We start from the raw sequence: 487,587 nt of genomic DNA on the forward strand, positions 1-487,587 counted from the left end.
CTTGTGCAAAAGGCCGATTTCAAAAATAAACATCTTCTAGACATAACAGCAGTGTTTACATAATGGTATTGTGCAGCTCCCTACAAGAAAAATACAGGACACCACTCTACACGTTGTGCATATTGCTAACTTTTAAATCAGTAGCACCGATCTAAAAAAGCTTCAAAGAAGACAAGAACACTTATTGTACTTCCACTGACAGGAAACTCATAGCTGCATCTGAAAGTTTGGAGAATTCATTCATTCCTCATAATGAAATATCACCTACATTTCTCCTGATAGAAAAAGCCCTGTAAGCAACTCGCTAAAATGCAGATGGTTACTTGTATTCCTGTTGCTGGACTCCAGAGACTGCAGACAAGCACACGCTCAGGCTGCAGCAGGACACATCTGACATTCCAGGGAGCCTGCGGGCATAGGTAAGCATGGAGAGCATGCTTAAACAGGGTGCAAATGAAAGAGTAATTTGTGACATAGATTATTTCTTTTTTACAATATTGTTTGATTATGACATTAAGTATTGCAGATCCCCAGGTCTGAAGATGTTGCACATCTGTATGTAATAAAGTATGTTTCAAAGCTGTTTAGGTGTGAGAAGCTCTTGGAAATTGTAAACGGTCTTACACAAAGGGTATTCACAGACACCATGGGTCTAATCCAGTACTCGCTTGAGTCAAGTAGCTCTAATGGATTTTGGATTAGACTCTCTGGTGTTTGACCTCTGTTGCACGTAGGATTATCCATGTTATGACTCTGGGTTTTTCATCATCATATTTCCCATAAAATCCTTCCATCCTGTCCTCTCCCACTTTTCCCAACAAAACCTGCAGATTACACCCAAACCCTGCCCCCTTTAGAGCTCATTCCACTGTCATGAACTCTCCATAATCTAGTGTCAGAAAGTCAAATTTTATAATCCTATGAGACTGACTAAAAACAGAGGGACCTATCACTTCCTACAGTGTCAGATTTGTTCCCCTCCCTTTAAACAGGCAGCATAATCACCATGACTGAAAAACGGAAGTGGCAGAATAATGTTACCTAACCCATCGCTCAGAGACAACATCTGAACTGTAAAACAGCCTTGAGGAATGGTCAGTGAAAACGAGGTCTGAAGAGAGGACAACATACAAGACTTACAAGGCTGCCCACAGCACATGCAGATTTGGGCAGCGTTCCACTTGAATAGAACAAGCTAATAATCCTATAAGAGAGTGACCAGATGAAGTACTGATCTTGTCCGCCATAAAATAAGGGACCTGTTGAAGTTAATCAGGGCAGAATGATTGGATGAAGCTGCACATCATCTGTTCGAGAGACAACTACACAGCCAGCCAGGTCCTTCTGTGTGCGTGTAACTCTCTGCATAGGCACTACATAAGACAGTGCTACTGCTGGGAGGAGAGAGAGGAGGAGGACAGAATAAAACCCCATAGTCCTCTCCCTGTAAATCCACACCGGAGAATGCTTACAAAACACAACAGTGGTTCTCTGAAATGATGAGGTGATGCACTCACACCATCTCCTATTCACACTCAAATGGCAGAGCCTCAGTAGTGCCCCTGCTTCTTTCTGCACAGGGGTTAAAACTAGGTCGATCTGGTGGTAAGTATAGCTTAAAACAGATTTACAGTAACAATGTTCGCCTGGCTAGCACACAAGAGACACTTAATGAATTAAGTGCATTATAACCTGGTCCAAAGAGAATCTTTGGGCTCCTTTACGTTGGTCTAAGAACTAAGTCAGGTCATTTAAACACAGTTCCGGTTAAGCCAGTTTCGTAGATGGGCCAATCCGTATTTTGACACTGCTGGAAACAAAGTTGGCCTAGCCTATCCCAGGACATAGTTTAACATGCCCACTGAACTAGTTTAAACATGTTTCTCCTGCCATTTGTATACCAGGACAGATGGGATCTTTGAAGTGTTGCTAAATATCATGATTTTATCACAAATCACAAGATAATTGGCACTATTCTCAAAGCCCCAGCTTCTAGAGTCATGTGAAGTTGATAATCTCTTAGGGTTTTTTTTTTCTTTTAATAAAGAAATGACTTGCAGAATGACTATATGGAATGGAAGTGTGGCCTTAAAAAAAAAAGGCATATAAAACCCCAAATATTTTTTGTTTTAATCTCAGGAATTTTTAAGTGACGCATTTGACTCTGAAACAATTGGGGTGCCAATAACTTCTTTGTTCAACTCAAATCCAGCTTGCTATGCACAGAAGCACTGCTGTTTTAACCAAATTAGTTTCACCTCACAGTTTATTTAAATTGGTTTGGCTTCTGTGTTGAGACAAGTTCTTGGACCTTGGAGTGCACAGCAAACTATAATATAGCTTTATTGACACTTAAAAGTTGTGCAGACATACCTATGTAGCTAAAACATCTTCCAAAGTACCCTAGCCACACCGGCAAGAGTTCTAATGCAGACAGAACTGTACCAGCAGAACAATCCATTTACCAGTGTAGGCTATTTCACTCAGGAGACTGAAATACATTTTTTGTTTTGCTTTGCCAGTATCAGCGGCATCTACACTAGCAGGGTTTGCCAGTACAGCTATCTTGGCAACCCTTTTAAATGCAAACAAGCTGTATGTGCCCGCAGCACAGGCTGAGATCTCATTTTTAATGCTATTAAACAGCTGTGTCTTGGGCTTTTGCCTTGTTAGACTCTTTTAACCACATTATTTTGTTCAACTGCTAAATAAACAGCGTGGGGTTAAATGTATTAGTGTAATTTATCTTCATTCCTTCCTAATTTACACTTCGAATGAATTAATTAGAATGATCTAATTAACACTGTACAATAGCAGTACCAGCGCCAGAGATCTCTCAGGGGATGAGGCCAGGAACACCCCTCAGTGACCCACACCTGCTTTTCTTATCATTTGCCTTTGATGGGCTTCTCCAGCCTGCCCTGAAAATAGAGGTTTGGGTGGATACAGCACAATGTGACACAATGCCTGTTCAGTGCCAGAGAGGTATCTAAGCGTTTGACGGGAGGTCAACATAGAATTCTTAGCAACAGTGGTACCACTTTGCCCATGGGGCGGGGGGAGAAAAATCCCTCTTTGCCCTGTTCTCCTTTTCTATATATGTTTATTTTTCTAAAGGATTACATTCAGTCAGATTGGCCCTTAGATGTCATTCCTGCATGGTTTTGCCACTCAGATCAAAATCAGAAAATCTGCTGCTGTCTAAAAACTGGCACTAAGCACTAAGGGGCAAATTTTGCTGTCTATGACATGCAAATACTCCTCCCTGGAACACTTATATTGCATCAGCGTGACAAATGGTTGTGACATACGATTTCCTTGTCACTTGTAAAGTGTATCAGCATTAGCCCATTTGAAGTCAGTGAGTTATGCCATGTAACATATAAGACAGAGGAAAAACAGGCCTTGGTTTCTATATAAGGCTGAATACGGTTTGTACAAAAGATTTTAAAATGGGTCAATTTGTCTTTAAAATAATGTTATGAATGTGAATAATGTTCAGAGTGAGAAAGATTTTCACCTAAAATTTCTTAATCCTTAGGGGAAACCCTTGGGAAAACCTTACTATTGCATCTAGTCCAGAATTCAGTTTTGCACTACTCCAGTAGTATCTGCTTATACAAAAGAGCCGCACTAAGAGAAAGCCTATCTGCCTCAGACTATGAAGAAAAGCCCTCCACTTTGCTTTGTGTATAATTTTCCCGATCAGCCTTAACATTTTCCAGCTCCTCTTGCTCTCTAGTTACCCTCCAAAAGTCTCTGCTACCTGGCCTTTTCTTTACTTTTTGCCTATTCCATATTGTCTGGACCCTTTTCTAGCAAGAAATGTCACTCCTGAGCAACCGAGACAACAGTGACAATGAACCATTTTTGATGGAGTGTGATTAACAAGGGGTCCCAGTCATTACTGGTATGCAAGCTACTTCCCAGAGAGAGGTGGTCCAGCACAGGACTGAGAGCTACCACTGTAAAGAGTGGTTGATGCTGCTTCTGCCATCACGTACAGGGACACTCAGCAAAAGAGTCTCAGCATCTCTTTCTCGTGTTAGTTCTCAAGAGACTTCAATTCCCTGGGCCTGTCTTTGCTGGCTACTCCCTTCTCTGAACAGTGACCCACACAACGGCAGCTACTTGCTTCTGTCTGGGTGGAGATTCCAGTCTTTGCAGCGGCTTCCCTTTTCCTTCTCTCTTCCTAAGTAGCAGTGGCCCCCAGTGGTGACAGCTGAGCTGGCTTCTCATTTCATGTTTTTCCACTCTGCACTGAAAAGCCTCCATGCTGTAGCAGAAACTTGACCTAGCGACTTGCGAGCTCCTCACATCTTCCAGTTCTGCAGGGACCATGGGCCAGTTCTCTTTGACCTCTTCCAGCCCCTACAGACCTAAGTTTGGAACCCACCAACATTGTTTAGCCTCCAAGAATGGGGCTGTACCTTATAATATTCATTAACATGCATCATCTTAAAGAAGGAGCCAGATAATTCAAATAGAGGACAGTGTGTCAGTCAGGGAGAACCTTAAATGATGGAGATTTTTTGCTCTCCACATTTTATGATGCTAGTACTGAAAGAAGAAAGACAAAAAATACTCATGCAAACAAATAGTTTTGGCTTTGTAAAGACAGGAGTACATGCACAAGTGTACTGCTACTTACGAATGCAGGAATAGCTGCTTAGATACGTACTCCTCTCTTATGTTGCACCACCAAAAAAGTAATGTATGAACCTCTTTAGACATGGTGAAGAGTCAAGCCTTACATGGACAGGTACCACAAAAAAGGCAATGCACAGGAGCTGAAATGCCCTGACCATGTCACCTGCTTAGGAGAAAGCTTCAGATTTGCTCAGGTGCAAAAGAGCAAGCTTAGGAGAGAGAAAAAAACTTTTGCTCTTTCTATTTCTCAGTATCTGGAGGACATTCAGCTAATCTTTCCCTACGGATATTCAGGTACAGGTCTGTCAGGACCCTGGGTATAAGTCCAGGTTGCTCACCCGCACAAAAATCTATCAAAAATCACTGCTACAATCATCCACTGTAGCCAAATTAAAGCAAGGAACAACACATTTCTTGCAGTCACCATTTCCGTTATCATACACACACATCTTAGAGATTCACTGCCTGTGAGGTCATGGGAAGTGGTCCACAGAACCTAAGTAAATTGTAAATTTTATATTGGTTCCAATGTTAAAAGTTTGATGAAGAGAGCAAGAGGAAGGCTAGCATGTTTTGTTGCGGACCACTGCTTAAGGGCGGCAGATTTTTATGGGTTTAAGACAGATCCAGACAAGTATTTTAAAGCAAGCTTGTTTGTGTAAGTACAGCTTTATTAATTTTCCTGCTGAACAATTCACCACAAACATCTGGAACACCATTATTAGTAGTTTTGAAGCCACATTAATTCTGGATGTTCTTAAATAGCATTTTTACAGACACTTAAGAACACTTAAGAAAAGAACGTTTTTGAAGGCTCTTGGCAGAACATGAGAAAGTTAAAATAGAGTCTCAGTTACCTACTCTTATTCTCTGAAGCTTGATGATTGCAAGGCCTAAGTAATCCGATTCCATACATTTTAACAGAATGAAATGTGTCCTGTGGAGTTGGTATTTCTGTGGTTTAGATCTAACTTTTGAACACGTTGCCTACAGCAGAGGTTGTTTCCCAGGCATTCTTATGCGCACAAGTAGCCTCAGTATCCTCATCAGCCCACGTCTGTTTAATGAGAAGGACTTAAAAGGACACATTTGCTTGTTTTAAAAGACTTGTTTATGTACTCTCTCAAAGCATTTATTTGAGACTTTATTGTTCTTGTGCACAAAGGAAACCAGTGAATTGGATCCTGCCACAGAGCCTGTGTATTATACAAACATTTATAGGTTCTTTGTGAGGTTTAATCCTTCACAGTACCAGTTGGATTTTTTTTTTCTTTTTTGAGCAAGCCTTTGTAGAAGATGAATTCACTCTTGATGCATGCTGGTGCACTTAGACTTGCAGAATTTTTTTTTTAAAAGAAAACCAGTTTATGAATGAAGAAATTTCACATTATAATAGTCAAACTTTACAAGTTTCATGTTCAACAGTAAGGGGAAAACAGATTGCTTAGATTAATTTTATTTCAAAAAAGCATGTCACCTCTCTGCTCCACAGATTAATTTGAATGATTTAGTTAAGCCCAAGTTAAATCCAAGGACTTAAACTTGGAAGAATGTGTAGGGAGGGCAAGGCTTCAAAACCTTAATATAGTCATTGTGGCATTTAGTCTGGTTATTGATTTGCATCTTCAAAGCTCTACTTTATTTTAGGCTAATGGAGTTTAATTAGAGATCTGATTGCTGTTGAAAGTAGCAAAAATGAAACTGTTGATGCTTTATTTTAGCTAAACATTTTCTGGCACTTTTCCCAACCTCCAGGACATGTCTCAACATGTTTCCACTCTCCTACCTGAAGAAAGAGCCACTCAGCATGTAGTATGTATATGTATATTTTGGCTTAAAGAAAAGACAGTAGTTTGGAAATAAAGAAGACAGCTTCTGTCTTTTGTAATAGGCCATATGTTAAGATGTAAAAGAGGTAATACAATAAATGAGGAAGAATTTGAAGTGCATAGCTGGAAGATAGCTACCTGATCACTTGGGCTTTCTCAAAGAAATGTATGTACTGTTTTTCTTAACAGGCAATTTCCTTTTCAGACTCTGCTTTCATCTGTATGTAAACTTCAAATTTTGCTCAAATAGAATGACAAAGCTTGGTGACTAACCATATCCAAATAACTGATTGGAAAAAACACTGGATTTTCCTTAAAGGAATAATGCCAACTCAGTTGTGGAAGCAACCTTATCTTACGATGGCTAAATGATTAGAAGATGTTCACTGGTACGTTCTCCAGACATCTTTGAAATTCATTGCTAATAGCAATAAACTGTGCAAATCTCAAGTATTCTGGACAGAAAAAGCATACTGGAGAGTTTTTTCATATCACAATAAACAGATGGGGGCAGAGGAAAGCAGCTTTAAGATAGCACTCCTCACATAGCAGTTGTCAGGCACACATAAATGGAGTTTGTAGTTCCAAAATATCAGTTCACCAAGATACTCAGTTCACTAGCTTGCTGAAATACCAACACACCTACAACGGTACACACAGGTCCAGCCAGAACTTCTGTTTGTGCATGTGCGGTGTTTACTCTCATTTTCTCAGACAGAAACATAAAAATGAAATTTATGGAAATATCTTAGATTATCAGTTATATAAAAACTTGTCAGATCTGGACATCTGGCTTCAAAAATTTCTCAACAAAATGTTAAATATTCATTGTACATATGAAGGTTGTATATATGTGAAAGCCTCAATAACTGTTAATACAACCGTCAGATTTTCATGCAGATGAAAGCTGCATGCACATACACACAGAATTCTCTGATTTGCCTACAGGATTACTTGAGCACCTGTGACTAAGATACTTTGGATTGACCTTCTGTTTCTCTTCTGCTTAAATACATTTCAAAAAGTTTCCCTTCTGCTAGGGATCATTGAGATTCCAGTACGGTAAATGGAGAAACGTCTTTGAGGTATGAAATATCTGACAAAAATCATAAGTGGTTTCACCAGACACCACTGCTTTGCCCAGAGCATGGTCAGATCAAAAGAAAAAAAAATCTAAAAAACTATGTAGAATTCAAATTCTCCTTTGCTATTGATGCATCAGTTTCCATACTATTTTTATAAAATCAATAAAGAGAACGTGAAAAGTAAGATTTTATATTGCTTTTCTGAGCAGGTTTAATGAAGATGTGTTTCTGCAAGAGAGCTGGGTTGTCTGAGACTGAAACAGTTTTAAATTTTGCTAGAGTTTCTACTTCATATTTCCTACCACAGGACATCAACGTGTGAAGTTCTAAAATATGCATGAAGTAGTAAGATGTGGTTTAGCTTTTTCATGCTAATACATCTCACCACAGAAGTGAAAATACATTTAAAACATAGTCCTTAAGTCTGGGCTGAGTTTTGCAGCTATCTTTCCCTGCTCTTTTCCCTGTCCTTGCAGTAAGGTGACAGATGCCTGCCTCGAGTTAGTGCTTCTGCACGCTGGGTGGGACGTGAACACCCTCTCATGGCTCTAGCTGGGAGACAAACACATGGCACTAGGGAAGGGAAAGCGCGGCCCCAAGCTCGTGAGACATGATCATAAACCTCACCGTTTAGGCAATCACTCGCCATGAACAAACATCAGACATCTCAAAAGGTATTGGGTGAATCCTGGCTCTGTTGAAGACAGTAAGCAGAAGACTGGAGACATAGTTTTGCCTCACAATATTTACTATGGAACTATGCAATCAAGCATGTTTAGCATGCTTTTATATTACCAAGGTTCACAGATATAAAACTAACTCTACCCCTTCCCTCTTTAGATGCATCCTTCTTCATTCTTTTATAATTACTTACGACACAATTATTGATTCTTTATAAATAACCCCGTTTCAGTTGTTTCAGTCTTCACTGCTAAGGCCAGTCCTCAGGAATTCCAGACCCTGGGGACAAGAGAGGAAGGCTGGAGAAAGGAAGACTCTCCCTTGGTTGAGGAGGATCAGGTTAGAGATCTTTTGTCCAAACTGGACATCCATAAATCCATGGGCCCCGATGGGATGCACCCACGAGTGCTGAGGGAGCTGGCGGATGTTATCGCTAGGCCACTCTCCATCATCTTGGAAAGGTCCTGGAGATCAGGAGAGGTGCCTGAGGACTGGAAGAAAGCCAATGTCACGCCAGTCTTCAAAAAGGGTAAGAAGGAGGAGCCAGGAAACTACAGGCCTGTCCGCCTCACCTCCATCCCGGGAAAGGTGATGGAACAGCTCCTCCTGAAGGTCCTCACTAAGCATGTGGAGGACAAGAAGGTGATCCGGAGTAGTCAGCATGGATTCACCAAAGGGAAATCATGCTTGACCAATCTGATAGCCTTCTATGACGGAATGACTGGCTGGGTAGATGAGGGCAGAGCAGTGGATGTTGTCTTTCTGGACTTCTGCAAGGCTTTTGACCCTGTCTCCCATCACATCCTCCTAGGTAAGCTCAGGAAGTGTGGGCTAGATGAGTGGACGGTGAGGTGGATTGAGAACTGGCTGGATGGCCGAGCTCAGAGGGTTGTGGTGAACGGCGCAGAGTCAAGTTGGAGGCCTGTGGCTAGTGGTGTCCCCCAGGGGTCAGTCCTGGGTCCAGTCTTGTTCAATATATTCATCAATGACCTGGTGGAAGGGACAGAGTGCACCCTCAGCAAGTTTGCTGATGATACTAAACTGGGGGGAGAGGCTGACACACCAGAAGGCTGTGCTGCCATTCAGAGGGACCTGGGCAGGCTGGAGAGCTGGGTGGAGAGGAACCTCCTGAAGTTCAACAAAGGCAAGTGCAAGGTCCTGCACCTAGGCAGGAATAATCCCATGCACAGTACAGGCTGGGGGTTGACCTGCTGGAAGTAGCTCTGCAGAGAAGGACCTGGGAGTGCTGGTGGACAACAAGTTGACCATGAGCCAGCCATGTGCCCTTGTGGCCAAGAAGGCCAATGGTCTCCTGGGGTGCATTAGGCAGAGTGATGCCAGCAGGTCGAGGGAGGTGATCCTGCCCCTCTCCTCAGCCCTGGGGAGGCCTCACCTGGAGTGCTGTGTCCAGTTCTGGGCTCCCCAGTACAAGAGAGACATGGCACTCCTGGAGAGAGTCCAGCGGAGGGCTACCAAGATGATTAGAGGGCTGGAGCACCTCTCCTATGAAGAAAGACTGCAAGAGCTGGGCCTGTTCAGCCTGGAGAAGAGAAGATTGAGAGGGGATCTCATCAACGTGTACAAGTATCTGAAGGGGGAGTGTCAAGAGGATGAGGCCAGCCTCTTCTCCGTGGTGCCCAGCAACAGGACAAGAGGCAATGGGCAGAAACTGAACCACAGGAAGTTCCATCTGAACCTGAGGAAAAACTTCTTTCCTGGGAGGGTGACAGAGCATTGGAACAGGTTGCCCAGAGAGGTAGTGGAGTCTCCTTCCCTGGAGATATTCAAAACCTGTCTGGATGTGATCCTGGGCAATATGCTCTAGGTGGCCCTGCTCGAACAGGGAGGTTGGACTAGATGATCTCCAGAGGTCCTTTCCAACCTAAACGATTCTGTGGTTCTGTTTTAAAGAGACTCATGACAGTGGTACTCTTTCCCTTCTCATTTCTTATTCTCTGCATATAGTTATCTGTCTTTACACATTCTTGTCTGATTCCATCTTGGAATGGTGCATTCAGACCATGTCCGAACTATTAATAACATGTATGTCTCTCAGCTGCCCTCCTAGCTTAGCAGTATTTGTCCATAAAGGTAAAAGGAGCTGCAGAGAGGGGAGCCTGCCAATTGCATAGCCAAAATACACTCAGCCACACCCTGGTAATGAACTGACTTTTGGAAGGATTGCACAGATTCCACCCCGATAGGTTTTGGTACCACACCCCCTATCTGATCCACTCTCTGCAGCTCTGCTTACTCCACTAGAACCCACAACCAGGGAAGGATAGCTCTGGCCTGTTAATGCCTGCAGGCATAGTTGTTCGCTCTACCCTAATCTGAATGAACAGATGAACTCAAAGTTTTGGAAGTGCATTTTCTAGACATTATTCATTTAAAACTGAATCCCAGTTCCTGTGAAGTCAACAGGAGTTTTGCCAATGAACGTTGACGCCCCTGCTATTTTATTCCTTGGCCTCCTAAGCAGGAACTGCCAATCATGCTGTATTACACAGTAATTTTATTAGGCATCCAATCGTGCTTTCAGCAAAGTAGAGACAAGTCATCCATTGCCTTTGCCGGCAACAGAATCAGGCGCCTTCAGCAAACCACCAAATTCTTTACATGTTTCTTTTGTTGGAGACAATTCAAAGCAACCTGACTTCCAACCATGACTTCTAAACTGATACACTAAAACATTATGCCATCAAATATGTGTAGCATCAAGCTCCTGTCTGTAAGCCTATTTTCAGACATTTTCTCCCTGTTTCAGGAGCTAAGTCCTCTCCCATTTCCTTCTGAATAGCAAAGCTTGTAAACTAGACTTCTGTAGACTTCATGTTATATTATTCTGTACAACTAACATGAAGTGTCAAAAAAATAAGATAATAAAAAATCCAGATCTTATTTTTCATAGGAAAATCAATTTTGGCTTTATAAAAATGTGTAATTACCACTTCAGACTCATTGCCTGGAGGTATGTATTTTTGACTGTGTCTTTCTGTCTGATTATTAAAAAAATTAATACAGCTGCAGATGGCAAAATATATGCCTAATCATATTAGGCAATCTCTTGAAAATACCGGCACCTTGGAAAAACAGCTCTTGGCAGAGCTGAAAGCAATGGATGGTACGGCTTGAAACTAACTTTCTTCATCCTTTTATATCCCTTTCTCCAGTTTCAGCTACAGTCAAGGCAAAAAGCCATCATGGAGCTTCTTTCCACAGTGTTTACATTCAAAAACCTTTAAGAAGGGAAAGCAGAAAAATGGCAGTATGGGCATGCTCCTTCAGGGACATGAAAGGTGGCCAGCACAGGTCTCCTCCATTCAGGGTGTTGCTTTAAAGCTATTTTGTACAATCAGAACAGATAGAGATACAGCAGTTCTAAGCATTAGGTCCAATTTGTCTGCATATTCCCCCTGTTTACACAATTGTGAACTGACATAAACAAAGCTGGTTTTGTAAGCACTCTTCAGCAGACCAAGCATAGCGTTGAAAATTAATAACAGGCATTATAGATGTATAGAGTCTATCTCTGACACTCTTTATTCATAGCAGTAATATGAAGTACATTTACACAAAGCATTACAGGTAATATGAGTAACTAATGACCAGAAGAAGCAGGAGTTATTAAATAACATGACCTGACCACTTCTGCTGACAAATTAAACAGCAAATACAGTACACAAGCTTTAGAGGTCACTAAACAAAAGCGATTACCAACTGCCAAAACAGAAAGCAACATCTGTTGCTGAGGTCTATACAAAGAAAATATTACTGCTCAACTGCAATCAAAACCATTCCACAGCTCTTAAAATCCACAGTTCACTTTAAATGTATTGTATTTTATTTGAAACCTGATATTTTGTAAGGTTTTCTTTATCACTTAAAAAAAGCTTTTCTCCAAAATATTTCACAATAAATCTCAAAAAATTCTTTTCAACAGGTCTTACTCTGTATACTGAGCAATACTGTTTAGTTATACTGTCGTAGCTCTCAATCATGATTCAGTGTTTACTCAAATCTATTTCTGAGCTTCTCCAAAGTCATAACTTTCAGATCATAACTCTCAGATTCTACATTATACTTGTAAATAAAACTAACATAATAAATGAAACACTGACAAAAAATATTGGGGGGAGGGGTTGGAGGGAGGTGGAGTATTAAGAGCCATATTGATTAAGCATTAAAGGATCATTTTTTCATGTTATGAATATACAGAAAATTCAAATTTTTGGAAGTTAAAGTCCTATAGAGTATACTCTGCACTTTACCATCAACTGATAAAGCTCACTTTGAGGGCTGAGATTCCTCATCTGAACAAAGCTTCTCTGATTTCTTCTTTGTTGTGTCAAAATCATAGGATATAGGCAAAAAGGGATCTCTGGAGGTCTCTAGTCCAACCTCTTGCTCCAAGTAGGGCTAGCTCTGAAGTTAAATCAGGTTGCTCAGGGCCTTTTCCAGGCAAATTTTGAAAATTTGCAAGAACGGAGAATAATCTCTTCGCGCAATCCTCTGATAACGCTCTTGCTAATACAGCCCTGAATGCAGTTGGCCCCCATCACTGCAAGGGCACACTGCTGACTCAGGTTCAATCTTCTGTCTCCCGGCAACTCCAGCACCAGCCCAATTCAGTAGACGGTCCACACTTTTCCTGGTCTTGCTGCCAGCGTACCTGTGGAAGCTCTTCTCATTTCCCTTCACATGCCACACCTGCTTCAACACCAGCCAACCTTTGATCTTGCTTATTCCATCCCTGCATGCCCAGGTGATGCTTCTATAACATTCCTCCTTGGTAGTGAGCCACTACCCATCTGCTTCCTTTTTGTATTTGAGCTCAGCCAGATGGTCCTTGTTCAGCCACACTGGTTTCCTGCTATGCCTGCTCTATATCTCGCACAGTGGGATGGCCTGACCGGCCAGTAAAGATGCCAGGCACATGTAGGTTGAGTCCACTTGAAAACAGGGGGCCAACATGGTCCAGGTTTGAGCTTTTAGAGCACTCCAGTATTTTGGCTTAGAATGAATTTTATTTTTCTCAGGGACTGCTGGACCACTTTATGTTGTCCCACATATCTAGACTACGCAGTAGGACTGAGACTTACTAGTGCCTTACTCCACCTCTGTCAGGGCTATGGATTATAAGTAAGTCCATATGTGACTGTTTGCTTATTACTACAGTCAAGGGGTTAACAGAGGTGCTGCTTGAATCTCAGACTTGAACATCAGGCCTTTTTCTGTAAGCCATGGTTTCCTTTCGCCTTACTCAGTGTTGTTACAGAAGGAACCACGTATACCCACTCTGCTCATTACAGCCTCAAAATCAGAAGGATGAACATAGATGACTATTCAGGGAGACACAAATCCAAAGAGAGTTCTGAAAAGCAGAAGCCTGACATTGAACCTGAATTCAGAGATGCCTGGTTAGAGGGATGGATGGAGACTATAGATGAAAAAGTAATCTAAACACAGTATTCTGGGTCTCCTGAAGTTTAAGACTATAGGGATTTAGAAGAACTATAAAAGAAGGAGCTGAAATAGTCGAGACAGGAAATGATTCAAGTATGAATAAAAACTTCAGCAGAGCCAGAGCTGAAGCAAGGAAGAAGGCTGGCAATGCTGTAGAGATTGTGAGAGACCAGTTGACACACCAGGAAACTGTAGGGGAGGCAGGGGGATGAGGAAATCAATTCAGTCACAAGAATGACTTCAAGATTTCTGGCCTCCACTACTGCAGAAGTTAATTAGGCAAATTATTGCATTAATAGTGACCTTCTGGCAAAGTTTAAAAAAGACTTCATAGCTGTCAAGACAGCATCCCTGCAGGTTTTTTCTCCTCGTCAATAAAAATTATTAAGAGAAAGGGGGATGCACGGGAAAAACTGCACTGGTATTCTGGTACTGACATCTGTAAAGCCTACCCTCAGTGCGCTTGCTTTGAAATAGCCTATAACACATATTTGGAAATACACAGGCAGAAGATGTTATTTGTTTGTGGGGACATTGCAGAGTCAAAAACAACAACTAAAGAAGCTGCAAGAAAGACTTGGCATTGAGAACTCTCTTACAGCTAATGATCATGGAAGAGGACATGAAACAGAAGGATCACAGCAAATGCAGAAGATGGTTGGAACATACCATGTAGCCAGAGCTTAGTGGGCTCAACAGAAATGGGAATGCTAAATGGAAGACAAAGTCACGGTGCCTTTCCTACAAAAGCAAGGACGATTCAGGCCGAAAATAGTAAAAAGCTTAAATGAAGAAAAGGTGCAAAGAGGCTTAACATGAAAATAGCTCAGTTACATATTTTTCCAGTCTGCTTGGGAAACAACAATGACAACAGCAAGGTGGACAGAATTCAGTGGAATCCCTTCTCCACCCAGTACATGTTAAATTCACCTTACTTGAAAATGCCAGGCAAGACTAAAAACAGAGACTGTGCAGGTGGCTTCTATGCCAAAGCTGTTATCTTGATGAAAAAATGTGAAAGGCTGAAGAATAAACATAAAAGAATAATTATTTCATAGACCTGTAAATGTAACAGAACATAGTCCTAGAGAAGAAATAAACAACTCTTAGATCAAAGGATTCATAGATCACCTTCACCGGAGGAATAAGCAGAAATTTATTAGTCCGCTTTTTCCTCTTTTTTTTTTTGAAGCCAGCACACAATAAGTATACAGCTTAATGTCAACTTAAATTATACCTACAGTTTTCTGACAGATTCATTTGCTTTTTCAGGTTTATGTCTTACACACTGACAGTTTCTAATCAATAGGACACAATTCCCTTTGAGAGTTATTAAAATATACCTTGCATTTAAATGCAATAAAAAGCATGACTGAACATGCCTCTGTTCCTCATAACACATAAATACCACATCTGGTCCATAAAAAACATGCATTATACAGAGGTTGTATGAATGCCAGATACATATTATTACATGGAACTGTTTTATCCATCTAGTCTAATTTCCAGATGTTTTATTACTTGTAGACAAGAGTATTGTCAAAACTGTTGCTAGAAGTCCATTTATTTCAAGAGGGCAAGGGATAGGGATAGCAAGTTAAGCTACAGGAAATGTCTGCCACACAGTTAATAGTAAGTCATGTGACTGAATCATCAATGCTATCATGTTGAAAGAGACGCACTTAAAAATTCAATATCAGACTAAAATTTCAGGAGACCGCATTTTAAATATACGCTTATTCTTCCAGCAGTAAATGACTCACAATTGCAGGTAATATTTACAAAAAACAGATCAAGCAACTAATGGAAATGAAATGGAAACCATTAGTACAAAAGGTACTGGTAACTATAATCAGTTCCAAAAACTTACTGAGCAGCTGGCTAAAGATTCAGATATTGAAAACTAATCCCCTTTAATTCCCCCAATTTTGAATTGGGTTGTGCTCTTCCCCCCCCCCCCCCACCAAGTCTTTTCTCAATCTTTTCTCTGCAAGGAACAGAAATGTGTTTTCAAACATTATTTGAAATGAAATTGACAGTTCTGAAGGAACCACATGCCATATGAAGAGCTTGTTTGGATCAGCGACAGGAGGTTTCTAATGAATGCAATAGCAAGATCTAGGAGTGCTGTGTGAAAAAAGGCACAGTATTAAGTAGAGGAGGGGATGAAAAGGCACATGGTAGGTGAGTGCACAAAGGAATGGAAAAGCTGCAGGCATGATGCCATAAAAATGGTGCTTCGCCAAAACGTCAACAGACAGGGCTAAGATTTAGGTTGGGCACAGCAATGTAGAAATGATGAAGCAATTTTAAGAATGGCATTAGAAAGCAGACACTAATATAAGTGTCAGACAATAACCACTAGTTTTCCTAGTGATTTAAGTACGTTTGATTAAACAAAGGATTTGGTTAAGTGAAGCACATGCTATACAGAGATCTGAAAACTATCAAACGAATATACACAGATATTTAGAGTATCAGTGTGACATTTCTGATTTTGCTACAAAAAAAACTTAAGACAACTATACTAAATTTACTTCGTGATCCTATTCAAAATGGCACCACTAGTTAATCTTGTAACTTCAGTTTCTAAGAAGTAACAGTAACCTCTGGCTCTTTTCTGCCATGCAGCATTTCCTATATAGTCACTGGAAATCAGAAGCTCCTCTCCTCAATTCATTGTGGGTCCTGATTCAAATTACATACTACCCCTCACACGATAGCTTCCTTTTTCACAAAACTCTGAGCAGGAGCACAGCCATTAAAAAAAAAAAAAAAAAACTCGATGCTAACATAGAAGGAGATATTCCTAACCGTGACCCAGAGAAACCTGGAGGCTACAGTCGGGAATTCTAAGGTACTCCTCTCAGTTGTATGATTCCTTTCACTACCTCTCTTCAGATTTACTGAACGTCAATGTTAAAAACAGGTTTACACTATGCCTCCTAAAAACTTAGAAAACATTTCCAAATTGTTTATCGAAATAGATTATAGCTGGGATCTTAACATTAATTTCAGACCTATGAATACCATGACCTCATTGCTTGTATTTGTCTAAAACCCAACACTGACTCTGAACATGCGCTGGACTCATGATTTCACGACTGGACTCAAAAATGGGAAAACATTTAACATCCTGTCCATGAGAAATATGACAGTTAGTCCACGTAGATCTCCAGAGATCAGTTCAGGATGATCAGCAATAACATACGCTACTCCTCAGGTTAAAGCTCATCCTACCGCAGGCGCTAGCCCTCTTTTCTAAGGGAAGCCCCAGAGAATGCATTATTTGACCAGCATTTTAGCAGGCCTCAGGTTTAGTGTACAGTCAACACAAGACCATGACATCTAGAATTACAGAATGCAAGTCACTTAGCACAGGCCTGATCACTCTTGCATGATTTTTCTCTATCTCTTTCCAACTCTTTGTTCTTTAATAGTAAATGGAAAGCAATCTGGGCAGAGAGCATGTCTGATTCTGCTTATACGACGGATTGCTCAGTGGGGACAGGGCAGGTAGGAATATCTCGTGTACAAACACCAAGAAGAGACACTGCACTGTTTCTGTGCTGTAAACTTAAGTGAATTGTTCCTTTTTTGGATCCTACAAAAAAGAACTGGTTAAATTCATCTGGAGACTCTTGTGGCTCCTGCTCAGAGCAAAAGCAACAATTCAGCCTATGCTGCTGAATATTCTGTCACCTCTAGGGATCAAATCTGTCACTTAGAATATGTCTGTACAGTATCTAATAGAGAGGAATTAAACTTGACTGTGACTACAGCAATATTGGCATGTAATGTAAGAATTCAAAACAAGCATCTTGTTACAAACATTACAGACTTACACCTTTATGCTCAAAATGGATTTTTCTTCCCAAAGTAAAAAAACATAAGGACTATAGATACTAACAGTAGTGTTTATGTTAGGAGGTCTCCAAATACTTTGCAAAAGAGACACAGCTTTTCAGTTATGATGTGCTAGCCAAAGACATACTAACCAAGTCACAGAGACGGAACAACCCCAAGCTAAAGCAGAACAGCTGCAAATGACATAGCAGGTAAAACTGGCCTCATCCTCACAGTCTTTACATTAATGCATTCACCTGTGTCCCACTATCAATTTTTATTGAAAACATCTGCAAGCTCTCACTGCAAAACTCTATTGTTTTTAATAACACTTTTCATTCTCTTGGACAAAATAGTATCCTCAAAGTTTGCCCCTCCGGGGATTTTTCAACATATTGTTACCCATATTACTGTCTAAAACACAGGGTTATTCCTTTTGCAGTTCTCATGAAAACCCAGGAAAAAAGGATACAAATTGATTTTTCTGGACTAGAAGATGTGTCTGCTTTGAATATACTCTGGGTCCTGTTTGCATATATGCTGTAATCCTAACACATGTTCTTATTTCATTTTATAAGGACCAGTGGAAGAGTTTGTATCCACTGGTTTCTTTACTGCTCCATAAAGCATGCCTCTTCTGTAATCAAAGTTTCTGATAAAAATGAAATGAGCCTAAGGAGCCTAATTCCTACCTCCTTCCTCCATATCCCCCCCATTCACTCCATTCTGCATTAAGGAGTCTGTATTTGACATTGCTGAACAAGGGTTTTGATTATTTTCTTCGTAACAGACTATGCTGCATGCAGTCATTTCTGCTTTTTCGGATCACAGTCCTGTTTTAAAGTAACAGAGAATCAATAACAATTTGCCAGCACTAAACAAGATCTAGTTCAGCAAAGCACTAGAACGCATTAGTTGTGGGCAACGCTTTCTGAGACTTTGGACATACAAATACCAAATAGGTATCACAACACAAGCAAGTGTCACAAATAACATGTTTTGAGAGCATCTCTGCCTTTTACCTTTTGCTAACCCCTTTCTTGTTAGGTGATCTGACTGCTCGGGAGCCAGGACTTGACTCATGGGACTTTACCTCATTGAAAAGCCTGGAGCATAGAGTGACACAAGACACTGTCTTTTGATCTCCCCTCCCCCTACAATATCTACTTCCCTTCCAGGACCACATGAACATAGCCATAGCTCTGTGCTGTTGCCATGTCAGCCCTTTTCACACCCTACCTGCCCCGGCGCACTGAGACACAGTCAAAATAGAGCTGCAGGATCTCTCTGTCCAGCTGTGGGAGCAGGCTTGGGTGCAGGGCAGAAGGAAGAGACAAAGCATGGCAAGGTAGCATAGAGCAGCTGGACCTAGTGAAGGGTATCAGAGCAGGACAGAAGACAGTATCATTACAGTACTGTGCCTAACAACTTTGATATCACATACATTTGCCTCTTTCATCAGTATATATATTTAATTTAACTACAGTGTATTACATAGATCTACTCTAGCTGGTGCTCAGTAACAGCAGCATTTGTTATAGAGCATTGGCAGGAAGGCACTTCTGGAGGTCTCTAGTCCTCTCCTCTGCTCAGAGTATACTCAGATCAACACCAAATCAGGGGTCAGCCATGGTTTTGTCTAGCCAAGCCTTGAAACCTCCGTCAATGGAGATACTATGGCCTCTCTAGATAACTTGTTCCAGGGCTGTGCAAAAGAAGTTATCAGCCTGTACTGATGCACAGGGTTATTCCACTCCAGGCACACTTCTCATTGCAGATTTGTTAGTTCAGTCCTTAAGTTTCTCAAAGTCCCTCTGACCTGAAGCTCTACCTTTATGCTTGTCAGCCACTCCCCTAATTTAGTATTGTCCACAAACTGGACAATACTCACAAGAGACCGTATCTGCTGCACATGCCTGCATAACCCTCCCTAGAGAACTGGGACTCCACTTGAAACCTGTGGGGGAGGGGGGTGGTGTGTGTGGTGTGTGTTCACTGGGGACATAAAATACAGTAATTTAGGAGAAAGATCAAAACTTTTCTAAGGCCTTGGCAATTGAATTCAAGCTTTACATTTACAAGCTTAACATTTTCAGTAATACAGAAGAGGGAGACCGAAACAAAGCAAGGCCCAGCCAAAGCCTGAGAAAAAGTTTTGTTTCTTTCCTCTGTAAATGTAGCTGTTTTATCCTTTTTGCTATGGGAAAATTCTTTTAATGTCCTTACACTTACAGAGTATGGGCTTACTCCAACATGTTGAATTTCGCTCCATCTCAGAAGCTGCAACAATTACACAATTAACTAGTATCCAGCCATCTGTAATTAGTAAGTCTGAGTGTTGCTTCTCATAATACAAGTAATCATGAACTAGGCATCTGATCTGAATGGATATCTGCACACTGAAAAATGCAGTAATATTTGTTTATTTTGCCATATACATGTGTTTATTTTGCCATATACACACACAGCAAAGAGGAACTCCACAACGAAACCATGCACACAGAACCCAGGAGCAGTTCCTAGTCAGCTAGCAAAAGATGCAAACAAGACTAATTGCTATTTTCATCACACTGTAGACCCACTTTCAGGCTATGGTTCTCAGGAATGAGTGCCCAGCACTGATTTAGTGAGAGCACAGCGCCACCTGCTGCTGAAGACAAGGCTTCAGTAGGGAAGAAAAGTTTTTGCCATCTTTCCCAGTAACAGTGTTACTTCTAATTAAAGCAAACAAACAAATAAACAAACAAACGAAGCAAAAAACCCTCTCTGTACAGACCTCATCCTCTTTAATTATTAAAGCATTCTTCCAACATATATAACTTGCAAGTGCTCTATGCTTCGGATGCCATGTGGAAACTGCTAAGCAAATTTCTGGGCCATTTCAGCTATTCTATCACGTTCATATTCAATGCTGACAAGGCACTTCCCTAGAAAACATCTTAGAGCTTGCATGCACAGACGTTTTAGTGTAGCACATATCAAGTGATTTAGAAGGATCTGTGTCCACAATACATAATTTCTTACAATGATGTAACACATAAGTGAATGACACACTCTAACCAGGATAAATTTATCTTCAAAGCAATAAATAGCGGTTACGTTTGTGTGGTTGTGCCTTTGCTTTGTAATACATTAGCAGTTGACCAGGTGCTTTCCTGTGGTGCATCTCTGCCTGATTCGTCACTCTGCTTAGGTGGATGTGCTCTACTATCTTGAGCTCTTGGAAGCCAGGTGTCACCTTTTTGGCTAACTGCTGCTGTCACCCAGGTTTTGTCCATTTCCATGCTCACAGCCCAGGAGAGAGTACATCTAAGCAGCAAACTCAGCACCTGACCTATGCGCTGTGCTGCTTGTCATGTTGTCAGCCAGAGCTGTGCTGGGACTCTGGAGTCCATCTCCCCCAGGAAACAGCAAAGAGGCAGGATGCCCTGAATGCAAAACATCAGACCACTTTTGAGGAAATTACTGTCTTGCGCTGCTATCAAAGCTATCTTGCATGGACTAGTGGTCTTCTCTGAGTCTCCTCTCCTCATCTGAGTTGCACTCTCTCTCTACCTATACAAATAGGCTCTTACATGATTAGAAGTCTTGCACTAGAAGACCTTTTAATACCTCAGAGCTCCATGATTGAGGGAACGTATATGGAGGAAGTCAGGAGCTAGTTACAGAAAGAGGTATGAGGCTGGAGGCTGTAGTACAGAATTGTGAAGGAGCTTGCCCAGAAGACAGTTATGGAGAACAACTGAAGCTATTTTTAAGAAGAACTTTGTTTAGTAGGCGGCCAGAATTGCTTGAATGTTTGGGCTGGAGTAGTAAAAGACCTGGGCATCTCTAGAGACAGGGTCCTAGAGAGGTAAGAAATTCTCCTTCTGCTTGAATAGTCCTTATTCCTCTGTGTTCAAAATGGCAACCTGTTTGCTGATTGCCCTTTACAATCCAGCACAGCCCTACCCTATCCTGACCTGCCAAACTGTGTGAGTGGTGATGGACTGTCATCTGAGAGAGCAGCAGGAAACGATCAGGCATACATCACTGCTGAGTAACAGTCTACACAAGATCTCTGACTTGGTTCTGCCTTCTTTACCCTCTAATATCGCACTATGAATGATCACTGGAAACCAAAGGACCAGGGCTAATGAAACTACACACATTGGAGCAATCTATCTGGGAGCAGCAATTCTCCACCAGAACAGTAGAACAGCAGACTCCATCAGTCTGGAGTTCCCAAACCTGGAATTAGTGCCATTCCAAACCTCAGGATTCCCAGACAGTTGTGAAGCAAAAAGGGAAGGTCAAGAAAAGACCATGAGGTGTTTTATAGTCAGCCAAAAGCCCAGCAAACTAAAATGTTCCTGCATCTGGTAATGCTCTTTTTCCCAACATCTGTCTTTCACACCTTCTAGGGACTTAAATACTCCAGCCACAGACTTGACTCAGTACCAGAACTCTCTTCAGATTTTCTTGTATTCAAACACAGCAAACACTGAAACACTAATCTGTCTGTAAAACATAGCAAGGCCAGCTGCCTAAACCACAATTCCCTTTATAAAACAACATACATATATTACATATGCTGTGTCAACAATTTGCTTTATAGCTGGTTCACATACTTACATACACTAATCATGCTTCTGGCATATGCATCCATTCACAAACTGTCCTCGCTATTGTTGAAGCTGTTTTGGCCTGTGAGTTTTCTTCAAGTTACATCGGTTAAGCATCCTGTTTTGGTTAGTTCTCACTCCTAATCACTCCGTCAACATCAGTACTAGTGTTCTCAGTGTGTAGCTTACACACAGCTCCTATATAATCTTCCATTTTGAGATTGTTCCCAGCCAATAAACATACTTGAAGTCAGCCAGGCCTAAGCCCCATAGCTCATGCACTCTGATCGCACAGGATTTCCAGGCTTTTGGAGGTTTCCAGCCTTTTAGATCTAACAGATGCTTGGACACCCCCGATCTTAAAATGTCCTTAAAATCAATCTATACAAAGCTTCCAGGAGAAAACAGAAGATAAGTCCAGTGAAACCTGGACATATGATTGCCATGCAGAAGATTGTCTGAAAGCTAGGTGAGGAATTTACAGTGCAGCAAGTGACTCCATGCTAAAAGTTTATTCCATTTTCAAATTGCAGAAACTTTACAGCGTACTCCAAGTACTCCCTGCAGGGAGTTAATGCAAGCAGCTCCTTGTACTATGAAATTATGATCCTACCTTACTCCGCCACAACATTTCATCACAGGCAAGCCCTTCAGCTGACGTTTCAAGACAGGGTAGCTATTAGACATAAAGGTGCTATCCTTTGCAGACAAGCCCTAATAACTAACTCATGTAGCGGAACAGTTGAATGGCTTACAACCACTGAAAATATTTACTCAGAATTCAGGTCAACTCAGCGTTAGTTTAGAAATTTAGCTTAGCTTGGAAATACGACAAATTAAATATCCCCTGATTTCCAAATAATGGAAAAGTCACACTTCCTGCTAATTTTAATAATTTCTTTCAAAAATCAATGGACAGGCCTTTAACATACCCTAAAAATGTCTTCAAGAGACACCAATGTGCAATTGCCAATATGTAGTCAATTCACACCCTAGTTTATCAGGCCGTAAATTCCTCCTATGTTGACCAGACCACAGTGGCCACAAAACATTACTCAGTGATAATAATAAGGAGGCAGATAAGAAATAGTGACTTACTTCTCAAGTAAGAAGGGGATTGAACTGCAGACACCATAAGGTAAATCCCTTTACACACTTGGAAATACCAGTGAGAGGAGACTAGGCACTTTGGAGTGACTGCTACAGCCACAGAAGAACTGGAAGCACTGAGAGCCAGATTCAGGTGTTGCAAACACCTTTACCACTTTCTCCCATAAAAGATATTTCTGTCTAGCATTATCCTGCCATTATGGTTAGCAAGATGAACCTTTAATATTCCTTAAAGTTTGAATCTCTTTTTCTTTTTTAACATAGAGTGTGTGTGGAGGCGGGGGGGGGGGGGAATGGTGATGATCTGTACAGTTCTGCTGCAGAAGTCAAGCCTAGCTACCTTCATGCCATTTATGTCATATTTTATTTTTTATTTCATCAATCTTTTCCTTTTTTTGGACTTCCCAGAAGAAGGAGTTATATTCTAACTCTAACACTTAATTTTTACCTTAGATAATTCAAAAGTCGTCTCTGATGGAAAAGGGGATGCAAGTTCCTTAAACCAATAGTGATTTTTCTTTGCAGTTTTTTAAATTTCCGCAGAAACAAAGTAGTACTTCTAGCACTCTTTTAGTAGACACGTATAAACTGTAATATTATCTAAGACTTTACAGGCATAGATTACAGGCACACTACCTGTTCTAAACAGGTTACAATCCAAACAAAAATCAATAAAGAGAAGCCTTTGAACAATAATCAAAATGCGCACCTCTCAGAAGCACAACATGAAACAGGTTAAGAATAAAGAGGTCTTATGATAGCTTTCCACATCCTGGACTTTGAGCTGATATTGGAGCTAAGCAATTTTTGAGGAACATCCTCACTGCTTCCCCAGACTGCCCTATGAATTAGAGACAAAGTCAGGAATTCTTCACAGATACTTCAACAACAGCATTTGCTAATAGTAGTACTCTCTGGAAGCATACCATCTCTATTATCATTAAAGATGGTCTTGACTATCACTTGAACAGCTCCAATATATCTGTCTACCTACCTATTTTAAAAAGAAAACAAACAAAAGAGAATAATTCTCTCCCCAATTAATTGTGCTATTTCTTCAGTCAACTATAACGAGTACCTAAAATAAGATGCATCTCTTACCTGAAATTTACTCCCATTGTCAAAGTCCCCCTGCACGAATGATGTTGAAATGTCTCAGATGAGGTGTTCTCTCCATCACTATTCCCAATTGTTATGGCCCGATTATTTCCACAGATAGCAGCAAAAGACTCCTTCCTTCCCAGACTCCTGTTTTATCCGTATTTATTCGCTTTACTGCATCTCATCTTGCCTCTCCTCCACTGCCAGCATCCACACACAGCTCTCTTAAAAAAAAAGCAAGTTAGAAACAACTATTGATTCCACAGAAGACAGAAAATTATTCAAGAACTAAATCTAACTATGCGTATTCTTCAGACTAAGGAAATGACTGCAACACAACTTGCCATTTACATTTTCTATTAGTAACTTCCACTAAGGAAGCCCTTATCCCAGATCCCTGCCATAGACTAAGAGGAAATAATAATACACCACATCAAATACCTTCCACTGATGTCCTTCACTAAGAACATAAGAAAGCACTTGTTCTGCCAGTGTATGCAGATATGTTACCATCACTGATAGCAGGGTTTGTGATTGTGCTGCCGAGGAAGCACATAGGGCATACTGCGCGTGTTACAAGTTTGTTTGGGCAGAGGGAAATGGAAGCTCCTTGGGTAGGCATGAGGTTCCTAAGAGACAAGGTAACAAAAACATGCTGTCCAGCCAGGGAGTCTTCCATTTCCTCACCTTAAATAATGCGTGTGGCTGTTCTCCCTGTACTCTTTTGAATAAAGGCTTTGTTTGGGGGACTAATTGATCTAAAGGAAACTGATTCACATTGACAACTGATTTATGTCATGCACATCATACTTTCTGACTGCTGTGTTACCTTTCTTTAAGGAACCGAAAGCTTCAACTGTTTGTATTTGGGATCCATTTAATCTTCCAGCTCTTTCCCTACCACTGAAGTACAGAGGAAAAGCACAGGCACTCATCAACTTGTGGCTGTCTAACCTCACACTCCATTTCATCTCTCTGCAGTTTCTTTACTGATGTTAAGTTTCCCCTTAATATATCTCCTGAATCCTCTAAACTTATTTTAAGAGCTTGTTATCTTGAATTGCACTACTGTCTTTTCATTTGATTCCTTGTGCACATGCTGAAAACAACTATAGCCCCAGCTCTGCAGTTTCTTCATAGCCACAGTTTGCTATGCTCAGTGGAAACCCCACTGAACTCAGCAGGCCTCTGAAGAGGCAGTCAGCTGCCATACAACGTACTGGAGGACTGCAGCCTGCAGTCAAATACTCTTCAGTTCTACACCTCCCTGCTAAACGTCTCTATTTCTTCTCTGTAAGCCTAAAACCAGTCACTAGATGTAGTATAAAACTGGGTTACATTACAGCACTTCAAACAAAATAGCATCTAATAATGCATATGCAAGACCAGATTGCTTATTGTTATTAAAGACACTGCAGGACTTTTTAGCCAGGTTTCCTCAGGAAATGAGGGTAACGCATTCATGTTTGTCTGCTCCACCTTTCATGCAATAACTTTTACATCCCAGTGGCCAATTTCAAGCAAAATTGGCATAGAGGTAGCTGCCTCAGAGATATTAAGTTCCTACAAGTTTCATCAGAATAGACAACTGAGTAAAACAAAGGCATATTCATGGCCTGTTCATGGCCTGTAAACTTACACAAAGAAAGACCGCTCGCTGTCTTTCTTAAATATCAGAAAATCCACCCAGAGAAGAAAACATGCAAAAATTGGCTACATTAGTTTTCTGTGCACAGAATAGCTTGTTCTAAGAGTGCCATTAATAAAGACATCTACTTAGCTGGTATAAAACATCCTTGCTCTCCTGAAGCTACAACCACAGGAAGTAAAACTAAAAGCAAAACTACAGGCAAAAAAAGCTCAGCACATCTAGAGCAACCAAGCCTTTGGGATGCTCAGGCTGCTTTAACACTTATCTGTAACCAGTAGGTCTTGTTTAGGAGATTACTGCCCCCACCAACTTCCAGAGAAGTCATCCTTGCCCTCTATTTCCCAAGCAGAGTTTACTTATCTCTCCAAAGTAAACATGTGCCAAGAAACACATGCAATAATCCAGATTTTCTAAATATACCTAAGAACACGAACAGAGGCAGGTGACCCAAACAGCTGAGTCAGCACAACTGAGGAGACAGTCGCATGAGACAAAGAGAAGGTATAACAAGCAACTCAAAACCTCTGCCACAACTTGAATAGAAATGTATAGCAATGGCCTTGGAGACTACCAGAAAAGACCACACTGTCATTTCCATCCACACTCATCTCACTGCATGTTGAGAGAGGACTTACACGCGTTACTACGTGTTGTGTGCGTGCTCAGTACCGTACAATAAGTAACTGCTTTTTACTTATAATATTGGGAGAGTAAATAACATTCTGCCAAGGATGAACCTCCATCAAACAGCTTAAGAATTCACTCCAGTTGCACAAATAGGCACAGCAAACCACAAATACAGGATGTTATGTGATTCATTTCCTTACACTGCAGTTTCAGTCTGAAAAGGCCTGGCATAGCCTCAGCCTTCCCCAATCCTTCTGTTTCTTCGCACTCCGTCGTGCCGTGTGTGCATGTGTGGGTGGGTGTGTGCGTCAGCAGGGAGATAGGTTCCCTGTGTGATCACACAAGTTTTATCAAAAGGGAGTGGGAGTGCATGTTTGGGACCGGCGTTGAGGTCACAGCTGTAGCAGTTTGGACCTACCTCCTCTTAAATTCCTATGGACCCCACTCTACCATTTTTCACTAAATGGCTTCAACAGTTTCCAAAGGGGGAGTTCTTGACAAATAGTAAGTAGCAGGTTCTTCTCGAAACTTGCAGAGTGACATAGCCCAAAAGAGGATGACGTCAGAATGAAGTCAGAATTTCCTTTCCACTGGAATTTCCAGCTTTCAAACATTTGATTTTCCATCTGAATACTTCATAACAATTTTCAAAAATTTACTCTGGGACCTGTCAAAACACCTAGTTTGCATAGAACTTGTAACACTTCATAGCAAGTCAGACTTTTTGCTTATTCACATTAGCAAATAACACAATTTGCAGAGACAGTCTTTTCAAGAGATAAGAAATTCTGTTAAGACTGGAACTATTTTGTTCAAACAAGCGATTGTTTAGATTTTCCTTGAAAAAGCTGTAATCCAAATCAAGACTTTTCTACACAAAAATTGATCAGAACGATTTCTGACACAGCAATGCTCCGTCAATACTCTTTTGATCAGTTTTACAAACAGGAGTCAGTGGTACGAGCCGTGACACGAGACGCAGCAAGCTCTTACAGGGCAGCACGCAGCGCAGTAAGGAGCCCAGCTGCCCCCTCGCAGCACGCCTGACCTTCCCCGCCGCCCTGGGTCCCCGCCAGAGGACGGCCACCGCCACAGCAGCCGTCCTGAGGGACGGCCGCTGCCTCTCTAGAGCGGGGCTCTCGAGCGGCGGGCGCGCGGCCGTTGGGAGGGCGGGCGCTCCTCAGGCGCGGCCGTCGAGCGGCGGGCGCGCGGCCGTTGGGGAGGCGGGCGCTCCTCAGGCGCGGCCGTCGAGCGGCGGGCGCGCGGCCGTTGGGGAGGCGGGCGCTCCTCAGGCGCGGCCGTCGAGCGGCGGGCGCGCGGCCGTTGGGGAGGCGGGCGCTCCTCAGGCGCGGCCGTCGAGCGGCGGGCGCGCGGCCGTTGGGGAGGCGGGCGCTCCTCAGGCGCGGCCGTCGAGCGGCGGGCGCGCGGCCGTTGGGGAGGCGGGCGCTCCTCAGGCGCGGCCGTCGAGCGGCGGGCGCGCGGCCGTTGGGAGGGGCTCTCCTCAGGCGCGGCCGTTGAGCGGCGGGCGCGCGGCCGTTGGGGGGCGGGCGCTCCTCAGGCGCGCTGAGAGGATCGAGGCGTGGCCCGCCCTTGCCGGTCCCGTGATGGCGGAGGCGGGGCTGGGCGGTGGGTTGGCCGGCCGCCCGCTGGCTGCCGCCGCCGTAGTACTATGGGCAGAGCCATGGGGCTAGCTGGGCTCCTCGTGGGGCTGTTCCTCGTCTCCGCCGTGCTCGTGGGCACTAGCCTTCGCCATGGCGCCCCGCGGGCCGAGGCTGAGCCCGAGCTCGAGCCCGAGCTGGAGGTGGCCGAATGGGACCCGGCCTCGGGCGCCTTCCCCGAGGACTCGCTGTGGCCGCTGCCGCAGTCGCTCCGCACGTCCTCCCGCCAGCTCCAGCTGGCCCCGGACCGCTTCCAGATGGTGCACGGGGCCGGCTCCTCGGCAGGGCCGGCCTGCGCCCTCCTGCAGGACGCCTTCCGCAGGTGAGGCCCGGCAGTCGCCCGGGCTGCCGCCCAGGCGCCGGGGTGAGGCTGCCAGCGGCGGCGGCCCGCGGGTGGGGGCAGCCGGGGAGGGGGCGGCGGAGCGGGAGCGCTGTGCGGGGTTTCCACGGCGTGGCCCGGTGAGGGCATCAGGTTGGCACTGGGGCAGGGAGAGGTCGGCCCCTATCTCCGGAGTGCCCCGTGCGGCCGGGGCGGCGGGAGCAGTTAGCTGAGAGCCTCGCGGTGCCTGTGCTTCCCTGGCAGGTATTACGAGTACATGTTCGGGTACTCCCGGTGGCGACATCGGGGTCGAAAAGGGCTCGCCGAGCCGGAGTTAGCGCAGCTGCAGGTGGTGATCGCCTCTTCGGAGCCCGGCTGCAACGGCTACCCGCAGGTGGCGTCCAGCGAGGCCTGTGAGTATCGCGCCGGCGGGGGGCTCGCAGTACAAAACGCGGCGGTTTATATTAGGTCTGTTGCTGGCGGGTGTTTTTCCCTTTTCCTCCAGTCCACGGCTTATATAACGTATAGGCCTCTCATCGTTAGTGCTTGTTCTCCCGATCACATTTGCAATATAAAAGTCATCAACTTTTTAAAGGATTGGGAAATAACTGGCTCACTGAAGCTCTTTAAAACACTTCACAACAGTGACAACCAGAAGCAAATTCTTGCTTTTACATTTGTGGTGAAACTTTACCCATAGCGAATGATGAAGTCGTTTAGAAACGCAATCTATGACTTCCTCAGTTTAAATAGCATATGCCTGCTGCTATCCTTTCTAATAACTATCATTAAGAATCACAGGTATAGTGCTGTACTGTATCTAACTATGGGTGATTGGATCTGTAAGTAGTCAGATCATCCTTTCTTTTAGTAATTGAAGGGTGTTGAATGAAGGCTGGCTTTGCTTATTCATCCACTCTCCCTTGAAATAACTACATTTGAAATAAAGCAGTCTACACTGACTTATGTACTTGGCTTCTGTTTTCCAAGAAAAACAGGATGTGTTCGTTGAAGTTCTTGTCATTCCTCTTGCAGTATTTATAAATCCTTGTTCATTCTGTCAATAGGTATGAGGAAAAAAGGTTTAAAAACATGATGGTTATATCAGAGTTGTTCTGTTAGGCTTCTTTAGTTCCATGACTAAAGCCGAGACTGGAGAAATACTCTAAAATCGAATCCTAATTACCAGAGAAGTCTCATAACTCAAATAAAGATGAGTTGAGATAATAGTGCTTATTATCTGGGGAAGTTAACACAGAATGAGAAGTCAATTCATTTAATTCTGTCTTGAGACAATCTTATAGGTCTGTACTAGTTGAGGCAGTTGTATCAAGGATATGCATCCTTAGAAAAAGATCCCTTAAATCTGAAGTCATGCTTCTGCAGCAGAAGTCAAATAACTTCTTGATTTTTCAAATTTTCTCAGTCCTTTTGGTACATGTAGCCAAGTAGTGCAATATTGTATGCAAGCTTATCATACATTAAAATACAAAAAGAGATATAGCAGTAAATTGATGATTTAGAATTTCTTTACCATGATAGCTTTTATATTGTTTCACTACTAGTGAACTTTGAACTGGTTTGTGAACTTCAGATTTTAACCAAAGCTAATTCTTTTCTGACGGGGAATCTGTCAGATCATGTGATTTTTTTTTTAAGTTGCATTCTTTGTAACAGTCAGAGTTTCTTCCTCTGCTATAGGAAAGCTATTTCCTATTACACAACACAGAGGGTTGTTGTTTTTGTTTTTGTTTTAGTGTAGTAAGATGAGTTCTCCAAATTTCAGCAAGGATTTAACTCTCTAGTTTTCATGGGATGGCTTGTTCAGGGAACAATGTTGAACTATGTGGTTGTTATTCACCTGCTGGATAGCAAGTTTGGCTCCATATCTTAACAGAGACAACATGGGTCAGTCACTGGAGTGATTCTATAGCAAGAATATTGGATACCTATGAAAAGTACAAGTTATCTGCCCTTCTACCTACTGGCTTCTTTGCCCCTTTGTGTAAAAGGTTCCATACAGCTATACAAAACTTGTTATGCTGCATTCATTTAAGGTATGATACGTGCTCAGGAAAAAACTGCTGGCTTAGAAGCAAATTCCTGACCAGAACTACAATTTATGACTAAAGGATCCATGGAGATTGTGATCCTGTTCCAGGGTCTCTGTTTCTTAGCCAGAACTTCCAGTGTACACAGAAAAGTCTGCTTAGGTTAAAATGGCAGCTTGAGAGCCTGAATGGCTTTCTCCAGTAGTTTAGTCAAATGTTTGTACTGTATAATTTATAACTAACTTATTTCTTACTGAGGTATATTCAACAAATTATCATGCAGTAATTTACCCCTCTCTAATGTTTCCCTCTCTCTGTTTTAAACGCACGACTCTGGTCAATTTATTATTGCTGTGATGTTTAAATATACTATATCTCTCTGGGGATTTTTTTTAAACCAACATTTAAAAGATAACCTGTTTCTTTACTAAAACTTACTGAACCATTTAAAAAAGAAAAACAGAGTGACTTGAGCTTTGTTTTTTTTCTAGCACTTTGTGGTCAATGAAACTTCTTCAAATTTAAGGAGGATTATTACAGATCCCTTCAGATATCATTTACTTTTATTCCTCCGTCAACGTATTCTCTACCTACACATCCTCACCAGATGGTGGTTTGATTTTTTTTTTTTGCCCCCTCCCCCCACCCCCCAATAATTGGACCTTTATAATAAGCACCAAATAATATTACTTGACAAACTACATGTCTAAAAAATATGTAAACACAAAGTATATAAAAGGAAGGTAAAAGGGGAAATAAACTTTTGTGGTTAGGTCTGGCTTAGTTACGCAGCCCTCATCGCCTATATATGAAATACAAAAATGACATTTGATATGCTTTAAATCACTTGGGCTAAACTAGGCTGGAATTCTGGCCTTGTGTGTGATATTCACCACTCACATTATTAAGCGCCATATTTGCTTTATCGTCTTACTGATTAACTGTTGACTCTCGGACAATAGCTTGCAGTATTTCAGGAACACAAAAACAAATGCTAGATAGCTGCACAGCATTACCGTTAAAAACAGTGTTGGTTAGAATTGAAAAATACTACAAGAAGAGGGAGAAACTGAACTTGAGGAGTCTTTTAATGCCTTTTAGCAGTCGTCTTGTCATTCCATGCTTTCTTGAGGAATAGCTGCTGCTTCTTTTCTTTAGATCATTTAACCATAACTGAGCCTGTGGCTGTACTGAAAGCAGACGAGGTATGGGGTGCTTTAAGAGGTAAGCTAATACTTTTCATATGGAGCTGTTTGTTCTGACCTTATGTGACAGGCTAAGAAGCAGCTGATCCCTGAGCCTTGCTCTCATTCCGTCCTTCATGAGAAGAAAATTTGGGCAGATGGGCCAAAGGGTTTCAAGACGTGTGCTGGCCAGACCTTCAGTCCAGATGCTCAGCAGCCCAGCTCCAGTGGCACACCATAAGTGCACTCTTGCTGTGCTTGAAATATCCAGCTTCTATCTGGATAGGCAACCAAATTTTTGGTGCTAAAAAACCCTCTGATCTGCACTGTAGACAAATTATTCTCTAACTGCACCTAAGAGCTGAATGTACTGAACATGTCACCAACAAGATTATAATGAAGTTTGTCTGCTGTTCTTTTTGGAAGACGAATGTTATCTAAACTAGTAAATTTTTCATGCTGAATTAGAAACTTCACCAGTTCCAGAAATGGCAGGAATACACGCATGACAACACTAGGCATGCATGCGTTCCTCTCTGTTCTATTTAAGGGTTAATTTGGTACAGCTGAGCAGTAGTGATACAATTTAGTACTCTTTCTATAACAGAGTTCTCTCTCACAGTACATCATTAAATGTGATCTTTGAGCAACTAAGGAGACTGTGGTGAAGAGAAAGAAACTAAGCTACAAAGCATTCTTTCTAGCTGTGCAAATGCCCATAAATAGTTATGGTCCTGTTTTTAACTGAAGTTTTAAGGACAAGTACTGGATTGTGCTCCAAATCCATTTCTTGGATGTTTTCAGGTTTGGAAACCTTCAGCCAGTTGGTTCATGAAGATGATTACGGAAGTGTGAGTATAGCTATTAACTGAAAACACAGACCTGATAGCCCTCAGCCGCATTCTCTATTAGGTGCTCTTCTAGAAACAGTAGATCTTCTGCTAGTCTCCTTGGCTGTTTTTCCAGAATACTGTCTTTGGAATGCTGCTAACACACTGAAAAGTCAATGTATTTCCTGTTTGTAATGATGAACGTACAATGGGAATTCTAATTTTTAAATCTCATTCTCGTAGTTTCTTGTCAATGCATCTGAGATCTACGACTTCCCAAGATTTGCACACAGAGGAATTTTGCTTGATACTTCAAGGCATTATTTACCGTTGAAATCTATTCTTACAAACCTGGTAGGTGGACAATTTTGTATCATTAATAATAAAGGCTTTTTGGTTTTGTATTTTCCACCCTGAAATATTAGCAATAGATGTTGATTTCAAAGGAAAACCTGTTTCCTCTGACTGACCTCTAAAAGGACAGAGTGAATTATGCTAAGAGGACGTCAGAGCCTATGCTGGAGAGGAATCGAGATCCTGAGTGGGCAGAGGCAGTGGTTAGTGAATCTGTGAAGGAGAGTGGGATTTATGGCACCTTGAATTTTCAGCATTTTCTGTTGGCTAGACCAGCTCCATGCATTTCTCAGAAGCACATTCTGAGACATCTGACTGTCGATGTGCAATACTGGGAAGGCCCTACAAGTCCTGGACTAAGCTCCTACGATCACAGGAAAACTCCAGTCACTTCTATAACTAGGCTTTGGTGTTCCTTTCTTATGTAGATTAGGTTGCTCAGATCAATTCAGTAACAAAGTAGAGAGGGGAGATTCCAAGGTGTTCATGATTTTCATGTTCACGAATTTCTTTCACTTCCTGCGCCGTGCCCCTGGAAAGAAAGAACTGGGGGGGATAAGCTCTCTTTTAAGAGCTTACTAAGGACTAAGCTTACTTAGAGCACCCTAAGAATTGTATGCTCCCACCTTGAACAGACTGCAAGATGAGGAATTTGATCATAGCACCTGGAGCTGTGGGGTTTGGGTGTTTTTTTTTTTTTTTTCCTGCCCTTTTCGCCTGTTAAAACCCTGGTAGCAGGGCTTATTTGGTGGGATGAAATTAGAGGAGCCTTTGAACAGGAGGGAACATGCAGTTTCCTGTCGTGTCTCTGTGCTGCTTTTTCCAAGAGAAACCATGTTTTTAGATGCTTCCCTTTCATGTTTCAGGACTTAGCAGAGCAGACTTGAGATGGGCATGGAGGGAGCATAGGTAAAACTAGCCTTTATTTTTGAGGTCATCCTTGAACTACGTGCTTAGAGCTATACTGGGACTTTCACCTCTGTGGGTATTTGACTGCTTGTATTTACCTTTAGGATCAGTCTCTGCTTAGCAAGTAGTGTTTGTGCAAGCAGTCATTTACAACTGAGAATGCTCCAACAGCTCAAGTAGTTCCTGTGTCAATATTTGTTGTCGTCTTTAAAAGAGCAGAAATCTGTCCAAGGCTAACTTTTGAGACTTGTGTTCCTAACCTTTTTTGTATATCTGTAACTGTTGCTTGTCTAGGGTTTTTTCCTTAAATTATTTCTGTGGCTCTAATGCTTCCCCAGAGCTGTTTTATGCCCTTTTGCTGGTCTAAAAACAAGTGCACCTTTCCTCCCACCTTTGTGCCTGCTTGAATCCAGCCTAACCTAATAAAAAGCAGCAGTAATCCCTTCACTGACATGTGGTAATTAGATGCTTAAGGCAGCAGTTTAAGTACATTTCCTGTTCGTATCTAACTGCTGTACTGTAAAAGGGCAGGCACTGTCTCGGGTAAGGGCACAGAAAAGAAGGTCAGGAGGTATAATTTTCCATGTGGAAAGATAGTATTTGCTGAAGCGCATGTAGATAATTGGTAATTAATACTTCTGCTTGTCTAGCAAAGCAGATGAGAGAATTTTGGAGAACAGACAAAGTATAAAGCTTCCTTTGGATTAGGGAAGAGTTCCCTAAAAAGATTTTGTTACTTCTTTAAATACAGTTCAATGAAAAGAGGAGAAGAAGAAAAAAAAAAAAAGAATGATGGCAAGCAACTGGCAACTGTCTTGCTGTTACTTAGTCCAGAATTACGTAGAGAACACTCACTCCCTCCATTCCCACTGCAGAACACTCCTACAGACTCTAAAAGAAACTTGTATAACTTAGGATACATGTTTAACCGTCCCGTTTGAGTCATGATTTTGTAATAAACGTGTTAACATTTATCTTGATTATGTATAGTGGACAGAGGGGAAGTATTGACACTATTAAAAGAAAAGAACACCACTGTCTTCTGAGGGGGGAAGTGCATAGTTTATTTTATATGCATTGAAATGGATTCTGGAGAAGTCACTAACTGATAAGGATGTCCTGGGGGGAATCTCTCGTGCTGTTTAGTTTTCAAGTCTGAAGTCTTTAGATAGAAAAGCATAAACAGTGAAACAGTTGGTGGCACACAGAGAATTACTCAGACGTGTTGTGAAGTGGAAGAAGAACTTAAAGCAGTTTGTTATCTACCACCAGTTTAGCATGATCAGATCAACTGCTTGTTGACAGGAGCGGAGCAAATAGACAACCGAGAAAAGGAACAGTAATATGAACAGGTTGGTGCGTTTTGGTGTATGCTTCTAGGATTCAGTGAGAAGCCTGGTACACTTGGGTTGGTTGGTTTGTTTTTTTTAATTGTTTGTTGCTTTAGGCCTGCAGGATGCTATCGTGAAATAGTGGAAATTTCCAACTAGTACTGGGACAAGAGCACCTTTTTTGCATGGGTTTTCTGTGGGAGTGAAGTGCTTAACTAGACTGTATTGCATCGTGTTTTACAGGATGCCATGGCTTTTAATAAATTCAATGTTCTCCACTGGCACATAGTAGATGATCAGTCATTCCCTTACCAGAGCGTCTATTTCCCTGAGTTGAGTAACAAGGTGAGTAAATATCATTGCAACAGGGTGGGCAGAACTCTGGCACATATTTTCTGAAAATAAAATACAGACATGAGAGCACTACAAATGGAATAAACCTGTCTTGGCTGATTGTGAAACAGTACCAAAGGACCACTAAGCACCAGCAGATCCACACTTAAGATCCTGCCTGAGGGTCTGCTTGGACCATGTTTAGGTATTTCTTGGTGGATGCATGGTCATTACCTTACTAACTCTACAACTCGGATGTGATAGTGATTCCCAGTGTTTGCAGACCTTCAAGCAATAATGCTGTGCAAATAGCTTCTTGTGGTAAATACTAGTTCGATCTCTGTGTTTTTGTTTTGTTTTTTTTAACTCTTACACTTATTGCAGTGGCAGGAAACCTAACAAAATTTCTCATCAGCCATAGGTTTAGAACCACTGCAATAATATTTTTGCTCTTTCTGAGATCTAGTTAACTTACACAACACTTACGTAAGAAGTCCAAACATGAGATGATGTTTCCTAAAACAAGTGCAGTGTAACGTACCTCTTTACTGCTTGATTCACAATAGATCTTCCTAATTAATGAAAACTATCAGGAGGTTCTTGTTCAATCACGTAGTAGCCAAATCAAAGCACTAATAATTAAGCAGACAGCCTACGCACAAGATTGATGATTTTGTTTTAAAGTGCTTGTTAGAATTTGACCTTCATATAAAAGCTATATAGGCAGTGCTTAAAGCAGATGCCATGAAGAATTTAAAAATCAAAGTCTGTGAATGCCAGATGATGCAGTCAGATTAGCTGTCCTAGTAATGGCTTAAGTAGGCTTCTGTTCTATTGCACACTGACAGCTGGGGAGAGAGAGATGTCCTTTGGCTGAGTAACCTTCTTTTAAAAGGCTGCTGCTTTGCACTTTTTTTCCTTTCTTTTTTAAGTAATTCAACTGTGGAAGCAGTTTCCAGACAAATGCTATTTATCGCGAGGAGTCATGATACTTTTCTTTTGCAGTTTTGCTCTTTGGTGAGCATCTGTTCCACCAAACTGTAGAAATGTGGGTCATTTGTCATGTTTCTGTTGGCTGTGTGGAAGTGCAATAATGCTCAAATTCAGCCTCACAAGGCAAACGTGTCCTGATGCCAAATTAGGTGTTATATCAAAACTGACACGCAGAGGTGTCATGTGAAGAAGCCATTTTTTCCTGACTTGACTTTTTCCACTAGTCTTGTATGTCACGTAGCAACAAGGGTCCTCTATTTCAGAACTAGCGGTGCAAAGGTGGAGTGGAAAACTAACTTGCCTCTGTGCCGAATATTTGAAAAACATATCTGTAAATAATCTGATGGAATAGAAACTAGCCTTTCTATTTTCTTCTGTAAATGACTGTGAGCCAGGGAAGGAAGAAAGACCGCCTCAGATTTACTTTAGTGTGAAAAGCTGGTTCTTTTTTCACTAGTCATCCAAAAAGTTTTGTCCGTGTAGTTGCACATGTGATAAGCTAGAAAAGGTCAATTTGTAAAATTGCTCTCTGATCTAAAGTATAACACTTTAATCCCAATTTTGTGAGGTGCTGGTATAACATCTTGTAAACTGTCTCTAAATGTGAACACTTCACAGGGAGCTTACTCCTATAACCACATCTATACTCCTACTGACGTCCATCTGGTGATTGAGTATGCCCGGTTAAGAGGCATTAGAGTTATCCCAGAGTTTGATACCCCAGGACACACGCAGTCTTGGGGAAAAGGTATGTCCAAGAAAGTATTAATGGTTAAAAGATTGCAGCATAATATTGCTATATAAAAGCAACCGCTTTTGCTAAGAGCGCTCCTTGAAAGGGCTTTGAAAGGCTCTTGCTAAGTGGTAAGCAAGGGAAAGAATCAGTGATGGTGATGACCGTCACATGTTGGAAGAACTAAAGTGAATGGAGGAAACTGAGACTGAGCAGTTATTTCCTGTGATGGATGTGTGTGCAAAGGCAGATATGTATTCCTCTGTCTGCCTTAGACTTCATATATCATTATCACACCATCCAGTCGTCTTGAATTTAGAGTAATAAGGCAATGGCTGGACGTAGTGAGCTATTCTCTTCAGAGCAGAGATTTCTCCTTTAGGAAGGTTCTTATAAAGTGCTTGGTGTTTCTTTCTATTAGTACAGTGATATTCTGCCAATGTACAGAACACAGCAAAACTGGACACTTCCTTTGCTCTCGATCTTCTGGATTTGAGAGAAAAATATATGTAATTTTTTTTATAGACACGACTTTCATAATTCAATTGCTGGGTTTTTTACATAAAGTCAAGGACCAGGGATCCTTGTGCCTTAATTCAGAAGGGGAATAGATGCATGGACTGTTATTCCACTGAAGTTAACCTAAGACATTGTTAGCTAAACTGGAAATAGCAAAAATTTTCTGGTCCCGGGTAGCGTTAGCTTTAGCCACAGGATGAGTCTTGTACTCTGCTGGTGGGGATGTAGCTGTAGAATGTTAGATGTTCAGGCTCTTTCTCACTAATTTTAGATGAGGAGGAAAGGAACAATACAAAAGCTAAGTTTGCTAAGCACTCCTTCTAAATCCTTTGTCTCATCTAGTCTCTGCTCTTATGAGGCATTAACAAAATCCAGTGCCTTGCCCAGTGACATGTGGATGACTGACTGACCTACAATCAGATAAGAGCAAGATTTAGCTCTCTAGCCTAGAATCAGCTGTTCCCGATTGCTTCTTGTATTACAGCTTTTTGTACGTAAAGGACTGCAGCCAATCCTGGGTTTGGCTATGGACCTGGGAGCTGTAGCTACGCTTTGCCTGCATTCAAATTCAAGATGTGGGGGAGAGGCCTGAAAACAAGCATGGAGGGTGGGCGAGGCAACAGATGTACCACTAGGGCCCTGTTCTGGGGAATGTGCTTGGAGCAGGGACCACAAAGAGTTGGCGTCTGGCTATGGGAAGCTGCTGCTGCAATCATATTTTACCAAGTAAATAGACCTTGGGAATCTCCAGCCTACACTTAAACTTTTTCCTATTTTGTTATCCTGTCTCAAGTTGCTTCAGATAGCCTGACTCCAGAACTAATGGTTGGTTTTGATTTTTTTGTCTAGCCTTCCTTTCTTGTGTAGAGGTAATTTCCTAGCAGACTGGGGTGAGACATCTGCCTTGAGCCAAATACCTCCTGCCTACTTATGTGCTAGAAAAGCAGGGTAATAAAAAGAGAAAAGATAATGAGCATGTGCTCAGGAGGCCTGTTTGGCTTCCTTCCTACATCCATTAAAGCCTTCCCATTCAAGTAGTCATCCAGAAGTTGTTTTCCAGGTAGTGACATGTTCCATAAATTAGTGTTTTAAAATCACAAATCTAAAAGCTAGAGTCCTAATTTCTGGTTAGAAGGGTGTGTTCTCCGGCCTTGGGCAAGTTGTTGTTTTCACCTTTCCTCTATTTCATTGTACCTAGAATAGACCAGCACTTAAGTGATGAATATCAACCGCTGTAATATGAGTAACTATGTCTTCCTGATAGCAAAGTTAGCACAACAACACAGAACTGAATATCCTATATTAATTGTTTCCATTAGGTCAAAAAGATCTTCTCACCCCTTGTTACAGTGGAAAGCAGCCAAGTGGGTCCTTTGGACCTGTAAATCCCATTTTGAATACAACTTATGACTTCATGACTAAATTCTTCAAAGAAATCAGCAGTGTATTTCCTGATGACTACATTCACCTGGGAGGAGATGAAGTGAGCTTCGCTTGTTGGTATGGTGACAGTTCAAAGAATAAATGTCTAGTGTCTCTTAAACTTGCCTAACTCCAGCAATTATGGTGCTCAGTTGGGTAAGACGGTTTTCTCTGCTTAACCCAAAGATCTCTTCCACTCCTTCTATAACAATTTATTGGCAGAGCGTTTGTGACCTTAAACAAGCAAGTATTGTGGGAGTTAAACTGTTGTGCAGAATTTTGTTTTGACCAAGTTTCACAAATATTTAGGGAGAGGGTTTCTGTATGAAAACTAACCTGGCAGGAAAAAGAACCAGTATGGAAGAAAAGTACTATATAAGATAATTAATATTTAAATGCTGTAGGATAAATGAAAAGCAGTCCTTTTCCTTAGAGTTCTGACTTCCAGAAAATCTGTTAACCTTAAGAATTACAGTAGACTCTTGTGTGCTTGTATTAAAAGCAATGGCACGTATTAATACAGTTCTTCAAGTGGTTGTGGATGTTGCATAGTTTGGAGTCTCTCTGCTAGAGCAACTAATGATACAGAATTTGGATCTGATCTAATAAGATTAATATTCAATTTGGTCTAGTTAATATTTATGCATTCTTTTGAAATATCAGATCTGAACACTCAGAATTTACTTTAACTTTTAAAAGCAACGATAAGTCCTGACAAATGCGTTATCACAAAGTGTTGGTTTGGTTTTGGGGCGTTTTCCCAAGCTCGCTCCTTGATGTCACCCCAGCAGATCCCCTGGCTATGGCTGCTCAGTTTCCAGGCCTGCTGGCAATCTTCCCGCTAAATTGCAGAAGAGCCAGGAACCCCTCAGCTTTTAGGAGCCTGAGACAGCCTGCCAGAGACTGCTTCAGAACAGGGTCTCCCAATAGCTTTCCCAGGAAACTAGGACTCCTGGCTTTGTTTCAAATCAAGATGAAACACAGTTTTAGAGTAAGCAAACCATGTATCCTGCTGTCTTTGCTCTGTTGTGCATTCCAGGTGGGAGCAAGCCTAAGGCATCAGCTAGTGTTCTGCAGTCAGCAGCCTCTTGCTGCATAGGTGAAACTAGCTGGAAAATCTACTTTAAAACAAAAGTGATGTTCTTTTTTGACTTAGTTTATTATTATTCTTAAGGAAATCTAACCCTGAAGTGAAAGAGTTCATGAAGAAGCAAGGATTTGGCACTGACTATGCTAAACTGGAATCTTACTATATACAGAAGTAAGTCGTGGGTTTTTTCTTTCTTTCTGCCCAGCTTTCCGCGCCATTTGGGAGGCTTGCTGGAGTTCAGATACTGAAACTCTTTTAAGTTAGACTGATCTGGTTTCACAAAGTCCCATGTATTGGGGACTACCCACTTTTTCCTTTTAATACACTGAATGTGAAGTTCTTTAAAATGTGGGATGGAAGCAAATGTTGGCCAGTTCTAAGCACGCTCTGAATGTATGGCATTTCTTAAACCAAGTACCTGCTATCATGTCAATACAAGGGAAAGGCCCAAGGTTTTAATAGCCGTGTGTTTCTCTCGTTGTTCTTAAACAAAACAGATTTTGCTGCCTCTAGAAGCTCCTAGCTGAAGTTCTGAATCTCAGTTTTTGTTACTGCAGCTGCATGGGAGAAGACCTCTTCCAGACAGTGCTCTGAGGAACAAAAAACATAAAACCTTGGTTTCTTTTGGTCCCTTCTGCAGCACTGGGGAGGGCCTGGTGTGTGTTAGTGTAGAAATAAGCCCTTTCATGTGTCTGTACTGAACTCACGAACAATCACAAACCATGATATCATTTCTAAATTCTAGGATTTTGGACGTTGTTTCCTCCTATAACAAGGGATACATGGTCTGGCAAGAAGTGTTTGATAATAAAGCACAGGTAAGATAGGGAAAGAAACAAGATACTCTTCCTTAACAGCACAGTATTGTGGGAGGCTTTCAAAATGCACTGTTAAGCAGTATATTATGTGTCTTAAGAGTTAAAGCAAGTCTGCTGGCTTTAGCAGGACAACACAAGTAAGCCTTCCCAGGTGTGGGGCCTAACTTGAAACTACCATCTTATCGAACAGGTAAAATAGGTGGAACAAGAATGTCAGGGTTTAAGATTTTTGTAAAGGTGAAAGCAGATACTATAACACACTTCAGGACACCAAAGTAGAGGAGGGAAGCTTCTGTGTATTTCTGTATTTTAAAATTTCTCATATAACTCTGCATCTGGATCAGTAATACCAGGTGCTTGAAGTCTGAGCTGTTCACAGATCACTGATGCATATGAGACTCTAGGCATTAACTGTCTGTAATATAATCTAGGCTTCACTGTAGGATGAACTCTGTTTAAAACCAACAAAGTGATGATCAGCTTGAGATTTGGAAGAAAGCAATTGCCAAAAGGTAGCTGCTGAAGTGCTCCTCTTTGAGAATAAAATACACTCCTCAGTTTTAAAAATCCATCATTCTTTTTCCCAGTAATAGCAAATAGGATTCTTTCAAGTTAATTTTTCTCCTCCTCTTTCTAGCTAAAACCAGACACTGTAATTGAAGTGTGGATGGGAAACAACTACGTTCAAGAACTGAGCAATGTCACAGAAGCAGGGTTCACTGCTATCCTTGCAGCTCCCTGGTACTTAGACTACATTAGTTATGGGCAGGACTGGAAGAAATACTACAGTGTTGAACCACTTAACTTCCTGGGTTTGTTTATTATCCTTTTTATATGTCTGTTGTGTGCATTAAAGTCTTTGGTTCATAATAAGGTGTAAATGGAAAGAATAAGGTTATTTAGAGATGACATGCTGTAACTATGAACAGAGAGACTGTAATCAAAGGACTAATGTCCAATAGAACTGTGAAAATGTGCAACTTTCCAGCTGTCACAAGAAAGTGTTACATACCTTCCTTGAGCATCAGCACGAGTGCTTGTGTGTGAGACAGGATGCTGGACTGGCTGGACAGATACCTTATGCATTAGGGTTACAGATGTCCAAAGTGGCTGTTGGTAGACAGTACACCAAAACTTTAAAATGATTTTGAGTAAGTTTAGGTCATATTAGAAAATAGCTGTGGGAGTGGAGAGGGGAGTTTGGTCCCATCCATTCCCAGCAGGAGGAGATGCAAGTGTGCTTTTGTTTTGTTTGACCGAGTAATTCAAGGAATAAATTCCTACCTACAGGAAATCCAGGTTTGCTTCCCTTTTCCCTGGCAAGCCTCAAACTCTACAACTCAAAGCTTCTACGGTATTAGGCTGTTCAAGAAAGACGTGTTCTCTTCCTCTGGCTACAACTGCTACAAACATATCTTATGCTCTTCTTGGCTTTCATTTTTATGTAAAGTATCTCCCTGAGTTGGTTAGGTAGACCAGCTGACTTCAGTAGCTTTTTCAAGGAATGCTGAGTGTGTAATAAAATGACCGGTTACAACCAGGGTTGAAATCTCCAATCAAAAATGTTTAAAGGCAGGGGCATGTCTTCAGAGGATGAAGATTAAAAATTATTTCTACCAAAGAAAGGAACATTTTGCAGAAAGCTTGGGTTCTCTGGGCAAATGGTATGATAATTCAGTAACAAGACTAACAAAACATTAATTGAGTGCTCAGGATAGGTTGTTTTTTTTTTTTAGATATGATAAAGTAAACATCAACTAAACAGCAATACTTTAAAAGTGTTCAAGAATGAAATTTATAATATGCTCATTTTCTGGGCAAATAGCAATTCTAATTTTCTGTCCTTGAATACAGGATCTGAAAAGCAGAAACAACTTGTAATAGGTGGAGAAGCCTGCCTGTGGGGGGAATTTGTGGATGCAACCAACCTCACACCAAGACTATGGTATGAACTTCTCCGTCTTTAGATTTTTAGAAAGCTAGCTACAATGAGTAAGAATTAATCCAACAGTACTTTGTTAGCAGTGGTATTGTTCTGATACTGATAATAAACCACTATACAAATTGTTGCTTCTGGACATGAGAGTGGGTATTAAAAACTTTAATCCATTTTTGGTAACAGCATATGCCTGCTTTAAAACTCAGTATGCTTTTACAGGCCTCGTGCAAGTGCTGTAGGGGAAAGACTCTGGAGCAGCAGGAACGTGACTGACTTAAAGGATGCTTATAAAAGGCTATCTAATCATCGATGCCGCATGCTCAGGTAAGATTAATAGTGCTAGTAAAGCTTGGTGCTCATGCCTTAGAACCACTGGAGTTCAAGTACAGGCCTAAATTGCTGGCCCAGAATTGAACTAACAACCTAATCTGACAACGTAAATATCGTCCCATGTGGTCCTCATATCTTCAAAAGAGGAAAAAAGAGATGCATTAAGACAGGACTTCCAAACTTTGCAACTAACACCCTCAGAACCTGTTAATCTTCTTCAGTGAAATACTACAGCTTATCTCTGTCCCTCTTTCCTCTCAAGGAAAAAACGAACATCTTGATTGACTTATTTCATACAATAAAGGGTGTGTGGGAGGAGTGCAGACGGAAAAAGCAGACTGCATTTTTTAAATATTATGAAAATTAAAGAGCTGCAGCAGGCAATCAAATGCAGCTTCTTGCATGGCAGGTGAACTTGAGGAAGCTATTCTTTCAGGTTTTGCCTTAGTGTGGAGTCTGAGGGGTGAATGAGGAACCCTGGTGAATTAAGTTTTATTTACAGCTACTATAAACTCAGTTCATGACTGATTCTACTGATTCTTGTCTGCATGTTTTTCCCCAAAAGCTGCCTAAAGAGTTACTGCTTACTGCTAGTGCATCTTCTACAACTATGCATAGACAAAGATAGCAGAGTTTGCAAGACTCTGACAAGAGAATGTTAAGTGTAGATTAACAAGAGAATGTTAATTGTAGATTCTGGTTAGTAACTCATGCCGTTAGTCCTCGAGGTAGCATTGTAAAATGAGTTATTTCGAGGCCTTAAGTCCAAGTCTGACTCTTTTAAAAAAGTATACAGCCACAGAGATGTTCAGGTTTTCCCTAACGCTGTCAAAGCTGCACTACAGCAAGAATGGAACATGCCAATTTAACTTCTTTATGGAAGTTTATGACAAATCACAGAAAAATACCAACTAACTGCGGGAAGAAGGATTTCAAGGTACAAAACTCGAGCAGTCTGCTCAAGCTCCTGTAGGTGGCTAAGGTCATCTCTCTCTCAGCGTGACTACATGTCTGAATTACCAACTTCTAGCCTAGAGTATAAAAGCTAGCTTTTAAATAAAATAATCAAGCTAAAAAGGAGCTGAGACACTAAACATACATATGTTTTAATTGACTTTTTTGGTTAATTTCAAGCTGGCTTTAAAGAGTACTATAGGAAACTACTGTTATACCTGAACTGGGTTAGCTCCTTCATTTATGAGAATAGATGCATTAAAGGCGAATTAGCAAATACAGGTTAAAAACAAGATTAAGAAGTGATGTCCTATCACTTAACAAGATAATGCTTTTCTTGATGAGGCTTAAAAGAAGAATGCTTACAAAACTGAACAATCAAGTGTTCGCTGGCAGTGCCCTCTGAGATTAAGGTTTAACTAAGCCATGAAGGAGGGGGTAGCTGCTATTCCTGGACCTGGTTAGCCACTGTTGCATTTCCATCTTCTCTACCTTAATGCTGGCACTTGTGCTTCTACTGATGTACAGGGAGCTGATCCAGATGACTGTAGCTGCTTGCTCAGGTAGTGCTAGCAAAAGAGCTAAGGAAAGCAGGGACAGAATAAAGACTACTCCCCTGCACTCCCCCCCCCCTTTTTTTTTTTTTAAATGAAGTACTTCAGGTGCTCAGACCATGCCTTAGAACAGCTTTGCTGGCATAGAAACTCATGTGGAACAAGTCCTGTTATGACACATTCTAGGTCAATAAAAGGACATGTACACCTCAAAAGCATTCCCTTGATGTGGGCTTTAAACCAGAAAAAAATACTAGAGAAACCATTCCATTTCAATAGATGAACTAAGCATTCTTTGGAGCTGCAGTTGTATTGCCTTTTATATTTGCAGCCTCCCATCAGACTGACAGACTTCACTTTGCATGAATAGCACAGAGCTGATTTAAGAAACAGTCTATTGGTAAGGTCGTAGTCAGGCCAACGCTCTGTTCTTACCAAAGTTATTACACATAATATATGTATTGACATTTAATATACATGCTAAACCTGTGGCAGTCCTTGCAGGCTGAGGAGCCTTTCCAAGTCCACTCTCTCTTCTTGCCTATACAGCTAGCTAGTTGTGTGATTATACCATATGCCTTAAACTTAATATTTTAACAGCCGTGGGATAGCAGCTGAACCTGTGTTTGTTGGATACTGCACTCATGAAGCAAGAGGGAGGTAACTGCTACAAGGACTTCTACTAAAACAACCTGAAGTGCCTCTGAGGTGGGGCTATGGGTACATGTGGTTTGATATTTAAACTGAGATCTAAAATTTTCAAATTTAAAATAAAAAGTTTATTAATTTGACAAATTCCTGTTGGATAAAAATTGTTTTTTTAAAAAACCTTAAATGATGAGGTTAATTGCATGTCAAGTTTTCATTAGAAACAGGGATTCTTCACTGTGAAATCCTGAAACTCAATACCATTACAGTCAATTACCTAGTCTACTTTCTTCACCCATTAGATAAATTTGAGGGAAAATAAAGACAGTTTGTTCTTTATATTCGAACTACCTTTTTATTTTCAATTGTTTTATCATTCACTGCTTTTCTAAATAAGCATACAACTACAAATCGCAAATGAATTACAAGCTGCAAAACACAGCAAATCAGAACTGTATCATTACACCTTAAATCAAGCACTGCTAAAGGTCAAAAAAAAAAAAGTTTCCCTCCTCCAATGCACTGAGTTGGGAGGCAGGAATTTCTGTTGGGGGAGAACTCTGCATTTCTTCCATTTCTTGAACAGCTCTTACTCAATTTGCAGACGCATCCATTCCACTTATTTGCTAAAGCAAACCCAGGTGAAGGTTACATGCGTTGTCCTAAACTCCCTTTCAAGCTGTCTTCTAACATGTGAGAATACTTACAGTTTAAGATGCTTAATCATATTCTTATATTCTGCTGAAAACAAATCCAGATAGAGACTGGCAAAACTGTTTATTTAGACATAAACTTCACAAACTTTACTCAGTAACTTACTTAAGAAATAGTCTTAATGACACATTAGTATGCACTTATAGAAATGAGCACTAAAAAGGATATGCATCACTCTTCACCGTAGATATCTGTAAGATAATGAACTGTCATAGCAGCAAACGGTGGTTGCATCTCTAGTTCAACTGCTTTGCCTTAGACAGCTGTGCCTGAGTTCACTCAGGCTTCCCTTTCTCTTGGGAACGTTCCCATGGAAGTCAAAAGCACAGTCTGCTCCTGCAGTTGTTAATCTCTCATTTACCATAACCATGTGGTCACAGAAGAACACACTTGGTGCATCGAAACAGTCTTCTGAAAATATTTAATAGGGAGGACAGAACATAACTTTTTTCTTGTACAGAGTAAAGTGATCATACCAACCCCCTCCTTCTCTGAAGGAGCGTGCTTTGCTCGTGACTGTTCAGGGCTTGATAACTGGCTAGCTCCAAAGTGAAGCTTGCTGAGCCAGATGTTAGAGAACGCAGAACTGTTGAGTAGCCCTGGACAAAATGCAGAACACATACAAAGATACTTACTAACGTCAGTCAATTTAGGATATAGGAAAGATTAATTAGCACAGAAAGCTGTTTAGGTCTGAGAGAGTAAGTATATTGCAACATTTCAGCAAGTTAATTTGTTAATATTATTGTATTAAAAGTACAGTAACACCCCCCCCAGCAAACTAATTAATTAATAAATGATCTTTTTAACTAGTTCTCTGTAAAACTAGTTCTACTAGTTTTTACTACTTCTCTGACTTACTATACAATTGAAAACATGCTAGTTTAGCAACCTGAATTAGGCATAAAATACTATTACAATTCATAAGTGTAGTAACCAAGTAACTCTTAACTCCCTGCACCCTCTGGATAGCTTGCTTCAGACCTTCAGTGCAATTAAAACACACTTTAAAATATCTGTTCTAAACTTACTCATACATAACAATGGAAAAGGCTAATGGAAGCCTAATTATTTTTAAGCATAAAGGCAGATTTACCTTTTTATTTTTTTATTAAAAAAAAAAAAACCCTTTTGTTGTCATTTACCATTAACAAGATAACCACATACCATTGTTTCTGCTAGAGGAACAGCAGCAACTACAACTCTGTTATCTTGACGACTCTGGATTTCCTGAATACTGCCTCTCCGCTGCGCAAGGTCAGCAAGTGCCGCGCTGAGATGATCTTCACTCACTGTGATTTCTAGGTTCATAAGGGGCTCCAGTATTTGTATGCTGGCTTTTTTCAAAGCCTATATGAAAGGGAAGGAAAGAGTTATGCTAATTCCTTTTCAGTAACAAATTCACATAGAAAACGCTTACATACTTCAGGTAACACTCCTCTCAAATTCTCTGCTTCCAGGTAACACTCCTCTCAAATGCTCTCCTTCCAAAAACTATGAAGTCCCCAGAGAGAGCGTTACGCTTTCCAAGAAGAACAATTACCAGACACTGATATACACATATTTTTCTAACAGTACATCATGCTCCTGTGTTGTACAAGAGTCTATAGTTTTGTTGTACCTTTTGCATGCAACGGGAGACACAGGCTGATATCATCGTATGGGAGGTGTCAGGATGCACCATCAGTGATTTCACTGTCACTTCTATATCCTGAACTGGGGATCCTAGCAAAGGTCCTAGGAAAGAAAAGAAAAAAAAAGTACTTGTTTTTCATAATATGAAGACAAAAAAAATAGTTTCAGGATTAATTTGTAGCTTCTGACTTTGTTCTTTCCCTTCTCCTTCGCCCTCCCTCTCCACAAGGGCATGACCACTTGTCTCATTCCTTACTTTCATGATTTTAGCATTATCCAGCTTTGCCACAAAGCTAGATGTGGCAAAGGAATGCAGTCATACTTTCTTATTCTGTTTACCAAAAACACAGCTAACAATTTTCAGAACCAAAAGTTCCTGAGTGCGTTCATCCTTACCCCGTTCCTAAAAATTAATCTTACAAAGAAAAAAATTTGACACTGTAATATCTAAAACACGCCTACTGAAACAAGAACATTTACTTTGAAGAAGTCATGAAAACTTTTGTTTAACCTGTAGCCAGAACGTCTTCTGCGTTTTCCTTGTCAACAGAATATGATCTCAGCAAAGGTCAGATAATAACCCACTGCCCAAAGTTCAGGGTTGACGCACTCTAGGAGGGAGGAACTGCCTCTCTGGTGACCTGCTAGGTTACCTCCCCTCTCCAGGATTCTCAGCCAGACCACGAACTCTGAGACTAGATGGGAGGCTGGAACAAGATCTCGGAAAGTTGAAACACACAGCTTTCTTCACACAGACAGCGTGGCCAGATGACCTCTTTTTAAACACCCTTAGAGGGTTGGATTTTAGGCCACAGACAGCACAGTTCTGAATGGTCTTCAGGGACTGCAAAGAAAGCACGCAGGCAAGCTTTGAGGGCCAGAATCAAGACTCATTCCACAGCAAGAGAGGAGAGATGCTTTGCAACTGAACAAAGCAACACAGAAGACATAGGACATGCTGCTGCTTCTGGAACAATTCTCATTTATCAATCCACTGCCTGTTAGTTTTACTGTAAGTTATTTGGCCACAAATTAATACATACATCCTCTTTTGAACCAAAAGTAAAGGACAGTTTAGTCCTTTAGAGAGCCTATACTGTGCAACTAGGCTAAGCTTTTTATTACATACATACTTCCGCTGATTTAACAGATTTGAAAATGAGAAAAACCATCAGTAACTAATAGAAGTGTGGTATTTACAAGTTGACCTCGTAAGCCAGTTCCATCAGATCGCTGTGGTTTACATGATGTCATCAAGTAAAGGCTTCATCTGTTATACCAGATTAAAAAACAACCACCACCACCACCACCACCAGCAAAACCAAGCTTGTTGTTGAGTTACTTGGAAGAAAACAAGCTTAAAACTGAAAGCATGCTGACTTCCGTTCCTAGCACGGGAAAAGGGGTGTTCAGCAATTTTTGTAGTAAAGGAAATGCTGTATTTTTTTCTTTGCATTTGTATTGTTAATAGGTAATGCCTTAATTTTCAAGCTACCAAGGCGTCTTTCCTCCTAGAAAGCTATCAAATTACTTCTTATATAAAAGTTAGAAAAACGTAGCTGTCACAGCACTTCCTTTACCTTGAATGCATGAATTGGCAATTCCATTTTCTATTGCTCCTTGAAGTTCTTTGGGAAGCAGCTCAAGGACATTTTCAGCATACTCTATGACTGGTGGTGTTGCTCTCTCCCCCGACCTCGGCCTCACCTCTAGCTCTGCAGTTACAAAGTGCCTTCTGTCTCCTACTGTTTTGTCCAGTGTATCTACAGGAAAAAAAATGAAGGAAGGATATGGAAAAAAGCTCATACACCAAACAATTAATTTGAAACTTACTCAAAATGATTAAACGTAAGTAAAGATCATTTCAAATAAAGCAAGCTACAAAACCAGAAACAAAATATTCCTTGTAGTCACTCATTCTACCTGTAGCTTGGGCAGCATTTAGGATGGTTTCTCTGTATGCTATTTGAAGAGGTCCCAAGTAAGTCTCAATTCCATATTCACGTTTGATTCGGTCATGAATAATCTCTATGTGTAGTTCTCCCATGCCACACAGAATAGTCTAGTTAGAAAAGAGTTAAGGTGGGGGGGGGGGGGGACATAACAAACTCAGGTTGTAATATAGACTATTTAAGCAAGGACTCTCCTTATATGCTTTTTGTAGCCTCTAAAAAATATTTCAAAATTCTGCAGAGCCCAGAGGTAAGAAAATAGGTCTGCTTTATATCTCCTACCTTAAACGCCATGTAGGGGAGATGGTAATTACTACTACTATGCCCACTATAAAAAAAGGACATATTGTAATATCTTCGATATTACATATTTCAAACTTTTCTAACTGTAAAAAGGACCGTCAAAAACATACTCTGCAGAATACAGGAGATTATCTTATGTTCTGCATAAGTGTTCAAGGTGTCATGCTAGTTTGCCTTGATGTACAGAACTTTGTACATTTTTTAGACCCCTCTTAATTTAAAGAAATCTCAACATGTAAATGAACCAATTGAAGGCTGATCTTAACAGTCCTAAATTAAAGTTTGCTTATAAGGTCAGTAATGGAAGACTTATCTTACCTGCCCTGTGTCAGGATCTAGCTTCACTTTTAAACTAGGATCTTCTCGTTGAAGGCAGTTCAGTGCATTATCCAAGTCTATACATATATGTCAAACACCGTAATGAGACTTCAGTAATGTGAGAATCACAATGCCTAAACATCGTGTTCCTCACACAGTCAAATCTTTTTCTCAAAAGGAATCAGGAGGACCCCAGTGAAACACAGATTGTGGCAGACAAAAATCAACTTTAATACAAGCAACTTTCAACTTCTGATTCTCTCCAATAAATCAACTGTAGGCTACAGAACATTTCTATGACTGAGCTGATGTCTTCAACAGTAAAACTTAATGACATCAAGCAAAAGCTTAAAATCTTCTGTGCAACTTTTAGAGAAAAAGAGCTTTTTAACTAAAATAACAACTGTCCCAACTTAAAAATAATGACTTACTGAAAAAAAAAATAATAATAATTTTCACTGTTAACAATAGCATTTTCTGAGTGATATTTTGCACTTTAAAGAGGTAACAGAACCTGTAAGTCCTTTATCAAATGAGTGAAAAATAGTGCTCTCCTTTTACAGGTAATACAAATTTTAAACTAGCTCTTAACTGATTTGCATGAAGATTTCAAGATGAATTCAGCAAGAACAAAAAAAGGGCTCAAATGCAAGTCAATTCTTCCGATTCCCACCATCTTACTTAACTACTGAGGGAATCTTACTTAACTACTGAGGGAAACAGCTCTAGGAAAGCAGCTGCAGCACAGCGAACTTGCAACTGAAACTGCATTTATCCACCTTGCAGCCTTTGAAAAAAAATACCCACAATCCAATGGTTCAGGCTGCAGACACATAGCTCCAAAACCACATTCTGCCTTGCTCCAAAACCACATTCTGCCTTGCTCCATTCCATCATCCCATGCTGGTATTTGTCCTTCCTCTCTTTACCCAGTGAAGTCCCAGCATTCAACCAAGCTCAGCTTTGTTGCAATGAAGATACAGAGTGCAAAGTGTGTATTTCCAGAGAGTCAAACTATCAGGTCCTCTGATAAAAAGTTTTTTGAGAAAGGCAGCAAGATCAGAGGCCACACTGCATGGGTAAACACTGACTAAACACAGATCTACGGGAAACGTTCAGAAATGCCACAGAGGAAAACCGCAAGTGCCGACTGAAGAAAGCACTCACGTTTTAAGGCTAGCTGTACTCAGAGGCAGAATGCACAGCACACTAGCTTGAGTGGGGCAAAGCTAAGCATGACAGCAAGAATGAAGGAGAGGAAAAGAGTGAACTGCCTCCATCTCTTCTTCCCAAGTGAAGAACTAGTACTCTTCCACACAGAAAAACTGTTCAAGAAATAACAGCAAAAGATACTAACAATCACAATCTGAAATACATCACATCTGTGCGATATAAAAGGCGATAAGGGCCGCCTTAAATCACTGACAGATAAATGTGTACAACTCTCAGATGTCAACCAGCTGTGCATGGATCAGGGTACAGCACAACTCCAAATCTATAAGCAGGTCATACCTGGTTGTTTGGCCACTGAAGGTGGCTCAATTGTACAAAAGAAGACTGGCTCGGGGACTTCAACACCCGCCAGCAGAAGGCTCTCTACTTCACCGGTACGTGTCTGCTTTCCACCAGCGTCCCTTCCAGCTCGGCGCGCTGCTGCTACAGCTGAGGCCTTTGATGACACTATGGTATCTCCAGTGGCACTCTATACATCAACCCCCAGTGACCCACAAGAGAGAGGAAGGGGGGAGGGAAAAAAAAAAAGCAACTGATTTTTTTTCTTCCTCAATACCAGTTGTGCTAAACTCCACTTACTTAAAAATAAGTACTTTAACTTTAATAAGTGCTCTTTGAGTAATTAAAATGATTTGGAAGAGGAGGAAAAATTTTGCTCAACTTTAGACTACCTTTTCTTCATCAAGCTCACCACATTTTAAATCTATATTATCACTCAAGATATAAGGCCACAAAAGGCCAGTACTGGCAAAGGAAAATTTGATTATGCATGCTAAAATTGCTTACATTTAAGAAAGAACCATGCAAATGAGATCTATTCTGCTCACACACTAAAACACAGGATTAGTAAACTATCCAATGGAACCATGAAAATGGAACATATTTACTTTTGATTTTAGGCAACTCAGTTGCAACATCACTCTCCTTCCCATTTGAGGTCTCTTCATGGCGTTACATTGCACTGCTATTTTAAGAGTTAGAAGATCAGAATCCTTCTAAAATTGTTTCAATTTTCAGCCCTTCCCACCTAAACAGCACTGCATCTCCTCAGGTAAATTACTGACACTTGCGCATTATAATTTTTCATTTCAGGAGGAGGTATAAAGTTTACATATGTGGCAAAAAAAATCAACACACACAAAAAAAAATGTTTGAGACACAATATCACAGAAGTGGAAAGTACAGAACTAAGCAAGTATCATGGTCCTGGACAACCTGCTCTAACTGACCCTGCTTGAGCAGGGGGACTGGACCAGAGGATCTCCAGAGGTCCCTTTCCAACCCCAACAATAATCTGCGATTCCTTTAGGATCAATTTTTTCCTTTACCTGTTTTAACCCAACAGTAAGGGCAATGTTGCCAGCCATTAGTGATGGTATTTCAATTTGCTGATCAGCAAAAGGCAGGAGCAGTCGGCTCATTCTCTCTCTGCAAATGAAATTCCTGAATTACTCATTACTTTAATAGACACTCCAATACTACAACAAACCGTACCTCACTCCTACTCACGTGCAATTTCTGTTAATATTATATATAGCTGATTGAGGTTTCACTGAACCTGAATAAATGCGAATGAAAACTAGTGGCCCACGACATTTATCATGGAGAACTTTAAATGCTAGGGCACACAGGTCATCATTGTACCACTTTCTGCAAGAGAAAAACACAACAAAAAGTAAACTTGTACGATTAACCCACTTCAAATCTAGATTTACCTAAATTTGCACTTATTTAAGATGCTATGGGTTTCTTAGTTGTACCATTTATAAAAGGAGATTTTTTTAAAAACCAATTTTATACAAATATATTAATCTAAGCAGTTCCAGCTGCAGAAGAGATACGTAACACGATGTCATGCGACTCAGTCAATACTAGAAATCATCCCTCGAACCCCGCTTTGTGTCCTCACGTTAAAAATTGAAAATATTTTAAAACTCTAAGCTGCAAGTTTGGCAGCTGGAGACAAATGCAGGCAGTTTCAGTAGCACTGGCCAAAATTGGCTCAGGACTCAAATAGTGTTTTATTCTACATATCTTAACTGCCACTTAATACCAAAAATTAGCAAATTTTGTTGAAGGTACTAATTTTTTTGTTAAAAAATATTTTTAACTTTCTCCTTTTACCCTTTCCTACTTGTTTTTCCTTTTTCCTGACACTCCCGTTCCCCCCACCTTTTCTCCTTATACTTACAGAAACTCATATGAACGCTCATTAGGTGCAGGCAAGTACGCAGTAATAGCATCCAGTAACGGCTGCACTCCTTTATTCTTCAATGCGCTGCCACAGAGAACAGGCACTGCTTTCTGGGCTAGCGTGACCCGACGTATAGCAGACTGTAACTGCAGAAAATAATTATTTGCAGTTTACACTTGCTGTATAGTCCCATATTTATTTAGCAATACAGATCCCAAGAAAGTTAAGAACTCTGATTCAAATACAGCAATCACTCTTCCAAACCCCTTTCATTGCCTTTAAAGGGCTCTGGATGAACCATAAACCCCGATGTTTAGATGCCAGAACATAAGAAACCACTTTTAAGATTTCTACACAATTCATGCAGATTTATAACTGTTCTTATTCTTTCTCTAACATTCTTTTTTATTCAGAAATGTTTTACCTCACCATTTTCAATTGCAATGTCTGAAGGTCGAACCAATTCAGAAGGAGACATGTTATTTTGTTAGTGAGAATCAATAGTTTAGACACAAATTGGCCTGACACCACCTGAAAACTCCATTCACTCTTCCCAAAACTCTTGCAGCAGCTTAACTGTCAATAAAAATATCCATAACAAATGTACCATACTTTTAGAGCTGTGCCCAGCATATTTAAGAATCAGTCACTATATTATCCGATAAAGTTCACATTAAGCTTGAATACACTTTCTCCTAAGTTCACATTGCTTTAAAATCACCCAAAAAAGCTGCTGCAGCACTTTTCATTGATTGAAAAAACACATATTTGCAAAATCAAAATCAGTATGTGCCAAAGGAAGACACAACCCTGCTCCTCAGAATGACAGCTATAAAAATATTTCTAATTAAAGGTAAAATTTACCTTGTCAGCTGGTAGTAGGTCAAAATTTTCACTATATTCTCCTAGAACCAGTTCAGCAAATTCATCATCCAGATCTGCAACCTTCAAGAGAATATTTCTGCTTTATTATTTAGCATATAGCAGTTTCACATATAAGTCACCAATCTTAGTCATTTAGGAATTAACTAACTGGAGGGAGAATGAAGCCTTTACAGAATCACAGAATGGCTGAGGTTGGAAGGGACCTCTGGAGATCATCTAGTCCAACCCCCCTGCTCAAGCAGGGTCCTCTGGAGCATATTTCCCAGAATCACATCCAGACGGGTTTTGAATGTCTCCAGCGAAGGAGACTCCACTACCTCTCCGGGCAACCTGGTCCAGTGCTCTGTCACCCTCCCAGGAAAGAAGTTTTTTCTCAGGTTTAGATGGAACTTCCTGTGGTTCAGTTTCTGCCCGTTGCCTCTTGTCCTGTCGCTCTGAGCACCACAGAGAAGAGACTGGCCTCATCCTCTCGACACCCCCCCTTCGGATACTTGTACACATTGATGAGATCGCCTCTCAGTCTCCTCTTCTCCAGACTGAACAGGCCCAGCTCCCTCAGGCCTTCCTCATAGGAGAGATGCTCCAGTCCCCGCATCATCTTTGTAGCTCTCTGCTGGACCCTCTCCAGGAGTGCCATGTCTCTCTTGTACTGGGGAGCCCAGAATTGGACACAGCACTCCAGGTGAGGCCTCCCCAGGGCTGAGGAGAGGGGCAGGATCAATCACCTCCCTCGACCTGCTGGCAACACTCTGCCTCATGCACCCCAGGATACCCTTGGCCTTCTTGGCCACAAGGGCACACGGCTGGCTCATGGTTAACTCGTTGTCCACCAGGACTCCCACCCAGGTCCTTCTCGGCAGAGCTGCCTTCCAGCAGGTCAACCCCCAGCCTGTACTGTGCATGGGGTTATCCTTCCCCAGGTGCAGGACCCTGCAACTTGCCTATGTTGAACTTCAGGAGGTTCCTCTCTGACCATCTCTCCAGCCTGCCCAGGTCCCTCTGAATGGCAGCACAGCCTTCTGGTGTGTCAGCCACTCCCCCCAGTTTTGTATCATCAGCAAACTTGCTGAGGGTGCACTCCGTCCCTTCATCTAGGTTATCGATGAATACATTGAACAAGACTGGACCCAGGACTGACCCCTGGGGGACACCGCTAGGCTCCAGGCCTCCAACTAGGCTCTGTGCCACTGACCACAACCCTCTGAGCTCTGCCATCCAGCCAGTTCTCAATCCACCTCGCTGTCCACTCATCCAGCCCGCACTTCCTGAGCTTGCCTATGAGGATGTGATGGGAGACAGGGTCAAAAGCTTTACTAAAGTCCTGGTAGATGACATCCACTGCTCTCCCTGAATCTATCCAGCCAGCTGTCCCATCACAGAAGGCTATGAGGTTGGTTAAGCATGATTTTTCTTCGGTGAATCCATGCTGACTACTCCGGATCACCTTCTTGTCCTCCACATGCTTACACTCTTACAAGTAACATGAAAGCAAAGAACGCAAAAAAAAAAAAAAATTTTACTTGGAGAGGAGACTTGCTTAAAACCACTCAAGTAAAACCAACTTTTGCAATATCGTTATCTAAATTAGTCAAAGTAGTGCAAGATGTTAAAAAGCAAGCTGAGGAGAGAAGAAAAAACAATCTGGACAGACTACTTCAAACGTTCTGCCCTGCTCAACAGGCAACTTATTCTATTGTTCTTTCACTCTTCACTCCTTCTAAACTTAACTCTGCAAATTTCATTAAGGCTCTAGACCTAGATTAGGCTTCCATTACGCTTTCTGAGCTCCACAGTATGTCAATCTATGTGAAAGAAATATTTACGTTGTTCTAGTCTCATCTCTCCCACAGATTTTTTGGATGAAGCTGGAACAAGGTTTTTGGTGGCATTCAGCTGCCTGTAACACAACATTTAATGCCATTTTCAACAGCTGGGGCCCTCCATTCGGCTCCTAGCTGCCACTTCGGAAAGGCAAGCACATCCTGTAGTTCCTGGGTCAGATCTGCCAGGTCTCACGTGAATGTCTCAAGTGTATTCTGGCCTCTAACACTGTGTAAGATGCCACGTTAACCAAATGAATGATAAATTTAGTGCCTGTCTGTATTCTTCCGGTTCACTATTTATAACATGGGGAACACTTCCTATTTTACACACTTATTGTGCAGCCAGGCAGTCCAACACTGCACAAAATAGCAAATTTTGCCACTATGCATTAAGGTTTATAATGTGCATTAAGTGTCCTTGACAGATGGAAAGTAAGTGAAGGAAATCTGAAATTAGTTCTACAAGGACATACACAGAATGTTGTACCTGGGACAAAACAAATCTGCAGATCGGTACAGATTGGGGATCAGCTGGCTAGGAAACAACTCTGCAGAAGACGACCAAAGGTCTGGTGGACAAGTGGACATGAGTCAGCAGCGTCTCCTTGCAGTGATGAAAGTTAACTGCATGCTGGGCTGTATTAGCAAGAACATAGCCCACAGATGAGGGAAACGATTAGTGCCCTGTACTCAGCACATGTGAGTAGAGCAGAATACTGAGTTTGGTTTTAGATTCCCCAGCACAAAAGAGACTGACAAACTGTGGAAAGAGAAATAAAAGAGACTGGACAGTGGAAAGCCGCTAAAATGGTGAGTATGCGGGAGCTCAGCTGGAGGCCAAGAGGGATGCATTTGTCCAGCCTGGAGAAGAGAAGGCTAAGGGAGGATGTAAGTGCTGTCTTCTAATATCTGAAGAAGTGGTAGTGAACCTGTTTCAGAGAAAACGGAGCCAGATTCTTTTCAGAGTAGCACAAGAGAAGGATAAGAGGAACTATCACAGATTGCAACGTGGGAAATTCCTGTTGGAAAAAACGGTTCACCATGATGGTAGTCAAACACTTGGACTCGCTGCCCAGAGAGGCTGTAGAATCTCCATCCTTGGAGACTTTGAAAACTTGACCGGACAAGGAACTGAGCAACCTAGTCTACTTTTGAAATTAGACCCACTTTGAGCAGGACATTGGACTAGACACCTCCAGAGGTCCCTTCCAGCCTATTTTTCCTACAATTCTAAATAATAACTTTAAATACATAATATATTTACTTTAGAACTTTACTTGTTCTATTAAGGTATTTCTGGCATCCTGGACATCTTGGAACAAGTTGGGATCATCAGCCTCCAGCAGTGGCTTTTGCTCAAAATTTTTTCCATCATCCAAACCAGAAGGAGATTTCCAAATAATTCGTTCTTTAGTCACAACATCAACCAGTCCTCTGAAGGTCTTGGCTTCCCCAATGGGCCACTGCAAAGAGAACAGAAATTTTAGACAATTACTGTATATTAAGAAAGGAGTTCCATTCAAAAGAAAAGCAGATAAGCATAATTTCAAAGTTTACCTGTAAAAGCAAAGGTTTTGTCTTCAACTTTTGTCTGATGCTCTCAACAGCATATGTAAAACTGTATTAAAACAATAGATATGGAAAGTTACCCAAAATGTAATGATACAGTCAACTAGGTTTACCGTTTGTATTCACAGCAAAAATTACTCCCCTAGCTACACAAAAATATGCATCTGTATTATCACCATATACTAAGCATTAACGTAATTTGCTCACTCTCTGCTTAAGAGAATATACCTTAATTTGATTAGACACATTATCTTACAAGGTCTTCAACAACGATTAAAGCAATACCTTGCTCCATTTTTGTCCATCTTGTTTAAAAAGCAAATTCGTGGTATCTGATGCTTGTCTGCTTGTCTCCACACTGTCAGAGTTTGGGCCTAAAGCAAAAGAAAAACATTAGTGCTGGCAGTTGAACCATAGACTCCATAATGTGAGATATCATGTTGCTCGTTAAACAACGCAAGTAACACCGATCAACAGTTCTCTCACCCTTTCTACACAGCAAAGGACATGCTGTGGAACACTGTGCTTTCGAAACATGTAACTTTTCTCCAGAACTACTTGAGCGTCTCATGCTACAAACTAAAATTTCAGCCTGCCTCCACCTTTTCTACAAGATGCCCAAAAGAATGTACTAAACATACATCAGTGGGAAGGGAGAAACTCTGGCTGAAAATGATTCATTTTCTGCATGAAATCTGATAGTAAGAAGTGAACAGATTTAATTTCTTTCCACTAGTGGAGCTAATCAGAAGTATTCACCTCACTCTAAATCTGTAACGAAAAAAAAAAAAAAAAAAACCAGAACACACACAACCCTCCCACACACATTAGGCTCCCGTACTTAACAGGAACACCACTTATTTGCCCCTTATTCTGTGGAAATTTCTGTACCTCACAGGACTTAAAATCAAATGCTCAGCTTCTGACCTCAGGCAAATTTTGATCAAAGCATGAACAGAGATAATGCAGAGCAACCCCTCCATATCATTGTTATTTCAGTGTTTTTTAAGTCATTAGACGCAAGAAATTCTACCAGTCGTTTTTACCTCAACACCAGCTGAAGCATCAAACACAGCTACTGCTCCATCCAGGACTCTCAAGCAACGCTCAACTTCCACTGTAAAGTCCACATGACCTGAAAAACAATTTTCATTTTGCACTGTCATAAATCAAACAGGCAACATCAATAGATCGTTGTATTCTTTTTTTTTTTTTTTTTTTTTTTACCATGCCAAAAACAACTCTGTCTTTACTGTCAGAGAAACACGCTCAGCAATCTTTGAAACACAAAGCATAGTTACATTGCAGTCCCAGAACTGAAAGCAATGTAGTGTGGAAATATTTGAGAAATAAGCTTGCTTTAGGCACCAGGAAACAATTAGTCAAAAGTGAACAAAGCTCAGTAGGCTTATTTATTGCAGCAATTCAACCAATTAAATATCACACCATATTTTAAAACCAAACCTTACGTTCTACATCACCTCACCTCCTCTCCTCTCTCCTAATAACAAGAGTACTCCTAAAATGCAGTACCTGGGGTGTCAATCAGATTGATTCTATAGTCTTTCCAGTCAAAAGTAACAGCAGCAGACTGAATAGTAATACCACGTTCTCGCTCTTGTACCATGAAATCTGTCACTGTGTCCCCATCATCAACATCTGTGAACAGAAATTAGGATAACAGTTGAGTAAATAAATAATTCAAAAGATGAACTTGTCTTGGAACAAAGATGATGGGGGAGATTTGAAAATACTGTCCCTTTTGTATATGTATAAGCTATGAAAACTATCACTTACTCAGAGAAAGACAGCATCAGGTAATTTATCTAGATTCCATTTCTTGACAAGAAATGCTCCGTAAAGACAAGCACTTCAAACAACCTTTTTTGTTCTTTTTAATTGAAGTAACACTGTGAGAAACTTAAAAATTAAAACAAAACCCCAAATTCTGAACAACCTACACTGTTAAAAAAAAAAACCTAGCTGCATTTACTGTATGGAATCTGATGTGTTAAAAGTTAATTAAGTTAAATTAACGCTACAGTTAGTTAAAGTTAAGTGAGAGTCTTTTTTTTTCCCCCTTAATAAGAAGGGAAGCAGTCCCACATTTCCAAACGACTAAGCCACCAAGTTCAACCACTCCACAGGCCCAATGTCTTCTAACATTCCCATACGCAGTAGAGAACACGGAGCTCAACTTAAAAGGTCGAAAGGTAGCACAAATGGAGCGACCCTTTCAAATCTTGAGTCTATCCTGATACTGAACTCTTTCAAGGGCTGGAGAGACTGCAGAGGAACTAAATTCTATCATTTTCTCCATGCCAATCATTAATGGAGTCCACCTCAGTCTCACTCCTTCTGATGGCATTTACAAAGATCTGCGAGAGTTGTTTTAGCAAGGAATTCTTCTCTGGGTTGCAGCTTTCAAAATAAATGGCCACTTTCTGTTAATCTGGTTTCTTTACATTTCAAAAGGGAACAGGAGAAACAGTTCTGCCAGAATAGCCAATGAACAATACATAAAAGCAGGAGAACCTCTAATTAAGAGTTAAACGAATCATAATGCGTTAAAATTAAAAAAAAAAAAAGTCTGTTGTCTCTAGAGGTGCAACCGCCTTAGACTACAATGGAAAGTGCATTACACTTTCAATATCTTGCAGCACAACTTTGAAACAATTGGCTTCTACGCAAAATATTCTAAGAGCTGCCTCTAACTACATTGTGTATTATTGCATATTACTGTTAAATCTCTCAAAGCTAGTGGAATACAAAAAGTAGTTCTAACCTCCAAGTGTTCTTATGTATCCAGAATAATACAGCATTCTCTCCGTCGTTGTAGTTTTCCCTGCATCAATGTGGGCCATGATGCCAATGTTACGGATTCTGCACAACGCAAACGCATTTCCTTTACTGTCGTTAACTTTTTATTCTGTGATTTTGTTATCTGAATAAATCATTCATATTCACTGAGAACAGCACATCAGATGAGTAAGATTTCTCCTCTGCTGCATAACTGATACAGTTAATGTTCTGATACTGAGGTACAACAGTATTGAAATGGTGGATTCTCTCTAAATTGGTAATGTTCAGACTTTTGGAACAGGCTTCCATACTTCACTTCTGTAATAGTTTGGCCTCACTCTGCACCCATCTGCCCCACACAGAAACAGCCCCTCCACCCTCTGGTCTGCCTCAACGATGACTGAAACAATCAGTTTCGCACACCTCCTTTTGCACCCCAGACCTAGCACCCAAGCCCCCACAGAGCTGCCCTTGATTCTGTTCAGCCCAGTCTCTTTTTCCCAAGCGCCTTGCCGAGAGGCTCCCAACGTTGCTTTACCGCCTCTGCACATCATAGGCAAAGGCCTCGTGACCAGCCCCCGCACTCACCATTATTCCTAGCCTAATTAGCTTATCGGACAGAGGCGGTCTTCCAAGGGAATTTCATCCCCACACCCTTCCTCTGACAGCTCAGTCCCTAACCACCTCCTCCTCAATGTTCAGGCCCTCGTCTAACAAGGCTCTCCCAGGAACATGAAGTACAGCTTTGCCCATCGTGATGCTCTGGTTGCCAAGACATTTCCTCCCCCGACACTCAGCTCTCAATGACTGTCATGGATTTCAATCTTCTCTCTAAGAGGGCAATTCTGGTTCTGATGATGTAAACAGAAGACTCCCATTTTACAAGCCTGAGACTAACTCCAACGTTAACAACTGTTCTGTATTGAAGTGTCAGAAAGGTAGAAGAAAGGAAACGCTAACTGTAATTTAGAACAGAAGATGCGCACTGCAATACCCTTGACATTTTGCCAGATCAATTACCTGGAGCGTCTGTTACATAGGAAAAATAAGTTAGCATTACTTACCTGGATATGTGAGGGTTGATGACAGAACGTAGAGATTTAACATCTCCTGGAAAAAAAAAGAACAAAACAAAGATAAAAATAAAGATTTGCCGTACTGACCTCAATGTAGAAATGACAGACTTTAACAAAATTAAATATATTTAACAACACTAAAAAGCCTGTCTGAAGAAAGATTCAGATGGAGCCACAATTCATGGCAATCCCTAAACCCTATAACCTCAAACTTCTCAGGTGTGTGCTGGATTTTTGACAAGTCTTATGGGAAAAAAAAAGAGAGAGAGAGAGAGAGAGAGAGAGAAGCTCTTCAAAGAGATGTAATTTAGAAACAGTAGGACAAAGCCAACAAAGAAAAGTATCATCAGCACAGCCATATCTTATTCTGCAGAAGTGATACCAAGTACATGCCATAGTTCAAGATAATTGTGATGCTGCAATTCAGCTGAACTAGGCATTAGATAACAAATTTCAAAACTTATTTTTCCTTTAAACGCTAGGGATAGGCAGCATGTTTCTTGGGAAGAAGATGCAAACTGAGCTAAGAAAATATGGGGCATAAGAGTTTTAAATTCATATTTTATTGAAAGACATTTCCTCTCTCTCACACTATTTAACTGGAAAATAAGTTGTCAAGCTAAATGTTTATGAAACTAATCTATAATTCAGTTACTTAAATAAGCCATTTAAATGCTGTTTAAGTTACTCACTTTCCTAATACTTTCTTCCGTTTTAATTTATCTTTGATATGCCAGACAAAATTCAACAATATTTAAACTAACATTCCTTCACCATCTACAAATCATTCCTTTTTATCACAGAAAACATTAAGGAGGTATCTTACAGGTTAACACCGCAATGGTGAGAAACAACGATCTTACAAGAAACAAGGCAGCAGGCTGGAAACTCACCAAAAAAAGCTATAAAAACTCCAACTAACACTCCTTTTTTTCTCCAATCTCTAAAATAAATCAACTGTCACGAGTATTTTTTGAGACTTCCTGATTAAGTCATGACATCTTCTTACGTATGGACTGAACCTTCACGTGACGTGCTGAGGTATTCAGCGCAGCGAAACTAGGCATCAATATAGCATGCAGGGACATTGCATAGACAGCTCCATAAAAACAGTAACACGCAGCAACATAGACTAGAATGCCAGCAGGAATGCAGAAGAGGAAATCTTCTTCTCAGATACATGATTGCAGATTAAGACTTTTGCTAACATACACAGCACTGAATCCATAAACATGAAGTTTGTTACCCACCTATGATCAGTATCTTCTTCCTGCCTCCCTCTTCATCAAAATCGTTGTGAAAAAAATGGTCCTGACTTCCCACACTACTTTATTAATTGATTTCCACTGAACAGCAATGCAGCTGTTCAGAAAACAATAAAAATCCCTTTTAACTGAAATTTTGTTTTCAAGGCATCTTTTTTCTCTATCTCTCTTTAATCCTAATGTGCAAAGAAGATACAGTAATGATAACTTAAAGCTTCATTCTCTTTAATCAGAAATTCCTGTCCTTCCCCCATGTCCAATGGGCTGCCTATCATCAGTTACCTGATTGCAAATTAATGCTCAGGCAATGAGGCAGAGGTTCCTGCACACTTGACAGCTGAGTAGATTTCTCATCCGTGTGTGTGTGCGTGTGAGTGAGTGTGCGTGTGAGTGAGTGTGTACACATACATATATATAATTTTTTTCCTAAAGGCCTCATACCATATGCCTACTGAGAGAAAGGCAGCTATAGAGAACACATCTTTTCAGTCCTTGAATGAAAAAAAAAAAAAACCAAAAATCCAAAACTATGTAATAAAATACAGTATAGGAAGTATTCTTTCCTATTTTTAGAGTGATTGCTACTACTACTAGGCTATAAATTAAATTCAGCAAAATAAGAAAATAACTTAAACTCGTACCTGGTGGGGAACTGTAGTTTCTCTGACTACAGCTCTGTTGTGTCAGACTTATGACTCTCATCCTTGTCTTCCAGAAACACATACGCTTAATAAGAAAAAATCATAGAGAAATTTTATTACTATAAAGGACTATTTTGTAGATATATTTTTGGCAGTTGTAGAAAAATACATACAAATAAAATCCGCAGGAACAGATACTGTTGTTTGGTATTTACATAAACTCAAACCACCACCTATTTGGAAACAGGAGCATGAAGACAGTAGCACCAAGATTCAAACCAAGTCCACCCCCAATAATACTCGTAAAGTCTAGTAGAAATCTATGACGACATCAATAAAATTTGTCAGTAGCTACATTTTTTAACGTTCCTAAGTATTTAAATTACATAAATTTAAATGAAAAATGCTAAACAATCAACATCACAGGTAACCAAAAAAGTTTACAGAAATATTACAAGTACAGTTTGCAGATTCTGACTTATGCAAAGCCTGAGTATAACAAGAAATAAGTTATATATTTAGTTCAGATATCCTACTGAATTTGAAGTCAAGACTAAAAAAGAAGTATGTTTATTCGGAGTAAACGAAGTACAGCTTTTGTTCACAGAGAGAGCATCGAGACTTGGGACAAAGTTTACCTTACTGCACAAACTTGACGGCCTCAACACATTCACTGAAAAATTCCTTGTAACAGTCAGCATCGTGGCTCCCATGTCTAAAGATGTTCCCTGCCAAAATAAGTAAACATTGTGCAAAGTGCTTATGCACTTTGTAGCAGGTAACTGTAGCAGGTAGCAGTAGCAGGTAACTATGCTACTTCCACATAAAACAATCAAGAAACTTATTGTTTTTCAGGTTAGCCAGATTGCACTTTTCAGGTTATTGTTCTGTGAGTTAAATCAGTGCCAGACCCATACAAGTAATGGTATTAGGCCTTAAAAATGCAGCATAACTCTACACCCACGACCGCTAAACCGTACACCCACAAACCCTAACGTATTTCTCAAAGACGTTTAAAACTAGAAAAAGTAAAAAAACCCACAGCGTAGTCCCTACTCACGCTCAAACAGGCTCCAAAGTCCTGGCTGCAGATCCCTGAACTGTAAGCGGCTGTAACCTCAGAGGTGGGGTGCGGTGTCGGGGAGCTGTTGCAGGTACGGAGAGCAAACGCTACAACTTGTTAAACATCACCCCAGCCGCTGCGACGCAACACCGCGGAGCGTGAGTTTTAAAAATAATCCTGGCCGGCGACCACCTACTTGAGGGCCCCGCTGGCCGAGGGAAGCGCAGCCCTCCTCCCCGCTGCGACTTGCGAGTTCCGCTCCTGCGCGGCTCCCCGAGACCCACGAGCCGCCCCTCGGCCCCCGGCGGCTCCTCGCACAGGCCGGCGCCGCCCCGGTACTCCCGGCCTCGCCCAGCCTCTCCCCGCCGCTGCCGGACGCGCACCGGCGGCGCGACGGGCCGGCGCGGAGGAGCCGCGCGCTCCCGCCAGGGCCGGCGCGGAGGAGCCGCGGCCGCAGGGACGAGGCGGCCCGACGCGAGGGCGGCCGCCCGCACTCCCAGAGTGCTCTGCGCCGACGGAACGGGACACGCTTCTTCTCTCTTCCGGCCGGCCGCCACTTGCTCATCGCCCCGAGCTCCGGCCTCTCGCCGCGGCCGAACGAGAACGGGGCTGCCGAAAACGCCGCCCTGGCCCTTCGGGCCGCTCCTTTTCCCGCTTCCCGGCGGCGCGGGGCCCTCGGCGGGTGCAGGCAGCCGCTTCTCCTGCAGGCGGAACCAAGGCGTCCCGAGGCAGCGTTTCCAGCCGGGGCCGCTTCGCAGCGGGTCCGCCCTTTTCGCTGCGCGTGAGCGAGCGAGGCGGCTGCTGGAGGCGGCCGCGGAGGGCGAGGGGCCGCCGCCATGGTGAGGGGCGCGGGGCGCAGGGGAGAATCGGGGCCCCGAGGGAGCCGGCGGGCGGGCGGGAGCGGAGCGGGCCGCAGGAGCGCCGAGGGGGAGGGCGCGGGCCGGGGCCGGGGGGCGGCGGGCGCCGTTACCTGCTGACGGCGCCTCCTGCTCGCCCCCAGCCGCAGAACGAGCACATCGAGCTGCACCGCAAGCGGCACGGCCGCCGCCTGGACTACCATGAGCGGAGGAGGAAGAAGGAGGGCCGCGAGGCTCACGAGCGGTCGAGGAAGGCCAAGAAGATGATAGGGCTGAAGGCCAAGCTCTACCACAAGCAGCGCCACGCTGAGAAGATACAAATGAAAAAGACGTGAGTATGCACCCGCTCTTCGGTAGCGTTCAGGTCTGGTACGTGAAGGATGCGATTAGGTACGAATACGGTTTCAACCGGCTCTTACTTCGGTTATGCGTTATACTTTGAATTACTGTTTCGTTTGTAGGAGAAAGAGGTTTTTTGCCGCAATTAAGATAAGGTTATCTTCCTCTTTTCTCTCTGGGTGTTTCTGCCATTAGCAGTTTAACAATAATTCTGTTATTAAAAGCAATCTGGAAGATACACGTTAACCAGCAGTAATGATTACTGGAACGTGCTTGTGACAAAAATGCAGAAATATTAATGCATTTGTTTAGGGTTTTTATCTTGACTCCTGTATTACTGTTAAAAGGGAAGAAAAAAAAAAAGCCTGGTGCCTTTCATCAACTGTGTTAATAGGAACAAGTACAATAACATACACTCTATGTAACATACACTGTATGTTCAAGCAGAATGCCAGGCTCATCATCCAGGATAAATTACAATTTCAAGCTTAGATTAAAAAAAAAACATTTTTCTCAGAACTTTCTTTGTTGTTCAGGCCTTGAAATCAAAAATAATTATAGCATTTGTTTATTGCTAATGAATTTAGTATCCATCACCACGTGTCGTTTGTGTTGTTTTCCAAGCGTAGTCAGTTATTTTCTTCAGCTACTTGCAAGGTGCTGAGTTTGATTATAGGTTTGGGGGGGGTGGTTTTGTTTCGTTTGAAAACGGCCTCACAGGTAACAGAACATGATTACTTCAGTGCCTTTACAGACACACACCACACTCAAACTTAAGTGCTGCCTTCAAGTCTCAGAAGAGTAGCAGCATTTTTTTTTTTTTTTTCAGAGAGGAAGGCTATTACCTCTTAAAGTGCTTGGCTTTGAGAGTTACAGTGTTTAAGCCATTCAGAAATTTCTTAGCAAGTATCATATGTTTCTGTTTTGACAGAAATTGGAAGGCTTTCCTGCACTCTGATATCAAAATTGTTATTTTAAATGAAATCACCAGTGTTCCGTGAAAAATATTTAGGATTAATCCTTCAATATCAACGTGTACTGCTTTGATTACAAATGCATCTCTCTAAAGTAAGCTCTGAGTAGGCACAAGTTCAAGGTGGAAGGACAGTTTTTCATCTCTCATCTACAAAAGTACTTTTTCTGCTCTCAATACTGAATGGGTTTTAAAAAATAGTCTTTCTTTTCTTGCAGCATTAAAATGCATGAAAAGAGAAATACAAAGGAAAAGAACGATGAAAAGACACCTAAAGGAGCTGTACCAGCATACCTGTTGGACAGGGAGGGCCAGTCCCGAGCTAAAGTTCTCTCTAACATGATCAAACAGAAGAGAAAAGAAAAAGCTGTAAGTAAATGTGTTAATAAATTCAGATACTTACTGTTGCTCGTGACGATGACCACTTTATATCATCGATGCTCAGATGGCTCTCAGCCTGTAAGCAAAGTCTAAATATTGATACTGTGCAAAACCTATAACTATGACTCACTTAGCCATCTAGGACAAAATAAGCATATGCAATATCTTGCCTATCATAAATTTAATCGTTATGTAAACTGAGAAGCTATAAGTTGTATGAGAGGTCTAGTTTACAACTTCTCTTATTTTATTCTTTGTCCTCTTTCATTTACCAATGCTGCATGCATATAAGACTACTAGCAATTTTTTTTTTTTTTTCCCTCTAGGGGAAATGGGAGGTTCCTGTGCCAAAAGTCCGTGCACAAGGAGAAACAGAAGTTTTAAAAGTGATCCGTACAGGAAAGAGAAAGAAGAAGGCCTGGAAGAGAATGGTTACAAAAGTTTGTTTTGTCGGAGATGGCTTTACGAGGAAACCTCCTAAATATGAACGATTCATTCGACCGATGGTAATGTTCTTGAGACTTAAAGACTATTTAAGTAATTCTGTTTACTTGCTGCTCTGACCTCCAGTGGGGAGGAAGCTTTCTTTTATGACAACACACTTGGTTAAACTACCGATTTAGAATATTCTTATTAGTATGTTTGAAGAAATCTAAACTTAGAATAGCTTGGGGGCAGGGGTGGACCCCTGCAGTCACATCCCTCTGTCTGCATTGAAATAGTTCTACTCTTACTGGCATCCTCTGAATTACAAGAGGACGTTAAAGCTAGCAGCTCCCAAATTAGCATGGGACAGTCTGTAAGGCAAACGCTTTGACATAGCATATAAAGTTGATGGCATCTTTCTTTTTCAAGCTGCTGTGATTCTGTACATTGCAGAAGCCAGATCCCTGTTTTAGGGCTCTCTAACACACTCTCTTTCTGGCTTGTTAATGAGCCCAGCTTGGAGCACAGCAGTGCCAGTAGGTAGGGAAGTGCTGCGTCTTCTGTTCCTCCATCCTGTGTGGACTCTAGCTGCCTGGCAGCGCACAGGAGGAGGAGTTCGATTGTCCAGGCCAGTGTAATTTTGTTATAAACACCTGCTCCTGTTTCCCCACAGGAAAAGACAAAGGCATTAGGCAGGCTGCCTGTTGGATTATACTCCATTACTAGTTTGATAGTTATCTTACACAGAGGCCTTTGATAGATTTTACTGACCCAGAAGTACTAAGTAGTAAAGTCTCCTTTGCAGAGCGCTTCCAGGTCACTAGATAGAAAGTCCTATAAGAGATGGGCCTTTAATATTGTAATTCATGAAGGATATTTTTCAGGTTTACATGAAGTAAAACAAAATCTCAAATCTGAAAACCAGTAAGACTGTAAAATGCTTTACCATTAGGTCCTGATTTCTTCATGGGACAGAAGCCATCTGTGGTAGCAAGCGTTCTTCTTGCACTACTATTAAAAATTGGCACCCTGAAAATACACATAAAGAATTTCATCTCACCTTGTCATTAATCAGGTTTTAACAAATCTGGCAGTCTATAATAGATTACACTTTATATGCTAAGTTGTTTCATTATTTCTAGTCTCTTAAAATGCATGAAACTGAGGATGTAATGCTAAAAATGTTAAATTAATCGCAAGAACTTAAAGTAAATATTAACTTGTTCCAACGCTCCTTATGCAATAGGGCTTACGTTTCAAGAAGGCACATGTGACACATCCTGAACTTAAAGCTACTTTTTGCCTACCTATCCTTGGTGTAAAGAAGAATCCTTCTTCTCCTTTGTATACAACACTGGGTGTAATTACCAAAGGTACCGTCATTGAGGTGAATGTGAGTGAGCTTGGCCTCGTGACCCAAGGAGGCAAAGTAATCTGGGGTAAGTAGCCAAGCTAGCTGTACTGCAGAACTAGTCTTAAAATTTTAAGAGTACACGAGGCAATAGAGATTTAAGTCTGCATCCTATAAATTGTCAGCATTAATCCATTCTTAAATGTTAGTTTGGGGCTGTAGCAGAAGCAACTGCTAGACAGCTATAAAAACGCAAGCTGCAAGTTCTAATCTTAGGCTTCTGATTCACATTTTCAACATCAAATTAGGTAAAGTTCAGAAAAATGGCTTCACTTATTAGGCTATGTCTTGTATTAACCAGTGCTACAAGTCTATAATGACCTAACCACACAAACTGTAAATAGTCACGTTGCGTTTTTGGTGGAACTTCTGACTAGGAGTGTCTTCACAGGATCAGGCTGACTTGGGCTATAGTCCAAGCCAGCCTCCCCATTAAAAGAACTTGTGGGAGTATCGGGTTTTGTTTGTTTGTTTGTTTTTAAATGTACTCAGAACTTGAAGTGATACATTTACAGAACAGCCTGAAGGAAAAATATTTTGAAAATCTTGTTTCCAGCTCAGCAGAAACTGAATTTAGATTTCAAAATGTATTTCCTCTTGGAACAGGAGTTTCCTAGACTTCAAAACAGACTTGTGGATTAAACATGCAAACATGGAAAATTCTGATTTAGATTATGTGCAAAGTACTTCAAGCTTTTGTAGACATTTAACTCCCTTTTGTCTTCAGGGAAATATGCACAAGTAACAAACAATCCAGAAAACGATGGCTGTATTAATGCAGTTCTACTTGTCTAAGTGGCGTCTGAGACAAAGCGATGGACACAGGCTCCCACAAAATCAGTGCAGTTTCAACAAGGTCGCAAGATCTCTGGCATGTTCAACCACTGAACAACTGACCCCCGCAAGCTGGTGAGGAACTTAAAACTTGCCAGACAGACCGCTCAGATTTTTGTATTTATTATCTCTTTGTTCAGCTGAACGTTGTTCAAATAAAGTGAATCAATTTTCACATTTTGCTAACATGGTATGGATTTAACCTAAATCTTCTTGGTGTTTTTACAGTAGCAGGTTCCTGGCTTAAATTCACAGCATAAATATTCAGCTCACTATTCTTACTGGTGGGAAATACAGCTGTTATCGCCCGTGAGAGCAAGATGGGGACCTCTACTGTAACAGCTGCAGGTATAGAACAGTATGTGAACTTGCATTCTGCTTCTGGAGAATCAATACATCTGGATGAATGCAACCATAATCTTACTGCAGACTGACACTAGTAATTAAACATTCCTAGTTTGGTACTTGCCCATATAGAAGCATGTGCTTGAGACAACATGAGCAGCACAATGGAAAGAAGAGGAGAGGGAAGGGGGGAAAAAAAACACACCTAGAAGGGTGGTTTTTTTCTTTTTCATGTTACTTCCCTTCTTTCTCCCCTCTGTATCCATGACTGCCTTAAGGGAAAGCCGAGTGCTTCCATGCAGAAGAACTGCTTTATGATTTCAAATTGAAAAGTTGTGGTTTTAGGATAATGTGAGATTAGAGAATGACATGACAATACTGATGGCTACAAGTAGCTGTAGTTTTGTGGTGGTTTGGTTGTTTTAAAAACATTCAAATAAAACTGAAGTCACAAGCATTAGCTGGTATAGTTAGCTTGCATCCTCAGAAAATACAAGAAACAAAAGCTGCTTCTAAACAGGAAGTTATCAGTGATGCTGTACTGTATTGGTAATCTTCCAGAGATACAAATATTAACTTTAAAGTCAAGAATTTGGTGGTAAACAAACTTAGCACCATCTACTGCTGCAATACACACACACACACACACACTCATTTTGTGTTCCTACTCTTAAATAATATGTAAAGCCAAAGAGCTTTAACCATGACTTCTGAGTCGAATCAATTATGAAGAGTGTCTGCAGTTTTATGAAAGCATTCTTACCCCCCCCCGTCTGTGTTTTAAAAGAAGAGTGTTCAGAGCTGTTAAGATATTTCAGAAGCCAGCGTGTGAACAGTTTTTCAGCTCTTTTTTCTGGCCTTTACAATAATGGAAGCTTAAGACTGGAGTTTACTATGTGCATGTGACACTCAGTAAGCCACAGAAGCAGGTAGTCTGGCAGATATAAACATAGAATCACAGAATGGTTGCTGTTGGAAAGGACCTGTGGAGACTGTTAGGCAGGGGGTCGGACTAGACAGAGTTTAGAACAGGCAGCTCAGGACATTGTTCAGTCAGGTTTTGAAAATCTCCAAAGACGGAGACCCCCACAACCTCTCTGGGCACCCAGTTCCAGTGTTTCTCACCATAGAACTTTTTCCTCAAGTCTCTTGTATTTCAATATATGCCACTGCCTCTTGGCCTGTCATCTTTACACCTTCCCATTAGGTATTTATACACATTGGTAAGATCCTCACTTCTCCCAGCCTCCTCACATGAGAAGGACAATTAATGGACTGGAGGATTTGTGACCTTAATAGTATTTCCAGGCTTAACTCTAGCCAGGAAGTCAAACCAGCTGCTTTTTGTACCAGCTTTGTAATTTCTCTTGCGCTACCTGACACAGGCAATACTTTAAAAAAGAAAAAAAAGTATAACTTTTAAGTTTTCTCCTCTTTCTGAGTCTAGTCTAGGGCAATGTGCTAAACTAACAAAATAGCCTGTAATTTACCATGATTTTTAGTTATTTGTGCAGTAAAAGGAATGATTTGAAGCTGAGAGGGTCACAAACATGTAAGTCACTTGCTTGGAGAGAAGGCATTTTGTCAAGACAGATAAGCCTGCATTTAAGGACTTTCTGTTTCACCTTTTACTGTATATTAACAAGTAACATGAACAGAGTGTTTTAATTTTCTATTGCACAGTTGGGTTTTCCCTCGTAAAATACAGCTACCTCAAGAGCACTACTACATTTTTTGTGTTGTAAATACATGATTTCTTGTTAGCTGAATAATAATAAGTTTTGCAATTAAAAAGACATTCTTGCGATGTTTTGATGGAGCTACACAAAGCAAGACTTTGATCTTTGATCTGTGTTTTGCCTTTAAAGAAAGTTAGGAATTCTGTAATACATTCTCTGTAGAACTTAATTGCTTTGTCTAAAATGAACAAGATTAAACTGCTGAGTTTATGCTAACTATGCAGGATGGTGTAAACTGCAGATCACGTAACTGTAACGTTCAGAACAGCCTGTTCTACAGCCTTCTTAAAGATCTGACGTATAAGCCAATTAAGTACAGCAACTTGTTTTAATAGGTAAAAGATTTTCATTTAACAGTTTTTGAGCTAGCTTTTAAAAGCTCCTCGGTAGCAGATGAATTGTAAAATAACGCAAAATATGATGACAGCTATACATTTTGCTCTAGTGAACTGATGCGATTAGGAAGATGCCTCCTGTATAACAGAGAGGACTCAAATACTAAAAACCAGGAAAAAAAAAAATCACAAAATATAAGTTTAATTACTACTTCAAAACATTTCAAAACCAGTCAAGACAATACTAAAAAAAGGAAAAACTGAAACACACTATAACAAGACTTAATACAGTACTGTAGAATAGCAACATATCTTTCATAAGATTTATAAACAGCAGATTTATAACAGGGTATCACTAGTGTAGAAAACATCTAACATCACATTTATGAAAATAAATTTAGAAGTGTATCCTCTTGGAAATAAAGTTTTATAATGGTCACTCAGAGCAGAGAAGCTGAAACTTAGGCCTATTTATTGCTATGTTTAACTTAGTAATGTTGATGTCATTGAAAATGACCAATTTGATTACTGACATCTACAGAATGGTATAAAAAGCAACAACCTAAGGTCAGACATCATTTAAAATAAGTTAAAAGCACTTTTGAAGTAAGACATGTATACATTTTCATGTAAAGGGCTATGAAACATGAGAACAACAAACAAGAATTCTGCATGAAATGAGAAAAAGACCAAAAACAAAAAAAGTGGGAAAAGCAAAGCAACTCCTGTTGAAACTTAACAAGCAGTACAAGAAAGACATTTGAACAAATGCTGAATTCAAATACAAAACCATTTACTATTGAAAAGCAAGGCTGAAGTCACAAAATGATGTTCTTTAAGCTCTATTCCTAGACTAAATAAAGCTTAAAAATAATACTGCTTGCTTTCATTGTACACATGTAGTTCCAAAGCATGTTGTAATAAGATTTGGTACAAACTTGTAGAAAGTCGATGTTTTAATTGTTGATTGCTGGTGTGGCAAGATCTTAAAAATTCTTTAACAATTCAACTGTAATAAGCCAGACAGTTAACCGAGGAAAAAATTTGTCCAGGCCTAAAAAACGCTGGTTTTCCCAAGGTAAAACACTTGAGTCAACACAGTTGTCAGACACGTCCTCTTATATTAATATAACAGAAGGTATAGACTATTAAACTATGGTTCCAATGGGACAATCAGTACTGCAATAAAACTATTATTTAATGACAGTGCTTTGATTTTGTCATTTAGTTTTTACTGCAAGATGACTGATGCCAAAGAAATTACTACAGGAAATAAACTGTGCCCTTTAGTTCCAAGTACTGCTGCACTCACAGCTAGAACTCTAGTTTTCAAGACCATATTGGGTGTCACAATTCCTAATCACACCTCCACTACCCCCATTCTGTTCTTAACAATCAGGCCATCAGCTACTATCTCAGGTACCCTCGACTTACAGAAATAGTTCCTCAAGAGTACACTTAAATACTGAACTTGAATTCACGTGTTTAAACCAACCTCTAGCTCACTGAAATTCGGTTAGATTTCTGACCTATCTCAGTAGAATCCAAGACTGACCTAATCTAATAGAACTGTTGCAATATTTAGGCGTTCAATATGCACGTCTTAAAAATAAGATATTAACTGAAAGCAATTCTGACTTAGCTGTGAAAAGGAGCCAAATAAGTGAACTGACTTTTCCCCCATTAACACTGTTTTCCAACCTTATAGGGAATACAAGCGATGTAAACATATGCATCAAAAATCCAGTTAGAAGTAATTGAAATAATTGGGACTCACTTTTCATAAACAAAATAATCCTTGAATTATTAAAAGTAGATACATTTGTATCAACTCAAGTATTCAACAGATTAATGTTTAGGAAAGCCTACTCTAACAAATGAAAGATGGTTGGCTACAATATAGTTTATACAACACCCCATTTTAACTACCATCAATCCTCAAAGAGCCCAATTCCTAGCAACACAATATGTTTTCTAGCCATCATGTTCTTATCTTTTTACAATAAATCTTAGAACTAAAAGAGAAGCCATATTACAGATGACAAATTGTCTCAGGTGCTTCATAGAAAATGTTTAATTAGTTTTAGAAATGCTTAAGGTTCACTTGAATAGGTTTATAAACAATCATGAAAGATCTTGAACATTTATCAGCCATCAAGGGTTCATAAGCAGTACCTGTATGTTGATAGGAAGTTACAGCTAAGTGCAACACCTCAAGAAACCTAGATTTAACTCAATGATCCCCGTGTCCCCTAAATCCAAAACTTAGGCAATACATATTTCTAAAAACCAACTTTTTTTTTTTTAACGTGTCTCTGAACAAATTAAAAAGGAACATGGTTCTGTTCGTTTCAGCTGATTAAGAATATATCTTATACAGTTAAAATATCTTATAAATACAGTTAAACTGTATAAGCATAAAAATCAAAAAACAGATTCTTACATTTGCTCCATAGGGAGATAAAAATTAAGACAGCATTGCAATTATTCAAGTGAACCTTGTACTTAGAAATCCAAAAGAGCAATTTCCAGATACCTCTGGTTTTGAGCCACTGTAAGAGACTACTTTACTAATCTTAGAAAAGATATAGCAGGACAAATAGTTGTGTTCTCTCTTATTCCTGAGTTTTTAACCCATTATGAGGGGAGCTTCATTTATTGAAACATAGAGCAAATTAGGAAATAGCTTACAGTGTATATGGCAATTCAAGTTAAATACACGGTTTGCCAAGAGTACCTCTGAAGGGAAACATGCATGAATAGCCCATTTTTACCTGTTTGCATATTGCAAAGTTTGGTTGCTGCTTTTAAGAAAGCTATAAACTGGGAAGCTATTAGCCCAGGAATTACATCCAAGTTAGAAAAAGAAAGCAGGAATCAGAAGTATTTGCAGCAATCTCCTGCTAACTCCTAAAGGGATAGGAGTTTGGCAAACAAGCATTTGCTGAAACCCCCACTAATATTCACACTAATGAACGTCACATCCAGCTGGAATGCCAGAGCTCACAGGAGTCACACGCCTGGCAAATTCAACGTTTTAATAATTACCCCAAAGCACCAGCTGAGTATTTGGAAAACACAAAGCACCACTTCCACTCAGACCAACGCTAGATCAAAAGCTGCGATATCCTTTTCCTGTAACATAACCAGTCAGTCATCAAGTATCCACTCAACACATGCAAACAGTTAGGAAGGCAGCTCAAACAACTCGTAAGTGTACTGGAATCTGCACTCCATACATTCTGGAAAACTTAGGCTTAGCAAGACACTCACTTTGGAAGTTACAAGTACAGTTTACTGGGTAGGCATCTCTAAATCTTCACTTAAAGAACGTGATTATCAGAGTGTGCTATGGTAGATACTGCACTGACAGTGTCTTTGCTGACTCAGCTGTTTCAAGTGATTAGCAAATAGTTGGGAATCAGAAGTGGAAAGTCTCCAGTCTGATTTTAGCGAAAGACAGATGTTGCTTATGTTGCTTTGATCTACTGAGTTATACCCCTCCTTGTACATGTTGAGACCTAGAATTACTTAATCTTACATTCTTTTAATCTCATCTGAGAAAGTCTATGGAAAGGAAACAAGAAGAGAGGAAGGCTGTTCCTTGTTCTGCTTCTCTCCACAGTACAGAACACAAGATTACCAAAATTCTAGAGTGGTGTCTATGGGAATTTAAGTGACCTTAACAGAGCCAGGATTTCTCACTTCACCGTTTTTCTTCCAAGACTGCCACCTTAAATATGCAAACTGTTCCTTTGCTAGCTCAACTTCTGCATTTATTCAGCATGTATCCTTTATAAAAGGAGGAGACTGGCCATTTACTTTCATACTCTGATGAAGCTCAATGTATAGTGGTTAAAAATTCAAGAAAACTTGAGGAAAGGTGATGAATCCCAAACAGAAGTCCAACCTAATATTTTAAACGTGTGTCCTGTGTCCCATATGATTTAGTTATACCCTAGTGTTTTAAACAAAATAATAACTTTCTTACAAATAGATGAATTAATATTTCATTTTTAAGCTGGCTTTCCTTTTTTCTTGGGTGGACCTTTGTAACCTTTGGCCTTTCGTCGCAAGTTTCTCCGATCTACAATGGGTACCTCAATTTCTGCTTCCTCAGAGCTGCTGTCAGCAGCCCGCTCTGCTGCTGTCTGTGTGTACTGATCCATCTGCTCAGCAGACTCTTCTGACTGCTCTTCTGACTGGTTCTTCTGGCCTTCCTGTCCAGAAGGCTGCTGAAAAGAAACACCCTCAACTTCAACCACTATCAAAGAACTCTGACCCACGGCAACAGAGGCCTCCTGTGAGTTGTGCCCTGCTTCCTCATTTTGTTCTTCCACTGAGGAAGTTGTTTTCGGCGACACGTTTTCCAAAACAGATTCTTCTGCTGCTTCAGTCACCACAGAGTTTGGCAGGCCATTGTCTGAGGGCTCATCCTTTGGAGCCAAAGGATCCAAAGCAGCTGCGCTTTCTTCCTTGGACAATTTCTTCCTTTCAGCTTCTTGCTGCTCTTCTGCAGTGCCCTCTTTCTCTACAGATGGGCTTTCTTCAGTCAGCACCTCTGAATCATTTGCATTTAAAACCTGGTGGGGGAAGAACGGGACATCAGAGGGACAATTCAATTTAAGATACTGAACACTCAAAACCCCTGCCTAGCAACCTAGGTTCTGAAATTAATCCCCAGGGAAAAAATAAAGTTTTGCATTTTGGACAGATACAATTATCATCACTTTGCTAGCATAAAGTCACATAACAATCTGCTTTTACACCATAAACAGACTGATAAAAATCTGTGTTCTTGAGGAGTATTCTACCCATAATTAATTGCTTCTACGCTTCATCACAGAAAACTATCACACAAACCAAGGTTGTGGCTTTTCACACATATCCGACTAATGTAGGGAGAAATAATTTGTTTCATTACTGCCAACTGGAGCAAAGCATCTTTCTCTTAGGCACCTGTGCATGCCCTCCCTGCTTCTGCACGTTAAAATAAACTTTAATATAGTCTGTTTATGAATTGATTTCCTCTGTCCTGATAAATTTTTCTTCCAGGAAATTCATATAGTGATGATGGGGAAAGGTGTTTTCTATCCGTTACTTAGAGGAAAAAAAAAAAAAAACCACACACACACACACAATTAAGTGTGTATACACTGAAGAGAAGGACAAAAGTTTTGCTGAACTTCTCTCACCTTATCTGATACAGTGTCTTCTGAAGGTCTTGCTGGAGGTTCAAGGATTAATGGAACAAACAGTGTTAAGGGTTCTTCTCCTCGACTCTCAGACTGCAATTTTGATTCGCCACCTAAAACTTCATTTGCTGTTTCCTCTTCAGCCACAAGTGAGGTTTTACCAGTTTCTTCTGTTACCTCACCGTTAAGAGGTTCAGGTGGAGTTTCCTAGAAATCACATTTTTAAGTCAAGGTTGTGCCCAGCCATCACTCCCAGATATCAGTGGGCACATTTGTGGTCTAAATTTGTAGTTTCACGTGAGAAAACAGCTAGCTCTGGTACCTAGAGAAGCATACTAAGAAGGCAGAGCTCAACGTAGAAGCTATCCAACTACTTAAACTGCATAATAGCTTCATGTTGTCAGCTGCACTGTATTTCTGACCATGGCTTACACTGTTGTTAACAGCAGAGTTAAGTACTTTTCATATACCTCACAACTATGCAAGCTGCAGCCATTCCTTCAAACTGTAGGTTAATGAACGAAAAACAGTGTAAGGTCTACTTTCTCACAGAGGAGTAGGAACATAATACTCTGGAGATATTGCTGGACACAGTGGGTACTCTCAGATTTGAATTCAGCTAGTAACAAGTCTTTGTGAAAAAAATTTGGATTTAAATATAAGTGTGTAAGTTTGGGGGAGGGAGGGTCAACAGCAGTCACTGAAGTATACCAGGTATTAGCTCCTTCAATTAAGCCATTTTCTTCTTAGACATACTGGATCAGTTCTTGACCCTATTCCAGTTCTCCACATCATCTGAATAGGAGAAATCAACTGCAAAAGCTAGCTCAACAGACAAGCCAGAAATTTACTTTACTGAAGATCCTATGAACTCTAATAATTACATCAAAATAAGTACAAAGGCAGTTTCCCCTGACACTAATTCTGTACTACCTTTAGCTTTTAAGATGGAGTTGTTAACGAAGCACTGGTATGACAATCTAAGAGTCAATAAACACATGGATCAAGGCAGCTAATGACCACATTTAAAAGAAATTGTAGCTTCATACTGACAACTTGCCATCTACCATCACTTGCATCACTTGCATCTCTTCTGGATTGAGTCTTGCCAATCAACACTGAACTCACCTCCTTTTCACTCCTTTTCTCAGGTGGTGATGTATGCAACTCTGTTTCCGATACAGACTGGTCCTCATTTTCAACAATCATTTCCTCATCGTTCTCGACAGCGTTCTCCTCAGGTTCTTCTACCGAGTCTTCTGAGCTTTCAGACACATGGGCAAGTGGTTCCAGCCTGCGGCAGGCATTAAGATATTCCCTTTAAATTGTTTAAATAAATACATAATTTGGGTGATCCCATCAGCAGGGAAATCATTCTCTCACGACCAGTTTTAAACTGCCACATCACACGCTTGCCATGGGAAATATGAATCCAGAAACATGAACGCATCTAAGAATGGCTAACTCCTAGTGAGGAGAAAGATATTAACTAGACAAAATTGCTACGGCAGTTATAAAGTGGAGACATCTATCTCACCTCCATTGTGTGTAAACATGTCTAAGTAAATTTGTTATCTGAAAATTAAAAAGCAGTAATCCATTACCCATTTAAAAGCTACAAGGGAGAAGAGAAGAAGCAATTTTGCCCTGCCCCATTGTGGGAACAGTTAAATTATGCAGCTTCATAAGCAATTATGTTTATATAACCATTGAACATGCATGACTTAAGACGACCATGACTGAATAACAACTCAAGCTGATAAACACAGCCTGGCTGAAGATACAACCAGCTAGAGATTAAGCTAACAAGCAGCTGAAGATGAAGCTTTGATAAACCTCATATGTAATGACACCATCTCAAACTAAGCTTTCTCATTTCAGAAATGAGAAAACTTAGGCGCACTGATGTAGCATACACAATCAAAACAAGCACATGGTTTTGCAAGAGGCTGCTTCAATTTCATAATAAATGCAGTATTAGAGGGTTTCATCCAGACGGCAGGTTGAGATTGGAGGCCCTGCACAGTAGAACAGCTCTAGGCAGGGGTCAAGTCCTAGAGAGAAGACCCTGCTCTGTTTGCTTTAGCGTGTGGAAGGGGCAAGCAAACTGCCCTCAGGATTCGCTGCAGCCTTGCTCACAAACACCACATCACACACCTCGTTCAGAGGAGCAGTGGCCTCTTGTTGACTCCACCTTGCAAGGCCCAAAATACTGACTTTCAATGACAGAGGCTGGTCTTCCCACATACCCAACTAGCCAATTAGTAGTAGTCACAAGTCAAAAACTTCTCAACCTGTGGCAAAGGCAAGCCCTGCCACGTGGCCTGTTCCAAGGCAGCGGGGGGCAGCGCCCCGTTTCCACAGGGCGCAGCTGCACCACGGCACCTAGGTAGTTTCACAGAGCAATTAGCATGCAAAAATTAGGCTGCGGCTAGCTGAAGAAACATGGGAAGCCACTTGGCTTGTCAGCCAGCTGAAACTGAAACGGAATCAGTTTCTGGAAAGTGGGTCAAATTTCTCTATGGAGAACAAATCATAAAAACAAATGTCTGATGGCTGAGCTACAGGAGGGCTGAGATTTTGCACAAACTGCAATCCAGGTACTACAAGCAGAGGAGCAGTGTCCAATACAACTATATTGCAACAGAATAGCCTACCTCACTTGAAAAACTGTTTTGGGGGCTTTTTTTGTTTTGTTTTGTTTTTTTAAAGAGAAATTTAATGGAAAAAAAGTTTGAGGGATTTCCCAGAAAACAATCAGATTCCCCTCAGTTCTCAAAAAGGCAGATTTTCAGGGACAGGGCGGGGAAGCGAAGAGAGAGAGAGAAACAAAGAATATCTGAATGTACGTATGTTCACATACGCAGGAAGGGGGAGGAAGGAACGTTTTTTAAAATAATCATAGTTTTGCTTTCTGGATGGGACTTCTTGTCTTGTAGGAACTGTTACAACACACAAGCAGTACAACTCTTCACACTCCCATTTAAAAATGATTACACAGGATTACAGTCTTTAAATCGGGAACTCTTTTTTTTTTTTTTTTTTTTTAAACTAACAGTATAAATATAAGCCTATGTTGTCTAGGATATAAGTCTGGGTATGACTGTTCTAAAACAGGATTTGTCCAAACAAAGGGCTTTACTTTGAGGAGGGATGGCTCCCTGTAACTATTTTGTTATTAAGTGACAAGCAGTAACTAGCTCCCAAACTAGAGAGTCATGTTTTAGTTAACTGTAAAATGCTACCGTAAGAGGAGGTCAGGGCGGGACTTCTCTCCAAAGACTGCACAAAGCATTGCGGATAGATGTCCAGCTACATTACTGTAAGGAAGCATGCTGTGTGAATACAGATTTTTTTACCTTAATGCAGACTGAGTTATAACAGAACACGCTCCTCTTGTAAATATACCCTCAGTCCTCACCGTTTTCTTACTGTTCTTCCCAACATCTGCTGAGCTTTCAGAAACATCAGACATTTTGGCACAATCACTCTTCATGTGATATCTCAACTTCCCTTCTCACACCAGGCTTTACTTTCAAGCAAGCAAAGTAGGAAAAAGGGAGAGGAAATGCCAAGAATCACACTGGTGGAGACCCCTGTAGTTTGAGACTGCCTAAACAACAAGATAAAAACATCAATAAAATACGGGCTCCTTTACCTGCTTTCTGACACATGAAGAGCATTTTCCTCCTCTCCTTTGGAAATTTCAGGTTCAGATTCCTGGCTATTTTTTCCTATCCTGGGACGTTTTAAATGACTGCTTCGTGTCCGAATGGAAACGGGTGTTACAGTAGGCTCTTAGAGGGGAAAAAATGTATACATAAATACAAGTGAACAAAAGCAGTCTAGGGAAGATTGCACATACAAAATTTTTCCCCTAATCGTTTCATTAAAGCAAATGCATAAGGAAAACACAAGTGAAACAGCATTTTACTGTGGTACTTATTTTCTGAATACACAAACACAGTCTTGTTACCAAGACTTGTAACAATTGTTATGAGTTGGACCCCAGCACCTCAGAACAAGGCGTGTTTTTACCCGCTTTGCAGATGAATAAGCGGGGCTACAAAGAGCCTGCTAACCTAGTAATCCATAACTATCACAATACCAATAGTCACTGTTATTTTTACCTTCAGATGTGCTTGCACGGACATCTAATGATTCTTTGCCTTTTTGAGATTCAGCCTAAAGTAAAAGCAAGACCAATGTTATTTTAAATACCTTCATATCTCCATCTCTAGCTGCACCTTTCTGAAGCATTATTTCATACCAATGGTACTATGGAAGAGTGGTTACAGCCACTCTTAATTTTACATACATATATATTCCATACGTCTTATAAAATATATAAACGCATTATAAAGTTATTTTATATCTCTCTCATGTCTCAACAGACCAGAATAAGTTTGTGATCATCTGGTCTTCAGTAGAAGCATGAATTTTTTTCCTGCATTTTACTTCTGATTCCAACACACAAGACAAGACTTCAGCGTAACCTGCCATTACAAATAACACTAGCAAGTTTTTTGTAACCCATCTATAGCAAGTGTCCGTAAAATTAACTGCTATGTCTTCTCCCCCCCCCCCCTTCTTTTTGTAGAAATCCAAGGGTCTAGACTAGAGCAGCTGAAAAAATTTAGCAGGAAATTTATTTTTACACTTGCATTGTATTTTGTAGTCTTATTATATTATGACAAAAAAAAAAAACCCAGAACTTAGTTATTCAGCAATAATGCAGGTTACATGAACAGTCAGCACAAGTGGCTGCTAATGTCAAACCTCCCTCTCCCCAGAAATGTCTTGCCTCCTGTTCCTCCCAACCTCTCAATTTTTGCGCAAGCTAGCTGAGGACTCAGTGGTCAAGCACTTGATATTATGAAGTGGGTGCAAGCTATATACATTAAAATGTAGTATACGCATTGCTCTCTTTTATAGAGTCTAAGCGATCTAGAATTGGCAACAACCTGCCTCCAGAGGTTCTGCTGCCTTCCCAGCCTCACCTCAAGTACTGCCCAAGACGACCAGCAACAAGCGGCCGTATCTAGATTCTGCTGCTCAAAATAGTTTCAAGTAAGTGTTAAGACACACAAAACAGGACCACTAAAATATGAAATGCATTCTGGGAATTTTTTTTTCCAGGTTGGGAGAACGGTAGGGTGTTTTGTTTTGTTTTGCAGGTCACCAACTTTCAAATCGTTGCAGAACTCTGTACAGACAGTGCAGGTGCCAGCCGAGCTGCCAGTGATTCTAGCAGGCTAGGAGGAGCTGAAGCACTTCAGGAACCAAGAATCTATCATCTTCCTCTTCTTGGTCAGGGCAAAAGACAGGGCTAGAATTCTTAATTCACAACCACAGAAAACCCGAAAAGCTACTAATGTCCCTCTGCTATTTTCTCTAAGTACATCCTTATAACTCTGCATCCAAAATATGCATTTTTATGAAAATGCTTCTGCTGAAATGATCATTAGAGGAATCCATCTGAATCTAAAATTCAGTGAGGATGCTCAGTGCACTCTTCCAAACTAAAGACTACCGTACAAGTTAAAGACAACTCAGTTAGCTGTTGCTTCTCATCATTTACAGACTGAAAATGTCACTACTTTGCCATCAGTTTTGTTTGGGAGATGCTAACTTTCCTCAATCATGAGAGCAAACATTTGATTTACATTTCAAATTTAAAGTTCAGCTATAAAGGGGTGAAAGCACCGATTCATATACTTCCCATTTTTCATGATTCAATGGGAAGAGCCACTGACTTCTACGAGAACATGGTCGCATCTTAACACCACAGACAGTCTGAAACACACAAATTCATCCTCCCTGGATGTGGAGCTGTCCAAGGACATTCTGTCTGGTCTCAGAACACAAGCGAGATGGAGGCACAGCTGCCTAATATTCAAACACACAACAACATTCCCAACTACATACCCATACATAGCTGAAATCTGGCCTCAAATACATACAAAGAAAGTTGCAGTCCTCCTATATGGGTGATGCATAACCCTGAATGCAAACTAAACACTTTCCACCATATTCAGCTGTGATGCAAGTGTGCAGTTCTATAAACACTTGTCTTCATTCTCTCCACTTCTGCGATGACTCTACTGTTCAAACAGCCTTTCTGGAGAGTTTAGTCTCTGAGCAGTTAAATATTCTCCTCCTCCAAGCTGCTAGCAAGCAGCTCAAGTTACTAGATACTGACAGTTGTGACACAGACCCCTTTCATTCAGGAACCAAAAAGATGGGGAAAAACCCCCACAAAAGTATATTTTTAACCCCAGGTTAGTCATCAGTGTTAAGTCAATGGGAAACATTAACATTCACCCAAAGATAACACAAGTATTTGTCCTTTATAATAGAGACTCAAGCCAACTCAATTATCATAAGACGCACAATGAGCACGTCTTATACTTTGATTCTATGGGTGTTTCAGTGACAACAGCGAAAACAATCCAAAAAAATCACTTTCTGGTGAAAGTCATGGGTTTTATCAGACAGCTGCCCCTCAGACAAAGTGAAAAGGTACGGAAAGTATGAGCTCTCTACATAACCCAAGACGGTTTCTTAAGAACGTATATGGAAACAAATCTCAAACAAGCATAACATACTGTTTATCAAACATATCAATCCGCTAAAATCCTTAATTTCTGAAGTTCAGAAATGTATTCTTTTGTAAAAGTTAAAAATATTTACTGAACATAAAATAAAGAACAGGTAACTGAAAATGAAAGAAAAGGGCAAAATACATTATACGATTACAGAAAAATATAAAAACTTTGAGAGCTTTTAAGAGATGGAAAGCATTCTGTGTACCTACACTTAGCTGTGTTTCTGGCTCTGTGTTCTGCTCATTTGCTTCAGATTCTGCTGCAGACTGCAGAAAATACTCCTCTGTCTGGAAACTCTTATTTTCTTTCTGAGAGGCCTCTGCTGTTAAGAGCATTTACAAGGGGCAGCAGGAAAAAGAAAGATTATAGCATCTTTATTTAACAATTAGCCATTCTGAACATGATCTCACAAGATCTCAGGACAAATAAAGTTTCTCTATTAGTTTCCATGGGCAATGTTCAAGGGAGTCACTGCAGAACAAACACCCTACAGTATAACTTTTACAAAAAGTCATAAAATAATAAAACAAAGCATCCATACCTGTAATTTTGAGCTTTTCCCTTTGCAATACAGTGGTAATAGGTGTCCTCTGGAACCAGTGTCCTGCTCCCTCCACTTCCCACAAAAGGTCATGATCCCCAGGGTATTTCTCAAAATAGCGCTTACAAACTGAACAAAAACAAGGTAAGAAAAAGAAAACTATGTACACTATACACTCAGCTGTACTTCAGTTTTAAAAGTTTATCTGAAATAAATTAAATTCATTTGTAATCTTCCATCATACACATATACCACCAAAAAAGAATTGTTCAACAAGTAGTCCAGCATAACCATATATATATATATAAATATATATAAAACCATAACATTGCTTTACTCTAGTCGTCTTTCTCAGTAAATCTCTCCTTCAGATTAAAGCACTTTCCACTATTATATTAAACTGCAAACAAAAATGGATGTGACTTTTTTTCTTCTTCTCTGAGCATCCCTTTTGGCGTTTTACAGCTTCACTAGTCCTTGTCCCTGCCAATCACAAGACCAAACTGGGATGGAAGAGTTCTTAGGCAGAGCATGTAGCGAAGTGATTTCGACAACTAGCGTTTTTACAGGCCCTTCTTGAAAGCACTTTTTGGGAAGGCGAACACATTGTTATTGCATGGTTTATCATCATCCATTCACCACTCACTTTTGGAATATTTTCTTCTCCATTCCTTCACCTTTTTGCTCCCGGTGCACATAACAAACATGCACGCGAAGAAGCGTGTTACGACGTTGTTCGGTAGTGGCTCCTAGGAAAACTGCCATTTTTTCAACTGGTTCTCTACCAGCGCATAACCTCTGTGGACAAGATCCTGACATATCACTCCTTGGCCAGCGAAGTGAATTAGTCATTAAATTGTGCTTGAGATGGTTGGCCAGTTTAAGCTTAAACGAACAAGGTCTACTCGGATCCAACAGCAGAGTGGGGTATTTATAACAGCAGAAAATTTCCAGTGGCTTAGCAAAGAGGCCGAATGAAAACATGAACGTGCCAGGGAAGCCTGGCAGATGCACTGGGAGCAGGACAAGACAAAGCAAGCCTTGAGAAACTAGGCAAACAAAGTCCTGCTTGCCTGAACACAGACAATCCCAAGCAACATCATTTCCAGAATGTTTGTTATTTCCTAGATGACCTATCCCTCTTGGGCTGTTAATGATAGAGCAACAAGTGTTTTCCTTGAACGTTAAAATTTTGCCTCCTTATACTTAAGTTAAAACAGCCAAAAACGTTCACTTGACCAGACTTCCTGGGAAAGCCAAGGAGGAGCCAATAATCTAATCTCACACACAGAAGATTTGAATTTTATCAGGAAATATTTCACCATCTTACTCAAATGAGGGCTTTTAATCTTCACTGAAGAGCAGAATGTTTAAAAGACGCTCACTGTGAGGGTGGTTGAATGTTGAAACAGGTTGCCCAGAGAGGCTGTCGAGCCTCCGTCCCTGGAGGCATTCAAAACCCGACTGGACATGGTCCTGTGCAACCTGCTCCAGCTGATCCTGCTTGAACACGGCGGTTAACCAGATTATCTGCAGAGGTCCCTTCCAACCTCAACTATTCTATGATTCTACGACGCAGCCACAAACAGAGAGTGCTACCATGGAGCTTGAACAATGCTGCCCATTTGGACACAAAGAAAACACAAAGACTACCAGAAGAATAAATCAAAGAGCTTGCCTGTGTACATGAAAGACGACAGTGGGTATCGTAAGCCAAGCGTGTCTTCAGTAAAGGAATCCACAAAGTCTTCCAACATCATCAGCCCAAAGTCTTTCCCACGATGTTGCCTTCTTACAAACATCGTGTCTAGCACTGGAAGCTGGTAACTCTGAGTAAGGTAAGAGCTACAAATGCTTCCTAAAATAACGGGAAGGGGAAAATATCCATCAGTATTTCAGCAATGACATGCTGCAGCATGGATTTTAGCATATTCAGTTAAAGACAGGCTGTAATTGCTATAAGCCATTTATTGTCTCTTTGGAAAAGCTTTATAAAGCTGCCAAGACAGTTTATAGATTACAATATCGGAAAAGTTGCCTGCTGAATTAGTCTGGTACTACCAAAAAAAAAAAAAAAAAAAAAAGAAGAGCAGTAGAGAGAAAAAGGAAAAAGGCTCACTTTAAAAACCTCACTGCACAATTCCTTAGGAAATTGGACTAAAAATGAAGCTGAAAAAGGGAGGAAGGAAAAGGAGCCAAAAAGTTCATGAATTACATTTCTCTATTGGCTACATAACTCCTCAGGACAAATACAAAGACTGTAATTCAAATACAAAGGACTGAAACAGTAATTCCAGTTTTTGAAATGAAAAAAAGCTTTTCACTGAAATTTTTGCATAAATAGCACATCTTATCCATAGTTAAAATGAAAATGAAACAGACTGTGATAACACATATGTACTGCAGGATCAGAGGGTCGCTATGGACTCAGGAATGCCAATGTGATGTCACTTAACAGCATTAGAACAACACTTCAACTCTCCACTCCATTTTCAGGATTTCAGTCATTTCCACGTTTCAATCCATTTTGCCAGTCAGTGTGAATCATACCAATGAACAGTTCTTTCCTCTAACGGGGCTAAAGAGAAACATGTAGTCTTCTATAGAATTTATTTTGTCCTTGCAATAAATACCTTTAAAGACCAATGAACACACTTATCTTCACTTTTTAAGCAAGGGAAACATAAGCAGAAAGATTACATTACTCGGACGCCCTCTGCGATACTAGTCAAGCTCCAACACTTTCCTAACCATCCGTATCCAGAGCTTGCTCTCTCCACACGAGGTACTCATTGGGAGAATACAATACACAATCAAACGTGAGTGAAATACCGGTAATACCGAGAACGACTAACCTTGAGTGTTTGTTAACTCAGGACAAAATTGGCAGAGTAGCATGAAAAATGTAACAAACGAGCATCTTCATACAACGCATGGTAAAACTTCACTGATCCATAAGCAACTGTCCCCATTCCGGACTAAAAATAAAACCACTATTCTAATTTGTAATTCTAAGTCCCAAAACCTAAAACACTCCAGTGCAAGTACTACTTCACGACCATCACACTAAAGCAATGTTGACATTAGAAAAATATTGGGACATGTACAGATAAATAAAATATTTCATTTCTAATAAATGTAGTATTGATAAGCAGAACAAAAATACATCATTAGCTGACTGCTTTCCTATATTGTTTACCAGACCAGAATACGTCAATGACCCAGTCAGTTTTTCTATTGCATTTTAACAGTTTGCAAAGGCATATGTTAAGAGATGGGAGATGTCTCCAGTGAGTCTCCAGCACCGTAAGTAACCCAGAATTCATTAGCCCCTTCTAGAGGTAAAATAAAAATGCCAGCATGTTGCTCCTTGATCCGAAAATTGATATTCTAACTATGAACTGCCAAAGTAATAAACAGCCAATTCATAAATACCAAATTTTATTCGGCCAAAAAACTTAAACACCACAATAAAATCTTAATTATTTAAAAGGGAATTATAATGTTTTAGAAAAACAGGAAAAACAGAAAATCCGTAAGATTAATGGCACAAACGTTTAGCTAAACTGTAAACTCTGAGGGAGTGCACATGCATGGAAGGAAAGGGAATCACTTTTTGTCACCAGCAGGTGTAGCTGAGTCTTGTGCCCATGAGCGAAGCTTTTCTGCTGTAATGCTGTAAGACGTTTAAGAGACAATGATATTCAATTCTACAAACATTTCAGATAAACAGGAGCTCTACATTCTGGAGCTAGTCAGACCTTAAGCAGGCAAAACACAGGATTACTGTGCATAACTTCCGCAATCTTTTTACTCCCCAGTGAATTTCAGACTCATCAAACATGATATGACCTTGTCCAATACATGTGAAAAAACAAACTAAGAATACCCTTGTGCTTTCACATTACCAGTATGTCATCACAGAGCACAAGTGCACAGATTCGAAATTAAAAAGGGAAGAACACAAGAGACATTTTCTAACCTTCAATTAATGTAAACACATAGAGGAAGCCAGAGAAGCAGCAAAAGCACTTGATATGGATACCAGAACTCAGAACAAAGTACAGAGCACAGCTCTGTTCTCATACTAGCATATTTCATTAGCTTCAAAGGAAGCTAAGACTTCTTGTAAACTAATTTTAAATTACGCTACTACCCCTTAAAAGCAAACACACACACATCAATCCAGCAGTAAACAACTGCCCTATGGAAAAAAGGTTTCAGGTACATCTCACTTTTACGGTTTTAAATCGATTCTGTAGAACACTAAGATATCCAAGAAGGACCTTCTTAGATCCCTAAATCACGCAAGCATTTAAGCTACTTCTAGAAATTTTAACTGCAGTCTGACCTTTTATGAATTCAAGAAAATACTAATTCACTAGGCCTGCACAGCTTCTAAGGTCTAACTAAATAGTTAGACAGCATTTTTCAAATACACTCCCCCATCTCCCCTCTTCCCCCACCCTCAGCAAAAAAATGTTTTTAATTGGAAAAAAAAAAAAAAAACAGAAAACCCACAACACACAAGTGTTTTACCTGTAGGTTTAACAGAATAGAACCCAATAGCCTCTCCTTTCCTCCATAAGATCTTAGCATAGTCATTGCTACCGTGACAGAGAAATGGGATCTCATTTCTTTCTATTTCTTGTTTCCGATAGATAATTCGATTCAGAACATAGAGAACCACCCTCTCTCCAACAGACTTCACCTAAGGAAACACAGAAGAATATTTTAGAAGAGTGGTTAGTTTAATTGATACTCACACATCAGGGACCTTATTTTTCAAAAGTGCCAGCTAACACAGTTGCAACTGCAAAAGAAGCAGCTAGTGCCCAAAGCTCTGGGTTTGTCCATGGGACAGAGATGCTCTGAAACCACAGCAATAGGTTAGGTGTAAAGCACTACCATACCCAGAGGATATTTCACAACTTCAGTGTCAGTCCCAGCCCAATAGATAAAAGCTCGGGGTTGGAGGGAGAACATTTTGATTTAACTCAGAACTATTCTGGGATTTTAGAAACATTCACCACATGGAATAGCAGTATGCCAGCATCAGACTTCCCAGGCCAGCAGGTAACTGGAGTTCTGCAAAGAAGTCAGGACTCGGCATACTCGAATCAACTGCTGATAGAGCAGCAGACAACAGGACATGATGCAGTGGAAGAAATACTTGCAACACTTCCTGTGGCATTAAACAGGGAATTCAATATTCTTTTCTCCTTCCCGCAGGGTTTCTTTTACACATGAAATTGAAGGTCACCACTACTATCCTACCACAATGAAGGAAAAATGGAGAAGCTATGCTCCTTTCCCAATGCCAGAAGTTTCAGCTCATCTGCCTATAAAAGATTTAGCTTTCCCGATTCACTCACCATCCTACCATTACAAAGCACACAAAAAAAACACAAGGCTGCATGCTGTATTTTCTAGGGTAAATTTTTGGTAAAAAAAAAAAAGAAAATAAAAACCACCCCACCACCCATACCAAAAAGAATACCCAAATTCCATGAGCAGATATAGGTGACAGTGCTGGGGGGGGCGGGGGGGAGGTTACAGTTTTGGGGGGTGAAAAAAAAAATCTGAACTACTTAGGCATCAGTAAGGGTAACAAAGCCCAAAGAAACAAAATAAAACAAAAAAGCAGATACCAGGCAGCTTATATGTTCCCAAATCCCATATATTACCACCACAGGCCAACAACTCCAACTCTCTTCTATCAGAAGAATTTCCTTTCAGTATTTCTAGCTTACTAATCATCTGATAAAACCGACAGGTATTCCTACGATATAACACACCATTCTCCCGAGACATTTCAACACAAATAGATATACTATATCCAAAGGAGTAAGGAAAAAACATCATTAACAGCAAAATAGCTTGCTTACAAAGTGACTGTACAAGGATCACTCTTTCTCTAGATGGTATTTTCGCAACAAAATTCCCTTCCCCTTAGTACCGATTCCGCTATTGCCCTTGATCTTGCTTTTACATGAGATGGCTTACTCACTTCTAAATCAAAACATGTTACATCTCAGACACCAGCTATTTGCCATTATCTTGAAGGATACGAACAACTCCAAGGTAAACATTGGAGCGCCTTACCTGCTGAAGCCCCTCTCTCGAAGGTACAGATGTTCTCACAATGTCATCAATTGACCACCACTGGTCAGCAAGATACAGGGCTACAGCTTGAAAGAAACAAGTGGAAATAAAAAGTTAGCGATCATCACCATTCCAAAAGAAACATATTCATTAAAGTCACTAAACAATTAGGAATACCACTGTAGCAATCAAGTCAAGCATCTAATCAGCACCGTATTAATGCAGTTCTTACTACCTCAGCACAACATATGTAGTGCTATAGACACCCCCCCCCCAAATACGTAACACTCCCTAGTCCAAGACTTGTTTGAAAGCTGAGAACAATAAGAGAAACTAAATGCAGATTTTGTGCACTGCGACATAGGGAAAGTGTTTTTCAGACGTGAGCACTATCCTTTATTGCTGTGCTCTAGCACCTCTTTCCAATAAGAACTGCCCCTGCCAAGAGGAGTCACATATGTACACACACACACAGGTGAATTTTAGTTTTGGACTGACAGTGGATATTGACATTGGAACTGTGCAAGTCTGAGTCAGATGGATGTAAAACAGCTGATGGCCATGTGATTAGCTATCGGGAAAAACCTGGATTTGCTGGTGTTTATGGCAAACTCAGAACTCATAGGTTTGAGGTTGTATGGAAAGAGAAGGAAACAAGGCATAGCACTGAGCTTATTATGGAGGACTGGAAGGGAAAACAAATAAAAAACAAAAATAATCCCAACAGTAAGATGGTACCTTGGCCAGAGAGATGTAAGGACTTGCAGGCAAAGACAAATTTAAACTTGATGCTGATCGATTGCTGCTAATAAAGAGCATCTAAATTAATGGCCAAACGTGTAGATTCTATGAAAGCTCAGTAAACTCATTTTGGAGAGGTGAGGTATACATCAAGCAACCAAGAGACACATGTTGTACTTGGTTATTAAGTGCATTGAATCAGACAAGCACTGTTCTGTTGCTAGATATCTTCTGAATTTACCACGTCCCGTTCTACTTTGATTAGTGTGCAAAGTCCTATTATTTGTGCATATGAATCCACAACAAAAAGAGCAGTAAGGGAACATGACTGCAGTGAACAACAAATGGAAAAGTGGCAAAGCTATGAGCTACACTAGTATGGAATGAGCAAGGGCCTGGTTACACGTATTTGTCACAGAAAAAGAAATAGTAACACAGAGATTAGAATCTTAAAATGAAACCTGTGAGCGAGTCCTCTGGTGCAAACAAAGCAAGAACTTTGTGTGTCTGCTCTCCACCATAAAGAGGAACGAAGCCCACAGAAGACAAGCTAATAGGAATCTGAAACAAGAGCGTACAATACTTCAATAGACTCTGGCTAATGCAACATTAGTAAAATATACAGAAAACATTTAGCAGGGTAAGCAAGATGAGTTTTGAAAATTGAATGCTTAACAGTTAGTTGTAAAAGACAAGTATCGGACCCTGGCCCTGACTGACTTCTTTATAACACAATCTGTCTTCACGAAGCAAAAAAATAAAAAAAAAATAAAAAAAATAAAGAGCTCCAACTCTCAAGCTCCAGCAGATTTAGCTGCAGCAATTTACGCTGTTACAGCTCTGCTGTCAGCAGCTTGTGCTAATATGCACAACTGAAGTGAGGTGCGCAACGAGCCAGCATATGTTCACTTCAACAGCCACAGCTACACAAGCTGAGGCAGGCAGGCAAGTACAAGAATATCAAACTGGCACAGCTAACTTGCCGAAGTTTGTTAACAATGGCCAAACAATGTTAAACATGCCAAAGTGGGAAGTTTGGATTCAAAAGCATTTTCTTCCCTAAAACTGCACACATTTTAGAAATTTCAAATTTGTCTGCTTGATTCTCCCTCTGTATCAATGTAAGAAAGGTCAAAGCAATTCACCGCTCAGGAGTTAGGGACCTTTGTGGAAATTCCTTTTGATATTTAAACTTGCATGTTTTCAATATTTAATTAGTGCATCAAAAAAAAAAAAAAAACCCAAAACTAGACAAGTGTTAATGGTGTGGTAAATAGACTTGCTTACCCACAAAACAATCTATAAGATTATGATATGCTATGCCACAAATGATGATGTTAATACAGATAAATATTTAGGCATACGGCACCTGCACTTACCACAAACGCTGGGAAGTACTCAAGATTCTGCTTCTGCAAAGGAATCTGCAGCACTCACCTTTTATGCCCATAGAGAATCCTCTCACCTCACTTATTTTTCATTAAAGATACACATCATTACTTTTGTTGGTATTAGTTATAGCAGAAGTGTTCATCTGGATGGAGCCAACATTGGACAGCTTATCACTCAAGTGTTTGAAACACACAATGCCATAGCCAGTCTCCATTAGAGCTCTCAGCAACAGCAGGGAATATTTCAGACAAAACAAAAAGGATCACTTACTAAATCAGTGAAACTTGCATATAAAGAGTTCAACTCAACCACGAGGATCACTGAAGAACCGAGATACAAAAGGCCAGTCAGCTTCAGTAAAGCGTGAGTTCCAAGTTATGAAAATAAATTTTTAATGACTACGTGAGTTGGCATCTCTAGGGAAGAGCTTAAGCAATTGGTTGAGATTAATGTGGTTTTTTTTTTTTAAATAAAGTTATTTAGTACCTACGGATCCATTGCCCAGAGGCAGCAGATGAAGTGACTGATATCCAAATCTAAACCCACCTCACAAAACAACTAAACAGAGCTTAAAACATAATAGGGAAATTTTAAAATATAAAAGCCATGGTAAAATATTGTTAAAATAACGATATCATTCCATAGTTTTGGACTGTTTTTTTTCCCTACATACTTTAAATCTACAAGCCTATCAAAAAAAATATGGCCAAGGTATTTGCTGGTTCTTACTTTGTTATGGTCTGGCAAGGACAAGAACTCAGGACGATTTGGATCCCCACACCGAAGGTCAGACATGTAGTCCTCTGCAGAGCTCTCCAAGTCCTCATGACTGTAGCCATTCAACATATCCACTGGGAACGCCATCATCTTGAGAGAAAAGTAACACTATTACTACTGCAGGTAACCAGAAGGATGCAACGCACAGTCTATCATATATTCCTACTAAAAATCTAACTAGGAAAACTTAAATACCTCCCTCTGCTCCTCTCCTGAGGAACTATCCAAGCGAAGCACTAACACTGAGCACGACTCTCAGCCCCATCTACACAACTTGGTTTTCCAATTACATACAGACTAGGGCAAGGTGGGCACTGCTGCGTTTAAAACAAACCCATTTTTGTCTCTTCTTCCTTTGCCTTCTGTGTCTCTTCACATTATTTTGTGGCAATTACAGAGGACATGCATATAACCGTATCTTCCACCTCTGAGCCAGAAAGAGAGAGATGCTTCAGGCATTGAATTAGGGTGGTGCCTATTAACACCTAGCCTGTTAAACGATACGTGAACCCCCTCTGTGTTCAGAAGCAGAAAGGGAAGGTTTTAGCCCGCAGACCCCTCTAGACCCAAACATGGCAGATTTCGACACACAAAACCCCTCTTTGCAGCACAGGTACAATAGGCCACACACTGCCTGTGTCAGGCTCACAGGACGCACACACATGTGTTTCTGTATGCAATCACCAGGCAGAAATATTGAAAGGCCCACTTTCAATCAGCTAAGTGTCACCACAAAACTTAACCTTTTTCAATAGGTCTCCTTTACGCTCATCCCTTCGGAGTGGAAGTAAAAAAGCAACAAAATCTAAATACCACAGAAACTTAACAGTGTTTTACAAGTTACTAGCACAGACAGACAGATCATTAATCTCCTTTCACCACTCTGCTGTTTGTGCCAGCCAGCAACTCTCTGCGATACTTCTGTTGGCACCTCCTCCCACATCAGTGCTCACAAAAATCCTTTGTACACCTTGCTACATCCCTCAATACAAACAACTCCAGCAGCAAGCTATATACCAGTCTGCATCTCTTACAGGAGCAGTCCATGGATGGCTGTGCCTGCTGCTTTCATGAAACAGGCCAAAATCACAGGCTGAGCTGCACAATTAAATCCCTCACAGCTGATTTTTGAGGCCACCAGGTTAGCAACAGGTGACCAGTCAGACAAGAGGCAAACAGTTCAAAAACGAGTAACAGGAAGGACTTCATTTATTTTGGAGAGTTTGCATTTAAACCCCTGCGAAGAAACTGCTGAGTCGGTCAGAACTTGTCTCTCCAACCAGCTGACCGCTTTCAAAAACGTTTCAACTGTGAATAGGACAAGGCTCGAGCTAGTGAAAAACAACAACCCAATCTCAGATTTAAGAGGTACTTTATTAAGGAGGAGAGAAAACCAAAGGGAAAGCATGGAAAACTATGGTGGCAATAGCTCCTTGGACCTTTTCTTGGATTCAAGTTCTCCTTGTCAAAGCAGCGTCAAATTAAGATGAACAAGAGCTCCTGGAACCCACTCAATGTTCTTTAGCTAAAGCTACTGAAGGTCTATAGAGCTAAACTCAAAAGCAGACACACCGGCTTCTTTTGGGCTAGGGCCCAGACTCTTACAAGCATGGGCTAGTTCATGAGTTTCTGTCCTGGAAGAACACTGGATCTCTTGATCTCTCCCACCATTGCTCCCAGCAACGCATCACCTAACTCTCAGGCGAGCACAAAGTTTTTCCCAAGGGATTTCAGATTCCTAGTCTCAATTTATTCTCGCTTTTTTCCAGTCCTCTCCCTTTCATCTGCCATTCGGTGCTCTACCAGCACAGGTAAATTATATGCAAAAGACCCTTTGATTTCAACTCACCCAGTGGCAACTAGAAAGTGCATTTTAAAAGCTTTTTAGCAGCAATAATGTACTACTAAAAAGTTGCTTGAATAGGCTGTTCCTTCCACACAAAAGGCAGATTTTTTTTTTATGTTAAACTAAAAAACAAACTCAGACATGATTTCATCGGCATTTGCAGCTGTTAAAAGCGTTCCATTAATGCCGTTTTTTAAGATATATATATATATATATATATGCACACACACACACACACACACACATTCCCCACAGCAATTTCCTTTCAGATCCAGCTCATTCCTTTCCCTTATCTGTTATTCGGGTATTCTCTTGCTTTCTCTTCTAGTCTCTCACATTCCTCCTACTAATTGCTCCCTACCCCCTTCTGGATGCTTAGCTGCATCCCTCAATTCTCCTTCCCCCTCCAGAGGCTGCCATGGCTAAAGGGACGGGGCAGGCAAGACAGATCCGACACCAACTCATTTCCTCCCCCGTTGGAAAGGGAAGGCAGTTCCACAGCTGAAGACCAGGCGTAGCTGCCTTTGCTGCAGCAATAATCCACAGCAGCCAGAGGGGCTGCTACAAGGGAAAGTTCAGCCACCCATGGTCTCCTCACCTCCAGCGGAAAACAACACAGTTTTACCTATCCATATGACAGCTCTGAAACACACTAGCAATATGTGCGCGTTTTAAATGCACTATTTATTCTAGCAGGGTCAAGCCCCTGAGGCAGATAGGGCTGTTAAATATCTCACCTTCCTGTCTCTTCCTGACTTCTCAGCTCCTTCCACTTTAAGGTCTGGATCCAGCCTACTAAATCCAAGCACTTAACTGAGGCTGCCACATCAGGAGCGTAATTCTCCTTAGCTCCTCTGCTAATCAACGGTAACAGAGAAACTCCTGTGCTTGGTAACTTAATCTCCCAATTGATCAGTGAGGGCTGGCTGTTCCAGCTCTGAATTTAGACATTGCAGCTAAACGCCTGAAGTTAGCCAGGAAGAATCCAAGCCCAAATTCATATCTTTGTGCAGGACAAGACAACACAGAGTGCTGCTTTGTAACTAACACCAAGAAACCAGGTCAAAAACATTCAGCCTTCACAAAATATCTGAAGAAATCTGGAACTGCTGATAAATGTACTAGCACACTGCAAGAGCTCCAGTACGAACAGGAACAAAGGTGAAATGTGAGTTGCATGTCACTGCTTCTGTAACAGCATGAGGTTTAAAGACTGGCTAGCTGCAACAGACCAGGTAAATTCTGCTTTAAGGGGGATACACAAACAACTTCAAATTTAGTTTTCTCTATCCTCGCAAGGGAAATTTTATATGTATGTATGTGTGTGTATATATATATTATATATATATATATTTTTTTTTTTAAAAAAGAAATACCAAAATGCCTGGACAACTTTGAAAATAACAAATGACTTCAGATGAGCTTTCATTATTACATGACAAAGAGGCACGCAAACTACAAGCTATAACTAAAAGCCTCTAGGTTATAATTCCTGACATTTTTAGAATAAAATAATGCAAGACTAAAGCAGAACACAGGCAGTAAGAAATGCAGTAGACTATCTGAATTCTGACCACTATGAAAACAAAAACAATCATACCTTTGCTTACAGGTAAACAAGGACAAAAACTATTTTCTGCTAATTAATAAACGCATAGAAATACCCCCAACATCAAGCAAAGACCTTCTTTCTATTGAGTTGGTATCAATAATGCACAAATTCCAAGGCCTGCTATCAAAGCAGTCAGAGATTCTCGGAGTCTGTCCCTATGTTCCACCTTGATAAAAATAATTTACCAAAAAAGTGAAAAATCCACTTCTTAGGAGGGTTGTTTAGCCATGTGTTTGGCTTATTTCATATTTTAATATAGCGTACTTTACTTCTATCCACTCCCCCATCTCAACTCAATTATATTCACTATGTTTGAATTTTTACCTTCTGGCATTTAGAGAATGTGGAAAGCAGTTATGTGGGAAAAAAATATATATATAGATCAATCTTCAAGAGTGACCATCCAAGAAAATCTGCTTGGCATCCCTGTTTAAAAAACATCCATCTTTTGTCGTGTGCAGCAGGTTTAACATTTAAAGTTAAGACCTCTCAAATATTTTTGTGATGTAATTTGTATCTTAGTGTTGATGAGCTCAGGTATTTCAGAAGACCACATCCCTGGAGAAATCACTGATTATACACAAAAAGCAATCAAATTGCACTAAAAGCACTGAGCAGCTGAAAACAAGAGAATGCCCCTGCTTTACCAGTCTTCACAGACCACCAGAAAGTAGTCTGCCTAAAACGTAAGAATCTTTGTTTTAAACACAAATTAACCTACCATAGACAAATCAAGCAACTGCCAATTGTGGTAAGTTAATAAATTTCCTCACACACAAAAATGTGATTCGTTTGTCTTACAAAGTAAACAGAGAGAGGGCTTTCACCTCCGAAAAGCTTCAAGTAACATGAGAGAGAAAGAGGGAGAGAGAAAATAGCTTTGCAGTTTTTCTTGCTGAGAGCACTACAGGTTTGTACAGCGCGGCAGCAGGAACAGCACAGGTCCCCCCCCCCCCGCCAGGCAGTCCACCACACCCCTTGCTGTTGCTCTAAGCCTGTGTGTTGGACGACTGTAAACCTGTCAGGTCGAATCCTTGTCACACGCTGTGGGTCCGCGCTCTGCTCAAGGGGTACCACTCCAATTGGCTAGCCAGCAGTCAGGCTGACCGAGCACACCCCACGTAGCCTTAAGCAACCAAACTCATCACGACCATTTGTACAAAATGGATATTAGAAGTGGGGGGGAGGGGTAATTTTATTTTTTAAAGTGCAAATCTTACACTCTTCATAAACATATCATTTCCCATAACAGTTTTAAAGACTGTACAGAATAACCTCACATGAACAACATTTGCTTTAATGTGGAACTACATCACTTTTCTCCTCCCCAGCACTGTACAACTTACTAAGTGAGAAGTAGCACGTCCTTTTTCGAAACAGCTGCAGTGACAGAGGGTAGAGATCAATTCAGGAAACAAGGAACACATTTAACAAGAAAAGTAAACAAATTTCTCTGCAACCAAGATAGCTCCGAATTCACGAAATCTTCATTAGTATAAGCATTAAGATGGAAAAATTATTCTTGATTTTTTTTCTTGCAGTGGAGAATAAGCGGGCAATCTTGGCAATCGAGTCAGATGTTAATTTTCTGAGTGCTAGGTGCAACCGCTATTTAATCTTAGAGGCTTATGAGGGAGAGACGCGCTCCTGGAAGCGGGAGCAGGACACCACCTGCACGGGCCCTCGCTACACGCTGCCAGCAAACAACAGCAAGTTTAAGGAAGCCAAAAGCTTCTTGGTTTCTTATAGCATGTCACAGGGGTTAAAAGCAGCTTAAAACTGTTTGGGGGTGCCTTTATCTGAAAGGAACTGTAGTGTAAGTGGCGAGGCTGCTAGCTGAGGATTTAAAAGAATCAGGATAAATTTCCAGCTCCGCCAGACTTTTCCACGGGAGCACAGACATGTTACTTAACCTCTATCCGCTTCAAGCACCAAGAATCTTCCAACTTAAAATAACTGACACAAACACACATGATATAATAAATATATGCAAAACTAAATCAACAGCTAGACAGCAGGGTGATCAATTTTAAGATATAAATTAGGGTTTAAAATAAACTTAAATAGTTTCTCTTTAATTACAATTTGAAGTTATGAGAACATACACTAGGGTGCCCAAATTATGACCTGCAGACCTTTGCTGATAAACTAGCATATTTAATCCAGCCTCAGCCCACACGTGCGCAGCCGGTCTAGTCCTAGGATAAGTACTGGCCACTCGGACAAAAAGTATACTGCAGTAGTGCCCAGCCTGAAGTCTGATAAGTCTGATCTATTTAAACAGCTCCTGAAGAACGGAAGCACAGGACTCCTCGCAGACTGCCATGCCCTTCTCAGGGACCAGCAGGTTCCTTGAACAAGGATCTGCTAAAACACCACACGCAAAACACAACGCTATAAGTGAGACCGTGCCACAGACACCTTGCCACGACCTCCTAGGTTACATACAAGCTAGAGTTGGGCAGCATTGTGAGAAGAGTCTTTGAAATGACAAACTGAACCTCCCCATACAGGCTGGCTGCTGAGGGGGCCGGGGAGGCCCTCAGCCGCGCTCCAGAACCACACCTGACGACCCGCTCAACCAGCCATCCTCTTCTCTAGCAGAGCAGGGGGAACATCAGCTTTGCTTTGCTAGGCAAGTTTCCCAACTCGCTAAGTCCAATCACTAGAGTTCAGGGAAAGCTGAGAAATGACATAAAAGTTGGGGGGGGGGGGGAAGTAGTATATTTTCTCTTCTAGTTTTGACTTAAAAATGAGTTGCAACGATGACATCTGCTACTTCTAAAATTGTGAAATTCTATTGACTAGAAGCACAAGCTCAGCTAACTTATTTACATAAATGTTTCTTTGTTTAGACTAACCAGCTGTCATATACACAAAACATGTTTTCATCACTTTTGTTGCTTCCTTATTCAACATCAAGGACTTTAAATGAGGGGGATTGTTTTGTTTGTTTTTTAACATACGGTGTATTTGAACTTCTTTATGATTTCTATTCAAACACAGTCTAAAACAAACTTTACGTATGTAAAAGTTGTTCATCCTTTTCTAATATAAAAATAAGTAAATATTAATTTAAGATAATTAATAATTTAAATATGTATAGTGAGTACCTACCTGAGCTATTATGAGTTTTGTGGTTTGAAATACATAGGGAAAACCTGTTCCCTAACTACCAGTTTAGACCACAATTGTAACAAAGCTTTTCCATTTCGCAAGTATCCCTGTCTCTAAGCTCTATTCAATTTAATTTGTAATGCAGACTGATGGAAAATAAAGACATTTTAGGAAAGGGAAGGGGTTTTCTTTTTAATAGTATATAATATAGTATAAATTAGGTATTACGTATCAGGTATAATATAGTATATATTAACTGCACAGGCTTGGAAAAAAAAAAAAAAAAAACTATCAGCAGTACACTACTTGCCACCTGAACAGACCACTCAAACCCTCTCTGCTCAAATGTTTGTTTTAATGGAAAAGAAGCCATTTTCATCCCTTTTTTATCTTTAGGGTTCCCCCAGCCTGAAATCTGTGCAAATTAAAACAGGAGCATAAAACACCAAACAACATCTACACACACAGTATAAAATCCCAAACAGAAAATTCCAAAGAGAATCCAGCACAGTGGTCTAGAAATCATTGTCAACATCTTCCAAGAGCTCTGCATTAATACGACAGCCACATTGTTTGTAATCTGCTTGAAGCAGCTTACACAGCTTTGGCTTTCTATCAGAGATACTACTCAAAGCTGTTGATTTGAATGCAAATAAACAAACAAAAATAATCAATCCTTTCTGTTCACTCAACTAATTAACCACCATAATTTATGTTAATTCACTTGTAAAACACAGAATTATGAAATCTTTTGCTAAATAAAGGATCTGACTCTCCAATCCTGGCATAAAATGCCATTTCAGTGGAAATCAGCAACAATTATTTTTGAAAGGTATATATGATTGGGTTCAGACAGTCTCCTGTGGAACTAAACACTGAACAGTGTGTGGTTGGGGGGGGGGGAGTCTTCCACATTAAAAAAAATATATACACATATACACACACATTTTATTTTTAAAAAATCTTGTACAATTTAAATAAATTTTTTTGAAATAAAAATACAATCTAAGCAATAAAAGTTCATTTCTAGGTTTAAATATATTCATTTCTAGGTTTAAATATATTCAATACATATATAAACATACACACACAGAATGACACAGAATGGCCAAGGCTGGAAGTGACCTCTGTAGATCATCTAGTCCAACCCCCCTGCTCAAACATGTAATGAAAAAAAAGTTGACACGTGAGTAGTTCTGAAAGACTGAACTGCCACCAAAATGCATTAATACAAAACTAGATACTCTTAACACAGTATATAAATAACAACCCTAAGGAGTGCTTTTAATTAAACAGTGGCTAGACTTCCAGAAGAGGAAATACACGATCTCCATTAACAACTACAAAAGTTTATGGCTTTAATGAAAACAGGACTGAAATCTTACCAGTGATCAAAACTGATGTGGCAGAGGAGTATTAGAACATTCACGCAACTTCACTCTAAAACCCACCTCAGGTAGGTAAGATTCTTAAACAGATGCCTAATTAAGCACCTATGTAACACCACTGATGTTTTGCTTAAGTGATTAAAATCAGGCATTTGACTACGTAGCCTATTTGATCAAAGACTTCGTTCTTAGGCAGACAACACACTAACCGGCTATTTACATTTTCCTACATACTCTCACATCTTAATGAGATTATCAATTGGTTTCTTAAGCAGTTTCTTCTGCATAGAACTTGGGGAAATCAATACACACAACTGCTTCCTATGCGGAAAGTGTGCCAGATTAAACCTATTAAAGCCAAATGAAAACTCTGTGCTTTAGACCACTCAAAATAGTCTCACTTAACGCGGATTTTTGAAAAATGAGTTGTTCTTGGAGAAGTCTTTCACTTCTTTCCTTTCAGTTTCTCAAATTCGAATATACCCATGCACACAAGGAAATTCATTCCAGTTGTGCTTGAAAACAATTAACACCTAGAAGACAGAAACATAGGATAAGTGGGATTTTACTTGCTAGATCCTCATCTCCTTGACATTTCAGCTCTCTCTCATGCTCAGCTCTCATTCTTCTTAATCTCCCACTTTCTCTATCTCCCCTTCCCTCCGCAAGGCAAGCATGCTTAGTGTCTTAGAAAAAACAACAAAGCAAAAGAACCATCAAAAATACCCCCCTCCCTATGAGCCACCTCCCCTCTCTAGTTACTGCTCTTCTTCCCCGCCATGCCCCAGCAGTTTTGGGGTTCTCCAGCTCCATCCTCAGCCCTCTCCAAGTTTACTCCTGCACTTTATACTCCACAGAATTGGATCTTAAAGATGATCAGATTAAAGATCCCACAGCTCAGCACTTGTAGCACTCGCCCAGCTTCACTCCCCAGGCAGCAACTGGCCACACAGGACACAGCCAGCCACGCTGCGTTGCCCTCCCGCCTTCCATGACTCCGCATCCCCACGTTCTCCTCCTGCTTCTCCAGATGCCTCTTTAACAAATCCGTGAGAGAAGCCTCCTCTTGCCTCCTCTTTGATTTTCTGCAGTTTTACTTGTCAGTCTCTACCAGAAGACTATCTCCCACTCCTACTTGGTGCCCACACTCCTTGTCAGCTTGTTCAGTTTTCATGCTTCCTGTCACATTACCCCTCCATTTTGGGAGCAGCACCTCATAAATAGATCCATAAATAGATTTTAGAGGGATAAGAACAACAAACTCTTCTCTTGACCATACTTACAAAAAACCCACCACCTAATATTGTTAGATAGCTGGTGGTCTGTCAAACTATACCATACCATACCAACCAGACACACTAGTGAGACTGCTACTGCAGTAACCCTATGTATGCATTTCCCTTTGTTTTTAAGCTCCTGATTGTGCTGTCTTCTCCCCTATCCCCACAACCTGGGCGGACTTCAAGGCTATGCAGATTACGTTAGCCATTGCACATGCCTGTTATCACAGTTTAATGAGTTACTGCTCATCAGCTAAACAACAGCAACTCTGTGGGTGCTTCAAGAATATTCCAAATGCAAATTCAAATATGATGGTGACCATGGTTACTAATGGTGAGCAGCAGTGCATTAAGCTTTGCAGTCATGCCCTCCATACTTCAGGAATTACTAAAATAGTTGACCAAGCTACAACTATGCCTGTGGATATTCCAGAACTGCAGGAAATTCAAGTGCTGCATAGTACTCCAAACCTTGTTACTCTTAAAAAAACCCAAAACAAACAAACAAACTCTCTCTCCCTCCAGGTTATTAAGTCATTGAAAGTAGGAGACCTATAACTGAGAAAGAAGCAAATGCCTAATTTTCATCTGTGATTTAGATGAAAATGCAGAAACTGGGTAGAAATTAACATTGGATCTTCCCAGTGCTAAGAATACGTCACAGGAAGCAAAGCACGGAATGCAGTTAAACAAGACAGCAGCAACATCAGATCTCTTACCAATCCCAAAACTTTCTCGCAGACCACAAGCACACAGAATTGAAAAGCTCTGGCGTCTGACTAGATGACCCTATGGCCACTTACCATAGCTTGGGAACAGAAACTGGAAGGCAGCACTGCAGTAAGCATAACACATTTGGAACAGTAAGAACTTATACCTTACTTTACATTATGATTAGCAATTTTTCCAGAAAGGGCCTAGGCAGAAATCTCTAACCATTATCACCGTTACCTTCAGAAGATGGCAGATGGTTAGAAATACAGTGCTGAGAAAGAGAGAATTTTGAGTTGTAGCTCACTGTTACCTCGCTCAATGTTCTACAGTACTGCTGCGCACACCTGAGAGCTTGACAACATAAAACAGAACGATGAACTTCACTGGCAACAGTTAGCAGACTTATCAAAACGCGTAAGATCAAAGAATACCAGAAGAGCTAGCGATACAGAAAACTAGAAAGACAAGGGAAAGAACACAATTTTCCAAGATAAGAAAAAGACAGGATGAAAGTCAGATGAGAAGAATACCACAAACATTAAGAATAATGTTCAAAAAGGTAATTAGGGCTTGCAGACACCATACTTGGACCAAGGACATGATGAGGAAATCATTACTGAGTGGCAACATGAGCCCAGCCACTTTGTGAAGAGCTATTTCAAGTTACCATCCCAGCTGGTACCATTATAGCAAATACAATGGTGGGTGTAAGCCCGTGCAAAACAGCACTAAGGCCTTTACAAAAGGCTACACAGACAGACTGTCCCAACCCTCCAGTTGTATGTTTCTGCTTTCTACATCCCATCTCCGGAAGGATGGAAAAAGCAGCAAGCATGACCTAAAACTAGAAATAAACTCCATCATTTGAAAAAAAATGAGCATTCTAGAAACACAGATTCAAACCTAACATCAATATGACTCAGAAGCTAGCAAAGAGTCACGCATCTTGCGGGCTATTCCAACTAGAAGAAAAAATAAGTATCAAGGTCTGGTATTTCTTGTTTATATAAAAGTCCTGTTCCCAGAACAAAGGAAGAATCAAACATCAAAAGAGTATTTCATTGCTCAAAGCCCTCAGGAATCTGTTCAGACATCAACTGACTTGTATCCCTGTTCTCTAAGCTTTCCAAGGGGGCCACACAAACAAGCATCAGCTCAGGCCACGCTGACTTACCCAAACTGAATCATTCCTCCTCACCATCCATACCTACTGCTATCAGAGCCAGTATTTAGCAAACTCCTCACTAGACAGTTCCCGCTCCTGAGCGGCTCTGTCTTTGCCTTCGCTTTCAGCAGTCTCAAAGCAGCAGCTGGAAGATCACTAGTACTCTCTTCACCTACCTCCAAAGTAGTTTCCCTCCTGCTCCACAACTGTCTGAACTGAAACAGCAATGATTACACCCAATCTATCACAGTGTTAACATGCGCTCGCTAGCTGTCAGTGAACGTGTTAGCACAGGACAGAAGTTCGGCATCAAGAATGTCACTAATAGCAGAAAGGAATTCACACACTGCCTCCTCCCTGCTATCATCCTGTCCTGTCTGCACCACCTACCATCTTGACACCCTTCCAGGAATTTACATGCTTCTGTGAATATACTGCATTTCCCTTGCCTCTCTCTATAACACGTGCTTGTATGATTCAGGCTTCCAAGCTATACCTCTTAGTACCCATGCTATCCTGTTCTGGATGGACTTGAATTTTAGAAGAACAGCTTAAGAGCTCAGATCAAGCAGAAGGAAGAACTGATTTTCTCTAGAAATACAGATGTTCCTTGCATGGTAGAGACATGTTTAGAACAAGGATAAGCAAGGTACTCATACCTGTGAACATCACAGAGACAACTGCTCAAACCATACTGCACTGTATAACCTACTGGAACAGTATCAGCACCGCCAACTTATGATATCAAGCCCAAATCAGCGTTCTCCTGCAACTGAGGCTTAAAGGTATCAGGTTGTCACCTCCTACTTCTTCAGTGAACTTCTCATTTCAGCAGCTTCAGAGTAAAGGTAGACAGCACAAACTTTCAATGTTCCAGTATCAAAAGAAGTAGAGTACCTTACCATTTTAAAATCCTTTAGGCTGTCAATGCTGCACAGTAACATTTATGTTACTGTTAACATCTCCAACTATTATGACCAATTCATAAATCACTAATTCCCCAAAACGATGAATTTTGCTGTTTAATTCCTACAAAAGCTTTGGGAAATGCTATTCAAGCTAGAAAGCCTTTATCCTCTAATCTGCTTTGCTACCTTCAAAGATTTACAAAGAGCTAGAAAAAAGACTGATCTTCTAACAACACATTTACTAATCTAAACACATTTTACATTTGACAACTGATGTATAAAAATTACAAAATTAATTATGGTTAGCACAGCATTCCTCGCCATTTGAACTTCATGGAGAGACACAGTCACGCTTGGGAAAGGCTCCTGCGGTAGTAGGCTCATAATCACTGCTATGTTAAAGCTTCTGAATAAGGTATATTCTAGTACTGCCTCAGGGGCTACTGATCTGATGGAGGCTACACCTTTAGTGGTTATTCTTTCCCTTCAGTGGTTCCACAGAATCAAGAAAACTTATTCAGCCATGCATACTTTACATGTTTTAATGAAACCTTGAAGAGGATAACACTGAATTCTGCTCATCCTGCCCCATAAACTACCCGTAACCAAAAAAAGAGAGGAAAGACTGCCACCATGAATTTGCAGGTCCCCCGTTCTACAGTAGTAATAACAATAATAAAAAAAATTTAAGTGTTATTGTACTACAAAAATAAAGTAGAGGGCCAAGAGCGGAACAGACCAAGGTATTACAAATCAGAAATCTACAATACTAATTTAAATAGCTGTACAACGTTCAGTTCAGTATGTGATTAGATAAATTCATCCTGCTAGATTTGCAACGCAAGGGATCATTTAAACCACAGACAGCTAGACAGATAATATCCTTTAGAACACTAGTAGATTTCTCCAGTTAACTTCGAAAACACAAAGAACAGACGTGTTAGAATTTAGTGAGAATTGTCAGGACTAACAAAGATTTTAGGGCAGATTTGAAAGCCTGTCACATTTTTTAGGAACGATTCTTTTACATATTTGGGGGAGATATTTCAAATCTTTGAAATCTCAGACTCATTGCAGAACACCAACTAAAATAAATTTAAATTTATAACGACTAAATAAATACAGTCACCGTCCATTGTTTAAACAAAAAAAAAAAAGGCAGTAGCAAACAAAACTGCAAGAATGCCAGATAACAGCTATCAAGACACACTGCATATGCCATTTCAGTCATGTTCAAAACAACACAGTAGTTGTTAACAAACATTAAGGCAGGCCTTTGTACTCAGCATAATTTAGTTCATATTAAAATTGCTAGAGGCAGAAGTTTGGGAGGAGGGTTGGATTTCATTTGACTTTTTCCCTATTCCTATTGTATGAAAAAAGTGTTATCAGTTTACAGAGTACAACAGGAGTCACTCATTGATGAGAATAGCTCCAAAGCAGGAGGCACCTCTACCATAGCTGCCCCAAACTTTTTGCATTTCACAGATCAAAGGATGACTCATGCTTTCTGGAATGTATAACTGATATGATTTGATGACTAGGTTACAACCTTGTGAGGCTGGAGGAAAGCATTTTTCTTGGAGGAATTGAGAAGCTAGTTAACTTGAATACAAAAATATGTAACGAACATTTAAGGACTAGAAATGTGAAAATAAGCATAAGTACACTTCACTTCAGCTCTAATAACACTATTCATATTTTGAAGTTTATAAACATAACTGGTAATGCCTTTAAATGATTACTACTACTTGGTATTCACAGACAAGTTGGAAATATCAGTAAACCAAACCTTATCATACTAAAGAAATTGAGCAAGGAGAGGGCTGTTCTACTCTGATGAGTTCCTCCCTAATACCATGGAATGCCATCTTCTCCTCTCAGTGATTTCTTATCAAAGATGTCCATGTTTCACATTTAAAAATAAAAGCAAAAGCACTGTTAAATGTCAGCCTTGATACTCAAGTATTAAGTGCTCCCTCCATCTTGCACTGATTTAAAAAAAAAAAAAAAAAAAGATTCTGCACTTTTAACACTCGTGCAATTACAACTATTTAAACAGACCTGCATAGCTAGGATGTTTGGATAAGTAAGGAGAGATTTAAGTTCACTCTGAGTTGTGTTATCTTTGCAGTACTAATAGATGTTTTTTAAAAAATTCACTTTACTTATTAAAGCGAAGAGCCGTTATCTGTATTAATATGCATACGAGCGAAATTAAGAGCATTTTACAAGTCATTTGTCAAAGCAGTGCCTCTTTGTAAAGGAGCTAGGTTATGAAACACTCCAAAAAGACTTGGTAAAGGCACTGTGTCCTGATCATGCGTTGTTGGATAGAGTTCATGGGCGATGTACAGTAGAATCCCATTTAATTAGTCATATGCCAGAACAGTAAGGAAAAGTACTTTAGAACGTTTGCCTCCACGCAAAGCAGATGCCAAGTAAGAACAGATTGGGAAGGGGGAAATGGAGAAGAAACTGAAACACAAGTCTGCTATATAAGAGTCCCAAGAGGCTTTTCATTCATAAAATAGTTGATGTTGAAATTGAGAGGATCATTGAACTTAAGAACACCTGAACTTAAACATCTATATTGTCAACCTCTTTCTGCCGTGATGTTTTCCTCTATGAAAGAGGTGCTAGAACATTTTCTTAGTAACCGCCAGTAAGGTAAGAAATTGTTAAGCATTTAAATTAGAGTTCATTAGAGTTCAATTAAAGAAGGAGAAAAGTGCTAGCACAGGTAAGGGAACAACAAAGAGGCAACGTGTTCAGTGCCTGTAGGAAGTCTGAAGGAGAAGAAAGATCATGATCACTCTGATTTTTAGCAACCTTTACAGGTCCTTCAGTGAAGCAGCACTGATTTTATTATGCCGATCACCCCGCCACAACACATACACCGCTTGAGAACTAGCGGGTTGTACACGGGACTGTGACCAACAGCACTGCCCAACATACTGAACGAATACCTGCGCTTACTGAGCGGAAAGGAGAGAAAGTTTCCCCCTCTCCCTGTCTCACACACAAACCAAGCATCAGCTGGGCAGTATCTCCATGCCACAGGCTAGTTCTCCCCCAAATTCTCACCATTAATAATGAAAACAACCTATTTTTAAAGCTCGCTCTTAAACCATTTCCTCCAAATAGGACATTCACCAGTATTTAAAACCAGCAGGTTTCTATTATATTTTGTTTTCTGCTAATGCTAGTAAAACGTTTGCTCTAACCCAAGCTCCCAGAGTAACCCGCTTTCTCAGGCTAGATTTAGCACGCCATAAGCAGGATAGCAATACTACGTCAACAAGATATCTTAGGCAAGATGCCTCTCCTTCATTTTAAGAGGGAAGGATCAACCCTACATCAAAATAAAATTAAAAAAACACACACACACACACACTACCCGTTGGAAAACAGATTTTGTGTGTGTGTACACATATAGGTGTGCATATATACGCGCGTGCATATATATATACGCACACATACATACGTAAATTGCAACGCTACAATAGGCGCCTTCCACAAAAGATGGCTGGCTCTACCAAACGCAGAGTGGTCTGGCCCAAGACGTGGCCGTCTCCCCGAAAACTCGCACAGAACTTCGCACCGCGGCCCCCGGCCCGGCCGAGGCCAGGCCAGGACGGACCGGGCCGCCCCCGCCCTGCCGGAGCCACCCCCACCTCGGCCCGGGCCGCGGCAGCGGCGGGCCCGGCGCGGCCCCTCGGCCTCCCCGGCGCGGCGATGGCGGCGGTGCCGGCGGGCACCTGGCGCGAGGGCCGGGCCGGGCCGGCGCGGCGGGCGGGGCCGGGGGCCGCGGCCAGGGCCGGGCCGCCCTGCTGCCCGGGGGCGCCGCGGCGGCGGCCGAGCCGAGCCCGGCGGCGGCAGGTCTCCCCCCGGATCCGCCTGGCCGCGCCGCGCCGCACCTCACCTCAGCCGGGTGGCGTCCCGCGGAGGCGGCAGGAGGATGCGGCGGCGCGGGGACGGATGGATGGATGGATGGATGAATGAAGGGGGCGGCGGCGGGCGGGCTGGCGGTGGGCGTTCACGGCAGCGCCGGCCGGCCGGCGCCCCGCCCGCCCCTCGCCGCTGACGCACTCCCGCTGCTGCGCCGCCAGCCCCGCGCCCGCCATGGCGGCGGCGGCGGCGGCGGGGGCGGGGGGGAGGCTGGCCCGGGCGCGGGCACAAGGGGGCTCGGGGCGGCGGCGCGGGGCGGCCCCAGCGGGAAGGGCCGCGGCCGCCCCGCCCGGCCCCGCCTCGCCCCGCCCGGCCCCGCCGCTGCCAGCGGGGCCCGGGGCCGCGTTTGGCACCAAGGTTGGGCAGGGGTCGGCCGGAAACACGCTCCACGATCCACCCAGGCAGCTCTGCTCGACAGTCCCCAGGCTTACCTCCCCCCTCCCGCCTCCCCTTTTTTTCCTAGTAATTAGGATTTCCTAGTAATACAGATTTTTTTTTCCTGCAGTTCCCTTTACAAAAACAGAAAATGTTACTTTCGCAGTGTTATGCAGTGAAAATTATTCTGCAGTGCGTATGAACAGCAAACAAGATAGGCTAATGGTATAAGATTAGATTGTAAACCTGTCAGGAAATTCTTCAGTACCGTATTCCCGTTCCCCCTCCCTGTTTCCCTCTTTACTGACAAATGAAAAAAACAACCCAGAAATTGGTTGCAAGTTCCTTTCTTCGTTTTTGCTAATGCTTTTATGGAAGGACCAAGGAGGTTGGGTCCTTTTTTTGGAGAAAAATTTTTCATCCATCTTTTATCACAGTAATGTACTACATAGTGCAAAAGTGATAAGGAGACCGTAACAATACATATTCTAATTTAATAAAAATAATGTGCTTGTTAATTGCTTAGGATATGAATGTGCTATTAAAGTCCCGGTCATAAAGTCTTTCAGATAAAAAAGGCAAAGATATGATCTTCAGGCAGAAAAATTAGACAAAAATCCTCCAATAAATTACTGCCTTCACAGTTCACCTCCGATATTGCTTTGAAGTAGATCTGCATTTTGTTTTGTTTTTTATTATTTCTCTTATGTTCTCTCTTATGCATGAAGGAACCTCCATGCAAAATCCACAAAGAAATACCCAGTTTCTCCTTTCTCTTTAAACTAATTTGTGTTGTGAGGCTTACAGAAGTCTTGACAAAAGATCAGTAGTAATAGCTAGTACTTTTTCAGGTAATCATATTAATCTCCCTGTGATTTTCCTGTCCGTTTGTTCTCTCCTGTATCTTGCTTACCTTGCAAATATTTTAAAGCATTTTCAACCTTGCTAATATGACTATTCACGCTAATGAAGTTCAATATATGCAGTGGGGGATCTTAAAAATTATATTCTGTGAGGTTGGGATGAAATTTTGCATATATATGCAACAGATTATAAATACATTTATACATACACACACATACCTATATTCCCTCCTCCCCCAGCAGAATGGGCCTTTATCTCTCCCTCAGGGCTTTTAGTTGCTATTATGATTTTTACAGTAAAGATCATACTCTATCACAGCTTTAAGCATGTATATGAAAAGCAGATACTCCCAGAACTAAATATTTTTATAAAACCTTTGAATCAAAGAGGTGAGGTAGAAGTGGAAGGTCCAGCATCTTACCAGGTGTTTTCATATCTTCTCTCTCCAGTCTGTTAGAGCAACTGATACTTTCCAAGAAATGTCAGATGGTAAAGAACCTCAACAGATTATCTAGCCCATCCTTCACTGAGACAAGACCAAGCCTGGGAGATGTTTGTCCTAAAATGATTTTTTATATCTGCAGTGAAGGAGATTCCCACAAGCTGCCTAAAGTAGCCTTCTAGATTAAGGTTTTTCCAGTAAAGAATGAGGCAAAAGAAAGGCAGCAAGTTCCCATCTTACCATATTTCTGAATATTATATGCTAAATGCCCTAATTAATGTTAAAGCATGATCTATAGGTACAAAATATGCATCTGACCATGCATTCAGTACAGCTTTTGTGAATTCTGCTCCAAAACATATGTTCCAGTGACATCTGATGTGCTTGCAATACCCGTATTAGCAGATGTTACAGCTTGGACTTATCACTGTAGAAAATCAAGAACTTTATAGCCGAAATACGGGGATTTACCTGTGAGAGACGTGGGTTTGACAGGTCAAGAACTGGTGGCAGACTTATCTCTGGGAAGCTCCGGTTCCTGCATGGCTGTTGAAGTGCACAGGTAGGCCAGTGAGATTTGGCAGCTGAGATGGAATTGGTAGTTTATCACTAGCGACTCAGGAGAGCTTAATCCATCCGGAAAAAGGGACAAGGCTGTTAACAAGAACAAGGCATCCTGGCATCCTAAGATACAAATAACCAAACATATGTAAGATGCAAAATCACGTACAATCATACCTAAGATGAACTTCTCCTTGTATTTCTTTCCTTTCACTCCTAGACACAGCAATCTTAAAAGTGGAAAACTAGGCATCCGAGAAAGACACATGCATCTTGCAATTCCTTTCACTGACAACTCCTTTTAGAGCACACCAGAGAGCTGTCAGGTACATCCACCCTCCAGATTCATCCTTTTTAACCTCTTCTGCTGACCTCCAGAGCAGAGGCAAATGCCACCCTGGCATTCTGCGCAGAGGCAGAAATGTAGAGCCACTCCAGTAAATGTAATGTCACCCCATCATCTCTGTTTATGGGACTTTCGGTCCACCTATGTGACTAACTAGCAAAAGTCCGTGAGTTCCACAATGTCATAACAAAGTTTTTCTCTACTAAACCCATGTTTCTATCTTCTTCCTTACAGTGCTTTACTAAAGCTAGAAACATCTCCCCTTCTGGTCAGGTTATTCCACATGTAGAAGGAATTTTCTGTATCAGCAAATTTCATTATCCAACAGTATATAAGAGAAATAACAGATCCTAAATTAACACCTCCTTTTTGATTTTCAGTTTCACCTCACAGTCTGAAATCTCCTTTTTTTCTTCAAGGACTGTAAGAGTTTTGTTTTCCCTGTCAGATCTTAAATTACCTAGTCCCCACTCTCTTAAAAGACTCCAGAAAAATATTCTGTCATCTGGTCTATGTGGTTCTAGAAAATTTTACCAGGAGTTGCGGACTTTTAGAGTATTTTAAGAATATTTCATAAGCTTTCATCTTTCTTGACAAAATCTTCATAGCCCCAAATACAGAATGGGCATTTATAGATAAACCAAAGGTGCTATAAGTGAACCAAATAGGAAGGTTTCTCCGGAAAAAATGGAAAGGTAAGATTAAATGTAGATGATTCCTCAATTACATTGTTTTGAGGAGTCATACGCCTATATGGAGATCCTTTTACCTCATGCAAGCAGAACTCCAGCGTGAACTGCCATCGTAGGCATCCTGTTGTGCTGTGTTGATATTGCCGTCAGCTGTATGACTTCCACATACACAGACATAACAATGTGCATACAATGTGTAGGCCTTTAACCACATCAGATGTGGTGTTCATAGCAAAATGGCATTAGTAGCACTGAGAACTGTGTATGTGAAGACGATGCCAAGTGGGATTTTAGATATAAAGAGCTCCGTTAGGGCTTTACCATCACAGAGCAAGCCGCCAGGGAACACTTCACATCGGCTGAAAAACAGCTCTAACAATTCTAAGGCTGCGCCTGCAGCTTGCTGGAACGTGTAGAGTCTTTATTGTTTCACCCGCCACACGTTCCAGTGTTGGGACTGCCCGCAATCAGTAGTCTGGCCTCCACAGGATGTATATCCCTTACCCCTCATGTCCCGGTACAATGCTCGTATTATGCAGTTAATTTGAAACCTGGCCCCGTGGCCTCTGTCCTCTTGCTGGCCCCATGACTTATTGCTCCTGCCGGCCCCAAGGCCTATGGCCCCTCACAGCCTCCCTAGTGTGAAATGAAATACCACAGCAATCCCATCTGCTCCGTGCAGCAAAAAGTCAACCAGGCGTTCACTCGTTGCAGTCTTTGGGAGTCAGAGAGGCTCTGTGCAGTGCACACAAGGGAAGAAAGAAGGAAAAGAGACAGCTGGAACAATTTGCAGTTAAATTGCACTGGAAAGCTTATATCGCCTTTACAAGACATTACTTAGCGAAGAGCAGAAAGAGCTACTGTGAGCAAGCTCAGTTTATCTTATCCTAGCGCACAGTGACAAGAACAAGTTAGTGTGAAGCAATTCATGGTGTGGATTTATAGTGTGTTAACCAATGTATAGTAGCTACCCCATGAGTATAAGGTAATTCCAAAGGGGTGACCCCTTTCATTTGTTTAAAAGAAAGTAAAGTTTTTCTGCACTTTTCCTCTAACCTTTGCCAGAAATACACAAAGTTCCCTTGTGCTTAAGAGAATTTCTCAATAAATACCAAAGCAGCTCTCTCCCGCTGGCTTTTCGTCAAATCCTTCCATCAAACTTTTCTTTGCTGTGATATCTACAAAAACTTGACAGCAGATACAGACCACTGATGGGCTTGACCCACTCCTTATCGGGCTGGTTGGTATTGTGTCACTGTTACCTCGTGCTTCTGTCAGCCCATGAACCCTCGTGTTTCCTTTTTTATAATGAGATTGCTGGTTCTCTGGAACCAGCCACAGGTAAGATTCCCCATGTCACCAGCCATCCTCCAGCCACAGGTAAGATTCCCCATGTCAACATGGCAGAGGAGAAAATGGTGGGACAGTCTTTGTCCTAAAATAAAGGCACACACAAGCGTTAATCCTGAGGCCAGGATTTCATCCTGTAGCTTCAAAACATACAAAAGAAGTATAGGTTGTTTTGCCTGTGACAGGAATTTTGCCCATCCTAGGTTTCTGCAGGTAAAAAGGTCCAACAACCTTATTTATTCTCTTGTTTAAAACAGTGATTTTTAACATGTGGACATGTATCCCTGTAGGCTTGAGAGAACTTCTAAAAGATTCCTGAAATATAATTAAGAAAAGCAAGTTGTTAGTTTAATTTTACTATATAGGAGTCAACAAAGCAGAGATCTGCAACCTGAAGAGAATGAAAACAATCACTCTAACAGAATATATATATAATGCCAAAAACTTAAGCAGAAAATAGCTGACGCTGTGTTTTATCAACAGATAAAACCTGTATATGTTTATTACTACAAAACAGAGATTCAGTAACACTTGTGAATAAGTCTTTGCATTTTATTTTTTAACTTTTTTTTCGCTTAAAGACCAGTCACCTATTGGACAGTCATATATTTAGAAGTAAATTCTTCTTTTCTGCTTTTTTACTCCAAAATTGAGAGTAAACATTGCTTTTAAAATTCATCTGCAGTTCTCTCTGTGTACCGTTTGTTTTTATAGGCTAATCCCGATGTAGATGGAGAGGACGTGTCTGTACATCCTGGGACTGACTGCGGACGTACACCACAGGGGTGGCATCAGCCCTCACTGCTGTGTGAGCGTGCCTACGCGTTTCTGCTCACTCTGCAGGAAGCGCCTGCGTGAGGAGAGCCGCTGCTGCGGCAGTGTGTTCCTGAAGCGAAGGAATACAAATGTCACATCTTCATTTCCTTCAGTCACTCTCGAATTGTATTCTGTCTGAGGAAGAAGAGAGAGCGTTTGTTGGGGAGACGGTAGGATGAACTTCTAAAGTTACATCCGGAAACCAGGGGAATCTCTGAAGATGGAGTACTTTGATCACAACAGGTAGGGGTGTAAGAGGGACAGAGAGGCTATCTGACAATCTAGTAAGAATTTTTACATCTTTTTTTCTCTCCACGTAATAGCAGGAGGCCCTCTCTGAGAAATGTAGGACTGGGAGGACCCCCAATCCTTCCCTTTGTAGTGAAGGAGAACTGAGCGCAGGCACAGCTCTAGCAGATGCTTATGTAATTTGCTCTTTTAAACCTCCCAGTGAAGAAGAATCCACTAGCTTTGTATTAAAAAAAAAACAAAAAACTTTCTTTGATATCTAACCAGACTTCACATCAATGCAAGTCAGTTACTTTCACTGTCCCTTGTCACTATGTCAGTGAGTGTGGTTGATCACAGTCCCCTTATGTCTTAGAACGTTCCCACATGCAGTTTCTCTTGTCCACACCAACCACCCCATTCTTTCATGCCTGCCTCAAAGACCATGTTTCCAGTCCTGACCTTTTATTGTTCTTCTCTAGACATTGCAACTTGTCAATATACTTCTTTAACTGCAGTACACCAAACTGGGCAAAATATACCACTGAGACCTCGCCAGTCCAAGTTGTCATTACTTCTGTTAACACATCCTGGAAAGCTGAAGCAAGAGAGATGCTGACTGGATATAAGGCAAAACATTTTCAGCTGAAGACAGTCAAGCGTTGGGACAGGTTGCCCAGATGCAGTGCAGTCTCCATTCTTGGAGATCTTAAAGACCAGGCTGGATAAAGCCCTGAGGAACCTGGGTCTGACCTCACAGGTGACCTTGCTTTGAGCAGGAAGCTGGACTAGAGAGGTCCTGCTGAGGTCCAACCTGAATTATCCTATAATCCTCTGAAAGAACTGCTTCCCTGCCACTAATACATCATTGCTGACCCATATTCAGTTTATGATGTACTATAATACCTAGATCATTTTCTAAGGACTGCTACCCACCCTATTAGTCCCTATGTAAAGGGTACGAATTTGATTTCTCCTTTCCAAATGCAGTCCTTGTATTGTTTGTTTTTTCTAAAATCAGTACAGTGAAATTTAGTGCAGCTCCTTCAATTTGCGGACATCTCTTTGTATTCCCATCTTTATATTCCACACCTGTATTTCCTCCCAGCTGGATGTCAACCACAGATGAAATAAGCACACTCTCTACTGCATCATCTGAGTTAGCAATGAAAATATCAAAGAGAACAGGAGGTAAGGCAGCTCTCTCGGGAACACTATTTGGAGTTCCTTTCGAGCTACATAGCAGACTGTGGATAACCACTCTCTAAGTGGAGTTTTTCTACCAGTTACGCACACACTACGTTCAGATTTCATCCAGAACATGTTTACACTCTTGTTTATATAGTTATCAGATGAGACCAGTTTTGTGAGTCTTGCCAAAGTGAAAAAACATCACTTTGGATGTTTCCTCTCTTTGTGCTAGACAGCTATCCTGTCAAAGAAGCATTGGCTTGTCTAGTACTTGAAAAATCCCCACTGGGCTATTCCTGATCACTTGCTCTCTAGTAACCGATTGTACAAGAATTTATCCCTGTAACTGCCTGGGTAACAAAGCTATGCTGATAGGTCTATAGCTTTCCACCTCTTTATTTTTCTTCCTGTTAAAAACTGGTGCTCTATTGAGAACTTAACACATTCTCCATCCTTGAAGATTCTCCATCCATTGACAGGTCAGAGGCTGCTTCAACCATTTTTTAAAGTAGACTGGAATGATTTTCAGCAGTCTAACTAACTTGAACACAGTCAATTTCCTTAAATATTATTCAGTTCATCCTTTAATTATTCTGTTCTGATTCCTCATGTTAAAATTAACCATGATCATTTATCACAATTATCTGATTCATGAAAACTGAAGAAAGTAGGCACTGAATACTTTGGTCTCTTCTGCATCTTTTGCTATAATTAGTCCCATAGCCTAACACTACCCTTTAGACTAGACCATCCAGAAGGTAGTTCTTGCCTGCCATCCTGATAGTAACCTAAAAGGTGAAGGTCAGCGGGAAGGATCACTCTCAGGTGTCCCACAGTCATGTGCAGCTGTGTCTGCAATACTGTTTCTTGTAACAAATGCTACTACTTCTCCTCACCTGTTTTTACCACTTACCATTGCTCTCAAAGACATCCTCTCTGCCATTTCCTAAGTTTGCTTTTTCTCAGGTCCACTGACCACTCTATTGCTGCTATATCTTCCCCTTCTAAGGACCACTCACCAGTTTGTAAGAGCTTTCTCCCAAATTGCAGAGCAAATGCTTTCCGCACCATGTTACTTGTGACACCTTTACAAGCCATTTGCTCAGTCAGCTGAGCAGGTGTAGCACAGCAACAGAGGAATACTGCAGCCTGAGATCCTCTACAGACTTTCCCAAGAAGCAGGAATACCTTCACAGAAAAGGTCTGTGGGGTCAGTGACCCAGTCCCAAGGACTATAACCTGAATTTCAATCTCAAGTTGATCTTCCTGTGCTATTCTCTTCAAATTACACACATTCTTTGACATTTCCAAATATCAGTCTGAGATTTTTACCTGCCAAAATCAATCATTCAAGAGGATGAGCCAATGTAAATATAAAATAAAATGAAATTGCTGGGTAAGTGACTCTGAACATGCCTTATTTAAATGCTATAACACGCATAACTTTAATTCAGGACTTTGTTTTTTAAGTACAAGCTCTTAATGAGGCTTTGAACAGAACCTTCTCACCTGAGAAAAGACTGATTTCATCACCTGCCAAGGAGGATTTTTCAGCTTTCTAAGAGCAGTGACCTGCAAGAAGCTGCTCTACTTTGGAGCATTTGTGATGAGGAACCCTAAATCTCAATTGTTCTGTAACCAATATTCATAGCAAGCCAAATAGAATTAACTTCTTTCTTGATTCCTAGGAGCAGGTAGAGATTTATTATCTGTGTTTAACATACAACTTGTTGAGAGAGAATAATATTATGTACTCGTGTATATTCTTGCAGGCCTAGGAGCTATATTTGGTTTCATTCTTTAAGTTATAGTCATTGTACAAATAACAATTACATTATCCAGATATAAAAGTAATGATTCTGCAGCAAGATGTTATGTTAGCTGAGAAACGTTATTTTCTGCATATTTACCAATCTGACTTTAATTTGTACTAGCTGTTACAAAACAGGCAAATTACTTCAGTGAAGGATATTCCTTTGATAAATTCCAGATAGGATCCAAAGCAAAAAACAGATGCTCCTGTGTAGAGTTGGCTGCCAAAAATCTGTGCAGAACTTTTTATAACTAATAAATGCATTTTTGTTGAAATTGAAGTATTTAATGGTAAAAATTTGATGTCCTTGACAATTTTTGGACAGAAACTATACATTTTTTCCCCCATTAGTGCTAAAATATCTTTGTAAGATAAAAATAGTGGGTTTTTTCCTAAGGTTGATTAATTTGTTTTTAATCAGTTGATATTTACTGTATATTACTGTTAGGTTATGGGATCAAAGGCTCATTTCCATTCACACAAAGGAGCCCAGAGCAGTAACGCAAGGCAGAGGAACCGCAATAACTCAGCCAGGAAAAAGGAGCCCCTGCCCTGGCTTTTCCCAGGGCTGTCCCAGGAGAGCCACGAGCCTCATGGGCCAGGGGTGACCCCCATCACAGCAAGTCAGTGGGAAAGGCTCCAGAGAGCACCTTTCAGACTGAGCTGCCCTACTGTCTGCATGGCCATGAGACTTATTATGGGATGCAGGGAAGAGCATTTGGAGATTGTACGTGACTTATTATGGGATGTTTAGGGGAGGAACCAAAGGCAGGGAAAGGGAAGGATCAAGGTGATTTGGGGAGGAACAAGTGTGGGAAAACAGGGGGATCGGGGACAACAGTGGCCATTCGGGGGTAAACACGTTGCTGGTGAGTACACTTCTCTGGCCATGTGCTGTACCTGATTTGCACAGTCTGTCCTGACTTCATTCTAAACTCTGCTTTTTAACTCTTTTCCTGGGTGAGGGCATCTCTAGTCTGGGTGCACCTGTGCATGGAGGTCTAAGTACCCGCAACTGGAGCAGGGACCGCGGGTCACAGGGGCCCATGTGCCTGTGGTGCCAGCAACCGGAGCGAGGGAGGGGGCCCACGTCAGCATGTGGTCACAAATGAACGTCGAGCTGGACTAACTAGCGAGTAGGGTGAGTGGCCTAGGAGCCAGCAGGGGGGTGCGTTTTGGAGCAAGGCAGCTGGAGGAGCTGGCTGCCAGAGGGACCGGGGGGTCCAGGCCAACTACTGGAGAGACTGTAAGATCTAGGGGTTGACTGAGAGACTCGTGTGTGTGTGTGTGTGTGTGTGTGTGTGTGTGTATGCGCGCGCCTGTCTATCTGTCTGTCTCTGTGCGGTAGGCAACTGGAGACCAGAGGATCCAAGGACCAGTTACTCAGGGATCAGTTGCCTTTTGGGAGTTATTGGGAATTGGGAATAAATTCTCAGCCTCACTACTGGTTGGACCTGGGCCATGGAGCTATGGCAGCTTTGCCTCTGTTGGGCTACCAGATTCATCCTCTATTATATTGTTTTGACATTGTATCAATAGTGTTTTCATCTCATTGCAACTAAACAATTTGTAATTTGTTTATAATAATAAAATCTTATATCAGTTTCAAAATAACTTTTAACTGAGAGAGAATTTGTCTTCTCATTCCAGTTCAGAAAAAAAGAATCCAAAGTATGGAATTTTTAATGGAGAAAATAATTCCTAATCACTTACACTTCTCAAAGGCTCTAGCAATTCCAGAAAATGTGAACAAATCACTAGAAAGGTTGTATTTGTATATGCTTACTAGGAAATCAAAAATAACTGCCATACAGTGAACTGCGCAAAGAAGGCCATAGTACATTTATGAAGTATTCACATCCTGGTATCTGATCATTTCAAAAGTCCCAGGACGATCTGAGGAGAATGTCCTTATTTCACCTCAAACAGTTATGCCGCAACTGAAATGCTGTTGTCCTAGTTTCGCTACAATTAAGACTACTCATTAGTCACAACTGCAATTTCCCTTCTTACAACACCCTTTGTGTACTCTAATAAATGAGGAGCAGACTGTTCTGATATTGCATTTCTATTGAATGTAGACAGCCAAACAGTGGAATTTAGAACATCCTACTGCTACTGCAGGCCATCGCAAACACAAACAGCGGTTTAGGACAAAAAGTGTCTAACAACACATCCAGCTGGAGTTGTGGGGCAAAATTCAAATCGGCAGAATTCAGCCACCCAAACTGAAAGAAGACTGGACCAGCAAGAAAAAACAGCTTTATTTTTCAGGGAAGATCTGCAGACTTCTAAAAAAACCTTTGGAAAGATTGCCAAAAAAAAGTCCACCTTTTTTCTGCTTTTAGATCTAGATATTTTTTCTAAGGATATTTTCGGTTTCTGAGATACCACCCAAATAGATTCTAAAATAAATGCAGGGGTAAAAAACTAGCTAAAAATTTTAATTTACCATCCAGTACTTTCTATCCAGAGCTTATTTGAAAGTCACAGTGGCCAGTCTAAAGAAACAGATTCCAGAAGATAGCCATCAGTTTCCTACCAAAAATAAAATATGTTACAAAACAGCCACCTTTTAAGTGACATACGCATACTCCATCATACGCTTAAATTGGAAAGATCACTGCTGACCAAAGTTACTCCTCAAATTTAAAAAATGAAATGTAAATATTAATACAAAATATTACTCTTGCTTAACTCTGTGTCCAAACATAATAAGGTCAATATTATGTTAATTAATATTTATGTCTAGAACATAATAGTAAAATTATATTTAATAGTAGAAACTGAGATCTAAACTGAGGCGTTCAAATTCTTACTTATGATTAAATCTGACATAAAGCCTGTACATAGTTTTTGTTGATTTCAGTACTTTCTTGACCATTCCTGACCTTTGTTGGGCTTCCAAGAAATAGTCGGAAGTTTTAGGATACAGCAATGCCTGCAGTATGATAATCCTACCTGAAAGGAAGACACATTATGTCCCTCCTTTCCTCTCCTTAGGGCTACTAGTATTTCAGGTTGCTGAAGCTTATACTTGTGAAGTAATACTTCTGACACTGAAGGAAAGAATGTTACAGGGTGGTGTACATAAATAGAGGGTTTGGAAAAGAGAGATTTGGGTTCCCGTTCCAATATACACTTTTTGTGTGATGTGAAGTTAGACATATAGGTGGATATTCAAACCACCTCACTTTACACATCTAACCTAAGCACGTGAAAAGAAGCTCAAACATCCCATTGTCAATGGACCTTCCAGAAAATAGTCCCTTAAATTGTGTAGACACAGCCCAGTGCTGTTTTTGGGAGGAAACATCTCACCTAACCCTAGGTGTTTACTGTGTAGAGGTCTATACCCACATGAGTTTCCCTATGCTCCTCTTATAGTCAGTGGAGAACAGCTATTTGTGCTTTAAGATGAAATGCCCAGAAGTGATTAGCATAGAAGTGAATGCCTATAGACTTCCCCAAGATATTTAAAATAATTGCAATTCACTTGCTGATGCATGATTTTCAGGAAACAATTGGTCTAAACTGTATAAAGCAAGAAGAAGTAATGAAAATCCTTCAGGAGTATTCCTTTCCTTGTTAAAAAACGGTAATAATCACAACAGTATGTTCCCATATGACTGTCACTGTTCTTTAATTGTATGTTTCTTTCAGGAAAGGATCTTTCACACCACATCTTTTTTGGCAGACTCTTAGGGCAGAAACAGTGGAGAAGGATGTACGTGAGCAGAACAACATGGGGGTAAGACAGACAAGCAGAAAGTCCTAGTCAGGGCAGGAGAATTTTGCCCTTGCAAGTAGCCTCATCTGTAAGAAGGAACTGCACACGGATTTTTTTTATGCCTGGTATCCAGAAGCTACAGAAAATAAACTGGAGAACAACATTTTTCATATTACTGTAAAATATTCTAAAGAAAGGTTAATAAAAATATTTTCTTCACTAACATCATTAAAGTCAGCCTGGTACCACCTTGATTATGAAGGTGCAGGAGGCAGGTCACCATCTGCAAACAAACAGCTGTTCATAGAAACAGATATCTCAGTGCCTTTTAGAGTACCTTGTACCTCTCAAAATGCCTGAACACAAGGCTTAGCAAATAGTATTAAATTATCTAAAACAAACAGTTTTCCTATGCTGGAGTTTTTTGTTGATTCCTATGTTTTTAATTTAAGGAAACATTTGATCAAAGGTGGTTGAGGCAAACTGAGAGGTTAGTAAATCCTGGTATACATAAGACCCTACTTTGGAAGGACTCACTGTACGGGGGTTCGTGGGATATATATCTGTTTTAAGGTGGGCTCTTTTTTGGCTCTTATCTGGCCTTTTAAATCTGAGCCTGAACCGGTGCTACAATCTATATTCCCAGGTGCTTCCTCTTCTCTTGTCAGGTGAATTTCCCCAGATACATTTTACTAGTCCCTCCCTCTTCTAAGTCAGAAGCATCAAATCTACCCACGTTTCTTCATCGTTACGCTGGTACTTAATTTCCACTCTCAAGCCAGAACTCTCTCTCCTGCTTGCTTCTGCTCAGACCGTTGCTTTCCTTCTACTTCTACCTCTAAAGCACTCTAGCTGGCAGAGAAGGAAGGATCCTGCTGTCTATGCAATGTAAATCTGACCAGTTTCAATACTGTAACTGCTAATCAACATTTTGGAAAGACAACAATGGCCCATTAAGGCCCTCTACACCAAAACCAAAATAAATACATAGTGAATTGTGAACATCCTCCAGAATTATATAGGTGACTTTACACTATACATAAATAATAATGTAGGGAGGGAGAGAGAAATTAAAAACACCACAGAAAGAAAGACTTTTTTTTCTATCTTCATGGTGAAATATTTTTTCACCTTCACTTTCACATTTCAATTTCCTGCTGATTGTTTCTTTCCAGTCCCCAGTTGTGCTGTGGCACTGACCTGTTCAGGAAACATTTCATATTTCTCATTTGGCAGCCTTGCAGCTTCAGATTCTGTGGGGTATTCATCAGGCAGAAAGTGCTGTTCTCTGTAAATGTTTATACCACCAGCATTACCTGTGTGCTTGGGCATGTGTTACACAGCACCTTACTCTGGGACTGCCTTTCACTCCTCAAGAGATAACAGCCAGCTTGTTTGCCCTTTGTCACTGAGACAATCTTTTTTTGCACTAGTCTAAAAAGCAGTCACCCTCCACCCCAGTCCATTGACTGGGGACAGGACCATCCTCTAGGAAGATGTCCTGTCTGGGTAAATGCCCACTTCCCTTAGATGAACTACCTTTGCTTATTACCTACCAAAATAAGTGGTCTTTCAGAATGAGGTAGCTTCAGCTCATTCTCCTTTTCCTCCTCCATCCCCCAGCTCAAAGCAAGCACATCATACCCTGCAAGAGAATTCATAAAGCTGAGAGCATTCAGATCCCTTAATGGCCAGTGTCACTCATCACATCTCTCTGCTTGCTCATCATCTAGGAATCGTCAATGTACTTTTTTCCATGCACTGTCACTCTCACTGAAAGGTCCTTAATTGAGAAGAGACCATCTCAGTGGCTGCTAATGCAAAATGATGGGAGAGGCTACCAAACACAGGCAACACACTGCAGCGCTCTTTAGCTCCCTGAATATCTTAATGTACGTTGATGTGACTAGTGTCCCATTTCAGGCTTCTCTAAGCCCAACCTGGATGCACTGCCATCAAGATGCCCAGGCAGCAGAATGACAAATGCCACACGGGAAGACCTGCAGAGCAGACGCACTCGAAGGGCCTGTTCTAGCATCTGGGTACCAGGGGCACAGAGGCTGCACAGGTCAGTGTCTGCTACTTGACTGCTCTGCAGCCAGGCACCTGCTGGAATTTCTCCCTTGCTTTTAATAAATACACTTATTTACTTACTAACTATACATTTGGATTCCTCAGTAAAGACCAATCATTTTTAGAAAGATTTTTGGCATAGCAACATAATATTTTCCTTTAAAAGTTTTCCTTTAGCTTAACCTAAAATGAAAAGGAGTTCTTATCCTGTAACGACAGCTGTCTGAACTCTGTGTTCATCGCACTATGCATCTGTATACTGTAGAGCGTGACAAATTATTTTCCATCACCGCTGGAATGTGAAGGGTATTGTTTTAAGCACCCTATTCTTCATTCCACAAGCTATGGCTTATTAGCAGAAGCAAGGGTAGCATATATGACTGTCAGTGCTGAAAGCATTAGTTGAAATTGGATTGACCCTGGGTTTAGTTTTAACCAATTTAAACAAAGATAAATAGTTTGAGCTTGCCTTGGGCGGGGGGAATAGAAGAACCACACTGACAGGAATGTTGTTCTATTAAAGCTGTTTCCCCCTTTCCTGAAAGAAAATAAAAGAAGGTTTTGTTAAAAGCCCCTTATCTGTTCCCAATAATGTAATGTTTGGTGGGAGAGATGTGAGAGAAGAGAATGGAGGCAAAATGTCCTGGGACAGGTCAGACTGAGATTCCTAGAATAAGAAGAATGAGAAACAGAAAGAAAACACAGTGTGAGAGTATGGCGTTCAAAGTTACAGTTGAGATCCCAAATGAGCTAGTACCCATCTACCACTAATGATTCATGGTAAAAGGTTAGGCTGGGAATTACATACTCTTCTCTTACCTATTTTAGAAGAAGCAAAAAGCTGACAGTGTTTTAATGATAGACCCTTAAGGTACAGAAGGACTTTCTTTTTTTTAAAAGAGTTGAAGAAAAAAGTTTAGGGCACACATAAATACCTATCAGACCCCTGCAAAGCCCACATCCAGATCTGTGACTTAATATCTGAAACATAGCCCACTTGAAGAGGAAAGCTAATGAAGCAGAACATCTTTTCCTACCTTTGCAATCAGCTCCTTCATCTTGAGTCTGGGTTTCATCAGGAAAGAAAAAGATTCAGTCATGTCACAGCATTAAAAAGTGTAGTGGATAATGTAAGGAACGGTCTTCGACTCAGAGGTAAGGTGAAGAAGCTAATTTGAAAGAATAAGATAACTGCAAAAGAAAAGACTATTGCACATGAGATTACTTGATTACTTAACAGAAAGCAAAGTGTGCATATAGATGCTGCTCAGTTAAGGCAGTATAAATAAAAAAGGCGTAATGCAACACGTGACAGGAAGAATATAGGCAACTCTAAATTTCAATAGCAAAATCCTCCAATTTGCCAACTGTAACACTTCCAATTGCATTATGCAAATTATCCCCACACATTTAATAATTAACTGTCTTTTTTTGCCAATTTTCAGAAGGTTTGCCTATATTGTAATTTATCTGTGACAAGATAGTGTAGTGACTCTAAAGCTTGCCAGACTTCACCTAAAAAAACGAGGCTACCTAGATCATGTTATGTACTTTTGTGTCTGTTCAAATGAGATAACACTGATGTTCCTTAAGAAAAACTCTTATTGAGATACAAGACAGGTTTCTGTTTTTCATCGACACGTTCAGGCAGCTGCTTGAAAATATAGAGAAAACACACATTATGCCTATATATATGGCAATAAATAAGAAGTATTTCCTTTGTTAACACCCTAAATCAGGTAACATTGTTACCCTAACAGGTAAAACTGCATACTTTCCAATTTACCTTCAGCCAAGACTCCTTCGAAGTGCGTAAAGTTGTAATCTTGCCTCCTCTGCAATTTGCAAGTGGCAAACATACCTGTAAGGTAATTTTGCCCTTTGACTTTATTATTACACTGAAGTTTTAGCTTACAATGAACCTGTTGTTGCTGTAATGGAAAGCTACTAACAGAAGAAACGTGCCCTATTATCTGGATGTTAGGTAGTCCGGCGGTGCAACGTATTGACTACAGAACCGTGTTAGACTGTGAGATGACCAGCACATAACTGGAAGCAATGCAAGAATAAGTAGCATGGGAAAGTATACTTTCCCAGTATATTGGGAAAATGCTGAGAGCTGTGTGAGGTTACATCAACTGTTTGTTTGTACGTTCGTTCGTTCGTTCTTTCTTTCAGAAAAATCAGCTTTCTGATCAAGGCTTTAAAGAAAGTGTAAAAGCTAGTTTAGCTTGCATTCCAGGCTACCAGCCCAAAGGGTTTCAGTCAACCATCTGAGGCACCTCGCTGTGTCTCTGTATGTCCTCAACTTTCATGCTGTTACAGCTGCCCTATGGATGCACTACATCTGGTTTAAAGTTACTTAGGGAACATAGGAAAAAAACACGCAAAGGTGGTGTGCAAATATTGCTGATGCAAGGAAATACATTAGCCAAAGCACAAGAAGTTTGTCTACCATCGACTTGAATGACAACAAACTTTAAAAAGAAAAATAACAGCAACCCTCTCCTGTGTCTGATTACGAGGCATTTCCAGGAGATGGTGCTGTTTTCAAACCTTTTGCAGCTTCTCAAGAAAAAGGCTCAGAGGACTGCCTGCCTTTCCCGGGTAACTTCCAGGTTTTAATCATTTATAATTAAAATAATCACCAATTCTGATCGGTTTTCTGAGTGGCAAGGCTGAAAATTGAAGTGCCTGATCTCCTCTGAAGAGATGCTGAGAGGAGCCTGAAGATGCCCTGTGCCATCAGCCTGTACAAGTGCCTGCTTGGGGGAAAGAAACTTAACCCACTCAGATGAATTAAATCACTTCTGAGTCTTCACCAGAAAAGGGAGAGTTAGGAGGATAAGCCTCAGTTTTTTTGTTCTTTGTTTTTCTTCCCCAGAATCAAACTCCTGTACTTTACCCTTAAACAAGAACTTTAAGCCTGGATCCACCATGGCACTTGGACACTCAGTGTCACAGCACCCAACCTGTAAACCCTCAGCTCTATAGTGAAATCCTCAGTTCCCGGTTCAGCTCTCAATTAAATGCCTGTGGGAAATAAAGTCTTCTGAATGGAAAGCACAACAGGCAGCCTGCTGTGCAGGAAGCCACAAAAAAATAACCTGAAAGGTGATGCTATGTGAAAGAGTTTGTCTCAAAACCTTGTCCATACTGAGCCTTCAGCGCCTTACGCTGTGCTACTGATCACTCCCGTGCCTCAAACATAGCTCCTGGAGAATGTGATGCACTTCCTTTCGATACCATAGAGTTACAGCTCAGACTCGGGCTAAAGAAGACTTGAATCCTGTTCTCACTTTTGCTGAGAATACTAAAATATAGCTCTCTAAAAAGCACTCTAGACACCCAGCTATAGGCTGTTTTTCAGGAGAGAGGTTGATTTTCTATTCCATTTTAACTCAAGCAACAATTGTGACACAGACTACCTCTAAAACTAATGGTAGGGAAGTCATCTGGAAAGGGGATACTCAGTTATTTAAAATGCTTTGGAGCATGGATGTCCGTTCCCAGGTAAGAACCAAGCCACTTGGCTATAGTCATGCTTCTGCTCTCAGCCTATATCGGTGCCCATTATATTTATTTTTTGGCAATGGATGGCTTCATGTGGAGAGCTAGGGCATTTTCCCCAACTTGTACTTCAAGGCAAAGAGCCTGTAGCTTGGTGATTAGAGCAAAGCTGCCCGTTAAACATGGAAACTGAGACCAAATTTCCCATATCAAGCCATGAAGAAGATGAAGGTGTCGCTTCACCCCTTGCTCTAGCAGGAAAAATCTGCATTTTTATGTTGAAGCCAAAGCAGCAGGTGTCTCTGGGCATGCATGAGAAATGCTCCTTGAAAAAGCTGGGCGAGGAAACAGCAGATTTGTGAATCCTGACAGGCTTAGGCTTGAGGTACATGCTGATCTGTGCAGTATCAAGAACTAAGAACTAAGTGCTTCTGGATATGCCTGGAAGAAGACCTTCAGGCATCGGAGGAAATTTAACATCAGAATCTCCAGTGCTGACAGGCTCAGACAGCAAAGTGGGCAGCTAGATTTTGGATGTCCCTGCCTAAATCTTTTGATCTCTCTGAGACTTGTTTCTTCTAGATGTTTTTAACAGAGGAAAGTACTGTTTATCTTAGGGGTGTTGCAAGACATGTTTGATTAACATATCAATCCCACCAAAGTCATTGGACTTCTTAGCTAAGTGTGGTGGCAGGATTTGATTCAACTTCTGGGTCTGGTGGCGAACAGAGCACCAAAGCTTTCCTCTGCCAGCAGTTCTCTGGCTCTGATGGAGGGACTGTATATAGCTTCACGCAAAGATGAATAGCGACAAGCATTATTTTTGTTTAAAGAAAACTGTAATTTTAACTCCACAAATACTGAACACTAATAATTTTTTTACAAAAAGTCTGAGAAGTTTTATTTGCAATTACCCTTAAAACAAGTAAAAACCTCATTTTTGGCCAAGGAGATTGACCAGGCCGGCATGTTAGAACAAGCTCTTGCAATAGGCACATGTAGCTTATGGGCATTTAGTGCTGCATGACTGAGCATTTTTGCAGCAGATCAAACAAACAGATGGTCTGTTGTTCACATGGTGACTCGTTTGCTATATTCATCATATTCTTGCTGCTTTGTTTTGCATATGTAATGGAGATTCTCGACTTCTGTTCTCATAAATAAAAAATGCAGATCAAGTTAAATACTTTATTCCCCCTTTAATAACAGCACTTGTTAGAAAGAATATTACCAAGAACTTAGTCCATGTTTACCTGGGGAAACTCAGGAAAACTTACTTAAACTACAAAGAACTATGGCCATTCTATTCCTGAATGAAAACTCTTTCACTGAAGAGTTAAATGGGCTTTCGTTTATGTGCGTTGTAGTTTGTCTCCCTCAGTTTCTTCATAGACAAACCCTTCTCTGCTCTCTTTGGCACTAGTTTAGAAAGGCCTCTGTACTCTGGAGGAATGTTTAAGCATATGCTTATGTTTTAGAACGTACTTGAGACCTGTTGCTGTTGTGGTTAAACACTTCTCTGGAGGATTTCTACTAAGGAAACAGGGTCTTTAGTTAGTTTACACATTTTACATACCAAGAAAGGTCATGCCTGAAAGAAGCTCTCTTGCCTGCAACAAGAAGCTGTAAGCAGTGAATTAGTGAATCAATGTGATTTTAGACCAGGAAGCTGCTCTGAATTACATTTTTCAGCTTTTGGAAAATTGCATTAAGCTCTATGAATGAGACATTGGGCATACAAGGGTAGATCATAAAAAATCACAGAATCACAGAATCGTTTAGGTTGGAAGGGACCTCTGGAGATCATCTAGTCCAACCTCCCTGCTCCAGCAGGGTCACCTAGAGCAGATCGCCCAGGATCACATCCAGACAGGTTTTGAATATCTCCAGCGAAGGAGACTCCACTACCTCTCTGGGCAACCTGTTCCAATGCTCTGTCACCCTCCCAGGAAAGAAGTTTTTTCTCAGGTTCAGATGGAACTTCCTGTGGTTCAGTTTCTGCCCATTGCCTCTTGTCCTGTGGCTGGGCACCACAGAGAAGAGGCTGGCCTCATCCTCTCGACACTCCCCCTTCAGATACTTGTACAAATTGATGAGATCGCCTCTCAGTCTTCTCTTCTCCAGGCTGAACAGGCCCAGCTCTTGCAGTCTTTCTTCTTAGGAGAGGTGCTCCAGCCCTCTAATCATCTTGGTAGCCCTCCGCTGGACTCTCTCCAGGAGTGCCATGTCTCTCTTGTACTGGGGAGCCCAGAACTGGACACAGTACTCCAGGTGAGGCCTCCCCAGGGCTGAGGAGAGGGGCAGGATCACCTCCCTTGACCTGCTGGCAACACTCTGCCTAATGCACCCCAGGATCCCATTGGCCTTCTTGGCCACAAGGGCACATGGCTGGCTCATGGTCAACTTGTTGTCCACCAGCACACCCAGGTCCTTCTCTGCAGAGCTACTTCCCAGCAGGTCAACCCCCAGCCTGTACTGGTGCATGGGATTATTCCTGCCTAGGTGCAGGACCTTGCACTTGCCTTTGTTGAACTTCAGGAGGTTCCTCTCCGCCCACCTCTCCAGCCTGCCCAGGTCCCTCTGAATGGCAGCACAGTCTTCTGGTGTGTCAGCCACTCCTCCCAGTTTAGTATCATCAGCAAACTTGCTGAGGGTGCACTCTGTCCCTTCCTCCAGGTCATTGATGAATATATTGAACAAGACTGGACCCAGGACTGACCCCTGGGGGACACCACTAGCCACAGGCCTCCAACTAGACTGTGCGCCATTCACCACAACCCTCTGAGCTCGGCCATCCAGCCAGTTCTCAAGCCACCTCGCTGTCCACTCATCCAGCCCGCACTTCCTGAGCTTGCCTATGAGGATGTGATGGGAGACAGGGTCAAAAGCCTTGCTGAAGTCCAGGTAGACAACATCCACTGCTCTGCCCTCATCTACCCAGCCAGTCATTCCGTCATAGAAGGCTATCAGATTGGTCAAGCATGATTTCCCTTGGGTGAATCCATGCTGACTACTCCGGATCACCTTCTTGTCCTCCACATGCTTAGCGATGACCTTCAGGAGGAGCTGTTCCATCACCTTTCCCGGGATGGAGGTGAGGCGGACAGGCCTGTAGTTTCCTGGCTCCTCCTTCTTACCCTTTTTGAAGACTGGCGTGACATTGGCTTTCTTCCAGTCCTCAGGCACCTCTCCTGATCTCCAGGACCTTTCCAAGATGATGGAGAGTGGCCTAGCGATAACATCCGCCAGCTCCCTCAGCACTCGTGGGTGCATCCCATCGGGGCCCATGGATTTATGGATGTCCAGTTTGGACAAAAGATCTCTAACCTGATCCTCCTCAACCAAGGGAGAGTCTTCCTTTCTCCAGCCTTCCTCTCTTGTCTCCAAGGTCTGGAATTCCTCAGGACTGGCCTTAGCAGTGAAGACTGAAGCAAAGGCAGCATTCAATAACTCTGCCTTCTCTGTATCCTTTATGATTCATAAAATCCATTATGACTATGTTAGCTGCATCAGGTTTTAGTATCGCAAAAAAAAAATAGTTTCACTGCTTGACTGAAGACTTACTGAAAACAAAAGAACATACAAGCACCTGTTATTCTGTTCTATTGCTCTTTAAAGCATGCGTGAATATGCAAACAAAATAAGAGATTGTTTTGAGTGATTTGTTCAATATGCTCAAATTCATCTACGTAGTTGCTCCATTTACTTAAAAATAAAGACTGTATTTGGGTTTGTATCAACAACAGAGCAGTGGATAAACAAGCAAAGCTTTCATTTTTTCTCTGTGCTGTTATGGGAAAACTAAAGAACAAATGAGTTTTTTGTTTATTATTGATGTGGCTAAGAGATAGAAAACATTATAGGCATCTTGAATAAAGTTCATTGTTGGTACTACGGAATAATAAAAAAACAAATAACTAGTATCTATATCAAAGAACCAACTGCAAAAAGGAGAACAGTAGGAAAAAAGCATTCACAGCAGATATCGGTTAAATATTACAGGTAACACACTCATGTGCAAGCACTGCAGCTCCAGTATTGCAATGCAAAACAGTAATGGGAACAACTGCACCTGCACAAACCTGTGAGGACTCTCCACACCTAACCAGTGCCAAGATGTGGTGCCTGCCCAAATTACGACCCCCTCCTCTCCCCTCCTGACTGGTCATTTTATAGCTATTGGTGTAATAAGTAGAGTAGTAATAAACTGGATTTCCACTGATGTAGGAGGTCTAGAAACACCTCCCCTTTCATGCACTTTACTTCAGCCTAGAATCTCTTCGCAAAAATGGCCCCGTTTTCAAAGAAGCTTCATGGAGTTTCAGGTGCAACTTCCATTGAACCTGAATGTAATTTAAGTCCCTTTGAAAATTCCAGCTAAGACTGCCAGTACTAAGGCTCTGAGGAGCTGCAGATTTACATTAAAAAAATATTGCATGTGTATAAGACATACCTATTTGTAAGCTATACAAAAAAACTCTTTTCAAGAAATCCAGTCATACAGCTATCACCACTACTTCCCTGCAACACTACTGCAATCTGAATATTTGTGCATCTGAATGAATCTAGGGCAAGCCCAGCCCTCTTGAAAAGATTCATTATTTTTAGAGATTAATCATTATGATGTCCTGACAGCATCCTGCTTATTAGCTCTTTATGGCAAGGTTTGCACATAAAGACTCAAAGATGGGTGCTAAAATACTGATTAGCTAAATGACAGCAAAATGTCTTAGAAACATAGGCAAATTTGGGTTGAAAGGGATTTCTAAAGGTCATGTAGTCCAGCCTCTGCTCAAAGCATGTCCAGCTGAATCATAGTGCACAATGCCTTGTTAAATTTTGATTATCTCCAAGGATGGAGACTCCACAGCCTCTTTGGGCATCCAGTATTTGACCACTTTCATGGTAAAATTGTTTTCATTATACCTAACCAGAATTTCCCATGTCTAACTTGTGTCAGTTGCCTCTTGTGCTGTCACTGTACACTTCCAAGAAAAGTCTGACTCCATCTTCTCCATCGTGTCCCATTAGGTAGCTGAAGACAGTATAAAGATGTCCTCTTAGCCTTCTCTTCTTAAGGCTGAACAAATCTAGATCTCTCAGCCCCTTCTCATATTTCATGTGTTCCAGCCCCAAGCAAATATGTGAAAACTGCCAATTTTTCTCCATTTTCCACCTGTACTCTGTTTATCCCCTCTGAGCTGCCAGGCAGATTCTTCACAAGCCTTCACATACCCAAACACTTTCTTTCCACCCACCCACTTTCATTCCCCAAAGCACTTCAGCTAATCAAGGCACGTAAAGAGAAAACCAGTCATACCATCTTCCTTCCTCACGCTCCAAATTTTGGACACCGGCTAACTCACCTCACACACAGCCGCCATGCCAATGTGTGGAATCAGTATGAGCCTAGTGCTGAGTCTGAGCTAACAAGTCCTTTCACGGCCTGGAAGGATGTGCACTCCCAAGGGATTCAAAGTCTGGTCAGTCTTACTAGGCCCAGTGCAGTCCTCACCAGGGCAGAGCCATCCACTGCCTCTGAATCACCCTAGCCTATAGTGCGTACGACAGCACACTACTGTGTGCTGCCTAACAGTGGATTGCAAGATGATTTCAGAAGCTAAGACTTCATAAAAAACATCAAATATTGTCAGACTTGCATTGAAATGCTGAGTGCTGCCAATACTGACTGTACTTCCAGCTTCTCAGAGCAGAGCTTCTGAGAAACCCTGACTGCTGGTTCCTGAGCTCTACTCCATCAGCTTAGTAGGAAAAGCTTTTCTTCCTGTTCAACTGAAGCCCCAACACAGCACATTTTAAGTCATGCAAACAGCTCCCCTGACTGGAGAAAGCACAGCAGAACATAATGGAAGCTCTCTGGAGGCCGGAACTCCTACTACACATTAGAGGACCCTTACAGCATGCTCACAAAGGGTAGAAATAAAGAAAATCTTTCAACAGTGGAGTATTCTTTACCTTTGTTATTAGCTGAGGGAGATAAAATTTGCTGAGACAGGAGAACTACCCCATACACCTCTCAGATTCACTCTATGGTGTCTTACAAAAAGACTTTGCCATTCTACACAAGAGCTTTGAAATTAGCTGTAATGTATGAACTACACTTTAACAGCCACTCCTGTTCTGCAGTGACTCCATAATCTGCCGGCTTCACAAGTTATCCTCATCTTTGGCTTCTGCTGGAGCCAGCCAGACTTTTACTCCCTCTACGGTGGAAGGAGGACCACTCCTATGGTTTGGGACCAGTAATGTGACATGCAGTTCACTCGTAAAGCTCCTTTTAATCTCTTCTCATGAAAGGATTGCAGTCTCCATGCCACATGTCAGGCAATATGGCCATCTGTTCAGCAATGTTTTGTGCAAATGTTTTTAAACCAGCAGGTAATAGGATCTGGGTGTACAAGCGATGTTTGACATCAGGATGCAGAGGAGCGAGAATTGCTCTGTGCCATTCTTGCCCTCTCAGACGTTGTCTAGAGAATCTCACTGTATCAACATATTAAGCAGATTCAGCACAGCGTCAAAACATCAGTACTTATTTCAATAAAAAATAAATTTGTTTTCTCTAGCTGTTTCCAGGTTTCACTGCTTTTCTCTTTCACCATGAGTTTCTGCTAAAAGGCACCACATAGATACAATTGCTGATTATTTCATAAGGCTTTTATCATGTACTCAGTTTGAATGCTGGAAAATATTTTTATCTGAGATTTTTAAGTCTGTGTGTTTGGCATAAATCAAACTGCAAGCCAGCTTATAATTTCTGATAGGATGACAGAAATTGTAATGGGCATACTGAATGCTGAAAATGAACTAGCCACTAGGGGACAGCAAGTATCCTACTATCATGATGCATAATAAATAATATTCAGTATAATGCAGCTACTGAACGTCAAAAACAAAAATATTGTGATATCTGCCTAGACTAGGATGTCTTCCTGTTTTCACTGGGGAGCAGCCCATCAAATTTAGTTAATCAGATGGTATAACTAAGAATTGTTTAAGATATTGCAACAAAAATGCAATATCTTAATGCAAATGCAAAAGATCTTTAAAAAAGTAACTTGCAATCCCGTGCTTAATTTTATTAGAGGCAAAATCCTTCCTTCCATGCCACATCAACAGATACAGACAAATTAGTCTGCTGTGTAAGTTCCCGGACTTGGGAGCCAGGTTTGGATTTGCTGAAAATAAATTAAAAATATCCAGTGAGACTGAAAATTTTGAATAGTTTTAAATGCAATAGCCTGAAGCATGTCTGTGGACCGAAAGGGCTTTTTGAAGAATGATTTCCACAGAAATGATTCAATTAACTCTCCAGCTGCTGTTAGTGGAATACACAAGAAGTAATAATTTCTTGAAAAAATTTCTGACAAGTTCAGCTGCTTCTTTGCTTAGAATTGGGACATATTTTTCCCCATCTGAGCAGAAAACCTAGAAAGATCACACATGTTGACAAACGCAGCTCAAAGCGACGTGCCACTAGTGTTATCTGAGGGTGGTGTTACGTTCCAAGCTTTCCTTCTCCAGCTAATGAGAACCTAGCAACTCTGGCTGCACCCACCTCTTCCTCTGGGAGGGAATTGGGCCAGGTCAAGACTCTTTCCAAAGAATTAGTTTGACCGAGGTTTGCATTAATTGATGCAATGTCTCATTGCCCTTTAATGGATGTTTAAACGATGGGGCCTTTGCTAATGTGTTCTGCAACTGCATACTAAGATCAATGCAAGACACTACCACAAACATAGTCTGAAACCATCACACAATAAATAATCTATTGCTGCTCCCTTTATCAGATGTTGGCTTGAAACCTAATAGCTTTTACGGTTTCCCATTAGACTTGCTAGCTATTTATCTAGTCCCCAGGAAAGAGGTACTGTGCAAAACAAAAGAACCAGACTGGTCTGATCTCAACAGTTTCTCTTTTATCAAGGAAACTTAACTAATTGCTCTGTCTAGGGGTTCTTTATGAATGGCCCTGTCATGGAAATCCACAGAGGAGCACTGAAATATGTCAATGAGATACAGGGAATAAACACAGAGTACTATTGCCCACCAATGGATTCCAGAGTAAAATCCTATCAGGGCCCTCCTAGTCACAGGAAGAATTTTTAAAAAATTCATGACATAAAACAACAGCAAAAAGGAATATTTATGCTTGCTGTTCTGGTCTGTGGGTCTTCAGTCTTTGGGTTTTCAAGTCCTCCACCACAAGCAATAAGGTTAGGAACTCACTTTAAAAATTTTCACTTTTCACATAGTTGCCACATCTGAGGCACTGGAGGTGAGAAGGTCTTGGAGCATGAGAAGGACCTGACAGTTCAGTGGGAGTGGGATCCCCAGGGCACATGCAGACAGCTGGAGAAGGAAAGGGACAGAAATCTGTATGAAACCACTCCTCACTAATTCGACTGTCCGTGGAAGGACTTTCTATAAATACGCTATGTCAAAAGTTGTTAGGCAATCTTTCAAATAGACTAATTAACTTTCCATGGTTCCCAGAGAGATTTGGATACCTGCAGATACAAATGCATTAAATTCCGCTGTACAAAAATAACATCTGGGTCATTTTTAAGTTATATTACTTCATCCCTACAAAGGCCACAGAATTTATCATTGTTTCTTTTACATAGATACAGCCTGATGGAAATGAATATTATTTCACATTTTCATACTTCCAGTATTTTTCCCAGTATTTCTATAAAACTGCTACTATGTGCAGGAATATTAGATGCTGTGAGAAGAGACTTGAAATGAGCTTTCTGAGACTGCAGGAAAGAAGCACAGGAAGCCAATTCCCTGATTTTGGGATTATTTGGTAGCTCTCTTTCAACGCCTTTGGAAGAGCCTGTGGGAATTCAGAAGAGGAGGCCTACAGCAAAGCACCACAGCAACAAGTTTTTCTCTTTTTGTTCTCCACTGTCTAAACCTGGAAACATGGGCAGAAACTAGATATCCTATAACATGTGGGGGTGACACAAGGGAGATAGCAGAGACATCTGAAGGAAGTGAGGAGACTATATATGCACAGAGGTATTTAAGGAGGAGAAGGATGTATATGGTAGGGGAGGAATGGAGGCAATGGGATCCAAAGGGGACTGGAGGCTTGAGGAGGTCCTGGGTGTGTTCCTCTGTCAGAACACAAGACCTGAGGCTACCCTGCAAAATTAAGACAAAGATGACCATTTGGGGATCACGCCAACGTTCTTCAGGTTTGTTCAGATATTTATAGGGAGAACTTTTCCTCTAAGACAGGAAGAAAATCCCTAAAAGAGCCCAGAGGAGTCTCTACTGGTTGACCATTCTGTGGCATCTGAACGCTACTGAATTTTGAACTGTTCAGAATTAATTTACCTTCAGCTTTGAACATCACAATCTATATTTAAGATGCTCTAAAACCAGATTCATTTGACTAATGAAGCATCATTCTTTTGTTATAGTACTTAAGGCTTTACTATATATTCTGTGAGTCAATCATTAAGCAAAATATACTAAATATAATGATTGTATAAACAAAGTCTAGCCTATTTGAGTAAAAGGGAAATCTGAATTTTCTTTCAAGTTAACACTGTAGGTGCCTATTTCCCTTATCATCTATTTCTTTATCTGAAATACAGTATGAGTGGTACTAGAAAAATACTTTATATTTTATATTAGAAGAATACTTAATATATTACGTAGAATATCTCAAGAGATATTTTAACATTTAAGAAAGTGTAAACCCCAGATATGCTTTCCCTTAAGTTTTGATCTGACTCACATAAAAAGAAATAAGCAGACAGTTATTCTCTCCCATACGCTACAGAACAACCTATGAATTATAGTTAGTCGTCAGATCACTGTGGTTCATTCATTCGTAACTCTTTCTATACTTCCATCTGCATCTGCCTCCAAAATAGGATTCCAAACTTCCTTTCTTGTCATTTATATGGGTGCAAGCCACGCAAACTCCCAACAGACCAATGCTTTAAGCAAATTTGTCTTTATCTTCTACCTTTATAGCAGAACTTTGGTCAGAAGCCCATACCAGAGGAAATTTTATGCAAGACCCAAGATAAAAGAGATTGATTTTGGTCTCCCATTTTATAAACTCTCGGCAAAAACCTTGAGCCTATTCACAGATTCAAAAATTACTATGGTATGATCTCTTGTACAGGACAAGATATAGGATTTCATAAGTAGTTAGCAAAGGAATAATTTCTCATTCAGTTATAGTGTATTTTTTCAAAACATCTCCCATTTCAGTGTGAAGTCCACAAATGGGGAGAAAAAAATTCTTAAGGAGAGAAAAAGATTACAGTAAGTAGTCAATTGTTCTCACTGGTAAGAATGAGCAGGCAACCCTCTTTTCTCCCCACACACTTCACAGTTAGAATTTGTTTGACCTCCACTTTCAGCCTTTGTTATGTGTTACCTGTTAAAACCCCACCCTGACCTAATTATTAATCAAATTCGGTTATGCTTATGTATTTTCTACCACATTACTTGTATTACAGGGTTTTACTGCAGCTTTTTTACCTAACAGATAGAATCCTCCTAATGAAGAGAGAATTCATTTACCTAGACACTCCTGGCTCGGGATCTTTAAACACTTGTAAATAATAATTCTTGTGAAATAGTGAAAATTGTTAATTTCTATGCATGAAAAAAGAAAGGACTCTGTTAAATAGTTTGAAATAATTGAGCATTATCTCTATTTCAAATGGACCTAAATTCTTACTATTACTTACCTCATTACGAAGCTTATTCTTATTCAGTTGAACTACACAGATCATTGTGATCACAATGGCTTTGTCCAGGTTCAGGAGGCACAGTTAGTTACTGCTTGTGTTCAAGAACCACTTCTGGACATACTTTTGATGAAGAGAAATTGAATGAACAAAAATAATTTAGAAAACAAACAGAGAGGAAAATGTAGCTCCAAATTAAATATAAAGTATCTATATCTTTAAACTGACAGCAGATGGTTTGGGTCAGGCAACTTTTGTCTTTACTACGTCAGGCACAATAATTGTGTTGGCTATTCTGGCACAAGCTTCTCACCACTCTCAGCAGTTTGTATGGTTATCTCACCTACAATCCAGCAGTCATCCGATATCACCAGGAAGTAGTGCTTACCGATATGTTCCAAGCCCAGAGCTTTTTTTTCTTTAGAATGCTATGTCTATAATGGCATTCTGGGCCTTACTTACAATGTGCTTTGATAGTCCATAGCACAGGTACACAAAAAGAAGAGACAGGTAACTTTTTCCTTTCTGGCTCAGGAGGGACTGACTTTGGGGAATTCACACGTAGCAGCAATCAGATAAATTTGCTCCTTGTCAGTCATACAGCTTCTTGAATAATTAACAAGGTGGGTCATCACTGAGAGAATTCCTGAGATGCAATCTGCAATAATACTGCTGCAAAGGCCTCAAAATATTCAGAAATTTCTGCTTGCAAAAGATCTATGCCACTTCTCCCTCTCAGTGGCACAGTTGCTGATTTTCTAACATAACTGTTAGGATGCTCCTTCCTTTTTTCCTGGCCATTTACAGTTTTCAGGAGTGTGTTTAAAAGTTAGCTAAAAGATTTAGGGACAGAAGCCCTACTGACTTTCAGAAGACCTTATGGTCTGATCATAAATCCTGTAGATGCTTCTGAAAGTCTCCCAGTATGTAATATCTCTGTGTCTTGTATTGAACAAGTGCACTTAGTCCAGAATAGTGTTGACATCAGAAAAAATCAGCACTGAGGCCTCAAACATATAGGATGTAGCTCCCATTGATACCCAGCTCCTTGTTTCTGACTTGTCTTTGAATACTGTCTGTCCACCTTTTCCTGGCATTACAAAAAAGACCACTGAAATACTGGTTTCTGAAAATATCTGCCCTTATTTTATTCTAATATGGCATCACATCCATGGATGTCCCTCTCAAAAGGGGCACATCACCTCTGGTCATACAGGACATCAACCTGCGATACTAATATATTAGGAGGGAGAGATGCAGAGGCCTTCCTCTCTCTTCAGGGAGACCACAGAAGAACATAAAACTGGAGGAAACAGTCAGGGTCATCAAGTCAGTCCCCTACAAGCTCAGGCAAATTTATGACACCTCATTCATAAGGACTAATCCCACCAGACATCTACTATACCCAGTCCCAAAAAGTCTCTAACACTTCATAACGCTCTTCAAAGGTCATCCATGAGGAACTGAAGCACAGGAGTGTCCAAGTCAGCAGAGTTTAATCTCACACTGAGACCTAGATTTAATTCTAACAAAGCTGCACAGAAATGATTAATAGCAGCTTTGCACTTCTGGTCTCATAGCACTTCACCAGTGCACACAAAGCCAGTATAGTACTTCAGCAAAGCAGGTAATGTGAGCAAGCGTGTAAGCAAGTGTGTTCAGAGACACTGAGAGGTTAAGCCATTTACCTGTGAGGTATCACACTAATTCATTGAGACTCTTACTCCTAGTGAAGTCAGAGGCTCTCGGTGACTTCAACAGGCTTTAGTTCAAGTTGCAAAGAAGTTGGGAATAAATCCAGGAACACTGCCTTTTAGAGTGAACCACCAGATAACACTTCTTAATGTTACTGTGATAATCCACATTAAGCCAGTAGTTGTCATCTTTACTCAATACAAGCAGAGCTCATTGTTTGAATAGCCAGAGTAGCAAAGTGCCTTCCAGTATCACTTTTGAGGAAATCAGCAGTAAAAAGGATGTACCAAAATAGACTATGAAAAGGAATATGACTGCAGGCATACTACAGTAAGTAGTTCTAAGGGATTTCCATAACTGTCTGGCTAATACTTAAACTGAGATGTTTCTCTCCAAGGCACAAAAACATCCTCTCTGCAGTCAACTGGCTTTCTATTTTTTTCTGATTGTACAATATCTCTCACTTGCATTCTCCCTTCCTTTTCCATAACCCTGCAGTGAACAGGCACATTCTCCCCTTAATATCCCTTTTCCAGGCCTCTTGGTATTCAGTCTCTTCTATTAAAATCTCATCTAACTTCATTATTTTTTAAATATAAAGGGGAAAATCTATTCCCTCTCCATTGCACTAATTATTTCTTGACTGCATGCATCATTCAGTAATGTAGTGCGATTGTACGAGAGCAAGATGGAAATTCAACACACCACATCTACAACCCCTTTTGGGTTATGTGGCAGGCAAGAGGTACTAAATATAGAAATGAAATAGCTTCCATACTTACTCTAGATTAAGTTAAAATTTTAATATTGAAATTAAATATCTAATGTGGCATTTAATCAATAAACTAGTGGGATCAATTTTTAAAATATAAAACAGAAAATAGGATGTTCAGTATTTTCCACTCCAGACTTTTAGGATCTGTATCAATTTTTATTTAGGTGCCTATAATTCCCTTCACAAACCTGATCAGACAAAACAGTTTTAAATCACAGGAAGGCCTGGCCACAGCCCAACTGAAGATCTACTGCTTGGTGTCTTTTGGCATTTACAGCAGCTGGCACAGGATCCTACTGGCTGAAAATCAGCTAGGGAGACACTGCAAAAGCAAAAAGGCTACCAGGGCAGCAGCAGGTTGCCACCTGGCCAGAGCTACTCCATGCCAATTTAAATCCAAATCTGCACCAGAATAGCTGTGTTCCACTGATGTGACTTACTCTTTGCTTGGATGCTGGAGATGACTTGCTCTTCCACAGATGTTTGCTGCAAACAGTGAACTAAAAAATAGAAGACCTGTACCACCTCCTGAAGTGGTAGAAGCAGAGCATATCTCAGCTAGGGAGCTGCCCCTTGCTTCACCTTCCCTGGGTGCTACTGTGTTTCCTCCCTCACGCTGGACATTTCAGTCCAGTGCTTTGGGTGCACTTGCTCATCTCAACTGGATCCTGAAGCTCTCAGCTCCCTTTAGCCCTCACTGCTGTACAGATGGCAATTGGCACACATTGCACGGAGCACCAAGGGTGGGTGGACGTGGCAGCAGGCTTTGATGAACCCACCGCTAGCAGGATCCGAGGGGCTAGAAGTAATCATGGACACAGCAGCACAGTAATACAAAGATTTGATGGTGCAAGAATCCAGCAACTTCACATTGTTTCCACGAACCATTTTTGTATGTCTTTCTTGACTTTTGCTCACTGCAGCGGAGACAACGGACAAGTTTCTTCTGACTTGACTGCCAGCAAGTTGTGCTCCTCAAGGTACCTAAAAGCTCCCAGATTATCTTGTCATAGTAGTGCTAATGCCAAAGGCCTGCAAAGCTTTCTCTGAAATATATTCCTGCGCCAAGATGCTTTAATAATTTATATAGTCAGCAAATCATAGCGTTGACATAGAAATGCTTTAATATTAACTGCTGTAAATCTGGACTGGATACTTTCTACTGAGCTCAGGCTCAGTAGAGACAGGCAAACAGCAATAACATGACAGGAGAGCTGAAATAGTCAGTATATTTGGAAAGATGTTGGAAAACCAAATATTTCACAACTTAGGCATCTCTTTTGCAGATGCTTAAGGACACTTTGATCTGGCTGAACACAAAGGCAAGCTACTAAGAAGGCCAAAAGCATCTATGCATTTACAATACATACTACAGTGCTATATAAGATAGTAAACCCCTCAGGATGACCATATGCCTGTCTTTCACACCTGCTATAGAACTACAAGATAATTCCTCTCATCTTGTTCCAGTCACATCAAGTACATGACACAGGAGATAAAAAGTGAGAGAAAGAATCCAGGTGAATAACTTCACATAATCTTCCCTGTGGGGTGAAAATGGGGGAATCTCATATGATTAAAACTAATTATATTGTACAACATAATATTGTATAACAAAACTCATGAAAAGTGCCAAAACACTACAGAAAGGAAGGAAAGGCAAAATCTTGAACAGATTATGTGAGAGCTCCCCAGATACTTAGAGAACACAGCACAGAACCTGTTCATACAGAGTTTTCACATGCAGTTATCTCTGGGGTAGAATATAGCAGGTTTTAATAGTGTAGAGAAATACTGCATGCTTGTTTTGGGATAGAAAGGGAAGAATACCCCCAACACTGTATAGTGTAGGATGCAAAAAGCAGAAAACAGTGCCACGACTGTATGTTCACTACCGTATGAACATGCTTGCTTACTACTGGCAGTAGTAGTTTTTGAGCTATTAAGTTTTTCTTGCTTTCAGTGGGGAATCTCCTAAAGAAACAGAATTTGTGAGTATACAAAAACAGCATTCCAACAAATGGAAAAATGATGGGTCCCAGACCAAAAAGATATAGCTAAAGTAGTAAATAATATCCAGTAAATTTAAGTACATGACATTAAGTTAGAGTTACTTAAAAAGCCCAAAGATTAGAAAGTGATGCAATTCATAATTCAAGAATCATAACCAATGTCTTTGCCTACTTTAATTCACACTGAAAGCAGGCATGCTGACATCTCCCATCCACACTCCAAAGATAAGAGCAAAAAGCATTATCACAAAGCTTTATCTGCCCTAGCCATATCGCTCATTATGATTTTGTACCAACCTTTCTCTAGTTTCCTTCACTAGCCCCCTCCTAAAAGTGATACTGTCTTCCAGACACTCACTTCATCTTTCCCTTTCTCGAATCTTTCTCAAAGGGTTATCCAGTCACTAGTGTTCCACTAATGAAACTAAACAGAAACTTACCCTGTCTCTTTTCTGATGGCTTGACTTACCAAAAAAAAAATAGTTGACTTTGACCTCCTAAAACGTAAATGTAAGGTCTCATATTCAGAGTGTGAAATTAAAAATTCCCAGCCTGGAGCGCTGAAAAATGCCAGGTGAATATCAGATGAATTGAAAAAGTAGAAAGTTATTTCTTCTAGACTAGAGGGAATATTCCAACCAATTACGATAAGCTGCAGAATCTCAATAGAAATATGCCTTTAAGAGAGAAGCACATTTAAGCTCTAATACTGAAATAACCTGTGCATACTGATGCCAGTTTAGCAAGGCAGAAGTTTCCAGTGGAGCTTAAAGCGTGCTTTGACAAAGTCCCAGTCCAACATAAATGTTGCTTCTGAAGGCAACATAGACAATACTCTATTGAAATCAAAGGATCGTTTCTTCACTGGACTCAGAGGTGACTCCTTAGTTCCACAGTACACAACTGGAGTAAACAAGGAACAGGTCAAGCCTGGAGAAAGATGCTGAGACTCCAGACAATCTAGTGCTTTGTGTGGTCTGTTCCCAAATATGCCACTCCCAGACATGAAACTGAAAACACTCTGAAAACGAAAATAACCACCAAAAAAGACACAAGGCAAATGAAATATTCATATTTACGAACAACGCAAAACCCCTTCACTCTGAAGCACGTGCTTATGACCAGAGTAAGCAATACTGGGATCAGGACAGAAAAGAAATGAAAGGTTCTTACTCTGTTATTAAATTCAATTTTAAAGATGTGCATCTCTTGCCATTGTCAAACTGCACCAAACTCTAGCACTACACAAATAATAAATGTCTATGGCTTTGTCCAGCCATATTCTGTGCTGCACCCTACAAGAGATACAGCCTTAGTCTATCTTTCTGCCTTGAGCTCTGGCATCAGCAGCATAAATAAGAACAACTCAAGGGCTGCACTATATTAAGCCCTGTATTAGAAACAGTACCCCTCCACGTACAGAGGCTAATGAAGTGGCCCAGGACACTTGAAGCTGTAATTAGGTATGTATTATCATAGAATTGATAATAGCCCCTGGGCTCCTCCACAGAACAGCACAGAACAACTCAGATGAACAGGGCTGCAGTGGCTGCTCCCTGCTCTGGCTCCCATGTGCTCTCCCCTTCCCAAACTCATCCTACGGGGAATTGAGGGAAGAGTCCTTAAATGTCCCCTGCACACAGGGGACTACACTGGGGATGCCATTCTGTTCCTATTTCTTCTTTGTAAACGCTGATCTCTGAAACGAGCTAGAGGAGGGAGGAACTTGGCATCCAGGCACCTAACGCACCCTGTGGTGCCAGTCCTCTGGCTGCACACCAGGACAAGGCATCCATGTGCGCTACCTGTGCAGCCTGGCCCCTTTGGCAGGGAAGGCACAACAGGGGTCCAACGGGGGCTGCAGAGCTCCTTGGCAGGCTCCAGCTCCAACTGACCACCAGAGTGGGACTGCAAGGGTGCTAGGGAGCACACAGACCTGCCACACACATTGCTGCTAAAGTCTGCCAGGCCACACGAGGTGGGGCCCAAGCAACTCGCAGCCCTGCCAGGCAGTATCATAGAGCAGATATTTCAGAGGAAGGTGAACAAGGAGCTTTTGGCTCACAACACTTCGGATTTAATCCGTTTTCATTCGTGTATAGTTTAAAACTGATTTTTACTACTCTTGTACTCTTGCTTACTTCCCACCCTTGTTATCTAGATCCTATTTCCATCAAGTTCAGTGAAACCTTCACCACTAAACTCAACAGCTCCACCTTCACAACCACAACCACGTTTCCTGTTGCAAAGTAGTGTATACTGGCTTTGTATTCGAGCTTGGCCCCTGTCATGCCCAATCTTAACAGCTGTAATACCTTGTAACACCTGACACTCAGAACTAATGACTTGCTTTTTTAGTTCAAGTTATAGATGTCTGCTTTTTTCAAGCTGATCTCCTCCCACAACTGCCCTGCCTTTCCAGAGGCAGCCTAAGTTACTTAGAAAAGCAGTAGGGGAGCTGTACTTTATGAGAACTGCATTGCTTTCATTTAGCCATAGAGATAGCTAGACTAGAGGCACATATAGATCAAGCAACATGCATAAGGTAATAATAATCAAAGTTCAGGCTCTGGTTCCCAGATCTGTACCCCAAGATAAGGTAGAACAGAGAAATGAAAAGCAGGATTTGCAAAAATACTCAGCATGGAGAAAATTCTGCTCCGTCTCCTGGTGATGAGTCACATAGATACTGGGGAGAAAAAGGAGAGAGCTGATAAAATAGAAGTAAAACTCCTGCTGTCTTTTTAGCAGAAGAGAAGATAAATTGAGCATGAACATCTCTGAGTATCTCCCCCTTCCCATTGGAAAAAAAGTACTACTGGAAAGGCTTTTACGTGCTAAACGAGCTCCTTCCTAACAAACAGCTATGGTGGTTGCTCACCATATTAGGCTTGGCTCCTGTTTATTCTTTTAGCGCTAGAAAATGAAAATGACTGTCTGATCACATTGTCGGACCCAGTGGACCAAGGCGATAAGAGACAAAAACCCCAAACAGACTTGATTTTGGCTGCCTTACTTGTCTGCTGTCATGCTGAGTAACCTCAAGAGCTGTGTGCGTGATGCATGTTGTAAGCCGATCACCCCCACGGGGATGCATTTGGGCTGCCAGCCACAGAAGCCGCACACCTGCCCTTCCAGTGCGGCACCGGCCTCGGGGAGCCCTCCCAGCATGGTTCCTGGGCCAGAGGGGAGCGTCAGCATGTAAAGGGGTCACTGAAGAGACACCAGAGCAGCTTTTCCCTTCCAGCCAAACCTCCTGTCACATCTCAGTCAGTGAAAACTGTGTCATGCTTCCAAGTGCCGCTGAGGAAAGCAGGACTGATCAAACAAAGGAATAAACCAACTGAGACATGGTGGGCTTAATTCTGACTTTGCCCGCATGCAGCAGCGACTCCAACATCACACCACCGTCAGGTTTGTTCAAGCAGCGTTGCCAGATCTTGCCAAAGAAAGTAACACAGGAAAACAGTATTGATGTGCTCTGCGTCCACACGGCAGCCCTGCTGCACCAAAAACGTCCATCCAAGGCACTCTCAAGCTTTGGGACCTTTGTTCTCTTCTGCTGAGCTGGCTAGATTTTATAGATCACAGTGGGGTTAATGAGCTCTGTTAGGCAACTTCAAAACACACAGAATAAAGCCGTAAGCCTACAGGGTAACCTCTCCTCCAGGGCCGAGAAAGACCTGGGGGAAGCAAAGACCTCAGCAACCAACTTCTGAGAAGAGGAAATCTGATTTGGGCACAGTGATGAATACAGAAAATTCCTTCCTTTCTACATTGCTACCCTCAGGGAGACATACACACCTGGCTTTCTTCAGAAGGGATAAACTGAGGGTGGATGTGGGGGATGGTTTGCGTTGGTTTAGTCTGCATTGCTGCAGAAACTTGAAACTTGCTTGGTGAATTGTATTCCCTAATCAAGTTATGATGTGTTGCCTAATGCTCGCATTTACCTACAGCCGTAGCAGTGATGCAGGAAAGCTGTGGGGCATTTTTGCACTTTCCCTTGCATATGGCCATATGGTTGATCTGGCACCTAGAAAAACTCTGATAAGCCTCCAAGAGATTGAGCTGGGAGGTGGAGTGGAAGAGCCGTCCTGTAACTCCTCACTTTCTGCTCCTCACCCTCCTTGTGTGAAGGGTACACAAGGAATTAGGTAGCATGTGCAAGCACAGCTGCTACACTACTTCTCAGGGTCCTTCCATGAAAGTGGGTCTAGCAACTGTCTTAAGACCAGTTTGACTCAGTGCTGTATCCACGAGGTGGCACAAAACAGGCTTTGATTTCTTTTGCTTGCAGGGTCTATCACCATGTACTTCATGAGTTCTTCTTTTCTTGTTAGGCTCTGTAGGGCTTTACACTGGGGTCTTGAGGGCTCAAATTTACAAACACTCAACCATTTTCAAGGGCACTCATGCACACCCAGGGGAACTGTACCCTGCATGTAGGCTCATTACATCACTGCTCTTTGTTACTGTTAACCAAGGTCCACCAGAGACAAGTTTTGTCAGATACAGATATTAATATTCCTGCACTAGGGGGCCTGAACTCTGCACCATGCCAGAATGTCGTGGTATCCGCTGACCTTGTCAATGCCTCTATGAAGAAATCATAATCTTCCTTTGCAGCAAGTCCATAAAAAGGATGACAAGAAGCAGTGGAGGCAACAGCAGAATTACATGGCTTGAGAGGAACTGGGCACAGCTACACTAGCTTGTCTGCTCCATGACACCACGCCTCATAAAGCACCTACGACTGGTTCCCAGCCAGGCTGAGGTAGAAGCCGGTAGAACAGCCACACCATTTAATTTGTGGCAACAAACAAGTTAGAAGCATTAGGCTCCCCAGCTAGTCGGAGGACATGCGACGCGCCACTAGACGGGCGTCCGGGATTCTTTCGGATTCCGGGGTTAGTTGCACTGAACTCGAGAGATCATCTTTTGTCAGATGTAAGAATTTATTAGATCTAAGCGGTTCTACACATATGACGGACACTGGACAACACTAAACCATCAACAGCAGACAATCTACAAGCATAACAAAGCTAAGAAGTATAGTAAAGAATTAAAAACAGAACAGACTACACATATCAGAGCTCTATGGTTAAACCACGGAAGCACAGTACAATGACTGCTCTCGGATGCACGGTATAATGACCGCTCTCGCCCTTTCCTTGTCCTTATGGGCCACCCCTCCGGTATAGTTTTCCCCGGATTGTTCTCACCACGCTCGAGCTGCGCCAAGAGGATTCAGGTTCTCTCTGGCAGTTGGCATCAGGGGCGTCCCCGCTGCCGGGTGGGTTGTCGGGTCCGCAGGCCAGCTGACGGTGAGTCCGAGTCCACACAGAGGCATGTGGCTTACTTCCTTTTATCCTTCCCCGGCTTAGTTCATTAATCAGCGCCAGACCCCAGACCGTAGCTGGACAACGGAACAGATGGTCTCAGGTGATAACAGTATGGATGCCAACAGGATGGTCAACAGGATGCTTAGCAGTGCATTCAGCAGTTATCAATCAGTGCGCATGTTTAACAGTTGCACGTTTAACAGCTGTCAGTGCGCACAGTCAGCAGCTGTCAGTGCGCACATTCAGCAGCTGTCAGTACGAAATTCCAAGGTACCTAGATGCTTACAGTGTGAGTCTGCGGTGTCACTTCTCCTTTGCTGACTCGGTTTGCTCTGCACTCATGAGGCTCTGCCCTCATGCAGCTACGGCAACCCCGCAGTGCGGTGGCTCTGGCCGTGGTGCACCCGGGGTTCCTAAACTCTTGGGGAGCACCCCAGAGCAAACCCCACTTCTACGGGCCGTACCATCCTGAGTCCCACGCTTGCCTGTGTGGCGCCTATCAGGACATCCCTCCAGAAGCGATTCTGAGAGTTTTATATCATGTGAAGCCTTTTCGTGTAACCTAACATTGTGGGTTTTGTAGCTAGAGTCACAGAAACTGGCTTTGCTAATTACTAGAAAAAACACCTGCAATTTCTGATCTTCACATATTCTAACTGCGTTCTGTTCCCATCTCTTCTCAACCCATTTGCCTGCACATGAGTTACAAGACATGCTACCACTTCACTCAACAGTGAACAGAAAATTTAAAAACCAAACAGCAATGAAATATCACCCTAACGTAATTCTTATTACCAAAATTTATGGATAACACACATAACAGGAGATATTGCCTTGCTCACTGGAAAAACAGGCCACACATCAGACCACAATACAATGGTATCACTGAAGAGCTCAGGGTACAGTGCAGAAAATACTGAGAATCAGGCCAAGCCCAATGTTTTCCTGTCTTGCATTACTATAAGAAAAGCCACAATGAAAGAGAAGCACAGATTTAGAAAAGGGGAAACCCTCTTGAGATCTACTGAGTATTAGGATTTGACATAACAAAACTGGTGTGTGACCTGATGAGAAGGCATACACATATTTGTAATGATTTGAGTGGGAATCTAATGTGCATCTGGAGCATTTCTGTCAATAGAAATGAACTATTCCAGACTACTGTCTCTCATCAGTTCCTTTTGCTCCTGGTTGCTAGCAAGTACCATGTTTCCTGCAATGAGTTAGTGCAGAAGCTCCACCAAACGTGTTTTGGTTTAACCTGGCCACTGCCCAGAAAAGACCAACTTTCTGTTGGATCCCAGGGTAGGATTTAGTCTGCTTGACCTAGCAAAGCTGTCTTCCTAAAGTGAACACCTATCTTCCCTGCATAGAGAGTGACAACACACAGGTATTTTTAAGGCTTTGAAAGGGAAACTATGCCTGTCTAAGATTAGCCATCTAAATAGAATCCAGTAATCCTAAATGTTTTGATTTGGCTAATTTGGTTGTTAAGCCAAATGGGTCCAGATTTGGAGGATGGCTTTTATTTCTGGATAGCGGTACAGCAAAACAATACAGAACTGTCCCAGAACTGATTGCCCTGTTTTGCACTACAATGCAACACTGGATATTTCTAAAAGAATTCAAAAGCAGATGGAGCCCCACCTTCTTGGATGCAGAGAACCCTCTGGCTACAGAATTGTTCTGTGTCTGCGGTGTCAGTGCACTTGGGAATGGATTGCAGAAGGCATTGTCAAGTACTCCGAACACTTCAGCAATACAAACTATTCATAATAATGGCTGATTTACCTTTCTAACTAACGTAACAGCCTAGGAACCATGAAGATTTCTCTGTGTACCTCTCTGACCAACACAGATACTTGAATAGTCTTACTGAGGGGAAAAGCCTCAGCAATTACACCATTTACTGTCCAAGCATAATAGAGCTATAATATTTCATTTTCTTTTATTTTCAAAGAACACAAATTTACCTCCCTCCATCCTCAGAAGAACCGGCATGGCAGGTTTAGGTTAGCTCTCTTCCCCCAAATCTACTTGAAGGCTTGTGTAGCTGCTTCAGGAAAAAGGTACTAGGACTAGACCAAGGTCACACTGCTTCTCACCCAAGAAGGGAAAAAGCAGTGGAAAGGGGATTGTGGAGAGTTAATCTTGCTGTTGCTTTGCCATTAGCTGTGAGAGAGATTGGAAAAATGAGTGCTGCCACGGGGAGGAGGAAGCTCTGTACACCCCAACCCTTCTCTAGGCAAAAGCAACACCACTAGCCCAGTTTCCCAATGATCTGGGATAGACAAAAATGAGGCCATGCCAATTTGCTACCCAGAGCCATTGCTTTCTTTTCCTTTTGCTACAGCTAGCTCTGTTTTCTCACACACTCTGGTCACTGATGCAGATAGTGCTATAAAGTACAAGGTTCCAGTGCTGTAGTACTTCTTCATCTGATTTAATTCCATCAGTGTGTATGCACCTAGCCACAGGCTAAACGTCAAAAATCCTCACTCTCCACTCTGGCTGATTTCCACCTGCCTTGTGCCTTCCACCTGCCTATATGAAACCAGTGTAAATGCAAATCAGCATGCTGCTAAACAAAGAGGCCTGTCAACAAAGGGTCAAATTCAGCAGACGCTTTCTGCTCACTTTAACGGCATCCCACTGACTAAAGCCATTGAGCGAGAAGGATTTTGTTGTACTTGTTCCTTTGACCAATTAATGTTAATATGATGGCTTTCAGCAGAAGTCAGACAGGACCTCAGGGAGGCAGCTAAATGCAGAACTCCTTTGAGCATGGAGACCACTGCAATTGCAGCCCTTAACAAAATGCTTAGTATATTCAAAGTGTTTTAAGTAATTAGTATTTTCCCCATTGACAATTGCCTGTGAATGAGTATAATAATGAACTTTGTTCCTGGTAAAGAGTTGAAAAGCATTTCAGAAGTTTATGACTGTGTAATCAGGCAGACAGAAATGCAAGTTCTTGAGGCTGAAAATTTATATGCCCTAATATTCTATGTCCCTGCCTGGATCCAGTACCCTCTTGGGTAATGCAAGCAGCCAGCATAAACTCTAACCTCAGTGACGCACCAAGACAGGGGTTCCAAATTCTTGATATTACTCGTGATCCTTTTTTTCTAGATGTCCAAAAGGACTTCAGAGGAAGGTTATTTCCTATGCAGCAGTTGCAGACAAGTCCATGAAACATCTGACTGGAAAACAATTTGTCTACCCTACTCACAGCTGATCAATTGCAACCTGTAGCTACATCTCCACAGACAGAACTACTCACATTCACACAAAAGGCTTAAATTTCATGTTCTGTCAAATGGACAGCCTGAGCTTTTAATAGGAAATAAGCTACAAATGTCCTCAGTGATAATCTAATCTATTGATTTTTTCCTTCTGCATTTTCTCATATAATATGTTATAACACTCTACTTGATTCTCATTAGTTCTCAGTATTCCTACTACCTATACATACATCCCCCCACACACTCTGAACAATAAATTCCTTGAAAGCACTGAAAAGAATGTTTTGTGATTTTCACACTCTTGTACACATCAGGAGATGACGAATTTTCCAAGGAATTTAGTATGTACTTCATGTCCTTGGAAATGAATGAGCTTACAATCCAACAGCTGCATTTTGTGCTCCTTATTCTTTTAAGCAGTTCTTCTCCATAAAATTAACTTCTCTAGGCCAAGTTCTTATCTACAGCAGTGTGAAAACAGAGCAGATGCACTAAAGCGAAAAGAGCTATTGCAGATTTACTTTGATGTAAAATACACCCTGAATCACCAGTTTCTCTTGAGCTAATTCACAAGTAAAGCCTACTCATGTCCACAAGACCCACAAGACCATGCATTAAACTATTATTGGACAAGCAGCAACAACACTCTAGCAGGAAAGCATTTGCTAGGAAGAGAGGACACAGTCACAGCAACAGGAGTTTATAGACGTTTTGCCAGGTAATGACAATCTTTTGCAGGTTCTGGCAGATTTACTTTTATCATCTGAGGAGATGATCGGGGCTTCACGGAAGAAATGTTTTATGGGATTTAACGACATGAGGAAGGGGGTTTCTGGGAACTGGGACACAGTGAAAGCAGATGTGAAGAAAGAAGGAAAAGGAATAGTTGAGTGTTTTTGACACACTGGAGAAGAGAAAAGCAAAAAGGAACAAGGGCACAGGGCTTTGTGGATATGGGTTGTGCAGGACCAGCAAAAGGAGGGCAAAGAAGCAGATTCTGAACGCTGGTCTCCCAGCTGTCAGAAAGCCTCCCAGCATTTCATATGGGCTATGGTATTTCCTTTAATAGCCCCAGCACAGGGACATTTTGGAATCCTGAAGGGGGGGACGTAGGAGTGGCAAAAGTACTGAGCTCTCCCTTTTGTCTGGGCTGTCTGTAAGCAGCTGGGCCAGGTTGTTGTGACCTGGAACAACCCAGAAGGGCATGAAGTGACATGCCCTGCCTAGTTACTGAGTCAAATTCTGCTATTACAGTCAGGGTAATTTGACTAAATTCATTTCAAGCGTTCTTAAATTTATACGTCTTGTTCTTATTTTTTAAAAACAAGTTTTCAAAATTCCCAGTGAAAACTCTGGAAGTATCAAAGGGACATCCCAAAGATCAAATCTAGGCCATGTCCTAAGGCAAGACTGGAAAGGATGAGTTCATTCATTTCTGAGCAACCTACCACAAAATGCTCTGCCTCATGACCACTCCAATAAAATGGAAAAAAGTTGGCCAGATGCTGTCATTAATATGCATTTTGTACTCATGAAAGGGTGTACGTAAGGACAGGCAGAAATAAGACATGCCTTGAGCAGAGCCCAAAGAGAAGGGCACAAATTGTATGTGCTGTTTGTAATTTTTTTTTTGAAAGGTAAAATCAGCGTAATTACCTGTAAATCAGCAGAGCAAACACAAACCCTTTCATTAGAATATATATTGTATGTGTCTGTGTATGCATACAAATGTGCATTTATACATGTAAATATATAAATATACCTATATACACACACACACACATATATATATGTACACACACTTATACAGAGATATTGTGTTTGTTCTCTCTAGCACAGTGAACTACTAGAGGCAGCAAGACTAAATTCCATCTCCAGTGAGGTGACTGGACGCAAAGTCCTGCAGCATAAACGTAACATACTTTGAACCCAATGTTGGCTGGAACAGAAACCCGAAGATCTCCTTGTAGTAGTCAATATAGAACAGTCTCTCATACACTGCTCACCACGCACCAGTGACAACTTGCCAAGTACTGGAGTCCAGCAAGCAGCGAGGAATGGCAGAACTTCCTGCCACACAAACAACCATTTACCGGACTATTCTCAGAAACAAAGAATTTTCTGTTTTCCCTAAAACTGTTAGAGCTCCCTTCCTAGTAAGATTTCTCAGAGAGTAGTCTCATTAACATAGAAGCAATACTGGCAACAATTACTATAGAAAAAAGGAGAGGCCTGTGGTTACACAAGACAGTCCTCGTGGCCTCAGTCATATTTCCTCCATCCAGAACATATCAGGCTGTTTCACTGTTTGAGAGTACCCTTGCAAGAAAACATAAACCTATGCAAACTTTCTTGTTTACCAGGAGGTTGCTAATCTTCAAAGAGCACGAGGGTTTTCTGTTATGGCATTTCTTTGTAAAGGTATCTATCTGATATTTATATTCATTCTTCCTCCTCAGACCGCAATGCAAACTCCCACTCTTATCTCTTTCCGTGGGTTTTAGCCTTGGAGCTTACCCAGCCTTGCACAACACAGAGCTGGTGCAAAGTGAAAGGAAGTTCTGCAAAGCAACCAGAAAGCAATCACATCTTTGTGGAGTCAGCTTCCTGCTCATCTGCACTCCAGCTCCCAAGAGGACAAGGTAACCAAGAGTCAGTAGTCATCTGGGGTGAGGAAGAAGACGCACTGCCAGAGTGGCCAGGGCTTTGCCTTGGGGAAGTCCTCTAGGAGGTTCATCCAAGGGCTTCAGTAGCCTTTCACTTAGCATGCAGTCTGTGACCCTGTCACGCACAACTCAGGAGCAGCACCACTGCCTTCACAGGCCAAAGGATACAGTTTTCAATCACATGCATCAGCCTGACTGTGATTTCAAAACAAACTACTTCCACCCATCTAGTTAGGGTTTCTCCATTGCCCTTGAGACTCTTTGGTAATATCCACACAACTGAAAAGGAGAGACTACTCATAGCAACACAGGCTTAGGATTTTCTGTGATTTTCTTCTCCAGCGTATAAGTTTTTTAACATGTTCTCAGGTGTATAACACATCCCTGCAATGAGATTAACTCCCAAAGTTCAAACCAAAGCCTCTTTGCCTCCTCTTTTCTACTTTATTGCCTGTGCTACTTTCTTCAGAAAACACTCTTCACCTTACAATATGCACACAGTCTAGCCTCCCAGTTCCTGCAGCCAGCTCCAAGGTAAAACCAAACTCCTCTGAAAAAACGAACACTACTTTACCAAAAACACACAACGAGAACAGGAGGCTAAATCCTGCAATACTACAACTCTTGCTAAGGTACTTCTGAGCACCTTCATCTATTCAGATAATTAAAAGGCCAGTATTTGAAGCTGTGAGAAATAAGCAGCCTATTAAAGGAGCTGAGCTACCTGAAGTCAGTCTCATGGGGTATATGCAGAAGCATCCCCTTTACTCTGCAGGTTTGCAGTGTCCAACCCATTCGACTCCCCCCTCGCCTGCCTCTAGGCCTCTGCCAGAGGAACTGCACCACCCTGGCACTTGCTTGAAGATCCAGAGACAGAACCACTTGCATCCCTCCAGAAGACAGCATCCTTAACATTAACATCGATCTCCTTTCCTGTCTTCCCTCTTATCGTTCTTCTGCTGTGGCTCCTACAAAACATTATCTTTATTTAGAGCCAAATTTGACAGGTAAAGGAGGTATAAAACACAGACAAGAAAAGCAGCATTGTTTTGCTCATGGGAAAACAAACATGGAGAACTTTTTTTCCTAAAGCCAACATTCTGTCCCAATAAATGGTAACATTTCTATGGATGTTAGGAAAAAAAAAACCCACTGTCTTTAAATTCTACAGCAGGATATTCTGCTACTTATTCTACAGGATTCTTTCACCTACCATTCAGAAAAACCATTTCATGGCAAATCCTAAAGGATTTTTCTGTATGAAGTTACATGCACAAGTTCTGGTCTCTTGATATTCTCAAGCACCCTACACAGTCTGAGCCACTTTCTCTGGGGAGCAACAAATCAGTGCCCATTAAAACGTGACCTTTTGGTTCCATTGTCAACAAGCAAAGGCAACTGTCTGCAATACGACAAGGGGAACCCTTGCCAACAAACTGGATTTCTGGATAGCAACAAACATCACTCACTGCTAAAGGTTATAAGAAACAAAGCCACAGGCTGCTGGACACCAATTTATGAAAATCCAGTACAACTCCAACTGCACAGTGCAAAATTGGACTTCCTCAATTTCTACAGAGGCACCAATCATTCTCTGACATGTTGCTTATGTGCATGCAACTCAAATAACTTTACCCTTTTCTTTAGTTTTATCCTATCCCTATCCCTTTTCTGTTACCAGTTTTGCTATTACTTTCCTACCTTTGACCTGCCTGTTCTCGCCCAAAATGACCTAGTTCTGAGCTTTGAATCATTTTCTTGCAGATATTAGCTTGCTTGAATCTCGTTCATCTCCTAAACATGCTCTATCCCCTTCCTCCCCCTGGTTATTCAGTTAAGCACAGCCTTAACTTACATCATTTGAGTAGCTTTTTAGCTGAACTGAGCAACACCTTCCATGGTGTTTTTACTCTCACCACTGATCACGCCTTTTCTATTCGATGCATCATACAACATGTCACTTACTGTTACTACTACTGGTAACAGGACACCAGATTGCTTTTAACAGCTATCTCTGTGAAAAATGTGAAATATCATTCATGCTCAAGTGGTGAACGGGTTTCTGGATTGGGAAAGATGAGGGGAGTTGTTACAAATTTCTGGAATTAAATCCTCATGTCATTTGACAGAAATCTTAGTGATTATAAATGTGTGTGACTGGCTGGCCCATATTACAGCACCCTGTTCTAATTTTAATGTATTTTTTCATTAAATTAATCATATCTTTGATACCTCTGTCCTGGTAGGATGATGAACTGTTTCATTTGTTAGAAGTCCGAATTACTATGGGTTGGATTACACAGAATTGGAAGATTTTCCTAGGCCAGTAGCTTTCTCTGCAAACAAAAGTGTCCTGAAAATGCTCTAATCAATATTTTAATAGCTTTTGTATGAAACAAATGGATGTTAAAAGCAGGATCTTAATATCTGTTTATACAATGGCTAATGCAATTCAGCAGCAGGGGTCACATATTGCTCCCAGCTTCCAGGGCTGCAGTCACTCCACCTTGCCTACACAAAAAGCCCAATGCACCTCTGATTTTCCCACTGACAGAGGCAGACCACACAGGTTTCTCTCCCCTGTGCACCCTGGACTGTGAGTCGTGTATTGTATTGTATCAGTATTTGAACAAAAAATGTCCCAGAAATAACCAAGTATTACAAGGATACTGGTTGGGAATTCATCAGGTTGTACCTCTTTCCCGCAAGCCAATACTACGCTAAAGAAGATGCAGCAGAGCTCCAGTTGCTCAGCTGAGAAAATCAAAGATGTCAGCACCTGCGCTCATTACAGATCCCACACTTTTCTCTCGCAGGAGTATGAGGAAAGCCTTAATGTAGTTCCCGGAGACTACAGAGTTAAGAAAGGTTGAGATCAATACTCCAACTGTGGAGGAAAATGAGAAAATAAACTTTATACGAATTGTAGTTTTGTCCCTATGGTTACAATTTTTATGCTTTGCTTAAGGGATAGCATATTACTGTACAGAAATCTGCAGGAGGCGCTGTGAGTGCGTTACTCTGAACTTGGAGACAGCAAGCTTTGGCGAAGTGTAAAAGCTCAAGTCCATGGTGCAAAACCCTACAAAACATCAACCCTGTATTAATCACTAAGGTGACTGACACGCAAATGGACAACTTGACATCTCTGACTCCTTTTGCGGGGAAGCTGCTATGACAAGAACTGCTACCACCTTTAACACAAACCATCATCTGCGTATCACCGTGCAAACAGTGCAGATGCTTCGTGCAAGTCGCTTACATTCACCATTCAGAAACACTGCCTTGCGTGCCCAACACCACTTGTTTGCCCTTGCACTGTCACTCACAAAAACAAAGGCAGTGATTTTGTTAAAAGGAAGACCATATTTCTGAATGGCTTCTATCACCGACTGACTCACTGTTTTGAAGGTCACTATTTGAAGAGACTACTAAATGAGATTTAGGTACCAAATCTCCTCCTGGAGTCCTCACGAACCATCAGCAAAAGAATAAAAGTCATTACTCCAACACTGAGAAAACAGTGACCTTCATTTGTCTTCTGTGATAAGGCCGAGCTACTATAAGTCAGTAAACTTCTGCCCTATGACGCACTTGTTCTATTGCTGCTCTAGAAGTCAACCAACTCACTGTATTTTAGTTTTCTTTCTTACCACAAATTCGACTGCTTGCAGCTTCTGATCACACAAAGTCCCCTGAAGACTGTGTGTCACAGCTTCCTCCTTGTGCGAAAATCACAGCAACATTACACACAGAACACAGGTCAGCAATTTTCAGGAATTGGATCTTTCTGGTATTTTTCACTTCTCCTTACTGTTCTACATAAGTGATACGTATCACTTTGCCTGCACTTGAAGCAGCAAGTTCTTCAAAAATCATTTTCGCCTCCGTTGCATCACTCCCTGGCACTGTGACAAATGTTGCTGCCTGAACGACAGGGCTGCACCCTATGCGCTCACAGCAGCTAACCGGTAACTTTGCTGCGTGAGGAGCCACTTGATATCCACACCCACAAAGCATACATTATTAAGCAATTAAAGATCCATTCAATATGATGAATACTACATTAATTGGAAAGAGATCACTGTATCGCAGTTCAAGATTTCTAGGCATACTGTTTCTTACATGAGAAAAAGGAGTGCTGACCACAGACATTACCTGAGGAATGCCAAGAGCTCAAGGAATCTACCCCAATATGGATGTTACATGACAAACTGATTTTTACAGTGGGATGAAACGTATGCAAGTGATAGCTATGTGAACACAGAATGAAAATAACTGCAAATGTAAAAGGAAGGAATACAGATCTTTCAAATCAAGAGCAAAGGTGATCTTAAAGAAGCACTAATAGGGAAATTCCCTATTGGGCAGAAATCTTACTAAATTTACCCAAGCTTTACCAAGGGTTTGCATATTTGCAAACATGAACCACTACATTCAGAGGAGCGCAATCATGGGGCCAGATGAGTCATTTATTATCTTAATTAATAATATATTTAACTGCATATGACCACATCATCTTAGTAAGATAAAAATTATGGTAGCCCTTTGTTTGTGGAAAGCCCCAGCTCAGGTCTTTCTTTCACCTCTGACATTTTCTGATCATCTGGTATTTGTTAGCCTAACATTACATTGACCTAGGCTCCCTGTAATATTTACTTACATATGCTAAACTACTTTTTATACTTTTAAACTATTCTCCCTTTAATGGTTATCATATACTAATCCCTGTATTATCTTATGTTAACTACAACACTTAGGCCTAATAAAACTGTTAGGATTAAATGATAGCTCTTACCCGCAAGTATTCCCAAATGTGGATCTGTGACTCTAAGAACAAATAAGGCCCATTTTAGTATCAATTTATACTGGAAAGAAATGGTAAGTTTTGGTCCAAATGAAGTGTTTCGGCATTCCAAATCAGGGTGACTCAGAATCCCTTGCTCTGCAAAAAGCTCACTACTTTTTCTGTACTGCGATAATAGCATTGACTTCGTTTATGTTGAGACACTCCTATTCAGAAATGGTCTAAACCACAGCATTGTTATTTTTCTAAATTATTCTCTATCCTAAACTGCTCCTCATTGTTCCAATGCACTGCTAAATATTCTTCCTCTTCCACTGCGACGCGCCACTAGAGGGGCGTCCGGGATTCTTTCGGATTCCGGGCTTAGTTGCACTGAACTCGAGAGATCATCTTTTGTCAGATGTAAGAATTTATTAGATCTAAGCGGTTCTACACATATGACGGACACTGGACAACACTAAACCATCAACAGCAGACAATCTACAAGCATAACAAAGCTAAGAAGTATAGTAAAGAATTAAAAACAGAACAGACTACACATATCAGAGCTCTATGGTTAAACCACGGAAGCACAGTACAATGACTGCTCTCGGATGCACGGTATAATGACCGCTCTCGCCCTTTCCTTGTCCTTATGGGCCACCCCTCCGGTATAGTTTTCCCCGGATTGTTCTCACCACGCTCGAGCTGCGCCAAGAGGATTCAGGTTCTCTCTGGCAGTTGGCATCAGGGGCGTCCCCGCTGCCGGGTGGGTTGTCGGGTCCGCAGGCCAGCTGACGGTGAGTCCGAGTCCACACAGAGGCATGTGGCTTACTTCCTTTTATCCTTCCCCGGCTTAGTTCATTAATCAGCGCCAGACCCCAGACCGTAGCTGGACAACGGAACAGATGGTCTCAGGTGATAACAGTATGGATGCCAACAGGATGGTCAACAGGATGCTTAGCAGTGCATTCAGCAGTTATCAATCAGTGCGCATGTTTAACAGTTGCACGTTTAACAGCTGTCAGTGCGCACAGTCAGCAGCTGTCAGTGCGCACATTCAGCAGCTGTCAGTACGAAATTCCAAGGTACCTAGATGCTTACAGTGTGAGTCTGCGGTGTCACTTCTCCTTTGCTGACTCGGTTTGCTCTGCACTCATGAGGCTCTGCCCTCATGCAGCTACGGCAACCCCGCAGTGCGGTGGCTCTGGCCGTGGTGCACCCGGGGTTCCTAAACTCTTGGGGAGCACCCCAGAGCAAACCCCACTTCTACGGGCCGTACCATCCTGAGTCCCACGCTTGCCTGTGTGGCGCCTATCATCCACTCTGGAAAAAAGCGTATTTCAATGATGTAGTCCATTACAACCATTTGAAGCAGTACAGAATGATGTTTCAGATTCTCCAGTGTTTTGGGCAAATTCAGGAATTTCGTACTTCTCTCCCCATTTCCTTTTTGTAATCTGTAAGTTTTGTTCTTACTATTGGTCCCAGAGAGAAGGAAGGTCTTCTAGAGAAATATAAGGCGTGCTTGCCCTGTAGCCAGAGGGGTAACAAATCCCTTGTCATTACAATGCACATCTGCAGAGGAACAGACAGGCTTGCTCAGTTACATGAGCAAGTCCTTGGGGAAAGGAGAGGGAACTGTACCTTTTAGCATACAAAAATACAGATAACTTTTATAAGCGTGTGTACATGAGTAAGCTGAAAGTAAGCTAATACATAAAGAGAATAAACAAATAGTCATTAGGAATTATTTTGGCCATAACTTTGTTAATTCTCTAGAGGTAGTCTCTAGAATCTGCCTGTGCCGTATCAACAGTTGTAGCCAGATTTAATGCATTTGCTTTCTTACTTGCCTTCCACGACAGATCTCGTGTTCTTGACTTCTGGTTGCCACAGATTCTAAAGCATAAAATAATGATTATTCCAGCCAAGTTCAGTCTTATTAAAGTTTGCTGCTCAGCTGCTCTGTCCTCACAAGCAGCACAAGAACAGCTCTGTGGGCTTCTTGGTCTTTGCAAGACAATTATGTAGGCTAGAAAGGAAAGAAGCACAAAGTAAACAACAGACTGGTCAAATAAGGATAGAAAGCCCCTAAGCAGGACCTATGAGATCACAGTGAAAAGAAACGTACGCATACTCACACACACATACACAAGGCATTCTTATATCCCTCTACTTATATTCATCTATATAATTGGGCAGAATACACTGAGCAGAGGTTTTTTCTTTTAATATTGTGGGAGGAAGTTGGTATAAAGCAATCAGAGAAAGATCCTCAGTGTGACCTTTCTGGGCTGATGTATGCTGCAGATATCCCCAAAGCTGATGGAGAAAGCATGATTCATTTTCATAAATTATTGAAGCAAAACAAACTTTCAGCATCCAGAAATAAATATCACATTGGTAATTGTTGTATTATTCACCATATATGTGCTGACTGAAAACCTATGTGCCAAGCAGAATTAAAATCAATGAGTCAAATGTCAGACTCATGCCAGAGAGGCAATAAGGACATACGTACACATACACAGATATACGAAATGTTTGCAGGCAGCTTACTTCCTATTAGAGCTACCATGCTTGCTTAGCATTTAATATTAGTTTGCTTTTTAAGAATTATTTATACTTTTTGTTTTAAAGGGGGCATCAAGTCTCAGAATTCAGCGTGTATTCTGAATATTCCAGTTATGTGTATGCTGGATGGGTGGAGAAGTCCAGAGTTTTAGCTTCTGTTCATATTACTTTCTTACTTGTTTTAGACCACAGGTTTGAAGAATACGACAAGGAGGTTTTCCTTCCCCACTGTCAGAAGTGGTATACATCTCAATAATACATCTTCATTTTATCACAGGGACGCAGTATCACAAAGAGGCTGCAGAGTAGAAGTTACCTAGCCACAGGTGCAGAAAAGAATACCATATATGATCAGCCAGAAAGGAATGATGGGGAAAGGAGCCAGCAGAAAATGGAATATATCTGGGGGGGGATTTGAAGAGATTATGTATGATATCAAGTTATGAATATCAAACACTATCTTGAGATTAGTTTGCATAACTCTTATTAGCACTTCTGCTCTTCAAAACATTTTGCAAACATTACCTAATCGCTGCCAATGGCATGCTACACGATATTACAACCTTATCGTGACTAGACGCCTTTTCACTGAAAAAATGTTTCACCAGAACACCTAAGTTTTTCATATTCATGCAACAACAAAATAAAAAACACCCTTTTAAAACTTTTTTTTCCTTCAAAGGAAAGTCAACATGGTTGGAGAAAAAAAAATCAAAAGTCGAGTATTCTGTAGAGGAACAGTTTTGGCAGACTTTTCTTGACAAGCGTACTGGTAACTTATGCAAAGCCATATAGCAATTCAAAATCAAGCTCAGAGCTTTGCTTCCAAATCAGAGTATAATTAACATCCAACTGACAATATTTAAATAGCTTTGTCATCCAAGTAAAACTAGTTTATTTGTACTTTTAAACTTTTTTCCTTCTGCATTCTGCATCTGTGATGCCTTGTCCCTTCTTTGTCACAGTTCCACTCATGCCTTGGTTTGCTCCCGCACCTTACAGTATCCAAAAAGTAGAATTCAAGAGCTGCCTGCAATTACACCTTTATACTGATACGGGAGGGGAAAGAGAGAAAGTAATGCTGCTTAAATGATGGCTCATTTAAGCACCGTGAGGTCAACATACACAAAATGGCACTGTTTCAGCTATATTCAGGCCCTGAGATCTTGCTATTTCTTTACACACTTACCTAATAAGAAGATAAGGCCTCAGGCATGTAATTATTGCATTGGCCCAAATCTAAGATGACCTCCAATCTAAGACAAGCTGCATTTTTCAAAGTAATAAGAGTAATAATGGAAAAATAGTGACAGAAATGAAAACAACAAAATGCATATTAAAAAAATGAAAGCTTTCAGGCCCTCCTGGTCTTATATGTAATCCACAAGCAGCTCCCCACCACCTTCATGCAGAAACTCGCTTCCCTGCCTCTCCCTAGGCCTGGCTTTTCACCAGTCCCTACAACATAAGCAATCCCTCTTCATCCCTCACAACCCTCCCAGCTGGCCTCACAGAGCCCCCTCCGCTCCCACTTTAGGCAGCGCTAACACGGGGGTACAGACCTCCCGGCTCCTCTGCCCAGGGCAAGCATCCCTCCCTCCCACAAACACCCAGCAGCAGGGCCCCCAGCTCTGCCCCCAGCCCCAGAAGACACTGCTGTCTTCATAAAGTAACCCTGCTCCCAAAGCAGTACCTGCAAACAGGATTTTCTACCAATTTAATTACAAAACAAACCCTTTCATAAACGTAGGGTAATACACTTGTCAAGTCCAATGCTGCAAAACCAGGGTCTGCTTATTACTCCTGTTGCCAACATACAACAAAATCTGTTTCTGATCCATTAAATATTTCAGATATTTGCAAGCACAGAAGCGCAACACTGATTTGCTCTAGAGGCCATTCTTGACACTGGAAAACAAGGAATCAACAGCGTGACGACAGAGAATACGGCAAGAGGCCAGAGCGCACCTCTCCCGTGGTGGGGTCCCTGCAGCTGCCCCAGGAAGGAGGCTGGCCCTCGGCTCCCAGAGCGCGGGCGCGTGCTTATAAGACGACAGCCACGATTACTAGCAGAAATTACATTTTGCTTCCACGGCTTGCAGTTCACACTTCAACTGTTTCTCTTTCCTTCTGATATTTAATTACAATTTACTCTTCCTCCGAGGGGGGCTCCATGGAGCCTTGCAAAGTGGAGTTTAAAACTCTTTTTCAGGAAATAGAAAGAAATTTCTGGAACAGGAACAGCTGCTTTGCAACTGTCAAGAATTAGGCTTCTCAGAAATCCTTTCAGTATATGCCTTCTACAATTTTTAAAGTAACCTGGTGGCAGGAACGGGATTCCTGTAGAGGCAACAAACAGAAAGGAGAACCAGCTTGGAGCCTGAAGCAGGATCCCGCTGGGGAAAAAGCAGATGCTTTACACAAAGATGTATTCAGGGTGCGAGTGTGCAGCAGTGGCACCTCTTCATTAATTTCCAGTTGCAGATGTTTATTTTCTGTAATTCATGTCCTATTAAAAACCTCAGCTTGACTTTTACATTGAGCTGGCATCACTGACTGTTAAATTTCTTTCTAACTTGTAAACTGTATCTCTGAGTAGGGGTGTTGTTCCAGGAGGCTGTGACATGCAGGCTCGCATAAGCCATGCTATTGCTCCACGACCAGCAATCGTAGGTGAGAGCTGCAGGCTTCTCCACCGTACCCACGCCAGGAGCACCGTGGGCTGGGGCTGACAGCCCAGCCCTGATGGTACTCCAGGTGCCAAGCAGCACAGCTACTGCAGACTGCTCAAATCGCTGGGTCTGCCCCAGCTTCCCTAATCTCAGGCCTTTGGACCTTTATGTTGAAACACCTCTACCAGTCCAAGTTCTTTGATTAGGCTTATGCCTTGTTACGGATGCAGCTGCTGGTAGATGTGCTATAAGGACAACCTTCCCCCTGACTGCCTAGTCTCCTTCCTGATAGGATTAAACTATCTGAGGATGAGTATTGTCCAAGAGGTGTAACTGCTCCCAGCAGTAGGGCTTCAGCTGCTTTAACAAGAGCAGAATCATGAAAGCAAGTCATTTTTACATGTAGACAAACCATCGCTGGTGGTCATTAATGCAAGGGCCCTTTATGTTTGTAACGGTCAATATGAGCAACTCCCATTCCTCCTTGAATTAGCCATATTTTTGTTGAGTCTGTAGCCTTGATCAAATGAAGCCCAAGTTCTGCATAGTACAGACCATTAAATGTCAGAGTAATTCCTACATGACGCCTCCAAACTACAGCTAAACTAGCAATATCTTCAAATGACATAGGATCAAACATACTCCTTGGTAATTTGTTCCAATGGTAAATTCCCTTGCTGAAAAAAGGAATAATTTGAAATTTCCGGTTTCATGTTCCAGCCACTGGACCTTCATTATATTTCTGTCTGCTAGATTATGCAATACTGTAGTAGCTGATTTGTTCACTTTCTGCATGAATTTACGGACCGAGATCAAGTTGCCTTTTTGCCCGGCAGTAAAAAAAAAGACAGGTATCTCCACCCATCAGAAGCACTGACATAACTTCTTTTTGGCTGCTTTCCCTTCCCTGCGGGTATTATTTTACTTTTATCTGGTCAAGTTACTCATCCATAACTCAATTTCTATTAAACATTCAGCACATGGTTCATTTGCATCAGCTAGATCAACTGCAGTGATGAACAATTGCCCAACTGCGCCTTCCAGGACTCCTCAGCATGGGGAAGGTGCATGTTGCACGGACTTGTTTTTCTGTTCAAATCACAAAAATAAAGAGCGTGATCAAGTAGCTGATCACAACAGTTGATTCAATAGAAAATATGTCCCAAAGATTTTTCAGGAGCTTTTACCCATCAGCCAGAGCGAAATGAGAATTAATCTACTCTTAGTGAGACTTTAGGAACTGGTTTGTTGTCAAACAATGTAATCACACAGGGCTGGATTCAGGGGCTATACAACCCCCCAGGAGTCAACCTTCCAGTCTTCAAAAGTCCCACACGACCTTGGAGAAGCTGCTAGGTACCCTATCTTTCCACTAATAACATGCCAGGACCAAATCACCTTCTGATACTATATAAAACCAGACAAACCTTAACTGATGAGCAGGCATTTGCCTCATCCCTAAGTCTTGACCAGATGGACAAAAGCGGTGTTTGCCAGTGAAACCCAACTTGAACAGTGAGCTCAATTAACAGCAGTCAAGTGCACCCAAAAGAAGATGTGGTACCTCTCCCTCATCTTTTTAGCCTAGCAGTCACTGTACTTCCTGGAGCACAGAAGTTCAGATCACATCCCTGCCTCATCAAGGCCTGCAGTAGAGAAGGCACTGACCAGCAGCACACCTGATAGTCTGAGCCACTTCTCTCAGACACTGTGTCACATGGAACTTGTTTAACGGAAACATCTGACTTTAATTTTAAACTGCCTGTTAGAAATACCCAAACTCCACACTACCATCAGCTAACCTGGCAATTGTGGAAAGCCTCTAGGGTGGCTGAAGCCCTTGTCAAACTAAGTTCTTGTCATTCTTCCCCCTCAGCTGGACTTGAACCACCACACAGAACTCAGTAGTTCAGTTGTCAAGAAATCCAAAGTAGAAGATTATTTTAATTCTCTCATAAAGACAATAAACAATAACAGAATTATGACGGCAGAGGAAATTGTTTTTTTCCACACAGACTGAAAGAAAAACTTCCAGGTAAGTGCTCCAGGTAAGTTTTTCTTTAACATCTTGACTCCTTGCTATTTAGATTTATGAAGTGCTTCAGATGAAATTCAATATAGAACTATTCACTTAATGACAATAGAGAAGCAAAATGCTAAGGCTGCTTAATTTCAGGATGACTCAGCTCTCTATGCCTTTGGCTCTTTATGGATGTATGACTTCAGGACACAGATTTGGTTGCCTTGGTTTCAAATGAGGACAACATATGCAGTACAAGAAGACATATTAGGTCTATTCACAAAATACACGTAAAGAGATTTTAAATACATCTTCATTTAAAAAAGTCATAAGAGAGAATTTCAAGATCACAAACTTCAGCCAATGAAAACAACAACAATAATAGAGTTAGCTGACTGTTTTTGAAAATTGTAATGCTGATATGCTCTAATGAAATGCAACAGAGCCAGTGTTTGTTCTGTTGGCTGAGCGGGCTGACTCCTGCTCCAGCTCCATTTGCTGAGGCAGCCCCATCCAAGGGAGGGTGTCCTGTATGATCGCTTGTGCGCCAACTGCCAGATGCTTTTCTAGTTCTGCTCTACCTTAGAGCAAGGCTGGATCTGAGGTCTGGCAAAGAAATAAACAATCTAAACATGCTTATGCTTTCAGAGGGTACAACTCTCCATTCTGCAAAGAAGTGGGGTGAAACTTTACCAAGTCCTGGCACTCACAGCCCAGCTGAGCAAAAGCTTGGACAAAAGAATGCTTTTTTTAAACAGTATGAGCAATACAGCAGTCAGAGAAGTGACTCCTCAACTAGCTAACAGCTGCATGCATTTTATCCCTGTTCAGTCCCAACATCATCCAGTTTTCAATTAATTGAAATGATTTTTAATCTAAAAGATGTTTTTCCCCTTTTTGGGTGACGTACATAATATTACTCTTTTGGACAAATCTTATTGACTGAGCTTACTGATATATAGCTCTGCCTGTAGCAAGCAGAATCTGGGACAAAAGAGGGGAGGTAAGTTTGGCACAGGAACAAAGGATAGGTGTTAACTTTTCCTTGAAATACCACAGGAACAAAATATGGACAATCTCCTAGCTATGGAAGCTGATACTGTTGTACCAATTTAGGTCCAGAGTAGCTAGGTACATGCACATGTTCCAGTACAGCTAATTAGATGGAAATTCAGCCATGCTTATACATGTGACTGTGATTATCTTAAGAGGTGTTGGAGCTGTTATAGGATTCTGGACTCCATCATAGCTTAGAATAAATGACAGATAAATGATAAAATTTAGTTGATATATGTATCTTAAGGCAATTAATGAGCTGGAACTGCTGTAGTAGAAAGGTAAGAAACAACATTAAGGAAAAAAAAGCAAGCATAATATCCCTTGGAGAAAAGAAATACCTGATACCTTCAACTCTGCCATTTTGCAAAGTTTTAGGAGGAGAACTTTAACTTTTCTGCTAAGTGAAAGCTCATGTAATTCTTCATCTACAGCTAATTTTTGCATGTGTTAGAGAATAATGCAGATCCCACCAATATTCTTCATCTTACTTCCTACGCAACTAGCAATTTAGTGCTTAAATGTTTGGATGTCATCATTTCCAACTGTATGATTTCCAGTTCCTATTCAATCTGTGGATAAATAGTGGCTTGAAACTCTACAGTATAAGATGTAGCTGCCTTTATTTCCCAACCTGTTCTGCTACAGTGAGAAAAATGCCTCCTGCAACATCTCTGTGCACTCTCTAACCTCCTTCTCATCACCCCAGGCAAAACTTAGACTTACCATCCTTTCTGTCTCAGAGAACAAACTCAGGCAGAGGAAAAAAGGCCCAGCGATAGAAATGCTGCTGCCTTTAATTAAATCACAATGAAGTTTCTAATTGTAGCCCAGGGAAGAGTCTTTTAAGTTAACTCAAATGTGTTATAGCAAACACTTGAGATGCAAGGTAGAAGTCATTCACCACTTTTTCACATTAGCACATATTTAAATTGGTTTCTACAAATAACTCAGAAAGCATCATTAAAAAACATTGACCTGCCTTAAGCAAAAACAAATTCGGAGGCTCCTTTTTCTGCCTTCTCCAGTGCAAATAGCAGTCTTCTTCTCAGTCCTTGTTACCCCCTAGTCAAGTAGAAGTAAATCTTCGAGATTTTTCAGAGAACCTATTTCCTACAAGAAGAGAAACTGATAAAGGCTCAGAGTATTTTCTCCTAAATGTTCTTTGTTTTCAGAACGTACTAACTCAGGTCTTGCTTACCTTAATCACAGAAAGCAACAGTGACCATGCTATTTTCAAGCATTTTTCACTTAAACAAATTTATGCTAAGACACATCTATGGCAGCTCTGTAATAAGAAAACACACTGTCCCTCTCTCTCCTCAATATCCCTTCTTGCTCCTTTCTGTTTCACTTGAGATAATTTCTAGTCCAAAGTGTCATGGCCATTGCTGTTCTCCTCTTTCTAAGAAGAGGTACCACTACAAGGATTAGTATACTTTAGCCACAGAAATTTCAAAAAGTTGGGTAGTTTTGAAAAAGCAGGACAAGGAAAGTGTGTTCAACCCTTGGCCTGAAATGCTATTTTTAGTATAGATTTACCAGATATTACTAACAGATCACATTGTTCTGAAGAAAAAAAGAAAACACCGTTTCTATGTAAATGGAAATTATCACTAGCAAGAACTATTCAAGTTCTATAAAAACATCAAATACAAACAGATATTATACCTGAACTAAAAATCTAGGTCACACTATAAACACCTAGTATCACACCGCATACGCTCCATATTTCCTGTCCAAATACTGCTTTCTCATATTTACACATTCTGATTCAAATGCCCCGGTAATGACATAGCAGCCATGGAAAGGCTCAACAAACTAAGTCTTTTTTTTAATTACAGTTATAGATTAGATGTCTGATTTGTAGCCTTTCCTTTCGAATCTTTTTATTTCAACACCAAAGAAAATATGTAGTGAGGCATTTATGTTTGTCCTGGCTCCACGTCCACCCTAATAAATTCATTAGCGAGACAAGTTGTACAAATGTTGTCTCCATGTCTCTCTTCTTCAAAGCTCATTATTTCTTTTTCACTTAACATTTTCACGTTAGAACACATTTGGCATTTTTGTTTATTTTTAGCCACTAACAAAATTGTTGGGCTGGACCTGACAGCCAGAAACAGCACTAGTGTCCTCCCCGCACATCCTTCCTGCACAAGAAAATCGCCCCTTATCCAGGTTAAGTGACAGTCCAGCTGCTCCATGCTGCCAACACTGGGCAGAGTGGATGGAAGAAAGCCAAGGTGTGGCTCCTTTCATGGAACAAAAACAGAAGGGACCATCTAATGGTGCAAACATACATGCATTTCAAATTGAATTAAATAACTTACAAAAATAATCTTTTAGGGGAGCAGGGAGAAAGGGGAGGAGGAGAGGAGAGGGAAGTTTGACCTTCACAAAGGCCAAAAAAACCCAGAATGCCAGATAATTGCCTATAATCTAAGTTCCAGCCCAAATAAAACTTCTTATTTATTGTGGCATGAGGTTCAGCCACTTTTCTCACAGAGAGAAAGGGGCTTGTGGATCGTGCCTCAGGTCCACTAAGTTTCAGCAAAGACCTATCTATACAGAGAACAAAGACAAGGAAGACAGAGGTAAATAATAAAGTTGTTCCTCGACCTCATAGCCTAATCACTTAAGTATGATATGGGCCTCAGACGGCATCTATGTTGCTAATGGCAAAGTTAAAAAACAGACAATGATCCAAAAGATAAGGAATTTATATTTTGGCTGTTCTTTTACATCAAGAACATATCTTTGTCCTCAGAGATTTGCATGACTCTTGGACAAGGCTGAAGCAACCCAGTCTGAATTCAGCGTTGACCCTACCTTGAGTGGGAGGTTGGACTAGATGATCTGTTGACATCCCTCCCAAACTGGATGACTCTATGATTTTGAGAACTGCCTTTCTACAAGCTTGGATACCTTCAATGTCGCCTTAAAAAAAAAAAAAAAGAATTACTAGAATTCATTAGGATACTTGCATTTCATAAAGCTGCAACTGTGCACAACTTATACTCCCCCAGCTAGCAAAAATATCACTGTAATGTGTGATGCTACCTCATATTGTTCCACCTCTGCATCTGCTTCTTTTTGGAAGTATGAACTGCCTTATTTCAGAGTCGTTTAAAAAAAGTTTCAATTCAGTTAAAACAGTGCAAAGTTGCATGTTGATTAAAATTGTTTATTTAAGTTTAATATGCTGCGGGATTTTGATTTTTGTTTATAGACTTATGTTAGAGCAAACCACTCAGGTTAAACAGTAATGGGGATGTGTATATGTGTATGCATATATGCACATATAGAAATAAAAGTATATAGAACATACGATGTATAATATATGTTATATATTAAGTATTATGTACTTTGTGTATTATATATAAAAATACAAAGCTAGTTTAACAAAATCCAAATTTTAAAATCTATCATTAAACATCTATTTTTGTGTACAGAAGGCCTAGGCTTGGCTCTCTGGCATCCTAACATCTTCTTTAAATAACCTCTTTCCATGGGGGAACCTCCTACATTATTTATAGGTATTAATGTATGAATCTGTAAATATGGTCAATAGTTCATAATCTACAAAGCTTCTATGAATCACATTAAGTCAGAATAGCCTTGAGGAGACATGGCAAGCCACCAAAGTAAGCAATTCACACTTTAAAAATAATCCCCATTTATCTGAGAAACAGTACATCAAACAAATACTTGACCTGTGCATTCACAGACTTCATAAATAGTTTTGATAAGCAATTAATAGTGTACAGTTAACCCACAACACACATCATCCATAGGTTTCTAAGTGCTTAACAAGATGCTAGGTCATTGTTGCTCCCATTTTACTGCTGGAACAGCTGAAACAGTAAAGTTAAATGACTTGTCTGAGGTCTCGTAGGAAATCAGTGTCGGGAATGGGGGAAACGGCCCATGACTCTGACTCTCAAAGCTATTCTCAAGCCACAGAAGACTAAACCATGATTAAACGTATAAATAAAAGTTGAGACCAAAAAACTTACTTGCATTGTCTTTGGTTCTCCTGATTCAAATTAAAAAAAAAAAAGATTTATCATAGGTACAGGTGATCATTATTGCAGCAGTTTGCGAATTAATAAAATCAGATATTTCAAAGACATTTGTGGGAGGAGGCTCTCTAATAAAAGCCAGATGCTTAGAAATGGGACAGAGGCATTGAGTAAGCTAGATCCCAGGGTCCCCTGGAACCATCAAAACTGAACTTATTGTAGAACAAGGTTCCAGAGAACTCCCCAAAATGGAAAGGGGCATTTCTGAGTTGCAAGTGTTTCTGCAGAAATCCCTGCACTAACACTTTCCTTAAGCTGTAGCATGGAGAGCATAGCAGAGAGAAGGCTGCAGGACTGCTTAGCTCCCAGGAGGGCTGGCAGGGCCCCCTGGAAGCACAGGCTGCTTGGAATACAATTGCTCTAAAGCTGAACCAGGGCTTGGTCAGACACACAGAGCAGACTGCGATCGTGGCAGCATAAGGCCATAAGGCTTGTAGAGAATGCCACTGCTGCACAGGGTCTTCATTTCTGCAATACAGCTATTTTTGTGATTACTTCTGGATTTAGCATGTCTTATATTTCAACATAGCACCACATTGCTAAATGCTAATTAGAAATAGCACTTGTTACACACTGTGTAAATATACTGTCTTGAAAAGGACTGGGATTTAACAGGAGGATATTTCTACTGGAAGAGACAGACATCCCGTGTGGACTTCTACTTTAAGTGGCTCTAGAAACTGCACTTAGATGGCACACATACTGCTTGCAAAGGATTTCAGTATGTAATAACTCTTTCAAGCAACCACCATCAATTTCATAGGTATAGCACAACATTAAACACAAACTTCACAGAGGGAAAAACTACATGCAGAGATGGGCTGGGAAGAGAGAACAATGCCACTTGCAGTGTGGTACCTAAGGATCTTTCTTCCCTTATATCATCCAGTCATATTCACATTGCAAATACCTTTGTTTGCTCCCACAGATGGGGAGCTTGGGACTTCAGGTCTATAAGTCAGGCCACATGGCCCATTTGTTCTCATGCTTTTCTCTTTTAGTTTTGTTTGCCAGCTGGGCTCTTCCAGTTTTCCTGCGGCAGCAGATATAGAGGCCTTTGCTTCAAACCTTTAAGGAAAACGAAAGTGAAGAAAAAGGGGACCAGCAAACAGACATGTTGGAGTTTCTCAGGAAAGATGGAAACAAACTCAATGTGAAACACATCTCTGAAATATTCCATTTGGACAGACAGTGCTAGAGCCTCCAAAAGCAAATCTTATCCTTTAAAAATCCCTTTATAGAACAATTACATGATTATTGTAGCAAGTGAGAGAACAGTTAATCAGAAAGGCATGACTTTCCATAAATAAATGACCAGGTATCCGACTCTCCAGAGCCCTGAACTTTATACAGAACGAACATTTAATTTGCTAACATTCTGCAGTAGGTCAAGGCAGAGGAGCTTCAGGCCTTGCGCTGTAACAGTACACAGTACTGGCAGTAGGGATTACCGTGCTGCTATAGTGAGACATTCACAGAATTTCTATGCAGAAAATAGCTATCAGAGGACAAGTGAACCCACTCTTTCTGTTGTTCTGCCAGTTTTTCTGCCAAGCATTTTACTAGGACAGGGTCTACCTTGGAGTCAAATTTATTAGCAAACCAATGTCCATAGTTCATAAGCCATCTTAATTCTGCAGCCCCATAGATGCACACGCTGCGAAGGTGGGTACCTGTGCATGGGGGATACAAATGGTCTTCAAGATAATTCCATTTCACCAAACGAGTTTTGCTTTGTAAGTCTGTTATATCCTGTGCCGACCTTGGAATTTCCCCAGGGACCCCAGGAACACGTGCAAGAGTGGCCCAGAAATGTTCATCCGGAGAGTAAGTATCCCTTGACCAATCAAAAAAATCTTTTGCGAGAGAGCTTTCAAGGGTATACTGAATAAATGCTCGACTTAAAACAAAATAGGCACTGCCTACAAAAACCTCAATATTATGGGGTGGTGGATTCTTGGAAATGTTAGTCTTCACAGGCATCTGCATGTATTCATAAGGCACTTTCATAAGTTCATAGTGATAAGTAAATCGTTCTCTTTTGCTACTGCTTGGCTTTATAGTTTCCAGCATATTTCCCCCACCAAGTTTTTTCAGTTCAGCAACCAACTGGAAGTTCGACCTCAAAGGGAAATCTTGGCCACACAAATTAATAACATACTTCCAGGGAACTGAAGAGTCCATCAAATCAGACAAACAATTGAAATCTGCTTGCAGCCTTGAAATATGTGCATACTCCACCGTTTCCAATTTTGATGCAATGAAAATATTGGAGAAACATTTAGCTAGATTGTTCATAGCAGATTTGAAACTTTTTGCTGCTTTTTGGTCATAATGGATGCAGTATATGTTTTGATGGCCATACAGTGAATGTATAAGCCTTTCTACCATTACTGCATCTTTATGAACAACCAAAGAATAGGCTAATGGAAAATTCTCTTCCTCTGGAGAAACAGGTTTTAGGTGGTATTTCCTAAGCGTATGATACAGACGGCAATCACTTGTCACTGCTACAACGTCTTCATCAGCTAAATCAATTATTTCTTTTCTTCTTATCTCTAAACTCTTGCCAATTTCACTGGGATCTTGTTCATATATAGATGAACAATTAATTTCATAATGGAAGTCATTTCTAAGATTGGAATACCTGTTTCTAACATAAGAAGAAGTGCTTAAGAAGTGCTCAACCAAATAAATGCCCTTATGTGAAAAAAAGAGTCTTTCAACATGGAGGAGTTTCAGCAGTGCAAGCAGCCACCCTGCAAAACACAGGATCAGAATCTTCTTTCTTGTGGGATGTTTGTAGGGACATTTATGTCTCTTCATTCTGTAGGAAGATAGAGATATATTTTAAATCAGGAACAATACATGAGAGGCAATCCAGCTTCTAACAAAGACGTGAGCACATTGTCACATGAACACCACTGTAGCAGGAAAGGGCACTGGAAGTCTACAAATCGCTTACTCTGTTTAAATATTCACTGTTCATATTAATGTTAATTGAAAAACTAGCAAAGAGTAGTTCCTTACTCGGAATAAGCCGACTGAAGGCAAGAAAACAAGTCAGATTTGAGATAGTATCCCACAGAATAAGTGTGTTGGGATAAGACTCCTACTGCTTATTTTCCAAACTTTTTTTATTTCTTATGAGCCACCCCTCTTGGGCAGAAACATGACCGTTCTCTGAGTAGGAAGGAGAGTTTATTCTCCTGAGTAACTCCAAGGAATCCAATGGGAGTAGCAACGGACTCTCTTGTGAGTCTGCAGAGAACACACGCTTAACGGTAGGCATTTTAAAAAATATTTTTAAAATGGTAGTATTTTTAAAAATAAAGTATTAAACCGAAAACTTTAAAAGTGAGTCAGAGCATCCTCCTCGTCTCTAGCACAGGGGCGGGGCTATGAAGATGTCCAAGGGGAAATGAACTTCCTTCCCATCCTCTCCTACAGGGTCTGACATATCTGAAGTCCTTGTGTCCAGGCTTTTGGGCAGTGATGCTAACCTGCCCTGACGCAGGAGAGAGATGAAACCACAACACTTCCATCCACTGGAGGGAGTGTATAATGCAGCCTTCAAAGGCAGGAAGGGTAGCAGCGAGCAATAGTACGTTATCCCGTTCTTTGCTGTGTGATGCAACTCTGGACTGCGGATTGCAAAAGCACAGATACGGTCCCTTTTTATGCAACGGGGTATTAATAACATACATCTCTGTAGCAGCCTTCCAACTGAGGTATTACTGCAATGAAAGCTAAATATAATGATCCTGTTTCCACGCAGTTTTGCTTTTACCAGCTGAGTGCAAACAGCATTGTTGCTATCATTGAATTTAAGTTAGGCCAGAATTCACATCCAGGTGCAGCATTAGTTTGAAGTCTATTTTCTCTTTTAATAGAACTGTTCATGCACAACAACCTCCAGTATCTTCTTTTGAAAATGAGCTGTTTCAGTATGTTTCAGAGTGAAGGAAATACCTGCCCACTTTGCCAGCTTATGTTCAGACCTGTTATTGGCTTTGAAATTTTGTAAGTGCACAATCAGCAGAAGCGTACATGTAAAGTGCTGTAAATGTTATGCAATGCCGTTACAAGACCAGAAAAGCTTCAATTCAGAACAGAATGCTAAGTGCAGTAACAATGCAGCTATTTGCAAAGGAAAGAGATGATAGAGGAGGATAGTACATAGTCTCAGCAACAGGAGAATCCCTAGACAGCCTACAGCTTGTCTCTTTATCTGTCTACACCATTCACCCTCTGCCTCCCCCCATGTCGTCAGATGCAGGATAGGGGGCACAGGCAGAGCATGGTGCGCTCCGAGGTTCCTGAAGTCATGCAAATGATGATAATGCCATGGCAAAACAGCCCTCAGTCAGTTCCAGCATTTGAGCTGGGTGGATGGATGGATCAGCACCATCTTTCTCCTTTAATTCCTGCAACAAGCGTGACGCAAATACCTGTAATGCTCTGTGTCATTTTCTCCTCAACTGTACTGACTTCAGTAGCAGCTATGCTTCCACATGCAGTAACAAAATGAAGCAAATGCTGGGGCTTCCCTTCCCCTCTTCCTCAGTTTTACAGATGTGGGAAGTGGGAAAAAATCCTGGGACCACCAGAAGTGACTCAGGTGCCTGCAGATTCCACATGACATGTAATATCAAGTATTGAGTTATGCGTGCAACACTTTTCATGAGACTAACTTAGGTATCTTTAAATGGCAGGTCTCACAAGCTGTAGCTGCACAAGCAGAGCTCAGCCTGTAAAGACTGAACTGCCTCATTAGTTCTCCCCCTAAAACATCTAAATACATCAGTTCTAGCCAATTACCATCTAACATGAAACCTTCTGTTCCTAGGCAAATTAACCAAAAAAGCCAATAAGCCACACTTACCCAGTTGAAACTAATCTAAACTTCTGGAGTCTGGTACAACCTGGAGTCAGATCAGGACATGCAAGAAATCACTTTGACAGCGCTGAGAATTCCATCTTACTGTTGATGAGTAGAGGACCAATATTCATACTCAACTCCCTGGATATTCCTGTGGTTGGCAGTGCCAAAAATTACAAGATACTATTGTGTTGTATAAGGAGGTTACAAAAATCCAGAAGAATGTGATGACATGGTTTGCATTCTTCATGGAAGGAGGAATTCAGGTGCCCTAATGAGATATCTCATCTCTGTCACTGAATCCCTATCACTCAATCTCTCCCTGGTCCTTGCCAGCATCTGGTTAGATGAGAGTGTCAGGATCCAGCAATATATCCATAGCTCCATCCTTTTTTATAACATACAATATCACTATCACCACAGTGGTTTAGACAGTATCAGGCCGCACATGAAAGGCCTTTTGAAACTGATCCCTTAAATCCCATCCCTTAAGCACTGTAACATCTTCCCATCAGTGCGGTTTACCACAACCAACACCTCACTGTCCCTCTTGCTCCACAGACTTATCACTTTAAATGCATATTCTCTGTCATTACCTCCCAGGCACAGTCAGGACGAGCACATCAGTTATTGTTAGAAGGGCAACAACTCTGCTCTTTAGGCAGAAAAAGTTTGTCTTAAATAAGGATGAAGATAGTTTCTGCAAGAGACGGGGATTTCTTGAGGAACGGTGTGAGACTACAGAATGAACTTCTCAGTTAGAAGGGCCACCACAAATCTCATCAGTTTTTGATCCAAGTGCAAAGCTCTTATTTCTTAACATGTGCAGCACTTAAAACAAAGCCTCGCCCAGACATAGCCCAGCGCTGTACATACAGTTCTCCCTCAAGAAGGAGGGAATGAATGGCATGCAAGAGATAAGAGAGTCACCTTGAATGACCTGGTATGCCTGGGCAATAGAAGAGCCTTATCTGAAGTAGTGCTGCCCAGGTGTCACCTCTGGTTATGTTGCTCATGAATATTTTTTTCTCTGATGTTAACATCAGTTAGCTAATTATGTTCTTTTTACTGTATGCAGGATCAATGTTCCCTCTCTTTTATAAGAATTTTATATTAGGAAGGGAGCATGGCATCGCCAGCTTGCCTTCTTTTGTAAAACGTTGGCACTTCCACTTCTACATGCGTGTGAGAAGATTCCTGAAGAAATTAATGGAGACTGATCACATCTTGCAGCCCACATCATACTGCACAGCTGGTATATTAAACACACACAGTCTCTAACCGGATCAGAGGACCTACTGAGTAGGATGCAAATACTGAATGATTCAGAGAAGATAAATGGAGTGTTCTTATTTATCTTTTGCAAGAACAAAAGCAACGCTCAAAGAAAACAGATATGCAACAAATACAAGGGAAACACTTTCTTACACAATACCTAATTATAGCCTGTCATAACGTATCTTAAAGACCATGTCTCAGTAGGATTCAAGAAAGAATTAGGCAATTAGCTGGCTAACGGGAGTATCCAGAGTTACATTAGCTAAGAGGTAAATATGGACAGAAGGCTAAACTCTCTGGAATCATGACATAAGGCAATCACAAGCTGCTGAGAATTCTGACTGGAAATTTTTACCAACAAAAATTTTTATTCTGACCATTGCTCTGTCCTCTGCATCTGCTTTCTTTTTGCCTTTTGTCAGACCAGAAGAGTGATCCCTACTTAGACCCATGACAGCAAAAAATGTATTCCTCCCAGAGAACGGCTGAGTTTTCCACTGGCACATTTCTTTTCTTTTTTCTCTCTCTTTTATTTTCTCCCTGCAAGAAACTGTTTTGAGCAGCTTTATATACCTTCAAACACTTCCCATCATTTGGCTTTTGTAAACTGCAATTACACAAAAAGAGGTACAAAGTGGCAGAGGGGAAAGAACGTCACTCTCTCAAGAAAGAGGTCAGCCACAGCCTTCTACCTCCTGAATGCAAGAGCTGTGCTAGTCTAAGCCAGCAGAATAAACCCTCCCAAAGAGGATCAAGTGAAGACTGAGCCTGCTGCTCTTAAATTCAAATTCTCAGTCCTTACCTTCAAGGTACTGCAAGCCAGGCTCAGCTGTCTGTGTCTGTTTAGGGCAGTGACACTGGGCTTAGGGAAGGACCAGAAAACATGTTACACTCTTCAAGTGGGCAGTGGAGCTCCACTCCATCCTATGTGCAGCAGTTCAGTGTGCACACCTCATCCTTTGGGAGGCTGTATAAGAATTCTGAAGCTCTCCTGTGGCTCATACAACGCCCATAAAATCCTATAAAACTCATAAAACGAGAGTATAGACTTTTTCCCCCCCTTCCTCAAACATCAGCCAAGCAAACTGGATTCTGACTCACCTTACAGCAGAGTAACTTAGGGTTACCAAGGTTAAACTGATGGGAAGCCCATAAGAAAGCAGGACTGTAGCCATCCTCTGCAGGGGTTGTTCCTTAGTCTCATGAACTCACACAGAGTACTAAAAGTATTGGAAGTTACGAACAGAGCTATGGCCAGCTAAGAAGTTGGGAAGGCCAAACAGAAAGCAGAAGTATGCTAGAAAATGCACACAAGGACAACAAACAGAAAATTAGACCTTGGTTTCAACTGACTAAAAGAAACAGGGGAAGATGAAGCTGATATGGAAATAAGAACAGATGGAATAATACATACGTGTTGTGTATAAATGTGTATATATACAGTGGGTAGCATAGCAAAGGTTTGGGGAAGTGAAGTCAAGTACAGATGGATCACCAAGGAGTAAATGTGGAAGACCTATTACCTCAATATTCACTTCCTGCTGCTATCAGCTAGTTAGATAGGAGTTTGTCTTACTGGTAAAAATTGTTGCTCCTGTTTGCCAATTAGTGAATCTTATTCCAGCACTCTGTAAATACAAATTAACAGTTTTTAAGGCTGCAAAGTACCCAAAAGTGTGCAAACCCCTACAGAAGGCATATCATAAACACAAAAAGCAGTATCTGCACTTGTACACCATACGTAGGTTACCTGCTTGGGTAAATCATATAGCACACTTGACACTAAGCTTGTGCTGGAGCACTTTTACATAGGTAAAAACAAAGAGCACCTACAGGGACAGAGAGGCAAATTGGTGGTGGCTATTTCTCTAATGGTGGTGGCTATTTCTCTAATGGTTTTTACTATATGGATTACTATAACACAAAATGTTGAATTTCTACTGAGAGACTGTAACCACTTGAAGTGTTAACGGCTTGCAAGGTGAAACCCAAGGAAAGGCTAATTATAGGTAAATTAAAACCTGCTTTTGGGATTCTTTTGGGAGGAAGACAAAGTATTAAATCAATTAAAATTCTAGCTTGACAGATTCATAGCACTTCTACACGGTACCAGATATCCACTCTGTGGACTTCTCTAAATATGTCTTTGGGAGCGGCTAGTCCAGATTTGTCAGAAGCAAAGACTACTGCACACGGGCCAGATCAGACAGGACACCTCCTTAACAGAAGGAAACAGCACCCACAGCACCTCACTTCACCCTCTCTCCTTCTCACTCTTGATCCAGGTGCAATCCTGGCTCCAGGACTCTGTTCCTGGAAGTCAAGAGAGGGAAGGGATGGGAATCAGCAATACAGCACAGCCTCCAACTGTTACTTTTTCCTATGCCTTCCCAGCAGGAAGGCATCTTCCAGCCAGGAGCACATCACCATCACATTCCTACCACCCCTCATAACTCCTGCAAACAGAAATGCTTGAAAATTTTCACTGTCAGTAGCTCAAAGACTGCATGAACTCTAGGCCTTTACAAGCCTGTTTCCCATGCTGCCAGCACCATAATCCAAGTCAAAAAACAACTCTGAAAAGGGGCTCTCCCTTCACAACTGCTGCTTACATTCAGAGAACATCGATGAAGGCAAAGTATCCATCCACCAGCTACAGACTGCAGCTTCTTAACCTCTTTTATTAAAGAGTATGTTCTGCCCCTGGCTGCAAAGATTGCTGTATCAAAGGTTTCTTTACTCATAAAGCCACGCAACTGCTCAAGATTCAATCACTGTACAGAAATGAATGAAATAGGAAGAGGAGCAAATTCCATCTGTAGGCACTCAGGCTTCTGGCGGAAGAGCAAAGTGGTGGACGGGGAGTGGTCCAGCTAAAAGCTTTCACTCACAAACCACAGACATTAATTACAATTGTTCTGACTGATAGCAAGGCTCTAGTATACCTTTCATGATATGGAGATTTAGATGGCTATCCCTGAAAAGGTCAGGTGCGCTGGCAACATCAGATGCAATCTGAGGATCCTGAATATCTCAGCTATGACTTGCACTCTGTAAGCTATGTGAATAACTGTCTTTCATTTCACTGGCACTTCCAAAAAAACCCAACCGTTTTGCCTCAAGTCAATACATTTCTTTTGAACTTGAGAGAAACATTTTCTATTTTACAATATTTAATTTAAACAAAACTGAAACAAGTTCTAAAGAAATCCAATTCTGGACAGGAAAAATTTCAAAATATATCAGAAATAGCAAAAGTCCATATTTTGACTTGTTTTGTGGTTTAGCTTTTTTGTTTCAGCATAGATTATTGGCAAAACTATGCTGGATAAGAGCAAGGATTATTTCTTCATTTGGATTTTTCATAATAAAAAAAACTGGCTGAAAAAATGCTAAATCATTCTCTTATATCAAAAATTGGTAAGAAGTAGTAGTGGTAATCCTGGTCTCCAGACAAAGTCTAGGAAGAAGTGATGATCTGTCTGCCTAAAAAGCTCTTTTGCAGTTTCAACTGCATACTATATGATTCTTATCACATTCTGATCTAAACAGACTGGCTAAAGCCACCGAGCAGCTCAAGAGCTATGTTCAAGAGCTACAGAGAAAGGCCAGCCTGGAAACTGCTCAGGTTGGCAAGAGTCTGGGACTTCTGGAGAACCGAGGCTGCCAGTGTCCTCCTGCTCTAACTGATGACCCACAGCTTTTCTATCTCTCTTCGAGACTGACTTACTAGAAAGAGTTAAATAGGAATTTAAACAGCCTATAGAAATGGACAGATTTCCTCTGGCAGAGGAGAGAAACTCACAGGCCATGGGCTTGTGCTGCATCTCTGTTTGAAGGCATGTTTTCACTTTACTAAGATCCTAATGATTTACATATGGAGGACTTAAGTCCCTGAGAGAGCCTAACATTTTATTGCTGCTCCTCACACCATTATTTCTGCTGTTTCCATAAACTGCATGTACACAGAATAACAACAAATCCCAGTTTTTATAACTCAGCAATGCCAACATTTTTTTTGTATACAGGGAGTTTGCAGCTCCCTTCACTCTGCAGTAGCAACAAATTACTGACTTTCACCTTCCTCTTGTCCTGCAGGCTAACTCTTACCTGCAACCCACGCGATCAGTCACCTCTTGTATTCCTGTATCAGCAGTACAAATCAGAAGACCATGAAAACTGATTGCCTTTCTCGCTGCAAAAAGATACCAGACCCCTCCATCACTGGAGAATCAGCCCCAGCCCCTTCAGAAGCCTCTCTTCCTATTTGGCAAATGACTCATGCATGGCTATTGGAAACAGCCTGCTTGGGCATTAACCAGTTTCCAAATAGCTATTCCTTTAAAGTAACAGCCACATCGTTCAAGGTACTTTTCTTTAGCCCCAAAGTCAAAGACCTTTGGATACTACCATTTTAACTTCCACTCTTTTCCCCTTCTCCTCATCTAGCAAAAATTCCTGCAGACCAAAGACAACCAAGAAAAACAGTGAGAGTTCAGAAACTAAGTTTGATCAAGACCATGTGTAATTTTAAGGCCTAAAAACTACCTGATTAAAAGTTTAGTTTAACCAGTCTGAAAAGGCAAACATGTAATTGCACAAAAGTTACTTGTGCACTCTTCTTCCAACCTTTCCTACGCACTGTGGATGCGTTTCCAATTTCTCTTTGTTTAAATTAGCCTGCTTTATTACGAGCTCATCTACCACAAGTTATTTGAGATTATACGGAATTTTGCAGTTCCCCAGCACTTTATTCCATTTCTTCATTACACCTTTTCTGTTATAGCTTGTGCGGTACTAAATGCAAGTGCTTCAGCCATTAAAGTTAGAAACTGCCACGTGGATCTATACAGGCCGCAAGCCCTCGGGATGTTCCCAGCAGGGAACAGGGCAGGAGCTGTCATGTCCCTTGCGGGAAGCCCAGAGTCGATGCAGCTGAGATGCACAGGAAGCCTCCCCACCGGCAGAAGTGTGGCAGAAGATCCTGCTTTAGAGGGTGTTTTTTTTGTCTGCTGTCACTGCAGGCTTCTCTGGCAATGTACACGCTGGCAATGTAGAGCCCAGGGAAAAGGGAAGGAGGTCCAGGCACAGCACTGAAAGCAACGGAGTCAGCAGCAGAGTGCACAGGCAGAGCTGTCTAAGGAAGTTCATAATGTGTCTGCCTACAACAATCAATGTATTATAATTTTCCTGAGGAACATAAAATATGTATCAGTTACTGTCTACTGGCCCTCTTACTCTACCCTCTGCCAGTCCTTCCTGAAGAATATTCTACTTCTCCTCTGAGTAAAGACAATTCAGACTTCAAGTTCCTACTATGTGGAGATACAGGAAAACAAAAGACACAAACTCCTTTAAAGTGTATCCCCACCTAATTTATACTGCAATTTATACTTTTGCACTTTGGTGATACCCATCTGAGAGGCCTGTGGCTCTCAACAGTTTCAAATGCTTTTTGATGCCATGCCAGCTGGACAGCTGGCAGGAACCAGCTCTTCATCCACATAGCCAATGTCAGGTCAGCTTAGCAGTGGTTATACCAGAGCATGGAGTTGCAAGGCATATTGGCTGCTCCTAAAATAGGGATTCTTGGAAAATTCAAACAGTAAGTAGGCAATACTCTCTTCCCTAGCGTGTTTGAAATACATAGCACTCACTCAGAATACTAACACAAGGCAACCTGATTTTGTGCTTGCCACACAGCAAAAGTTAAATGAAATGGTAAGGTCTGAACGCAAGTCTGTGAAAGGAAACAGACACAGCAGATGTAGGAGAACTGGAGTATGTCCATCCATTATATTGTTTTCCCCCCCATGCAAAAGCGCTTCTGTAGATGCACTGCAGGAACCAGGCTCCTTATTTGTCATTTTTGTAAAGAAAAGGGAACAGAGGCTGAGAAAAGTAAGAGCATCAGAATAGGAAGTTGGGAAATGGTGAAAGAGGAGAATGGAGAGAGGGATCAACAAGGATAGGTGCTTTCATGTAGGCAGCATTAAAACAAAATGCAAACAGAGCAGCAAAAACGGTGCTTTGTCTGACACGCTCCTCCTCCATCCCTCAAAGGTCTCTGAAGAGAAAACAGTGTCTACACCATTCTTTGAAAACCAGGATTTAGTCTATTTCAGTACAACCAACAGCATTACCATCTAATAGCAGGAACAACAGGACCACTTCTCTGTCCTCTAGGCAAAAACTCTTTGGGAAAAGACCTCCTCTCTTCCCTCCCTGATAAAAGATCTCTGTTTGCTTAATACACTCCTGCTCTCCACAACAATGCAAATTTGGTTTCTTGCATTAACAGCCTTACAGAAAGAAGCCGTTAGTTCCTCCTGTTTTTCCCTCTACTCCATACAAATCAAATCAGTAGATAGGTCTCGGGGGGAGGTAGAAGAGACAATGTTCCCAGGAAGCTGGGAAAGGAAAAAAGTAGTGATGTGCTTCGCTAAGCATTTTTTTCTTGGTAAACTGTCTGGCTGAGGAAAATTCTCATCTCTAGTTGATTATTTCATGCTGCTAGCTGGGAAAGTTAATTTATTCATGTATTAGTATATAATGCTGCTAGCTGGTTATTTTCATTGCAAATTTATCTCAGAGCTTCTGTAGGTGTACTTTTTATTGGCATTAAATCCAGATAAGTTGATTCTATCAAGCTTGTCTCTTTTTCCACCCAATTTTCTGACTTGTATTTCCCTGCACTGGGTCATGCAAGAAGACAGCAATACGTGAGAGATATGAACCTGGGTCTTCTGCATCCCCTAATCAGAAGTTCTTTGCAAAAACTTTTGCTGCTCTGGTGCAGGCCTAAAAAAGTCCCTAGGCAAATCCCTTGGTATGTCTCGGACTATTCTATCCTGCCAGCTGGAGGATTTGCATCCCCGTTAAAGCAAAGAACTGTTTAGATAGCCTATGGATAGTCAGTCATAGAAATTCTCTGATGGTTTATAAGTTGAGTATTTCAGTTTTCTAGATCTGACCTTAAGAGATGGGAGTATCTACACTTTCTAAGGACTTCAATATTCCGTAAAGATAGGAGTCAAGATTGAAAAAACAGAACAACAAAAGAAAACAGGTACATATCGTTTACTCTCTGCTAATTTGGACAATCTAGAGTTTTAGTGCTTCTATCCAACTCATGTGAAAGTATTAAAAAAAAAAACATGGTGGAGTGAGGGTTAACCTTTACCCCCAAATCACTGCATAACATAAAAATCAAGCCCAAAGGGCCAGAACTTGTGTACATTGGCAAGGAGGATTAGTGTGAGAGGGTGGAAGTTTCCTGCTAGAAAGGGAGGCATGAAAAACTGCACAGTGCTCTAGAAAAGCTGCAATTAACAACTGAATGCATTTCTTCATTTCTCCAAACAATTCTTTGGTAATCACTTCCCATCTCTACCAGACTCCTTACAGAAGCTCTTCTGTGAACCCTAGCTGTAAATCATATACTTTAAGTCAATTCCTCCCAAGTCAAAGTCTTCACAACTCAAGTTACAGTTGTCATATCAGTAACATCATTTAAAATAGAGTTTCAGACCCACCTCCTGGACTTGGCTGCACTATCTTTCCTTTGCAAAGTTCTTTAGGATGTTTTGTCCAAGAACCACCACACAAGGACAACCAACTCAGTGGTTAAATAAAGTCTGATCGCCTGCTCCATCCTGCTGGTACCAACGGAACTCAGGTTTATCTATGTTTCAAGTGAGTACGAAGCCGTATGTACATGAGTAGCAGGTACAACATTATTGCCTGCAAAGATAGAAAAAATAAGTATAAAATGTTAGCTGAAAAGTAGTGACTATGGAAGATTTATATGATAAGCCACAGAAGCCATTATCTGTAAAATAAGCATATATCTTTATTCTGCTTACTCACATAGTATTTCTAAGGACCAAAAAGATGGAAAAAAGACATAAAAAGAATAAATCATGTCAAAGCATCCTAGTTTTCTTCTACAATAGGGTAACAGAACTTGTGGAGAAACAAAAAAGCACCAGATGTGATGAGTTTGTGTCAAAAGCCTTACTGAAATCAATACTCACACAGTATTTTCACAAGCCAGCTGGGGAAGTGTAAAGTACACTGGATCTACAAAGCTGCTAAGATGAGCTTCCATCCTGAGACATACCAACAAAAACAAGGTGACACACAGGGCCCAACCTAGCAAGCTCAGCTAGATCCACACTGGGCCAGTTACAGATGAAATGGACCTGTTCTAGCGGAGGCCAAGGGCCCTCTCTGCACTCGCTGGAGCCTTCATTCACACAGTGTGTTGGTAGCCAAAAATCCCAGCGACATGGATTCAGTAAGAACATGCTACCTATGATCTTGAATGAGCCACAAAGCCAAGGGTGAGAGTTCATTTCCTGAGTCGGCTGGTTTCAGCCTCATGGATCCTTCTCCTTCACATCTCAAAGGCCTTTCTCATTCCACAGGATGAAATAGCTTTGTTACTGAGGCCAGACCAGAAATTTCAGCTACTGTTATTTCATGTATAGTCCTGACGATACTTTTTGAAACTTCAGTTTAGATAGGATGATCTGCATTGCAAGATCATGCATATATGAGCACCTTATATGGTACATGATGTCTCATATATGGTGACAAACATATTTTTGTTGTACAACTACACTTCATGTGTTTAATGGTTATAAAGAAATTTGAGGAACTATAAATTATACCATCCGTATGTACCACAAACAAATATCACAGTATTTTCCCTTGAGGAGAGCACAGTAGGTTTACTTTTAGATGCTTATAAGTTATCTGTTTCAAACACCAAAAGAATTCTCCTCCTCTCCATCCAGAATTCAACCAAAGTATTTTGCATACCAGCCTCGTGCTCATTATCATCCTTTCAGTTCATATGGATTTATAAACTGCACATCTCTGTACTACGGAGCTTATTATTTGTGCACCATTCTCCCATTTGGCAGGAATAAACATAGCTGACTCTCATAACCTCCAAAGAGAGTTTTGGGTACTGCAGATCCACACATCCTCTAATATTCAAATTCTCTTGGGAACCAGCAGTCCTGACATAGCTGCTTGATGGATCTAGTGCAGTGAATTCATAGGGCAGGAATAGTGTCTGAATTCCTGCTTAACCTTCGGTACTCCCTATACACATCAAACACACTGCTGCATGACAGTAGCTGACTGGGGTCAACTTGACACCTCTGTGGTGTCATGGGGGAAGAAACAGCTGACAATTGTATCAATGCTATTAGTTGATAAAAATTTAGGAACGTGGAAATTACAAAGATTACAGGAACATCCTACCAGATAAAAGCTTCCAGCATGTGCAAAATCAGAAAAGGTCTTCAGATAACTGTGCTACTTTTGCACGAGATTCGGGCTGCCAACTTTTCCTTGCCTGAAAAATAAACATACAACAAGACCTCCATCAAACAATGCTGCATCACAAAAAGGCATGCAGATCACTCATGTTCTGCATACATCAGCCCAAAAGGAAAAGGTCCTTTATTAATGTCAGTGAATCCTGCCCAGGCCTGCGGGCTAACTTCCTGACATATTAGGCAAGCCATACCACTGCTAAACAATAAGATGGAGCACAAGGACATCCATGTCTTCAACAGTGATTAGGGCTGATTCGTACTCCATCATCTGGGGCATGGAATGACCACTTTATTTAAAGTATCTGTCTTTGTATGATGTGATTTGAGAACTCCAATTGATTCACAGTTGTCCTTCTAATATTTGAAGTAGAGACCCGCACACAGCATTTTGTCACGTTGCAAATCCACGTGAACTGCTGTTACTTTTTTAATTTTTCAGCAAGAGACCTGATGAGCCTTGACTTGTTGACAGAGTTATACAAAACTTGTCTCCCTTGCCGGATATGGTGCCCCACAGTTTATTTTCCAGAAACGAGTTTTTTTGACTCATCTGCTGCATCTCTTATTTCCTATCCTATTGATACTTCCTGGGAAACCTCAAATACTAAATAGTCACTGTGTGACTTCTCATGCCTTTCTGTAGCTGTAACAGCTAGGCAGACATCATAAACTCCTGCTAAAGTCCTTTTAGCACCATCATGTAGACCAGACCAAACGTATTCCATCAGATGGCCTGGAGATCATGCATCAAGACAGCCCCTATTCTTTGCCATCTTTCTACCTGAAGTTGCATTGTTTGTTGTGTATGTACACAGTAACTACCAAGAATAAGGGCCTAGCAGTTATGTCAGTACCTCTCCAATGTTCAACTCCTAGCTTTGAGCAACAGCTAAGACGCTTCTAAAATCTCTGTTTTGCCTGTGTCTACCTTTCCTGAAATCTTTCAGCTGAAGTCTGAAAATTCTGTTCTGTTAACTGACGTACAACTACCACAAGGAAGAACCATTCTCATAAGTACTTTTCTTGAAATTATACTGTTTGTTGTGGACCCAATTACTCCCTCAACCACAGCTGGCCAGGCTAATGAGCTGACAGACAGACAAGATCTGTGTGACCAACAACCTCCGGACTTGCATGTTTGTTTTCAACAAAAGTTTCAACATCTTGTTGGCCTCTCCGAATCCCATACATTAGCACTTAGCAGTTTCTTTATACCTAATGATGGCATCTGGCTTGACCCTTTGTACTTTTTGAAATTTATCTTTGCTTAACTCTTCCTAGGTCACCTGGACTACTTCTAAAGAATTTCAGAGATCCAGTCTAAGCCAATAATAACAGACAGACTGGTGGCTAACTAGCATAATTTGCTCATATTAAGCCAACAAATAGCATGAGAAATAAAGGCCGTCATCCAGAAAGTTCAGGGAATCATAATTCAAGTGGATTTCAGTGTCCAGTCCCCTTTCCTGCATCCCCACTATAATCCCAGCATAACAAGCACTGTGTCAACCTCAGCAATGCAAAACATAGCCAGGTTTCCCTTACATCACTGCTTTTCAAAAAGTTGCAGTCCTTCATAATTGCCCATTTTATGACTCATGCATCAAAAAAGCATTAGACAGCATTGTTAATGATCTTTAAATGCCTTTACAGGTAGACAGCATGTACAGAAATGCACAAAAGCTCAACTAAAACTCACCAGTCTCAGGTAGATAAGACCAAAAGTCATAGATGCACAAATGCAGTGGCATTTCACTTCCCTTTCAATAACTGTCTTGGAAAAGCTACCTGTATGAGAGAAGAGGCACATTAGATCCCACATATAGGGCCCATCCAGCCCAGGATGTTGTCCCAGAGTACCCAAAAGTAGATGCTTGGGAAGAGGAGAAAGAACAGAAACAAGGCAAGTACATTCCAACATTTTCTCCACATATTCTTTCAGCCTCCATTCACTTATGGCTCAGAAGTTTATAAAGCCACTGCATGGGGCTACATCTTTTTATACTGGAGTAACCAGTGTATTTTTCCTCCAAGAATTTGTCCAGTTGCTTTTGAACCCATGTACATTTTCTGATATCCAAAAGACTGCCGGGCAAAGCATTCTACAGCTGGCCCGGGTACTGTGTAAAAGAACACCTTCTTCTGCATGTTTTGCATCTTCCATCTTTTAGTGTCATTTGACTGCTGCAATCTTGCCCTGAAAAACAGCAAACAACTGTTGCTGATTCACCACCTTCACTCCAGTGAGAAGTTTATCTACCACATCTCCCCTCAGCCATCTCTCTTCCAGGTTATCAAATTTTTAGCAAAAAAAAATGGAAGTAAATCAATTAATTTTGAGTTAAGGAAATTTATTTTAACATGCTGGTTTATGGACTAGACATTTGGAACAATTTAGAGGACATTCAAGAGAGCAGATCCTCAGGTGGAACACACTGCAATAGTTGCTCAAAAGGCATCATTACATAAAATTTCAAGGAAATCTCCCCTTAAAGTCTCACTCCACAAGCTTTCCTCCAGGACCAGTCAGTCAGGTTCACTCCATAAAGAGACACAAACTGTTACTTTCTCTTCTTGAGGGAAAATGTTTTTTCTTTCTTAGTGTTTTTACTTTTGTTTCCCTGCAAGAAAAAATACCCTTCTTGCACTAAAGGAAAGAGAGGTGTACTCAGCACATTAAACAAAGTAACGGACCAACAGTACTTTTTTTAGCAATTTCCTGAGAGATGACAAAACATAAGAAACTTCAGCCAACAGCATAACACATTGGGTTTGTTACAAAACCACACGTTAAGTTGATATAATTGACTGCTGCTGCTCAAGAAAAGCCTCTGGCTCTAGCAGCTGCGCACACCTACTGCGAATCAGGCTATGGGTGCGTCCGCAGCATGTGTCTGAAGTCCAGGCGCACACCTGCCTGCAGCCTGTTAAATCACTAGCGCTCCCCCCCGCCCTTTCCCCCTACCCGTAGCACTCCCCTGTAATTAACTTTGAGGACACTCGGCGGAGCTCCCCGGCAGCGCCCCGCTGCCGCCGCCAGCAGGCTGCTCCGCCGCCCGGCGGCCCCCAGCCCCGACCTCGGCGGGCTCCTTCCCCCGCGGAGCGCCGGCCGGCGCGGACGGGCAGCCCGCAGCCCCGCCGGGCGGCTCCCCGCCCGCGGGCCGCGCTCGGCCGCCGCCTGCCCCCTCCTCGCTGCGCACCCGCGGAGGGACGCGGCAGAGCCTGCAGCCCGCCCGGCGCCCCCCGCCCCGCCGGCCCCTCCGCGGGCACCCGCTTTTCCTCTTTTCCCAACTCCGCCGCCGCGGCGCTGGCCGAGCCTCCAAGTTTGCGCCAGCCGCGGGGCAGCGCGGAGACTGCCGGCTCCGAAAGGGAGCGGCGAGGCCGTGCGAGGAGGAGAAGGGGACAGGCAGGAGCCGCTGCCCAACGCACCTTTCAGCGCGAAAAGTTGAGGCTGCGCGCAGCGCGCCGCGCCTCGCCCCGCGGCCGCCGGGCCGGGCTGTGCCGGGCCGGGCTCCCCGCGGCAGCCCCGCTCCCGCTGTCCGGGAAGGGCCGGCCCGGCCCGGCCCGGCGGGATGTTCCCCCCCCCCCCCCCCCGCGCACTCACCGCGGCGGAGCGGGGCCGTCCCGTCCCGGGCCGGGCGCGGGCGGCAGCTGCTGGCAGGACGCGCGCTGCCGCCGCTCCTCCGCTCGGAGTGAGAGCGGGCGAGCGTGTGCGACCACACAGCAGCACCCATGACGTGGTGGAGAAAGGAGGGGCCGCCGCCCGCCCGGCAACCTGGCGGGAGGCGGCGGCGAGGTCCCCGGGAGCGGAGCGGAGCGGAGCGGCGGGGCGGGGGCGGGCAGCAGCGCTGCCCGGCGGGCGGCCCGCCGCCGCCGCCGCCGCTCCCGCGGGCTCGCAGCCCCTCGTCCGCCCGCTGCCCACGTGCAAACCCCCGCCCAGCGGCGCGGACCTGCCTCCCCCACTGCTGCCATCGAGAAAACGGGGAGGCAGAGGAGGAAGCGCGGGACTAAACTGCTGCTTTGCAACAGCCGGGGCGAGGCGAGGCGAGGCGAGGCGAGGCGAAGGGGCCCGACCCGGCCTGGCGAGAACGGGCGGTGCCCCTCGCCCGGGCTGCCACGGACGGGAAGCGCCCGGGGTGGGGGGTCAAACCGGGCGGTTTTAGCCGCCGGCCGCCCTCGCCTTCCGCAGTGGGGCCGGGGCTCTGGCGGCGGCCGCCCCCCGCCCGCAGCTCGGGGCCGCCCGGGCTCCGCGCCTGCCCGCCCCTGCAGGAGAGCCTTGCCCGGGGGCAGCGCTGCCTCCGGTCGGCTGCCCTGTGGAAACGCGGAAGGGTAAGGAGCGGGCGAGAGCAGAGGGACGTAGCCGTCTGGTCTGGGAGGGAGCCGCCGCGGCTGTTCCCCGCCGGGAAGCCCCTTCCGCGGGTGGCGGCGGGGCTCCCTGCGCCAGGCAGGGCTGAGGCGGTGCCTGGTTGCGGCAGGAACTGGGCCATGGCTGTGGCTGTCGTTTTCTTAAACTGCGGTCTAGATTTAAAGCGCTGCTTATACTGAAATAACCCACCTTTGCACTGGCCTATTCCAGTTCCTCAACTAGTCCCAGACATAAGCCGGTGCTGTGAGTTCAGCTTAAGCTGCTGCTAGGCTCACCACGGGAGCGCTAGCACGCTTTCGGTAGGCCAGTGCCCCTGGAGCACCGACTGAGTGGGAATTTCAGAAGACACCTCCAGTGCACATCTGTCCGCTCTGTTAGCCTAGACCTCACAGTTATGACAGCTCAGTTGATGGATACTAATTGCTTAAATCACTATAACTGAATTATATTTAACTATGTCTGTGTTCCTTCCACAGTAACATAAGCAAATGCCTGCTGGACAATTCACCCAGTGATTATACTGCTATAATAATATTGGTGTAACTGGTAAAACTGGTAAAACTTTCTCCCAGGGACAAAGCCAAAAACTTACCAAAAGAAAAAAAAAGTATATAAATTTTAAAGTTCTTTGAAATCAGTCCCATCTTTTAACTGTTTCACCCTCTTCCTGTATCACATTTAAGCTTCTTATTCATCTTTTTGTTTGCACTGGCACCCTTCCATTATGACATAAAAATAAAATATCACTCCTCTTGTTATCACTTCCCATTGTCTCCTCACCATTAACAGGTTCATTTCAAAAGCCACATTTTAGTCCATGTACTTCAGCTGACTGCAGCTTTTAAGTCTCAGTCCATACTATTAAGCTATTAAGTCTATGGAGCAATGTTTAAAGTTTCTGTATACATAAAGGGCTTATATGCCTCAAAACTCATCTATTTTTTCCAGGTAAATTAGCAAATAAAAGATATTATTTCCACATATAAAAATTATGTTACAAATAGGCTTAGATCATAATAGCGCTAATACTATTTTACAAAAAAAAAAAAAAAAAAAAAAGGCCAGAAACTTAAACATTCAAATTCCAGATGGTCTGTATGATTTCCTACCTGACTGGTGACTTGACGACTGGTGACCAGAAAAAGAGCCTAAACCTCATATATAAGTTGTTCATTCTCATAATCATTTGAATAGATGTTTTTCCCCAATCAACATTAAGGTTTGAAAGCCAGAAAAAAAATCTTCACTTGTGTGTCATATTTATAAAATACTTACCAACTTGCTCCAAGAATTTATTCAAATTCCCTTAGCAACATTATTCTGGTATTTCTTTTGCCTCTTCCCCCTCCCCACTTTTGGTAGAATTTCCATAGGCACCACCATCAAAAAACCACCAGATATTTGCATCTTACAGTACTTTAAATACCTTTCCAAAGCTGGCCTTTATTCCCATGTTTCTCTTACCTTATCAGTTCTTCCTAAATAAGTCAGCTTTGCGCAGCAAGAAGGTGCAATGTTTTGTGCTGATCCTCTGCCTAGAGTGAGCTTAGCGCTATCTGTACCTTTGTCTTTGTTTCAGTGTCTCTTTCCCTCTTGTCTCCCTTCCTTATGTCATTTCATAACCTATGGCCTGTGTTATTCAGGAGGTCAGATTATCACATTGATCCCTTCTGGCCTTAAAAATCTATGAATCTATGTTCTCTTGTCTGCCTCCCAGCTGCTTATCTTCCTTCTCACTCTCATGCTTTTTGTTTTGTGCCTTGCATTCTTCCTCACTGGTATTAATCTTCCAACTGATTTTTTTTCACTCCATCTTGGTTAAAAAAATAAAAAATAAAAAAAATCAGCTGGAATATGAATCTGAAATCGTGGCTTTTGTTCCCTGCATCATCTCTTTCTCCTCTTATTCCCTATCTGGATATTAACAGCAGACAGAATGCCAGCTTTTTTGTATTCTTTGCATTGTATTCCTGTTCTCCTTTATTCTGCTCTGCAAAAAATTTGCACTAATTCAGAGCCTAGGAGTAGAGAAGTGGCCTACTAAATAAGAGAACTGAATAGTGAAAGGAGCATGAGGAGCTGGGAGAAGTAACCACTGCTGCTTGCCACATGTGAGCAGGGGCACTATTCCTTTGCTGTACTTGGGATCAATGCTAGTTGCTTCTCTTTGACCTGTAATAACAGCTTAAATTTTTATGCAAAAGTATAGTTAGAAAGCACAAACTGAAATTGAGAAAACAAAACATCCTATTCATGATTGCATGACTTTTGTCAAGTCTTAATGGGTCTTTACATTAAAAAAAAGATTCAGGTAGGCAGAATTTGGAAAATTCATGCTTATAAGAAGATTTAGGAGGTAGAATCCCATATTTGTTAGTCAAGCTAACACCTTTCTTAAGATGTTTACATAAATATTGAAAAAAAGTTGCAACTTACTTTTGCATGTGGTGTCAATAAGCGACAGCAGTTTTCATGTAATATGCCTTTTTACCTCTTCATCAATCTTGAATCAATCAGATTTTTTGACACTGCATCTCTTTACTGCCTTAGGTCACATAATCATGTTAATATAACGGACTAAAAGTATTACTGTCAAGTCCTTCCAGTTTTTATATATTAATTTTATTAAATATCTTATAACAAAGAAAAAATGTCAAACTCACCATAAGTAAGTAATTTGGTAGTAATTTTAACAGTCAAAAATGTTTCAGTTTTAATGGGGAACTAATCTCCTCTTCTAGGGGTGTTCTGAGCTATCTGAATGAACAGTTTCTTTAAACCAATATGCCTTTAGGTTTGTTTTGCTGCAGCAGTTGTGAGAGCGTTCCATCTTCTTTCTGTGTGGAAACTGACCTTTCTTAAACACCTATCACTCAGTAGCCTTTTACTTTTTTGGCTTCCTGGCAGTTTGCATTTTTTCATCCTTACAGTCTGATCAAGTAAGGATTGCTCATGCGTCCTAGGACACAGTATTAACGCCCTGCCCATCAGAACCCTCTCTCCTCCCTAAACCTTCTTCTCTTTGAGACACTAATAAAATTCCTGCAGAACAGCTCTTCCCACTCCAAATAGCTAGCTGAGCTTGTTATATATTGACAGGAGACATTCCTCATCCCATTCACTGGAGTTAGGAGGAGTAGGTGTGATTATTACAGCTCTCCTTATCATCCAGAGAATGAAAGAGTGAGAATGCAATTTGAATGGAGATAATTCTCATGACAGACAAATGTGTATAAATATGCTACTGAGGCAGACTCATATATTGTAAAATTAAAACAAATAGAAATCCTTCAGAGATCAGGGTGAATATCTAAGATGTTTTTAGATTGAAAAATTCATTTACCAGAAATGAGCTCATTGTATTTCCTGCCATATGCTAGCACATTTTCTGACTATCAGATGTATTTGGTTGGAACATCAGTGGAATTTCCCTGTCTAAGCACTTCAGTTGGTTAAGATTCTTCTTTTAACCTCTCGTAGCATACATCTCCTCTCAAATGTTTGCATATATCCCTATCACGTAAAGCAAAGTTGTTTGCGATTTTCAAAGCTGTCCACCTTGATTTTTGCCTAACCTAACAGCTTATGTTATACACAAACATTTGCAGCCATTTCCGATAGCATATGCTCAGGCAGATTGGTTCTAAAGTTAAGCGTAAAAAGTGACTATCAAGTGTTGATACCTATCTGCTTCCATGGAGCCACACTGAGCACGGGCAGATATGAAGCCATGGAAAGCAGTGGAGTTACATAAAAAATTATCAGCATGCAATACAATTCTCAGTGAATGCCAGTGTAAATCAGGTCCTTGTCTATTTCTCCGTTTCATAATCCTACAGAACACAATTCAATACTGACAGTTATCCTTACCTGCTACAAAGTACTCTCCAGTTCCTCATTTATCCAAGGAGTCTTTCAGTCCATTTTAAATGCTGGGCAAATGATTTATCAAAATGATGGTAACAAAACATTTAATTCTAAAAGTTCAAATGTTTACTTTTAAGTGATGACAAAGCAAGAAACGCCTCCGCACTCAAGAATTCTTTAAAATCCAAAATCTTCACATTCTTTGTAGAAATTCCAATGTTTTTCCATTATATGACACGGTAGAAACTCATCTTTATGCACTATTACTATTTCATTGAATAGAAGAAAATGCATCAGATTTGCTGAGTTGAACTGGACAGAAGAGCCTGTTGAAAAGGAAAGCAAATGATTAGAAAGTTTATATTAAAATAATGGAAAGAAATTCCTGGCACTATTATCTAGATTAATAGCTCTTTAGAAGCATGTAAAGCTTTACAGATCCCTGTGTCCTAGGAATCCTGTAACAGCCATGTAATCTGTTGTACGGGCACAACACTGCACCCAGACTTCGCTGAGACAAGGGCAGTATTACGCTTCCTGGTGCCCAGAGTGAGAAATCAATGCTTCCAGCCGTTCCTAACTATATAATGGCCCCTGTGGAAATAGGTATAAAAATGCAATTCTTCAGCATTGCTTGAATTTCACATTTATCTCCACAAATGGGTAAGTTTAGTATACTTGCTAAAAATAAAGGAATCCCTCTCACCATGCCCTTCCTACTATCCTGACTGGACTATATACAGAGGGAGAAACACACTAGAATACAAGAAACTGCAGGATTGAACAATGGATATTTGCAATATTTAAATATCTGCTGGACTGAAACAACTACTGCAATGCCTGAACTAAGGCATTTGTGTCACTGCAGAATAATCTGACCCTCTTGAGTTTTCGTTTTCACTGTTAAAATCAGTAACAAAATAACAGTATAAAGAAACAGCAGTAGCAAACATTACAAGACATTTTCTCCGTAACAGTAAAGAATGTAAAAGGCATTTGGGTTTTCAGAGGTATTTGATTTTGTTCATCTTTCATCCCTATTTTTTCCCTTAAATTCCTTTGCACAAAATATCAGAGCAGCTAAGCTGCCACAACCAGCACAACACAGAAACTGTCCATGAGGACAAAACTGTCATATTATTTAGCAGTTGCTATCAAGAGAAGGAAGGTTGTTGTAAAAGCAGGTTTAGCTTCTGGGTTTTTTTGTTTTTGTTTTTTTAAAAAAACAAAACCAGTGTTCAGATAACATTCAAATATTTCAAGAGGCAAAATAGGGTAAGTATTTCAAGATGATTAGATCAGCCAGATCTAATCAGATCGTTACAAGGCAGACAAAGCATGTTTGAAGGTACACCAGTTGTTCATTTAGCTTGTACTTATTCCTTGGCTACAATGTGACATTGCAAAAGTTAGTCTTTCCCTTTCACCAAGGTTTTCCAATTGTGTCACCTACACTGATTCTAGAATACAACACATGATGTTCACGCACCTGAAAACACTGATAGGTCCCAATGGCAAAAAAAACCCAAAAACCAAAAAAAAAAACCCAAAAAGTTTATCTTTTAAGCCTAGTATATCTTCTTTTAAGTCTACATCTCATGCTCAGTGGGGATTTGCCTGCCACTTCCCAACTTCAAGGAGCTCACCACCCAAAGCAGCAGGGAGGTGAATTACTACTAATAGTGATACTTGTGTTCAGAATCATAAGCACACAACCTTGCACAGGAGGATATACACACTTCCATACCCATAACATTCACAGTAAAACGTCCGACTTCAGTGACAATAGGGTTTCATCCAGTATCTTAAACCAGTGACTCTTCAGTACGCTCATGCCATTATACAATACATAATGGAACAAAAAGCATGAGGGAGATGAGGGAGTCTGCTATCTAGGGTATATTCAGGTACCCCAGACTACGACAAGCAAAGACTGACAGACTGAATACTTCTGTCCTCTCCAGGAGGTTATATTACAATGCTCCTCACACAAACTCTTTACCTTTTATGAATAGTGGTCAGTCACACCAGAGGAAGTAATCTACATATACAACCAGAAGTAACGCGTCAAATAGTATAAACAGGAATGCTTGGATGGGAAGCCATGGAATAGTTCTAAGAACAACACCTCCAGAAAAAAAGATCTTTGAAATAAGTCTCAGGATTTTTTGATACATAGACATGATTATGGCATAAACTTGGCTGAAAGGCCATCTTTAATACAGAGTATGTAGTAATATACTTGTTGCCAATTCCCATAGTAATTCCCATGACAGGTGTGACTTCAACCACCTTTAACTTGTTGGAAAAGCCTCTTTTTCCTCCTGAAATGTCCATATGTTGTTTCTAAGCAGAGGAAAATTTCTTGGCAAAGTCTGAAGTTAATTTAACAACCTATTTTGAGAAACCATAACAGGAGAAAAGCCATTCCTTTTTTACTTTCGGAAGTGTTTTCTTTTTTTTAATAGTGGTTTTTCACATAGGAATTTTTCCAAATATATATATAGATAAATAAATATATGCTTTGAGAACATGGCATATGATTGTTTTAATGATGAACTTAGGTCTAAAATTCTGCAATTAATTGCTGTGAAAATGCAAAGCTCTTAGATATTATCAGATTTCAGTTATGTTTATACATTACAAAGCCTTTGAGAAGTTTTGCAGAGCTCATTAGATCATTTGGTACAGACTGTGGAACCTGCAACCTCTTTAAACCAAACCTCTTTAGATTTGTTTCTAGAAATCCGAGGTTTGTGAGTACGGTGAAATAAACAGCTTCTGCTGAAAGCATACAGGCATGAGTGCTCTGCAGCCCAATCCTTAGCCTCCTATGTGCCTGAAAAATTACAGTCTTTGAGCCCGTTATCTAAGAATCTCACCAAATAAATCTAGTTCACGTTTTCTAGAACTTTTCAAAGACCAAGTCCTCCGCCTTGACTCCAAGAGTAATTCTTTACTTATGAATGATGGAAAGTATCTAATGAGAGGAAAAGTATCTATATGTAGGAGGAGAGGGCTACCTTCACTTGCTCATGGACACTACGTCTGCTGAAATAAAATAGCTGTATACATTTCAGCATGTAATTCCCTCCATTTTGGTTCAGCTGATTTTAGGAAGGAGAGGAGGAGTACTGCCACCAAAAAAGCCATTATTAGTGACTCTGGTCTCTGACTATGCACAAAACCGGACCTCGTCCTTTCAGCCTTCACTGCAATATTCTAACTCATCTACAAGAATTCTAAAATCACATTTGAAAGTGTAACACTGTTATGACTAAATCAATCTACTGAAATAACCTTTTTAGCAGTTGGTGGCTCTCTTTGCTGACTGCTTTGGGCAAATTCATGTTTTACCTATTGGATTAAGATTTTGTAAACTAAATGTCAGCATTTTCCCTTCTAATGAATCCAACTTTAATCAGCTGATAGCTGATTAATATCCTTCCCATTTTCATTTTTCTTTCTCGCTTTTTTTCCTTCCATCTCTTCCTTTGCTTACTGTTATTTTTAACCCTTTGCTTTGAGGTTTCCTTTCTCCTTTTTGACATCTGTTAACTCTCATTCCCTTACAAAAGGCAGGCAGCTTACAGGCTGTTAGCAGTGGAGAACTGTTCCAATACTACTGTCCAAAACAAAGCTGACTGCCTCAGGCACATAGACAGGCAGCATGCACATAAGAAGGCTCTCTTCCTTTTACCAGCTTTGCTGTCCTGTTAGCTGCTCTCACTTTTCTGCCACCTTCATGAACCACAACACGAAGTATCACTGCAATTGGTATTAATATCAGAACGAGCTTTTTGTATACATCAGAGGAAAACATGTATTCCCTTGGCACTTTTTCCACCCTGCTTGCCAATAGCTTTTCTGTCTTTGTTAGCACCTGTATTAGGCTAATAGTTCTGAAACCATTCTAAATGTGTTTCAACTTTTGTTCCCATTTTGTTGTAGCTTTATGACACGTTGTTTCTGCAGTAGCTGAGAACCTGAAAATGGTATTTAAGGAGAATTCTAGCTAGTGGCACAAAAATACAAATTTCAGATCAGAATCTCCAGCTGACTAAAGGTTAATCACCAATGATCGCTGCTTCTGTGCAGAGCCACTATTCTCTGATCACTAAAATACCCTCTGAAAGTTCACTTTTTAAACATACTTATAGCATCTTTATCCTCCTTACTTTTTCTACATTAGAAATTGTTGGAGTCATCCAGAGGTAGTTAAGAAATTTAGAGCTTTTTTACTGCTGTAAATTATTTGTAATAGGGATTGAAATGCGCTTGCATTTTAACTGCCAAAATGTTTGAGTCATTAACATGTATTAGTAAATCTAGTTTCAATACTTCAGTAATACAGGTAAAGATTATCACTATATTTCAGAAAACGTCTAACTGATTTGTGATACCTGGACAAAGTCCCAGGAGATGTTATTCTTCTGAGTAAAACGGATCTGGCTATGTGCAGCTATCCTAGAGGTAGGCTATACTTGGATAAGCAAAGATCTAAGAACTACACACTTAAAGATGACAGTCTTTGATCTAGAATTCCACAATAAGTTTTTAGGAAAAAATAGAGTCTTCTGAAAGCTTAAAATTTTCTTGTACCTTTTCCACACTCCTCTCAAGAACTTAACTTAACAATAGACAAGAACAGTTATAATCCAGGAACCACAGTAGGCTTTAGCCCTACAGACCAAGTAAGGTCTTGGACATGACAGACAATGTCTCTCAAAAACAGCATTTTTAGATCCAGGGACTCTTAAAAGGCTGCCACTGATCAGAGGCAGATTCATTCTTCCCATACTTGTGGTGATTTTGAAAATAACTTTTCTTTCAGCTGTTTAAGAGCTGGTATCTTGAAAAAAAAAAGATACGTCAGTGGACAGATCATCGTTATAAGACTGGATATTTCACTGACCAAACCTTACAACATTTCTTTTCCTGAAAATGACTCTGCTTTTATCCAGGGCTCTCCACAGTTCCTGATCCACTTCAAGTGATATAGATCTTTATTTCAATAGATTCTTCTACCCGTGAATTCTGGAGTCCAAGGTCTCCGCCTTGGACAGATCAGTAAGGAGTGATCTTTATTCTAAGAGTTAGATGTGCCATGCCAGTCAGACACCTAAAGTTAAGATGTTCACCTCCTAAACAGTATAGGCTAGCACAGACTGTTGGCTAATTGCTTTGTGACCCTTTTGTGTCCTCCCCCATGCAGATTCTGAAAATACCTTTTCCCCAAAAAAATAATTTATCAGGTGGTCCTAAATTATGAATGCTGTATTTTTTTTAAATTATTATCTTTTGGAAAATCTGAAGGCTATTTATAACTTCTTATTAAATAATTAAATAATTTCAGTTTAGAAATTACTTAATGGATTAAACTGACTGCAGATGCTTCACGGAACAGCTAAAACTGTGGCAGGAGGGCTTAAATCACCTTCTGATACTCACCCAGCCTACAGTTCTTTCCTTCACATATCAGATGCTACTCACCATGTAACCATCTGTAGGTTCAGTTCATCATTTGCCTATATCTAGAATTTGCATAGCAATAACTTGGAATTTAATTCATACTTACTATTACTCTATTCTCTTGAGACTAGATAAAATGCTAAATTTGAGAAAGTAATGTTTCTTTGTCTACTCAATAAAGAACAACAGTTCTTTCCTACAATAAAGATTACAGAAGCAGTGTCCAACAACAACAAATGTATTCACTAATATCCTTTGTTAAAAGCTAGTAAGATTGTTTTAAAAAAAGAATTACTTGGAGACTATTTTTTGGCATCACTAGCAGGTTGCAGTTTCCCACCATATGTTTCTTTTTCTTTTTTTTTTTTAATATATCATTTTGAATTATTGTATACTTGATTATGCGATGATTCACTTGCATACTCATTTCCATCGAAAATGCACAGTTCCCTAAAATTATTTTGAACCATTTTATAAACTGTGAATTTAGTGTGTCAAGTTAGTGCATCAGACAGTTCCAGGGCCAACCTCGGGTAATTAAAAGAAGAGTACTTAATTTAAAATTCTTGCAGTTTATAGAACAATGAAGTGCAAATTGGAAGAACCAGATAGAGGACAAAGCACAAATCAAGTTACAGCTCAGCTCAGAACAACTATTTGATAGAACAAACAACAGCTCATGTTTTTCATGCACTGGCAACATCTACAGGAGCTGTGACTCATTCAGTGGGTTTTATGTGCAGCCTCAGAACAACTTTTAGAGCTTTCCCTCAGGTTATTACTGTGTGGTGATTTAAAAACTGAATTCTGTTTAGAAGCTTTGTCAAAAGTCACTCCTGAAAGAAAAAACAGAAGTGTGATACAGTCTGAACGTTCACTAAGGTGGGCAGGATCATCAGGTAGTCTCTACATGCATTCATGGGGCACTACTAGAGTGCCGTGTCAAAAGTCTATCTTTTTCTTTGGAAATGTTTCAAGCGATGCAGTAGCTGAAGCCACTGCCTCTTGACGCTTGCTGTTTATCACATTCCCTTTCGTTTACTGCTTTCAAAAGTAAGATAGGAAAAGATGGATGTGTACTAGGAAGATTATTTACAACAATTCTATTTGTTTCAGTCTTCTCTGTTTTCACAGGACCACCAAAGCAGATGAAAATGTTATAGGGTAGTTGATGAATTAAGAAGATGGGTTGATTATGGAAGGATTTCTTTTACAACTTGTTTCACAAAGTAAAAATGCCAGAGAGCCAGTGTTTAAAGCTGCTAATTAGGAGTCAATTTGTTTACTTTTAGCCCGGTTTTCTAAGGAAACAAGGTTTCTGTACAGAGCAAAAAATGGCAACAATCATAAGTTGCAACAACAGAGATTCCAACTGGATATATGGAAAAAAAATTCACCATGAGCATAGTTAAGCGCTGGAACAGGTTGTGCAGAGGTGCTCTGGAATGTTCATCCTTGGAGACATTCAGAATTTGGCTGGACAAGCCCTGAGCAACGTGATCTAACTTGGAAGTTAGTCCTACTCTGAGCAAGAGATTGGATTAGAGACGTCCAGAGGTCCCATCTAACTAACCTACGTTAATCTACAATTCTGTGTGATCACACTGACTGTCACCTAGTCACTTGTGAAGCCATATGCCAGTCTCAGACGAAACTGACTTACAGATAAGAAAATACAGATACTGAATTACTAGAATTGAACTATTAGAATTTGCTTACATGACACATAGCTCTTGGGAGTTTTTTTTTCTTCCCTTTCCAGGTTCCTAAAGAGCGGATTTTTTTGGGTTCTTGATAGCCACTTAGCTAAACTCCAAGTCAGTCATGGTCAAATGTTCATCATCAGCTGATGGTCAAATAACAGTAGGTAGAGGATTTTGGAAAGGATGAGTGTGTTGTTGGAGTGAGCCTGTACTTCAGTCATGGTATGCAAAGCTTTTGGAAAATTCAGGGCTTTGTAAATTCTGCGGGCAGAACTATTTGCTTCTTTGTAAAGTACGTAACTACCTAAAGCAAATGTCTGGAAGTCATAATTACTAGAAAATGCTTTTAAGTGTTTTGCCTATATGTCTTAAAGAAGAGAACACAATACGCATTCAAACACCATCAGATTCATTTTGAAGCCAGAACTCCACTAACAACAGTACTTTTAAATACCTATGAGATGGAAAAATATTGTGGGTAAAAGATGAGATGAGATCTCATCTAAAGTATGAAATATAAAGTAAATATAGTGTATCTCCCTGTCTTTTGCAGTCACATAAACGGGGACATTGTGTACTTAATAGATTATTTTGGTGTAGGTTACACATTTATCAGATGCTGGGGTTTTTTTTTACACTTCTCCTCTCCCATGTTATTATTAGTATTACTGATGGTGATGATGTACTACTGTTTCAATAATATCCAGTCCAAAAGATTTAGATATGCTTAGTCAGGCTCCTTTAAGTCATGACATCTGGATAAAGAAGCAATTTTAAATTTAAGTTTCTGAGTTTGTGTCCGTATTTCTAAATTACTAAACTACATTCATTATCTTTCTCAGTTTTCCTCCAAATGCATGAAGGCAAAAATACTGGAGTTTTCCAGTGAAAGGAGATTCTGAATTCTCATATCACACTTACTAAAAAAAGTGTACTTATTATGCTATTATTTTAAGCCACTTCACTGAAATTTGAATGTGAAATTTCTGGCACCAACATCTGCTCTGCAACTGACATCTGCTATTCAGCTGACACCTGCTTCTTAATCCTTGTTTATTTTTGGCCATTTTTTGGTAAACATTAAGTCTCTATTACATGTATTAGAAAACAGAGAGGGATAAATTCCATGCCACATAATCATAGTTTCTTCTGCATTCTTACATATAGACAGCCTAGAAATACTGTTTATCTTCTTAATATTTAGTTCTCTCTCACACTTGAATAGAGTAATTACAGCTTTCTACGAGCATGATCCTAGGAGAGACTAAAGGCCCAGATTCAGAGACATAAACGTCTAAAGTGAAATTTTGTTAGGATTTAGATGACTAACTCCAAAATTGCAACCCTTAAAGCTTTCTGCCAAAAATCTGCATTGCTCTTGGACTTTACTTCATGGGCTCTTCAGGTTTTTTGCGTTAATGTTCCTTAGGTGCCTAAAATTCTACTGCTGTACAAACCTGGAAGTACCTGAGTCTTAACAGAGCTGAAAAGTTGGTACCTTTCTTCTGCTGTCAGCACCTACAGAATAGGAACTCCTCCATCTGTCTTTCCTAGGGACCTGGATTTGGTTGGGGTTCTTATGATATGCTTCCTAAACTGGGCTCTGTACAAAATTCATCGGTAGCTGCTTCTTTTTCTTAAAAGATGGTTAGAAAGAAACAGGACTACATCCTGTATCATTTTCTTCCAACTTCCCCATCCTCTTCATATAACAGTGACCAGAACACTAAGCTAAGATATGGGAAGCTGGAGGGTTGGGGAGGATTCTCCTCCTCAAAAAATGCTAAAATTATCAGGACCCAGCCTTCTCTTTTAAAATGCTCTGGGTTGCTAGAAAAAAAATACAATTCATTAATCCAGACAGACAAGGTCGATTCCTTAAAAAGTCAGGATAAACCTTTACTTTATAAAATGCACGCAGGGTTTAAGCATACTAGAAAATTAAATAGTGCCTGGGAATGTCCCTGGGCAAATGACACAGAATAGCTCACATTCATGCTAACAAACTCTCCTATGCTTCCAAGCAGGTTCGCCGCAGGCAAACTGCTCTTTGGGAACGTCACTTGGAACATGCTAACTCTCAAAACAGGCCCGGAAATTGTCTGGGAGGTGCCTAAATGCCCACAACTGTCCTCACAACATAATGGTGCAGGTTGACCATCTTCTGGAACTTTTAAGGCACTGCTCAATTTCCCAGTGTATATGTGGTCATATAGCATCTGAAATGGAACTGAAACCGAGAACACCTACTTTCCAGTGTGATCGCCATCTCTGGCTTTCCCTCTCTCAACTTCCCACCTAAGGTTGATGATTAAGCACCACTGCCATCTTAAACTATTATTGAGAAAAAAAAAAGTTACTGAAGCAAGGCAACGTAAACTCACCATCTGGATGCTCTTAGCCTGACGCAAATACATGGCGTTTTAAACACCAAATTAGATATTTTAAATGAAGATATTTGAATTTACTTTTAGTAGGTTAAGAACAGACCAAGGCTGGTACCCCAGCTCACATGAGGTGCACTAACTCATCACGTTAACATAACCAGTCACAACCACCCAAAAGCTTTTCCGAGTATAAGTGCCATTGGCTATCAAAGGGATCATGTTTCCCTGGGAACACATTATTTAACAAAATTAAGCCAAAATTCTTAAGTCTGCATGGCAGTTCTGCAAAAGTTGCTCAGTGTCATATGTCAAATTAATATGCTCTGTTCCTTACAATTTGTTTATTTTTAGAGAATAAAATATTCCTCTAGTTATTCCTGTTAGTTGGACATACTGGGATCTCCACCAACACAGATTATTTATTTTGATGTTAATGTGTACGTGTGACTGAAAATTATGTTTGTGTATCTGAATTCCCATCACAGGAAACAAGTATTATAAGGTTATTAAAAGCTTTACTTTCTCTATATATTGAATCTTTTTTAACATAAAATTACTTAGCCACCAAATCACCAATAATTATTCTCTTCACTCAACCACTTTATGGGAGAAAAGAAAGGTATACTTTACATTAAAGATCCAGTGTAATTTCTGTCATTACTTTTTTTCAAGCACAGGACCTGTGGTAAGCATGCAGCTCAGAAGAAATCAATACGCAATAAAATTGTGGAATTTAAGCTCTTTAGAAATCACTCGCTGCTACTTCCAGTCAGGGCGAATATTAGATTTTAACTGGTACATACCCACAGGCTCTCCTTGTTGTGATGGTAATTCCAGGTCATCAGAAATAGACACTTCTTCAACAAGAAATTTTGACAACTGTGTCCCAAGATACGTAACCTGTACAAACAAATCTAAATGGATAACTCATCATTTTAGTTATTTGTGGGTTTTGTAGTAAGCGGAAAAATTTCACTTATCTTTCAAAATCGGGTTTATGCACTTAACAGCCTAATCTATGTCTGTCAAGATAAAGTGAAAATTCTGGTAATTTGAATTCTGAATGAAAAAATATAACATATCTGGGAAGTCCTCTACACTCTGCCAATACTTTTGCAACATTTGTCCCTGGCACCTTGACGTTTTGATAAGTTTGCTACTTTGTATTCTCTTAACAACTTTTCATTTTTTCTGCCAGTCTCTTAATCATTTTTAAAACTATTCCTTAAAAGCACCAACAACTCACAGAGTGGCCATTCCACATTCTCTCAACACTTTTGGGTAGTTTATCATTATACAGCTACATATTTTGGGGGGGGGGGGGGGGGGGGGGGCGGCGATATAGATCTTTGTATGCTGCTCATTCATTAACAGTAATTTTTTTTTCTTAATTTGGGCTTGTACGTTCTTTAAGAACTATAAAGGAGATTCAAAAGGGTCAAAATATTTCCTGAATGTTTTTACCTTATAAATTATACATTTGTTAATTTATTCTTCCAATTTGTTATTACTATTTTTAGGAGTAAAAATTAGGCCTACCTTATTCCACACATACTTCCAGGTCACTGAAATATCACTTCCTAGTAGTTCTTTAACCCACTGAACTGGATTCTGAAGTATTCTGCTGTTATTGGTTTTGATCTTGCCATCCTCCAAGAGCGTGGCTTTGTGACTAAATTCCTAACAAAGAAAAATTACGAAATAACATTTCAACTTATAAATTAACAAATCTGAATTAATATCCTTAAAGCATGAAAAAACAAAACACCTGAAGGACCATATTACTGAAAAGCTGCACCTAATTCTATATTTTGCTGAAGAATTTTTAAAGAATCCAATGCCACTAAGCTATGATATATAAAATATGATGATTTATTCCACAATGAGATGTTTTGGTCACAAGATACCACTGCCAGAGGACAAATCCCCCTATGTGTGAGATAAAATTCCTCTTAATAGCAAGTGCTTATGAAAACACTACTTGCATCTGAATTCCTCTTAGACATAAGGGAGCTATGAATATGAGTAACTTGCAACGATGAACTCAGGAACTCACAGGGGGCAAGTCTGTCCACCAAGAAACTGTTATTCACAACCAATCTGCCTTACACACGTGTGGAACAAATGAATGCTAGAGTGATATCCTGACAGTGATTCAAAGAAGAAACATGTATTTTGCACAGAAACTGCATTTCACTGATGTCAAGAGACATTAAAATCAGAGCTCCCAAATCAGTATTTGCATCAACTATTAAGTGTAATCACTGAAGATTTTTAAGAGGAACCTGACAGCCTGAAATTATGCACAATTAATTAGAAAAGAATTTATTGTTATTCTCTTTTTTGTTAAGCAAAGCCCAGTTCTGCAAACTTATATGCACCTCAGCAAGCATGGCTTATAGCTGCTCACTGTTCAGTGAATTATGGTTTTGTTATACTGGGCTCAGTTAGGCTAACATGGCTAAGTAATGTTAAAATGAGTTGCTGATAAACTGTGTGATAACTTAAAAAGGTTGCTTAGTATATACAAGGTTAAACAATTAGAATAAGAGAATGATCCATTAGAAATAATTGAATGGCTTCTTACCACATCCAATGGCTTAGCTCTGTTTCTATAAGAATCTAAACCAAGATCTTTAACTCAAACATTGTGATGAACACTAAATCCAGTTCACAGTTTCACATTTTGAGTCTATAATGTTCAAAAACTGCATCTCGTCTGCTGAAAGCTAACTTTAGGTAAGGACTATGCACTAACTGTATCTTCTTATCAAGTAGATATCCATAACCATATAGGAGGAAGCTTTACTGATCTCCTCTTTGAAATGCAAGGAAGGTAGCAAAGTGCTACCTTCCAATACAAAAAATGAGTGCCATTTTCAGTCTAATACAGAGATTAACTTTTCTATGCCCAGTATATCAACATTTATATAGTGAGTTATAAGTCCCTAAGACCCACATCCATCAAGCTGGTATCACAGATAACAGTCTTGAGAGATGATACTAAGCATATTGAATTCTTCATCCCTCAATTTAGTCATCCTGGCATTTGGAAGAATATTACATGCCCTTTAAGGAAAAGAAGAATGCATATATATCTATGATATGACCCAGTGTAGAGCAGCTGGCAACCTACCCACAACATCTTATGTTACAGAACATAAGAACACATAAAATTGCTAATCTCAGCAGAAAAGCATTCTTGAGCAGATTATAGGTGCAGAAAAGGGAGCCTTTTCTACATTAACTACACCTGGTGAGTTAGCTGAAGAGAACCTTCCATGTTTTAATCAATATGTTGCCCTGGAAATTAACTAGCTCACAGCTGGGAATTCAGTCAATAACAACCCTCAATAATTCCATCACTTGCTAAGCACTAAGTCAGTTCCTGGCAGCTGCCATGTAAATCTGCTCTGTATTTGGAGATGCAGGGACATGTTTCTATATTAAGTTTTTTTTTTTTTTTTTAGTAGGTTTAGTGCATTCCAGTATATAAACTATAGAATCAGTTGGCATGTAAACAAGTAATTTTGCATTTATTCATGCCTATCGTGGCACAATGAAATCCTTGATGTTCCGTTTCTTGATCTGAGGGACTTGATAATGCCTTCCAAGAATCACATTTAGTTATAAAAACCTTAACGTCCCTCCTCCTTCCAATTTTAAAATCAGTTAGTACATGATGTAGACCAACCACTCTACTCTGTTTTTAGTAATAACAAATGTTAACAATCTGATAATGCGAAGTTAAACACAAATTTTACATATGCAGTATTCTGGATGTTAAAATCATAGTCTGACAGATGATGTCATCCATTGTAGCATTTTCCCTTAAAACTCATAAAATATTATCTGCAAATAATAAATAAAATTCAATATTAGGTGCTGAAGATACAGGCTGAACTATGAGAACTGCTGTTTCCCCATTTTAGTAGTCTATTTTTTCATTATTTATAAAAAGTAACATTATTATATCTTGCCAATTACCTGAAGTTTGAATTCTAAAACATTTTCTCCTGGCTTAATCCTTCCCAATTCAAGTAGATCTATCAATTGAAGTTTTTTCCTATTATTTCGTCTGTACTTCAATTGTTTTTGTTCATATTGCTGATTACTACAGCTCTGGGAGGAAGATTTCTGGTTGAGGTTTATTGGATAATCTCTATTTGAGACAAGACTTGTAATCACTGAGTTGGCATTAAATGATTCAACGCTACTCTGAAAGATCATTTGCTGCAGAGTATTAGGCAAGTTCTCTGTGGATGCTGACGCAGTCACTTGCTGCTGCTGCTGCTGCTGGAGGAAAGCTTCTTTCTTATTTACATAACTGTGCAGGTCCTCAACAGTAAGAACCCGCTCACAGTCACTGGTTGGCTGACAGACATTGTTACTGATGACAGCGCTTTGGGCTTCTGAAATATTTAATGTCTTGGTCACTGAAGTGGGGTATAGAGAGCTGTCTCCTTGTTTTGCAATTGCTACACAATCAATGCATTTTTGCTGTGGGCATTTTGTTTCAGTAGTGAAAACATTAGGTTCTGAAGGCAATGTCACTACTTCTACAGCATTTGTCAACTTTGACATATTATGGAAAGGATATTCTCTCACCCTGGTTTCAGATGCCAAAGCATGATCAGAAACCCCTTTGCTTCTAATTGCTTCTTTATTTGCTCCTGTCTCAGCCAAGCAGCTGTTTGGATGTTGGCTGCATTCCTGAGCTGAAAATCTATTTTCTAAAGAGAGATGTGCTTCTACTCCGTTTCCATTAGGCATGCTGGCACCAGGCCCTCTACTAAATGTAACTACATCAGGACACGTGATTTTATCAGCAGTTAAATCTTGTCCTTTACCATTTCCATAGCAAATAGCTGCGTTTGAGATCTGTTTCTTTGAATGTGTTGAATATACTTGCTTTTCTTTTCTGTAATTTTGTATTTTCTGGACTAATTCCTTCTGGTTCTGGGCAACAATCAACAAACTCTTTTGCCTAGAAGCAAGCTTAACTAATTGTTCCCTCAGTGCTCCTTTTTTAAAAGATTCCACTGAAGCCCTATAGGAAATAGAAAAGTAAAAATAAAGACACCACAACTATTCTGAACACACACACAAAACAGCTTAATAGATGTAATCCACAAAGAACAGGAATGTGTTTCAAGGTACTTTGCCAGCCTCCAAAATTTGAACAACCTTTTCATCATGTATAAAGTTCATCATTGAAATCTCAGGCTTTATGCATGACAAACTGCAGAATCCTGTCTAGAAGTAGGCTGCAAAGCAAAGCATCAAACTACAGTAATAGCCTCTTAATTCAAAGAATTGAAGCTGGGTCTATATTATCACTAGCTGGTCTCTTATCACCACCGAACACATTAGTTCATTGAATTCAGTGCCTTTGCAGTACTAATTTGGACTCTTTTACAAGAAGCTCAGGATGAGCTACTAATGGATGATACTATCAGAAGTTTTGTACTGTATTCACACCATGAAACATTTTGTTCCTTTGCGATTAGGAGTCAGAGTGGTTTAGGACATTGTATGTTAGTTAGGGAATCTCTCTCCCCTCATCAGACTCTGCTCCCTAGTTTAGCTGAACTCCCTGTGAGATTCATTCCCCAAGGGTCTTCCTCATGTTGGAAGGGAATTCTGTATTTTTCTCCACTTCTTTTGGCACAAGATCCACGAGTCTAGCATAATGCCCTTTTCTCCTAATCCCATTTCCTGGGACAATTGATTGCACCACTGGTCTGGCACCTTGCCAGAGACAGAGGAGTACCACAAGGTATAGGAAAAAAGGATAGCAGGGCGGCTTGCTCTTGACTCCACCCATAGCAGAGATGCTATGCAGGTAACACTATCCCAGTCTGGGAAAAGAGAGACTGTTGAGGGGATCAGAAGTACAGTAAGACCAGCTGGTGCAGAACAAGGCTAAGTGGGGCTAAATCACAGTGTGGCAGTATTGGTGTCCAATGCAGTACTGTAATACTATTTGCTCTCACATGTATTCATAAACCATGATACTATGAGCATATCAGCATCAGGTTCATCTCTTATATGAGTAAGCCCTGGCCAGTATGGAACCCCACCAAAGGCAGTGAGACTCTTGCCTACTTTCTCTAGCAGTGTTTCTTTGGGGAAGTTTTGTTACTTTATTGCTATACAGGTACAGAAGAAGTTGCAAAGCTTCCTGAGGTTAGCACAGCTGAAGAGAAAGTAAGAGGCAAAGACAGTGATGACTGGAATGACATAGGCAAAGTAACTTACAGCCACTAACAAATATAATGCTTTTTTTGGGCTCATTTTTCTTAAAGGGGAGACACATTTTAATATCATCAAAGGAACAAATAAAAATAGAGAACTTTCACTAGTAGGATCTTTCACTAGGCCAACTATCTGAACAACAGAAGAATGGAAAACATGTTCATGACTCCTCATCTTCTGCACATTCATGTATCACGTGACAAAAGGTTATCTGCTAATTAGTTAAAAATAAAATGTTTGCCATATAAATAATAAAAAGGAACTATAATGTAATTTGGCATGTAGCTCATTACATTTGATGGACAGCTGTTGCATTAGCTGAAGGGCATCTGCATTACTTCAGAAACATTTATCACTCTGCTCTGGAACAGTTTTACTCAATATTAGAAGGCAGATACATTTTTATAAATGCTAAATTAATTATGCTGTCCTTGTTTCTTTACTTAGTCACTAGCTTGTTCACAAGGATGATTTGGAATCCTAACTCCTCTGCATATAAAACCTCTTTTTTTCTTGTTATCTGTGTAATCTATGTATCTTATGTCTTACAGCTGGGAAAATGCTCTGTGATAGAAGCGTTTCAGTCTTTTTTGCTCAGATAGGCTATATGGTTTGCTATAGAATGACTTGAAAGTTGCAAAATGTAGCTGTTACTTGACTAAACTAATACTGCTCACATGAGCTACATATAGGCACTCTTATGAGATGGCCTAGCAGCATGTGAACGTTATGCCACGTTATTAGTTGTGCACTCACCACATGGCCAGTCTTCAGGTAATCCCTCTCAGAGGAAAGCAAATGAATTTCCTCAATCAAGAGGCCTTTTAAGATACAGCAGCAGGAAGCTGACAATTCACGTAGTCCATGTCTTCTCCCAGCCCACATCTGAGGTGTGCTCATGAAATAGAACCATTCTGAGCACGCTGCAAGCCTTTGTTCTGAATTGCACTTGAGAGTTGTTGATTGATCACTCCCAATTTAGGACTGCTAAAGAAACAGCACTGGAGATAGGGAAAGTCAGTGTAGTGTCTGAGTTGCTGCTGCTTTCCTCCATGATGCTGCAAAAAGTCATCTAATTGCTCAGCATCTCCATCCCCTAACTTCTGCTACAGGGTTTTTTTTTCACCTTTCATCTGTATTCACTACCTAAAAGTAGTACTCACCATGTGTACAGTAAATGATTAACATGAGTTAGCTAAACCCTGAAGTTCTTCCTTGATGTGAACTCTCATTGGACGTAATTTAGGCTAATATGAACCATGCTCCAGCAAAATCTGAATGAAAAGTACATGGTTTTTCTTTCATGTTACCATATAACCTTTCACTAATAACCTCTGTAAGTGCTGCTTTAAAAAATCAGATTTCTATAAATACAAACCTTGTATTCTACTTACCTGTATTTTTTAGCAAGGGCATCCCTTTCTGTTTTCTGTTTTGCAAGCATTTCATTCAAAGTATCTTGTATCTGAGACAGCTTTTGGATATATGCATCTGTCCAACATTTTGACATAACCAAAATGATGATGGCAATAAGAAGTAGAGAATAATTATAATAACATTTTTGATGCAGTAAATACAAAAAATGGAAATACTGTTATCGCATTAGCTGATACTCTCATGCATGTTAAAAGCTATTTACAAGTAAATACTTTAAATGAAACTCTTCACTGGAAGAACGAAATATAAATTTACATTAAAGATAAAAAGCCCAAGTACTAGAAAATGTTGACGGGTAATAGCCTCATCTAGGAAGTTATTAAGAGAACAGGACAGATTAAAGCACTGTCCTATGGCTGATAAGCACTGAAACCTTTCTGAAAGTCTTTGTGTTGCAAGGAACTGCACAACATGGCAATTATATGGGAGCCTACCTGCAGAGGTTGCAGAGTCTTAAGAAGGTGGCTAGAATATTTATGTTTGAAGAATTATAAAATAGTTTGATGAGCTTAGACTGTTCCAAGTTAAACATGTGCTAAAAATATATGTATCATAGTTTTACATAGTTTCAATTACATTCTATAAAATGAAAATGGGTTATATATTGCCCTTTGTTGTTAGCTGTATTTTTCTGAAATAAGAAGAGCAATTAAAATTCTTCTTCAGATGACCTCTTTTCTTAGACATAAAATGTAACAGAAAGCTCAGCAGTCATGACCAGGGGATACCACTGGGATAACATGCTAAATACCTATAATCTAATTCCTGAAATTCCAAAACAAGAAATAAAAGATTTCTATTATTGTGGAAAATGGGAAATTAAAGAATGAAATATGAGATTTATAAGAACGTTTCCAGAAAGCTGTTTCATAATACCTGCCGACATTTAATTATTTATTAAAATAGAAAAATACTAAAATATTGCTGTTGTTAAAGCAGCTTAATAGAGAAAGGCTCTATTATTCAGAGCAGATTGTATTGCATGTAAACACCTTGAGGATTTTATTCTATATTTTAAGATTGTCAATATTCTTCTATGATCTTGTTCAGTCTCATCAGCCTCCTCACAAGCAAGCACTATGGTTTAATTTGAGAGGTGCCAGATTATGAATGTTTTTGTCAGTAGTGGTTACGGATCACCATGTTCATTTCTCTCATGCTCCGAAACAGGAAAAGTCTGATACTTCTTATTTTCCTGATTTAGGGAACTGCATAGATCAGTTTCAGCCTTATCACGCACAAATGCTTCAGCTTTACCATGCATACAGGCCTCAGCCTAGTATACCATCTATCTGTTCGTCAAACATTTCTCAAGCAAATTTAACGATGTTAATTAGCAGTTCTTACTGCATAGATTTGACTTGGAAGCTATACAGCTCTATAATTCCGTATTTCACATTTATTTTAAAAGGGATAAATTGACTATTTTTAATATAACCTGAGTAATTTGAAAGCTCCAAGCTATTGTCAGCTGGGAGCTACAGCAGATTCCACAAACACAGTCACAGGTCTGGGCTCCAAGTAGTAGAAATTAACCTAGAAGTAGACTCAGGGTTGGGGGGAACTAAAGAACTTCCTGTCTGTCAGGGAGCAAAACTTTCATGGGCCAGAATTGCTCCAAAGCACAAAGCCATGGCTAGACGGCAAAGGCAGCCAGGGAGAGAGATTTTTATAAAAGGCCTTCCTTTCTGCAACACGCTCTGCCACTTGAATGGTCATGGCATAGATACAATAGACTTGAGCTGCTATGCAGCACCAGCATCACGATCTCCTAGGAAGTCAGTGTGACTTAGTAGGCTCTTGAGACCAATCTGAACTGCGATTTGATAGCTTAAGACAAATGACACCTCAAGGCACCAGCATTTCTGAAACTGCCCATCATCTACAATGTCTGTCTGAAAATTTTTCTTTTTTTCTTCAGAAATTATTTTAGGCCCCTGAAAATACAGCCACAGTAGAATGAAAAATGCTGCATCCACTATTATACCCACAGACATAGCTGGTCTTGGCCATGGAGGGGCTCCAACAGAATCTCATGTACTCGTCACTAAGGAGTGTTGCCAACAGTATGCATTCTTATTTAATGATCCCTTTTTATATGAGTAGGTTGATTTGAAACATGTAATACATTCATGCCTTCTCTTTTTTGTTATCATATCCATTCCCGTGTAAACTGGAAGTACTCCTATACACATATCTGGGAAGTATTATTAAAATCTTATTCTCAAGCTGTATTTTCCAGAATGAGATGTTGAAATACGTTACTTGTAGTACTATTTTTAAAACAATGCTATCAGATATTTACAAAAATTACTGACACAGCTTTAATTTACTTCTACCTGCATCTTTGGAAGTTCTCAGTTCAAGTAGGAACAGTTCTTTTTGCTTCTGTTCTGTATCTTGTATGGCAGCGACAGACTCATGCTAACAAATACAGAAATAATTGTAAGAGGTAGAGACAAGTGTACCATACAATACACAGGCCATGATGCATGGCTCACAGGATAAATCTTGGTAGACTCAAGCCATTCCACGCAGGAGAACAGCTACTGTGCGACGGCAATGGGGGCATGGTATGACATTTATACAGAGTGCCAAGGGTATGTTCTGCAAGGGGCTGTCACAGCCAGGTTTTACCCAGGCATTTGAACTAGTCCACTCTTAGAGCCCCACCTTTGAGTGCAATGCAAGGATTAAACAGTGAATTTCACCACGATAATATCACCTGGACAGTGTAGACATAACCTGGAGTTATCAGCAAGAGCTCTCCTAATGTGCAGACTGTGCAAAAATCTTTGGGTGTATTTCAAACAAAGATTAAACTATGTCTAAATACTTTCATTATCATGAAGAAAAATCATTACACTTCCAAAGAGCCATTTTGAAAATGTGATGAAAAATTTCAGGATTTCTGACCTTCTTCCATGCACATGAGCAATAAAAAATGTATGTAAGTGTTGCCTACAATAAGTGCAAATGTGTAGGAATCATAAACGGAAAGAAGTGGTAATATACAAACTTATCATATACTGTAAGCCACCGTTTACTCAGCATGATGCTGTTCTCTGACTCTGAAGGGTTAATTATTTTAATGATATTTTAATATTATTCAGTCAGTAAATGACATTATATAGTACTACACTATGAAGCAGTATTACAAAGCTCTTCTATTTTCTCTACTTACCACATTGTATTTCTCATGTTGTGGCACCAAAGCTGCATCATCATTTTTACAGCAGTCATAACAAATAAGTTTTGACCTTCTTGACCTAGTAGGATGACTATATTTCCTCTCTCCACAATCAAGAAAGAATAAATATAATTTTAAAACAAATTGCAGCAGCATAGCAGATTAGATTAGCTAATATAGGTTGCAAAGACGCAATGGCAGATTACAGTATGAGAAAATATCTTGTATATGCAAATGAAATCAAATTTAAGTAGCCTAGGGAAGTAGTCTTTAAAGCTACTAATACTATTTTCAAAAAAAAAAGGTTCATGTGAAGGGTAATATAGAAGATAAAGAAAATCTAAGGAGCCAAATATGTCCTTTCTCCTCAGACTCTCTAGGGGAAAAAATCACATATCCTATTTTCTGACTACAAATAAGTAATAATCAAGAGTTAATAGATTTAAAAATATAAGGGTCAGGCAAGATGCAACTCTGCAAATCAGCAGCATTCTAAATTCATTTTTTTCCTTGAGATTACAGTTTAAACTGATGATTTGCATTATGGAACCAACATACCTGTAATCCCAGTAGTTTTAACAGGAAGTCCAGAGTCAATAGCACCATAAGACTTAAGCAGTTCTTTCATTTCATGGTCACAAGCTTTATCCAAAGCAGTTTCACCAGAATCATCCCTCTCATGGGGATTTGCTCCATGCTGTAGTAGAATTCTCACTACCTGTTATATATTGTTTGTATGGTAATTATTCATGCTGTGTACATGTAAGACAACTATGTGTACTGTATTTATCATAAGATACAAATAATAAAGATTCAAATAAGATATCCTAAAACCTGTTATATTTACACTCACAATTCAAAAAACAGGTTTAATTGGCTTTTTACATCACAGATTTGCATTTTACACTTTTAATTTTTCCTTTAAAATACATAATAATTCACAACTTGTTACACTTACCGTCTTTTAAGTATTGTTATAGAGAGCGGTTACAAAACATCGAAGATGTAATTTAAAAGAAACTGGCAAACTGCATTATGAACAAAGTGCAGAAGATAAGTGGAATTTTTCTCTAGGCAGTTAATTTTTCTCTAGGCATTTAGTAGCAGTTCTGTTTTTCAGCTACGTGCACTGATGATTTTTGTCCCAATGCTAAATCACTTGTATACCTCTGCTTAATTTTAAAATGTACAAATAAGATTAGTGGTGTCAGTAGAATGATCTATCCCTTAAAATTCAGCTCCTTTGAAAGTGTCAGCAGGGCCAGAGCTTGGATATTAAAGAATTTTCTTATGTATGATTTCCCATCTTTAGCTTTTCTACTTCTTTCTTACATTTGTATTTTGGATTTGAGATGTGTATTCAGAGTTTTGGTAAGCACCAGAAAGAAAAATGCTTTATAGAAATTCAAAATCTCTTGTGCTGTCTTTAGAGTAGTGAAGTAATCAGTCATAACCTTCTCCTCTGGTTTCCGAAAAAAAAATACTGACTAACTTAAACATTTTCAAGAACCCTGCCGACAGCTAGGTACCAGGCCTGTGAAATCATCCCCTTCATTTTACCTTTCCTCCCTGAAAAGGTAACTGTGATGAAAAAACAGTTCTTTTGATAGGAATAGAAGTGGTAAGTTTTAGTCAATCTGGCATCTTCTTTTTACGCTTAGTTCCCTGGAACTTGCTGTGCCAAAACAACATTTTTTAATTTGCTCATTCAAATAAAAGGCAGACATTTGGCTGAGCTCAAGGAGTATGTTTATGTTATCAGTTAAGCATGGATCCAAAGCGGCTCCTATGACTAAGTTTTCTCAACCCCCAAGCCCACGTTAAGAGGAAGCCCCAGCCTGTATTTGGGAGGTCTCCAGGGTGGGGGAACCCAAGTGCATGGAGGTCACAGCTCCACAGCCGCCTACACTGGTCTACGTTGGGGTTGCCACAATCCTACGCCTCTGTCATGGGCCACACAGTCCTACTCCCTCCCTTACACTAGCATGGTTCTTAAACCGGTTTAGGGGGCTGATCTAGATAAAACCTTGTTTTTGTAGGATTCATTTTCATTTAACTCAGTTCCGTGAACTAGCTTTATGTGTGATCATAGAAAAGCTCACGCCAATGCAAAGAATAAGCTAAACTCATGCGTCCATGGGACAGAAGGTAGGACTGCAGCATCTGGAACGGATGGCCTTAAACTGCCACGGAACCACAGCATAGCTGTCTACAACAGCTATGCTGTCTACAACAGCAACACTCATGCCCTTATTTTGGGGTCTGGATGGACTAGGCACAGACATACGAAGTACTCAACAGTCAAGCCTATCACCACATTCTGAACATTGTTCTTCCCTCAGTACAGTATAGATTATTTAGGTTTGATTTAAGCTGGCCAATTTCTAAGAGCACAGACAAAAATCATGCTAGTGACAGCTTAAATTTACTCTCCAGCCTGCTCATAGGCTTTCTCACCTTGCAGTGTTGACTAGGCATATAAGTGACCACCCAGTTACCGTTTATAGTCATGTTTTCACATACTGTCTCTAATTTTTCTACATAATATTGGTGTGCTAACTTACATAGTCTATTGTTTTCTACCTTTGAACGCTTTCAGACTGAGGTGTAGGATGAGTTGACCCTACCTTTCCACAGGAAACATGTTGCTATGAGTCCAGGGATGCCCTAGCCGAACTGCTCGGTGTCATGGCCCAGATATACTATAAAGAACCACAAGATTTCCTTGAAGAGATAAATCACCCATGAGTTGCCCTGATGACGGTCATGCCTTTCTGATTCCAGCTCTCTGCTCCCTTTCTGACTGCTTTCTCCTGCATAAACACTCTACCTTAATACAGGGAGCTTTCTGAGGGCATATAGATATCGCCCCATTTTAAATACAGGAAAAATGTATCAGATACAGTGTTTATTTACAGCAACGATTTTCACTCATTCCTTTGCTAATATAATTTTGTTACATTCTCACTGAACTGAAGGAGGGAAACAATCCAGACAAACTAAATACAGCTGCAAGACACCAAGTAAGGCTTCCCCGTGTAGGATTACGTTTTTATTGGAACTGTTCCCAGAAATATTTTTTGACAGCTGGCCCTTTTAAAAGCAACCGGCTGTAACATGGCCACTGGCAGGTGGCTGTTGTTTCATGCATGCAATGGTAAGCAATCTTAAAATGTATCCTTTGCTTTGATTATTGAAAAGCCATCACAATTTCTCCCCCATGCTTAAAATAAAAATTATGTTGAGACAGATTTCCTTAATAGTAAACTGAAGTATTTTCAAACAGGAATGCAGAAAACATTTATGTTTCAGAATAATTTAACACAAGGGAAAAATTATGACCGAATGCATTTTTTGAATACTAGGTCTGATAATTTCTTTGCTCATTGCATTACTTCCCTCATTTCAGTGGCGCTACTCTTGATTTTTTGTAGTGTAAAGAAAAAAACTGCTGTTTAAAAATCAATTGTTTTTTCATGAACTAGTAAAGATGTGCCTCTTTTTCTGGTCCACAAAAAGTCTCTGCTCTCTTAGGGCAGTATTTTGTCTTCTGATACATGTATTCAACTCCCATATGTTTCAAAAGGGGATGCATTAATAAGAGCTTAATGAAATTCTTCTGATTAATAGTCGATTTTCCAAAATATTCAGGTGTGGATGTTACCAAATTATTCATTAATTGTTGGTCAAATCTGACACATGCTTGTCCGAAAGGATTAATTTTGGAAAAAAAGTCTAATGCTTTTCTTTAAAATTAAATATTCTCATTTTCTTTTTAAAATTAAGTTTTGTGACGTTAATTAGGTTTGCTTTAATTTCTTTTAAAGGGAAAATATCTATATCAAAACATTTTTTCATAACTCAAATGAAGAATACTGAGGATTTTGGTATTATTTTCAAAAAGACAAAAGTGCATATGAGAGTACCATGGGGAATTTCTTTTTCTTTTTTTTTTGATTTGCCTGATTGATCGACTGAAAAAGTCAACCAACTGGTGAAGAATAATTCTTCATCTAATTTTGACTACTTAAACAAATGTTGGTTTACTTTCTAAGTGCAAATCTACAATATAATTGTATTGTAACTTTGACTTCCCTTATTTAAACGAAGATTTTGCTTTGCTTGCCCATGCCTGAAAATCAGGCCCAGGAAAACTAATGTAAAAGAACTGTACCTCCAAATAATTGCCAGAAACAGCATCATGTATTGGCAAAGTACCATCCAGACTTCTACTGTTAATATTAGCACCAGCTTTCAGCAACTCTAAGATCACTTCAGTAAATCCCCTGTTGGAAGCTTCATGAATTGCTGTCCAGCCTAATAAAAGCAAGATGACATGTACAGCATGCATCTGATTTGAAAAAATCCATATAGATCACTAATGAGCAATTATGTATTTTACTGTATTTGACGTACAACAAATGTCAGGCTACTCTTTTTAATCTTTTTAGATCTCAAACAAAGAAATCCTAAAACATTGAGGTAAATTATTTTGTTTAATTCAGCTTACTTTAGAGAAAAATGTATCCAATATTAACCCAAAAAATACCATTTGCTTTTCTGCTACACTACTAAAAAAAAAAAATCTTAAAATAATAGAGTAGAAAGACTATACAAGCTCAGAAGCATAATATTAATAATCTGATTTCTAATCCCAGTGAGATTTTATGACATCAAGTCTGCCAGGGATCCAGAATGGAATACTACCCATTCTTAGGGAGAAAGAAGGAAAAAAATAATCTTGTCATTTGATTTTGAGACTCATTTCCTAAAGAAATAAGATCTGTGTGATTGTGCTTCACACACATGAATATATTGAGGTGCATAAGCCCTCTTCACTTTCAAATCCACCAGTCAATTTCCACCAAACTTCAGAGAGGCCAGAGGTCTCACAGATACCCGCTCTTCAGCAGAGGAGCGCAGCTTCATTAATGTCTCCGCTGAGGGAAAGGCTGCATTCACTCTGTCCTGAGACATATATCCAGGGAAACCGGTATTTACTCGTTGTGCTTGTGCTCATTAAATTACTTCCTCCCCTCCTCTCCCTCCCCCATCTGAAAAGTTTGGATCCAATCCTAAATTTATGTATGTAGATACACTTTTTCTTACCAATAATTCCACACAACAGGTGGGAAAAAAATCAATTTCCAGCAGTCATAAAGACTTATATGACTGTCCACAGGTTATAACACATGTGCCCCATAACTATATAGGTTTCATGTAAATACTATATGTGAGGAACATGTGTGCGCACATATGTCTTTATGAGCACCCGTATCTGTCTCTAAAATCATCCTTGCTGTGCTGATCGATATAATGTGTGCCCAAAAATTCACGTGATTTTAAAATGTGTTATAAAATTATTTGAAATTGAAGAATTTTTAAAGAAACAATCTAGGTTTCTTATTCAATAAATATGTAATAATAATGAAGAGAAGCTATCTTCTAAAGCATTCTGGTTGCATTGTTTCAAGAATCACCACAATTATATCACAAATCAAGAGTTCATAATTATATAAAAATTATATAAATTATATAAAACCTTACAAAGTATAAAATAATAAATTATATAAAATTATATAAAAATTATATCATAAAACGAGTCCATAAGGGAGCAATAGTCAAACCTGCATTATCCTTTTCATTGACACAAATTCCAGACGATATTAGAGTTTTCACCAAAGACAAATCTCCTCTCTTAGCAGCAATATGCAGCTGATTTTCCCCTTTCGCATTTCTCTTCTTTGTCCAAGCTCTTGTATTATAGGCGACATGTAAAATTACAGCTTCTTTTTTGGATGATTCTAAACATATTGGATTCTCATTAGGAACAATAAAAACTATTTCATTATAAACAAGGAATTAACCTTCATAACTCATTTGAATTAATGTAAATCTGTGCAATACCTTTGCCTTACTTATTCATTAATATTAATGGACTACATCAAAAGGTTAAACAGGTACGACATAACAGATCAGATCACACATAGACTCTTTGCCAAAGAATTTACAGTTCGGATCTAAGTGACTTAGGGTCACTTAAGGTACAATGGACTAGGGATCCACAGAATAGCCAACAACATTGAGCAGATTTACACTATATGAGGGTAGGAAACATGTCATATTTCTTCATGGACCCTTTTTAAAGTTACCAGGCATGCCTGATAGATATACAAAGCATACAGATAAAGGTTATTTAAGAAACCAGGAATGAAGACTTGACTGTCACCTCTTTCTCATGCCTGATCCTGCATTAGGGAAAAGCTATGCTTCTATGCAAGGTATTTTTACAGCTGTGGCATGACAAAGCCCTGCAGATTGAACACAAATCTTTGACAAATGTGGACTGACATAGCTCAAGTGCCCTTTAATTTAAACCTGTGCAGGATTATACTCATGATTCTAAATGAAATTGATCTAACCCTTCTCTTATAGGTTCACCAAAACAGAAAATATCTGCCTGAAATTTATTTTATCATACGATCCTCAAACAGGTCCTAACCCTCAGGGTTCAAGTAATAGACATACAAAATTGTGAAAGATATAAAGAAGAGAACAGATTAAAAAAGCATGGTCACTCACTGATTCTGTGTATACAGTGAGGACAGGCCCTCATTTCCCCTCTAAAAAAAAAAACATGCTACCAAAGAGACAGTGTGCATAAACCTCAAAAAGCTCTGCCATGCATGTTAGCTTTTTTTTGCCCTTGTTCCTGCTTCTTTAACAGTCTGCAATCAGATTAAAAAAAAAAAAAGGTTCTTTCTCCGATTTCTTGAAAAGCTGTAATTTCTCCAAAAAAGGGAATTGTGAAGTTTTACATAGCATTTTGCAACTCTTAGCCATGCTTTTCAATCACTCATATGAACAATTAGTTGTTGCATCCCAAACTTTTCTTCTTCTCATCAGATATCTTCTCAAATATTTCAAGTTATCAAGCATCATCTTTCAGACATCTCCCCTGATTTGACAGTTGACTTTTTTTAGGTTACTCCTGCCTCTTCCAAGGCTTCCTTTAAAGTAAACTACTGCGCCTGTCATCCAGGATTGTTTGGAAACATATTAAAGACACACTGCAACCATGTCAAAGATAGACATATAGTGAGGATATATTCATACTAATTTCAAATTAGCTTGCTCGGGTACTGCTGTAGTCAGAGCACGGCAGCACGTTGCTCAGAGTAGATTATTTTAATCTGCCAGTAAGCATTCAGGCATGGTTGCACTTGGCCCACGTTCTAGTGGCAACCATAAGAGCTCAAGATTGTCTTTTTAAAATGAAAACTGAGATTCTAGAGCACACAGAGAGGTCACATTATTGAACATACTCCTCCAATTTCAGACCTACTTTTCTGTAAGATAACGTACTGTATTTTGTCTAAAAGCTTCTGGGTCTGAACTCCCAAAGCAATCATTTGCTTTCTGGTTCTCACTTTTTGTCCCCTCTGATTCATGGGAGAAGGTCCTAGGGACTCTTTAGAGAGGTAGGAGAAAAAAAAAAGGCGCAAAACAGCCCATTAAGCTAATGACCCTTGGCAATATTGGCTGAAAGTGAACAGAAATAATTGCAAACTTTTACAGTTAAGTTGTGATGCACAACACTTTTCTTCTTGTTTGCTAAGAAGCATTTGCAAAACAATAAGAGGATGTTGTTACGTAAATCATAAAGCACTGGTTCTCCGTGGAGTGCGTTGCCAGGTGGGTCACGAGCACACAAGACTAGGAACTCGGCAAATACAAAATCCTGTGAGTGCACACACAAAGTGGAGAGATTACTGTAGCCAGCAGTTAGACCAGATTAAGACTGCCATATTTCAGCAACTTCAAGGGTATCCTCCTTTGAACATACACTTGAATACTTTGCCACTGGTTGATGAGTAATTCTTTCCACAGCTCAAACTGTGAGAAAAGAACCAAGCTGTCGGTACCTTTCTTCTATATGAGTAGAATAGGAATATACAGAGCCTGACTGTAGGCAGGTGAACATGACACTGCATATGCGATCACTTAGGAAGAAAAGACTTTTATTCAAGAGTAGAATGATGTAAGGAAGACCACTGGGACATGCGGACAATCAGATAAAATACAAAAGACAGTTAATGAAGAAGAGGAATGAGACTGCAAATACAATAGGAAGCTCCACAAGCCCAGAAACATCATCCTGTCTTCCATTTTTTTCTGCTCCAAGTTGAATGCTACCGTCCCAGTCCTCAAAGCTATATACCTGAAGAATCTCTCTTGTGGAAAAAAAAGCCATCTGTGAAATGGTATTCCAGAGGAGACCACAATGCAAGATCCATGTTTAGGATACAGTTTTTTTTTTTTTTTTAATTATAACTGCATTCATAGTAGATCAAAAAAAAGGAAAACAAATCCACTTATAAAATACATATGGATACATGAAATTAATATAGATACATCACAGATTTGTAAATAAATACAGATGTCAAGATGGAGCAGGAAGAGGCAAGAGCTGCAAAAATGAACATTTGTAGGGAAAGGAATTAGCATTGAGTTATATCCCACCATTGAGTAATATCCCACTCAGAGGCAATCAAAGTTTGACCAACAGAATACAGCAACATGCAACTAGTGCAAGTAAAACAGTACATTTTTTGAAGTAAATTTTTTTGCTGAATACACTTTAAAGAAATCAAGTGTCACATGCACACACATATATACACATCCATTCACACATACTTCTGTAAACCTGTATCTTTAATATACATTTTACTATGTATGTATATACAAAGCATACATTTATACTGACATTGTAGCTCTTTAAAAGGGCCAGTTTCACAGAGCTGAAACAACTATAAATAAAAAACGGCTGGAAGAAAAAAATTTCAGTAGAAAAAAAAAGAATGATAATTAGGAAATATTTCACAACATATTCCACTCTCAAGATAAAAAGCTACACTGATTCAAAAGTTAACCTAGCTTAGGGATGGAATCAGAGAGCAATAGTAAATGAGAAATGAAAAAATGGGAAGTGAATAGCAGCAACTATAAATAAGGAATTGTAGAAAACTGCCATGAAAAACAAAAGAACACAAGGAGAGAGTCACAGGCAGCTAAGACTTTAATAAGGTAATATTTAAAAATGTATAGAACAAAAATCTTCCCCAAACTCGTAATTACTACAGAGAAATGATAGAACTGTCTAAGATAATCAGAAAAGACAAATACTCTACTCTATATCAAGGCAAAATGACACAAAGTATTTCTATCTTCCAATGACACGTTTCTTTTCATTTTAGCACAAGTTAATGAGAAAGCCAGATGACAGGAAGATAAACGTTTTTGAATCCAGGTATATTTTGAGTCCAGATACATTGCATACAAATGTTTTAAGAGAAGAAGTTTCTAAGTCCTAGAGCACTATGGAGGTTCCAGAAAGAAACAAAATATACAAGATGACCGTCAGCTTTATCCAAGAGCAGTAAGTGAAAAATACTTGTGCGTTATGCAGTAATCAGTTGGAGCTGAGCTCTATCATGATGGCAAGGCTAAAAGATAAATATAAGTCTTAAAACAGGATAAAACTGCTTAACAGAAAGCTCTGTGTGCAGGGAGAAGAGAATATACCTGTTGGAAATGGACACTAGATCCTTTATCCACACAGAATACGTTTGTCTCTATACTGCAGCTAAAACCAAACGTACCAGAACAATCAGAGCCTATGATGATTTGTAGGATATGCTGAGGATATGGTCTATAAAATCTAAGTGGATATATGTGTGCCAAATATAAAGAACGGAGAAGAGAGCTAGGTTTTATTCTGTAATACACAAAGCACGTTAACTGAGGACCTATTTGACGTTATTCTGAGCTCTCAGTTATGATTCTACATCCCTCTTAGTTATCACATTGAAAGGAATGATGAACTTAGCATAAATAAAACACAGTAAGTATGTGCCTTCTGAACAGAAGTTCTGGCAATATTTCAAGAATTTGAAACTCATTGGAGTATTTATTCCACATGTTAAATATACTTTTCCACACTTTATGTATAACAAAAAACCTCCTTCCTATATATCTGGAAAAAAAAAACCCCTGCCTTTATAAAATATCATTAATCTTTCACCTGATTTCTTCGATGTTTGCCCTTTTGATCTTTGGCTGAACTGTGATTGATTCAATGAAAGCTTGCTTTTACTGCTCCTGGAACACAAATCTGTCTTTTGTCTTGTCTCCTGAGGGTCTAATTTTACTCTTTTAGTTTGGACTGCTTCTGTTTCAGTAAACTGTGAGAGCACATCACTCTTTGCGTTTCTTTCTTCTTCATTTTTTTCAGTGCCTTCAGTTCCACTTATTTCAGCAAACACTCCTTCATCTGTTGGTTAAACAAAAGAATGTAGAACATCTTACGGCACAACACTCGGTAATTTCAGAAATAGTAATTGATATTAAAAATTACTATCAAAATGACCATCTAGTCTAGGTTAAAATATCCCTGCAATAACTCATTTAATTTTTGAAAATATTTTTAATATAATAAATACTTTATCCAGTATTTACTGCATATTAATTGACTGAGATTGAATTCAAGATTTCAAAGATTCTTTGTGAAAACATGGCCGTTACTGTTCTCTAGTATTAAAAAAATTAAGGTATTAAGAATTTCATTATAATTGCAGCCCCAAAAATATAAAGCAAAAAGTAGTTCATCTGGCATGGCAGACGATATCACAACCTCTTCCATGTTTTTGCCATTTATTTATGGCGATATACATACTCTAGAGATCCACCTTTTTTTTTTTTTTTTAAATATAAAATTTACAGAATGCTCACAACAAACTCATAAACTAATTATTTTCAAACAAAACAAGACACCTATTTTCTGGAGGGTTTCCTGCTCTGTACTTTGCATAATTTGAGATGAGTAAGGAGTCTCCTTGTCTGCATTAATACCACCCACAAAGCAGATTTGCATTTTGGTATCATGAAGATCCTGTCTCTTTCTTTGAATTTGAAGTGCTTCCTTTTCATGGAGTTGTAAAGCTGTAGACGTGATCTCTGAATTGCTAGCATTTTCAGTTGTCTCAGAGAGAAACCCTTCAGCACTTTCTTCTGTATTAAGCAGGACCCTCCTTCCCTCCTCTGGTTGTTGAGCCTTTTGTTCAGTGGTGCTTAGCACTCCACTGCTACAATTTACAGAACTTTTGGAAACACATTCTCCGTTGGTAGTTGCTAAAAGTTCATGTGCTAACAGTGTTTCTGTATTTGTTTGAAGTGTTTCTTCAGCACAATTGTTTCCGTCTGCAGATATATTTGTGCAAGTGTTTTGCACCTCATTTCCAATAGTCTGTTGCAATATATCTGTGCGCTCTGAATCAGTAAGACTTGCACATGCTGATTCTGACTCATTTATCTGTAAGGAAACCTCTTGCAACAGGGGCAAGGAGAGTTTTAAATTTAGAGCCTCTCCATTAATTTTGTTTCCATCAACATCAGATTTAACTTGATTTGTCAAGTGTTTCAAAGAAATAATTTGTTCTGAAGGTATCCTCATATCAGTATTTAGATTTCTGCCAGTCAAGCTGTCTTTGCCACTCTGCTTGAGACTATGCTGATCATTATCATAACTCTTGATTTCCTGTTGTAACTTCAAAAGTGACACACTATGAGATGAATTCAAAGACAGCATTGACTGAGAATCAGGTTCTGTTAAATCAATAGTCTGAGAATGCTTCACAGACATTTCTTCTGCAGAGATCGATGATGTGGGGCAATGTAAACTGGTTTTCTCCTCCCTTTTTATGACAGAAGTTGCTGTGCTTTCATCGGTTCTTTTCTTTTCTTCTGTAAACGGATTTTCATTGTTACCACTATGGAATCCATGTTCCTTTTGCATTTCCGCCTGATTTAGCAAGCTCAAATTTCCTTCAGCATCAACTGTGCTGCAATAATTATGATCAGAAACATCAGCATTGAAGCCCATTTCATTAGGTCCAACACCAGAGAAAAATGCTTTCTGTATTTCAATTGTTCCTTGGTTTGTAGAGGGACCTAAAGAAGATACATATGTCCCATGTTTAGTACCTTTCTGAGTAATTTTACTCTTGGCTGCAGCCTCTGCCATATCAATAACAGATTTCTTTGTCTTTTTTGACTCTAGACTTTTATGTTTCAAATTTTTTTCATTCAGTCTTCTGCCTTCCAAATCCTGAAGAACTGTACTTTCTGTGTGTGTCACCAAATTTGTTTTTCCGCTTTGCTCATTTTTAGCAAAATCTTCCTTTGATGCCTCAGTATGATCATGCTGAACTGTGCCATCTGAGTTTAACTCTGTCTACAAAACAACACATATAATTCATTTCACTTTGTGATAAACTGCTTTATTATATACTGAAAGAAAAACTGCTGTATTATAAAGTTAGCTAATCTCCTCTGCTTGTGCAGCTTTTTTAAGACAGTAGGAGAGAGAAATTAAAGAACTGACAAGTATACATGTAAAATTGTAAAAATTAGTGGGTGAAATCAAAATATTGAAGTGCTTTACATTGTTATTTATTTCTGAAAATTTATCTGATTTCAGTTTGACATTCTGCCTTTAAAAAATTAAATCTACTTTACTGCCACGATCATATACCAGAGTTGCACTTGCACATTTCTGGCAAAACTCTCTGCAATGATCTTAACAAATTATAAAGGAGGGAGAATAACACAGCAAAAATACAAATAACTAATTCCCGACAAAACTGCTCTACTGACAGATGACTACCTATAATCCTCCTATTAATTACTTTGTATCTAGAGATAGATTCAGAGCAGAAACATGGCAACAACTAACATGTCTGTTGAAAGCCTCAGTCATACAGCTATCAGTAATATGTTTTCCCAGTTAAAGTGTTTATAACATCTATTTGGAGAATGTTCTTCGTCAATAAACTAATGTTTTAAAGCGTAATTTAAGAGTAGGCATCGTGGAAGCTGTTAGAGCACAACATTTCTAAGGACACTATAGGTCATACCGCTGTGAGTAACAGGGACATTTATCATAACCACATAAAACTTCAGCAAGTAAGAAAAAAGCATCTGTACGCTACATCTGTATGTGTTTCACATATTACCAGCTATCAGTGTTCAAAGTGGAGAAAATGGGAAGGAGAGAACATGGCTTTAAACTCTGTGACTGCCAAAAACTGCTGTGCTGTATACAAACAAGGTACGGCCAAGCAACTAACCATGGTGCCTCGCCTTTCTGTGAAGCACCAGCTCCCACACCTCAGTGAGGTCTCACAGCAGACCCGTGCAACCCCTATGCAAGGCAGTGGCTCTCTTACCCTTTCTTATAAAAGCCCAACACAAACAACCTATTGCACAGAGTTATTCTACTACTACAATCCAGGCAACAGCTCACAGCTTTAGTCAGGTTTCTGCACGTACAAAGAGGCACCAATGTACCATGCTTGTTGTAAATTAGCTCTGCAGCACTTGTAAAAGCTCAACAGGAACCACTGCCCATGAGAGACAGCTGATTGCCTCTGTCTTGCATCTTCACGAGGCTGCAGCCATATGAGTAGGCATCAGCAACTCTTTGCCTAAGAACTGGCAAAATGTTGAACACCACCTTGCTTCAGTCCCTGTTGGGTATTAAGCATTTAGTATGTTACATGCTATTTTTGAAACACATTTCAGAAATACTCTTCTGCTTTAGTTTACTGAAGACTCGTAATAAACCCATAACAGTTCAGCATCAAATAAACATTAGGGGGATTCCCTTTAAAGATGTACCTGGTGCAGGTTTGTATCACCTAAACTTTGAGCACTTAACATATTCTCTGCATCCTCTCCAGCTGAAAAGAAATTGAAAGAGAGAAAGAAACCAGCATTGACAAAGGATCATAATAATTTTTTTGCTGCATACATATTGGATCTTGTTTCCAGAATCTTGTGTGAATAGTACTTATCATATGTAGTTAGCTGGAAAAAATAGCAAGTCCTAGGGGTTTTATTACAATATAAAGCATATAAACATATAAAATACATATGAAAATCTTGGCGCTTGATCTTCATTGTAGAAGGGATCTTGTACAAACCAGGAGAGGAGCAAGTTTTATGCTTCCAAATTCTTCGGAAGATTAGTAACGTGGGCACTTCTTTTTGAAATTTAGAGTAGCTACTACATTTATGTACTTTGCAATAGGCCTCCCGGATCCCACGGAGACTTTTCTGGAGCCTGCAATAGGTGAAACAATAACCCAGCTTATATCTTTCCCTGTATAGCACAGTTGCGCAGGGAAAGGAACAGAGTAGTTACAAGCCAGGTCACCACTAAGAAAATAGGCAGGGATATTCCCCAGTATCACTTTAGTGCTTTACTCGTGGTTTGCTTTAGCCTTCCAGCTGCCCTCTTTTTGTGCAGACAAAACGGCATAAAAAAAGAGCAGAGCAACCACCAAGATCTGACCCTAGGTCTTAATATATTTAACTCATGCAAGCCTATGCATCTAGTTCTGGCCAATGTGTTCTTAAAACTAGACTGGCCACACCATATCCTGCAAAAATCTGGCTCTTCACCCTTTGTTATTTTGAACCCCAATATGAACCCATATCCCCAGCTCCAAGGCTAGCCCAGCAACCTGCACTGGAGCCAGTCTTAAATTTATCAGGTATTTCACAGCACGGCATCTCTCCCTCTACCACTTCTGGGAATTTTACATGCCAGATGTTAACTCTAGCCCTAGGACTGATCTTAGTTCAGTGGACCCTGCCAGTCCTCGTCCTCAGTCAAGCCAAACAGCCTAGCTATCTAGCATTAAGTAGGCCAAATCCTAATCCACACCATAACCTTGAACATAGTTTTAGCCCATTAATCTCTGTCAGGTTCAGACTTCAGAAAATTTAGATGACCCTTGGTGGCTGCAGCCCTAACCTCTAGTCACAGGACCTCCCAGGTACAGCAGCCTCTGATAGGCGAACACCGATGTTAACCTTGATTACACCCACGTTTGAAGCCAGTAACTGCTGCCCACTCCTTACAGCCCTGACACTAAACTTATCCTGGGAACTTCTTCCAGATTTAACCATACCACAACCCACACTGGCTCATCAGTGTTCAATAGATCTAATTCTAACTCTAATCAAGGCTTCCAGTAGCCTTGTAGCACCTCTCTGTACCAGCCCAGCCCCTGACATGAAGTGGCCCCTTCTGAATCTTCTTCTCTGCTTAGATCACAAAACTTTACCAGATACAACTCTAGTCTTAGCCTAAATGTTCACCTAACTACCCCTTGTAAACTCAGCCTCTACCTTAGCTCAGCTAAGGTAATACTACACCTAAACTGTAGCTTAACCCTAGCCTCAGCCCTATTACCAGAAGGCAAGGATAAAGCTTAAGCAGTTAAAGTTTAGCAACTCCTAAGATCTAGATGTAATCCTAGCCAAATGCCCTCGCAGGCTCCATTTTTAAACTTAATCTGATGGTTCCTTCTAAACTCAGCCTCTACGCTAGTTTAGAGCCGAATCTTATCCTTAGCTCTAAGCCACACCATAGTCATAGCTCAGCAAGTCCTGTCATGCCCCATCTTACATTTAAATAGGCAATACCTGTTGTGCTTCTCATCTTCATCTCGAATTTAAAGGTAGCTCTAGCCAAAGAGAAAGCTGGACACCACTGTCTTATACACTCTGCCAATGTGCACAAACTCTTGTTAGTTAAGGAGTGCACACTGGAACTTAGACTTCAGACAGTGAAATCTATGGAATTATTAGTTGTAATTAAGAAAACATAGTGAAACAGACATTTTGAAATTCTCCATTTATGAGTGATGAATATGCCAAAAGAGTTCATTCCTACCTGATATCTCTTCTGAATCTCTTCCGGACTTTGCTACATAGCTTTTAAGTAGTTTCCTCATAGACTGGTCAGAAGCTTCTTCTAATGCACACCTTCCCATCTCATCTTTTAATAAGGGATCAGCTCCATACCAAAGTAATAACTCTGCCATCTAGAAAAATAAGTTTTTCATATTGTTTCTCTTCTAACAGTATTTTCCATACTCCTTCCTTATACAGGCTTCTCTCTGATGTACTCAACAACATGAACAGCTAAAAAAAAAAAAAAATCTAAGGCCTGTCCTAAATAATCCCTCCCTACATCAGTTAATACATCCCAAGCATTCCTCTAGATGCATCATTCTCCTAACATCTTATTATTTTCATTTCTATAAACTGGTTCCAGTGATTAACATGATGCCAGTTTTAAGTCAAGGGCTTAAAAAAATATAGGGTAGGATTCATCTTCCCTTAAGCTCTTAATTGGTGGAAAATAACTGGCAATTTTAGGGTATGAGTCAGCTTACCTATTTAAGATGTCTACTTCAAGAGAAAATAGTGCTCTAGGTGTGTCTATTTCTTTCTTGCAATTACAAATGCACATTTGGTCAGATGAAACCCACTCAGAGGGGTTACTGACATTACGGTTTCCTTATAAAAAGGTAAAGCCTAACCTGTTGTTATTCAAAAAGCTGATTACTTTAGCAAAACGTTTCATCTACCTTTGTAGAATACCTTAAGTCATTACAATCTGATTATTTCCTTTCTGAGGCCAATCCTGCCATTTTATTCCTACACTACAGTGGTTTTACTTGTACTTCTGCCTTTTTCTCCTTTCAGCGTGGGGGGACTGGGCTTGATCCACATCCTTCACCCTATATTAAAAATCCCTCATTATTTCTAACCAGTCTGTCACTGACAGGATCACTAGTGAAGTTCTTTCTCCATTCATACATTCTCATAACAGCAGAGCAAATAAGAAAGGGTTCGATCCACAGCAACAACCCCCTTGGGATTCACAAGGTGTCCTGTATCTGCAGATTCTTTCAACTAGGAATTGGCATTTGGCAACAAGAATTCTAATTAATTTGCACCGACTATTCAGTTGACATTCTGTTTAAGACCACACAAAATACAAAGCCGTGTTTTCATAATTGTCCACGCTATATGTTGATACACAAAAAATGTCTGTGAATGGTTGTGGCTGCGCACCATACATGCACATTTACTAAAACATGGAAAAAAATCATTAAAACTCCAGAAAGGAGTTGCTCAGGTCATATAATGATTCTGCAAAGTGAATATTAAATAAGTGAAATAAGTAATATTAAACAGTAGTAACGTATTCCTCAGTACATCAGTTATTGTCCCTAACAGTTAGAAGGACAATCAATTTCTTCTGCTGTTGGACAAATCTTGCAAAGTGTGCGATGGTCTGAACAGAAGTCAGGCAGAAAGGACTTAAAATCTCCTAATCTACTCCTAATATGAAAAGATCAGCTCACATGTAATAACACTATCTGCTTTTCTGAACCAACAACAAGAACTTATATACCTAAACCATGATTTGTGTTCAAACTGGAATATACCTCATAATGACCTTCTTTAACTGCATCTTGTAATGGTGTTATTTGTTCGCTTCCTCTAGCATTCACATCGGCTCCTGCTTTCAAAAGCTCGTTTGCTATCCTATAAAGGCCTTCCACACTTGCTTCATGTAGCGCAGTCCATCCTATGAAAGAGGGAAACGGGCAACTGAAACCTGTATTTCAATTTGGATAAAATACTTCACAAAAATTACCTAACAGATAATCTAAAAGTACCATCAGGATTTCAGAGATATACTAAAATGGTAAAGATTGCTGGATTTTACAGTAAGTTGTATGAAGAAATGTGTATTAAAAAGCTACAAGGGTTGGGAGATTTCATTCTTTTGCCAAAATTTGCACTTACTGAAGAATCAGGCGCTGTTATAACAATATTGATTTTAGACTTGATGGTTCTGTTGTGAAAAAAAGAGAATAAAAATTGTTCCACTCACACCTTAGTAATTTCTCCCTGAATAAAATGTATGTGCTGTTTTAATCACAAGATAATTTTTCATGATGTCCTTTTATCTGCTAGGCCATGGTGAAGAGAGTAAGTAAGAAAGGAAAAAATAAAGACCTGGAGCTATGTGTATGGCAACACGCTCCTATCTAAGTAACATATACCGGCAATTAAAAACGGTAGGGCAGCATCTCCAAAAAATGGCTTTTAAGACTCTCCAAAAAAGGTTGGAGTTTCCAAAGAAAGCAATGAAAAATCCTTACTGAAATTCCATATCCATTCTCAGCTCTACGGAATAAAACAAGATATCATCTTTATGACCCACAGAAGGTAGTGCTGAGGAAAAACAAAAGGTGGAGTGTAAGCCTTTGAATTGGGCCTAGCATAGCCTTGCATCAGCTCTTTAAATAGTCATTATATGACAGTGTTTTACAGAGTGAGAAAAGTAAGTGAAAAAGACAGAAGACCTTCCAATCCCTATCTTCCAGCCCCCAAACCACCATACCCTCCAGAAGACCATTCTGATGAGCAACCTTCCTCTTCAACCGTCTCCCATTGCAGGAAGGTTGTCCAGGCCTAATCCATATACTAAATCTAGGTTTAAATCTAGATTTAAAAATAGTTTTAAATATAGATCCACTTACTAAATACAGATTGCTTATTAAGACTGTTCTGCTCTCATCAAGTGAAAACCTCTTTTGTCAAAAAGAGAAGCAAACTCCTGAGGCTCTCTTATTCACCACCCACTCCAGAATAATGTATATACGCACAGCATTTGGTTTATTATGGGCAAAGTATGTTGCATCAGGTTGCCAAAAAACGCTTTCTGCTATAAGGTGTTGCTCTTACTTGCTTGAAACTCAGCCGTTTTAACTATAACTGTCTAACGCTGACAGTGCTTCAATATGAATGCTTTTAATAGCATCATTCATAGAATATTTTACTTGCATTTTAAAATGCCTTACAACTATTTCATTAAGAAACTACAGCAACTTCACATTTTGGAACAAAAGCCTGAAATGTAGTAAGGAAAGGAGAAAAGTTTTATATGAGTGAAGATGCCTATTTCTCTCCCATTAAATATCGTCCTGTATCCAATACAATAATGAGCCTCTGAAAAATTGCAGCTGGAACATGTTTAATAGATAATCATTAGAGTTTAGCAACATGATTCTCAAAGGACTCTGTGCAAGCTCCAGGCTGAGAAGCAGAATTCTCGTTGCAACGACTTTTTCAGCTCCCTCCAGACATTCTGAATCAATACTCAAACTGAGAGCACGGAGATTCTCTCTCCACAACCCCTGTACTGACACCCAGGCAGGGAGAAGAAGAAGAAGAAAACAAACAAAAAAACAGGAATTCAGTAAGGTATTGAAGCAGAGCACTGAATCGGATGAAAAGAAAAAGACTAGTGTAAGATATGGATAATTACTGGTGGAGGGCATTAAAGGAAGACACAGGGCACAGGGACAGAATAAAACTATTTCAGCAGTAATTCCCAGCCCATGAGATGAAAGCACATTTCAAAATGGCACAGGTCTAGCAACTCTACTTCTTTCTGATTATACCTCCCTCACTAGAAAAGAAAGGAGGGGGGTCAGGTCAGCCTCTTATCTCTTCAAGGAGTTCACTTAAAGCACATTTTACGCAGTTGTGCTCCTTTTACACCAAAAGATAGCAGCCAGAGTCTGAGGGAGTGAAGAAATAGCAGCCCAGCAAAAGGTGCAAAGGGAGAAAAAAGCAGCAGCAGTGAGGTCAAAATCTGGAAGCACTGCACTTCAGTGCACTTCCCCACAAAGCCTGCAGCTGAACCCATGATACTAACAGTTCTCTGTTGTCAGTATATGGCTTTGAAACCCACGAACAAAATCTTTTTCTCAGCTGCCTCTAGCACTCTGAGAGTCACTCTGGTAGTTCAAACAGCAGAGTCCTAAATTATAAAGTCTGGATCCTGCTGCTGACCTAATCTGTAAGTCAGTATGTTCCAGAAGACAGAATTTCTAACTTAATTTTGGTCTATTATATTCATTCACTATGCAATAGCTTTCAACTGCACATCTTTTTTTTTTTTTTTCCTGTTCCCAAAGAACAGCTGTGAAGTCTTTAGCCACCACACGAGATGGACATGTTCTAGGAATGAATCAAGGTTTTCTACTGAATGATGTAGTTGCCTGTGAAACCATTTCCTCCTTTTTTATGGAAGTTTATCACAGTCCAATGAATTATGCAGGGAACTGCAAAATGAGGAAGGACAGTCTTATGTTTGAGACAACCACTTGATACTTCAGGGAACAGTACTGTCTTTGCCACAGAGTATCACACATGAAGCTAGATATGGTCAATTGTTTAAATCAAAATGTTCACAGCTGGCCACTGCTTGTCATTCATTTTTGGGCCCAAGAAGAAACAAAAACGTGAACTATCAAGCAATTACAAACTAACTGAATCAAAGTAGTTCTAAGCTATGAAGCTACAACTTTCTTTAAGATATAAGTGGCAAAATCAAAGCCTCTGAAAAATTAAACTAGAAATCTATTTTTTGGAATCTCAAGTTGGACACTGAAATGGACAAACAAACAAATAAAAGCTATGGAAAACAGTTCATTGGTTGCATGATTAAGGAATTATTTCCTGATGAGCATGCACAGGTTGCTGAATTAAGGCTAAGTAAACTTAATTTCAGTATTTCTTCAGTTTTCGAGTACATACTTTCAGGAAATTTTTCTTTTCTAATACACCTATATATAGGGTCTGTATATTTTCTCATGAACGGTTACCAAGTTAAACCAATAAAAATTCAATAATCTACTTACTAGCAAAAAAAAACTATAGCATCCCTCGTTGCACATATGCATAATATGTGCATTCATTACTTATACCTAGATGCTTGTTTTGAAAATAGTAGACTGTATTTGAACTACAATTGCAACTTACCAGCATAATCCTGAGCATTTATGTTTGCACCAGCTTTTATTATATTGCATACAAGGTCTATATCTTCATCAGCAACAGCTTTATGCAGTAAAGTCTCACCAAAAATATTCCTCCTATTGATTCTTGAAAGTGAAATGGGGAAAACAGGATTTAGAGAATTCCTAATACAGGCTTCTTGTCCTGAAAAATAATTTAAAAGATGTGTTGAACAGAAAAATGTCTTTCCTCTCTTACTTTGGCTTTTGTTTGCATTTCACTTAGTGAGCAAGCTTTCTGAAGAAAAAAAAATTCATTTAGTTTAATGGAAATGAATATTTCAAAAGAGATGTTACCAATTCAATAATAATCCCTTCCAATAAAAGATGCCTTTTACCATGAATTCCATAACAAAAATCTAACTAGAGTTCAGCACAGAAGAATAAGAGTTTTAAAAATGTTTTAAGTTTAGGATTTCTGCTTTTTAATGACATTTTTGCAAAATGCATTGTTTCCAACCAGTTGATAAAATTACTATTGTAGGTTAGAACTCATTACAAGATGAGCATTTCAAAAGCTATTCAGTTATTTAATAATTTCTCTTTTCTTAAAAATCATACTTATCAATAATTCATTTTTGTACACATTTATGTTTTAAAGCCTCTGCCACATGAGCAAAGAGGAATTACACTAGGATAGTGAATGAGATTAGCTCCCTCAGATTACCTTACCCCTTTGCTTCACCAGTAGCTCAGGTATTTGTGTAACGAGGAAAAAGTGAACAGTTGGGACAAAAGCTCATTAGCTATCCCACTGAAAATTATTCCTGCTTGGGAGTCAGAGGCTTAAACATAATTTTATATATACACATATATGTGTGTGCATATACACACACACACACACACACAAAACAAATACTATTTTAACTATTAGTTTATTATGTTACAAAACAAATTCTATCTCCCACTATGCAGCCATTATCAACTCACCAAAACTGAAAACTGTATCTGCTATATAGATAGGCTGTCCCATACTTTACCAGCAGAGTACCATCCAGCATCTCTTCATACCACGGAGAAGGGCATCTGTGCTATTGCCTCTTCTAGAAAACAGGGAGGTATGAAGGGAGGGAAGGATGGCTTGCAGGAAAGCACAATGCATGGCCCAGCCACTGTGTTGATCTACTAGTGAAAAACCTTGGGTTTGGAGGAATGACAGGCTACATTCACTGCTCCTCTCCACAATCAGTAGTAGCAGATGTAGCTTGCTGGCCTCAAAACTCTACCCAGGTTACAGGAATAGATCTTTTGTTTTAAGCATTATAGAACTCAAAGCCTCACGTCTCTACTGCTTTGTACATTGTGATAGACTGCGAGCTCAGATTAAATCATTCCTAACCTTGAGTGTTTGATCCTGTGTAGCTTTTTGGAAACCAATTGGTTTCCAAATGGATTACCTAGCACCTTCTCAGCTGAGTGCATGGAGAGTCTTTCTCCACGACCTGTCTAATCTTGTAAGACATTAATCATCCATGATACTACAGTCCACAGTCAAAGCTGGTTGAAACCAGTCCAGCAGTTAGGACAGGAAGCAGGAGGACAAATCATATAGACTTGTCCAGCAGGAAGGACAAATCATATAGACATAAACAGAACAAGGTGTAGTTTTATGTTACGCTTAATCCCATTTAATACACATTGTAACTTCAAGAGGACTTATTCCCTGCCACCTCTACCCTGCCTTCCTTGCCACCTTTCTTGCGTCAGACCCAGCAACTGTGCAAAACAAGTACGGCTTGCTGAACCAAACTGGAACTTTTGTGGGGCTGTTTTTTTGGTGAATTATCAAGCTGAGCTGACTCAGTCTCGATTACAAGATCTGATGCAAAATGGAGGTAACCTTGTTAGATTGGATTAACATGAAGCTACCTCTACAGGCTCACTCTTTCTGTAGAAGTTATGCTAAAAACACCAACAGCTTATTTTTCAAGTGAAAACTACTAAGTCAACTTGAAACACAAGACTGGTTAGTCATCCAGCCTTGAGTCTCATAAAAGTGGTGCTTCCACTGGGAATAACGAAAACCCTTTGAGAGAGAAGGGTTGCTAAATGGTAGTAGAATTATTCATATTTTATAAGGTCTATAACATAGCTGTTACAGTTCAACTACTTCCAAACTTTAAGTTGTTCAAACGATTGTAGGTGCACTGATAAAGCCAGACTGAATAGGCTTAAAGAAAAAACCTTTTAAGATTCTTGTCTTAAAGAAAGGCTGGCTCTGGAGTGAGCACATAAGTGAATTCTATATTCTCCCACACACTTCCTGGGTGAGGCAGAGAACTTCTTTGCATGCCAGTTCCTCATCTTTAAAGGAAGAAAAATAGCAATCTTTTTCTCTGACAAAGCACGTTGCAAGGAAGAATACTTCAAAGAGTGCTTAGTGACTGCAGTAGTGAAGGCCCTATATTTAAAACTGACAGAATACTCTGCTTTAAATGCCTGTTGTTAATCTGCTTCGTATAGGTCAATTATTGAGGATGGCATTCCCTTCAAAAAGACGTTGCACCAAGAATACTAGATTACAGAATCAGGATCTACATCTTCACTCTGTATGAATGCATTTTTCCTTTTGCTTTTCAGAATACACCATAATTTTTTTTTTTTTATTTATAATACTATGCGATAAAAATTGCATCCTGAAAAGTTTCTCATGGTTCATAATGAGTTTACGTACACAAGTCAACTGTTACGTTGCTAATGTGTCTATTTACACAAGTGAAGGAAATTGTGTAAATCACCCATAATTTTAACAATCAATGTTTATAGCTTCTTTTTAAAATAAAAACATACCACGATATATAGGAAAGGCTATGAATTATACTTCATTCAGTACATTTGCTGAAATCAAAAAAATTTATATGATAAATAAACACCAGAGAACATCTTACTAATTTTCTTTTTGATTCTTTTGCTTCTCCTTGTCTGCTCAGCTGTTCTATTTCCATTCATCCTTTGACATATGTTGGTTTCTAGATCCTGCTTGTCTTTACAAGTAGACTTCTGAATTTTTCTGACAAGACATTTGGTTTAGAATCAATAAAAATATTGTCTTCTCTGTATACAGTAAAGCAGTGCTTATAGTAGAGCTAAAAATGTAAACATATTTAATTTTAAAATGAAGTTTATAATAGCATGCAAGTATGTTTGCTAACTTTGGTAGTACTGAAAAGAAGGTAAATCAGGGCAAAAACCGACTGCCAGATCTGCAAGTAAAATGTTAAAACTTTTACCTTTTGATCATTTAAAATCACTAACATGAGGAACGACTGGTCTGCATCACATCTGTTACATTAATACAAACAGGAATTTAAGAATATTATGCATGATTTTGTCATACTCAAAATCCTTAGCTTTGTTTCTTGTTGTATTGCCATTGTGAGATATCCTCTGCTGAGTCTCTTGTAGTATTTGGTGACAACTGGAAACATGATCTCTGCGCTTTCTCGAGGAGGTCCCCCTTATCTGCATTGCTCTCCTTGATGTTGCTTTGGTAGTTTCTGCACACAAGTCAGTCTCCAGTGAACGTGAACTTCCCTCCTCAGTAGAATTTTCATGCAAGGTGGCACTCCAATAATCTGAAATTACCTCTTTCTCTCTCTGCTGATCACCCACAAGCTGTGACAAAAAAAAGAAATACTGCAAGTGACCAGTAAACAAACTGTTAAAAGAACGGCTGTATAAATATTAAAGGCTCAAAGTACATCGTCTTATAAATTATATATGTGCTTACAGACAATGGAATAAAATACGGAGAATGGAAGGGATAGTTAAGTGATAACTGGAATTCTACAGATACCACAGACAGGTTTCCACAGAGAAAGGCACTTCTAAAGCAGTGCCACATCATGTAGCACTGGGAGGATTAGCCAAGGGAAGTAGGATACTCAGAATCAAAACACAAATAATAAATCTAGCCTGGCTGACAGTGAACAAAATTTGTTATCTGAAAGCTGTTTAGTTGGACACGTGAAATGACTTAACGGATTCATTCTAGCTCCCTATAGACATGAGTTCCTGTCCTAAAAAATTAAGTGATGTTCACGATGCCTTAAGCTAGCCCATTTTATTCCAGTCTTGTGCAAGTCTAGAAATGTGCACATCGACAGGAAAAGTGTTTCAACAGTTTCAGTAATTCCTAGCTGAGAAGCTATTTCTAAAAACATACGATCTTGATTCCTGAGCTATAGCCACCACGGATGAGATTTATCTCACTTACCTGCAGCCATCTAAAAGTCAGACATCAAGATGTCACTATGCATCCTGGTTCTCCCTGCCATCCCTATCATTAGTGAAGAGGAAGAGCCACTTTCAGAGACTGATTTATCTTGTGCTAAGGTGTGTTAGGGGAACCAGCTGGTTGGTGTATACCAGATGCTTATCTCTAACAGTGAGAGGAATCCCATCCTAAGTATGAATTATCACACGGTAGTTAACTTGAGTTACTTGAGTTAATTCTTTATTTTAGTGAGCTGAAAGTGAACCACGTTGCTGAGTATCACTGAAGCTGCTGTAATGGCCTGGGTGCACTTTAGCTTATTACTCGCTTGAGTAGTGCTGAACGCCCTTAGGGCACACCCTCAGTACACATACAACATGAGCATGACTGTTCTACAAATTCTTTCACAGTGATACAGGAAAACTTGCCAGTGCTTCCCTGGGACACGGATGGAAATGGAGGATTCACTGTTTTTTTTTTAATTGACATATTCAGCAGAGAGGCTCCTGAAGGGGTGAGCTGCATCCCTAGAAGTGGTCCCTCCAGGTCAAGACATGATATACATTAACATGGCAGTTGCAGGAAACCAAACATTTCAGTGTACAAAACTATCAATCCAGTACTCTCCATGACACCGCATTTGCTATAGAAGGAGGGTAAGAGAAAGCAAAGAAAACATTTCAAAGAGAAAAAAAGGCATGTGCTTTATAAGGTACCATATATTACAACAGATGGCCTATATGGTGGGGGGGGGGGGAAGAGGAGCGCGAGAGAGAGAGAAAGAGAGCGAGAGAGAGAGAAAGAGAGCGAGAGAGAGAGAAAGAGAGCGAGAGAGAGAGAAAGAGAGCGAGAGAGAGAGAAAGAGAGCGAGAGAGAGAGAAAGAGAGCGAGAGAGAGAGAAAGAGCGAACAGCATCATAGTTGCATCTACAGGACAATACAGGCTCTCCTCTTTTCAGTACCCATTTCATCACTCAGAATAAGCATACTGTGAAGAAGCAAGGATAAGGAAAGACCAGAGAGAGTAATATACTGTCAGAACACAACAATTACTAACAAATTAACCTAGAATTTTTCCTCGTTAAACTGCCTCCATACCTTCCACCTTCAGTGACAGGAAACTGAGATATCAGCAAGCTAAATTAAATTATTAATTAAAAAAGAGATTATGCATCCACATTCCCGAAGGACCCTGACTCACAATCTTAACTGCAACATTGAGTAAATCTATCTACTAAGCTTGACAATCTGCGCTACAAATTTCAGAAATTTACACTTCACTGAAACAAGCTTTACAAGTTGCTATGGTTCTGAGAGAACAAGCCTAGAGAGCTTTCAGCACTCTGAAATTAGCTACCTTTGCAGCACATTTTATTACACGTTGTGATACTCAGTTAATGTAACCAATAAAAGTCTGAATTAATTAATATTCTTTAGATGCTTTATGCCATTCTGTGGAAGAAAACTGGCTGTAAAACCACTTCAACTAGCTATAGTGGTTTATTGTTGATTTGCAGCACCAGATTACACAGAAACAAAGCAGAGCAGAGGATGTGATTCTAGATTTACAAGGGATGTCTATCACACTCCATAGCATAAACACGTAGGTCTTTCTCTTTCCTTCATGATAACCTGAACAGGAAGAAATTACATGTTGTTGTCATGTCCCTCCCTAGATTTTTTGCTTTCATCTTGTTGAATTCAAATGACCCGTTGCAGATCACCATTGCAGGACAAGACATATGTTGAGAACAGCACAGGACAAGAGATAAAAAAAGAAAGAAGGATCACCGCTTGTATCCATACATACTAGTATCTTGAGTGGAGGACATAAACATAAGACCTTGTCTCAGCTTCTTCAGTAAGCCTCTCATAGGCAGAGCTAAACAACACAGACATTCCCACTCCTAAACATACATGTAAAAGAATCCCCATAAAGTAATCTGGCTAGTCTGCAGGGAAGACATGCCTAAAATTTCTTTTTGTAATACTTGCAAAGCATTTATACACTACAGGGACAGGAGCTACAAAAGCAGAAAACACAGCATACTATCATACGGAAAAGTAAACAAAAAACGATAGGGTAGGAAACGGGTTAAAATCAGCAGGCTTATGCCAGGGTGCTATAACAGCATTTCAGAAGAGTGTTTTGGCACTTTCTTTAGAGAAGATGTGAGACAAAGAAGATATATAGAGGGAACAGGAGTTTTTAAAATTCCATACTAATTCTAGCCATGGCAGTCACTAATTAAAAACAAAACAAAACAAAAAAAAAAGTAAAAAAACCCTTAACTTTACTAGGATTACCTATCCCAGAAAGCTAAGCCATCCTCATAATAAGAATATATCAAAACAGAAAAATATTACTGGACTTCTGAAACAAAAATCAATGAAAAGATATTAAACATGTAAATTACTGATGGCAGTTTGTTCTCTGCTAAGATTTACATCTCCAAGTATTTTGACTATTCTATAGAATAGCCTAAGACATACATAACTTTTCAAGTACTAATTAACCCGCACACATACTTGCTCATTCGTTGTCCTCTGCAAGTCAGATCGTGTTATGGCTTTTATTTCTTCTGCCTGAACTGTAGAAAGCTGAGGCTCAAATGTATTTGTTAGCTGTGTACAGTCATCATCTAGCCGGGGAATACTGGGTTCTAAATTTAACTGCTCTTCCTCAGTGCTAAGCTGCCTCTCATTTGGCACTTCAGGAGCGACAACCTGTACTACAGATCCTGACAAGGAGTTCAGAGCTGCCACAAGCTCAACTGGCAGGGCATCGCTTTTCTCATCTGCTGATGTATCAATGGATAAGGCATGACCCTGACACTCTAACACGTCACGCAACGGGTTTATCATTTTAGGACTCTCTGAATCACTGAGAGGCTTCAACAAATCACTGATTTCAAATTCACTCGTCAGTATTCTCTGTTCAGAGAACGCTTCCATGAAAATCGTCCCTAAGGATGTCAATGAGAGATCTGTATCATTTTTAAGGGAATGTTCTTTTACTGTGTTATCTGTGTCAATAACCGTCAGGCTCGTTCTCTGGCAATCTTCTAAAACATGTGGAAATATATCTTGCGGTGTCTGTTCTTTTGGAATCATTATTAGCTCCTCCAGAAATGCATCTAGACACAGGCTTGTTTCTGGAGAGAGATCTTCATCACTTAATTTCTGTGAAATCTAAACATAAAAAACGTTTACAAAAAAGGAATGGAACAACTTTTTCTAAAAAGTACATAATCAGCATTCACTTTACAAATCATCACTAAACATATATTTTATTCACAATTTTTGAACTTCAGCTGTTGACTTCCCTTGTAGTGAAAAAAAAGCAAGAACAAGACAGACAAAATGTGTTATAAAGTCAAAGATATTATGCTATTGCCAATGACCTGAAGTGTTAACAGCATTAAAAATTTCTGTTGTCCAGAAACAATGGAAGTGGACATACTCACAACACAATACAAAAAGCAGTTAGTAAAAAACATTATCGCTTTCAGTTTCGATTATGTGTTAGTGTAGATTCCAAGGTACGAAGCGCTCGTGCCTCATAAACTTCAAAATCTTTGTAGTACCTTTGGAGGCTGTATGTCCAAGTTTCCACTGAGAACAGAAGCATAAAACCATAACTGTTCTTGGAAAAGTAATATTTCTGCTGTTTTTCTAATCACCTTGATCTGCTTTACAACAGATGCACGTACTTTTATACCATTAATATCTTTTCTTCTTTTTTTGTTATCCTTGTTTCAAATGCTTCTGCAGGAGAAAATCAGATGCCTCAGCAAGCCTAAAAATCTTTTTTATATCATGAGTGTGTGTATATAACAGTGGTATTGCCTAAGAGAATCTTAAAAGAATTTCTTCCAACACATTTTTAGACTCTTGCTGCCAGCAAGTGGCAATATTGTGCAGTGCAAGAATTCTTTAACACAGCCAGTAACAGATTTTGATAAAGCTCACATACAACAAAACAAATAGGGCAGAAACCTGATGCTGTTGACTCACATGCAGTTTGTAAGCTGTTATAAATCCCTGATTCTTTGTTGAAAAAATATTCCCTAGTCAGCTGTTTCCCATCTTGCACTTCTGCAGCTAATTGTTCCTCTTCCAGTACTGAGTACTTTTTACTTCGCTATATTGAATTAGTTTATTTTTAGATCATTTTTCCAATTTATACAGACTGTAAAGGACTGGGAAAAAACACCACTGGCATAAGCTTTTTGTATTTGAAAAACCGTGGTTTAAGAGACACATATACATATATTAAAAATTATAAACTTACTACAAAAAAAAGGCTTGGTGCACCTAGTGAAAAGCAGGTGAAACTACCATTTACATTAACGGAGAAGGATCAGACAGGCTCAAATGGCTAATTCTGCAAGAGTCTAAGCACCCAAATGACAACTGAAATCCAACACTTAATGTGACTGGTGTTCATAAAAACACCACCTAGCTCTAGCACTCCAGTTTCCCCCAGTAAAATCCCGTGGGACTAGATCTACAAGTTAAATTCTGCAGAACACAATAAAGTCCAAACTTTCCTTCTCCAAAATCCCTACTCAGCTGTCACTGATGAAGGCACTCAGAGCCCAAAGGCTAAGGTAACTGTCTGTTGAATAGGAAGAGGAGGGCTGCTGAAGGAAGAGGAGGGCTGCTGAAGGAAGAGGAGGGCTGCTGAAGGAAGAGGAGGGCTGCTGAAGGAAGAGGAGGGCTGCTGAAGGAAGAGGAGGGCTGCTGAAGGAAGAGGAGGGCTGCTGAAGGAAGAGGAGGGCTGCTGAAGGAAGAGGAGGGCTGCTGAAGGAAGAGGAGGGCTGCTGAAGGAAGAGGAGGGCTGCTGAAGGAAGAGGAGGGCTGCTGAAGGAAGAGGAGGGCTGCTGAAGGAAGAGGAGGGCTGCTGAAGGAAGAGGAGGGCTGCTGAAGGAAGAGGAGGGCTGCTGAAGGAAGAGGAGGGCTGCTGAAGGAAGAGGAGGGCTGCTGAAGGAAGAGGAGGGCTGCTGAAGGAAGAGGAGGGCTGCTGAAGGAAGAGGAGGGCTGCTGAAGGAAGAGGAGGGCTGCTGAAGGAAGAGGAGGGCTGCTGAAGGAAGAGGAGGGCTGCTGAAGGAAGAGGAGGGCTGCTGAAGGAAGAGGAGGGCTGCTGAAGGAAGAGGAGGGCTGCTGAAGGAAGAGGAGGGCTGCTGAAGGAAGAGGAGGGCTGCTGAAGGAAGAGGAGGGCTGCTGAAGGAAGAGGAGGGCTGCTGAAGGAAGAGGAGGGCTGCTGAAGGAAGAGGAGGGCTGCTGAAGGAAGAGGAGGGCTGCTGAAGGAAGAGGAGGGCTGCTGAAGGAAGAGGAGGGCTGCTGAAGGAAGAGGAGGGCTGCTGAAGGAAGAGGAGGGCTGCTGAAGGAAGAGGAGGGCTGCTGAAGGAAGAGGAGGGCTGCTGAAGGAAGAGGAGGGCTGCTGAAGGAAGAGGAGGGCTGCTGAAGGAAGAGGAGGGCTGCTGAAGGAAGAGGAGGGCTGCTGAAGGAAGAGGAGGGCTGCTGAAGGAAGAGGAGGGCTGCTGAAGGAAGAGGAGGGCTGCTGAAGGAAGAGGAGGGCTGCTGAAGGAAGAGGAGGGCTGCTGAAGGAAGAGGAGGGCTGCTGAAGGAAGAGGAGGGCTGCTGAAGGAAGAGGAGGGCTGCTGAAGGAAGAGGAGGGCTGCTGAAGGAAGAGGAGGGCTGCTGAAGGAAGAGGAGGGCTGCTGAAGGAAGAGGAGGGCTGAGCAGCTGCAAACTGAAACATCAGCAGGATTCTGAAAGTTTCTCACTTATGAGCCCCCATCTGTTACATGTAGTCTGAATATACATAATGGATCAAGCCTCCTCAGAAGAGGAGCAGGATTCCTCCTCAGTCAATTGCTCATCAGTAAAATACCTGCATTATGGGAAACGCTCGTTCCGGTCCATCCTCCACCAGCAGGGCTACGCTTCAGACAACTCATTTTAAGAGGGTGTTCCTAACTAAGAACACCAGAGAGAAAAGGTACCTCTTTCACATTAGGCATCTCATTCTCTTCAGGGTTTGAATGCCGTCCGTCTCCTGTTAACTATTTTAGGCAGCCCTCTGGTCAGCAACATAACATCTGTGAATCTCATATGTGAGCACGCTCTTTTGAAAGCTTTCGTTCAAATCCCACTACCCTCACGTTTCAATTACTCCCAGTACAAACCCCAACCAAGGTGCTCCTTAACCCAGGCACAAGTCCTGCTGGCCCTCTAGCATCAGCCCAGCAAACTCTCATCTTCCCATGTCTGCCAGGAAGCATACACTGGGTATCAGCTGAGCACGGCTACAATCAACTCCAGCCTCAGCTGATACAGAACCTCTCACAGGAGAAAAAGTCAAGCACAGATCTCATCTAAAAGACCCTTAACTGACTGCAGATATAAAAGCCATCGGTTAATAAGCTCACTAGGCCAAAGGCCTAGGCCTCAAAGTGCTAGGATTTCTATACATGTATGATGTCAATAAAATCCTGTATTTTCAGGAGCAGAGTTACAAAACTGACTCACTGATGACTGTCAAGGGGTCAGCCCTGCGCGCCCTTCAAGTTAGTACACGGAAGCCTGCGATGGCTATTGCAGCACTTGCATCTTGACAGCACCAAGATCAGCCTATATGCAAAAACCATAATTCATCATAGCAATTCCAGCTTTCTTACTCCAGGTTCCTAAAATATCCTCTCTGAGGATCTTCTCAAGGCACTTGATTTGCCTCTTCTCCAGGGGTTATTAATCATAACTAATCTCTCTTTTCAAGACATTTAGATTTTTTCCACTTAACCAATTCTGCACAATGGGAATGCTTTATTTTGTAAACTCGGCATTGTAGTTATATATTTAAAAAAAGGGAATAGATTGGGGGATTTAGAAGTGTGTGTGTGTGTGTGTGTTTATTTTAAAATAAGGGATAATGGATAATGTAATACTATCTCCTACAAGATAACATAAAATTTGCTACACTGCTCTCAATATTTTCTTCGGTGAATTTTAGCAGGTTCTGTTTTTTCCCCTCAACATTAACCTTATTACCTTACTGAGGCTCCTTGAAAAGAGAAAAATAAAATTGGTTTATATGGAATTCTAACTTCTTTTATAGGTACAAACCTATGGCAGTAAGCAAAACATTCATAATGCTAGAGATTGTCCCTTACGTAGACTATTTCAGCAGATAATTACTCTGCATATGATGAGAAAGCTGTTTCACACTGGAACGTCAGAGCAAAACTGGCTCTGGAACTGATACCCTTATGTAAGCTAATGGGAGCTTTCCTAAGAAGCTGCATACGGCAGCGACAATTGCACGTCCTCAGTAAGACTGTCTCCTTTCCCTAGGACCCATGCAGCTGATCTCACCAACACTCTATAAATTCTCACAACTGTATATGACATCGCAATGGGAAACGGTGGCGGCGGTCCCTTTTTGCTGCAGAAACAGCAACAGAGCAAATTCCAATGAGAGCTTCTTTTTCCAGCAACAATGGACCTGAAATTAGTGAGCTGGGCAGGGATGAACTGAGACCAAAATCAAAGAGCATAAAGATGGCACTGTGGCCCAGAGCATCAGTGGAATGAGTTAACAACGCAGAGGTAGCAGAGTAGCCATAAGTAGCATCGTTGCTGCTAACAACAGCATACAGACAGATGATACTGAGGCAAAGGCCAAGAACCCCTTCATGAAACGCTGCCAGCACTTCCTGGAGACAGGTCTGTTCAAATACCCCTCTGGTGCTTGGACTTCGCTAACTTCAAACCATGAGTGTTGGGAGGAAACAGGGGAGAGGGGAAGCGGAGCATCAGAGAAACATTTGGTCACTGGATGTTTATGTTAGTGGCTGCAGAACCTTCAACTCCTGCTCAAGATATTTCTGGGCTGGATGTTTTACTTATTGATATATCGTTCATTTTTTGGTACTACCTTTTCTGAAAGCTGTGGGGGATTCCCTCTCTCCTCCAAGATTTTCTTTGTTTTATGTACAAAGGCAATGTGTGCAAGCAGATAATTACTAAAATAATCAGTATTCTTTGTGAGTTATATTCATAACATTCAGGTTGTATTAAGCTGATGTAAGTTAGCCTTGCTATAGTCACGTCCTTCCATTTGCCTTTAACTATGCATTTCCACATCCTCTCTTGCACTGTACTGGCAGTTACCTAATTTTCTGGTAAGCTGGCTCGAAAAGATAACCTGGCGGAAAACTAACCAAGCTAAAAAAAGTGAACAGTGTCTCACAATCAGTTGCCCGAAACCTTCTTCACATTGGGGGTCAAACAAACCCAAAGGAAGCAGCAGAAATACACGGCAAGGAAAAATCGGCAGTACCATGCAATAGCCAATTAGATAGGCTTACACTGCAGTGAAATCATCCTGGATTCAAAACCACTGAGAAGGAAGCTGACGTAGCGGGGGAAAGGTAGCTCTGAAGCGATTCCATTGCTTTTACACGATCAGCAACATAACCTACCACTTGTGAGCAGTTTTAGGATTAGTAAAGACTAGTACTACCTATTTTTGGCCGCAAGTGAGTCATCCTTCACAAACAGAAGGCAGTTACAGATACTCTGTTCCTCCTCAGAGACCATCCTAATGTCTCTCTCATAATTTTCATTGGTGGGAAACACGCTGCCATCTGCAGCTTCTTAGGAAAGCTCCCACTAGCTTAAGGCATAGCCCTTATGGATTCTGTATCATGACAGTATCTTTCACACTTTTTATTATTGTACCTTTCCTACGCTTGTGTCCTATAAGCTCAATAACTGTGGTTCCTACCCAAAGAGCAGCAAGTTGAATAAGGCTCAGACGAAACAAGTTAAAAACAAATGTGCTCAGTGTAGGTTTCAACAGCTATGTCTGCTTTTTAAATGTCAGAATCTATTATTTTTCAGTAAAATATTCTCCAGTGCTAATTCAATCAAATGATACTTTACATGCATTCAGTTGTAAAAATACACTAACCTTTTCCTCTGAATCTTTCAGAAATCCAACCACTCTGTTATCTAAATCTAGGACAGTAAACAAATATTTCAGTTGTACTACCACTGAATTTCACTTTTGAAAAGTTCTCACCTTCTCTAACAAAATGGTCCCTTCTTCCTGATTAATGCTAAAGTTTCAGATATTCTTAACAATGACTGCATTCATGTTCTCTGACAGGAACTGACAACACATTTTCTATGTAGGCTCTATTAATCACCAAATTATATTCCAGAGTTACTTTGTCACATTTCTTCTTAGCTGTGGTTTAGAAGCCTGTGTTTCCAAAGACTATCATGCCAATGGAACTACCTCCCATTTCAGAGGGTGAGGCCTGTTCCCTGCTCTCTGTAATTACAGTGCAATTAGACAATTCAGCTGAGCCAATCCAATAATTTACAGAATAGGCTCAAATGGGCTGGTCCCATCCCCTGTTTTGATATTCATCTGACTCCCTGGGAAACCAATTTGATGCAGCAAGCTGGCAGAAAACTAACCAGAAAAAAAGTAAATTATCTACTGGGACAGCAGAAATTTGTTCAAATGGGGAGCAAGCAAAACAGATGAGGCAGCACTGCACTGCTGGGAGCAGAGATGAATGAAAGCACAACTGAAGTAGCAGCAGGTCATTATATCACAGCCAGATTTGGGAAAGGACTGGTAAAAGTTTTTCTCCTCCTTTCTTAGGAATGTCTTTGACTCTTGGGAACATCAGTAAGAAGCACGTGGGGACCCTCAACAACTGTTACTCACATCCATGTTTACCATACACATCTGTAAGGCACTTGGGCACCACATGGCCTGTAACTTTTACCAGAAAATTCCACAGCAATGAAATAATTTTTAAGTTGACACCACTACCACGGGAAAGCAGTTATTTCAGACAATTCTAACAGAATACTTGCAAAAAACATAACTTGTACTCCAAGGCAACTATGAAAATGAAACAACTGTTGTAAAGGCCACATATAGTCAGATTCCAAATAAATCTAGGTGAATACTCATCTTCAGCTTCTCATATGATTCTGCCACAGTTAGAGCAACTTTCAGTTTTGTATAAAATAAAACATACCTACAGAATTATTTTGCTGTCCCTCTACTGTAGCATTCAGTGAAAAAACAGGCTCAGAAATATTTTCAGAAAGTGAGGGACTGTTTATCCAACCCCTAGGATTAAATAATATAATAAAAACTTTCAGAGATCTGGTCAGCTTGTTTTTACAGTAGTTAAGATTCATGAAGCTTTGTACTCATAATTATTTGCAGGAGCAATTGCAGTCATTTTAAAGGTATACTTCTCTAATTCAGAAGGACATGTAGTTACTAAGACTTCCAGATTTCCTAGGTCGAGCTAGCCATGTTTTTTTTGTTTTTTACACTTATTTCTGTACTTCTATTTTAAATACACTTTCTGCTGAAATCCTTCCATAATTTCTTAGGCGATGAGGTCTAATAAATCTCTTTGTTACAAATTCTTGCCTAACAATTTTCCCCGAGTAGTCCACTGTCATTCCTGTTGCTTATATCCTTACACCATTAAAGGTAATACCAATAAGAACAAATACAGGAACAGTTTGACCTATACTGGACACAGAACTACCTCTGGCATAAACCTACATGCTTTTCTAAGCAAGCAAGAAAGCCGCTTCACAGTAGAGCACCGGAAATAAAATAGCATGCAAACAGGGGTATAAGGGAACTGTTTAATTATAGTATGGCTGACTGGAACATGCGTGTGATGCATTATACTCACTGCAGTAGAGACTGAGATCGGTCAGATGCATTCGTCTCCTGAGGTATCTGATTTGAAAAAATATTTTAACAGCTTAGTAAACAAAGTATTTCCCAAATTATTTTCTCAATATTACTATATGCTTTTCTTCTTTCTGTGAGTTTGGGAAATTGAGTTTTTAGACCAGATCTTTACATACCTTACTAATATGATACAAAAGACATTTCAATTAAGTCCTTTTTTTATTTGCAGTATTTAAAAAAAAATGTTGGAAAAATAAATCAAGATTATGAAAGATCAAACTCATGTAGGTGTATTTTCCTATTGGATAATTAAGATACAATTGCTTTAAGCTTCAGCTGCTTTATACATCAAAAGACCAAAATGCAAGCTTGTTTTATTTCAACTCCCAATTTGATCTTTTCTGTAACAATTCCCTCTTCCAGTCAAACAATATGGGCTGCTACTCCAGAGATCTTTTAATATGCACTCTTGAGGAAAGAGAGAGAACCCCTCCTCAAGTGTGGAAAAAGCAGCTGTTATGCAAAGTCTAAGGCAACCTAGCAGTGATTGAGAGGGGCAAGCAAACTGCAGAACTGTTCTCTCCTGATGAGCTGAAAAGTGAGGATTACAAGCAGACCATCACCATACTGGCTGTGATTTCAAACAAGTTATTGACATGCAGTGGGGGATACGTGCAGGACTTTGAAAATATGGGAAAAGAACATCTTGGTGTGGACATGAAATGATGATTTACTTGGCCTGCATAGGGTACTAGCTACACAATAACAGCAACCATGCTAATAATGATCTGAAGAGCAACAGGTAGAAATTGCCCAGCAGGAACGATTGCTAAAAGGGTCCATGGAACAGAACAGATGATTTAGGGACAGCTTATGCAACAATTATTGACTGATCTAATTCCAAAACACAGCAATGGAACGGTTGGCAAGAAGTCACTGACTTTGCTAAATATACCCTTTGTACGAATCAGCATGGATATTTACACAGAACCTTATACAGAGACCTTAGCTGAGGACAGGAGGATAGCAGTTGAACTCTTAGATCTTTTTGCCTAGGTAACGTTGCTCAGAGAGACATTTAAAGCTCAATGGACCACATTTATATCTCAGGAGAAGGAGTTACATACTCTGCTTAAAAAAAAAAAAAAAAGGCTCTAAGGAAAATCAGTGCATCACTCATACCAATAAGCTGGTTGAGAGGTTTTCTCAAGTCATAAAGATTATAAAAATAGCATTTGTGGCCACCAACACTAAGTACTGAGAACAGCCTTTTGCCCTGCTCTCTTGCTCCCTGTAATAAAATTCTTGCAAACCTCAACTGATTATTCCCATGTAAGCATTTTTACAGCCAACTACCTGAAGGGATCCTGGATGTGTTCCAAAAAAGACTAAAGCTTTAAAGCTGTAAGTGCCACCCAACACCTTAGGAGCACTTCACCAAGCTGGGCAAGAAAAAAAATCTGAAAAAGGCAGATGCACAAGTTTACAATCATGAGGCTTCCTTGAACAAAGCATGGAATATGGTATTAATGGAGACAATTTACTGGTCAGTTAGAAAGGACCTGGAGGTTATAAAATCTGTCACTTGGATATACAACAGATCTACTGCATCTCTGGTAGAAGAAAAGTCTTATTGATTCTGCCACATACAAGAACGTCAAAGTTAGGCCTCCACATCCCAATCCCCCACAACCCACCTCAAGCACAAAGCAGGCCGAGACTCCTCGGAACATCTAGAACAGATGTTATGTTTTCTGCAAAATTTCACAGCCATTCTGGGCTGTATAACCCTCATATCACATTATATCAAGATATCATATTCACATAAGATCATTTCTGAGGGTGCAGCATGAGGACAAGCCTCTACATAATCACATTCCATATCAGCTCTCAGAGCGGTTGAAGAGCCACACTGCTGCAATCTAATTCTGCCAGTATCTACAATGATAGCCCAATACATTCTTTCACAGCCTTCAGTAAGATTTCAACTTGATGCTGACCCCACACTGTGGATGACCAAGCTGTCAATGGCATCATTTATAGCTCTGACAAAAAAAACTGCGAGATTTACTCAAACTATTTGGAGAAAAGCACGAGGGGACTCTTTGCTTTTCCCACTTCTTAGACTTGCGAGAAGAATTCCTTAGAGCTTACAGTGATACAAACTTAATTGGATTCTACACTGCTACACAGGTGAGAGCCATGAAGCCAAAGACTTAGGTTGTCAGCAGACAGTCAGATCAGCTGCCAGAGGAGAAAGGGAGAGAGCAAATGGGCACTCTCCTCCTTCCATGTGCTGTGATAAACTTCAATCAAGACAATCTTGGGACTTACAAGCAGTGAAACAAACTTCTGTAGAAAACTTTTCACATAAAGGCATCCTCTTGAACTTCTTCACTTTTTTTTTTTTTTTTTTACACTGCCAGTTGAACCAAGCGTATCTGTAATTCTACTACCCTCTATAAAAATAATCATTCCAACAGAAGAGTGTCTTTTTAAATGTAAGTTTTGTCATTTAGGAAGTGATTTAAGAATAATTCTTTAAAAAGCTCCTCTTGTACTGGAAAAAAAGGATGTATATATAGTGGTCTAAACTGGTGGATATACAGTATTGTAGGTAGTAGAACAGTCACAGGTTCTAAAAGAAATTAAGTTAAAGAATAGGAACCTGTTTGTTTCTAATTGTTACACGAGGATGACACGCAGGTAGAAAGCTCAGTGGAACAGAAAGTAATCTTATGTGTTGGCCACAGAACGTGGCAAGTATATTAAAAGGTATCTAGCAGATTATGGAATTCAGAATTATCATAGAGTAGAATAATTACCTCATCATCATGCAAAGAGACATTTTATTCTGCATTTCAGATTACTGTCTGTTTCTTTTTCTTATTTTGTGCAGAAAGAATGAGAGACTCAGTGATTTTATTAATTAGTAGTAGTTATGCATGTGTAGCAGAAGATTTATTATTTCTATACATACTAGACTTATCTGTTTTTCTTCCTTCAAAATGTATGGACGATCATGAACTCTATGGATAAAACAGATCTCTGGAGAGGGGGCTCCTAGGAAAAAAAACATAGAAAAAACGCAATAATTAAAGGCAGTTTTGCTGCCTTATTGTTTCATAAATTTCTACGTATCTTGGTAATCAAGGTAATATGTCTCTCAAAGCTCTAATATTCAATAAAATTAAGTGGTTAGTCAGTCTAGCCAAAGTCAGTCAAGCCAAAGAGGTACCAGTGAAAATATTATGCAACTGTTACATGTTTGTTTATCCAATCTACTTTTAAGGGATTAATGAGGGAAGATTTTATGGCTTTAATGAATGAACGTGCATTTACATTTAAAATAATACACTTAAATATACATATCTAAATGTTGCACATCAAATTTAAACAGAATAGATATATTTAACAATATTAAAGTTATTTCAGTACTATATGCTACTCTAGTTACACGTCTACTGTGCGTACCTACATTTCATTCATTCTGTTCAAATATACACACATATCTCCAAATAAAAAGGATATCCCTGTATATCTTTCATGTGATTCCTAAGCCAGGCATTCTCAGTTACAACGTACGGGAAGAACAGAGAAATTATGAGAAAATATATTATTCAAATATTAAAAATGTACTGAAAAAATTTTGAGAATATTAGTTAAAAAATAAAGACTTCCTAAGACATTACATACAGTTCACAAAGGTGGAAATTATTTTGATTACTTTATGTAACGTTTAAATTTACATATTATGGACTCAAGCAACATCCAGAGAAAAGCGCATAGGAAAAACAACATAGACCTAAAAAAATAAATTCTCTTACCTTCATCAATTCTTACTTCAGTTGTTAAGGACATGTCCATATTAACAAAAGATAACCTTCACCAAAAAAAAAAAAAATCTCTTGAACAGCTGTGTCATCCTCTTTTCTATCCTGTAAACTCAAAACACAGTTCAGGCCAGTGGAGGCCAACCTAATTTCCTTTGTTGGGACATCCACCATCCTCATTCTAAACAAGTACACCTCTAATACAAATGCCAATTTTAAAGCATCTTCAAACTGTGAAAATACACCTGATTTTGCATAACAGTGAGAAAACTTCAAGTAGGGAAGTACATCATTGCTTTACATCTACTCAGTCTATAGTGAAACACAAACATAGCGCAAATAAAAAGTGAAACTCCTGGACAGATTCAACTCTGCAAGAATAGAGGAAAATATCAGGAGCACTCTGAAATGAAAACTGCAAAGAAATAAATGCATTAGCAGTAATCTTGTCTGCTGACGTTGTCTTTATTTTTATTTTCTCTAGCCAGGATTCCGCTTAACTTCCATCGACTGAAACATTAGTCTACAGGGCCCAGTGGTATAAATGCATAGGCACACAGGATGTATACAAAACGTACGGGTCCATTTTCAGAGCTGGCAGCTGTTAACTCCAAGGGCATAAAAAAACACCCTAACAAAAAAAGGAAAACTAAACTAAAATACATATTTATGAAACAGTCTATTACTCTAAAACAGCTGTTTCACACACTGCCTGCTCTGCAGGATTTCAGACACAGAAGGAGGCAGTTCTCCTGCGTGCCTGGGTTATTGGAGGTAGTATGGGGACCCCGCAGGCCCCCGGGGCCGGGCGCCGCCTCAGAGCAGCGCGGGGAGCGCGACGCCCCTCTCCACGCCACACTTGCTTTTACACAAGGCTACGCACAGCACGGACACACGACCCTTGTCACCTCCTGCTGTGGAGCTCCTCTCCCTCCACATCGCTCTCTATCACGGAGCCCTCCACGACCGTCTCGTCGCTATCGCTGTCCCAACGGCCGCCCCTCTCCCCCATGGTGCTGCCGCCGCCGCCCCGCTCCCCTCAGGGCGTCGCCGCCCGGCCGCGCGCCGCCTGCCTGGCCCCGCCCCCAGCGGCCCCTCGGCGCGCGGGCTCCTCCCCGGCGGCCATCTTGTGGGCGCCGCTCCTCGCTCCTGGCCTCCCGGCCGTCGCGGGGCGAAGCGGAGGTCGCGCAGGAGCGGGGGGCTGGTGTGTATGGCGTGCTGCCTCTCAAACATGGGTAAGGGCAGCGCGGCCGCCAAGAAGAAACCAAAGGCAGCTCTTCCTCTGGAGTCATTGGGAAGGCTTGCGTTAGCCCTGGGTGACGGTTACGGCCGCGTCGCTGGCCTGCACGGCCCAAGCGCTCTCAGCAGGGCTTCGCGCTCCTCGCCCGCCTCACCGCCTGCCTCCTCCCGCAGAGCCGCCGAGCCTCTTGTCCATCCAGCGTTGCTCCTTTTTCCTAATTTGCGCACTGCGGTAGCCGTTTTTAAGGTGCTGACTTCACGTGTCCGAGATCAGAAACGGATATACTAAATTATTAGTTGCCAATATTTTTACAGTGTTTGCAATAGTAGTCTGGGGTCTAACACTGCAGTGGGTCTGTTGATAACGCAGCGCCATTTGCACTCAAGACAGACCTGTTCTGCCTCAGCTTTGCCTTCCGTTTCTTTTCAGCAGCTGCCGCGGTGCTACTCCCATGGCCTCTGGCAGTGTGCAGAGGCGGGAGAGGCTGTAGGCAGGCTACAGAGAGGAGTACTAATATCAAAGTTATTTATGACTGAAAGCTTTGTCATATATTTGCATAACAAATTCCAAACCATAATAGCAATGACTCCAATTCCCAGGAAACTTGATAAAATTTTAACTTGCCAAATTAGGCTCATCACAGAATATTCAAAAAATGACTACTCGGCAAAAAGGGTGGAAAACATAGCAAGATATTGAAGGTCACATTAAATTATGTACCAGTTATATATATTTGTTGCCACTGTGCGCAAATTGCTATTTTCTTTGACTTGCTCATACCAAGTTTAACTACAGCAATTGCTGTGCATACCATCAGATTTCTGTAGAAAACTTGCTGGGAATATTTTACTCTTTTCAGGTAATAAAGAGATGCTTGAGAAGACAGGAGTGTTAAGCTAGCAGAGAAAACAGTAAGTCATGAGGATTTAGACACATCACTGAAGATGTGCAAATGAAGAGGATCTTTACACATGAAATGACTGAGCTGACATTGAAAAATTTCTCATTGATAACATCTGCTTTGCTGGAGTTCTCTGGGAACTTCTTTTAATCAGCTCATCCTTGCTTGAGGATTACATTTACGTTCTACAGCATGGTGGCATGTGAAGGCACTTGAAATATTTCTAAATAAAATGGCATATGTAGGAAGCAGTTTTGGAAAAGCTGGAGTGTCAATTATCTTCAGTGAAATTCTGGCAGATTATATTTTGTTTGTGTTTAAACTTATTTGCCTAGAACTTGCTCAGACCTGGTGACACAAACTGGCTACACAAAATGGGAGCAATTGCAATGAAGAACAATATGTTGCATCTGATGCATAGTAGGCAACACTTAACAAAAGAGACCATGGAGCCGTATGTGCTTCACATGCCAAATATATTTGTGTGCATAGCTAAATCAAAGATTTCTATTTGAAATCTGTTTTCTATTTGGCTGACAGGCACAAGTCCAAGTACATTGTAGTTTTTCTGAATATCAAGAGATTCCACTGCTTTCTACAAGCAGAGAGCTGTTAATCATAATGGCATTTCTAATGAGTCGGTAAAGTGCACAGGGTGGGTTGACATTACCGTGTGCAAACGATGGCTGGAACGTTAAAAGTTAAAGACGGTGTCCTGCCCTGCCCTCTCTCTGGTTTGCCCAGAAGCACAGCGGGGCCAACCTGCCAACGCGAGGTGAGGCAGAGCCGGCCCGCTGCCCCCTTCTGCGCAGCAACCGGGGGGAGGGGGGGCCGCGGCGGGGCGGAGGGACCTGCGCGCGCGCGCACCCGCCCACGCCGCTACGCGCCGAGGGCGCGACTAGGCTCGCGGGCGATCAGCATATGTAAATAAGCCGCATCCTGCTGTCCAATCCGAAAGCACGGCGAGGGGAACGCGGCGGCTCATTGGCGGGCAGCCCATGGCGAGATGGCGTGTTCCCCGCTCCTGATCGAGCTTCGAGCTGTGCTGCGTTCGCCGGGCGGTTGCCTGGCGACGCCGCGAGTGACGCGTCATGGGCAGGGCGCGCTGGGCTCTTGCCATTGGCTGCGCGATCGGGCGATGGCGGCGGCTGGCGTGTCGCGCCCCGGGTGTCCTTGCCCGGGAAGGAGCAGCCGCTTCAGTCTGCGGCGCGGCGGGAAGGAGGGAGGTGTCGCTTGTCGCTCGTGACGCCGTGTGAGCGCCGAGGCGGTGAGCGGGCACCGGCGGGGCGCTGCGGTGGGGCGGGCGGGCGGGCAGGCAGCGGGGTCGCGGCTGCTGTGGCGACGTTTCGGTCAGGCGCGTTGCGGGCAGCCCGCCCTTGCGACACGGGTCCTTCGTGGCCGCGGGCAGCCCCGGGCTCCGAGGTGGGGTGCGGCCGTTAGCGCGGCGCTTCTCGTTTCTTCGGAGGCGGGAGCGGAGCGGGCCGTCACCGCCGCTGCCCCCAGGGAGCGGCGGCGACCCCGCGCCCGCTTCGCCCGCCGCCCTCGGGGCCGGCAGGGAAGGTCAGAGCCGGTGGCCCGGAGGCTTTTTCCGTTACACCCGAGGGCGCGGGCCCCGGGGCCGCGGTCCGCGGCACCTGCCTGGCCGGGCTGCGCTGCCCGCCGGGGCGGGGGGAGGGGGCGCGCCGCGGCGCCGCTGGGCCGGGCCGGGCCGGCGGGGCGGGGCGGGGCGAGCCGTGCCGTGCCGTGCCGTGCCGTGTGTGCGCCCGGCAGGAGAGGTGCGTGGGGTGGCTGCGGGGCTGCTTCCCCCGCCCTGCGTAGAGGGCTGAGCTGCTCCTGCGGATGGAGCCGCGTGTGTGCGGGTCGGCTCTCTACACACACATAGCTCTACTTCGACGGTTTGAGTTGTCCGTATTGTGTCAGATATTTTTTTCGGGAGATCTCTGGATTGGATACCGTTTCTCCCCCCCGTTCCTTTATAATACTGTAGCCGTTGCTGAGTCAGGCAACACAGGATGGGGAGTTTGTGCTCATCTTATAAATGGTATTGCAGAGGATTGCTCTGAGGTGAGACCTGGGTTACAAATCTTAGGTATTGCAGCTGAATAGTCATACAGTTAAGTGGTAGATCAGTGCTCTAAAACATTACATACAACCAGTCTAGTTTACCTTGTATGCTCTGGTTCAAAGTTTTTGAATAGGCTGCAGTACTTCTTGCTTGTATTTTGTTTTGATTTCTAGACTGCATTACTTAATATTTTTCTGGCAATTTTTGATTCAACAAGGAAGGCAGAAAGGAAGTAGGTGAGATTTATAAGGCATCTCTTTAGAACGACCATTTTGAGATTTAACAAAATACTGTTAAATTTTACCTTTATTTTTAAAGATATATCTTGTTAATTTCAGGCTATAAGTCAGGTTAACAATGAAAACATTATTAACAGAATTAGGAATGTGAGCTAATCATATGTGGGTTTTTTTGTTTTTGACTCAGTAGTGCAGTATGTATACAAGATCTGTATATGAAGTCTTCCTTTAAAATTTTCTAGAAATGTCAGCTAAAAAGCGGAAAAAAAAAAAAGGCATGAAGGCTTTAGAAATGTAAGAGGAGCCGAGGATTAGCAGTGATGCATCCTATATATCATGTACTGGTATAAGTAATTAATTGTAAAATGTTGGCTAATAATAGATATCATGGATAGTTATTTTCATAATGAAATGAATGCATTTTTCCCTGATTTTTTTTGCGGAGCTATTTTACACTTATTAACACAGGAATTTTGTTTGTGTTGCTTATAGATGTCAGAAATAAGTATTTGAGGAAAGATTTTGGAATCTTTCTAAATCTGATATCAACTTGTTATTTGCCCAAATAAAATTCTGATAGTCAAAATCATATAGTCAAAAATCATTCGGCATTGCATTATTAATTTTAGAGCTGATAGAACTTTGTATTGTCATGTGGTAGGTACTAATTCTGATTTTTCTAGAATAATGTGGTTTTTCCAAGGCATTAGTAATTTTTATCCTTAGGCTATTGCTAGGCCTTTTCTATTCTTTTTGTTTTGTTTCAAAGTCTTTGGCACTAAAACGTTTCTCTGGCTATGTTTTATTCTGGAATTTTAATTAAAATATGCCCTCCATGCTGCTGAGGAAAGTCTGTAATACCACTATGGAATAGAAGTTTTTCAAGAACATAAGTTTACAAAGGAGAATATGCATTATATTGTACAGAGTAAAGCCAAGGATAACGTTGACTGTAAAGAACTTTTTTGGGGGGGGGGTGGGGGGGCGGAGGAGGAAAGGAAGAAATAAAGCCTCCTGCCAGGGAAGGAAAGAATTTGTTCCTGAGGAAGGCAGTCTGTGATGTTTCCCCAGTTGGTTCCAGTATTCCCATCAGTCACAAAAATACTGCCACGCCTTCATTGTGGAAGGATCAAGGAAAATATATTGGTGCTACTTATGCCTATTTCATTAGGATTGGCGATGGTAGGAGAGCGTTCTGCTAAAGGTGATTCTTCAGAAACATTAAGCAGATTCGTTAGTCCTCTGTTCCCATTCAATTGCACCATCGTTTATGATGTCCAAGCAAAAGGAACAATACTAGACAGTCTTCCTTGAAGCTTAGGGGATAGGTTGTTACCTTTAAGATAACATAAAGAGATTTTTATCCTCTTTGATATGATAATGTGTCGAGGCCTCAATCCCCTATGTGAGTCTCCATAGTACTAGGTTTGTGCCAGTAAATAATGAACAGGTAGTCTCTATAAAGTCAGGTTATTATTTAAGCATCTTTTAAAGATATAGTTATACATTTAAAATTCATTGTAGAGCTTTACATGTTTTTGGTTATAGGCAATGAGAAAGAAAGCAAAATGTCAGTACTGATATATTTAAGAGAATTTTATGGCATGTTATTTCTGTACTATAGAACATGAATAAACATCCTTGACTAGTTTAGAGTCTAAAGGTACAACACAGAGCAAATAGACTAGGGTGCAGTTTTTGTAACTGAGGGATGTACAGAACATCCATGTTACCAGTTCCGTGAAGCAGAGGTGTGAAAGTTTCTGCTTAGTGTTTATTATCTACTGAAAGCATACAGGGATGATGAAATGCATCAGTAACTTGGGAATCAGTTACAGGTGCAAGAGAACTGTAGGCAGAACGCTGTACGTGAGAAGGAGTCATATTTTTGAGATGAAAGAAGAACAACTGTTTGAATGTGATTAAATCGAATCACTAAAGAATATTTAGCAGGAAGAAGAGCAGACTCAATCAGAGAAAGACAACATTGAAATTACTGCTGTTGGAGTTGGCACATGCTATGTTGGTAATTTATATAGGTAAAGTTAATCAAGATTTTAATAGGAAAAGCGAGCAAAGAAATAGCAGGTTTCAGTGAGTGCTTGCGTTGAGAGGTGGTGCAAAACAAGACGTTGGAGTCAAAGTGGTATCAAAATCGTGTGGCAGTAGTGGATGCTAAGAGCTGCCAGCGCTGATAAGAGTGTGGAGGAGAGGAGAGTTAACTTCTGTTTGGGACTTTGAGATGTTAATAAAAAAATTTTTTAAAGACACAAGGGAGATGTAAAAACTTGTGGCTTGAGAAGGCAGGAGAGCAGATCATATTCTATTACAGGATAAATATGTTTTTAAAATAAAATATAATAATATATTTTATATTTAAAATAATATATATATTTTAAATAAATATATATTTATTTTTATATATATTATAATTTTTAAATGGAAAGTAGAAGAATGAAGATGAGATTCCTTACCCATCTGTTACTTACCTGTTTTTGTTTGGGGGGGGGGGGAACCCCACAGATTTTGAGGTGACTTGCAGGAAATTATTATTTCCCTTCGGCTTGCTTATATGAAACATTCTTGTGTTGCAGGTTTTCTAGGTATAGAAAAACAATCTCGAAAATGTTGTCCAGACTGTTTCGAATGCATGGCCTTTTTGTAGCCTCTCATCCATGGGAAGTCATTGTGGGAACAGTGACTCTCACCATCTGTATGATGTCCATGAAGATGTTCACTGGAAATGATAAGATCTGTGGTTGGAATTACGAATGCCCAAAACTTGAAGAAGTAAGAATTTAAATTCAAGTTATAATAGTTATCGTTAATCAGTGGATCCTGAAATGTCTCTTGAAATGTAGGGCTTTTTGTACAATAAGAACAGGCTGTGATGTATTAAAAGCAAAGCAGTTATGCAGAAATTCCTTTCTTTATTGCCTGCTTTTTCCCATGCTGGATATTAAAGCTGTATGCAAGTGGTAGTGAGCTACAGGAGGTTTTCATGAAATAGATTTTTTTTGGTTGGATATCTAGTGAACAGGAAGGATTTTGCTGTTAATATTGTTGGCAATGTTTTAATTCTTTTAAAAGACAGGCTAACAGCGATGCTTACTTTATTCCAAAATTTCATATTATTTTCGGTGCAGCTTAACAATTTAAATCTTGTTAATAAAGTTTAACAAGGTACCTCTTAATGTAAAAGTTAACTAAATCAACTCTGTATTTCAAACAGGATGTTCTGAGCAGTGACATCATAATCCTGACAATCACCCGCTGTATAGCAATCCTTTACATATACTTCCAGTTCCAGAATCTAAGGCAACTTGGGTCAAAATACATTTTAGGTAGTGTATCTGACTTTCTATTTGCTTTATACATTTAAATTGTATTTTTAATAAGAATTGATAATGAGTATCAGAATGTTAATACTTAAATACAGGATTGGCTTATTTTATCTCTTTGCTAGACAGCGCGATAAATATTGGCGTTCTGCATAGGTGAAAGCAATTCTTTGTGAGAGATTGTGTAGTATTATATAAACATTGGAAATGTAATTCTTGAAATAACTGTTTATTGTGTGAAACTGTTTAAGCCAATTTTTATTTTTGCTGATAAGAAAGGAGAGATTTATGGCTTTTATTTCTCAGAAAATTAATTTGAATGCATCACAGATTTTAAAAAGCCATGTTAAAACAGCATTCACCTCAGTTTGTATCAGCTTTTGTGTATGTGATCTAGATTTATTTGCTTCAGAAATGATCTAAAGGTATTATTTATACATATAATAGTTCTATATTTTTTGTTTGCTTGCTTTTTAAGGTATTGCTGGCCTTTTCACAATCTTCTCAAGTTTTGTTTTTAGTACAGTGGTAATTCACTTCTTGGATAAAGAACTCACAGGTTTAAAGTAAGTAATGGATACTTGCTCTGGACTTCTTATTTGAAATGTTTTCCCCCCCGGTAAACTTTGAATTTGTTCTTAACATGTTCCTCTTATTTCAGTGAAGCTTTACCGTTCTTCCTTCTTCTGATTGATCTTTCAAGAGCAAGTGCATTAGCCAAATTTGCACTTAGTTCCAACTCACAGGTCAGTTTTTTGTTCTCTCTCTCTGTGTGTGTGTGTGTGTGTGTGTGTGTGTGTGTGTGTAGTGGTGGATGGGTAAGGGTTTTTTTTGGTTTTGTTTTGTAACGCAGCTTTTGAATTTAAAATGCAAAGATGAATACCCCAGGTGGAGAAATATATGGATGACTACTATAGTGGTAAAATACAAAAAGGATTAGCTTTAGTCCAGATATTCTGTATTATCTTTTAGCTAAATTAGTTGTATATATGAGTATTTTTAGGATGTCAGCTTCTGTGGAAGAACTACAAGCATTGCCCTTTAAGGCAACCAGAATTCCTAGACCAAAGTCTTCATTAGAGCAGTTATTGATATAAAAATGAAAGCGAATTCATAAGGCTTAGGAACAATATGTAAATAGAAATCTAATGTTACAGTGCAAATACAGGGAAAAGCATATTTCTAGAGGGAAAAGCAGAACAATGGCACATGCATATATGTATATAGACGCATTCATGCTCTAATGCACTTCACATAGCCCAACGTGAAGAAATAACAGTAAATTTAGCCATACATGGGAATAGTTATTTCCTAATGTTCAAAGTTCTGAAATAAAGGTTTTTGAGTGAAATTACTTTATATCTAAAAATACTGTACAAGGTAATTGATCATAATGTGACTATATTACGTATGCAATATTGTAATAGTATATAATAATATTCTATTATTATATAATTGTATATTATTGTATTATAGGCTGTAGAGTTCTTTTAAAAGTACTTATTGTCAAGGAAGTGTTTCACAGATAGGTTTTCGCACATGCATGCGCGCATGCATCCTGCACGACACATGCTGCGAAGAAAAGGAAAAGAACGTCTTCCCACCCTCAGGGGTACACACTTCTGTCAGCTGAGTCTAGAGAGTAAATAAAGTTAGGGTACAGAGATGTGGTTGCAGAGTTTTTGAGATGCCACGATAAGTGTGGGTTTTCTGGGGTTTGTTTGTTTGTTTTTAAAATACACATGCACGCACGCGTACATATATATCTTAAAGTTTAGAGCTTAACGCTTAAAGTCTTTGCCCATCAATTTTGTAGGGGCTTCGACTACGCATCAGTCAAAAATGGAGACTTTTACAATTAAATATTCTTGTGGTATAAAGACTGTTGAAATATAATAGCTTGTATGAACTGTAATGATTAACAAATATATTCTTTCACAGTAGTTAATTTCTCAGTGTATTGTATAAAGCCTTACCACTGTAATAATACTGAGTTTATTAATCATAGTATCTGCACCCCTTATGAAGAAACAATCCATATGATTTATTCTGTGGCCTGACTCCTTTTTTGCCCTATTGGAAAGGGACTTGAAAACTTTGAAGCATTATTTTGAATCCAGTCTCCTTGCTCGCTTAACATAGCTTCATGTTTTCATTTGATAGTTTTCATCATAGAGCCTGCTTTTCCAAGAACCAAATCTTCATGCAACTTTTCATCCATCTTTATGCTAATGTACAGAAATTATACTTTTTAGGATGAAGTAAGAGAAAATATTTCACGTGGAATGGCAATTTTAGGCCCTACATTTACACTGGATGCCCTTGTGGAGTGTCTTGTTATTGGTGTTGGTACTATGTCAGGTGAGTGATAAAGTCTAAGGGTATAAACCTTTTAGGTTAAAGAAGACTGTTTGAAAGACATTGGGATATTCAGGGTTTCAAGTGATAGGTGTCATCTGTGAGAGTGGAGTGACCTAACCTATTTATTCAGCTATTTACTTCCTTTTCTAAACGGCTTATATTATTAGTTTTATGCAGGTGTGAATAATAGTCTACATGTTCAAGAGAAATTTGAAAAACAGATTTACGTTTAGCTTTCCTTGAATGTTATGCAGTAACAATGGACTTTCATGCAGCTATCTTTATAAAATTAAGACCTTGTATGATATACATAATTCCTGTAGCATTTTAAAGCAACTGCTAGAATTTCCCCTTGAGCATTTTTTAAAATTAGTGACACTTTAAGTACATATACACCTGTTTCATATGCTTGTGAAAACAGATATTTCTAAAGATAACTACAAGCTAAATAATATTAGTCTATTTAATTAAAAATAATCAGCTTCTTAGCAATTTTTTTTCTTTTCTATCTTTCGATCTCACCAGATGTGTGCAGTAACAGTTGTTTCTCCTTAAAAAGAGAACAGTTAAACCAATTATCCTTTATTTATTACATTTATTTTTAAAATACATTGCAGTCGTATATTAAAAAAACCTTAAATTAGATTTAATCTTTTCTTTATCTTGCATACTTTAATGGTGTCTTACAAAGTATTTATTTATTTTTATTGTTTTGGACCTTTGGGAGAGGGGGGTTAATAAGTTGTTTTCCTGTTTGTTTAGAAAAAAGCCCTTATTTCGGTGTGGCAGGCAGCTGACCTTTTAAATGATTTACATTGTTAACTCTTTCACCTCTATTAAGGGAGTTGTGTAATGCATATGTGACATAGTATATTGACTTTTTCTGGATGCTAGGCTTATCAAAGAGTAGGTGGGGTGAGTATTGTTTCTTATTCCCTGAACACTTGACCAGCCGTCTTTTACAAGGAACTTAAATCCATGATATGTTGGCAAATTGTTCTTTGCTTAGTTGAGGAAGAAGTTTCAAGCTTCCAGTGAGAAGCTTTAGAATTTAAGAGAAATCCTATGTTTAAAGCTTTAAAACATCTTAGGTACACAAAAATTATTTCACAGTTTATGTTTGGCTTTACGCTTAATTATCTGTAAATAGGATAAACACATATTGCATTAACTTAAAGTAAGTTATTGCAGAATGGTTGGGGCTAAACACACTTGTTTTCCATTAATCTGCAGTGTCAATGTAATGATTTCCTTCTTACTTTTGCAACGCTTTCTAAATATACAGAAAGACTGTTGCATATTCAAATATTTGGGGAAAAAAACCTTTTTTTTTTTTTTTTTTTCTTACCATGTAGGGGTACGACAACTTGAAATTATGTGCTGCTTTGGCTGTATGTCTGTTCTTGCCAACTACTTTGTCTTCATGACCTTCTTTCCGGCTTGTGTGTCGTTGGTATTAGAGGTAAGACCAACTTCAAGAGAGCGTCTTAACTTAACGTTCAGGCCACGCACGTTTCTTCATTGAGGTATACGCCAGCCTGTTTGTCTTCCTGTTAAAGCAGACAAGAGGACATGTACAAGAAAAGTTATCGTGGCTTAACTGATGTGCAGTAACTTGTTACCTCACTGTCACAGTCTCAATCAATAGTGTCAGTTCTGATCTAACTGAAGGTTAACAAATTGTGCTTCAAACTAATAGCTGTCCAGGGTCTTCAACTATTTAAAGTCTAGTGTAGGTTCACTCTCTTGTTGATAGAGTCTTAATAATAAAATAAAAATACAAGCTTGTTTATTGTATCTCTTCAGACATGTGCTGAATAGAACCTATTTTTAAATTGTCATCTCTGCAGCTTTCTCGAGAGAGTCGTGAAGGGCGTCCTATATGGCAGCTTAGTCATTTTGCTCGTGTTCTGGAAGAAGAAGAAAATAAACCAAACCCTGTAACACAGAGGGTCAAAATGATCATGGTTTGTGACTTTTTTCATCTGTATTGATGTAATCAATAAGCTGATCTTCTGCAGTGAATAAAGCTTTTGTTTCCTATAGACTTGCATCCTGTATGCCAGTACTCTTGCTCATCTTTGTAATTCTAACATCATCTATACCTACACCTAAAGTCTTCCTGCATATGCCAGTTATGCTTGCAAAACTGGTCACTTCTTCGTGTGCCCTAATTTCCTCCCTGTTTCCTGTACAATACTCTCAGCTTTCTCCTCTTATTACTTGAGCAAGGGGAAGGGTGTGCTGGGACTGGTTCAAAGCTATGAGTCTTATGATAAGCCAGAAAAGAAGTTAAAGAAAACGTGATGAGCTAACATTGCAGCCTTCCTTCATTTTGGACATGATAGGTCCTGCTTCCCCTGCGTTTCCGGTTTTCATAAAACTGGTGAAAGCTTGGTATGTTGGAGATCTCTCTGTTTGATTTGTCTGACAGTCTTCCTCGTGCCCAAATAACTTTTGGTTGCATTAGCCAAATTTCAAACTGTGTAATTGTAAAACACTTGTTTCTATAGGGAACCAGCAAAAGGTTGTGTATGTAAATGAATATACTACTGAAAAATAGTGTTGACAAGAAACGTGGCATATTAGCCTTTATCCTTAGACTTTTGAGTCATGGGAAGTTAAAGTAAAAAATAAGTGATTAATCTTAATAGGTTAGATGCCTAGTTACAGTTGAAAACTTAGTAATTTTCTTTTTCTGTTTGTTTGCTTTTTTAATACAGTCACTAGGTTTGGTTCTTGTTCATGCCCACAGTCGCTGGATAGCAGAACCAGCTGCTCAGAACAGCACTGTAGAAAACTCAGTGGGATTGGATGAGAATGCACCAAAGAGAATTGAACCCAATGTTTCATTATGGCAGTTCTATCTTTCTCGGTAGGTGCCTTGACAGAAGAGAAGTGTATTTCATTGATTAGGGTGTATTCTCCAGTGCTGCCAACGATGGCCTTAGGGCACAGTGCTGTTGTAAACTAGCAGGTCTGGCTGCTGTAGGATTTCTTAGAACCTGAGACGACATGTTATCAAGAGTATTTCAATATTACGCTATTCTTACGATCTTCTTAAAATAGTACGATTATGATCAGGAACCAGCTGTTCTGGATGCATCATAAGACTGTCTTTTCCCACTAGCATTGGCACATTTCAGACCAGACTAGAAAATAAGTTTTTTGACAGCACGAGAGTTAATTATTTTTGCAGAATTTCTGGCCCTTCTCACACAAGTGCAAAAAATAGTCCCTGTCATTATTCTTTTTCCTTGTGCTTTTTTTTTTCTATCTAAAAATAAGAGATACTGTGCAGTGCAAAGATGCTGTTGGCCCACAGCTCAGCTGAAGTGGAAATTGTGATTCCATATTTCTTCTGAAAACTCAGTGCTATATCTCTGAGGTTTTTTTCTCCCTCCTGGCAGCTTAGCTTACATCATAGTAGTCCTGACTGGCAGAGGATAGTAACTGAATCTTTCTGCTTCATAATTTAGAGATAGGTGTTAAATGAATATGGCTTACCTGTTCAGTACTGAATATTTTCCAGCAATTTCCCTCACTGGATTTTTTTTTTTTTTTAAACTAAGATTTAGTAAAAGTTTATGGACGACTGAAACTTCTTACAGTGTTAATAATACAAAGAATGATTTCTCTACCCCAATCTAGCATACCTGAATATTCTATTATAAAACATCATTTGACTAGAATCACAGTAACTGTAAAAATGATGATCAAACTCTTAGCCTTTCTAAAGCAAACAGATGTTAGAACATTGTTATAAAATAACAGATTGTGTATATACTATGTACTTATTACTTGATTGGTCTCTTTTTTTTTTTTTTTTTTTTTTTTAAAAGAATGGCCAGTATGGATATTGAGCAAGTAATCACTCTTGGATTAGCCCTTCTTCTTGCTGTGAAATACATTTTCTTTGAACAAACAGAGACTGAATCCACACTCTCACTGAAGAATCCCATAACATCTCCAGTGATGGTTCAGAAAAAGGTCCCTGAGAATTGTTGCAGGAAACAATCTGGACTTCTGAAAAACAATCAGAAATCTAACACAGTAGAAGAAACTTTAATTGCCAAAGATGGAAATGGTAATTTGGAGCATTAGTCTGAACCTATTCCCAGATATTTATATCAAATAGTGAATTCTGTCCAGCATGTTGTATTTAGAACCAAAACTTAAGATTTTTGTAAACTGAAGTTCATTTTAATTGTTTTTATGCAGCTGAAGTCATAAAACCTGTATTAGCAGAGTCTTCAACCAGAGTTACATTTGTAGTTGGCAGTTGCAACCCTGTGGAAACTTCTGCAGTTCTTAATAGAAAAGAGGAAGAAATTGAGTTACCTAAGGAACCACGTTCTATCGAGGAATGTGTTGGTATACTTGGAAATGCAGAGGTATGGAAAAATAACTTTTTTTTTTAAACTGCCAATGTAACTTCTCATTTAAGAACTCCTAAAATTCGTTTTCTGGCATTTAAATGATCCTCTTGATTGTGATATCTTATTTCAGAGAACTATAGAGCTTTTATAACTGAGTGAATGTGGAAATATTACGGCGTAGAATGCTGGATCACTCTCCTTCCCTTTTAGAAGTCATTTCCGCTCCAGTCAGTTTCTGCTTCTGAATTACTTCTTTTTTTTTTTTTTTTTTTTTTTTTGTAATACAGACAGAAAATGTGTATTTGTCTGTTTTTTCTCAAGTTGTAAATAATTTATTATTAGTCTTCCCTCTTTACTCTCAAGATGAGAGGGGGCAAAAAGGCAGCTTCTACATTCATGACATACCAAGTAATTCAAACTTCATTGTAAATCATGGATATGAGTGGGTGTCTGAATGAAAGGGTTTTGACAATATTCTTGCCTGCTATAAAACTTCACACTGGCAGCTGGCTTCTTTGGATATCATTTGATAATGGTCACAGTACAGTTACTATCCTTTCTCATTTGGAAATATTTCAAACTATTTTCACCAAGAGAATCTCTACTTTTCCCCCCTCCCCTCCCCCATCCTTTACATTTCCAGAAGGGTGCAAAATTCCTTACTGATGCTGAGGTTATCAGTTTAGTTAACGCTAAGCATATTCCTGCATACAAACTGGAAGCCTTGATGGAAACTCAGGAGCGTGGTGTGTCCATTCGTAGACAGATGTTATCCAAGAAACTCCCTGAACCTTCATCTTTGCAGTATCTTCCTTATAGGAATTATAATTACTCTTTGGTAAGTAGAAGGCAGACAAGCAAAGTTCACTGTAAAACCATTTTCCAAATATGAAATATCTGCTTAAAGTGCTGTATATGAATTAACAATGAGCTTGGTCAAAACTGCTGTATAAATTTCAAATATAAAGCACTACTGTGTATTGCTAGCAATTTGGTAGCTTAACCTAATTTTTGTAGCTTAACCAAAAGAATAATTCCCTACAGAGGTATCCTTATCTCATAAACATGGAATTCTGCTGACACTAAGCCTGTGCTTAGTTGAGTGAAAATGTTAGCTTGAGCTCAGGTTAAAATGGAAGCTTATTTTAAAATCATTTAACAGTAAGTCAAAATTGTTTTAATAGTATTTAAGACTTAATAAGATTCAACAGGTCTATCAAATAATAGCTTTTTAACAGTAGCAGCTGTTGATAGGTGTAGCTATAAAATAGCTGAAACGAATTAGAACAGCTTATTAATACTTGAAGTTTGATAATCATTTTATAACCAAATAAAATAATTTGTACAAAGTATTCCATTTCATTGATGAGCTGGTCATAGGAGGAGGAACTTAAGGCTTTAACTCATTGAGGCGCGAGTTAGTTGCTTCATGGGTAGGGTTGTGGTTTTTTTGCCAAGATATCTCTTGGTAGCGACGTATATAGTGTGCTAGAGTGTTACATATAACCATCATGATAACTTTTGTATTGTTCTTGTAAGGTTATGGGAGCTTGCTGTGAAAACGTGATTGGCTATATGCCTATTCCTGTAGGCGTAGCAGGGCCACTGTTCTTGGATAACAAAGAGTTTCAAGTTCCAATGGCAACAACAGAAGGATGTCTTGTGGCAAGCACAAATAGAGGATGTAGAGCAATATGCGTAAGTAACTCCTAGAAAGAAGGTTGACTGTTTAATTGCTTGAACAGCTTAAAAACTTCCTATAATACAAAGCATTTCTTATGCCTTTTTTGGCATGGGGAGGATTTGAGGCATGTTTTTGGCTTCCCAAAATCTAAAACTCAGTTTCAGTAATCTTGTTTCATTTCTGTTTTGATTTTAGCTTGGTGGAGGAGCAAGCAGTCGTATTCTAGCAGATGGGATGACCCGAGGGCCTGTTGTAAGGCTCCCCACTGCTTGCCAGGCTGCAGAAGTGAAAGTTTGGCTTGAAAGCTCTGAAGGGTTTAAGATGATAAAAGAAGCTTTTGACAGCACAAGTAGGTTAGTACAATGGTTACTTGAGCCTTATTTCCTGATGCAAGACTTTGGACCTTAGAAAGCTCCCAATTGTATTTCTGTGTACTGTGTAGGAAATTACATACTCATTTTGGCTGTCCCATGTAGCATGAATCTAAGAAAACAGCAGTATCTTTCTAATTTGTTGCTATGGTTATCTGTCGAGGCTAGTGATAAATATCTTCTGGTGATAAGCAGTAAATGACTGGATCATAGTAACAAGTAAGCTGGTATTGAGTAATACTTGATATGTTTTTATTGGGTGTAAGACTATAAAATAAATGTACAGCTCACTGGGATTTTTAGTAGTTGCTATGCTTAAAAGTAGCTTAAAGATTGGAATCTAGGATTTCATATGGTATAAGGTGTTAATAATTAATCTGCTAGGCTTCAAATCCCATAGGATAAACTAATGCTAGAGCTGAAACGTTAAGAAATGTAAAACAGTGTCAAGGATAAGTGTATTTTAAGTCCAAGTCTTTCTTCCATGACTTGTGATTACCTGCCTTCTTTAGGAACATTTAGAGAAAGACTGTCATGTCAGTTACGTTTCTTATCAATCTTACGAGTGTCAGCCAAGGACATGTGTGTATTTCAGAAAGAGCCATTTGTCCCGCTGTTTAAAAGCGGTATTTTCCAGTTTTTGTTTGGCCTTTAGTCTGCATGAATAAAGCTTTGACTTGTGGAGCTTGCACTTTTATGGAAGATAAAATGGTTTTTGCCCTGCTGCAAAAGACACACAAATTTTCGAAGTCCTCATTTTTAGTTGGTAGTCAGTAGCCAGATATTTCGGGACAGAGGGATAAAATTTATGTTAGCACTTCAAGAGCCTATATTTCATGAAGTCCAGGGCTAGAAAACATAAGGAGCCAGTGAAACGTTTCGTGGTTCACTTTCAGGAGCAGTGAAACATTATGTTTGAAAGTATTTATCTTGAGAAAACTATGTGCATGATAGCTGAAGGTTCACTTTCCCACTGAAGGAGGAAGAGTGCAGAACACAGTGTGGTTAATGGTGCCGTCTACAATAATTGAGGCCCTTAAATGTAGTTAAAGCTCTTTCTCCTTGAGAATTGTAAGTAATCATTCAATTTTCTTGCAGGTTTGCTCGCCTACAAAAACTTCTCATCAGTTTGGCTGGTCGTAATCTTTATATCCGTTTTCAGTCTAAAACAGGGGATGCAATGGGAATGAATATGATTTCAAAAGTAAGGTCCAGTCTCTTTAAGTCTTCTAATAAATATATATTTCTTTGAACAAATAAATAGCGTCCCACCCATCTGTGATTGCCTGGCATGTGAAGACAGAAAGAGATAAGACTTGCAGGCAAGACACAGCTCTGTTTGCAGTGCTATAAAATGATAAAACTGTTTGACTTGACTTCACATAAACATGAACAGGATATGAACAGTGAAAGAAAAAGGACTGAAGTCATTTTGTGTGGGAGTTTTTCTTTGTGTGTTTGTTTTTTAAAAGTATTGATAATGTAGGATGGTTTGTTCATTTCTTTGGGCCAAAGATTTTTATCCACCAGTAATTACTCTGTTGCTGTTGCAGTTCTTGTGAAGAAAGGATTAGGAGTCTGATGAGTGGCAGCAAGTGCAGGCATGTGGAAGAAACTGAGGCATGACTCACAGTTTAGTGGGAAGGGGAGGGAAAACCTTGTACTGTTTGATGTAAGACTTTGATACGGACTGTTATATACAGAGTTTACTCGGAATAATTACATAAACGGGTCAGGCCATACACAGGCACTAAATATAGTTGAAATTTGTCTGACTTCCTAATGTACAGAAGCTCCCTCCCAGTTCATCCAAAATTAATTATTTTCATGCCTGCAGGGTTTGACTTGGTTCATGTTGTATCTTCAGTAAGGTGTGCATATGCCCGTACATACTGGGAAGGACCAAGGGCTTATTTATTACAATTTATCATTCCCCATATTTGAAAGGGGTTAGAAAAACGATAGTGATGTTACCTGTTTCAGATTTCTTCCCAAAACCCTATTCTTTTTCTGAGCTCTAATTGATGGTCTAAAGTTTTAATCTAATCTTGCTGTTTTGCTGTCCTTGATTAATGTGCCTTACAACCATAATAGCGATACTTATTCCTCATCTAACAGGGTACTGAAAAAGCACTGGCAAGACTGAATGAAGAGTTTCCTGATCTTCAGGTTATAGCTATTAGTGGTAACTACTGTACAGACAAAAAGCCTGCTGCCATAAATTGGATAGAAGGAAGAGGCAAGTCTGTTGTCTGTGAGGCAGTCATTCCAGCCAAGGTTGTCAGAGAAGTAAGTGTTTGCTTTCTTTTATTTGTCAAAAAGTGCATATATTAACTTACATTTCATATTTATGAAGTAATCAGTTTTGTATGTTCCCTGTAAGGATGACTTCCACATGTGTTTTCAGACTATTGTTGTATGGAAAAGTCTTTTCTACTGAGAACATCTTACCGTAGGCATTTTTCCACTTACCGTATTTTCTAAGATATTGTGCCATATATTTTATGGTGAATGTTGAAGACGCTGGAACCCTCACTTTTTTCCTTTGACAACTATTCTATTCTGGAGACAGTTTGACGCAGTATTCAAGGTGTGTTTGCAGCCTAGATTTATACATTGGCATAACTATGTTTTTCTAGATTTGCTTTCCATTAATTTTTTAATTGTTCGTCTTTTTGACGACTACTTCAGTGGCAGCGTCGGAGCAGTATCTATTATAACCCCAAGATTGCTTTCCAGAGTAATAGTGGGGAGCCCATCATAGTTTAAGTAGCTTTAGGCTTTTTTTTTTTTTTTTTCCCCTCTCTCCTGACCATGTACATCGCCATGTTTATCTGCACTGAACTGTCTATATTACTTTGTATCTTTATCAGTATTACAGATCCTTGTGCAGATCTTTGTCGTCTGATCCCATTCTTACCGTCCTGGAGTTTCACAGATTTTTGCTTATGGCAATATCGTGTTTGTCCCCTTTGATCATTTTAATACTAAATTCAGTGTAAATCTCTTGCCTGAATCTTTCAAAATACAGTCAGTATTTTATAAATGTGTCACTTAATTTGATGTTACCGTGCAACAGAATGTGTATTTTCAAATGTCCGTTTTCTGTTACAGCTCTTCAGTTCAGTTCTGTATTATGCAGAGCAAAATTAAGTGTTTAGTGTATGGAGCGACTTGGGAGGAAAGATGCTGTCATGTCAAGGTGGATTTAGGGTGGGTTGTGGGTGGTGTTTTTTTTTTTTTTTGGCCAAACTATGTTTGTGCATTTCATACTGAAAATAAATGAGTATTTGAAACAGTGAGAGAAGGTAGTTGGTTGTGGTGGCTTTTTTTTTTTTTTTTCCCCCCCTCTTCGAGGTCTGTACAAGTCCAAACTCTCAGCACCAACTTTTCTGTTGTTATTTGAAAGGTACTCTCTGCACCTGAAAGGGTTTCTTTTGAACAAAAATAAAGTAGATATAGGATGCTGTGTCAAATTCTGTGTGGAATTAAACTTTGGGGGCCTTATTAACATGAAGTAGGGCATTGTAACTCCTGCCTAAGGAAAGGTGTAGTAAAAGTTGTATCATTTTTGCCTAGGTATTGAAGACTACTACAGAAGATATAGTTGAAGTTAATATAAACAAAAACTTGGTGGGTTCCGCTATGGCTGGTAGCATAGGTGGCTACAATGCACATGCAGCAAACATTGTTACAGCTATCTACATTGCTTGTGGTCAGGTAAGTTGTTTTGTACCAAGTCAGCATTTCTTAGTTCTGTTAATTCTGAATTGGACACCTAGTTGAGAGTTTTGTTTTTGTTTTTTTTTCCTCCTTGATCTAAAGGATGCTGCGCAGAACGTGGGCAGCTCTAACTGCATCACTTTGATGGAGCGAACTGGTTCTACCAATGAAGACCTGTACATCAGCTGCACAATGCCTTCTATAGAAATAGGAACTGTTGGTGGAGGCACCAACTTGCTCCCACAGCAGGCCTGTTTGCAGGTACAGAGCAGGAAGTTTAAAGCAACTTACCTTCTTAAATCTAAGCTTGCTTTCACGTTGTATATATTGTGCCTGAATAATGTTTTCAGAACGTCTCTCGAAATTCCACGGACTTGAGATGAAAATTCTAGAATTTTCATCTAACTATTTTTCAAGCATCTAATTTTTACAGCTTAATATATATTTACTATTAAGGAGATTTAAAGCTAGTCAATTGGATGTAATTTGGTAAAACTCAAATGTTCTTTAGTTTCATAGCATAATACTGCAGTTTTTCTCCCCAGATGTTAGGGGTTCAAGGTGCAAGCCAAGATAATCCTGGTGAAAATGCCCGTCAGCTTGCTAAAATTGTATGTGCTACAGTGATGGCAGGGGAGTTATCGCTAATGGCAGCTCTTGCAGCTGGGCATCTAGTCAAAAGCCACATGATCCACAACAGGTAAGTGCAAAACCATGTCTTTCCCTGCTGTTTCCCCCTTCTTCCAACTATACTAGAAGATTCAATAATAATTGCATTAATAATTGTAACATGTAATAGTTACAATGATACATTACTATCTAATGTGGTCATCTTACTGTTTTTGTTAGGTCAAAAATGAATCTGCAAGACCTTCAAGGAAGCTGTGCTAAGAAAGCAGCTTGAATACTAAAACAGCTTGGAAGCGAAAAATTGTTTTAGCAACTGATGAGGTGCACAGGAAAAATTAATGTAATCTGTGAAGTTTAGAATGAAAATCACCTTCAGCTCAATTATTTCTGTGGAAGATAAACTAAAAGATCAATGGACTTGCGATCAGTGAAACTACTTATGCCTTTGACTTTCTTCAGCGGTTAGAGATGACTTCATGAAAGAAGTCCTCTCAGTGGTCTTGAACATGGCTTTAGAATTCTTACTCTTGTTCGTGGTTTTCTGAAGGGTCAGTCCTATGTTTTTTATAGGTTGAGAGTATTTTGACTAGTAAACTCCTAGTTGCTACCAAGGTGAAAAGTGGTATCATGTACTTTGTACGTTTAAAAAACAACAAAAAAAATCTAAACTTGGCTTGAATACACTGGTCCTTGCCATCTTTATTTTCTGGTTAGCAAGGTATGTTTTTAAAGTGATGGCAAGCGTAATCACTTTCTGTGAACTCCCAATTTTAATTTTGTTCACAGTTTAAACAGAGTTTAGGCTATGAGACAATTTTGAGTCGCATTAGTTTTATAGACGCATCAGTCTATTTATAGTACTTAATTTGCTGCTTTTTCAGCTAAGCAGCATTCAGTGTTTTAACTCCATAATTTAGGTTATTCCTTTAAGGAAAACTCGTGATGTATAGAGTGCTAAATTATTAAATATAATCCTGTACTGAAGTAGGAAAAAACAGTGTGTCATTTTGTTCGGGTAGAATAAAATAAATTCTGAAACTAGTAACTCCAAAAAAGGACTATATGTCAGACAGTTTAATACTTTAAGTAAATGCAGTTTGTTAAACTTCTTTTGATAGGAGTGGATTCAAACAACAGGACTCAAGAACAGATGTTTACACTTCTAAAAGAAATCTCTTACAGTGTGTTTACATACTCAGAATTTTTTAGTGTTTTGCACTCATTCCCCAGGAGTAAGTGTATATCCACTATTTAAACTGAGATAAGATAAAGCCAGAAGATCACACTGTTCTTTAATTTTTTTTTTACATTTTTATTCCTTTTTAAACTTTTTTTTTGAGGAGGGGAGTATTTATTTTAAGAAAAAAATCTTGCATTGTCCTTTTTTTTTTTTTTTTTTTATGAGACTTGCTTAGTAAGGGAATCCACTGAAATGACAAGTTAATGTAACACAGTTTTTGTATTAAAATACTGTACTTGGACCAGTGAAGCAGCCTCAGGTGTTCTTAATGTAATACAGGAAACCTTTTTTTTTTTTTTTTTCCTGGTTTTATTCACCATTGGGAAGCTTGCTAAATACATCGTCCTGCCTAGCTAATCACAGAAGGAAAACTGTTCATATGCTTGGGGTTTTTTGGGATGTTTTTAACTTTATTTTTAGTAAAAAAAGAAAATTACCAGTGAATTGGATGAGCTGGGTTTCTTACAGGAACGCAGTGGCATTTCTAAAGGGGTGACTAGCAAAGGTGCTCTTCTAAGGTGCAAATTTGATGCAAATCATGATGCGTTGTTTTGTAGTATATCAACACATTAATATTATTGTAATGATCTCATAAAGCTAATGTGCAAGCACGAAAACATACTACATGCTAGATATGGTATGATAGCATGTAAATATCATGAATGTTTATCTTCCTGCAGTATTGTTGTTAATAGCTACTATTTTATTTAAGGAAAGGTGGAACTACTTTGTTTCTATGTTCATTCAGTGATCTTATTATTTAAAGTAACACTGTACTGGCAATAAATGGTGGTTCAGTGTTCATTTTGGTGAATTTAACTGACATTCTGTCTTGCAGAATTAACATTTTGTATTATTACTAAATTGTGTACATTTTGGTACAGACTACTTTTTCAGTTTCAGTAAAACAATGGAAAACATACTGGCTTAATTGTGATATTTTAAGCTTAATTCATGACCTAGTGACATAGCTTAGTGGGCAACATAAAATAAGAGGGTTAAGGAAAATAAGACCAGATATAAAACATTCAGTGCAGCAGGGATATGATACCAGAACTTCTCACCTTGTTTGGTACACATTTATTCTCCTTGAAACTGAATTATTCAGTTTGTCCAGATGGGAGAACTAATTCACTTCGGCATTAGTGATATCTTCTGTTGAAGCCTGTTTGGGTGTTTCTCGCCTATCCTCCCGATAACTGTTGAATTATACTTTTGGCAGTCTCTTATGTGTCCGCCAAAAAACTTTCAGAGGTGCTTTTTATCTGTTACTTGGTATCTGAATTTGAAGCGCTGCATTCACCAGAGAAATGTAATTTAGCAGAATAGGTAGTGCTGTTTATATATTGCTCTTGCAAGACAGGTTAACTTGGAAGAGTGAAAGAACCTGTCAGTACCACATCAAGAATTGCTTGATATTAAAAGTCCTGGTAAGAACTTCATAGTGCGTGTTAGCAGCTAAGTGATTAAGCTTTTAGTCAGTATGCCACTAAAAATCTTGGAAACTACTAAAAGATTAGAGCTCCAGGCCCATGCGCTACAGCCATGTAGTTAAGTTCCCAAGGGAGCACGTAAATGTCCAACAACCTGCAATAAAGTGTAGCCTGGATTCTTTTTTAGTCTCTTTTGTTCTACAGGTTTTAAGCCAGAATTGGAGGTTAGTGTTTCATGCATGTTGAAGGCTTTAGGGGGAACTCAGTGATTCTTATTTATTTCGATGCATGCAGTACAGAATACTTCAACATCACTGCAAAGCTTGTGTAGCAAAACTTCAGTACAAGATATCCTTGGGAAAAACCAAACAGCTGCAGCAGCCTACATGAGGTAAGGGTGTAATTTTCAAATGTTTTAAAGCCCTAGGAAAAATGTAAAACAGTAAATCTGTATTTGACTACAACTACTTTGCTGCCCCCTTTACCTAGAGGTTTAGCTCCTTCTGTGTCCCATTCCTTTCCTGCTCTCATGAATTTCAGGTTTGTGAGGTCTTGAAGCTCTGCAGCTCCAGTTGTACTGATTTTTTTCGTTTGCTTTGATTTTTCCTTAGCCAGCATAGTAAGTTATCTGCTAAGTACACCTTACCTCATTTTACTGGCAGGACTCGTGGCGTCTGCTCACACAGCTAAGCGATGATACAAATCACATTCATGTCTAACACAGCTAAGCTAGAAGTTTGTAGCAGATGCTTCCTTAGTTATTGAATGGGTAAAAGTCAAGTCCAGCAGGGGCCCACAGAATGGTCAAGGTTGGAAGGGGTCACATTGATGAGATCCCCTCTCGGTCTTCTCCAGGCTAAACAGGCCCAGCTCTCTCAGCCTTTCCTCATAGGAGAGATGCTCCAGTCCCCTCATCTTTGTAGCCCTTTGCCAGACTCTCTCCAGTAGTGCCATGTCTCCCTTGTACTGGGGAGTCCAGAACTGGACACAGCACTCCAGACCGCCTAGCACAAGCATTGCGTACCGGTTCCCAGAGAAGAGTGTGAGTGAACCAGCTAGTCCTCAAGTTTAGGCATGCTCTGGGTGTTTCTGTGTGCAGCATAATTTTCATCCTTGGTACTACTGGCAGCATTGCACATGTGAACTTTCCACATAACGTGGATACAGCCCTGAAAAAAGCTGGGGTAGATAGCTCACGCTCCCTGTCCTTTCAGCTGCCTTTTGAAGTGGATCGAGAGCCCTTACTACTTTAAGGTGCATGCTTTTTAAGGCATGTCATCTCTCTCCAACCCATAGCTGAGGTTCTGGCCTTCTCCCTCTCTCTTTGGCTTTGGTTATGGAAGGCTTATGCTGCACAGTGATGCCTGCTGAAACAAAGATGATGGTTTGGGCTTCAAGTGGTGTGCTCATTATAGCAGCAGTCTCCCTGCTTCACAGAGCCTCTCTTGCCTCGGGGGAAGAACCAAGCAGATATGTGTTCCTGGCAGGCACAACTGCCCTACAATTACACCGATGACTAGCCTGACCTAGAACCACCGGGCGAAAGACCAGACCTTGGCAAGTTTATCAAGCAAGACTAGTCGGATAGATGTGTAGCTTCCAGTTCTCCAGCTGCTACCACAACATAGTTTACCAAATTGCTTCCCATTTACCCTGTAATAAATTGTTGGGCTCTAAGAACAAGTGGAAGGCAATCCCAAGGGATTAATGCTTTAGCCTGCGTAATCATTAATCCACATTCTCAGAAAATTAGCCTTCAGTCACAGCAAGGGAGGCAGTCACTCTGCTGACAAACAGCTATGTCAAGGTTCACTGAAAACCATACCTCACCCTCAGAATGAATGGCAATGTTTCCACCCTTTTGCCCAGCTAGTGAGTAAAATGGGCAGGCCTACCAGAGACATGGAGAGACATCACTGTTGTTAGAAGAGTTTCTGAATAAACAGACTAGCACTTTGTCAGGAACTGTCTTGGGTTTCCCATGGAATAATTGATATTTAAAACAAAGCACACTAAAAATGGTAACGTAAAATCTAAGGGACGCATTCGAATAGTGTAGAAAACTAAAAGGAACTTCAGCCTTTGTTTTGGTAATAAGAGTTTAAGAGCCAGCTCTGGAAGCCACCATGGGTTAGGCTGGTCAGCTCTTTAAACTCTCTCACTTGAAAATTTTCCTACTTTGCTAGACAGCGCAGAATAAGCTATAATTTGTATTATACTGAGCCTAATAATAATTATAGGTCATCAGTTACATGATTTTTCTTTTTCTGTCACTCTCTGTAAGCTTATCTATGCCCTTAATTTAAGATGGTCTCTCACCAATTGACACATCCTTACTTGTGGTGAAATGGCTAAGAATAATGAAGCGTCCTTGAGTTACCTGCTAAGAAATGAAATTACTTAATGAATGAGCCCAGTTTTGAAATTCTGTCAGCAACTTTACAAATTTTAAATTATGTAATAGACTCATTATACATGTTGCTTATTATGTAACTGAACGGAGAAATTCTTTTTGTAGCAGCCTTGCATGCAGATTTGTGGGGGGGGGGGGGAAGGCTCTTAGTTATGAATTCACCACCAGTGAATGGAAAGTGTTGTATGCCTATCCTGAAAGCAGTTCTGCTAGATAAAGGTGACAAAATGAGGATTCAGCCCCAAGCCTGTGAGATGGCTAGAAAAAAGTGCAAGTTTTAATAACAAGAAAGAAAAAAATTTACATCCAGCTTATATCTAATTGACCTTCCCTCACTGTTCATGCTATCTCAACGTACAAACCAGGGCTGGATCACACATTTCGTCAGACATTTCCCTTCAGGAGTTTCACAGGGAGGGCTCTGCTCTGTGCACTGGAAATTTTGAGATACGGAGCTGAGCTAAAGGCCTGGCCAAAGACGTGCATCCAGTTTCCGTGACGCAGACAGATGTAGAAGAAAGGCATTAAAAGGAGCTGAAAGGAACTTAGGTAGGTGGCTGGGAATAAGGTATTTACTCTCTATTTCTATCCCAGTTTCACTCTCTCTCTTCCATCTGTCTGATCAGCTGTCCTTTGTGCCTGCTACATCTATCTTCAGCAAGTGCAGAAAAAGGCCCCGTTTAAGATATCTTTAAAGTATAAAGGTGCACGTCAGGGCCTCCAACACCAAGGCCCTAAAGCAGCCAAGTAGCTACAGGACTGTGCCAGTGCTACCTTAGACACAACTGGTGAGGGGACTTGGGGACGTTCTGTTTGTGCAGGGGAGAAAAGCCACTTGTGCTCACCAGTTTTGTCTAGTCCTACTGGCATTCTCCAGTTTAGGGTAACATTCATTTTCTGCATTGCAGTTTTGCATAGTTCTTCAGACTGTGCAAGAGAGCTAACTGAAGTAGCTGTAATTAGGGAATTTCAAATAATCTGCATATCAAAATAGAAAGGTAGAAGCCCTCCTCTTACTATCGTTTTTCTCAAGCATTTGTGGTAATGATGTCATGTACCTCTGTTAAGCAACATAATAAACTCTATCACTGGAAAAAGGGAAAGAAATGATATCTTATAGAAACTATACCTGCAAAACACTGAAGTGCCTTTTTGACTTTTCTTTTTCTACTTTTCCTAGCTATCTTATATCTTATATATGTATTTATAATATAAATAATTCTTTCATCCTGCATTATGACCACGTTCACTAAAGTTGACACGTATGCAGGAGAAAACCTAATTCACGTTCTTACAAGGGTAAGGAAGCTTTAAAACCGCTGGTCAAACCTTTTATTTACTATTTTCTTCATTCATTTCAACACAGGCCTCTTTCAGCAATCAGAGCAATATGTACACTGTGCACAGTGTGGCAGTTACCTGGGGTGTGGCTTCTTCTGGCGGCAACAGCCAGATCCCTGCTGAATTTTACTGTGCCCTTTAGGGCTGTACTCCCGACTAGCTCTGATATATCAAGGCTTAAAAAAAAAACTATTACTATGGTGGTGGAGTACATTTTTGCAGTTTCTCATTTGGAGGACTTTGGCCTGTGTCAATATTTACAATATTTATTTAGGGGACACAGGGGACAACACCACCACGTGGCGATACTAACTGATAACGGAAAGACACATGTTATACTGTTTACTTTCCACGTGGCATGAAGAGCTGTTACAAAAATGACACAGGATTCAAAAACGACAAGGATTGTACAAAAACGACACAGGAAAAATCAAAATAGCTCCGAACTTGTGAGCTGTAAGACTGATTGTAACTGCTACAAACTCGCCACGACTGATCACTTTTCGAAATGGAGGCTTTCCCCTCTAGAAAGAAGGGGGCAAAATCTGCAGTGTCCAGAGGAAAAACTGAGGGGCTGGATTTCTGCTTTCTAAAACTGTATCTCAATTCCTATGTCACGCACTGCAAACGACTTGCTATACTACAGTTACCACAGATATTTGCAAACAAGCCCCCAGCATCCTCCTGCTCTAAATCCTTTGTTACTGTACCTTTACACAGACCAGTGCTGAACAAAAAACTACCGACGGACAGCTCCCAAACTGATTTCCGAAATCAGTCCCCCTGCACAGGTGTAACAGGTAGTAAGAGGCAAACTGGGATACAGCTATTGAAAAACTTACACAAATGTTACTTGCAGCTTTCACTGCTAAAGACACCAAAGACGAGACGTTCTGCTTTTAGCAGTTTTAACTAAACTAGTTACTACACTTCAGAAAACGCCCCAAACCCCCGAATCAGCAAACTACCGTTTTAAATTTTCAAATAAGAAAGATCAGTAGAAAAAGGGCAATTACATGCAGCGCGCTGTGAATTATTTAAATTGAAAGTATCAGTATGCACCAGAAAACAATACATTTTCCCTCCTACTGCGCTGATTCCGTACAGACCATCTCGGTCCAAAAAATTTTTTTCAAAAGCAGAATAATCTAACTGCTTAATTAGAAGAGTCCGCTCCTTTAGCCGGGCCGTTAAAGAAGGCAGTGGGTGACGGCCAGCAGCGCTGATCGCCCCCGATACCGTTATTTGCTCGCTGAACGACCCCGCCCGCGGCGCAGAGGCGCCACGTTGCTGAGGGGGCCCCAGCGGCCGCGGGCCCCAACGGCCGCGGCAGGGCCGGGCCGCGGACGCCCCCAGCCAGGGCCCCGCCGCGCCGCCGCCGCCGGCCCCGGGGCGGCCTGGCCTCGCCCACCGGGCCGGGCCCGGCCCCCGCGCACCGCACCTCACCTCACCTCACCTCACCTCACCGCGCCTCACGGCGACGCGGCCGCGCGGCGCCGCCGGGCCGCGGGGGGGCGCTGCCGCGGCGCCGCGGCCGCGGGCGGCTCCGCCCCGCTCCTGCGCGTCGCGCGGCCTCGGGTCGCGTCGCGGGCGGCCGGGGCCCGGGCTGCGCGGCACCATGGAGGCGCCGCCCGTTACCATGATGCCCGTGACGGGCGGCACCATTAACATGATGGAGTACCTGCTCCAAGGTAGGCGCGGGCGGCGGGAGGCCCGGGGCGCCTCGGCGGAGGGGCAGCCGGTCGTGGCGCGGGGGGGGAGGCGGCGGGGGCGGCGGTGGCCTGCGGGGCGCGGGCGGGCGGGCGGCGCCGCTGGCCGCGGCGAGGGGGGCCGCTGAGGAGCCGCCTCTGTGCCCCGCAGGCAGCGTTTTGGACCAGAGCCTGGAGAGCCTGCTGCACCGGCTGCGCGGCTTGTGCGACAACATGGAGCCGGAGACCTTCCTGGACCACGAGATGGTGTTCCTGCTGAAGGGGCAGCAGGCCAGCCCCTTCGTGCTGCGGGCGCGGCGCTCCATGGACAAGAGCGGCATGCCGTGGCACCTGCGCTACCTGGGCCAGCCCGAGATCGGAGACAAGAACCGGCATGCCCTGGTGCGCAACTGCGTCGACATCGCTACTTCGGACAACCTGACGGACTTCCTGGTGGAGATGGGCTTCCGCATGGACCACGAGTTCGTGGCCAAGGGGCACGTGTTCCGCAAGGGCATCATGAAGATCGTCGTCTACAAGATCTTCCGCATCCTCATGCCAGGCAACACCGACAGCATCGAGCCGCTGTCTCTCTCCTACCTCGTCGAGCTTAATGTGGTAGCGCCGGCAGGACAGGATGTCGTTTCTGATGACATGAGGAACTTTGCTGAGCAACTAAAGCCTTTGGTTCACCTAGAAAAAATTGACCCCAAAAGGTTAATGTGATTGAGAAGGTGGGCAATCAAGGCATTGGTTGTGGTAATGTTTCAGAGGGGGTATTCTTCTAAAACACCTTTTGAGGGCAAATCAAAACTGGGGGAGGGGAATAAAGGACTGCATATCGATGTTGCATCACTTGCAGTTACTCTTTTTTCTTCATTTGTAGATGTGAATAAAAAAGGACACTTAAAAATTAAGAATAATTCCATTCAAAATACCAAAAAAACACGAATACCAATAGTTTTCCTCTTTGGAAAAAGTCAGTTAGAAAACATAGGGCCGAACACTCCAAAACATCACACTTACTAGCATTCATCCTTCTGTGTATCCACATCTCAGTGCTGCTTTTTTTAAACACCATACTCGCACACTACGTAGCAATTCTTTTTCTTGCAACTAATACCTGAAGTGAATATCCCTTAACGCAAGAGATGGAAAGTGTTCTTTAACAAAAGTATAAAACCAGGAACTCTACACAGTATAAGAGAATAAGTATAAACCTTTTTACAGTAAAATAGTAATAATATAGATAGCAGCTAGAACAGCAGATACTTTATAGTGGAACTGTTTCTGATAATAGCCAACGTTAGAATTTAAACGCAGTTTAACAATATTACAGTCGCAAGAGGTATTCAGAATCTCCTTTTACCTGTTCCATCTATTTCACTGAAGTTGAGTATGATAATCTCAGCTAATAAGATAGTAAATTACAGATTTTTTTTTTTGTATTAGAACCCTCACACCTGCTAGGTGATAGACAAAACTGAAACAAGTAAGATTCATTTAGTTGAAAACAATTAAGAGTACCATACAGCTCCGAATTTTACTGCAACAACTGTTTTGTTTAGCATCTCCATAGTAGGATAGTTCCTTACCCTTTATTTCAGTGATACTTGAAACTTATGTTTGAGAGTTTTCAAATATAGTTTAAACAAAAAAGGTTGGGAAAACCAATAAAGATAACAAAAGCATATTTAAGTTTCTCATACTTTGCAGTAACTTAGAAGGCAATCGTTTCACTTACTAATAAAATGCAGCACCCTCTGCCAGAGACACTGTCGCCTTTTAACACGCTACTCGGCGTATACCAGCTAAGGGTAATGACTGCCAAACACCACTCCTATGTGAAACTTTAGGAAGAAATTTCAAGTTAACTGCTTTCAACACTGGAATTTGGGCAGAATAAACCATGGTAACTGGATTAGTGCTCATTGAGTGTGTGCATCTCAAATGTTCCCCTGATGCATGCTTTAGGTCAGAAGGCATAGGAACAACTGAGTATTTTAACACTGATTCGCTAAGCCAGCTGGCTAAAGAATGGCATTATGTTGAACACACAGCAGTGATTTTCCAATAGCGTGTAAATGATGACACAGCCTATGTGATTTTGGTCATTACCTAGGCTTGAACCATTTTGAGGGTGAGGACACATCTACCATTCTTTTGTCCATACAGAAGCATGACTTACCCTTGTTAGATTGCACGCTATGCTAGGGTTTTGGATCTGTTTCTTTAGCGTCGTTCTATACGGCTCCTGTTGTTACATGACGTAGTTTTACTGGCTGTAGGAGGAGGCTGAACTTGCTGCATTGCTCCATCATTCAGTTTGCAATCCCACCCCACCTGGTGGAATTCCTCAATGTTGGTGTCACATCCTGCCTGGGTAATGCTAGCTGGGAATCTCTCTTGCCACAGGCTTCGAAGATGCACTGCCTGTCTCTTGTGACATGAAATCTTAGAAAGCAATTCAGTGAATCAGAAGAGTTCAGCATCATATGCTAGCTTTTCAAAGGGTGCTTTCCTTTAAGTATACACAAAGATGCATAGAAAACAGCAAGTAGGTAGGCCTTTCCCATTGCATCCAAAAATAACTTGGGAGAAGACCCTGAAAGATAATTAGCACATGTGGGGACAAAAACACAAAAGACTTGCTGAAGTGACTATACAAGGCTGTATGTGCTCATGCCATTGACCATCAACTTCAGTCTAAAGGCTCAGAAAAGTAACAGAGCAAAGAAGTCAACGTATCTCCTGGAGTAAGGTTAGCTGAGGCACTAAAAACATGCTGTAGGGTGAAAGAAACTTCAGACTTCAGTCTTCAGTGAATAGTCGCTTCAGATCTTCCCTGTTCCTGTATTTTTTCTCCTCTCTGAAAATGTAACTCGGAGAAGGTACTCAAACTGTGCACATTTAAGCACACTGCTTTTTGTAAGGGGGGAAAAGAAGGCTTGTTACTGAAATGGTGGTAGAGAGAAAAATCCCACATGGAATTCCAGGCAGACCAGCTCAAGCAAAGGGGACTGAATGGAAAGGTCCCTCTAATAAAAGTAAAGTTGAAGCTTTAGATGACAGACTAACTGTTGCATGGTTTAACTTCTCCAAAAAAAGTTCCTTTTAAGGAGACTTGGCTTAAAACCGAAAAATTGCAGTAATCCACGTTACCAAGCTGTCTTTATTCTAGCTGCAGTCTACACATAGAAGAGGCAGATGCGTAGAGAGAAATAGCATTGTGTCAGTGGCTACAGGTGGGAAAAATGAACATTTTCAGGCACATAAAACTCAAATATACTTTTCTCTTCCTGCAAAACTTTTATAGCCAAAGACTAAAATAGCAATACTACTGGTAGTGCACTGGTAAATTGTGTGGCATAATCCTATTGTTTTCATTTTCTAGAGCCAAATTAACTTATTCACATGACTGCGTAAAGTACCCAACATTTCCTTGCTAGCAACTGTGTATTTTTAAATTACAAGCATAACTTATGAGACCAAGAATGCAACTGTATTCCCTTCTACTACCTTTTTTTTTTTTTTTTTTTTTTGGCCAGCTACAATAACTGCATTTTGCAAAGGCAGGGTCAGATAAGGGCTCTGCATGTATTGCATTGTACTTAAGGCCTGATACAGCCAAGCTCTTGAAGATTTCTGGTAAGTTTTCTTTCTGTCTAAGTAATGCTTTCTGTTTCAAACTGTTTCTCCAGTTTTACCTTCTTGTAATGTTTCAGCAGCTTTATTGATTACTACATAAAGAGCAGAAATCCCTGCACAACAAATAAAGGCAGGATCGTTACTGATCCATGAAGCATCAGCTATTCCTGCTATCAATAAAGTTTGCCCTACCGAAGGTCATCTGAAGCATAGTTCCGTGCCCTACTGAAGCATAGTTCTTAATGCTTCATGCTTTAGAAAGAACACAAAGTTCCTCCCCTGACAAACACTTCTCAGTCCTTGGTCTGGGTTCTTCCCATGGAAACATTCTTAACGATGTTACTCCTGTACAAGAGGAGACAAAAGCTTTTGTTTTGTGATGATCTTGGCTTATTAGTCGTAGTTACTCTTTTTTCCTTTTATGCTGATAAAACCTTCAGTCAATACAGAGGAAATCATCTTTGAGACTACCAAAATCACAATAACCAAGCCGACCATGGTCCAATTAGTCCAGCTCATCATCCACAGCTGCACAAACTAAACTCTTCAGCAGTACACAGGTTTGGGTAAACACGCACAAGGCTGAATCTGCTGATCGCAAAGAGGTGCCACCTACTGGGTCAGACCTACTGGGTCAGATTCTCCTGGGAACTTGCTCCAGCTGACTAGGTTAAAGCAGCCCCAACAGACACATGTGCAGCAATGACCTGTGTTTATGGATTTCGAGTCTTTGATGACAGGTGGATAGCTGAAGACTTTAAAGATCAAGATGAAGCGGGTGAAGTGGGAATTCCCACATGAAGTGGGAATTAGCACATTATCATAAAATATAGTTTTAAGCCAGCAAAATAACATGCACAGTGTTATTTGATACACAGAGGTCTCCATTCCCTTTATAGAAACAAATACATGCACTGAAGTCTTAAAGTGAATTTTAGAAGGCAACACTTAACAAAACCTAGTAAAAAAAAAAGAGTTGTTTACCACTTCTCAGTTCATTTTGGGAGATGCTGCCATAAAGTGTAGTCTCAATATAAAACATTTGAACACGATTCTGATACGCTAGTACAAACTGAGCTTTTCAATATAAAGACAGCTAATGTGTCATTCAAGTTTTCACGTCAGTAACCTTAATAATACAAGAAAGCTGCTTTCCCGTTAAGTTTTACGTGCATTATAGTATTATAATTTCATACATGATCTAGAAGTTGGATACAAGGTAGAATGTTTTAAATAGAAGTTTCTTCAAAGCACTATGTGTTTAAAAATAAGTACAAACCAGGATTTTTCTTCATAATATTTTTAATACTTTTCACTTTTAAATACTAGTTTTAAATTTGTGATTGTAACATGGAAGAGCCAACTTCTTTAAATTTTTAAAACTTATCATTAGGATCATAAAGCTATTATAGAACAAACAGTTACACTCTACACACTCAGGGTACTCAAAAATATGATTCATGTTTTGAGTCTGTAGATGAACAGTGGCAATTCAAATACAGTGTTATCTGTACAACTTGACAAAAATACAGGTGGACAATCTGATTAAAGAGAATCGGCACAACTTCAGATAAACCAGCTCAGCCCAATTACGTAAAAGGTACTTTTTTCAAAGTGCATGACATCTTTTCTACAGATAATTGGTGAAAATACGATGTTCAGATTTTCAGGCAGCAGAACGACCATCTCTCATCCTTATTGCCAATACAAGTTCTATCAAGTAATTTCTTTTGGATCTAGTTTGGCAACATATCCAAATTCTCCAGAACAGAGGCAGATATCATTCAGAAAACAGGATCTGATGGAGAAGATAGCTGCATTCTCAGTCCTTCAAATTCGTTCAACCTATAAAACATCCAGTATAGCCCCAGTCAGGGGCTGCTTCTGGGATGAAAACCATCGCTGTATCAATGCAACAGTTCCATTAACTGGAAGAGGAGAACTGAGAGTGCACGTATGTGGGGCACTGGAGGAACGGGTGGCCTCAAGGGACAAGGAAAATCTTTTAAAACTATAAAAGGAGGATTCCTTCCGGAAGGAAGGATATAACTGCTGCTCACACATGGACGATCTGAGAGGTCTACTGATAGTTTTATAGGTACTGACTGACCTCTTCAGGGTCTCAGTCTTATAACTCCTTCCATATTCGGTCAGAAACCTCTTACCGATCTGATTGGGCAGGGCTAGCTGTAGAGAAGTACCAGTGCCGTCATCTAGAAGTAAAATGTATTCTTTACAAATAGTATCTGTAGTGTAATTTTATTTACAGAATAAATCACAAAAGTACATCACATTTAGTGCAAATGCAACTAATGATATAAGATTTATATACTGCTTTGTAAACTTTCCATACCTTTGTAAAATAAAGCTATCCAATTAAATTAAGAAACAGTTACTTGCCTGTGTTCAACAACAATTACCAGAAATGGCAAATAAGGAGTTAAAACTTTTTCTATTTTGGACAGTTTTTCTTTGTTTTTGTTTTTCTTTCTTTCCTTTTTTTTCCCTCCTCTTTTTTTTTTTTTTTTTTTTTTTAAAGTTCCCATCAGTGGCTATGGTGGATGAACCATCATTTGGTTGATTGTAAAAAGAGAGATGTAGTACATTTGAGGTAATAAGAATTTTTTTTTTTTTAAACATCACTATATAAAATGCTCACTGGTGATATAGTAAACATGTACAAATTTTTATCTTATCTGCCTTACTAGCATTACCATATAGGCACTTTTCTACATATTCAAATTAACAGAATAATTCTGTAATAAGGCATATTCCATGCACACCATTAGAGAAAGGCAAATAAAAAAGGAAAAGTTATGGAGCATGAAGTCTGCGTGCATGTGTGTAATGTATTATGTATGCTCTCATCTCTATAGAGAAGATGAACAGACAAAAGTTTTTTCAACATTGTGCAGATGACATTTAATCATTTGCCAAATCTTCATTAAATAACTATCTTGTATTTACTTTCAGGCACCTACTACAATATATCAAATAAGACTTTCAGCTTTCTTTTGAAAAAAATATATCTGAATCTTTTGTTTTGAGATATACAGGTTAGTGAAACACCCGGCAGTCTCTGAATAGTCTCTGACTACAGGACATGAATAAAAAGATCTCATAAGTAAGTACTGGTCTGCCACAGTTCTCTCCTAATGAGCATCTTCAGGATCAAAGGCAGGCAACATATCTGACTCTTAAATTCTCACAGCAACTAAGGGGAACTTCCCAGTAAGAACTATGCATCCTCATAGCTCTGCTGTTTTTTTTGATTAAGAGGTAAGTATTAAAGTGACTCACATTTTCTACATGAACCTCATAGCACGACTTTAAGGTGAGGGGAAAAAAAACATGCAGGATCAAAATATAATGTACTCATCCTCATTTCCAGACTGGGAATGTTGTCCTGTGTAGTCCAAATTGCTTCAATAAATATTATAGTGTACCTTCTCACAGCTTTAGGAAAGCCCTGGATATCATGCAAGAAAGCAGTCCACACTTAGCATGGACAGATGACTTCTAGCTTTCAGCTTCTAGCTTTCACGCCCTCTCATACAGAATCTACCTAGAAATTTCTGGATCATGTTTAATAACAAAAATTCTGTAGCACATATTACATAACTAAAAAATACAATAGAAATATAAAGATATCTGGAAAAAAATAAAGCTTTTCACACTCTTGCTCCTTCAGACCCAAAGATCTTCATAAGAGTAAGACAATAGAAAAGGCAAAGTCATAAGGATATTGACAGCCCTCAGTTATTAACTGACATTTTACATAACAAGATGATTCATTATAGAAACCAGCAGCAATGAACTATGATTATACAAAGAAAACAAAACCTGCCAATAAGTCACCTAGGCTTTACTGAACTCCTCCCCTTCCCCCCTAAATACCACAGATTTTTGTGCATATAAAGCACATACAGTATGCTATATGTGCATTTGTCTTTTGTGCTTTTTAGACATGCACAAAAACTGCTTAAGTATCTTCGGAAGGGTTGACGGTAAAATTCTGCAAGTTGTTTAAAATTAAAGCAGTAACCCTTAAAGTTGGTGATTCAAAGTTGTACGTTCTTCCTCTTCTAAAGCAAGCAAATAAAAATAGAGCCATATACATGTTATCGATACATGTATTTATAATTACACACTGATTCAGCAAGAAAAGTTAGCAGGAGAGCGCTAGCGTTAAATAGTCAGCCTCGTGGTGTTGCAACATTTCTTCACTTCGGTATACAAAGCCTAAAACTTGGGCCATAAAAAGACTGTAGATCCTTCGTTCCAGCATGGAGTGCTCTGTACATGGTTACTTCTCCAGCGCGGAATGCTCACCCAGTCTTGCTCCAATCACTGGAGAAAGGTAAAGAAAATGAATTTTGAACACTAGCAGGAAAACAAAAAACGGTAAGAAATTGTTAAATCCCTCAAATGATTTAGAAACACTATCATCATATCTGAACTGTCAGCTCACGCGTGACAGTTAAAACTTTTTAACGGTTCACCTACACCACTTCTCTAACAATATACAATTAAAAACATGAATCAGATATTACAGGGCTATCTGTTCCAGAAAGATCAAATGACTAAGAGTTTTGGAGTTTGACATCACAAACAGAACCTAAAAACAGAGGTAGCCTGAAGTCATGCACAAAAAGTGGTAGAAAACACATTTTCAGATCACGCTTTAACGTTAGAACTACCAAATACTGCTGAGCAGCTGAAATTCAATGGTTTGACACTACCGTTGTACATAATGAAGTATATTGTAAGGATCTACATACTGTCACAAAAAACAACCAAAGACTTATTTAGCACAAAGGCTTATGTCTGACAAATTCAGAATGCTTTTTTCATTTCCTGCCACATCATCATTTAGTTTTTAAATTTTAAAATCATTTAGATTAGTCCAGTGACACAGACCACTGAAATACATCCACAGACTTCAGAAAGCCTCTGTAAATTCCTTTATTGGGCTCATCAGAAAGACTGAAAATGTAAGACAGCATTTTAAATATGCCAGTGATTGAATTTTTCTTCTGTCAGAGGGGCTCCACTATTAATCAAAATCCTAAATCAGAATTATTCTGTCAATAAAGAAAAATGCTTTGGCCTTCATAATATTCTATCAGATGTTTGATCAGAGCTAGAATTGAAAATATGCATTACGTTCACGCTAATGGTGATAACACATTTCTAGATTAGATTCCTTTATTTGGCCTTAAGTATTGACAGCAGTGAAGCAAGAAAAGAAAAAAAAAAAAGCATACCTGCCAATACTAAAATAAAATAGGCTTTCCTGCTGTTTTCTCTTGCACATATGATGTAAAACGCTTCAAGAACTTGGGATATTCTCGTTTTGCCACTGCCCGTAACACTGATGCTGGTGCCCATCCTCCTGGGTTCACTAGAAGTAGACATCAAGCTGGATTTAAATTGAGTTCCACAAACCATGTATATGGCCAACGTGTGGGTGTATAATATGAATATTCATTATGTCAGATTCCAACTTCAGACAAGATTGGGGATTAGGCTAAGCGCTCCCATACGGAGTTCAGCCATTATCTGAAAAGCAGGGCAGCATTCAGGTTGCATGATTGTAAAAATAGTAGGAGAGAGACATAGTGAGACACAGCAAATCCTATAAAAACCAGAAAAGAAGATTTATTGCTGCAATTCCTTTTCTGGAATAACAGCCAAGAACAATCAGTAGCAGGGTTTTTTGGTGGGTTTCTTTTGGTTTTTTTTAGGCCTTTACAACTTGTATTGTAACACTTCCTACTATTTTAAAACCCAAATTCAGTGCATTTTTAGGGTGCCAGTCTATTCAGAATACATTAAACACAATATCGGGTTTGTGAGTCTTTGGAGCCCATGCCCAAATGGAAGATTCCATTCCCTAAGTACTTCTAAAGGAACAACAGAAAAAAGATTTGAGTTCTTGTTTTAAAGAAAATAAGAGTCAGCTTATGGTTTGCTAACTTCTCAATAATTATTGCATTTGACTGCAGAACTCCTTCATGTCAGTATTTTATAGATTTGTAAAGCATTTTAAGTAAAATTTGAACAGATCCTAAAATACGTTCAAATTCAGAGGTCAAGCATTTTTCTGAAAGTTGCCACTTCTCATATAATCATGGTTCAACACCTGATTTGTCAATGAAAGCTTTTTAAAATAATTTGGAAACATCTAAATAGAAACCAAAGCAGCTTAGCCCCCTCAGTGTAACATCATACAATATTATTTATACCAGATTTAAAACAAATTATATCACTACTATACAGGGAAAGGGTTACTGGAGTCATGAATAATTGCTCAGACTTCCACTCTTTGGGAGGCCATGTAATAGGTGGTTAAAGAAAATAAGGAATGAGCTACCCTTAGAAATTTTTACAATTTACTGTATCTCAACAGTCCAATATTATTAGTACAATTCTAAATACTGGGTACAGTAACAATACAGTTTGGCTTTGACAACTGTGCAGTCAATTAGAAGAATTCTATCAGTTAAAATCCAGAGACGTGAGGACTGGATTATAGAGCCTGCAAGCATGGTGGGCAAGAATTGTATCCTTACCATCAGCAGCTTTTCGGCCTAACAGGATGAATCAGGAGAAGAACTTCACAGCAACAAACGAATAAAAAGCATACTACTACCGAAACTAAAAGCTATGCCAAATCAAGCCAGTTGCAGATGTTTCTTTCTCCTGCCCTCCCCTAAAAAGGGGTTTTTAGGACTGAGCTACACACTATTTTCATTTATTCCTTCTAGAATAACACACAATGAATGATTCCATTGATTGCTGTAGCACATGATTTCAGGTCTTTCTGAACATAAAGAACACAAATGTGATCCTAAAAATAAGTTGAAAAGAAAATTCCATCAATCTTTCGTCAGCACTCAAGTCTCCAGAATTAGCATACACGACGAATGCCATATCGCAAAAATTATACTTACCATTAGCTACATATGTAATCTTGCATAGGATATTGTCTCTGCTTATTTCCTTGTTCCCCTCTGGTGGGCTCACTAAGGTCTGACAAATCATAGCAATATTTATTTTGGCACGGACACATCGATTGTTCAGCTGCCAAAAAGAAATGCTTAGTTAGCCCCAAACCAAGTTTATTTCAGCATACTTGATTAATATTTTAATTTGCTATGAAGTCTGAGATACTCCAAAAGTCACGTTTCAGAGAGCTTGCATTCCAAAGCTACATGGATGTAACATGAACACGGATGAAAAGAAAGGTGCACAGTGAACAGGGAAAGGGTTAAAACAAAATGCCTGAACCTCAGATTCCTGTTTGCTTAATATATTAGTAATGAATTACTTCAGTTATTATGACAAGTGAATAAGGAAAAACATTCAAGTAACAACATACTAGCATCTACAAATATCAGTTGGTAACTATTCCCATTATAAATGGACAGTGGAACTGGAAAAAGCACAGAAATACTTCAAAGAAAACAGTCACTGCTACTGTCTGACAGAACCACGCCAGACCTGGGCAAGCTGAAGGTTTAACAGATCTGTATCTGCATAGTTATACAAGCTTATCCCCATACAAGAACTCTTCAGTGTTGTCAGACAGTGGTATGGAAACAAATCAATTCTTTCAAGCATTATCTTATGTCCCAGAAATTTTGCTTCCATTCTTCTGCAATACCTCAAATCAGCTGAGTGCTGAGAAAAGGCAAAGCAGCTTTTGGCTCTTAACAACTTAATCAGGTCATTGTATCAACCAATTTAAACAAATTGCGTTACTTCTCCTTAGAAGCTTTTTTTCCTTACAGTAGCATTGCAACACAATCATCGCATGACAGAAAAACGGTATTTTAAAAGCAGAGCTTGACAGAATGAAAACACCACTTACAGGAGCACTGTCATGTTCCACGGAGAAGTTGCACACAATCCATGTCTCAGGGTCATTTTCACTGAATGCTGGTATCTTTCTGATGGCAGACAAATACAGCACATCCCTTTGAGAAGCAGGCCACACCCTCTGTAGAAAAACAGCTGATTATAAGCTTTTCCAATTTTGCAAAATTAAGTATTCGTCTACTATCATTTGATAAAAGAAAAACAGAAGCGTTATAAATAAAGTCAGTCGTGTTATTTAAGAAAAAAAGGTTTAAGTTGCATGCAGTTTTCAGAATTAAAACAGAACACAGTTATGGTACAGATGCATACTGGGTTACATGGCTACATTTTATTTTAAGACAAACTCAATTTAAAAGAAGTTTAAGGCAAAAGCTTAAGACCTTTGAAAGGCAAGGAGCCTAGCTGCAACAGCTGTTTTTCAGCAAAGAGGCAGCTCCCCTACAGTTTTCTCAACGTCAGGTTTGCTTTTTAGTTAATACTTGTAGCCACTGGTTCAGTTTGTTGCTCAACTATAAGTAGATGTGTCTACGGTTAGGATATCTCCACACACATACATACCAAGAGAGAAAGAAACATTTTTAACAGAAGTATTTTTATAGAGCTATCCCTTCAGTGAGACAGATATGGTAAACTGATACCATCAAGAGAGAACGTTTCAGAAGCAAAATGTCTGATAAAATAAAATAAGCTACAGAAGCCCTTTTCCTGATATTCTGGGTGAGGGGAGGGAAGGGAATCAACTCTATCTAAATTTTACCACAGCACTGCTTTATTAAAAAAAAAATTAGTCTTCTGTTATGCCAGCTTTCAGCTACCTACACTACTGGCGAAATGGTCCAAGAAAACGATTTGTCTTAATATCTGAGTATACTAATACTCAGAACCATGCAAGATTACAGATGAATCTGTATACTTCATTGCCATTTTTTTCTTGAGCCCAACTGTTGTAATTGTTGGGCTAAACTTTGAATGAGCATTCTGATAAAGATACACCAGAACTGGTTGGTGGGGGGAAAAAATCGCAACTTAAAAGAATGAGCATATTATATCACTATACCAGCAAACATACCATCTCATAATGCAAATGCCTATGTCACCAACGTGCCTTATTGCAAAAAACGTGATACAGCAGTATGAGTTTTTCTTGCTTGCAGTCAGTGTTGACTTATTGCTTTAGTTTGTTTTAGATGACCTTGTTTTGCTGGCAGTGACACACACAGATTAATCTCACCTGTTACTACAAGTTCTATCACATACACATACAGCCCATTACGCCATCAAACCAACTTCCAAAAATTGACAAAGTTCAGTTTAATACAGAACTAGTTCTGAACTGTTGTTTTAAACAGCATTTAAGCTGTTGTCTAAGTGTTTCATAATACATTAGAACACACGTGCCCCAGACTGTCTCAATAAGGTGGTGTATGCAGCTTAAGTGCTATTACCTTATGTGTCTGGTAAATGATGATTGCGTTGTCAGCTAAAGTTTCCACAACATGGAAATTTTCAATTGTTGCTAAAAGAAAAAAAAAACACAATAAACAAGCATACAGACATGAGGTCAAGATTATAAACAATATGCTTAGTGATAAACAGAACATAAGAACCAATTCCTTACTTTCCCAGTCATTACGAACATCGACATTCCAGAAGTAGTGGCAAACTTCATGCCCTGTTACACCTTTAACTGCATGTGTTGCCTTCAAAGGATCTAAAACTATTCCATTCTCTTCCACCTCTCTTCTGTACACCTATGGTCAAAGATAGTGAAATGCAGAACAAAAAATGTCAAAACTGTATTTCAATTGTTTAAAGTTTAATCAGCTTTAAACAACAAACAAAAAACTTATCTAGAAGACTAACATAAATAATTTTCCATGTCAGTGCTCCCTAGTAACTGCCAATGTGGATGTTATCACATGGCACTTTGCATTAGGGCGAGCCGGTATTTTGAGAGTCTCTTATCCAAAAATGATTTAGCTACCTTATTTACCACTAGGCACAAGGATCACCACAAACATCTACAGTAGAGTAAATGAAACAGTAACTTACCATCATATAATATTTCATAAAAATTTATGTCATTTTGATACCAAATTTTAAGTAGGAGAAAAGAAGGAAGGAATCTGCAATGATGTAAAGCTCTTGCAAAAGTTAGATCGGATTCTGCATGATTGAAATGATTAGTGGCTGTAGCTCTTGTGGACTCCAGCCCTAACTTAAACAATGCTATTCTCAGAGAGAACTATTACCAGCATAACGTGCTGAGTGATAGTACTCAAAGAGAAAAAAAAAAATTATTAATAGCATACCATCTTATATCAGCGAAGCAAAGAAACAAAAGGTTAAACGATTTACCTTCATTTCTCCTTCTTCTACCACTAGCTGCCAATTGGCATCTCCTCCTACATCTTGTAAAGAATAAGTCATATGGTTTTGTACCATCTCTTCTACCTTTAAAGGAAAAAAAGCACAAATTTTTAAAACATTCCTTACATCTTCTTAGACTGGAAACTGTACAGTACTGGAAACCACAAGTCAAGGCTTCAGATCTTGTGCAGGAGCTGAACTTGAACAGAACTCTCTATTGAAAGTAAGGACAAGCAGATACTTCCGGCATTCAGAAACAAAAAGCAAAAAACTTGATTCAATTTCTGATTTCATTCTTCATAGGCACTTCCTATTCTTCCTTTGGGGCTCTAAACTGTCAAAATTCACTACTTCCACCTACTGACCACTTTATTTCAACATTTCAAAAATTACTTCACATCTCTAAACAGAATTATGATGCATTGGAAGATATGAAAGCCAACATTCAGTGAACAGCATTTAGAAAGCTAAAAGTCGGGGCGGGGGGTGGGGGAGAGGACAGACCACCTAAAAGCGTGAATACTATCAAAAACTTATATTGGAACTGCGGTCATGAGCAAAGACACCCTACTCTGTTTCAGCAGCATCTTTACACAGTTGCCCACTGGAAATAATTTATAAATAGAAATGCTCACATTCCATAAAATCAAGATGATGCAGAAACTCCATTATTTTAAAATATTTAAGTAGTTAGGTGGACAGCTGTGTGCTTTTCTTAAAGGTCAGGTATTTGATACATTTTAAGCATTTAATACACTTAATGCATTTTAATGAACAGCTCATTTTGCTATTCCATATAATCTACATGAAAGAGGTAGTGGGACAAGAAAAAGATTTTTTAAATCTGCAACCTTATTCTATAATCTTACGTTTCTTTTATTTCCCACTCCTCCCTCACCCCCTACTATTTCCAAATCCTGCTCAAAACCAAATTTAAGTTTAGCCCCCTAAAAAAGGAGGGAAGAAAGTAAGGTGTCCACTTGCCGTTTAACATTTATAAACATTGAAAACAATTTGATAACTTTTTTCCATCTACAAAACTTAAAGGTAGGTGACTACTAGAAACTTGCCACAGGTAAACCTGTGATTGTCACTGTTTTCCTGAATTACTAGAAATGCTTTTTTTTTTTTAATTAAACAGAAAGCACTTAAAACAAAGCTTAGCTGATTGATGAATACACTGATTAATCTTAAGGAGCGCACAATCACAAGATCAGTACCCTGAACCTCGAAGTGCTTTTTGCACAACTTCAAAAAAACATTTTACACATATACACACATGTGGCTTCATAATATATAATATTTTTAATTGAGCAAGCAGTAAAAGTAGAAAGCAAAACTACGGAATATTCGATAACCTTTTCTAACATGGTATGGAATTGAAAGATCTTGTTTACATTTAATATAAAGCAGTAACTTTGTACTGTATACCTTTTGGGTGACACATAAGACTAGGAAGAAAAAAAGAAATTGATCCAAGCCAAAAACATCTAAGTATAACAAAATAAAAAACTTTGGATGGAATTTTTACTTGATCCTATTTTAACTACAGATTTCGCTATAGAAACACAAGTTAAGAGTACAGAGTTTTTTTCCTCCTGTTGCAGGGAAGGCTACAAATTAGGAAAACTCATTACATTTGTGTTTCTGCTTCTATACAGGCCATCTTTTCCTGTCAGTTACTAAAGGGCTTCCTACAAAAGGTCTACTTACTTTCTTGGAACGTTCTTTATGATAGCACAGCCCACGCGAGGTAAAAAGGTAGACTATTTAAAACTTCAGTTTACTAGCACTAAGCCACACTTCTTTCAGAAGAGAATCCTCCCCATGCTCCTGAACTTCCTCTGCAAGACTTTCAGGTCCCTATCTCTCTCCTCCCCCAGGTCTTAACCTTTTATGGACACGGTTTGCTTGTATATGTTTACATTTTGTATTTTGCCACTTCTGCTTTATGCTAAATGCAGTGGGAGGAGGAGAAGGGCAAGGAAAGAAGAGCCCAAGGCACCAAGAGCAGCGCGTTTCAAACAGTTTAAGGCCTTTGGAACTGCTCAGCACTTGGCTCCCCAATTCCTCTGAAAACTCAAACGGCATTTTTAGCAGGCGTCGATTTTTTCCCCCCTTCCTGGTCTTGCTTTAGAGAATAAAGCTTCATTCCCGCTAATAAGACATATGACTTGGAACATCTTTCAGACAGCTGCTATCCTGAAGTGAGCAGAAGTAGAGAGGGATCACCGCTGCAACTTCCAGAGCAGAGCGAATACTTTGTTTCGCTAACAAAAGCAATCACTTCCATCTGACCAAGGAACTGCAGTGGCCACAACTGGCTAGCACATGTCCAAACGCTACATAATTTACCCACAGGTCACTGTCTGTCAGCCTGCATCTATTCCAGCTGCCACCCTGGGCACAGAGCCAAGATTCACAGCTGCTTTGGTGCATGGTAGGACACACTATTCCCTCCAGGCTTCTGGCAGGCTGCAGGAACCGTCTGCAAAAATACTTGTATCCTCTATCACGCAGGCTTAGCCTACAACTAAGCGGGCAGACAGCCCGCTACAGCCAGCCTACAACAGCTCAACCTGTTTAGAGAACTGATAGTCCTTGAAGAAATGAGAAAGTCATCTGCAAAGCACTTGCAGAGTTTAAGCCCAAGCATCTCTTTCAGCTAACAAAGACAAATCGATTCCTTTCTGAAGGCACACTGAGGAAACAGCTCCCAATAGTATACATAAACAAAATAACTTCTTCGTAAGAGCCAATTTTTTTTTTTTAACCTTACTGTCACAATTACCTCCTTTTCCAAATATCCAAAAATAACGGGAGTGTAATACCTGAACTGTTCTTTGCCCCATCCAAAAGATTAGACAGTCTTTCAACTAAAGAGGGTGAAGAACCCCAGTGTATTATCAGTCAGTGGCCAGCATTATAAAAGAGTATTTCCCTTCTAATGAGGATTCCCCAAGAGTAGGAGAGGGATGTCAAAAGGTCTCAAAGAAGCTGCAAAGGTTTTACAAAAAGATTACAAAAGACTATCAGACTTTCAGGGAATTAAACAGTGGCATAACAGAAGGAAGCTACATTTTCAAAAGCCTGATACTAAGTTGTCAGTCACTTTAAGACAGTGCTCTTAAAACAGTTGAAATTAATCTAATACATTATGAAGCCAAATGAATAGCGTCTTGGAACCTATAATGCCTCCCAGCAAAGTTAAGCACCTTGATAATATTCAGCTTCCTCAACAGCCAAGTGAACAAGCTAAGCTGCGCCATGAATCATTCACATATCCAGTCCATTTTTAAACCAGTACCCTGATTAATTCTTAGGGAATTCTGAATATTCCTGTGGGACTTGAAACTGTTCTAGACTAAAAATGGCAGGGTTACTATTACAGAATGACGTGCTCAAATCATTCTACTACTCCCCATCCCCCAAAACTTTTTCCACAATCATTTTCTTTCCATAAAGTCCGAGTGGACAGGATGTGGTAATATTCCAATACATTCTCGCAAAAGAGATGGGAAGATATTGACCCAATTCAGCAAGTTTTCACCAGCTGAACCATATTTTTATTGCTATAGCAATCCCAGTACTCCAGAGAAGTCACAGAATATCTATCCGACTTTCTTATTTGAACTGTTCAGGCACATAAAGAGCTGTTGGGAGCCACATGGCAATAGTTACTACAGGAACTTTACCACTGTTTGTTCTGGAAAAAATAATTAACCTTCAGTTGCTAATGACAAGTCTCTAGTACTTCTTCAAAGTATGAACAGATACTGAATCTTCTGAAGGAGATACTGAGGCTCGCTGTCATCATATCGGTATCTTGATCGGAGAAATCTCTTCCATCTCAGGAAAGACAGAAGATGTTCCAAACCACGGTAAAAACGCACACCCTCAGGAAGACACCTTTAGCAGGAAGATCTTGCCTACAGGGGTGCCTCAGCAATCAACTATGTTTGCACTTCTCAGTTTTAAAAACAAAGCTGCAAATTTCTACTTGATCTTTTACTGATACTGAAATTCCCTTGGTATGACTGAAGTCTAGAAATGAGTCACATTTATTCAGAATCAAGACATCAGATATTCATTTGCCTTCTGAAAAGTTAAACCCTGAGCCTGGGGATGGATGTCTACAGCAGGTTGTCACCAAGAGAAGGTATCCTGTTTTTGCCTTCAAGCCCCTGTTGTCTTTCACTGCCTGCTCACCAGCACCGAGGCTCCAGAGCAAGTGGACTGACTTGTTGATCTGACAAATCTATTCTAGGGTGTGGGGGAAGAAGGTGAAGAGAGCAGTTTCCTATAAATTAACAAGATCACCTTTTCTGCAATGAGTCTATGAACTTGAAACTGCATCCTAAGGCACTGGGTAGTCACTTCAACTTAGTATAAGCCATGCAGAGCTGAAGAGCAACAGCCTGACCCCACACTCAAGTCTGTTTAACCCTGATCCTTATCTTTAACCTGATTTGCATTCTTGTGATGAGGACCTGGTCAACTTTGGACTTATTTTTGATGGCTAGTTTTTCAGCCACACTAGTGCTCCAATATTCAAATTTACCATATGCATGCACAAATGCTATCACAAACACAAAAGGCAAAAATGGCATAAGCATATGCACATTTCAGTGGAGTTTCCCTTCAACGGAACTAGCCATGTACTCACAGTCTGAGAGGCATCCAGTTCCTATCTTTGGAATCAAAGGTGCTCTTGCTTTCTACTATTTGATCACCATCCCTCCTCCCCCCAAAAAACCACCTTTAAATACTAATTTGACTACTAGCAGACCAGTCAGTCTGTCAGAGTTTTGTAATATGACCTGCAGACTTTTTGCCTTGCTGCAAGTCAAAATTCTAGAGATGTAACTGGTTGTAATAGGTCAAGGCAAACGTTGGGATTTCAGTCCAAAGAACAAGTCATTAAATGTTAGGCTTCTGCTCACAAAGCTGAGAGTAAAACTGACAGGTGGTATGATTCCAGGCTCCATTATTCAGAGGGAGCCCATTCCTTTTTTGACAAAACAGGTTGTTTAGTGTTAGTAAACAGCTTCCAACAGAACCAAATTACAAATCTCAGAAGGAAGTCCAGTTCTCCGCTTAACAGGAGGAACCTTACAGCAGCAATGGCATGTCTGAACAGTGTTTTGTTTTGTTTTGTTTTTTTTTGAGACTAAGGAGCAGACACATGAACCCACCTGTCTAGTCCAACCTTATAAACTATAATCTTCAGAGCAACCACAGAATAATTTTGTGCATTAATAGAATGGCACTATGACTACAATCCCATATTCGGGATGTCAGACTAACCCTCTGAAGGATAAGTGAATATATTCAAACTCTTCAGTAAGCTCTCATATCTGCAGTCTTGTTTAAGGAGGTGCATTATAATGACCTTCCAGTACTAAAACTGGCTGTAGAGGTGAAAACAATACTACTGAATCTTAACATTTAGCGTCTTAAAGTCATTACAAGCGATACAGAAACAAGAATAAAAGATAAAATGAAACCTTTGATTGATTTAAAAGCAAGAAAAAAATACTGAAGTTTAAAGTCAAGCCTATCTCCATCCCACACAAAACAGGTGTTATTCTACTTTTATAATAATCAGAAATGCAGATCAAGTTGTATGCATTTTTATTAAAGCTGCTGAAATCAATCCAACAGTCTCACAAGATTTGGGCCTCTGCAAGAGTGATATGCATGCAAGCAGAATGTAAAAAGACAACCATTTAGTATAGGAATAGAGAACTCCTTTGTTTGTCTCAATGTACTAGTTTAAAGCAAGCAGTGATTTATGTAACAAAAAAACCCAGGTTCTAGAGAAGAGGATGAAATACAGCAAAGATATGCAACCCCCACTCTAAGCATTCATACAGTACCTGGGCGCTGAATCTGTGAACATCATCAGAGGCACTGACTAGATCAATGGAAGACATGGAGGAAGAGCGACTATAGGGCTACCAGAGACAGACAAAGAAAAAACCAAGTAATCAGAACAAAGGCACAACAGAGCATTCAGTACCAACTTCCAAGCACAAGATAATGAAGAAAAGGAAAACAAAAGCACCATAAGCAGCAAGCACAGCAGCAAATGCTGATTTCATGCACCTATTATGTATTATACTCCCAGTGTAGCCTTGAGGAGGGTAGTGTTTCCAGTAACACTAAAAGTAACACTAAAAAATGCCAACTGATTCTGATACAAGTAACTGAATTTTTTCTAGTTTATTCCGCTCAATACGTTTTGTTGAAGGTCTCTTAAATACACTATCAAGTTGGCATGTTGTTTTTTCTTTTTTATTTAGTATCTCAACCTGACAAGCTTGATACTAGTCAGGAGTATGCTAAATAGCTACTCAAATCAGTATTTTTTTAAGTCAAGACAGAAAACAGTCCTTCTCCAATTCCGGTTATTTTAATTAGAAAAAATGAGTAATCTATTAAAAGTTACTAGAAACATCTACAAATTCAATCACACCTACCCATACAAAATATTAACAAACAGAAATATAAGTCAGCCCATGACTGTGAGACAATGGGAAACATCTTACCTTCTGGACAAATCTATGAGTCCCCACAGCAGAATATGCATCTCCAGAAGGTAAGGACACTGGCCAATGTAATCTGACTTTTTCACTTTGAGACTGCAATGAGATGGGTTTAGTTATTAGTAGTTAGCTGCTATTGGGTAGGTTATTAAACACATCCCCAACGCATCTAATGGCTACCACACTAAAAAAAAAAAAAAGCTAATGCTGACAATGATAGCCATTAAGTTGGCATCTGGCTTGAGTTTTCAGTAAGCAAACGGGTCTGGAGACTCAATTACCTGTCCATCTACTTCAAGGCGTGCTTCTGGGTTAAGGAAAGTCCATCAGCAGTATTAAGGATGTTACATCAATGAAGTAGTACAACAGTAAATCAGAACTTTCATTCTCTACTAAAGAGATCCCAGTTTAGGTAAACTGTGTTGGGTACTCTATGTCCACTGACAAGTCTTGTGATTCTAAACCAAATCACTGTATTCATTGTATTCAAAAAGCATAAACACCTTCTAAGACAGAGCGCACACTCTTCACTATTCCTTATCATTTTACACACTATTATGCATTCTCATATTCTATATATTTCATCCCACGCGCCTTATACCTTTTTGATATTTGCCACTGAAGTGTGTAAGAATAGTTAAAGAAATAACCAGAATCTACAGATATTTTGATAAAAAAATACCATAACAACTGTCTTTATTTCACACACTTATGAGAGGGAGAGTCAAAAGAAACTTCAGGGCAATAACCAGATTTTGAGAAATACCTGTATCATTCAAATATGCACTTATTTGCATATTTGCATCACTTTCAAAGATTAGTTTTATATAGGATTCATACGTACTTACATACTTAGGAATCAGAAATCAGACACATTCAAATAAATTAATATCTCCCTTTTATAGAAAAGTTGTGAATCCATTTTCTCAAAATTAATATTAAGCAAAATATTTAACTGTACAAATATTCAGAACTGAATTATACGCATAACATGTCACTATAAATCATCTGGAGTTTTAGGAGTTACACCCCAGGACAGAATTACAAGGACAGAAATCATGCATGAAATACCTGCCATTAACACATTTTTTCAAGTATCAGTACCTACCTGTTCTTCCATTTTATCTTGTCTATCAAGAGCAGCTTCAACAGCGTCAAAGAATTCTTCTTCATTAATCAGACTATTAGGACCCTCCTAGACCATAAGAAACAAAATTAGTTCAGAATTCAAAAGATATGAGACATATTTAATATTAAACAAATCCATCTATCAAGTATATTACTGATTAAAGGGCATTTCTCTATAGACCTTAAGTCTTTTCATCCACATTCTTAAGACTATAGTTCATCTGAAAACTCTACTTGTTTAAAAAAAAAAAAAAAAAAGATATTCCTGTTCTGTAAGTGTAATTTAGGGGTAGTTCTGTAAACAAGTAAAAAATATTTCTGGAAGCTGACGACTGAAGAACAAAGTCAATATACTTTGCCCTCACATTTAGGCTTTAATTATACATTTTCTCTTGCGTTAATATGCTTACTTTTCTGTCACACTGTAAACACTTTAGTTATGCAATTAGACTTCCTTCTGAATATTCCAAACCTTAGAGTGGATTTCAGATAAGTGCATGACATGATAGGATGAAATCCTGGGAATCGCTTTATTGAGAATTCTTGGAAAGATTAGTTTAATACTAAAACAGCAGGCAGAGTTGAGTCAACTACCATTAAGAACTCAAGACTAATATGTAAAACAGCAACTTAAAACCAAGTGTACAGCTTTGACTGTATTGTAAGACAGACCACGGTCTCACAAAATTTAAGAAGTACTTTACAACAGGGATATCTGGGAGAAGCAGAAATTTCTTTGTAGCTAATATTGACACTAGCTCTCAAAGGTTTAATTTTCAGTGTCTCTAATTTTTCCATGGTTTTTAATATTCTACCTGCTATGCCTTAATCTCAGAATATGTTTGACTGCAAATCAGCTAATCACTAAAAATGTGAATTACAACATGCAATTCCAACATGGTTTCCACTCCCTTACATGCTTAGCTTTGCAGTAGTCAGTCTCGCAAAGAACAAATTTAATTAAGCATGCGGCCGTTTATAAAGTTTTTTTTTTTTTAATTCACAGATAACACCGTTCAAAGATATTTAGGAACCATTTAGAGCCTTTAGAAGCTTTTTATTTCTAGTTACACAACTGAGGCAGCTGCTGGGCATTATGTACCAAGTTTGGAGATAGAAAGGTGACAATGGACCAGAATTCAGGGAAATAGATGCAAGAAGGGGAATATGGCGTTTGTTCCACAGTCAGGGAGCTCTAGAAGAGGAAGGGAAATATGAAGGCAGACAGGACAATACTAATGGTAGGACAAAAAACATAAAGGAAACCTGAGGATCAACATAAGGAATTGACGGAGGAAGTGAGAGGCACAGGGGAGAGCAGACATTGAAACAATGGGGAACAGAAACAGAAAACACCACATTGAACGCAGACAAGCCTCTACAGAGAGAGAAGTTCAAAGTTTTCCATCTAGAAATAAAAACTTTCCAGTTTCCCTATTTTGGGCACTACAGCTTTCTATTTTGGGAAGACTGTACTCAGGCAGTCTTTAAACGGACTGTTCTGTTACCACTTGAGTGTAGCTTTACGTTGGATAGGCTAAAATCTCACATGCCTACGATCCTTTCCCTATAGACACCAATATACTGTTTTGGGCTCACAACAGGATAAAAAGGAAAGACATAAGAACAAGAACATATGCAGATTGAAGTGTTCCAGAAGAGCACTTAATCAAAACACCTGAACATGTATCAAGATATCCCTAGAACATGGATCAACATCAAACCTTCCTCAACATATTAACATTTAAAAATGGGGCGTTAATGAAAGAGGATTCAACGTTTTCAGAGGTAGTACAGACATTTTCTGCTTTTGTAACCGTTCATTCAAAAACAAAACTACTTCCAGTACAGTTGGTTATAGGAATGACTTAAAACTGGAATTCAAATGTAAATCACTGAGGGAAGACCTGCTTACATTTTTAGCGGCCTGAAACAATAGCTGAAAGTGTGAACTGCTGTTCATCTGAAATAAGACATTCGGATTTTCTCTGTGGCCACAGAGTCTGCATTTGCCTGAAATGCCAGCAAGGATGGAACATATTTGGTTACCTTGCAAAAGGCAGCAATTTCTTTGTCTGCACTTATTTTGTTATTCAGCTTCCCCTTAAAGTAGGTTTTAGCTTGATTACCTTTCACAGAATCACAGAACAGTTGAGGTTGGAAGGGACCTCTGGAGATCATCTAGGCCAACCCCCCTGCTCAAGCAGGGTCACCTACAGCACATTGCACAGGATCGCGTCCAGGCAGGTTTTGAATACCTCCAGGGAAGGAGACTCCACAACCTCTCTGGGCAACCTGGTCCAGTGCTCATTCAAATTGAGAGAATGATTCAGTCAACTGAAAGAAGCCTATCAGTGCTGTCAATATTTGGGAAGGTGCTATTCAGAAGTATTAAAAAAAGCAACTATTTAATGGGTACGAAGACTACAAAACTAAGTTAGAACCAGAGGCTACAGAAAATGAAAACATTAGCAAAGTAAACACAGTGTATGTTTCTTTGCTGTTCAATTTCAGAAGCAAGTGAGGTTGGCTTTCAGATGACAATAACTGGAATAGTGAAAGAACAAAAGCAGCAGAACTCCCCTTTGTCCAATAAGGATACCTCAAAATATTTTTCTCCAAAAGAGAAAGTATATCTGTAAGTGGGAAGATAAAGACAACCCCCTACCATAAGCCTAATCTGTAGCTATGCAGATTTCAGTACCCTTTTAGTATCCTTGAAGAGATTTTTAAAAGCTCAGGTACTTGTTAGAAGCTTAGTATTTTGCACACTGTATTGCCCCTTGTCTCCCATGAAAGACATTAGCTGTATCAGAGGTACACAGCTGTAAGCAAGATTCTCTGCGCTCTATTTTATTTTCAAAGCAACTGAATCAAACCAAAGAATTTAAACATTTAGGCAGATCATTGCTTAAGAAAACATGAAGTGAGACTTAGGTTATACATCTTTTTCAACTCTCATATTTCCAGTTGTAACGAAACCAACTTTCTGTATTATAAAGCAAAGAAGGTATGCAGAGGTGATTTTGAACTAGGTTTAATCTATGAAAGTAGGTTACAGTATATTTTCGGTCTCTTTTGTAGAGATTCTTTTGGTAAGTACTGCCTAAGATGTTTACAAACGTGTTTATTTCAGAATTTCACTAGAAACTCAAGAGTAGTTAGATGTTGAGACAAAAGGAATTTCTGCTTTAGTTCCTGTAAATTTTAACTTCCATGAATAAATCACTACATTCATTTCATGCAGAGATGAGCAAATAAAAGGGTTCCTGTTTGGGAGCTGAAGCTTCAGATACTTTGACGGAGTAAAGAATTTGTCAGAAAGAAACAGGTAACCTCTGGTATAGAACTGAAACAGGCTACCTTCTGCCACTACTGCCTCATTGGCTAGCACAAGGGTCATATTTTGGGTTGAGATGAAAAGGGAATAAACTCAAACTTTAAAACACGTGTCATACCCAGCTACTTAGGGAGCCCGTAATCAGGTGGACAAAGCAGAACCTGCTATCCATCCATCTTTTTCTGTTCTTTTACAGTGCGTGCCTTAGTCACAGCAGACAACCGAAGCTCAAATATCTGTTCTACCTATTTCTATCTATTCTATGTGTCGAGTAAGCTGCATTAGCTCATATTATTCTTCAGAAGGCTGTTTAAATGTCGCAGAATTTGACTAAATACGTAACTGAGGAGAAAGCTGCTGAAACACGCAATTTAAGTGAAATAAACCTAAAAAATCTGTCCATCTGACCCAATCAATAGAGAAAGCATGAAACTGTGTATGAGCACTAGCAAGCGCATAAACACATCAGAAATTTCTGCAGGTAAAACTTTATGGACAAAAGCAGAGTAATGAAATCTGAGGAGAAGACAGATCCTTTCATTTTCAAGAGATTTAAGGATGGAGATTCTTCATCCACTTTCCAAGATGGAAAAATAAAAGTAGCATAAACACATACATCACTTGCACAAGCCAAACACCACAATTTATACACATACACGCATCCCTTTGAGAAACAAACCAAACTTTAAAAGCCTTAAGGTTCTTAATTTTCAAAAGCACAATTTATACCTCATAGTCCGGCCCTCCAAAATGGGACTTCTTCTTCAGCTCGGTCACAGCATTTTGGTATGCTTCTTCTATTCTTCTCCTTTTCTCAATCTCCTGTAAAATTACACGAGCATTTGAGGCAGATAGAATGAATCAACTGGCAATAGTAAATATGCCAATAAATGGATATGTTTTTTTCTTCCAAGTAAAGTTTGCAAGACTGCTAGATTTCCTGCTTTTCTGCTTTTATTTGCATACATGCATTATGTGTTTGTATTATATATACACGCATACATAATAGAAAGCTTAAGTAGCTACCTACCTTGGCAATACCTTCTTTAAGTCACGTGGAAAAAATTAAATCAGCAAGCAGAAACTGCTTTTTAACTTAAACATAGCTATTCCCGGGTCACTGAGGGTCAGACTTTGTATCTGACTGACAGTTCACATAAACCTCCTTGACATAGATGCTTGGGCACAGATAAGGAAGAGTGAATAGTAAGACTGGTAAAAAGCTAACTTGTTGAATAATGTGAGATAATAATGAGTCATAGCGTGTAAGCTTGTATCTATAATTAGCTTGCATAGGATCCACGTGAATCATTTCATGACCTCCACGCAAAGACTAACAACCAAACATCATTCTCCCATAACAAATGTGTGACTGTACTAGAGCCATCAGGGTCCACGTCATTGTCTGTTTCAAATAAAGCAGTAGTCATGCTGGAAAGAGACTGAGATTTCCTCCTTGTACTCTACACACTGCCACATGTTCCCAGTGAACAGGTATAAACACTCCTGTAACTCCTCCGCTTCAAAGCTTTAGTGCAGCAGATGTTTCCGTTCCTTTTCAGAATCACTTTCAGGTAGAAGACAGCGTTAACAGTCTTACAGGTGACAACTGGACACTGCACGTTACTACTTGCAGATACGAATACAATTGTTTAGCAACTGACTTTCACCTTTAGCAATTTAGTGGAAAACTGTTAACACACACTAACAGGCTTGATTTACTGCTGGGAATTCAGCATTCACATTCACTTTGAAACATGTACTTCAAGCTTTTCTTTAGAAACTGGAAAGTAAAACAACAATTGCCACGTGCTGTAAAGGACAATAGTATAGTTTTCCACAGGAGAAGTCTTAGAAAGAAGCAGCACTTAGATAAAAATCAGGATGGCCATCATCTGTACACGTAGGCCTTCCCTTCCCGAAATACTATCACAAACAGGCTATACCTGTTAACATTTACATTTCAGAAAAATGGGCAAGTTTCCCTATTTTGAAAATAATCAGAGAGCCCTGAAGATGTACAAGGCATGACAAGAGTATAAATCACTAAGAGAAGGCAGAGAAGTTTCACCAGACTACTCGGAATACAAATCACATTATCAGCAACTTGCACATTGAAGTACAGACAATTCAGATGCGTATCAGAAGACAACTCTTCACTCCAAATCTGCCAGCTTCTTTTGCAACACCACTAAATAATGCAGAAATTGAGAGACTGGTTGCGCAGCAGAAAAAATCACTAGCATATTAATATTTTAGAAAAATCTAATGAGACATTTCAGTTACAAATGTCAAGGTGGACAAAATAAACCACTCATTAAATATGTTTATCTTAAGGTAAAAGTTAATTTTCAGAAAATAAGTTCCTATGTAAATATCAATTAGTAATTAGTAGGACCAAAGGAAACAAGAAGTACAGTCCCATTGCTAAGGGCTTTGTTATGGATGTAAAAACGGACCGGATACTGGAGATTAAAAGGTCTCCCTATTTATCCCTTTTCTTTATTTAAGGAAACTCAACTTTAAAATACATTCAGGAGGCTCACATTGAAAATTTCACTGCCCTGGAACAATAAAACCACCCAACCTCATGATCAGATTCATTCCTACTTAACAACTAGGAAGAAAAGGTCCAAACCACAGCTGTAGCTACCTGTGGATTAACGGCACACTTTTGCATAAACTCTCTTCTTGTCTCCATTCTAGTAACAGAGAGCGACTGCAATTTTAGAATTTTATATTTAAGTGCACCATTTTAGCACCCTCTTTCAAAATCGAGATGTTTCTATGAGTTCTTATCAAATAAAGTTTCCAACCTTTAGAATGCAATTTTAAAACCATTCCTTTTCATCTATTTACAAAAATAAGTCGACTGCTTCTAGAGACACCCACTCTTCATAGCGCTGTATGCATCTCATTTCAAACTGTAGTCACCTCTGCATTCAATAAGTTCTGCTGAACTTGAGCTTCCTTAGAGACATTTTAGGAAAGTTATAATAGAAATTCTATTTTCAAGTTTAGCAGACTGATAAATCTACCAGATGCACCTTTAGATTAACTCGGCCCTCTGCAAGACAGGGGCTATATGGGATAGCCCCGTTCCCATATGAGGCAATTACACTTACGCTTTGCTAGGTAATTGTATTTATGCTTTGCTGTTAGATAAAATGCAACTCTGAATCTACTGGAGTGAGAAGGCTGGAAAGGAAAGGAAAGGACAGGACAAGACAAGGGCTCTATTACATTGGCACCTACACTACTTCCAAAATAGTCATTCAGTTTAGCCACTGACACTATTTGCTTAGTGACAAGTCTGCACAGAATGAACCCTGAAGAGGGAACCTGCTGACAGCCAGAAGACAAACTTGACTGCTCTCTTTGACTCCTCTGGCTGGTCTTTTACACACACTGAACACAAAACTACAAGAGCTCAGAAAAACCCTCCCACCTAGCACATAAACACAAAACAGCCGCCCAATTTCAGATAATTTTTTCCTTCTAATACCTCTCAGAGAAGGTTTTCTTAAACATTATCATCTGATAACATTTACTTCCTTTTTAGAGCAGTATAAACATCTGCAACTATCCAAGAGTACAAAGATCAACACACTTCTCCACCTACATTTATGAGATGAGAGCGCAACGGCTTTTGCCCAGGCCAATTGTTATACAGAAGACGATACCACTAAACAAAAGAAAAAACTGAAGACTCACAACTAAACTGAAAAAATGTTAGTAGAGCTCTGAACAGAGAGAAGTGCTGTCTCTAAATTTTACATTAGTCCTACCAAAATCACCTCTTCTAAAAGGCTAGCAATTAAGGGAGTCCATAAGAAAAATAATTACTTTGTATTAGAAATACATTACTTTGCCATGAGTGCGCCATAAACACCAGAAACCGTCATTGACAAATAAAACTTTGGAAAACCTTGCAAATCTACCAACACAGTGTCTTAGCACCTCCAAGTTTTGACAAGCTTTTACTACTTGAATTTATGTAAAATCAAGCGCTAACAAGCTTATGACCTCCCTTAAAATCTATTTGCTCATGTTGTACGAGGTATCACATCCACACAAGACCTGAAGTGAAATTCACTTTTAAGTTTATGTTAATTAAATACTTGAAGCTAAACCTAAGTGCTTTAAAGTTAGTCCACAGGTAAAGAAAAATCTGTGACAAATAACTGACAAACATTTTAAAACACTTTAAACTATGCCCAAGACAAATTCACTTCATCCATGCTCTAAGCAAAGTCCAACCAACAGGAGGGATCAGTGTGTGTTCAGCTCAGGGGAGAAGGCTTTGGGGTGGGGGAGGGGGCACCTAATAGCAGCCTTTCAATTCTTCCAAGAGGGTCATCAAGAAGAGTGAGTCTGGCTCTTCCCAGCAGTCCATGGTTGGAGTATGGATGACAATAGGCAGACACTGAAAACAAGAACAGTTCTAACCGGATATAAAGAAAAACTTCTTCACTATGAGGACAGGTAAGCAGTGGAACAGGGTGCCCAGAAAGGCTGTGCAGTCTCCAGCCTTAACAGTTTGAGACCAGATTCGATAAAGCCCTGAGCAACCCAGCCTGATCTCATAAGCTGCCCCTGCTTTGAGCAGGAGCTTGGACCAGAGACCTCTTGAGATCCCTTCCAACCTGAATTACCCTCTGATCCTGTGAACAAGCTTCTCAGTCCTGGATCTGCTCTTTCAACTACTAGATGCAGCAGTGATGGATTAAGTCTCAACAGAAGTGGCAATATAGCTAGATAGGACCGAGACTTCGATATATTGACAAAAAAAAAAAAAAAAAAAGGCCAGGAAACAGGGACAAGGATTCAAATGTGGATGTATTTTGCCCAATTGCCTTCATTCTTTCAATTTTGCATGCCAACAACACAAATGCAGTAAAGAGCTGAAGCATGATATACATCATGTGAAAATACGTTAAATTAAAACCAAGAGACAACAACGGCAAAAGGACTGCCCAGAACGCTAGCCATTGATGGCAGGATTCTAGAAGTCAAAGCCTGAAGAGCAACCTCACCATCTGCCAGCCATCTCATCTGAAGAGAGAAAATACTGCTCCTTTTGAGCTCCTACAGTAGTTGAGTAAGCTTATCACTGCTAATCGAATTGAGATTACAAAGCCACACCCCCCCAAAATCTAACCAATTAGTGTAAACTTATTAGCTTTAAGAAATTAAAGCAAAATAACAATATCTTACTTTGAACAGACCTTTAAAGTTGGAATTGATTATTCCTCAGTATTGTCACTATCTCTTATAATGATTAAAACACTTCAGAAATTTGCACATCACTTTACAAGCTTGGTAGTTAGGTCACTCTTAAAAGGCTGCAAGCATTATGCTTATTACTATGGAAAAGTGTCAGGCTCTTTACAGATACAGAAGATATAGGAATACTACCTGAACAAGGAAAAGAAAGAATAATGAAAAACGTTACTACATCACCCGCAGCCAAATGAGGCTTTAACACTTTATAGGAGTAAATAATGGGAGTACCTAAAACTAATAAATACTGTACACAAAAAATAAAAGCAATATCTGGAGTAGAAAGATTAAACAAACTCAAGCGTCAAGCTAAAGAAACGAATTTTTTCGGCAAAAGTGAAAGGAAGATGATCTTACCTTATCTAGCCTTTTTTGCCAGCTTTCCTCCCGTTTTACCATGAGTTCAATACAATGAGAGAGCGTAGCAAGGATTCCAGCAGTAGTTGCCTTGAAAGTTATAGCTTCTCCTTTAAAGTCTATGCCATTAATTCCTTTGGGTGTCACATGTGGAAACACTAAAAACAAACATGAATCATTCACTGATATCTACCTTTAACTCAGATGAACATTTTTACATGCATGCTTTATATTAAGTGTTTGAAGAAAATGTCACACTGGCTAGATAACTTAAAAATAAAAAATGCTAATAATTTTTCAGCTAGCCACACCATAAGGAAAGAGATTCAAAAGGAGGAATGCATCCCCTATGCTTCCTCTTGCTATACTGTATTTCCTCAAGTCTGCTTGTAATGCTGTATTACTCTGCACTCTGCAGATCATGTGGGTGGAGGGAGTGGTAATACTTTGTAACAATAGCAGTTTGACAGCTTGAAGTGAGGCCTAATTAAGACAGAGCAACCTTAAAACATATCTGATACAGTACTAAAGAAAGCAACAATTTCAAAATGCAATCAAACCCAAAATGTAATAGTCAAGGTTGTTTTAAGTAATTATATATTTTAAAACTCAAAGTAAAAGGTATATGTGTTAGATAAAAGTTGTATCAAATGCTGAATTATCCAAGTACTGTGGGTTTTGCAGTTCCAACAACTACTTCATGCTGTCAAGCAAGCCATCTGTTGCTAAGGCTATTTAAACAAATCACTTAAAACGTGTGACAAAAAAAAGTACCTATTATATGTCAAACTTATATGTAGGTTGACAGAATAACAAATCAAATACAACACATTAATGTCATAAATATTAGAAAGCAGAAGTAACATCCATGTTGTAGCTGACTGAGCCTGGCAAGTTAAAGCAACTCCTGCCATGCCATGGGGCAAGCTCATGACTTACCACCCAGCTGGAACCCCATTTTTTCACTCTGTCAGTTTGTCTGTGTGGCACTGTTTTGTGATTTAGAAAGTACAAATAAATATTTGTGCAAGTTTATCTAACGTCCGTCTGCAAGGGTGAACTAGAGCTTTCAAGCAGCTCAGTTCTTGTAGGGAACAGAAATGCATTTGCTGTTCTCTGACGGTAGAGTACAGTATCTGCACTCAAGGGAACGGAAAGCAACTGTCACATGGTCTGAAAGCAATGGCTTGATAAGTCTCCAGAGGTTTTATATACACCCTCCTTTCACTAGGCATCAAACAATTATCAAGTATATGATTAAAAACCATACACTACTTCAAACACCTCAGTTAAGCATGTATGCCGTGGCAGAATACAGCTTATTTTTTGTTTCGTGTGAATCAAGAATAATTCTTAAAAGCTAGAGAGGGTGGGGGCTGGAAAGAAAAGGAAGGTAAGAAAAAAAACCTGCTCCAGAAAGAATAATGTGCAGATCAGTCCTTCCTCCCCCTAACAGCTGCAGAAGGAACACGGAGGAGGCCAAAACTGAAAAAGTGTAAGCTGGCAAGGGAATGATGCAGTAGATTCACTGAGAATAATGGAAGTTAGACAAACAAAACCTTCACCCATAAAACACTTCTCTACTAACAAAAATTGCAGCTTATAGCAATAAAATAAACCCTCCTGCTGGTATAGCCTCTGTGTGCAGGCTTACCAGAACAGCTATGCTGCTTATAGATGTCTTTTTTTTTTTTTTTTTTTAAAAACTTAAGTATACAACATGCTAGATTTGCTGAAGAAAAAAATATTAGCTGTAGAACTATTTCAGATAACTAAAATTCTGTGTCCAATTCTGGGCTCTCCAGGTCAAGAGCGACATGGCACTACCAGAGAGTCCAGCAGAGGGCTACAAAGATGATCGGGGGACTGGAGCATCTTTCCTATGAGAGGCTGTGAGAGCTGGGCCTGTTCAGTCTGGAGAAGAGAAGCCAGAGGGGATCTCATCAATGTGTACAAGTATCTGGGGGGGGAAAGGGGGTGTCAAGAGGATGAGGCTAGACTCTTCTCCGTGGTGCCCAGTGACAGGACAAGAGGCAGAAACTGAACCACAGGAAGTTCCATCTAAACCTGAGAAAAAACTTCTTTACTGGGAGGGTGACAGAGCTCTGCACTGGAAGAGGTTGCCCAGAGAGGTTGTGGAGTCTCCTTCCCTGGAGACTTTCAAAACCTGCCTGGACGTGATCCTGTGCAACGTGCTCCAGATGACCCTGCTTGAGCAGGGGGGTTGGCCTAGATGATCTCCAGAGGTCCCTTCCAACCTCAACTGTTCTGTGATTCTGTGATAACAGATTGTAAGAGGACTGCAGCAGTACAGTCATTTCCTGGAAAAAAGTCAGTCTGCTTTTCTCGACTATCTTTAACTCTCAGCTACAACTCAAGAAGCAACTATAACAGTTAACATAAAACTGACCTACCATCATGAAGACAAAGGAAAATGTTTTACATTTCACTGCCTCGTCTAACCTTTTCAGAATGCTGAGATAAGTCATTTCACTGTTAGACATAAAACAGTTCAAATCACATTTGAAAAGCTTCACTTTCTAGCAGATGACCGCATTCTTAAAAACTTAACTATTCAGCTTTTAAGTTACAGAGACACATAGAAGTAGGAACACTTAAGTGTCTCCAAATAAAACAGATTACCTGACACGCATATTTATAATAAAACCCTCCCCACCCTCAATAAGAATTTCATTAAGAGGACTACTATTTGAAAACACGCTGCCATACAGTTTTGGCTATCATTAAGTCTATAAGTCAGTCCTCAATAATGAGTCTCAAAATAGAAGTGACTTGTACAGAGCTTGCAGTTTCACCTCAAGTCTGTCTCTTGTTCCTTCCAAAATTTTGGACAAAAAAAATTTTGTTGCAGAAAGGAGTAAAGGCTATTTCTTTCAACTGATCACTCAGAGACTCTTCACTATGGATGGCAGTACTTTGGTTTAGCCCTAATCACAGGAAACATATTTGTCTTCCTAGAACATGCCAGAAGGAGACTTCATGTCTTGGTTTCAACAACAGTTGAACTTCAGAATAGTAGAACTATTTGTCAGAAGATCTGTCTACCTGGAGAGCCTGAACAGCTTTCCTACTCCTTCTCGACTAGGCTTTTGCATACTAACTACCAGATTGGGTGTTTCAGAATTACATCTCGTATCAGGAAGATCTTCCATAGGTTCAAGTAAAAGGCTAACATGATTTTTTTTTCTCCTACCTTAATTTCAATTTGAGCATCTCAAGTCAAGTGGTTCCTTTTAAACTACCTTGCCTTTTCAGCATTGTGCTTTATTTCTGAATTGTTTCCACTCTTCTCTTTCACAGTAATAGATCTTTCACACCGAGTTTTTGTCTTCTTCAGTAGCTCTTTAGCCCTTCTCTTCTACACCTGTCTGTTGCTGTCTGTTGAAAAGACTGATTTTTCCTTCTTGTTCCCAAGATGTTTCTAACACTTTCCCAGATGTCCCAAACGTTATCTGTTTGATCAACGGGCTTTAAATCTCCTTTCCACTGAAATGGATTTTTTTTTTTTTTAAAAGACAGGAGATTAAAAAACAGAGATCCTTTATCTTTACATCTTACATCACTAAACTAATCCTAAATGAAAAGGAACAGCTGGGTACATAACTAATTTTTAATTGGCACTTGCCATTGTTCAACTACTGCGGATAGCACTAGGACCAATATGATTAATTTTCCTTTAAGAACCACCACATTACTTGGACAATATGCTAGTAAATATTCTTCCTCTATTCAGAGCACAAAAATCCACCATAAATTCCACTGTGTTTTATTTCAAATTCTCCTCCTTCAGTCTTCTGGATCATCTTCAATTTTTTAATTCTAGTACAAAAACATCTATCCTCAAAAAGGTTGCTTAAACAGGTTAAACCTGCTCTTATTTCTACATAATTTAAGGCCAAATCCCTTCATTTTCTTGAGCAGATAAATGGGTACTCTTCCTGATCAAGATTCTTATATTCTATGTTCTTAGAATATAAGATCCAGACAGGTAAAAATGCATCAACCAGGCTCTTGCTTAGTACTTCATACAAATGACCATTGTTTCAGTTACCAAGTTTTCTAAATGGAAAGCGAGCAATAAATTTAAAAACTTTCATAGTCCTCTCGAACATTTCACTCAAAGATCCCTGAGAACACAGAAGAAAACTCCCTATCCAAATGTCTCCTTCAGAACAGTACACAAAGCTATACAGTCATGGTAAGTTTTTCTTCCTACCCAGTGAAGATGCAGAAGAGAACAAATTTCAAAAGACAATGCAAATACATTCACTTAGTCTTGAGTCTAGCAGTTAGAGCACTCTCCTCTGTCAGGTTCAAATACTCCCTCTTATCACAGTAGGCTAAGAGGCTGAATTCATACTCTGCACTTGCTGGAGCACTCATTGCACAACAGTCCCATGTTTAGGATAGACAGACAACCATTTCTCAGCTACAATTTATCCAAAAGATTGTTCCAGGCTTTCCAAGACTATTCAAGACAGGAACCTGAAACCCAAGAAAACAAGGAATCTTAATGTCTGCTCTGAAGCTAAGCTTCAGGAAAGGGTCAAGTTTAAGATAAATCTTTCGTCATCTGTTAAGTCTGACTATTTTTCTACCCAGTACACCTGTCTTTTGGATAACCGTTCTTAACCTGAGACACCTATTTCTCTCTCTGCATGACTTAAGATCAAGGATTCTACTATAGGCCAGGAATATATTTCCAGTCAGGTGTTCCAGCACTCAGCTTTTAAACTTTACTTACAAATTAGAAACTGCAGCACAGAAAAACTAAAATGGAGATTAATCTCTTCCTTTTTGTCAATCATTTATATTAAAAGTTCATAAATTCAGGAATCATGAGAACTGGAATTGCAAGTTCAGCAAAAACAAAGGGTTGCAGCGGTAATTTTGTGCAATGAGCTATAACACATGATTTTAGATAAAGGCACTCATAGTATACTGGAATTTTTTAGCACAGAAGCTCAGAGACTTAATACAAACTCTTTACAAGAGGAATGTGGATATCACTTCAAATTCCTGTTAAATACACACACAAAACCTGAAGAAAGCAGAAGGAACCCACTTTGCATTTAAGTGTTCTAACATGGCCAGATGTACAAAAACACTTTCCTAATGACATTTCACATATCAAATTTATATATAGCAGATACACCAGAAGAATGCAAATATGAGGGAAAGTTCTAATGGCAAATTAAGCTGAAACTCCTACATCATCCTACAAAAGCTAGGTTTGACAAAGACATCTCTTTGAAAATGAATCATGCAGTGAAATTAAATTCTCACTTAACATTTTTAGAAGAAAGCTTTTTCGATTTTCTGAAGTTTGTTCTGATGACTTTGCAGTCCTCAAAAATGTAGACTTTTTGAATAAAATAGGATCAATGGATGTGTGGCTTGCCTACAGGGGAGTTTTGCAAGCTTATCTGTGCTGGTAAGAGGCATGAGGGATTTATTAAAAACTTCCGAGTTACGCACTAAACCTCCCACTTTAGCACTACAATTGACCCTTTGCTGAGCAAGCACTCACTATCATTGAAGAATCTACTCATGTAATTAGTTCTGGAAGTATGCAGAAAGCTCCTTTTCTATCCCTTCCTCTTCCTTCCTCCTAACAGTTTCAGCAGTACTCTAGAAAGAGAGCACTTAAATACAGTAACGAAAGATGCAGGACACGGGGACTACCGCAAATTGTTAAAAAGATAACAGAAGACACAGAAAAGGCTTGCTTTGCCCATATATTTTCCAGTTTCTTGCTGAAAGCGTTTACATTTTTAAAAATAGTTTTGCTAAGTACTTCTTTTGGAGACTCCATCAGATTCTAAACTGGAGCTGGTACAACTTCATTGTTTTGTGAATTGAAGCCTAACAATTACCTTTAACGGAACTGTCAGTAGCTAGAGAATGTAAACACTGGAATCACTTTAGTCAAGAAACAAGGGAAAGTCTCAGAATGATAGAAATACATTTTAAATGTATGTGCAACTTTTGGCAGGCCAGATTTTTAGATTTTTAGAATGGCAGGGCTTGCATGAGTTCTTCATATTTACTGCATGGATGCAGTGAGTGCACTGACTATAATCAGATTCTTTAATGCAAGAATAAAAATGAAAATTCTGTTCAACATTGGGAAATATCGGGGAAAAAAGTACTGACATTATAGTGAGTGAGAATCAGTACCATAATGCTGACTTAACCGCCACTTAGCCACACAACTATAGCTGGGGGTGGGAGGGGGTAGGCAGAAGGAGTCAATACAACAACATCTTTTTCAAAAGTTTGTAGTATGGACTTGACTTTGGACACAGGGGGTGACAGACTTCCTTGGGGTAGGAAAGTCTGACAAACCTGCACTATTGGCATGTGTTAAATTAAATACAGTGCAAAGAATCATGAAAAACAACTAATGAATGATGACCTTAACATAAGTTCCTGTCACACAAGTTCAAGTACAACTATTCTTGTAATTCTCCTTAGAAAAGAGAGTAATTACCAGTCTGCTATACCAGGCTAATCATACTATTCGGGAGTTTTCGGTGGGAACAGAGTTTAGACATACTTACATTTTTCCTTATTGCTGTTACTGTTATGTAAAAAATCCCCATCGGAGCGCATTGTGGGGAAATCATCTTCATCATCTTCTACCACTAAATTTGAGAGAGAATTTGTATGTCATGAAAGGGAGAAAACCTTTCCCCAAATTCTTTAGTGAGTGAGAGAACAATTAAGAGCACCTTCATGGCTAAGCAGCATTTAAGGAAACTTTTTTCTATAATAAAATCAAAACAGTCTCCAACTCCCTGCATGTATTTCTGAGGCCACTATCAATATTACGGTCAGCCATTAGAAGACTAACATTTGCTCAGTGTCTACATTTAGCTCTCGGTTTCAGGGTAAGAAAAAAAGGTAGCTCAGAGTTATAACTGGATAAGCAAGGAGCCATGATTCATCAGCTATCTGTTCTTCTACAGTAGAGTTTGCCAAAAAAAGTAGAACTGTGCTTATTATCTACTGTCTTCTCACTAGCAAAAGTTCTAGACTGCCAGAGCAAACTCAAGGATGAAGAGAAATGCCTCAGGAGAGCACACAAATATGACAACAAGCTGTGTTCCGAGAAAAACATTCAGAGGAATATAGGCATCCTTTATTAGGTCTACTAGGATCTCAAACAGGTAAAGTTGTTTAATACACTAGCTACAGTCAACATATCTCAGGAGCCTTCGATATGGCAGCAGGTTTGGCCTTATGAAAGAATGGATTGTTCCTAGTGATTAAAACTAACGTCCTATTGGTTTGTCACAATAACGGTAAGAGATGCAACAGTAAACTAACTTGACTTCATCTTACGGGGTTAAGCAGCTATCATTTGATAAAATCAAGTGCTTAGAAGAACACGATTTCAGTAAGGCCGATAGCTACAGTTTATTAACAAAGTAAGTAGATTTTTATGGGAATCCAACTTCAAAAATGAAATCAGTTAACATTGCTCATGCAGAAATATCTATGATTGTCATTCGGCTAAGAAGCAAGTTTAAGATACTCATCTAGCGTATATGGGATCAAACACTATTTCAAGGGCTATTGTTTACTGGGTAAAAAGTTAGATTCTACAGAGAAGAGTTTTTAATTACAGTTTTACCTTTGTCCCTCTGGAGTTCATCTTTGGAAACTGCATCTGCACAAGCATCAAAATACTTCTGTAAAGTATCAACCTGTCTACACAAGATGTCTCTGAAGGTTTCCATTTCTGCAAGTTTCTCACGTAAGCTATGGCCCTTCTGAAAATACAAGAGAAAAGCGCCTTAAATACTTCCATTTAATTTGCAGCAGTTCAATGCCTAAATAAAGAAATAGCTTTTCTACAACCACGAGGACCAAATTCTTCTGATAAACTAAAGCGATGAAACACTGTTAGCATTTAAAAATCATTAACATAAGAAATTGCATACAAGTGATTACAAGTGTATTCGTTTTGCCCACTGGTCTTATTTTTCTCCTGACTGCATCTGCTACTTCAGAGCACTCTACAAAAGCTGACAGATCTTGCATACAACCAGGTTTGTACCAATTTGCCTGAAAATAGTCAGCTCTAGCGTAAGATCTCTGTCAGGTAGACTAATTTTTTCCTCACCTTTCTTCTGTTGCTTCTCTGCTGCTCACTCATCAGAAGTGCAGCCCACCCAAGCTCAAGCGTTAAATATTTATATGCATCAAAACAAAGGAAAATCATCATTTGTCAGGCGTTATTAATCACTTTTCTGAAGTCAAGGAATCAGCATTCTCTTTCAGTCATAAGCCCTGCTATTTGCAGGAGCATGCTAGGAAAAGAGAACTCCTCCTACAAGTTTGATTTTCTTGCCATTGGAAGATGATGCCACAGTTTAAAAGGAACAACTGCACAGAGGCACGTGAAAGCTTCTTTTATCATCTGTCCATCATCACATGTTGAATTACTAACACTTACAGTAAACCAAAGAGCTGGTATTTTATATTTTTATAATTGTGAGCAATTCTTCACATATCTGAAAGTATTTCTTTTCCAGCTACCTAAGTATCTTATTCACACACCAGTACTAAGAAAACATTAGTCACTAACCTTGAACGAAGAGGTGGATGTTGCAGAGTACCCACTTGCTCCAGACACAAGAGACACCATGGATCCATGGCGTCGTAAACTTGACTCTGATCCATAGCCAGATTCAGTCTAAAAAACAAACATACATACGTACATACAGAACTAGAGTGCTAAGGCTTTTATTAGAAGAAGAAATCATGAAAGCAAAATTAATGACATTTCCTCCAAAACCAGCCCAATTGTTTCCTGCCAGGAAGCGGTAGGGGCTTAGTAACCCAAATTTTGCCTGCCAATTTAAGAATATAGCTTATGTTCTGTAAAGTTACTATGAACCTTTATTTTTTGATATCCTAATGAACTAGAAAAAATACTTATCCACAACCAATTATATCTCCCAAAAGAACAAGACAATAAATATTTAAGGGTTCAGAAAAGGCATAAAGTTTGTCCTTTAGGTATCTATAATCCCTACAAAGCAATTTCACACAGCATTCAAAGGAACTACAGCACTCGGCAACTAATCAAAGGATTAGCATTGCTTCAGTTCGAAGACAAACAGCCAGAGTCAATCCTTCCCAGTCATTCAAATGCCGCCACGTTACTGAGGCATTTTAGTTTAGAAGCAGCAAAATAAAGATCATTAAAAAAGCAGATATCATTGACATCTTAAATTCTGCTTTTTCCAGACTTCAGTAACGTTCTTTATATTAGACCTGTTTGAACTGAACAATTTGAATTGTTTTCAAAGGACATATAAACCTACGTAAAGCAAGGTGTGATACTGAAAGCAAGAGGGAGAATATAATAATAGTAACTAATTAAATTACATAGTCATGAAAAACATATCTCATGATTAAAATAGTACGAAAACGTTAATGTCTAACATCATTATGTTTGACAAATTTCTCACAAATGAAACTGCAGAAGCAGATATTGAGGAACTGGAAGAAAAATGTTTCTCTACAGGTTAATATGAGTGGGTCATGCATGGCCAAGAAGGAAAACCCTGAAACAGAACGCAAGAAAACAGGTAGTTGAGAGTAATATCTAAAATACTGTTAACATAAGAGTTTGATCAAGCAGACAGGGACAGCATTACGAAGGACCTTTAACAGGAATAAGATTCTGTAGTAGCAGAGAAGTTTCAAAGGAGCAGGAGGAAGACTGAACGACATGGAACAAGCAAGAACTAGCAATGAAATTCTAGCTGTTGAACTTCTTAAGGAAGAACTGGAAGAAGCATAGGTTTCAGGAGACAGAAAAGTGCTGATAAATTAAGATGCAAATGAACTTGAAGAGCATTAAAAACAAGGAGAAAGGAGAAAAACAGTTGTTTCAAGTGCTGGCTGAAACAGGACTATTTGGACAGTACTGAGACACTCGGGACACAATACTTATGTTCGGCCACAAAGGAGCAGCAGGACAGAAACACAGCTTTGGAGAAACAAAGATAAGACTGAAAAAGAAAACACGAGTCCCAGAGTTGTCCACATAATACCTGAAAGAACATGAGTGAATGAGATTATCCAGTAGAAACAAGGATGAAGGAGCAAAGAGTCAGTTTTTAACTGGTCTGTTTGAAGAACGAGGCAGAAGACAAGAACGTGTTGAGCAAACAATAGTGCTTTAAACACAAATAGCATGAGTAGCAAAAGAAGAGAAGTTGAGAAAAGAACATGATAAAAAAAGTTGTGGTTACATAAAGTCTTGGAAGAAGAGAGCAAAGTGATCAATTTACAAAGCATTTAGGATACATTTTGAGGTTTTGTTTGTTTGTTTTAAAGAAAATTGAACTAGCCATGCCTCAGTTTCATTGCTTATTTCAGCAAAAATTTAGAGAAACTTATCTGAAACAGCAGAAATGGAAACTTAAGTTCATTGACAGCTTAGAGTGAAATGAATGATACAAGACGTAATTTCCTTAAGTCATACTCTTGGAGGTATATGCCACTTAGTATTGTCTGCTACAAATCATGCAGTTAAACCTATTTTAGCTCAGGTTCAAAGAGGAAGAGTTCTAGAAACTATAGAAGTGCAGCAACAGAGGTGCTAAACACTCAGTTTTTCAGAATCTGTATGACTATTCACTTTAGAGCATCGCTTACACATATTGGAACAGAGGTTTTGGTAAAAATCTTCATACTGATATACAGGTGTCTTTTGGAATGTCAGTTCAAGTGTTAAGAAGTACAACTTAGCAATGTATTTGGGATACTGTTTTGAATTGTAATGCATTTGCATTAAAGTGCAGAGACTGTACTTTAATTTACTGTTTTAGGACCTTGAGTATGTAGAAGTTAAATGAGGAAAAGCTTTGGTTACTTCTGAAAATACCTTTTTTGCAAATACTCAAGTAAGGGCTTTCAGATCTCTTTATGGACTTCAAGTCCTTCAAAAGCCTGAAAAATGAAAGCAAAGCATGTACAGGGATAAAAGGATTTTAAAAGGACAATCAAGAACTTTAAGCACATGATCCTGTTATTTCGTTTCAAAAAAGTGTTTGTTGAGCATAAGCATTGGGAGAACGTTTATAAAAGTTTTAAAGTCTCAGAACATCATAAAATATTTCTGCTAGGACTTTCTCTAAATGAAATTCTAAACAAAATCGCACTGTTTTATTGGTATTGTCAGTGTTTACTTAATCATATGCTATAAATATTCAGACGTCACTGAACATGGTGTTACTATAGTCACTTTGAAAGAGCGGAACTCGCTCTGTTTTCTGCTTGAGTTGTGCAAGCTAGAAAGAGAGCAAAATTTTTCATTTCAATAGGATATGACTTCATGAGCAGATGAATTTTAAAATGTAGCCAAGACAACCACGGCACTGAGCATTTTCTCTCTATATAACTCTGAGAGGACAGCAAACGTTTCCCGATTGTGTTCTCCTGCAAGGATACAACGAGCAAGACACAACTATGAAAAAACTAGATCTAAGTTTAATGACAAATAAAGCTTCTGAACGACCATATTTTTGAATATTGGTCATATTCAAGGTCATATCCAAAGAACAGACACAACTTTAATTAGAAATAGAAAGCCTTATGACTTGCATTCTGCATTTCCTCTGTTTCTTCCAATGCTATCCTTATAGTCAATGATAATTTAATTCAGAGAATAAAAACAAAAGTAATCTACCCATATTTAATTTTTCATTTATTTTTTAAGAGCTACCTTTTCAGCAACACACATATTAGATGGTCATTTGTGCTTGCGCTTCCATTAAACAGTTTTTCCATGATTCAAAACAGTGTTTGAAACAGCGACCTATCAGCTTGCAAAACCAATAAAAAGCTGCCACATAAAAAGCATCTAGACAATTTTAACTATTTGTAGCCAAGTAGCAAGCTCAGCAGATTAAACAGCACACAGTAGGAATCTAAAGCATGCGCATTTACAGATCATGTTGATTAAACTCTCTCGCACAGAATTGTGTTTTAACAACCAAAGGGAAGATTAAAAAAAAGAAAGTTAGATCAAGAATCCTTATGGGGAGGGGGAAGCACACAAAAGTATTGCTTTAGATCTGATGCACAGACAGGTCATCCAGCTCACTGCAGGCACACACAAGCAGCTTAATGCAAACAAGAAAAGCATGCATCATGCAAAGCCCACCATTCTACCACCGCAACATCTAAACCAGAGCAGGTCGCTGCTGCGTTTATGTCTTGCAAAGCGGATCATCATTAATTATTCACTGCAGAAATAGTTACACTGAGATGAGGAATATTGTCACAAACTTCTTCCGTTTATAGAATTCTTAGTTTCCCAGGATAAAAATTGGAAAAGCAAGTAGGGTCCATATATGATAGAAGCTAACAGTTCACTGCTTGAAAATAAAATAACTTGCAAGTTGTATCAACCTATAGCATTAAGCACTAATGCTGAATTACCATGCTCATTTATCTAGATGCAGTTCTTTGGAATTCCATGCATATGCGGTAGCCTCAAAGCTACACTCAGAACTGGTACTTGTTAGCACACTGCAACTTCTTCAGCTTCTATACTGCTGCATGAAATCCATTAATCCTTTCAAAATGCTTTTTCATTATGATGGATGAGAGGAAAGAGCCACATGATTCAACACTTCATGTGATTCTTTACTGGAGCAGATGCTGCTGTCAGCAACAAGACAGGACATCAGAAAAGCTGCTTTCAGTAAAATAGCTAGAGTATTCGCAGAAGCATATCGCAGACCTCCATTACAGCTCACACTGATCTGCCAGTTAAGGATTTCCTAAAGTGGGTCAGTAATACTCTGGAGTAAAGCACAGACTCATGGGAAAGCTCCCCCACTTAAAAAAAAAAAAATACTCTCATGTCTTCAAGAATTCTTTTGATTATGTCTCCATTTAATGTCTGTTAAGTGCTTCAATGTACATGTTTGTCCATCAAAACATATTTTCAGTTTGCGTTATAGATTATTTATTATTTTACATAACACACATGCAGCAGGCAGCTCCTCCCTCCCAAGACATACGGCTCACCCTAGGAGGTGCCACAACAGACGTTAGGATGCAGCGATTCTAATCACGTTCTCTGCAATAACCGTGTAAAATCCTACTGCTGTCGTTTCACAAGCTAAAAAATTTAAGAGATCAAACCACAATACCTTATGAAAAACAAGACTGTAGGAGAACAAAACAAATAAAAACAAAAAAAGTGAAAAGTGCTGGAAGATACTATGAAAGACTTGGTGGGGACTAAGCAGGAGAGGTCTGTCAAACACCTATGCTCCAAAGGCATTTTTGGACACGCTGCAAAGAACTCTACGCACTTGAAGAAAGAGGGGGTAATGCTGGGATGAGCTAAGAAGGCTGTCTAGGGATGTCTGCAGATAGTAAGCAGAACGCCACAAATACAAGCGGGGCAGTCCAGGATGTAGTTAGACTAAAGTTAGGACAATTAACATGTGCCTGTAGGCCTGCTTTATCAGTTGTTCTAAAGGCTTTGAAATGGAAATTTTAGGTTTCCAGACAGAGGAGGTCATTAATCAGCAGGAAGGCAGAGACAAGAATTTCACAATCCAGGTCACAGCAGTTGGATGATGCTCCCCGCTGCATGCAGCCTTCCCAAGCATGGTGCAGGAGGCTCTTAGAAACCAAAAAGTTAAAAAGGTCCTAACGTGCCCTTTCCTCACAATTGCAAAAACAGGTAAAGAAATGTAGACATATTTTGTTCTCCTACAGTGATAAGCGTTGCAATTCCGCAGGATATAAGTGTACGTACACAGAAGGCAAAATAGGCATTTTGAGTTGAAAAGTACATGTATTAAGACAACAGATAAACAATAGAGACTACAGCAGTGTACCACAGAGATTATCAACTGTTACACTCATCTGTCAAAGTAATACGAGAAGCGAGGAGTTTGAAGATCTTATGCTCCACAGGCTTTTGGTAAGTCACCGTGTGTGGCCTCCACACAACAGGCTTCTTTAATGGTTGAGTCAGAGTGGTGCACTGTTTAATAAGCTCTGGAAACACATACCACTTTCTAATGAAAGGAAGAGGGGCAAGAAGCAGTACCAATACACAAAACACTGCAGAGGAGAACAGAGGTTGACAAAGAGGCACAGCTGCAAGAGGACAGGGAGAAGAGCAAGGTCTGGCTACAAAATGACTAGCAGCCTTCAGTGTTCATTATCCATGTGGTTCACAGCCATGTTTAGTTACATGAATGTATACCACTTCTCTGAGACCTCCCAACGATTAATACGCGCAGGAAGACTGTATTCGCCAAATATGACCCGGCAACTGCAAATCTCTTCATTCAGCATTTTGAACCAGCGCTCTGTGCCAGCCGAACAGGGAGGGACGGGCACTCCACAAAGTTTAGAACAGTCAGCACACAGAGTGCTAAGACATCCAGGAGCCTACAAGAAAGGGTAGGAACAGAATGCCTTTGAAATCCTGCTTCTTAGACTTGGGAACTTCTGTGGAAAAGTGTGATTTACAGAATAAAAGTCTTTCCTGAGCAAAAGTGCCAAAAATCAATGTGACAATATCTACTTACTTTTGCATGCTGACTTAGTAATAAAACTAAGCAGCTTGCATTGATGTTCTAGTCTCAGCTCCCAATATACTGAAATTAATTTTCAATTTGTTTCAAGGCTTTGAAAACCAGAAGTTACCATAGATTTTAAAAGAATAAGTTTATTCAAGTACATACAGCTTAGTCTTGGTTTAAGGGTAGTCCATATGCACAACTATACCTTTGAAAACGAGAACAGTTCTGATGGTAATTGGAGGCACTTGCCAAGCAGTTCTCCTTTTTAATAGGCATATTAAATTACATTTAACAGTTAGATTATTCCATCACAGTTAAGTATTTAAATTTAAAAAGGGAATTATGTCAGATGATGCACAAGTACTAGCAGGCAGACGAATCTGGAGCAGGCATGGAAAGCAAGCAGCAACGCACAGCTGAGCACAAGACCCTCCTCCTGCGCACTCGGCCATGAGGCGCCCACTAGGTGGAGGGAAAGCCTGCACGATGCTCGGACACAGTCCCCAAAGCAGCAAGGTGTTCTCAGGAATACAAAAATTAATACTGCTTAACAAATACGTTTTCCTAAATTACATTTACAGTCAACATGGGTATTCAAGTAATGTCTTGTTTCTCCTTCAAAATAACAGAGAAGGAATGATAACCTTGTACTCTTCTTTTTTTTTTTTTGGACTATTTAAAATAATGAAGTATTCGATTTAATGTCATCTCTCTTCAGAAGTGGAAAAACAAATCTATAGTCAGTGTTACGCTGAAGAGTCTTGGACTGGAGATTACCACCAGATTTCAAGAGAGAGGTCATGGTTAAACAGCAAAGCTTTTTCCTCCTTTGCTCAAAGGGTTACTTGTTGCAAATCTCAGTCAGCTTCAATCTTTGAGTTAAGAAGCCTAAATTTTAGTCATTCAGAAGACATGTTCTTACATCAGGCAACTCTAGAATATAAAGCACAGCACCCTGGGTCAGGTGAAGGTAGCATTCTCACCTGCACAGTACCACTACGGCCCAACAGGGAGAAACGTACTACAGAAAGCCTTAGAGCAATGCAGAACTACAGTGATAAGCATACGTCTGGGAAGGCTTATCAATAGGCAGATAAACTACCAACAAAAGAAATGCTTCCAGACAAAAAAAGACGAATACCATTAAGTCTCCTATTCATCTACCTCAATTAATAGCTATCTTGTTGCTGCCACACAGGAACAGATTGCTTTCCCCCCTCTGTTCAATCCTTGCCAGCAGAGTAGAAATCTCTATTAAATGCTTAGTGTACTCCAGCATATGCAATAGGTAGCACTGGAGGCTGAATAAAGTTGGTACTGTCAAGGATGGAAGAGCCCATATAATGTTTGATTTTTTAAGAAAAAATGATCCTACACCTGAAGAACAATTTTGAGAACACGTTATTCATTTTAAATTACAATTTTACAACAGTAATTTGGGAAAAAGGAAAAAGGAGTTTTACATTAAATGCAGTGCTTGTTTTGCACCTCAAATCCCAGCAAACTTAACATACCCTGCTTGGCTATCAAGGCTTATTCCCTAGTCTTCCCATTTTCTTCTTGCTATAGCCTTTGTTTAATCAGCTCTCAAGATCCACTTCACTCAAAGCTCCCCCAAATACCAATGAAGGCTCGTTGCACCCATTAGAGCAGAATTAAACAACAACAATAGTGTTATATGAAATATGGTACTCCCTGGGTCACATATATTATATGGCACATTATCCAGATTCCTGAAGTCTTCCGGGGTTGTAGTCCTTCTACTTGTCTCAAAATTAACTATGTTTGTCTAGAAAAAGCCCAGTCTGGCTTAAAAATTCTTTCTGCACACGGAACCCTGCTATCAGCAGAAGCTTTAAGCCTGTTTCCAACCATACATCAATATTACAAAATAAAGATTCCACGTCTTAAGCACAAACTAACTAGGCAATAGCCCCGTCAGTAGTAATTTTCTTTTTTTTTTCCCCCCCCAAAAGATAGAAAACGATAACGGTGAAGCTCTGAAAGAGTAACTATATAAACAAAAAAGCAGTTTGGCATGATAAGCAAAAAGTTTGAACTATAAGAAGCATCTATAAGATCTTCAGTCAAACACCTAATAAACAATAGAGGTCCCTACATTAAGATAGAATTTTTAAAAAGTGAAATGAAAACATGAACTGGTTTACAAATACTCATATAACTTAATTCTATAATCCTCAGGTTAGTTTGTGGGCCAAAAACAAGTCTAGCATTCTGTTTTCATCATGTTCAAGTGATAAATTAACATCAAGTGTTTAGACATAACACCTAGTTCCAGAAATAGGCAACAATCTGCCTATAGTACAGCTCTCACCTCATAAGGCTCAAGACACTTTACAGACAAGTTTAGCTTATGCTAAGAACTCTGCATGGCTGAGTTGCAAAGAAAGGGCACACCTGCATATCCAAAAAGATGAAAATTCAGATCATCTCCAAAAGGTAGTTGTATTGCCCATCTGAAGCAGAGTATGTTTTCCCATTATGAAATATCACATAATACATTGCATTTTAACAGGTCACAACTGAACAAATTAAGTTTCTACACAGCCTGTATTCCTGCTGGATTATTTATCAATACGTGTAAGTATTAAACGATACGAGTTGATTTAATTAACCCCTCAAGTCGATATACCTTGTGACCACTAGAGGGAAATAGCGAAAAGGAAAACAGGCACGTCCAAAGGTTACTATTGGTCAAAGCCCAAAAGTAACCTTTATCCTGTTTCTGCTCCAGTCTCCCGGCACACAAACCTTTCCTTGGCAGACAATTAAGAACAGAGCCGTTTTACCTTTAGCCTTTATAATTACATTTGAAACACTGCTAAATGAGTATAAAGTTTTCTGTGCTGTATGCAAGAAGTAACAATAACAGCTATCACTGAATGACAATGAATTAGAAGTGGCACACACCATTTTAACAGCAATTAATGAAATTATTCTGAAGTTATGCCTCTGAATTACGCAGGTCAAAACAGTGAACTAACAGCATATTAAATTCCCAGTTAAGATTGTCCAAAGTCATTAGCACCAAATTAAGCACAGACAAGTGTTTAGGCATAGGTTTCTTAAAACTTCATTTAACATTTTTAAATAGTTAGGCTAATGTAGTTTAACTTGTTAAAGAAAGCAAGCTTTATCTATTTATGACCTACAGAAACTAAACATTTCTATCTCAAGTACCCAAGTCCAAGTAGAAGTCTTTTCCTCAGCCATTAGCCTGCAGCTGTCAAACAGAGCTCATTGTGAAAATAAGTTTTATATACTAGCCAGATTAGCTAGTAGAGAGTATTCATTACATAGGTTCTCACACTAGTTTTCCTTGTAGGCATATACACACTGAGAAGCATCAAGTTCTGGTTAAACCCTTTCAAAACCACAAAAAGTCATGCAAGAGCGGTACAGAGTTATTTAACTTGAAATATAACTCAGTTCCCCCATTGCAGTAATTTTAAGCAAGCTTATTTAGATAGTTATTTATACAGCTGTTTCATGCAATGCAACTTCCTGAAATCTAGTCTTCGATAATTACAAATGTTATCTTACATTACATACATAGTATCAGTAATATACCAGTAAAAATAAAGCTCAGCTTCATCAGCCAGTACAAAAAAAAAAACAAAAAAAACCACCATACGCTGCCATTACTCATTCATCAACAAGAAACAGGCTGCTTTTATTTGCTGAAAGCTAATACCCTCTGTGCAAGACAATAGGAAAAACAACTTCAAGCACAGCACAGGTCTCTACAATGCACTGACCTACCCTGCCCTTGAAGTTTCAAACCTGGGAACTAGGAAAACGCAGCCACAAGAGGCTGCTTCCAGTACACCGCAGCAAAGCAAACCGGAGGAGTCAGGTTCTAAAACACTCAGGGCTTTCAAGATAAACATTACCTCCTGCACTGGATTGCAATACTGGTGGCTGAAGCATCATTAAGTTGTGCATTAAGCTGTGTGTCACTTTTTTTGTTATTACTGCTTTCCAGAGGGGTAAAATGCTTTGAATCACACGAGAAATGAAGCCAGTGCAGTGCTGGGTACCAAAAATTCTCCCCACAACAGGCTACATAGCATACTACCAATAAAACAAGTAGTTTAGTAGATTTCTGTAACTCAGTCTTCTCTTAACAGCCAAACTGTCTTATTTCATTGCAGCAGCACTGTGTTCGGTATATACCATATAAGCACTTCTGGCAGGAACGTTTGTGCCTTAGCTGCACACTGTGCTGTTAGAAGGCTAAACTACCACTGAGACATACTGGCAATGAAAGAAAGCTTGCTTTCTTTAACAAGTCTTCAGAATAAAGTATGTTATAGGTTCCCATACTCTCTACACAGTGATAAAATCCAATCCCACTGCTAATTCCCATAAAGTGCTCTATTCCTGCAGAATTCATCATGAGAAAATCATCCCAGGTGTTAAGAGTTGAGTAACTGCTCCAAGCACCGATGCCATCGTCAGCAGACACTGCACTGAGGGGTAACTCCGCAGGTGAATGGCTATAGTCTGGCGGCTATCTCCTTTGCGCTGCAATACATTAAAAGGAGGCTTCCTGCCATTGCTGAGTGAGCAGGAGAAGCCAGCCTGCTGGCAATCAAGCAAGGTGTTCCCTGCCCATTCTGAACATCAGTGACAACACGCAGACTCTGCTGTCAAACCTTTACGTTCAGACAGGTCTGCATACAGCCTAGCTCATGCACGATAAAGCGTCTGCAGAAACAGAAAACTGAACCTATGGCTTTTTCATGCAAAAGCTACCCCTCAGTCCAGGATAATAAAATAAAATTTGCAGACTGTCCATGCACCATTGGGATCTATGAAGATAAGCCCTCTCTTCAAGCATTTTGCGTACTGATGCACTACACAGATAAATGTGGCTGCTAATAAGCCACCTTTCCAGCCAGTTGAGCTTTGCTTCTAAACACAGCCTCAGGTCACACATTGCAGACTTCCTCTTCATGTGACCAAGCCCAAATCCATAATGGAGCATGGGTTTTACCCTAGGTGCACAGGGAAATACCTGTCCACTCACAGGAATCCTCCAGTAAAAGAGGCAGCCAAGAGCCAAGCAAATTGCCTTGGTGGCTACGGACAACTCTGGCATTGCTGGCAGGGCACTTCATCTATGTTGCTAAAGAAATGAGTCTAGCAACCACAAAGGCTTCTTTCGAACAATTAAAGCCAAAATCAGTAAGTCTCTGAAGACCAATTAGATGCACTCAAATACATTCCCAAATCCTATCTGTTGTTTGATTGCACTACGAGAAGCGTAATTTAATCAGCTGTTACTGTTTATCTTTACACTTTCCTTTTTTACATTTCAAAATGGTAGGCTTACCTAACCGTTAGATTTCTCATCCAACCTACTAATGTCACACCACAATGCATGGAATAGATAGCGTACTTCCAGCTCTCCCCAGTTTAGCGTATCTGGGGACATGTTTAAATAAGAATGGGAATAAGAAGCTGCACTTTAGAACAGTGCGAGAATAAAGCAGAACTCCAAGGAGACTGAATTAAATCACATCCTTTATTTTACAAAGTATGAAAATTTGCAACTTCAAGGCAATAAAATCTCACTATTAAAAAAAGGATCGTTTCAAGACAGGAATGGGGAGTCCTCCTGATGTGAAATAGAAAATACTGACACAAACAAGGAAGCAGGATTTAACTGTTATTAAAAAAAAATGTAGTTTTACTGTACAATCATAGACTAACTCAGGCTGCAAGGGGCCTCTAGTCCAACCTCCTGCTCAAGTATGTCCAGTTAGACATCAGTGTACTTGTTCCAGGTCTCCACCTCATGAGAAGGTATTCTTCAGAGAATAATAATTTACTTTTAAAATGAAAATGTTTATTCTGAAATGTAACTGGACACAGGCATAAAAACTACATTGCTCAGTGAAACAGCCTGCATTGTTCATAAGTAATCAAGTGTGTTCAGCTGGAATTGACTGAAAACTTTAGTTGAGGTTTAAACAGTTTCAACTGTACTTATTAATAAAGCTGCAACTTAGAGCAGCTGTTAGAACATGGAACCAAGAACAGCGAAATGGTGCCAAGAGAGACAAAGAACTATTTTTTTCTTTCCTGAAAGGGAAGTCTCAACAGTTTGGCAATGACAGCATTTAGGCTTACTGCAGCATATGCTTATGTAGTAAACTAAAACTGCTGATTCACTAGCTGTCCCCAAAGTCTTCTTTCAGGAAATACACAATGACTAGCAATGAAGGGTGCTTAGCAAATTTAGTAACAGATGACAAGCAACACTGCATGTATTAAGGGCACCTGCTGATAGCAATGCTACAGTAATAGAACGTGTGTGACATGCAAGTTCAGTTTTTCTTCTTGAAAGAGCATGTTTAATTCAACTTTGAGTAATTAGTCTTTTAAAGAAACTTATAGTTAAGCCATACATCTAATAATCTCCTGAAGGAGCAGCTTCTCTACAAGTATCAGCACCATAACATACATTAGGTCAAGTGATACTTAGCTTAGCAGCCCTTCCTATACTTGCTTACTTAAACCAGCAACTTTGAAGTCATACAGAAATACCCACTTCTTCCAGATTACTATGGGAAAACAGACACAGACACCTCTCATTTGATCTCTTCTCTCTCCTCAAAACCCAGCATACCAATGCCCACCTTCATACCAATCAATATAGCTAACACTTGAACAATAGGAGTTTAATATTAAACCTCTCTTCTTCCTCCTCTCCCATTTAAAATACATCTGTTCAACATACCAGAACCTGGATTCATCTGCAATGAGTTCATTCACCTACATGACACTAAATGGAGAGCCAATTCCTATTTCAGAGCTTTTTTTTTTTTTTTTTTAAACAGAGACAAAAAGAAACATTCTGCTTATTCTTCTACTGCATAACTTGTATTAAAAGCATCACCTTAAAAGCTTCCAATTTGGGCAATACAGAATTTAAACAAGCAGAAGATCTCAACTCCTGCTTTTTTTTTTTTTTTTTTTTTAAAAGGAATTCCTCTTTTCAAAGTCTCCCTCAGCTTTTTAGAGTCACATTAGCTCCTGCAGCTATTTATCCCTTATTTGCTTTTTGGGGAGGTGTGGGGGGGAGGCGACAACAACCAAAAAAGCCACAGAGGCCTTGGCACAGAGTTACCTCTGTTGAATGTTACTGAACACATACCACTGCTACTTGTGTACCCCACCCATGTGGCTGAGCAGCATCTACTCCCTATGGCTAGGGTGTAACTCTGGTCTATTGGTATCAACTCAGCAATGAGTTCTGCTTTAGTGAAAGTTTTTCTATTACACTTGCTACACAGTACCGTGGATTGATGAGTAATAATTCCGAGTAAACAGAATGCAGGTCTATTTGACAAGTGTCAACTTTTAGCAGTTTAACCACTCACTACTATCACGCTGCAGCTCTGCGCTTCCTTTTTGTCGTACCAAGAGCAGCGCTGACACTAATTTGAGCAGGCAATTGCCCCTAAAGTCAAGCTTGACACAGGTCTCTTTCAAAGATTAATATTGTTTTTTGGGGTGACAATGCAAAAAAGTACTGCCATCTGCCAGGGACAACTTAAGTCTTTAAAATATTGTGTATCTTTCTGCCAGTTATAAGCACTGACATTCCCCTCATTACAATGCAGAATAGAGGATACACTTCAAAATTATCTACCACAATTTTCACAAAGTGAATCCATAATACCCTCGAGTTTACTGTTAGAATCCCACTTGTTTACAGCAAGGGTACGGGTTATTTACGACGTGGCCAGCTGCACATTTAGTGCAATCACTCATCATTAAGACTCATCATTGGGAAGAGCGCTAAGATTATTTTAGAGGCGTCCATCACTTTTCCTTAAATAGCATTACAATGCTGTCATCAAAAATATTGACCGACAGACTCCTAACAGCTTAGCAGTTCTGTCACAGCTTTTCATGCTATGTGATCTTGAGTTAGTACTTTTCAAACACTATCTTTCACCTGCTATTGCATCCATGAGGGAAAGCTTTGCTAATTTGTATTTTGGCCTATAGTTTTCAGACATTATTCTTTAAACAGTCTTCCAGACGTTTCAGAACAACTTGCTTAACCCACATGGCTATAAAGTGATCAAAACATTATTTTAATCTTTAAATAGTCAATTCATATTTAGCTAATTTACATGAAAGAGAAGCAAAGCATCTCAAACTAAGTTAACTACTGCTTGGGGGCAGGGCTTTGAGAGAAGGGTAAATTCAAGACTTCTGTTGAGGTTACAGAGACTACCTGTTAACACTCAGACAAGATGGAGGAGGGAGCTTGTTCTAAGTAGGAACATATTGCAGACTGGTCACAGCTTTAATGGATACAAACATTTAAGATAATCTTAAATTCACATATGCATACAGCTTCAGAATCAGATAAGCAGCTCCCATCAGAACAACATGCAAACTCAGCCTTTAATCAAGATACTACTAAATGATCTAGTCTCTCATCAGCCAGCCAGTTTCTATTCCGACCATTCTTTAGAAAGTACTAGATTAAAAAATGCAATCCCGTAAGAAACTAAGCCATATCCAAGCAGCACAAAGAATTATTTCTGGAAAGAAACCAAAGTCCAAGATAAGACTTGGAAAGACTGCAAGTGATGGAAGAGTATTTGGGGGGGGGGGGGGGAAAACAAACAGTAAACCTCATCTAAACTGGAGGAAAATGAAGTTCAAAGTTCTACATAGTTACAGGAAAAAGTATACTGCACAAATACTGGATAGGTAACAATTTGCCAAGTAGCAGTTTGTTCTAGAGAGAAATCAGATTTAGTGGTTCACAAGCTGAACAAATGAAAAAACACCCCCATGATGTTGCAAAACCAGATAGTCTGCAAGACCCGTAAAATAATCTCGCATTCGGTTCAACACTTAAGAAACTCAGTAGGAATACCAAGTCCAATTTTGGGTGCTGTACATCACAGAGATAACTGAGTTCAGAGGAGAGCAACACAAATTATCAGACAGTTATAAAACATGTAGATGAGAAAGACTGAGGAAAACAGAGCTGTTTAGACTAACAGATAAAAAGAGAAATTTTAAGTGTTGCAAAGACGAAGGAAATAATCTGTTCTTCATATTAACTGCGAATATTACTAGTCTATAAAAGAACTCAGATTAGATGAGGATAGTGAAGAAGAAATCGTTAACAGCAGAAACAGCCTGAAGTGATTTCACAAGCTGTCACTGTTAGAATGCTTAACACTTTATGAACTTCTAAACAAACCCATCATCTAATAACAGTAATATTAGCTCACATGATATTAAGGGATTAGGATGAACTTTATGACTCTAAAGAACATCCCTTCTAGCTTCTTTCTCCTCTAACACCAAATGCCAGTAAAAGCCAGTCAGACGCCACTGAAGATCAAAAAGGGGAAGCCAGGATTCACAGGTTAAAGGGCTGGTAAACCTCAGCAGAAGACAGATAAGCTGCTTCGATCAGAGACAGCAACATTATTCTCTTGCATATTTCCCACTTTAGTCTGAAAAAGATTCAAGCCAAAATCCAAAACGTGTAATCTTATTACTGCAGAGTTCAGGCAGACTATGCCTTAACTTAAAAACATGTTACACAAGTAACCACACCAAGAATTAATTTGTAAACCTGGATATTTTAACATACAAAGCAAAAACTGTATTCTATTAGTGCTGAAAACACCATGATCTCCATAATTTAGCTGGCTGTCCCTTCTACACCAACACTTACCTTCTTGCAGGTCTTTCAAAAGCACAGTCATTTTAAGGCCTCTTTAAAAATTAGCCTTTTCATGTTTGCATGCAAGATCCAGTTCACTCTAGTACCTTGTGTACTGTGTGCATATGAGCTACATTCATACTAGTTGGTAACACTCTTACAGCAGAGACTAATACATCCCAAATTGTCAGAATCAGAAAGGAAAATTTTGAACTTTATTTGCTCATGTCCAGCAGAACACGAGGCAAGATAACATTGCAACCTGAATTTAATAAGGAATGGTAGCTGACGCCAGAACTACTTAACAAGAAGCTGGTTCCAACACTCTTAGGCCACTGATGCTTGAATAGAAGATTAAAAAAAAAAAAAAAAAGAGTCCTGGTCACCACACTCCTACAGTCCTCACTATGAATCTGTGAAACAAAAGAAAGGTTAAACAATATTTAACTACTCCCATACCCTCCCATACTTTCCTGTCTCTGCGCTGCTGCTTCCTCCTAGGCCAGTGGTATCTGCTAAAAGTTATGGAGAAGTAGGGACAGAGGGACTGGTGTTAAGACATGATGCCAAATAAAATTAACAGATTAAGAAGCCACATTTTTCTCTTCTTTAGACCTCAACCACTGCTGCTGTAGAAGCAATTCATTTATAATTACACATTGGAACACCTAAACCCCAGGAGAGGAACTGGAAGGAGAAATAATTGTAAATATCAATAGAAACGACAGAGCTTCAAGAGTGCTGAAACAGACACTTCCCCGCTCCCCAAAATAGGACATGTCTGAAATTATACTAGTGGAAAGCTTATCTTAAAATAATAAATCAATTGAATTGCATTTATATTAGCATTCATGGATCAACATTGGGATAACAGACACTGCTTGCTACAGATTGCTTTTGACAGTGCCTGTCAGCAGCATAGTAGATAGTGTTACCAAAAAGTTACTATATATTCGTATAAAAGAACTATAGCATGAATGACTTCTGAAGGCCATTTGCACAGTATTTTGTCATGCATATACAGGCAATCCTATATAAACACCCATCTGAACTATGTATTTTAGAAGCTCCACAAAAGCTGCCAGAGAAATTGCAAAACAGTATTTAATGCATAAAACTATTAATTGGTAGCCGAAATGTAAACTTGTTTAATTTCTATTAAAAAGAAGCTTATCAGGTCAGTATTCTGGATCAAAATACTTCTATAGTGTTTCTACTCTGCATATACTTTCCTACTTATCCTGATGTTAATTATCTCACTAATGTTACTTTAAAGATTTGCAGTCCATCCTCCCCACGTGTTAGTTTCTGACCAGATTATCTGGTCAGAAAGTTTATGCTATAGTAGTAAATAGTACTAGTGCAGTGGTACTTCCAGAAACTTATTTCAACTAGCAATTTTTCAATAGTTTATTAGCTCAGCAAAATAAAAATTATTTCATAGATCAGTATTTATTTATACACCATATTCAAAAGCTTGACTTAAACACTGTTAACATGAAATTTCCTGAGCAGATTGCTTCTAGACTGAAGGCATAGCTGGATGCACTCAGGTCTCAATCTGAATAGGAAATGCTATGAATTACCGAACAAGGCACTTTAACTACATATACTTTACGTTCAAAGGGCAAAAAACACAATTAAGATTGGGCGGTTCTTATCAAATTGGAAATGAAACTTAAAGATTTTCTCTGAGCTTGAAAAAAGATAAATTGTTCTGGCGCAATCTCTTTTCCTTCGGTTCATAGGGGGAACACCACAAGGGCAGGAGGCCAAGATTAATTTTAAGAAATACTTTAGTACTGTACCTGATGTCCTCCTACTGCTTACCCAGAAGCTGATTTGTATTATCAATAAGATTTAAGCAATCTAACATTAGTTTGACCTTTTGGAATTGCAACAGTTACAGTGGTTTGAGCGGGCTCCTTTAATAATACCTTGTGGGCTTTTTATTATATTCAAGATATTTCCCATTCGCACAGATAGCCCTGTGGTGCTCTGTTTTTAGCCATTTGGGAGTTTTGCTTTTTTAGTGTTGCACTCACGTCAGATTGTATTAGAAGTCCACCTCTACCCCTCACACTTTCATCAAATATCTACCTACTACCTTTGCTGCTTCAACATAACAATTACTGAGAGCAGTAATTTTTTTTTAGAGCATAACAGCACGTTCAAGAACTCCTTCCAAAAAGTACACGGACAAGACAAAACAAAATGCAGATGACATTAAGAGTGAAGTTAATGACTTAGTACTTCGTATATAAGCTCTCATCTTTTCTAGGTGATGTGGAAAATAAGAACTATGTTTAGTGGTTAACAAACATTTAACATGAAAATAATTTCAAATTGGCAATGCTCTTTTCACAACAATATTCTACAGTGCCCTTATAAACCGCAATCAAAATTGGGCTTTTAAAGGCTTGCTCTGCAACTAGGTTCTGTCAGTCGTCATCTGAGGTCAAAGGGGAACTAAAGAACTGGACAAAGGTTCAGAACATGATCAAAAATTGAGAGCTTCTAAGCAGGCAAGATGTTTGCATATTAGTTTATGCCATATCCCAAACTTTCACTACTACAGCTAACAGCACGAAGAATAAACTGTACGGGAGAAAGATTTCATCTGTCCAGCTGTCTCAATGAAACAGAAGTCACCTTTATAAATACAACAAAAAAGAATCATGAAAAACTGAAAAATGGATCAGTGATTTTTGTTCAAGAACCAGAGAAGATGTTTCTATGACAGAAAGAGTATTTTTTACGGCATGAATCACTCATTCAGAATTTCTTTGTACCTTCAATGACAGTTTCTGCCTTAAAATCTTAACAGGACTGCATCCGATTTTGTAAATGTTTCAAGCAAAACCACTAAGTGAAACTATGCACTAGGATCCACACATAGAAAAGAAACATTTCAAAACTAACATCCTAATTTTAGCTTACTAGTTTGAAAATGTACCAGTGTTTAATAAAGGAAGTGAATCAAACGTTTTAGTACTTAAGCATAAATTTGACCCCATTAGCCCGCCAAAGCCAATTTTTTGATTCTTCATTGTCTTAACTAGATCTGTACCTATACAGCTAAAACAATATCAAATACAGTAGAGAAAAAACTTGGGATGTAAAGATGTTACAAGAAATCTTTTCTCAACGTACTCAGTTTTGATGCTAAACCAATGAAGATTTCAGTGTTCAAAAAAACTTAAGTTCACCTGCCCAACAAAATAATTGTTTTTTGTTGTTTTTTTAACCTAGACAGCTCTCAAACTGACCTGCAATTCAGTCCCCTCATTTACATCTCAGGGAAGTAATCTAAGTTAGTAAGTAAATGTACCTACTCTAACAAAACAGAGGGAAAAGAATGAATTTCAAATAAAATAGAAGTAGAAACTTTAGGTAAGTGTAGTATGTGAAGAAAATGCATTCAGCTTACATGAAAAAGTAAAAAAACTCATGTTTATTCACAGCATGTAGAACGCCATGCTCTTTACTTGTTAGAAGTTACATGCTGCAAAAGTCCATGCTTTCTAGAAATCAACCCAGACATTTTCCCTTTCTCACCAAAAAGAACTACGTTTAAGTCAATTACTCTAAATTTACCTTAGAGATTCCACACTGCATTTTCTAAACCCTGCAGAAATTTGGAGTCAGTCCTTGAATTTTTATTTAAGAGGACAGCAACTTTCCAAGAGCGTCAATACCTTGCGCTCACACACCATCAATACTTTTACACTGGAGAAATAAGGGAGCCAATTCCACTGTTGAGTCCTTTACTCTAGCTATTAGATCCATCTAAGGAAAGGTCATTACCCATCTTACATCTGACTACCTCTTACGGTAGCTTCCTAACGATGCATACTCTCACAACCAGATTATTTGGCAGATGAATATCTGCTCAGTAAGTCTAATGAAACTTTTAAATAGAAGAAAGGACTCCTGGTTACGCATAAAATATTCCTTCATTTGGTTAACTGAGGGTCTTACCGCTGTCCTCAGAGTCTTCCTCCCTCCAGTTTGGGGAGATTAAGAAATACTGTAGAAGCTGTAAGGTGTACCTGAAATATTTTATCTGGTAAATACTCAGGATCCTCTATACAGGGAAAGGCTAAAGCAATCCTAAAAGACAAAGAGCAGCAAATTCTAACACAATTTTAATGCTTGAACATTAGATGCTTTACATTTCTCAGCTACCAGCTACTCATTAGTATTGCTAAGCAGTAAGTTTTTCTAAGTCCACTCATACTCAAATTTGATACAAAGTTCATTTTAAATCAGTGTTTTCTCTGTTCTGAACACAATGAAACATAGTTGCAAAGTTTCAGTCTTTCTTTCATACTCTAAAGATAAACAACCTTGTGACATGCCACAGTAAGTCTCACAAACATACTTTTGTTAGCAAACAGCTTAAGCAGCCTACTAGAGCTACCTACCCACTCAGTAAGCTACAAAGAGTCTCAAAAACAAAACAAAAACCACAGTACTTTATATAGCAACAGACTCAAGTTGATCAAAATGATTTGTTAGTACAAGAAATAAAATTAATTTCCCATCTCAATTTTACTCAAAAGTATTATGCATCATTTCAAGAACATAGTTTTCAAACAAAAACATTTTTTATCCACTAATAATAGTTTTTCAAGGGAATTCTGTTTGGGTATTGGTAATCTGACCAGAAAAGTTCCTTTGGAAAATCTGAGAGTAGGCATATATAGATCTAAAAGTTCTGCAGTAAAGTGTGGTATTTTGTTTCATAAAAAGTAGTCCAGTTTCATCTGGTCTCAATCAAGTAAAGTTACTTAATTAAAATTAAAGATCATTGAAGTGTTCTTAATACAAATTCAATGGAAATTTAGATGAACTTCGAGCCTCTACAAAAAAAAAAAAAAATCTTTCAGATCCTATTAGTATTATTAAGGAGCAGTAATTTTTGCTACAAAAATTCCAGACTACGAAAATACAGCATTAACCACTCCATCAGAAAACATCTCATTGGAATGTGACCTCTGGAAACATGTGTTCCTTCTGAAAAAAACATTAAAGATAACCAGCAGAAAAACTGGATTTGGACATTTGTTTTATCTGTAATTAAATCAAGCACCTATTTACGTGCATATAGCACTTTTCCATGGCTTCGAGTATTCATGTTCCCATGCATTTTAGTAGGAACAGAAGCACCTCCAAACCTCCAACACTTATCACACTAAGTTCCTACTTCAAATTACAGAGACAATAACAAATATTGCACTTGAAAAAAAATGCTAAAACTTCATGATTTTCCCTGGTTGTTGTAATATATTCCTACCTTCAGTCCAAGCTTTTGCTACAAAACAGCATTACCTTTTTACTGCTTGCCTTGCCTTGTATTGATCAAGGTATTTAGTTGCATTCTACAAATAGAATGCTTTTAAATAATGTATCGCTTTAATATATTAAATGGTTTGACAATTTCTTTAGAAGTGAGGTGCCAAATCACTTTCTTCTCCTTTTAAGGATGCAGACTACTACCATCTTGAACACAGTAAACAGTACAGGATTAAAAGGAGCATATATAAAACCCTAAAAAATGTTGAACTTCATAGCAACAAAACTGAAAGCCAGATTCTGAACAGTGAAAGTCCAGTGTTGCTACAATGGGACAGCAAAAGGCAAACTGAACTACTTTTGTCAGTTCAGTATATACAGAAAGAATTTTATTTCCACTTCCTACTTGTGGACATAGTTTTCTTCAGTTTATATAACACTCCAGAACACGTAACTTGCTTTTTTAATACCAGGCAGAGCGATAACTTTAATAAAACCATGAAACAAGCACTTGTGACCCCTATCCTGATATCAGAGTCCAAGTAAATACTGAAAAAGTTGGACAGGTGAATTAGCTTCCAGGAAATCTCTGACTGCGTTCCCTAAGCAGGAAAATAGTGAAGGCTGGTACAAGCTGTTCTTTTTCTTTAAAAAAAAAAAAGTTACTGACTTTTTGCAAAGTATAAAAGTTTAAATTGTCCAAATGCTCATTAATATTTAAAGTAGAATCTCTTAATTAAAAAAAAATTTAAATGCATAATTAAAGTTTCTTCACAAAGAAGAATGCTAGAAACCATGCAGTTCAACATTCATTAGTGATCTAAACAGAAGCCTGAATAAGATGACTAAGTTTACCAACATCACTAGGCTAATCAAGACAAAACTTCGTGATAGTGATTGGGCAATGGGACAGGAGATAAAATTCAGTGTTGATATGTGCAAGCATTTTTTTGTGACACAGACAATTCTAAATTTACATATATAGCAATAAACCTTAAACTGTTACCACTCAATACTTGCACATTATAAATAGGTGGTTTAAGATTGCCAGCTCAGTGCTCAGCAGCAGTTAAGGACAGCCTTATAAGAGTGAAGACCAACATCTGCAGGACTCCCCTTTTAGGTGGCAGACAGTACAGTTGAAGAATAGGATTTGTTCTCGAGCCACCACTCTCCCCACCTTCATGGTAGGGTGCAATGATTCAGTGCATGTTTCTGCTTAACCTAGCCTTTGCGTTAACAATTTGCAATTCACCAGTTAGATCACACAAACCTAATCTGAATTTCAGCCCAAGGTTAAGCAGCTCCAGTTCTATGTCCCCACCTCCTATGCCTATAAAACAAAGGTTCTGAAGCCAACTCCATAAACACAGAATCCAGCAACTTGCTCAGTGCGTTGTCTTAAGTCATTTCTTTCAGGTATTGCAAGAACAGCAATTTGCAGCATTTTGGTCTGAGAAAAATTCAATGGTTAACTGTATTTTTTGACTAGACTACAGAAAAGAAGTCTGGTTTTGCAGCTTAATTCTGTATGTTTTAAGTGCTAACTCTGTCTTCAACTGAAGGAAAAACGCCAAGCTGTAAATAGGCTAATATTTAATTGTGAAACTATTTTTCTAGGGAGCTGTTATCAAAAGACAGTCTTTCAGTTTAAGAACACCCACTGCTTGTAATAAGGATTGTCCATTAAAAGATGAAGCTTTCTAATCACATACAGTACTTCTATAAGCAATGCTTTAAGTTCGGTGTAAAAGCATTTACCTACTTAGACATCTATTATTTGCATTCCTTTAACACTTGTATACCCCAGACATAGGAGTTGTACTGCACTGGGCATTGGATAGTTAGGCTGTAGGACAGTGACTATCTTGTACCTGAAAACATATGTGTTTATTTGATACAGGCTTTAAAAACACCTGACTTTCAAGACCTTTACTCTAGGTAAAATGAAAACAACTGAGTTAATTGAAAGAGACACAGCATAGATCAGGAAGTTGAACTAAAATGCTGAAGAAGAGTAGGGCCTTAACAAGCAAGGGGACAAGAGCCAGCATCAGATACAGTAAAAGGAGCCAAAAGACAAAACAGATTAGCTTAGAACCAGAATGATAACCTAGGAGGATGAACTTTAAGACTAACAAGGTTAACATCTAGAACACAGAAGAAATAATTCAATAATCAGTGAGAGGATGGACAAAATTATTAAAAGGCCACTCAAATATAAAGCAAATTTTTTTAAAGCTAAAAGAAAGGCTCCAGAAAAGTTCAAGGTGGTTAGCTCCCGCTTCTCTAAATCCTTATCTGTGAAGGACAAGCAAGTCAACTCCTTTATTTAACATCGTACTTCAATCTTCCATCAGTTATACATACCTTGAGTACTTCTAATGACTGTACAATGAAGTTTACAACTCTCCACAAGCACCACCAGTTCTAATGAGGGAGTGAGAAAGGAAATCAGAAAAAACATACCTTGTGTTGTTCTATCGCATCTACCCACTGTTGTCTGTGGTCTGGGTCCTGAGCTCGGAGGTACCAAACACTATCATTTACGCTAATATCAAATCTGCATTCATCAAAATCATGGGGCTGTGAACAAGAAGAGCGTAAGAGTAGTCAAAATTAGCAATCAACAATATTTCACAGAACATTTGACACTATATAATGCTGTAATTTAAGACTGCTTACGATCTAAGCTGCCTTGAATAGCTGCTAGATTTTTAATTTTTGTTTTCTACAAATGTCTGAAATAATGACCTAACATATACTTTCATAATGAAAAATGCCAGTCTTCTGAAACAGAAAAACTAAACGACGTAATACATTTTTAGATGGAAGGAATGCAAAAATTGTAGCAAACAGCACTAGTATAGAACAAAAAATACAGATTACAGCAAAACGACAAGGAAAAAGAAAACTAAGCGAAGCTGCAGCACCTTCTGCCTCCACCTCTTATTTTCACCATCTAAGATAGGGCTGTCAGATAACGGGGAGCAATTTGCAACCCCTTCCCATACCACCACTCAAGCACATCTAGCTTTCAGTTCACACGCTGAAAATAATAAAAGGCTTTTACTAATATTGTAATGAAGCTGGTCAGGGAATTATGGGGGACCAAAACAGCATTCTTATTTGCCTGGTGTATTGTCAATTCAAAAAATCTAGTCCCTGCGAAACATCCCACATAAAGCCTAGCAAGATGTTTTTTCCTCTCTGAAGGCTATTCTTAAAGCAAAGAAACTACAACGTGGGTATAGCTGAATGGCTTTTGAATTTTCTGCCATGTTCAAATGACAAATTATGCACTTGCATAACTGCAGGAAGATAACAGGCTCTAAGGTTAAAGAAAATGGCGTGGTCTGGAGGACCATGAATATGGATCCATGATATCAAAGACAAGACTACACAGGTTAACAATTTTACTGTTCTATGGTACGCTCAGTAATCTTGCAGACAACTGAAACACTACGGATCACTCACAAAATACCCCACAAAAGTAGACTTGAACAAGTCTAATCTGTTGTGTCATGCAAGAATCTACCATGTCAATGGAATTTCTTTTCAAAGGATCTGGAAATCAAAAGCTACTTTCACATAACAATCTTTTTTGTTTAAACGTACTGAGAAAAAATAGGACAACGGAAGCCAACTCACACAAAGCATGAGCTGGGAAAAGGTTTACGGAAAAGTACACAGTTTCACCCCCACTCTCAGCTTCACATACTTGGTCAAGCATTTGAACTTTAAACTTCTCTCGGGAAGTCAGCAACGTTGTCACATAAATCAACTACCAGCTAATTACTTAATATCTGACCATCATAACTTTATTCAGTTAAGGAAGTTTAAAACATGGCTGTACACTGTTTTGTTTTCACTGAACCACAGAACACAGGGATGTAGGGGACAACCAGTCCAGGCACCTGTTTTTTAAACAATATTTGATACATTATTCATTACTGTATCAGAGAGGTTTATCCAGTTCGGGGTAGCAAACCTATCTGCCTTATCCAATTGTCAGGTTTACAAGCCTATTCACAGTCACCTCTCTACCAGGCCCTACCTTGGCCACGTGAGAGAGAATATGCACAAAGCAACTAGGAAGAAAGGGTCTCCCAGAAAAGCAAGTATGCAAATATCCAAATTGTTCCTACCGTGGCACCATTCTCTTGCACTCTCTCTCTCTCTGAGGCCCTTTTGGAGGATTTGAAAGCAACTGGTCTACCCTGTTCGATGGCCTTGACAAAACACATCTCAAAAGCTGGCAATGTTAGCGATCCACGCTTCCATAAGCAACTTGTTCCAGCGCACAACTATCCTTGCCATCTCTAACCTAAATTGTGCTTATGGTGATTTAAGATCATTACCTCTTCGTCCTATTCAAAAGCAGGTTTATGCACACCCTTTCTCTGCATAGCAGCTTTTAATATGTTTAGAGAACTATGCCTCTCAAATACAAAGGAGAAATGCTTTCCTTGAGGTCTAGCCAAACCTTTCAAACACCTTTCTGGACCATACACTGAACGTACACTTCTACATCATTCAATAGTATTCAAAGATGGGAAAAGTTAGGAGTGTACCAAATGGCAATGTACCAAAAAAAAAAAAAAACACACAAACACAAAAAATCTAGGTTTACATCCAGCTTGCTGTGCAAATTCATTCACAGAAAAGCCAGTCTAACAGGTGGTCCTGTCAGACAAGTTGCTTAAACAAAGCAGTCTCCACTAACAATGTTTAATATTGCATCAAAAGGAAATTCAGTTGGCATGACAGGGTGTGCTCTTGACAAATACATGTTACCTATTTACCATCCTACTTGCTGTCTATTTTCCAATATTTTTCTAGCAACAGAAGCCAGAGCCATTAACTTACTTCCCTCCTTATCCTCTACCTCCTTTTAAAAGACAGGCTCCATGAGACCCTCTAGAATCTGGTTTATCTTTCACTTCCAGCCAATTCTAAGTTCTCTACTACGCATTTTACCAATATCAAATAAAACACTAGAATCGCACCTAACCTGTTCTTTTCTTAGCCCAGAACAAGTTACTGTCACTTAACCCTTTTCTCACAAGCTAGAATAAGTTCACACTTCATTTCATTAATAACTTGGCAGATTGTTAAATACGTAACATACTTGGTATCATCTGCTACCTTCCTCTCCCTGCTGAGCGGTGGACAAACTCTTTGGTTTTGATCTTGCTATAAATATGCTTTTACTGTTTTCTCTAGTTGCAAGCAATAGAGGCTATGAAGTGTCTTTCATCCTTTTTTCAGGTCTGTCCTTTATTCTAAATTCCTCCTCGGACTAGTTTAAGCATCTCCTTAATACTGCTTTAAGTTTTTCCATTTCTTTCTTTTCGACTTTCTTCCTGTAGAATCTTACACACCTCATTTCATTTAGAGCTCCTTTTTCTGAAGTTCACTATTTCTAGCCTACTGTTCACTTTCCTCTATAGCCTCAGAAGCAATTATAAAATGACATAGTTCTCAGTCAGCCACCTGACAAGATCCTGGAGGAATAAATAGGGATTTTTCATAGGTAAAAAGCTCAGAACCTGTGTTGAGGCCAGGATATGTCCTACAGCTCCTGGTCCTTTCACAACCAACATAAAGCAAGGAAGCAGAAGAATGTTTTAGTCACATAAGGAAGTAGAAAGCATATAGGAATCACTTGTCTACCCTCAGGACCTAAAGCAGGTTGGAGAACTTTAGCTGCTTTTTCCTACCCGCTCCTCAAGCGGTCTCAGGCAGCATACAGACATACCTAAATTGAGAGGGCACTGGGGAAACAAAAACCCGGCAGATCAACATGATACTGTGAACGAGAGCATCTGAAAACCCTTGCAGAGTTTTCAAAGCTTAAGGTGTTAGATTGTTAGAAGTCTTGCGGCAGAGGCAACCTGTGCGTGCCAAAGGCTCCTTCTAGAGCTGGTATTTCAAAGAAAAATACCTAAATCATAATTCCATGCTGCTTGAAACTGGCCCACAGTCCTCTAACATCCCCAAGCATCCTTTCTGCCTCCTGCCTGTCTTCTGAGGCACCTGTAGAGAAATTTGCCAAAATAAAGGCAATTGCGGGTATTCAACCCTCCCAGATCTTACTGTATAAAACCAATTGATATTAGCTCCTAAACAAGCAAGAGCAGTTCACATGAAGAAACATTTACTTGGCTACAGTTACTGAGGAAGTCTGTAGCTAGCTCAGGTCTCATGAGTCATAGCTGACTGCATTGCCACAGAGTCCTTCCTGCTATACAGCTCTCAAGTTTGAGGTATTCATGAAACAAGCTTCAGAGTGTCTCCTTGAAAATACTGGTTTAAGTGAATCACATAGGGAGGTAAGTGCTTTCACACAGTTTGTAAGTTTCCAGAACGCTCCATGAAAGAAAACAGCTGAATGAAGAAACTTCTGCTTGTCAAGTCAGTCTCTCCCACTACTCTATATGGTGTTTCTTCCTTTCCAGTAGGAGGATTACCTCTTTTCTCTAGAGAGGAAAGCCAGGGCAGTTTATAGTAGATCCAAGTCAATTCTGCACATCATAATTATCAGCTATGTCTGTGCTGCTATCCCCATTGCAGAACTAAAACTAATCTACAGTAAACTTGCTTAAATTTTTACTTGTTCCCTACTGAAAAAACACTGAGCAGGGCACTAGGACACTAGACATTAATGATCTAGGCCTACGGAGGGGGGGGAAAAAAAAAAAAAACAACAGTCGCCCTACTTCAGTTCTCTCTCAAACAGGAACGAAACTAACATAAACGTGATAGGGACTGTATGTTACCTATTCTAGCTCCAGTGGTTCAGAGTTATTAACAGAAAAATATCATATACTGCTACAAAGATAACTGCAGCTTGCAACACACTAGCATCACACACTGCAACAACAGATACAAACCTAGCACGAACAGTCAAATATTGTATGCATGTAATTCAGCAATACAAAACAATTTATCCCTGAAGCTTTGACAGTTTTAAAATTTTGTAATGCCAATTTTTTCATACAAGATCCAGAAAGAAAAATATTTAGCATAGCCGCAGCACTTGGATTTGCTCATAGCAAAATGCGCAAGTCTGTTCAACTGCTGAATATACTTCTTGGTCTTTTACTGTATTCTGGAATTTCTAAGTTCAGGGCAAATTTGGAAAGGCATTGTCCTTGAAGCCAGATTACAGAAAGCTTCATAACACTAGTTTTGGTATCCATCCTGCTAGAAAAATGCATTTACTTTTCTGCGGATTGAGTTATTACAACCAGAAGATCTCATGAAAGATTTATATTCACACAAAAATAATTTTATAATTAAAATAATGCTTAAGTACTACTTACTTTATTCCTTCCAATAGGACTATTACAAAATTGTGAGCAACCACTGCCTTAGAAAGTGTGTTTTTGTAAAGCAATGCATTTTGTTTTAATTAGGTTTCACAAAATTCTCTTAAGGGAGAAAGCTTGAATATTCTGCCTCCGATAATCAGTCATCTTTTAATCATTTGCAAAGTGGTAGAACTATTTTTTACTTTTCCTTCTCTTAATATTTATAGCTCAAAGCAAGTTAATAAAAACATTCCTTACTTTTCCCCTATAGATTTAAGGGGAGTGTCAATCTGAAAAAATTTAGAAAGACTTTAATTGAAAGTTAAGAACATGAATTAAAATTTCTCTAATCAAACTGCATGTTTTTCTTAAAGTCATCTAAACTTCTGTGCCTTAAACCAGAAAACTCAATAGGTTCTGGACCCATTCACTGAAACACAGGAACCCCTTCCATCCACCCTAAGCTTCCAAAAGGGACTCCAGAAGATCATCCCAGGACAATGTTTAGGACAAGAAAGGATAGAGGGGTAACATGCATCAGAATCAGAATACACTAAACTGCATCTATGCATCTATCACCTGAAGTTACTTTTGCAAGAGACAAGCTCAAGACCAGGACTGCGCATTCACATATCTTTACGGGAAGCTCCTCACAAGAGGCAGCGGGCAATCCAGACAGAGGCACAAAGATGTGCATTTGATATTTAGGGAGTGGCAGACAAACGCACAAGATGAACAGAGAAGGCCTAACACGTTGCATGATGAGCTATAGAATTATGATGCTGGGGAAACTTAAAAAGGAGTTTATTTGATGCAACAGAAAAAGGGGAAGCTCGTGGAAGCAATGTAAAGTGACAGGTAACAAGATCAAGGAATAAAAAAGTTCTCTTCCCTCTGCCATTTTTAGTGGCTGTAAGCAGAACAGGGAGCAGCACGTATCAAAACCAGAAATACTGCATTAATTGATTAGTGAGACCAAAAAATCGAGATCAGCATTGTGAATTTGGAAGCAAATAAAAAGGGAATATATATATGAAGCCAGGAAAGAATAAAGTTATATGAACACTTTTGATAGGCACTTGTATGTAGTCTCTAACACAAATCTAGAGATAGAAAGATTACTCTAAGATTTTTAAACTAAGTCTTCCAATAGCATACATGAAAACCGTACTTCAGTTCTCATGTAAAAACAGTGTTTCACATTTGCAAGGGTTGCAATAATTCACCTAGCAAAAAAAGCCATTGAGAAACCTTTGCCCAGTTTCAAACAACGCACATCTTAAAATATTTTTTCTGAAGCATTTCATCCATGACAGAGGCAAAACTTTAGAGGAATTATGTCCCCTCCCTCCCAAATTTAAAATGGCTGAAAACATGCTGACTTATTAAAAAAAAAAAAACACTGAATAGGAGATACTGAGATGAAGTACCTCAAGTGATGCTTTAAAAGTTATATTTGATATGGTAAATTGTACTTAAAATCACTGAACAGAAAAATTTTCAGTCACTTGTTTGGAAATGTCTCTGCCTTACCAATGAGTACTATGCTTAGTAAGAATTTTACCAGACGGTAAAGGTAGGTCTGAAAACACAATCTCGCCCTATCAATTACTAAGTAGTATTCGGTCAAGTTAGTGTATTTCTTTCTGGAGCGATGCTCATTTTTCAGAATACAGCCTGAACAATGCTCTTCTAAGTGGTCTGCTCTTTGTTGCATTATGTCTTGACTTTATTTCCTCTTAATGAGTATCATCACCGTATTTTCCCCTTAGAGACGACCTGCTTTCCCTAATGCTCAAGCACATGCAGCAAGAAAATCTCACCTCTGCTTGGGAAAAATCCTTACCCCCTTCCTATTCATTCAAACAAGTACACTTAAATCAAAATCTATGTCTATGATGATTCTCAAGACTTATTATAAAAATGTGTTAGGATCCTTTTGCCTTTAACTATATGAGGTATTTTTGAAGAGACTTAACTCTAGAAGTACAGATATTAAAGTTACCAAAAAAAGCCATTAATTTAATTTTACTTTTTTTTTAAAAAAAAAAAGTTAGCTATCCTAGATTTGATTCTCAGTGAAAGGTAACTTAGAGTGCTGTATTTCAACACAAATTTGCCTCAAAATGCAACCAAAAGCCAAGAAATATGGCAAATTCTAACTCACTTTATTTGCAACATTTTTTTCCCCTGGTCAAAGTCACACACCTGTGAGCTTGAGAAAACCAAAATTCAGAACACAATACAGAATTCTGTTTTCACTTTTCAGATTCCAAAATCCAGGGAAACCTGGATAGAAAAATTTGACTACGATGTTATGTAAGAATAACAACAAGCAAAGAAAAGACAAGAACCTACTCTTTAGTTATGTTGCTGGCTGTACATTTCCATATAGCAAAATTATTTTATAATATAGCAAAATTATTTTATAAATTGCAAATAAGCAAATAAATAAGATACAATATCTTTTTAATGTAGTAGCAAACTACTGGGCAATGTGCTCTAGATGACCCTGCTTGAGCAGGGGGGTTGGACTAGACGATCTCCAGAGGTCCCTTCCAACCCTAGCCATTCTGTGATTCTGTGATACTAGCTGTCCCATATTTTGCCATCTAAAAAGAATCCTCAGTTCTTTGGTAGGCATAAAGCGTTCCCATAAAAGCATACTTACACACGTAGAAGACCTCATCACATTTTTTACACTCTTTGTTACTATCCAAACGTTTCACCTGAGATCTTAGGTTAGGATATTTGTTTTTCCAAAATGTAATGACCACTGGCTGCATTTTTTACCCTTTTTCCTCAAATTAGAATTTAGTTATTTTGTTTTTCCCAACTGTAGCTAAAGCAGATGCCTGCTGTACCCATGAAAACGGGAGCACGCTAGGGGAGTTTAATAATAGCTTGTTAGCATGCTATGCAAACTTTAATATTAGCTTGGTTTGAATACATTGTGAAGAAGCCTTTGCATCTGAGAACCACCTTCTTAAGTCTGGAACAAGCTTATGTTGTGTCTATTACCTCAGCAATACAACCACGTTTAAAGCTGAAGCTTATGCTTTGTAAGAAAGAACGCAGTGAATCTGGTGTTCTGCATGCTAATCAGAGGGGTTCAGGTGCACAAAGAACTAGGTAAAACAGTTTTTAGTGATTTTTGGGTGGAATCAACTGTCCTACAGTCTTACAGTATTCAACTATTTAGTATTTTACTCAATTATTGTCCTGTTAATAATGCACACTGTGGAATTATGTATATCATGCTGTATTGTTTTTATGTTAACATACCATACATGTTATTCCCAATTGCCTAATGAAAAACTAATGCCTTGTGACAGAAAAATCTGATGTACAACAAACACCTGAAATATCAGTTAAGCTTTGATCAAAGAAATGGAACAGCACTGTGTTATTAGAAGTACGGGCCAAAATGTTATATAGCTGTAGAACAGTGTTTGCACATAGCCACTGCCTGATGTGATCTATCGGTTACAGTGGATACCCTATGCAAAAAGCTCAATGGATTAGTGACGGGGTATTAACAGATTTATATAGGCACCCTGAGAAATGCAATGGGCCTGCCTGTTTGAAGAAGCCTACACTTTAGTAAAGTGGAAACTACTTGTGTGCAAAGGCTACTAGCAGTTAATGATTCCAGGCTCTATGATACAGGAAATGGAAGTATGTGTGTTGTTTCCTTGGAGGGAAGTTACACCAGAGAACTGAGTACCCTGTTACTGATTTTTTTTTTTTTCTTTCCATAAGATAGTCAGCTATTGAAACAGGAATCACATATGTAGAGCTGCATCCCTTAATCACTATTTCTGCATTACTGGCTTTCTGTAACAACTCTTCATACATAGTGCTGCGTGCCATGGAGGATCCAAGAGCTGTACATACAACCAGGAACACTGGAAGCTCTGTACAGATCTCTCAAGAACACAATGAGGCAAGACTGAACAGGATATCTACCCTAAGAGGAAAAGCATGCTTTGTAGCAGTAGTCTTGGTTCCTTGCACCAGCAAGGAGAGCACAGTATCCTGGATTCAGGCTCACGTCAATGGGAATGGTAAGTTCCTATCCCAAAATGAGGGGAGCTGCAGCTAAAGCAGAGGCCTGCTGTACCACAAAACAGAAGCACACTAAGCAGACTTTAAGATTAGCTTGTTTTGATCCAAATATATGGGTCCCCATATACAGTACAACTGTATAAGCATTCCTGTAAAGATGGCACTGCCATTACTAGTAACAGGCCACAGGCCTTGTGCTAACTACGCAAGTCCCCAGGCCTGATCTGTTAGGCTTGTTATCAACTTGTTATGAAAACTTGCTCTGTGAACCAGAGCTTAGTACCAGGTGTCCCGTGTTACAATGTACAGTTTAAGTATGAGATAACAGCAAAGGCCTTGAAAATATGGGCACGGGCCAAAAGTAGGAATGTAAACAACTCACTGCTGGTCACCTACTGGATAGTGAAAAAGTGCAACCTCAGGAGCTGGGAGGACCGCCTTTGCTGCAAGTAGCAGCAGCTACAGAAGGGAGGGGGAGAGGTGGGCGCACCACAGCCAAGCAACAGGGTAAGGCACCTGCTGCAGCCTGGGAAAGTAACACCCACCAACACCATGCACTGCATGGCCCAGGGGCAGAAGCCAAGGGCTAGAAATCATCTAGAAATTTAACCACTGCATAAAAGATGGTTTTAAAAGATCCCAAGCTCAGGGAGTGGAAGAAAATGCACCCTTCAATTCTGCTCCCGCCTTGTTAAATAGCTCTCCAGTTTGGTCACCGTGACCTCAGCAACTAGGACCATCAAGGACAGATGAAGCTGACTACACAGCATCATCTCCATGGTGCTGCATATTCACAGCTAATTTAGGATCCAAGTATTAAGGACTGACTGCTTTGAATACATAATGATTGAAAATCTGTAAGAACTAATATGTAGCAATAATGATTAATAACATGTAAGAACTCATTATTAGCACAAAGCATCTTACTAATGAATGTCGACCTAAAAGCTTTGTTTTGAAGCTTAATATTGATCTGATCTGTCAGTCTTCTAAACACTCCCCCCACAGCCACCTCCAATTTCTTGGTGGGTGGGTGTATACACACACATACATGCACATTTAGTTGAAATGCAACCTTATTCTCCTGCAACTTAGTCTTTTAGAGTATGTGAGACCCAAGTCGCAGACAACTGGTACTTAAGCACCTAGGGACATGGGTAACAAATTCTGTCTGACTGTTCCTCTTCTAACCAGGGAATGAAGACATACCAAACAAACCCAGAAGTTGCTGAAGCCTTCCAGAATATTTGATCTGAACTACACTGTCTAGAATACACGAGTAACATGGTAAAAGCAGTACAAAAGTTTATGTCTAGAGGAGGAGGCAAAAAGATGAACTCCGAAAAGCAGAAGCAACACTGAAGGGTCACCTGGGGAGAGCTATCCTGAAGAACTGTCTTGAGTGTATGAACAGAATCAAAAGGCGGATGAGACAGCAGCTTCGAAGCAACGAGACAGAAGGCCTTGTGTAGCAGCATGTAAATAGATAAAATAGTTTTCAGACCATTTTATTCAGAGTTCCAGAACAGGAATGCACAGGCAAAAAGTGAGGCCTGGCATTCTACAAATTCTCAGAGGAGATGTTAAAAACATGTCATTAATAGCTATCCCAAGACAGAATAAATAATCAGCTAGGGGCTACCGAGCAGGACTGCTGAGTGAGACTAAGACGACTGGAGATAGGTGTCATATGAACAAGCTGTACCCACTAATACTACATCGACTATAAAGCAACCTACGAAAGTGTATTGAAATTTAGATTCAGCAAGATTACAGAGTGGAAAACAAAAAAATTGCCCACGAATAAAACTAACTTCAACACCAAATGCAAACATTGGAATTTTACCTGAGGTGTGTGGTATAACACCTGGGAGAAGTGTTCTACAGCACGAAAATATTCAAATATAACCCATGGGCAGGAAATACACTTCTGAAGTGGATATTAAGTCATGAACACTGTTAAATCTTAATTAAATCTCTTAATAAAGAAAAAAGTCAAGTGTGGGAACAATATTCTAATTGTTAATAGAAAGAGTTGAGAGAAGTACTGTTGGATTACATCCCTAATTTGAAGTCTGTAGTAACATATGATTGTACTCAAGTACTGAAGCAGAAATCTTCAGCAATACTAAGCCACCCTAAAATATTTAGTTATTTAATACATGCTACTCGGTCACCCCCACCCCACACATCTTAACTGCTGTGGAATTATTCTGGATAATATAAACATGGTTATTTAAAGTATACATCAAAGCCTAAAAGTACTAATTGCATGTGTCCTAAATAAATCCCTATCTAGTTAGGGCCTGAATTCTCTGGCTTAGTTTATTCAGATCGTCTTTTCAGTAACAATTTAGACGGAGGAAGCACTTTATCAAATTACAGAAAGTGAATTGGTCATTTATATGTGCATCACTTCACACTGAAACAGATTGGTTTTTCAACTTCAGACAGGCAGAAACAAATTACTATCTTTCAATGCAATTAGTGATTATTATAAATTCACTGCTTTAGTATTTCTGCCCAGGGCACTGATTCATAGTTTAGGTTTTTTTCACAAAAGCTTTTGCCAACTGAAAACAATCAGTTAGTATTCAATTTAACTAACAGTGGACAGAATCAAACCTATCAGTACATAAACACTTCAACTGTAATTCTTCTCATATACATAGTTCTGCTAAAAAGACCAAAGGTTGGAACAGTAGCGAGAAAAAGCTAACCCAAAGTTTACCTGTATCAGTCCTCTATGTTGGCCCACTTCAGAAATGCTATTTCCCATTTTATACAATTTAAAAGAAGAAACACACCAACTTAATGTCACAGTAAGTTTTTGAAAGTATTTTGAAAGACATAATTCATCACGCACTTCAAGTAACACTATTAAGAAAATGTTTAGCAATGGCATATCCTTCAATTAATAAAAAATATAAACCTTTAATTTAGAATTTAAGTATTTGTAAAGCCTAAAGTTTCTGTGAAAAAAGTTCTCATGGGAAACTTCTGTATCTGAATCGACAAATGTATGGAGCACCCTCTGCTAACTAATTGATCTATTTTTAGAAATGTCAGCCCATACTTCCCAGAAGTGTCCAATTATTAGTGGTGACCAGCATTATACTGTAAATAAACCAGAAACACATCTAGTCAGAGGAAAGATGTTAACAATGTTAAATTAAATGTTAGAATGTTAAACTCACAGTATCTTTAAAAAATAACGTGGTGAGAGCTTTTATTATTAGCAGTGGATTACTGGAAAAAACTGACTCTACTTTCTTCAGACTATCTGCAAAGAAATGAGAAGCCTGAAAAATGAAAACTGTCATTTTTGCTCTTTCAGGTAGGAAATTCTTGTGCTTCTGGTAAACTCGCATTAAAGTACATTTATTCTACCTCTTAATTTATAAGATGAATATGCATTAAGTGTTTTACAGTAACAATTTATTTTACTTAGAAAAAGCTAAGACAATTACCCAGGCTGTACCCCTCAGGCAGAGGTCGGTTTTCTAGTTTCTTGTTTGTCCTGAGCTCCAGACACCCACCGGCAAGATACTTGAAAAATACACCCTTTCAAACGCCCATTTTGAAGGGGAATGACTTGCAGCTTGTATATTAACATAAAGCATCATTACTACCTTCGTTAAGCAACAGTTCTTTCTAATCAATGTTTCTGGAAACAAACTAGTTCACTAAAAATGCCTCCGTTATGCAAACGGCATTCATTACTCAATCCTGAGACATCTGCCATAGAATTGTCTAATTGTCTCTTTAAACACAATAATAATGAAACATTCTGGAAAAAAAAGACCAGTAACCAAGAACATGTTTCCATTTAGATTTTGACATGAGCATGTATAGATTCAGTATAAGCAAAACCAAAGAAAATCATTGCATCAGCTATCAAATTTTGTTTCACCTACCAAATTAAAAATTAAAATTTTCTATGCCTGTTATACAGAAATTAAAATGAAAGTAAATCACCGGATTAAAACAGCATGGCAGTATTTTAGATATGAATCCTACCTGAAGAAAAGCTCAAATGTAAGTTGGAATACAAACTTTTTGAACTCTTGCATATAGTCATCTCTGATGACAGCAAATACAAAGTGCACACCACACATGGTTGAATTTAAAGATTTTTAAAATTCTCAAGCATGACATTTCTCTAAGTGCTTTTCAAAGTCTTCCATATGAATCCATGCAGAAGAGCTGTTCTCACCAGTCAAGCCTAGAACTCATGAGATAAATATTGTTAAAAGTTTGTAAACAGGTTTTGAAAGATCCATTAATACAAATTCCCACTAAGTTACTGCTGGCCTTGCTTATAAGCGTGGAGGTAGGTGGGTATAGAGGACGCAGGAAAGGGCTTACAGTAGTTGACCTCCCAGCGTCTCTTCAAGCCTGAATTATTCTATGCGTACAATCTTTCTTCTTGATAGATCATGTCACTCCATGAGTTAAAGCAGTGATGACACTATTACATTAGAGTCAGTAATCACAGCAAAGATAGTACAAGATGAAAGGCCAGTTTCCACTGGAAACCAGAGAAAGGCAGACTTCCAAACTCTATAAAGCATCTCTGTGTGTGGCCTTTTAGTGAGGGATCCTAGACCTTCCTGTTCCAAAGCTGGAAGCATGGATCCACTGTTGCTGGACTGTCATCAACACTCATTTCTAACCATGTATATACAAGCTCCTATCAAAAGCCTGACTTTCTACAAACCTTGATGGTAATGAAGGATATCTTAGACAAAGCCAGCCAGTATTTTTCAATCAACTACAGCAGTAATTTATGATGCCCAAGCTAGAGTAATAGAACAAAGCTTAAACCTGTGCCATTTACTAAGTACTCATAACACTCATGATCTCTTCACATTCCTCGCCCATGTAGCAAAACTCTTAACTCAGAGCTCATGCCTCAAATAAATTTATTAAATTTTGTTCTAGGTGTTTTCCTTGTCTGGCTAAGAGTAACTGAGTCAGCATCATGTACTGACTTTCATTGTTCGCCTTCACAACTTAATTCATATGTGGTCAAGTCTTTACATTTCATTACTTGAAGCTATTTTAATAAGCTAATTTAACAAGTCTTTCCTTTAACAAAAAGGAGGGAGAGGAGTGTCTTCTTATAAAACATCTTGCAGAATTACCTATCAATCTCCACACGGTGTAGTAGGGATGATAAAACAAGATCAGAAGGGACTGGGGCACTCTTAGTACAACGTCCATGTCTCTCACTTAATACTACGACATATTATCCTGATCTAAGACTACTCAGTGACAACGGCTTTCTAAAATTATGCCTAAATGTCAATAAAGAGGGGGCATTCTATACTAGTACCATTAAGTACTTATAGCATCATTATGTCCTTAGTTAAAACTAAACACATACGTATACCTAATATTACTGCCTAAAGGAAAACTTCTTGAGAACCCAGTCCCCTAAAGAAACATTACAGCGACAACACCATCTCATATCATGTATGTCTGTCTTTGTGCTAAAGGAAAACTCCTTTTAATAGGCCAGACTAGGAGACAGTTACTTAACCACACCTGACTAGATCAGCAAGATCAAGGAAAACCAAGTTAAAAGTGCAATATAAGCCTTAGAAAAATGTTCATGATGGAGTTTCCAACTACATCAGATCAGTGCTACTGAACATTCAGTAAGAAACCCGATTTCCCTCTCTTCCAAAGGGATCACAGACATGTACAGTAAAGAGTAAGTTGTTAAACATCAACATTTATTTCATCAGCTTTCCACATTTTCCTATATGTTTAAATACATCATCCAGCTACTGAGACATTACAAGGACATGAAAGTAAAGATTAACTATCTGCCTCAGGAAGAGTGCAAGATGGATGAATATTTACAATATTTGATTGGAATTCATTTTATTCTATTGAAAAAGTACTAGGTTAAGAACAAAAAAACTATTCATCAATTGGCTACCAAACAGCTACCAAACCAGAAGTACTCCTTCTAAAGCTCTGGCCTAAAAGAATGACTTCTGAAAAATAAGTGATAAACAAAAATTATTGGTAGTTTCAAATGCAAGTTTCCAAATCCTAGAGAAATCCTAGAGAAACACCAAATGATCCAATCGTATACCTGAATCTCTAGTACTTATGCAGCAATCACTTTGTTAACTGCAGCTGGGGTAATAAACAAGAGTATACCAGGTTTCAGAGATGCCATTTAAAACTATGCTCAGACAATGCAACTGTCAAATACAGCTCTAACACATGATCCCAAATGAAAAGGGAACTAGAGTATCAACTTAACTTAGAGGATGGTGCATACTTTCTCAATATATTTAAGAAGCTCAAGAATTGGAGGCAGGGAGGGGGGAAGCAACAATTCAAGTTCAAGTTACCAGATGCAACAAGTGCCAGACAGGAGAGAAGAGAAAGCAATCTGTGAGAAGTTTCAGTGTTACACGCTTCCTAGCTAGAAGATAAGCAGCGTTGCAACTTCCCTTCATGAAGGGCAATACACAAAAACATCCTAGCAGTGATATCAGCACTGCTGTTATCTTTCTCTCCGCCCTCAAAATTGGGATTCAAGCTGCTGAGAGTATGCTCAACAACATACTTTAAGACCTCCCTTGGCTTACCTCCTTGTCTCCATCTTCCTGTCTCTCACTAGCTGGAATATTAAGCCACTTACTAGCGAATGAGAGATCCTTTTGTAACTCTTGACCATAGGCTGCTACTAGAGATTGTCAGAAGTAAATTTAAACGGGCACTTCTAGAGCCGATTGCTGCCCATCGCATAGTCCCAAATAAGTCAAATCTGAAGTTTTAAAAGTTTAAAGTTCTTCATAAAACTGTTCAAACAAAATGATCTGTTTCAATTCGCAGATGAGTGCAACAGCTGACAAACATCTAAATGTAAAAATCTGCTTTACCTTTGCAATCCATTTTCCAAAATGCTATAATTAATCCAATCACATTTTTCAAAATCTAAGTGCTCTTTAATAACACTATTGCAAGCTGAATATTAGTAACAAAAGAAATCTTCTCATGTCATCCTCAGTTCCGTTAGAATAAACACATTTGGTGGATTAACAAATAGTAAGATTAAATATTATTGCTTTTGTACACTTACACACGACAGAGAGTCTAGCTAATATTTCCTAAAAATTAGCTATTTAGACTTAAGACCAACTTTTTAGCTCAAACTAACATTAACATGGATTTCATTCATATGTAGTTTCTTTATTCTTACCAGCACAATATTGGATCTTCTAGCATTAGGCAAGAAGACCAATGCACATGATACTTTTCTGCTCTGAGGAAGAAGCATGTGGTAGAACACTTTCTTTGGAAACATTCTATAGAGCTGTGTTACAGAAAATGCAGTCAAACACACACAGTCCACACTAGAAAGAGAGGGTAGTAAGGACTGTGATAGATGCTACCTCCTTTAGAAATTCATTGCACGGCCTTAAGCTGACCCCAGGGAATCTCTCTCCTCCACAAGCACACTGTACCTCTCCCTGTAGAAACCTTTAGTGTAGCAGAGATTAAAGATTATTTACCACAGCCGCAAATTAAGACAGCTGTTTTCTTATTAGGAACTCCTTGCCCTGCTCCACAGTGCTACGCTTATATCACTAGTTCAGTATTAAATTACATAATAAAATTAATTCACCATAACAATATTCACTTTCAAAAGAAATTCACTACAAATATAACACCCTGGAAAAAATGACAATTCTGAAATAGCACTTACTGTAATCACAGCCTTGCTCAGACAGATAGAGCCTCTGCAGCCATACTCTGTTTCATCTTCAGACTTGTAATAACTGAGTGTGTTGCTTTTCAGAACTACCCATCGATCCTGCCACCCATGAATGTAGTTGGTCCACTGCAAAAAAGGAAAGAAAGAGAGGTCAGCTAATAGAAAAATAACAACAAAAAGTTTTCTTGATGTTTCTCAAGCTTTCAAGCACCAGAAATCAAAAAGCAATGTCTGAAAGTTCTTTCCAACTGAGAACTTCATTGCTGTTCTGCCCACAGCTCTTAAAATCACTTTTGCAAACCACTTATTAAAATCAGGGTATAAAAAACAGTGCTATTTCAAATGAGCAATAAAAAAAACAGATCTTTCCACTGCAAGTGTAGTGTCAAGGCCAGTAGAAAGAGAGGTGTTAAACAGATCAATGACAAAACATGTGTGCACGGAAGAAACCAAATATTAATAAGTTAAGTTTTAACCATCTGATTTAAGACTCTGGAGTCACACAACAAGCCAAAGGAGAACACTAAATAATTTTTTTTTAAATTAAAATATAATTTGTATAATAAAGATCTTAAGAGTATCTAGTTCTCTTCGTATACATACACACTTGCCACAATCAAGTTCAGTATACAACTATTAAAGAACTGACTACTCTAGATATTGAGTCATTTCTATATTGCTCATAGACCGAGAATATGGATACTGGAAACACAAATGTTGGTTTAGGTTTTAATTCCATAGCCACCTTCTCATTAAGAAGATACTTGCTTATCAGCAGATGCTCCCCTCATCCTTGTTACTGAAATTTTTCTAGAGACCCCACACATGGAATGAAATTGATATTCCAGTAACAAACCCGAGATTTGTCATACAAAGACCCAGTTAGAAGTGAATTATAAAGTTCTAACTATTAACATCTTAAGTTTGCAGCATCTTGCCAGTCACGTTTGAACTGCACTTTGTAGAATCATGACACTGATACAACACATCTGTCCCATGCAACTCTGGCCACAGATTGGCATTTGGTCTTCAGCTACTTACAGTGCAAGAATTATAAACTAGATAACAATAGGAAAAAAGAAAATAAAAAGGTTCAAAACAATTTTATTGTTTAAGCATTTCCTTGATCATGACAACAGTTATTTGACAAGATATGCACAAAAACAGTTGTAAAATGTCTCTTTAACATGTAATCCAAACTATTATTCACCATTTCGCAATATATAAATAAAAAAGAAGAAGAAAGTGGGCTAACAGGCTGGCTTCTACATTACAGCACATGCATTAGTTTATGCATGTCCTATAGCTAGCTGAGTGCTAGCTCTATTGAGAGCAAGAGATACTCTATATGATAAGAAGGAAAAGTAAGCAGTATTAGCTGAGAAATATTTAACAATATCCAAACACTGATAACACCTAGATTCGCTCCCCTCAGATGTAAAGCATTTGACAATCTCTTAATATATCAAATTGCTAAGTTCAGTATTTATTAAAGAGAGCCTCACCTGTGCTGGTACATGCGTTACATGTACTGGTAGCACAAACTGTCATGGAGGTACACTATTTCCACCTTCCTCTTTACCCTTCCGTCATATTCCCTACTGCTCCCAGATTGGAAATGCAAAGTCCAATGTTATCTTGGACAAAAGAGCAAAGGAAAATAAATCACCTTTCCTCCTTTGACACAGTTAAGTGAGGCAAACATAGCAGTCAGAATCTTGCATTTGCTGTTGCAATCAAAATTCGCTGTTGCAATCAAAAAATGTCATGAGTTACAAGACTCCTTGAAGCATATTGGGTAGAAAAAAAGGTTGTGGTACACTAAAGACCACTAGGTCAAGCATCTCGATTCCTGTATATCAATAACAGATGGTTCCACATCAAAGTTCTCAGTTTGCATCCACCTTAAAACAGTAAGCAGTAAATAAAATGAAGAAAGCCTAGAATTCCAAAACGTCTTAAAAGACCAGTAAGACATGCTTTTAATAAGCTTCTCTAACCAAATTATTCAATTTTATTCAAAGCTTCTCTCTTTACCAAAGGGCAGAACAGCTGAAACACTACTATGCATTCAAGGAATTGCAGCCTACTAATTTAGAATTATACTATTATGCAAATTTTTTTTAAAAACTTTGCATGTAAGTTTGGTACACTACCATTTCATTTTCCTTGTCTCAAGTATTACTGAGGTATTGACTAGCAAAATGGAAAATTAGAACATTCAGTGCAACAGGTTTCATCAAACTTCTTCCTTCAGATCATAACCCCTGCATTCTCACATGAAAGGCAGACTCCGCTTCAGTCAGCAAGACCATCTAGAAAAAAGTTTGCATATACATAGCTTCATAGTAAGCTACAGATCAGAAGAAGCCATAGCTTCACCTGCTACTCTATAAGAAATAGCACCCAGATTTATCAAGTATTTAATTTGCTAACACAAAAATGAATCATATCCCACAAATATCAGAAATTCCAATGATGAGAATCATCTAGTCAAAAGGAAAACTTTGCAGAAGAAAGAAAAACTAGCAATAAAACTACGCTACTGAACCTAAACCTCACATTTCGACTGCTGTACCATCTCATGTCCCTCTCTCATGCTCTCCCTCCCCCATCCAATATTAGAAGAGAAGATCTCACAGATGAGAGCCGAGCCCTTTTCTCCTCAGCATTCCTCCCATCTCTGGGCTCAGAAACATTTTCAAATTGGAAAGAGTTCAGAGTCCCTCACAAAAAGCGGCTAAGTACTGGCTCCAGCACAATTGTTTTCTTAGTATCCAGGGCCTGCTCATGATCTCAGTATCCCATGACCTGTGCATTCTACGCTGGCTTGTGCCTGTCCTTATGATGTAGCACAGGAAAGAAATTCAAAACATAGAGCTTTAACTCTAAAGATTTTTCAGTATTATTCTGAAGTTACCTTCTGTAAAAATTATATATATACACACGTATTTTTTGCTTCCAAAGTTAATTTTGCAATGTCTAACCTTTAAAGTAGGGCTAAAGATAAAATTTCCTCATCTCACCTAAGACATACTTGCAAGTCATCTTATTTTCAGTGACAAAAGAGAAAAAAAAGAAACAAAACCGCAAAACGTACGTTCAGTAGCACGCACTTTTTGAAGAGGGAAACACGCAGACACGAGTGCCATTTCCCCTCCTCCCAGCCCTCTCGCTGCGGGGGGTATTTTACGGCACGGCGTAGATACTCGGCCTAAAGGTTGTGCCGCTCCCGCGCAGGCTGCGGCCGCCGCCCCGCTCCGCGCCTCGCCTCGCCGCCCGGGCAGCGCCGCTCGCCGAGCCGGCGGCCGGGAGCGGGTGAACGGAGGGATGAGCCCCCGTGCCGGAGCCCCCAGGGCGCGGGGCCGCTGCCGCGAAGCCCGCGGCTCGGCCCCGAGGAAGGGCTCCCTCGCGCCTCCGTGGCGGGGGGCTGCCGGGCCCGGCACTGAGGCGGGCGAGGAGGCGAGCGAGCCCCTCCGGCTCGGCGGCGGCCGCGACAGCCGGTGCCTCCGCCTCAGGGAGGGAGGGGGGCGCGGGCGCTCCGCCGCCGGAGTGAGTCACCGGCGGGCTCCCCCTGTCAGGCGGCAGCTGCCCCGGCCCGGCCAGCCCGTCCCTGCCGAGGCCCCTTCACCGGCACCGGGGAAGGGCGGGCAGGACCTGCGGCCCGATGCGCAGGGCCGCTGGGCGGGCAGGGGCAGAGGACGGCGCTGACAGCCCTCCGCCGGCAAAACGGGGGAGGGGGCCGGAGCCCGAGGGGAGCGGGGGCCCCTCGGCCGGCCAGGCGCCGCGCAGGGAGCGGGGGGAAGGCGCCTTACCTTGCTGAGGACCCCGCAGAGCTCAGCAGGCAGCCCGAGCTCGGTCTCGGGATCCTCCTCGGAGCCGGAGGAGTTCCAGCTCTGGTTGTCCGACATGGAGACCCGAGCCGCAGCCACCGCCGAGCAGGGAAACGCCGCGCGGCCCCCGCCCACAGCAGCCTCAGCCTCCTCCTGCCCAGGGGACGGCGGCGACGGCCGCGGGGGCGGGGGGGAGGAGGGGGCGGAGGAGGGGGGTGTCTACCTGAGCGACACCGCTGCGCGGTGGCACCAGCCCCAGCCTGAGCCCGCCCCTGCCAACGAGCCACCGGCGGCGAGGCCTCGGGCTTCCCCCTCACTGCAGCACCGCGGCCCCAGCCCTCAGCGAAAGCCACAACATAGAGGTGGCGGGGGGAGGAGGAGGGGCGGGCGGGCGAGCGCGCGTCCGTCTGCCGCTCGCTCCACTCAGCGCGCCGCTCCTGCTGCCGCCGCCATCTTACGCGGGGGGGTGGGGAAAGGGGGGGGGGCGACTGTTCCACTATGTACCAGCTCCGCCCCTCGCCCTTCCTCCTAGCCCGTTGGCGGGCCGCGCGCCGCCTGCTGGGAGTTGTAGTCTACCCGAGGGAGCCGTAGGTACCGGCAGCCGTTGCATCTTGGCAAGGGTAGGTTTTTAGCGCTCACTGAGCACCGCATGCTGGGAGATGTAGTCCGCTGCGTCTCTAGCGTCTCTAGCGTCTCTGACTGCGGCCGCCATCTTGTTGCCGCCTTCTCTGTAACGCAAACGGCTTTTTTTTCTTTTCCCTCCGTGGTCTCCCTCGGTCTCCCACTGAGAGCAGCGGGGCTGCTGGGGCCGATTTTTTTTCTTCTTCCGGGGGGGAAGAGTGAGGGCGCTCTCTCTCTCTTGAGGTGAAGCGTTCCGCCGGCCTCACTCGCTCTCTAGTGTGGGCCCTGGGCGCCAGGGAGAGAAACAACTTCTTCTTCCCTGCCCCGAAGCGGTGGGATTTGGGGGTGAGTGGCCCAGCCGTTCCCTTAACAAAAATGGTGGCTGAGGAGGCGCGCGGAGGCTGCAGGAAGGGGTGGGAGGTGCTGCCGGCAGCGGTGGGGGCAGCGGCGGGCGTGAGCCCGTCCCGCCGCAGGTAAGAGGGCTCTGCCGCCCGCCGGGCCCCGGCTGCGCGGGGCCGCCAGGAGCAGGGGCTGCCGAGGGCGCCTCTGCCGCGCCTTCTTTTGTTTGTTTGTTTTCCTTCTTCCCCTCCTTTTTTTCTTTTTTTTTTTAACCGCTCGGCGCTTGGGGCGAGGTCGCTCACCCTGCGGGAGGGCGGTCACTGCGGGGTTAGGCTGCTAGAGCGCCTCTGCGCCGCCGGCGTTGCTTTTGCTTTACCGGTTCTGTCTGAGGGTGTGCTGTGAGCAGGGTAAAAGGTGGCGGTCAGAAGCCTACGTCAGAGGAGTTAGCAGTGTCCTGTATTTTTATCGGTGTAATGTTTTAGCAGTTCAGGGAATAAAACGAAAACAATTTTTTTTTCCGGTATCCCTCACCGATATTTATAAGCAGAGAAATATTTGCGGAAAGCAACAACAACAAAGACGGTCGAAAGTTATAATTTTGCAGTTGAGCTATAGATGTAGTAGTTTGCAAATGGCTTTCAATTTGTGCTGGCTCATCGCCTTTCTCATGATCTCTTGAAAAGGTTGTGTTAAAAAATAGTTTTGGGTGAGGAAGCTTTAGTATTGGGACATGTTGTCCTGGTTATACCTTAAGAGCAATACCGTAATATTTTCTGCGGCTTCCTCCTTGTGACAAATCATTGTGTAGTTTTTCTAGACTATGCTGCTTGAAAGTTTCCGTTACGGGATTATTATTTTGTTGAAAGAGCTGTTAGTATTATTACGTATATGCATTCCCCACATATGTGACTGCTAGATGTTAGGTAATGTTAGTATCAGCTCAAAGTCTTCACTATAAAGATGTTTGCAATGAATGTAAATCTGCAGCACTGAGATGGATGGTAAAGCAACATCATTGTCATAAACAGCTGGAAGTAATAGAGTCATAGAAGTGTTAATACTCATTTAATCGTTGGAATGCACAGAAACATTTTTATGCAAGTTGATTGTGGATGCTGCTTTTGATGATTCTGATATATCAAAAAGTTGTTGAGAAACTGCTGTTTGATTCACCAGCTGTTTGGGCAGAAACAAAGATATTTTTCTTAATGTCTGTTGCAATGTATTGCATCTATTAAGTAAGATGGGTAGTTGAGTTTTGTATATATTTATATATATAAGAATTTATCGTTCTCTCCAACGAGAGATCGTTCTCTTCACTTTGAAGGGCAGTCATGTTTTCTCTATCAGACTCTGAATGAACTTCTTTAACTGAGAGCAGGAAGTGAGGAGACGTGTCTGAACAAAGCTTGTTGGCTATGGCGCTGCTGTGTACTCACATCACCATGTGCTCTCATGCTTTCAGTTGAGGACTGTCCCCTTCATTCCAGCAGTAGCTCTATTTTTTTTTTCCTCTCTGTAAAGTATAGATTGACTCAAACAGGCATCAGAAATCAAAAATTCAAAGGGTAGACATTCTTTCAGGTTGCTTACAGAGTCATCCTTTTTCAAGAGAATATATGTATTCTAATGATTAAGTCTAGTAAACATTTTTGAACCATAACTTTGAGTTTGATGGCTAGATGTTTGCCTTTCCATCTTTTTATATAACGCTTCATCTGTTCTAACAATTATATATTTACATCTGCCACATCCTCCTATGATCAATTTTTCGCCATGGTGTTACCCTCTTATGTTCCTTTTGACAGACTTGCTAGGATTGTGAATACCTGAAATGTATTAACTCTTCTTTATAATACTGTGACCCTCCTTTCTGTGTGTAACTAGTCTTTTGTTAAGGTTATATCTTTGTTAGCGAGTGGTGTGGTGCGGTAGGAGCAGATCTGTAGAAGAAAAGACTTAGAAGCTGAGGACCTGAAGTTCGTCCTATATCTGTTTTAAGAGGTTTTACTTTGGGTTAGCTGTGGTTTGGTCCCACGGATAGAATCTCTGATAGCAACTGGAATGATCAGTTGTCCTCCAGAAGCTCATCTTTCAGTTTAGGTTAGTTTGAAAGGAATTGAGTTTGCATACTTCAAGACCAATCAGTGATGCAAACTAAAACCATGGTAAATGAAAGTAATCAGGAGATACACTTCAAAAGCATGCTACTTATCCAAACAGAAATGGTGTTGTAGACCACTCACTCCTCTCTACCTCCTTCTGTGTCTTTTCTACTAGACCTTTATTTTGTTACTGTGTTCCTTCTTTCTTTGGGAGCCCCAGAACGTAATTTTTACTCCTGCTAGTGTCTTAGATACAGGTTATGAGGTGTTTATAAATTATCATAACTGGAAATGGTCATCACCTTTCTTTTAATAGTGGGACAGATACTATTATAAAATTACTTCTTGTGGTTTTACTTTTGACGATGTCAGTCATAAATGTCAATGACTAACTTCCTAAATATCTGATCTTTTTTATATCCTGTTTTTCTACCTCTTATTTCCACTACTACTGTACCTGCTCCTTCTGTTGCTCTTGATTGCCTTTCTCCTGTGAATCCTTGTATTAACACAAGTGATATATAGCGTTGAAGGTAAGTTGTAGAGTGTTCATTGTGTGTTATTAAAACACATTGATCCTTAGTGCATATATCATTTTCTAGTATGTATGTGCTTCTGCAGTTACATTTGTTCTTATGTTTAAAACTATTTTCCTTAAGATGACTCTTGAAGGAGTTTTGTTTATACAGCACCGTATTAACTAATAGGCTCTGAGATATAAGCTATTCGAAAAATATTTTCTTTCTGAAGTAAAACGTATAACATTTATTTTCACTAATTTACAAAATACTAAAGTAGGAAATCTTGGTTAGAAACTAAAATAAATCTTTTTCAGTTTAAAAGGTCTTGTGAAAGGCTGAATAGTAATTGAGACAAGGAAAGATACTCACCAAATTCTCTGCCCTTGGCATAAACACTGAAGTTTTAAAGTCAGATAAGGTTGTTCTTTTTGTTTGTTTGTGGTTTTGTTTTTTGGTCTTTAAAAAAAAAAGCTACAGAGGAGCTGAAAAAAGGACTTATAACAGAATTGTACTGTATCTTCTATGTAGAAAATTAATCAGGGATGGATAGTCCAGTTATTTTACTTAGCTCTTCTTAGATAAGAGTAACTTGAATAGTTTGATGAAGAGTACAAAACAGTTATGTTGACATATTTTCTTCATTTTTGTCATTGTCAGAAGTAGTCTTTATCTGTTTACTTTGCAATGTGAATCACTTATTTGTAAAAGGCTTAAACTATCTGTATTTTGTTACATCTGGAAGCCAAAGGTTTCAGAGAAGACATGATTCCAGGAGCGGTCTTTCTGAAGGCTGACTCTAGATACTTGGATGGGGTCTGAGTTTTTATAACATGCTAAGTCAGTTGTTATTTGAAAAATAGTTCAATTCTGCTGTGTTAGCTTGGGCCCTCAGAATTTTCACTTCTGTGAATTGCCCAAAACTGACAGGAGTCTGCTTCTTGGGGCTGTTCAGGAACCAAGGCTCTAGTAAATATCAAGCCCCCTGTGGCTGAAAAGAATTGAGCAGGTAGTTCAGAAGGACAGTCCGATACGCCTGCTTGCACGTGTCTTTGTCGGTGGTCCATCCTGCTGAGAAGCAGAGACTTTATAGCGGCTGACACTTAAGTCATTATCAAAGGAACGTATTTTTTACAAGGAAATAAGAGTTAAGGAGTTTGTTAAATTTGATCCTGTCAACCTTAATACTCTTTGCCAGGTGAGTACTCGGAAGAGGCAGGTGCACTTCTTGAAGGATCCTGTGTAACATAATGTTACTTTGTTGGGATAAAATACGTAGGCGAATAATGGATAATTCAAGTATTATGAAATCGGATGTAATAACTGTAGTGTCACCTTTTAATTATCAGAGATGTTCAAAATATTTTAGTAGTGTTGAATTTTCCTAATTTGCGAAATGAAAACCCTTAGGAAATGTATGTTTGATCTTGCCTTAGGAATTAAAGAGAGAAAATAGTGCATTTGTGGGAGAAAACCATGGCTCAGATGGCCCAGCTCTGTTGATGGATTAACTCCTATACCAAGGTAGGTAGCTGAGATTTAATTCTTTAATGATGGTGCTGCAAACAGCTACATGCACAGCCTTGATGAAGATAATTCTGTGCAGTGGGTGGAATAAGACAACCAGTTGCATGGCCACCAGCTTAATCTTAATTAGCAATTGGAGCAAAAACAAAATGGCCTGTTGGTTCTGCAGTTGCTCTTCAATTCTCTATTCTTCAAGCGTTCTTCAGTATTTGGCGAAAAGTAATGAGGTAGATGCAGATAGTACTTCAGACGTATTTATGGAGGATTTTCTTTGGTACAAGTGATTGTCACTTCCAAGAGTATCCCCGTTCACTTGTGCTGTAGTTTAACCGTTTTCCACACCTCTTGTCAAAACAATTGTCAGAGTTCAAAAAAAAAAAAAAAAGTCTTGATCACTTGTCTTTTGACTCAGTATGTACATGACTTCCTGCACAGTTTCTTTGAACTGTATTTTATATTTTATATAGACTGAAATTCTGGCCAATGGATGAATACAAGTTTTCCTATCTGAGATCTAGAATAGTGACTGTTCATGATTAAGGGTTATCTGTGTCATTAGTTTATGTTTCCTTTAGTATAGGAAGCTGCTTACAACAATAAGCTTTAATTTCATCTCAGTACAAAAGTAAGTAACTACAAAAGGTGGTTATAAGTGACATTTTTTTGTAACGTTTGCACTAGGGAGATGCACTTACCCAGCTTGCTTACTTTCATTCATGTTGCTTGTCTTGGCTTATGAGTTTTTCAGTTGACCTAAGTGTGTGTTATGGTGAGGTGGGGGCACAGTGATCTTTTACAACAAATGTACTTCTTGAAGTAACTAAAATCATTTTGACTCTTAAACTGCTGAATTAACTGTCTTACCAAAATGGGTTAAAACTAGGTATTTCACTCATGGTTGACTTTTGAGGCTCTCTGAACTTAGGGAGTGCTCAAGGGAGTTTGATTTTCCTCACAACCATCCTCTATATGGATGTGCTTATTTTAAATAAACCCAAGATGTCTTTCTGAGTTTAAGTACAACATGGAAGATGTTTTTCCACCCCATGATTGCACTGAGTTGCCCTAACTTTCAGTAATATTTGATAATGGGTCGTTTGTGGTTTTTTTCATTGGAAAAAAAAGTCAGCAGTCTCAGCTGTACATCCATATCTCAAAGGAAGTTTTTCGATCTTTTTTTTTTCTTCTTCCCATTGATGCTTTTAGTGTAGTACTAGCTCAAGAGTCCCATATAACAGTGATCTGCACTACACTAAGCCTGATTTTAGCCAAAAGCTTGATAAGTGATTCTTCATAGTCAAAACTGGATGAAGTAAGTCTTTCATCTGACTTGATTAACTGTCTGCTGTGCTTTCAGTGCAGTTACACAAGTCTTATTAACATCTTGGCCTTGTCACTGAAATTCATTGTAACAACAATTCTTTTTTCTGGTGTGACCTACTTAATGATAGGATTACTGAAGCTATCCCTTCAGCTGTTTTCAATGTTTGCATGCGAGGTAGCTCTTACAGTTTTGCTTTGTTTGTATTAAAATAAACACACTGGAAGAGCTAAGATAAAAGAGTGTTCCAAATAGATTTTATTTTGAAGAAAATAGGAAGTTTATTTCAGGCTTATACTGTAATAAAATGAGGTGCCAGATTTTGATTAAATGATGTGTGGCTTTTATAAGTTTTACAGAAATTGAAGGAACCATGTAATTGGGATCCTTACTTTAGCTGTCCTAAAAATAATAATAATTATAATTTAAAAAAATATAGAAAGAGGACTTGAAGTAATTGTGTTGCTATTACCAATATCAGTATTTTTTACACACTCTGAAGACTGACTTTGGGCAATCTAGATACAAAAGATGGTTCCTTACTTGTCTGTAATATGCTACTTGGTTCTTACATTCTGCTTTTGAGGAGAAGGGGAGGTCAGCAGTGATACATCTTAGTAACTTCTTTGCATCTCATTCTATTTTTTTTGTTGGCATAAGTGTCTGATGGCAAAGATGACAGAATTTGTTTTCCTTTATGAGGACTGGTACACAATTTACATGCATCAAATCATCATTCAGTGTGTAAGTAAATTCTCTTCCAAGGTTTTCCATACTGGTGTCATTTTCCAATTCTCATATTTCTTTTTAGTAAGCTGTTACACTGTCAGTGAAAGGCAAACTGTTAACACTTTTAAAGTTTCTTATTACTTTGCTAATAACACTGTGTCCACCAAGCTGAATATTCTTAGAAATATTTTTGGCCTTCCTTTTTCTCACGTATTAGTATTTTTACATTTAAGGATGAAGGCATTTAAGTTTTCACACAACACACTTGTTTCTGATGCTGGAATTGCTGGATTTTTAGTGAAGACAGGCTGGAGGAGTGGCACAGTGTCAAAAACAAGCCATTTCCTTCAGGCTAGTTGAGTCAACCATCCCAAAAGATATTGATTTTGAATAAAGGTGGGGGCGCTTGCAATTAAATTGTGGTTCATTTTTTTTCTGTTTCAGTCTTATGACGTTTTCACCAAGACACTATGCAAGTGCCTCAGACGTTTTCATATGATATATAACCCTGATTAATTCAGTTCAGTTTCTGTGCTTGCTCCTAGAAGAGATTGACTGGAGTTCTGTTGGGGGTCTTCTACCCTTGCATAGATGTCAGGTTACTAAAAAGGCTCCCCCCCCCCCCCACTAACTGCCATTAACTCTTGCTCTTTACCTTTGGAAGTCCTTTTAGTAGCAATTTGAAAGTAACTCCTCCATTTACAGGTGATTATCCTGCTCCTCTCTACTATCCCCAAATCAAAGGAATAATAGGATCGTGTTTAATTGTAGATTGCCTTCACAAGCTTCCCTCATTTCACACCCTACTTACTTGGTGTGATGCTGAGAGATATAACTTGTCCTGAATTAGAGGAAACAGCTCAGTCTTGCAGCAGAGTCTTGAGGTGACAGCATGCCAAAAGTATGTCACTCTTTGCCCAGACTATTCTGAGTTAATGTTTCATCACTTTATAAACCTTTCTTCTGTTTTTCAAGTTGTTTTAGATAAAACTTTAGTAAGATCATGTTGCTACAAGCTAAATGTTTTCCCTAGGTTAATTTTGCATTGAAACCGTTACTAGTCACTCTTACTAGTTTCTACACTGGTATTTTGTTCACATTTTGCATAGTGTTTCAAATTGTGCTTCTCCTATGTTTCCTTAGATATTTTCACTTTGTCAATGGCAGATGATTTACTGGTTTTATCTGACAGTGGTGTACTTATTGTCTTACTGTAGCTTCTATGATTCATTTAAATACACTAAATACTTTAATTATTTTTTTCAGACATATCATTCTAAATACGAAAATATCTTCAGGTTTTCTTTTCCTTAAGCAACTGAAAATTGTCGTTGTTATTAATCTTTTCTCTTATGTACACCTTTGATCTTTGGTGGAGAACTAACACTATGTCCCCAAGTAAATGATTTCTTGTCAGTTGCAGTTAAGCTAGTAATTTTTATACACTTCATTATTTGGTACTAGCAATGTATTCTATTTTGCGCAAGAAGCTCAAAAGATAAAGCACATTAGGAGACAAGCGTTCATGTGACATTTTAAAGGCAATTTTTTTTTTTTCATCACTGGTATTATCACGGTCATTTTTCTCACAAGTTATATAACAGTGTGCTAGAGAAAGCATTTCACTGATATGAATTAATGTTTGAAGCCTGTGCAGAAAAACAGCCTTTAAGAGTGATCTGAATGAGGAAGGGGAAAGATCTGTATATCCTAAGGATAAAGATACTTCTTCTGGAATATGGAGCAGCATAAAAAATTTGCAGAGATTGGAATGGTGTCTGGCAGCAATAATTTTCTTTTCATGCCAGCTTCTTGGAAGGAATGGGTGATAAAAGAGCTAAGGAGAGTAACGGAGGATCTGAGAGCATTTACTCTGAGGGAAGTGTTTATTGGGAGTTATTACTTAACAGAAATTACCAGTAACAATGTAATCCCTGTGGAGCTAATTGACATGGGAGGTGTTTATGAGCTTTGTGTGAAACACGGAACTGATGTGTGGACTGCAGTGCTTTTTCCTTTGGTTGAAGTCTAGCAGCCCCATTCTGGTAAAAGTGTATGTTAACCGTAGGAGATTGTCCTGCCCTGCCGCAAGTGCAAAATTCATGAAAATGTTTGCCATCATAGTCTTTTACTTGATAGATGCACAGAGAGCTACTCCCGTCACCAGGTGGCATTACAGTGGCTAAAGTGCTCCTGAAGTGTCAAGAGAAGAGTTCTGGTCTCCTCTTTTTCTTCTGTTCCTTGAAATGCAACAGACTGGCAGTAAACACGGTATTACAAAACTGGTCTTGCATCTTCTGAAGACATCATGAATAATAATCTCAATGAATAGACTGTGATTAAAATTAGAATATTTTTGTCCAAACTTTTTTTTTTTAAAAGGATGACTTTAATACGTGACTTCAACTGGCTAGCGGGCTTCAGAAGATGATCTTCAGGAAAGTGACATTGCCACCCTTAGTTTTAAAGAGTCACCTATGTAGTTCTTTAACAGCAAAAATTCAGCTCTAAATGCGCAAATTCATAATGACATTCTTCAGCTTGCTTGGTAATGAGTGCCACTGAACTCCTGGACTGGGAAAGCAGCATTTTAAATATCTTTCTACATGAGTTATAACGCTCTTCTTAGATTTGCATAGTTTGGGGTTGTATTGAACAGAGCGGCTGTATGTGCCTGAGAGGGTGTGGCTCCTCCCAACAGGAAGGGCTCCTGTCGCAAGGGGCAGCTCAGAGGGGAAGTTCAGGAGCAAGTGTGCTTCCTGCTTGAGAGTAAAGCTGAAACTGAGTCAGCAGCTCAGGGTAGGAAGAAACTCCCTCTGTATGCTTTTTCAATAATAAATACATGTTAAGTAATTTATGACAGTGTCACACTTGGACCCTGCTTGTGTGCTAACCCAGCAAAAATAAGATCACAAGATCATGCTACAGAGGGCAACATTTGTATGTTTTTTTAATATAAATGTAATATCTAAACAATTTACCATGTAATTAGAGACTATGGAAGGGTTCAGCTATTTACTTTCATAAAGAGCAAGGGAAATGTCACAAGTTTGCATATCAGAAGTACCTGAATGTATAAGAAATTACTGATGGCACTAATTGAGTAGTAAAAGCATGGTAAGTTCTAGTGGTTGGATGCCATGGCTATACTTATTCATGGAAAAAAAGAATGAAGGAATTTAACACTGAATTAAACAATAAAGTTTTATTCAAAGCTTTTAATTTAAACCATCTCTTCCTCAAACATGAGATATAACGCAAACAAAAATTTTGAATTTGAGCTAGAAATTACTGGGAAAGATTCTGTGGCTTGTCTCAAGCAGGAATAAGGACAAAATGAACAGTAGTCTGCTGCAATTTAAAATCATCCTTTTTTAATGTAATAGTCTAGTAAACATTATTATTTTGTATCTAAGGCAATAGCGTTTCTTCTTATAGGCTAATATATGGACATAAATCTCATGTATATACATAAGGTACTGGTCTTTATCGGAAACTGATAGTATCCGGGTATTTCTGTAAGGGAGCTTTTAGAAAAGGATGTTTAATTTACTAAAAAAGTAAAATCTTACTGTCTCCAAATACTGACAGAGTTACAGGTGGCTTTATTTAGTGAATGTGGTGACTCAGCTACTTTACAGAAATGCAAGTCTTTATATTTGTGGTATGTGTATTGTTTTCATGTATATATGTAACATACATCAGATGAATTCCACAACTTTTTTTATCGTTCAGCTGAAACTTGGAGAGAAGTATATGACTTAAATTCTTTTTGCAGGTATTAAGTCTTTGAACAAGTTCTTGTTTTCGAGAAGAAAACATTCCTATGGATGACATAAAAGTGGATAACACCTCTTGTAACGATGGCGTTCTACTTAGAATGGGCCTCAATGATAACAAAGCTGGAATGCAAGGTTTGGATAAAGAGAAGATCAATAAAATCATCATGGAGGCTACCAAGGTTGGTTTGTTTGCTTTTTTTCTAGTGCTTTATCTATTGCACAGCATCAAAAGGGCCTCCTTCTTGGCTTCCCCAAATTTTCTCCCTCACCAATGTAAAAGGAGGGCAGCTTCTCAGATTCAACTATATGGAAATGTGGTGAAACAATTATTTTATATTTTATACCCACTATCTTGAAGATAATGCAAAGAATGGTTTGACGTTTATTTACCATTTTTAGTTGTTTTCTGTAAACATAACAAGGTTTCTGAATAGTCTCCCAAACTCTGAGTGTATCTGAGAAGGAAAGATATTAAATTTGTGTCATTTGAGAAGACATATTAAAAGCACCTTTTGTCTCTTTTGTTTCAGTTACATAAAAATCCAAAATATTAGAAACCCTTTCTGTATTTTAAAGATTAAATTTGATCATTCTAAATATTTTCAAATTATTTTCATTAAAATTCTTAATTTAAAGTATACGGATATTTTACTATTTAGTTATTTGTAGGAAAAGGCAAACAAATAAAAACCTTAGCGTTTTTATGATTTTTTTTTTTCTTACAGGGTTCTAGATTTTATGAAAATGAACTTAAAAAAGATAAGCAAGTTAACCAACGAATTGAAAAAATGATGCAGCTGAAAGAGAAAATTACGAACCAACAGCTCTTGAAAGCACAGCTGCAGGTACTAATCTTGTAAAAACTTTTAAGAGTAAATGGAGAATAATAAACATTTTAATATGCTCTACATTAAATTCTGGTGCTGAGCACAATGCTACCTGGCATTTTGGTGTTAGTCATGCAAGTAAAAATCTGCAGAATATTTTGGTGATGTAAGCTTCATATACATTTGCTAGAAGAAAATTAAATATATTTAAAAATTTAGCAGAAATGTTTTCTATGTACAAAAAGTGAAGCAAAGTAACTCCTGTTCTTCTAAATCTGAACAATTTAAAAGGATATCGTTGTGTTTTATGAAAAGTTTTGTTGATTACTTTGTTAGTAAGTATCATAGCAATCTGTAGTTTACTTGCTATATATTTAATATATGTATATTTGTATTAAATAGCCTACAATGGGATTGGGGGGGGGGTCAGACTTGTCAACTCTTCTGCAGGTAGTTTATTCCTTATTTGTGGTAATTAGTGAAAAAAGCATCATGGTAAGCAGTCATGAGAAATACAACTGAACTAGAATGATGAAGACAATATTTCTCTTCAGATGCTACAGTGATAGATAACAGTATCCTAAATAGTACTGCATATCAAAGCTTGTTAAAAGAAAACTGCAATACCAAGGTTCTACCCTAAGCATTCTTAAGCACAACAGAATTGAAGTTGCTTATACAGGCTTAATTTGTTTCCTTTATCATTTGTCCTGTGATTCAATCTTTAATTGCATGATTGTGTGCATTTTTTCCCTTACAGAACTGCCGCTTCATTCAGTGCAGGGTGTGGACAGTGCTCACTGAATGAGCAATTATTCAATATTTACTCTTGTCCTCATTGTTCAATGGGTGGCCCCAAGCCTTCTTTGTTATACACTAGTCTAATCCACTTTTGAATGCAGAATTACCGACTTCCTCACAGGCTTTACTCTGTTGTACACTATGTAGTGTGAATTCTTTAAAAAGTTCTCTCAATACTCCAGCAGAGTAAGTGATATTTTTGTTTTGCAGATGAGGGAGGAACTGCGGCAAATAAAGATTAAATGCATCCATTAATTTTGCATGCCACTGTGAGGCTTACAGGTCCTGAGTTTCAGTGTGCAATCTTTATTTGTTCATTACAGATCTGCAAATCTCTTCTATAAATTAAATGACAGTGTCTCAAAGTGGGGCCCAGAAAAGCTTGCAGTTTGTTTTTGTTCATCCTTAACATAAATCACTTAGGAAGTCTCTGCCTATCAGTTTTTTGACTTTTCTGTGGTAGCATCATTTAACCATGAAATCATACCTCCATTTTTCAGCCTTCTTCACTATAGAACTCTCTTTTTACAGAGAACACAGTCTTTCTTATAAAACGAATGAAACGGGTCCTATAAAAATGAGTGTATGATTGTGTTATTTAAGAGTGTATGGCGCATATATGAAAGCCAAAAGATTTGAATTGCTTGGACAACCTAACTGCTGTCTTTTTCTAAACTTGATTCTTTGATTTTGGAACACTAACATTCTCTCTTCTTTTTAATGTTTTTTGCGCAACTTACTTCATTTAAAAGAAAAAAGTTACAAAGGAATGAAATTCTTTCATGTGGGTTCTACTAAAACCTACATTTCAAGCCTCAGGTTTGAAATCTTTAAACCACTTGTTCAAATAGCAGTCGTCTTCAGTTCTAGTGGAGTAACTACTACATACATCAGCTGCCATCCTGCATGAGAATCATCCTTAGAGGGGATTGAGAATCACACTTTTTTGCCAGTTAATTTCAGATCTTTCCTTGCAACCAAGCTATAAAACATTTGGAAATCTTGCACTTTGTTCCACCATTTGTAGGCAGATGTACTCTGGTCTGTGACTGTTGTGTTGCCTCATGTCTTCATCCCAGGGTGTGACCCTTTTGCTCCCTGCCTATCCTAAATCTTTCTCTCCTTGTCACACATGCCCAGATTACCATCAGTCTTTCCAAAGCAGTCCTTGTCTATACCTCCAGGGGCCTCATTTAAGTTCCCCCATCTCCTGGCCCAGCTGGTCTTTCTCTCTTGCTCTCTTGCTGTTTGGGATCCTAATTCCCTCTTGTCACTTACCCTTCAGATACTCTTTCCCCAGGCTATTATCTCCACCCTTAACTCTTTAAGTCTGGTTTGTCCTTTTTTAAGTGTGTGGGTTGTATTTTTTTTTAAATCAGCTTATCTAGGTTTCTTAGATACAGGTTCAGCTCTCATTGTGATCTTTCCTCCTTTATTGTTCCTGTCCATCGAATTCTTTAACTCCTCCTCTTTTCACTGCTACATTCTAATGTACCATGAGAGAATTTGTTCTTTTCCTGGAATTCATAAGCGGGAGTTGTTCTGGAAGTAAAATCTGCTTACAGATTAACACTAGAAGTTCTTATCTTCACACCAAGTCTTCCTGGTTTGTAGGATGGTTAGAGGCAGAGATATGACTTTTTAAGTTGGCAATTAATGCAAGTGTCATAATGTAAATACAAACTAACTAAAAACCTCAAGGTGGTGTTGGATTTATTGGACAAAATCTTGGTTGCATGTTGGAAAAAATAAGATGAACAGATTCTGCAGCATAATGCTCTCTTTCTCGATGCTAAAGTGTATATATACCAAGAAATCTGTGATGATATTTTAAGAAACCTAAAATGTCTGCTAATATTTTTACAATATTCTTTAAAAAGCCCTCTTTGCAGAAGGGCACTTATCACCATTGGTGATAAGCTGCCGTTTCCTTTTTGGAATATTTCATAGTTGTTGGTTTTTTTTTTTTTTTTTTTTTTTACTAAACTGAAATATAAAAGGTAATTTGGAGTTTTCCTAATGAATGTCACTGTGGTCTTATAGGGAAATTTTACATATATACACATGTATAGAATCATGCAATTCTTTATTTTTGAGAAACTGTCTGTGACAAATTTAGAGTAGTCTTACTGCATACAGTGCAATTACTTGAAGCGCAGCAGTAGTTAATAATACTTTAAAGTATATTCAACTGCTACCAGATTTGCAAGCTGTTCTACTGATGTTTGCTATTTTATGCATAGGGATTTTAGCCAGATTTTTCCTCTGTAAATAATTGCTGTGATCTTATTAAGTGGTATCAGTGTTTGGTCTCTCTTCGCCGTGTCAGATGCTTTTACAAATATAAAAGAGATTTTCAATAAGTTTTTCATATCTTTCTTTGATAAAGCAATTTTTTAATGCAATTTAAGATACAAAAATTACACTTTTGCATCATGGGATAAGAAATAATGCCAGGTTACTTTTTAGATCGTCTAAAAATAGCTAGAAGCAAAATTTAATTTCTCAACGATGAAATTCTCAACCTGGCTTGCCTCTAAGAAACTATTCCATAACTTTCTTCATCTTACTAGAGAAGTGTAGGTGCACAGGACTCTTACAGTAAGTCTAGGTGTATTTATTTTGGCATATTACTTCTATTTTTTTTTCTTTCTGTTTGAGGGGTTATTATTTTTGTATTTCTCATCAGTTTAATGTAATTTTACCTTTTTGGGGGAGGGGGAAGGATATGTTAGCTAATCAATAAATATCATGTTAGACATACATTTGGGAAGAAAAAGCAAAAAAAAAAAAAAAGATTTGTTATAAATATGATAAACCAAGATAAAGATTAAGTTACGTAACTAGAGAAGCAAGAGAGAGTATTCTTGAAAGTAATTAAGCAATTTGAATTTGAGGGTAACCCGCAAATGACTTGTAAAATACAATATTTAAAAAAGCAACATAAAGTCATCCTTTTGTTGATGACAGGATGACTTAACCCTTGCTGAATTAATAGTATAACGAAAATAAGATTAGTCCAGAAGGATTCAAATGTGACAATCTATCCTTTTTCTATGTATTGCATCATGTAACTTCTCTGCTATGTCTTTGGTTGCTGTTTGAATGGCTTGCCTGCAGCACTTTCCCCTTGAGCCCTAAATTTGTCCAAACCATTTTGCCCAGCCTAGTAACCTCAGGGAGCATACTGTGTTCTTCTTTATGGAATAGCCTAATTTGAGGACCCATTCTAGCCTTTCACTCCTCAAAAGAACTTGGAGCAAACCAGAAAAAAGGTTGGGAAATCATAATCATTACTCAGGTGCAACACTCATAGCCACCTGTCTTTGTTCAAGTATTTTCCTCTCTAAGGATGTTTCTTTGGATTAGTGGTGTGTGTGTGTTTGTTTTTAAATAACTCGGGGGGGGAAAAAAAGAGAGGAACAGTGTTCAAGTAACTGCAAATTGCACAGAAATAATTCCTCTTCAGGACCACGAACCTAGTGCAAGCAAGCCAGAGACACTTCTGCACTGGTACCTTGATGTCCTGTGTGTGTGAGTGTCCTTATACTTGCAAGCAAAGTAAAACTTCAGTTCCATTTCATTACTTCATGTTTTGAGCTCTATGATGCCTGAAGCTCATTGATTCTTCTTCTTCTTCTTTTTTTTTTTTTTTTTTTTAACAGCAACAGCCTTTTGTTGTGTACATAGAGGTTAGCATAGTCATTAATGTGGTTAAAAGATCACAGTTTGATAGCACTTCCTTTATTCTTTCCTTTTTTTTCCTTTTCAGATTTGCTTCTCTTGCTTCTAGAACGGTGTGTGGTACTGACCACATATTTATCTAAAATCAGTATATTACAAATCTTAAAAATTGCCTGTTAAGTAATACAGTCAAGTTTACTGATGAATCTCACGGTTCTTACCTCGTTCATATTTGAAAGGTATTTCAGAAACAAACACAGCATCTGCAAGTCTTTTTGTAAAGGAATGCAAACAAATTAAGAAGCACGATCAAGAAAAAGTTTTGTCGCGAGAACTGTCTGCTTGGTCTCTGCCTTGGACCATGGTGGAGCTGATCAAGCAGAGTACTGCTCAGTCTACAAGGAGATATATCTTCTTCCCTCAACGAGTTGTGTCTTTAACATACAAGAGCAACTCTCTGCTTTCTATGTATGGGCTTCTTGTCAAAGTCACCTTGCAGTTTTGCTAGCCTTCCAGCCTTATATAATATATATTAAGAAGGGATTAGCAGTAGTTTACTAGGCGGGACAGGGACCTGTTTGTTTCTGAGACCTACTTTTTCCTGACAGGACAAGATAGAAGGGTCTGTCCTTTGAGTTGTTGGTCTCTTCTTTACCTATCTGAGCCAGTTTTCTGAAATGTGATAGCTTCAATTAGGAGTGCTGGAAATTTACATTCTATTAGCTAATATTTTTTTTGTTTGTTTTCAATAACCTGTGTCACATTAGCTGAAGCTGCATCTTCAGTGGGTCTTACCAGGCTTCTCTCTGAATTGGATAATGTGTCTCTCCCCCCTCCAAGTTCTAAGGGAAGCTGCAGACATTGGATATGTGTAAAGGATCTGATTTTTGAACTTAGGAGGCAATGCAATTACAGTTTTCTCCCTCCCTCCCTCTCCCTGACTCTCTTACAGCTTCTCCAAAAAAAAGCCGAAAGGACAAATTATTTCAGCTAAACAAATCTGTAACTGTATTTTCTTCAGTGCTAAACTTATTCTAACTCAGTAACCTCTAGAAGGAACTTCTGAGCTTTCAACTAAAACCCATTCTACATTGATAGTGTTTGTGAAAAATGTTTTAAGTCAATGATACTTGCACAGGTTTTTACTCAACATTGCACTATTATTGAAGCCTCCTTTGCTGATACAAACATTTACACGGAATAATTTTGTCTTACTGTATTTTTTATTCTAATTCATTTTTTAGTTCAAGATTCCAGCACTTAGGTGTTTTTGCCGGACAACTTTCTGAAATGAAATACATACATGCAGCTCTTGAAAGAAGAATAGATTGCTAAATTGTATGGTAATGGCAGTTCTTAAAGACCAGAAGTGTTTAATTATAGCAGTCTATGTGTATGTTCTATTTTTTTTCTCTCCCTTTTGCTGTAAGATCTAGCGCAAGCAGGAGTCTGATAGTGAAGGAAGTAAAGGTTAAAGGAGGAGGCCATACCGATTGCGTCACCACTTAGGAAGATGAGAATATTCATGTAACAACAGCATTCTAACAGATACAGCCAAACAAGATTTGCTCCTTATGTATCTTGATATTCCATATATCCAAAATGGAATACAGATTTGTTCAGAATATCACAAGGACCTCAGTATAGATGCAACACTTTTAAAGATATCTAGCAAAAAGAATTTGGTTATTGGTACATATCAAATATAAATGGTGAATGGCTATGCATGAATAAACTTTTTTTTTTTTTTTTTTTGGAACTTTTGCTGCAGCAGGGTTCTCTCAGAGAATGAGTTGCATCAGAAACTTTTTTTTTTTTTAAACTATGCGCCAGATGCTTTTGAGTTTTTAGAATGATCTATACTAACGCACTTCTGCCAGGTAAATGGGGTTTTAATTATTGGTTGTATACACTGTTCAGGTGGACAAACTTGTGATGGAACTGGAACAGAGCCGTGACCTTAGCTGTACTATTGTGCACATTGACATGGATGCCTTCTATGCCGCTGTAGAAATGCGAGACAACCCAGAGCTGAAGGAGAAGCCTATAGCAGTGGGATCAATGAGTATGTTGGTAAGGCCAAATGTCAAGCTAGTACAGAAATAGATTATATGACTCTGAAGAATAATTAAACGTATAATAGCATAACATAATGATACTGTTATAAAGAGAATTTTTAAGAGTGTATGTGGGAAAAATAACAATAGAGGAAACATCTATTCTTAGACTGTATAGGATGGATTTTATTTTTTAGTGAAATGTAGTGATGAATGTTTAAAGGCTGTAGACAGATGGGAAGGGGAAAAAAAAACTTGTATATTAACCCTCAGCTTCATCAGTTCTTTCTATGTGGAGCTTTGTAGTTAGAACTAGATTATTGAACACTAAAACTATTTCTTCTCTCCCAAGTCCACCTCAAATTACCATGCTAGGAGATTTGGTGTACGTGCAGCCATGCCTGGGTTTATTGCTAAAAAGCTATGTCCACATCTAACCATAGTGCCATTAAACTTCGAAAAATATGGCAAAGTGAGTAAAGAGGTAAGTCTGAAAGAAGTCTAACCAAAAATCAATGTACTCTGTTCTTAACTTGATGAATACAACAGTTTTAGATAACATGAAAAGTGGTAGTTTAAATTTTTAACTCTTCAGTGATATGGCTTTGAATATAAATTAAATAGAACATTGGTGCTTTTTGGCAAGGAGGTGAAAAAGCATTACATTCATCCATACTGCGATTTTAATGAAGTCAGTAGTGATGCTGATAGAGGTTTTCACAACTATATAATGAATTAGTAACACCAATTAAGCCCTATTATACTTTTATTATATGGAGCATAAACTGATTATTAGGCAGCTGCAAGAACGTAGGAAGCTTGGAGATATCTATTTCATACAAAGCATAATAATCATTTGCAGTGCTAATTACTGGAGAGAGAAGCAAGGAGCATTAGTGAGTTCAAAATGAAGATAAATTTGTTTTGAAGTAAAGTGCAAACAGTTATGGAGGAAAGAAATCACATCTTTCTCCAAAGGAAGAAATTTTACTCAGCATCAGGAAAAACACTTAGAATATGCACAGTCATGTTAAAAAAAAAAAAGAGAGAGAGAGAGAAAGGGAGGGAGAGACTGTGTGCTTTGTAGATTTGTAGATCTTAAATCAAACTCGTGCGTGGTACAAGTCTGTTGACTTCAATAAGATTACACCAAGATCCATTTTTTTCAAGCCTGAACTTCTTCCCATGGATAAAAATAAGCTAATTACTAATTTTGTTTGAATTTGATTTTGCTCACTTCTGTTTTAAGTAAATAAAAGTATTTGAGAATGGCTTTGAACTTGTTAATGATCTCAGATTACATGATATGTATTTCATTTGTTATTTCAGATAAAAGGAAAAGTGTTAAAGGTGCAGATTGATTGGTTTTATATTTATTCTTGGGATTTGGATTGAAAACATTTAAACGTGTTGTTTCATTTTGTCCTTGAAAGTTATGCAGCGAATCCTATCAGTTTCAGAAAGATGAAGTACGTGTGACCAAATGTTATGATACCTAAGAATTTGACCAAAACTGAAAGAAAACATGAGGCAGTCAAATTTTCCTTCTTTTTAAAAAAAAAAAAAAAAAAAAAAAGAAAGAAAGGGAAAAGGAGAAAAGATAAAGATTTTATTGTGGCAGTTTGATTCAAGATGTTGCCTTTTGGGAGGATGCAGCTATCATTAAAGAGTTTGTGATAACTTTTGTCTGCAGTCCTGAACAGTGCTCTAAACTATCCCCAAACCATTGATTATTACTTTAGTTTGAATGTAATTAAAAACCTAGTTTTTCTCTACATAACCTGTCTGATGCACAGTGCAAGAGAGTGCATCAGGTCATGCACTTGTTCCAAAGTTCAAACGAGTTCCCAGATCCCCAGTGTTTTGCTCATGAGGTTACTGTAATGTCTCTGAACCTAGTTGTCTGTGGGGTCTTTATACACTGATCTTAGTGACCCTACAGTAAAAGGGGTTACTCAAAACCCCTGTTTAGCTCTTACTTATTTCTGTTATCTTGCTACTTGTGAGAATCGGTGCTATACGTTTTCATTGACAATAAATTATTTGTTCTATAAATATCTCAAGTATTGCTTGGTCATCATGAAGCCTCAGAATACATTTGTTCACCTGAAAATTATGTATTAAAATATGCTGTTACAGCAAAAAGGCTTTAAACTTTCACTATATGTTTGTCAAGGTTAGAGAAATATTGGCTGAATATGATCCCAATTTTATGCCTATGGGCCTAGATGAAGCCTATCTGAATATAACAGAGTACTTGGAGGAAAGACTGAACTGGCCTGAAGATAAGAGAAGGTACTTCTTCAACACAGAAAACACTACAGAAAATGGTAAGTTAATTGCTCTGTTTTTATGCACTTAATGTACACATCAAATAAACTGCACCAGTTTAAAAGTACAAGTACTTAAGCGTAAGTCCATGGATGATTTGTACTGCCATGTACTCTCTGCCTCTGATTTTTGTATAGGTTGTGTGTTAACTTTCTCTACTACTCACCCATGCATAAGAGCTGTGCTGATGATGAATCAGAATTGGGGAAGTGTTTTCTGTTTTTTTTTTTTTTTAACTTGCTAATTATTTCATGTGATAAATAGCACTAGGTTTGTTAATCCCAGCTGAATGTTTTAGGTATGTATTTTGCCTTTACAATTCAACAATTTAATTGTGCAAGTAAGTAGGATTAACCTTATTACTTTAAAAGGTGTAGAATAAGTAAATGTGTTGTTCTAAAGGTTATTGATACTTTGAAAGGGTGTTTCCTAGTAGTACAGTAAGTCCTGTATAGCAGAAACATGAGATATTATCTTGCAAAGACAAGTGTGCATAAGCTCTATTAATGTGACTGTTTTACAAGACTAAAAACGTATAAAGAGGTGAACTCTGCAAGAGTACAGTAGTGATTAAAATATGACTGCATTGCATTTGGCTCCAGAAGATGTAGTTGGAACCACACCCACAGCGATATGCACAGCTGGGAATAGTAAAAAAGAGTCATGCTGATGTTTGATGCACAAACCGAAACATTTATATTCTCAGTGCTCAAAAATGATTGAAACAGCCTTTGACATAGCCAAGAGGATAATCAAGGATACACTATACTGAAAAGCATTAGTAGAACAAAAAGCACCAAACTGACATTGTCTTTACAAAATAGTTGTCGCTAACGTGTAGTCACATGTCTCTTTCTTTGTGCTTTTTTTCAAGTCTGTGTTCTTTTGAAACACAAGCAAACAGTAAGAATGTGAACCTGTAATAGTAAAGTGTTTGTAGAGTCAAATGCAAGGCTGCTGATTTTACAGATTCTGTGATGACTGCAGGTACAAATAAGAAGCTCACCAGGTTGCTATTCTAGAACTAGATATTCTAGAACCTTAATTTGCTTGGAGAACTCTGAAAAAAGCTTCTGCAAAGGATTTTTACTTCTACAAAAAAAGGGACCCTCCATCTTTCACTCTGATATGAAACAAAAATAATGCCAAAACCTTGACGTTCTTCTGCTGTTACAGCCACAGGGCTTTAAACCTTGATGTTTTTCTGGAGGAAAAGTCCAGTCTCCTAGCCAGATCTTCTAATCTAAAGTCAAGCTCAAATCATATTACTAACAAAGCTGTTATGACTCCCCTTTCTTAAAATAGTTGTATTGCTTGGTTGTTTTAGGTAAGTAATTATACACTTTTTCTGTTTGAATAAAAAAAGTAAAGTTGCTATTCTACTTCTTTTCAGCCACTGCAGAAGGTAGTCAATAAAATATACATTGTATATGGATGGATTCATTGTGAATTCTTTTGTAACATAGATAAACAGGATATGAACATGTCCACCAAATTCAATTTAAATGAAGATACGTTCTCTTCTTCACCGCTACTGTTCGAAGACAATGCATCTCTGACAGATGACCACCCGGAACAGAGAAATCTGCCAGCAGTGAATTCGATCGTCTTTGGAACTTCTGCAGAGGAAGTTGTGAAGGAAATTCGCTTTAGGATTGAACAGAAAACCAGACTGACTGCTAGTGCAGGTATTCAGACACGTATGAGTGATAATGCTTTGTATTTCTATGACGTCTTCCACACAGAAATCTCAGAGGGCATTACAGCTATAAGAAATCAGCATTGCCACAGCATTCTTGTGCTGCAAAGTAGTATGACCTGTTTGCAGGTCTGTAAAGACTGACTTTCAGGTCTCTCAAGAAATGTTATAGGAATCAAACCCATTCCTGTTTTTATTTATTTATTTATTTTTTTATAAAAGCTTTCTCAGTATTTGCAAAGATCTTAGCAAAAAGAACGTGACTTTTTCTTTCTTTCTTTTTTGAAATAGAAGTAACATGGAAGAATGACTGGGGGCTCAGGTGCTAGTCTTAACACTGATGATACTTGTTAGTGCCTCACATAGATTGTTTTTATAAGCCTGTGTCATAGAGAAATCTGTCACTGGCTGCTGTTGGTTGGTATAGCAGACCTATATAGTTAAGTACTCTAATGGTTCTCCACACTGTTGTTCCTTGATTATGCAATATTAAAATTCATTAAAATGTTATAAGTAAGTTTTGAAGTTCAAAAGCTGGTAAATAGTTTATTAATATTTATCTTTCAAGTTTTAGATCTTTTAACTTTATGCAACCTACCTGCAAGTGTCTACTGTTCTGACGATATCTGGATTAGGTCCTTAGAAAATAACAAATTCCTAGCCACTCAGTTTGGATGCTGTCCTTGTGGCTTTGTGGTCCAGTACAGTGAGTCATCTGGGAGTGCTGAGCTTTATGAAGCAGGTGTGGAAGAATGGGCAGCCGAGTAGTGATCAGGGAAATGTCAAGTGTAAGCAGAGGTAAAGGAACAGCGAACGGGAAGAGGCAGGATAAGACCCCACAAATATTATATCACGAGTGGTGGCAAAATAAGAATTTTATTCTGCTGAAGTTTTGTCTTCCTGAGGATGAGCTGCCGTCTAGAAAACAGACGTAGCTCTCGTAAGTGCATCAGGGGTTTTATACCCAAAAGTGAAAAAGAGAAGGCTGAAAAATATGATAAGCGGTAATGATAGAATTATTTCTACCATCTTGACTAATAAATTACAGCAATAATTTATTAAACAAATCAAAAGTTAGATCACTTGGACTGTGGAGGAGAATAATTCTATTTGTCTGTTTATTATTTCAGAGTTTATTTCTAAAAACTTACTTTGGAAAAGAGAAAAGTCCCTTCTCTACCAAACAGCATAATTGAAATATATATATATATATATTAATACTAAATAACTACATAGTAGTGGTAGTCCACAGAAGAATTTAGTTTGTTAAATTTAGTCAAAATTAATTTAGTCTTTTTGCTGAACTGTGATTAGGAAATATCTCCTTTAGATTGGACTTTGTTATAACTAATGTAAACATTTCCTTTTCTCTTACTGTAATTATTGGCATCATAAAATTGTTCAGTCAGGTAACTGATGTTATTTTTAAACACGTGAAATTTAACCCCTTGTGACTGATTACAGTAACAGTGTTGTGTTACCTTGACTATCTCGAAATAGTTGGTATGCTTCATCTGGTGCATCAGTTATATTTAAGCTGCCCTATGTATTTATATACTTAAGTTCTTGCATGTCTATTACAAAAAATTCTGCAGAATTATAACAAATCTAGTTATCATCAGTTATCTCCTCTTTTGCTTATGTTTAGTCTTTGCCAAGTGTGTAGGTTACTCTTGCACCTTTAGCTCCTGAACAACTGAAATTAAAGATTGTCTTGTATTTTAAATAAAGTATGTTTATTGTTGCGTGTGTATGTTTTTTTTTTTTTTTTTTTTAAAGGAATAGCTCCAAATACAATGTTAGCAAAAATGTGCAGTGATCATAATAAACCTAATGGACAATACAGAATTACTCCGGAGAGACAAGCTGTGCTAGACTTCGTGAAAGATTTGCCCATTAGGAAGGTAAGAGATACCATGACATTTACTATACAATCGTATATGCTTTTTTATGCTCTAAAAGCAAGATTTTTACTAAATAAATATACCTTTTTTTAGGTAATTTGCCCAGTAGTGTTTGAAGTAAATTGTGTAGATATTGAATCTACAAATGGGAAGTTTCCAGCTCATTGATACTTGCTCTTTTTCAGGTGCCAGGTATAGGAAAAGTAACAGAGAAGATGTTAAAAGCCCTTGGAATTGTGACTTGCTCAGAACTTTACCAGCAGAGGGCACTGCTTTCTCTTCTTTTTTCAGAAGCGTCTTGGCATAATTTCTTGGAGATATCACTTGGTTTGGGCTCAACACATTTGGAAAAGTATGTTCTGGGGCTTTTTATGCATTTGCAGTTTGTTAAATGCTTTATAGTATGTGTTACATAGTATATATTTTAAGACATTTTACTGGCAACTCAACAGATATGAAAATGTGGCTCATTTAATATATATATTTTTAAGTAGTTTTGTGGTGCCTGTGTTGTTAGTATGCTTACAAGAAAGATACAAAACTTTTGCTTTATAATATTTGGCCGTTATGTGTAACAGCCATGTCTAATATGTGAAACCCAAAAAGGGTCATAGAAGTTGTGCCTAAGTGTATATCAAGATATTAAGGTAGTATTGTTTAGGATAACTTCATAATTACTAAAATAACTAGTGAGAAATGAGTAATTGACCCTAAACAGAGATTCTAAGAGCAACCCTTGCTCTTTATTATTACTGTATGATTGTAACATTCACATCGGTGTCTGATCTTCTTCATTCACTATTGAAAGTAAGTTAAGTATCTGCCTTCAATTCTGTGCCTCCCTTCATGTTTGTGTACATATTTGTAATAACTATTTGTGAATTTGCTGGACTTAGAACGGAGTATTTCTATACCCCCCTTCATGTCTGTTCTTTGAAGGTCATACTACTAGGGTATCAGAATGGGTGATTAGCCTCCTTCCTATTTGGAAGGGGGGAAATTATTCTTTCCAGTAAGTACATCTTTTCAATAATATGCGTCACTGCTAAGGCTGCCCTGAACATAAATATGTAACTCTGTCTTGTTCTTAAAAACAAAACAAACAAACACAAATTTGCTGTCTTAAGTAACCAAGAGTCTTAATTAAGGATTCTGAGCCCTTTCTTTTAAGTATTCCTTCATTAAATATTGCTTCTAGGTAGCTTTCAAAAGTGCTGAAATTCTATTTAAAAGTGATTTGGGACTTTGATTTGGTTTAATTAGGAGTTAGGTTCCAAAGCGTCTTAAGTACTTCAGAAAAACCTATTCTGTGTTATTTACATTACTTCTCTGACAAGGATTGATCTTCCATTTTTCACTTGATGACAAAATCATATATACAGTTAGCAATTTGTAGGCCACTAGGGTACTACCACAGATCTTAGGGGTTTTTCTTTTCCCTTGCAGAAGTTTTAACTTGAAACAAAATATGCAGGAAGGTTGACTTTGTAAAGGTGACTTGCCAAAAGATGAAATGAGGTTGTCCAAATACTTTATTTCTGTTCTGATAATGCAACCTCAAATGATTCTTTAGGAACTGATGCACTATCTTCCTTTGTTTACCCTGTTTAGCTGTTGTATAGTCTGGGAAATCTCATAGTACATTTAAAAGAAAAAAAAAAGTAGAAGTATTTCAAAAGATGAAAGTGAAGAAAATGTTTTTAATTGTATTGTCTAAGAAATTGATTTTTTTAGTTTGATTTTTACTGATACCAAGTTGATTTTGTTGATTTTTAAGGTGGAGAAAGCAAGCCTGTAACATATCAACATCTGATTCATCAGTAAATGTTTCATCTTATAGTCATTGTCTTTGACCAGCTTCTTTTAGGAAGGGTGAGGATACCAAACTTGTTATTTCTCAGACTTATAAACAGAAAAAGAACTTAAAGAAAATCCTCTGAGGAACTGCTTTTATGAAGAACAATTGTTAAAGGATGCTTAGTCAAAAGAACGAAACAACCATGAGGAAAAAAATATTCATCCCCTTTAAAAAGGACGATAGTCTAAGACAGAAAGCAAACTAATCCCTCAGATGAACAAATATTGGTAGTATGCTCAGGATTTTTGTCAAAGTACTTTGTAGTATATAGCTTGGCAAGACAGTGTAGGAATTGTAGTTAGTTTATGTTAGTTTTGTTTTTAACTCAACAGACTCGTAATAATGGAGAAGGCTGACTAATTTTACAAACTGTAGACTTTTTATTGACATCTGTGACTGTTCTATGACTCTACTTCATCTATAGTAGTATAAGTTTTATGGACATATCGTTTCCTTTTTGTACGCTCTGAAACTTGTTATGTAAGATTTGTAGAAAAAGCTAACATCCAGACTATAGAAAAGGTTGCTGTTATTTATTGAGACGTGGATGGTTGACTCGGAGTTTATTAAAAAGGTAACAATTATAAGTAAAGTGAGTATATAAAATATTTTTTCTTTTAAAGGGATGGAGAAAGAAAAAGTATGAGCACTGAAAGGTATGCCTTTTTAATATTGAAAAGATTACCCACTTAATACCAACTAGTGTAAAAATTTTTTTTGTCAAATAATTTCACCATATAGCTGCCTGTGTTAAAAAGCTAATTGCATGTACAGTGAGTTCACTACATCAGATTATCAAATTCAGTTCAGATTCCTTTTTTGCTTCAGAATTTTAGAGTTACTCCTGTCTATTTCTCTCTTCTCTTTTCTCATTATCTGCTTCTCCTAATGCCTTTAATGCATCAAATGGTCTTTAAGCCATAATATGCAGTGGGAATATAAAAATTTGAATTTTTTTTTATGTTCTAGGTTAATGTCTCTAATATGTTCCAATTTTTAACTGTTGTTGTTGTTCTGATTACATTCTAAGGGAATGTCTGCAGTCCTAACATCATAGAAAGGTGGAGAAACCTGAAAACTGATGAAGTCTACCATCCTCCCATTCCTAAGGCAAAATCACCTATACACGGGTCACTCCTGAGAGACTTTTGTGTAGCTTGTTCTTAAGTCTCTGCTGAACAAAGCACCACAATCTCCCATAGATAAGCTATTCCAGTGCTTTGGTGTCCTTGCAATTAGGACAGATCTACTTAACTAGTAAGTTAAGCCCTAATTGTTCTTCAGATCAATTAGATTTCCTTCCTCTTAGCAAAACCTTTTTGTGTACTTAAAGACTGTTATGTACCCCCCAGTCCTGGTCTTTTCCATTTTTACCACCTAATTTAGTGAATCCAGGCCATCAATAGAAAATGATTGTATTAGTTTCTATGGATGACATACTTTTCAGTATGCAGTTGAGAGAGCTTTCTCATTGGCTCACAAAGGCCTTCATATGACCCGAAGCTTGGAAGTTTATGTAGTTTTCGGCATGTTTCTATTTTATGCCAGGATAAGCACATTATATGTGCTTATCGCTTCCTGTGATGAAGTTTTGCTAAGATATTTTTATGAGTTTCCAACCGCTTTCTTACGTTTTCTCTTTCGTTTCTTCTCTCTCTTTTCCCAGCATATGTTTTCCCAATTCACATAGTCCCAGTAAAATCTCAAGCATGAGATCATAGCTACCTCTTCACAAAATTAGGCAATCTTCTTGAAAGTGTCCATGTCATCTCCCCATTTTATTCTTGCTTAGTATCTCTTCAGTTTTTCAAAGAGAAATTGAAAGAAAATCTGATGCCTTCTCTTCCTTGTTGTTTCTTATCTGCTTCTTCTGATGCACCAAACCTGTTTCATCTTCCCTCTTCTTTTTCTGATTTCCATGCATCTGTTCAGTGTGCAGAACGAATACAGCGTCAGTCTTTTAGGAAGAATAGCCTGCAGTCACGTGTGAAATGAGTATTGCATAATGCAGACTTGCAAGGCAAGTGCTAACTTTGCATGGGCAGCTGAAAATGTTACATTTCCTTACTTATGTTTAGTAACTTAAAGTGGCTTAAGCAGGTGCTGTATGTCACTTTCTAAGGTTTGTATTTAAAAAGGAGATATTGTGGGGAAGGAATCTGTGCAGAGCTGTAGTAATTATTTCTACCCTCATGTGTTGTCTCATCTTAGAAAAGAAGATAGGAAAAGATTCTTATTCATGTTGAGACTTAATAGTTGTGGGCAGCCTAAATAAGCTCCAGAAGATTTAGTACCACCAGAGCTGAGAAACAGAACTGTAGTCTTGTGCTGGTTTTGGAGGCAGATGGATAATCTGGGTAGCCTCTTGTACCCTTGTATTTTTCTTCTCTTCATCTCCCCTTCCTGAGAGAGATGGGTTTAGACTAGCAAGAGAGATGTGCTGCTGAAGTTGTACAGTTAGTTGCATGGGGGGAAGAGATGGGCCTGAAAATGCACTCTCTATCCTACCCCTTCCAAAGCTACTGTTTTTACAGTTTCCCAATTACTGCAGCATTGCCATGCTGCGTTGTCAGTACAGCACTTGGATAATGTTATAGGACCCACAGTGAAATGTTCGTCCTTAGTTATTTTGACAACCTGCAAATGTTCTTAGGGGAATGTGAATCGTGATAGGGGATGACTTTTCCACACAGTCAGGTAAACCTGAATGTCACTTAAGAGATGGGAAATCGACAAGTTCAGGGACCTCACATTCCTAAATACAAAGGCTAGCGTGAAACAATGGATCTGTGAGACCTTCCCAAAAGCATCTGGCAGCCATAAGTTTTGCTACCAGCTTCTCTTAAAACCACTACAGGCCAAACGTTGCCTTTCCTCTCCAGTTAGTACTGAAAGGCAGATACACACCAAAAAAAAAAAAAAAAACCACCACCCAGAACTGTAATTCCCCTGCTAAGGAACTCTCTTGGGAAGGCAGTTAGCAACATAGCAATATTTTTGGCAGAAAGCTTGTTTTTCCTCCTCTGAGGCTAGCCATAATTATTCTAGCTGGCAAACTTTTTCTTAGCATCTGCATTATTTATTTCTGGTACTTGGCTCTGAGGTTGACTTTCTAATCCTTTCATTCTTCTGATGTTACACAGCACTGTACAAAGGAGACCACATACAAATGAGTTGGCTCACTCCGTGAGTTCAGTTGGTGTTAGTGTTGTCTCATGTAAATACTGAAGCATTAATGAGCCTAAATCTGCATTTTTAAATACTTCATGAGAAGCTGAAACTGCCAAATTATTTGGAGGGGTTTGTGATCTTTTTTGAAACACATATACGTGCATAGATCTTTCTGAATAGTATTCATGTTAATATTCATTCTCCCTCTGAAGTCAACACTTAACCCCTACAACCTTCTTCTGATGTAGTTTTGTTAAAGTGCTCGAAACATATTTTTTAGATAGTCACTGAACAAATTTTAGGATTCATACTGAAAAAATCTTATCTTTTCCTTAGAACGTTCAGTGAAATTAACACAGCAGAAGATCAGTATAGCTTGTGTCGAGAACTTTGCAGAGACCTGGCTCAAGAGTTACAGAAAGAGGGACTTAAGGTATTTGCTCTTCTCTATTACTTGCAGAAAGATAACACTTGGCATTCAGGTTTATTAAATGCGGTGTTAGTGCTAAGGCTTTCAGCAGTATCCTACCCTGCATTCTGTCTTCAAAAGATTCCATTCTTTAATTTGCACATGATTTAGACAGAAATTTGATTTTGCTCAGATGGCTGTTTAATATCATCTCTGGAAAAATTAAATTAATTCACCAAATTATTTGACATACAAGAGATTTTATGCTAAAAAGCAATGTTAATAAACAAATGGAGCGACTGAAAAGAGTGGACTGTCTAGGATCTGTGCTCTGGCCGATCATATAGTTCTGATGTGTTTAAAGGACGGCGTTCTGTCATGATCTGTGTCATGTATTCACAGAGGATCCAGCTGATAGCCCATAGCGTAGTTCTAAAAGGTTCGTGTGTCCTGTACTTGCTGAAAAGGTATTCATATTTTTTAATGGTGTGAATGGTATAAACAGCCTCTGTATTTCTTCTCCCCCCTAATTTCTGTTTTTTCTCTGGAAAAAACAGTTCATATTTTCTATAGTGCTCTTTGTGGTAAAGCAAGGAATAACATTCAAGACCTAGAAGAATTCTGATTAGCCCTCTTCAGCCATAAAAAAAAATTGGTCTCAAAAGATGACAGGAAGAAAGGGAAATCAGTGGCTGTGAAGGACAAAGGGTAAACTTTCAAGAGTACCAAAGTACAGTTTATTTACATTTGGATGGACATGCTAAATGACACAAATGGTTTCAAAATTGTTGCCAAGGGCTTTGTATTTGAAGAAAAATATGGCAATTACTTTTAGATTAGCGGACTACTAAGCAGCTGAGAATTATTATGTGGTTACCGAATTGCATACATGCAATTCAGAATTCAGTCAGAATTTTGCTCTTCTGACTCTGTATTTACATACATAGATGCTGTGTGTTGTTCTGATAGCGCCGTGCGGGAGGAAGTTTTCAGCAGACCCTTCATTGGATATCACCTAAGGATCCTCACTCGTTTTCTCAGCAAGGTTGAGAAAACTGGTGCTGAAAGTTCCCGGGTCAGGAAATAACATTTGTGATAGGCAGTGGCAGAAGTTCTGGCTGCAGCCAGAGCATGAAATGTATTGACTCTGCACCGCTGGCAGATGGTCTGCTGGGGACTGTAGCCAAATGAACCAGTTTACAAAATTCATCTTTGGCAGCAGTTTGGGAGCAAGTACAGAATCTTATAGACAAGTCCTTGGCAGTGCCCCTTGCCGTGCCCAAATACAGGTAGAGTCTTGACTAGGACTTTAACGCCTTTATATAGAAGTTACGTAAGAATTGTTTCTGTGCCATGTGGTAGATGTGTAACTTTCTTTCGTAGGGTAAAACTGTTACCCTGAAGCTGAAGAATGTGAACTTTGAAGTAAAAACAAGAGCTTCAACTGTGCCATCTTCTGTTTCTACTGAGGAGGAAATATTTGCTGTTGCTAAAGACTTATTAGGGACAGAAATTGATACTGTTTCTCCTCATCCTTTACGGATAAGACTAATGGGTATAATATTTCAAACTTGTTCCTTTTTAGAGTTACTGTGTATCAAAATAATAGATTGTACTCTGAAGTAAAATTGGAATAACTGATTTATTCTTTTTCCGTTACCCTGCTAGTTTTTGCATAGTGGAGCAGTTCTGGAGCGCTGAATAGTGACTCAGGATTGTTTCACTATCTTAGGTTGTATCTTTCCTACCACCTGTTGTCCCTGGAGCAATGTACACCTTGGCATGAGAGCAGAAACTTAATGCGTAGCAGTCTTTGGTTCTACTTCCTTAAAAGAGCTTTTAAATCTGCTTTGTACCACAGCAGCATAGAAACAAAAGCCTTAAATAAAAGTGCTTAGAATTTGAAGATGCTGTGTTTTGACAGAAGTTACCAGATTTCTTGCAGAAGTTAATTGTACGTTTGAATTTTAAGACCCAACGTACTTCAGGTGCTTGTACGTATTTCTATTTGAACCATTCAGTGATAAATAAAACTGATTTGTTCTATTAAAACATACTGAAGGAAAAAATATTTTTGATGGGAAAATTTTACGCAGAACTATCTTTCAGACTTGATTTTACGTAACTATTAAGTTCATAGCCTCCCATTATAGTGCAATCAGTTAATACTTCATGGTAACTGAAATTAGTTATAGAGTTGGGCAAGTATTCAGGCATGATGAGAAAGTGTATGGATCTTGTGATCCACTGTTAGCATTTGCAGGTAGTATGGCTTCTGTTTAGAGTTAGGGTGTGCTTTTATTGAGTTGTTATATACCTGAGAAAGGTGTTCATTAAGTACTAATGTCAACATTTCAGAAAATTGGTGTTATAAGCTGTAACTTTTGTTTTTCATCATTAGGTGTACGAGTATCAGGATTTCTAAGTGAAGAAGAGAAGAAGTACCAACAAAGAAGTATTAAAAGTTTTCTCAAATCAGGAAAAGAAATCAATTTTCTTAGGCTTGAGCCAGGGAAATCCAACCAAGAACTCTGCACAAAAAATTCAGAAGCAGCTCCCAGAGGGAGTTTTTTTGATAAAAAGCGAGCTGCAAGGCAACAAAACAGGGAGGATCTTTTTCTAAATGAAGATGTAGATAAGCGGGTCTTTCATGATAGGAAATCATCAGCAAATTTTATGGAAGAAACTAGCAAAGTCACAGCCATGCAGAATTCTGCTGTGCATAAGATCTTCACCTGCCCTGTGTGCTTTGAGGAGCAAAGCAGCAGTAGTTTGGAGGAGCTTAACAGACATATTGATGAGTGCCTTGCTGGGAGTCTTGTTAAAGATACTGTAGAAATATTGAAGAATGAGAGTTCAAAAGAAAATACATTTAACTCTATTCCATGCTGTAAAAATGAAAATGTTGAGGTATGTCAAAAAAGTAATATGGATCAATTAGCAGGTACATGCCAGTCAGCAAGTACAGATGTCAACTCTGCTAGCAGTAGCGCAGAAAAATTCACTCAGATGGTAGTTGCTAAACCTCACAAAGAAAGACAGCCTAGCCAGCTTGGTGATATTGCTAGAAATGTGTGTATAAAACAGTGTCTTTTTCCCAAAAGAATTTCTCTGGAGAATGCAGACCATCTTGAAAAGATTGAGAATACGGAAGAAACTAGTTCATCCTGTTTCTTTGAAGCCAAAGAAGACAATGTTCTTGTTTGTCCAGTTTGTAATTTAGAACAGAAAACCACTAGTCTTATGTTGTTTAATAGACATGTGGATATCTGCTTAAATAAAGGCATTATCCAGGAGCTGACAGAAAAAAACAATTGTCCTACTAAGACTTATGATACAGAAAATTCAAACAGAGTTGGTGAGTATGCGCATTAAGATTTGTTTGATTGTTCAAATTACCAATTTGTGTAATAAAAATAATGTGATTATGGTATACTTTGAACTTTTCAGGGCCTTGAGACTGTTGCCACAAATTAATTTGAGTAAGGTGTGTGTAAGAGTAAACATTTTTTTTAAATAAAAATATCAAATCCCTTTCAATGACAAATTAGATTTATGAATTTGTAGTAGTTGCGCAGTGCATTCTCTTTTGCGGTGAAGGTGATGTAGGAATTACTACTCATTTCTGTCTAGTCCCATGTTTGCTATCCCCCAACCATGCTCAGAAAGGTGTTTGTAAGGTCCCTCTGAAATTTCTATCAGTGAAAATGTTTTTAGCCTGGATCATTTCATTCGGTTGACAGAAAAGTTCCATTAAGTAGTATGTTGGCAAAAACAAAGAGGTTGTGAACTAAAGCATAAAGGCAGGAACTTGCAAACCTTCCCCCCCCCCCCCCACCAATAAAATATATCGCATAACAGCACTTGTGACATGCCAAACCAATTGCTTATTTACTCAAGCAGCTTCTCTTTTTGATGAAGAATTAATTTGAGGGTTATAATGATGAAGAATCTTTGACAAGATTAGAGGCCATGCACAGATATTTCTGTAGCTGCTGAAAATGCCTTGTTCGTAATCTAGCTTGGGAGCTTAATGAGAGAAAATTAAAACATTAACGTGTTGGAATTACTAGAACACAGTTAAGACTTACAATATGAATTTTTTACAAAGGAAATGTTATAAGCAGTGTGATTATTAGCTGTGCAGACAGGCTTTGTTTTAAATGAAATATCTTCCTGTTAGTAAAGATTCTTTTTTCCTCTGAAGGACAAACAATTTGAAAACATAGTTTTCAATAACCGCCTTGAAAATCAACTACGTTCTGCTGAAATATTTATGAAAACTGCAGCAGAGTTCAAATTAATCCCTTAATTTAATAACTAAAGGTTTTTTAATAATAACATATTTTTTAAAGAAAATATATGACAGTACTGAAACTGCAGATAATAAAATGTTACCTGCTTCTTGAGAGAGATTCAGTTCAGGTATGTCAGAAAAGAATGGGAAGGAAAAGCTTTACTCAGAGCTATTCTTTTAAAAGTTCTGCTAGGTCTGTATTTTCCACAGCATTCTTTCTGCATAAGTAATTCATTTTGGTTGTTCCCAATTGTTCTTCAGGAAGTTTAAGCAGAGGACAGCAGTGTACAAATCAGTCACAAGGAACAAAAAGGTAAGAGTGTTTTGGAAGCTGATCACACAACTCTTACTTTAAAATAATAACACCGTCAAGTTACTCAGTTTTGTAAAGTTGTGTGAATGTGTTGTGTATGTTTCCTTTTTCTTTTTTTTTTTTTTTTTTTTTTTAACTTTAGGTCTGGACTTGCAACTTCACAGTCAGTATCAAAAAAGGCCAAGTCAAGCAATTCCAAGCATACAATTGAAATGTTTTTTAAATGACTATGTAGCAATGTATTCTGTATGAAGTATTTCATAATGTTTTATGACTGTAAATTAACTTAGCATCAGCGGTAGGCTTGAGTGAGAGAACTATCTCTTTGGAGTCATTGCATGTCTATGTAAAAAGAACATGATGTTTGAAGTAGAATACAACTGAAGTAATTTAATTTTTTTGAGAATAATACAATTTTCTCAGTTGTTTCTGAGAAAAAAAATCTGCTAGCACTTAATTTTTGTTGTTTATATTGAAAATGTGAAACTACTTTGTTGGAGTCACCAGTAATCTCGTGGGTTGCCTCCGCTGTTCAACGGACAGAGCAGGGAGGTTAGAGCTGCCACACTGAGCAAGCCAACAGAGCGACCGCCTGAGAAAGCAGGCGTTGTTAGCTGGGGTGCCAGGCTGTGCTTACATGAGGGGCCTCTTCACAGATCCCAGCTAGCACCTCTGCAAGGCCCAGTGCTGTGTTGCATGTGGCAGACGAACTAGCTCAGGCTTGCCCTTCATCAGACAATTCAACAGCAAACCGAGTTGCAGCATTAGCTGTGTTATAGTGAAGAAGAGGCGAGTTTCCTGATTTCACTTCTCATGAACATTTGTTTCATCAGTTGAGACAAAAATTGGTTGGTGTTGCAGTTTCAAAGGAAAAGAGCAAGAATTCAGAGCCCAGGCAAGCTTCTGCTGTAGTCCCTGGAAATTACTTCAATAAGAGGTGATACACCAACCCTGACAGGCTCAATCTTATGAGATACAAAATGATTCCACTGATTTAAAAAAATGAATAAACCTGTTGATGAGAAAAGGGATGGCTCCAGGTTAGTCAGATGTGTGCTGTTTGATCCTTGGCCTTTCGAAAGAAACCGAGAACTTGAGGTTTCTTTGAAACCGTCAAGTTGGTACCTTTCAGTGGCAGTAAATTCGGGCTAACTTAAAAATCTCATAGTGCAATAATAATATGAATGATATCTAAATATGCATGATGCTGAAATGAAGTAACTTTCTTATTGTTACTCATCTTTCTCCTTTAAAAATGTTTTGTATTTTTGAATAAATATTTTATTATAATTGAATAATATTTATCGAGCAAATAATTTATGATGGTAGCATACTTAAAGCTATACAAACAATGATGAGCCCTTGTGGAAATATAAACTACTTTATATTTTGTAATCTTTAAAGAAGTGTTGTTGTTAGAAGCATCTGTTTTGTTGTTGAAATGTATTGGGATTACTCTCTGGTGGTTTTTGTTTTTTCTGTTTTTTGGGGGGAAGGGGAGGGCTGGGGAGAAGGAGAGGTCTTTTTTTTTTCCTCCAAACAAACGTGTACTTGATCTTTTCTGGATGCTCTGGTTAAGTCCAGAATCTGCTTCTTCACTTCCAAATTTGTTGGAACGATTTAGAAAAGCACCATCTCTACCTACTTATCTCTACTCATTTGCCAGAAGCCACTATGCCCACAGCTCTGTCATTTGAATTTGTGTCAGGGCTCCCTAATCTCCTTTGGACCAAATCAGCTGGGCTAGTTCTGACTGCTGTGTAAGCTAGCTCAGTTGACTGTCTAAAGCAGGTCAGTGAGCATTCAGCATGTGCTGTTCTGCTGATGGAGCTGGGGGATGGAAATTTTTGGTTGGAGAGACATAAAAGCAACTGGGGGAGCAATAGCTTAAGTTGCCACTGCTGTTTAGAAAGTGAACATCTATCCCATAGTTAGCCTACATCTGTCTGTATGCTCTCTCTTAAGTCCTTGTTTGAGTTGCTAGACTGTTCCTCACTGTCACATGTTAACGCAAGGTCTGATTCAATAAAATATGTAAAATCTGAGTATTATCTTCCCTTTGTGTGTATTTCTTTAAAATTTATATTTTTTACATATGCATTACTTAGCGCAAAAAAACACCCCTACTGTAAATGCTTGAACAAATAAAATAAGTCTGTCTTAGCCTGGGAAATTATTTTATCATCTCTGTAAAAAGTGTCATAGAGCTATCTTTGAGTACTGAAAATTAAAATCAAGGACTATCTTAGTTAATGGGAAAATAAAACTCAGCATTAATCTCAAGACAGAAATATACGTATTTCAGATGTGTATAAAATGTTACTATCTTATAGAAAAGTGATTCCATATATTTACAGAAGATGCCTGGTGAACATGTTTTACTATTTTCCATGCAAAATATTTATTGTAACTTGGAAGTATTTTTTCTATTCAGTGTAAGCTGTTATATAGCACTTATTAGTGTTTTTATTTGAAGAAGGCTTTCAGTGCAGGATTAAGTAGTGTCATAACCTTCTGTCATGTTTTGTATGTGTGTGTGTGTTTTTGATTTTGGTTTTTTTTGCCCCTCAGCTCTTATGGAGAAAACTGTGCAAGTGAATATTTTCTGTCCTGCGTTTTTCTCAGTGCATATATATCTGTATGTATATAGTACCTGTGTTGCATTGGTAATAAGTGTCCTTAACTTAAAGTCTGCTTTCATTAACATCCAGAAAGTTCTTTATCACTTGCCTGATCTAACTTAAGGTATAAATTATTCCTGTGTGAGCCATTCCACGCTTATCAAATCAAGTGTCCTAAGGACAACTGCTCTAAAGCGCTTGAATGAGCTAGGATGGCAACAGATGAGAATTTTTGCGTAGTGTAAGTATCTGTTACTTACAGTCGTTGTGTGTATATATGTCCATCATCTTGAATTTCTCTTGTAATTAATTATGTATGATAGAGAAAAGGATGACAGTTCTGTTATCTTACTTTTTTCTCTCCACCACTTCTGAAGAAGACGAATGCAAACATGTGCATGGTCATGGAGCGTTTATTGGTAAGGGTTATGTGCTTGACATGATTAGTTGCAGAGATGCCTTTCCCCACCCAGTACCAGGCTCGTTTGAGTTGATCCTGTAAATCACCAGTACATAAAAACTTACAGAATAGCATTTTCCTATTGAATCTGTTTACTGCTATCTATAGTAATATCTTCATTTATTTTAAGTTTTGAAATATATTGTCTGTAGAATGTTTTACTGTGGTTGGATATTAGTCACCCGTTTTGTTCAAGTTCATTGGTTGTCTGACCTGGGAGTTTGAGAGATTCTTTATATTTAAAAAGGTTGGAGATTTGGAAAACATCCAGCTCTTCATATTGGGAATATAGGTAAACTGTTGCTTGTGTTGCTTCGTTCTCAAAGTTCCTGAAGTTGATTTTTAAAGTGACAGTAATTCTACAGGTAGGAACTTCAGCAGGGCAGAGTTTGGGCTGGAATTGCTCTGTCAGTAGCTTGATTCTTGTTGGAATTTTTACCATGTTTATAACATCTTTCTCTGTCTCTTATGTTGCAGTATGCAGGGCCAAGCAAGAGATTATATCAATGTAGCTGTCAAGAGTCATATTGCTGGCAAGTGAGCCTGGGGAGCAGCCTGCAGGTGCCCTCGATTTGTTGTCCAGCTGGTGTTCTGTAGGATCTGTGCCATGTCTTTTCTTATTTCCATTGCTGCACAGCAGCACCAGTTGAGATTCGGCTTCTCCATAAACGTTTTGATGAGCACTCTAAAGGCAAGCCGCAGCAGCTAGTCTAGCTGTAACAAGGGGCCGAGGGGGGAGAAGAGTGTAACTGTAAGGTGCTACAGTTGCACAGGCCAACAATTTATACATCACTGGATTCAGAATCCTACAAAATGTAATACTTCTTATTAAAATCTAATACTTGCTGCCAGGATGTTAGGTTCAGGTCTCGCCTCCTTTTATAAGACATAATTTTTGTTTGTTCCCTTTTCTTAATGCACTATTTCCAGCCATGCTTTTGTCTCGCTTCACTGTTTTTTCCTTCTTACTGGATTTACTTATTTATGTATTTATTATTATTATTATTTTCCAATGTTAACAAATAATCTCAATTCCTCGTGTTCTCCATTCCTAGAAGAGAGGAGTCGGTGAAACAAGTGAGTAAGATGTTCCCATAGTCCCTTGCTCTGCCCTCTGATATGAGTGGTTTCCTCATTGGTCTTTTCTGCAAGTTGCTGGGGCCTTTGGAAAGAGTCACTATTGCAGTGAGTTGTATAGAGAATGTGGTGAACTTAGTACTTGCAAAGTTTGAGTATATAAAGCAACTGTCCTGAAAAAGTTGATTAAGAGAGCAGGGATAAGCTATGAAATAATAGTGTTGTGTGATAGCAATTAGAACCTGAAACCGATAAACAGTGTTTCCAGGCTCTGTGTACAACTGTCCCTGGTTTCGAGGTTCTTGCTGCAATTCTGGTTATGTTTGAGGCTGCAGATCTAGCATGTCTTTGGTGCCAGCTGCGTGAAGTGAATCTAAGAATTCTAAGGTTGTCCTTTTTCTCTCCTGTGGGGAAGGAGCATTAATACTGCAAACAGTGGGCCTGTGTTACGTGCTCAGTCCCCACACAGAAATAACGCTCTTCCTCTGAAGAAGCTGTGCTGGAACATCCGACTCGCAGGAAGCGAGTAAAAGTAAAATCTCCATATGGCTAAATCAGTTAGTTCTTGCCGCTCAGGGTCAGTTTTCAGCTGGAAAAAGTTCCTCTACTAGAGTGCACTTAATGTATCTAGGTTTCATAAGACAGTTTTATCACATGTAGATAATACTGTACATCACAACCTGCTGATATAAAAAATGTTTGAAGGAGAAAAGAATTATAAAATCCATTTGTGTACAATAAGCAGAATCTGAGCAAATAGTTTTGTATCCAGACTTGCTTGATTTATAAACTGCTTTGAGTCTTTCAGATTAAAGTTACCATGTATATTTATAGTGTTAATAATTTTAGAAGTTAAGATGACTGTGTAATCTGAGGTAACCTTTATCTACGTAAAACGAAACACCAGTGCTTGCTTAAGTAGATGAAAGTAATAGTGGAGTTGGAATTGCAAGATAAGCTGGGAATTCTCTGATTAGATAGGTCTCCAGAAGATGTCAGTTCACTAAAACCAAACCTTTGGGGATGTATGTATCAATTTCAATTGGACTTGGACAAAAAGGAGTATCATCTGCCTGAAAATTAACTGTGTCTTGTGTAAGACTACTTACGTGCATGTTTCTGCCCTGAGTAGTTCTTGCCAGAAGCACCTCAGTCTCTAACATCCCAAGAGTGAGACAGGCCTGCAAGGGGCACAGAGACAGTCTCCTCTGATCCAGTGAACGCTGGTCTAGAGTAGAGTAACTCCAAGAGGAATTTCCCAAGAAACTGGCCTTCAGTCTGCAGAGAGCTCCATGACTACCCTGCAATTAGTGACAAAGCTCCCTAGCTCTAGGGGCCCATGCAAGCTATAGTGTCCGCTCTGTGTGAACGCATGTAGCCATGTGTGTGCGCGCACACCTGTGTGTGTGCCCACGCATATTTTTTTGTAGCATCATTTTTGAAAGTGCCTCTTGTTTGTGTGACGATTGGGAAGTGCTGCAGAAGTAAATAGGACTGCCGCTTTGTCCATGCATGTGTTTGCAGGTGCAAATTGCTATTTACTCCCAAGACTAACAGCTTAATTTGTGCTGTGCTAGAGAGGACCCTAGGGAGGACTATGCAAGGGTGACATGTTGCCTAGCTAATGTCAAAAGCTCTGTGTATTTAGTCCCCACTTGCTTTTGAAAAAAATACCTAAAGCTACTACTCACCCTTCCCTCTTTGGGACGGTGTGGCCAAGTGCTAGTGTAAGGCAGCGCTGCAGGCGTGCTGGGGAGCGCTGCCAGGCCCGCTGGCTGGCTGTGCTTGGGTCCATTTGCAGCCCTAGGAACCGGTTTTTCAGTGCAGCAGAGAAAACACACCCCAGGCAAATGCCTAGCACCTCCCTCAGCACACCACCTGAGGCTCTTTCCCTCAGAGGAGAAAGAGGACCTGAAAGCTGCCATGAAGGGGCTGAGCGCTCTGTTCGGCGTCAGGGAGGAAGCGAGGCAGGTGGCCGCAGCAGCCAGCCACGACAGCCGTGAGTGAGCGGGGACGGGGCAGCACGGGGCACTGAGGCGAGGCCTGGCTTTAAGTTGGTAACTGAGAGAGTATCGCTCTAGGAAGCAAATAGCTGGAAGCACCAAAGGGCTTTCTGTGCCTCTTGTACTGTGCTGGGAGGGGAGAGCAGATGGTTTTTAAAATCACTCGTCACTAAACTTTGTGATGGGAGTCAGCCTGGGAGGAGGGGAGTTCTCCTTTCACCTTCACCTGCTTGAGCAGTCAGTCCCAGGTAGGCAGCTCTGCTTCTGCTTCTCCCCAGGCCCCTGGGGTGTCTGAGACCTGCCGTTGTGCTTTGGTGTCCTGCGGAAATAAATGGGGAAGCAGGAACCTAGGTGGGCAGAGCTAGCTGTGGGCTGCTGCTGCACCTGGCCACCGTTTACTCCAGATCCAGCCGAGGCCCAGGCCAGTGTAAAGGCATGAGGAGCTGCAGACCGTGTCCAAAGGCAACGGGCTAGGTGGGAGTGGGGCAGCACACAAACTGAGGTCAGGGTTGCCAGCGCTGTCGGGTCCGTCTGAATCTCCCTTTTATCTCAAGCAAAGAGCAACGTGAATTGTGAACAAAAGGAAGATAAATGTGAGTTGTTTTTTATATAGTAAAAAAATAGCAATGAGTACATGTAGCACCTTTATTATTACTGCTCTGCTAGATCTGGGACCAGGAGTTGGATGTGGCATGTCCATCTTCCAAAAACCTGGTCCTGCAAACCTGGTCTGACACCCCACTTTTAACTTCACTCCTCAAATTGTCTGAGGGTGTTCACCAGGATTAGTCATTAAGTATGTGTAAACAGGCCCTTAGTCCTGGGGCAGGGAGAGAGGAAGTTCTGGTCTCATGAAACTCAGCGGTGTGACTCGGTGAACTCTAGATTTCCTTTTGCAGATCAGTTTGACAAGCGGTGTGTTGCAGCGTGGGCTGCAAACAGTGCAAATGGGTTATGTGTAGAAACTGAATGGTAGTTGTTAACCCCTACTGTGACCGTGTCCTGTGATCTCAATGTGATAACCAAGCTCTGGTCTTCTGGCGCATGCTTCCTGTTTCCAGATTTGCAAAGAAGGCTGAAGAGAGCAGATAAGAAAACATATGAATGAAACATCACTGTTAGATTCAGTAGATAGTTTTCCCATGAGTTCTTTAAATCGGAACATGATTATTTCAGAAAACGATTCTCGTGACTTAAAACTATAACCACTTTGCTCTAGTCTTTTTTTCTGTATGAAAAAAAGCATGGAAATGGAGAGAATTTTGAAAGAAGAAATAATGTTAAACATGATTTAATTTTTAGAAAATGTAGAGTGAAAATAACTTGGACTATAGTGTTGTCATCATTTTTGTATTTTTCCTCATTAGAACTCTTCAGCCCATCCAAGTTCATGTTTTAGTCTGTTCTTTTCAAGATCCTGACAGATTTCATATTGTGGATACCACAAGAGGAAATTCAAAAAAGGGAGGAGGGGAAAAGAAAAAAGATGTACTACATAAACTTCTTACTCTGTCTTTAAATACTGAAATATCTGATTCGTGTTTTGATTTAAGTGGAAGTTGTTCTTATTTGTTGTATCCTGAAAGGAGGATCAAGGCCACTTACACTGAAATAGCAGTTAAATATGAGAAGAGAAAAACTGAAGATATTTCAAAGCTTGAGTGTCTGTTGAAGAGCGTTAAACAATTTAGTTCTCTGCATCTTTTTGCTTCCTTGCTTTTCCAGAAGAGGAAAAAATATTGGGTAGTCAACACACTGTTAAATCCTGCTATGTATTTTTTGTAGGTAGGACTGTCTACAAATGGAATCAACTGATAAAAATACGTTTTTAATTAGCTCAAAAAGAAAAATTGAAAAGGAAATATAATTATTTTGATGAAACTTGTATATCAATGAGCCAAAAATTTTGTATAAACCTATGGAAAACAAAACAAAAACAATAGTCACAAATGGGTTATGTATTGCTGCTGCTACTTGAAAATAGAGTGACTGCTGGTAATGCAAGGAACACCAAGTTCTGGAAACCACAGCTCAGACAGAAAGCTTCCAGAAGTCTGTCATGTGACAGTTCTATACTTTTGTAACTTCAGGCATGAAAAAATCCTTTTGCAGAAGCAGCAACAGGTTGTGCAGAAGGTTAGCACAGCGGTGTGCCTGGAATGCCGTTTTCTTTCTTCCTGAATTAAGAGGTATTGAGAGAGGTTAGAAAACATCATACCCTGAGCAAAAAGTAGTCTTTTTAACTGTGTACGTCCGGTTCATCACTGGTGAACAGGAGAGAGAAGAACAATCGCTAATTCCTTTTCAGAACTGCAACAGAACTGTCCTTTCCAGTGCACACACCGTAAAGAAACATTGCTTTCTCTTGTTCCTTGAAGGTAGTGTAAATAATCTATTGGGATTGTTCCTGAATGTCCTGAGTTGCATGTGTTTATCTCTGCACCTTCATGTACGGTACGCGTACAAGTGCTAGTCGGCAGCCACTGGGAATGAATGTGACCTAGTTATGACTAGACCCAATTACAGGTAGTTGGTGACCTACATTCATTTTTTGGGGGGTTTGTTTTTGCCACAAATGTTCTTTGAACAAGGTATCCTGTGACCATTGGTTTACCTGTGTTTGAGACATATGTTCTGCAAAGATCACTGCTCACAATGCTCATTTGGTTGTCAGTCATACTCCTTGTCACAGATGCGAGTTTTATGGAACTCTCTTTACATACAGTTTGTCTGAAAACTTGGAAATAACACATTTTAGATATGGAATATTTGAAGAAATAGGATGCGTAGTGGTAACTTTGGTTAAAATCTTTGCATGAATCTGTACAAATATTCTGTGGAAATATTGCTACCACTGTGTTCAATTTTTACGGATCTTCCTAAGGCATCGTCTATCAGCCACAGTTGGAGGCGGGATATTGATGCAAATGGACCTTTGACCTGATCTTTGTAATAACGTGGCAGTGTTTTGGTGAAAGCCGGGTGACTTTTTCAACTGAAGGGAAGGAGGGTATTGCCTTTAATATTTGAAAGCTAAGACAATAATCATAGCTATAGCAATACTACTATTTAAATATTTCGTGTATATGCACATTTTTGTTTGCAGCTGCTTGTTTGCTTGGTCTACGGCCCCTGTTTTGTAAAACGACGTATTCTCTGGTTTGAGTAGAGTTTTGGGAGGGTGATTCTGTTGTTTGAGGTATGTGGATAGTGTCACAGAACAGCCTGGAAATAGCTTTGGACCTGTCCGGTTTAATTTTTCACTTGTTTTGTGCAGCACAACTGTGATTATTCCCACTGAGATTATAATCATGAGTAATGTGTAAGATGCAATTAAGTAAATGGCATGCTGATTTTCTTTAGTATGCTTTGCAGTCATACTGCCTCAAGCAGTATGCTCATTAGCTGTTAATAAACAGAATGCAGTAGGACAGAACTCGCATGAGATCTCTCTAAGGAACAAATGGTTGCTGCAGTTTCTAGTTTGACAGATAGTGCTGTCCTCTTTGTTGATAACACTGGTTAAAGGCATTCTTAGATATCGTCTCCAGTGTATTTCAGACTGAAAGCTAAGTGATTAATTTTTTTGACTGTGATATGCTAGTAAATTAAGAGTAGCTGATAACATTTTTTGCAACTAATATTCTAATTTCATCCAAGCATTAAATGTTAAGGTAGAACATGCTGATAGAGAAATACTCTGACTTCCAGATTAGCTAAAGTGGTTATCAGACTCATTTTCCAAAGTTAACTTAAATATTATGTATTTTGTTACAGCTGTACAAATGCCTGTTGTAGCTACTTTAGTTGACCAAAGAGATGTTCTGTTTTGGGTTGAGGTGTTAAAGGAAGGTCTTGGCAGAACAGTGAATTACCCATTCTGGCCAAATTTTAAGTTCAAGTACTAATCTTTTTTCCTGTAAACCTCCTGCTGTTTCAGTTGGGTCATACCATTTGGTTACTAGTGTATATTGTTATGTGTTATGGTGGTGTATTCTGCTGTAAAATAGAGCAACTTTTTCCAAGGATATGAAATAAATTCTGTAGTTTGTACTGTTGGCTGTTACATTCGTGAAATGCCTTGGGATCCATTTTCATAGCAGGAGCTTCATAAATGAACTCTCGTTACCATGAGCAATAATGATAGTTTGTGCTGTAAAAAGTCTATTTGCACTTAAAATGTGAAACATTTGCCAGATGTCTCTAGAGGAAAGAGTGCAATCCTAGAACGCTTCTATGATGAGAAGCAAATGTTTCACGTAAAATATTAAATCAGGACAAATAACAGAAGGTAAGAACAGTATCATCACTTAAGTTTGTTATGACTATTTCTTTAGTAATATACCTTTTTTTGTCATGTTTTTCACAGTATTGCCAGATGAGAGAGAATTTCAGTATGCTGCTAAAATGAACAATTTGGAAACCATGGAAAAATTATTTAAAAAGAATGTTAACATAAATGCTGTAGATACCGTGAGTATGAAGTGTCTGACAGATCAGTGGTCTGAAACGTGACTCGTGCTGGGCTGCGTAGGGGTATCCCGGTGTAACTAGTGCAGTCAGCTGCAAGGTGATGAGGCTAAGGATCCCCTTCTAGAATCCACCTAAGTAGTATTTCATGCGTCAGGTTAGACTCTGTAGGATTTCATGCAGCAAAGCTCACAGGCCTTTGAATTTAGCCACTAGTTTGTGCGTAAAATTGGGAACCAAGGGTGTCTCAATTGTGGTCCCTGCTCTAATATTGGGTCTGTGTTCTTGGGTGATTAATTTCTTTGTCTCAGATTTCCCCATCTTCTAGGTTGGGAAGACTCACAGACACTTTTAAGAATGAATTTATGCTACTAAAATTACAGATTTAAAATGCCAGTGAAGTGATACTGTTCAGTACGTGCAGAAACATAAAGCATTTGCCATGTCTTTTTGGCTTCAGGTTGAGATCAGAGTTCAGATTTGCCATAAATAATAAGAATGAATATCTAACACGCTGATACCAACTCTAGGCCTAAAATCTGAGGCAGCGTATTTCACGGTATGAAAATATAGTTCTCTGTTCCACGTTAGAGGCCATTTGACAGCAATTCAGTTGTCTTGGTATTTAGTCAGAGAGTTACCAGAAATGGAGAACAGTTTGTTCTCAATAGCTATGTATAAATCATCTAACCATGAACATCCTAATACTACTTAACCATGGCTCCTGAAAAAACTTGCTTCCTATGCCCACATGCGTTTTTCACCACTGGGAATCAAGGAAATGCAATGTACAATTGCTTTCCTTGGTTTTTTTTTTTTTTTTTTTTTTAAAAAAGGGGGGGGAGAGACCAAAAACTCTTTTTGTTAAAGTTACCTTGAACAAAGATAGTGTTCCTGCCAATTACATAGTACTGTAAATACGTAGAAAGTAACAGCAGAACCCACTTACTTAAAAATAGTTCTTGCCTCCCTATTCCTTTCCAGAATACAGAGAATTAAACTGAATACTGTTCTAGTCCAGTAATTTGAGTCTTTACTGCCTCATCCCTAAATCAAATCTATCCTGTAAGAGAGTTACCAGTGTAGTTACTTGGATATTGTGTATTGCTTGTTCCTAGTGGAGACTGTCCTGGCAAAATTGTTCTTTTGTTCACACTACGTATTCCACCCACAGTATTTTCAGGCAAAATAGGCTAGGCTGCCAAAAGGTGAATTTGTTGATATAACTGTTTCTATGCTAAGAGGCTTTCTGGCATAAGTTTGACAGCCATCAGTCCCAGCTTTTTATGCTTCTAACTCGTATAGCTGTAAATTTAACCTTATACATGGATACGTCAACTGATCTGCGTGGAAGCTCAAGAAAACAAATCCAAACTCACTTTTAAAGTTAATTGGTTAAATCTTGTTATATCCTTGTAAGGGAACTTTCAGTGAATCATGTTAAACCCAATTATGGTTATTTTAATTGTAAATGAAGCTCTCTTCACTATGGCTTAATGTGGTTTATCCAATCCATTTTAAATTCATACCTTGACGTTACCTAAATGAAAAAAATAATCAAGTGTTTCTGGTAAGCCTTGAGCCTATTCGCAAGTGTGAAATTACTGGCTATGTTTTCATGGTGGAAACCTTCATTTACATAAATGTCAGTTTGGAAAGGTGACTAATACTGAGTGAAGGAGAAATCTCATCATGCTTTGAAGAGATAGTCAAAAGCAAGCAGGATACCAAAATCAAACCTGATTGCAGAGATCTAGTTCTTTTTCAAATCAAACTGAATAATTAAGTAGTAAATGTGAATGCATTTTGCATTGCATGCATCTCTTCTAGGCAGTGTGTGATTACTTAATGCCTCTTTGACCCTTCAGTGAATTTCAGTGAAAGGATTACGATAGAGTAGCATGGTTCTGGTTCTATTAGAAATCTTTAAGATCAATATTTAAATTCTATTCAAGCAAACCAAAATGCAAATGAAGGCTAAGTCTGACTGTTGCTGGAGAAATATACCAATGTATATTTGTTAATAAGAAAATAATTCAGAAATCCTGATCATCTGCATAATGACAAGAACTCTGTTATGGACCTGTCAACCAGAGCTTTGTTTATTTCAGCTGAAGCGCACTGCCCTTCATTTTGCTGTTGCAAGAAATCATGTATCTGCAGTGGATTTTCTTCTCCATCACAAAGCTAGACTTGACATTGCAGATCAGGTAAGCAAAGCTATTTTTTGTAAAATAATTTTACATATTTTGATTCATATATTATAGGAACACATTAGGGAAAAATAAAGGTATACTCCCTTGTGCTTTTCCTTTTACAAAGTTACATGCTTGCTGCAAATGCTTCAGTTTGTTTCAAAACTGCACACATTCACATAAAAGAAACATTGTTAGTATAAAAAGCATAGCCCAGACTGTTGGCTGTGTTGAATACTTGTGTGAACACAAAGGCAGTTGAAGCCGCTTGTACAAACACGCTTTCTCTGTAGCAGCTGTGTATTGATCTGAAGCCACATCTGTAAAAAAGCAATCCCATTAGATCCAAGGATCGCTAGGAGCTCAGAAGGTGACAGCCTTCCCTCCTTCCCTTTTTTTGTGAGTTAGCTTAATACAAAACTATTACCTACTCCGCAGCCTCCAAGACATTAAAGGTTGAGTAGTTTGTGGCTAATTTAGTTGGGAAGCATGGTAACGCATAGTGATGATAGTGGTGATGCAGGATTTGATTCAGAAGTTAAAGCCAAATTAGTGGTATGTTATTAATAAACAGACTGTTCAGACTAAGAGTTTTACAATGAACTGCATGTACCTTTTTTCCAGAGAAGCTGTTTGTTTCTTTTTTTGTATTTCTGCCAGAGCAATGAAAGCAGAAAAGTAGATGTATCATTTACCTTTGTGTGTGTGCATGCGCACGCTTTTTCTTCGTTGTTGTTGGTTTTTTTGTGTGTGTGTGTGTGTGTGTGTGTGTGTTTACCTCTCTCTTCTTATCCAGTGTATGCTGCAGTGTTTCAGTGGTGAGTAAGGCAAAACCCAGGTTGAAGGGTGGGGAAGAGGAAGCTTCCTAGTTTGTTTTCACTTTCTGTTGGATTGAAAATAAGACGAGACCTGTCCATCTCAGTTACCAGCAGTTTCTGGCTTGGGCACTCACCTATAATATGGGAAACCCGTGTCCTGTTTAGCTTAGTTTAATTTGCTCTGGAACATTATCCTGAGTTTCCCATCTTGTGAGTATCTTGCACGCAGAAGGAAGGTGCTGAAACATGTTTTGAAGAAATATGACTATCGTTCTGGGTTCTATCAGGTCCTAAGTAAATCTTGTACTGTTGTAACCAACGTTTTGGTAGCTCTTTAACTAGGTAATGATTTCCCTTTTGTCTGATAATCTGAAAGACATTGCGTGAATAATAACAAAATACTCTGAAATTAATAGGCTACGATATAGAGTAGTTCTATAAGAAACGGACATTGTTCTTCAAGTAGTACTGCTCTGTAGCAACAGGTAAGAAAGGGGGTTCCTGGATCTTTTGCACAGTATGTTAATGTGATTTTATTCTATAGCTATTGTAATTTTTTCTCCATGGCAAATTATATGTCAGTGGCTATCTTCTAGCTTTGTTGAGGCAGTGAGGTGATTCAAAGCATTTTGTGGGTCCCTTATTACCCGTAAATACCCATACCCAATAGGGCGCACTGAAAGCAGGTTAGAATTCCGGCACTCTTATGTTGGGGTCCCATTCAACATGTCACTCAGAATCTCACTCTAACTCAGGTTTACAGTTTTAAATAACAGATGTTGTTAATCATCTTTTCTTCCTTCAAAGACACTTATTCCATCATGATTAGCTTACAGAGGTTAATTATTATGGCATTACATATTATATTTGACAGGGGTTCATGTGCTCTTTGGCAATCAGTCTCGTCTTGCAATTGAGAAGAAACAGAACGAAGATACTATGACTTTTTCTTACCCAGTTTCTGCCAGAATTTTTGTATTAATAGCCATAGGGTTTTAAACATTCTTAAGCAGTATTGGCCCCAGTATTGACCCCTGGGTTATACCACTAGTGACTGGCCTCCAGCTGGACTTCATGCCGCTGATCACAACTCTTTTGAGCACAGCAGTTTACCCAGTTTTCAGTCCACCTCACTGTATGTTTGTGCCTCATCAGTTTGTCTGTTAGGATGTTGTAAGAGACAGCGTTGAAACCTTTACTAAAGTCGAGATAAACAACATTCGCTGCTCTCCTCTCATCCACTGAGCTAGTCATCTCATCTTAGAAGGCTATCAGGTCTAATTCCTTTTTTCTTGTTGGTCACAATTCTGTCAAATTCATACCCAAAAGAGGCGTCTTAACGTTGTTACCTTAGGCAATTTTGGTGTAATAGGGTGTTACTGATGCAGCTATGTATGGGAAGGTGACCTTGCATCCCAAGACTTCCTTCTGAACCTTCATGCTTATTACGTTTCACCTACATTGCATGCTCTTCTGGACAAAGTTTTCTTTCTTTAGCCTTGACTCCTGTACCTAATTCTAATTAAATACAAGTAGTTTCTTATGTTATACACAGCTCGCATGCTGGAGCGACAGTATAACCGATTTTGTGCTCACATGGTATCTGTCCTTGAATAGTTTTCATCACAATCCTGACTCCCATCAGTGGCTTTAGCTAGTTTGGAGGCCTGGTGTTCCAGCAGGACCTCTTGCTTACAATATAAAATGTCTTTTAATCCTTTATTCTGTTATGCTGGTCTATTGAAACAATATCTGATAGTTATATCTGTGGAGATACTAACTAGTGTGTTTGTGGTTTTTATTTATTTATTTCTGAAAATATGACTTACAGAGAACTTTCTGCTGGTACTGGGAAAATAGTACCCCTATTTCCCAGGCAGTTTAGCATTTCTAACACGTGCCAACTAGTTCTAAAAGCTGTGATCCAAGAAGGTAGCTGCAGAAACTATTACAGGTACATTTTAAGGGCTTTGTGCTGTCAGTGCTTAATTATATGCTGAATTTTGAGCGTGTTTGTAGTCCTGCTGCAGCTGGGCACATGCAGTTGTGAGTTGAAGATGTGAATAAAAGATGATCATGAGATTTTTCTTTTTTTTTTTTTTAATGATACTGTTCTAAATATTATGGTCTGAAATTGAAAGTCTCTTTCAAATTACCCTTTTTAAAATTAATGTTTAATTTTGCTCTCCTGTTTAGTTCAAAAATTCTTTCAGGGCAGGTTTATAAGCCACAGTAAGAAATTTTCTGTCTAGAAATCCTCATCTTAGAGTGGGATTAATCTTTCTCTGGAGATGCCCTCCTGTTAAGAAGAGGAGGAGCCTGAACATTTAGCTAAGTCTTGCTGCATGACATTTAGCTTAATTTAAGTGAGATGAGTCTCAGTCACAGTGCCGGATGATAATACTAAATGACATTCTAGTGCCTGCAGAGCAGGACCCGATCATATGCTGAATTAATCAACAAGACTTTAAAAAAAAAAAAAAGAAGAAGAAGAAGATATGAGATATTTTGGTGGTAATTTCTACCTTTTTCATTTTTTTTGAAGCACGGCCTGACAGTGATTCATCTTGCAGCTTGGTCTGGAAATCTGGATATAATGCGAAAAGTAGTTAAAGCAGGTGCTGATCAAAAAGCTAAGAATGAGGTTTGTTGATGATAAATTTTAATCAACTCTAAACATGTTTATGCTGAGAAAAATTAAACTTGTTCTTACAGAGTTGCCTTACATTTTTTAGGAGGGAATGAATGCACTGCATTTTGCAGCTCAGAACAACAATGTTAAAATAGTCGATTATTTTCTCCAAGATCTTCATCTGAATGACTTGAACAAGCCTGATGGGGTACAGTATGTTACTTTCTGTTTATTTCTTTGATGTTATCTAATGTAGAATATAGGCCTACATGTAGCTATCCTACATGGTGAAGAGTGTAGGTGCACCAGCTTTTCAGCAGTGCAAGGACCTTGGCCTCACTGGATTTTCTGTGCTTGTGTTTCGGACCTCACTGTGTTGGGATCTCTCTTTGAAGGTTTGCCTAGCTAAGCAGGATATTTTCCCTTGACATGGGGAAAAATGTAGGATCTGCCCCCAAAATAACAAACCTCCTTTTGTATTGTATTGACCTGATGCTGCAAAATTCTGAATGCTTTCTACATATGACAAGGCAAACAAAGCTGAGTTAAGATTCTGAAACGCAAAGTTCTGTTTCGTTAAATTATCTATGTTGAGATCATTTCATAATTATCTATTAGTGCATTCTTGCACTTTTTTCTTAGATATGTAATATGGACCACTGTCTGGTAGCCTTTGGTTAGATGGCCTGTCTGACCAGTGGTAACATTTCATGTCAAGAGAGATTTCTAAGATTGAATTGTAAGCAGGGGGGAAAGTTTTTGTTGGTTTTAACCAACAGAAAACAAATGTAGAGCACTAAATCCTGGATGAAATTTCTGGGATATGCTGGTTGTGGACTGTTTTTGCAGAATTCTGATGAGATGTGTTATGCCATGGAAATAGATCTTTGAACTGCCTTGATGCCTGTTTCTGAGCACCGCGGTCTTTGGATGAAACAGTTCTTCTGATGTATAGTTTTATGCTTAGAATAATTAAGAACTCAATATTTGGAGCGCGTTCTCTGCTTTGTTTGCTACTTTTTCTTGTCAATTTTCCTCTAAATATGCAAGATGCATAATCTATTTTTTACCCTAAGGAAATTTTGCTTTGCTTTTTTTTTTGTTCTCACCCTTCTTGTATACATCTACTTGTTTGTTGGTTTACTTAGTCATATGATATGCAAATGTTTATGCAGAATATATGTGCATCAATGTAAGCCCTATATGTAGTAAGTAGAAGCAGAATATTTTTACTTTCAATAATATTATATTCTTTGCATGATTGTTTTCTAGAAAGGTAAAAAGCCATTTCTTCTGGCATCTGAAAAAGGCCATGCTGACATGATAAACAGTTTGATTGCGCTAAAGATGTTTACCTCTGAAAAAGATAAGGTAAAGTTTTCTTTTCAGCAGAAATAAAAATGAAAATGTGCTTATGAAAGATTACTTCGTTTCAGTGTATTGACGGGCCAACAATGACACAAAGATAATGATTTTTCAATAATTAATGGAGGACAGTGGTATTTCTGGTCTTATTGCCAGGAATCTTTTCTATATATATATTAATAATTCATGTAAAACAGTACAAATGTAGGCTGTCTGTTGGGAGGAGTGGGAAGGTCTAGTGAGTAAGGTGCCAGCCTCAGTACTGGCAGACCAGGTTTTCCAGTTTCTAGCTCTGCTCAGCTACGTCTGTGTATCACTGCTAAGACCTGCATGACAAGGTTTTTAAATGCTTCCAAGACACAAATAAACACGGGGATTTTTCAGAAGTGCCAAAACAGTTAAATCAAATTGAATTTACTTTTGGTACTGCATTTTAAATACCATTCAGAATCTGCCCTTACTCCTTACTCTACTATTTAGTGAAATGAGGATGTCAGTGTTTCTCTAGATACTAGGCATTGCAAGGATAAATATGTTTAAAATTGTGAAATGCTGAGATACTGTTATTATAGAACCATGCATGTAAGCATCCAGTAAGTTATGCTAGAAAAGAAATGAAACTTCTTTTCTTTTTTTTTTTATATTCTGGTAATATTTTAAAAACTACAGTACAGCATGAAGCTCTCACATGCTAAGCACTCTATCAGCAGAGGCTGAAAGAGAGTATTGTCCTAGAAAGATAACCAGCTGAACAGGTAAAGCAGCAATGATAGGAGGTGAATGCTGCAATCCTACAAGCAGAATAAGTAGGTAAAAAGTCAGGACAGGAACTTATCTCCTTGGTCACTAAAAGCAATCACACCGTATATGTCTGTCACTTAGCAACATAACTTTTTTGTAAAAAGAGCCTTTTGTTTCCCCTACTGGTGAGACTGGGATTTTTCTGAGGGTTATCCTTCTCCCAGTTTCCAACTTCAATTTGTTTCTAGCCAGTTTTATACTTCTTCTTGTAACAGCACTGTCTTTTAGCTTAAAAGTTGCTGCTGCTCTTCCTGATGCTTATCTAGATTGCTCTTTGTTTTTATTTGCTTGCTTGTGTGCTATTTTTTTCTCCTCAGCTAGTGAGGAATTGTGTTGTTGCTGAATAGGTTTGAAGATTGCTATGGTGGCATCAAAGGCATTATACCATTATATAAACTTACATAGATTTTGGCCCTTAATCATTAAATCACTGCTTTTGGGGAGCTTGACCAAGTCCTCATCCTTGTAGGATCCAGTGCCCAAAGTTAACAGTTTTCTTCTGAATCATTCTTTAAGAGTTAGAATTTCAGGCCTTTCCACTGGTAATGAATGCTCTGCATTTTTCATAGTATATTGAAACAACCATAAAGTCCTCAGTTTCAATAGACCAGCAAAGTTATGTCTGCGTACTACATGTTAAAAGGCTCCTTTTGGATTAGAAAAAAGTCTGAATTTGGAACATTATGTGGAACTACCCCTTTCTCCTTGTATGCAAGAATGTGATCTGGAAAGACCAAAGGTTCTGTATTTAAATGCATGTTAACGGAGGCTATTGTTTTTACTTTAATCTGGGTTTTAAAATATCTGCTTTGACGTTTTAATTTCAAGGAGGGAAACACAGCATTGCATCTAGCGGCTAAAAATGGTCACAGTGAAGTTGTAGAAATTCTGCTCGAACAGTGGGAAGAAATAAATGACCTCAATCAGGTAAGAACACAGAACTTACTGAAGGAGATACAGATTTGAAAAAATAGATATATATTTTTTGAAAACGAAGGAAATGTTGCACTGAGCAGATTTCATTAGTTCTGCTGCTTTCCATTGCTTGTGTCCTGTTTCTTGATCCCTCCTAGACTAAATCCTTCAATGTCTCTTACGCTGTCCTCTGTTCCTTGTGCAATGGCATACTCTAACCAGTGGTAGAATGAAAGGCAGAACAAATATGGCTGGTTGCAAGCTAAGCAGGTGATACTTTTGTGACCCATAGATGTTATGTGCTGATGTGCAAGTCTGCAAGCCAAGCAAAACTCTTCAGTGTACACTGTGTCCTGTCTGTCAGCGAAGATCACAGAATCATAAAGGTTGGAAGGGACCTCTGGAGACCCTCTGGTCCAACAACCCTGTGCTCAAGCAAGACCAGCTAGAGCAGGTTGCCCAGGACTGTGTCCAGTCAGGTTTTGAGCATCTCCAAGGATGGAGACTCTACAGCCTCTCGAGATGTTAATATGGTCTCTTTTTTTCTGTAACTGAACTTTGTAGGAAATCACGGCTGTGATTTCACGAGCAGCTGAGTGGAGAGGAGTCGAGTCCTCCACCTTCTTTCCATCCTCCAACGTTTCTGGCCACATGATCCTGTTTGTTGTACTGCCTCTGGTATTTTATAGCCCTCTGTGAGACAGTTCATTGTGCATACCCAGCACATTACACCTCAGCAAAGAGGTCTCAGATTTGTTTGTTGTTCATCCGATCTCACTTGGCCTCACAGAATTGGCTTCTCACACTGTCTACCCACTTTTTTTCCCTAGGTTAGTATTCGTGAGTCCAGCCAGCGTATTCATAAAGTACGTACTGGCTGTGAAAGTTGTATCCCTGAGCTGATGCACTCATGAGCATATGTGTAATTCATGCGTCATTTTAAGATGTAAAGTACATGTGAAGGAGGGGAGTCTAATCATTCAGTTCATAATTACTGCTTTGCAAAAGGAGCTGTGTCTTCTGCTTCCTCTGGGGGGCAGCTGGAATGAATTGAGTTAGTCCAATTCTTAGTGGGCAAGCATGCCCATTGCAGAAACCTGCCTTGTGGCTGACAGTCTCTTCTGCTGGCCCAGCAGAAGACTCTCTGAAATGAGTAAGGGACTTCCGCTCCTACCGAAGGTCCTTCTCTTCCTTTATCAAGAAAAGATTTATGGGTAGAAGGATTATTTCTTAGCCAACTAGCCTTTTTTTTTTTTTTTCCAGCTATGCAAGCTTTGAGACATGAGTCCTTTTGAAATGTGAAGCCCTTATGTTTCCAGAATTTGTCTGAGAGGTGTTGCTTCTGCATGCAGAGCTTGTACTACTTACGGCCCTACCATGTCATGGCTAAAAAGAGTTGGAGATGTTCCGTTCTGTGAATAAACAGAGCTTTCTCATCTCAGCACTAGCAATGTACTACAGTATATTAAAGTTTAACAGAGTAACAGTGGCAGGAGCTCAGGCAAGGAAGAAATAGGGAATTATTAATGCTTCAGTGAATGCTGAAACACTGGAGTAACTTTAAATAAACCTTTGCATGTTGTAATATTTCACATGTTGGGGTTAGGTCATTGTGCAGCTAATGTAACTTATTTTAGAGACTTGCTTTGGAGACATGGATATTTTGGGGATGTGAGAAGTTTTGAAAAGAAAAATATGCAACAGGATTACTGCTCCTTTTAACTACTGGTAGAATTGAGAATGCATCAGAAATCCATGGGACTGGATTAACAGAAACTGGCCTTTGTGGCATGCGCTGACATGATAGCATTGTTGCATAGTAATTGCTGCTATTCAGCACTAAACATCATGTTTGTTTTTGTGTCTGCTGATTGCAATGTTCTTGCAAAACAAAGAACACAAAGAGGTATGAAACAGTTATCTGTACGCTTTAACTTATGTTAACATATGTTGACATAAATGACATCCACCACTTAAGGAGTGGTGAGTTGTCATTTCATTTGTGTGTTATTTGGGTGATGTTCTCTTGTTACTGTCTCTCCTTTTCTGTTGATCTGGATGAGCCTGAGTAAGCTTATCTGTTTTGTGTGAGAACTTTATAATTGGCTGTATGGCTGATTTGGCTATACATAGCTTAAACTAGAACAGACATTTTCTCTCTCTTTGGTTTAGAATGGAGAAACTCCATTTTATTTATCTGTTGAAGGAGGTCATGAAAAATGTGCTGAACTCTTACTGGAAGCAGGGAGTGATATCAACCTTTTAACTCAAGTATGTACACAGTATTCTTTTAGCACACTGTTTTCGGGACATCCTGGGCTGTGGGAAGGGTCATATCTTCTCTGTGTACTAACAATATATTTGTTCTGCTTATTTTCATGAAACAATAAAAAATAATCATTTTATTAAAATATAAATGGGAATGTGGAGAATGTTAAGAGTACAACATTTATATGGAAGAAATATAGCATAGATATATTTGACAAAATGCTGTGGTGGGGCTTTTATATTTATTGTTTATTCAGTAGTAAACACGGCTAGGAAATGTAATCAGCTATGGGATAATTGAAAATCCTGAATTTTGTCAGTGTGTATGACTGAACTGAAGATAAACCTGTTTTCAACATCTGATTCCTGGATTCTAGTATAACTCAGACTTGTTTAACAGCCTTGGTTTGCCTGTTGCAAGAATTTGCAAGAATTTCGTTCCAGGAGACTGAGAGCTTGTTTCGTTTAGCAAAAGTATTAAGGGGAAAATTTCTATCAATTTACAAAATTTATTAATGTGAATGTAATTGCTTATTAAAGGTCATGCTGAAAGACCAGGAGATATATGGGAATTGTCATTGTCTGTGATACAGGATAGCTGACAAAGCTGTTTATCTCTTTCGTAAGAGAGATTGGAAAGGACTATGGAGCACTGGTCTTTTCAGAAAATTTCTTGCGATACAGTAACAATGTAAAGTTCCTTTAGTGTTTACAGAAACACATCATACTAGCTGGTGTCCTACTTCATTTTATATCATTTTATCAAAGGGACTCTTTTCTGGAAAATAGCACAAATTTAAACGAAAGATTATTCCGTATTGATATGCTGTTTATAACGTCAATTTCAGAACAATAACAGTGCTTTGCAAATTGCAATTCAGAATGGACATCTATCCTTGGTCACGTTTCTTCTTGATAAGAACATTGACCTTATCCCTAAACCAGAGGTGAGCATGTATTAATAAAGCTTTTCTGCTGATGTTCAGGAAAATTTGTCCTGTCTTTATAGCCTTTGTTGAGATTTGCTGTCCGTAAATGACACTAACTAGCTCTTTTGTTATTTTTACAATAAATGTTGTAATAATTGTATATTATATGAATGTTTATTAGCAATGTGTAGAGACTAGCCAAGACAAGCTCCTGTTCCACAAACACAGTGAGTGCCTGGATAGATTAAAGCGTTGTATAGAGGTGGCCAGGCTAACTCAAGGACTGGGCAGTATAAGAAGATAAAGCAAATAGAAACTTCAGTGTTTTCACCCCCTGTGCTAAAGGCAAATGCCTTCCAAATCTGCATACAATCATTCCTTGGAGTGATAGTGGTTGTTGTTTTTTTTTAAGTCTCACTTCAGATGCAATAGTTGTTACATCTGAGACTTTCTGTAAATAGGAAAATTTTATGCTTCTGCAGTACAGGATGAAAACAGAAATCTAGACTTTGTGATTTACCTACCGTGATCACTTGACCGTTGTTTAATGTTGTCAAGGAAGAATAATTTGTAATGTCTTTGAAATGATTTATTTTAAAGATCAGCTGGTGGTTGTGCTGCTTGTTTGCACTGGTTTTCTGTTGCAGAAGCAACTCTAAAAACTGTAATGTAAGTATTGGAAACGTTTCCAGTACAGTGCTGTGTGAGAGCTTTAATATTTTTCTGTAGCCCTGAAGAAATGACTGTGGTTTATAAAGACGCCAATGAGTAGGCCTCTGGCACTGATGACTGGCAGTGGTATGAATTTTTTTTTAGCTATCTTTAGCAAGAAAGTGATGAGTCACAGGTTCAACATGCAAATTGATCTTGCCAATCTAATGGTTGGATTGTGACTGTGTTGGACTTATGCCACAGTTATTTTCATGAGTAATCACTCAAATAACAAAGCTTAATTTCTTTCTAGGTATAATTATCAAGAATATTTAAAGAAGCAATGTGTTACAAGAACTTATTCCTGGAAAGTAGATTAGTTATATACTTGATTTAGAATGGTATTGTCTCCATCTGTTCCAATAAGGGCAAACCAAGTTTTTTGAGGGAAAAGAAATACTGCCCGAAAGTCTTTATTTTGAATTAAACATAGCAGCACATTTCATGTATGAATAAATTAAAATGAGTGGTTTGCTGACAGTTTGTAAGCACCGACGTACTTACTAGTAAGCATGGTGCACTGAAAAATTATGGATTTCTCCAACGTTTTTGTTTACAAGCTGCTGTACGTGTTGCATGAAGAGGAAGAAGCTAGCCATGCAGCTCGGTAACTGGACCCCTGTAGCATAAGTCAGTACCTGAAGTTGTGTTTTTTGCAGCTTTAATCTCTGCTGGAGCATATCCTGTGTCCTATTTGCAGAGGATAAATTTTGACAAGTACTACTTTTTTGTCTGAAAGAAACTTTTAATGAAAGTACCCTAGTATAATAGTGTTATCTTGTTTTTTTTCTCAACAGCAGAAGAATTCTCCTCTCCATTTAGCAGTCATCAATAATCATCTACCTATAGTAAAAAGCCTCTTGGATGCCAATCATGATATAAACTCCTTAAATCATGTAAGAAAAAAAATGGGAAGTAACATTACTTCACTGAGAAAGAGGAGATTTTTTGGATTTTGTTTGAAATAGAATGGATTGGTTTGTTTTTGTTTTTTTTTCCTTATGGGCTTAAGGTGCAATAAATAAGAGGCAGTTCCCTCCTTGTCCTCCCTCTTGTGTGTGTGCATACGTGTTAGTCACTGGTACAGGCTGTGCTAGTACTGTTTGTGCAAGATACGGATAGCAAGATGCAATATATTCAGAAAATGTTTGGATTAATTTCTTGTTTGTTATGATTTATGAATAATAAATGACAAAAATGTCTCAGAGATATGGGTCTTAGAGGAAAACCCAGTGCAGAGAGCCATTTGCCTGGAAGGCTGCCTTTAGCTCACAGGAATTCTTTCAGTATAAACTTTCTAAAGCATGTAGACAAAGAAAGCTATCACAGGCTCCCAGGCTCCATTCAGGATTTTTTCTTTTAATTAATGGCAATTTTGGGCAGGTCTAGCCATATAGTTCTAGATTAGAGAGGTTCCCCTCGATCCTTTTTTAATAAAAAGCAATGAAATTCCATGAGGATTAGTGCACTGAAGGAAAAAAATTAAGGCTTTCCAGTTAAACATGGAACACTGAGGATACAGAGTTATTCTGTTCATTTTTATGTACATTGTTTTTGGGGAAAGAAATAGTCTTTGTGGAATCTGTAGCTTCCGCCATCCCATTGTTCATTTTATTGAAATGTATATGGTTTTTTACGGGAGATAGATAACCCCCTGAAAGTCTGTTATTTGTAGCTAGAGTCAAAATGCCTGTGGTGATAAGCTACTTTGTTGAATAAAATAGACAATTTTGTAAACTTCTCACACATATCTTTTAGAAACTTTACTTGCATTGTCTCTAGCATACTTGAAGTTGCACACAGTAGTAGGTACATACATATCTAAATTATTGAAAAAGAGGATGTTTCTTTGGAGGAAATTTGAGGTCATGTAATCGGAGTATTCTCAAAAGAGCTTGGATAAGACTATGTGAAACCCTTAAGCTGGTGTATCTTTGTGTGTAAGGATCTGTTTAACTCTGCGACCTGTCAGTTAAGGCATGATTTTAAGAATTACCTGAGGACCTAGAAAGTGCTCTTACCACATTTGCAGAATGTAGACTTGCATCATTAGAGGAGCATAGGTGCAAAAACTTTGACTTAAAAGGATGCTGTGTCATATGAAACATACTGTGGGACATTTCCAGATATGCAAGAATTCCGTAAATGATAACACATTTATTTGCTGCTACATTGCACCCACAGAAGCTTTCCTAAAATTAAGAATAGTAAAGAAAAGATCAAGAAGCAAATCCTTCTTTGTGACAGGAATAGATATCTACTCTGACTGTTAGACTGCTGGGCTTCCCTGCTGCTTAGTGGTAAAACTGAGTTTCTTCATAATACTCTATAGAAGAATAAATAACTAGATTTTATGGGGGTAAATGGAGCAGTTTAGAGACTACACAAGTACTGTGGACCCAAAGACTAGATTTGAAGCAAAATGTTCCCATCACTATAGTTTTTGTTAATGGTTTGGTTTTGTTTAATGCTTTTGTGGTTTAAGGTTCACCAAACCCGTTATGGGTCAGGCAGATCTCTGTTCTGCCTTCCACTTGATCCCAGTGTTTGGGGGCAAGGCTGGCTAAGAAAGTCTATTGTGAACTGTGGCACAATGTACTGTTGAAAATTCTGAGTGTCCAGTTGTCTTTGCATGAATTTCAGCAGGGAAAAGTTACTTGAGAGGGTGGTGTGGGGGTTGGCAGTCACATGAAGCACTCTGCCCCAAACACCTTGTTTTAAGAGGGTAGAGAGAGCTTGTTACGTTACAACACATTAGAGTGGCATGGCACTGGCCTTTTCCAGGGCTGTCTGGAATTTCTGTGTATTTTTCCTGTAGAGATCCCAGACGTTCTCTTGTTTGCCTGAAACAAAATTGGCGTTTAGATCATTCGAAAGTTAAATACTTTCATTCTGTTCAGTATTTTCTAGCTAAGGCCATCTCTTGTTATGAATCTGATTGAGTTTCAAATTGTAAGCGTTTCCTTTTCACTGGGGAGTTTGGCAAATTATATTTGTTTGGTGTTATTCATTCCAGAGGCAGGAAACCCCTTTACATCTGGCAGCTGATCTTGGCAACGTGGAGCTGGTGGAACTGCTGCTGAAGGCAGGCTGTGATCTCAAGACTATGGATAAGGTATACTGCATTACTCATGCAAGCAAGGATTATGTGATTTTTTTTTGTTTGTTTTGTTTATAACCTTCTTCCCAGAGATGCAGGAAGTGTATGTTTCCAGCCCTCTTTTGTAAAATGAATGCAGCTAAGTGTTAGGTGTTACAAAGGAGGTTCCTTTTTGTACTACCTTGTTACGAAAGAAGTTCCATTTTAATATTGCCTTGCCTGCAGTTTGCAGAGATCTGAAGTTGTTTTAGTGAAGAGCTGGTTTTGGGTACAGATGTGATGAAAGCCAGTGGGCTTAAAAATGTAAAACTTCTAAACTCCATGGTTTGAAGGGTAAACCTCACTTTCAGACCTCTGATTTCAAAAGGACAAGGACAACTTCCACAGAGTGGAAGTGGTGTGCGGCCATTACAGCTGTACACCCACAGTCAAGTTTATTGCCAGGAGGCATGTAGATAGTTCAAATCTCACTGACTGTAGTGATGGTGAGTTTATTTTTAAGTACACTGCGCCATCTGAAGTTGGTGGTGCCTGGTGTCCCTGAGGAACCGTCCAAGATACATTCAAGTGAGTGCTTAGACCCTGAGTCATCTGTTACTGAGGTCTAGTCTGGAAAGACTGAGGCAAGAATGGCAATGACTGGACAAAGCACCAAAACAAAGAGTCTCTGAGGAAGCGCCTATGTAAGGAGAGAGTACTGAATCTTTTTTGGGGGGATGGTATTTTTTAATTTTGTCACTGTTAGATTGAGCCTGTCCTTTTTATACTGTTACTGCCATGTGGATTTTCTATATGACTGAATAGATATCAGATGTATATAGTGAGCAAAATCTAGCTCTTTAGTCATTTTAAAAAAACAAAGTAATTTTCATGCAAACAACTGTCTTGATGAGGAGTAAAGCCTCATGGAACTAGTATCACCTTTTTGTTCCCAGTCTGACAAGAGGCTCAGGGCTATGAGTGTGAGTGACATGGTTCATATGTTTTAGGAGGCTGAGGTAAGATGCTGCAATGCAGTTAAGTCATGTCTACGCTGGCCAGAGACCTGTGACTTTTATACAGGCTAACCCAGACTGAAGTCCTATCCACTTTGGACAATGCTTTGGCTATTGGAAAAATGTCTCTACCTTTTTATATGCCGAAGGGAGACAATGAAAATTACATCTTGATGCTTATTCTGACCTTAAGTACCTGCAAGCCTTTGAGCTGGATAGTGTCCTGATGTTATAGCAGTGTTGACAGAGTTCAGGGCATGTTATTAGCTTGTGGCTTTGAGCCATTACAAATTTTGTCATCTTTCTACACCGCTTTTATTTCTTGAAAGAGCTGTTTCCTTGTCTGTTTGCTGGGTGAGCTCTGGGGCCGTGTCACAGCTGGGAATGTTGGCAAGTACAAGAGTCTTTGAGCTGAATTGGTACTGGGGTGCTAAAGATATTCCCCTCCTTGCTCCCTGAACAGCAGGCTGGGAGAAGGGGAGCCTGCTTGGGTTGCCAGCTCTGTATTTTTCTGGTGCCTGTTCCCTGATAGCAGGAATCCTCAGTCTCCAAGTGTGTAATGCATCTGTAAGAGTTGCTTGCTGCTAAAGCTCAGGAAATGCTCTCCTGGGAAACTTTACTTCCCCCTGTCTTCAGGTGTAGTTTTGATAGCCAGGAGAGCTCTGTGTAAGATTGTCATGCTGTATGTGCATGCAGTATCCCAGTGGTACTTGAAGCTAGCAAAGGAGGCCAGGCACCCTCTTTTTTCCACCCCTTACCCTGGGAATGCAGAGTGCCTTTCCAGAGGTGGGCCCCAAGGAGCTGTCGCAGTCTGTGGTGTCTTCTCATGTTAAGCGCTTCTGTGTGAAATGTAAAGTCTTTGGCTCCCAGTGTGATGCTTTCTACACATGGGATAATTATAATGATCTTGAACAGCCAGGAGCTAGAATTCAAAAGGTATGTATCAGGAAACTTCATAATAGCTGGAGAGTGGAAATGCCTTATAATTTAATTACTGAGCCTTCTAATTTCGAGGGGTTGACTTCTTTTAAGCTTAATTTTCTAGAGTGCCTAGCTCCTGTTATGTGAAAAATACCCGGAATAGTCACATCTGAGGCATCTCCGCTTAGCGGCACTCCACTGAAAGTGGAAGATTACAGAGAGAACCCTGTAAAGCCATTGAAACGCCCATATGTCAAAATGTTGTAACAGAGATTAGTTCAGATAAACTGAACGGTCCTCTATAGCTGGAATTAAAGCAACAGCTTTTAATTCCTTTGATTGTCTGTACTACCCTCAAAACATCGCCTTCATTGTGCATACTACAGTCATCGTGATAGTCATCCACATGCCTGCTTCGTTTTGTGACCCAGCTTCTCTTACCATCTAGAACAAGACATGGGTTTGTTCTTAGGAGTTTTGCAACCTTGTCATACCATCCACCTGAAATGGCAGCTTAACCGTAGCAGGGGGATGAACCGTATTTGCAGTAGTTTTCAGCCTGTGGATGCCTGGGATTCCACTAACTTGGAAATAGTGACTGAAGAAAGCATGTTGATAAAAAGTGTGTGCAGTCTGTGCATAAGAGGTTTCTGAAGCCAACTGCACCTCACTAGAAATGCTTTAGCGGTCCACATGTTGGGAAGACTTGACCACCTCTGGATTCAGGGGTTACAACTCATACAAAGCATAACATAATTTTGGTTGCAGCCACCTTGAAGCCATAACATTCTAGTATATGTATTTTCTTGAAAAAAACGATAGAGCTCTGTAAATTCTATAATGTAATTATCCTCATATATATATATATATATATATATATATATATGTATGTATTTATGTGTGAGATCATGTTATGATTCACTATCTCTGCTTTCAGCATGGAAAAACTGCACTTGCTGTGGCAGCAAGGAGCAATTATGCCCTCATCGTAGATATGATCATTAAAGCAGAAAGGTATTATGCTAGAAAACAGGTAAGACATCTTTCACTACACTAAAGGAAACCGTGAGGGAGAAGCTGATCCTGATCTTAAAGTCTCTTTTGCCTCAGATGATTTCCTCTTGACAGGTTGTAAGACTAGCCTTGATAAATTGAGGTTAGGATTAGAAATTGGAAAGCCTTTATCCAGTCCAGGTTTTGTCCCTGACAAGCTGTAAAATTGTAGACAGAACATACCGTTTTGCAGCATCATGCACTAAACAGAGAAGAAGGGATGGAGACGTATTCTGACCCAAATTCAGACTGTGTGCTATGAACGTCAGAGTCGAGATGATCTGAATCCATGTTGACCCGTGTGTCCTTTGGTACTGCAAAATCCATGATTTAAAAAAATGAACTGCAGGAGTCCGTCCTTCCTTTGCCAGTGAGAACGACGAGCTCAGCTACTGTAGTGAGAGCTCCCTCTTTGGTTTGATGCAGTTAATTACAAAAGTCAAGAAATAAACCGGGAAAGAGCCAGGCAACCATGTGAAGTGAGGACATTGGTTAGATTGGCCTCGATTGTCTGAATATCTAACTTTGTTTCCCTAGTTGTCACACTTTTTTAAATGTAGGCTGCTTAGCCTGCATGGCACAGGACCTTGGTTGGGACCATCTAGAATTCTGAGGAAGTTTATTTATTCTGATGATGACATTAGCAATGAGTATGCTATACCTACCTACTTGATAAGATAAAAGGGAAGTATTTCAAAGGATGGTGAAGGTTAATTTTAGACTTATGCTCCATAAATAATTCAGTCGTGTATTGAGCTGCTCAGTTTTTCCTGTTTGGAGAGACAGTTTTATGCAAGCTCTAAGAATTGATTAAATCTGCTGGGTTTTGACATAATGCAAGCTAAAATCCCCAAGCTATCAGAAAGCTTTTGCTTTCTGATTGGCGCTAGTGAGGGAGTGAAAGCTGTCTATTTTTGTTGCATCCACCATAAAAACTGCAGGACTTAGGTGCTACAGCTACTTATGTAAAGCAAATAATTCTGTGAGCACCTGAACTAGCAAACTAGGCTAAAGGGACTGGTGAAAGGAATTTAATTGATTGACTCTGTTTCAGGGTGTAGCTTGAAAACTATTTTGCCGCTCTTTCTCATTGCTAAGATGCTACTTAAATCTATAATCTCGTTCTCATTCTTGCTTTCTGCTAGTATTTGTTTTACCAAGTTAGACAAGTGTCTCTCAGGTCCTCCAGGCATGCTTGATCCTGCCTGAGTGCAGGCACCCGAACTAGCTGGTCTTTTACCATCCTCTCCAGCCCTATATATCCGTTTCTGTGATATTTAACGGTGCAGAGAATTGTGCTGGTAAATCATAGATCTAGATTAATTCTAATTAAAAACATGTCCATGAGCTGCATTTGTTGTGCATAGCTGATTTGCTTCAGTTCAGCTGGAGTTGTCAGGTACGTTATTGTTTCTTTTGGCTCAAAGGCAAATTAGAAGTGAAATCATTTGTCAGGGAGGATAGGAAAAGTCTGATAGCAGTGAGCAAGTAATGCTCCTAATCTTTTGGCATTGTTTAACTGAACTGCCTGAGAAGAAGAAAAGATATTTAAGCAGATGGTTTTCTTCACAAGCAAAACAGATGTTGGGAAATAGAAACATAAGTGTTTGTATCGCCTTACCTGAAGCTAAGCGCACAGCCTCTGGGAGCAGTTCAAATGTTACAGTTATGGCATATAAAGTTGTTCAGGTAGTGTTACTGCACGTGAAACTACAGTGTTTTGAACTATTATTGTAAGAACTGTCTTTTTATTACATCGGGCTGACTGTGATTTGTGACAAGGCATCTGTTGCAAAAAGAAATGTCACGTTGCTGTGAGGAAGTGCACATGATACAAATTTGTGTGAAAGACTGTCTTGTTCTGTTTTTCCTTTTTTCTATTTATTGCTTCATTCAACCTTTCACCACCCTTGCCAAGGCTGTTTCTGACTGGATTTGAGGGTTGCTGCTTGTGTCCTACCCTAGACGCGCAACTAGCAGCAAAGGGAAGCTGTTGTGCTGCAACGGGAGGAGAGAGAAGATTTTGTGCTTTGTTTTTTAAACCCAGAAGGGAAGCGCTTTCCTGGAGAGAGCCTGAGCCACTAATCAAGGCTACCCTGTGACATGTCCTAAACCTCACCTTGCATGCTTCACGAAGCGCTGCACCAGAAAAATGTAATCTAACATATATGACAATAGCTAATTATCAAACTGAATTTTTTTTTCTTGCAAGTTAGGAAGGTTAGAAAATAATACTGTTATTACAATTCTTGGCGTTTAATCTAGAATGGAGTATTTTATACTTAGCACTTCTAAAATGTAGCATGCTGCCATGTCCTCTTCTTGTCTAGGATCTGCTTTGTCATCCTGTATCAGCTTCCTGAAGAGATTTCATTTGGGAGACTGTTTTGAAAAAGGACTAGCATGAGCTTATCTACACTAGGAAATAGGATTTCCACTAGGCAGCCCTCAACTGGGGCCAAAATAACTGCTGGAGAATGCTTTTGCAGGGGTGCCCAAACGTGAAGCAACTAACGCCATCATTCCTGTTTCAGGCAAGCCGGATACCATAGCTACATCATTTTTTAACCTGATGCGTGGTATGCCTGTGATTTAGTTGTATTTTTGGTTTTGGTGTATGTATGTGGTTTTGTCTGTGCAGGTAATAAAATTAGCTCCAGGTTCAACGCACACGTGCTTATTGGTGCTTAGACACTTTCCTGAATGGGGCCTTGCAAGCCAAACCCAATGGTTCATACCGCTATCGCGTCACCTAGTCAGGCCCACTTCAGCCAAGCGGAACTGATGGGGCGAAGATGGGAATGTTCTGAGAAAGTCTCATGCAGATAGTGGCTAGCCTCTTTTTAGGAAGGTTAGCACTAAGAGAAGCAAGAGGAAAGAACAAGAACTGCGGTTGAACCCCAAACACATTTAAAACATTGTTTGTAATGTAGACACAGCCAAAGAGCGTCGTAGTGCTTGGATATTACTGCAAATTACTTGCTACTATGTATCAAGCACTAGAGAAAACAAATGCTTTGTTTTGTATTTAACTGAGTGATACAGAGCAATAAACCCAGGAAGTCTTTTTTTCTGTCTGTTCTGTTGTTAAAACTGTTAGAATGGATGACATTCTAAGATATCTCCCAAAGGTGTGAAGATTTTTTTCCCCATAGAGCTCTGGTAGCCAAAATAGCTAATTCTTACAGTTCCTTTATCTGCACTGAGCAAATCACCTGCCAGCAACCACATACGGGTGTATAGACCAGTGCTGGCTGCAGGCTAGGCAAAAAAGTCTTCCTACCTTCATTACAAAATTTATCATCTGCTTTCCTTTTCAGGAACGTCTAGATCATAGTGATGTTGAGTCAGATTTTGTTTTATCTTTCAAACAAGATCACAGTACACAGACCAAGCAAATCCGTTCCTCCCTTTGGAATCTGGCATACAATCAGTTAAAACCCCAAGAATGGAAAAAACTGGCTCTGTTCTGGAAGTTCACAGAGGAACAAATTAAAGCTATTGAAGAACAATGGACAGGTAACAACTGTTTGAATGGATAGACACCATATAGAAGTAATATAAATCAAGCCAGGGCATATAGTAGCTTTTTAAGCTAGGAGAGTATCCCAGATGCTTGTTGGCCATCCTGCTTTCGTTCAGTTCGTGAAAAGGAACAGTGATATAAAAACTTGAGGTGAACGGATACAGCCCTTGTCCCTGGCAAATTCTGCTGCAGAAGTACAGGCCACTTGCGTTCTCCCACTTTCTATATGAAGAAACTTTTCATCTTTGGGAAGCAGGAATTGGAGCAAAGAGCAGCAGGGAAGGGTCTCGCAGTTCACGTGCTGCTGCAAGGGAGGCCTTGGGAACAGAGGAGGACCTTGTTCATGCTCTGCTTGCACAGCCCTCATGAAGCGGCAGTTTCTCTCTTCAGGCAACACTAGGGTTGGGAGACTGATATTTCTAGAGCACACGTTGCACTCATTTACTATTACTCTAGGAAGTATTTCAAAAAGTTAAAAGTGAAAGGAAGAAATTAATTTTTAGATATATTAGCATTGATTTATCTCTTTTTTTCCTATTAACCTTCTTTTAAAATTACTTTTTTTTAAACCTTTGTAAGTCTCAGTCTTCATTTTGCTTCTAGGTAAGAAAGGAAATAAGAGTAAATGAGTAGGTTTTAAAGTCTCTTGGGACTGTAAAAGTGCAAAATACAATGTTTCCAGCATATGGAACAGGAAAATGCTTTGTGTATTGCATAGGAAAAAAAAGTTATAAGGAACATGGACACAGAGTGCTGCTCATCTGGTTACATGGCATATTGCTGGCTCATCAGAATCCTGTCAAACATATATACGAAGATCTGATGGAAGCAGGATTTCAACATTTAGCTGGTAAGTAGTTTTGTGATATAGACAGCATAGTCTAGCGTCCTCTGCAAAAATACAGTGAAATGCTGAGGTTCCTGCCCTGCTGGGGGAGATGCGTAGCTACAGCAGAGCTGGAGGACATTCTCTTCCTTCTGGGAATCTACCCTTGGTAGGGGTTGAGGAAGAGAGTTGAAGTCAGATTCAGCATTTCTGAAGGAAGAGAAAAATATGCAAACTCTGCTTCTCTCCTTTGTCTTGCAAACATGGTGAAAAATGCGATCAGCCCTCCTTCAGTTAGATTAGTGCTGACCTTGTAAAGAGCAGCGTCTTTAGCAAACGTTTCTTCCTCTTGCTTTACAGAGAAGATCAGAACTGAAAGTAGCACTTACAAGGAGTTCAGCAAGTGTGCAATTTCATGAATTCATCAAGGGAACATGGTGTATATGATGGAATTACAAGCCAGATGGAATGTGGCTTTCAAATAAAAATAATTTTTCTGGAAACTAAAATTGTTTTGAAGTTGTATGACATTTTACGAGCTAGGACTTGCACTCCTGAAATTTTGATTAGTTGTTTCTCTCATGCTTTGCCCTACAATAATTGACAGCTTTTAAGAGTGAGTGGCTGGCTGGTCATTTATGACTACACTATTAAGAGGTGTTTTTTCTCTCCCCCCCCACCCCAAATTTCTGTAGCTGACTTGAAATTCATACACTAATTCCATGTTGGAACTGCACAATTAAGTTTTGTTTGACATGAAATATAAATGAGATGTTTTCTAGTTGAAAGAAATTAAATTTAGTAAGTGAAAATTATACATATACATCAACAGTTCCAGAAATAGGTTGGCACCTGGTGGCCTCATTTGGGATTCAGACTTTTTATACAGTCTGTTGCTAGGATTATAGTTTTCCTTTCCGAAGAGGGCTTTTCTCTTGATTAGTGCTAGGACCTGGAACAAATGTTTCTTCTTAAGCATTTGATTTATGTAGTGAAAATACACAAAAATGCCATATCTATAACCATGTGTGACTGGCTTCAGAACTTGTCTGCTCATGCCATGTCCTTGTGTACATACTCAAAAAAGGACATTGATATTTTAATACTTATTTATAAATTAAAATTCACCTAGTTCTTGTTCATGTCTTGATTTTAATATTTGGTAGTGTTTTTCAGAACATGGTTCAAGGTTTTCTGTTTAGATGACTGAAAATATTTTAAGTAAGTCTAAAAAATTATGTAAATGTTTATCTTTTTGGTCTCCTTTACAACAAAGCAGCAGTGGCTCTAGCTGTGTTCAGAGAGACAAGGCAATATTTCAGTTCTTCCGTTAAAGCTTAAATTACTTTCTACTGAACCTTACTGTTTGTAATAAAAATTCTGATAATGTCTATACTTGATCTGAAGTCTTAAGCTTAACTCTGACCTCCTGTGTGCAACACATTTTGACATGGCTGTAGAGCTCTACAAGAGAGTGAAGCACAGGTAGGCAACTCCCCAGGTTTTGAAACTGGGGATCTAAGATGAGTCACAAGTTCTCAGATGTACAATGGGTAAGCATCAACTCCTGTGACATTAGCTTGAAAAATGAGAATGCTTAGTGATTTGATGATTTAGGTACCTCACCTGAACCACATCACATCCTGGTTGTGAAGGTTACCCCCTTGTTATTCTTAATTTAAGTACAATGTAGGATTTAGGTCTGCAGTTAAATAGGATATTTAAGAGCAAATATAACTAAAATATGATTTTTCTCTTGAAAGTAGGTATTAGTAACATCCTAATGAAACAAAAGAGCTTCAGACCAAAACGTCACATTTGATCCTTTATTTAAAAGTGTTCAACAGATTCCTTAAATAAAGTGTTATCTTAATAAAATAAGTTCTGAAAAAGTTTGGAGGTAGAACAATGTTTCAAGGTCATTCCCCCCCCACATGCTTACTATAAGCATTTTAACAAATTTTTTAAAAAAAGTAAAAACATGATACAACAGTTAGGCCTTGCTATGTCAAGTCTGAAAACACTGGGAAGCGCTTTAAATTGTACGTTGGTAAAAACCCTCCACCTGTGAGAAAGATTTGTGTGTGTAAGATATCCACTCAGTCAACAACCTTTATTGACTGAACGCTGGTATGAGGTTGGCTCTGAAGCATTCGCCCAACTTGTCCTGCAGGTCTCACAGTGGTAGAACCAGAAGCATGGAGCACAGTTCGAGGATATTTAGCAGCAGTGGCTTGGGATATGGTTTGCTGAAAAGTAGTTAGATACAACAAAACACAGTATTTTAAAAAAAAAAAAATCCCATTATATTAGCTCTAAATGAGCTATAGTTTAAGATTTGTGATCTATATACTTCTCAAAAAAAAATCATAAGGTGACTTTAAAGGTATGAGTGATTCTTTTTTTTTTTTTCTTCCTCATCTGTAATAGATGCTTTTTAGAACACTAAGAGAAAAGTGCTAGACTTCTAACTAGAGATCCTGAGCTTGTACCACCTCAATCTTGTTTCAAATTGTTTGGCATTTTTTTGTTTTTCCATAGTGCTGATTTAATCATGCCAACATTCCTTTTAAGTTCAGTATTTGTTATAAGGCAGTTAAATTGGTCTCTGAAAGGAAGAGATTTGCGTTTCCTTGACAAGAATGAAACAGCTAACGTTGTTACTGTAATTAACAGTAGTCATATTGCTCTTAATCAAGGTAAGCTCTCTCCACTATCAGATTAATTTGAAAGAAATACTTCAATCTGATTGAATTCTAATTAAGCATTTATTTACAAGAAGAGTACATGGCATATGCTTCCAAGAATGTCACGTGCCCGAAAGCAGAACATCCCTCACAGGAACAGATGCCAGCAACTCCCATCAGCTCAAATGAAGGGATCTGAAGTGCCTCCGCTTGTTTTGGTAGTATCACTCAGGAAGAGCTGGACTTTTAAATGGCTTAGAGAAGCCTCATATACTACTTTACAGGTTAAAATATAAAACATCTTCAACTAAGTCATGTTTTGAACACTTTGTCATTAAAAAAAAGAAAAGTTTGCTCAGATTAGTCTAAGAAAGTGTAGTGACTGTATAAGTCACTTAGGCCACTGTTTACAGCCCTCTTTGTTGTTTTCGTACCCTGTTAATGCACTTATCTTACAGCGTTTTCTGTAGGAAATAGGGAGGGAGTAGGGCATGGTAAAAATGAAAATACAACAAGCACCAGGCTTGATGAATTTTTGTTGCCTCCGGACCCAGGTTTTAATTTCTTCCAGTAAATTCCTTAACCTCAGCCTGTCACTCTAATATATATCTCTACTGCCTTTGGTCCAGTCACTCTTCTCCCTACACTCGGTGAAGCTTGTCTTTAAATTGTAAGTGGTGAAATAATGACAGCAAACACTGCAGTACCACTGAACGCTTCCATGAAGAAGTAGGCTCACATGAGACAGCTGAGCCTAATCTACCTCTGAAATAATTACTACAGAAACAGGACAGATTAAAGTTGCAATATTTACTTCCTCTCCTCACAACATGACTGTGCTATACCTTCTACCTAGTCCAAAGACAGTACTGCTTATTATTATTATTATTGCTTTAACAGGACTCAAGTCTGAGCCTAGCCCTGAAGTCTCTCTTCGTGGCAGTCATTTAAAAATATTACTGACGTATATAATAAGAGTAATGTTACAAGCGTAATTCTGACTTACCTGAGTGACTGGATGATGTTTTTCAACAATGACTGAACTCATGGGTGGAACAACTCCCATCACTGCTAAACTACTACAAATTCTGGGTTTTTGTCCCATATCAGATCGGCCTGTGATTCGAGCAGTGATTGTTCTTCCTGCTTTCTGTTGAGCAGATGTTATTACTTTTGCCATGGGCTACAAATAAACTAGATGTTAGTTGGTAAAAATTCTAAACTTATCATCTACAATGCTCTAATATAGCTTCTTAATTTTATTAGCCATGTACCTGAATAGAACATGGGACATGGTAATAAATTCAGTCCCATATAATGTAACTGGATTATTGGCATAGTTGAACCTGGTTTATTCCACCCTTTTTCAACTCTAAGTAAAGAGACAGTTTAGTGCAAGTGACCATTATGCTGGCGGGAGTAAGCCTAATCTAACCAAGCACGTTTAGCTTAGCTCTTTGGCTGCGTACACCAGTGACAGCTGCAGGCATTTGCATCACTCTGGCAAGTCTTTCTAGCAGTGACATAGCAGAGACAAAAAAACTTCTATACAATGAACTGCTGCATCTTTCTGTGATGGTAGCAAACTGTATGAAAGGAGAAAAGGAAAGGAGAGTAATGCAGAAAACAGTGGAGAAAAGTAAAAAGGACAGTTTAGAAACAAATACAAAGGAGGGAAGGGGAGAGACATTGCAAACAGCAGGATGACAAAGTAAAGCAGACTTTTTCCATAACTAAACGGTATCACGTGAAACACTGTTACTATTGGGTTGGATGTGAGTGTGCGTGCACTCTCCAGTTCCTCACTTCAGTCACAAATATTCCCACTGCCCCAATCATTTTAAAATGCTCTTCACATGAATGGCTGTTCTTTAACATAAACGAGCATTTTCAAGCTTCTCTCTTCACCCCTCTGTAAACGCTAAGGCAGTTTCCTCGGATACATAGTGTTGCTTTGAAAAACTGGGAAAAGACATCTAAACAAATATTTGTTATAATTATGTCTTACAAAATTAAAAAGTAAATTTTAGCATGTTACCAGTTTTTGAGCTGATGTCAGACCAGATCCTGCAGTTGTGCTAGTGGTGATTACTGGAGAATCAGAATCTAGCCTGGTCTGAGGAGTGCTGGCATGACCCAGGTGGGTAGAGAACTGTGAATGAATCAGTTTACAAAGAATAACTAACTTTTCCAAAAATCCAGTTTTATACTTTAATTAGTCAATATTTTGATTATTGCAATTACCCTGCTAAATTTAACTAACTTCTTTACAGATATTATAGCTCTTTTCTCCCCAGCTTTCTGGCTAATTTGAAACACGTCAAAGATGTTAGAAACTGAGTAAAATTTGATAACTATTGGAATGAAAAACAGAGCAGAGGAAAGCATCTCTTCTCTATTCTATCCTATACTATAGCGTGAAATAATTGTTTTACAGTGATGTCTTCACCATGACTCCAGTGCAGGTCCAAAACATCCAAGGTACTGGATAATGACCTGGCTAAGCTGATGTGACAGGACAGTAAGCTGAGTTCCAACACTGTCTATATGCTTATATTTTTAAAAGGAAGCTTTAAGTCAAGGTAATTTCTGCCTTTTTTTTTTCTTTTTTCCCCCAAAACTATATTAAGTTCAAGTTCTTCACAAACAACTCTAAGAGCTTTTTTCCCCCCAGAAATATCCTTAGAAGGCAAATTCTGCCTATAATAGAGACTTTGTCTTCATTAGTTTATGATTTTTTACTAGAAGAAAAAACAGAGCTTAATGAAAGCACTGCCAATCACAGAAATCATGCCACAGCTACTTTGTGTTTAAATTCTTTCAATTCATGGGCTATTATTGCATTTATATGGAAAAAGCACCAACGCAGGCAATTTGTTTTCATCTCTAGTGAACACAGTTCTGCTCCCAGCTACATACTCACCATGTCTTCCAGCTGAAGACTAGCTGCTGTTGGAGGCGGTGGTGAAGGAGGATTATATTGTGAAGACGGTAGCCTTCCTGCAACATTGGTACTATTATCTTCTCTCCTACTTCCTACATCTATTAAACATAAAGTAATGGGATCAGCACAGAATGTAGCAAACCCTGAGGGGAATAGAGATGAGTCACTGTAAAATTTTACTACTCCTTTGGGATTTCTGTGTAATCTAATTAAAAGGATTAGTCTGTTCTTTGTAGGTATATATTTTAAAACTTTCCTGTATTTGAACTTGCTTTTTGGAGGCTTGAAAATAGTATTTTCAAGGGGTGAATTTCTGCATTATGCTTCTACATCCCGGTGCACTTGTCACATAGTGGTAGTGCAAAGAACTAAGATTCTGAATACAGCTTACCAATATAAAATCTACTGGGCAAGAGCTACTTTTGCACTAAGGGCCCAACTCTTGTTCAGCTGGACAGCAGCAAAGCAGGAAAGGCTGTACCATACTGGACATCTGAGACAGCGTGAGATCCTTACAGGGACTCCCTATCAATCAGTAGGGCAAAATGCTACTCTAACTTTCCCGAGAACATACTGCAATTTCAGGGAGCCACAGATCATGCTCAGCGGCCCCTCACCTCCACATGCAATGTCTGTACACTGGCTGCATGTTGGCTGTGGGGCGAGGACACCCTAGGGGCACTGAGCTGGCCCCATCTTCCCTCATGCTGGGAGATGTACCCGCAGGGCATTGTGGCTTCCAGTCCACCCAAGCAAAGGGGGATCAGGCCGAGCCAGAGTTTGTGGTCCCCCACCCAGTCTGGGTGGAGACTAAGATGGGTTCAGAGCAGATGATGATTGCTTCTGTGCTTCACTGCAAACATCTTGGGGAGGTCAGAGTTGCCCACCTAAGCTCAACAGCCCTTTCAAGCAGTTTCAGCCTGTTCTTTCAGAATAAGTACTACTTTTAAAGGAAGCAGAGAGAGAGGTATTCTCGTTTAGTCTTCCCTTTCTAGAGCAAATCATACTATCAATCAGGGGTGCAAGGACAAGGGTATTTTTTTCATTCCAAGGACTAGAGCATCACCATGTGGTAGGTTTCTGTTTTGTCTGTATTTTGGACCAAAACAAAACACTAAAATTGCCTAAGATACATGCATCTAAATTTGCTCTCACAGTAAACAGGAAAAAATATAATAAGGAAGGCAGTTCAGTTAGTGTAATACTCAAATGATTTCAGGAGTAAGAAGTGTTAGTTTTCTTTTCTTTTCTTTTTTTTAAACATTTTGTGTATATACATACACACAGTAAGCTTAAGCAAAGACAGGACCAGTGCACAATTACAGACCAGTTGAATAATACTGATCTATGTTACTTAAAAACAAACAAAAACCCCCGAACAAACCACCCTGCTTTCTTAAGTAAGAGTGTATTAATTCTGTGGCTTTGATGTCCCCTTCTTTAAATATATAAAGAAGTGAAAATCTCTCCCCTCCCCACCCCCCAAATCAATCAGCAAATCGAGCAGGTAAATTTTTGATCATCACTACTGACTCTTAAGTAAGTAAGTGTTACGGACCCTTTAAGGTTGAGATACTTGCATGCTATTAATTTACTTCCTACAAATCTATTAAGGGACTAAATTCTGCTTTTACTTACTGCCAGTGACAGTAGATGACACTGCAGTGTTTGTATAAATACATAACTTCCTTGTGCCAGAATAAGTCAGTGGTTTCATGTCCACAGATTAAAAGACTAGGCCAAAACACAATAATCTAACCTGATGTTTTAAATCCTCTAATGTCTTGATGGGTGTTCTGTTATTCCTGAATGGGTATGCAAATTAATGGCTGTGCAACCGTGTTAAATAATTATGTAACTGAGTTCACTAAAAGCAGCTGGCAGCAGCAAGAAAGTCTTGTGTGCCTGGAGCAGGGGAGCAGGTAGTAGAGGGAGATGGCTGGCATGGCAGCAAGGACTACAGAAACTACGGGATGTTTTGAAGCCTGATGAGGACTACAGCAACTCCGGGAAGTTAAGCACCACCATGCTGGATGCCCCAGCAGTCACAGATGGGCAGTGCCCCTGCAGTGTCCAGCACAGCAGAATCTCTAGTTGCTGCACTGGCATACAGCATCAGCTCCTACTTTATTGTCAATCAAGCAAAATGTTTGGTCCATGGACCACAGAGGTTGGTCACGTTGCAGCTCTAGAGCTCGGTTTTCCTCATTCCCTTCCTGCCTAATCTCTTTTCCTGTTTTACATCACTTAGCTACCCATCATTATCTGTGAGACCTGCTGCATTGCATGCTTTTGGAAAACGATAAACAAATACAAGATAAAGCCTTGACAGAGAGTAGTTCCTAATTTATAGTACAGTGGAAAATAAAGTATTTGGCAGTACCCTGCAACTTTATTCCCTTATTCTGTATCTTCAAAAAAATAGTTCATCTTGACCTTTTCTCCAAACACCGATTCTATGTCTGTAGTAGCACACAGCTACTATACATAGCTGATGCCATATCCTAGTTCCCTAAGCAACTGAACGTTATTCCAGTGGATACACTTAAAGACCACGTATGTTTAACCAGACTGCTACTCAGGCAAGTACCATCTTACACCTTCTTTAGGTTTCTATTTCTTCATATCTACATTTAGGCCATAACATTTTGGGGGTTTGGCTTTGTGAATTTCTCTGAAGTACTTCAGAAACTTCTGGTATAAGACTGTGAAGTTTAGTAGCTGAAGTTACTTTGTCTAAGGCCATTAAGAACTCTTGCCAGTGCAGCTGGTGGCTAAGCCATATGTACAGCTGTGACATTTTCCTAGCACATCTGTGTTCTCTTTAATGTAAACTGCTGCACCAGCCAGACTCTGCTTGTACTGCTGCTGTTCCTTGTTTCACTCTAAGGGGATGATTTTATTGAATCAGTAATGGAATATAGCCCTTCCGTGCATAGCTGCAGATGTTTTACAAGTGTGTTACTGAAATACTTACACTGGTGTTTCCTGTACTGGCAAAGCACTCCTACTAAATGCAGCACTTTCTTGCCCTTCTGCATTATCAGGCAAGATTAAAAAAAGGGAGGGCTGTCCAGGAAAAGCATATTCACTGCATACTGTAAGCTTCCAGAGAACAGAGGAGGGTTTTGCAGGATTTTTTTTCCTAGCAAAGCAGTACAAAGTTCAGCACCAAATTATTTCCTAACAATAAGTGAGATTTTTTTTTTTAAAAGCAGTAACAAGTTGATAAACTGTGTGTTGCCATAAGCCCTCACGTTAAAAAAAGGGGAGAATTCTTTACAAATGCTACCAGATTACAGCTTTTATACTGACCAGGATCTGTCCTACTGTCCTTGCCCTGAAACATGGTCATTGCTTCCAGGTTCAAAGCACATACACCGCGCATAAAGGCTTTCTTCATGGTGTCTTCATACTGTTCTCTTTCACTGTGCAGTCGCAGAATCTCAGCTTTTGTCTGTTCCAAAGTAGCAGTTAGCTACAAAAGAGAATAAGGAAACAGCTTTTTGTACCTCCAAATGCAAATCATGAGTATACTCCTCAATTACTTTAGAAGCCACTTACTACTTTTACAAAGATAAGCCTTTTCACTTCAAAATCTCCAGTTCATCAGATAAAACAGTTACTTGCCATCTACTTCTACTAGAGCACATGACTTGTACTAGAGCACAGAGATTACTAGAATGAAAATTATCTTGCCAGTTTTAACTCGTCTAGAAGTCAGGCAACTAGCCCAGGCGAAATTTCATCAGTAATTTGGATTCCCTCAATAGTCAGAGCAATAAATTTCCCCAGAAGACAATTCATCTTGTGCTCAAATAGTTACCAGACAGCGCACTTTTCTAGCCATTATTAAAACGAAACAAATACTGAGAAATGAAAGACCGAGCGGCTTGTGTAAATCACTGTTTTCTGATTGTATTTTTCCTTTACTGCATTTTCCAAAATTCAGCCTTTTCAGGTAGGTTTCTCGGAAGTTTTCTGAACAAAAGTCCCACTGTTTGGAAGGACTCAGTTTTAGAAATCCCACTGATTAGAAACTGGGCTTCAAGCTCTAATTTATCAAATAAGTGCCTATACTTGCACATACTAGTGTTAAGGAATTTTATTTCAGAGCAACTCTAGCTGGCAAGCAAATTCTTAAAATTTCTAGGCTTAAATTTTTGCTAAAATATATAGCTTTAAAAATGTGTATTTTAAAACTAACTTTAATTTACTCTGGGCACCAATATGCATGTTGACAAATTGATTTCACCTTAAACTTTCAAAATACTTTGATAAGCTTAATTGGCAAGGTGAAGGCAAAGCCAAACTTAAATTCAGCTTTAAATGGAATAGCTATTATAGAAAAAAAAAAAAGAGGTATTAATTTTGGTCATTCATAACAATAATAGCCTTTTATTTCCACTAAGTCTTCTTCAAGAAGACTCCAGAATGCATAGCAAATATTAACAGTGTGCTATTAGGAAACGAATATCATCCCCTTTATAGGTGGGCAAACAGAGATTCATCTCATTTCAGGAAGAGTCCAATTTTCTTCACCTGCTTGTGCAGATCAGCATTGTTTTATATTGGTTGCAGAAAATAGGGGAAAAAAAAGTTCAGATCTAGAAATTGAACTTCCATATTAGAGATCTTAGATCTCGTCACATCTCCTCCTGTACTTGGAGCTTTTTTCTGCTGTTCTTTTGGAAAGTCCTCATGTATTTCACGTTTGCAGAGAAAGAGATACCTGGAGGGATAGGAGGGAGAAGAACGAAAAAGAAATCTTACCTCTGCAATTTTGGCTTCATAATCATTAGTGAGCTGAACACAGACATCTTCTGCCCTTAACTGACAGGCTTTTGCTACTTTTTCTTTCCATCTTGCTTCACTAAGGGAGCGCCATGCTGCCCATACCTTCTTCATCAATGCTGTCTGAAATTGTCTGTCTGCTATTCTATTTGCATATCCCTTAGGAAACATATAACCACATTATATGCAAGTTTTTTTAAAAACTTAAGTACTCAAAAGAGCGTTGATGATTGTTTTTTGCAATGTGTTACACTGAACACAGGAGGAATGACTAAATTAAGCTACACATGCCACAGTGAAGTGGTTCACAAACATTGCGTGAACAATTTGATTCTTCTTCCTGCATACATGTCCAAGAACATTACTGTCCCTAGCGTAGAAAACATATTTGAGAACTCCTAGGTTACACAAAACTCTCTTTTTATTCTTAGTTTAATGACATTTAAACAACCATCTCACACATATGCTGTCAGCACGCACGTACAAAGCCATTAAGTTGGTATATGGCACATTTTGAGTCACTGCAAGAACCACATAAAACCCTGCAGTCACAAGCGATCCCTGACAATTAGCATAAGTCACTTAGGGAAAAAAAAAACTATATATACACAAATAATTAAAATATTTTTTCAGAAATTGATTAGAAAAAAGTTGAGAAAATTCCCAAACTAGACTCCTAGTAATTAGTAAATTCTAAGATCAGGGTGAGAGAAAAGAGAAAATGCTGCTCCTCTCTGTGCATTTACTGTAAGCAGATCACAATAATGGAAGCTATATATAAAATTATGTAATACATTTTAAAATGTATATTATATATAAACATACATATTATATATAATGATATAAATACAACAATATAAGTATAATACAAATATGTAATATAAATCTCTCTCTCTATATTTATATCTTTAGATATATTAAAAACTAAAAAAGCATGTAGGTTTCATTTTTTCCTCATCCCACAGGTATTCTGACCACAGTGTCCTTTTTTGAATTGATGTTTTCAAACTGTTATTCAACACTATCAAAAATATCAACACTGGAACACTGTCATTTCTTCAAACTGTAACAAGAACATCAGCAGCTATGACCCTTTTGAGTTCAGAGGTTCCACTTTCACCGTATTTTTATTTTGCACACATACCTCTTGTTTGGCTTCGACATGCTGAACCCGCCACAGCATAAATTTTCTCATCAACTCTATTCTCTCCTTTTGCTTCTCTAATGCTTGAGTCAAGTTAGCAATTACCTGCAAAAATATTTCTATTTATTATTTCAATAGCAATAATATTTTTAAGATAAAATAAAATGTACTGCCTTCATCAGTTATTTGTCATTTCAAGCACTCACTTTTAGAAGCAGCTTTCCATTAAATCTTCCTTTAAGTCTAATCAAGCAAAAAACAATCAGAGTTCAAATCTGGAGTGAAATTCTTTTGGCTTCAACCTTTGGACTCTGCAGCACTTAGACACTTTCACTGAGTAGCTTTAGGAAAAACTCAGCTGAATTGTCATTTCATCCCACAGCATCTGCAGGATTCTGTTCTACTTCCTTGTAATCAAATGTTACTGTAGTATAAAGTCAGAAGAATCATCTATTTACAAAAACAGCTTGGTGAATCAACCAGCATTTATATTGTTAAAAGTTTGCTTTAAATCAGTATTAATTGACTGAAATGTAAGGAAACAACTGTTGATCTGTATAAAATTTATTCAATGTGCTAAACAGAATAAGCAAGCTAAAGAATTGCTAAGAACTAGGGGGGGAAAAAATCAAAATAAGAAATGTTATTCTCTTTAAAAGGTCTCATCAAAGATACCATCCAGATGCCTATGAGAATCAAAATTTGAGAAGCAAGATGGCTTACTGGACTGAGAATGTAACTGAGGACTTCAACCACCAACCTCTAAATACATTATAATTAGTGTAACAAGAACATCTGAGGTTCACCGACTAAAATTTACGCGAGACATGATGCAAACTGATTATAGCAAATGACTGAGCTGTTCTCTACATTTTTGCCTAGCCTCTTAAGCTAGATTCTTCTGAGAAACACTAATGGGCAACACTGACAGATTTTGGGAAATGAGTTACCTGCATTTAAAGTTATTCTAACCACTGCATAAAGATGGTAAGGAATAATCTTTTATGGTGTTATATGCTATTAATCATTGAACATAAGTCAATGAAATGACTAGTACTCAAAATAAAATTTACCTTTAAATCAAAGCAATTATCTAGCAAATAGTTCAAAGCTCCTAAGTTTTGGTACAGAATTTGATACACACTGCTCTAATTGTAATTTGCAGGCTATTTAAGAAATACTACTAGATAAAAGCTTGGTTTCTTTAAGGTGGTTAGACTTACAACACCAGCAACACATGAAGGTCATTTTGACACATTTAAAGTAATTAGAGCAGAGCTGTCTTGAGTTTTTAAGAATGAGTTCTTCATAACACTGTGTTTTAATATATCTAATTTAATTAAGCTACTTTTCTCTGCTTAAGTATGACCAATTTTAACTTTCACAGTTTCAGAATAAAAATGCGTTATTTATATATTAAATAATAATTTGAATTGATCTCGTATTAGAAATAAATTTTCATAAATTGTCAACAAATCAATTAGAAAAGAGAAAGCAAAGAAACTGAGTATAAATAATTTACTACCTTTGTTGAAACAGTGCGATACCCTAACTTAAACCATCAACTTTTGCTACTGCAAACAGACCTAAATCTGTTTGTTAATTAATAAATTTTTGCCATTAAAAAACATAAGAAATCTTACAAAAGAACTCCAACATGAGAGCAAGAACCTAAGTTATGAATAATGTTTGTGAGGCAGATTGACTTCAGGTTGTGGCCCCATTAGAATTCATCAGTTTTGATGTCTATGCTGTCATACATGGAATTACTGCCACCTATCGTTACGTCAAATCATTCTCCGTGAAAAGAATTTTAGAAACAGAACGATAAAATCGGATAACAAAATTGTTCCACTTAGCAGATAAGTAACACCAAGAATTATGACACATTAAATATGTGTCATAATTATGGCACATTAAATACGATATCCAACAGCATTAAGTAGGTTTGAATGGTATACCCTGAAATAATTATGGGCCTGAAAGTATGTCCCAGTTAAATGATACTGTGCTAATCCTGCTCTTCCCATGTTACAACATCTGTACATTTGCTTGGTCTGTAAAATCTGGTTGTTTTCCAAACCGATACGGAACATGACCTTTCATTCTTTCTCCACGTTTTAATTCCTTCCAAGAGTGTTCTAGAATAGAGTGCAATTTTTTTTTGTTTTTGTTTTTGTTTTAAACTGAGAAGAGGAATTAAAAATCTGGACTCCATTAAGTGTTCTCAAGTAGAAGGTTAAAAATTCAGGACAGAAATAAGAGGACCCAATTAGGTTATGTTACTGCAGGGCTGTCACAATTTTATATTCGCTCCCACAATTTGGTTTAATTTCAAAATTGCTGGTGTTGACGCTAGTAGAAAACTGTATCTGAAAGACCACAAATCTACAACCCTAAGAATTCGTCAAAATAGAGACTCTAAACATTTGGGAGACTGCTGCGTAGTTGAAATACGAGAAAACCCATCCAATCTTGGCAAAAATTAAAAAGCTCTTCAAGTGTAATAGCTAAAAGACTCATCCAAACTGGCATGATTCTCATGAAAATAACAAATAAAGTACAAGAGCAGCCTCTAGATTTCAAAAAAACCAAAGAATGCAAAATATATACAGACGACATCTGTTAAATTTCCACTTTTAATACGTCATTAGCAACAATGATTCTTTTTTCCACTATACAGTCTAAATATACTATTTACTTATCCATGTTACTTGCTGCAAGAAGAATTCTGTTGTTCAAGTATAATTAAGATGGATGCAAATGAGTCAATGTGGAGATTTTTGAAAAGAGAAAACAATTGAATTATGAAAATGATATATTACCTCATCTTTTCTGCCAGTAGAGATTTCATAAGTATGTAGCAACTCTTTCAGGTTTTCCATTTGATTGTTCAATTGTCTGACATGTGCAGCGTGTTTCTCTCTTTCTTGTTTCATTTCAAGCTTGTGATGTTCAATAAAACTAAGTTTCCATTTTCTCAACTCAGTCAGAACATTTGTCTGAAAAGTTAAAGGAATGGCAGTAGCGAAGTTAGTAAAATTATTCTCTGCTCCCCAAAGTTGTAATCTTAAAACACTCAGTAATTCAGTGGACGTGAACATTTGCAGTGAAGCATTCAGTAGGCAGGCTTTTTATAAGCATTACCAGACATAATGAACTCTTGAATGATGAAAATTGAATATCCCTAACGGAGAAAGTTATTCCAAAGGTCCCTAGCTCTTGTACAAGATATTGCTTACATGCAATAAACAACAACAGCAGCAACAAAACTCCACAACAAAAATCATTTCCCAGTGCAATCACATGACAACTTTTCTTGCACTATCACTTATTCTATGACAACACACTGACGTCTGCATGTTATTCTTAAGGTTTCAAAACAAAACACATACCTTAAGACTTCCGCTCCAGAGATCAAGTATGCTTTCTATTTGGGTCACTTTTTCATCAGGAACAGTTAATTCGGTCACTATCTCTTCACTGATTTCTCTTGGACTGCATGCAGACCCTCGAGAAGAAGTCTCTTCTGAGAGAACAGGGCAAAGGTGTTCCATGTTGGCCTCACAAGGCCCCTTCACTGACGTTAAAACTAAAAACGAAGCAAAGAGAAAGGACTGATACTCTGGAAAGGCTAACTGGTCTGAATTCTGGGTGCAAGTCAGAAACCAGGCATCTGGAGGAAAATTTTATGCCACTAAAAACCTCCTTTTCCTGTGTAAAACAAACTGAACCCAACTCAAATATATGCTTCTAAGACATAATTATATTTAAACCACTAATCGCACTGTAACAGTAGTCAAATCACAACTACTGTTGCCTTAAAAAACTGAAACTTTTAAGGTCATTCATGTTAAAGAGGATGATTACAGCCAAGTATCATGAAAATAGTTTTGCCAAAAACTAAAAGCCCATTTCTCAATAAAGACTGCTTTTAGGTAAATATCTCATGTCAGAAACCCACAAACTTTTGCCATTATCCTCAGTGTGACTGTAAACTCCCCAGGACAGTGGCTTGTGTATCCTTGTGCATTTGCAGCTGCACACTGTAGTGCGTATTTTAATGTTGGTATGTATCTGCAACCATTGCATGGCCCCTTCTCCCCTCTGCGCCCCAGCTAAGAGTTCGTACCTCCCTAGCTCAACTCTTCATACTACTTTCCTTATACCCTTTAATTTGCTCATGCATTTATACTTTGAGCTCTGAGACAAGAAATGTCTTCTATGCATTTATACAGTGCCTTACACAACAACGCCTTGCTTTCAGGTGGTGCCACGAACTATGACTACAACAAAAGTTAAGATATGCCCAGAAACCAACGGACACGGCCTTGAGTTCCAACTGATGAGAGAATGGGCTAAGATTAAATGGACTCACATTTAGCTGAACACAGGTAATTAAAATATTGTTTCATAATTAGTTGATCCTTATGGAAAATGTGTCATTAGAGTTGACAGCTGAAAGATTATAAGGAAATTTGGAAAGAACAAGAATTAGCAAAATCCTTGTATTACTGACAATTGGGACAGTTTTAGAAGAACACTTTCCTTCTTGCATAAATGAAGAGAGGAAAACTCCAACATTTTAGTTTTCCTTTTCGAAAATGAACATTGTACAGTTGGTTTCATAGTGGGTAGGTACTGCTTTCTAGTACAAGCAAGCAGAGATAAGCTGGACTGTTTATCACAAAGCAGTGGTTTCAGTGGATGCTGGAAATCTTTGTTTCTAACTTAACACTATCCAAGCGCTGAGCCTGATGGCTGACAGTCTTTTACAGCCACTGTCACAAACCATTGCAGGAGTATTAAGTCTTCTGACAAAGGAGGTGAGACAGTCTGTGGATAGAAAAGCTGTCTGGCTAATATTCACTCCCAGCAAGTAGGGTGAATTGAAACTACCTCACTCATGCTCCGAAATAAGGATGAGCTGTGATGCAGAGGCAGAGTTGTATTCTTTTTTGGTGTTTCTTCTAACAAAATACACAATTGCACATCAAACTTACCATCAGACTGACTTGGAGAAGCCCCATCTAACACACCATTTCTCTAGACTAAATTCCACACTTCATTACATAAGCAGAAGTCTAAAAGTAGATTATTCCCAATCACACCAGTATACTAAGATCGGCATCTAGGGTTTGTCATTGTTTCTCCTGCAAATGAGAAAAGTGTTGCTTATGTAATGGTAGAATTTGAATACTCAAGTGTCTGTAAAGGACTGTAAAAAACAACATGCAAAACAGATGCATTTCAAGTAGTTTTGGTCATCTAATTTCAGTGATGTAGAATCTGGCTGGGGTTCCACAGTATGTACTATTTCAGCATTATTACTGTCAAGCATTCCCAGTTCTGTCCTTTACCACTTTTTCCCATCCCTTTGTGGCAATGTGCTCCTCCTTCAACTGTGCCATTGCTGTAAAATGTACAAAGGGTTTTTTTTAAGTTTTTGTTTGGATTACAAAGATATCTAGTGTATACTGCACAGTTCAAAAGATATTTTTAAAGAAAGAAACAGGAAAAAACGAAACCAGTAAAAAAGAGGATATTAAGCTAGGTTGACAACTGTCACTGTCCTAGATTGTAGTACTACAAGTTCATCTTCTTCCCACTGCCCCCACCTTATCCTCCCTATGGACAGATTGTCCTAACTTAGCTTTCATTCCTTCTTGTACCTTTCTTTGAATCCACTGAGTAGATTTGTTACATGTCTGTATTATCATTCCATGTAATTTATCCTGATCTTGTAGTACTGTCAACATTTCCCAGTTGTATACATATTAAAGTCATTCTTGTCATCTCTTCCTTTACTTCATTACATGATGCCACTCAGTTACAGTACACTAAGTTATCAAGGACATGGAGCCATTCAGATATGATAAATACAAGAAAGTACGTGGAATGCACTGTCTAAAATAATAAGTCCATATATTTACTCCAACATATCTCTAGACCATCTTTTTATTTATAGAAGAGGTCATGAAATTACTTGTTTTTCTGGCTGTCTGTTATCCCAGTATTACTGGTCTTTTTTCTATGTACCTCTAATATCTAACTTTTTGTGGTTTCGCTAGGTAAATACACTCTGACAGACTTGCACAGAAGCAGCATTCAGATGTAAAACTAGGCAAAACCAATTTTTTTTAATAGAGATATGCTGTATCCTAATTATATAATCTTGCTTTCCATTCATATTGAATGATAACTGCTCAGCACCTTTTAGGTTAGCATACTAACAGTGCCTTCAGGAACACCTGATACCTAAACCCTGAATGGAACTCTGACTTCTTTGCACTTTCAGAATAGAGAATGAAAAAATACAATTATTCAGTAAATTGAGAAGAATTGACTTGGAATTTGATCAGATTCAGAATTAGGTCTTGTGAAAACGTGCCACGTGACCCCCAGTGTTGTCTCCAGTCAGCTGAATTTTTCAGGAATCTGTGTTAGTTCTATTTTAATTTGCAAGCAAGCAAACCTAGTTTTTAGGTTAAAATTGTCATGTTATTGCTCAGACTGAATAGATAAAATATTTGCATGCCTATTTTACATGTAAACTGTCAACATCTGCAGTTTTATACTTCAGGTGCACACTATGGATTAACATTTTCTGATGATATTGCAAGCATGTGGCATATTAAGTGGCATACAGTACTTAATACCACCTTTTAAGGAGAAATTCAGGGAAGAAAATATATGCATTATAGTATATAAATGATCTCATAGTCTTTTATGTTTAAGAACTTTGTAATTATTTACAGAACAGGATACAGCTGAGGCTCTCATTCACTCCATTTCTTAAATGCATGAATGACCAGCTTTATTCCAATGTACATTTTTCATCAGTTTTCATGAAGTGGAGAGGAAAAAAAAAAGCTTTTTCAGTTCACCAGTAGCCTCCTCTATCCCTTTCCCCCCAAAATTAACAGAATGTGTTTCTCAGCAAGAGGTAAATTTAGAAGTAGTTGAAGACTTAACAGTTCTTTGTCAGAATGAAAAGCACTATTAAGAGTTTTAGTGAAACAAGTATTGAGAATGCTTGGAAGAAATTCCTAGTAATAAAAGATCTCCTGTCATTTTAATTGAGATCAAGCAGCTCCTACTTAATTTGTCTTTGACAGATGCCTTCAGTTAGGAAATTCAGCAGTCAAGATACTTCTGGACATAAAAACTAAAACCAAATAATTCTATTTCCTTATGCACTACAGGGAAATTAAAAAAAAAGAAAAAAAAAGCACTGAATACTTCTCTTTCTTCTGACCTTCAAAATATGTTGCAGAAACCATTTATTCTTTTTAATAGAGGAAAGTTAGAAAGATTATACAATTTTTTTTCCTCAAACATGAACTGCTATCATTGGACCAAGCTGGAGGTAGCAATTTGTTCAAATCTTTAGAATTTTGTAAAAATGTTCTCAGAAATTTAATGGCTCAATACTGAGGATTGATAGCCTGAAGAGAAAGAATTTTCCCACTGTCTGGGTATGAGTCACCATTCCACATCTTTGCTACTTTACTGCTCCTCTTATGTGCTTTCAGATTTAATCAACTAGACTGATAACAAGAACAGGAAATTAAATTTTGGATTTCAAAGTTTAAAAGCATCTGGGCATTAGATTGAATAGCACAGTATGCTTTATTCCAACTATTCTTCATATTTGACTGGAAGCTTTTAGTGAAGTTTAGTGAATTATTTATCACTAAATTTACTGAAACAAATAAAGGTTACCAGTAACTGGACTTCTACAGTCATAGTACACCACTAGGGCAGTCAAAAATCTTGGAAACTGCCACTTTAATTTTAAAAACCTGATGAAAAAGTCAAGAAGTAGTACCAAAAGATACTCCACAAACACAACTTCATTCGAGAAGACATTACGTACCAAAATCATGTGGAGAACAAAAAAAAAAAAAGAAAAGAAAAGAAAAGAAAAGCTTTGAGATTTTCTGCAGAAGAGTGAACTTTCTGTCTTAACATTACACACAGTATAGACATGCCTTTTATTCTACAAACTTACAGAACAATACCCTGATAATTTATGATTTAGTATTTTAACACAGCCACAACATTATAGCAGGACAGGAAAAGAACTAATGTCAAAGAGCCTGATTTGTAACATGAACTTGTAGCAATCCCAAAAGAACGGGGCTGAACAAAAAAAATCAGAACTGTCCTCTTGAAACAACCTACCCATCTACCAGTATCAGACGTGTAATATTGAGCTTGAATTTGTCTACATTTCCACTTTTCATACAATGCCTTGTCTCATCAGCACCCAAAAAAAACAAAACAAAAAAACCCAAACCCTGCGACAAATACCACTGAAATATTCAATCACCCTTGATCAATACTGGAGGTTCTGTAAAAGAGTTGGACATATTTTGGGCAGATCCTTTTTTAAGGTTGAAATAAATTTAACCTTCTTTCAATAATTAGATTGCATGCAGATCTGTAACTGTTTCAAGACACCTCCCTCCCAGACTGACAGGAAGTAGTGACATTTTGAACAGCAAACCTATATTTTGATAAAGAAGCTAAGCTCTACAAGTTGAAATACTGTGTGGTTAGTAGAAGCATGATGGAGGCCATGTAAATATTTTTCTTGCCTCAGTCTCTGATAGAAGAACAATGCGCTAGTTTGCAAAGATAAACATATAAGTATCTACAACTGAGAGGAAAAGCTGGCTTACATAACGAGTCATATACAAAACTGCGATTGAGAAATTTTGATTAACCATCAAGTGTAAGAGCATTTCCTTGCTGCTAGGGCAACTACAGCTTACAAATGACTATTCTTATTTGGTAACACCAAGTATATTAAAAAATAACTCTATTCTAATCTTTAAAGAGACAAATCAAGGAAATTACTGTCCTCTCACGTCTATTGTGCAACTTTAAGGAGTGGAAAGGAATATAGACTCAATACGCTACATTTTTGGCATCAAAACAAATGTAAGAAGATAACCCCTCTCACAGAGATAGCAGGAACTGTAGCTAGGGCTGGCAAAAAGTTCTGTACTGAGACACAGAAAACCGCAAATGGAATACGTACAATCACCTACCCCAAAAAGCTGCAGTCTACTGTTTTGATTCTGATCTTCTTCCTTATGAAGAGCAACACCACGCACCACAAATACTGTTATAAAAGACAGTTCCACTCAAACCGAATGACAAAACTCAGCTGTTTACTTTCATAATTCTGAAGAAAAATCATACGATTAGCCAGAAACCTAGATCCACCTATATAAACATAGAAGACTCTGTGGATGATATCTGAATAGGGATTTGCTCCACAATGCTGATCCGAATGGTTCAGTTTGGAATTGTTCTTGTTCACCTTCTAAGAGAAACTTCTCAGGCACAGGAATGTTTCTAGCAGTTGTCTTGGAACTGCTCTAAATTCTAGAGTTTTGCAGTTATATTTGAATACTGGCAATCTACTAGCTACAGGGCTTTCTTTGGCTGTAGATATCAAAGATAGTTTAGTAATAACCTTTACTTTAATCTAACATGCTGCAATTTTCGCTGCCTTGTTGTATCATTTGATACAACAAATGAGGATGTTTTTGTCCCCAAATTAAAACAATCATCCGTAGCATAATTTTTGTTTGATTGTTTTGTTTAACCTACAACTAACTGCTTTCATTTTAGGAGTTGCAGGAATTTCTGTTACTACAGAGGAATATTTTCTACAACATTTGACTGTTTGGGAATAATTGCCATAGCACAAAATATCAACAGCTTCTACTGATCACATTTTTTATACAGCCTTGGCATACCTCTTCCATGGGACATGACTACACTGGATGAAGTTAATCAACTTCTATGCGTAAAATTCATAAACCAGAAGTTCCATAGACTATTCTTGAAACTTCTATGTTAGCAGAATTTTTTCTAAAGTAATCAACATTCCAATTCCGGATCCTGTTTCCATTACAGGACATTCTCTCTCTCTCCGAACCACCATTCTCTCCTGCTTTCAACAACGGCAAAATCATGCCTTGTACGTTTCCTATAGGAGTCTGATATTCAGAGAAACAACTACAGTAATTCTGTACAGGGGGGAAGTTACAGATACAATATCCACAGGGACTAAGTTCCTCCACTGGTTGACAAAATGACAAAACATTTCTCCTTATGGCATATCGGAGGGAAGTACTGATTTGAGGGCCTGCATGTGACTAGATGCCACTGCACACACTCACTGCGGAAGGAGAAGCACACAGAGCATAACCAATACTGCTGTCCTTATTTTAATCACATTCCTTATTTTAAGAACACTATTTCTAGATCAGTTTTGGTTTTAATGTATTAACATGAGTTAACTAAATGGCAACTAATAGCTTACTAAGGCTGATGTATATTCTAGTGAAAATGGTAATTTCAGCATATGTACTTATTTTTGGTCATGGTTCTTTCTAGTATGAGAGAAACTTCTGCCAGCGTCTGCACTATCCTTTGCAATTGCACTAGTAAATTTCTGTTAGTAGAGAGTTATTTAGCTCTCATCAGCATCTCTTGCATACATCAGCCATGAAGAACATTTACTCCAGTGGAGACAATTAGCACCAGGTTTACATACCACTTCAAGGCACTTAATCTCTATTTGTGGAATGATCTACCCACTTCCATACCCTATGCTCCTCTAAATAATAGAGACAGACCTGGCATCAAGGTCCCAACTTTCCTTGAGGGCAGGATACAGAAAAACAGTCAGCAAAAAACTGTAGATAAGTATTTTCATCATGAAAGGACAGACCTTCTAAACAACAGAAGTTAGTTTAAGGTAAGTTCTTCATGGTTCTTTAAGTTAAATTCCCTAGTAGAGAAAGAATACAAGTATGATCATTTACTGTTTCTTCTGCAACAAAATGAACAGAACTTCCTCAAGCGAAATGCTAGTGACAAGAGCAAACAATACATAACCATAAATACCAGTGTTACTCTTAAGTTTCATCACAATACATCACAAAACACAATGTGTACACATTCTTGAAGAGCAAGTAACAGAGTAAAACTAGAACAGAGTGAACTATTGAACTGAACTGAAGGTAGTGCAGTGGCAATGCACTACTCATGCAGTGACTGGATTAGCTATCACACAAGGCCCCTTTCAAGTAATTCTTACTTCAAAGTAACAAACCTTTAAACACATATTTATCTGTCATGGCAGCACAGGTATGAGCAAAAACAGCTGTGAACTCTCAAACTTCTATAAAAAATACTCAGGGAGGACTCCAACTTTTGCATTATTACACCAACCACCTTCAACATTTCTTTTACACATTATGCCATGGTTAGAACAAAGAACTGTCAGCACATCAATACCATCACCTGAAAGCTATGTTACAGAGAGAACCTTCAGTGAACATAATACCTCCCATAATATTTCTTCTTGTTCAAAATGTAAATGTATTATACATGCACTGTACATTCCTTTCAAACAGAAGCTATTAGAAAAGTTTTATCGATAACATTTTATCATTGTTCTTGTAAACTCAACTCACAGCTTTGCAGGTATTACCTGGAGTCTTACGGTGAATGACATCATCTGTTACATTTGAAAACCTGTTACCTGCTCTCAGTTCTGAGGCAGGTTCTGACCACTTTGGGACACGATGTTCAAACTTTGGAGTCACTACAGCATAACGAAGCAGCTCTTCATATTCATCCTGTTACAAAATGGGGACAAATAGTTATAAAGCTATGATTATGTTTCCAAAACTTAGGTAGGAGGAGGAAAGTGTGGAAATGATTTTAGATAATATTTTGGGAGTATTTTGTATTATAGTTGAAACTAAAAGGGTTTTCCTTAAAACTGCAAAAGCCACCTATTTTCTTAATATTTAGAAGTCATTTATAAGAGTTTATCACTCTCTTATTTCCTGTTCTAAAATGCATTCTATTTACGACTAGATGCAGCGTAGTAGTTACAGCTGACAATTTTGCTAGATGCCAGAATTAGATATTATAGTAGGCCCCTCAAACAAAAATACAAACTACGAAAACAGATTTCAGAAAAGGAATCAATTAATACTATTTTTGAGCATCACTGTTACCACAGAGCTGTAAAAAAATTTTATATCCATGACAAAGATGCTACTGAGCAGAGAGTCACATTTCACATGCTGTAACATTATAATTTATTTGGGAGGAGTTACAAAGCCAATCATCAGCAGACATTTGATTATCCAATATTTTTCTTTAATTAGATACAGCTATTCTCACCATATATTATACATTTCTTAAATTATATAGCTATGGTGGTGGTGTGTGTATAAAACTAACATAAAAGCTTGCCCTTTAAAAAAAATTATGAATCAGTGCAACTGGTATATGGCTTTATACTACATGCTGATGTAAATCAAGTGAGTTAATGTTTTCTTGAAGTTTCCTAATTAAACAGATTTTCAGAATAGAAAGAGTGAGTTCAGCGTGAAGCTGAACAATCTGTATTACAGCTTAAACATTATACAATCCATTCCAACAGCGATTAAAAAAAAAAAAAACGGTTCCACTAGCAGTTAATGCTTACTGAACAAAGCCACTAATTAAAATGTGTTCAACAACGTTAGTTTGAAAGTATTAAACCAGGACACTAGCTTTTTCTTCATTTAACATTATTTCACTAGTTCAGTTTAGCATCCTAATGAGTTCAAGGCTCAGAAACCAATTGCGAATTGAAAAGTTATTTTCCTGTTCAAGCTGGGAAAAGTCAGAATGGAAAAAATCAGTTTAAATGTACCGATTGCATGTAATACTTTGTTGAATCAATCAGCTGAAATGCATAATGTTTCGACACAGTCAATGTAATCTATGTGGGTTTCTACTAATCAGAGAACATTTAAAGAAGCAGGTTTTGTGTTTTAACTGAATTCTAATTTCCTTTCAACTTTCCATTTCCCATCTTCTAGGCTATCGTGTTAAAATTAAAAGCCCAAGTAATCATATATGAAGCTATATGGTTATAAACAAGTACGTATAGCATATGTTTTTGGTAAGGTAGTACCGCATTCCATGTAAAAGTTATAGTTAGTTGCAAATCAACAGATTACCGGTTTTTTAGATTTAACCCCTAAAGGAAATAAAAGTGCAGAGATAACAAGATAGCACAAGAGTGAACCATGTACATCCAGACTTCCTGATTTCAAACGTAAATCCTGATTCAAATTGTGACTTAAACTGGTTTTACTTAAAGGGGAACTATTCTTCAATGTATGTTCTTACTCTGTGCAAGAACTGGATAATATTACCATAAAATACATGCAAGCCCTAAGATAACGCTACATGCTTCATTAAAAAAAGCTAACACACATCTGCAGTTAGGCCATGCATATTGTTTAACGGTACTAAGTACTTACTTAAACTCCTTAATATGAGCACAATTCATTTTATATTGCATGTTATGTGAAGGCCAAAAGATGATGAGCAAATTGTTGTCTAGTATATTCTGATGCTATCAAGCCCCAAATGCATAAGAACCTTTAATATGTGAGCTGATATTCATAAAACAAGTCACTACTGTTAACCAGAACAACAAAGACACAGGTAAGTATCTGAGCAATGAAACCTTGGCATTAAACCTTGGTATTAAAACTTGCAGACTTCTTAGTCCAATGAAAGAAGTGTTTTATTTCCTTTAAAAGTTCTGCCCATACAGATGTTTTAAGACCAAATTTATAGGACTATCCTAGAATATTCTAACCACGCACGCTACTGTATTCTACCACTTCAAATGCATAGTCATTGCTTCCTACAGAAGTACAGTTTAAATTTTATGAGATCTCAGAAAAACGAAGAACTCGGGTATCTTCTAAATAATTGGTGTTGCAAAGGGCACAAAAGCATTTAGAAGTTTTTCCCCCTCCTTCTTAAAGGATAATAAAGATCTATAGATGCTGCATGGAATTTGTCCTTCGGAAGGCAGTCAGGGTAACTAAACAACAGGAGAAGAATGGATTGAACAGCTTCAGCATGTTTTCCAACTACAACAGCCACTGGAAACACAGATGAATTATTTTTGATGAATACAGATTAAGAAATCTTATCCACAAGACATGTGTGAAAAAGTGTGAAAACCAATTACCCCTAAACAGGTAGTTTAAAACGGATAATGTCAATCCACAGGAAGAAAAAGTTAATTTATCAGTGCTTCAGCTGTACACACCCATTGTGCTAGGTGACCAAAGCAGGGACACATTTCTACATGACAAATAGCAAAAATTATTAGTGCAAAAGTAGCTTGTTTTGGATAGAACCCCATCAAAGAAAAAGATACTACCCAAACTGCAATAGCCAATTATTAAATGATGAAACTCTACCTCTTTCAAGACAATAGGATAGAGACTTTATTCAATACTTTCACATCCTCTCAAAAGGACGTTGAGCACAGTAAAGCAAAAAAACCCCACCATTAAAGTTCCAGTATACAGTGGCACATTTGTTGCAGGAAAAAAAAAAACAATGTTTCTTTTGAGACACCAACTTAGGCACAACCCTACTCTGCGGGGAAATCTGCGGGGAAAAAATATCCATTAAACAAACAAACAAACCAACCACTTCTTACAATATCATTTAAGAAGACTATTATATAGCTGTGCTTCATCCCTCACAAATAACGGGTTTCTACCTTACTGTGTCAAATTTACTCTTCTCAACCAGACTTATCACACATATAAAAAGTAATATACACACAAAAGAAAACTGCACCATTTTACTTATAGCTGTCAGTGACCTGTTTCCTAAAGTTAGATGAGACTTTCCCATATATTGAAATTTCTTGTGAAATGGACAAAAGAGAAATTCAAGATTTTTTATTCTCAAATTGTACTTGTCTGATTTGCTTCCTTTCACTAACATTTATACTATTTTTCCCACGCACCTAAAATATAGAAAGGATGCATGAGTTATTTGTAACATTTCCTCATAATTATCCTTTGCCAAAGAGAAAAAAAAAAGCTGTCATAAGAATCAAATGAGGTTGCTTCTTTCCTACCTGAAGATCTGAAGAAACAGAACTGCCACGAACTGAGTCTTTTGGCAAAACAGGACTTGTGCTTTTCTCCTCATCTGATGACATTCTGCACAAAGTTAGTCTATAAAACAGTAGAAGCTGAACTTCACTTTTTAGTTCGAACAGGTTTGCTCTATGTTCACCTGTATTTTTTCCAGCAACACAAACTCCACTGTAGTAACTACTTTAATTCACAGTTGGTGTGCTAATCTGAACACGTGTGATGTTACTGTATAGTGTCTGTACTACACAATGTGATGAGTATAGACTGGTAGGTATTTAACTGCATGATTCAAACCATACTCAAAGCCGTGAAGAGACTTCCACTGACTTCAAAGGATTCTGAATAAAACAACAGAGGACTCAAAAGCAACAAATTAAAAGTTTTCTGTTGTTCTGAGTTAACGGAATAAGTTCGTCATACCTAATGTTCTATGCTACACAACACAAAATTTTGAATTGAAAGTAACAGTAACTAACATGCACTGCCAGAGAAAAAAGAAATAGATATATAAAGAGCGAGAGAAGCCTCAATTTACTGTTGCATGTCTGTGTCAGTCCCTCCATCTTATTTACACTTTTGGAGCTTATTAGCTTGTTTCAGTACAAAATTCCTACGGAGTGACATAGGAATCGCTAAGCTCCGTTGTGACTTTTTTCCCCTGGAGCTACCGCAACAACAGTCCAAGTTGACAGGATGCCCTGAACACTCCAATCCTAACACCTTGAAGCTTCTCCATAGTGGTCAACATCAGTCTTCCTCCACCTTCTACTCTGCTTCAGCTGTCACCTTACAGCTCCAGGAAGATGACCAGATATTGAGAGGACAGGCAATTCATTCTTAGCTCCAGGTAATGTCACTCATTCTAGCAATTCCTAGGCAAGGTAGTGAAATATTCTTGAATATCTGGGAAACAGTGATGCTGCAGAAATGATAGGAAACTTGACTTTCTAAAAGTTTTTTTTTTTTTTTTTAAATCTACTGCAGCATTGCAAAACCCCCTTCAAGCTAGAAAACTTGAGAGGATATGGGACACGGAAAAACCAAAAGAATTAAAAAACTAAGTGGGAGCTGATTATTAAGAAAGAGATAGGTTAATGAATGAAGGGCAGAATGATGCAGCTGTCTGATGAATGTGAAAAGCCATGATCAGACACATTCGAGCAAGGGAATTGTCAGCAGAGAATATGCATGGGAGGAAGACCAACATAAATAATGAAAGGAATTGGCTGCCTGTACTGTGTAGCAAACAATTATGCAAAGAAACATTTATTTTTAAAGAGACATTTAAGAGTGTCAACTATAATGTTTTTTTTTTTAAACAGATGCGTTTTCTAACAGAAATGTTATTTTTAAATTGCTAGTTGTACTGTCACTAAATTGGCAGGATATATCCTCCTTAAGTATCATCATCTTTTTTCAAAATTTCAAAGAGACATGCAATAATCTCATAGTTCTGTATATAGGAATACAGCTGGAAGTTAATTGTCTTTTTATTCTAGATACTGATTCTTCCTGCACCATAAAAGCTCTGCCACAGTGAAAACTTTTTTACATTCAGCTTCTGCCAAGCTAATTCCCTTTGCTTCTGACCCACGGGAAGAAAAGTTTCCTGAAAAAGTCATGTTTTAGCAGAACTATATTTTACAAAAATCAAATGCCCATAACAACAGGTATTTGAAATGGAAACACTGAAAGAACTTTCGACCTTATAAACAGCTAGTCTGTAACAGTTCACTTCATAAAATGGAACTGACAAGTGAAAATTCCAATTATTAGTAGCAAAGATAATTCTAAATCCTGCAACTGTACCGACATGAACTGGCCTTGGGACTTATTCAGGGTATAAACTTACATTTTGATTATTGCAACATCATTTTCCTGAGCTTGATCAATGTAATCTTTCCATATAGACACCCATCCAAAAGCCTACTGCAAAGGTAAGTTTCTTAGTTAGTCCTTTGACTTCCTGAACCCTTTCCAGGAATCCTGTCAACGTCTCTCCTTCTCTCTTATCTTTACTTTCAAGACCCTTCATAAGCTAACCCCACCATACCTATCAATTTTTATTTCCTTCCACTCTGCCCAAGTTGCTAGCCTGTACTGCTCACGAGTACAGTTTTCCAACAACTACTTTGCTTATTCTCCCATCTGTCTGAAGAACCACGACCATCAAAAGCTGATCAAATTAGCCAGTTTCCTTATTTGTTTGTATGTTTTTGCCAATACTAAACTGAAGTTACAATTACATCACGAACCAGACCATATTCTCACATTATAAATTGGTCTGCTTTTTTTTCTTTTTTTTTTTTTTCAAACCTTTTAACCAAAGATCTTTGCTCTGTTCTAGCATGGCTGTTTTTGTATTTGCCTGAGCTCTGCTCAGTATTTTATGTTTTTGGATTTGTTTTTGACTGAAAGTGATGCTTTTCAAATAATTTAATATTGTTACATTCAGATCAGGGGATTCTACACCAAAAAATGGAAACTATTCTTTCTCCCCGTACAGTCAGCTCACCTCTTTTCCCTCTAACTGTACCCCTTTGCAAATATGAAGTAACACTGCTCAAATCCATGTCCTCAAGCTTCTTGCTACAGCAGCTCTGCAATCTCTGTTGATGCCTGCACAGGTCATACTACGGCGACTACTAACTATCATGTCACCTAGCGAAGAGCGGCCAAATCACGAAGTGGGGGAGAGGGGAGAGGTCCACACATCTCTGGAGGGCACAGCCAGGTTGGCGCACGGGTGGGCAGAGAGGAGGGAATACGACTTCACATGTGAAGAGGAGAGGTTTTTTTTTTTTTTTTTTGGTCATCTTTAAAGCAACCAGGCCAACTACCCGGGGAGAGGGGAAGGGGGGTCGGCGCTAACGGCGGGTGCCCACGGGGGCCGAGGACCGCCCCCTCGAGGGACGGGGGCCCAGCACGACTGTGCTAAACTCGGCCTGGGGGCGCGGTGAAGGGCGCTGGGCCCGGCCCGGCCCGGCCCGGCCACCCTCTTGACCCGTCCCCGCCGCCTCTCACCTGCAAGATAACTGCCGCTCCCCACCCGACGGTTTCAAACTGCCAGTAGGGAAGAAGAAGCAGTTTTCTGATAGGCTCGGCTTGCTTTTAGAAAGCACTCTCTGATTGGTCATCCTAGAGGAGAAGTAGCCAATTAAAGAGCCTAGCGGCGGGGGCGGGACGTGTTAGTCGTTCCCGTTCCCGTCCCTCTTTTACCTATAGGCGCTGCTTTCCCTCGGCTTCTGCCTGTCAGCGGCTGCCGCGCGCTGATTGGCCGGGGGCGTTCCCGGGGCTGGGGCGCGGGCTGCGGGCGGCCGTTGGTGGGGGCGGGAGGGACGGCGGCGCGAGGCAGGGGCGGGTGGACGGCCGTGTGGTAGCAGTGGCGTGGCGGCGTGGCGGCTCGGCCGTTATGGGGGCCGGCGGCGTGACTGAAAAGCTGTGACTTCAGAAAGAAAACCGAATTCTGTGGTGGACATACTTCGCTCAAACCTTTCTAGTTCATGGTAACTAGGAAGCTAGAGGAACTCATTATGTAGCTGCCTTAAATCATTTTTGCAGTGCATGTGGTCCTGAGAGTTGCTTTCATATCAGTTAATTCTGGGCTAGAATAAACGCACCAAGTTTTAAAGATACTCTATCAGGTGCCAGGGAGAAGAGAATCTTTCCATTATTGTTCTTCATTTATTCTTATACTGTTTTCACTGTTCCTTTTGTAATGCAAGCTGTGACTTAGAAAATCCTTCCACAATAATTGGAATGTGAATTCTGGTTACAGCTGCAAATATATACAGAAGCCTTATTCTAGAGCATTTTGTATCTGCGAAACACTGTTCAACAAGTCAGGAAACCATCACAAAACTTCATCTTTCTGGGAGGCATTACATTCTGTCAAAGTAAGACTCCTTTCAGTTATAAAAGGCCTCCTGCAATCTCTTTTTCCCTGAAGTCGTGGCTTTTGCAGCATCTCCTTAACTGCTTATCTGATGCAAAGCTTCAGAAAGTTGAAGCGGGTATGCCTTTGCTACTTCTAGCTCTTAGGTCTGAGCCATACAGGACATGATCAGAATAAGACTTTATTTCCTCATCAGTTACGTTTCAAACTGAAGTGGCTAACAACGTCTAATGACAGGAATGACTGGAAAGTTTTTATTTTCTAGTGACTTCTTTCAACTCATTAGAAAAGATTAAATCTTTCAAAGATAACACTGAAAGTTTTTGAGACCAGGATGTTCCTTTAGTTTCAAGAGAATCAAGCCTAAGGAGATGCAAAGATTAGACTGTAGCACAAGTCACACTGAGTTTAAATACTAATACATATTGCTTGTAAAGGATACGGAGGACACCCAAGCACTGGATTTTTCTTTTCTTCACAGGGAAATATAGCGACAGTGATGTGAATATCCTTCTCTCACACAATTCTTTATGTGAAGTTTATGCAAATAATATGTAAGACGTATTACTGCAAAAATGTATACTATCTAGGTGGTCACTGAAAACCCAGATAAGCAACTAGATCAATAATAAAATTAGTAATTTTAAATATTGCTAAGGATGATTTGCTAAAAGTAAGACTGATACAAATATGATATACACATTATCTTTTCTTTTATTGTTTTACAGATTTTTCCAGGTATTTTAAGATAAGTCTGTTATCATGGCATATATCAGGTATATTTTGAAAATGTCATAACTTGACTTTTTTTAATATGTTGCTTTGTTCTCTATAGTATTTATAATATGTTCAGTTATTTTTTGATGCAAAAACGTGTTTCCCCAGTTCTTAGGTCAAGCTCTGCCCTAATCACAACCAGGTGGCTGATGTCTGTATAGACATCAACAAAAGCCACTTTCTTAGTTCAGCCGTACACTTTCATGCCATAAACTTAAATTCTTCATTCCTGCTTTTCTGAAAGCATCATCTTTAATTCCAGCCTTTTTTTTCCCCTAAAATTCTAACTGTGACTGCAACTAGAATTTTTCCTAGGTTATAGAAATGATGTGCATCTTCTAAAATTAGACTTAAATCATTCTCTACCTGCTAGTACCACTCTGGGTTCGGCACCATAGTCATTGAGAATCCTACAATGAGCCAAACCCTTCAGCTATTTATTGCAAAAGAGTAACCTAGCCTCAACCTTAAATCTTATCTAAATCTTAACCAGGTACATCCGTGCTTGTTCCAAAACTAAACCTAATATATTCAGCGCTGCCTATGTCAGCTTCATCTTAGCCATCTACCTATTCAGAATGGAACAATGAACAGGTAGTCAGTCAGTCTTTTCGCAGCCCTTGGCCCTAAGTGCATCCCTGCTTCTGGCCATAGCCAAGTGAGCAATAGCTGCACCAGAAATAAAATCGTGGTTTATTGTCTGAGACCCAGGATGAGCCCTTGCGTTGGCAGAAGTAACTAGCCTGTGATTGCTTTTGCTGAATATATGCCTTATTGAACTCTGGTTATGACTGGAATGGGAAATGGAGCTGGGTTTGGTTTCTAACCTATCAAGGTTTGAAGATAGTTTGCCATTTCAAGATACTGTGAGGTCGGTCGGAAGGGGAGGGAGGCTGATATCTATACAAGTGACTGTTTCTGTTTTTTTTTTATTTAAATGGAATTTGTTTAAGTCTACTTTGGAGACTTAAATTTGGAGTTAGGGTTTAGAGAAAGTAGGGACAGAAGGCTGTTTTAACTGTAGCCTCAGATAAGGTCTGCATGATTATGATGAGCAAGAGCTCCAGCAAGTCTGAGTGACTCCTCATTAATTGTAGTGCAGTCTCTGTTTTATTAAGGTCTGTGATGATGCTTGTTAAGATTAATTTTCAGAAAAGCAAAATAGAAGAACTGTTCGCTGATGGATTATGGTAGTGCAGCAGTTGTTTCAGAGAAACATCGGGTTTTATTAGTTTATTTGTGGGTATGTATGATAGAGTCTTGGGTTACAGCTAGGATCGAATTTGGGGAAAAGAGAAACTTTGAGTTCAGATTTTTCCTCCCTCGTGGAAGGTTTGCATGAATAGGAAGAATGCTGGTATCAGGTCTTGTCCCAGAATTGTTCCCTTTCTTGAATGCTAGACTGAATCCTAAATCCGTCTGTAAACATATCTAGGTGACCAATGCGTGCACCAAAGCAAAATGTAACATATTTTTGCCTGCCACAACTGGCCTTACTGCAAGGCGGCAGCTGAGGCTAGATTTTGTAATAAACCGAAATTTTCAACATTTGTTTCCTGAAATCCTGTCTCTGGGAAAAAGGGAGCAGGATTGCCACTGAATCTTAACATGAATTTGTAGAATTGGACCTTCCCTAAACCCTAAGGGTTGTGATGAATAATATTGTGTGTCCTTGGACTGAGTTGGCTTCCATATCAAAGTGCAGGAGGCACAGTGGAAATTGTACTCGTGAAGCAGAGCAAGACATGGGGTCACAAGACCTTCTCTATGCATACTTCTAATATTTAAGACTCTAATTTGAGAGGGAAGGTCTTTCAAAGAGTGTTTTAAGAGCATCTAATTGGTCTCCACATGAGCTTTTCTGATTCTCCTAACGGTACTAAAAAAAACACCCTCCTAATTCAGATGTTTATTTGGTATTTAAAATCAAGTCACATGAATTTAGAAATACTGTATTGTTTTGAAATGACTGTCAACAGCTGCACAGATTATCCCACTTTTCAACAAGTCTTATGCTGCACTGTGTCCACTACATGTTAGTATAACAGGGCACAAGTTCCTTGTCTCAGACCTGATAATGACATCTACTCTGTCATGCGGTCTGTGGTAATTTGTATTGCATGCTGCTGCTGTAAAAAATATGAAGTATCTTTTCAGCATGTTTTTCAAATACATGACTGCCATCAGTGCATAAGATGTAGCCTTTAAATATGTGTTTACTTTTTAGTCTTATGCCTTTGGGAAAATGCAGACATTTGAAAATTGAAGCAGATTGCCATGGGTACTCAAATCAATCTTTGTGATGCAAACATCTACTGCTACTTTGTAATTAGATGGATAAAAAGCAGAAGAGATCAAATGGTATAAAGCTGATTACTAGTATAAAGGCATAATTGTAGATAGTTAGAGTGCAATGAAATGACAATAATTATCCTACTCCCACACTTTGGGTTTTGTGGAGTATCTGGTAAAACCTTCTGTTGAAACTATCTGATTCTTAATTGTACATCAAAAATACTAATCATCTTTAATGTTGGATTGTATAGTAAAGTAGAACGTACGGTTATTTTCGCAGAGGGAAGGAGATTATTTCATGCCTTTCTGACTACTTAGGTTCATTTTCTGCTCTAGACAAACAAAACCTTCAGTAGTGACCTGAGCCAGAAAAAGTATGGTCGTCTGTACAGACTAGGAATTCATTTTGGAACTGTTATAGTCCTGTGCTTTTTTGAGGGGAATGGGGAGAAGGAAGTCAGAGAAACGGAGGTTGAACTGATTTAATAGTATTTGCACAGCTACAAGAGCACATCTCTTGTTCTTTGAAACAGTTTTTGAAGGATTCAAAGTGCGAAGTAATCATAGTCTACTTTACATTAAACACTAACGAATTTTTAGTAACATCTGTAATTCTATAGCTTGTTGAAACACCTATTCAGTATGTTTTTTCTCCTTTAGGTATCAGAGTTAGTTTGACAGAAAAGCAGATGCTTTGTAATAACCTAAGTGTGAATATTGGAGTGATTATTGTTTGACTCTGCCAGATTAAATATTTGGATATTTACTGTATGAATGTAAGATTTGTCTTGACTCATTCATAGTGTTAGAAGCAGCTGTGGCCGCTAGGTGGACCTATCTCTTATGCAATACAGTCCTGCAGCTTCTCTTCCACACTGTGATTCCACATGCCTCTTACAGAAGGATCTAGTATGTGCAGGGAAAAAATCCAGAGAGAAGCCACAGAGCTGCATTTTGGAGGGCTTTACATCTAAAGGACTGACACATTACGGCTACAACCTTGTGCTATGGGGCCTTTGTGATTGTGGGGCCTAGGACCGTTCCTTTCCCGTTATGTGAACTGAAGTAGTTGGTATAGCTGATTGGTAGATCACACATTTCAAGATTCAGATAAATGTTTTGTTCCAATTGAAATAAAGAAACATTTTTCAAAATACCAGCATTTCTCACAAAATTGAAATCCTAACTATACACAAAAAACAATGTCTATGGGCAGGGTGTACCCCACAATCCATTAGAGGACTGACTGCATTTCCATATATTTTGAAAGCTATTAGCATTCTTTTCTTATGATAATGATGATAGCAGTAACAATTGTGTCCTGTGAATTCTGGATGCATCATTGTTAAACAGCTCTGTCTTCTACCAAATAGCCCTCTATCCCCTTGTAGAAATGCTGTTTTAGTCATTTCATCTACCAAGTAATGGTACCTCAGTGCATCTGTGAAGTATATATACTTCTCAGAGAAAGCATGTAAATTAAATTAGTATTGAGAGATTGAAGGTAGTCTTGAGTCTCATATTTGCTATATCTGAAAATATGTTCTCCCATTTTTTTCCACAGAAGTATCAGTTCATAGCCTGAAGGTCATTTACAGGAAACTATTGAAGGACCTATAAATGTTATAGGCCTGTTCATATACTTATATACTTAGAAGTTTCTCCTAGAGCATCTGAGTTTTTTCACTCAAGTAAGCTTTCTGTCAGTCTTTTCCACATCAGTAACAGAACCTATCATGACCGAGGTTATGAATGGATTTTACATGAATTGCAAAAAAGGTTCTTCTACCATAATGACGTCTTGGCATGTTAGATAAAGATTTTCAGTTACATGGAAGCAAGTGCTTCTCTTAAAGTGGAGCTAGTAACACTTGCACTCACCTGTTTTTCAAGCCTCTAATTTTTTTCTCTGTGTGATATCACATACAAAAACAGATCTGTATGCTTTGGCTGAAAGTACATAAAATGCTTTCCTCAGGGTTATCTGATCTTCCTTTGCCAGACTTTTTCCCTCAGATTAGAGAAGTACCAGAATCTTGTGCTGTGTTTAGACTTCCTGAGTGAAACAGGATCACCAACAGATTAGAAGAAAGGAATTTCAGTGATTGTTCCGTTCTGAGTATTGAATCAGAATGGAAGAAGTTTGAATATCCTTGCTTGTATTCTGTATTCTAAACTCTTTTGTGTGGCTATATATGTCTTCAGGAATCAGCTCTTTCTCTGTGGCAAGTAATAGTAGCACTACTGTCTCTAAAATACACTGTTCCTGTCAAGTAATCATCTAGGTCAAATATATAATAGCAATGCATTCTGTTTCTATTTTTTAATTATTAAAATAATAATTTTTGCTGCAAACTTCTGAATTGACAAAAGCTATAATAGGCCTTGATGAAATTTCACAGTGCAATGAATACACTGGATAAACCAGGAAGGAAGCAGGAACATGTCCATGACTTCTAGTCATGGGTGTGTTCCTATTATAAGAATACTTTTTAATTAATCCAAAAAAGAGCTGTCAAAATTTGCCAAAAACCATCTTGAATATTTCTGTGTGAAGATACTTTTCTCCTTTTAAATTTTACAGAACAGGTGATCAGTTAAATCTCTTTTGATAGGAAATCAAAAAATCCACATCCTTACAGACTTTTAGCGACAAGGCGCAGACGTACAACATATTTATGATGACATATTCTGCTGCAGGGGCAGTAGAACACCACTGTGCTATTGAGTATTGAATGACCATGAAATGCACAGTATCAACATCTTTCAGGACTAGCATTAAGGCTATCTGCAAGTCTGCTATTCAAAATCATGTCTGAAGATAGAATACTGTTTTTTGTTTTGTAATTGTTCTTCACAGCAGCATTTAGGGTTTTAAAGAAAGGTAAAAACATCTTACAGAAGTCTATAAACAGCAGTTGGCAATAATTAAATGGTTTTCTATGAAAAAAAGTAAAAGGCTTTCAGAGCTTAATTATATTAACATTCCATTCCTAAGGACAACAAAATCTTTCTAAATAACAATTGTTGCCATCATTATCTCTATCTTAAAAAACCTGAGCACCTTCCTTGCTTTATCACTTTTAAGAGTTTCTTTGTGCGCAGGAATACTAGGCAGGTTCTTTAAATGAGATTTCCGTTGTAAAGCACAGATCTGTTTGGCCACTGACATGCAAGAAAAGCTGAAATGATTACGGTAAAGCAGACTTTCATACTCCCTCTAAGAACAGCCATTTACAGAAGTGCTTGTGTAACAGTCATAATGTTTCAGCTTCTCTGCAGCAGCTAATGGCAGGATCAACGCTTTATTGTTTAACAGCTGTAAACAGGCACGTTTGCCTTCCAGTTTGAGTGCTTCCAGTTCCTTTGCCTGCAGTCATCACTTACTTTCTCCCATTTCTCAGACAAGTTCTCTAGTCTCTCTGCTTGTCAGCCTCACAAGATCACAGGCTAGAGGGCAGTTTTTTTCTCCAGAGCTGATTTCCTCCCAAGGCGTGAGTCAGCAAGCACGGAAGCTGACAACACTGCTAGGATGTTCGACGCAGAGATTTGCCTCTGCAGTGACGCAGCCTTTGCTCATACAGAAGTCAACAAGGATTTTTACATCACGTCTACACAAGATGGCAACACATCATGCTGCTAGGCTAGTGAGCTGGACTTAAAAAAACGCTACTAATATACAGCAGTCTGTAGAATCTAGTAAGCGCAGAAAGGAAGAATCAGCTATGTGTGTTCAGTCCTTCTTGTTCATATTCTGTGCACTGCTAACCCTCCCCTGAAGGCTCCTTTAGTTAGCTTTAAAGGAGCTTTGCCATTTTAAAGAGCCCAGCAAACTCTCCTATCAGCTTGAAGAGATTTTCCCCACGAGAGAAGTCGTGACGTTCAGCTATAGGATAGCTCTAGACCAGTCCCAGGACTGATACAGGGCATGCATGATACAGGGGTGGTGCAGGGCAAGCTAGGTTGATTGCTTGAGATGCTTAGAATCATAAAGCTGTCTAAAAGCCATGATTTGTTGTTCCACTCTGCTCACCAGGATGAGAGGGGGGCAAGGATCACTTAGCTCATTTTGGTCTCTCTTGCTTGGGTCACAATATAGAATATGATCAAGTGTTTTGGATGCCTTTTAGAATTATAGAAATTTCTAGAATTGGGGGCTTAATGAAAATGTTTACTTCTGTGACAGTCACAAGAAGATACTGGATATTGAGTTTCATTAGTGTAAATTAGTTCTAGTTAGCCATTTCATACAATTTTACTAGCTACCAACGGGGATGGTTTTCTTGATTGCTTCTAGAATCATTAACATAGCAGCTATTAGACATTTCCTGGCTCTGCCAACCTTTCCTTTCTTTGAAAACGGATTAAGTGATCCTGTAATTTATGTTGTAGGTATATAGACAAAGACTGATGGAATGCTGTTATCTGGTAACAAAGTTTACCATTTCCAGTAAGAAAGTCATTTAATCAAATGGAGTGTAATACTGTACACCAAAGATAAGTTTTCAAATTTTAAAGGGGATTGTTAGCATTCATTTTAAGATCCAAAATACTCTACGTTATGATTTATGCCATATTGCAGTTTTTTCTTTCAAATTTTCTGGCACTCAGGTAATACAGAAGTTTTCTCTGCTAACAGAAAGATTCTTAGTCTTTGAAGGACTAGCATCTCCAACTCAGATGCTAAAAAAAACTAAGTTACTATAAAAATGGCATTCAAACAAGTATTCAGAAAGTCTGCTTATCTGTATGTGTCTGTGACTTTCAGGCTGGAATGTTCTGGGTGATACTTACCTTGCTAACTTGAGGCTTTTTTATTGTAGAGATCTGCTTCTGGGCTGTTCATTCTGGATTCCCCTTCTAGTTGCTTACGGGAACAGCTGAGATGTAGGTTTCTTCATCTGAAAAATTTTCCAGTCCTTTTTAGTCCTAGAAGATAAATAAGTGCCTGCAGGGTTCAATTGATCTCATACATTTCTAAAAGGTCAGATGAATCATACCACAAAAGTGCTTATCTCTTTGTCGTGACTGTAAAGAGAGTCTAGACAGCTGGTTCACATTTCGACGTTTTAGACATTTGCATTTGCTCAGATGATTTCTATCTTTTGAATGTGGTTGTACTTAACTTCAAATGGAACTAGAAACTCTCAGAGGCTTTGATCATTAAAGCTAAAATTTCTCATTTTGGGCCCCTGAAGTCTGCAGGTATGTCTTAAATATTGATCTGAATGATTTTAATCCATTTCTGGACTAAGTAGACATCATACCCATTACATCAAGTGAGGGATGAATCTGCTAGTGCTTGTTTCACTTCATTCTAGAGCACTATGTTAACAAAAGAAAAACGTAGTAAATGGAATGTAAAAGGAAACTGTTAAAAGATTTAAATAATTCATTCTCTGAAATTTATACAATGAATGTAAAAAGCAAAATGTGACTGTGCTTAATAAAAGTTTGTGAAGTATTTAAAATGCAAATAAATAAATTGAAAGATGGGACATTTAGGGAAGATAGTGTTATGAAAGACGATGCGAAAATAAAGGATATAAGAAAGAAGTGATGTTGAGAAAATCTAATCGGTGACAGTGAACTGAAGTTAAGAGAATAAAAGTGGTTATGGAAATATGCATCCTTAAATGAAAGGAGGAGGCAGAGGAAGATAAAGGCATGTTTGTGTAGATAAGCAACAACAGTTATGGCAGAATGTCAATAGCTTTGACATTGGGGTAAAGGCAAATAGAATCGGTGGAACGTGTACTTGTATGGGACAAGTTTACAGTGAATTGAGTAACGAGCGCAAGTCAGAGGCTACTGTTCCAGAAATCCTGGGAGAATAACTAGGGTTTAATTATTTATTTTTTGCTGTGCAAGCTACTACTTTGCAAGGTTTTCTGATTTCAAATAAACTAGCAGTGTAGGTAAAATAAACACTGCCTAGCACTCACAGACCATCTCTGATTATCATTACAAGAAGACCTAGAGACAGTGACTGGAGCCTGAAATGGTAAATGTAAACAAATGTATTGTGATGCACATAAAAACAGTCCCAGCTTTACGCATAAAATGTTGGACAGTGAGCTGACCATCTTAACTTGGGAACAAGATCTTCAGTTAATACAGATTATTTTATAACAACATCAGTTTGGTGTTTACGAGCAGACAAAATGCTAGGAGTGATTCAGAAAGGAATACAAAACATAGTGCATTGTTATGCTGCTGCTGTTCTCCCGGCTTAAAAAGATATAGCTAAACTGGGAAAAGTTCAGAGAAAGGCAAAAACAGCAATCTAAAGTAGGAAGTGGCTACCATAAGAAAAACAATTAAGAAGCAAGAATTGTTCAGTGTGGAGAAGGGCCTGTTCAGTGGAAATATAACAGGGCTAAAAAAGCAAAAGTGATATGAAGGTGGTGTGTTAAGGATTTCTTATTTAGGCTCTCTTCCAGTGAAAAAGCTGGGGAGTGTTGAACTAAGCTAACGGAAGCCTGGTTCAAAGGAAACAAAAGAGGTGGTTCTTCATCTTCCCTTAGCATCTTTAGCATCTGTTACAAGAAGCCCCACAAATTAACTCTACAAAGTTCGCATGCGTTCAAGAGAAGACTGACTATGAAGACGTTATCTCTGTCTGAGGAAGTCCCTATGTCACATATTTTTGGAGGTTGGGAGATCATACAGGAGAAGTGCTCCTACATGCCTACCACATTCTTCTACTCTTTTTATTTGGCCACTGTTTTGGAGAGAGGATACTAAGACTGATGAACCACTAGGCTTTGCTCTGATCTAGAAGGGCAGTTATGTTAGAAAGAATGCTGATTTTAAAACACGTTGGATTTAAGTGATTGTTCTAAAACAGATTTACCACAAAATTATGTAATTTATATTGAGATATTTTTCAGGTAGATAGACTAAATAGCTCAGATTTCATTTAAGGTAGAGTGAATGCTTTTTATCATGTGCGTGACCTGCTGTTGGTCATACAGTAGTTTCAGGAATGTACTTAAGGATATGTTGAAAGTTTTCAAATATGTCAGTCTTGCAGCAAATATTGTGAAGACTATAAATAGGAGAATAAATGGTGGAGGGACATGTTGTCTTTAACCCTACAGTTGCCTAGTTTTCTTATCATGAATATTTATTTTGCTTCTGTTTTTGGTCTAGTTTGCCAGTTTTTGTTTAATTTATGTAGTTGTGCCACACAAAAACATTCACTTCCTGTTTTCCATTGTTATCAGCGTATTTCTTTTCCATTTATTGGAGAGCATACCTACTTAACAGTACCAAATCTGCAGCAAATAGTGCAATTTCTCGCATTTCTTTGCTTCCCTTCTTCAAGATTGCAAACTATTACACATTTTTTAGCATGTTGTGTGTCAGACTTAAAACACAGGAGAGAGACATCAAAAATTTCGATTTTCTGGACTGGATTGACCTTTGGTGAATACTGATGACTTTTTTTGCAGGGAAAGAACAGCACACTAGTAAGAAAGCACTAGTAAGAAAGGTCACTTTCATGCACAGTGGCTAGGGGCAGAGGAAGAAAAAGTAGAGGAGGAGATGCAGTAGAGAACTAGAAAACCGTAAATGTAACTGTGTAGTCTAGACAAAGACAGAAGCAAATGCAAAAGCAAGCAAGCAAACAACCTCTCTCTTAAAAAAAAAGAAAAAAAAAGAGGTGTTCCATGCCAATTTAAGAAACCTTCTAAATGTTTGGGGTGAGATTGTGCTTGCCTAAATTTAGACGTAAAACTCAGACGTATGTCCAAGCTAGAAGTCAAAGCTCCCTTTCCAGTCAGTGAAGAGATACATGCATGTTTGAAGTGTCATTTATTTTATCCTAATGTGGAAACATAAAACCTGTTACAGGAGTCACTTAGGTGACCAGTTCAGATATATAAAGGTAGATGAGAGGTATCCCATTCTTTGTAACAGGTGTAGGTGCAAGGCTGCCCTTACTGTGGTGTTGTGCAGGGGAGAGAGGAGTGGTAGTGGAGAAAAGTTTCTTTTTCAGGGTCAAGCTTATAAGATGCAATATTCATTATCTTGCTCTCCGGAGAATGTTATAATAGGAGATCAAACACTATAGCTTCTTTGGCTTAAGAGAATCATAGTTGAAATTAGAGACTTTTGAAACAAACGAGTCAGTCTGAAAAGAAGTGTAAAAGAAGCATGAAAATTTGTAACATGGGGGGAGAGGTCTTGCACTGGAAACAGCACTAGTCAAAACCTGGTTTGACGCTGCCAGAAGTTGCTCTGCTGGCATTGCAACCGCTGCCTGAGCAAGAAGGAGCATCCTCTCAGTCAGACACCATCAGGATTCTGTACCCAGCTAGTGAGCTCTCAGTACGGGGTGCAACTAGTAGGCACCCACACCTGGCATGTGCATGCTAGGGATGATTTCTCACTGGCGTGTGGTTTTAGTGGGCTGTAAGGAGCTGCACAGATGCACGTAAAGTTGGACCACCCATACCTCTAGCAGGAGGTGTGTATCTTGCCAGTCTGTGAAATGCCTACAAATTAAACTTTTAAAATTTTTGCCTCAGAATACAATGAGCATATCATGTAAGGGTCTTAGTTTCATATCAGCTAACTTACAGTAATTCCTGAGGGATTCAGAGGTGAATCTTTCTAAAAGTAGGAGGTTTTTTTAGGAAACATAATTCTGGAAAGAAAGCTCATAGTTAATTCATTATGACCCTCGAGTAAAAAGGGAAGTAGAATGACCATTACTCATGGTAATTAATAATGCACCAAGAACGTTTCCTGTGAGTCTCTGTGTGAAGTGCAGCATTCTAGAGTTTTATTATGAACAGATTCTTCAACTACAAAGACTTGATTAAAACACTGGCGATAAAAGAGATACAGGAGTTATAGTTGGAATCAGTTTTGCTTTAATTAATTGCATTGTTAAGCTATGTTTCAATTTTAAGGTCTAACAGTATTTCTAATCTTTTTAAGAGTTTATATCGATTTCATAAACTTTAGTTTTTAAAATGTTCTGGCCATTTCAAATTGACACAAAGCTTTAAACCTCCCCATTTGAGATGTATTGTTTGAATTAATTTTAATGTTAAAAAAGAGCTTTTCTTAAAAAGAAGTGTGAACAGTAAGCCAAGACCATAAGCTGTGTTGAGATTGTTAACGTCTTCTGAGGAAATAAGACAATATCTTAGGCACAGGCTCAGTTGTGCCCTCCTTAACTATTTAATTTTTAGTCATTGAGATTCATTATTTGCAAGATAGCATCTTAGCTTTCTTCTTAGTATTGACTTGTGCTACAGTTTTAATCATTTTTGTTTGACGTCTTACAGAGAGACTGGTGTGTCTTGAAAAAAACATTTTTATTTAGTTCTAAAGGGAGCAATTTAAATGTATTAGGTAGCTTCCATAAAGACTCATTAACTCTACCTGGTGGCCTTGGCAATCTTTTAAGAAAATTTACATTGCTATGCAAAAAAAGAAGTTTTTTCTTCTTCTTGCAGGCAGCCTAGATGTAACATTGCATCAGAGCAGAGCGCTTAAGTATTATAATCACCGATATTATCTGGCAAGTACATTTCAAGTCAAGCAATCTAGACGCTATCAAGACACAGAAATTTCTTAGGCCTGGTTGGATTTATGTATACTGAGAGGCAGATGGGACAGCAGACTCTCAGCTCTGTAGCTCATTATATTCCTTGCACCTAAGGGACGATTTTAAGATCAATACAAAATATTTATTGGTTGTGATATATTTAGTTAGAGATGGGGGTTTTGGCCAGCCCTTTGGTAATCTGTACCCGTCACTTTTCTTTACATTATAATGACTAAATCTGTTTCTAACATTAGGCGGGCAACTTTCTCTTTGCTTTCTACATAAAATCAGAATTTCCTGAGATGCTACTGCCTGCCCGTGCTAATATTTGAGAAAGAGAAGTACCTACTGTTCCTAATAGAGAAACTAATTGGCATTAAGAACATCTGATTTATTGCTTGATATCCTAATACATTTGTGAAGCACTTTGAAATCTTGCTAGAAAAGGTACTAATATGTACAGCAAAGTATCCCTATTTGTTAGATAATCATTATTCATAACAAGCAATCAGATCCAACACCATTTTTTGTCTGCTTGTCTTTTTATTTACTCCCTCTACATTCAGGTCACAGACATCATTTAATGAGACCAGCAGCTCAACAAAATGAGAAATGGTGAATCTGAAAGGACAGCTTTGGGAAATCAAGAAAACGCCTAACGCTGCTTATGGCTAGAAAAGCTGTAAGGTATGTGGGTTCTTAATCACTGATCTCTTCAGTGACTTCTGATCTTTTTTAATCCCAAATAGAAGTTTACATTTTTTAAAGCCTTAAAGTAGACCCAGTATTATAATTTGACTGACTGATTGATTGCCATAGTACATCTTCCAAAAGCTATATTTTCACTGATATCTGGTGGTAGCTTTTCTTAACAAAGCCATGCTTACACAGTAGTCCCAGGCTGTCTCAAAAATACTCTGATACAACTTCTCCCAGGAGACAGTACTAATGTGGTTGTTATACTTGTCAGGCTTGTTGTGATGATTGTATTTTAGTTTTTTTTTTTCTTGACGTTACATAATGTTTATCATTCATAGGAAGTGAAAATTACTTTTATAATTTTCTCTGATCTCACATATCTTCATTCCTCAATGTTTATTATTAAGATCCCTTAAGATTTGGTTATGCATATTTCAGTTATGTTGTGTCGCAAATTTAGCACTTACAGACTGTCATGCTTCTCCCCTGTCTGGATAAATTGGTAACAATGTGAAGACTCCTTTGGATTTGACACTGTTCACTCAAATACAAATCCTATGTGTGTTTGCTTAGTTTGTTTTGCATTATCTCTTTTCCCAAAATATGTAATATATAAGCAGCTGCAAATGTGGAACTGTGAACAGCAATGCTTAGAATTTTTTACTTCTGTTGTGTGAGATAGCCTTTGTAATTGTTTATTTATTCACTAGTTCATTTCCCATAATCTTGCAAATGAACCAGTTTAGGCTTTTGGGAACAGTTCTGTGATTAGGATTTCTGGATATTGTGGGGATGTATTTGGAGGAAGAAAGCTTTTCTTAGAGAAGTATGTGAAATTTCAGAAAGAACTTTTCCAGTAAAAATGTTGACCCACATTGTGAAAAAAGGAGAAAAGTGAATGAAGAAAGGAAGTGATGGTGTCCACAGAAAAATGATTCAATGAAACAAATGCAGGCCTGGAGGACAGGAATTTTGGCGTTAGCCTTGTATTCCTAAAGCTGTCGGGTCTTAATCATGGTTTGCACTTACATAATATTATTCAAAAATGATTTAGTTATGAAGTAGCTAAACTGGTTCCTTCACTTTGTTATATTTGTTATATTCACTGATACTGGGTTCACTCCTGAAAGGTGCTGAGCCAACTTTTAGCTACTATATTCTTTCTGAAGTGCCCTTTCTTACCACCGCATCTGAATGTCGAGTGAATATTGTCTTCACATTCATGCCTAATGCTTTTTGTGCCCTCCCTCCTTGGAGGCTGCACTGAGAATTTTCCTCTTGAGGTAGGTTGGAATTTAAGATCCTCAGTACCCCTTATGAGCCACACAGCCTCTTACTGGATCTGACTCATTAATGATAGCTTCAGCAGTTGCTCAGATAATGTGGGCCAAGAAATAAATAAGGTCAAGTGCTACCTCCACCTGCCAATACAAGCATCTGTTAGCAAAAAATATGGTAAATTAAGGCTATGTCTATACTAGTAAATTAAAAACTCTCCCAGGCACTAACTGGCACATAATGTCCTGTATTTATGTCAGTAAATTCACTTAGCCTCCAAAAATGCGGTGGTTGTGTGCAAACTCCTTATTAGGAATGATTCCTGGAACACTCTGTCTCCCAAACCATGCTTATGAATTCTTTGGGAGAGGGCTACCTGGTACATGACAAAATTATTTTAGGGAATATTTTAACAGTTGGCATGTATAGGCAAGTATGTTCGAGTGTTGAGGGATGTTCCTGGATATTGTTTAATTCAGTATTATACACATAACCTTCAACATAGTGTGAAAATCACAAAATTTGGAAGAAATAAAAGGGGAAAAATCAGTGCCCCTTAGGGAACTAGAGGGTTGGCAGTCTACCAGAAATCAGCAGGAAAGTATTTCAGCATGCACATTTTGAATTCCATATATATTCTATGACTGGGAAGATATTTGAGTTGAGGGCTAATTTTTACTAGCAAAACCTAGGTTAATATAACAAGTGATGGAACTTATTGCAGGTCTTACCAAGTGCAGTTTTATAGCCAGTACATATATATGTGTGTGTGTATATATATATATGTATATATATGTATATATATCTGTACATGTATATATATTATGAGAATGAATGATAACAACGGTACTTTCTGACCCCAAAGGTTAAAAGCAGAGTTCATGTTACATATTTTTTACTAGGGGAAGCCCATAGAAGACAAAAGGATGCATGGAACTCCAGAGCTGAACCCGTGTAACTCATTAGTGTTCTTTCAAGGTATGACTTGTGGATATTGGCGTAGCACTGTCTTCCTGTGGCTCATAGGACAGTTGTGATGGGAGCTGATTCTTCTTCAGCGGTCAGTTTCCCACATGTTCACCTTGAAGTACTAATGAGGCCTAGCTTCAGTAAAGCTAACTAGGCAATACACACACAGGCTGTTGTGTCCACAGTGACCTGAGACAGAGAGAAATATACTTAAATTGCTATTTTCTGCTTTACTGCACTGGGCCGTTAGAAGCAGAAGTCCCTACAAGCTGCGTATTTGCCTCTCTCCCTCACACTGTTGAATTAAACCACCTTGCAAACATGAGAAGTTGAAAGGACTAGAAGGTGGTTACCTCTGTCCAGCAAAGAACAGGTAAAGAAATACCTGTTCGAGCAGCTAGTGTTGGTATAATGTTGATGTAAATTTAAGAGAACAGAAATTGAAGTCTGCTAATTTGGAATCTAAAATTTTGGAAGGATGTAAATGGAGGTTGGAAATTGTGTTAGAAGTTTTTCAAATCCATGATACCATCTGGCTCAGTAAGATATTAACATGCTGAAAGTCATTCTGATCTGACCCTTAAAGAGTATGAAGCTGTGCTCACTCAGTGAATTAAAGAGCAAGCTTAAGACCAGATATAAGTATGCCAAGTGCTGTGGTGCATTCAGTTTCCATCAACTGTCCTGGCTGTTACCAAAGGACAATATAATAGTGTCCTGGACACAGCCTTCTGGAAGTGTAATCCAGGATGTTTTATGTGTGTTTTAGCATATAGTGAAATTAGGAGATAGAACAGTTGCACATTTTCCTGGTATAGCACTTTTGTTTAATAATTGCCATTAGAGTGGAGTAAGGAAGTCTGTTCTGTTCTGGGATTGGCAATTATTCATCACCTCAGAAGAAGTCAGCCTGATTGATAGCATATGTTGGACAGTCCATTACCATCTCTTAATGAGACACAAGAATATTCCACTTTTAGGAGAAGAACTCTGTTTTTACAGTGACCTGATGTTTGCATATGAGTTTTTTTAGAAGAGCCACTGAAAAGAAACTGCAAGTTTCTGTTCTTCAGTGTCTCAACAGACACCGTGGTACATTGTTCTTGATGTTACGCCTAGGCATGCAGAATTAATCAAGCCATTGTCTTAGTGGTTGGACTTCATAATTTTGCAGCCATTAAGTGTATATGCTACTTTAAATATCCCTTTATTTAATCTTAAATGGAATGCTAAACTCCTAGGCTTAGAGTGAAACTTCTGTGTGTATGAAGGGGAATTCTAGCTAGCGTGGAGAAGGGCTTTGAACAATAGAGTTAAATTTTTACCTCAGGGGTCCTAAATATAAAAAGAAATGGACACTGGCCTGGTGTAAGCTGTGTTTTTTTCTCAATTTTATGTATTTTTAAATCGTTTTTCTGGAATTAGGGTTCTCTGAATTATAATTTTTAATGATTTCAAGCATTCTCAAACCTGTTAGTTAATCACTGACTTCACAGTAGTTTTGCTTGTGAATTGAAGCTGCTGCTGAGTGACAGTATCTTTAAAAATATAGTTAATGGTTTTCTTATTGTAATTGTTAAAATTTCAATAGTCTTAATCTTGCTTTTTTCCTGAAGTATGAATAAATCTTTTCCCCATTATTGTGGCACTAATGGCATAGTGTCTTTCCCAGCATAAACTAGACCTAATCTGCTAAATAAACAAAATCTTGCATATGAAAGAGTGGATTATAGTCTGAAATAATGACACATGGAATTAAGAAGATAGATTACTCAGCATGAAGGTGGTTGACACCATTTTTGCAGAAATCTGAAATAATTCTGAAATAATTCATTTGTAGCCTGGAGCCAGGGAGTGGTCTTCAGCGTTCCATCAGCAGTCTTAACCCACAAAACATCCTGTGAGTTTTATATCTTTACAGCTCTTACTTATGGGGTTAACCACAGGGCGTAATACACAGTATTTTCGTTTCTGCTGGGTATCTTTCTGAAAGATTCAAGCGTGAGTTCTAGGCTCAACTCTAAAGTCACGGGGGAGGTGACTCCCCAGTCTGAGTAGACAATGATAATGGTCCCCTCCAGTCATGAAAACTACCTTTTTTGTGTTCAGCATAGAAAAAATCTGGACCTTTTTGTCTTGGTATTAGTTACCTGTGCCTTTGGTCACTTTAATAGTCTATGTTCAGAATTATTTAGATTTATATTGACTCTTTTTTAATGGAAAAGCTTGCAAATAAGGATATTTTTTCAGTGGGCACGTCTAGATTCTTTCCTCAGGGCAATTTCAGGGTCATCCTGAAGACTATGTTCACAGGGTAAGCAGAAACCAGACGATGAATATTCAGTTATGAAGGCCCAATGGGATCTGTGTGTACAAACAGCCTGGTGAATTAACACACTGCTAGTCAAGGTCTGCATTTCCCTGCTCCCTGTAATATTTTTCTCCCTAAGCTAGCTTCTCAAAGTCTAACTGAGAGCAGGCTAACGCTGCATAGGCTGTAACGTGCTGTTAGTTGAGAGGCTAGCCTGCAGAGGTCTGGAGAAGAAAAGCCCAGTTTATGTCTGCTCTTCCCAAGCCGCTCTCTCTGCCCTGCTGGAAGTCGGTATAGTAGGGCTGGCACTCCTGTGTTTGAGAGAATAAATGAGAGAAAGGTGGAAGAAAAAATAACAGATGATGTTAGGATACCTTTATGCTGACTCCAATTCTATTCAATAACCTCTCTGTCTCTTCCCTTTTCTGTAGAGAGAAAATGACTTGGAGGTTAGTAATATAAAGTATAGGGCCTCTGAGCATTATCAGTCTCTGGGAAGATTCCAGAGCTCCTTTCTCTTATCTTAGTGCAGCATAGTATCTGGGTAGGAAAGCAAAGCCCAGTAGTCAGTCATCCTTGGCGGAGCAGAAAGCTGCTGAAGAAATTATAAAACAAAAGTAGTCATAACTGCTGACTGTTGAGATCATTTATTCTTTAATTTCTTCCTCCTTTAGAAGTAAGAAAGTGCTGTCTTTTAAACTGTTAACATTAAATAAATGTTGGAGTTAAGTTGGAAAAAAAAACCCATACTCATGCCTTCCTCCTATCCTGTGGAGAAAGCTGAAATCTTCCAGGGAAGCCCTTCCCAGCTCTGCTGATTTTCCAGGTCTGGGGTTGTAAAATGTTGGCATTTTATTCATTTACATAGGTAATGAACTGAAAACACAAATAAATTATTTTTTTTAGGAAAGCTATGCAGCTGCAGTAGCCCTGAGACATTGCCTCAGAAAAACGTTTTCCTCTGTAGAAACAGTAGAGAGTACTGCAGTACTTTCAGGTCTTTTGAACGGATTCAGCTGGCCATGAGATGGTGCAATACAGGAGACATCTCAAGGATTTTAGTTGTGTGCAATGATTTTAAAAATTGGACTTCTTCCTAAGAGTTAAGGAACTGAATTTTGTTGGTGACTTTACTGAGATTGATTGCTCTTCATGGTAGGTTGTTAAATTTTGGTCTACAAAAACTATTCATTCTAAAAATGCATAAAAATAAGAGGTATTATGCAAAAACAGGAATAAAATGGCATCTCTACATAAATTTAAGAAGCAGATTAAATAGCCACTGATCTTAGAAGCATCAATATATGCAAAAAAAGCTAGACTAAAACCAAACCAGAAAGTAAACACTACTGGATTAGGCAGAAGAAAAGGAACATGATATAGGAGTGCAGTAGTTTTACTGTTGCTTTGTAATTTTATTGTTACTTTGTTATCTGAGACCAGTTCTCATTTTCTTTGCTACTGAAAGTACTATATATTAATAACATATGATAAAGGAAATGTTCCTTTTTGTTTCTGAGGAGAAGTGGGGTAGGATTTTTTGTGATTAAATGCAGCTGTCACAAGTCTGTGCTTAAGAGAAGAGCAGGGTTCAGAGCAATAGATTATATTGAAGGAGAGAGCAGCACTCAGCAGCAAAACTTTAGCTGAGGTAAGACAGGTCTTCACTGAGCATATCTTCTATGGTTTTTAACATCACCCCTCCAGGAAAAAAAAAAATCTCACCTGGTTTTGGGAGCGTGTTGTGCCTTACACTGTTGAGATGAAGGTTTAGAGCCCAAGTTCTGGTGTAACCCTGGTTGAAATTTGTGTGCTTCCACAGGAAAAATGTGAAGTCACTTCAGTGTAGGAATCTTTCAGTGCCTTTTGACAACTCTCTCTGAAGCAACAGGCTGTGTCCCAGCCACATACATAGCAAGGTGCAGAAACTGTTAAAAGCATCATAATATGTATGAAGTTTTGCTGTGAAGACCTTGCACCAGAGCTCCTGTAAATAGGTATCACACTGCTCTTTTGGAAAACTTGGAAGGACAGTTCTGCTGTTCCTCCAAAAGCAGAGAGCATTCTTCTGGCTGTAAGGCTAACTGTGAGAAATGGCTGTTTGCATAAATATTCTCCTTTTTTGCAGGACCTCAAGTCCACAACTCAGTCATGCCTGGCCTTTATGCTAGGTACTTGGAAGAATTGTTTTTGTGCCTCCTTCTAAGTGATATTTCCCCTTCCACAGCCAGGCACCAGTCTGGCTTGTGGGGACAGATGTGCGGGTATGGGAATGGAGTTTTTAATGCCACTTTTTTCTTTAGCTAATGCCTCTAGCCTTCTATCAATATCAGGCTATGACTGAGTAGGGCTTGGTATTTTTAACAAAGAGCATTAATTCATTTTTGTGGAGCTCATTAGGAGCATGATCATACATCCACACACGTATCCTATTAGGCATATAATAAAATATGCAATGCAATTAGCTGTGGGGCAGTGATGAATAAGCAGCATAGTATCTTTCTTCCAAATTGTATGCTGCTGTTTATTATTTCTGGGACTGCAGTTCTCTTTCCTCAGAATCAGTCTGATTCATTCTGAGTCATACAAAACACATCCTCATTGAAATGGGGTGCACAGCAGCGACGGCTGTCATGCTAGTTCTGCACCATTAGGTAATTGTTTGAGTCTTTCTGGTGGAGGTGTCTGTTACTCAGGCAGTACAAAAAGACTAGGAGGATGTGGGTGTCTGGTGGGAGGATTCAAAGTTAGAGGAAAAATACCTTTTAGAAAAACTTCAGCTTGATCTTGCTTATTACAAATTCACCAATATTTCAACTCAAAAAAATGCAGCAAATAATTTGAGGTATGAAAATGATTGTTTGTATGCAGAACAGATTCTCTTCAATACAATGAAAAAGGTCTGAAGATTTATCTATGGAGATTTGGGGCCCAGTTCTGATATTATGTCAGTTCTCATGGCTGACATTTAGTGAAATGGTATTTGAAAATGTGTCTCAGAAATCAGACACTGGGTTTTAGTAATGTTGGTGAGTTTTATGGGTTAACTCAATAGTCCTGTTGATAATACAACTCAGGCAGCTGTTACTCATTGCTTTTCATCCTTCAGTGTCATTTGATAAAAAATTCAGTAGGGTATATTCTGGTTTACAAACAAGGTTACCCTCTATGTGTTAAAGGTAGAATTTGAAGTAGTGATAGCACTACAGTAAGTGTATTTTAAATTGATTTTCTCATCTACAGCCTAAAATTCAAAAGCTGTTTATTCAGAAATAATGCAGCCTACTCCTCTACTAGTCGGAGAGATACCAGATTAAAAAACAGCCACCAAGGATAGTATATCAGAAATGATATATATAGTGAGAAAGGGAGTATTTATTCAGGGATGAGGCACTTCCCTCCCTCATGCTGCAAGCTAGTCAAGAAGGAATGTTATGGATAGCTGAAAAATCACCTCTTCCTTCATGTTACTGATGACAGAAGAATAGAATATC

The 487,587-nt window shown here is 39.3% G+C and overlaps 12 protein-coding genes and 2 long non-coding RNA genes across 77 annotated transcripts; 6 read left to right on the forward strand and 8 right to left on the reverse strand.

Moving 5' to 3' along the window:
- Window positions 1-14,478: 14,478 nt before the first annotated feature.
- Window positions 14,479-27,179, reverse strand: LOC138064128 (uncharacterized). Its single transcript, XR_011137398.1, has 3 exons — window positions 27,069-27,179; window positions 24,373-24,596; window positions 14,479-14,733 (listed from the first exon to the last, which is right to left on the reverse strand). It is a non-coding gene; the product is annotated as an uncharacterized lncRNA (long non-coding RNA).
- A 927-nt stretch (window positions 27,180-28,106) lies between these two features.
- Window positions 28,107-47,960, forward strand: LOC104152934 (beta-hexosaminidase subunit beta). Of its 2 annotated transcripts, none has more exons than XM_068925299.1 (14): window positions 28,107-28,630; window positions 28,892-29,040; window positions 31,837-31,902; window positions 32,667-32,713; window positions 32,936-33,046; window positions 35,530-35,631; window positions 37,231-37,360; window positions 39,184-39,364; window positions 40,461-40,547; window positions 41,122-41,194; window positions 41,832-42,006; window positions 43,049-43,139; window positions 43,353-43,457; window positions 45,572-45,766. In XM_068925299.1, the coding sequence occupies exons 1-14, from the start codon at window positions 28,320-28,322 to the stop codon at window positions 45,633-45,635; spliced, it is 1,692 nt and encodes a 563-aa protein (XP_068781400.1). In that variant the 5' UTR covers window positions 28,107-28,319; the 3' UTR covers window positions 45,636-45,766. The 2 variants fall into 2 exon arrangements, with proteins under 2 accessions (XP_068781400.1, XP_068781401.1); XM_068925300.1 differs by lacking the exon at window positions 45,572-45,766 and adding an exon at window positions 47,794-47,960 and having other exon boundaries at window positions 28,248-28,630.
- LOC104152932 (GTP dependent ribosome recycling factor mitochondrial 2) lies at window positions 46,740-66,156 on the reverse strand. Of its 5 annotated transcripts, none has more exons than XM_009688525.2 (22): window positions 66,063-66,156; window positions 65,090-65,174; window positions 64,668-64,757; window positions 64,030-64,114; window positions 62,112-62,157; window positions 61,031-61,128; window positions 59,779-59,904; window positions 59,292-59,380; window positions 58,531-58,619; window positions 58,234-58,294; window positions 57,954-58,139; window positions 54,833-54,913; window positions 53,966-54,114; window positions 53,284-53,424; window positions 53,103-53,202; window positions 52,054-52,243; window positions 50,542-50,618; window positions 49,892-50,030; window positions 49,549-49,731; window positions 47,955-48,070; window positions 47,501-47,683; window positions 46,740-46,932 (listed from the first exon to the last, which is right to left on the reverse strand). In XM_009688525.2, the coding sequence occupies exons 1-22, from the start codon at window positions 66,107-66,109 to the stop codon at window positions 46,804-46,806; spliced, it is 2,490 nt and encodes an 829-aa protein (XP_009686820.2). In that variant the 5' UTR covers window positions 66,110-66,156; the 3' UTR covers window positions 46,740-46,803. The 5 variants fall into 5 exon arrangements, with proteins under 5 accessions (XP_009686820.2, XP_009686819.2, XP_009686821.2 ...); XM_009688524.2 differs by having other exon boundaries at window positions 53,103-53,217; window positions 66,063-66,140; XM_009688526.2 differs by lacking the exon at window positions 66,063-66,156 and adding an exon at window positions 65,289-65,397 and having other exon boundaries at window positions 53,103-53,217.
- Window positions 65,659-70,488, forward strand: LOC138064126 (ribosome biogenesis protein NSA2 homolog). Its single transcript, XM_068925304.1, has 6 exons — window positions 65,659-65,931; window positions 66,093-66,280; window positions 67,480-67,630; window positions 67,969-68,148; window positions 69,315-69,507; window positions 70,207-70,488. Exons 1-6 carry the CDS (start codon window positions 65,929-65,931, stop codon window positions 70,272-70,274), a joined length of 783 nt encoding a protein of 260 aa, XP_068781405.1. The 5' UTR covers window positions 65,659-65,928; the 3' UTR covers window positions 70,275-70,488.
- Window positions 70,489-72,922: 2,434 nt separating this feature from the next.
- On the reverse strand, window positions 72,923-125,699 carry LOC138060848 (soluble lamin-associated protein of 75 kDa-like). 12 transcript variants are annotated; one of them, XM_068925294.1, is made up of 17 exons: window positions 125,591-125,699; window positions 125,023-125,091; window positions 124,037-124,125; window positions 114,615-114,787; window positions 112,225-112,437; window positions 94,044-94,181; window positions 92,384-92,483; window positions 91,182-91,267; window positions 89,616-89,787; window positions 86,755-86,934; window positions 85,077-85,205; window positions 84,745-84,857; window positions 82,058-82,112; window positions 81,586-81,724; window positions 79,056-79,221; window positions 77,928-78,134; window positions 72,923-77,315 (listed from the first exon to the last, which is right to left on the reverse strand). In XM_068925294.1, exons 6-17 carry the CDS (start codon window positions 94,179-94,181, stop codon window positions 76,749-76,751), a joined length of 2,052 nt encoding a protein of 683 aa, XP_068781395.1. In that variant the 5' UTR covers window positions 112,225-112,437; window positions 114,615-114,787; window positions 124,037-124,125; window positions 125,023-125,091; window positions 125,591-125,699; the 3' UTR covers window positions 72,923-76,748. The 12 variants fall into 12 exon arrangements, with proteins under 12 accessions (XP_068781395.1, XP_068781396.1, XP_068781398.1 ...); XM_068925295.1 differs by lacking the exons at window positions 112,225-112,437; window positions 114,615-114,787; window positions 124,037-124,125; window positions 125,023-125,091; window positions 125,591-125,699 and adding an exon at window positions 110,047-110,223; XM_068925297.1 differs by lacking the exons at window positions 112,225-112,437; window positions 114,615-114,787; window positions 124,037-124,125; window positions 125,023-125,091; window positions 125,591-125,699 and adding an exon at window positions 110,047-110,203 and having other exon boundaries at window positions 84,745-84,854.
- A 5,453-nt stretch (window positions 125,700-131,152) lies between these two features.
- LOC138064125 (beta-1,3-galactosyl-O-glycosyl-glycoprotein beta-1,6-N-acetylglucosaminyltransferase 4-like) lies at window positions 131,153-190,984 on the reverse strand. Of its 15 annotated transcripts, none has more exons than XR_011137393.1 (10): window positions 190,860-190,984; window positions 188,955-189,043; window positions 187,179-187,272; window positions 185,438-185,645; window positions 173,416-174,569; window positions 172,653-172,810; window positions 170,490-170,597; window positions 168,640-168,770; window positions 162,086-162,225; window positions 152,627-161,367 (listed from the first exon to the last, which is right to left on the reverse strand). XR_011137393.1 is itself a non-coding variant. In XM_068925301.1 (6 exons), exons 5-6 carry the CDS (start codon window positions 174,566-174,568, stop codon window positions 172,740-172,742), a joined length of 1,224 nt encoding a protein of 407 aa, XP_068781402.1. In that variant the 5' UTR covers window position 174,569; window positions 185,438-185,645; window positions 187,179-187,272; window positions 188,955-189,043; window positions 190,860-190,984; the 3' UTR covers window positions 170,616-172,739. The 15 variants fall into 15 exon arrangements, 3 of the variants coding, with proteins under 3 accessions (XP_068781403.1, XP_068781404.1, XP_068781402.1); XR_011137387.1 differs by having other exon boundaries at window positions 159,923-160,865; window positions 161,189-161,367; window positions 172,653-174,569; XR_011137388.1 differs by having other exon boundaries at window positions 159,923-160,865; window positions 161,185-161,367; window positions 172,653-174,569.
- LOC138064127 (uncharacterized) lies at window positions 136,361-149,728 on the reverse strand. Its single transcript, XR_011137397.1, has 3 exons — window positions 148,516-149,728; window positions 138,809-138,931; window positions 136,361-136,436 (listed from the first exon to the last, which is right to left on the reverse strand). It is a non-coding gene; the product is annotated as an uncharacterized lncRNA (long non-coding RNA).
- A 4,681-nt stretch (window positions 190,985-195,665) lies between the features above and the next one.
- On the reverse strand, window positions 195,666-256,598 carry LOC104152985 (ankyrin repeat domain-containing protein 31). Its single transcript, XM_068926375.1, has 25 exons — window positions 256,443-256,598; window positions 255,529-255,584; window positions 254,682-254,764; window positions 251,700-251,746; window positions 251,019-251,113; window positions 249,929-249,975; window positions 243,478-244,140; window positions 240,071-240,348; window positions 239,622-239,743; window positions 236,699-236,878; window positions 233,305-233,447; window positions 231,738-231,888; window positions 229,673-229,734; window positions 226,769-228,227; window positions 225,993-226,268; window positions 221,563-221,739; window positions 220,110-220,252; window positions 216,494-216,653; window positions 215,930-216,039; window positions 215,085-215,169; window positions 212,703-212,799; window positions 209,038-210,100; window positions 206,590-206,730; window positions 205,854-205,950; window positions 195,666-195,814 (listed from the first exon to the last, which is right to left on the reverse strand). Exons 1-25 carry the CDS (start codon window positions 256,544-256,546, stop codon window positions 195,666-195,668), a joined length of 5,988 nt encoding a protein of 1,995 aa, XP_068782476.1. The 5' UTR covers window positions 256,547-256,598.
- A 2,153-nt stretch (window positions 256,599-258,751) lies between these two features.
- On the forward strand, window positions 258,752-278,628 carry LOC104152937 (3-hydroxy-3-methylglutaryl-coenzyme A reductase). 3 transcript variants are annotated; one of them, XM_068925511.1, is made up of 20 exons: window positions 258,752-258,927; window positions 262,574-262,769; window positions 263,212-263,323; window positions 263,799-263,886; window positions 263,982-264,066; window positions 265,576-265,681; window positions 267,037-267,143; window positions 267,532-267,648; window positions 268,405-268,556; window positions 269,524-269,768; window positions 269,903-270,075; window positions 270,704-270,898; window positions 271,600-271,758; window positions 271,940-272,097; window positions 273,214-273,319; window positions 274,234-274,404; window positions 275,695-275,835; window positions 275,941-276,099; window positions 276,384-276,538; window positions 276,688-278,628. In XM_068925511.1, the coding sequence occupies exons 1-20, from the start codon at window positions 258,767-258,769 to the stop codon at window positions 276,740-276,742; spliced, it is 2,841 nt and encodes a 946-aa protein (XP_068781612.1). In that variant the 5' UTR covers window positions 258,752-258,766; the 3' UTR covers window positions 276,743-278,628. The 3 variants fall into 3 exon arrangements, with proteins under 3 accessions (XP_068781612.1, XP_068781614.1, XP_068781613.1); XM_068925513.1 differs by having other exon boundaries at window positions 258,767-258,942; XM_068925512.1 differs by lacking the exon at window positions 258,752-258,927 and adding an exon at window positions 259,444-259,739.
- A 5,789-nt stretch (window positions 278,629-284,417) lies between these two features.
- Window positions 284,418-285,438, forward strand: LOC104152986 (mediator of RNA polymerase II transcription subunit 18). Its single transcript, XM_068925549.1, has 2 exons — window positions 284,418-284,586; window positions 284,756-285,438. The coding sequence occupies exons 1-2, from the start codon at window positions 284,514-284,516 to the stop codon at window positions 285,307-285,309; spliced, it is 627 nt and encodes a 208-aa protein (XP_068781650.1). The 5' UTR covers window positions 284,418-284,513; the 3' UTR covers window positions 285,310-285,438.
- Window positions 285,439-288,101: 2,663 nt separating this feature from the next.
- On the reverse strand, window positions 288,102-367,856 carry CERT1 (ceramide transporter 1). Of its 2 annotated transcripts, XM_068925525.1 has the most exons (18): window positions 367,722-367,856; window positions 363,898-364,032; window positions 347,248-347,364; window positions 323,759-323,866; window positions 322,802-322,940; window positions 321,726-321,809; window positions 315,142-315,299; window positions 310,231-310,323; window positions 306,142-306,228; window positions 305,037-305,129; window positions 304,365-304,442; window positions 298,474-298,569; window positions 297,734-297,866; window positions 297,561-297,631; window positions 296,108-296,236; window positions 295,188-295,317; window positions 293,499-293,635; window positions 288,102-292,581 (listed from the first exon to the last, which is right to left on the reverse strand). In XM_068925525.1, the coding sequence occupies exons 1-17, from the start codon at window positions 367,815-367,817 to the stop codon at window positions 293,508-293,510; spliced, it is 1,875 nt and encodes a 624-aa protein (XP_068781626.1). In that variant the 5' UTR covers window positions 367,818-367,856; the 3' UTR covers window positions 288,102-292,581; window positions 293,499-293,507. The 2 variants fall into 2 exon arrangements, with proteins under 2 accessions (XP_068781626.1, XP_068781627.1); XM_068925526.1 differs by lacking the exon at window positions 304,365-304,442.
- Window positions 367,857-368,249: 393 nt separating this feature from the next.
- LOC104152942 (DNA polymerase kappa) lies at window positions 368,250-404,080 on the forward strand. Of its 10 annotated transcripts, none has more exons than XM_068925523.1 (17): window positions 368,250-368,359; window positions 372,759-372,846; window positions 374,831-374,914; window positions 378,678-378,860; window positions 379,407-379,526; window positions 385,914-386,066; window positions 386,403-386,534; window positions 388,227-388,380; window positions 389,848-390,069; window positions 391,860-391,984; window positions 392,170-392,336; window positions 394,466-394,498; window positions 397,350-397,446; window positions 398,806-398,977; window positions 399,824-400,780; window positions 401,981-402,032; window positions 402,175-404,080. In XM_068925523.1, the coding sequence occupies exons 4-17, from the start codon at window positions 378,726-378,728 to the stop codon at window positions 402,257-402,259; spliced, it is 2,604 nt and encodes an 867-aa protein (XP_068781624.1). In that variant the 5' UTR covers window positions 368,250-368,359; window positions 372,759-372,846; window positions 374,831-374,914; window positions 378,678-378,725; the 3' UTR covers window positions 402,260-404,080. The 10 variants fall into 10 exon arrangements, with proteins under 10 accessions (XP_068781624.1, XP_068781618.1, XP_068781622.1 ...); XM_068925521.1 differs by having other exon boundaries at window positions 368,336-368,705; XM_068925516.1 differs by lacking the exons at window positions 368,250-368,359; window positions 374,831-374,914 and adding exons at window positions 368,427-368,705; window positions 371,320-371,337.
- Window positions 404,081-406,877: 2,797 nt separating this feature from the next.
- On the forward strand, window positions 406,878-452,284 carry LOC104152941 (ankyrin repeat and death domain-containing protein 1B). Of its 18 annotated transcripts, none has more exons than XR_011137446.1 (17): window positions 406,878-408,189; window positions 408,748-408,786; window positions 412,563-412,666; window positions 414,775-414,873; window positions 418,222-418,320; window positions 418,412-418,516; window positions 419,581-419,679; window positions 421,303-421,401; window positions 423,562-423,660; window positions 424,539-424,604; window positions 426,095-426,193; window positions 428,314-428,412; window positions 431,251-431,346; window positions 434,687-434,885; window positions 435,611-435,742; window positions 447,947-448,274; window positions 451,555-452,284. XR_011137446.1 is itself a non-coding variant. In XM_068925537.1 (16 exons), the coding sequence occupies exons 1-16, from the start codon at window positions 408,114-408,116 to the stop codon at window positions 436,135-436,137; spliced, it is 1,566 nt and encodes a 521-aa protein (XP_068781638.1). In that variant the 5' UTR covers window positions 406,879-408,113; the 3' UTR covers window positions 436,138-436,338. The 18 variants fall into 18 exon arrangements, 15 of the variants coding, with proteins under 15 accessions (XP_068781638.1, XP_068781649.1, XP_068781637.1 ...); XR_011137444.1 differs by having other exon boundaries at window positions 406,881-408,189; window positions 424,506-424,604; XR_011137445.1 differs by lacking the exons at window positions 447,947-448,274; window positions 451,555-452,284 and adding exons at window positions 440,843-440,987; window positions 441,296-441,408 and having other exon boundaries at window positions 406,882-408,189; window positions 424,506-424,604.
- Window positions 437,531-465,432, reverse strand: LOC104152940 (centrosomal protein POC5). Of its 5 annotated transcripts, none has more exons than XM_068925527.1 (12): window positions 465,326-465,419; window positions 462,280-462,379; window positions 458,809-458,956; window positions 450,683-450,879; window positions 450,113-450,289; window positions 447,288-447,392; window positions 446,123-446,302; window positions 444,665-444,827; window positions 441,329-441,447; window positions 440,444-440,557; window positions 439,412-439,588; window positions 437,531-437,967 (listed from the first exon to the last, which is right to left on the reverse strand). In XM_068925527.1, the coding sequence occupies exons 2-12, from the start codon at window positions 462,361-462,363 to the stop codon at window positions 437,818-437,820; spliced, it is 1,614 nt and encodes a 537-aa protein (XP_068781628.1). In that variant the 5' UTR covers window positions 462,364-462,379; window positions 465,326-465,419; the 3' UTR covers window positions 437,531-437,817. The 5 variants fall into 5 exon arrangements, with proteins under 5 accessions (XP_068781628.1, XP_068781633.1, XP_068781629.1 ...); XM_068925532.1 differs by lacking the exon at window positions 462,280-462,379 and adding an exon at window positions 452,291-452,440 and having other exon boundaries at window positions 465,326-465,381; XM_068925528.1 differs by lacking the exon at window positions 462,280-462,379 and adding an exon at window positions 452,291-452,440 and having other exon boundaries at window positions 441,329-441,492; window positions 465,326-465,379.
- Between the last annotated feature and the right edge of the window lie 22,155 nt (window positions 465,433-487,587).

This window comes from Struthio camelus, chromosome W (genome assembly GCF_040807025.1).
Source record: "Struthio camelus isolate bStrCam1 chromosome W, bStrCam1.hap1, whole genome shotgun sequence".
Classification (NCBI taxonomy): domain Eukaryota; kingdom Metazoa; phylum Chordata; class Aves; order Struthioniformes; family Struthionidae; genus Struthio; species Struthio camelus.

Bases quoted from the DNA above. Each gene is read 5' to 3' on its own strand.
- LOC104152934 (XM_068925299.1), top strand. From the start codon at position 28,320: ATGGGCAGAGCCATGGGGCTAGCTGGGCTCCTCGTGGGGCTGTTCCTC. The intron at 29,041-31,836 runs GTGAGTATCGCG...TCTTTTCTTTAG, and splicing joins GGTGGCGTCCAGCGAGGCCT to ATCATTTAACCATAACTGAG. The intron at 31,903-32,666 runs GTAAGCTAATAC...GGATGTTTTCAG, and splicing joins GGTATGGGGTGCTTTAAGAG to GTTTGGAAACCTTCAGCCAG.
- LOC104152941 (XM_068925533.1), top strand. From the start codon at position 408,114: ATGAAGGGGCTGAGCGCTCTGTTCGGCGTCAGGGAGGAAGCGAGGCAG. The intron at 423,661-424,505 runs GTATGTACACAG...CGTCAATTTCAG, and splicing joins ATATCAACCTTTTAACTCAA to AACAATAACAGTGCTTTGCA. The intron at 426,194-428,313 runs GTAAGAAAAAAA...TATTCATTCCAG, and splicing joins ATATAAACTCCTTAAATCAT to AGGCAGGAAACCCCTTTACA.
- LOC138064126 (XM_068925304.1), top strand. The intron at 66,281-67,479 runs GTGAGTATGCAC...CTTTTCTTGCAG, and splicing joins AAGATACAAATGAAAAAGAC to CATTAAAATGCATGAAAAGA. The intron at 69,508-70,206 runs GTAAGTAGCCAA...TTTTGTCTTCAG, and splicing joins AGGAGGCAAAGTAATCTGGG to GGAAATATGCACAAGTAACA.
- LOC138064125 (XM_068925301.1), bottom strand. From the start codon at position 174,568: ATGAAGAGACATAAATGTCCCTACAAACATCCCACAAGAAAGAAGATT. The intron at 172,811-173,415 runs GTACCCACCTTC...TTTTCCTTAAAG, and splicing joins TTTGTATCCCCCATGCACAG to GTTTGAAGCAAAGGCCTCTA.
- CERT1 (XM_068925525.1), bottom strand. From the start codon at position 367,817: ATGTCGGACAACCAGAGCTGGAACTCCTCCGGCTCCGAGGAGGATCCC. The intron at 315,300-321,725 runs GTAAGTATGTCT...GTTTGTTTTTAG, and splicing joins TAACAGCAATAAGGAAAAAT to TGTTTCCACATGTGACACCC. The intron at 310,324-315,141 runs GTAAGATCATCT...GTAATTTTACAG, and splicing joins GGCAAAAAAGGCTAGATAAG to GAGATTGAGAAAAGGAGAAG.
- LOC104152942 (XM_068925523.1), top strand. From the start codon at position 378,726: ATGGATGACATAAAAGTGGATAACACCTCTTGTAACGATGGCGTTCTA. The intron at 398,978-399,823 runs GTATAATATTTC...TTTCATCATTAG, and splicing joins TTTACGGATAAGACTAATGG to GTGTACGAGTATCAGGATTT. The intron at 402,033-402,174 runs GTAAGAGTGTTT...TTTTAACTTTAG, and splicing joins CAGTCACAAGGAACAAAAAG to GTCTGGACTTGCAACTTCAC.
- LOC104152932 (XM_009688524.2), bottom strand. From the start codon at position 66,109: ATGTGCTCGTTCTGCGGCTGGGGGCGAGCAGGAGGCGCCGTCAGCAG. The intron at 62,158-64,029 runs GTACGAGTTTAA...TTTTTTTTCCAG, and splicing joins AAACTACAGTTCCCCACCAG to GAGATGTTAAATCTCTACGT. The intron at 50,031-50,541 runs GTAAGATAAGTC...TTTTCTAACTAG, and splicing joins TAGATCCTGACACAGGGCAG to ACTATTCTGTGTGGCATGGG.
- LOC138060848 (XM_068925287.1), bottom strand. From the start codon at position 105,249: ATGGTGAGGAGGAATGATTCAGTTTGG. The intron at 86,935-89,615 runs GTAAAACACTTG...CCGTTATTTTAG, and splicing joins CTATTCTGTTAAACCTACAG to GAAGCATTTGTAGCTCTTAC. The intron at 84,858-85,076 runs GTATGGATGCTT...TGCTCTTAACAG, and splicing joins GGAAAAGCTCAAAATTACAG to CAGAGGCCTCTCAGAAAGAA.
- LOC104152985 (XM_068926375.1), bottom strand. From the start codon at position 256,546: ATGGGGGAGAGGGGCGGCCGTTGGGACAGCGATAGCGACGAGACGGTC. The intron at 239,744-240,070 runs GTATGACAAAAT...ATGTCTTGTCAG, and splicing joins AACAAAGCTAAGGATTTTGA to AAAAATTCAGAAGTCTACTT. The intron at 231,889-233,304 runs GTATATTCCAGT...TTATTTTTCTAG, and splicing joins TTAAAGAAGGTCATTATGAG to ATGGCAGAGTTATTACTTTG.
- LOC104152937 (XM_068925511.1), top strand. From the start codon at position 258,767: ATGGGCAGGGCGCGCTGGGCTCTTGCCATTGGCTGCGCGATCGGGCGA. The intron at 265,682-267,036 runs GTGAGTGATAAA...CTTACCATGTAG, and splicing joins TGGTGTTGGTACTATGTCAG to GGGTACGACAACTTGAAATT. The intron at 270,899-271,599 runs GTAAGTAGAAGG...TGTTCTTGTAAG, and splicing joins GGAATTATAATTACTCTTTG to GTTATGGGAGCTTGCTGTGA.
- LOC104152940 (XM_068925527.1), bottom strand. From the start codon at position 462,363: ATGTCATCAGATGAGGAGAAAAGCACAAGTCCTGTTTTGCCAAAAGAC. The intron at 444,828-446,122 runs GTAAGATTTCTT...TCTCTTTTGTAG, and splicing joins ATGAAGCCAAAATTGCAGAG to CTAACTGCTACTTTGGAACA. The intron at 439,589-440,443 runs GTAACATGCTAA...GTTTATTTGTAG, and splicing joins TGACATCAGCTCAAAAACTG to CCCATGGCAAAAGTAATAAC.
- LOC104152986 (XM_068925549.1), top strand. From the start codon at position 284,514: ATGGAGGCGCCGCCCGTTACCATGATGCCCGTGACGGGCGGCACCATT. The intron at 284,587-284,755 runs GTAGGCGCGGGC...TGTGCCCCGCAG, and splicing joins GATGGAGTACCTGCTCCAAG to GCAGCGTTTTGGACCAGAGC.